At 40.0% G+C, this 576716-nt stretch overlaps 7 protein-coding genes, 2 long non-coding RNA genes and 1 pseudogene across 37 annotated transcripts; 6 read left to right on the top strand and 4 right to left on the bottom strand.

Moving 5' to 3' along the window:
• Window positions 1–18612: 18612 nt before the first annotated feature.
• Window positions 18613–22355, bottom strand: dmrt2b (doublesex and mab-3 related transcription factor 2b). Of its 5 annotated transcripts, none has more exons than XM_044360507.1 (4): window positions 22155–22354; window positions 21394–21783; window positions 20347–20449; window positions 18613–19531 (listed from the first exon to the last, which is right to left on the bottom strand). In XM_044360507.1, the coding sequence occupies exons 2-4, from the start codon at window positions 21775–21777 to the stop codon at window positions 18681–18683; spliced, it is 1338 nt and encodes a 445-aa protein (XP_044216442.1). In that variant the 5' UTR covers window positions 21778–21783; window positions 22155–22354; the 3' UTR covers window positions 18613–18680. The 5 variants fall into 5 exon arrangements, with proteins under 5 accessions (XP_044216442.1, XP_044216444.1, XP_044216441.1 ...); XM_044360509.1 differs by having other exon boundaries at window positions 21394–21815; XM_044360506.1 differs by having other exon boundaries at window positions 22079–22354.
• Window positions 22356–34901: 12546 nt separating this feature from the next.
• LOC122989192 lies at window positions 34902–39163 on the top strand. The gene is made up of 3 exons (XR_006404974.1): window positions 34902–35742; window positions 36390–36482; window positions 38294–39163. It is a non-coding gene; the product is annotated as an uncharacterized LOC122989192 (long non-coding RNA).
• A 60219-nt stretch (window positions 39164–99382) lies between these two features.
• LOC122989714 lies at window positions 99383–99501 on the top strand (annotated as a pseudogene).
• Window positions 99502–103844: 4343 nt separating this feature from the next.
• lrp8 (low density lipoprotein receptor-related protein 8, apolipoprotein e receptor) lies at window positions 103845–284812 on the top strand. Of its 4 annotated transcripts, none has more exons than XM_044361433.1 (19): window positions 103846–104197; window positions 105281–105406; window positions 190400–190522; window positions 212343–212471; window positions 229433–229807; window positions 233122–233244; window positions 234918–235040; window positions 239338–239457; window positions 240964–241089; window positions 247836–248007; window positions 250852–251076; window positions 252817–252935; window positions 254984–255123; window positions 262897–263038; window positions 267025–267177; window positions 269551–269946; window positions 273702–273770; window positions 276545–276735; window positions 278842–284812. In XM_044361433.1, the coding sequence occupies exons 1-19, from the start codon at window positions 104131–104133 to the stop codon at window positions 278878–278880; spliced, it is 2958 nt and encodes a 985-aa protein (XP_044217368.1). In that variant the 5' UTR covers window positions 103846–104130; the 3' UTR covers window positions 278881–284812. The 4 variants fall into 4 exon arrangements, with proteins under 4 accessions (XP_044217367.1, XP_044217368.1, XP_044217369.1 ...); XM_044361434.1 differs by having other exon boundaries at window positions 276563–276735; XM_044361432.1 differs by lacking the exon at window positions 278842–284812 and having other exon boundaries at window positions 103845–104197; window positions 276563–277559.
• An 11161-nt stretch (window positions 284813–295973) lies between these two features.
• On the bottom strand, window positions 295974–380259 carry kank4 (KN motif and ankyrin repeat domains 4). Of its 4 annotated transcripts, none has more exons than XM_044361244.1 (10): window positions 379934–380259; window positions 318865–318938; window positions 314733–318263; window positions 311100–311193; window positions 307174–307437; window positions 305181–305265; window positions 303005–303224; window positions 302765–302907; window positions 301869–302069; window positions 295974–299454 (listed from the first exon to the last, which is right to left on the bottom strand). In XM_044361244.1, the coding sequence occupies exons 2-10, from the start codon at window positions 318881–318883 to the stop codon at window positions 299335–299337; spliced, it is 4677 nt and encodes a 1558-aa protein (XP_044217179.1). In that variant the 5' UTR covers window positions 318884–318938; window positions 379934–380259; the 3' UTR covers window positions 295974–299334. The 4 variants fall into 4 exon arrangements, with proteins under 4 accessions (XP_044217179.1, XP_044217178.1, XP_044217180.1 ...); XM_044361243.1 differs by lacking the exon at window positions 379934–380259 and adding an exon at window positions 376374–377034; XM_044361245.1 differs by lacking the exon at window positions 379934–380259 and adding an exon at window positions 328749–328833.
• A 2560-nt stretch (window positions 380260–382819) lies between these two features.
• On the top strand, window positions 382820–394239 carry usp1 (ubiquitin specific peptidase 1). Of its 4 annotated transcripts, none has more exons than XM_044361955.1 (9): window positions 382820–383116; window positions 383624–383863; window positions 385056–385200; window positions 386623–386724; window positions 386961–387127; window positions 387225–387952; window positions 389055–389213; window positions 389471–389672; window positions 390879–394239. In XM_044361955.1, the coding sequence occupies exons 2-9, from the start codon at window positions 383694–383696 to the stop codon at window positions 391663–391665; spliced, it is 2460 nt and encodes an 819-aa protein (XP_044217890.1). In that variant the 5' UTR covers window positions 382820–383116; window positions 383624–383693; the 3' UTR covers window positions 391666–394239. The 4 variants fall into 4 exon arrangements, with proteins under 4 accessions (XP_044217890.1, XP_044217887.1, XP_044217889.1 ...); XM_044361952.1 differs by having other exon boundaries at window positions 382825–383116; window positions 386958–387127; XM_044361954.1 differs by having other exon boundaries at window positions 382826–383116; window positions 385059–385200; window positions 386958–387127.
• On the bottom strand, window positions 391979–444947 carry dock7 (dedicator of cytokinesis 7). Of its 16 annotated transcripts, none has more exons than XM_044361941.1 (52): window positions 444805–444947; window positions 439823–439922; window positions 437736–437911; window positions 436655–436723; window positions 436380–436509; window positions 435974–436186; window positions 435619–435704; window positions 435455–435521; window positions 434788–434937; window positions 434524–434604; window positions 434035–434197; window positions 433297–433439; window positions 433043–433136; window positions 432632–432794; window positions 422357–422474; window positions 421990–422060; window positions 418986–419124; window positions 418390–418491; window positions 417844–417930; window positions 416788–417019; window positions 416431–416595; window positions 416189–416209; window positions 415630–415799; window positions 412502–412591; window positions 410950–411045; window positions 410695–410835; window positions 409785–409898; window positions 409432–409599; window positions 409154–409293; window positions 408262–408431; window positions 407278–407456; window positions 406842–407024; window positions 406319–406478; window positions 405983–406079; window positions 405161–405178; window positions 404020–404116; window positions 403654–403788; window positions 403372–403524; window positions 402828–402986; window positions 402535–402635; window positions 402206–402398; window positions 401925–402068; window positions 401487–401618; window positions 400633–400647; window positions 397846–397971; window positions 397492–397581; window positions 397121–397357; window positions 396735–396878; window positions 396543–396649; window positions 396066–396233; window positions 395918–395937; window positions 391979–395196 (listed from the first exon to the last, which is right to left on the bottom strand). In XM_044361941.1, exons 1-51 carry the CDS (start codon window positions 444840–444842, stop codon window positions 395922–395924), a joined length of 6351 nt encoding a protein of 2116 aa, XP_044217876.1. In that variant the 5' UTR covers window positions 444843–444947; the 3' UTR covers window positions 391979–395196; window positions 395918–395921. The 16 variants fall into 16 exon arrangements, with proteins under 16 accessions (XP_044217876.1, XP_044217883.1, XP_044217875.1 ...); XM_044361948.1 differs by lacking the exon at window positions 395918–395937 and adding an exon at window positions 414358–414450; XM_044361940.1 differs by lacking the exon at window positions 395918–395937 and having other exon boundaries at window positions 406319–406454.
• Window positions 426690–431554, top strand: angptl3 (angiopoietin-like 3). Its single transcript, XM_044361956.1, has 7 exons — window positions 426690–427436; window positions 427950–428060; window positions 428277–428388; window positions 428526–428639; window positions 428947–429042; window positions 429890–430156; window positions 430281–431554. The coding sequence occupies exons 1-7, from the start codon at window positions 426906–426908 to the stop codon at window positions 430463–430465; spliced, it is 1416 nt and encodes a 471-aa protein (XP_044217891.1). The 5' UTR covers window positions 426690–426905; the 3' UTR covers window positions 430466–431554.
• A 1605-nt stretch (window positions 444948–446552) lies between the features above and the next one.
• Window positions 446553–458397, top strand: atg4c (autophagy related 4C, cysteine peptidase). Its single transcript, XM_044362151.1, has 11 exons — window positions 446553–446766; window positions 446939–447060; window positions 448559–448642; window positions 449259–449492; window positions 451947–452286; window positions 453335–453405; window positions 454269–454471; window positions 454711–454789; window positions 455566–455642; window positions 456056–456175; window positions 456596–458397. The coding sequence occupies exons 2-11, from the start codon at window positions 446985–446987 to the stop codon at window positions 456761–456763; spliced, it is 1452 nt and encodes a 483-aa protein (XP_044218086.1). The 5' UTR covers window positions 446553–446766; window positions 446939–446984; the 3' UTR covers window positions 456764–458397.
• Window positions 458398–526241: 67844 nt separating this feature from the next.
• Window positions 526242–541091, bottom strand: LOC122988292. The gene is made up of 3 exons (XR_006404761.1): window positions 540926–541091; window positions 540065–540163; window positions 526242–526347 (listed from the first exon to the last, which is right to left on the bottom strand). It is a non-coding gene; the product is annotated as an uncharacterized LOC122988292 (long non-coding RNA).
• Window positions 541092–576716: the final 35625 nt, after the last annotated feature.

The following is a 576716-nucleotide window of genomic DNA, read 5'->3' on the forward strand; positions in this document are numbered from 1 at the left end:
TTTGCGCCAGACCAAAATCATAGCTTCTCTCTCAGAAACATATCTTTACGGTCCTCTTGCTCTGTGTTCTTTAACAGATTCCTAGTAATTTTCCCTGAAATAGTTCCCAATGATTTCTTATAAAATAATTGATTAACCTCAAGTAGTAATTCCAACTCACAAAGAATTTTAGAAGTTATTACTGCTCACTACAAAACTTTATCTCTGCATTTAAATTTGTTTTACACAAAAAAATGCAGCATCTAGCGTCAAGCGGTGATGTCTCTGAGACTGGGGCGTGATGGGCAGATTGTAGGAGGAAAAAGTAGGAGAGGTGGAGGCGTCGGGTCTGACACGCAGTCTGACAATCAGCAGCCTTGCTGTCTCCATTCTCTTTATTTCGATCTGTCTGTCTGCTGCTTCTTTTTCTCTCTATCTCCACAATGTCTGCCTCCTCTGTCTCTTTCTCTCACTAACCCACTTTCTCTTACAGATATCAGCACACATACACACGCTTCTTTTTACAGACTGACACCTATGAAAAACAGTAGCTGTGATTGAGTAATTTTTCACTCTATATCTGTTCTATTTTTGTTTTTAAATATCTCACAGTTTTTGTACCAGACTGATTCTGAAAGAAAGACTTTTTAAACACCAAATACTGATCAGTAATAAATGTCATGACTCAAAGAAGAAAATTATATGAAATGGTACATACTGAAAATACATCCAGTGCTAGCCTACATTTAGGAGCAATATACACTCCAATCCAATTCACTTTTGTGATGCGTGAACCCTCTGAAAGTTAAACAGGACTTGTTAACGTCGGTCCTATTTTTGTCACTCATCCATCCACAAACTATAATACCCCCTCATTTTCTGAGAGAAAAGTAGCCCCATTTGTCAGCACCGTCACCGCTGTGTTTTCTCATTTGTCTGTCAGTGAGTCGGCTCAGTGAGTTAACGGCAGCCTAATTCCCACCGTTCATTCATTCGGCGTTCACTCTCATTCGGGTGTCGGAGACTCGCCATAGGGCAGTGATTTAGTGCTCGGGAACTTAACTACTTGAAGTGGAAACTCACAGAGGGAAGGAAGGGCTTTCCCCTCTCGTATGATGATTGATAAATGATAGTCAGGGGGCCTCTAAGCCTTCACTGCCCTACTGTAATAACCAGGAGAGACACGCGACTACATCCTTCCACTGACTCTCAGTCTGCTGTCTCTCTGTCTTTTTGTTTCTCCTCTCCATTTCCTGTTGCCCGTAACAGTGTAGCCACTGTCTGCTGATCTGCGATGACTGAAGTTTTTCTGTTTGACTTTGGGTCTCTTTCTGGCTGACGCATTAGTTTGATGGATTGTTAGAAAATAGTGGTGACCACGCACTGCAATTTCAGGCCAATTTAGGCCACCTTAAATTTACATCAATTTCAATTGGACATAGACTGAACCCAGTTCTGAAATGTGCGTCTGGATTAAAGCAACAGCTCACTTTGGTAAAACATTTGTAATTTTTGGAGTGCATATCCCCAACTGGGTTTTTGACAGGTCTAGCATTAGTAAAGCCTTTTTCAAGCACCTGCTCCAATGGGTTTCAGTTTTGTGCTGAAAAATATAGATTTTCTATAGAAACTTTATGCGTAAAACTACTGCAGGCTTGTAATTATAAATACACAGTATAATGAATAACATACAATCAGTCTGACTTTTTCAGTACTGCACTTAGGGGTACTTCAACAATAATTGCTGTGGGAGGGAAACATGCCTCTCCTTTACTTCTACAACTTAAATCAACACATAACTTAAAGCCCTTAAAAACTTGTTTTCAAATTTAAAAAAACATAAGAAACAATCCAAATTAAAATGAGGGAAAAACAACTTGTCATTAATTATTAAGAGTTCAAAATTCAAAAGTAGGCTATGTGAAAATCACTTTTTTTTCCAAAAGAGTCCTGCCCAATTTGAATCAGTGAGAAGAGCACAGACAAAACACAAACACAGACATTAGAGACCATAGTAAGAAGCTGTTTATGAAAATAATTTTTTAAGGCCCTTAAACATTAGGTCCTCACTAGAGTCAACATTCTTGATTAGCTCTGTCCTTTTACTTTCAAGCGTAACAACATGCATCTCCTGCTCAATACTGTAATTCACACATGTAGATAGAGCTCAGAATAGTTTCTTATACAACATAACATATAACCATTCCAAGATCATGCTTTCAGAGCACGTTGGAATTGACAATATAAGAATATTTTAAGAAGTCCAAACAGACTGACCAATTATAAAAGAGAAGAAAAAAACAGCTAATACAATGCCTCATTTTAATAGAGAATGATATTTGGCATCAGTCTGTTGATGCACACACCTTGAAGCATTTTGACAACAAATTAGATTGGGTTGGACTGAATTGTCAGAGGAGTTGCAATCCACTTACCAGTGAAAACACTGATATTACAAGATTCTGCAAAACTATGGATTGGATTTAAACTTTCAAACTTTCTGCATTTATTTTTATCCTCCACTACAGTATGCTTAAAGTAGGAAAACTAAAGCTACTTGGTTGAGGTTAGGAAAATATTGTGGTCATGATTAAAAAGCCAGCATTAACTGTTTGTTGGAGTCATTTGTTCAGTTGGCACTGAATGCTGGATTGGACATAAATGGTACACTACAGAATCACCCGGTATGCATGTGACTCCTACTGAGACTGGGCTAGGTTTTTATCAGAATTGTGTTTTTTTAGGTTCTTTAATTTAGCGACAGATTTGGGTGTATTTATAGTCTAATTGTTATGACAGATGGTTCAAATCCCAGCTGGGATAGGTGGGAGTGGATTCAAAGCTTCTTCTAGGCTCTGAACATTTTTAGCATGGGTAATTCAGTTGGGGCATAATCCTCTCACCTCTGCAGGTTCATGATTAATTTATTAATGTGTCACTTGAAGTTTTGCTGCCCCCATTCTTTTATTAAAAACTGTTAAACTCATTACATGGAGCAAGTCAGTAAACTGCTTGAATCAAACCGCTCAGTACAGTTGAGCCTAGTTGTAAACATATAAGTGGTGGTCAGAAGTCAAGAAGCAGCTCATGTTCACAATGTAATGACAACATCAGTATGATTAAATTGTGTTCAGATCAATGTGATGTTCCTAAATTGGTGCAACTTATCTGTTTGTGCTTTTCTCATCTTCTACATCGTACATTTATAACATTCTTTGTCCCCGGCAGATTTTGACCTTGAGCCAAACTGCTGCAGCACGATAAGACCTGACAACTCATCCACCCGTTTTTTATTCCTCTTTGTGTGTGACAAAGAAAGACAACACCTTATGATGTAGAAATCACCCAGTGACTGCTACAAGTGTGTCTGATTAAATCTACACTTGTCTTTGCTGTCAACAAGCATGGTTGGCATCATCTGCTGTGATCCAGCTCATGCAAGGCTATAACGGAAGAGTGCCATGAGCTGTGTTCAAAGGAACATACCTCCATCTTGAATATCAAACATTTGGCAGCGAACCCAGTGAGAGTAACCCAATGAGCAATCGTCAGTACAAGGATAAAAGCTGACCCCATGGGTAATATTGCTAATCTCTAAAAAAAGCTGGTTAGCCTCAGCTCCTTTACAGGCCAAAATGGGCTTTAGACTGATGTATTATTTTAGATCCATTTGATTTTTTTTTAAAAGTCAAACTGAAATTTAAAGTTTCCTCACTTTTTATGTAAGGAAATATAAATGACTACAAGTATTGTGCATATTTTTCCATTTATCAAACGGTGATAATTCTGCGTTATGTTTATTGTTGAGGTCATAGTGGGGGGTGGTGGTGGTGGTGGTGTACTGGAGTATATTTAAGTGTTCCTAATATTTTGCGCCTTTCATGCATGTTAATGAGGTGAGTGCTTGGTGAGTGTATATATAGTGATTAAAAGTGATTTTCAATTTCAGTCTGACTTAGTCTGGTGTGATTTAGAGAAAATTTATTAGAGCCATATATCAATTATTTTCTCCAAGATAATATTTGGATGTTTAGCAGTTCTAAACATGTTACTACATCAAATTTGTTCACAAAGCATAAATGCAGCTATGCAAGAAGCAAAATCTATTTCAAAAAGTGAAAGAGACTTTTGTATGTCTGTGTATAGCATTCACACTTAATGCCTTCTGTTGTTTTACTATTTACATGCTACTTTGCTGCAAAAAAAATAATTAAAAAAAATTATGGTACAGTAAAGATTGGAAATGAACTAAGGATCCTTATTTCTTGTCTAGTTCAACACTAGTGCTCTGAGTTCCTGTGCTCCAGGGATTCCCTGTCTCCTAAATACAGCTAGCAGATATTACAGTAAAAATCTCAATCTTAGACACAGGTCTTGTGCATATGCACTCACACAGCTTTGCACATACTTCTACACTTTTTGTATCACTGATCTCCCTTGCCCTCCCTGTGGCTCTTTCCCTCTGGCTAATGTTTTTGTCATCTGAAGCTGTGATATTATGTGAATTAGCCTGTGGCGGAGATTGCCTTGTGGTAGTGATTCATCACCTGTTTGGCAGAGGTGACTGCATGAGCGACTGAGCGAGCGGTTTCTGGTATGACGTGCGGAGTGAGCATCTGGTGTAGGGGGTTAATTGAGGGCGATTAAGGTGATTAATAGCTTTGTTTGAAGTGAAAACACAAGACAGACTAGCTTGTGTTACAGAGCAAATATTTTTGGGAAAAAATCCATCAGTGGCATGAGTGCAGGATGACTGGAGAAGGTAGCAGTCAGGTGTGTGAGAGTGTGTGTGTGTGTGTGTGTGTGTGTGGCACCAGGACTATTTAGGCTCTCAGCTTAATGGCAATATGAAAAAAAGATGCAGTGTGCATTTGTTGTGTGTTTTGTGTGTGTTAGGTTAGGCAACAGACTGTGTGTAGAAGGAAATAGAGACATAGACTTGTGTATGATCAGTGAGGGGGAAAGAGTAATATTGACATGGAGCTGGCTGGTTAAAAAGAGCTTCTGTTTCCACGGTACCCCATTATTGTCTTAGAGAGAGACGCTTCTGTGGCTGTTAAAGTCTGTGTGTGTAACTAAGAGAAACTGAAAAACAAGACAGTTATCGTCATGCTCACATATCCGTGCACAGTAGAAACACGTTGAAACACACTTGAACTGCGGTTGTGGAAGTCCACAATTTCTCCTCCATAGACGCTGCTCTCCCTCGCTCCCAAACCCACCGCCCTGAAAATCTTGTTACTATGAGACAGGAAGCAATTCTACTCAAGTGGCTTGAGAAATTGATGATCGTTTTTCAGGCTAGCATTATAACAGACATCATGATGAATAACATTCATTTTGTTTCCAAGAAAAATGTTGATTTGGTGTTGTGATTTAAGATTTTGGTTGCATTAAAGGATTTTTAACCATGGATTCATACTTTTCCAGATGTTTTAAACACCATTTATTTCTTTAAAAGAAAAAGCCTCCTTTGTCTTTTCCCTGTAATTATTACATAGATATTGTAGTTAAACACTAAAAATCCCCAATGTAAACATTTTAATATGAATGATGATTAACTGAGATTATATTACTATTATAAATATACCGTATGTGCTATACTGTAAATGTAGGTAACTGAAGCAGCTTCAAAGAGAGAGAGAAAAAGCTAAACAAGATAAAAATAGATACAATAATAATCACAGAGTAAAAAGTACCTTACGTGAAAGCCAATAAGTGAGAATATTTAATTTAAACCCTCTGACAGAGTTTAGGGCTGTGAAGACCAAATGCTTAGAGTATAGGCTACATGACTGATGCAACAATCCTCCAAATTAAATGACCAAATACGTCATTTGACCATGCACTGCAGAACAACACATACAGTATAAGAGTGTTTTCTAATCTGGCACAGTTATCGGCAAGACAACATCGTGTCTGTGCTTTCCAAAATCATTACAAATCACTGTCACAAAATAATGATGTTTTATAATGTGACAATGCTATAGTTAAAGGGGACCTATTATGCTCATTTCCAGCTCTATATTTTTATTCTGGGACTCCACTAGAGTAGCTTTGCATGATTCACGCAGCCTTTATGCAGCCCCTCAGTTCAGCCTCTGTCTGAAACAGGCAGTTTTCGCTCCTGTTTCTTTAAGGCCCCCCTCCCGAGGAGCCTGCTGTGTTCTGATTGGCCAGCTTCAGGAAGTCTAGCAAGGGGCAGCATGTATCAGAGTGATGTTAAGTTGATAAGAATAAAATCTTAACTCATCCATAATGGCTTTGACTTTTAACCCATTTTGCATCTTTTGATTCACCTCCTGAGAGAGCAGGATTTTATTAGATTTGCTTAGAAAATAATGAAAACTCTTGACAACTTTGAGCTTTCTTGGCTTTGCTGGTCAGGTGCCACACACAATACTGATCCCTCAAGTTGCTCTGGATCAGTGTTTCTATGTCGAACACGCCCATCAACAGAACCCTGGCAACAGATGTCTCGGTGGGAGCTTGGTTGGCTGCCCTCCACACATTTAATAGTTTTTGGACAACAACTGAGGTCTACAGCACAGAGGAATAAGATATATCAGACTTTGGATACATACACAATACCTGTAAGTAGGATGGGTTCATCATTGGTTTGGATCCAAACATGTGTGGGGTTGACAATAAGAAAAATATGCAAAATCGCAGCCTTTTCCTTTAACTCTTGTTTTTTCACATAAAAAGTTATGTGGTGACAATTACTCTGGTCTAAATGTAAGGACTGGATGTCACTAGGAACGCCAGTCACCCAGCCACTCCTAGTGTAATCCGTTAATAAAACTAGGCATAGTTACAGTAGCAAGAAGCAGAAAGCAGTGGGAACATAAGCTGGGATGTTAAGAGAAGAGGCCAGCACTCAAGTATAACATTAATTTAAAGATTATTACATTGCCTTTGGATAAATTCCAAGTACATGAGGCATCTTTGGCATACTGCGGGATGAAATTGTAGTAGCTTGCAAAGAAAGCAGCCAAACCACTGGTGAAGTCTTGAGGTCCCACGAGAACTTGACCTTCAACAGATGTCATCCAAGCCCTCAACTTCATTATGTCACCTGAAACAAAACAAGATGTACTCAAGATGTCTTCCTGTGCAAAGACTGGCAATGTGAGGTATTAAATATTGACATTACCTTGGACAATAAAGCGAAGGTGCCTAGTATCACAGGACATTTGACATCATTGGCTGTGGCACAACCCTGCAAAACAAAATTGAACTGTAACCAAGCAGCTAGCTCCGGGTCTGAAAAGTGAAGCTAATGCACAAGTGCCTTAAACCTGCATTCTTTCTAATGGCCAGCAGGGGGTGACTCCACTGGCTCCAAAAAGAAGTACAAGTATATAGAAGTTTATGAGAAAATGACTCTACTTCTCATTTGATTTATTATCCCAATAAACATTTTCTAATGTGTTTATAGTCTCAATCGCTAGATTCAAGTCTTTTTCAATACAGCATGATGTTCAATTTGTAAATTATGGCCCCATTTAGAGTAAAATAGATAATAAAGTTTGGCATGGGGAACTCGGAAATTCCGACTTCCCAATTCAAATGGAATGCACCATTATTTCACCAACCGTCATGCATCACTACAAGTCCTTCTCAGTGACTTACTTATGCATTTGCAAACCAAAAACGGCTGTAGTTTGGTGAAACCTTATCTGGTACATGGCACATTTAGCGGTGGAAGTTTCCACAACAAAGACCAGGGGACTTTTATAGAAATATCTTTCACAGAAAGATTATCCTGCACAACTTGCCAGTTAGAGATGCAGCACAGCAGTTGAGTATAGAAACACACACACACACACACACACACACATACACGGACACACACACCACAACAACAACAACAGTTTTTGCATAAAAAATATAAAAATATAGAATCAATACATGAATATGTTGACTACACATTTTTTTGAATAAATAATTGGATATATATTGCACAGTTTATTTTAAACATGGACCTAAAATGCATGTATGTTTACATATGTTACTACTATATATGTGGAAACAAATATATCTGCCACATATTACATATATACACTTAAAGTTCTCCATATATGTGAAAACTAAATCATGAAATCTAGTAAATGCACATATACTCTATGTGTACACCTTATATGAGAGACTTCAAATATTTTTGTTGCATGTTTGCACTTATAACTTTAAATATATGTGTGAAACAAATATTTTAATCTCAAATTTGTCCACATATGTAAAATTATATGTCCCTGTATTTAATATATATGTTAATAAATGGCCATATATCCAATTTTTTTATGGGTTTATTAAGGTTAGAGAAACATGTGGTGTAGGTTAAAGTTGCTATTTCCTTAAAGTTTGGCAATCTTTGTCATCATGGCTAGAATAATAACCACAGGGTTAAGGTTAGTTGACTGGATAGTTTTTTAAAAAATTATCCAGACTCACAGTTGGAAATGTGACACTCACAGTTGGAAACAGGATGTGGAAATTTGTCAACATATATAGACGTCATCTGAACTGCATCACTGCTCTGGGTCATAATTACTACGGCTGCTATATGGCATCTGTCACTCAAACGTGGCTATTGGTCGCTTTTGGGCTATTGACATTAAGATCTGTTGTGTCATTTCTCTTGGAGGACAGTCTCGACTGCAACATTCTTTATGAGCATTAAGTGATTAATTAATTATTTAATGGTTTATTGATTTATTTATCTTGTTGATTATTTATTTTGGTTTCGTTCATCTGTGTGGAACATCCTACTCTTGCTCCTCCTTTAATTTTCAATTAAGCATCAGGGCCAGATTTGGAGATTTATGAAAGTGTTGCATTCATTGTGCATCCTGTAATTCACTTGTTTACCTCTTTGAATTGCTTTGCCTTAGTCTGAACCCTATTTAGAAGCGCTGTTCATGAAGCATCATTTAACTTGGATTCGTGATTCATACCATCATGTGAGTTGAAAGTGGGCAATCCACTGGAGCATAGAGAGATACAAATTGGATAGACTGTAGTTGAGTGCAGTCATGCAGTCAAGAGTATAAGGAACAATCTCTGCCTGTTCTTCTATCAGCCCATATGTTATATGTACCATGTATTCAGAATATAACCATCTTTGGTAAAATTACTTAGTTGATATACTCAGTCCATAATTAAGAAGTTATTATAACGTGTAATAATGTAATCATTGAATACAGCAGCAGCATAGAACTGTGCAGTGATTGTAAGTTGGCAATTTCAGTTTAGCACTGAAACACTTGAGTAACCAGTGAAATATCAGAAAATCATCCAAGATTCAAGCCGTATTCTAGCATCTATTCAACTTGCTGCTCATATCTGTTCATCATGTTGCATTCGAGTAGAAGATGTTTTATATGAATGTTTTCCCCCTGAGAGATCTCCCGGAGAATTTGTGAAATGAGCCGTATTTGTCTCAGGGAGCAGGGGAGACATATCCGGATCTGTCAAGGTCATCTGTCAAAAAGCAGGATACATGTCTGAATTTGGAGGAAGTGTTTCATTTCAAATGAGAAAACACTTCATAACCAATAGCGACAGAGTTGAGCATGAAGACAGACACAGTGACAGGCTTTGCCTCATCCCCCATCTATTTCACCACCAGTCAAAACACGAACCTGAAATAGACCCTTTGTTCTCTATAAATGGCTGTAACATGTGCTCCACTGAAACATGAGATGTATAATAACATCTTTTTACCGACACTATTTACATTTTAAAAGCTATTAGACTAAATTGTCATCCTTCTATCCTCTCTGTGTTTTTATTCTCTTAGTTTTGGCCGTAACATGGTCGACGGGTTTGTGTGTGAGCATAATCTTGCTTGACTAAAAGGAAAAGTAAAACACTTTAAAACATGCTGCTGATCTTGGCAGGTTGAATCACAGTTATGGGTTATAGCAAGCTCCAGGGTTCCTGCTATCACGCCATCTCAACTTGCCCACACTTTTCCTTGAATGCTTGCGACTCGAGCGCTCCAGCACTCTGCTGGTGCCAGCTGTTATTCTTAAAGGTTTGTGAACCTGACATCAAAACATGGTTTTATATGTCATTAAAATCCACTATCCTCTCCTTTTACGAACTAGGCCTCAGAGATAATCAATCACTTGTAAGAGGGTGCCAATATGTTAGCATACGGGGGGTTTACAGATCAGGACATGAATAACATCAGGGTGGATTGGATTACTGGGAGTCAGAATGTGGTCGAGGGAATTGTTTGAGTTTGGGTTTGCAGAATTTTCTATAGAATAAAATCCGTACCAAGCTGGGTAAATACTGCTTTAATGGTCCGGCAGTCTGAGCTGTTTTTGCATTGATGTTATTGCTGCCACCCCTGGTCTATAAAGTTCCTGAACTTGCCTGGCATGTGCTGGTTTTAGCTTATAAGGTGGGAGCTCTGGGGCCAGGGTACAAAGCTGTGAAGGTTATGCTGAGGCTGTGTGGAGCTGATCACAGCTAGAAGCTTTCTAACGTCTCTGAGGAAAGTGCTGACATTTATAAACTGTATTACAATGTATTTATATGCTAAATAATCATATCTGATGAAAGAGATTACTGCACTATTCCCTCCCTCCCTTGACTCTGTTTTCTTCCACATTTGCAAAAGTGCCTCCCTCTCTGCGGTGAGGGAAGGGAAGGGATGGGTACTGGAGATGGAGAAAGCATGTTCAACAAGCGTTTAACAGATGGCAACCAGCAGGAGGTGACAAGCTCATCACCAACCCAAAATTTTGACACACAGCACAATAGTTTAACTTTAAAACAGGATTTTAAGGTTGGTGCAGGCTGTTGTATCAATATCTCTTCAATGCTATAATGTTTTCTGGAGGGAGAGACAGCCAGTGAGAGCGAGGTGAGAGAAAGTGCGGTCTTGTGGTCTGCTTTGGTTTCTAATATTGCAGAGGTAGTTCTTCAGCGGCCAAGCGGCACCATGTGATGGTAACTGGATCGCCACACAGCTGCAGCCGCGGGCACCCTCGGTCGTCCCCAAGGCTGCTGGAATAGTGACAGGGCAGCTCTGCACACATGCAAGCACACAAATACTGTACACACACACAACAGCGTATGGAAAAACCCAAATAGTACAGGATGGGGGCAAATGTGGCGGTGCGGGAGAGAACTCTACCCTGCCTGTTTCAAAGATGTTTTTAAAGCTGTGAAATTTTGAGTCCAACCACGGCAGGCTCGGTTACACACAGGGCTGTCTTTTAAAAGCGAGAACCCATGTGTTTGTTCTTCTGTTAAATGAAGGGTGGCGGTGGTCAGACTGGAACCCAACTACAGTCAATTAGGAATGTCTCTGTCAGAGGGCAGACCAGACGCTTGTTCTCTATTAAAGCCTTGTTGTTTCTATTAGCTCCGATGGTCATCATGGTGAATTTATGGAACAACTGGGGTAGATAGAGTATGCTACCTCAAAATAGCTGGATACATGGACTGAAAACTTGTCTGAGCCTTAAGAGTTAAATTACTATTTATTTGGCACATGACAAACATTGGTTTAAGTGTCGGAGGGCAAACCCTCCAACGTGTGTTTGAGTGTCATAACTACTGTACCGTATGTTAAACCTTTATGTAAGTTTCATAAATGCTCATACGAACATACTTATACCGTCTTTTTTCCGTCACTCTCCATTCAGTAAATAAAGGAGAAAATTACCTTTTTAAAATTACTTTTATAGACATTCAGACTAAAGAGATATAAGTTTTTGATTGTGTTTGTTGTGCTTTTGCTTTGTTTGTCTTTTGTGAAATCCCTGTCCTTGACTTAAGAGCGCGGAGTGACCTGCACTGCCCAAACTCCATCTGTACTGTGCAGACAGATTTAACTAGGTTGTCTGGTGACATGATCTATTGATTGTGTCTTGTTTGTTTGTCTGTGTGGCTGACCATCCATCTCTCATATGAAATATTTGAGGTGATATCTTAAACACCACTGGCCTGACGCTTGCAGGGACAATATATTTCCACACTGTATTCCAGACTTTAAAAAACTACACTGATTTGATCACTGAAGGTCAATTGATATAACTCTAACATGTCTCAGATATCGCTGTCAAATTTGTACAAAACTTGATGAATGATTCTTGGCACTGTTTTCTGGTATATAAATAAATTACATCATTGGCTGTAGGGGCTCACTATGATTAAAGGTTGGCATTTCAAACTCTGAAAGGTTGAACACCATGGATTCATTCGATTATGGTTGAAGAGGTGAAGGGACATCTTTTTACTGTTTGGCTCTAGATGTGACAATATTTACTTTTATATAATATATTTATCATTTTTTTCTTTTATTCTGAGGGGTGATTGTATGGCTTTGAAATGACTGTGTGCTAACTGAGTCACTGCAATACTGAAGATGCTTTCATTACTGGCCCGTATCCACAAATCAAAGCAAGCCTGTTGTACCCATGTCTCAAATGCACACACACACACACACACACACACACACACACACACTCACAGCTGTAGCGTAACCATACACCAGTGCCTCTGGTTCAAGCTTGGCTACCAGACACCAAAGAGCATGCAGGGCTGTTGCAGGGCAGGGTGGGACAGAAGAGAATCCAAAGTGCGTGGCAAGTTGGCACAGAGATCAAACGCTTTGCCCTGAACCCTGATACTCAATGTTGCAGATACTTTGCTGAAATGAATAGAGGGAACACTGCCTGGAGTGTAATAATAACAGAAAGAATCCTAATAAATAAAACCATGCAATAAATCCAAGCACATATCCTTGGGAAAAGTACATTTAACTTTTAATGTGATTGAATGAAAAAGTCACTTATCTAGAGGAAAACTGTTTTTAAATGATTAGCATGTGCCCATGTAGTTTATTACATGGTTGCAATTCACATTTAATCATTTATATTGTGTGCATGAGCAAACACAAGATGAAGAATGTGTGTCAGTGTTTTCAGGTGAGCGAGTCTGCTTTAATATTTCCTACAGCTCCTTCAGTTCTGTCTCTAGAATGTTGTGATTACTGTACACTTTAGTTACTCTCAGACAAACAGTGCTGCAGTCATTTTAATGCTGTTAGGGGTTGTAGATAGTAGTGATAGCAGATTATCTTGACTAGATCTTGATGTTAATAACAAACTTTAGATTTTTTATTTTTATGTGTTGATTCCAGGGTGATCATACAGCACACACAATAAACAAACTGGACCTTAAATGACCCAAACAGTAGCCTACTCACATAACCACATAAAAATATACCAAAACACAAATCACTTAAACAGTAGGCTACATGCTCTTATGTCTCCGAGGGCTGCAATAGGATTGTGCACCAGATTATTTACAATAAAATACAATTTTAATATCACACATCACCATACTGGTTTGTTGAAAGCAAGCAGCAACTACCACAGCTTCAGGCTGAAGCCAATGCAAAAGTACCTTAAAGTGCAATGCCAGCAACTGCCACTAGATGCTGGCTCAAGAAAGTCCCTGGCTCCAATTGACTCCCATTCAAAAAGCATCAACTTCTCTCTAAAAAATACAAAGTCAATAATTTTTTAATGAGTCATTATGGTCTCATTCGCTAAATTCGGCCCTCTTATAAATGCACAGTTCACTTGCATGTTGCTCTCCCCAGCTTGTGGACTCACACGGTCTCTGATTTTCAGAGCTTCTGTTTAAAGAATAAACTGTGATATTTCTCCAGACATACAGTTCTACAGTGTTTGTGGTTAAGGAGTTACATTAACAAGACCCTCACAGGATGCTGTCAGACATTGTTTTGGTAAGTTTAATGTTACTTGAATATGATACCTGCTTTGTCAGCACAGTTTAACTGAAATAGATAATGTTCGCCCAAGTGTGCACCGGTCGGTGTTCTCAGTAAGCTAGTGGTCCAAAGTAGCATGGAATGTTTGACAACACCAAACTGACCGTGAAAGGCGACACCCCACACTTCTTATTTGGAAGGTCTTGGCTCCAAATGGAAAAGATGATCCCACCCAAAAGCAGCAACTCTGGGCTTCAAAATGTAAATCAATGGGTGACGTCCATCTTTATGTACAGCCTATGGTTGGAAGCTAAAAAAGGAAAACTCACAAGACTTGGTGACCAATCACTGACCAGAAACCACTTAGGCAATCTAACCAACCAATCAGCTCACCTGCAGCTCATCAAACACATAAGCACATCATAACAGATCCACATTCCTTAGCATTTATTATCATAATGTCAATGTACTCTTGGATTGTGACAAAGGCCACACAGAACATCATGACTAGACTTTCCATCATACATCCAACAATCCTTCCACATTTATTGTATATTTATCATTCACCTTATGTGCAGGTTATTGTTAATCCCTACAGTGAATCACCTAAAAATGTGTGAAATTAATTAGAATTATTCAATTTAAAGGCAAATCTGTCAGCTTGAAGGTATGAGAACATTTGAGAACAAATGAGGGAGTAAACAATTCAGGGTGTCCTTGAGCAATTGGGCTGTTCTTTTGGTTCCACAAAATATCAGCAAAATTTTGTCTTTGTCATGCTAATACACCAGGTTCATGAGACTCAACACTATGCTTGCTTGTTTTCACAAGTTCAGTTGCAGCTGTATTTAGCAAACCAACCAGATGATCATTAAAAAATCTTTTAACAGGAATGCTCTTTCTTCTTATTCAAGCTAAGGGTGTCAGGGGCAGCCTTGCTAATCAACCTGAAGAGCTCTTTTCACTGTCCAAACAACTCATAACAACACTATTACATTCAGATTGCAGCTCTCTTAGAGGTGCCAAGGGAAATGACCTTGCCACAACAAGACATATGCTTTTAGTTCTCTCCCATTCTATAATGAGGAGAGCTGGTAGTATGATCAAAGGCTTTCCACTGAACCTTGATACTAAATATTGCTGATGATCTGTCCAGGAGAGGAGCTAAAACTGTTATGTAGATCATACCAGACAACCCGAGAGGTCTTGCCACTTCAGTCAGATCTTGAAGCAAGGCGGGAGTCCTGTGAAAAACCGCCTTGAGAATTTACCTTCCCTGCACGTCTGCTTTTGCATGCAGCTAGTGTAAACACTACAAGGTGGTGAGGGAAATGAAGGCAATAGGAAAACAAAGATCATTTTGATAGTTTTGTACTATACAGCTGTATAAACAGTACTAAAAAGCTCTACTCAGGATTGTGAATGACCTGTTGATGGCAGCTGATGCAGGGTCCCCATATCTCCTGATTCTCCTTGACCCGAGTGCTATTCTCTTAGAGCACCTCCATACCACCATTGGACTCCATGGTGTCACACTCTACACTTAAGTAGTTTCAGTCCTACCTTTCTGGTAGGACTGAGTATGTCTCACTGGGAAGAGGCAGGTCTAGATCACTCCCTGTCACCTGTGGTGTTACGCAAGGATCAATTCTCTGCCCCATCCTGTTTACCCTTTACATGCTCCCCCTTGGATGTGTCATCAGCAGACATGGGATATCTTTTCATTGCTATGCTGATGATACCCAGCTGTACATCAAAACAGCCCCAAGCCCTTCTGCAGCCATGTCATGCCTCAGCACCTGTCTTAAGGAGATAAAGGCCTGGATGAGTACGAGTTTCCTCCAGTTAAACAGCAGCAAAACTGAAGCTCTGCTTATTGGCACTCCACACCAGATTCAGTCATCCTCCATACTGTATCTCACCTTTGACAACCAGAACATCCCCCTCTCCTCCTCAGTCACTAATCTGGGTGTGAGGTTTGACCCTCAGCTGACTTTTGATGACCGTAAAAGACATCTATGCAAAACCTCTTTCTGCCATCTCAAAAACATCTCTAAACTCAATCCCTCTCTAAACCTGTCAGATGCAGAGCCATGCCTTTATCTCCTCAAGACTGAACTACTGCAATGACCTCTTCACGGGGATTCCTGGCAGGAGCATGAAGAAGCTCCAGCGCATTTAGAACAGTGCTGCCAGGATCCTGATGAGAGTGCAAAAACACAAACATAAAACACCAATTCTGTTTTCATTGCACTGGCTCTCTGTCTCCTTCAGGATTGACTACAAAGTCTTGCTGCTCACATAGAAATCCATCAACGGACATGCGCCTCCCTACCTACAGAAATTGATCATACAACAAACCTCCACCCGCACCCTCAGATCTGCCAGCAGCTTGCTCCTCCGGGCCCCCATTACCAAACTCCGCACCATGGGGGATCAAGCCCTCTGCTCTGCTGCACCACACCTGTGGAACAGCCTTCCTAACCGTCTGAGGGCAGCACAGACCATAGCCTCTTTAAAAAAAGGCCTAAAAACCTTTCTATTTATGAAGGCTTTTCATCTTAACTCTTATTACTATTCTCTTTATGTTGTATGTCCTGTTATTAATACTGTAGCACTTTGAGTTTCACTATGAATGGAAAGTGCAGTACAAATTAAATGTATTATTATTATCATTATTATTATTATTATTATGGCTTTATGCTATGCCAGGAAAAGGCCTTTGGCAGCGTGTATAAGTCTGTAATGCTTGGTTATTTCAGATTAATTCAGTTGGAAATAACAGGGTGGAGGTGAACTAGAAGAGTTCTGGGGGACTCTTTGTCATGTCTCCCCCAGTGCTCTCTGCCTCTTTTCTTTATTTTCTCCCATCTTTCCTGTCACTACCGCTGCTGATAGAGTCTGTATGATGGAAATATGAAGATTAGAGTGAGAGAGACACGCCAAAGCAAAGCTTTTCTACCCTGGAACGAGTGAAATCAATCCGGCTGAAATGGAAATGAGGCACAACAAGAGCGTGAACAGCAGGAGTGCCAGTGGTGGGCGACAAACGGCAGAAGGCAATGAAGGAGAAGGGTTGAGGGTGAGAGCACAGAGCTGTTACAAATCTAAAAACATGTTTCAACTTGTTGAAACTGCTTTGTCAGCACACTGGCCCCAATCCAATAACCCCCCTACATCCTCATTCTCTTTCCTTTCCTCCCCTGGCCCACAAAGGAAAATGTTAATAAACTGCCGATTGCAGATCGAATCAAACCTTTCCAAAGAGCACAGAACAATAAAGCTAATCTGTCTGTCCCTGGCACAGTCCTAACAAGAACGGTGGAACGTGAGTGGCATTTGAGAGCGGGGTTGCTATCTATTAAGCCACCACACACCTCGTCTAAGGACACTCCAGAATGAAACATGGGGGAACTAGATAAATGAGCATTTCCCCTAGCTTTGCCAGGGGGAAAATTGATTTATATCCTCTGTGTTATTCTTCACAGAAGTCATTATCATCCCTTTGTGATTGATGCTTATCTTTTTATCATCATAGTGAAAATGGCAATTTGCACTCTCTGCGACAAAGAGGTTTTAATATTGTAAAATCTGTTCTGATAGTGAGCAGTAAAACACAATGGCACATATTCAAGGCTTTCAGACTCACAACCTCATCTTCCTTTGTACCAATCTCGCCTCTCTGTGAAAAGACAGGGAGAAAGGCATTCTGATATGCTGGTAGATACAAGCAAACAAAGACACGGAGCAGTGCGCTATCACCTCTGTGTTGACGCCACAAGGTCCAGAGTTGTCAAAAGTATCTGACCTCCATCTCTGTGAGATTACAGCGCCAAACAAAAAAACGGAGAAGGAGAAAAAAAGTAGAAAGCGGATATAGATCAAATGCGTGTTCAAACAAACCCTGGCGTCAGGCATAGCATACAATAAAGAACAATGTCGCCTAGGCAACGCTAGCACCCTCCCATCCCCTTTGGTGACTATTCCCCATCTTCCCTCAGTCTATTGGTGTGATGAAATGATACTGTATGAAATATTAAACAGTATGCCATATGATCAGTGGGTTTTAGGTTACAAAATTATAATGACTTCAGTCTGACAAAATTTGAAGAAAAATAGAGCAATGAAACAAGAATTAATAATGTATGCATATTTCTCACATGGTAAAAAAGGAGCAAACAGATGCAGAAATATCCAAGTTAGAATGTTTTACTGTCAGCCCTTTCTGTGCTATTACAGAGACATTTTTGAAAAATCTTTGTCTACTGTCTTCTTGGCACACCACCTGCTTCACCTCATGCTCCTCTCATTGTTAGTTTTCCTATGAGTTAAGAGAGATTTCTGAGCCGCACCTGGTTTGTTTTGACACTGCAATGCCCGAGAGGAACACAGAGATCAGCCAGCCACATCTATACTTTGATTTAAAAATCAAAGAATAAAGTAAGGAACGGGAACAAGTTCAAACAGTACTTGCCTTTTTCATCAACTTTGTTTTATGTGTGTACTGTATATTTCTTCTGCAGGAAAAGAGAATAAAATATGATTGATCCGAGAGGGTCAAAGCAGAGTGCTGACAGAGGAGTATAAAACAGTATTACATTTGCAAAATGTATATTTGTACAAAATATGCTCAGTGTATGCAAGTAAATGAAAATATAGTAATGAAGTACATATATACAGTATATTTCATTGTAATATTTTTAATTGTAGTTAAAGTATAGCAAAATACATTTTCATGAAATATAAAAAATACAAACACTGTAATTCATGTTCTGGAAATCGTTTTTAAATATTTCACCTATTGCCACTTTATGGCCACAAGACCTTGTCAAGAAAACCTGTAATACAACTAGCCATTTTTATATTTATACCCTCCACATCAATTCTTAGTCCGCACATAAACAAAGTGCAGTGCACCACTTTCCACTGCCTTTGCCTGTCAGGCTCTCAGCAGAGCCTCCACAGAGAAAGGTAATGGCCTCACAGCTGGAGTCCTGACTGAGCTGCCATGAGAGCTCTTGACAGAGTCGGCATGAGAACCTGCCTGGGTGACAGGAGTGTCTGCGCACCAGCCCTTAGCTGTCAGAAGTGAGGGATCAAAAGTCCTGCTGGCTGCACTGATATCTGGCATGCCCTGGATACCCTGATCTGATCCAAAAATTGAGCGTGTAATGGTTGAAGAGCCACTTGAGTCTATTATTTCTGTTGGTTTTGAGGGCGCTTTGACAAGATCCAGACCTGTCAAGGTGTTGTCATGATGTTTGAGCCTTTGTTGTGATGGTAGACGTATCAGTTCTGATTGGTCTTTCTTCTCACAGCCTTTCCAGCCACTCTGCACCTCATCCTCCTCCTCCCTGCTGTGCTCTGCGCTTCGGCATAACAAGAAGTCATTATAGTCACCTTCTATAGTTGACCTGCTCTTCAGTTGGAAGAACTGATAGAAGTGGAAGTCACACTCATACAGAGGCTTATATTTATAAACAGGCACATAGCTGGATGTTCCTGCAGTGTTGGGGTCCTTGTTGAGCGGGCAGCAGTGAAGGCTCGGGGAAACGGGCTGGGGTGGAGGGTGAAGCATAGGAACGAGGGCAGAGGAGGAAAAGGTAAGGTCACTCTGTAGCTCTCGCTGCCTCAGCTCCCGCTCCAGCATCACGTTCTCCAGTTCCTTGTCAGCAAAAGCTCTCCTCTTCCTCATCCGGGCGCTGATAGAGGGACATGTAAAGTGGTCGCGCTGTGGCTGCTTTGACCAACAGGAGGTGTTGTCCTCCAGCGGCACAACGGGTTTGAGCCCTGCATAGGGAGCAAAGCATACAGTTGTTATATATTCATTTATTTAATTATTTATCAATAATGAAGTTGTTCCAACCAATTAATTGTTGTGTTTATGTTTGAGTGCTTTGTTGTTTATTATTTTAATTATGCAGTTGGTTAGCAGTGTCATTTTCGCTTTACCGAGAGCACAGGAAGCCTGAGAAGACAAAGCCTCCAGCAGGATTTGACTGCAAGCCAGTGGGTATTAATACAATTTATGTATTACCGTAATGGCCTATTGTTGTGAAATAGTGAAGCCATAGTGATCAGGTTTGTTTAGATAAATTATGGGTGTCTAGTGTTGGGTAATTACATCCAAAAAGGAGAACTGGCAGCGTGAGCCCAAGCAAGCCCTCTAAATGCATTTTTAGTAACAATGTGTTTATCTTTATGTAATGCATACGAGTGTGTCAAAGAGCACTTGTGTTAGGGTTGAGTGCTTGATCAGTCACCATCTGGGGACATATTTATTGTTTATTTGGACATTGTGAGGACTATAATCCATCTGGGGACAAAAAAACGGGTCCCCACAAAGTCAAATACATATTTTAGGGTTAATATTTCTTTTTCGGTTAAGCTTTGGCTAAGGCTTGAACAAGTGCTGGGGTAAGACATGGAGTGGTTATAGTTAAGATTAAGACAAAGCACACAACACATTCAACAAGTTTAAGTAAATGTGTGAGTGAGTTTCTGTACAATTTGAAAATGAATAAAAATATAAAACTGCACTTTCCATCACAGTCTGGAAGATAAGAGGTGGGCTAACGAGAAAAGAAATGTTAATTAAACTTTACCCTGCAGGATGCTCTTAGCCAGGATGCTTGGCTCAGCTGCTCTGGTGTAACGCTGATATGCCGTCCTCCGCAATGGTGCTGCACACCTAACCCCCTTCTTACCCTGGGAGAGGCAAGGGAACAAGAATTAGACATTTGGACATAATCATATTATACTGAGACTATGCCTCAATGGTAATTAAGAAGAATTAATACATCATATAAGAGAAAAACAGAGATCTTTATGATTTTAAGATCTGAAAAACTGTGGGATATTTGGCATTTTTGTAAATTAAGTCACTTTGCACAGTAGCATCTAAATTTCCTGTCTTACTCTATACATGCCATTTGAATCAATTATACTTTACTCAACAATACTTAATTGATATGACACAATTTCAACTACTTATTGGCAAAGTTAATATTTTATAATTACAAAATTTACGTTTTGCCTTCAGTTATAAATGCAGACAGCTCACTCAAATCCTTAGAATAACATTTTGTCTTCCTTAGAGACCTAATTGGTAAAACATTGCTCAAATATTGTTAAAAATCTGATGTAAGTTCTTTATCTTATATATGAATAGTGAAATAAATGTTACAAATCTATGCCTTCAGCCTGTTATAGTTCTGCACCTTTATTTGGGCATAAAAAATGTAAACTTTTCTTTATGGGCTTCCATGAGATGGTGAGAATTCTGTCACACTTATCAGCTGAAAAGTTAGATAATAATTGTGTAAATCCAGGTTTCAGCCTTTATTATCCAGACTTCTGAGAAGTGTAAAAAAATTATGTGTTTTGCTCTTTTCAGTAAAGGCATGCGGAGAGCTAAAAACGAATATAGTGTTAAATAGAAAGATGTATACTGATATTCATCTCCCATTCATCATTTTAAAGCCATTAAGCTTTCAATATTTTACATTTTTCCCCAATAATTTATTCCCTTCCACAGTCACATATTACCCTACAACATTGTGATTTTACTCTTTGTGGTTTTTCTGTCAATAACTCTTGATAATCACCCACTCATGGTATACCCATCAGTAAATCATTTTCCCATTACTGACCTGCCCTTGTGCTCTCCTCACCTCCGCAGCCTGTTGCCGCCTCAGTGCGACCTGCGCTGCCATGACGCGCTGCCGCTCCACCACCAGCAGGCAGCAGGCACAGCGACAGTCCCTCCAGCGGCAGAAGCGTTTGTGGCCTTTCAAACACGAAACGACGCCGTGGTTCCGACAGCGGGCACATTTGGGGCTCCGGGTCATCTTGCGTGGTTTCTGCTGCTGGCGCTCTGGAGACAGGGACATTTTATTCTCTGCTCCGTCCCCGGGGCGGCCGCGCTGCACAGGGCATCCGTCAGGATTTGTCACGTCAACTATTTCTTCGGATTTTAGTACATTAAGTTTTGCTGTGGTCTCCAGCTGCAGGCCTCCTTCCAGCTGAGCGGACATCTATGACTAGTAGCACCGGAATCTCACTTTTAATCTGACTTTTACGCAAATGATGCAAAAGGATTTTGAATCAAGATACAATTAATCAAACGTGGTTATGGAAGTTAGGCTACAGATAAAAGTATCATTATTTTAAAAAAACAAAAACAAATTTATCTGCCAAAATTTTCTCATTAAAACCCAAATAGGTCTGATAAAATGTTATTTTACGCACGTATTTTAAACACGTTAATTAAATAATTAAACACTACAGCACCTGCAACATAACTGACTGACACAGGTAATGTTAATTGAAACATACCAGCTTCCATTAGACACAAACTCAATCGACGCATTAAGAGTGTGAGCCACAACTTTACCGCACACTAATAGCCTACCTATTGAACACCAAGCCGTGAGGTGTTGTGTCCTGCTCCAGCCCGTGGCTACATGACAGTGTTTTAGGGTGGAAACTTTGCAGCCTACCGCCAGACGTTTGAAATGTTAAGCCTCTCTCAGCTGCTCTCTGACGCTGTTTCCAAGAACAAGCGGATAGTAGACCGGGCCACAATGCCGAGCTCCTGGCGCAGAACCCATGAGCAAAGATTTGGGGAAGCCCATTTGCAGCAAAAGCAACTCTCCCTATAAACCCCTATACCTGCCCTGCCCTGCCCACCTTCCAAGTTGTTCTCATCTTTCAAAGAGATTTGGGATCTTGCCAGACCCACATCTCCAAATTACATGCGTCATTTTAAGCGATAGATTAGCATTTATGTTCAAATAAAAAACAGAAAGAAAGAAAAATTTAGCAGAGAAAATAAATGTCATGTCATGTATTTAATCGACGATAATATTCATTAAACATATCTAATATTTACCAATTACATCAATGGTACAACAATCACTACTGTTATAAGTAATGATATCCTTATTATAATTATAATAATGTAGTAATATCATATACAGAGAGAGACCAGGCGAGCCACACTTGCTTTAAAACATACAATTAGGTTATGTGCCCGTGAGGGTGCATATATGTGTGAGCTATGTGTTTAACCAGACTGATACAATATGGACTAATTACGCACGAGCCTTGGGGGAAGAAGGCTAGTGGGGAGATAAGAGAGAGAGAGACAGAGAGAGAGAGAGAGAGAGAGAGAGAGAGAGAGAGAGAGAGAGAGAGAGAATTACATTTTCCTATTACCTAGGAGTCATCCTCATACTCATATTTATTCATAATACCGTTAAATAATTCAATGATTTAATGGATCTCTTGATGTTTCTAGTGTCGCCATTTCTGGGCTTAAAACGGAATAATCAAAACCATTGAAATACATAAATATTCCCACTTAGTAAAGGTTGTTTAGAAGAGAGTTTTTAACATAGGTTTACTAAGAGTGAATTATTTTAATTCTCACCTCTTTTAATAATTGAATCAATGTAATTTGATGCTGATGTCAGGTAAATTATTACTTGATGTAAACATAGTACTAATAGTTACTAATACTAATTATTTATTATCAATACAGGCTACTGTGCTTATCCTTGGACTGTCATTTGTAGCATAGGCTACATTATGCATACAGTGCTTTTCATTGGAGGTTGGTGGTATGCTCTATTCACCACCTCAGCAGCATACACTAATGCTAATGCAGTGCTAGGAAACGTATTATATTATAAAAAAGAGCTGATGCTTCCTTGACCTATTACCATGAAAAGCTCTAACATACAGTTCAGCACCACAGACTCCACTGAGATGGTATGAGAAGTGTGCTCCCTACTGGTTAAACTGTGTAATTACGCCCAGGGTAAAACTCCCTGAGGATGGTAGCAATCAGGTCTAACTTCATCACATCATTGGCCAAGGTTACAGAGGGATAAGTCACATATTGCACTCAACTGCAGGATCATCCAGTGTCATCCAGACCAGCTTGTTAGCCAGAATTCCACAATGTGGTCCAACACTGAGCAACCAGAAAAACACATGATCCTGCTCTCCTCCACTGAACCCTTCAGAGCTTTCAGCCTACAGCCAGACTTGTTATAACTGCACACCCTGACAGGACAAACTGAGGTTGTTCTCCTCTACAGGCATTACACATTTAGCTCCTGATCACTAATTATTACAATTATTACTTCATGCTTCAGGCTAACGATGATTAACTCATTATCCACATAGCCATACTAAAAACTGCTTCAAAAGTATTTAAATTGCAGATGCCTACTGCACAATGTGCTTCTTCCGAGAGATATTCTTTCAAAACATCTGAGATTTAATGCAACATACTCATGGTTTGGATTGTGCAGAATCCAATTGTTTTTATTAGTTTAATAAATTGAATCCACAAAGTCTTGTGCCTTTTATAGTTCAGATATTTAGCAGGTAATGTTTTCTGTGAGTTTATTTACTTTTTCAGCAGTAAAATTAGTTGATGCACTGATCAAAATAAAGGCAAAGAACCAAATATATGTGTAAAGGTCAGGGTCTTTGCCTAAAAATATTTACAACTGACCCGATTTACAACTGTGTTAAAGTGTTACTGAGATAAAATCTTCTATAAAAACCTCTGTCTAAAAAAGGAGTGTTTCTGAAGAGAGGTTTGAAATACATATACAAGCCTATATATTATTTTCACACAGGATCTCAGGTGGAATACCATTTTACAAAGCCCTGGGGCTCAGGTGGCAAAGACCCAGTCACCTTTGGTCTTGATCCCAGTCTTTACCTTGGCCAGAAGTGCCCTGCCAGGAGATTTCAGACTGTTATATGGCTCATAAAGGGTTAAAAGATCAGATATCAAAGATATAAGTAGGAGCCAGATCCAGCTGAGCCTCAAAATATAAAGTAACCAAAGTGGTACAATCCATTCTAAAACTGAGTAGTACAGAGATGAACTGTAGTTAGTGTGAGCCTCTGATTCTTCGTCATTGTCAAAAACCTGACAGTAGAATTCCAAGTTATGTATGACTTTGTCGAGTTAAAAAAATTAAAATTGTCAAAGCAGCAGTACAGAGCAGCTGTATCGCATGCTATAGTTATTTTCCACAACTTTAACAATAAATGTGTATGAAGACAAAGGCTGGTGGGAATAGGAAGTATTTTTATTATCTAGGAACCTCTGTCAAAACAGCAGGAGCCTCCCACCATTTCAGATGAAAAGCAAGTCATATTAGTATGTACTATACACTACTGAAAGGATAACCAAACAAGCAACCAGCATGTAAACTCCATACCAAAGAAAATATCAATATATATATTTCTATTGATGCAAACGTGACAAAATATCCCTATGCGGAAAATAACATAAAATGTTTTTAAATTACACAATCTCAAATAACTTTTAAATGCTTTTACTACAGTGTCTGTGTGTGGCAACTATATTATGATAAATGATGATATGATATAAAACTACTTGGTTAAGGGATAGGGAATGATTGCCTTCATGCTTAAACAAAAACCAACGTAGACTGTTGGTAGAACTTGGGATACAAAGTGGAGTCTCCCAAGTCAAAGTTACACATCTGCATGAACCTCCTCCTCCATACTTTTTTTTTTGCAAAAGTATAACAACACAAGACCACTTCTGTCTTTGGTACTGAGAGTGAACAGCCATTATTCACATGACTGCAAGATTCCACTTGTCAGAAAAACATAAGCACATAATTTTAAGCATTTTAACAAACCGGCAATGCTCTAATTTTTCTGGTGACAACAGTCTCTAAATCACTGAAGGGGGAATGATTGCTGTTGCTTGCTACATAATGGGTGGGACATGATTTTGTGCTGTATATACATGGAAAACAGCTAAGTACCCCCGTTATTAATACCATCAGCTCTGCTGCTGCCTGTAGATAGGCAGTAGAGTGCACCTCTCGAAGCCCCTTGACTCCCAAACAAATTGAGTGTCATCAGCAGTGACATATTACTCTGGCATTCCCATCACACATCCTCCCCTTCCCTGCACTCTATTCTATGTCCTGCGGTTGTACAGAGAGTTGTGCCCATCCACTTCCATTTTCGTAGCAGAGATGGAGTTTGACAGACTCCTTGGCTCCCACCATTCGGCCTGCCAGTGTGTCCTCCCCTATCTGCCTCACTCCCTTTGACTGGCGCCCTCAATCGCCTTGCAAAGGAAGTCAAACAAAACACAAAAGGCATACAACCTGTAAGTAAAACTCAAGGACAAGAAGGCTGCTCCAACTTTATGTAACATAATGAAGTTTAGAGAAGGAAAACAGAGGGGTTTGAAGGCAGGGTGCATTTTCAAACAAAATCCTGAGCTGAATGTCAATTCACTTCAAAGAGAGAAATATAAAGACACTGGGCTATGTTTCACGGTGCCTTTACACAAAGGCTTTAACACCTTTATCCACCCACTTCCAAAGAGCAGGAGACACCTTGGCAGTTATCAGCGAAAGGCAGGGGCCATTAAGCTGACATTTTTTTCAAGGGAGGTTAAACCTGCACCTTCGAGAGTATTTGAGTTTGTCAGGCCTGTTAAGATAGAACACACACCTACTTAAATAAATGTACTTCTAACCCCATCATATTAGACACAATCAGGTTCTTTTTGGGACATTTTTTAATATGCTTTGCACAGTGTTATGAGTGTTGCTTTATGCAACATCACACACAGTCTGAGGTTCAGTGACATGAACCAGCGTGAGGAGTTCATACTGTAAAATTGCAACAATTTTAATGTGTGCTAATAGGGTATTTATACAAATATGAAACTCTGGCATCAGATGAAAAGGATATAATCTATACCTTAGGCTATGCTCTTTATGAGAGATTCCTCATACCTGGCCTTGCTTGTTTTTTTCCCCCTTTCTTTCAAAGGGGTGGACTCTGAGATGCTTTTCACAATATTGTTGTTGTTATTAAAGTCTGTCAGGTGCCCATGCAAACATTGTTTGTGCAAAAAATTATTTAAAAGTTTATCTAAACCAAATATGAGGCTTTAGCCATTAAAATTAGTCACATTAAGTGGATATCCTCCAATGTTAGTCTTTAGTTAGTCTACAATTTCCTCTTTGTGTGTTTTGTCTGTCAGTGTTTCCCTTTTGAGCTACGCTGGAAGGACTATAACAAAAAGAGGGATTTTGGCACTAAAAAGACTGTTACTTTGAAGGTTATACACTAATTTAACTAATTAGTTGTTTACTTGGGAGGCTGAAGCATCATATGAGCTTCAGATAAACTTTGAAATAAATTTTTGCACAAAAGAGGAACTGTGGATTTTGTCACCCATCACTTACATTGAAAGCACATTAGAAAGGGATGTTATTGGCCTGCATGAACAGGTCGAATGATTACAGTGAGCAAAACCTGTTTCAGTTTTCATTTGGGCACCTAACTATTGTTTTAAGCCAGACTTTTAAAGACAAAATTGTGAACCTTGACTTTAATATGTTCTTTTTCTTGTTCTTCTCCTCTTTATTTCTTATTTCTCCCTTTGCTTATTCTTTCCTCTCTCCCTCTTCTTCATCCTCTGCCTCTCATTTTCTTCTTCTCTTATATTAAGTATTATTTCTAGTGAAGTGATGCTTCAGTCGTTGTCATGATTTACTGAATCCTCAACCTCCAGCACATTTCACGGTTGCATCAGTTAGTCCTGTATATATTTTTTGTTGGGAGTTTATTAACACTGCAGCAGGACTTTAGTCAGTTGTTTTAGTGATAAAATAATTGAAAATGAACAAAATTGGACTGCTGCAGTAGGTCTGCGCTACACTCATACCTGCCATTATAAGCCCTGAATCTGAGCATCTTAAGGGCAAAAGCAGTGCCAATCCAGAGCTGGTGACAGGACAGTGAGGAGGAGGAGGAGGAGGAGGAGGAGGAGGAAGAGGAAGATGATGCTTTATCGCACAGAGTGTTCCTGATTTATTTTTCCAGTGTGCACAGATAGTTTTGGACAGGTGTGGCTGAGAGATATGAAATGTTATGTGGGGCGAAGCAGGTGAACCCAAGTGCAGACACTCAAGGTGAGGAAACGGGGATATTATAGCAACAAGGTATTCATTTTGAAGGCTGGGGAAAGGGAATGCAGTCCTGGGGAAGCTTGGGCTGGAAGCTGGGAACATGCAGTTGAAGATTGGGTTGGAAGCTGGGAACCTGCGGTTGAAGATTGGGCTGGAACCTGGGAACCTGGGGCTGCAGGCTAGGGTAAGCTTGAACTGGTAGCTGAGAACCAGGAACAGGGCAGGAGCAGTTAGGGGCAGAGGAAGCAAGTCCAGAGTGAGATCTGAGGAGACTAAATGCAGGGTTCCAGGGCAGAGCAGCAGGGCTGAGGGCAGACCAGCAGGGCTTGACTAGACAAGGGGCAGGAAACAGGGACAAGAGTCATAACAAGCAGGACTACAAGGGAAAAGGAGAACAGGATGAGCAGTGGTGTAGTGCAGGGTATACTAGGTGCATGGTGTATACCTACTTATTTTTCAGTCGGCATTGTATATACCCACTTCTAAATCCCCTCTGATGCACATAATTCAGTAGTGTCCTGCAATAGCCAAATCATGAGAGACAGTCCAGTAAATAAGTGGCTAATCCAATTGCATGTGAGAGTGAGATTATCTTCACATAAACAGTGGCTGAAATGTTTCTGATTGGTTGGTCATCAGAGCAGCCTCTGCCTCTGACTGGCTAGTACTCGTTGCCTTCGTTGGTTGGGTTGGTTAGGTTTAGGCATGAGGAGCGTGATTGGTTAGGGTTGGAGTAAGAATATCAGGGTAAACCAATTAGAGGCAGAGTAGTGTGATTCATCCCTTCACCGTCCTTGGAAAAAAAAATTGGTTTGGTTTACCTCAAATAATAACGCAACCAAATATGGCCTTTGGAATATTTAATTAATGAAATTAAGAGGAAAGATAAAGCAAACTACTCAAACTACTCAAACAAAAAGCAGCTCAGCTAACAATAGCCTGCGTCTGCTCCGTCCCCCACTCCAGCCTGAAAGGATGCCGACAGTGACAGAGATGCTGCATCTTCAACTACAACTTTGAATGAAGACGTCACCACAGTGAACACTTTGTACAGTTTTTCTCAATTGCTTACACACTAACAATGGAACTTGAGACACAATGACCAAAATCTGAAACTTATGTACCTTATCTTACACCAATTCTGCACAAATACAAAGACATTTCCTGCTTTTCACTCATTTTGCAGGTCTAAACCATACTTTTTGCAAAACACTAAACCCAATTCTCTACATTTAGCACAATCTTCATTGATGAAATCTCTTGTGTTCACATGGAAAACACTGCCGCTCAGAATGCTAAACTCAAACCACCAATCACACCATTGACTCCTCATATGGACAAACGCCTGTTGCTTTTCAATTAGCAATTATGGCTCGAGCAATAAAAGGGCCAAAGGTGAGCTCTTCTGTGTTGGAGAACAATGGATGCCAACTTTGCAGAGAGAGAGAGGTAGAGTGAGAGAAGTGAGAGTCAGAAGAGGAGGAGGAGGAGGAGGAGGACAAGGAGGTTGAGCAAGAGGAGGACCAAGACTACGACCTAGGAGAGCAATTGCCTGTGATGAGATTCAGGCCACTGTGGTTGACTATGTCTGATGATGAGGGAGGCAGGGCTGAGAGTCCAGCCAACCTTGAGCCACTTCACTATAACTTCAATCGTCCAGACATACAGAAATGAGAATAGGTAAGAAATCTACTCTCCTTACTGTAGTACTGCATATCAAGACAGTACTCAATAATTACTGTTGAATACTGTAAAAAAATATGTTTCATGTATGTATGAAATTGGGGACTGTACTCCTACTTTCTCAGTGTACAGCATTGTTACTGTACTGTTCTAATAATTACAGTATTTTACAGTAGTATGCACATATATCTTACAGAATTGAAAGACTACCATGTCATGGTGGAAGAGGAAGATTTTTGAACTTCAACAGGAGACTGAAATAGCCAATATGGTTGGAGCAAACAACGTAATAACACTAAACCAGATACAAACTCAAATCACTGAAGACCAAGGTATATTTCAAAATATTGACCGCATGAATTTGTGAACACTCAACCATGTCCTACAGTGAAACCACCTATGAATGGTCTACAGGGTGCCATTTGAGAGAAACTCAGAAAGAGTCAAAGAATTGCACTATGATTATATGCAAGTAAGTCTTATGCATTCTAACACTGTAATTGATTACATCCAATTAGCACTGTATAGACACATTACTGTATTGTAATGTAATGTTTTGGTCTTCACAATATTGACTGCTTTAGGTCTATTTCTGATATTCTGAAATCATATTCACTGATGTGGGTTTCAACCTCGCAAAAAGAGGTGGCAACGGTGAAGGAACGTCATCCGCCAGCGTGCCATTGTTGAGGTTCCTGGTCAGCGAGGGAGGGAATATCACTATGTGCACAGCTATAACTCACCAAAGCGTCCTCCATCACCATTCAACCCTTGGCCCCTACAATACTGCCCATCTCATCACTTTCCTGGGCACGCTACACAATATCCTCACTCCAGCTGAGCAGATGGATGGCCCAGAGCAGCCCAGGTACGTTGTCATCTGGGACAACATAAGTTTCCAACAAACTGCTCTGGTCCGCAACTGGTTCATCGACCACCCACGTTTTTCCTTTCTTCATCTGCCACCATATTCTCCATTTCTCAACCCTATTGAGGGTTTTTTTTTCAGCTTGTCTTTGGAAGGTATATGAGCACAGGCCCCATGAGCGCATACCCCTTCAACAAGCAATGGAGGAAGCATGTGGTGATATAGCTGCTGAAGCATATCAGGACTGGATTCATCATGCCAGGCAATACTTTCCCTGCTGCTTGGCCAGGGAGAACATTGCCTGTGATTTCGATGAGGTCCTGTGGCCAGACAGAAACGAAATGAAAGGCAGGATGCAGCCTAATTTTCTTTTTCTTTATAGTATATGCAGAAAGCTTATTTTCTTTTTTCTATTGTTTGTTTGTATGAAGAACACTTTACAAATCCAACTGTGTTTGTGGAGATGTATACAGTATTTCAGAATAAAAACACATTCTATTCTTGTATTTGTGGGTTTTATATTTGAGTACAAAAACAGTTTACAACAGGCTACTGTATGTACAGCATGTAGTGTAACACTGAACATGCAAAAGGCCTACTAATAAGATTATCATAGCAGTGTTTTTCACTCATCATAGTGTTTTCCATTGAGCACATCAGTGTTCAGTTGGTTCTTAGAAATGTCTGTTCATTTGATGGTGTGTGTGTGTGTGTGTGTGTGTGTGTGTGTGTCATTTGAAGACAAAATTTCACTTTGAGTAGACATAACCTTGTTTTGAATGCAGTGTTTGCTTTTGCTTTTGCAAGAGATGTGTGGAGTTTTGGGTTTTGTGTGTGAGTTTTTGAATTTGTGTTTAGTGTTTTAAGAAAATGAGCTATGCCTTCAGAAAATGTGCATAAGCAGTTGAGAAAAACTGTAATAGCAGTATTTAGTTAACATATGTCATGGCTTGACATTTGCCTGTTACTATATGTCATGGAAGAAATAGTCAGTCACATTGAGAGGGACCAATTTGGCAGCAGGGAGTTTGGGGTGGGGTGTCTGGCTCTGAAATAGGCTACAGACAGCCCAGGCAGAAAGCCACAGATATCTAGCCACAATGCATATAATTGACTGTTTAGGGAGTAAAACTGAAAATCAAATGAAACGGATTAGTGGGGTGACAAATTTCCATTTTTGAATATTGGGGGGACCGGGGACCTTTCCCCTCCAGGAGCGCCACAGCTGTATGTGAAGTATGTCATTGTCACCATTTGCTTTGTGATGCAATTAAACCATTCAGTGACCACTTGTGCCCTGTTCGTGGAGGGGGGTATTTTCATTAAGAGAGAGAGATGAAGTTGAACACTTAAAATGTTTTTCTTTATGCGTACTTGCTCCAAGAAAATCCCACACCACAAGAGAGCCTGCTTTCAATAGTAATATGCATCCCTCATTTACTTGAATGCTTGCATTATTTTGGCAGCTACCTGTAGGGTTCAGTTATCTTAGTGAGTCTGTTTGAAATTCTTGTGTCAATGAGCTAAATTCAGTAATGTTCAGGTTATGGTAACTGTTACCATTGTTACATTTATAGCCTGTAATCCAATTTTTTTTTGTAGACACCAATAATGACTGGCCAGACCTGTGGACAGCCAAACAAAAAGAAGATTTTAAATCCAAGAACCCCTGGTTAGCATACAAAAACAAAAAAATGGCTAAGTTTTTGGTAGATTGTTAGTTTTGGCTGCTTCTAAAACAGTAGACACAGAGAAATATACAGTGTATGTGTTTGTGTGCTTGTATGTATGTGGGAGACATGGACACTACACACATACTGATGTGAATACAGTAGTGACATTGTTTGTTTATGCTTCACAGGATGTCTGATTTGTAGCAGTGTGAGCACCATTGGCATCAACAAGGAGCAAGATGTATCTGTCTCAAAAGAATGGATGAACTTTGAGATTCAAGTGTCTGACCAAGGAAGTAGAGAGACAAGTCTGTCAGCCTTGAAAAATAAGGTGAGGAAACATGCTTTGTTCAAGGCACATGCTCAAGCTGTGAAGATGGCAGAGCAACAGAAAGAAGGGGGCATTGAGAATGTGATGCAGGTGCTGACTGAGTCCTACATGAAGGAAACTGAAGCTGTATTTCAAACAGCCTACCATTTAGCCAAAAAGAACAGACCCTTTTCTGACCATGAGATCCTCATTGAGCTGCAGCAACTGAATGGTATAAAGATGGGTTCAATACTTCATTCACGTTACAATGCAACACAAATAACCAAACACGTTTCCAATAAGATGCAGAGCAAAATCATCAGTAGCGTAATATCATCAAGTAAGTTAGCAGTCCTAATTGACGAGTCCTCCTCTTTAATTCACAAAGCTGTCATGACAGTTTGAGTTAAAGCATCGATTCAAGAAGAAAGCCCTGCATTCATATTCCTTGAGCTTGTTGACCTGGAAGATCAGAGAGCAGATGGCATAGTAGAGGGTTTACTGACTTGTTTAACTAATGCTGGCCTTACAGAAGAATGGCTTCATGAAAACTAAGTAACATTTATGTCTGACGGAGCCAGCATCAAAAACATCAGGAGTAGCAACCAGGTTGACCTTGAGATTCCCAAAGCTTATTGTATGGCACTGTATGAACCATAGACTTGAACTAGCTGTGTCAGATGCAGTTGATGAGGTAAACTATGTCATTCACTTCAAAGCTTTTATGCAGAAGCTATATTCTCTGTATAGTATGTCAAACAAAAATGAGTGTGAACTTATAGATGCAGCAGCTGAAGTAGGCTCACAACTTCTTTGCAATGTCTTGGAGGTATGCTGGAAGGCCAGTAGCTTTCAGACTGTTCATGCTGTTTGGACATTAATGGGAGTTCTTGTGCAGCACTTTAAGAACACTGGTTCTGATGAGAGGAGGTCCAACAAATAGAAGCTAATGTACAGAGGTTTATTAGGCTGTGTTCAAAGTCTTGAATTTCTTTGTGACCTTGGGCTCATGTATGACACTCCATGAACTAAGTGTCCTGTCACAGGAGCTTCAGTCTCGTTCTGTAACTCTGCTTAGAGCAGAGCATCTGCTGAAACACACAATCAGAGTGATATATTCATTTAAAGATAGTCCAGGTGAGAAATATGGTGAGGCTTTAGAAGCAAAAGAGAATGGGAAGTATCGGTCTATAGCCTTGAAAAGAAATGCAAAATGCAATCAATCCAGGCCAGTTCTTACAATGCCTTGTGAGCAATCTTTAGCAACCCTTGTCTTTTGAAAATGAGACCATCAAGGACCTCAGCATCCATGATGAGAGTAAATGGCCATCAAACCCCATCATCTGCCATGGTGAAGAATAAGTTAAGCAACTGTGCAAGTAAATTTATTTTGTGCACAGACCGATCACTGAGTGTGAGAGGAGCTTTAGCTTTATGAACAATATAAGCACAGACAAGAGGACTGTTCTACTGGTTTCAAACATATTAAACTTAATGATGATGACATCAACAGCACCCCTGCTTCCAAGTTTGATCCTTGAAACTATATAAGGACCTGGTTGAAGAGACACAGTGCTGACTGTTCTGTGCATTCTAGATATTGCAGTGTGAAAACCTCTGCAGAAAGCAAGTCTGTGTGGAATATACTGTAGTACAGGGGTAGACAGGCTGTTGACAGGTTTAAAAACCTGCACTGACAATAAATCTTCTCTTCAAAATCAGCCATTTGTTATTTGATGTTTATATAAGCACTACTAGGGTTGAAGCCGAATCCAAATACGGAATTTGGAAAAGAACATATAGTGGGTTTTACAAATATTTATATCCTACAAATATTTTTTTAAATTATTTGTTTTCAGCGAGAAAAAAAATAACATGTCAAATAGCTGGTTTTCCTCATGTGAGGGCGGTGGGTAATTGTGGCCTGCTTGTGCTGACGTGAAACTGAATGGAGCTTGTGTGTGTGTTGCTGCTGATCTGTATATAATAAACACAAAATGTAAACAATATGGGATATTTTCAGATACAAGGCAGTCTCAAACTTGGAAGTATACCACAAGCCCTCAGGTAAATCTTCCAGCAAAATTGCAAAGGTGTCCCTGTTTGAAAGTACTGTTGTCTGCTTGATTAAATAAAACTATGTGTGCATTTCTCCTGACTATAGTAATCAAGTAGTCCACTTACAGTGTTTGTTTTAGGTCTTTTCATACATGACAACATATGGAAAAAAAAAAAATTAAACTGCTGTAATTCTATTTTTTGTACTTTGCTCCCATGATAAGTGGCTGAGGCACCATTATTGCTTACCTGAGGCTGGTGTTGCGTGCACATTGAAATTATGACAGGGAAAAGAAAGTAATTTCCTCTTAATGACAAACATAGTCTCCTCTGAGCTTAGGACAATAAAAGCAGGGAAAGAAATCTAAGGAAAGGATCACCGCTCTCTTCGCCTGTTCTGCCACCGGGGAAAAGAAGGAACTTGTCATTGGCAAAAGTCAGAACCCCCGCTGCTTCAAAAATGTGCACACACTGTGTTTGAAACAGCTGTACTGTATTTTGAAACAGTCAATAAAATTCGGTAATTAGCAAAGCTGTTCATTTAATTACTTTATATTCACGTAGGCTAATAAATATACAAATGTCAGTTAGATGGTAATCTGCATGAGAAATAAAGAAAACCAAATTCGGTTATAATAATCCACTTATGGTGATATTTGACCAGGACAGATGTGATCACTATAAATGGTTTCCACTGTACTTACATCCTTCTCCAGTTTCTTCATCTCCATCTGCAACTTCTCAATCTTTAACTTTCAATGGCGGTTGTAAATCGAATGGACATCCTGTGACAGAGAAAATGTGTCAAAGAGTAGATGATTATGTAGTAATCTTCTAGTAATTTTCCTAAGTTGCCATGATCACATATTTCAGAGTTGATTGGCTGTCTGTCTATCTATCTGGCTATGTGTCTGACAGAGTTTTTCACAGAGTGACCACCTGATCGCTGCAAAGCTGCTTGACAGCTCGCTCTTCACACACTTTGTCCTGTCGTTCCCTACATCTGAGCTTGACCTCTGCTGTGAAACTATGGCCTGTAGGAAACAAGGAAGAGCTGACCACTCTGTACCACCACGCTGAGTTTCATACTGATAAGACAGCCCTGTCTCTGTTAACATCCATCAATGACAACTTAGGAAGCTTTTGCTGAGACTGTTACTCTGCTTAAAATTATCATAACATCTCCTATGATGACATCTGAGTCAGAGAGGAACTTTTGCACCCTGAAGAGGGTAAAAACTTTTGCTTGCAATACCATGGGACAGTCGTGACTCAGCTTATGGCCATGCTGTCCATCGAAAGCCGGCTGATTCAGCAGCTACACGACTTCATCCCCAAAGTCATCGAGAAGTTTGCCCAGAGGAAAAAGCGCTGCGCCGCCTTTCTCTTCAAGTGAGCTGTCAGCTTTGGTGAGTGAAAGCATATTTTATGCTGCCTTTGTGGTTCTGGTCCATGCATTGGCCATATTTTTGTGCTGGATCGATTGATATAGTGATGAGTGTCCATGCTTATCTATTAAAGTTGTTGTCCTAAAGTTGTCACAGAATGGATTGGTATCCCTAAAAAGTTGTCTGTGCGCTTTGTTGTGGCCTTCAGTGGTGTTGAGCTCTTTGGTGTTCATTTATGGCCCTGTAGGCTCATTTCTTCGGAGGTTGGTTGTGTTGGCTTATGATGATGGAATATTGCGTTCTTAATTTAGGCTTGTGACAGTGGTAATGTAACTTGTGTAATTGCTCTCCTCTCTCTCTCACAATCCAATTCAATTCAGTAAGCTTTATTGGCATGAATGTTAGATGAACAATATTGCTGAAGCATCAAGGATAATACAATTTATTAAATAAAATAAAATCAATGAATAAATAAAAAGAACAAGACAACTGCAGAAAATATTAAACGTGTTTTTTCTGCGTAACTCTACTATATAGTCACATTTACTGTGTAGTTCTTGCATTGACAGGACTATGTAAAGTCACAATTGCCAAAGCAATTCTCTCTCTCACTCACTCACGCACTGTCTCTCTCTCTCTCTCTCTCTCTCTCTATGTATGTGTACAAGACCTGCTAGAAGCAAGCCACTGTGCTGTTAAAAGTGTTCTGTGGAGCCATGCATGGACCCATGACGTATAAAAAAAAAACATCAGTAGCAAGAGTGAGTACTGTAGGTTTCCTACTGTGTAGCCTAACTATTGAATTGGTTGGTGCCCCACCAATTTTATACATATAAAAAACACCACTGGTGATGTTAAGTTATATTGTAAACAACATTATTAGTATTGCAGCAAAACCTGTAACCGTAATGAGAGGAGCAGATCATGGCACTGTAAAAAAAAAGTGAATGCACTTGCCCCAGAAATAACATTACCTAGAAAGTTACTGGGAGAGATGTGTGTGGGTACTGTAGTATACAACTTTGCCTAAGAAATCAAATTTCAAATTAGCTGAAAATCATATTTTCAAAAGTCAAATTAGTTTAAAGTTTGATTATTGTGGAGGTATAAACAATAGAAACTACATAAATGCAGCAGTAGTGGTAGGTTAGTGTGTAGCCTAAGTGAAATTGTGTTCCTTGGTAAACTATGTTTAGGTAGGTGAAAGACAAATGGACAAACAGGCATAAATGACCAACAGTACTGGCATCTACTGATATTTTTGTAAACAATCTATAACTGGTGTCAAGAATTCTCGTATCAGTGCGTCCCTCAATTTTTTGTCTGTTTGACTGCCTCATGTATGCAAATGATGTATTTTTATGTGTATGTACTCTAAAAATTTGTCCAGGATTGGCAGGTTTGACCCCATGAAAATGGCAAGGTTGACTTATGGATGTCAGGGTGGCTCCTCAGCTGATATTATGCTGGTGGCTAGCATGCTGGTGGCTAACATGCTGCAGGTTAGCTGGCTGGGAAGCAGGCTGAAGGCTAGGAGGCCAATCACTAGCAGACAAGGAGACTGGCTGGTGACAAGCAGGCCCAGCACATGAGGTTGCTAGACAGGCAGCAGGGGATATAGAGAATCCAGGCATGGGGTATGACAGATGAGGTTCAGGACATACAGGCAGGGTACTAGCTGGAACTGAAACAGGAAAGTGTTCACAACAGTCTCTGCCAGATTAGGCAGTAGTTCCAGCAGTCACGACTTGAATGAAACAGAGAGGAGTGCTAGAGAAAGAGCTGCATCCTTCCACTCAATGCTGGAGGTCTCACAGCAGTAGGCAGAGAATTGTTCCACAGCATACAAAACTTCATTTAGGGTCTACCTCCTGCAGTGCAAAAGCTATGTTTGCTGGGTCCATGTCTTTGGCCAGATCGTAGTGTTATGTGGGGCGGAGGAAATAGAGATATTATATGAACAAGGTATTTATTTTGAAGTTTGGGGAAAAGGAATGCTGAGACTTGCTGAGCTGAGGCTTCGGCTGAGAGCTGGGAACCTGGGACTGCAGGCTAGGGGACGTTTGAGCTGGTAGCTGAAATCCAGGAACTGAGACTGGGGCAGGGGCAGTTAGGGGCCGAGAAAGCAGGTCCAGAGTTAGGTCCGAGGAGACTGAGTAATGCAGGGTTCCAAGACAGAACAGCAGTGCTTGACCAGACAAGGGGCAGTAAACAGGGACTAGAGCCAGAACAGGCAGGACTACAAGGGAAACAGAGAACAGGCAACAAGAACTAAATGCTGAATAGCAAAACTGGTAGCTGGTAATAAAAAGCTGAGTCTTTGTAGAGGCTTGATTACAGAGATGAGGTGCAGCTGGAGTGGTTCTGCCCTGACTCCAGCACGCCTGTCTCCACTCACACAATCACCCCCACACACACACACACAGGGAGAGAGAGGGAGTGTTACAGCCGTAGTGTTGTGAGCACCTTTCACACATGCGCTGCAACCCTGAAATTTGAAATTGTCTAGTTCATTATGTAAAAATGACTTAAGTGTGTGTTTCTCCCTGTCCTCACCTGTGTCTCTCCCCAGATTACCACCCTTCCCCCCTTCCTACCGCTGTAGTGATTGCGTGAGCGCACCTGCTCATCAAGGCCTGGAGGTTAAAGACCAGGAGGAACGGACAGTTGGCAGCTTTCGGGCTGTGTGTTGGCTGTTATTCTCAGCTAAACTTGAGTTGTGGTGTACGGGGGCCAGTAACTTTGGCTCCCCTTTAGAGGGACTGTGTTTATTAATGTTGTGTTTAGCCTCAGTCTAATTTAACTTGTTTCATTTATATTTAGTTCCATTTTCTTCTTGCATAGACAGTAGTTTTCATTTGGTATTTTTATTTAAAGTGTTAATAAATTCTTGGTTTGTTCATATCCTTCCATTCTCCTTGCTTCTTTGTGCCCAGGTTATGTTACTTCCCTCATCCCCTGGATTCATTTAGGCCAGAGATATTCTGATTTCTAACCCATTTGATAAAGATCAGGTGTCAGGTGTTTTAATTGGGGTATAAAAAGGCTTCTGTATGGTTTCCAATACATTTTCACATCAATTATCCAGACACAGGTCAGTTGGTACAATAATGGTCATGGGAGCACTAACGCTCTGCTTAGGAATTTGAGTATTACTTCCCCAGGCAGATTGAAATAAGAATGAGAGAATGGGAAAGGACCAGATGAGGATTAGACTTTGGGTTTAGGATGAGTCATGTATGTGGGAGGAACAGAGCAGGGTTTTGGCTGCGTCTGTGTCTCTGGGTGGGTTTGTGGTTATAGCCGTGACCATAGTTACATTTGCGTCTCCATGATGTGATGCTTGATGACCTGAAGAAAATCCTCTAGGAGCCAGAAGTTGCCCCCTCACGGTCCATTTGAGCCGACACTTTGTGCTGTTGGCTTCAACATCTCCCGCTGCCCTTCATTTCATCCTGTCCTCTCTTCTTTTATCTTTCCTCTTTTCTTTTACTTTCTTGCTTTCTTTTTATGTGTTTGCTTTCTTTCTTTGTTTTGAAGCTGTCTCTAGAATAAAGCCCTTATTTTTAACCTCTTTGTCATTGTTTTATTGAGGATTATCACCAAAACAGTTGAGTTCAAGAGAAAGAAAATTGATATTTTACAATAAATAAGACTACAGCAACCCTTCTTATTTTATCATCCACTGAGCCAAACTGCAATATAGAAAAACAAACACTAAATCAGTAATGTTTAATGAAGAATTGATACAATGCCAATAAACAAAATTAATATTTGCTCATTCTCAGTCAAAAGATAATACTCGAATGTCCATTCTGAAATGGTCAATAAATTTCACATCTTCAAATAATGTCTAAATGAGTTTGAAGCAGAATGATGAATTGAAAAAAGCCCCAACAGTTGATTAGGCAGATCTTTTTTTAGCTTCAGTAATGAGCTGGACAAAGAAAAGTCAACAATTAAACTAATTAAAGGTTTGTGGTCTGTGGAAAAAAATTGCAATTGGTGATTTTCTATAAATATATATATTAAATTGACTTTACTTAAACATGGACACAAAAGAACTTAATCTTCAGATCATCCTTGTGCATCATTTTATCATCTTTTTATTTAAGTCTTTACATTTTCTTATGCCCACAAATGCTACAACACTCATATAGCAGAGACAGTTTAGCATCTGTCTTTAATGCGCTACACAAATGTGTTTGCACGATTCAAATGAATGAGATCATACTTGATGTACTCACTGCCGTAGGTCTTAGCTACTGTGCTCTAATTGAATATAAAAATGAAATTAATTAAATGTGACAAGTTTGTCATGATCTCATGGACATAAATAAAGACCAATGAGGGCTGTTAGATATGACCCAGTGTAGATTGAAATTGACCGGGAGGAAAATATTTGGTTTAAAACTGACCATTATAAGATGTACATGCACCAACGTAGCACAGAATCTTTCTTTAAGGTGACTTTCCTTCTACAAACAAAGCACCCTGCGGACTGTCAATGATCAGGGGACGTGCCATATCACACAAACTCACAGACCATGATCAATGTTCTATTTAACATGTCTGGTCCCAGGCCAAATCAATGCAAGACAGGTGATCCCTGACCCAGAAAACTGTAGTTTGCCATGTCTGCTGAATGAATTTAACCCCTCTTTGCAATTATATCTCACCATGATTTTGAAGTGTGCACAGGGAGCAGATGGAGCACCCTCAAATGCTTTGTGTGTCTACGTGGACTATTGATTTAGTCTGTTTCAGGCTCAGGTTAATGAGAGCTCTTAAATAATGCAGACACAGCAGTGCCATGTACACATACAGCATCTTGTGCCCACCCCGTTGTATGGTCGCCCCTTTCTCCCTTTCTTTCTCTCTTCTTTTCTTCTTTCCCCACCTTTCCCATCATCATTACCTGCCTCTCCTCTCATCATTTTCTTCTGTCGACAACATCTGAGCATCAATAGAGGAGGGTTGAGGAAGGGTACCCCTGCCATACTCCTCTTCCTTCCAATCTCACCACCTCTGATCCATTGTCTTCCTGACTGGTGTGAGATTCAAAGGCACCCCTTATTTCCAGAGATGAGATACAGAACCCGGCTGCAATAACAGGAGAACAAGAGTCTCCCAATTTAGTTGCTCCTTCTACCACCCGTATCAGATTGGATCTGTTTCTGCAAGTGTATTGCCTCTTTTGTCTTTCAGGCTGTCTTGGGCTATCTAGCGGAAGGTGTGGTTTTATGAATGGTAAGCAATATCCCTTCAGACACAAAGCAAAAGCACTCAGTATTGTGTAATTACCGTAGCGTAATGAGCCTCCAGATGAATACGCCTTCAGTTAAACAACATTTCATAAATCACACGACTGCATGAGCAGACATGCTGTTGAATAAGTCTCGACTAAGTAAAAATAATAATAATAAGTATTTAGTTTCTTTTCCTTGCTTAGCACTTTTCTTGAAAGAGATGTGCCTTTGAGGCTGGTGAGATAAATATTCTAAATATTCATATGTTTAAAATACTACTCAAATATATTTATGACAAGGTCTGTTTTAGCTTTAAATAGCAAGAGGCAAATTTCTCGTTATAAGTTATTTGTTAGTCGGAAACATGGTGGATTTTTGTTTACGGTGGAGGTGATGAGGTCCCTGGCAGATTCACAGTGGCCTCTGACAGCTGTTTTGCAATGCAAATCACATCGTTATGACAAAATGTGAGATTATTCTTGGATGTTCGTTGACGCCAGGGAGCTGTATTAAATGGTTTCCGATATCATTTTATTCTAGCAGGATGCATAAACTACACAAATACACAAAATCTAATGAAGATAATTGCGGCTGTGCACACTTTAAAAAAAAAAACGACATGGTCCAGAACATCAAAGTTATTCACCAACAGATGGCCTTGATATTCCTCTTTTCTGAAAGCATCTTCAGATAGTAATTAGAGAATATTAATTGACATTTGACTTTAAAGCTTTTGACAAGCAGCAGAAAGAAAGCAGGTAGTGGGAAGAGAGAGGCTGTGCAGATGAGTGGATGCTAATTGTGAGCCTGCTCTTTACATTCATGTGTTTGATCATGCGAAATGCGTTGGAGGTAGTCAGAGGTTGGGTTCCTCTCCATAAGCTGTACCACACTAGCGTCTGCCCTCGCTGTTTTTTTTTTCAGCTTGAAAAGTATAGCATCTTCTCATCTCCGCTCTCTGCCGACTGCCTGTGACAGCTGGGGAGAACGTATGGAGAACAGTCGCTGGGGGTACATTATAGATGCTCTCACGCTTCACTGTTTCTTCCATTAAATCTACTCATGAATCAAATTAGCTTTCTTTCCTCGTCTGTCACTTTTTTCAAAGCTCACCAAAGGCGCTAGCCTCCACACTGTGGCCCTGATAAATGCTGTGACAGAGAGAATAAATGGGGTTTTACATAAATGGAATAAATAATAATAATAATAATAGTAATATTTGAAAAAAGTGCAGCCTAATCAGCATCTACTGTGGCTGCTGGAAAACTCATTAGCATACAGAAATATGCTTTTCCACTTTATTGGGTCCTAATTGTCGATTTCTCTGACTGAATGGCTTCCTCCCCCCAGATAATGATGCAATACCATCCTCTATATGGGAAGAGCCAGTAATAGATAGAGAAGACGAGGGATAGAGAGAGAAAGGACACAGAGAGAAGGCACTGAAGGAATGAAATATATAAACTGTTAATTTCCACTCTCCCCCTCCCCCACCATCTTTCTTTTGACAGTTGGAAAAACAAAGTGTGTCCTGGCTGCAGTTTGTGAGCAGGAGAGGGAGAGAAGAAATTGAATAAATATAATGTAAGACAGAGAGGATTGGACATCACAGGTCTTTACTTTGAAGACAACTACAGAGAGGACTCATCCAGAGCAGCTAGCATTCTTCCAACTTCAAAAGAAATGAAGAAATAAATATATGATCGGTGTCAACTGAACCAAAACAACACTGTATGCATTCCCACTATAAAGAGAGCAACTGGGGCTTTAATGTATCTTTCATACTTTCCAGTCTACAGACGCTCTTTCAATCATATCTTGAGTCCCTTTCTTTGTCAAGAGATGTTATGTCCAATGTTTAAGTCCAACTAAAATTAAAAATATAATCTCTTTTTCAGCCTGCAAGTTGCTTTGTTTGCTCTGCATCAACCAACAAAATCTCAATTTGAATTAATCTTCATATGCAAGTATTCTGCATAACAATTAACATGCTGGAACTTGGGCACTAACCTTTATTTTATTACTTAAAGGCATAATCCGTGATCCAAATGTCAACAAAATGCTAAATGCATGTGTTTTTTTTTTCTTTATGTTTTTCTCTGATCTAAGGGGCTCTGCAAGGAAAATACTATGGAGTTGAGAGAGTAGTTAAAGAGGGGTTTCACTGGGAGGCTGTACTGCCTGCAGAGATTCAGCACTACACCAGACCCCTCCTTCCTCTGCACAGGCAATCAGTCCAACCACCAGGTCAGCAACAAGATGTTATATCCAATCCCTCACTGGCTTCTCGCTCATAAATACCACTCGGGGCAGTTGAACAAGATGGAAGCATGACCGTTTTACAAGATGCCTGAGATCATAGGCTACTATTTATCCAGATTTTCTGATCCACATTTGCAAAAATTGAAAAAAATAAGAAAACCATACATCTCAACCAAGAGCTGTGAGTTGAACAGGATTTGTTCTAAATCACATTAAGTCTTAAACCTGTATTAACTTGTTATGGTTCTGTTTGCAGTCTGACTCTGGGTCCCTTGCTGCCATTCTCCACTGGTCCTCCAGAGGCCCTCAGATTTTTCTCCCTTTTTGTTTGGACTGGACTGGGTGGGAAAAAGCTGTTTCTAGATGTATCTTTAAAGACTTCTTGCATGATATCATTTAAGTTCCCCTTAGTAGTTAGACTGTATTCATTGTGTTCCTGGGTTTTCGGTTTTCTGCTTGCCCTGTGTTTTTCCTCCTGTGTTCATGTACAGACTGCTTTTCCCTGTTTCGTTAACCCTGCCCTGCTCCCTGTGTCTTCCCCAGCCAATCAGCTCTCAGCCTGCTATTGTATCTTGCCACCTGTTCCTTGTTGTTTCATTAGTTCAGTTTGTATTTAAGCCCTGGTTTTCAGTTCAGTTTTGTTGGATCCTTTGTTCAGTCTGCTCTGTATTCTGTTTTTGTTTTGCTTTGACCTGCCAGCTTTGTTTTTGCCTGCACAGGCCTTAAATAAAGAATTTATTCTTCAGCCTGCAGTCTCCTGCATTTGGGTCCACCTGCTCTGTTCCACCTAACATTAACTGATTTTTTTTTTGTTTGTTTGTTTGGTTTTTTTGTTTGGCCACTTGAGGGGAACGGAAACAAGTAGTGAACACAACACTGTTATATCATCACCTTGTAAGTTGATATGTTGAACTTGTTAGCAAACAGTTGCTTATTTACACAACCTGCCGCTTTGGAGCAACATTATTATTCATTTGGAGTCGTGTTTCTGTCCACCTGGTGAATGTAAGCCCAATAGTCTCTTGTCCTATAATTCTGTTTTTGAATTCTACCAACTCCTGAGGGAAATATCTGGCTCTTTAGTCACTAACTGTGTCTATTTCCCGTATGGTGCTGAGCGGGTAGTGTACAGCCGGTTTTTAGAGATTTTTCTCTGAAAACAGCTGCCTGCTGCAGCTGAAAACAAAACTATGAGAGTGAACCAAAACAGTAAAGTTGCAGCCAGACAGGTAAACAATGAGCTGAAACTCACTTCAAAGCTCTGTAAAGCCGAGGGGAGCTGCAGAGTCTAGGTGATAATTCTCTGTAGGTTCATCACTTCTGTATGAGTGACATGTCTGACATTACACACTGTTATAATGAAAAATATAAATTACAGCCGCTTTAATTGATGCACATTTCAGGTAATGTCATTAGCCTAAGAACATATTCAAGCAATCCTATAAAAGAGCAGGGGCCTGTCTAATGAATGGAGTTTAACTTAGACAAGTGGTTGGCAGGTCTGAAAAACTTGTCTCTTAAAAATTATTTGTTAACAAATTGATATATTCACTTGTTAACATCACCCAACAAATGTTTAAATGGATATAACTTGGACTTCAGGCAGAGCATGTCTGCATTAGCTGATTGGCATCAGCTGTTACGTTCCTGCTTCACAATCACTGGCTCATTCACAACTGTGTGGCAATCAGCCGAATAGTAATACCCAATCAAAATCATGCAGGTGTACAGCATGGCCATTATGACCTGACACGTCACTACTATTCTCTATTACTCAACTAATCCTATACACTCATGCCAATGCTGTTGGCATGAGTGTATAGTGTTGGCATGAGCAGCAACTAACTCACCTTATGTAATTTAAAGAGGTCCTATTAATTAATTAATCTTTAAGGCCCCCCTCCTGATGAGCTCACTCTGTTCCGATTGGCCAGCTTTATGTATCAGAGTTGTGTAACTTTACCGTCATTGCAAACCAAACATTTCCTGCTTTACTGCTTCAAAAAGCTTTTAAATTATTAACTAACAGGAGACTTTTATTGTGAAGAATATACAGCAAGTAAAAACGTGTTCCTCACTGACTTAGCGAAGCTTCATTAGCTGCGCTAAAAAACAGTCGAAACAGCAACATAAGGAGCTATTTGTTCAGCGGATCAGTTAGAAATAATGCAGGGAGGACTAGTACAAGCAGAAACAGCCACAGTGAGATGTTCTATGAAGAGCTGCAGACAACCCAGCACAACTCCAACAGGTAAACTACTTATTTTACTTTGCTGTGCTGTGTAATGGCATCGTGGCTTGGCGTAACTACTCCCAGAGCGGATCAGCAACCTCGCACGCTGTGCACGTTGCAGATGTCCATATAAAGAAATCCATCACAAACTGACGTCAGCTCGGGCTGAAAGTAGAAAAAACCGTTAGAAACCGAGCGTTCAGAGCAGACTGAAGCCAGGGCCTTCTTCTCACAGGGATTACTGCTACATACGTTTATCTCGTTATTTGACGTGTCGGCCACTTTTAACATGAATATCCGACATTGTGACATTATATATATATATGTCTGAAAATAAAGAAAAGCATAATACGTCCCATTTAATGCTCACCTATGTGTTTTTTAAGGGGGGACTAGTTCTCAGCAGAGTGCTTGCTGATGCTCTTTGAGAGCTACCTCAAAGAGCAGAGCTTTTTTCTACTAACTGTGCAACCATTTGCTATAAATGGTCACTTCCTCAGAGAAAGTGTCTCTAAAATATTGAAATACCCTCCATCCAGCTCAGATTTCTGAATGTTCCCTAAATGGAATGCATATACCTACACTCACTGGCCACTTCATTAGGTACACCTATGCAATCTAATGAAATCCAATACAACAGCTCTGCCATAAATTATACTTTTACAAAGCTTGTATTGGATTGCATTAGATTGCACAGATGTACCTAATGAAGTGGCCAGTGAGTCTATATATCTCAGAATATGGAAGTAGCTTAAATAAAATAGTAGACATGAGGCAAATGTGCATAAGCGACAGATAAAGTTCATCAAATGAAGACACTGATGGAACAATGATGATGCACTTGCTAAATAGCCACTGAGCCACTGCTTTTACTCCCTCACTTCTGCCCTCCTCTTCTAGCTACAATGTGCCCTGCTTGGCTGTCAAACACTTATCCGGGGCCTGTGCTACAAAGCAAGTTCAACTTGGCTCTCAACTCTGGCTCTGAGATGGCTTCACTGAGCCTAACATTGGCCGTCCTGGATAACTGGTATCACAAAGCTGGCTTTCAACTAGCTCAGTCAACTCTGGGTTTTCCTATTGAGCTATGAGTGCGTTCATGTGAAAGAGGCGGGGTTGTTAATTACAAGCAACATCATCAGAACCATGAATGAAGTACTTCATATGATATGAGATAAAACAGTACCTGCGGAAAAACTCATGTAAATGATAGCCTGAAATCATACAACAGAATAAAAAGAAATAGAAACACTAGAATTAATGTCTACATATTAAAAGTAGGCTAAGGCTTAAAATACATGTAGATATTATTATTATTTATGACTTAAGTATAATGTGAGTTTTTTGCTATTTAGTTGGATGATGAAGAAACCATTCTAAATATGTCAAGCACACAAAAAAAACTTAAAAGTAATGTCAGACTATTTCTGCTACTGAAGCAAAGAGTGGAAAAGTAGTTAACGACTGATGAGGTTTATCTGACCCAAATGTTGAATTTATAACCATGGGAGCCAATTAACAGCGTGTGGATTATTTTTCTAATAAAAGACAATCTTTTGTTTTTATTTCCAGTTATCATCACACAGTTGTCTTATGTTATTCCGAGCTGCAGTGATGGAATCAGAGTGTAAAATCATCCACGCTGTCAGCGATCACTCCAGAGATAAAATCAACTTTGCACAATTAAAATGCAGCTATGTTTTAAAACCAGAGTGGAAATAGAAAGCCTGGAACAATAAAGTGTTTCTACTGACCTATAAAAATATATATTGCTCTTTTTTACTAGTCACTTTATTGTAAACTCAGAAATTTTGGCTATGTCAGGATCCTGTAGGAATGATGACTCTTTTTTTCCAGTGATCTGATTGGTCAGTAGTCAGGGTGTTGACAGGTTGGGCCTTTTCCAAAGTAGCCCCTACACCCTCTCCCTACCCACTTCTACTTCATTTACATGTTCATGTGGAGGGTCCGCCATATTAAGTACCATCCCAAACCAATTAGTGGGGAGTGGAAGTGGGTTATAAAACCTTTCAACAGCGAACCTGCATCAATTCTGACTTACTGAGCTTATGCAACACCTACTGTGTTCATCATGTTAAGTTCTGTGTGAATACCTGTACAAACATTTACTCGTAAACTGCTCAAACTAACAGACATTTAATACTGCCCCGCGGATGTTAAAAACTAAAAGGTTACATTGTATTTAGGATCAAATATACCATTCTCTAGTCTAGAAAATGGTTGACATGTTCATTTGATTGTAAAGTGTTATTTTCTGTGTAATCCGTGTATATTTACACGGATACTTGCTAAAACCAAGCAGCTTATAAACATAAGAATGCAAAACAAAGAGGCTTGGGTGTAATTTTAGTATTAATATATTCATTTTTTTTTCATGGGCTTAGGCTACTGTGGAGTGAATGCAATGAGTCTGCCACCTCGCTGCCCACACTGTTACCTATGTAGGCTATTATTGGTGTTGTGTATAAGAGATGATGTTTCTGACCTAAACATTTTCTTCACTGTCCTCTCTGACATATTGATTAACAGGTTCATTATTAAGGAATTGGACCTTGAGTGTGTTGTATCACCCAAATAAGCCATGAAGAAAATGGGAGAACCTAAAAACAATGCAAGGAGCAAATTACTAAACAAACCAAGAAACTTCTGTCCTCATTTGAAAAAAAAATGGTGGAAAAGATGTGAGTTGTTTTTATTGTGAATGTTGTATTTAATTTAATTAATTAATTAATTAATTAATTAAATTTTTGGGTGGGTGGGGGGTGGGGGTTGTGGACTACCAATATAAAAGTAGTGTTATGTTTTTATATATACATAACTGGTCTGGACAGGGATTTCTTTAAGTCGTTTAATTTATTTCCAATGGAAATTAAATAAATGTGAAAAAAGTTTGACAGTCCCTTTGTGTATCCTTCATATCTTCAGAGACAAGGATGTTCACAGTCTCTGGTTGTTATACCCCAGTTAGTGGCATGAGCTAACTATACCTCTGACCACAAACTTATAAAGGAAAAGGTAAAAACACATTTATTGTTTCAGGGGGGAAACATACATTAATGTTTGTACACAAATGAATGATAAATACAGTGTTACTGTGCCATTATATTGCCTATTACATGGGAAATTTAGCAAATGACAATATAACCCAGGATATTCGATGTGAATAGTGAAGCTAGAAGGAAAACTTTTTTGAACTGCAGCATAACAAGTGGTCTGTAAAAAATCAGTATTTTCAGTGGCATGTCTGAAAAATGACTCATCTCTACTTGTACTAGAGGATCACTATGCAAGGAGTGTACAGTAGTCTATACCCAAGTAATGTATTTTTAATAATAAAAAGTTACAAAAAAAAGTCTACACCTTCTGGAAGATCTCCTTCTCTCATTTTACAACAGCTGGTGGATGATGGCAATCATTGCTGCTCCCAGCCATTGACTGTATATAAAGATTATAGTATATAAATATCTATATGATCCCGACAGATGCTGACTGGAAACTATGGTGACAAAAAGTTATGACAGTTTCTGTTTCCACCAGAGAGAGTGAAGTTCATCCCAAAACTTGCCAGTGAATTTATACCCTAAACCTCAGTGAAGGGAACTTCATTCAGCTGTGAGTGTGACTGCAAACAGAGTGCACTCCGTGACGAAGTCGGAGTGGGGAGGGTCAGCTTTGGAAAAGGCCCGTTGTGATCCAATCCTCTGAAGTTAACCTGCTCTGGAGTTAGCTGTTCAGCATAAGTTGCCATGGTGATTTATCCCAGTTAAAAGTGAGCCAACGTGATACCGGAAAACCTGAGTTAAGCCCAAAGATAGCTGGCTAACCTACTAATCTCTGTTCGTAGTACAGGCCTCAAGGGTACTTGGCTTGGATACACAGGCAGCTGTGAGCCTTTGATAGATCCTAGTTTAAAGGCATCAAAATCTCCAGAGCTCAGACTTGGTAAGTGTGAGATAATGTGGGATGATCCAGATTCTGGCAAATGAAACAAAAAATAATAATTTCATCATGATTTCAAAATGTTTGAAGTAGCTGAAGTGAGCTTTATCGATCTTTCAAGATTTAAACTGCCTTGAAAGTGATTTATGTGTTGCACAAGCATTGCTGCAATTACTCCATTGGCAGAGTGGAACTATCCAACCTTCACAGCCTGGATGAGGTGTGGAGTAGCTGATTAAACTCACTTATGATTTAAATCATTATACTCTGTGATTTCTTGTAATCTTATAATAAGAAGAAATGCATCATACAATGAAAATTGGTAATAAGTGTAGTGAGTATAGTAGTAATTGTGATACAGAGATGGTAGTTACACCTCAGCTAAGGAGCTACTGTCAGACCTTATGTGTCTACGCTGGAAAGACAGGGAGTCCAGTGGAGCTTTGACAGTCGCTAGAAGCAAATTTAATGCCATTTGAGAGAGTTTTTGTGATGTGTTTACTGTCACACAAGAGGAATAAAGCACCCGTTGATGTACATCGTCTGTCCACCTTCATTTATCAGGTAGCTGTGTGTGAGAGGTTGCAGTTAGCCAGTGTTCTGCTATTTATACTTGGTGCAGCAGCTGATATAGGAAATAGACCCATTACATCATGGTTTGGGAGGGGCCAAAGAGATTAGCTGAACTGAACTTTCAGATCCAAGCGGACGCATACTGTACAAGCTAAGTTTGAGCAGAAAAAGCAATGTTTATACACAATATGTGTATTGCCAACAAGAGACTACGTGATTATGTGTACAGTGCAAAAACAAAATGTTGTATGTATATGGGTTAAATGAAGTGCCACCGCAGTAATGGCAGCTTGTCTACTTCTGCCTACAACCCAGATTTGTCTACAGTGCACATAAATGCCATAGGGCTATTTCTCCCATCTGTTATTTAATCCAGGAGAAACAGATTCATCACCAGATTCATAAAAAAAAACAGAATAATTTGGCAAAAATCTTGGCTCACACATTTGACTTTTGATAATTAAGTGATGATGCAGCCATGTGAGTGCATTTATGTAGATAACAGACTCGAATGTAGGCTGTGAACCAGTTTAGACACTGAATCCCTGCAGTTATGTAGATGAACGTGACATCTGACCTCCTTGAAGACAGGATGAATTAAATTGAATGCTCCCACAAGCATGAATATATCATCACACACTGCTGTAGAGTGAATCCTTCCTGAGTGAAATATTCCTGCTGTGAGCCAATTCAAACAGTAGAGAATATATAGCACCTGTGTACGTCTGCTAATCTGTCAAACAGACATTAGCATTTAAATAAAGTTTTACACCTCTGTTGAAGGAGATATTATAGTTGATAGATGTGGCTTATTTTATCAGGGGCACAGTAGGAGGGGTGGGCCACTCATCAGGAGAAACATGGCTGGCTATTATTAGTGACAGGTTATGTCAGTTTACATGTACGCGTGCAGGAGTGTAATCCATTAACATGCATAGTAATGACTGTTTAAAGTCACCGTTACTATGAACGTATCATGCAGATTTCCAGGTCCATATTTATATTTTCGGGCTCTACTGGAATGTCTTTGGGTGATTTACAGTTAAAACTCCTCATTTATCTTATACAGGCCCTTTATGAAGCCCCTCAGTTCAGCCTCTATCTGAAACAGGCCATTTTAGCTCCTGTCTCTTAAAGGCGTCCCTCCCAATGAGCCCACTCTGTTCTGATTGGCCAGCTCCCAAAAGCCTACTCCTCGGCAGACTCCCAGCGGCATAGGAGGCTACATAAACAAACAGTAGTAGTCAGATTTCACTTATTTTTCTTGTTCTTTACTATAAATGGAACCTTCTCAAATACATCCGTTCGTGTTCGACCTCAAATCCAATACAAAGTGTTTGAGTGGACAATGCGAACAATTCACGGAGCAACCTTAGCAACAAAGGCTGTGGAACAGACGACTGCTTGTGGACATGCACGAATAATCTGATGTCATCATGAAGAGGAAGTTGAGGTGACATTGCAAACAAAGCGTTCAGAGCAGGCTGAAGCCCTGGCTTTTGACTTTCAGGGAGAATTTTTACATATGTTCACCTCAAGTATTGGAACCTTGACCATGTTTAACATAGGCACCCGACATCATAACAGTATATAAATAACAGAAAAACACAAAAAGCGTGATATGTTCCCTTTAAAGTAAAGCAAGTTCCTTCATCGTCAAGACGAAGGGGCCAGAGGACACAAAGGTAATGTTTATTTGTCCATGTAACTCTTAGTTGTCAAGTACAGTACAGTCTATGATGTGATATTGTTTTGTCAAATTTAATATAATGTTTTTGTGTGCAAAAAGCTGAGAATGTACATGTGTATATTATAAAGTATTTATGTGGTAATGTTGCCTCAACAATGAGATTGGATCAACCGATATTTGAGTCTTGATCCCATTGCGGGCTCTCTGTCTCATCTTTAATGTAAAAAAAAAAAAAAAAGAACAAAAGGCAATGAAAATAAGGCAAGAGCTATAAAACTGAAATAGTAGCAGAGTAGGGTTAATCCAGAGGGACAGAAAATGATAAGAATGGAGAGATGAAGGGGTTTGAGGCTGAGGCTGGTGGTTGAATTGCTCGGGAAAGGGGCTTTAATGGCTTGCTAATAACTTGGACAAGTTGGAGCTGCTGAAATATGGAAGACAAGAACTGCAGCAACTCATAAATACCATTAGAAAGACTTGGAGGGGGAGGGAACAACAAGATAGGAATGATATGGTGAAGGATGGAGGGTAGAGTTATTAGCATGAATGGATGGGGAGAGGAAGGAAAAAGGGTAAAAAAAGATGCATGGAGGTTGGGAAAGAGAGAAAGTAGAGAAGCTGGGTGAAAGAATAAGGATAAAACCATGTTAATATTGTAGCTGCTGGTGTAATAACTAGTGAAAAGTCATTATATATATATCCCTCTAATCAGATTGAGAATGTACACTATTAGATATTGTTAATTGAGTTAGTGTAAAATTATCACATTAATAGGAAATTCCCCCAATTTTACACATCAAGATCAGTTTACTGAGTTCTCTGTACTCTCATTACAAAAAATAACCATAGTGATGAGATGAGGTTATCTGGGCTTGGGATTTTTATGAGAGCATATTTATGAGATGGGCTTTTCCCACGTGGGGACAAAGAGACGCCATATGGGTTGTGTTCACATGACAGGCCTTGATGCTAAATTCAGATTTTTTTTCGTCAGATCTAATCTTTTTGTGTTGATGGTTCACATTCATGTTTGTAAGTTGTATCTGGCTCTGGTGTGAACACCACTGAGCTCCTAAAATGCCATGCACACACAGATTTTACAGAAATGCGAGCCATATGCATACAACTTTAACAATTTTAAGAGTACAATTTTTAAATGCTTGGTTACAATAAGTTCCTCCCAGTTTGGCTTGAATAGAAGCTTCCCTATAAATGTCCAATAAATTTGAAACTTCTTCATCTCTCCATCGCCCCCCCTCACTGCTGTTGCTCTCCATGTTTATTTTTATCAGGCTGTAATTTGCCAACACAGAATGCGCAATATATGGCAGCGGTCGCATAGCCAAAGATCAGGATGAATCAGATCTAGGACCACATATGCAAGTGGCCCATATCTGATAAAATCTGATTTGGTTGTTCACACAACTGTGAAAAAGTATGATCTGAGTCCCTTGGAGGCAAAAAAAATAGGATTGGGCCACTTCAGCATGTGAAGACCTTGAGAAGTGTAGGACCCAGTGTGACCCACTGAGACTAAAAATCAGGATATCTTGTCCATTGCTGCACAAAAATCTGTCTCTCACAAGTCTGCAAACTTAATGGCGATGCAATTCCAAATTGGTGTAAAACCTTCAACTTAAAAGCATTGTAACATATTTTGATCTAGAAGAGGAATCAGAAGAATCAGCTTTATTGTCAATGTTGCGCAGCTCCCAACACATAGCGCTGAAAAAAAAAGGGTTATTACATTGTAGCAATATGACATTATCCTGGATTTTTTTTTTTAAATTTACATGTTAAGATTCAAATGTACTTTTTACATAACGTGTCATATATTTGCAAATTTTGAAAAGATATTTGGTTATTTGTTGCCATGAGGGAAGACAGACAGATGGTTTGCATGCATAAAAGACCAAATCATGCTAGTTGCAAAGACATCTCTGACTCTGGGTGCCGGCCTGCATGTTTGTAGAGGGTGACTCATTTTCCAGTTCATCAGCAGGTCATGTTCAACACAGCACCCCCGCAGGCATGATCTAACACACACACACACATGCATACACGCAAACAAAGTCAGATCGCTCACAGAATACACTAGTGAAAGTCTGTAACAGTCAAACACAGACCAATTTTTTTAAAGCTAAGTTACTGGAGAAAGAAAGAAAAATGAGTTGTTTTCCAGAAAGCTATTATTTCAATGCCGAGCATGAGATTGCCTCCAACTGTGATCTATGAGACAAAGTCCTGACTCTCTTACTTTGAGATGTGATATCCCCTGGGATATTTATTACCAGCGTGCTGTCACTCGTATATTACAGGAGTAGTTGCCTTCAGTCTAGTTTTATTGTTATATTTAACATATCAATACTGTTTTTTGTGGCAAACAGTTGAGAGTGAGTTTCTCCCACTCTGTCTGTTTCACCTGACTGAAAGATAGAGTGCATAATTATTTATTATAATTATTATAATCGTGATGGTGAGAGGTTGGTCAGAATGAAATATGAACACATGCCAAATCAAATTCAGATACAGTATAACAGTGTCAGACAAATCAATAGCCTGCAACAAAAATGAGTAATAAACCATAATAGTTATTTTTTTGTTGTTGTTGTTGATTTTATCGGACAGTGGATATATTTAAAAGTGTAAAAAACTTAAATGCCATTAAAAAGTAAACCACATATATGACCAGTCTATGTCTCTCAATGATACGGTCTGTCAGGGTTTATTTAACCAATATGTGGCTATGCTGGAAACAAACTATTTCAAGCATTTTCTCTGCCAATAAACTGGATCACAGCAGAAATATCAACTCTGCTCCAGTAACTTAAACTTGCTGCTCTCGACAGCGAGACACCTGTGACATCAGAGGAGGGGTAATATCATCACCGTGTCAGCCCTAAGCCCCAAAAGTGTTTATACCTTATCTCCTGTTTACAGTAGCTTTTGATGTCTATAACTGCTTTGGGTGTTTACCGTTCGGCTCTGTAGGTGCAGCAAGTGGTTGGCAGGATTGCGAGCATTAAGGTGAGGCTCACTACTGTCGGAGTACAAGAACACAGCACAATGAAACCAACGCATAGCTAAATATATTATCATGTTTCAAAGGGTAAGAGGCGTAACCATCTGTCTCCCTTCTCTAGGCACCGATCTCTTGTTAAGACATGGTGCACTGAGTATATCTGTTTTAAAGAGACATATTTCAAAATGTTAAATGACAAATTAGCTTCTTAGGAAAAATATTGAACATTATACTCTTTTTGTAAAGACAATATTGAAACCACTGACCACATTTTTTATGACTGTATGTGCTCAAATTACTTTTGGGAAGACATGTTTGACTGGTTACAGCACTGCCAGAAAATGTATCTGGGCCATAACAGCTGGGACCACCGTTGTCAGGCCAGTAGCCATGCTGAACCATGCTGTGATAAAAGGTCCAATCTAATTGTTTGGTATAAAAACATAAGCTAAAAGTAAATAATTATGGGTATTTATTTATTAATTTTATGATTATTTGTAAAGGGACAAGAATATAGTATGAACTAATGCCACCTACCACAGGATTTATAGCCAAAGCTAGTTTGCCCATTCCTAAATAGGCCTTAAAAATACACAGAACTCCACAATAAAATACACATGGAAGTGCACAGAATACAAAACTCAACAGTACATATACATACATCAAAGTACAAGACTCAACAACACATACAAATCAGCACAAAACAATCATTTTACAAACAATGATACAATAAAAGTATCATAAATTGACAAGCACCAGATCACCATGACTATATGACTGATCCTGCTTTTAAAGCTGTTTCCATTTGAGTTTAAAAAGGTCATGATCTATTTTGAGTTCTGCAGATAAGGAGATCCAAATCTTGATCCCCCGAACAGAAAAAGCCCTCCATCCAAGTGAGGAGTTACGGACAGGCACCTGACCATTACCAGTAGATGCACCTCGTGTTACCGAGCCACCGACACGCTGAGAGGTACCACCAAGTCACTGAGCACCATAGGAGCCTGGTTGTTTAAGCATTTATAGATGAGTTTAAGATGAGCAAATTTAATAAAATGATAAAAACTTAACATATTAAATTTCTTAAGAACATTGCAGTTGTGTGATCTTATCAGCTTCCTGTCAAAAATTTTAATTGCTCAATTATAAATCATCATATCAGCCTTGATTGCTGTAGATGCTGCTTGTGACCAAGAAGTAACACAATAACTTAAACGTGAAAAGATTATGGATAGTACTGCTCATTTTCTAAATTTAGAAAGTCGGCGCAGTGACTTTCACTTCTTTATGTGTGTACTGTTTGTGTGTGTAGCAGTTTTAAATGCTAATTTCACTGGAGGCCTGAAGGGAGAGACAAAAATCTTCATCTGAACAGTTAGCGATGAATGGGCTTATGGCTCTTTCTCATCCCCCCAAGTCCATTTAGATTTAGATTGGTTCATTCTACTTCATGTAGGGAGGGTGCACCCATCACAGTAAACCATTGTTGTACATCTAAATGAACATTTGTTATGGTGGGGGTGACAATGATTTTGCAGTTTGGAGGTCACAAGGGAAGAATGAGGTGACATTATTTGATAGACAGACAGGGAGCTATGAGGATAGATGCTTTTGTTGCAGTTGTCAAATAAAAAAATGGCATAGGGCACATTTGCATCTGCAAGCACCTCCCACGCACTCTGACGACAGCAGACTCATCATTCAAACATATACAAGTGTACACAGTCACACACAAACTAAGACATGTTTAACAGCACACACACACACACACACCTGCCCAGAATCAACTCGCTCACTTGCTCACTTCGCTTCTGTTTCCTCACTGTTCTCCATTCATCTTTCCTTCGCTAGCATCTTCCACAACAACAACATAGCATAGGATGTGTATGAGTGAGTGTCTTTTGCATTTAGCCAGTGTAACAAGCCACTAATAATGGAGTCCACTCAGGCCTGTCTGACACCATTGTTATTAGCCCCCTCCTCTCAATTACCAGCCACTAGTCACTGGGGTGTATACACTTTGACACACACTGACACACACACACATGCATATTCACTCATGCAGGCACAAATGCAAACAAGGCACATAGACACAGGAAGATGAGAATATTTCAAAAGGGGGGAAATTGGGATGGCAGAGTAATCGCTGTCCAATGAAGTCAAATGTGACAACAAAAACTCAACCTCCACTTTGGCCGTGAGTGTTATCCAGTGCCGGCTGGCAGGATATATGGGAAATTATGCAAATTAGGTTCAGGCAGCATTTCCAGATGACTGACAGGCTCCCTAACTGGCAATTAGCATGTGTTGGTTTCTCATTGGCTGGAACCAAGTGACTGTCTGGTGACAAGTGAAATGGATATACCCTCCTGGCTCTGAGACATTTAATCACATCTCTCTCTATTTGTCTCTGTCCCTCTCTCCCTCTGTGTTTGTCTCCCTCCTCTCTCTCTCTTTCTTCTACCTCTGAGTCATTCTTTTTCTCTCACTCACTCTTGCTTTTCAACCTCTTCTTCTCACTCCCTCACAAAACAGCTACAAATTAGGATGAATTAAGTTTTAACCGTGATGTAGTGGGCAAACAATATCTTAAAGTAGCACTCCATTGATTTAATAAAATTCCAGTGATTTGTCCCTAGTATGGATCAAGCTCCCAAAACACTTGATCCTACATTTCCCATAATGCAACCAATAGCACCAAGAGCAGGCTTTCTGTTAAACATTTGTGGTACAAGCCCAAGCTAAGATAACCCTGATCACATCATTAGGGGTTATTTTCTCAGACTCGACAAAGCTCCTCCAGAGTGACAGATGATACTATACAACAGTTTTTTATACAGCTGACTTTGCGTCAAATCAGTGAAGTGCCCCTTTAAACTGGGGATCTTAAAGTGTCAGCAAACCTGAATCGGTACAGTCTGGTCCCTTTTTAAAGGTCTGGGTTTGGGAAGAGGACAAGAAAAATTTTCTTCCATTATATCAAAGTGACCCTGTGGAGTTTTTGTCAACTAGTAGCAGTGTGGAACAGGTTTTTATGAGTGGGTCCCTGTTTTGTTTTGTGCACAGGCATGAGGATGCACATGCACACACTTGTGGGTAACTCCATAAAAATTCTTACACAAGGTCTCACACTATTCCACTTATCTACAGTGGGCAGTGGATGTGGACAGTGCAGGTTTCAAAATTATTAAAATATCTGCTTTGCAAGGAAGGAAGTGCATCCCACACATTTATGGATACACACAATGAGTTTTAGTTACAGTGAATGTGAAAATGATCCCCCCCCCCCCCCCCCCCTATTTTCCATATTCAATTCACTTGCATGTGAAGCAGCATACTGTTTTTTCTGCTCTCTGCTAGCATTGCCAACTGCCAACTGACTGACATCACACAGGCAACACTGTTTGGATCCCTGGGAAGTGAGGTCCAAAAACATACCTGCAATTACTGATTATCATTGCTTATCACCATAGGTGTCACCAAAGAGAACGAAACAGAGATCTTCAAGATTGTTACTTTAATCCTTCAAGTAATTACCGATAAAACAATATGACAACAACAAAATTGTCATCAGTAATTTACATAAACTGATGCAGTCTAATACTACAGCCCTGCATTGAATCCTAACTTAATCTTCTTCAACAGATATAGTATTCAGTTTTTGTTGCAAAGATGCAAAGTAGGAGAGATGTTTATTCAACTTTATGGTACATTTTGTTGGCTGCAGTTTGGGGTGCAGTTGGATTTTATTGTGTTATAGTGAGAGGTGCTCCTAATATTTTGTCTATGCCATTTATTTTCTATTTTCATTTAGGGTGGACCCACTCAATAATTTAATCAGATTTATTTATTAGAATAGACGAAAAACCTTTCTGTAACATGTGGTATCATAAGCATGTACACTGCAATAGCATATATAGCATATGACTGCAGGCTTCTGCAGACCTAAATATTCACACATAGCTAAAAAGGTTAAGCATCATGCATAAGTGATGTTTCCTTATAGCATCCCATGGTTTAATATTATATAAACAAATAAATTATTAATCACAACATGGATAAGTGCACAGCTGATTTATCTGCTTCTACAAATGGTCAAGGGAGAAGAAAAAGGAGAGAGGGCGAATTTGAGAGGAATACTGGGGGAGCAGAAAAAGGAAAAATAGTATGTGGTGTGAAGAGGAAGAGACAGAAAACAATCTCTTGCTTTAAGACTCTTCAGATGTGTTGCCTTCTCTGCAACGAAAACATAATCAACGATTAGCCCTGCCTACGGAACACTGGATTTTATCAGTGCGATCTAACAAGTCCAAATCCTGTTCTTAGCAAGCAAGCATATTAATTCACTTAGCATGACTTATCATTGATTGTTATAGCTGTGTGCTATAGTTTGTTGGGAGTGTGCTGCTGTGAGCAAACATCTTAATCAGAAGAACAACATGATGTGCTTTGTGGCCACCGTCGTCTGTCTTTATGACAACGGAGCACATTTCATCATTTCATACAGCTGCACCCCAAGCGTGGATTGAGATACACTGAGTCTGCCCTGGCAACTGTTTCCAAGTAGAAAATCAGAATTAACATAATTGGTATTAATCTGGATAAAAGTCACATCCAGAGAAAGTAAAGTACCTCTTGTATGTGAGTAACTGGCTCCACAAAGAGGACACTAACCAGTGTATTTGACATGTAAATGGTCTCATAATATTACTGAACATTACTATGAAAATAAGATGTTTGACATCTTTAAACATCTTGACCCCCCCTCTCCTTTTTCTCTCTGTTGCAGTGGAAAGTGCTTTAATTTTTAGTCCCCATCTGCCTTCTTGGGGGTAGGCAGGATGAATTTCCCACCAAACTCAGTATGCTTAAACTCCCTCTTCTATCAAATCTGCTGAATCTCCTCAAGCGTCAAGTCAAATCCTTCCACAGCGAGAGCAAACATTTGGGTAGATATGCAGTTCCAGGCCCAATACCCTATGTCGAAGCTCGCACCCTGCCATATCATTTCAGTGTCACACTCACTTGGAGGAAATGTGATGACATGTGATGATGGTAAACTGTGGGTTTAGTTTGATTATGCAGAGAAATCTATTCCAAAATAAGTTCAACAACTTCAGCACAACCAAGAAAATAACCTTATATCCAAGAAGTACAAGGCCCAGGATTTTAACACTGGAGACCGTCATCTTTTCCTTACCTTAAGCAATTGCTATGAGTGCCTCAGCAAAACCATAAAAAACTTTAATCATGCTTTAGTTGCTACAAGCAGATGTTGTAGGGGGGGGGGAATTAAATATGTTGTCAGGAAACATTTTGCAGATATGTTCCGTATCAAAATTTTGCAGCTTGCTTAACCAACAACATTTCCTCATCATGTTGAAAACATAATGCAGGCACCCTCTTCCTGTTGCAAATTAGTGGTAAACACACATAATATCTAGGAGACAAGGTTGCAAAAACACACCTATTTGGTCAGGTGTCTAACAGTCCTCTCTGAGAGACAGATTTTTTTATTTTATATTTAGGCTCAGATAAACCAAACATATACTTTTTTCTTAATCTACAAACTAAGCTGCCAGCAGTTTTTCTTTGAAATTCTTTTCGCTGAATATGCAAGTGCCTATGCAAGCTGTTCATTGAAAAGTCTTTAGACACATTACTGAAATAATCTTTCATTGCTCTGAGCACCACAAACAAATTTGTGCCTCCATCTCAATCTCAGAGACAGATATCGCAGAACCATAGTAAATAAAACTTTCTACATGGCTAAATACCATTAAAAGTAAGTGAGAAAATGTTTTTTTGCAATTTGGGTGAACTGATCCTTAAGGTTGACTCATCAGTCCTGCCAGTATTTCTTTTCAATACGGTTATGTTGTGATATATTATATTGTTTGTACAGTTGTTAGCACAAATGCTTTGGCAACGTTGTGTTTAGTCCTGCCAGTAAAGTGTGCTTGAATTTGAATATGCAAGACAAAGAATGGGAAGGAGAGAGAGGGCAACCTGATCCCTGACACAGACAGGGAAACACAGGATCGTGAGCTGCAGTTCAGAGAGATTGGCCAAAGCGTAAGCCGATTTAGGACTTGTTTAGGTTGGAGATGGACCCGTAGCACTGGCGCGTACATATCTGAGAGGGCAGTGCCAGAGCAGATGGAGAAATAAAATGAGACAGAGAAAATCAATCCTATCAGACAGCGGTGGCGGTCATGTCATTTCAAATGAGGATCATATATACCGCCCTGAGCTTCTTTCTCTTTATTTCTAGTTTGTTATGAATCTCACTCCCTCTCTCCCTCATATTCATATAAGTGTATAAAATATATGTGAAACCCTTGTTCTGTTACAGACTGGGATGGGAGATGGAGAAACACAGATTTCTCGGTATTTCTATTTCACAGAAATGACCTCTGATCTCTCTACTTTTATCACTTTTTACAGTTTGACTGTAATGCCACCATATTATCCACATTGTGTTCAGAGAGATCTGTACACTTAAGATGCTCGGATGAAACTTCTATTACTTGTCTAGAAAGTTTGGCAATAGATTTTTAGGTGGCTTTACAGGCTGCAAGAAATCATGCAGCTGCATCTGTTACATCTCCCTGCTTCCTCTTTTCCTGAAATGTTTTTCCTGTTGTTCTGACTACATGTGTTGCAGCTGTCGCTGCCAGGTCTTCCTTGAAAAAGCAATCCTTAATCTCAGTGGAACTAACCAGGACAAAGATCCTTTTAAGCTACAAAAACAGACCTCGCACAGATGTACACGCACAGGAAAAACTACATGAGACACACACATTGTCTGAAAAATAAAGCTGGGTATGTCTATTCTGATGAGCAGTGCCCCACTTTTCCTGTTATATGCTGATAAAAAAGCCACATCTGTCAACTATAATATCTCCTTTGGCTGTAAAACTTTATTTAAATGCTAATTTGTGTTTGACAGATTAACACTGTGTACAGGAAAGTACAGCATATCCTTTCTGTTTGCCTTGGCTTCACAGAAACAACATGGCCTTCAGGATTCGATTTCTTTGAGATAACTCGCCATTGCAGCTGTTGATGTCTTTGTTGCTGCTGGAATACATAGAAAGATAAATGGATCCTTTGTTAATCACACTGGATTTCATTTTATCATGTGCATGACAGGGTTCTCCACTAGCCATTGTCTACCCAGAATCTCCAGGAAGCTGCTCATTGTGTAAAACACACTATATCTAAGCTGTGTTTGTCTTGGGAAAGCAGAGAGAGAAACAAGATAGTGTGAAAGATAACATGAAAGAAATAAATAGAATAATAATAGTCTGATCCCATGTTTCACATTGTATATTTATAATGGGTGTCTGGTTTGATCCTCTATATAGATTCTATTGCAGTGTTTTGCTGCACTCAGCAACATTCACAACAAAATAGCACTCAGAGTACATCATCCAAGTTAAGATTCTCAACGCGGGTGATGAATGGTTGTCAGTTTTTATAAAATCTGTCGGTAGAGCCCCTCAAAGTAAATCGGATCTTCTCTAAATGTACAAACAGCATTAGATGTCTTATCCAGTGAGTGTAGCAGAATAGTGTCTCATCTTTCCACTTTAGCACAATCAGCCTTTGGGCAATCAGGGAAGGAAAGGCAATAGCATTTAATTTACACTGTGGGAGACTTGTTTTCTTTTACTTTAAATATTGTTGTCAGTTGAGATGGAATGAGTCCCAAACCTATTTGAGTAAGACCAAGCCAAAAGCTGTAAACATGAAGTTACAGACTGACTGGACAGATCTTGGTGACAAGTCAGGTCATGCAGCATTTTAATGCTGCTTATTTATACATATATACACTCATAGTCTACAAATACAATTCATCTTCTCATTCATTTTTTGCTGGCAAAAATTAGCATTAGCATTATCACAGTTAACCATAGACTGTACATGCACCATGCTAACCAAGCTAGCAGCTAAAAGAAAATGTCCACAAACCAATGAGTGAAGTCACGGTGACTACGTCCATATTTTTTTTACAGTCTATGGTTTTATCCGGGTGCCAGATTCTTGAAATGGCAAGTGTAGACAGCAAGTCTAAATACTGTAGGGCCCTGTCTGATTTTGATACATGTAATGTAATGGGCTAAAATCATGATATATACTTTATTATAATCCAGTTTGAGCTGATATTCTTCCCCATGGCATTTAATAACAGATGACAAAGGACAACAGAGACCTGCAAATATTTTATCTGAGTTACAGCACCCTATTAATATGAGTCTGTAGTAAGAATGTGTCCAGAATAACATTGACTGTTGGGTGAGGGACCTGTGCCAGATTAATTTGAGCTGTGTTTCTAATCCATAAACATCTGAAGAACTGGGTGTTGGCAGTATTATATTTCTGTTTTAACTGGTTGTATAAATGGAAAACACCATCAGTAGATCTCCATAGAGATTGTTTTTCAAATTTTAAAAGCACAATCTTCCAGTTATAGAGGGAAAACACGGTTTTGATCAATCAGCACAAACATTTATAGAAGCCCAATTTTGTTCCTACACTGTACCCAGATTTTAAGGAAATAAAATGGTTTTTATATGTCAACATTTCCACTGCAGATAGAGCAGGTAGTAAGGACGCTGGTTTAAAGCTTTTTCAACCAGGACGATTTTTCTTGGCCTGCTGGAAATGAGTATTGAGTAATGTCCAAATTAGGAAATGTGCATCATGTAGCAAGTGGATGTGACTCCCCTTGTTGAGACCTGCTGATAGACATAACAATTTTTTTTTTTCTTCCCGAAAACAAATCATTTTTAAAATATTTGTACGAAATAAATGTTCGTAAATAAAACACTATTTGTGCTTTGCCAAATAACATATTTGTATTTGGGCACACCCTTAATAAGGAGCAGCCCTGCCTTTTTCTGCAGTAGAGAAGGAAAGTAATAGTCATTATTTGTCTGCACCTGGGCAATAAGAAAATTAATTTAGAATTTATAAAGATATTCATTATCACCTTTCAAAATTTAGCAAGTGTATATTATAAATAGTCCCATCCACCCAGTCCAACATTTTAAAATAAACAAGTTTTAATGATGGAAGGAAGACGCTTTCCAGTAAAAAAAAAATAATCTGCTGATTATTTTAATGAATAGAAACTCTAGGGTTCATCTATAGAAGAATTTTTCATGTTCATATGTTTATATTCAGAGAACAAGAAGTGGAAACACCATTGTTTCTTCATCTGACAGTGACAGCCAAATTGAGATTCTGCAGATGCATGTGAACTCTGATATAGCTATCTGATTCTGAGGCATTACATTTTACTGTTCACGTATTTTTAGATGAAACATGGTTCTCATCTTGCTCCACTGTAGAGCACAAATGAGCTAACAATGGTGAGGTTTCTAAGAGGGAGCTTGGAAGTTGGCACACTTCTGTTCTTCTTCTGCCACATACAGGAAATCACTGTTACACCTCAAAGACAGATGCATTGGGTTGAATAGAAAGTAGAAACGAGAACGACAAAAGGAAAGAAAAGGAGGGTGCATCATATCATGGGAGGTGAGAGAACAAAAAAAAAAGGTGCTGAGGATGAGGAGAGTGGAAGTGTCGAGTGAAAAGAGGCATTGGAGGACAGTGGATGTGTGTGTTTGCATGTGAATGTAATTGGTTGCAATAGGTGTGGCATGTGATGTTAGGGATCACCCCAATCTGTCTGCAGCTCAGTTAAATGTCACTCGTTGACGAGTGCAGACGCCGCCGACGTGTCCTTTGTGGCTGTCACTCTGATGTGACATGCAAAGATCGCAATCTTGTTTACTCATCGACCTATACCTGCCCAGCAGTGTGTATGTGGCCTCGTTTTTTTCCCATGAGCCCTTCCTCATCCTTGTGAAGTCAACAGAAAAAATAAACAGAAAAAAAATATATATATATATAAATAATTATATAAACCACAATTCTGCCTGCTGTCATAGCATGCTGGCAATGTCTCTGAACACTTTACCCAGTTGTCTCTGAAACAAACTGAGGGGAGTAATGTTCCCAGCAGAATGATGTCGGGGCATTTCATATATGTGAACACACAAACCCACACAAACAGCAAGCTGCAGGGCACAACAAAGATGTGACAAGGGACAAGGTCATCATGCTAACCTCAGGGCCCAACTACATATGTCAGTCACACAGTCATGCTGTCAAGACCAACACCATCATTACCGGGAAAAAGAGGTCACACAACCTAAAGATGCAAATGAGTCAGCTTGGGTCAATATGTAGTATATAGAGTCTATATATATATATATATATATATATATATATATATATATATATACATATATATATACACAGTATATGTGTGCATGTGTGTGTGTGTGTGTGTGTGTGAAAGAGAGAGATAGAAATACAGACACATGTATCTAGTTTCTCCCACAAATGAACCATATGTGCAATAATGGAGCAAAATACACTTTGTTGGAAATATGGTGCAGCCTGAATTTACTTTTTTCATCAATATAACAGACAGAACATGAGTATATGTATTGCACATATTTGAAAAGATTAACTGATGATGTTTTAGTTATTCCCAGTGTAGTGGCTCAAGTAGGATAGTGGTTAAGGATGAAAAATCCAAATGTCAACACTGATAAATGCTTATATGGCCGTTTACTTGGCCGTGAACTTCTCAGCTTTTCATTTTGCTGTTCAACATTGCCATTAAACATAAGTCACTGAAACAGAATTGTTGCATATATATGTAAATCTGGTAAGATTTGGTTGCAGGCATATACTGTATTTCTCATGTCTGTATCCTTCCTTGTTAATGCATCTCTTAGTGCCTGGGGAACACTCTCACGCTTTTAGCCAACAAAGCATCCAAATTAAACAACATAAGATGTTGATTGTCCATGCCCTCTAGAATGACACATAGGCGTTTTCTGATCTGACACCACTATCAACACAATGACATTTTTTCATTGCCTTTTAAAACCTTTACAAATCATTTTCAGAAAATATAAATCTGCATAATGACGTGACAGTGCTGTAGTTAAGATTTAGTTGGGTTTAGGCACAAAACGACTTGGTTAGGTTTAAAGAAAGATGGTGGTTTTTGGTTAAAATTACTAAATTGTCATAGTTTGTCGTCATGGTTTCAGAAATAAACAATTGGTTGATGGTAGAGAACAGTCACGGTAATGATAGCAAGAAACTTTTGCTGACTGTCGGTAAAAAACGGGAAAAGTACAGCAGTCTCCCATATAACTACTTTGGCAAGGTAAGGGGACCTTTGTCGTTATGGTTACAATAAACTCATGCGTCACATGTTAAAGTCCAATGTTTTGTCAGCCCATCTACCCAACCTGACCACTTTCCTTGGTGGACTTTGTTGCTCTGTAACAATGTCACACTCCTTTGCTCCTGATGGAAAAGAGGCATATTCCTGTGGAGAACAGTGTCCTTTTAGCAGCTATCAGACAGACAGAGGGTCATCGATATATATTCATGTTGGTTTTGTGTGTATTCATGTGTGTGTGTGGAGGTTTTGTGTGCTATCTTACATGTGTGCCATCTATTCTGTCAGGAAACACACCTAACAGACTTCCCTTCACAAACCCCAGCTACATCTACCTTTTAATATAGTCAGCATGATACTGATGGCAATGCTTTAACATTTATGTGCCAAAACACACTCTGGCAGAACAACAGCACGTCAAACATGAGCTTGTGGGATCTTAAATGAAGACCAGAAAATACAACAGAGCTTGTCCTGAACTCTCTCTGAACATGATTAAAACCAAATTAAATCACACATACATTCACAGGTGTTTTCATTTATACGCTGATTGGCTTTTGCAGAGGGTAAAGTAGGGCAGAGTTATATTAGCAATTATGAAAGGTCACCAAGGGATATATACACATTCAGAGTCCTAATCAGGCAGTGAGAAAACTTGTGTCGATGGACTTTGATTTGGTGACTAGTTTAAGATTTTTTAGCTCAGGAAAGACTGACTTGTCTTTCTTTTCAGATGGTGTTTTGACAACAACTGTTAAAAATATGATGCTAACATTGATTTTGAGAATAAAAATGACCTTAGATTGAGAGTTGTTGCAGCAGTATATCGTTTTTGCAAGAATAATTCAGCACCGATTCTTACTACATCTCCTGCTGTAAAAAGAAACACTGGCCCCGTAAGTGACACCTCTCTTCTCTCCGAATGTGGAGTTGATACACTGTTGGTCTTGCCAGAATGTGTTTGATCTCTTGCTGGCATCATCATATGATGCTCCAAGCTGGCCTGTCTGTGTTACAGATGTGTCCTTTCCTGTTGCATCTTTCATGATGAACTAGCCAGCTCCTTGTTGACTGTTCATGAGGGTCCTGATTTAAAATCCTTGTGTTGTTTCAAGGAAGGGCCACTCTGAGCAAGAGCCCCCTGTCCCTCTTTGAAATGATAATAGGGCCATGTGGAATAACAGATGCAGGTGAGGATGGAGGTGGGATAGAGGGGTAGAAGCAGAATGAACTGGGGATAGAGGAAATAGACTGATGGTTGTGGAATGGGATGATAGGGGATAGACAAATATTTGGAGAGTGATTGAAAGAGTACAAAGACAAAAACTAGATGGGACTGAGTGAATGAAGAGATTGGCGAATTCATGGAAGGGAGAATGGAGGGAAAAGATCAGTGGTGAAGGATCTAGCACATGGAAACCCAGATCTAGAAATATAGAGGGATTAAAGGACAGAGTGGAGTGAAGAGAGGCTTTAAGTAAGAGATGGTTATATGGACAGGAATGACAGAATATATGAATGGAGGGTTGGTTGAGGGACGAATGAGTGGATGAATAAAAAGACAAGTGATGAGGCAGAATGGCCTGATGTTAGTTGTGTTGGTTGGACAGTGCAGTTCTACCCTCCGCTCTCTTGTTATAGGAGATAGTGGCCATCTGTGTATCCAAACCTTGAAGGAGGAATAACATTATTGTAGAATTATCATATGTTATCATTTAATGCATGGCAGTACACTCAGCATTTATGAATAAAAACAATTTTCAACCAAAGTTAGACATGCAAAATCCCATGCTTTCATCTAAGCCGTAGCCCGGAGCTATGCCATTGACTAACAAACAAGGAACTGACTTTATGACTCATGCAAACTTTGTTTGAGCTGTTTCTGATCCAGTTTTTATTTATAGGTCAGTAATTCAACAAAGTGAGATGCGGAAAATTAACCTTTATCCCCATAACCTACTATAATTGTCACCCTTATTATCAACTTCAAAAGCCCTGCATTCACCTTGTAACTCCTGTTCAATCAAGGAGGATGTAGATGAAGATGAACAGACATTATGTACAACACATGGTGCATCTCAGTATGCACAGTATATTCCTGTTATTTTCCATTGGTGTCCTGTCTGAAAGATTGGCTTCATGGTGCAGCCAAAACACAAGCTGAGTCAGAGACTGTTCTCACCCGAAAAATGACAGCATTGGTAATTTGTTCAAATGCCTAGAATGACCTGCAATATGTGAATGACAGGCGACTTTTTACACTTGTGTGAATAATGACTGTCCTTTCATACAGTAAAAGCAAAGGTGGAAGCAGCATGACTATGTGACACAGCTGCAAAAGTCTCAGGGAGTGGTTTGAGATGGATGGTTTAGAGTACAATGCATGTTTACACACCACAAGACCACGATTTATGTCCCATTTCCTCACATAAGGCAACAATAGTTTTAGTACAAGTACAAATCAACAGATTAGATTAGATTTAATGTATAATATTTTTGAAAGTGGTGTACGTCCTCAAGGGGATACATGCAAACTAATTTTGAAAGACCACATTTAATATTTCCATGTGCTAAATTTGTGTCCACAACACAGTTTTACTGTAATGGCAATAAAGTGGTATTAAATATTATTTTTAGAAACAAAATAAAAGAGCCATATCTTGAGTACCTTGTATACAAATCCGAACCTTTCATTTCATGAGTCCGTGTCTTTGAACCTGTGTCAATGTGAAGCCAATAAGGGTTGTATTGTATTTCAAAATTTAAATTCAGTTATTGTCCCTTAAAGGTCTCCACTCTGGAAGAAGTGGACGACAGACATAAAGGAAAAATATATTAAAATTCAGTCTAAGAACTCTCAAGTTACCACTCAAAAACACTATGAATCATGTTCTAACATAAACACATCGCTGTTGAACTAAGATTAACTTTATATGTTATTTTCCAAATCCTACTATTCTACTTTATTATGCAGTCTGATCTGGGTAATGAGGAAGGTACCGAGTACCTCAATATGTTGCCAACTCACATGAGAGGCTTTAGTTGGAGTACGAAGGCGAGATGACAGCAGTATTACACAGGTTTATATTTATCTCCGTTTGGGCACTTGCACACACTCATATCTCTCTCTATGCAGGACTGCATCCTTCATTCATTCTTCACAGTATTGAAAAGGAGAGTTGTACATTAAAAGCCACATAAGTGGGGTATATGAAACTGCTAAAAAGAAAAAAAAATGTTTACATCATGTCAGTTTACAGCTGAAAACTAGTATCTTCAAGGAATTTATTGCTGCATTACACCCAACCACTGTATATTTACAAAATATAAACAATATACCTATTGTCAACTAATTGATTTCTCAATTAAAAGCAATAATTGGAAGATTGGAGGTTTCTGCAAACACTGAAAGCAAAAATAAACTGAGCTGAATTTTGAGAGTATTTAACTATGACATTGTACTTTATGTGAAGCAGGCACTCAGGCTCCCATACATTACTTTTCCCTCCACACTCATGCCCACTTCCACTGCTGATTTGCATCGACAACATATTCCTAGCCGCTTGTGTATCCATTTTTATCTCGGCTCCCTCAACCTCTCTCTGCACTCGGAATAAAGGAACTTTTGCCCTCTAGTTGTGCGTCAGCCCTGAAAATGCGTCTGCGTGATACAGTCTTAATTATATCGCATTAGCCGCCATATCACGCGGAAAGGTGTCTGAGTAAAAGGAGTCACTAAACACATTTGGCCTGTAGCTTTAGTCCTGTGGGTGTTCGGAGTCTAGCTCCTATGCATGAGTGTGTTAGTGACTCAGTGTATGACTACACGCAGTTGGATGTGAGCAAGTGGGAGAGCTTGTGTGTGTGTGAGTGTATAGGTATGTGCGTAGCTTTTCTTTTTTATGATGTGGCCGTTTGAACTGCATATCCGAGTGTATGCACAAGGTCATATAAATGCATATAACTTGGTTGTGTTTGTGTGTGTCTCTCTAAGGAAAGTGTATGTATATTGTCACTCTGTTGGCCTACGATGTATACCATTGATCCACATTTCTCAGTCAAATTCATGCAGGCAGTGTTGTACAGCTGTGTACTGCCCAGGGGTTTCTATCCATCCCCCCCAATCCCCTGCTACTTCAGCTTTGTGGTCTGTGCACAGATGTAAACCAAACAGGTCATTTGAAATTAATTTTTCCTCTGTCCTTTGAGATCAAGCCAGCTTTTTACAATGCTAACTGATAGGGTTTGTTTCAACATGTAATCCCTCCCCTGTTAAAATTATCTGTCAAACTGCTGTGTAATCTTCTGGGGGATTATTCTTATAAAAACAGCGTGGCTACCCTTCTGCCTGCATAACCCCCGCCAACAACTGTCCCACCCTCACACAGAGAGAGATAGAGATGAGGAGACAAATCTTATTTAAATCACTGACGCAGGATTGCTTGTTCCAACTTTCTTTTGATGTCATTCTGCAATATGTAGCTCTGAGATGATTAAAAAGCAATGCACTTTTAAAATCTCATCACAAATTTACAGACAGTTGCATTGTCTATGGTGTAAATTCATTTGGTTAATTTGTAAAGTGCGATAACACAGTAACTGCCAAAGAATCCCTATAGGACTGTGACAATGACATGAGAAGTTATAGTGTGTGGAAATAAAGTTCTTGCATGCACAATTTGGACATTAAAATTTCAGAGGTGCTTGAGATTTGAAGAGGGAAGGTCTGTGCACAGAGCATAATTTGTAACATGACCGTGTAATCTCATTGAACATGAAGTGAGAAGATGCTTTAATAAGACTGCCACTGAAGTCACGGGGTCAGTCCTCTCCCCTGTAGGCACAGCAAATGAGTCTACTCTGCAAATCAAGTGTTATGGTCTCCAAATCAATGCCTTTGTCAAGTTTTTATTTTGGATCTATTCTGTACTGCAAAAGTAAATCAATGGATGCAGTGAATGCAAAAACATACATCTGTAGTCCTCTGAATCATCTCATTAATGGCTTTTGTTAGTGGTGGGAATAGTAGCTCAACATTCATAATACACTGACTACAGTGACGATAATATCACAATACAGAGGCAAGAAACAACAAAGAGTTGAAAGATGATCATAGACTGTATATAAAGATGGACGTAGAAAGGTGAGACATCACTCACTGGTTTGCATTGAAGCCAGTTTGAAGCCCAGAGCTGCTGCTTATGGTTGGCGGCATCTTTTCTGTTTGAAGCCAGAACTTTCTAAATAAGGAATGCAGGGTGTTGCCTTTCACGCTCTGTAAACACACACCCCTGCCTCAGATTGACATTAACGCTAGCTTACTGGAAACACCAAGTAGCACACACTTGGGCTAACGTTAGCTATTTTTGCTAAATTGTGCTAACAGGCCAAGTATCACACTGTAGAGCTGAATGTCAAACCGGGGAAGCGAACTGTCAATCACAGCTGTCAATCAATACATGAAACATCAAAGCCTATTATAAGTCTTCAAATCTTATTAACAGAGCAATAATGTCCAAAATGACCACCAGCATACTTATTAGAGGGCCTAAATTTAGCAGTTAAGACTATAATGACTTGTTGAAAAAGAGGATTGGCTTAGTATTTCTAGAGCGAAGTTGACACTGTTTGAATGGGAGACAATTGGACCCAGGGTTTTTCTTGAGCCAGCATCTAGCGGCTGTGGCATTGTACTTTAAGGTACTTACATGTTTGCTTCAGCCTCCATCTGAGGTAGTTGCTGCTTGCCCTTGACAATTCCTGAAATCTCTTCAGACTTTGCAAATTAAGTTGAACAGAACTTCAAAGTACAAACCTTCATTAAGTCATTATATCCAACTGGAAAAGACCCGTGACCCATTTTCAAAACCCTATTCTAGTCTAAAAATAAGGTTTTAGTGTGTAGTAACTGCAGCTTCAGCACAAACTGACCCAGTCATAGTGTCACGGCCTTTTCCACCAGCCAACTCTCCTTTAGGGCCCAGGGAGAGATTTGTTAAAAATCAGAATGGATGGCTATTCCGAGGGTTTTCTGCTGACAGTCACCTATTGTGACTGGGTGGATGCATTAATGCTAAAGGGAAGAAATATGAATCACTCTTCCACAGCACTGAAATAATCGGTATTCTGGTCTTTCACATTCTTACTCTGTTTCTGTCTGTCTGTGCTGTATTTCTCTGTCTACTAAGAGGAGTTTTTCTCTTTCCTCTCTTCATTCCCCATGCAATATGCTCAAATTAGTCTCAGCACTTTCTGTTTGCACACAGAGCCTGTGTGCTAATTCAAAGTTGAAACTGTACACATTCCCATTCATGAATGTTCCCTCATTAGTAGAAAGCAATGTACAGTTGTGAATGAACTGTTGTAGTATTCTGGCAGCTGTTTACTTGGTTTTCTGCAGTTTATGTTGATTACACTCTACTGAGAAACAGACAAAACACTCTGGAGGATGTCAATTAATGTTTTTTTTCCCCAACACAGACTCCATAATTAAGCACAGTCTGCCTTTTCAGTGTTGATTTACTATAATATGAATTAAGATCTGTATTCCATGAATCCAGGATGCCTGTGAGTACTCAGAAAATCACTTGGGTTGCCACCTGCTTTTCTTCTTGTCTAGATGGGGGTGTGATTAAAACCTCAGTTTAGGGTTTTCAAGTACCTTGATGGAGGGGATAAAGCTCTGGATCGTTTAAATTAGAGAGCTTCCGCCAAGGAATCAAAATATTGACATCTGTATGTTTAAAAAGACAACAGATCTCCATTTTCATATTTTACACAGATTGAAAATGCATCTGTCTGTCTGTCTATCTATCTATCTATCTATCTATCTATCTATCTATCTTTGCCTCAACATCTCTTATTGCTATTCTGTCATTTTGTTTTACTATCATTCATCTCTGAGGGGCATCAATGTCTCCACGTTATCTCTGTGCATCAGCTGAGTGATGGATGGGGGGAGCGTTTTGCGCTGGCAGATGAGTGGAGGCCTAAGGTCTTCTTTATCCATCCGCTACCTGTCATTCTTTCACATCAGGCCTTTCATACGTTGTTTCTTTCTGTCTGTCTCGTTCTCCTCTCTATCCCCCCCTCTCCCCTCCTGACTTGTACGCTTTCATTATGTTGTGGCAGGGTTAAAAGGTGAGAGTGCTCAGCCCCCTCCATATTACCCAGCTCTACAGTGTGACTAGTCATCGATCTGGCTTTTAAACTGACTCGCAGCCCACCCATGGGTCTGTAACACTGACACTGAGGAGTCACATGGGGCTGAGAGATATGGTCAGTGTCCACAAACTGATGGACTGTCTGAGTGGTGCTGCAGCAGCTGTCTACAGGGAGTTTAGCAAGTGTAGCACGCTCATGTCAACTCCACAGAAATGCCCCATGGTAGATGCTAAGCACTGTATGAAATTATTGTGGTAGATTGTTTTTTTTCTTTTGTGCAGTAACCCTCAGTTTCTTGGCTTTCACCTATAGAAGAAATAAAAGCCTGATGTGAAAAAAATATAAAAATATATTGTTGACAAAAGCATGAATTTGTGAAAGATGTTGGCCAGAGAACAAAAAAGGTTTTGTTGTCTTATTCTTTCCCTCAAACACTCCTTGAATCCATGTGTTAGAGTAGAATAATCAGTCCGAATCACTCCAGCACAATGAATGAATAATATGGATATTTTGAAAAAGGCAATACAGCCCCCCTAAAACCATGCTAGTACCCATGCATTTCTTCAATGTGGGTATTGATCAAGATGGTAGTCAGCTGGTTTTTTAGCACCACTCTGCCTACAGCCCATTTTGACTTACTGTGATACAGACCTGCCTGCTGGAATATCTGTCTGCTGACTCTGCCCATGACCTTGCTTTTCCTTCATGTTTATGGATGAGATGTATGGAAACAAGAGACACAAACAGAATTTGAATCACAAGCATCCAACAGAAACCTTGTATCTCTTAAAATTCTGGATGGCTCTGTTTTGATCTCGATCTCTCCATCAACTTGCAATATTGGGTTACAATATATAAACGTCCTGTAAACAGAAAACGGGCAGTAGTGGAGATATAAAATTTCTGCAGGTTGTTGAAAATCAAAATAGTGAAAAGAGTCGAAATTTCGCATTTGCAGTGTGAGTTTGACCACCGGACTGTTCACCCCAAACAGAAAAAATACCAAGTTTGACATTAGCTGTAAAGTAGCTAGCAACGGACGCACCGACTGAGTCTGTGGGAGTGTGTTTGTGTTCAGTTCAGCCTCTGACTGAGCTCAGAACTCACCAGAGACTCCAGTTCTTTCTGTTATTTCCCCCCACTCAGTCTCCTTTTTGCTCTCATCTCTGTACATTTAAGAAGCACATTAATAAAGCCCCAGGATACATGCAAATTTTTGCCCAAGTTTAAACATTTTCAATTCAATCCTTCATTCAATCCTTTCCTTTGTTTTTTGTTAGACTGATTGTTGTATATTTCACTCCTTTTACTTTTAGTAGAAACCCTGCTTCAGTCATTATTGAAGTGTGTTTAGTTCGCACCCACATGCACAATCACGGCAGGATATGGACCAGGATGGTGTATTCCATTATTGGGAATAACCTTAGGAAAATGTATTTCAGAAAATGGAATATTCACTACACATTTCTACCTATCACAAGGAAAAGGGCCAAACACTGACATTGTTTCAAAGGTTACCAAGGAGTTTAATACGCCGTTCAGTAGCTTCACAGAATCAATGACACTTTTCACCAATGATACTGACATTGGATGTTGAACGTCAAAAGAGACGTCAAATGCCTGATGACCTCTAACTGTTTCCATGGTTCCCTGCTTGGTTCTTTAATTGAGTTTGTAATCAATTGACATTCTGTTTTGACCTGTTTTGACCTGCACACGTGTGTGTGTGTGTATCTGTGAGAGAATATGTATTGTACATGCTAGTACATGCAGTACATACTCAAGGACTCATGTTTCATGTACATGTATACATTCATCCTGGATTGAAATTAATGCAATCTTTCTATTAAAAACTCAGACAAGTTTTGTTTTGGACCATGTTTTTCACTCTGCATATAACTTAACCTCGCCCTCACCGCATCTGAAAACCAATACACCCTCATAATTAAACAACCACATAGATCAATTTTACTTGCACTCCAGAATGACCTATAGGAGAGTAATATGCCGCTTTCCAAAACTGTTACAAATCACTTTAAAAAAGTAATATTTTGTGGTGTGACAACACTGTGGTTAAGGTCTGGTTAGATTTAGGCACAAAAACCACTTGGTTAGGATTGGGGAAAGATCGTGGTTTAGATTAAAATGATCTCTTGAAACATGGCAACAGTAAACACCATGTCAATTGTTGCGTTTTTTAAAAACATGTCATAATTCGGGGTTGGAAACATGACACTCGCGGTTGGAAACGGGAAGCGAACAGTGGTCTCCTGCAGCTAAGTCCACTTTTTGCCATATAACTATATAGCCATCCACTCAACCTGTGTCCTCCTTATAAGGCATATTGACACCTTATATTGACGTCATCTGAACTGCGTCACTTCCCCGGGTCATAATTACTATGGCTGCTAGATGGCATAAACATAACTATAGGTCATTTTTGCCGGCTGAATTTTAGACCTATACTGTTGTTTTCCTTGTGAGGACAGCTGCTGAAGACACTCAAATGCATATGTATCCCTGTGTAGTACATTATACACATTCTTAGGATTATTATTCATTTAAATTAGAATTTATAGAAATGTATGTCAGTCTCCATATAACTGATGTATTTAGCTAGTGGGGAAAAAACAACTTTGCATCAGTGCAGATAATTATTTGCCTAAAAGATATTTTCTTTTGTTATTTCAGTTCATGTACCTGCCACATGCCCACATTAGCAGACTTGTGAGGTTCATGGGCTGTGAGCCAAAAATGTCTGGAACTGCAGGAGGATGACGATGGCACATTTCAGCTACATGCTTTGAGTTCTTTGCTCATGTTTTGAGTTTACAAGGTCCTACATGTATTGCAAAAACAACATTTTCTTCTTCTTTTTCCACTATGTTATCTCACAGTTCCTTACAGCTTTGGGACCTATAATATGTCTGGGTCTTCTTTATTCACCATTGTGGTTCATGGTCAGTGTTCCTGGGCCACTATGAAAAAAGTGATAATTAGTCCCAACCATATTGTAGGCTCCTTGCAAATATGAATTTAGGATAACACTTAAAACACTTGATAATAATGCATTATTATTATCACAATGCTTATCAGTCACATTTGTAACATTAGTTTATTATCTTTTAACTAATGGTTTATTGATCACTTACAAGTCTGTGCTGTACCAGCAGATCATTTCTCCTATTAATGCTAAAAAACTAATGGCTAATAGATAGATAGATAAAACATTACCAAAGTTACTCAGCAGTTAACAGCAAGCCAACTTTATTAGCATATTCATGATGGTATAGTGATACATACGCTACCTCAGTATTACACAATGGAAAAGATGTAAATTAGAATATGCTGCCTTAGTCCAACAGTTAGGACATTGCAAATTTACCTTTGTCTCTGGTTTATAGCTTTTAAAGGGAGCGATTTGCAGTATTGAATGTATGGATAATGTGCAATATATTCATTTTTAGTTTACATAAAATGAGTATGTGCACTCTCTTTCAGGTTTCTGGACATCGTGGGCAGACAGGCAGAGAATCATTTATAGAAGAGTCAAAGCAGCTGGTTTGCAGCATGTCTGTACTGCTAATGAGGCCTCCACTGTGTGTGTCTACGTATAGCGGTGTGGGTTTTGGCTGTGTATATAGGTGTGCCCGTGTTAGTCCTAAGTGTGTTTTTGTACACATGTACGTTTTTGAGTGAAAATGATGCCGGAGAAAATCTTTCAGAGGAGAGCAGAGGTGGAACATTTTATCTATCTTCCAGAACAAATTGTAAGATGACCTGATGGTTGGAAAAAGAGAAAATGAAAACGAAATTTAGCAGAGGAGGTCAGTGTGTTTATATGTACGTATGTGTGCTTGTCTGAGTGATTTCATAACAGGGAGGTAGAAGGAACAGTGTGTAAAATCATTCAGCCAAGACACACATCAAAGCTTTGCAGAACTTGATATTAAGTTTGAAATAGAAAATGTGTTCCCAAAAAGCAAAACAACAAACTGTATATGCAGCGAAAGAGCGTGTGAAACAGGAAAACAACAAAGGTCTGTGTGAAATTCTAAAAACTATATGCAGATAACTGAACAGAGTGAAGAAAATGAAAGCTGTAACTGGTAAATAGCAGTTTCTGCCAGGTGAAACTGTGAAACTCAGAGTGGCATATGGTGTTTTTGCTCCTCAGTTTAGGAAGACTTTATTTACACTAGACTCCACATGTCAAAGTACTGCATTCTCTGCATCCTCTGTAATATTTTTGTCAGTGCACTGGGGGCGTGTGTGTGTGTGTGTGTGTGCGTCTGTGTGTGTGTGTGAGCACACCTGTGCTTTCTCATGTATGTCAGTGAATCCCTGTGCCTGGTTGTCACTGTGTCAGTATGGTTCTCGCTGTGTCTCTCTCTGACCAGCACCTTGTCCAATTACAGCGTCTCCCAGTCTTGTGTTCTCTAAGCTCCCTTTTCAATTCCCTCTGGTGTGTCATTTTTATTTCAGTCCTAGATCCACCTTTGTCCTCCACTCTCCTTTATTCATCTCTAGGTCACACTCGATGCTCTCTTTTTTTGACTCTGTCTCCCTCTCTCTCCTCCCTTTTATCACATTATATATTGTATGTATTATTCTTGAGTATTCATATGTTTCTATTTTATATTTATTCCATGACCCTTTTAAAATGTCTACAAATCCTTCTCCTATTCTTGATTTGCTCCAGACAAAAAAGAGCAACCACATCAGTATGTTATTTCTATTTTAAAGTAACAGCTCCACATTTTGGGAAATGCGCTAATTTGTTTTCTTGCCGAGAGTTAGATTAGAATACCGCTCTCATATCTGTATGCTAAATATAAAGCTACAGCCAGCAGCCAATTAGTTTAGCTTATCACAAAGGCTGAAAGAAAGGGGAACATTTAGTCTGGCTTTCTTCAAAGATGGAAAAAAAAATCTGCCTATGTGTTTATTGGTGAGATTTTAGAGGGGGCAGAACTGTTTTGACCTTATTTTAACCTTTGGATAGAGCCAGAGTAGCTGTTTCCCCCTGCTTTCAGTCTTTATGCTACTGTAAGCTAAGCTAATTGGCTGCTTGCTGTAACATCATATTCAGCATATAGAAGTAAGAGTGGTATTGATCTTCTCGTCTAACTCTTGACAGGAAGGTTAAGCATATTCCCCAAAATTTCAAACTAGGCATATTTGTGAATGATTTTGAGAATATGACATTAAATTAGCACAGTTTTTATCTTGTCCAATCCATTTGGATGTAGGGGGATTCGTTTCGAATCAATCAACCATCCAAGAAACACAAGAATGCTGAAAGTGAATTCTCTTTAACAGACTTTTTATATGTAGGTTTGTCATTTTAATCTTTACTCTCCACAGAGATTTTGAGCCATGGATTATATCTGGGCCTCAGTCTGCATTGAAACACATGGGAGGGAAGGATAAGACATGGACAGATGGTTGGTGTGGGCAGGTGCGTGTCTCTGTGTGTGCAAAGATATGTTTGCATGTGTGATGAAATGTTTGTGAATTCTTGCACATATGCGCAAACTGTTTGAGAAGTTAATCTGCCTTCTCATCTTTGAAGTCACACTCGCTTTCTGATTTGTTTGGTTTTTTTAATATAAGTCTGTTTAAGATCAGTCTAATCAGGTAATTGAAACACAACAGAAGAAGAGATACTGTAAGCTGTAGCTTGATGTGTGCCTTGTGATCTGCAGTTTTTTCCCGAACCCTAACCCACTATTATTGTTTATAGAATAAAATGAGCAGATCATGCCATCACAGAAATGGTTCAAGGCGCAACTAGATGAAAATAATAGTATGACATTTTGGGAAATACATTTATACACTTTCTTGCTGAGAGTTAGATAAGACGGTTTACACCACTCTCATATCTGTCCAGTAAATATGAAGCTACAACCAGCAGTCTTAGCACAAAGACTGGAAACAGGGGGAAACAGCTAGCCTCACTCCAGACGTAACAAAATCTGCTTACTAGCACCTCTAAAGCCCTGTAATTGATACGTTATATCTCGTTTGTTGAAACAGAAGTCTAAAAATAATATGTTGCCTTTTCCGGGGGGGTAGGGAGGGGGTTGTATGCTAGACAATTTCCTTGGCACAGTAAAAATGGATTCAACCATGTACTGTATACATGTAGTCTGTGACAGCATTTAAGACATTTTTCAGATTAGTGGCACTGGTTTTGATAAAAGGGCAGTTTTGATGGATTTAAGGTCACATTGAGATTAAATATATGGAATTGGGCTGAGTTACATACAATGCAGCATAGTCTCTGTATGTCAGAAATTGAGGTAGACCTATATTTTGCATCCCCCTTTCTTGGATTTAATGTGTATTTTGTCATACTCCCACATCTGAGCCATTCATGACACTGTAGCAGCCAAGAATAGTCTCTGCATCTTGCAAAAATTACAATTATTTCTTTTGTGTTCTGGTGCTGTTGATTTTTGAGAATTTGTTTCATATCCCTGAAAAAATCCCAATCCTCCAAAAAGCTATGCCAAATGTTAGGGAAATCATCAACCATCATCAATAAGGACATCAATCTTTTCAAAACACTTGTAAAGTTTATATTTGACTGCAAGTTTTTGGCAAGACATTAAATGATTTGGCAGTGATTATGGTTCCATTTCCTCCAAGTCCTTATTTTCACATAAAGATTGGATATCATCAAAATTCATCGCCTTTGAGAAATTTCCTCCTGGCAATTTCTGAGTCCATCTCTTTTCATCTTGCTATCAAATAGCATAGACAGAATGAAAAGGGAAGAAAAGGAACTAATTTGTGTTACTCTATCAAGATTTTAGTGGGCAGGAAGAAGAAAGAATTCAATCATTATAAGAAGATAACCTTTAGACTGCAGCTGTTTGCTTGTGGAGTAATTGTTTCCTTGAAAACTTGTTTTCCTGCTGAAGTTCCCCCCCCTCTGGGTTTGGTAGAATACTAAGTTATCTATTCTATCACTCTGTCCCAATCTCTGTCCTTCTATCCATCTGTCTCCCACTTAAATTCATTTACCTCTCAATTTTACTTCTTTTTTCTCTTCCCTTTTCTTTCCCCAATCTCTCACTTTCTCTGTCTCACACCCTCACACTTTCCCTCTGTCTGCTATCCAGGCACAATTGGGAGTTTTACTGCATTTTGGTCACGGTAATGACTGATCATATCTACTCATCTTTTTCTTATTTCTCCTTTCTCTGCCAACTTTTCACCATTAATCAACCATTCTTTCTCTCTCCCTCTTTCTAAATATCACAACCTCTTTTCCTGCCTTCCCCTCTCCTCCTATCAGCCAGCCACTGCTCCCTATCTTCACCCTGTGTTCTCTGTCTTGTTTGATACAGGTTTTGATAGAAGAGGAGTTGGAGGAATAGCTTATGGCTTCCTCTGAATTCAAACAGTTGCGTCCGTTATGATGAAAGAAACATGACAATACTCTACCATCCAATGGATTACTATTTTTACACTGATTTGAATACAATGACTGTCATTTAAACACAAGCCCAGAAAGCAGTTCCACACACTGAAGTTTGATGACAGTCAGTCATAGCAAAATATACACCCTGCCGTTGTGCAAGATTGGTGTGTTAGTTTGTTTTTTGTGATTTTGAAAATAGCCAATTACATTTATACTGAACTGTTTTGCTAAAAACATTCAGGAGGAAACAGAATCACTGCTTGAATTGTGTTTACTGACAATGTTTTTTCCTGTCCAGGGAGTGCTGTCCAATCAATCAATCAATTAAACAATCAAACTTTATCTATATATAACCTCTCAAACAAATAAAATGCAATTCAAAATGCTTTACTAGCGATTGACAAAACAGGATGTCAAAAATGGATGCAGACTCTAATGCACACCAAAGCAATTAAAAAGCATAATGGGTCAACCAACCAAAACATAACGATAAAAACCACTAGGCGTGTGCCCGAATACAAATATGTTATTCAGCAAAGCACAAATAGTGGGGGGTTTTTTTACAAATATTTGTTTCATACAAATATTTTTTAAATGATTTTGTTTTTGGGAAGAAAAAATAAAACATGTCAAATACCAGCACGCAGGTCAGTTACATCGCCATCTCAGTGTCTCTCCTCTGCTCCGCTGTTACGTCTATCAGCAGGTCTCAACAAGGGGAGTCACATCCACCTGCTGCATGACGCACATTTCCTAATTAGGACATCACTACCAGAGTTGGGGGTGTTCCCCAGAGATAAAGCTGAGCTGCTGACACATGCAAAGTTCTCCCAAGGGAACATTTCATGAAAATTTATTGTAACACTTTAATTTTCTAAAATTAAAAGCGTAATAAAAACAAAAACAAAAATAGGATTTTTAGTCTCTGTCTACTTTTATTCAAATACATTTACAAATAATTTTGCTGTCTCAACAAATACAGATACAACTACAAATACTGGGCCCTCTGCACATTCCTACTAACCACACGCAGGACTCAGGATGCAAACCCTGATCTGTGACAGAATCCAGGTAGCGTTTACATTTGCCAATGCAACGTAATTCAGAAAACAATTGAGTAACATAGTTGCTAGGAGACAGGGTTTATAGATTCTGTCCTTTTCATTGAGGGAGCCAGAGTAGTGGGAATTTTAAAAACTTTTAACTAAGTAATTTAACTTTTTCGAGGAATAAACATATCAGACACAAATTATTAGAAGAAATAAAAGATTAAAAGAGTATTTATTATCTTCTAAAGGAGGGATCCTTAAAATGTTTTAATTGCCAGTAGCAGATATTGTAGGGGAAAAAATTGGACAGTTAATGTTTTGTAGATACATACATTCATTATGCAGCTGTGCAAATATGGTCACTTTAAAGCATTTCATTATTGAAAAAAATGTAATCCGGTTGAAATAGCGTTGCTTTAAATAAAGTTTGCTCATGCAAATTAGAAGTATAAGAGTATATTTTAGGAGACAAGTTTGCAAGGGCACAGTGACTGGAGCCATTGATGTTTTTTGATCAACTAAACTAATCTGACTCGGATTGCACTTTGCTGCATATTTGATCATCCACTTTGTCATAGAGATCATTTTAAGCCATCTAGCAAGGACATCATAGACATAGCTTCAAAGACAATTCTAACAAGTGAGTCATTTTCAGAATATGCATCTCGGTTTTGGCCTCTAGTACAAAACCTCAAAAGGCAGCAAATGCAAGATTCAATAGCAGATTGTCTCAGCAAAGCAAGATTAGTTTCCAGTCAATTTGTCAGAAAGAAATAATATAAAAAACAATCAGCCAAACCAGAAGAACTGCGCTGTGGGCAATTAATCACTGTTATTTCCTTTCTCTCCACACTTGTGGTTATGTGGTTATTATGTCCTTCTGCCCTAAATCCCCCCAGCAGTAATATCACTGCTGCAATTTGTCCTACTTGTCAACATTTTGGAAATGTAGAAGTCAATGATACCCTCACCTTTAGCAACTGGTAAAAAAACAAGATTTAAACACCATAATCCAGTATGTGATGTTAGATTTTCACAAAGTGGGGTTAAATTCATCACCGTCAAACACAACAGGGAAGAAAAGTTGATTTGCATGACTTTTTTTTATTTTAAAAAGACAGCTTTAGAAGGAGCTGTGCATGGTAGATTATATAACTACTGTCTGACCAACTACGGAAATAAGAAAATTATTAACAAAAGCTGTAAGTTATAGAATGCGATTCCAAGTTCAGATGCAGTTCTCAATTTCCTCCTTCCACCTCATATCATCACCAGACATGATCCACTGCAGCACAGAGGAGATACTAAGGCCAAGTATGAGTAAAAATAGATTGAATCCGATGTCACATTATTAAGCTCCAATTCTGGGGCTGATGTTACGGTGGTGTAGTGGTGGGATTGGGGCTAGGGAGAGAGGGCATGAGGGTGGATGCCTGGATCGCTGCCCTGGCTCAGTGCTAAATCCCATCGTTCATCCCCATCAGTATGGAAGAGATGAGAGCCAGTCTTTAGCCCCCGACCCCCAAGAGAAAGACAGAGAGGCAGAATGAGAATTAAATATTTAAATGTGAAATAGACTATTAGTGAACCATTACAATACAAATGGTTTAAGATGCGTTATAATAATGTGGATAATGTGTGACAGAGGAGAATGGTTGCATGGTAATTGCACTGCTACATGCTATAGTGGTGAATTTAAGCCCCTGCTCGGTCTCTGACTCCAATCCACACTTCACAGTTTCCCCTTTCCCACCATCGGAGGGCTGAGATGGCTTTAGTGAGGAGCCATGGAACCAAGCCCCAAAATGCTGCTCAGGTTTTAAATAGATGGGTAAGGCTATGGATAACTGTCTATCTCTCCCTACCTCTCAATCCTCTCATTCTCTAACGAATGGTTGTTTGGCTATTTTTTAGACATTTGTCTCCCTGTTTGTCTGCCCTTCCCTTTCTCTCTCTTTATGCCCTTCTCCTTCTCATATCTTTCTCATTAGCGGATGTGCCCTGGTCGCCCATGGCAACTTGATGCCATCCTGTGACCCTGTATCTCAGCAGGCCTCCAATCAGCACACTGTAGGTGGCTCAGGTGGCAGAATGGAGTACCAGCCCTTTCTTTTAGCCCACACTCCTTTTTTTTAAATGTGTCCCCCCTCTCGATGCCATTACACACTCCCCTTCTCTTTCTTTTTCCGATTGCCCATCCCTCATTCTTTCCTTCCCTCCCACTCCTCGCCATCCATTTGCTCCATCAGGAACTGACATAACTTCTCCTCTAGTGTTTCACTTTTTAATTTAGGATTTGTAGTATAACAGTAGGTGACCTCACTTGTTATCAGATCCAAACTAGTGATATATTGTCAAGATGAAGGTCCAGTATGCAGCACAAATGATAAAAAGGGAAATTGGTGATATTGCCTAAATTTAATAAACTCCTCCACTTCCAGATCCCAGACTCCTGTGGCGCTTCTGCAAAATCAGCCTGGACTATTCAAAGCTACAAGTATCATGCAACCTATTCAGTTAAGCAATCACTGTTCACAACATGTTGAAAAAAAGATCAAATCTCAACTTGTGAGTGTTTTTCATGCAACAGCAGCAAAATGAAAATACCAAAGCAGCAGTAATATGGAGCTGAAGCTATATCTGGGCCATATATCTGTTGAAGCAGCTTTATTTGGCACGATTCAGGCAAGTTGAGGCCAAAACAAAGTGTGACAGAGACAGATTAAATGCCGCTTTATCATACATGTGGAGCAGAGGACTGTTGAAATCCCATGGCATTATTTTCACTTATTCCTCACCTGATATCAGATTCCTGTTTTTCTATTTTTTTTCTTTCAGGTCTCATGACAGACACAGATGCATTGAGGCATAAAGATACAAAGCAGGAAGAGGAGCCAGGTTTAAAACCACTGATAGAATGAGATACTGTGGGTGGGTTGTCCCACAGGTGCCAGTTGCATTAAACAGGTCTGGCTTTTAATCATTCGCATAAAAAGAGAAAAAAAACTCTATCAACTGAAATCCTTTTATCTGCCCAGGAGTAAGAGACTTTAAGTTTTGAGGAAAATACATGAACTTGACTCAAAATAAGTCAAGTTTGTTAGTCTAACTAGACTCCCATGCTTAAGGGGAAATATTATGCACATTTACAGGTTTATATTTTTAATCTTAGGCTTTACTGGAATATCTTTGCATGATTTACATGATTTAACTCCTCATTTAACTCATATTGACCCTTTATGCAGTCACTCAGTTCAGCTTCTGTCTGAAACCGGCCGTTTTAGCTCCTGTCTTTTTAAAGCACCCTTCTCAAGGAACTTTGTTCTGATTATCCAGCTCTCAGAAGCTGCCCCTCAGCAGACATCCGCCGGCTGGATTCCACTACGTTTTCTCGTTCTTTACTCAAAATTTCAACTTCTCCGGTATATCCATTTGAGTTGAAAACAAATTAACAACCTTAGCAACAGAGGCTACGGAACAGACGGCCATTCGTGGGCATTGTTGAAAATGAAGCGTTCGGAGCAGGCTGAAGCTCTGGCTTTTGACTTGCAGGGAGCATTTCTACATATGTTAACCTCAAGTTTTGGAACTTCAACCATGTTTAGCATAGATATCTGACATTTTAACAGTATATAAATAACAGAAAACCACAAAAGTATAGCCTGCTGCCTCTTGTCTGTTTAGCAGTTTGCACTGTATGCTGTTGTCTGCGGTGCTTTGCTACTTTCTTGATAGTCAGTTCATTATAGTGCGAAATGATGCAGTAGCTTTTTATGTTAATGTATTGGGTGGGGTGAAGGAATTAAACTCTCTCAGTTTCCAATATTTTCTCCTCCATCAATGTAAATGAGGAGGACAAAATATCACCTTTCACTAAAATGCAGTCCAATATAGCACAACCACGAAGCCTCAAAACACACCACAGAATTCGGCTAACGCTTCTTAGTAGTCTCTTGACTTTTAGTAAGGTAGTATTTGTTTCAGGGCTATTGCATCGCATTACATCATAATGCAATGCAATACACCAGTAGAATAATTTCAGTTTTTTTCTGGACTCTCTGGATATTTTCAGAGATCAAGAGTGGATTACTGCGGGCTGTCATTGATGGAATTTGACAAACTCTCCTTCAGAAATTGCTGCACTATGACAATATTATCTTTAGGACCTTTATATTGTCAAGTAAAAAGACCCATCAAAGACCTTATCATTGTGTGATACTGCTTGACTGTCCATATCATTAATAATACTTGTATTCCTGTTCCCCCAGTGACTGACTTTTCCTCGTTATTTAGATATTTGGCTAACTGAACCAAGCTGCCACAGACTCTACCCTGCACCCACATCCCCATCCATCCAATTATCCAACATGCACACATACACCTTATACAGTAAATACAGTTGATTGAACCAGCGGAAACATTGCCCCACTTCAGTCACTTGCATGATGCTCAGTAGATATACAGTACATATGCGGTCACAGCTGACATCTGCGCTGGAGACAAAGTGCTTCGATTTTCTGGTGATGTTGCTATTTATAGACATTTTTCTATACTGGATCTTTTTCTGCCAACAAGGCTGTTGGCTGCATAACCCAAATATTAGGACCGAAGCTCTATGTCATGATATATCTGCAACATCCTGAGCTCACTTTGTGCAGAAATTTTACTGGTTCAACAACTTCAAAATACATATCATTTTTACAAAAATGCATGCCTTTATTCATATTTTGGATAAAAACTACCTGTATGAAAGATTGTCTCCCTATCAGAATACACACTATTCCCCCCATAGTCCTTCAGTAAGGTATAATCCTGTGAACACTGGATTGTAATAAACCCACATTACACATGACTTAATCTGTTTGAACAGTTGAAAAAAGGAAAATGAGAATCTTGTTGTTGCTTAATGTCCTCTGGGTGAGAGGAGCAGTCAACAATCACACTCGAGAGGCTTGTTGAAGATGATTTGAGGAGGAGATGGATTCTATGGTTCCAAGAGCTGTACTTACTATCAAGCTCCATCACATGAATTTAAATAGTGAATATGTTGGCTGGCTTATTATTTACTTTTGAGGGGAAAAAAAATCTCAATTTGAAGCAGAACAACTTGTCGGAAATGTTTTCAGAAAACTATCCTTGTGCACCCATTAAACTCTGTGTCTCTCTCTCTCACACACTCACACACATTGCTTCCTATTTAGTTGGGAGCTCCAAACTAAAGACAAAGCCTCTGTCAAGTGGGATTTAGCAGCGACATGGGCAGAGTTGGCTGGAACTGTGAGTGACATCATTTGGAAGCGGTGCCTCTTCTGCATGAACAGGAGGGTTATAAAAGGAGCTGGAGGAGGACAGGGAGCATGATGATGTGTTAGACATTCTCAGTGTGTGTATGTGTGTGAGAGAGAGAGAGAAAGTGAAAGAGTTTGTGTGTGTTTATATGCCCCGCTGCACACGATCTGTCTGTCCATCCGTCTGTCTGTCTGTCTGTCTGTCTGTCTGTGAGACGTTCAACATGAGATAAGCCTAGAGGATGTTGTTACAGTTGTCTGGCAGGTTTGTAATCATAGTCATTACTGAGAGTGACAGATACAGAGAGAGAGAGAGAGGAGACAAAGACACCCGGCACATTCCAGGTTATACACAATATAAACAGCAAAGCAATATCATCCTTGTCAGAGATCCCTGTGTTCTGTATGCCTACTGTATCCTCCATTCATGCTCACACCGGGATCCTTTGATCTATCATTCATGTATCTGTGAAAGGCCCCCTGATACAAACATACTGAGATAAAACTGATGTTAGAGAAGGTAATTAATTGCAAAATTACTACACACATTTCCCAGAAAACTTGCAGGAAAATCCCAGAAAAGGGGATAAGACAACATTTGCTCAAACAACAACTTGCATGCCATGTGGCAAAAATTCCTGCACTGAGTCTGTCTTTGTTCCGTCTCTTCTGGCCAGCCCTGTCTGTCGTTTGCAATTCTGGGGTGCCCTAAAATTGTCACAGTCTTTCTATTAATCTTGGTAAACACTTCCTGGATACTCACTGAGCCGGTCCATTATGGTGACAAAATCAACACAGCACAGTACAGTCCATCAGTCAATATGCATAGGGGCAAATTTGATGGAAATGCAAACAGCTCGGTGTGATAAGTTATTGGGTTTTCCCCACAGAACAATGTTTATGAAACTGCAAAAGTGAGGGATCTTGTAAATACTTTAGTAAACTGCTTTTCATCTTTGGACTGGATGAAAATTATATATATATTCTTATCCAAAGGCAACTGTGTTGTATTGGCTAATTCATTTATTGATATAATTCATGAATGATGGATGGATGGATGGATGGATGGATGGATGGATGGATGAGTGGAGGAATTACCCTGAAGTTGTAAAGGCTGACCAGTTGCAGTCCATGGTGCTCTTACAAATGGAAACACACATAAAAGTGCAAAGCAGCACAAAAAAGTATTGATTACTCAGAATAGAGCTCACAAGAATATTGATTGCCTGAAATGTTCCACAATAAATCCACTGCATAATCACGACAATGACAGAACACACAATGAGTTGCCTGGACTTGACCTCAGTTTTATAAAGCCGGAGGAAAAACTTAGTTAATAAGCTTTCTCAAATGGAATTTCAATGAAATAACCTTGATTTTAAAGTTAGAATAGAGATTTTTTAAGGCTCGGTGCCCAGCAGGCACACTGATTTGGAGTACCTGTTACACTGCACTTGGTGAAAAGTTTGTATTGGCATTTTGATTTTTCAGCACATCCAGACATATAAAAATGTACCCACACCCCCCTGATCAACCCTTGTCCCTTCCATACCTATCTTCCTTCCCCTCTGGTGAGAAGTTAAGAGGATAATGGAGGTTAGGAGGGCAAAGCCTCTCACATGGAACAGAACTACCAATTCCAACAGTGTCAAGATCCTGAGATAAACTGGCTAAACATCACTGCATAGCCTAGGTTGAGGATCACAAGGTTAAGTTGTCACATTGTTTGTCTTTATCACTATTGTAACAAGACTCCGAGCTCAACAGTGTAGTCTGTCTGTATATTTTCACCCAGTTTTTTTTCCTGTTCATTACTATATTACTGTTAGATTGGGATGAAATATTAATGTGTCTCCCCTGCTGCTATGATTGATGTTGAAAATGCAGTGCTGCTACAGGGAACAAGCCTCATATTGTATTATAATACACTGTATAATATTACACAACTTGTTGTTTATGATGTGAAGCACAAGCAGGTAGCAGCTTTCCCTACACCTCGCCATACTTTGTGTGTATTTGGATTCCCTGCGCTGTGCAAACACCATATGGTCGGGATTTTTTAAACCAAAAGAAATTTAGTCAGTCATCCTGGGAACCAATCAAATGAAACAAATGGTTCTGCTGTCATGTGGGCAACCCAAAAGGAATACGCCTCTGACCCATTTTTGCTCCAGACCATTAGTTTAAGAAACTGGGGCATATGGTGTTGGTTGTAGGGTGTATTTTGTGTTTGGACTGGGAAAAGGGAGCTTGATGCTTGAGTTGAATTGTTTTGTTTTGTGGTATTATATAGCCTGGAGTGATGGCTTCCTGAGTGAAATTAGCCAACCCTGATCTTCTCCTATTTCCTCTCCAAATAACTGTCAATGTACGGACACACTAGCATGTGTTATAGCCACATAGACAGTTCTACTGCTAAAACAAAATATGTAAAATAGAATAATTAAGGTTTTCATCTGTGCAAGTATGCCATCATCAAATACACTCACCGGCCACTTTATTAGGAACACCTGTGCAATCCTATGCAATCCAATACAACAGCTCTGCCATAAAGTCGACATTTACAAAGCTTATACATTTTAGGTTTTTGTTGACATTATCAGAGAGGTGATAATTTTCCTTTATGTTTATTATTGAGGATGTAGTAGGTGGTGGTGGTGTACTAGAGAGCATTATATTGAATGGTGTTCCTAATATTTTGTCCATTCCATTAACATATATGAGGAAGGCAAAATATTAGGAACACTTTTCAATATAATGCACTGCAGTTTACCACCACCACCTACTATGACCTCAATAATAAACATAAAGTAGAATTATCACCTTTCTGACAATGTCAACAAAAACTGAAAATGTACAAGCTTCATAAATGTAGAATTTATGGCAGAGCTGTTGTATGGGATTGCATTAGATTGCACAGGTGTACCTAATAAAGTGGCTGGTGAGTGTATGTATGTGCATACAATGTCCAGAAAATCAAGATAGAAGCATTTTTTGGCAGCAGCAAACAAGGGGATTCTTTTTATGTTATTTTCCCACCGATCTCTTTTCTTAAAGGTATTCAGACTGGGTTTAAGAGTTGACAAAGGCCATCTTGCCAAAGCTTCACTTGACCTATTTTAATCGCCTCTTGTTGGGCTTAGGCTCCATGGTGGCAGCACGTGGTGGTCTAAGCTGACCCCTATCATAGCGCACAGGAGGGATTCAGCAGAAGAACACAATTCTTGCTGTGTAAGTCCTTACGCTTAATCCCCCAGGGAGGTTGTTTGTGAGCGATATCACTACAAGAGTATAGCACAACCCCCTGTGGAGAAAACCATCCACAGTGTGTTGCCAGTGCTTCACTGCTTTCTACCTCCTTTTCTTGCTTTCTCTTTCTCTAACATCAACTGAAGCTCAAATCTAATCTTCCTCTTCCCACAAACACACACACGCGCCTCCCTTTCCATATCACAAATGCATGACTTGTGCCTATGCACAGTCTCACACAACCTACATCAATCTACCTCCGTGTCCCTCAATACCCTCCCTGTTTGGCTCATTGCCCCTATGGACCAAAACACACACGCATGCACATATACGTAAGGATGCACATGCATGCACGTACACCTGCCAAACCCTGGTAAGTGACATCATTCACTTTTATATGGCCAGCTGAGTCAGCAGCTCTCTCTTTCACTCTGGCGTCTGTTCGACCAGAGACCGTCTGTGATTTCCTTTCTCAGTCCAGCTCTACATTAATCATTCTTCATTGCTCTCATTCTTCTATGCTCGACCATCCAGGACTGACACAAACTACTTTATTATCATTCAGCGCAAACACTGAAGGCAACAAAATCTGGTCTGGAAAGAATGACTTTTCAAATGTATTCTATTACTGGTTACTGCTTACAAGCTTACATGTAATCCATCTATGGCAATTACAATCATCAACTCACTAGAATACAAACATTTTGTTGTGTTTTAAAGGTCAGGGATAAACATAAAATAGTACTCCTGGAACTTTCAGGATTTTGCTCAAAGATACTTCAGAAGAGTGGAGGTTTGGAACATAGGGTCTTAAAAAATGGTCCTCCCATGCACTGTGGTGCCAGGAAAAAATCCTCACATACTATTATATACAACGGAGAGGTTTCAGGAGCCCAGGGTTCATATAGAAAACTTTCAGCTCCACCAAGAGGTAGAAAAATTCTGGTATTGCAATTGCACGATATTAAAAGTGAGCAAAGATTCATTCTTGGTGCCGTTTCTGTTTGTTTGGTATGCTACTGTGTAGAGAGAAAAGAGACTATTACTTCTTGTTTATTGCTCTCCTCCTGATGCTGTTTACTGCTTGGACAGAAGGATTAAGCCTGATCTCAATTCTCCGTCTTCATCCCCTTGTTCTTAATTCCATTTAAATGCTTGTCTGAACACAAGCCAGGTCGTCCCTATAGCCTACTTTCCATCTCACTTCATTAACATTGTTGCTGCTCTCCAGTTTAATCCCTGCTGAATAGCAAATAATTGGACATCCCTTGTGTTTTAGTGGGCGAACACACATTGTACACTCATGGTGTCATGACTTCTGACCTCTGCTGCATGTTCACCTCCCCTGCCTTCTTGTACCTAAAAGGCAAGGATGTGCCATGGAGAGAATCAACATGTGGATGACTTTGCATGGTTTTCTATGTGATATTGTACATCAATGTGCTGAAAATATTTGGTAAAAACAAATTACCTGAAAGCTACTTCTTAACCAGGTATGAGCTCTGTTTCACCTTAACTGTATTCGTTAATCTAAAGATGCTGTATTACACTCAGTGTGACATTTCCAAAGATTGAGGATGTTTGTGTGTTGTTGAAATTCCTTCACAGAGGTGAAAAGATTGAGTTGTTTTACAGGAATATGCTGACATTTCAACATTTTCAAAATGTTAAAAAGGCTAACAAGCACTCTTGAGCAACCAAAATATCAACAGAAACAGAAACAACAAGCTGAAATTGCTGTATGAAATTACACATTAAGCTACCTTTTTAGATGGTAAGCAACAAAGTTTCATGTGCGTACATGGAAATTAGACACAGTGCATTAAGAAAATAATTGGAAATGCCATTTATGATTTGCATTTAGATGAACAGATTTTAATTTTGTACTGATATTGTTATGATCAGCCCTGCGGGAAATAGTGGAGGTGAGAGAGTCAGCAGTGCTGACTGAGCAAGGTTCAGTGTAACGCAAATAAGATTTTGCTTATTTATATACATGAAGTCATAGGCCTCTACAGAGACTGCAAGCTAATATTGGCTTTTTCTGGTGTCATTGTTAGTTAAAATAGTTGGATAAAGGTTCATACATGCACCCAAATAATTGTGAATGCTGTAATTCTGATGTGTGTTGGCTTAGTTGCTGACACTGAAATATTTGCCGTAAATTTGCTCAAAGAAAAATCAAGATCCATGATGCATGTGTTTCTATAAAGAAATTAGCTGTTGCCAAATTCCTTATTTAGGTATAACATTAAGAAGAAAAACATAATAGAAAGTTGTTAGTTACAGGTTCTTATAAGCAGTATTGTTGCCATCACAGAAAGTAATTACCAGCCAAACTTCTCTATTTAAATAGCTAAAGAAAGAAAGAAAATTCCCACTGCTCAACCACATATATAACAACAACCATGTCAATAAGGTGCAAACTCAGCAAAAACTCAGCAAACTCAGCAGAAGAAAAACTCAAAAAGAATAAAAAATGAAGCATGAGACTATTGTTTTGACAGAGTACTTCTTCAATACACCACCTGCCCACAAAATCCAAAACTCCACCCTAGAAAGAAAGAAAGAAAGAGTATAGAATATAATAAATTCTGGTCAAGTCAGTCACTTCGGACTTCTAAAGAGTAACAAACAAAACAACTTACTCACATGGGTTATCTAAGAGTTTAGTAAGGAGAAATGCCTGTGGGTTGTTTACTTCAGTAAATCTTGAGTCACCCTTGCAATCAGCTGGATTCTGCCCTGGATTTTTTCTTCTAAACACGTGTCTCGTAATCATGCTGCTGTACCTCTAAGATTAGGAGTTTTAGTTTTAGTCCTATTAGACATGACATGAAGATGTACAAATCAATATTTGGTAAGCCCATAGACTGTACACAAAGATGGACGTAGCAAGGCGTGACGTCACCCATTGGTTTTTTTGGAGCCAGCATCCAGTGACTGTCAGTGGTATTGTACTTTAAGGGACATTGGCTTAAATTTCAAGCTCTGGTTGTTGCCACTTGGGTAAACTAACTCAAGCTGTGAGAACTTATGACTCATTACGGGCCCCTCTCCTCTCCTCTCCTCTCCTCTCCTCTCAGGTTCACTGCTTCCGGACTACCCCTGCGGTGACCTTTCACCTCTGACTGCCTAATGATCTGACCTCTCTTTCTACTTCCCTCCATACCATCTTTCTATCCCTCTCTCTTGTCTCCCAGGGGATCATAGGACTGAGGACTCAGAGGGAGGAGGGCAGATTGGGTCTACCCTTTCTCCTGCTTTGTCTCCTTTCACCTTCACCTCTGTCTACCTTCTCCTATTGCTCCCCCTTTTCTCTCTCTCCTCCTATCTATACTCCCTCTATCTTTCAGTTACTTCTCTTCTTTTTACCTCCCTCTATCTCCATCCACCACAGAGGGCCAATCTGAATAAGCAATGCTGCTTCCTCTTTACCCTAATGTGTAGGTTGGGATCCGATGGAGCAGGTTATGTTGGAGGAATACTGATGGCAGTGGAGGGAGAGAACTAAACTAGTCACACAGAGGCATCTGGCAGACGGACAATAGGGAAAAGGGAAGCCGTCCGTATTTAATTCAAATAGCCAAGAGTCTGAGTGTGAAATTGGCTCAGATGCTCTAAGTATAGAGGAGAATAAGGCTTATTCTCTTTTATTCTAACAGCAATTTTCACATTTGTTAGGCTTATTCAATACACCTCGTAAATACACCTCATAAACGTGGAATTTGTTGTTAACTCCTTTCTTTTTTTGGCATCATTTTTGAAGCTGCAAATTAAAAGCCAAAGAATTTACAGGTTTTTCCTTTAACAACCAACCTATGTTTGCACCATAGTGAGATTCCTCCTGATTAAATTGTCTGCGTCAAAGTCACAGCTCGGCCTGGGGGGTGGAGTAAACAGCCCTATTAGCTGTTAACAAAGCCTCCCAGATATGAAACCATGCCTGCGTTTGGTGCTAAAGCCAGTGGGAGATTATCCAGACTGCAAATACATGGGCGACTGAGATGCCCTTTGTGCCACACAACAGAGGGCATTTCATGGGCAGAGCGTTGATCCCCTTACTGGTGTGCAGCTGAGGCAATGTAATCCCAAATTATTTAACCAGATTACTAGAGCATGAGCAAAAATTCTGCCTTTGAATTATGTATGGGGGTTTATGTGGTAAGATATGAGTTCCAGTGTCATTGTGATTATGTCCCTCTAAATCCAGACACTATTCTGCAAGAGGAAATGGTCCGTCGATGTTATCAGCATACAGGTGAAGGACAAGACACATTTGCAGGTAGGAAGTTTTCATCTCTGTCTGCATGGGCTCTTGTTGCCTTTAAGTGCAGGTCCTTCAAACAGCATCAACAACTCTTTTTAAACTCTAAGAAAACCCTGCTGCTGACCACCTTATTGAAGATGTAATATGGCATTCAGCATTGCAGAAACAGTGAGGGGATATGAAAACAAATAAATAAATAAATGTTTGGAATACGATTTTTACTTACTTGGCAGATACCTAAGTCCCAAACAAAGAATATTCTGGCAGTGATCACACTGCCAAAAAAATAAAGGCTTTTTTGGCAGAGAGGTTCATTTAACTCTGCTCATGTATGAACCATTACAGGCTGTTTGGCACAAAAAGGAACCATTAGTTTGGACCAAAACTGAATTGGCTGGCCAAATGAACACTTCTACATCCTGAAGAACAAAGCTGGATAGTGGTCTGTGGTCTATTTGATCAGAAAATGAAGAAAAACTTTACTCTAATAAAGACACAGTATATTAATTCATGCTCAAACAGCCCTAACAGCAAAGCCCTTCCTCATTCTGTGGTAGCCATTTTGAAATGGCATCACTTCTATTTGTCATGTTATGCTTTGTTTAGCACTTCTTCCAGTGTCTCTTTTTCCCTCAGTGACTTTACAGTTGCTGACCCATCAACATTTGATTGAAACACTAGGTTTGACAACTCCAGCTGTGATCTGGCTGCTCTCAATGAGTGAACATACTTATCCTTTCACAGCTTGGCCCATACTATTTTACTGACTTGCCATCCAAATCCAGCGTGGAGAAGAATTAGATAACACGTTATGAGATGAAAGTGATTCGAATCTAAAACAAAAGTAGGTGAGGACCCACTGAATCATGCAAAATGTTTACATGGCTCTCGGGTTGACAATGTTGGTTGGTCATGTGATGTGATGATCTACTGACTCTTCCTGTAGCTCCATAATCTGGTCAAAATTATGTTTTTTTTTTCCAATACTTGGTTTTTGACAAATCAAATAAACAAATAAACCATGAGCTTCAGTTGTACTTTGTGTTTAGTGTGAATAACTGTTAGCATGCTAGCATGCTGAACTAAGATGATGAACATTATACCCGCTAAACATCAGCGTGTTATAATTGTTAAGCATACTAACATTAGCATTTAGCAAGTAGCGCCTCATTGAGCAGCTGTAGACTAAACACAATCATTACATAATGGCAGTAGAGTAACAGTTATCAGATGGTTGAGGTATACTGACAGATGCATTTTTATTGTCCAAGCCATGAACATGTATTTTATTGGGAAATGTATTAATACTGTTATTATTGCATCATGATCGATATTGTACATAAAAGATAGTAAAGTTAAAAAAAATTAGGCAAGGTTATTAGGATGATACCACATTAAAGCTCATAGAGAGATATAGCTTTTAATTCAATTTTCCATTAAACTGAAAATAATCAAAACTTAAGAAACAGAGAGAAATCATATTAAAATAAACATAGTCAAAATATTTACATTAAAGATTAAAATCATTCAGTAATTAGTGATTAATCATCTGCAGTGGGGAACATTTGACAGTAAGCTCCCTGCCACTGCTGCCATATTGTCTGATGATGCAGTGATGTCCAAATCTCATCCATCGCCTCTTTCCCTGCAGCAGGCACCTGGCCAGTTATCGACCAGACCTCACTCATGGTTTCTGGGGAGCCTGTCCTTCCAAGAAAAATGACACTATAGGTCATAAATTCAGTTGCCAAAAACGACCTATAGTTAGGTTTGAGTGACAGATGCCATCTAGCGACTGTAGTAATTATGACCCGGGGAAGTGATGCACTTCAGATGACGTCAATATAAGGTGACTTCCTTATTAGGAGGAGGCAGTTTGGGTGGATGGCTAGATAGTTGGTTAGATGGCAAGAGAACACTGCTCATTTCCCGCCTCGACTACTCTTCTCTTCCTGTTTCCAACCACAAATGTCATGTTTTCAACTGTAAGTCGGGACATTTTTTGAAAAGCCGGAACGTGGTGTTTACTGTTGCCATCACGACGAAGGTTGCCTAACTTTAAGGATGTACTAACCACACTTCATGTAATAATTTTAACCCAAACCATTATCATTTCCTAACTCTAACCAAGTGGTTTTTGTGCCTAAACCTAAGTAGACTTTAACCACAGCGTTGTCAAGCCATAAAACATAATTTTTTTTTTAACAATGAGTTGTAAAGGTTTTGGAAAGTGGCATATGATGCTTCCAATTGGTCGTTCTGAAAACGCTCCAATGGGTTGTTCTGGAGTGCATGGTACAAATGACCTATGTGGTTGTTTAATTTGGAGGACTAGCTGTTTTTAGATCACAAGCTGTGACAAGAAAGTCGATGACTCTCCTGTTCTGTAACCAGCACTATATGTTACACACATGCATACATGCAGTGATTCTCCACGGGAAAGACAGAAGATTTGCTGACCACCGGCTCTGTTGCCTTCTTCCAACAGCACTATCTGTCTCAGGCCAGAGAGAGAGAGAGAGGATGGATGAAGAGAGGAAGGGAAAGAGAGAAGGAGAGGCAGACTGAGAGACAAAGGAAAGAGAAAACAAACCCTGTTAGGAAAGGCACAGACAAAGAGAGGCAGAGAGAGAGATAAAGAGACAGAATAGGAAAGTAATCATCTTAAAGGTCTGAAGGTCTCAGTCAGACTCACTCACTGTCCTGCGGCAAAGATGAATGCAAGAGTTAGCTCCAGCTGTGTGTGCAGGGATGAAAGATGAACACAATTTCAGTGTTGACCTCAAGGGGTAAAAATCAGAAACAGTTGAATGTGAGTGTAGAACACGATGACAGTACGCAACTGCAATCTCACTGCCCTGCTGCTCAGCTGCACCTCAGACATAATGGCAGACCACACACAATGTCCTCCCTGTTGTAAAGTCTGTTTAGTTTTTGGAACTGCTTTACTGACTGATGAATTCAGCAAAATCTGTTGCATTTACGGTTATCTCCATCTCTAGAAGCAGAGAAAAGAATATTATTTGACACAGCAATGTAGCAGCACTTCAAATACAACTGGAGAGAACAGTTTTCATGTTTTTTTACAGTTTTCATCTGTAAGGCTGAATCCAAATGTCCAGACTTCACCGCACTAGCAGACTTGTGGACTTTGCGGGCTCATTCCTGAGAAGTCCTCCAGGCAACTTTCGGCAGACTTCCGCTTGGGGTGTAGACCTCACCAGACTTTGCTTGAAAAATTACCCACAATCCACAGCAATATGGAAGCAAAAATGTGAGAGAAAATGATCATACTAATTATTATTATCAATAATAAAAAACAATAATTATCATAAAAATAATAAAATATATTTAGATTTTTATCATTCTGTTGTAGAAGTTAATTGATATAGTGAGGTATAATGTACACACAGAACAATAATCCTATAAGCTTAATAACATGGATTTGTTTATTATAATCTGCTAAACTAGACAGTCAAAGGTTGGTTTTTGTCCATCTACAATGTGAAGGTCCTCAGTTGAGGACTTAATAGTGAATATATACGAATGTTAGCAGTGTTTAGCAGTTAATGTAAAGGGAAAATCTCACTGAACTGTATAAAGCAGCAGACCTGCACATATCGACACCATAAAGAACCATTCAGAAAAACACTTTTTCTGGGTCAGAAAGTTCAATTCATCTCAATAGTAATACTTGAAGTCTTTCATTCTGTCTCAGAGCACATCTTATCCCCTCGCAGCCCAGCACCCATGCAGACTTGACGTGATGACAGTGAACACATCACAGTGCATATGACTGAAGTCCAGGAAGGCTCAGTCCGCAAGTCCACAGGGTGGACATTTGGATTCAGCCTAAATATTTTTTACCACTGTAGATTGCTATTTCAAAGTTTTCTTTCATATTCTTAATGTCCCTCAACATGGAAACACAGGAGTATAAATTAACATATAGGTTTGTGTTAATGGAAACAATTTAAATTATTTCACCTTCCTCTCTGAAAAATTGTGTCTTTTCCATCAATATTGTGTGGTGGATGGGTCTTAATAGTGATGCCCATGAGCCTCAGGCACTGATGATATGGAAAAGAAACCAATCAGAGATGTGAATCAGAGCTACCAAGTACAAAACATAATCTTTGGCTTTTGGTCACCCTTTGCAGCAGATTTTTTTTTTAGCTTGAATCTTTCTTGCCTAATTGCTGCTTGGGAGTCATAGCTGACTTCTCCCCTTACATTTTAATGTATTTTTTTAGACAAAGAACCAGATATTTTCTAATGCAGTTGCTCCTCTTTTGTTCTGACACTTTTTGACCTCTCTTACTTACATTTACCTAATATTGTCTCTGTAGAAAATAAATAGGACTTTTACTTTCAGAACCCTGGATGCACTAAAAGGTTTTCCTACTCCAGATCTTTATGGTATAATTATGCTATGTCGATTTTACTGAACTTGGATTTTAAATTCAGGCGCACTTTCAAAACTTACACAGCTGACTAACTATAGTGCATAAACATGGCAGTCTCCAAGCCCATCCCACAGTGTGATGCACCTTTTGCAATGTAAGTACCTTCTCTCCTCTCTTCTCAAACTGGCTACTTGCTTTAAAAATGCAGTAGGGAAGCCAATAATTTCATGTATCTGGACTTTTTATCCATTGGCATATATTTGGGGGGTTTTCAGCATTTCTCAGCACGTTGCTGCTGGCAGCTGTCTGCTCAGTCTGGACAGAAAACTTTCTCTCGCTCTTCTGCTCTAATTCATGAACATCCCTGACCTACTGCAGGGCTGTACTGTAGGTACAACACACATGGTGTAATCCTCTGGGCTTTATGGATGAGAGATGACACAACATACATGTAGAGTAGTTGTGCATACAGTACATGAAACATATTGGGCACAACTCAAACGTGTACAGATACAATCAGAGGATGTAACACCAGCTGTTAGTGCCATACCACCCTTGGTATGCCTGATTTTGTCTGATCTTGGAAGCTAAGCAGGGTCAGGCCTGGTTAGTATTTGGATGGGAGGCCGCCTGGGAATACCAGGTGCTGTAAGACTTCTTTCCCCTGGATCAATGACAACATTCGTCATCTGAAAAGGGAAGTTAGAAGAATGGAGCATAGTTGAAAGAAATCCAAACTAAAGCTCCATCTCCTCCATCTGAAAGAATTGCTGTTCATGCTCAACCAAAATAGAGGTGAGAGCTGCCTACTTTGCAGGCCTAATCAACACAATCCTAGGCTCCTGTGTTAAACCATTGACCAGCTTTAAAACTCTGCCCATCCTTTTGTATCTGCCTCCTCCCAAGTGGACTGTGTAATCTTTTTGTCTTCTTTGTTGACAAAATCAATAACATTCAATCTAATTGTAACATTGCTACTGTTTCCTCTGATTTATCAGCCTACTGTCCTACTCTCTTGTCTAATTTCTCTCCTGTTTTGCCTCTTTCCTTAAAGACACCCTGCCTACCCTGGGTCCATGCCTACTCTCCATTATTAATCTCTCTCTCACCTCTGGCTGTGTTTCTGATGGTTTTAAGATGGTGAGCGTCCAACCTATTTAAAAAAAAAACAACCTGCACTTCATCCAACCCAACCAAAAAAACTACAGACCTATTTCAAAACTACCATTCATCTCCAAAATTGTTGAAAAAATCATTGCACAGCAGCTCCTTGAGGTCACTGAAAGACACAATATTTTCAATAAATTCCAATCCAGCTTTGGCAACCAACAGAGTACAGAAACACCACCAATAAGAGTGACAAATGACATACTCATGCAGGCTGACAATGGGGAACATTCTATCCTGGTCCTGCTTGACTTAACCACTGCTTTTGACACTATTGATCGCTCCATCTTGGTTGAATGTCTAAATAAATCGGTGGGTATCTCTGGCTCTGCTCTCAATTGACTCTCTTCCTAACTGTCAAACAGGAAGTTTCAGGTGGTCAAAGACAAACTTTTTGTCTTCAACTACCCCAATACTCCGTGGAGTCCCACAGGGTTCAATCCTTGGTCCTATCCTTTTCTCACTTTACACTTTCAACCCTGTATCGGCCCTCTGGCCTCCAATGTTAAACCCTCCTCAAGAAACCTGAGTGTAATCTTTGACCATAATCTGAACTTTGAACCACACATAAACAGGCTTGTGCAACTCCGTAACATCACTAAAATCAAATCAATTCTAGCAATCAGAGATCTAGAATCACTAATCCATACCCTCATTTTTTCACGCCTTGACTAGTGCAGTGCTCTTTTCTCCTGTCTCAGCCAAGCAGCCCTGTCCCACATGCAACTTGTGCAAAATGCTGCAACCAGAGTGCCAACCAAAACGAACTGTAAATCCCACATCGCACCAATCCTTGCATCCCTTCATTGGATCCCCGTAATGTATAGAATAGATTTCAAGATACTGCTTATCACTTAAACGGCCCTACATGGTCTTGCCCCTTCATACATTTCCAAACTTTTGCATCCTGATTCCACCTGTAGGCCACTCAGATTTTCTGACCAAGGTCAATTATTTATGCCCCGCTCCCTCCACAAATCCAAGGTGGTTGTGCTTTTGCTGTTAGGGTGCCATCCCTCTGGAACAGTCTCCCCCTCTCTGTTAGATCAGCTGAGTCTGTAAACGGCTTTAAAAAAAACTTCTAAAAAATATCTACAGACTTGCCTTTCCTGCAAAGGGCCTGTAATTTATTTTTCTGTATATATTGGAATATGTATGTTTATTTTTGTATCTATATCCTGTGCAGCACTTACATTGTTTTAAAAAGGTGCTATATAAGTAAAATCTTACTTACTCACATTTTATTGTTCCTGGTTCATGTCACATAATGTACAGTAACAGACTGAATAGGAGTGGACATGCCATCAGTTACTGAACATATATAGTGTCTATATCAACATATTCACAAAGTCAAATTTGCATACAAATATTTTGACACCAGTAAAACTCTTTTGAACATGAATCTTGAATAAACTGATTGTAGCAGTCAAGTAATCAAGTAAGACTGTAGCAATGGCAAAGGGCTTTCCTTTTGTGTTGTATTTTTCCCTTGAGGGGAAACTTCTCAACAACAAACCTTGGTAACAGTTCATGTGAAAATGATTCAAAGCCTTATTTTGAGCATTTTCTGCACCTGTGCCAGCCTTTTAATGTTTCATTCACACTCTTTTTTTTATTGAATAATGTATAAGAGGCAAAAATTGTGTATTTTTTCTCTATTTATACAGTAGTTGTATTCATTATTCATGTGTTGATTCATGTGTTAAAGTCATTTCATGCACATGAGCCATGCTGAACTGCAGCAAATCAAAACTGAGCTCCGGCTGCATAGTACAGCAGTACAGACCTGTCTGTTCCCTTTCATTGCACACACTTTTCATTCAATTCAAATTCTGCTCTTCATACTCTGAATATGTTTGGTCACTGCACTGCCTGTAGGTATCTCTGCAGATATGACTATATATGCCCACAATGCTGTTTCATTAAATGATGGTCATTGGCTCCCTCCAATTTTATGATTATTCTTGCCAGCGACAATGTTAGACAACTGAAATCAGTTATCCCTGTACTGCAGGAAACAGGTGACACATGTAACTCTTATGGATTTTTTTTCATTTAAAGAAATGCTATTACAGTTGCTCAACTATTTAATAACCCTCCTTAAGATGACGTGAACTGAAAAAAACCTTTATTAAATGACTTCAGAAAGTACAAAGACACATCTGCTGCTTGAGGCAGTGGGACAGAAAAGTAGATAAAATATTACATAGCCAATAGTGTCCCAGCATGTTTCTCTGATAGTTTGTTGTTTCCCATAGCAACAGTTTCAAGGAATGCTGGAGTGTCAGAGCAGCAGTGATATGTGACTGTTATTGTTTTACACATATGATTGGATTAGGGAAGACAATTTCTAATGTTACTGACATTTAAATGAAATTTATGTAACATATTACATGACTAGTCTAAAATGAGACAGGAAGAGGGAGACAGAGAGAATGAAAGGGAAGCATAAAAGAGAAAAACAAAGCCGAAACTTTACATGTAGATAATGTATTTGCATGCATGATCAAGCCCAAACATCTGCTCATATTTTCATAAAGGCCTCATCTAGTACTCATTCCAGTACTACACAGCCACTAAATGGGCTCCCCAGAAAAAATATATTATGTTCATAGGATAGATAATACTTAACCCTTACATACTGTTCATATTCTCACCCTTCACAGTATTCTCTCATAATTAGCCTATATACCAAGCTTTTGAACCACAAATCTATTTTTCATTAATTAATCCTTAATACGCTTTCAAAGAGAAAAGTGTATACTTTTTTATGGAGATAAAACACTCACAAGCACACTATATTATGGTCCTCTGTTCTCTAAAACAGGAAAACATGCAGCCAACATGATTTCACGGCTCAATTTAACCCAGAACTCCCTCTATGTATAAAAATGTGTATCAGCTGCACAAAAATAAGAAAGTCATAAAATTTCAGGCTAAAAGAATGATGTTCAGCATGTTTTCACTGCTCTCAAAGCTAAAAATGTGTCAAATTTGACCTGATCAGTATGTAGCATAAGGTTTAAGGGTTTCCCCTCAACCTGCAGGCTATAGCTAATTATCTGATAGTTTATCATCAAAAAATATTCAAAATATCCATAAAGAGAAGGGTTTGACATATTGGCTTTCTTGCCAAGAGTTAGATGTGAAAATCGATACCACTTTCATATCTGTCCGTTAACTTTGAAGCTACAGCAAGGAGATGACTGAAGGAGAGGTTCACAGTTTTTCAGGTTTGTCTTAAAACAACATTCAGGTGCCCATATGAACACTGAAAGAGGTTTTCCTCATTATTTGTGTTCAAAAATCCCCATCAAATGTGCTTTCAATGTAAATGGTGGACCAAAATAGGTCAAAATCCAGTGTTTCCACGATCATTTTGTGCAAAAATGCATTTAAAAGTTTATCTGAAGCTTATATGAGACTTCAGCACTAAAAAGACTGTAAGGATATCTACTTGATTTGACCAATTTGCACGGCTGAAACTTCATATTAGCTTCAGATAAACTTTTAAATCCATTTTTGCATAGTAAGTGCATTATGAAGGGATGAACAGTACAGGACGAATGATTAGGGCACCTAACTATTGTTTTAAGACTTGAAAGTTAATTTTCTTAATTTTAATTTTTTAATTCACGCTTAACACATTTTTTAAAACTTTGGACATAAGCTAAATGGCTGTAGCTTTGTAATTAATGGACATATCTGAGAATGGTAGGAAACGTTTTCGTCCAACTTTAAGCAAGAAAATATCTAACTCCTGCTTTAACAAAGCTTCTTTTTTTATTATTAATTGTTTTTTAACATTTGCAGCCTGCTCTACGTGACTCAGCTGTATCTGCAGATATGACTTTGACTTCTTAGTACTTTTTCCTATCGACTACATTACCGGCAGGCACCATCATTAGCTATCCCGCCCATAAAGCGTCACTGATTCAAACTGCAGCCGAGGCAGAAGGAGAGAAAGCAGGGAGGCAGGCTGATCACACACGCTCATACGCTGACGAGCAGAGGCAGAGAGAGGAGCACATACAGCGAGTGAGAGACTGGAGATCCTTCACTGGTTTTTTTTTTGCACTTGCATGAACACAACCGTGGACCCCCCCAGGATCTAAAGATGTGGACAGAAGTCGGAAAGCTCGTGCTATTACATTTGCTACTCATGGAGCTCCATTGCGCTAAAGGTAAGACACTTGTCTTTACGGAGGAGGTGAATTTGCATCGCATCACGGACGGCAGTGCTATTGGGTATCGCTTCCTACTGAGAAACGACTTGTCTCTCAATGTAGTCCGCGTCTTCCTACAGTGAGTGCTGCGCTAATGTGCTTCACAAAGACTTCCTTCATCATCGCATGCAGCGGCTCACACCTGGATCGCCCCTTCGGTTCGCGCGACGAATGCGATTCGCGGTGACATGAGGTGACAATACGCGGAAGAAAAGATCCGTGCAGCCAAGCCAACACGTGTCTAAATGCCGTAGGCTGAAGCCACAGCCAGAAAAGACTGTTTTGATGCGGTCACAAAGTGTAGGCTGATATCAATGGTCCGTGTTATGGTGTTTTTATAGCAGCAGCTAAGAAAAACAAAACGCTTTAAAATATTTGTCTTCAGGGGTTAAAGTGCCAGCAGGGTGGTAAGCAGCCACGGTAGCTTATTGATACGTATGCAAACAAGCAAACCAACCAGAATGAATAACAATTAAAGCACAAAACAGAGAAATGTAGAAATGCAAAAATTTGTGAAAAGCATATTAACTAACTGAATACAGCAAAACTGCTGTGGAATGAAATCTATCTACTGGAAGATATCAAAAAAATCATAGTGTTTATTCAGCTCACAACCTTTAGTAATGAGAGCAGGAATAATGACTTGTTTGACTACAGCAATTTCCTTTGTATACTGTACAACAGTTACCACGTTTCACACATGCTTTACATATGTGGAACGTGGGAACTGTTTTAATTGCAGGTTATGATGTATACTGAAAAACTGAAGGAAAACAACAGTGTAAACAGCTTGTAGTTACTGCAGTTGAGCTCTGTTTTTTTTCTGTTTTGCAACCAGCAGGTCTTGATAAAGTCATTACAAAGCCACTTTCCTGGAAATTGAAGCATGTCTATATTTCTAAATTGTGATTTTAAAAGTGACTTTATTACATTTTACAGTTTTTGAATCACATATTATCCCCATTCTATAAAAACTGACCCATTCTGTTTACGGTTCTGTTTAAGGTTGTTGACAACTTGTTCTTTTTCCTGACATCATAGGAACTCATACGGAATCGGAGTGCGAAACCGGGCAGTTTCAGTGCAAGAACGGAAGGTGCATCCCGACCCTGTGGAGATGTGATGATGATGATGATTGCTCAGACAGCAGCGACGAGGAGAATTGTCGTAAGTAGCCCGGAGTCTTTGATGATGCCTTGTTTGTTGCCCGTGTTACAAACAAACATGAGTCTTTATCTCGGACAAACATTTTAATGTTACGGATGTCTAAGTTGACACATATTAGATTTCAGATATCATTTGATGAGATTATGCATTCTGCTATTTGATGAAGTTATACTCAGAATAAGCTACTTTCATTTCGCTTGAAGGACTGCTGGAATCTCCCTCTCAGTTGCCAGACATCAGTGCAAGACTTGCTGATCCTGGATCATTGGTCATGTCACATGGCCATAGGAATTTTTCTTTTCTTACTAATTTCACATCCTAAGCAAACCTGTGACACAATGAAAGCCACAGGGTCACATTGGGGCCATTTCATAATATTATTATTATGAACTTTAACTTGTTGTGGCTGTGAAGAGATATTGTCAATCCTGTTATCAGGGAGACAGTTCACCCTGTTATACTGTCTCGTAACGGTTTGGATTTATAATGTCTTCACAGATATCTGAAACAGGGCGATAAAAATGTGGGGTTATGTGTCATGACATCTCATTGCTGAGTAATGCAGCATGTACTAATGCCAATACTGATACTGCTCTTAGATATTAGATGGCTTATCAAAAATTGGCTGCTTCTCTGTTCTCAAGGGCGCCTCTGCCTCTGTGGTTAGGCTGTTTTGTAATTGGAATATAAAATAAAGCACTGCAAGTAGGACTTTATTGTACAATCATGTCCTTGTGTGAATGTGTGAAAAAGACCGATACCATGCGATTCCGGTTGAACTGCTTCTGAATCTGCTCCGTTCAGGAAATGGCATGGACAACCAGCCGAGTAATCATGGCTTATAAATTTGTCATGGTACTAATTGCTTGAATGGTTATATTAGTGGGCAATTGATTCATCGCTTATCTCGGGCACCAGCATACCAAACCTCACGACTCTCTCATCTTGCACACCCTCCGTGGTGTCGGCCGCTGAATATCTTGGGAGTTTCCCGCATGAATGCTGTGACATGTACGAGCGCGTCTCATTGACTGGAGAGACTGATTGGGATTATTGGACATTTAGTGGGCAATACTTGATGGAAGTGGAATTAGATTTTAATGAACTCCTCTTCCCTCTGACAGGTGTGGCTCACTTTGTTGTTTGGTGTTGCTCAAAGACAAGTGTTGCTCAAAGAGAATGTGAAAATGGTACTTACGCCACAAGATGACAGACTGTTCTTTTAACTGAGCCACTTTGTCTGTGGCAGAAATGTGCCTCTTTCTTCTCTCCTCACTCTTTTGCTATATATCCTCCGAGCTTCAGATGTGCTTATGCTTTCCTCCTGGGCTTCTCTGTCACTCTCTCGATCTCTTCCTCTGCTCCTTGTCTACCTTTATCTACTTTTTTCCACCCTTTGCTGTGTATCTTCTTTTTTTGCGGCATCCATCCCTAGCTCCCTCTCTCCCTTCCTACCCGCCTTGTTCTTGACTGCTCTCAGCCCTTAGCCCGTGTTGGAAGTTGGGTGCTTCTTTCTAAAAAAACTGTCTGTCTCACTTCCTCAGCATTGTAGCACCCACTAAGGGGCTTTCCTCCCCCCATTTTTAAATCTCCTGTGGGCACCTTGGCAGTGTGAATGCCAAAGAGGCTATGCCCACTCGTCTTACGCCCACAAAGAGCATCAGCTGACAGGTTGGTTGGAGATAAATCCAACAGCGTGACTCTGGTTGCCGGAGTGATGCTCAGTGGCTGGCGGTGTGCCAGCCCTTCGAACAGATGCCAGCACTGCCACTGTGCCCCCTCCCCAAAACCCAATATCACCAGCAAAGCTCAGCGGAGAGGGGGAGGAGGAGATTGAGGAGGGGAGGGAGGAGGAGAAAAGATGGGGCAGGTTTGATTGAAAGGAACAGGATGGTGTAGAGCAGAGTGAAAAAATATGGGCAAAGTAATTTGGGAGAATGGGCAGGGGGGCAAATGGAAAGAAGAGGAGACATAGCATTATTGTGACGAGAATTGGGATAGGTTAGACTTAGCAACGGCAACAAGCAAGTTTTGCTTCACTCTTGGAGGTGTGGTAGGTCGCCTTAGGCTTGGAACAGGTGTCACGTAATTTACTATTTAGTAGTCACAGCTGGATAATAAGACCTAAAATCTGTCATGACAAATCGTCACATTTACCTTGACATTAATAAACGCAACGATAGCATTCGCATTAGCAAAGGGCAGTGAACAAAACATATATATATATTTATAGCAGCTTCTCATTTTTATCTGGTGCTGACCGTGTCAGCTGGTGTCTGCTGCACAGCCAAAAATCATTTGCGAGGGAGAAAAGTCCACTCTGACATCACTGTACAATTGTAAGTGGACTGACTCTCTCACTGATTGTGTCACATCAATGTCAGGAGTCACATTCTCCCAGTTAAACTGTCATTAATATCATTACAGTAACTTAAGCTTATCAGCTTAATTGTTTTGAACCAGGACTTTCAGTATTTGGATCAAGTATAGCTTGTGACAGATAAATTTATCAGGTTACATATGTTATTTCACATATTTAATCAACATTGCATATCTTCTGCTGCTATATATGTATTAATTTTTACTATGTATACTGAGAATATTTGGCTCAAGGTATTACCAAATAAATTTTGTTCTAAATTATCTAATTTAGTAGGTTGTAGCTTGAATGTAAACTTGGCAGCGGTATCTTTAGGTAAAGTATCGGCTTGGACTCAGTATCGGCAGATAACTATAATTATAGGACTTGGAATGGGATCGGGGCCAAAAATACTTGATTGGAATATCATATGTACTCCATTTCTGATGTTTGCACACTTCTGATGTTTGACCAGTTTGACCAAAATTGTAGACTTCTAGGCTAGACCGTAAACTCATTTGTTTGGTCGGTTAAACATCTAGATAGATGTCACTTGTTGTTTGCGATATGAGTACATTTAATTTGGCATTTATGTAATATGATACTTAAAAGTAATCCACCGAAATCGGTTGACTTGTTCAGATCTGTTGGGGAATGTGAGTGTTGAAACATGGTGTGACATCAAAAGACGAGCTCTAATCACTACATAAGTGAGTCTTGTTGTTACTGATGTCACTCTAGTTAGGAGATGATGTGCATGTAAACACACTAGACATGATTCTGTAAAATACACCCAGGCCTGATATAGCTGTTTTTGTGTTTGTGTATATGTGAGTATCCGCAACAATATCAGCCGGATCACCCATCTCTTTGTACACACACAATCAAACACACACACACACACAGACAGGCCTCTCACAGCAGGGATTACCCCTATAGCATCCTCCCTCTAGCAGCTGTATTAGAATAAGTCCTGGTAGATTGGGTTGTCTTTTGTGCCTTGTCTCTCCTTTCTTTCATTCTCTCTCCTTCCTCCTCCTCCTCCTCCTCCTCCTCCTTCTGCTCCTCTCTCTTCCCTCTACTCTCCTTCATTCTCAACATGCCTCTTGGTAGATTCCGCTCTTGTTGCCCTGGGAGACGGTAAAGTGGTGGTGATGGTGGTGGTGGTGGTAGTGGTGGCGGTGGTGGGGTTTCTGTGCATGTGTGCGCTTTCTTTGTAGTGAACACAACACTGCTGCACACATGTATGCGTACACACGGCAACTCTCCACCTCTGCATGTCTCTGTATGACCTATATTTGATTTGTGGAATATACAGAAAACAGGCCTTATCGTTTTTACAGTGGATTTAAGTGGATTTAAACATGCCTTATCCATAGTGCCACTGTAAAATTCATCTCCTATCTCAACCTCATTTTAGCTTTCAGTTGTTCTCCCTCTCCCATGTTGCCGTAAAGAGTCTTCCCCTCCAAATGGCCTTTGTCATACTGCACTGTAAAAAACATTTTGCTAGTGATGATAAACACAATGCTAGAACATGTTACATTATAGGATATTGAGGTTTATATAATGGAACCTAAGATGAACCCTAAAAAAATCTTCTTTTTTGCAGCAGTTAAAAAAAACGGGATAGAAAACGGATACATAGGGTGGGAAGAAAGTTCTTGTTGAGCCCCTTGTGTGTTTGTGTTTATACAGTATATGTGTGTGTGTGTGTGTCTGTGTGTGTATGTGTTCGTGTGTCACAGCAGGACAATGAGTCTGAGCAGGTTTAAGAAGGGGAGCGTCTCCTCAGCAGTCTGAGACCAGCTTCCCATAGAGGAGACATCACAACACATTTCACGCCACTGCTCTGTTTGTGTGTGTGTGTGTGTGTGTGTGTGTGTGTGTGTGTGGGTGAGAGAGAGGCCAAGCTCTCTCTCTTTCTGTCACACTCACACACATACACACATACACATGACACTGTAATAAGAGACTGCAGAGAGGCGCTTCAGGCATAAAAGGCATTGTACTGATAGGCTCACAAAAACACATTTTGGTCACCTGCTGACATACACACACACACAAACACACACCCGCACTGCTCTCTGTAGCACAGCTGGGGTCAGACTTCTAATGGGAGTATGAGGTCAAGAGGAGCAGTAGCTTAATCAATTATATACACACACACACACATACTCACAAACACACACAATGAGTGTGTAGTAGCGAGGCAGCACTCGCATAGATTAAAATGAGAGACACTCATGCTTTTGAAAGGACAAAACACACACACACACACACACAGACATGCACAAGATTTGAAATAAAGGGGTCAACACTAACACTGGTCATAATTGTACTCAGTGCAGTGTCTGAGCAGGTATATTTTTTTATAAACATAAGTAAACACACAGACATCTTGGTACATTAACACACACACACACAGTCACAATGACATCCCACCCCATCATTTGGTTTTCTGTATTGGCCTAAAGACATGTGGTGTGTGTGTGTGTGTGTGTGTGTGTGTGTGTGTGTGTGTGTGTGTGTGTGTGTGTGTGTGTGCATGTATGTGTTTGTTAATATGTGTGTGAGGAGAGGACCCAGCTGCAGTGCACTAGTCTCCAGAGAGAGCGACCCACTGCTGTGTTCTCTGACTACTGAGGCACTTTGGGATTTGTGTGTGTGTTTGTGTGTTTATGTGTGTGTGTGTGTGTGCTTCATCTTGTGTGTGGAGAGAAAGCATCTCACCAACAGATGACAGCACACAAGACATGCACGGCCCTGACTTAAAAAAAACAAACAAACAAACTGTAAATGATCATTCCAGTTTGTTACAACTTTGGTCATATTTTCTTAGATTTGGACAGTTTTTCTTTGCAGTGAGGGATTATTACAGACGTTTTTAAAAGGCTCACCTTTGGTTTCATCTCTACATAAAATAGTTTCTATAATCTGGCCGAACTGTCGGCTTGTTTACAACCTGTCTGATCATCTGACTGCCCCTGTTTCTGGCCCCAATGGACTTTAATGTAGCAATGTGTTCCCAGATCTCAGCAATTAGTTTGGTGAGTATTAGAGTTGGGTACCAAACTTGGTACTTTTAAGGGTACTGGATGAATGAGATTGGTACTACCGAGTACCTATTCACGTTAGATCAATCAGTGCATAATTCCTTTTGGAAAATCCCTCCTAGTTTACCGACTCATGAGCATCTGAAATTTCTCTCCTGTGTTCCTGTTTTACTTTCAGATATCAGCCTTATTTTACTGTTTCTGGATCGCTTTCAGCCGTATCGGAGCCGTGTTAAGTTACTGCTGATAAAAACATTCCCTCCTGCTGCCGCTTCATAGTAAAAGCTTTCCACTGACAAACTAACGGAAGGCTTTTATTATGAAGAACTTATAAGAAATGAGATGTGTTTTCCGCTGAGTTAGTGGAGCTTCATTAGCTTCTTCAATAAAAACACGTCGACACAACAAGATCTGGAGATATTTGTAGCTATTTCTTCAGCTGATCAGTTAGAAATACTGCAGAGATGAACAGTACAAGCAGAAACAGCCACAGAGATGTTTGATGAAAAGCTGCAGACGACAGATGCTCTTAGTGCATTTTCAGCAAACAGCACATCTCCAACAGGTAGCCTAAACAACTTAATTACATTTTTGTTATTACAGAGAGAGTAGAGTACCGGGTAAAGTGTACAGTGTTATTTTAACAGATTGAAATGATAAGCCAAAGAATGAAAATTATACCCAAGTTGTAATTAACTGAAAATTTCCATTAAGTGATCAGAATATAGACACAAACACCATGCATGTGTGCCTGATAGATCAGTTTCTCCACTGCCCTTGGCTAACCCTTAAAGTTACACTACGGTATGTTAGATGACAGTAGGAGACTAATTCTGTCCAAAGTTAGGAAAGGAGAACTTCTGGTAGCCCTGAAGCTAGACGCTGAGGCTTTGCAATGCTATTTTCTCTGCATCCTAATTAAGGAAACATGGTGGTTAATGACTACAACTTGTGAATTCCTGGTTGTTCAACAGGAATAGTTCCAAAAAAGTAAGAAAATTAATAAAATACATCTGCTATATTGAGGCTTTATGTCATTCTTCATGCACACACCAAGAAATTAAAACATCAGGCTTCTTATTTTAGATAACAGTGTCCTCTGTCCCTTTGTGCTTGGTTGACACATCATGCGTGTCATGATGTATTCCTTGAAGATACAATATTAAACACAATCAAGTAGACATGTTGTCACATATGGCATGCTATCCTGACAGATAACAAGACCAAAATGAGCCAGGGCATCACCTTTGTCAGACACTGTATCATGATGTACAAGCTAACAATACCTGCTGTGCTGAATAGGTGTTGGGTGCAGCGGTGCAAAACAGCAGCAGGGTAATTTTAGCTGAGGTCAGTGCTGGCCTGAAGCATTCACTCTCTTTGTTTCTCTTTCTCTCTGTCCATCTATCTGATCAGTCTTGCTTATTTTTTTGCCCACTTGCTATTTATCGCTCTCGTCCACCTTCCTTTTTCTGCATCTGTTACCCCCCTCACTGTCTTCTGTCTTTGTATTGACATGAAGGGCAGGGGTATGGAATACAGCAAACCTACAAGGAGGCAGCAGACGCTGTGAGTGTATGTGTGTGTGTGTGAGAGCGACAGAGTGAAAGTGAGAGTGCACTGCCCATCTACATACTTCTAATCCAATTAGTGAGTGTCTCAGCGGGTAAGAATCTGCACCGTGAGAAGTGAGTGTCAGAGAAGGAAATACTGAGTTTTCCTCTGCCTAAGGATGCATTTCTCTATGTGTTTGTCTATGTTGATAGAATAAAAAAACAGCTGCATCGTCCTATTTTTTTCTCTGTCTATGTCCATCTCCTGACATAATTGCGTCTTCCAAATCAGGCCATACTTATCAACAGAGCAAGATTTTCTTAAAAGTTTTCTCCTCTTTTTTTCTTCTTTTAACCCCTTCTTGGCTTGCACTTTCACTCCAAACTACTGGGTGACTGTTGAGAGGGAAATTTGAAAGGATGAAATCAGGCAACCGTAATGGAACTTAAATATGAAGCTTTCTTAAGGCGTCGTCTGTGATTGTTACCTCGAGTGATGGTACAAACTCATCGCCCAACAGTTCAAAGTACCTTTGAAATGTTGTCGATTTCTCCCAGCAATATTCTAATGTACCACTAATTAGTCGGTACTCTCAAATTATGCCAAGTTTCATTCTTTATTTCTCTCTTTTGATAAAAGTAGAAATTACAGCTGACAGTACTAGCTCAAACAATATTAATCACTTCTTCAAGTTGCTCATCAGTATTTTTAAATTAACAGTGGATCCAATGACAGCGTATAGTGTGAGAAGGGTCACTCATAGTGACAAACCCTCTCAGCTCCATGTAGCATTTTAGCATCTTTTAGCCCATTGTTTTTTTGTTTTACGGCATGTTGTGGTTCACTCTAATTGCTCTCATCAATGTTGTGTGCAGATGCGGCGGGCAGCTGTTTTCAGTGAAAGGATCTGATAAACTCTCTCCTGCCTGGCAGACAGACAAAGTTAGTGATTAGCTGCTGAGCATAGTGGAGCATTTAGCAACTATAGAACTAGATATTTCCCTCAGAAGTTGGTGGAAACCAGAAAAACAGAGCTAAAAGGAAAAAGCATATTGGATTTATATTCATCTGTTGTCCTGAAACATAACTCCAAATGAATGCTGATGTTGTTCTGTGTGTGCTGGATGTGTAAATATAAGCAAGTGTTTGCTAACACGTTCACCATTTCATCTAGATAAGGTGATAGGTAATATGTTGGTGTTGTGTTTACAGCTTGTATTTGAAAAAGAAAATGTGAAAACTTTCATGAAGCGGTTGCAGTTTGAAATCATTTTTTAAAAATCCATCAGACGTTAAGTGTAGGATGTCTTTTGATGAAACTGCCTGTCACACTTACAGTACATTCACATTCAATTTCTTAGACACTTACACACACAACAGAAAGAGTGCAACAGACAGTCAGGGCCTGCACTGCAGCATAACCATGGTTTCACATTGTCAAGGTGCTTTTCCTTTTTTTTTTTTTTTTAAAAAAGCAGTTTTTATGGCTGCTGCTTTTACCTGCTGAACAATGCAGCGGACCCTGATCCTAACATAACTGCTACTGGCCTGATGAATGTTGCAGAAAAGTAATAGATAGTTAAAAACAATTCAAGGTTAAACAGAGATAGTTGGAGTTGGAAGTTTGCGAGAGGCATCGGTAGACTGAAGGACACTTTGTGCGCCAAAGACGAAAGCAGGATGTTGCTATTTCTAAAAGTTACACTCCTGTCTTAGTTTCGGTTGTTTGTTTTTTCATACTTGCTCTTTATCCCTCTTCCTTTCTGTACACAGCGCTCCCACTCCCCTCTGTTTTCTGTCAGAATTAGCTCGTCCGTTCTTCACAGATTACCTTGCGTTGTTTGTGTCTGCTTTGCTCCGCTGCAAAGTCACTTATGGTTCAAAGTCAAACTCCGATAACATTACAATCCTTTCTCCCTTCTTGTGTGTGTTAGCTAAGTGTCATGCGCGTGTGTCTCTTTGTGCCTGGTGTTGTTGTGTTGTGCTGTTGTTATCCCAAACCCCACCACCCCCCTTACCCCTCCCAAACCTATCCGTGTCTGACAGGGTATCATGGCATTAATCCCCAGCACAGATTAACTGAATATCTTCATGTGCTTCAATTTTATTATTTACATTTGCTGTAATCCTGTTTTTCACCTCTCTCTCTCTCTCTCTCTCTCTCTCTCTCTCTGTCGCCTGGCATACGCAGTCAGGGAGCGGCATATGAAACGACAACTAAGAATGCTGATGAATAAAACATGGCCGCTAATACCAGTCTGCTGGGCTGACACCGAGATAGGGCCCTTGAGTGCTGCATGTCAAAAGTTTTCATGAGGAGTTTTTTACATGAAAGTTGAGGAAAGAGAGTTCAGTCTGGCTCACTTTTCTGATGATGATAACTCAAACTCTTTCTCCGTTTTCTTTCATTTCTTCCTTAATTCATTTCTTGCTCTTTTCATTCCTCTTCTCTCTATGTATTCTTTTTGTGTTGCCAACCGTTTTTCTTCCCCTCTCCTATCTATCTCTGTCTACGACCAGAGAACTGTTGGCTTGCTCGGTTTGATTCATTACATCCAACCCTGTCTCAGTGTCTCTTGTCAAATAAAACAGGAAATTTTCCACCCACTGTGGCGCTGAAGCAGTAAATCAGTTTGGTAAAAGCAGGAGTTAGGGTTGTGGCGAATTTGATGTGTACCTATGTGTTGGTAAGAATTTGTGTCATTGTGTGCACTTGTTCCCCAACACCTACTGAGAGAAAGTAGATAGAAAGAGTTTTTGATGGTGTCAGAAGAGGGAAGAAAGCGTATATAATCTCAGATATCTCTGCATCATTAACCAGAAGAAAACACTCACTCATACAGATGCTAAAAGTACATCTGAATAACATAGACTGAGCTGTTTGAGGCTATACAAATCTGAAGCAAAAAAGCTGAAATTCAGAGCTTTTAATCATCTACTCATGTTGTGTTAGGATCTACAGAGTGTCAGAACTAGTCTCTCCATTGCTTTCTTCAACAAAATTAAACTCAGGATAATTTCCCATCAACCATTTACAGTTAAATGTGACAGTTTATGCATGGACCATGACTGAAGTTGCTTTTGTCTGTTACTCCTAATTAGTTGCATCCCCCCCCCCCCCACCCCCAAAAAATGAATCTACACCTGACAAACCAACAAACAAACAAAGGAACTTTTTTTCTCTACTTCATATTTCCTCCTCCTCCTCTCCCTCCATCCTCTCCTTCTCTCTCCATCTCTCTCTCCTCATCCCCTTCCCTACACCTGTCTTTTGAATGAAGCTGTTTACATAGATTTCGCACACACACACGCACAACATATCTCCTTCATACACCCGCCTCACCAGGCTCCTAATCCCGGGAACGGGTCTTTTTACCTTGAGGGGATTTTGCTTGTCATTCGTCGCAGGATGGTGTGGTGGAGGTGGAGGTGGTAGGGGGAAATCACTCTTTGATGATATAGCTACTGCTCAGTAATACCAGTACCACACACACACACACACACACACACACACACACAGGGAGAGAGAGCAAGAGAGAGAGAGTCTGTGTTTTCCGGATACGTACACACATTGCTAATGCTTCATTACCACAATGCACTGACACTGTGTCAACATGAAGGGGCTGGAGGGAGATTAAAGGGTGAGGAAATACTGAAGGAACCTGTGTTAAGGACCATATTTTCCACTGCTGATTGAGCAGGAAAAAAAACATCTCCTGATTATCCTCTGAAACTCCCGATAAAACGTCCTTCCTCCTTCCTTGGAGTAATGATGTGGGGATTATTGTAAGTGTGTTTGAAGTAAAAAATAAAAAGCTGATGTGCCGCAGTTACTGGAGAAACATCAGGAGTCTCTTAGGACGTAATGACGTGCAAAACTGTACTTCAGCTATGTGGGATGTTGGCTTCCCCGCAAAGCTTTCAGCTCTCAGTTTGAAGACGCTCTATATTTGTGTGTGTGTGTGTGTGTGTGTGTGTATCATGGGTCTGAGTGGATGAGCCAAATGTAGAGTAAATTATTTTCTATCTGCTCGTCACGTCGTTAAGAAAAGGTGATTTTCATCAGATCTCTTTTTCCTGCTCAGTCCTCTCCCTCCATCCTCGCCTTCCTCAAGGTCTCTTTCTGTTTTCCGTCTTTCTTGCTTCCTGGCATGTGTTCACAGTGTGTTTAACCAATGACAAACCTCCCTCCCTTTGCCCTCTGCTCCTCTGCACCCTCCACCCCCACACCCTATTATGTGTCATTGGAGGCAACGCTTGAAGGTTTGGAAGCATGGTGACGCCTTCTCAATGGGTCCTGAGAGGCCCCCTCTCTCTCTCTCTCACACACACACACACACACACACACACACACACACATATGCACACAAAAATCACACACTTAAAAAGATGCAGTGACAATCAGTTTTGTGTGTGTGTGTGTGTGTGTGTGTGTGTGCGAGCATAATGAATAGTGCTGTGACCTTGCATGTAACATCTGCATTAATCCTGTCGGGTTCAACACTCTTTGGAAGATTGTTCATACTGGTTTCATGTTTTTTTAATTTTTTATTTATCACTTTGTAAATCTGCGCCTGCCTTTACATTAACATGTGTTAAAAAAATATATTTTCCATGAGGAAAATGGTGTCCTGAAGCCTTTTTGTTTGTCTGTTCCTGTTGTTGATGATGTTTGTGTGCAACGGACAGGTCTCAGAGGTTTAGTATGATTAAATGAAGCTGCACACACCACCGAATCTCACAACTATATTGAAAAGCAAACATTTGAGCCTCACAAATAAACATCCAAAAGAAAGCACCCGAGCTATATTCATTACCCTCCAGAGTTACAAAGGGAACCAAGAATTCGTGTTTGTTGATGGAGTGTGTTGATATGAAGTATTTTGATACTTAAATTTTGCATTTAGTTATAAAGAAAAAATGAAAAAAAGAGCAAAAAAAAAAAAAATCTAGCTTGAAATTATAAGGTTTCACTTCTAGTTATGTTCTGTATCTCACCATAGTAAACCAAAAAAAACAACTTAAAATTTAAACAAACATTTTGATAGACCGTCGTACTCCATCCCCAAGCTTCCAAAATGTTTGCGTGTCTAAGCCAGACAAATATAGAATGCTGCATTCAGGAATTATTTTATTAAATTATGACACATGTGCAAACCAGACCCTCCATAACACGCTCACTTACACACACTCTACTCTGCATGGAGAAGACCCAGTGACCCACTTGTGACAGGAGGCAGTAGTTTAGTGTAATTGGCCTGTGGTGTTGTTACTGTGATGTTTTTCCTGTCTTTATTGGCTGTATTCCACCTCTCATGGCCCTGACAAGGTTGCTTTGGTCCAGTTTGCTGTGTGTGATGATGCTTTCATAAATGATCAGACAGCTTAATTAAACCCTGACACTCTGTGGAGTTTTTTTATTTTTACCTTTTTCGTTGTGCGTTTTACCCGCATCCTACATGAAACATGATTTGAAGGGGAACATCACAGCACTCACCTGGCGTTTGAATGTTAGAGGCTGCTGCTGATTAGCCAACTATTGGGGAATCATATTCAAATTAGTAGTAGATAGTCTAGTCACTTGAATCTGACGCTATAAACATGTATTTGTCAAAGTGGACCACCCTTACTCCCCAAAAAGCAAAAGCGAAAGGCTATTTTGTGGCTAAAGACAACGTCCTTTGTCTTTGAGTAAAGGTATTGATCCCCCTGACCGTGAAAGAGAGAGAGGTGAGTGACAATCAAAGCAGGCAGCGTGTTGTTTTCTAAGATGTCCACAAGTCTTACTGACTTTTTCCAAACACATTTGGCAGCATTTTCATTTGTGAGGGTAGTTGAACAGGTGGCTGTGTGTAAGACATGAGGGCGAAAGAAGAGTTTCTGCAGTAAGTAAGTTTAAAGTAAGTTTCTGCAAAAAAAATGGTATTAGTAAGTAGCTTGATACCACATGGTTTCTGTTGATATTCCAACAAAACGACTGTCTGTTTGAAATCCTCCTCCCAAAGTGATTTTTCGCCACCTAATTTCTTTCAATCAAGTACTGTCCCTGTCCTTTGACATAACATGCAGCATGAGTTCAGATTTCACTGTAAGTGTTCACTAATTGCAATTTTATTGCCATTTGCCTTTATGTTCTGCCAGTAATGGGCTGAGGAGGGGAGAGATAGTCTCATGTCGCCGTTTGTAATTAAGACCCCTCACAGTTTTTCCTGATTAATTCTTTTCACTTCTGGCTTCTTCTGAAAGTCATGAATATTGAAATGGCACAATGTCTTCCTGTCAAAAGGCCCAGACCTCATTTACCCATAATCCAATTTGTTAAAGGCCACAAAACAAAGACAGGAGAAGCTTTTAGGCCTTCAGGATAAGTTTTGTAATGCAAAGAAACATTTGGTGCATATTTAAGTGTGTGTATTTGTGCACATGAGCATCAATGTTTGCATCTGAGCACACTTGAGACAAATTGATCCTAAACTTGAAAGGTTGAGTTGAGTAAAAGTAAAGTCGGATGAGTTAAATAAGACAGAGGCTGACGTGGCGGGAGCACGTGACAACAAGCAGGTGATAGGAGGACAAAATAGATTCTCTTTTCTTATATACTTGGGAGATTGATGCACTGGTGATATCAGCACGACCACATAAGAAAAATAAAGATAGTCTAGAGCATTGATGAAAACAGCTGGTTTCATAGACACGTTACAGTAATAGCAGAGCTGAACTCTGTTGCAAGAACTATGACTTAAATCATTTTGTGGAAATTTCTTTCAAAATGCACGTTTCATAGCATTGCTTGTTTTGCAATGTTCCTCACTTAGGAAATTCACCACACCTTAATATTTCTAATACACACATATTTGTAATATTCACTACTGGACCCTTTACAGATCTGAAACTATTTAGTATTAAGATTATGTTTGTTAACAATTAATATGCTGATTACTTTCTGATTTAGTCTAGAAATGATTATTTAGCTTAGAAAAAATTAGAAACAAGAGAAAAATGCCTAAGGTTACATTATCAAATTGCAGTGCAGAAAATTGTCACATTTAAGAAGCTGGAATCATTAACTTTTGTGTATTTTTAGTGGTAATTGAGTTAAATAATCAATTTATTATCAAAATTGTTGATTTTTCTCAAACAATGAATCATTCAAGCACTAGTTTGTATACGTCATAGTGTAAAAAAAACACATTTACATGCTGTATGTTTGGTATGTGAGGTGTTTTCATTGCTTGCCAGTGCTAAATCTGCAATTGGCAGTATTCTATAAAGTTAATTAGGAGCGGCTGTTGTTGACCAATGGCAGTCATACAAAAAGCTGATCACAGGTCACTTGGCAAAATCACAATCTCCTGCTATACTAACAACCGCTTTTATTAACAGTCTGTTTTAAAGTTTTTTTCTGTAGCCGTCCCTGTGTAATCCCATGTTGACTAGAGATAAGTGATGCAAAAATGGGTTAAATCTATAAGTTGCTAATGCCAGAAGCAATAGCAGCTGACTCCGGGTTTGCATGTGTGTGTGTATATGTAAGTCTGTGCTGATATAATTCATTACATCAGCACCAAGTCTTCAGGGGGTGTATGGAGATGCGTTCAAAGTTAGCAACCCGGGGCTAATTGATTTCAATGAATGGCACATTTATACTTCACTTAGTAAATTACACCAACATGCAGTTGGAGGTGTGTGTGTGTGTGTGTGTGTGTGTGTGTGTGTGTGTGTGTGTGTGTGTGTGGTGTTTGTACTTATCTCTGTATGTGTGTGTCTGTGTGTGTCGGGGGGCTGCAACGGCAATCTGTACAGTCAGAGTTTTTTAATGAGATCAATGCTTTCCTTCCTGCATCCCCAGATGGTCACGGTAGTCGAAGGTGTGTGTGTGTGTGTGTGTGTGTGTGTGTGTGTGTGTGTGTGTGTGTGTGTGTGTGTGTGTGTGTGTGTGTGTGTGTGTGTGTGTGTGTGTAGTGGGGTGCTGAGGGGACCTTGGGCAGATAAATCTTTAATCATGTGCTTGCTCTCATGTTTCATTTAATTGCCCCCCTAAATCCATAAAAAGATGACTGCATTGTGCTTGTGTCTGTGTGTGTATGTGTGTTTATGTGTGTGTGAATGTGTGGGTGTTTCATAACTAGCATAACTGTAGAGATGTGATTATATATGTGTTTTTACAGTACAAAGGCTGCATACATGTAGGTCAATTTTTGTGTGTTACTGCACATAAGGTAGCAAGCATTACATCTGTTTTCAATATGCTCTATATTTGTGTGTGTGTGTGTATCATGGGTCTGTTTTCTTTTGTGATGTACATACATTTATTATACATATGCTGTACATGCCAGAGTGATCGCTCTTTAGCGATCTCATGCATGCTTTCACAACATGATCTATTTTCCAGAGCGTTTCTGCATATTCCTGTTCTGTATGTATGTCAGTATTTCAGGGAGATCTGTTGGTTTCATGACCTGCTCTAATTTCTATTTTATTGTTTGTCTAGTACAGTATGTATGTGTTTGGATGTATATGTTCTTGTGTGGGAGGGAGGCTAAATTTCTGGCTGCAGTTAGCTGCTTTCTTTTCTTTTGCATCTCTCTTTAATCTGAGACCAGTGAGACACAAGACTTCCCTACAAAAGTTGGTTTTTGCTTTCCCTCCCTTGCTCTGTCTCTCCTTCCGTTCCCTTCATTTTAAACCCTCTCTCCCTGGTGCATGCTTTTTAATCAACAGCAAGAAATGTGCAGAGGAGGTAAAGCTGTTCATGTGTGGAAGCGCTGTGATTGCGTTGCTTCTTTTAGGGGCAAGGAGTGAGAGCTAAAGACACGGATTTTTACACTTACGCGTTTGCATAGGTTTGCCTTTAAATGTGTGCCTGTGTGTGCCTTTTGTTTTCGGCAGCTCCAGCACTTATACACAGCTACTCGAAATCAATCTAACATTTATGCAGCGATAGAAATTGATCCATTGATTGATTAAACTGATAAATGGGGCTGCTCCACTCAATAATGACAAACTGTATGTGTGTGTGCAAGACCATCTCTGTCTGTCTGTCTCTCTCCGTCCATCTCTCTATCAGCCGTGATAAAAAAAACAATTGGTTACAGCAGATATATGAGTTATGGCCAAGCTTGCTTTCTTAAGTTTTAATTGTGTGGCACAGATGTTGACGCTCACCTCGAGGGAGCTTCTTAGAGGAGCTGTGCTGAAAGTAAGAGGCATTTTAGAGCAGCATGAAATGGCATTTAGAGAGTGTCATGCTTCTGTTATTTGAGATGTTTCTGTTCAAAAAAACAAAACAAAACAAAACAAAATATTGACCTCCTCTAACAACTCCATCACCGCCGCTACTGGATGACACTCTCTCTCTGCAGAAAGGAGAGGAAGATGTGTGTTTTCTTTTTTTATCACACGGTCAGGTTTTGAATTCAAATGTTTTATACAACAGGAGGAGGAAGAAAGAGGCGAACGAAGAAGGAGGAAGGTATAAGGAGATATATTTGGCAGGTTGTCAAATAGGTTAAAATGTTCTGGATGTTCTTGTTGTGTAACTTCTATGTATGTGTTCTCACGTTCCCTACCGTCAACTGTCACTTTGAATGAGTCATCAAGACATCATTTATAGGAAGCAGGTTTAACAGCTTTGATCAGGTTATAAACCCCATTATTAAATGTCATGTTAGTTCCTGTTAGTAAATACTGTGCACCCAAATGAATCAGGATATTATTAACGGAGATCCATTATTTTTTAATACTGCAGCTATTATAATCTTTATAGAGTCACTATGTTAGTTGAATTTACTAAAAAAAATGTTGAAATTGAAAAATGCTGCAAAGTTATGTGTGTAAATAGCTAAGGGAGCCTTCTTATGCTACACACTGCTATAACTGTGTATGTGTTCCGCCTACAGTTAGTGTCACCGTGATGAAGAGACTATAGATTGGTGTGTTGGTTAATGAGTCTCCGTGTGTGTGTGTGTGTCTGCATATGCATCAGAGGTGTCCCAATGATGAAGAGTTTCTTGTCTTCTGTATGTGTATGTGTGTGAGTACATTATAGTGTGTTCCTAGAGATGATCATGAGGGAGAGACTGTAAAGCCAGTGACCCTATAGTAAGAAGTTCTAAGGAGATGGGATAGGGCTGGGACTATATGCTTATCTCCCAGTTGATATTATCACGATACTTGGGTGCTGATTCAATATGTATTGTGATTTGTAAGTATTGTGATTTGATATTACAATTTATCGTGATTCTTGTTTAATTTTTTAACACTAGAGACTAGAAAATGTTCTGGATGTTCTTGTTCTATATCTTTGTATATGTGTTGTCATGGAGGGCTGCTGTTGGCCTACAGTCTCCTTAAACCTGGACTTTATGAACGGAGTCTGGCTGGATGCGCCTTTAGATTGTATGATTGGTGGAAAACTACTTTACCTTGCACGTTAAATGGCAGCCTGCTCGGCTGCGTGGTGACCCAGGAGAGTTTAAACATATAACTGAGGCAAAATATTCATACAGATGTATTTATAACTACTGAGCATCAGCACCGTCCCCCCGGTCAGCTCACCCCGAGCACAGCTCTGTTACAAGGTGCCAAGCTAATTTGATAGCCTGGATGCTAGCTGCGGGGGGCTTGTGCGAAGCTCTGTGGAACCCCAGGAGCAAGAACTTTGTACACAAGACATTGCGCTGCAGGTGAGATCCTCTTCAGCCGCCGGACCAGACCAGGGGAACATTCAAAACACACATATTAAAGTGTAGAACTAGAAGGGCCTAGACTGACCAAATACAGTAAAAATGTGAACATAGGGCGGCTGTGGCTATTGCTTGCCATCCACCGCAGTTGGCTTGTCTATCTTATGGTATTGCAATATTGCGACAGCCCTACTCTCATGTTCCCTACCCTCAGCTGTTACTTTCTCCACTGACTGAGTCATTGAGACATCATTTACAAATGACAGGTTTCATAACTTTGATCAGGTTGTAAACCACATTATTGAATAACATGTTAGTTCCTGTTAGTAAATACTGTGCAACAAAATGAATCAGGATATTATTAACAGAGTTACATTATTTACTACTACTACTACTACTAATACTGCAACTATTATAATCTCTATAGAGTCACTATGCTATTAAAATCACCATGTTGAATTTACTAAAAAATGTTGAAATTGAAAAATGCTGTAAAGTTATATGCGTAAATGGCTAAAGGAGCCTTTTTATGCTACATCCTTGATGTGTTTCTGTACGTTACACTGCTGTTATTGTGTGTGTGTGCTGCCTACAGTTAGTGTCACTATGATGAAGAGACCATAGTTTGGTGTGTTGGTTAATGAGTCTCTCTATGTGTGTGTGTCTGCATATGCTTCAGAGGTGTCCCAGTGATGAAGGGTTTCCTGCCTTCTGTGCGTGTATGTGAGTACATTATAGTGTGTTCCCAGAGATGGTCATTAGCTATGAGGGACTGGAAAGCCAGTGACCCCGCAGTCGGAAATAGAAAAGTCCGACCATTCCCTGTTCACCCTGCAGACCCTAGACTTCTGTACTAATGGACTAATGCAGCCATTGATGAGGGAAGGAGAGACACATGGGACAAAGAACGCACATGCACACACACACACACACACACAGAACCTCCTGTCCCACCCTGATCCAGGAAGCTTTTCTTATTGAGTAAGAGTGTTGACTAACTGTGTATGCTTATTTGTGTCTTAAAGCTGAGAAAACAAAGATCTAATAGAAACCCATGTGTGCACAACAGTTACCTGCAATTTGCTGCACAACATGCCTTGAACCTGCTTTTTTGTGCATCTGTGCAGAAATGTTTATATTGACAAACTGTCTTCATTTTCCCCAGACTGCGCGGTGCGATCGGTAATCAACTTCCTCCACGATGGTTGTTTTTTTTTTGATGATTGTGAGAACACTGGGTCTTTGCCGTGACAGCTAAATTAACTGAAGTCCCGCAGCTTGTAATAAGCGGAGCGAACACGCATAGGTAGCACCAGCGGTAATCTAAAACGTTCCGATGGATGGTGTACGCTTCGGTGAAAGTTGACCGGGATTCATGGGGAAGGATCGAAGAGCATAATCCGTTTTCTCCAAATCAGCCCAACTAACCGAGGAAGCATGGTAATGAGAAAATGATTAGATTTTCTTTTCTGCTGCATGGCTGCTGAAGCTCTTTCCATCTCTCTCCCACCCCTCTCACTCTCTCTCATGCCCATGGCCACTGTGGTTGTGTTGAACAATTTGTTTACCTCTTGTTTGGGTCTCTGGAATTTTAATTCTTATTGTTACTCCATAATTATTTTTCTCATCCTCATGTTCATATCCACATTTCATATTCCTTCTTCTTCTCTTTTGGTATTAGGTGTTTTCAGCTAGCGTGGCTCTAGAGATGGCAATGACAGTCTGTTGGTTGTTCAGTCCACCACTTCGGTCCAGACTTAAATATCCAACATAACTGTTGAACATAACTATTAAAACAGCAGAGTCAGAGCTCAAATGACACTGCCCAAGGAGGCGCATGTATTCGTCCCCAACGCCACCAGGTGAGTTCCATTCTGATGAAAATAGACATCACATCACACTGAGGTCATGTGCTGACCAACTATCAGGGATGTTCACCAGCATCTTTAACCTTTCCCTACAACAGGTTGTAGTCCCCACCTGTCTTAAATCCACCACCATCATCCCTGTGCCCAAAAAGACAGCAGTTAAAAGCCTAAATGCCTATCGCCCAGTTGCCACCAAATGTTATGAAGTGCTTTGAGAGGCTTGTACTATCTCACATCAAGGCCATCACCCCCACTGATCTGGACAGCCACCAGTTGACTTATCAAGGAAACAGATCTATGGAAGATGCTGTCTCAATCACACTTCATACAGCCCTGTCCCACCTGGAGCATCCAAACACATATTTCAGGATGCTGTTTGTTGACTTAAGCTTTCAATACTATAATCCCCCATAAATTGGTAGACAGACTCAACAACCTCTGCTTATGGATTATGGACTTCCTCACTAACAGACCACAAGATGTCAGAATGGGCGACGACAAAATGTCAGAATGGGCGACGACAAAATGTCAGAATGGGCAACCACACGTACTCAACCCTCATCCTGTGCTTAGTCCAGCCCTCTTCACTCTCTTCACCCATGACTGCACCCCCAACCACTCCTCTAACACTATGGTGAAGTTTGCTGACGACACCACTATTGTGGTGAGGAGGTAGAGAGTGTCAACAACATCAAATTCCTGGGAATCCAGGAAAGATCTCTAATAGTCCCTTAACACCTCCCACCTGGCGAAGAAAGCTCAACAGAAGCTTTTCTTCCTAAGAAAGCTCAAACAGGCCAAACTTCCCTCTCAGATAATCATTTTTACTGAAGCACCATAGAGAGTATCCTCTGCTACTGTGCCATGGTGCAGTATGCCAGCTGCACTGCTGAGAACCAGAAGCTTGGTCTGCATGGTAAAAATGGCACACAGGATTGTGGGAACTGTGCTCCCAAACCTGGACACAGTGTATGCTAGCCGTTTACACAAGAAGGCTAGCGACATCAGTAAGGACCCAACCCACCCACAGTCTGTTTGTCCCTTTGCCATCAGATTAGAGATACAGAGCTATCAAAACCTGAACTAACATACCGAGGAACAGCTTCTTCCCCAGAGCTGTAGCCTCCGTCATCCCCCACCCTCCCATAGTTGTTGACCTCTCTGATCCACCATACCCCCCACCCCCCAACTGCTGCTAATACACTCCACTTTATTACATAGAATACATATTACATCTGTAATATAAAATCTTCATACTACATTGTATAAATGTTATAATAACAAGTACCTCATCTATTCATCCTAACTTGTGCAATACCTTTTTATTATCTTATTTTTCTCTTATTTTCTATTGCTGCTGGTCTCTGAGAGTTACCACACATAATTTCATTGTATGCCTAAAATGACAAATAAAGTATCTTTTTATTCTTATTGGATGGATTGCCATGAAATTTTGTTTGTTTTGTTTATGGACCACAGAGGATGAATTCTACTGAGTTTGGTTAACATTTATCATATTTTTGGATGGATGATGCATGAGATTTGGCACAGACATTCATGTTACCAACAGGAGGAATTGTAGTAACTTTGGTGGTTTTAAATGTTAAAGTTTTAAATGCTCAACACTTTGATTTATGACCAAATACCTATAATACCACAATAACTTTAAATTGTGCATTTTTCTGATAATGTAATCAAATATTTTATGTGCAGAAATTATCAGTTGATTAATTGATTAGTCATTTAGTCAACTGACAACAATTTTTTCAGCAATAGTTGACACTGGTTCCAGTTGCTGGTTCCTACTTAAACAATATGATAAGCAATTTGAGGACCTCAAATTGGGCTTAGGACGCTTATGAAGGGGGAACTGGGCAACTGTTTCTGCCATTTTATAGACTTAATGATTATTCGAAAACATAATCAGTAATGGAATTGTTCATTTAGATTTTTTGATGACTGATGATAATCACTGCAGACTATATATTCAGCTTAATCTACTTCTGTATCGCTGGCTTGTATCTGGTGACACGTTACAGCAACAAAGACTGATGATGGCAAGGTGAGAAACAGAGCGATAGAGAGGCAAACAGAATTTTAAAGGGCGTTTACTATCTAAAAATGTTGATTTCAGTAAGGTCTTGAGTAAATTGTTTTCTTAACCAATGCAGGGTTTTGAATTGAGAAACAGAATTACACAGTCACAGATAAAATCGGGGTGTGGTGGTGTAGCAGGAAGAGAACCAGTGTGTGTCTGCATGATGCTGCATTTGTGCTCTCAGTGTGGGTGCACCTGCTACTTTGGAAAAAGGATGATGGATCCAAGAGGCGGATGAACACTGTTTCCATGGACTGACTTGGCTGTGTGTGTGTGTGTGTGTGTGTGTGTGTGTGTGTCCGTCTGGGCTCGAGGCTAAAGGGAATGGGAGAGCAGGCAAGCTACAGATCAATTTCCTTTTTATTGTGGCGGAGTGGAGACTTGAGATGCATGGCCTCCTGTGACCCAGATTCATTCCTCCATTCTCCTTCTGCTCCTCCTCGTTGGCACAGTGGCATAACATTAGAAGGAGGGAGAGAGAGAGAGAGAGAGGGAGAGATGAAAGAGAGAGAGACAGAAAGAGAATGGATGAGGAAGAAGAGTGTATTGGATTCATAAACTGTACTGTATGTAAAGATGGAGGACTTGACAACTCCCCAAAAGTGAAGCCAAAACATCTTCAATGCCCCCTGGTGGCTGGCTGCAGTATATGTCATAACTCCCGCCCCTTCCATGTTAGTGAATGGGACATGAGCCAATCTAAAAAAAATCTGAGTCACGCGGGCCGTCATCCCGCCGCCCGATTCTACTGTGCAGATTCTGGCTGCAAATGACATCACCCAAGCAAGAGGGCAGCTCCCGGAAACAAGATATTTTGGCTTCACTTTTGCATAGTGGTAGGAAGTGGCGACGCATCGTCCATCTTTATATAGAGTCTATGGTTGAATTGGAGTTGATAATGAAAAAGTGAGGAAGCAGCTGAATGTAAAAGTTATTGTAAGGACAACTGGAGAATTACACCTGAGTGTGATGAGTCTTTACATGAAAGTATCATTTGAGATGTTCTATATATAAAGAATGCATCAGTGAAGAGAGTGAGGGGAAACCGTACACAAATGCAGGGATATGAAGAGATTAGAAAAAATGAAAATAATTCCAAAGTGAGTCACAGGCAAGGGGCAAAAAAGAAAGGAAGTGGAAGATGAGAAAGAGTGGAAGAGAAGGATGAATCGAAGTCCATAGTAAAGTGATGGAGACAAGGCAACATCACCCAGGAGGGAGGGTCTTTAGCAAGCATACAGCTATTGTATAATACTAATTATCATTATAAACAGCCCCTGTCTGCTCTGCTTCCCCGCCTCCCTGCTGTTTCAGAGAGTTGGATCTCTTGCTCACATTTTCCAGGTGGTGATCCAACATAAGCTTTGGCTGTCTTTCACTCTTGTTTAATACTACTGTGTCCTTCTCTTTGTGGTTATGATCAAAGTTATGAGTATATTTTCAAGGCACTTTTTAACACTAGAAAGGGCAGTCTGTTCAACCTACTGCATGCTGACCTACTAAGCAAACTTGTACATCATTACACATTTTTGTTGATGTCTACTACTGCATACACTGTAGCCATACAGACCATATACAGTGTACCCATAAATTGTTGATATTGATTAATAAAATATAGGTGGCTGAATCAGTGTAGAACCTGATGAATGTAAACAAATGGGAAGACTGATAAAGTGTGCAAGAAGTAAAGAACAACAGGTTTCTGACATAGCTTACAGTGACCTATGATGAAGAAAAATACACATTTTAACATTAAAATTCAGAATATATACATATATATATTTGGAATAGAGGGGGGGAAAAGAGCCAAAAAAGAAACAGAAAAAAAGCATGCCACACTGATTGTAGGTAGCACCATTCCCCATCTGGGCTACTTATGTTTTGTGTTAAGGGGCAGTAAAGACCTCACTCAAAGCTGTAATCTGAATTTTTTGATAATTATGTATATTGTAATTATATCAGTCTGTTTGGAGGAGTGCAGTACAAGTGGCTAGAAACACTCTTCATACTCTGCTTTTGAGAAATGTTGATTGGGTCCTTTACGGAACCAGTCAATGCATTTGCCCCCTATTTCATCACTTCAGTAAAAATAATATATTCATGTTCACCTTACCTGGTCAGTCAAAGACATTTTCACTGCACACCAGCAACAATGAGGTGAAGCAACTTCACCTTTTGCTGTAGTTTGAACATGCAGAAGGGTTAAAGATTGCATCTTCAACGAATATTAAATATTATACTATTATAAGCTGTTGATTAACAGCCACAGTCTAGTTTGTTTGAATTGTATTCATGCAGCCTTTTTCTTTCTTTCTACAGAGAGACATCTCACTATAGCAGTTATAATGTAAATAGCATGTCACAGCCAGCATTGTGACATTCTGTATATCAGACAAGGTTGGAGATATCTACAGCACAGCACATTCTGATTGGTTTTCCCAACATCTTCACAAAGACAACTGCTTGGTAGCAGAAACGGCACAGACGAGCGTGTCCATTTGCCCTGTCCTTACCTTCTGTGGTTGCCATCTGGTTCCCCTTCCTTCTCTTCACAATTTACAATTCAATGTATAATTTACATTCATTGTTAATTCTGTGCTTTATAAGTCTGGCAGATGCGTTTGAAGCCATATTTACCAAAGCAATTTACATAATATTAAAACTAATTCTCTGCACAGGCTTTTGGTGTGAAGCTTGGTTTGCTTTGGCCTGCTTTAGCCTTATTTGGCTTGGTTTGGCATTTTAACACCCCGGCACATCCTGCCAATGCTCTTGCACAGATCTTAAGTCTGTCCAGCTCAACAGGAACCCCCCCCGCCATCCAAAAAATTCTTGGGAGGTGTGAAGGTTATCACATCCAAAAGTGACTTTCTACCTCCCCTATGTGAACTGCTACTGTGGGAGCCCATCTGTCACATGGAGAGGGAGCGCCAGTTACACACGCACAGACACACACAGAGACACGCTCATACACACGGTGTCATGCTGAGGTAGGGGAAATGGCTGATTATCCCCTTTGTGAGTGCGTATGCAGTGAAGCAATGCAAGGACATAGCATGCAGCTGAGACTCCCGCTTTGTCTGAATTGACAAAAAGTAGCGCAGCACCTGTCATCAGATGTGTGAACACATACTGTAAATACAGCAGAAACACACCAATTTGCATACCTAAGCACTATTTTTAAACATAAGAATGGACACTAAACATGCACACAGAAGCAGATTTTATCCGCACACGCATGCACGCACGCAAGTAGGCTACATCCTATTCCTTCTTTGTCTGTTATGGGAGTACTACTCAAAAGTCGCCTCGTGTAACTGAATGCCTCTAGCATCCAGGCGACATTATCTGTGACAGTAGCCACATTGTGTGCATATTTAGAGGCAGGTGATATACAGACTGCAGTACAGTTTGCTATGTGCTCTGGTGAGGGTGTGCACTTGACCAGCTTATCAAACAACCAAAACAGGCAGCGTTCATTTTCAGGTTGTGGTAGGTGACTAGTGGGGCCTGCTTTGGTTGTTTGTGCACCCCCTCACCAGAGCACATCAAATGTTGAGTTAATTTGCCTTACTTGACATTTTGCGTCCCGCGGTGTTACTGTTGCACATGCACATGTCACGATGTCAATGGTGAAACGATATATTGTGCGGCCTTAATGAGTGTGATATCACTAAATATATTAATCAGTAAGATGAGATATCAGGATGAACTATTCCGAGCACCCCCTCACCCTCATGTCTCTGTTACACACAATGCTCACACACAAACCCTGTCTGCCCCCTCAACACACACACACACACACACACACACACACACACACACTAAAGCCAGCAGACCATGTAGCTCATTATTAAAAGCCCAGTGACCTCCATCTAAAAAGGCCTCAATCTGAATTATACTGCTGATGAGAAAACACTCATCCTTCACTATGTGGTTGTCACCTCATTAAACAGGAAGATATCCCAATCAGCTCCTCTCTGAAGTGTCATGCACCTCTCTTTACTGAATATCATATAGTGAAATGTCATGGTACTAAGGAAAAGGATACAGATACACAGGTTGCACCTTTTTAAGTGATATCATTATATAAAAAGATCGTTATATCTAAACTCTGCTATATGCTGTAGTAAAAGAGGAAAAGACACCTGTGACACTTATGTAACATGAAATTACCAATGAAACTTCACTTTCTTTTCCAGGAAGCAAATGTTTTCCCAAAAGTTCAAGAGCCTAATTCAAGGGATCTTTAAAATATATCAGCAATGACGGTTAGTAGGAGACAGGCACAACATCGACTTGTTTAATTCACCCACTATCCACCCCAACCTGCTGCCTAAAACTATATGCGATGGTATAATAAGGTCACAGTACTTCTGCCTTTTGCAATAGAGAGAGTACACTCAATATTTGCACAACCACAAGAAAATGTAAGCATAATTTATTTTATGCATTTGACCAAATGACCAATGCTGTCATTTTTCTGGATGGTGTTCAGAATTGAGCCCACAGTACATAGTCTGTGTCCTGTTAATGGCCAGTAAACCACAAGAGATCTGTGTGTGTATTTGTGTGTGTACATGCATTAAGGCATGTACAAGTTTCCACAGTCAAAATAAATCACACACACACACACACACACACACAGACCTGTCTCTGTATGGCAACCAGGGTGGCCAGTGAGTCTCTCTCTTCCTCCACACACATATTTTTGATATTCACACTCACCCATCCACCAACCATCACCACCTCATTAAATAGTAGCAGTGTCCATCATACTTAACACAAGATGTACAGGTTCACCCCAACAGTTATACTAAAACTTGGGTTTTTCAAAATTCTCCATTTTTGGAACAGCCTTTTAGATGCCCATTGCTTTAACAACAGAGAGACATTTAATTTTAAGTGATGTGTTTTTATGTGATTGAGTGTAGAATTATCTATTATCTATTATCTAACTATACTGCATTTTATGTGTGATAATACGGTTGAAATGGAGGAGGGTATTAATAGTCCTAAAATCCAAAAATTGTCCTTATTACATATCCCTTTTTCTATGAGTTACACAATAAAGATACACTGTCAGATTTGATTAGCTAGGCTACTCAAACCCAGACTCCAGTTACATACTTAAAGCAATAGTTTAACATTTTGGGGCAAAACTCATATTTTCTTTCGTGCTCAGAGTTAGATGAGAAGATTGATACCACCCTCATGTCTGTACGTTAAATAGTCTACGAAGCTACAGCCAGGAGACAGTTAGCGTAGCATAATGACTGGAAGCAGGTGGAAACAGCTAGCCTGGCTCTCTCCAAAGTTAAAAAGACAATTTCCAACATCTCAAAGGCAAAAAACAATTAGTTGTGGTTTTATGTTGAGTTACATATTGTACCTACAGTATCTCTTGGTGAACAGCAGCCAGGTATGGTAACTTCCAGTATGGATTAAAAAATGCTGGTAGACATATGTTGAACTTATGACAGAGCCAAGCTCGCTATTCACCCCCTGCTTCCAGGTTATACACTTGTTATATACTTACTAAATATATATATAACATTTTCTACAATGCATCAGTTTTATCACTGTGGGAAAGAAAGCAAATAAGTGTACATATCAAAATATTGAACTATTCCTTTAAAGCTCACCGCATACTACTCTGGGGACCTGTCCTAAAGGATACTGTGTCCTCTTCTCTAGACTTTCAGGCTTATTTCTTCAACTTCTCTGACCCACTGTGATTTTGTTCTCTCTTTTTCTTTCACTTAACCCCTTTCCCTCCCACACACATATACAGAAATGCACACAGAAAGTCCATCTTGTGCACTCTTCCCCAAGGTTCTGCTTATCCCATCTAACTTTGTCTCTCCTTCAGATGGGACTCCCTCTATGACTGCCCTCTCCATCCTTCCCTTGTTATCTTCACTCCACTGTCTCTGTCTCTGTCTCTGTCTCTCCCTGTCTCCCTCTTCCTCGTCTGATTTGGTTTTCATTAAGTCTTAATCTACGTCGGGGCTCCAGCGTGTCACACGGTGCTCATTGTGTAGGATCGACGTGTTGCTCGTATGCTCCCTGGCCGGGCCCTTATCAGCCCAGACAAACCACAGGGCCCCTAATGAAGGCTGCCCTTCTTTCCATGCTAATTTAACACTGGCTACAGCTTATTGGAATTCGACACATTGTGTGCCATCCAACTCAATGAGGCACTCAAAATCTTGAGAGGAATAGGTGTGTAAGGTTGCGGTGTGGCTGTCAGGACTGGCTTCAGTCATATCACTAACAAGACATTATTTAAGATAAACTCAAGAAAATCTCAGTTTTTCCCAGTGTAGTGACTTCTAGCTAGCACAAATTCAACAGGCTTACACTGAAAATGTCAAGGTGTACCCTGAAGGCATCTTTGTGTGTCCTTTTAGATGCTCTGGGCATTGTTAAATTCCCCATAACTGTCTTGCATTAATGCTAAAGAACAGCTTATTACTTCGGATATACACTTTAACACACTTGGATTCATACATTGAGCTTTTCAGGTTAATATTTGCCGGAGGTATGTAATACTATATGCATATTATAAGTTATACGTGCACTCTGAACTCATGGTGTTTCTCTTGTGGGAAGAGTAGGTAGCTTGTAGCTGCTTTTAGCCCCTGGCGCTGATCCATCTCCAGGTTGCCAGAGTCTCTTTGACATGTAGTTTCTGCACAGGAACTCTGGATTTGTAAGAAATTGTTGCCTTAAGCGCTATTAGAAATGTTGCATTTCCGAGTTGAGTCTTCATGAACAAGTTTACCATAGAGAGAGGTAAATATAGCAACTTATGATTCATAAAACTTTTCCTAAAGTGTGAGGTTAGGGTTGAACTGTGCCAATTTTACACATCAAAATCTGTTTACAGGTCTTGGGGAGTACTACTGCATATGTGAAAAAGGTTGCATAAAGCCTTTTGTGCCTCCAAGAGGAGTTGTGCAAAGTCTGAGAAATTACCTCAAGTGACATAACTTGAGTCAATGTAGGTTGGGACTAAAAACTTTGGGAGTATGGAGTTCAAAAGAAGACCAGACCAGATTTGACCATACTTTTGTAGCCCGCTCAACTCTGCTTGAGGCAAGCAGCTCCAGGCTATATTAGCTGCTACTAACATAACACAGCTGAATCTCCAGCTGGACTGCCAGTGGTCAGGTTGCATTTTGGATAATGTAGGTTTTGACAAAGAAAGCATGGGACTGTGTGAAATAAAAAAGATCTCTTTTTCTGCTGCACTGATTATGATTTATTTTGAAATGTCCAACCACTGTGAGTCTAACACTGTTACAGAAGTACTCTTTTGAGGATGGTGAGCATAAATGCTATCCCCACATGGTAGCAACATGTATATCATAATTTATATTAATTAGTGGCTGTTGCACATGCATGTTCTCCTCTTCACTTTGTTGCTATAGCAGTATCAAAAAAATACTTCAGCAATTTTTTTCAAACAGCAGTTGAAGGCAGCATATAGTCATGTTTCAAACAAAGGTATTTTCAGTTAGACAGCAGGTACAAGGTGCTCACTGTGTGCGGGTCTGGGTCACATGCAGGACATTGCTTTGAATAGGAACTGGAGTTATGTGAGGACGGATGAGAGGGACGAGGGACATGAGGACAGTTGAGGAGAAGAAAATAAAATGGAAGCAGATGAAGTGAGACTATAAGAAAGGACAGCAAAGGACAGGAGAAAGAGGTAGAGCTGCATATTAGGCAGAGGAATGTATAGTTAATGTATATAGAAGAAGTGTATTAGGAGAGTATAGAAGTGAAAAGTGATTGTGGCAGAGTGAAGGGCATCAACTGGATTATATATTCAGCCTTTGTGCACATAGTAACCGACGTACACTGCTGGAGTTTTTGTAATTATAAATTATTTCAAATATATTCAGTCTGGATTTTCCACATATACGGATAGTGTTTCATAGTGATAAGTTGAATCTTGAATCATGTGTGCATGGTGTTATACTAGGACAGCAAATGATATAATTAATGCACTGAAGTAGGAGGACTGTGTTTTAAATCAAACATTTGGCCCACTCAGCCACTCAGCTTGATTTCTGCCTTGCTTTTGCTGGATTTGTTAGATAAAGTGTGTTTTGAGTGTTGAGTCATATTCTTGCTTGTCCTAGCTTTGATGAGCTGAATGAGAAGTGTGCTTTATAAAAAAAATCAAGTTCATCTAAATTCCTTTGGAAATCGGAAGGACTTGACATGTTTTCAAAAATATATGACAAAACTTTGGACTATTAATATTATTGCTTATTTTTAGAGTAATCAATTGATGGTTTAAACTGTAAAGCTGCATTAAACTTTCTTCTTGTATAATCTGTGGCTTATCACTATGTGTAATGTAAAAGAGTTCAAACATTGTGAAAAACACACAGAGAATCACCCGACTGCAGTTCCCCTCAGCTCTACAGATGCAAATGTTCCCCTTAGATTGACTAATTGATTAATTGACTAATCATTTTAGCACTTTGTGTTGCCTGAATTTGTGTCGTTTTATTTGATGTGCATATATTGCTCTGGCTGAGTACAACACAACAAGCAAATGAAATCAATGCATCGAGTCATTAATCATCACTGATACGTCTTAGCGGTTTCTCCCACTGAGATTGATCATGTGTCTTGTAACATGCCAGCACGGTCACATAGAAATGAAATTAGATGAACATTATATGATGTTATTGCTTTATGAACTCTGTGAAGTTCTGCTGAAGTTCCCAAATGACTCAATAGTTCAGCGTGCAAGGTCTCAGCTCAAGTCTTTGTATGTAGCCACTTAAATGATAGCGAATTGAATGAGACTCAAAACGCTGTGTGAGTCATTTCGTTTTGGACCCATATCAAATGTGCATCAATCTGTCTGGTAAAATTTATATGCAGAACACAGTGCGCTTTCTGCAGTGTAGCCAGAGAGTGTAGTGCAGCTCAGGCGGCCCAGGAACTGACAAACAGCTGAACTTTTCAGTGCAATAATAGCAGGCTTTATGATGAGGATTAATGGACATGTGTTGTGTTAATGATGATTGTTAATCTTTACCCCACTGCCCCAACCCTTGCACATACACGCCCGCACAGACACACACATACTTTACACATACCCCCCCCCCCCCCCCCGGATCTAATCATGGGGTATCAGTCTTTAGAGATTAGGACATGCACACACACTAATCACGGGGTGTCAGATGGTCTACGTGGGGTCTCTCTCTCTCTCTCTCTCACTCTCTCACTCTCCCTCTGTCTGTCTCTCTCGCTCACTAATCCTGGGGTGTTAGTCAATGAATGAGTCAGCGCAGGGTTTGGGTTCAGTAATATTCAAACATCCAGGCAACTTTTGATTAGAGAGACAGAGATGATCTCTAAATCATGGAAGGGAAAGAGTTGATCTAGATGCTGACGACGACGATGATGATCATCATGACGAGATGGTTGTCTAATGAAAGCTGTTTTCGTTGGAGGATTGCCTCATTTCAGACAAAAGCCTTCAAGATTATTTTTTTTTTCCTTTCCTGTGGGACCCAGTGTGGAGCTTCAATGAGAATATTGCTGTGAGTTTGCTGTGTGTGGTTCATTGCTGTTAGCACCTCTAGTGCACATGGCACCACATCCCTTCACTGCCACGAACCTTTCGATGATCCGCTCATCCAGTTAATACATTCTGACCTCTATTATAACTGTCTGACACACCACTCAGCAACTTTTTTATCCTTTAACCCCAAGGTGGGGGCCATCCTCATCCCTGTCTCTCTTTTTTCTTCTTTTACTGCAGTACACCATTCTCTTTACCTGCTCAATTGTAGTACAATAGTTGTCGATTTATGATGCTTCTTATTATAGATACCCCTTCAAGGCTCAGCAGAAAGGTTACGCACGCATGCTCGGTCCTATCTATCTGCAATCCCAGGATACTGTAGTGTAATGACGATGGATCCTGAGGCTGAAGTGTGTGTAATGTGTGTGTGTGTGTGTGTGTATGTTAATGTGTAAGACAAAGAGCATGCCAATGACTCTCTGTCTATTTGTATGCTTCATATGTACAACATATTGCATTTTCCATGACACAGACTGATGAGGTGAACAGATAAAAGCAATTATCTCTTACTGGTCCCCCTTATTAAATCTACTCAAAGTTATGAGACAATTAACACGCAAGTAGGGCACACAGAGGCCACAACTCAATATCAGGGAGATCCAAATGTTTATGCATCTGGTGTAAATTTGAGATCTTTGATTTTATAGTGTTCCTTGTAATGTATCTAATTGTCATTATTGATATCGGTGAATCCTATGTCATGATTCATCTTCTTTATGCATGGATTGGCCCATGAAACAGTTAATTAATGAATTAGTCTGTCAACAAAACTAAATTGACAACTATTTTGATTATCAGTTGATCATTGAAGACATTTTTTAAGCAAAAATGCAAAAAAAACAAGACATCTGAAGACACCACCTTGAGTTCTGGGAAACTATGATGCTATTTTGTAACATTTTATCGACTGAATGATTCATCTTTTAACCTAGAAAATAATTTACAGATGAATTGATAATGAAAGTAATTAGTTGCAGCCCTTATCACAGTTTGCATCGTGTAAACTCCACCTCCAATTCTAGATATTGATACTCTGTTCATTGTTATTTACTTGCCACTGACTCCTCTGAAACAGGCCTTCTCCACTAGTAGATGTGATCAGTCAAGAACAGACTGTGCTGAGGATTGCTAAGATGTTTTTAAAACAGAATAAGTTTCACCGATAAGCAGCGAACACAAATCTTACCCCTAAAAATGTTCTTTCAAGTCTTTCAAGAATACTCTGCAGTGCTGACTCCTGCAGAAGCAGCCTGAGCTCCTCCTCCGCTCCTGTGAGGAGGTGATCAGTCAAGGTCATAGTGTTAGCTCATTTACCTCCTCTGCATGCCGAAATTCAGGAGAGGTAGAAGCCCTCTCTCGTTGGCTCATATTTGTCTTCTGCCTGACCAAAATCCAATTATTCTTATCCTTGATGAATGGAGGGAGGACTTGGAGCTTGGGGATCCACCCCAAATTCATATTCAGTAATTTAATAATTCAATCAATGCAACGGCAGTACTCTCATTTGACAGAAAATGACAATTAAAATACAGGTTGTGCAAACTCTAAGTAGTTTATAACAATGTTTCAATGAATAGGCTCTATTTGGGGAAAAAAAAACACTTAGTGATCCATCACCACAATGTGGAAAATTGCATTAAAATGGAAATATTACATTCACATGTAAACATCATAATCAAATATTTTCAGTTATAAAGTGGGCTGTTAAAAATAGTGAAACAGTTAATAATAGATGTAGTTACTTTTGACATCTATATGAAAAAGCACTTCTGTACCACTGAAACCAACTTGCCAATTGACGTTTTATGAACTTCCCCTTTTCGTTTCCACCACAGTTCTCTTAAGATCACTAGAGAAAAACAGTGAGGATTTCTCCTTTATGAATACACCAGCTGCTAAAATGTTAGCTGCCGAAACCGAGAGGAAGACAGCAGACAGAAATGCGCCATCAGACACAGGTGGTGATACACGCATCCATGCACACAGGCAAGTCAGGCCTTTGTGTACCCTTAGAGGCTGCTAATGATGCTACAGGGACATGTCAATGAAGCTCTCCCTAAGGAGAAAGTAACAGGCAAAGAGAGTCAGTCAGTATCTTTGTGTGTGTGACAGAGACAGGGAGAGAGAAGAAGCCTTTGTGTGTCAAGTGAAAATGTCAGCATCTTTCTGTGTAGAACCATGGTAGAAAAAAAAGAAGTGTCTCTCTCTGAAGCTCTTTATTTTTCCACTTCCTTCCTCTTCTTGGGTCAGTGCTGTTATGACTTGGCCTTGAAGCTTTAAAGTACTTCAAATGTCTGCAGAGAAGAGAAGAAAAAAAAAATCTTGATTTCATAACTTGGATGTCCCCCCCCCCCAAAAGCAGACAGATGTTGGAATGAAGTTACCTTTTTTTTTTCTCTCCAAAGTTTGTTGAGATGAGGAAATTATTTTTAAAATAGTTTTGACCTAGAAAGCATGATCATTGAAAAAAAAAGAAGTAGTTGCATTTGTGAGTAATAAAATCACTATAGAAATGTGAAAATATCATGAATAAGAGTACACTCAGTCTTAATTGTCAGCTCAAAACACCCGAGCGAATCGATCCGACAGGCCAATTGAAGTGTGACCCCTGATGTTTACAGTATGTGGTTGTGATGTGTTTCATCAGTGTGTGGTAAAGCTACTAAGAAACTATTTTATTCAGTATCTTTCTCTACTTTCTTGACTTTCTTGAAAGTTACAACTCGCAGGAATCTTTGAATTTGACTAACTAGCACAGTCGTTTTGCTCAGACAAAAACTAAAACTCCAGGAACATGTTTTAACTTTGCAGAAAGACAGATGAAAGAAACCTTTTATGACCTACTTAACTACACTAAGGCTACAAGTGGAACAGAGACTTTAAGTCTATTAAACTCACTTGGAACATTACAAGACTGCCCTAGAGCTGCTTCATGGATAACTGACCAAAACACAGGCAGTACTTCAGGAATATGAATATAACTTTTCTATTCTTTCCTGTGCTCAGAAGTGCCTGTAGACATTTTCTTTGTGACCAGTTTTTTTCTCTCTTAAAATTTGTTTCACATGTGAAAGTAAGAGAAAACTTGGCTTCTGTATCTGTCAAGCATTATATGAATATTGTTAGAATATTACAGTGTAGGTACTATTCAGTTAAGATAATGAGTCTGGTTCAAGGGAGGCTATTATTTTGTCACAGTTGTGTGTCCGTTATAACACAGGCACTGCTGAATGTTCCCTATAGACCGTTTTGGCTGAAGAGTAGATTATTGGTTTAACCGCAGTAGATAGCACTAGATGGTGGCAATAAAATAACTATTTTATATAAATCGAATGATGTAGTTTTACTGTTCAAAAATAACAATTATCCAAAACAGTTGGTAGTTGATGAAATGATTAGATAATAAAGACAAAAATATAATCTGTGACAGTTTTGTCCAAGATTAGGTAAAGTTACCTACCTTTTTCTGGAACAAGCTTTTCTAATGTAAAGGTTTAGTATCTCTTTTTTACAGTATTAGTGTAAATTCAAAATGTTTTTGCCTGCTAGTCAACTTGAAGACATCACTTGAGCCCTGGTATTATTTTTGTTTTTAAATCCCTAGATTAATAAGTGAATAATATATTTGATAGTTGTTCCCAGTGGACATTGCAAACACTGCAGAGCTCTGCTAAACCACTGCACTGTTCAGCCACAAACCAGCGGATGCAGATATTTTGTGGTAATTTGGCTGACGAATGTCCTGTGGCTGGCTGCTATAGACGCTTTGATTGAGCTGATTATCATAAAAATGACTATAATCCGAAAAGACCTGCCTCTCCTATCATATATCTATATCTATTTGCACATGTAATGGATGTGATGGTCAGAGAATGAAGGAGGATGGATGCAAAGGTCCCAAGCAGGACTCAAATTCAAGATACTGCATATCCATCATATCTATCCAGCTCACTGATCCAGTGAGTGCTGTTGATATGATACATTGTTATCAATTTGGCCTGATAGGTATTTTATTGTCTTGACTCTGCTTGTCCCCGCTTGGCATGGAATCAATCTATACACAGAGACCAAGAGTGCAGCTGCCTTATTATTATTTAGTACCCATTTGGCCAGTTGTGCCCCTCATCTTCTCTGGCAGTGGTTTTTGTATTATACTGAATATGTGAATTTGTTACCTGCGCTTGCATCAGGCTGGGCTGAAGTCAATGGCTTTGCGAGTCTAAAATGTGACCCAGGTGCACATATGATCTTGCTTGCAGTGGAAACAGTGGGATGCTATATCTCAGGGTGCTCATCCATGGCAACAACACCACAGGAGCTGCATGTGCTACAATCATGCAGCTAAAAGATCAGTAGAAACGGCACTCCCTGTTGGAGTTGCATCTGCTATATGATACATTTGAAGTCAGTGTTGTAGAGCCTAAACTTGAGTGTTACAGCATTGATCTTCAAAATATTACTGGAAATGGAATTATTTACCAAGGGGACAAGTAAACCGTCAGATAAAGCTGGAATGTTTAAGCCCAGATGCCCCACGGGAGGGTCGGTGAAATAAAATGAAGTGAAATGAAACTTCCCCGGTAGCACGTTAAACGTAAGTCTCAAACACTTTGCTGATGCTCAGTTTTATAACACATTGATAATCCCCTCTTTCCCTCCATCTCATTTGGAGTGTGCCAGCCAAATGACCTCTGTTGAGAATATTGATTTGAATGGGAATGCCTGTTTGAGCCTTTCTAAATCTGTGGGCTCACCATCCGTGGAAGAAAATAACACGCTGTTCTGTTGCTCGCTGTGAAAATGTCATTACACCAGCTGTCTCAGGCCCAATGCCCACCACAGCCACTCAGCTGGCTGCAGAAACACTCTTAACGCACACACAGAGCTGCAATGTGGGAGGATTTCTAATAAGATGTTATGCTGATATTCCTACCATCTACAGTAAGTAGAGTCATAATGATAAATAATATGTAATAATGTAATAATATGTATTTGGTTTTCAGTTTTGGTTGGGGAACCCAACATCTGCTGCTTTTAGATAGAGATGTCTGGTCCATATAAACTACTGCATCTGCTTAATATGACTAATGGATTAGATTAAGCTGGGATAATATGCATGTACTTGTATGTATGTGTGTGTGTATTGGGGTGGGATGGGATGGAGTAGAGCGAGAGATCGTGTTTGTAAGCATTTTTATTCCCCCCAAGAGTGTGTATGTGTATGTGTGTGTGTGTGTGTGAGAGTCTGCCTGCATGCGTGCATGTGCAATAAATCTGCATTAATTACTGTAGATGTGAGAAAAAATTCCACGGCTCAAAATTTGACAGAGAAAGTGTGATGTATGTATCATGAAGGTGGCAAATGTCTCAAGAGATTCAGGGCATCTTTTTCTTGTTATTCATCCAACAACTCCACGAGCGGATGTATAACATAATGTACTTTTTTTTAGTACAAGGCGTAAACATCAGAGGACAGAATCACTATTTCAGCTTTTCGTGAGAAGGGTTTAGCTTGACTACCAAAGTTGAAAATACACTGAATTTGAGGAGGATGGTAAATGAGAATTTGAACAAATTAGGTGTCATTCTGAAAACAGGGTTGAGTCACACTGTGTCTAATATCTCCAGAACGCTTCATAGTGTCACAGCAAAGAAAATTCCCACCTTCTGTTTTGCAATTCGCCACTCGGTTCTAATGAAATTGCAATCAGTCCAACACATTTACTTTGGTAATCTCAAGATATTACTTAAAATTGACATTCCAGCATTTTGGGAAATATAGTTGTTTGCCATCTTACCAACAGTCCAATGAGAAGATCAATATCAATTTAATGTTAATGAGCACATTACCTACACAATAAGTAGACGGACACAAAAAATGCAAAGAAATATAACATCACAATTGTCATATGAGAGAGCAAACAAGTGCATTTTCCCAAAATGTAAATGTATGTTGTTTAAAATAAAACCAAATATAAGTAGCACAGTTTCCATCTTCTACCCTTCAGGCTCGTTCTGATCTGATGTCTGATGTTCAAAGTAAAGTCTGGATTTTAGATTTAGAGTTGTTTTTTTCTTTTTGTTGTTTTTAAAACCAAACTCACAACACCATGAGTAGATGTAGTGCACATCTTTCTGGTCTGCTGAACCTGAGGCTTCCCTTTTTTCCTTGAGGCAAAAGATTCCTCAGGCGATTTAGAAATGACATCGACAATCCTGAGAAGCCAGGGGCCATAGTGGTGAGCGAGGCTTTATGCATGATAGCCTTTGTTACAGTAGGTGTGTGTATGTAAGGAGATGCCCCGGAGTGGTCACATGCTCTGTGCTTTCCTGCTCCTCGTTCTCTTTCATCCTCTCCCTCTTTCTCTCCCTATCTCTGCGTGATCGATATTGTGTGATCTCAGACATTTTAGAGACCTACAATATATTTCAAAGGATAATTCTGGTTTATTCCAACTTTTTTTTTTTTTTTTTTTTTGAGGGAGCCGACATTTTTATACATCTGTATTGATAGCATTATGCTCCCCAAATGAATCGCTGATATCTACGTTGCTAAGAGGTCACAGAGGCCACACGAAAACAGTCAGATGATCTGACAGGTTTTGAACAAACCCCCAAGTTAGTCAAACTTATTTGGAAGAAAAAATAAAAGCCAAGAGAAAAAAAACAGAAAGATTACCCAACTATAAAACATCCATCACGGATTACAAAACAAATTCCTAGTTCATATTTTTCCATAGTTGCACAAGCACAAAGTTTTCTCGGGCAGTGGTGAAATATTATTTTGGGTGAACTCATTTTAGGTTTTACTTCTAGATAAAGTTTGTTAGTTAACTGGTTGCTGGCTTCTTTATCTATACTTTGTTATAGTAATATTGCTGTGCAATCACTTTGCATAGCACTGATGGAAATGAAGGCCAAAAAATTAAGATAAAATATGTTAAATCAGAATTACTCCTTAAAGTTGCTATAATTAATATTTTTATATTAGCAATAGATCAAATGACTACATGAAATGTGAAAGGGGTTGCTCATAGTGACAGATAGTTATTACCCACCTCTGCAGTTCTGCTCAGGTTTTCTGAGCGTTTCAGCATCTTCCAGCTCATTGTTTTGGTTTCTGGCCTTGAACTTAACTGCTTTGATTCACCATTCTCATCAGTGTCATTTCTAGCCCTAGCAGGTAGTTGTTCTCAGTGGAAAAAGTTCACAAAACAACCCACTGTAAGCTACCTGCTCAGCACCAAATGGCAGACAAAGTTAGCAACTAGCTGGTGAACGTAGGGGAGCGGCTAACAAGCCAGATATTCCCTCAGGAGTTAGTGGACAGCAAAACGTTGCTAGAAGGAGAGTGAATATTGGAATTACATTCATCAGGTGGACACAAACACAGCTCCAAATGAATGCTAATGTTGCTCTATATCTGCTAGATGTGTAAATAAGCAACTTTAAGTGGCCAAAAAAAAAGAATGAATGCAGGTTTAGGTCCAAAAATGAACAGTTCTATGGATACAACATATTTTAGGCAAATACTTTTTAAAAAAACAGGTGCAGAGTGCATCAAAAATGAGATGTAAAAGTAAGTAATGAGTAGTAAATCTGGCCAATAATATTTTGGAGTGTAACAACCAGTCTCTAGTACAGCAAATGCCTAAAAAGTGGGACTTGTAGTATGAATATGCATCTGAAATGCAGCGCATTAATGGCACGCATTTGTATGCTGTCTGTGCTCATAGTTTACAAACTGAGAATCCAAGTCCCTGAGGACGCAACACTGGCAGGATAACAGTGATTACAATATGAAATATCTGCATTTATGAAATCTAAATATAAGTGCAGCAATTACAGCAGGCAGTTACAAGCTTACTGTAGCTAATGGGTTTCAAGAGATGGAAAGAAATGCAGGTCACAGTGCCATCCCTCGTTTCGCTTTGATTCCTCTCCTTTCCTCGCCCCAATTACCCAAGTGTGGTCTGCCATAATGACTTATCACGAAGCCTGTAGAGAGGGAGGGTGTATGGAGAAGAGGGGGAGTGACGGAATGAGAGAGAAGGGACAAGAGGGTGATGAGGTGTAAATGATCTCTGTCTCGCTGCCATGTTGCTTTTCTCCATCCTACCTCTCACCCACTTTCTTCTAGATGCCTGTATACTCAGCAGGGGGGGGGAGTTAAATTCACCGCTTGAGGCTTGTGTTTGCTCCTCGAAATGTAACGCATCCATAGTCTCGGTATTAGTTGAATCGCAAGAGCTGCCATCGTTGCCCCGCAGATCCAATGTGAGAGCTCACCTCCTGCCCTGTCTTGCCCTTGTGTGATCCCATCTTTGCTCTATGCCCTCTAGGCTTTGGGTGCACATCAGACCTCATTCTTTATCCTCAGCTTCATTTTCCTTCTCTTCTTCTTCTCCTTTTTGTCTCGGATTTGTCTTATTTATGCTTTTGTCTTCTCCCTCCTCCTCCATCTTTTCCACCTACTCTTTATTCATCAGGCAAAATAAAAAAACAAACAAACATGTTTAAATATTCCACATAAGTAAGTTATGGAAGATTTTTTTTTTCTTTTTTTGGTTTTGAATCGGCTGAGCAGAAGCAGGTCATCACTCTGGTGGATTAAGTGATTGGTGTGTAAATAAAATCCTCACTGCTACATATGCCTAAAGCCCGCACACAGACATGCACTAACGTACCTTTAGGCCTTACTATAACGCCTTGTCTCCTGTGGATTACTGCCATTTGTTGGCTAAGTGCTCCTTTGTTCAGCAGCAATTAATTATGAAAAGGGATCAATTGAATTGTTCGGCTCCCCCACTGCAGGCAAAGTGAAGGCATGACTCTAATTATCACGATTGTCCAAAAAGCTCTGCGGGGAAATTCAACTGCTATTGTTGTAGGGCACAGGACTTCCCTATACTGTGCAGTGACTGATTGTTTGTCTGATCGGGTTTTGTCCTCCGTGTTCTGAGATGGTCCAAAGTTGGAGATGAAATCAGTGTTACTATAAAAGTTGGTAAAAGTTTTTAGCATGGCTTTTTCATTTGTCTTGAATAATATACTGCTTAAGAGTAATTCACAGATCCTGACTTTTTTATCACTATGGTAATGATCAAACTCCATAAAACACTTGATTTTATACAACTTGATTGCATCTCCTCTTTTAGACCCTCCCTGCTTCGTAGAGAACCACATCTTTCAAACTCCACTCCGCCAGTTTGTGGCGGAGTGGAGTTTGAAAGCTTTTTTGTTAAAGACTTGCTGTCTCCAAGCCAAACTGAGATAACCCTGGTGACATCAGTAGAGCTGTTTTCTCGGACTTGACAAAAGCTCCTTCCAGAGACACAGAAGGCATTATAACAACTTGTTTCCACAGGGGAAGGGCACTGAGTACTCCCCATGACTTGTAAAGGGATTTTGATGTGTAAAATTGGTGGAGTGTCCCTTTTAAGATGCAGATGTACTTTTTAGCATCATGAGGGGACAGCCTGAAAATATCATCACCAGCAGTATACTGCCACAGACGTAGTAAACATTTTATAACTCTGATGTCATACTGTACCATTGCAGTGCGAATTTTATATGGTACTTCACTTGGTGCTATTATTTAAGACCTTTTTACCCATTAAACTGGCCACTTCAAAGTGTATGAAAGATTCTTCTCTCGTCTGTCAGGATCACTCGCTAAGTGAGTGACTGTTGATTTGTGTCTGCACCAACAATGAGGACAGTGCAAGCTATTCAATTAAAGAAACACTTCATGTATAGATCCCATGTATTTTTTATTGCTCTGATATACATTATGGTTTCATCCATAGAGGGAAGTTCAATGACCCTACAGTAGTTCATTTGTTCAGTGCACTGTGAGCATCATCCTACAGATCATCATTTCTGTAGCTGTAAAATGGCACGAGTGTTTTTGCCAAGCCAGCTTCTACCTTTCTATTGGCAGTCTGTGAACATTTGGAGAGTAATATCAGTGTCTTTATAGATGTGCCAAAAGTGCTCCTGGCTGCTTAATAGCAGCACTTATTGGGTGTCTGCACATTACCACCTTGGAAGAATGGCTCTTTAGAAATACGTTAAAGAGAGCTGTCTCTCTGAGATGGAGCTGGACGAGATGTTGCGGTAATAATGATGAACGATGCACCTAAACTGGCCTTTCAGTCTCTATTATTGCACACACCCAACAGTGTCTGGTTATTTCAACATGAGTATGTCACTTAGCCCATACTATCTGATGTGATGATATTCAGGGTGTCAGTCTGTGCTCATCCATGCGTGGATTCATTTATTCGCTGAGCGGCTGTGTTAAAATATTAGCATATTTTTCCCCTGCTGTGTGGCCGTGAAGAAGAGCCTTTAGTCATAGTCCAGACACAGTGAAGGTCCGTGCCTAAAAATGTTTACTGGATGGCAAGGACTCAGCAACAAATCCCTTGGCTCTTGTACTGCTTCTGATGCATAAAAATCTTGAAACGCAGGTTTATAGGCTATATTTAGATTAATTTAATTTTGTTCTAACCTTACAAGTAAGTTTGAAAACCGTAAGTCCAATAAAGCACATCTCCTAAAAGTTTCATGTGGATGCTGACTATGAATTGCTAAATAGAATCACTAAAGGATATAAAGTATTAATAATCTGTGCATGTTTTTGTAATATGGGTAATATACGAAAGGCTGAATTAAAACAATTTCTCTTATGCTGTGTTCACACCAAACATGAAGCCAATTTTTGCCTCGCATTACTCGTGTGAGTTTTACGGGATCATTTGTGTTAATTCACCCTAAACACCCAGAATACATTACTGTACATTAGCTGTAAACTAGCAAGCAACGGCAGGCACCGATTGTGTCTGGGTGTGTGTGTTCAGTTCAGTCTCTTACTGATACTCACCAGGAACTCAGGTTCTGTCTGTTATTTCCCCTACAGCCTCTCCTCTTTTTTTCCCCTCTCCTTTCTGTACGTCCATGAAGTACATTCAAGTACATTTCCCCTCCAGTCAGCAGTCAATATGGACAAAGAGCGACTAATTATATTATAACACCCGACAGTGGAGGTCAGCACCTCTGCCGCTCGCTGCTGCAGACAGGTTGAGAAGCGAGAGTGAAGATAAATCCACTTTTTAATCCGAAAAGTTAAAAAATAAACTCTGAGCTCTGTAAAATTCACGCCTTTGCATTGACTTTGTATGTAATCGTGTCGTACAAAAAAATTCTCTCCGCGTTAATGTGAACACAGCATTACAGGTACCCTTCAGTATCCTTCAATATCCAATTAATAAAGCCAGACTTACTTATTCAGTGCTGATTCAGAGGTACTACTGTATATCCCCTAACATCCTGTCTCTAATCCCACCCCTCATTATTATACCTACCATTATCACAGACAGCGCAGCGGCTCAGTGTCACCTCGCCAGTCAGACAGACAGTCCTGGGTTCAAACTTGACCTGGACTGCTGGAGCCTTTCTGTTTGAAGTTTCCATGTTCTCCCATGTTTACTCAGTTTTCTTTCACTTGTGAGTGTCAATGTGTTTGTCAGTATTTTAGCCCTATGGCTTACTGACCACAGACAGGGTGTACTCTCTCTCTCTCACCATATGCACGCTGGGTTAAGCTCCAGTTGGATGCAACCCTGAACAGGATAAGTGGGTTGGTGTGAGATGATGGAAGGTACCAGTCTCACTACCTAATGACGTGGACTGGTGAGAAAGTGTGATCTATCAGACATAACACATATCATACACTCACCAGTGCAGTCTGAGGTTGCACTCTTGAGAGCACTTACCTTCCAAAATAATCCTTCTCTTGTTTAGCCTGAGTCAGTCAATTAATAAACACTCAGTAGCTGTGCGGGTCATGCAAGGTTTAAACCGCATGCTTAGTTTTTACATTATGTAGGGGCTTGTGTGTTTGTGACCTTTGACAGGAAAAAACTGTGTTCTTTGTGTGCAAAAAAAACTACACTTAGACAATAGAGGTTATCAAAAATTAGACCTCATCATAGCTCCGATGACTTGCTCCCCTGACATCTAAACCTTGCAGGCTGTCAGTCTTCTCTGCTTCAGTGGGAGCTGATGAAATTATCATTCCGTCTCTCACCCACATACACCTCAACCTGATCCCTTTTACTGGTTGCATGGCTTTCTTGCTTCACCACTCTTTAAGTGATGACAGCTGTTTTCAGGTGCAGAATTTTAGGCTGAATTTTGAATCCTCATCCCACCTTAGTTTATATGCTATGTTTTCCTCACCGTGTACCGTATGTGTTGGCGTCTTCCTCCTCCGCTGAAAAAGTTATACAACACACTGCAACATAACCTTGGTACATGTGAAACTTATTTATGTGATTGAGAAAAAATTTGCAGGATTGTCTGATGTTTTATTTCTGAAGTCAGCTTTTTGAGAACAGGCTTTTATCTGCTTCAGCTAGAAATTCTCCCCTAGCTGGTGGCTTTTCCCAGGCCTTACAAGACAAGGATCTGTAAACAGCGCAAGAGCAGCTGAAGTGGTGGGCAGTCTTGCTGGTCAATGGGCAGACCATAATGACTCTGGCACACAGGACGGTGGAGGGTTTCTTTCTTTCTCTGTATTCTGAATGTCTTTCTTGCTTTCTCATTATGTTCTGTCCCTCTCTCTACTTTTCTCTCCTCTCTCTTCGTCCTCCTCCTCCTCCTCCTCCTCCTTCTTCTTCTTCCTCTTTTTAACCGGGAATGGAGGCTTATGAAGGCAGTGACCCCAATACCAGTTTGCCAGGGATGAAGAGATGAATGGCAGCAAATGAAACGCAAAGACCTCCCTGCCCCACTGAAACCACACACTGTAGCACACAGGATGAACTGCCAGACAAAGTACGCTTACATCTCACCAGCACACCTGTGGTCTCCTTTTAATAGCATATTTGTCACTCAGTGGAATAGTATATATGTAAAACAGCATGCTTTTTGTGTGTATTTGGGCATTTTTATGTGTATGCACATCCAGCCGGTGCATGCACTGTTTTCAAGCCCAGTTGGGGTTTGTAAAAGGCAACCAAATCACTACAACCAGGTTAGTTAGGGCCTACAGACAACAAATCAAGCTCCTCTCCATCATTTGCACCAAATAAAACCTCAGCTTCAATTACAGGCCTTGTTACTCTAACTCCACTCTGCTGGATTAAGCTGTGTCTCCTCTCCTTGCAAAAGAATATTTTCGGTGTTGAATCCGAGGCCTCAGTGATGATCAACATGCAGCATTACAATCCATATTACACTGATCAGCTAAAACTGTTTCATCTACAAACTCATACATGAGCGATCACCCAGAACCCACAGTCCCACACTGTGGCTTTAATCTCACTCCCACTCGCACACTTCGAGAATGAGCGTGGGTGGCGGTGTGATTCCTGAAAAGATCAAAGCGCAATGCTAAGCAAGTTCTGAAGAATACAGGAAGAAGTGTGATACTCAATTTAGCTACAGAAGGCCAGGGAATAGCTGCAGAGAACTCTTGTTGTGACCTTCGGCGTTGTACTAGGCAGAGTGATTTAAAAATAGCTTCTCATATTAGTGATGGAGAAAATGTAAGGAAAATGTCTGGAAGGAAGGCATTGGTTTGAGCTGGTTAAAAATGACTTTTTCCACAATAAAAGCAACTGATAAGTATTATTAGTAGCACTGCTCTTACACGCACCTACACATGCATATGCACACGCACACACACGCACACCGTGAGTTGCAGTAATGAAATCCTTCGCTGTCAGAAGGGCTTAGACCTGTTTCAGACGGTTTCCTTTTATATTTTCCTTTAATAAAAACAGGATTACCACATCCCAGCCACAGCGTAGCGCTATGATATAGAGGCATGGCACTGACAGACAGTTACATATGGGGTTGATCCTTTGCGACTCTTTACCTCTGTGGAACAAGCCTCCAGAACAGTACAAAAGCGCCCCAGTATTGATTTGTCCATTTTAAATCTGTCTTTGAAGGGGCTGCTTTCTATTCTTAACTTCCATTTTCTGTAAGTAAGAGAGATTTTTCGCTTTAGTTTAAACCAAGAGGCTTCGAATTAGTATTTAATGGTCACTTGAAGTCAGTGCATTACCCAATGAAGTGCAGCTATCGCTAAAAGGTTTGTCATTGTCCTAAATGTGTAGGAAGCTGTAATTTTGTCTACTGGACTTTCTGAAAATTGACTGTTATTCTAAAAAGTAGATTCTTAAACGTGACATATCATGCCTTTGTGACTCTGTTATTTTTATACTGTTATAATGTCAGATGTCCACTCACATATTTCGGAACGGATTCGGGCTTGAAAATGTATGGATATGGGGTGTGGGGTTTACTTATGAGATGCAAATGGTTTAATGAATGAGTTGCATTAACGAATATACAGGATCCAAGGTTTTTGAAGCTTGAACCATTATCAGGATTTAAAGTATCTCGGCCTCTGCTGCATTTATTTTGATGATTTGTTTTTAATTATTTTTTTAAGTCTCCCTACTCTTCTAAGTGCCATACCTAAAAAGAATACCTCTTAAATGTTGTATTCATTTTTCTATTTTGAAATGACCATGATATCAAGGCATTTATACCTTTATCTATGGGAATGCATCTAAATTTAATTGATATGTTTGTAACATAAGGTGTAATAATGTACAGCTATCAAGTCATGATAGCAACCTAGATTGTTACAGGATGATTCAAGACCTCAACCAACATACTGTAAACTTATTATTGTTATTATTGTTATTATTATTATTATTATTAGTGCATGAACTATGCCAAAAATTGTATTTTTGGGATGAATCATGAATATAGACATCCTGAATAATATCTGCATATACGTAAATGTAAAAGCTTACACACAGAAACATAATCGTTTTACAAATTAAATTATTATCCCTGCTGTCCGATTTGCATATGCAATTTTTCCTTGTATTATCACAATGGTGTATTAAGATTGTTTCCGTGGAGATCCATGTCATTATACACACAGGTGGATCATGCTGTGAAAACATCACCATTTTAGGAAACAAACATGGCACAACACAGTAACAGTAACAATACCTGTTTTGTCTCATTTTACTTTTTAGGTTACTCTATCTACCCGATGTCATTTTATGTTCCTACCAATAAAAGGCCATGGCAGCACATCCTCCATATGCATTATTTATCCCCACTATACACAGCAGTTATGAAATTCATTGTAATATAAACTCCAGGTAAATGCATTATTGATGATATTTAATGATGTTGAATTAGCATACGGGAAAGTCTTGTGCTCATGCCTTGAGCGCTCTCCCTTGCATAACATTGGGATATTTTTGCCAGACGCCCCGTGTTGTAATGAGGAATGTGTTTATGCACTTTCATTTCCACTAGAGTAAAGTAAAGTGCCCTTAGGCAAAGGCAAAGCACTGAGAATGCTCAGTTGGATATGCAGGGGACTGTCATTGTATGTGTGCATTTGCGTGTCTGTCTGAATGCGGTTGTGTGTGTAAATCAGTACACATATTTTATACTATTAGTGTACCACTTAAATTCATTTTTGAGTCAGTAGGCTTATACTTATCGTGTTGCAGTGTTGACATTGTATGTTGAGTATGTTTATAGTGTACCAGACTCATTGCTTGTATTTTCTTTATTTTCCTACTATTCTATTTACCCTTTTCCATATTTATTCAAGACTTGCTGCTCCAGTGACCTAATTTTCAAACAGTGGCAATTAAAGTTTGATGTCTTACTTAGCATGTTTTAACAATGTTCCATGACCAGATAGTATGTGTGTGGGCTCCTACTTTTTGCATGCATGAAAGCTGGCATTTGTACACTTGACTTAGTTCTTGATGATTGCCAGTACATTTACAGTTCCCATCATTTATTTTTGGTACAGCGATATGTGCAGTATGGTGTTTTTTTTTTATTCCAGACTTTGGTGCGGCTATTCTTGCCTCCCAATTCTGACATGTTTTCCTGTTATTAGTTGTAATCTTGCCAGAGGAATCAGAGGATAAGAGATCACAGCGATCTCCTTGCTTTCCTCTCCTTTCTCCGCTCATCTTTTGTTCTCCATTCAGGGCTTTGTAGCGGAGGAAGTGAGACAGTGAGGTGTACAGTAAAAATCTGGCAGAAGGGAAATGAGGAGACGTTATCACCTACTGATCTTGATAAAATACAAATTGGTTTTGCTAGGACACCTGCAATATACCACCTGTCTGCCGTGCTTTTCCCCTCACCTCCCACCCATGTTCCCCTCCCTTTTCTATTGTCTCTCTAATCATTCTCTTGCCCCATCTCATGTCTTTTCTTCTCCTTTCCTCTCATCCACCCACTTCTCTTCTTTTCCACTCCCCTCTCCTCTGAGACACCCATAAACAGCCAGCACATATCGCTGTTCCTGCTCATTTCTTCACCCACCCATAAAGCGCGCTGACGGCTCATCCGTTTCCCTGCCAGATAATGCTGTCTTTGTTTATTTCTACCTGCGAGAGAGATGTGTATATCACTGGTTCTCAAAGTGGGGTCTGGGGACACCCAGGGGTCCTTGACGGGGTTCTTGGGGGTCCCCAGCAAAAAAGGGGAATCATTTATTTTCACTGTAATTCCATCTATTAGTAACACAATGACAGAATGTAAGACTATTTTGGTCACAGGTTTCATAAACTTTCTGTAATAAAACATCTAAAGGCAAAAATCTTATCAGATTGGGGACCCTGGGACAAAATCTTATCAAATTGTGGTCTAATTTATGTCAGTTTAGGGATCCTTGATGTGAAAAAGTTTGAGAGCCACTGGTATATATTACCAAGTGCCTTTTTTTTCTGCATCCTTGATGGTTGAGATCTTGCCACATTAACATTATAAATGAGTTGTGAGAGACAGGTAACCTTGGAATTGAGATGGATGTATCACCCAGACCGAGCAAAAGAGGTGTGGAAAGAAAAATGATATGCATGCATCTGAACAAACAAAGCAAACATCCTGAACAGAGGATGCAAAGCCTGCAAAGCCCAAGAAACACTTGCAGCAAGCACAGCATCAGTCTCCAAAGTTGTTTTAATTGTTCTTTATTGTGAAACATCACAATTAAGACATTTTTTTTTAAACTTGCCAAATGCTTGTTGATGATTTTTGTGAGTTAGATCACTTTTCTAATTCTGTGTGTAAAGACAACAAACATTCCTTGGTTATAGCTTCCATTGCTATGGATCACTAGTGATGAAGTGCATTTTGTGTTCATTACTGGGTAAAAATTGTGAATCTAAAAAGAAGACCTTGCTTGTTCATTCTAAGATTCAATGTAGTAAAGTAGCTCATTTACACATCCAGCAGACACAGATTAACATTAGGATTCATTTGGAATTGTGTTCCTGGCTACTTGGTGTTTGTAAGACCAGTGTTCAATTTCCTTGTAGCTCTGTTTTGGACTCCACCAACTCTGTGAAAAAAATCTGGAAAACATACAGCAACTGCCATTTAGCAGGTAGACTAAGACATCCACTGATCGCAGGGTTGGTGGCGCAATCCCCAGCTCCTCCTGTCCTCATGTGGAAGTGTCCTTGAGCAAGACTCCAAACCCCAAATTGCTTCAGTGGCATGTGCATGGTAGGCAGCTGTTCTAAGCTGACTAAAACATCCGACCGTTGCAGCTGGAAACAAGGCTGATTAGAGCAGTGAGAGTTAATCAAAACATAATGTTTTGGGTCGTAAATAAAAAGAATGAGCTGAAAGACGCTAAAATGCTCCATAGAGCTGAGGGGACCTACAGAGTTGGGTGATAATTATTGTTTCAACATCATGTGCAACCCCTTTCACATTATACACAGTTATTTCATCCATTCTTAGTAGAAAAATACTGATAACGGCAGTTTGAATGGAACCTTTAGAAGCGAACGCTTGCCAAGGATACAGCTGGCAGCGTGGAGGCACTGAGTGTCTCTCCACACAAAAGGTAAGTGAGGAGGTTTTTGTGTAATGACTGTAGGTAGACACATAGACACACATACTGTATACACTGACACTGATCTCTACTGATGGGCACCACAATGCCAAGGCAAGGTCACGGCAGTTCTCTCCCCTGCCGTCAGCCTCCTGGGCATGTAGAGTTCAAAGGCTTCTCTGTCTGTCTGTCTGTCTCCTTTGCTGGCTTCCTTTCCGCCGTGTCTCTCCCTCTCTTTCTGTCCCTCTCTCTCCAGTAATTATAAAAAAAACCTTACATTTTCTGTTTGGAATATTGTGTTTGATAAATCAATTGTAGTGCGACTTGAGCTGGTGATTAAATGCTGACTAGCTCTGTTAGGACCCGTAGCAGAAACCAGGCTAATGACTAAGCTCTAAACGGCCTGATTTAGCCATGTAGTTGAAATCAGGCTGCTGTAAGTTCTTCTATCTGAATCTTTTCCAGGTTGCGTTTTCATTAAAAGAGAGATGACGATAACGATGACTCCAACTAGTCCTGAGGGACCTAGTGGCCTACTAACGGCTGCCTACGTGCACACACATTTAGACACATGTGTATCCAAACACACTCATGCAAAAAAAAAAAAAAACCTCTCTCACTCTAATAGACCACACAGCTGCTCTGACCTTAATCTGGGTTGCTGCTGGCTGCAGTGTGTCACAACATTTTTTACATATACAGCTCTGACAAGCTTGTGTGGTGAAGAACCCATGATCAACCCTTTTACATCATATTTTCTCATGTATGTATACATCTGTGGATATTTTTTGGCATGTAAGCTACACAGGTTCCAAACCTCGACCAAACTCAAGTCATATCAAGAGTGCTGTCTGGCTCAAGAACCATCTAAATATGGCATTAGGGGAAATAATAGAGGAATTATCCTATAATGTACCTTGTCACAGGATTGGAGAGGGGATTTGCATTACACATCTAATCTCTTCATCCCAGAAATAATTGGACTTCAACCTTGAGCTCATCCCATCAGAGATGTAAAGAGATTACCATTCACTGTAGACATGGATGGGAAGTGAATGAGGGATTGGAAGGGACACTGGGAATCTTCTAACAAGGCACATGGATGGAAAAAAGATTAGTCCTTGGCTACAGAGATCTTCAAGGACTTTTCAAACCTTTTATTTACTGCAACTCCTGTGATAAGGGAGTCAGGCTGCTGAATCTCCAGTTTAAAAATGTATTCCTTTGGAGAGTTTGGGACACCAGTGAATGAAATACAGTCATTCTTGAAAGTAATTTCAAAACGCAATCTACATTAGAGCTTTGAATTATGGTCCAGATTTACTTTCAAAGATGTTTTGGCATGATATTAATGCTTTGAGGAAACAAAGTAGTCAAACAAGTAACGTTTGAAGATTCTTTCAAACTTTTTTTAACTCTTTTGTACAGATCACATGGATTGTAGAAAGAGAGTGCCTGATGAAGTTTGATTGTGCACAGGTACAAAGGAGTGATGTTCCTCACTTCTGACTGATCCGAAATTGCCTCTGGATTCGCACAGTGCCGTAGGCAAAGGCAGGTAGAGGAACCTATGGACATCTTTTTAAAAGAGTGCTTTAAAAATGTATTTATGCCTTCATTGCATTGTGGCTCAGGGGGTGGGAGAGAGGCAATTTTGTAAAAGGCTCTTCACCACATTTAATCCTGGTGAAGTGCAATATAGATACAATTTATTTTCTACCTGCTCTGGGATGTTACATTCAGGAGACAATGGGGCCTTTGTAATTTTGGAAAATTGTCAGCATCTCATTTTGATAGTCACAGTTATCACTTCTTCACTGACAGTTCTACATGTTAAATCATACGTGTTTCCTAATAGTAAGCAACATTGTGATTCATTCATTAATAATAATTATTAGATTGTAGTTCAGGGTACTGCTGAAACAGCACTTACATTTAAATGTACCTGCTGCCTTGGCACAAGTTTTGTATCCTTATATTCCTCTAGAAAAAGATCAAATGTCTGCAGTTGGATTGTAGAGCCAGTTGTAAATAGGGTTGAAATTGCCTTTCAGATCAGCAATGATCTCTGTAACCTAGATGGAGACAGTCATCAGACAGCAGAATGCTGCATATTAAATGGAGAAAGATAGAAAGGGACACAACGTTTGAGCAGAGGAGGGGAAAGAGGAGGTGTAGGCTAATACATACCCCCCCAAACACACACACATATACGTGCACATACACACTAGAGGGAGGAGAAGCTGTTATGGTGGGCCTCCATCCATCCTCCGCCTGGTACTGGCAAGAACAGAAGGCGCATACATGCACACACACGTATGCACACACACAGTCATGCCCCTTAATAACCTCTCTCCTCTGTAAATCTGCTCTCACACAGATTGGACTCCTGAGTCTGGTTCCTGGCTTAAGACACTGTGCAAATTGAAGCCTTCAGGAATCCCATTGTAACTCACCAAATTCAAAGTGTGTGGGTGTTCATGTGTGTGTATGTGAGCAATACTCCATTTGTAGTATGTGGTTTGTGTATGATGAAGGCACAGGATGCTGACTTTCTGCTGCCCCAACAGATTTCCATACTCTGAGCATTATGAGCATTTTTAACATCCACACTTTATATTCCAACAGAAATTATATATGCACATGATTCAGAACTGCGAGTTTGAGCTATTGCTGTGGCAAATATTGTTTGCTGCTTGAGACAAAAACAGAAAAATAAAGATGTGACATAAATGTGATGCCATACTGTGAGATAGGATTCAACCAGTTCACTTATGAATATCGGCACTGTTTACGGTTTTACAGTGTTACAGTCAACTGCCAAGGCATCTTTCAGGAATAATTTTTCCTCTGGTGAGCTCACACTCATCTCACTTCACGGGCAAACAAAGCACACAGAGCAACCAAGGACAGGACACTTAACAGTAGCTATTAAATCCCTGCAGAGGAAGGGTATTACTGCTGGTGTGTCCTGATGTCTGAGCAGGTTAACGCACATACTGTGTGCTCATTATAATATGGATTTAAATGATAATGAGATTTAACTCCAGGGTGTGACAAGTGTAGAACAACACTTTTGAGAGGAAGCTGAAACTGTCTGCAAATACCCAGTGTCTTTAAATTAAATTTTAAATCATATTTACAACATTTTTAACATTTACAACATTATGAACTATATAATTTTATTGTTCAGAAATGGGAAAAGCGACTGAAGCATTCCATCCTTCATTTGCAAATAAAACTCTTAAGGCTGGGTGACCTACTCACCTATTCAATGGTAAGTGATAGGGATATGGTGTCATTAAATGAAGAAGTAATTCACAAAAAAACATTATTGAACAGTTAAATGTTTCAAAACAAAGGTTTTATTGATCATTTATAGGTTATCTTTATGTATCTGTAACCAGGCAGTCAATATTTCATTTATTACATTTGAAAGTTTACAAAATATCAGTCTGGCACCTGCACTCATGTAGATATATTTGGTCATTTATGGAGACAGCACTTCTATTGAGGCTCCTTTACTGTGATGTTACTTTGTAAGGGTGATGAAAGGCAAATAGAGGTTTTATGGCTGTGAGAATGCCTTTTTTTCTTCACCAGCCTCATATGTTTTCAGAAACATATGTCAGGGTACTGTTTAGCTGTAATATGAGAAAGTTTGTGGCTCGGCTGCTGTGTCAGGACAACAATTACAACAAGGTCTGAGGAAATGCTTTCTCTATCCCTTTTTTTGGTTTGGTGTGAGTTTGTTGGTCATAGTAAGTGGTTAAGAGAACTGTTATTGTTGTCAGGCAATATTGAGTGGAAAGAACATCTGCTTCTCAGGTTGAGTGAGCTGATCTCACTTTGCTTCATCCATGTGGACGGGGAGGATTTTCACGAAGGAAAGCGCTACTTCAATCAATAAGCCATTAGCAACCAAAGAAGCAGATGTTGTCAACGTTTGTCCCAGACCCCTCACCTGCCCTTACCTCCGCCCATCAGGTTTTCATTTTTGTGTAGATGTGTCCTGGACCCAGACAGGTTGAACTTAGCACCAGAGTCTCCTTGGAGCATTGTTCGGGATGTGCCTTCACCGATGCGGTTTTGCAAACATGGCAGCGAGTCGTGAAATGAGATTTCTCTGCTATCATTACCGGGCCAAGAAAGAAAGCCACATCTCACACTGAGTGAATGCCTCGCTGCTCTTCCCCTTTGCCTGTTCTCAGCACAGGCATGTCTAACCATCACTAAGACGGATCAATAGAGCTGAGCTCCATAAGCTGCCTGCCGCCAATACAGGAAACACTGTATGCTGTAATGAGATGGGGATATTAAGCAGTTAAAGAGGATGGTTTTAGCTAAGCAGTAGTAGGACATGATTAGCGTAATAAAAAAGCTTTGTTTGCATAAGTTTTACAACAAGGGAGCCTTTGATCTCCTTAAGAGGCTGCTAGGCAGAATAAAGGCACGAGAGACCATATCTCTCCCTCCTGTGAAAATGTTCTCTGAGCTGAGGGTTCATGAGATTTCTGCTGATCTGACAGTGTAGCCGGTGAGATATTGAGCTCCATTGTTTCCACACTGTTTGATTGATTCCTCTTCCTTAAAAAAAAGTATCTTAAATAAAATCACAGGATTGCTTTGTCCAAAGAAATCAATTCATAGTATCTATTGTTGTCTCTTCTCAATCCGTTTCTCAAAGCCAACTGGCTTTAACCTTTCTGTGATTTTTATCTCTGCCAGGTTTTTGTTTGTCCTCATTGTTAAGTCCTGAATGACGTTGAGGGGAATGTTTGCGTGACATTCTCTATTGAAAATGTAATAAATGATTCTGTTGGATCCCCATATGAAACTGTAAAAAAAAAACACACTGTTTTTGCTAAGGGTAGAAATTCTTTTGAAGCCAAATCTCAATCAATCGAACATCACATCAGAGCATCAGCATGAGATCTTTGAACGTATCATCCTCACCTTGCTTGTCTTTTTTGAGGAGGATGAAAGTGAATAAAAAAACAAAAAAAAAATATATTTTGGATAATTTAGCAGGGTTCCCCATATCCCCACATATTTGCCAAAGGGCATGTTTTGACATCAAAGGGCCAGCTGTCAGCCTTCAAGGGGTTTATAGTGATGGCAGATGACTGTGAATTGAATGACTTCCAAGACTTAATCAAAGATTGTCTCTAACATTTGGAGACAGTTTGGCACTTTTCTGACTGTCTAAGGTCTGTGAAGGCCATGCAATCTGCTTGTGAAAAGACAGGCTTGTTTTTTAACAATAATAACCTTTTTTTTTCCTAGAATGAAAACAAGCATTGAAATAAGCGTCTGTGAAAATCTCTACTGTTTGATATATTCTTCTAATAAAAAAATATTTTGGGGTCTATTTGGGCTATTGTTCTATTTGGTTCATTTACATATCAAATAGGAAAATAAAATCATTCCTCTTTAAATCCTTCCAACCCCTAAAGGTGTTTGCATTTTGACAGAACTGATACTGTCTTGGCTGCTGTAGAGGTCTGTGCAGCCATTGTCCATGTGGTGCCAGACGCTTCCTGTTGCTCTTGCAGAATAACAGGCGGTGGTGCCAGTTTATGCCATGCGTCTCCCTCTGACCTGATTAACTCCCCTGGGCCTCCCAGTCTTTTTTGCCTGAGGATGATCATCCATGGTGGATCAGTCTTTGTGTAATTAACAGCAGCTTTGGAACATTTTTGGAGGACTGATTGATTTAGGTTTCACAGGGTTTTATGTGAATTTGGCTTTCAAAATGGTTAGCAGTGAGAAAACCGCTAAATGTCAGTGTCTTTTTGCCGTAAGCTGCCAACAAGCTTTGGATTTAGATACTGCATATACCTTTTTTTTACAAGATTATCAGTTCTGGTACCAAGCTTTTTAAAGGTCACGTTTTAAATGACTGATGTACTAACTTGTTTGCTTTATGGGTGTGATGATGATGACACAGTACATTACCTCAAATTAATTTTTCAGACACATTCATCCAAAGTGACTTACAATAAGTGCATTTAAACATCACAGGAACAGGAGCTAGATACAATAGAAAATTCTTAGTGCTTTCCACCCAAACAAGCAATTAAAAGTTTGTTCAGTGCTACATTAAACAGTTTACATGGTAACCCAATCTTAATTACCAGCCAAGTGGCACTTCAGAGGCTTAACAAATCCTCTTTGAATACCTATTATTATTCATACTTCTCAATCACGTAATTGTTTAGCCAGACAATGTGTCTGAAATCACCTCAGACACCTGTGCAAAGCTCAAGAAGCATGGCTGGAAATTGTATCGTTGACAAAATAAGTTCTTTTTTCACCCCAAGAGACAGCTATCGTGATGGTGAAGTCAGTCACAACACAAGCCGAATTAGCCTCAATGTCTTTGTTTTAACTCTATGATACTAATTGGCTCACACGTCTAAATCATTGAAGAGAAAGGTGCTTTCATCCTTTTGTTGAAAAGGGCTAACCAGCAACAACATGAAAAATTTATGGTGGACATCAAAAACATTTGGAAATTGAGTTGAATCTTTCATCTTGCAGTCTAAATGATGGCTGATAAAAAGTTGTGTGCTGGTAAAGCAAACTCAACCAAAAGTTATGATCTCCTCCTACGTTTGGTCATGTGTGCATGTGTCTGTATGTATCTGTCCGCAGCTAATTTCCCATACAAATGGACCCATCAGCCTAATATTTTTTTTCACACATTTATGATTATATGCTCAAGGATCTCTCAGGGTTGTGGTGATTCACAATTTTTGAAAAAAACAATTTCATAACACCATTGACTGCTCTGTTCAATACCGCCATTGACTGCTGACTCCTCTGCTGACTGCTTCAGTTTAGGGACAACCAATCATGCTTTGTTGCCATGTGAGATTAATCAGTGCCAAATTTTAGCTCATTGTTTTGGTACGCTCTTATGGATCTCCGAAAAAGTGCATGCTACCTGCCCCACAAACTGCAAAGTTATTGAGTAGCTGGTCAACAGTGGATCGTTTAGCAGCTAAAGAGCAATTGGTGGAGACCAAAACAGAGTTAAAAGGAGAGTGAGTAATGGTCTTACATTCACCAAGTCACCTAAGACACAACTCTGAATGAATGCTACTGTTGGTCCGTGTCTGCTGGATGTGTAAATAGGCAACTGTTTGCTAACACCTTTGCCATATATACTGTGATGATACGTCATTTTATGTTGACAGCCTGTTGTGCTGGCCCCAACTGTACAAAGGAGGAGAGAAGAGGTTTAAAGTTCTGTGTTCAGCGTACAATGAAGTGCAGGTTCAAGATTTTTTTTTACTCAAAACTTTTTATGGGCAACCCATCAAAGGGAAGCATCCTTTGAACATAATCTGCCTGCCTCTCTCTCTCTTCAACTGCCAAACTCTCCAACTGATGAGACATTGTGTCAGTGTCAACAACCTTCCCTGTCACCCTCGGAGGAATATTATAGCCTAGTTGACAGCAGTTTGACAGGAGTTTAACTCAGTAATTTTCAGAACAGCTTGAACTGAAACAATCCTCCTTGCATCGTATCACTGATGGTTAGCTATCATCTTTGTGATGCAACCAATCTAGTGCATCTTTTCTCTTTTTTTTTCTTTGCAATGAGTCAAAATGTCAAATGTAGTAGAAGATGTCAGTCTCTTGGAATATTGCTTACAGCCCTGAGGCATTATAAACAAGACGGATGGACGATGCCCAGATTTCAGGTGACATCTGGTACAATCACATATTGAGACAGCACATAAACAGTTCTATCCCTCTCCTTTTAAACCAATTTTCCACATGAATGTCTATATATCCATAGTGTTAAGCATGTGTTTATCTCTTGAGTGTTTGCGGTGGGGTTAGCATGTTTGCTTTGTCTCACAGCTTTTGTGTACTGTGTATTTTGTCTGTGTACTGTATGTGCGAGTGAACACACATGAAGCACACGTTTCCTCTATGCCGTCATGCGTTCGCACTTCTCGGCTGACATTTCTGACTCTCGGTTTGCTCCTACATCGATTTAATTGCAGCGGTATATTTACAGAAAGAAAACAAGCAATTCAAACAGCCATACCAAAACATCTAGAGCACTTAGAAAGCAGTCAGTATTCCCTCCAAATGTGTTCATATGTTAACATACACACAAAGACTGTGAGTATATTTGAAGAGCAACATATTGTAGGGAGAACAAGACGTCTTTAGTTGTTATAATCCAGAGAAGACAAAAGCAACTTTTGTGTGTCTGCAGTGAATTAGACTTGTAACAAAATGTTTTCTCTTATTGGAATGTGTTATGAAATGTCTTTTTTCTCTCTCTATCTATCTGTTTAGTTGAATCTTCTCCATTATTATGGCTCATCCATTCTCTTTATTTTCTCCTCTTTTATTCAAAAGGCGAACAGAGAGAGAGGTTTTTTTTTTTTTTTACAGTGCCCATTTGGATAGTTCTCGTTGGCTTCTTTAGTTAAACTACTCTCCCTAGTTTCAGTCAGCAGTAATGAGACCATTTGTCTCACAGCGTTGCATAAGAACAGAGCTTATCTCTGTGTTTGCCATTAGAGGTGCTTATTGCCCCAAGAACAGCCCAGCATCATTAATACCTGTCGCACAACTATAAAAAGTTTGAACCAAATGGCTGTTCACTCCCTGAGTTCTCTCTTTCATTTTTTTTTTCTTAAAAGTTGTGGTTCAGAATAAATTGATATACAGGTTGGTCACTTCGCTTTCTCCTTGTTCATTTTTAATTTCTTCAATTCAATACTAGACACCTTTCAATATTTTATATTACTCAGGACTTCAGAGGAATATATTTGCACTCCCATCAGCATTATCTGCAATTGGTGTTCATGTCTGATCTACTTCACTAATTCTCTCTTGCTCTCGTTCAACTTTTGCTCCCTCCTTCGCTCTCTCATCCTCTCTTCCTCTGTCTTCCCTTATCATTCCCCCTCTGTACCAACGGTTGGGATCAGCAGAAAGAAGAGAAAAGCCCTTGCATGGATGGAGAGATTCATTATCTCCTCCTCCCGCCGTGCAAATTGCCCTGTCGCTGTTCACATCTGATCAGCAGATAATTGGATACTTCCTTATCTGAGGGACCTCCTAACCTTTTCACAAAGAACTTTTGATTTTTTTTTGCTGCGCTCATCACTACTGTGAAGTCCCACCTTTCTCTCCTTACTAATCCTTCTCTCATGCTTGAGTTTAAGCCCCCACAAACTGTCATCCTCTAAACTTTCCTATGCTCTGCTAAATTTGGGTGTAAACCATGAAAAACTTTGCAATACTGATAAGGAAAAATCCATGATAAATCACTTACAATTACGTGTTTAATGAAAATATATGTACTTCTGTGAAAATACACAGTCTGGCCTGTTTACTGTTTTGGATTCAGAACCACAGTTTTAGAGCTAGTGATCTGAAAAGAAGACCACTTCAAGACCAAAGAATACAGATGCCTTCAGGAGGTGCCGTTAGGGCTTTTTACACTCGTTCTGCTGCCTGCTTTTGTTCAGCATCGGCCATTACTGCCCAGTCGTGGCTTGTCCAGCATTTGAAGCTCCATCCTTTACGCCTTGTTTGTGCTTGCCTGCCAAAGAGTTGTTGGGGGTTGTGTGTGTATGTGTGTGTCTAGTCTAAATGATGGGGAGGAGGCTTTTATAAAGTCCAGGGTCCATGTTAGGGACAGAAAGGGGTACAGCATTAATCTAAGAGTTCAAGCCTATAGTTGTCACCTTGTGCGGGGAAGGGAGGGGTGAGGGGGGTGCTGAGACACTGACTTAAAGGCTTTTAGTCCAAACAATGGCTGCCCTGTGTTTTGGAAAAAAAGGCGAGGAGTTCACAGTTCAACCCACCACATCTTTTTCTCTCACTCTTCTCTCATCGCTCGCATCGCCTTTTCTCAACTGACTCGCTACTCGTCCGTCTTCCTTTCTTATTTTCTCCTTCTTGACTTGCATATCTCCACAAGCACCAGATCTACCTTTCATACTGCTCCTTTTAATTGGAGCCATCCTTCTGATCTAGTATGAGCTGTGCTATCAAGTGTTTTCTTTGTCAGTAAAAGAAGCAGAAGACATTGAGGGAAAAAAAAGCTACTTTCACACATGAAGACTTTTCTGTGTTTGTAGTGGCAGTTTTCTGTTAAGATGTCATGTTTGAATAAGTTGCTTCAACATATGGGCAAATTGGCTCTGGCACTTTGACAGGATAAGATGTAACAAGATGTAAAATTATTTTTTTTAAAAAGATATGTGATATTGGCAGCTCAGACACACAGTTAAGAACAATCTTAGTCATCACACATGCACATCTTTCCCCTGAGTTAATGATTAAATAGCAGTGTTAAGTATTAAAACAAAATCATGCAAATCTCTAAAATCTTGCAAAATATGCAGCGTGAACAAGCTTTGTTTTTGGATTGAACCCAATTTTTCGAGTTGATTGGTCAAGTTTATTGGTTTTATAGGCTGATTTAGTTATGTCAAGTTATGTTTTTATTATATTCAAGTGAAATTAAGTAAATGCACAGAAATGTTACAAGAAAATATATATTAAGCGCAATATTTTAACCCAACTACAAATGGCCTTACACTGGATACCTTGAACATAAGACCAACTGCAAGCTTCACTTTTCTGGGGGGTTGTGATGCAGAGATGCAGACAAGATTTCACAGAGTAAAAAGACTCTTTTGAATTGTTATTCATAATGAAATTGAACCACTCAATGGTCCGGTCATGCCATCTGACTCATTAATAATTCATCATGTGCATTTCCACCTCCATTTATCACATAATTTCTTTATTGACTGAAAGATTTTCCACTTCAAGAGAGCATAAACATGTCAGTATGGAAGCAATTTGATCAAATTTGCTGTTTACATCTAACTGTTCTAATTTGGTATAATTTGCACGGCGGTACTGTCATGGAAATTCAACTTGTGAGAGAGAAGAGACAGTTATTGAATGAGTAAAGGAGGGAGAAAGAGAGCGATCACCTTTGGAGTGTCAGCAAGGGATTATTCTCCCTTCTGTTAGATCAAAATTCCATTTTCGCTCTGCTTTCACCAGGTTTGGACGCTCCCTCCGGCCCCTGCCGCCTCTCAGTAATGCAATTAAGATCCATAAGCTTTTCCCAGGAATAACGGGTCTGAAAGGGGGATTGTTCCATGCTTCACTGAAGTTGGGAAAAGCTGTGTGTGTGTTCGCACGGGTTGTGTTGTGTGAAGATGGATTGATAGAGGGGTGGAGCAAAAGGGAGGTAATAACAGTCGTCTCCCCGCTCCCCTTTACTCAACCATTTTCTTTCTCGTAAACAGTCATGAAGAAAGGGGTTGTATTCTACCCCCTCTAACACACACACACACACACACACACACACACACACACACACACGCAGAGTCACTCCTCTCTCACTGCCACCTTCACTCCCATTGAAATGCTATTGTGTTGCCATAGTGTCAGCATGACTTTTTGAACAAAACTTCAACCATTCAAGCTTTTCCCCCCTCTCACAGCTGCTTGCACACCATATTTCTTGTTAGTTGTCTAAACCAAAAACTGCATTAAACAAGTTGAGGATGTTGTAACTTTACTTTATTTGTTGCAGATCGGTTGTGTAATGTTTGCTTGTGTTTTATGTTAAGCTGAGTGTTCCACTGCAGTTTTTAGATGAGTGATGCCTCGGTAATTGAAAGTGAACAAGGGAGCAATGAGGCCTAATGAGCTGCACTCCCTTAGCTCAGGAAGAAGGGTTAGAGATAGCAGAACGAGTTCATATATAGAAAGAGAGACAATGTTTATTCCATTCACATTATGTCTTAAATTACTATAACAGCTAAATGTCATCTTTGAACCACTTCCTAAATTGAAGAAGTTATTTCTTCTCAAGCGGTGCAGATGTGTTATGACACAAATCCCTTTTTTTCATTTTTTTTGACTGCTTTGTGTTAAAAAAAAAAGAAAAAAAGGAACTTAGAAAACGCATAGAAAACCTGAATGAAGAAGTAGTTATTTGAAAGTGGCACAGGCTGTGTCCTTCAGCGGCTTCTACACAAAGAGCAAAGCAGGAAGTAGCAGCAACTAGACAGTGTTTATGTTACCTAACAGGCAGCATCACCTCTCCGTCTCATTTACAGCAGACTAGATTCTGCTTCATTTCACTCCATCTTTGTCATCAGTCTCAGCGGGATACTGTTGAATAACCCTTGAAACAAAAAAAAGAAAAAGAAAACAATGTCAGCTTTTCCGTTATAGGATACAGTTTAATGCAGGTAAGAGCTTGTTAAAATGTGGAAGAGTTTTGATCAGGGATACAATTGGATTTTCCTCCCTTCTGTCACCTTTACATGCTCTGCCCCAGATTTGTGGCTTCGCCAGCGATGTCTGTTGTTTTGTGCGTTCAGCAACGGCGTGGGCAGTGCCTAAGCAGTATTGAGGTGCGTTTGAGAAGGTAATTGGCTTTTCACTGAAGCAGTTTTATGCTGATGCAATTGAACCAGTGTTCAGCGTAAAGGTTAGGGTGATATTAGGCCCCATACAAATGAGAACAGGACAATACACACTGAGGCAGATGTCAAAGACAATCTCTTCTTTTAGTCTAACCAGCGGGAATGTGTGTATGAGTGTGTAGTACAGAAGTTTGTGTAGTCTGACGAGAGAGTTTAGATCTTCTTTTATGTGGAACAACTGAAAAAGCCAGTTGGGGTGTTGAGTACAATGTGGCTGCAAACATACATACATAAGCAACTTGGATGCTCACTTAAAGGCACCTGCATATCCAAACGTGAACAAAAACCAGTTACCGCATATGTTTGTATGTGTGCACTGGTCGATTCGAGTCATTTATCAAGCTGAGGTCCTAAACATTTGCTGGAACTTTTGGGAATGTTCATCAGATAAGAAGAGCAAACTGAAGATTTCAGTGGTCCTCCGTAAACTTTGAGTATTTTTCAATATTTTCTGACATTTTATTGATCAAATGATTAACAAACAAAGTAATCAAGAGAGGTGTAAAAAAAACCAAAAAAAACAAGAGCTACAGTCATGCTAATGGCTTTGTGGGGCATGTTGAGCTAAATGCTAACATCAGCATGCTATAATGCTCCCATTGACAAAGCTAACAAGTTTTTCATGGTATTTGGTCATAAATTAAAGTATTAATAAATTAAAATAAATAAATGTGATGAAGTGCTAGAAGAAAGGTTTGCTGCATTGTCCAATAAAGTTACAGCTGTAGATATACAGTACATAGATATGGAAAAACACTGACTACCATTTGGTTCACATCCTCACACACTGCTGCAACCCCCCATCTCTCCCATTAATGTTATTTTTGTCCTTCCTTTCTTTATGATAAATGTTCAATAATTCAAACCATTTCCTTCACCCTTTGCTGCCTCTTAGCTCCTTTGTGTGTGATTGTATGTTGCTATGCTCAGCGCTCTGCCAGTGAGCTATGGTGCTACAGCATGGCCAGTCTCTGAGTGCCTTTGGTTGTAGTGAGGGAAATCAACTGTGGCAGAGCTGTAAATTATTCCTCTGGAGGGCTAAAGAGGCCGGAGCCCACACTCGCTCCCCCTCTGCCATACCTTTATCAGGGCCCAGTCAGTTCCTATGGGCCCCTTATCCGTCAGGTCTGAAAGGCCCCAGCCAAGCAATATCACTGACATGGGCCACAAAAAGAGGTCCTTTAGTGTGCACGGAGAGAGAGAGAGAAGATGGACAGAGGGAGAGAGAGACAAAGAGAGGGAGGGGGTGAAAAGAGATCCTGTTGGGAATATCTCAGAGCCACTATGTACATAAAAATAAGGGTGGATGAGCGCAGTGAGGAGAGGAAGTTGTCAGCTTGACATTTTAATGTTGTTATTTAAAAAATGAAATAACATTTGTTTGCTAAGTGTTTGGATCTTGTTCTCCGAATTATGAAATTTATTTCAAGATTTCAACTAATGTATTTGATGATTATTTAATGTCTGCTGGATTTATTTGGATGGAACTGGGTCAGTGCGGATTGTACTGCTACAAAGGAAATCTGAATGTATTTGAATTTATGGCATATGGATTTGAAGATAGACATTTTTACAACATTTCATGCCTTTTACTAAACGCCTAATAGATTAATCAAGAAAAAAAAAGAAAGAAATCAACATTATTTGATAATAAAAATAATTAGCTTCAGGCCTTGAATCCATTTCTTAGCTCGTCGTTGTGTACTGAATGTACATATAATGTAAAGATTAAACTTTATTTAGTTCATGAATTAATTAGTTGATGGAAAATTAATCATCAACTATTTTGATAATTAATCTATTGTTTCAGCCTTTTTCAATCAAAAATGCCTCTCAAATGTGAGTGTTTGCTGCTTTTGTTTGTTTGTATATGATTAAAAAAGAAACAGATTAAAAAAAACATTACATTACATTCCTAGACTAAATGATTAATCAATTAATTAAGAAAAGAACTCGCCAATTAATCAATAATGAAAATAATCAGCATTTGCAGTGCTGATGTTGCTCAGTATTCTGAACATTGTAGTGATCAGTTTACAGACCAGTTTTTCTGATCCTTGTGCCCCTGCTCACAAGTTGTCTGTTTTCCTTTTGTTCGTTTGAAAAGCTCACTTTTTTGTAACTTTACATGCTTTGTTCATACTGTCAAAACAGTTTTCTCCCATCCGTTTTGCTCTGTCTGATATGTTCAGATGCAATATTTCACTTTCAGTGGAAAAAAGGGCTATTTACATTGTGGCCATACAAAAAAGAAGTCCATAAACATTTACTCTACAAAAGCATAAAAACAATCTTAACCACACCTTTAAAGAAAATGATGGGGGGACTTTATCTTTGCTTCGCTGTGTTTTAGTTTAAGACAGTGCAGCATTGTAAATACAATCTTTAAAGCTTTGTTTACGTGGTAGACAGGCCTCTGCTGTCTATCCCCCTCACCATCACTCCTTCACCGCCTGAGAGAGGACTTCCTTGCATTCTGATTGCGGGCCTGTCTGTTCATACGGACTCTAAAGAATACTAATCAGCAAGGCCTCCTCTGTATGCAGACTCTATTCAGTCAAGCATGGTAGAAAATAACAGGAGACATATGATAAATGGGTGGTCCCATATTGCTCTTACTTATTATCTAGTGAGAGCCGCACTCAACGCTAAGATAGAGTTTAGGTGTGTATTATAGCATGTAGGGCTGAAGGCAACAGCTCAAGCTGCACCTCCTGTGTCACAAACACAGTGAAGGGCCAAACCAAAGAATCCTGAGTGCTTTAAAGTGGACAACTAAGAATTTGTTTAAAATATAACACATGTTTGATCAATATTTGTTCTTTTTCACCATTGTCTTACATCATTCTTTTAGACTAGAGCAACTGAGTTGAACTTTTGTTTTCTGGGCCACAAAAAGTGGTACTTTATTTCCAGCCAGGAACTAATTAACAGGTTGGACTCAACAGCACTGAAGTTCACAGGCCTTGTAACAACTATAACAGTCATTTAGACTGCAAGTGAGCACTGCTTGCTCTGTCAATATCAGGACTAGGGATGAGAATTTTGTTTATTGTTACTGACTTTTACATAACAGTTACATAATGGACTGCCCAAACAGTCTAAAAAAAAGGGGAAAATAAAGAGAAGGAGAGTGAGCTAGTTGGCCACCGATAAGGGGAAGAAAGAGCAATAGAAAGCAGAGAGAAACTCTTAACTGAATCTTAGTTTTATTTGCACATTATTTCAGTGCAGTTAAGGAAGAGAACCAATTTACTGTGTTTCTGTTTAATCACATGCAAAATTGATCCAAATCATTGCTATCTGCCTAATTTGCCTAATCTTTGCAGTTTCTGTGAAACAACAGAAACACAAAACCAAATGGAGTAAAGAAACTTTTATTTCCCCAAGTTGTTGTTCCTGGAGCTCCTTAGTTCCTGGGACAATTTGGTTGAAAAGGTCTATTAGTTACACACACATGAGCTTCCAAAAAGAACCACAGGGCTCTTTGCAGGCCCCTAAGCATCTTGCTCCTCTCTGTGTATCCACTGTACTTTACATGTCTGAAACAGCCCCCTCGTTCACATGTGGGTGGACAAGCTTTAGCTGTCAAATACGTCATGGTGGCTGGTTGCACCATCAATAGAAGCCTACTGATTCAAACTGAGAGGGTTTTCTTCAATACTTTAACACAATCTATAGTTAAAATAATGATAAATATGGTAATTTGTACTACAAGGGGGATGTTATTCCACTTACTTTCTCCACCATCATCCTCAATAAGAAGCCATGTTTGAAGCTTAGATCAGCTTACAAGCTAACCAGGACTTTGGGTGGTCAAACGGGTTCAACAAAACCCCCCTAGTGCTTGGCACAAGCTGCACCGAACACACACATACTCGCACAAACACACACCGAAGAATTAGAAAACATCATCACCATCCAGGAATACTTTCCAGAAATGCTAATGTGGTGTATTTCGACCTGTTTGCTCAGCCTACGTTTTTTAAAAAGCATTCAGACTTCACCAGAGTATTTAAAGACAGTCCTGTATAAGGTTAAAGCCCTGCTGTTATCACACTAAGCCAGAGAGTTCAGACCATCTTCCCCTTTCTGTAGCTTGCGGCAAAAAGAGAGGAAAAGAGGAAAGAGAAGAAAAGAAAAAAGATGACAGTAAGGGAATCAGTACCGAAAAATTTTCAAGGCATCCCTTGTACACACATATACGCTCAGCTAGGCACATAACTACTCGCTTTCTTTGTCTCTCTTTCCCACACGTAGACACAGACACACCCCTCTGCCTTACCTGATAGGAACCTCTGGGATGAAGCTGATCAGATCTAAATACCCCTCCGGCAGGGATGTCTTTGATGGCTGTTGCCCAGCCTAATTTGAAGCAGGGCTCATCGCAAGCTTCCCTGTGGGATACTGGATCAAAAAACAGCCAGTGGAAAGAAAGCTGGGCCTGCAAGCGTGTGTGAGAGTGTTACTGTGGACATGCACACGCTCAGTATGTGTGAAAATGTGACTGTGTTGTGAGTATGTGGGTGAATGAGTGCTCTCACCTTGCTGTTCATCTAAGACCTTACAAATGGTGAAAGAGGACAGAGGACGGGGTGTACTGGCAGCTCCAGCCAAGGAGCCAGCATTTCCATTTTGTTCGCTGGAAGCCGAGTGTGAAACTTTGATGAAGAGCAATTTGCATCTCTGGATGGCTATGAAGAGGTCGGCTTTGTTCACTGCCACCAAAAAGCCGTGCCTGCACACTGCTGGCTCCAAAACCTGCCCACCCCATCACCAACGGGCACCCACCCTCTGCCCTTCACCCTCCGCCCTCCTGGCATCACTTTTCGGCTGCTTTAGCCAGAGGCTATTCCACCATTGTATTGTGTCTCCAAGAGCACCTGCTAGGGGCCCTTTCATCAACCCTCCCTTGGGTTTTTCAAAGCAATCCAAAGGCACCCCCCACCTGCGGCACACACACACACACACATACAAACACACACGCACATACTGAAAATCACACAGACAGGTGGAGATGTACACAAATGTAGAAATAAACCAAGGATGATTGTGTAGACATGCCAAAAACATCATCAATCTTCATCTCAATGGATGGGAGGAGCAAGCAAAAGGTGAATAGCAACCACCCCTTGTTAGCTCAAATGTACGTAATGCATCCCACTTTGTAAATTCTGCATAATCTTTGAAGAGCAAATGAAAGAAAGGGCCCCACTGTCCCATATATTAAATCCTAACAAACAGTCCCCTGTGACTGTCTGTTGAAACAGGGAAACGGTTAATGAAGGGGGATGGTGTGGGAGACAGTGGAAAAGGAGAGAAGACAGGGTGGTTAGGGATTTGTGTGTATGTGTGAGTGTGTGTGGTAATAGGGCTGAGAGGCAAGTGTCTGGGTTGTATTTGTATTCCGGTGGCCCGGGGTATCCGTGGATACACCTAGGTGACTGGGAAACATGCAGAAGGAGGAAGTGGGAGAGTGGTTATTCCACAAACGTGCCCCCGATACCCACGATGATTAAAAAGAACCACACAGTGAGAGGTAACTTTAGGTCATTCCTGTCAAAAACATGCTCATCTACAGCTGCATCCTCTTTGATTTGTTTGTTAAATGTTTTGCAGATGATTTGGTGCGTTTGTTTTTAGTTTAATTCTGTGAATTTCCTGAATTCATAAATTAAAAGTATTGTTGAAAACATCAGAAGAAAAACACTTTTCTAATCTCCCATGGTAAATTAAAATAAATTACCCTCAAGACAGGAACTTGAAAAGAATAAAGGTCTCCTATTTTTTTAATGTCTGAGTTTACTCAGCAGATGCCAGCAGATATCAGAGAAACTATTAGTAACTAGCGCTTTGAACAAAAAAAACTGTCTGGTTGCTCGGATTTCAAGCTTTGTAAACACAGTAAATACAGAGATCTGTGTATTTACTGGAAATTCCCACCTCCCCTGAACTACCCATCATGTGCTCTGCACATTGAGTTTCTCCAAAACCAGAGCAAACATTGGAGTAGAATGTGAAACGTAGAGGGAATCACAAAAATAAACTAAATACTGATGTGAGTTGGCTTGGGAAGAACCTTGTAATGTAGCTAATTATAGCTAGCTAGCTAATGTTAGTTGTTAATAGCGTAGTATATTATGTATTATGTATTCACTGACATTTTACAAACATCCAGTGGTTCTCTTTTCTGTGTGTTTGTCTTTCCAGTACTTATTAGTAGTTGTCACTTTTACAGAAATTAAAGACAGTACATACTGTATGTGAAATATGAAATGTGAGGCATGCTAACTTTAGCTCTTAGTTTGAGTGGTGTGGTACCAACTTACCAGTTTATACCATTGACATATGAAAACTGGATACTTTGTTTCTTATAGTTAACTTTGTGTGCCTTTTGAGGTGTCCTGTCAACAGTTTTACATGTCTCTCTAATTATAATGCTCCATGGGGTCAATCATTTTTGGGGTTCAGTGGATCTTTTTGTTGCAGTACCGTGGTTGGCCACTGTAACAAATTGGCAGCATGTGTGACGCTGTCAAAATGTGACAGTGAACATTAAAGATCATTCTAATACTCCACCACAGGGATTATAGCTCTGAAGTAGTGTATCATTTGGTAATCTCAAGATATGAAAGTCAAATCCCAATGTACCGTAATATAAAATTATGTACCACAGGCCACTCCCAGCAGCCCCTCCGTTTAAAGTTGAGATGTCATGAGATTATACCCAACAGATGAGCTCATTTGGCCAGCTAACAGGGTATGATGATTCATAAGCTGCAACAAAGGCTGTGTCAAATGGTTTGCTCCACATCCCTTTTTTCCCTTCTCTCCTAATGTTCCCAAATCAAGCTGCTTTGTGGGCCAATGAAAAGAGCTTAGTCATTGTGTAATTTCATTCATGCAGTCGATGATGATGGGACATGTTGGCCTTAAAGGGATTAGCTGAGAAAACATGATTACTTTGACAATGTAAACCTGCTTGAGACACCAGTGGTGAAGCTCTAAAGAGCAATCTCTGGTATTAGTAAGTCACCGCACTGTTGTGGAAATGTCATGTTGACTTTTGTTACTCATAATTACAGTGATAGTAACAAAAAATGATGTCAGTTCCCGCTTATATGTTCGATTGTTTCTGCTTTGCATTCTAATGCCACAAAGAACAAAAGGAAATTACTTTTACATAAAGTATTACCCTTAAAGTTAATTTGAGGCACTGAGTAAACATCTTTATAACCATCAGGCATCTTGGTTATTTACTTTCTATTTCTTCGATTAGTGGATTAGGTGGAACTGTGTCCAATTTTACCCAACAGAAATTGCAATATCCAGTTTTGTATCCATTTTCTTCCCTTAATTTTTTCCCTTAAACAACATTAAACAATCCCCACAAGTGGTTAACAAAGGGTTTCATAGTTTTTAAGGTCATTGTCATATCAGGGAAGTGCAGATGAGAGAAATCAACAAGCCAAAGCAAGTATACAGACACACAGAAAGCTAAATCCTTCTCTCTTGTCCTGAGACTTGTCATCTTTATTGCCATTTCTGACACATGCATGCGTATACACACGATATTTATCTATAATGATTCTATTACTTCCTCAAATTCAGATGCTTTTGTTACATTGAGGATCCTCCCAGTGGGAGTTTTTTATTCACTCTGAACTCAAGCCACGATCCTTTCATCCAATAGGTATTTCTTTATTTATTTTTCTAATCAGTGATCACAAACAAAGCAGACAAAGAAAGGGACAACTGGCTGTTTGCCAAAGGGAGAAGGGGTGGGAGGAAAGGATGGAAGGCGGGAGCGAATGAGTGTGCAACGCAGGCAGAAGGGAAAGGGTGGAGAAGAAGAGCAGATAAGGAACGTAGAACGAATGAGCGTGGCAGGAAAGACAAAAGATGGGACGCTGTGTACAGGGTTTTGTTTTGCTGAGAGCGCAGCAGAACACAGAGAGGCGGGATCAGTTTGTCACAAAAATAATCACATTCCACCATCGCCTTTGGAAACTAAACAATGCAAAGCAGCAGGTTGGAATTTTTTTGTTTTTCACCTCAAATTTTAGCTCCATTCTCTTCTATCGTCTTTTGAACCAAAAGTCATATAAGAATGCACAAACTGTACACCGCTGTAAAAGTAAATACACATAGACGTACACGTGCTCCAACTCCTGAGGCTCTTTGTTGCTTCCAAGCAGCAGCCATTTGCAGTAGGTGATTTGTTCATTTTTAACAGGGGGGATGGCCCAATGGGAGGCTTATGGTTAACCCTAACCGTAGGACTGCAGGATCATCATATAGACCTAGTCTAATTTTTAATATTATAGTTGTAATTATAATTTCAATTTAATAGAACTGCTATTTGTATAAATACATTTTTTAGAAGGCCTATTCTTTACTGAATGCAGACATTAAGCATTTTAATGATGTTTATTTCTCAAACAGTTTTGAAAAAATAATTATGTACCTGTAGCAGCTGATTGTGTTGTGGTCAGTGCAGATTAATTTCCTCAGTCACATTACCTGCTCCACTCCCAGGTTACACCAAACATCAATAATAAAAACTATATCTAACTATAATACTATATGTAGTCATGTCTGCCCTAAAATACTTTGTTACAGTCTTGGTGACTCTAACAAAGTATGTTAGAGTGTGTCTCTGTGATCCTCTCACTCTTCCATGACTACATGTTGCAACTTCGATCATAAAGGTGACACTTCTCTATAGATTATATAGTATAGAATTGAGTATTTATATTACATAGTTTAAGATCCAAGACGAAACTGACAGAAGGGCGGGACTGAGAGAAAAAGGCAAATCCGTCTGCTACCTCAGCACCACGGACAGCGCCATATATTTATCAATACACAGCACAGTTAGGCTACTGATATTTCAAAGCCCTGGTTGGGGCCATAGATTTTGACTAGCACAAACCTCAGTCAGATAAAGGATCAATGAGTCAAGCAGACCAGACTAACATAGTCAACTAAACAACCCCTCTGCCCCTGCACTCTGTCTGCTACCAGGGGATGGAGAGAGGGGATGGCAGGTTAACAAGGGATGCATTTTGGTCATTTTGCTAACAAGGGGGATGGCATCCTCCCTCATCCCCCCTCAAATCGCCTACTGGCCATTTGTAATTGAAATTAATTCTTTTTGCTTGTCAGCAGCAGGAGAAATTTTTCTCTCTCTTTTGTCTGCGGATGTTCGGCAGGCTTTGTTGGATTCCCCACCGCACCCCTCCTCTTCTCCCCCTCTCCTCCTCTTTCCAACCACTCCCTCTGGCGAGTGCTGATTTTTGATAATAAGCCCAGTGGTAATTTGTCATGTGGACCGACCAGCAGCGCGCGGCATGTGTGCGGTTGGGGACTTGAATGGCGATAGTGGAAGTGCAGGGCTGGGAGAGGGGAATTACGAGGCTCACAGCGAGCATCGATTCATACAGCCAGCGGGATTGTTGTTTGCTAGTAAAAAAAAGGCCTTTTCTTTTTGTTTTGGGAGGGGGCCACTGAAACCTCGCCTGTTTCCGCTTGTCAGTCAGTTACTTGCTAGAAGAGTAATTACAGAACAGAGTTTATGAATTTTTATTTTGCCACTTGAGTGCTGATGCCACATGCATAGCTAAGCACTTATGGTTTAGAATGTGTGATAATCATTGAGCAATTAAGCATTCATGAAAAAGAGCTGAAAAATGAATTAATTGTTTTAACCTTAATCCTACCGTCTGGGGTCCCCGCAGACCCCAGAGGTATACTTTTTGTCATATCTCACAGGTGCTTTATTCTATCTGTCCAATTTTTCATGACTTTCTCAATCAATTTGTTCCTAATGACTTAATATCATTGTTTTGTGTTTCTGTTTTAATTAGTGCTTTTTAAAAACACCAACGTATTTGGTCCCAGGGGACCCCAGTCAAAAGCACTCAATTCCGCCTATGCAGTTTTAATAGATGGAACTGTATATTGAGTTCATGTTTGCCATGGGTCCTAATTTAAAGTATCACCACTACTGTCAGTCATTTTGAAGGCTTTGTGGAAAGATTGTACTTTGGATAAAAGCTGCAATTTGTATTAAAGAAAAGTATATATTTTTGTTTTACACAATATGCAAATTAACTGTAACTTCCCTAAAATAATAATAATAATCTGTTTTTTTCACATGACATTAATTACATAATTCATAATATTTTGAGAAGGAATATGTTAACATTTTGCTATGATGGTTGTTTCTTACAATAGTCTATTCTTGGGGTCCCCAGGGACCACAGACTGTAGTCCTTGTGCGTTAAATATATTGGTAGGATGAGGGTTAAAATGAACATAGGCTGTTAGAGAAGCTGGATTCAGTACCTTCCCCTCTTTGTGCTGTGTGCTGCAAAACATGTTCACACATGTGTGCATGTACGTGCATGTGTGTTTATACGTAGCCACAAAGGGGGTGGCTTAACTGAGGTTTCATATAGTACTGTATTGTATATCCCTTCCCCCCAGTCATCACACAGGTTTCATGGCCCCAGTGGGACATTTATGTTATGCATGTATGTCTGTAGATGTGTGTGTGAGCGGCTTGCACACATGTGCGTGTGTTTCACGCGTGTTAGGATGTTGGAGAGCTTTAAATGGACTGTCAGCAATGGGGCCTTTAGAGACAGTCCCTTTGTGTCTGTGTGTTTGTGCATACATAAAAACGTACCATATCACTTGCAGGTCATTGAGAGCGTAGTTCATTCTGCAGTCAGACTTTACAGCAAGTCTGGAAGCCAGTCTCGTTCACAGAAGGATTTTTTTTAATTGTGTGAGGTTTTGTTAGGACTTTTTTTTTTGATCAACATAATTGTGTGTTTACAGCATCTTTACACAAATACATTTTTTTCCTTTTGAGTTAAAACAACTGGTATTAATCAAGCACTGAAAGGAAAAGGGAACTGTAGATGTATTTATCTAAGTGTTTCTGCTTTCATTGTAATAATTTATTTGTGACACAATTTGTGCTGTCAAATAAAATCAAAAGATATTTATAATTGTACAGTAGGAATTTAACACACATCTATGAACACATCATCAGTCAAACAGTGTTGACAGCACCCTAGTGAATGCACGACCCGTACGCTGTAGGTTTTACGTGTGTGGGGAGGAGCAGGCTAAAGGATTGATAGCTGATATTAAAACGATGACCCTGTCTATGAAAGTGGCCCTCTGATAGTCTGATGAGATTGGAGTGTCGGGGTGGGACCTGGGGGAGGGTATGATGTGTGTGTCTGTGTCCGTGTGTGCGAGTATGTATGTGAGTAACAGTGCTGGTATCAGTGTCTGAGTGTTTAAAAAAATCAATGCAGGTCAAGTCTGAGAGCCGGATGTCACCCAGATGGCCTGTTGTTAGGGGGATTTGTAGTGTATGTGTGTGTGTGTGTGTGTGTGTGTGTGTGTGTGTGTGTGTGTGTGTGGTGGTAGTAGTAGACAGTGCAGGGGCAGTGGGTTTCTCATATGTCACGTTTAATGAGAGGGAATGAAGCAGAGGGATATGACCTCATAGAATCTCTTGACATCTTGGAAAAGAATACCATCACATACATAAATTAGCACACGCCTATTAAAATACCCCCACTCACACACACCTCATGTATCTTTTGCAACCTTTTTTGTTGGTGTTGGCCTGTCTACAGTAACTCAAACATATTGTTCTTCTCTGTGATGACCTACCGTAACGTTGTTACAAGAACAGAATTTTAAATCCCAAAGCTACATATTGTGTTTGGGTAAATGCTAGATTTTTTTTTCTTTGTTTGCTTTTTTGCCATTTTTAATCTTACAATCTAGAGCTGAAACAACTAAAACTCATCGATTAATCAATCGAAAGAAAATTAATTTAATCATTTTTTCTAGCAAAAATGCCAAATATGAATTGTTTTCAGCTTCTTTGTTGTGAAGAGTTGCTGCTTTTCTTTGTCATACGTGGTAGTAAACAGCTGTGGGTTTTACATTGTTGGTCAGAAAAAACTGTGGGCTTTAGAAGATTGTGATGAGCATTTTTCACTAGTTTCTGACATGTTATAAACCAAAAGATTAATCAGCTAATAGACAAAATAATGGACAGATGAATCAATCTGTTTTGAATTGCTCATCACTGTGGTGTTTCTACTCTGTACTTTTACTTTTTCATTAATCAGCATGTGCTGTCCTTGTGTGTGACATGAAAGTATAATTTTCTTGAAACGTCTCACTGTTATAAGTGAGTGAAACGATGTAAAAAAAAAAAAAAGGTGCAAAAAGTGATATGTAATATGGAAATGTGCATATTGCTTTATTTCTTTTACTCTCTCCTGTTCATGGGACAGCATCACTTTTTTGCAAAGTTATTATTTCTTTATAACAACAGAATCAGTATGTCACAGCCTGGATCGCAGTGCTGCTTGGAGCATTTTGCTGTCCGACGCCATCGTTTGAGGGACTGACAGGCTTCATGTTGTAAAAACAAAAACAAGCCTGGCCCTGTTTGTTTCTCACTCGCCATGTGCTCCCACAATGGCCCCTTTTTGTGCCGCTAGTTAATTAGCAGGCTCTGAAACTAGCACTGCGCGGCATACAAAGCAACTGTTCTCTGATCCCTTTGACAAGATCACCCTCACAACAACAAATACACTCACGTTTGTTTGTGTCGAGAGCTCGCTAAGAGCCTTCTGGGCACACTGCGTCCGAACAAAGAAGGTTAGAAGGGGAGAAAGAAAGAAAGAAAAGAATTAAGGAGGAAGTGTTTAGGAGGGGCAGGGAATGAAAGATGATTATGTTGAAAGGGGACAATCAATTTGTTTTCATTTAATTGGAGGAATTTCTGGAGCTTGATCACAGTGAATGATAGGCCCGTCTTAAAGCTTTAACAGCTGTGTGTTTGAGACGAGGTGGGGGGGCAGAATGTTAGGAAAGAGAAAGAAAAGAAACAGGAGAGACTGAGAGATAGATTATGCATAAAAAGGGAAATAAAGAAAGAGGCTCTTATATTTTGTCTCCTTACAAGCAATTTCCTCCCATTATATATGATATGTCTCTGATTCTGTCTTTGATCATCACAGCGGCCCTGTATCTGTCTGTCCGTCTTCTTTTTCTTCTTCTATTGTCGTGCTTGTTCCCCTCCACTTCTAAGCTGCTTTGCAGAGCTGTAATGCCCCGCTTATGTAAGGGGTGAGCAAGGATCGGGGACCCAGGATGTGACAGGATTTGGGAGGCCTTAGGCTTTTTGGCATGCGGGTGATGCAGACGCCGTTGTTCTGGGAGTTAAAATCCAGAGAACTGGGAACAACACTGAGCCAAGAGGACAATGGCATAACATGCCCACAGTGATTTTTCTTCTCAGCTAGTCAAAATAATGGAGAGTCAGCCAACTGACCAGATCATTGGTAACAGACAAAGCTGCAAGACTAACATTAGCTTCACTGACAAATTAAATATACAATACACTACACAGCCCTTAAGGCACATTGTGTCAAAATTAATTCCAGACTTCATAATGTCCAGAAGCAAGAATAAGCCAAAAACTTTGAAGGGCATCAACTGAAGCCATGTTGCACACACTGAACGCATTATAAATACAGAAGACATTCTCAAGATACAGGTCATGTTATGATAAAGGGAATGAATGCTTGTCTAGAGAGTTGACGCACATCAACCGTGGGGAATATGACAGTATATATGTATCCTAACAAACCTGACAAAAAACAAATTACAACACAATTGAATTTGCTTATATAGTAAGATAATACGTTTGTATAACTAAATTTATAAATGGAACTCTTGCAGTTGTACACCAAAGTAAAAAGATGCTGTCAAGAAGAAAAACCCTCAGTAAGGGAAAATCTAAACTTATCTTTTTCAGTCAGAGACAAGCATATCTTCTGGTTGATCTTAGAGAACCTTTTGTATTGTATACTTGATGAAAAAATCAGTATCTTTAAATTGAGACCTTGCAGCAGTCACGTCTCTCACAAAACGATCAGGTTGGTAGACTGTACTGCTGGCTTTTTGGATTCACATGTCAAACAGGCAATGGAACGAGAAAATGTCCAACAAGACAAGCGTGAATTAAGCGGTCATTTTACAGCGCTAATATTTGGCTAAGGTGTTATGCAAACATGGCTGACTCCAAGGATTCTTGTGAGCAAAGAGAGAACATGCTCCAGGATGAACAGGATGTCTGAAGTATGTAGGCTTAAGTGTTTTTTCATGTACTTTCTTTGCATGTTGTATGTGTTTATTCTATGCAATTAGGTAATGCTGTTTTCACAGCGACTGAAATTTCATAGTAAAATAATTCCTATTCTATATTATTATTCTGCACAACATCCTCCCTCATCAGCTTCTCTTAATGTTAATCCCCATCACAGCAAAGTGAGCCATACAAAGGCTCTTCACATTTCCCTGAAAGCTTAGAAGACAGAAAAAGTGGTGCAATCTGTTCTCCTAAAATGAGTAAACAGATGCAGACTTAAGCAAAGGTATAAACAGATTCATGAGCACACACAGACACACACAAGAGAAAGATTAACCTCTGTGAAGAAGTTGTATAGGAGTAGGAGCTGACAAGCTTTCCTTCCACAAAGCGTCTTAGTTTCCTTGATACTGTTTTGCGTTTTGGAGTTGGCCCCCTTTTGAAATCCTCAGGATATGACTGCTGCGTGATGTGTCTGCTCCGTTCCGCTTTGTTTTTGCACACTTCTTCTTCATTTGTCAAATTAAAGGAAACTATTTATTTCTCTAAAGCATGGCTGCACCTGCTTGCCAAAAATTTCTTCAAGTGGTTGGAAAGTGAAGGATTTCACTGTTGAAAGACTACTTTATTGGTCCCAGAGAGAAATTGTGTCCTTACCGCAGTTGAGAATGTGCAATAAAAACAAAAAATAAAGAGCAAAAAGAACACTGAATACTGGTAATGTATAAGGGTAAGGTAATGTGCACCCCCTGCTCTCATTCCACCATCCACCACAACATATGGAATTCACCACAACAAACTCAGAGAAATCAAGGATATGAGCTGCCTTAAAACCAACAAAAACAACTTTAAAACATCTCTAGATATAGACCTGAGTTGACAGGGTTCCAGTTTTCCTAAAGTTCGCTGTCATCTCTTTCATCTTGGCCACATTAAATTTCAGGAGGATCCTCTTTTACCACGTGATGCAGCTGTCACTCAGGTGTCTGTACTCCCGACTGCTGCTCACCTCTGGTGCACCCCGTTACTGATTCACTTGTGTTTTTGTCTCAAATATCTGGAGACCACGTCTGGCTGAGGATTGGCTCAGCTCTCCTGTGTCCAGCAACAGAGATCATAAAATAGTAACAAGCTTCTTTGAACTGGTAGGTGGTATTTGATGTGCTGTGAGGAGCATAATATATAGTGTGTTTGATCTAGCCAGCTGTCTGGATTGCCAATCCATGAGTTCCCTTCACATCTCCAGCCTTTGTAGTGTGTGCATTGGATTCACAACCAGGTACACACGCAGCTGTGAGCATGCATGCAAAAACACAGGTGCAAAAGAAGTTTCTCAGATTCTTGGCCTACACCGCAATTTGAAAGTATCATCCACCTGTGATGCTTGCGAATGTACACGCTTAAGAACCACTCCAGTCATAGATTTAAGTTGCAGTTAAGGATAGTTTGGCTTTGAACAGTTTGAGAAACTTTGTATTGACTGTAACTAGTGTAGCGCCTGTTCAAAACGAGCCGTTTGATACTTCAACCAATAGAAAAATGAATACAGTTGATGTGAGGTGTGAATGAGTATACACACCAACAACATGAAAGAAATTAATGTTCTATAATACACAGATGATATAGTTAATAGGCTAAGTACTCTAATGGTAAATACATGTTCTTTTCTCATTTTAAGTAAAATAAGGGCTGCATTTAAAAATAAAATAATCCTAAAATAAAGTTGATCGATCATATTTGGCTCTTAGATCCTTCCTGTTTTCTGTGCCTTTAGTTCTTTCCTTTAGTAGATAGATGAAACTTAAGCTGCCATTTGAGTTGCCCTTTTTATTGCAATCAATCCATGGGTGGATCATGAGTTGATTATTTCTTTATCTCTCATCTGATGTAGGTGGCATTCAAAATGTTACATCCAATCACTCCCCGCTGTCCGTTACATCACAGTAAGCGGCTTCACTGTGCTGCTGTTGTATTCTAGTCTTTTCTCCACAATATCTCTCTGTCTCCCGCTGATTATTGGGAAACCAGACAGGCCTTTAATCTCCTCACAAGACCAATATTATACTTGTCTACTTTATTCCATCCTTCTCTTTGTTTCTTGCTGACACACACACAGGCACATACTGTATACATTTCTTGGCGTATTCCCCGCTCGCTCCTAGTTGTGGTTCAACCTCTGCTCACTGATTAACGGCCCCTTTCCCTCTACTGACATGCCCCGTTCTTTAGCTCTTTAGCCGATCACAACAATGTGGAGGACCATCTATTTCCTCTCCTCTTTCTTCCATGCTCACTCTTGCCCTGTTCTCGTTTTTTTTTTTTTTTCAGTCTCTTATTTTTCTTTCTTGCTCTTTCCTGGGTACTCCATAGACTTGTTTACAACCAGAGACATACGGTATTGTTTTTTTCTGAGATCTTCTCTATGCTGTTAGTTTTGAACTTAAGGAGTTTAGATAAAGATGTGCAGAACATACAGTCACAGTTTCCAGATTTGCTCTGGTAAAACTTTTTAAACACTGATAAATTCTTCTCTTTTTTTTTTTAAAAAAAAAGAAAGAAATCAAGTCTTAAATGTAGTGTGTCATTTAGACGTATTGAGCTTCATGTAATACTGTGGAAAGTAAATGAAAATCTCTTCAAAAACCAAGAAAATGACTCCATCTGAACAAGACTGCTGCACAGCCAAGTTCATTTTCATAATCATCAGTTTACTCAGACGGGCTTTGTTTGGTGTCAACCTGCAGAGCATCTTTGCACTGCAGAGGTGAACTGCAGAAATAATTTCAAGCACTCAGTGCTGAAGGTCTATTTCTGTCACTTAAATTTGGTTGGTTGGGTTATTCAAACAGACTCTTCTGTTACATACTAATAGTTCAAGACACACACACACACACACACACACACACACACACACACACATCAGGACGTACTGTAGGTAATGGAATACCTGAACAGTGTGACATGGTTACCGCAGTGTTTACTCTGGCTTTTCTCCAAAATTTGTGTAAACAGAACTCATAGTATTTCAGGTTGGGCTTTTTTCTCCATCATTTCTCCTGGTTTGTGTTATGAATCAGAACTAGATTATTTTGAACCAAATTTACCTGTCTTAGTCAAATTTACCTCTCTTAGTCAAGGTTATAAGGTTGTGTTTGGGTTGAAGCAGGGTCAGATTTGGCTTTCTAGTGTTTGGGTTAGAGCTACAAAGATCTAGCAACATCTACAAAGTACATAGATGACAAAAAGGCTCGGAGGAAGTTCCTCTTATGTTCTGGAAACATTCACTGATGATCACTTTCAGTGTAAGAGGCACTTGCGCACATGATTTTGTACACTACACAAAAACAGCCAGTGTCTATAGTTACAGCAGACCTCTACTGTCAATCTGGGTACACAACCATTCTCTATTGGTGACCAATAAACACAAACTGTAAAAACACTCCAGCAGTTAATTTGTTTCAAATACAGAAAGATGAAAATGTACCTTTTGTAATGTATCTTCATACTATCCAAATAAAAAGATGTATTTGAATCTGGTGTTTGCCAGAGCAAAGGCTAGTGAACAACGGATGCTTGCTTTGTTTGCTTGCACTTATAAATTTAGGTGTCACAGCCTGACAGAGGGATGGTAAATATTTTTCAGTGCTGCACCAGATGTCTGTTTCAAACCTTTGTTATTGAGGCTAATCAACGTTTAAGGGACCACAGTCAACGCATCCTAATTAGAGGCGACACAGTGCTCCCTTAGCTATTATTCTGCTGTTGGATGTTTTATTTCCATTTCCCTTTCTCTGTGTGCGTGTAATAGAGTGTGTAAATTGAATGACTCGGAGGGAGGTGCTGACCTTCACCTGTTCTCGGGTCAAACCATACCATGTAAAGTCATGTGGTCATGAGGATGTGGTAAAGAATCCTAAGAGGTGCTTAGTGTGTGTGTGTGTGTGTGTGTGCGTGTGTGTTGTGTGGATGAGTCCATATGAACATCTGTAGGTCAGCTTAGTCACTCATTTATCATGGGAGTCTTCAGAGCATGACATTAGGCAGAATGTCAGAGGACGATGAACACAGTATTGCCTGCAGAAAAGGTGGACAGCGCTAATACCTTTGAAGTGTATGCTGAACATGTCTTTTGGTGCTGCCCACTTGGTCACCTCCATGTATCGCTATAATGGGCATTGCTTTACTATAATGGTTTGGCCTTGCCTGACCCTTCTGTAGGTATAATATTCAAGTAGAGAATCACAGGACTGATTATCCAAATGTTACAGTATAAACTCTACATTTTACATTTCACTATCTCAGTCTCATACATAACATAACAAACCAATTCTGATTTGTATGGCACGGTATCAGAAACTTTCTACTCACAATCTCTCACTCTGCATTTGCATAGGGCCAAATGTAACAGACATGATATTGTCTCAATATTTTGTATGCACAGCTACAGTAAAGTTTAATACTTCATATCAATATAATATAATTTCAGCACATGTTTGGTAAAATTTGTCAAACAAAAAAGTTAAAATGTTTTAGTTAAAACCTTAAACACACAGCTTATTTTTCTGCAACATTATTCTATTAATGGAATTACTCTCCCTATCTTCACATACTGAAAATCTACAGTATGTACAGGCTCTTTGAAAAGCACTCTGGGAAACATAAACCTAAGAAATCCCTGGTTAAGTAAGTGCATGTGAAGTGGAATTATAAGATATGAGAATCTGACGTTGCAGTTTAAAAGTGCACAAAGTTAGCGATGACTCGAGAACGGAGTTAAAATAACCTTGTGAGTAAGCTTCCGGTCAGTCTTCTATTTCACATAAATATTAATCACTTTTTCTATCTGGGGAAAGGAGACTAAAAGAACATAATGTGTTGCTTCGACTCTTAAGAGGAAAGGTGGTCGGTAGGTGAGGGTGTGTGTATGTGTGTGTAGTTTTTCTCACGTCCACATTCGCTCTCACACCTCATAAGGCAGGTTTAGGCTGTTCCATATGGATGACATTCATATATGACAGGTCCTGGTGCATCAGAATGTAAATGTAAGCGGCTGTTTGTGTGTGCATCAGCAACTCCTGAGAGGCATGGGAATTTTTTTTTTTTTTCAGTGCAGATGTGTTTATACGTTTGTCTTAATGTGAATGTTGCATGTGCAAATGTCCACCTATTTTATAATTTATATATTTGTCCACCATTTAGAAGAATATATGTGATATTTAAATGCAGTGTTGCTCTTTCCTTTCCCTCTTAAATATTGTTCTGGGAGTGTATTGAGGTTTTTATTCCTAGTGTCAGTTTCCGTGCCTGTTGCAGATGAAAAATCTGTGTTATTCAAATGCGTATTTCATTATATGAAAGCTCTCTTTCCAGAGTTGTGTACTGTATACTCATCTGAGGGAAGATTTTCTTGCATAGAACCAATCACTATTCATTCAGTATTCAAAACCCCCAGTGACGGCACTCCCGAAATGTAATTCTCAGCTTTCAAAATGGATAATAGCTTTCCATAATGTATTTTATTGAAATCCTAACATTTTTACTTATAGAGGAGATGTCATTTTCAAAGTCTTCATATTGAATGTACGAGCTTCGTAACTTATCTCTTTCCGCTTATTTTAAGGGTTGATTAAAAAAGTGTTGTCCAATAGTTGCTCTACATTGTTGGAGTGGTTAATGGTTGTTCCATTGTTGGATTTTTTTTTTAATTGCTGTCCAGTGCCACTCTTGAACAAATGTGCGGGTAACATCTTCCATGCTAAGGTTAATTAAAAGCATATTTTTTTTTTTGCTCACTGAGGAAAAACTGCTACTCGATGCCTTTGGTCTCTCAGAACAAGAAGGGACCAAGGTGAGTTGTAGCCTTTTTGTCCTTAAGATAAGAAGAAATAAGAGTTAAAGGAAGGGTTGTAGGAAATTGATAGGCTTATGTTTGCTGGTTTCTGCATTTTAATTAATCCTTTTGAGTGTGATATGTTGTAAGCCGGCCTGCCACCTGCACCATTTTGTATCCCCGGCTGAATTAAACAGGCTGCTTTCCGGGAGAGTGAGATGACCATTGTTGTGAGTCATGATATGAAGGTGGAGGAAAAGCGCTTATTTGTGGATGTCTTACATCAGCTTAATTGTAAACTACAGTTGTGAATTAAACTGCCAAGTGTGTACTCCGTGTGTGGCTACAGTTGGCTCTGTTATCAGACAGAGAAGGAGGGAAAAATGGGGAAAAAAAAAAAAAAGAAAATGGGGAGAGTGGACAGGAAAAGATGGGATTTATGCTAACATGCTGGTAGGTAGGGAAAGGATTTATTCGGTCCTTTGTGAAGACTGATTCCATTACACTAGACCCCACCTCGACAGCCTCTTTCCCTCTTGTCTTTTGTTTCTGTTCTATTCTCTGCTCTCTCCTCTCTTTCTATTTACCTTTGTCTCTGGCCCTGACTGCTCTCTAATCCCGAGAGTCACACTTTTCATTTATTCAAGGCCTACACCTTCTTCAATCCCATCTCTCTCATGTCTTTAAGACTCCCTTTTCCTTTTTTCTCTCTACTTACAATCAATACTCTGTGCTGGTGAGTGTGTGAATGTGTGGTTGTCTCTATCTTTTCTTCAAGCTGCCATAACATGTCATCTATATAAATAAATTTAGATATACATATAAAGAGCCTTAGTCCCCACGGGTGAGATGTTGTGAGTTCCTCTTACATGTACATCATTATTATGGCTCCCACTTGTGCCATCAGTCATTACTCTGCCTTTTACCACACACCACAGGACATCCAAGGCTACACATATAAACATCAAGCTAATAAGCTGGCTAGCTTCTCCCTTGCCAAGTAGAATAAGACTGTTTATATGCTGCCATGGTTCGATTCATTCCTTGAATACTTCCGTAGTACAGTGCATGGCACTAATAATATAGATTCAATTCTGTACTAGACAGAATGAAAAATATTTCTATATTTGCACATGTATAACATTTCAAAATATAGTATGACATTTTGGGAAATATGTTTATGTGCTTTCCTGCTGAGTTGGATGTGAGGATCAATACCATTCTCATGTCTGTACCCTAAATATGAGGCTACAGCCAGAAGACAGCTAGCTTAATCACTGCTCCCAGCCAAGAAATGGTCTCGCACATAACCCCCCATAAAACCACAACTTGTTGTTTTTACATTTTGGTTTTCATACAGATTAAACAAATGATATATAACATGTTAAATAGTGAGCTATAGATGTGCTAGCAGGCGAGTTGTTTCCCCCTCTTACCAGTTTTTATGCTAAGCAAAGCTAACCATCTGCTGGCGATAGCTACACATTTCCATTGCAAATGAAAGTGGTATCGATCTGCTCAGCTAACTCTCAGCAGGAAAGCAAATAAGCCTATTTACCAAAATGCATAACAATTCCAAAAGTGTCAATTATATGTATTTTCATTGGTTTCATGACATTGTGAATGATTTTGGTGTCTACAAGTAGACCACAAAAGACCCATGTGTTCCAAAAGTGCAAAACCTCTGAAGTAAAAGATACTGTAGGTAATACATTAGTTATTGTACAGTTATGGCAAGTCATAGTAAGTAAAATATTAGTTATTTACTCACATGAAGGAAAATGGAGCAGCAGCAGTCAAAGTTACTCTCTCTGCTCATCAGAAAAAAAAATACCGCAACACAAGCACAACCACACACAAACTTTCTTGCCATTTGTCAGCCTCTCTCTCTGTATATTTCATCATGGCCAGGCAAGGCATCGCTAACACGCCAAGCGAGTGCTTTCTCTTGTTCAGTGGCTCTCGCTGTCAAGGAGAGGGATTTATTAGCCTCTCCCCGTGACAGACTCAAGTGCTTCAATTTTCCCCTTGCTTGGAGAGTGACTGCACAAAACCTTTGGAGTCTATAGGCTATCAGGAAACAGAGCCAGAGTTGGTTCTGCAAAGACTCAGCTGGACCCTGAAGGTGGATCGTGGGATGGATAAAATGGAACAAACCCTTTTGAGCCAGTTCAGGCACACACCATTAGGGGTGCAGCTCTGCTCACATGTGACATACTCTTTTCACTGCAACATATATGCAATATCCAACACCACTTAAACTGGCATTGCACTGATCAGATGATCAAACTGTTAATGTGAAATGGGTCGCTCATAGTGACAACCTCACAGAGAATCATTACCCAACTCTGCAGTTTCCACTCATCTCAAGGGAGATTCATAGTGTCTTTTAGCTCATTGGTTTTGTTTTACAGCCTGACATTTTACTGTTTTAGTCTTCTCTCCCCAGTCTCATCAGTGTTGTTTCCAGCTGCAGATATACTGGACTTGCACTCATCAGGTGCAAGTCCAGTATACAGTATCATATCAGTTTTATAATATGTCAAATGTTGTGTTTTCAGGCCCCAAGTCGCCAAAAAAACCCCAAACAAAACAAACAGTGCAGGTTTAATGAGTCTCTTTTCATGAGCAAATTTCTAAAATACTCAAATTATGTAACAAATCAATTTGGTCCTCATTAAAGAATTTATTTTGATTGACAATTTATTCCAAAATTTAGAAATATCAAAATGGATTCAGCAGGAGACTGGAGACTTTTTTTTTATCCATGCTGAGTCCTTTATAATGTCAAAAATCAGTCTGGCAGAGACATGTCCAATGCTCTTACAAAGGATCTCACTTAACTTACGGCCCTGATACACTGAGTCGACCTCAAAAAACAGACACCAACAAAGACTAACTCATCAAATGCTTCATGGTTTCTGTTACAAGCTGCACTTGAAGACACTACCGAGACTTCAGCCAACTACTGGCTGCATAACTGCAAAACATTGCCTGCTAATGGTTAAATTAAAATTGGACTGGAAAATTGTTTTGAAGTTGGTGCTCAAGAGTCACTCTTTGCTTGAGTTAAATTTTAATGGCCTGGCCTTGTTGCCTTGTGTTAAGTGGATTACCAAACTTTTGACATGTTTCCGTAGTGCTCACTGCTGTAATGTTTTAGCACTTGCTATCACTTCCCGTGTTCCAGAGGATTATTCCAGATGAATACCTACTTAATATCTACTATAACGTACTATCACAGCTTCATATCACTGCTTTAATTTTCTTTGAGACTTAATGATGCATGTTTCTTCTATCTCCACAGCAAAGAAGACATGTGCGACCACAGACTTTGCCTGTAAGAATGGACAGTGCGTTCCGGCTAGGTGGCGCTGTGATGGAGAGCCAGAGTGTGCAGACGGTTCAGATGAGGCTGATGCAATCTGCAGTAAGTAGCTGACTAGACACACAGACAGACAGACACACACACACACACAGCCACACATGTAGACAAGCAATACCAAAGGCAAACATATAAACAGACAGAGGGACAGCCATGTACACACAGTCAGGTCAACACACACCATCATTTTACTTCCTCGAATGCATTAACAGCTGCAAGCATGTGTGTTTGTATGTTTGTGTGTGTGTTTGTGTGCGTGTCTGTTTTGTGTAGTGTATACATGCATGCATGTGTGTGTATTTAATGAAATGAAAGTCTACATGAAATGAAAGCACAATTTCCAGCACACATGCACACACAGACAAGACTTCATTGTTTTTGTAGCTTTCATAGTCATGTAATTTGTGTTTAAACCAGTTGACTTTCACACACACACACATACACAGTGTTATGCCAACACGTACACACCGTTTCCTTCGGCATAAAGCACTCTCAAGGTCGACCGGTCTCACTGTGTCACATTTTGCTGTGCTCTAGCCACTGTGCCAACCTTCTCTTTTTTGCACATTGCCTCAGAAAATTGCTTTCAGTTGATTTTTATGTTGTTGGCTGCACCATCAGACACAGGACCTCCATACATGGTTTAATCAAGGCCTCAGTAAATGCATGAGTGGACAAGATGTTTGCTTCATTCAAGCTATTTTAATACAGCACACTAAGAGTGAGAATTAGAAATCATTTCTGAGCCCCAAATCCATCTCCATTTCTCACAAAGGATATCATCACATAGCAAAAGATTTACTGTAATTTACATATTCACTTGTTCTGTTTGAGACACCTTTGGATAAATAACTACTGTGCTGAGGAAACGGCCATGCCCATCTATGTAGTAATGCATGTGATAGTCATTATCATTTGTCTAGCACTGAAATAGTCTAAAATATGAGTTTGCGTGATTGTTGAACCTTTGTTCTCAGCATACACTAGCGTAATTATGAAAGATGGAAAACAGCCTGTAAACAGACTTCACCTGTTACACTCTTATTTAAAAGGTTGGCAGGTGTTGAGGTCGCTCCCTGTCGCAATTATGAAAAATGGAACACAGCCACAGTGATTATGGGGTTTTTAATCAGCAGTAAGTCAGAGGTAACCCAGTATTCACAGGTTGGCAACTGGACCACAAAGGGTTGTGATGAGTGTGAGGTGGGCCAATAAGGTTATATATAGCATGTAAGTGTTTGTGTGGTGAAGTTATGAGATCAACAACTGAGAGAAGGGGAGGAAGAGACCGTGTGTATGCTGGGAGTTTAAAAGGCATTGAGAGATTTTTTTTGTCAGGAGGTTATTAGCTGGCTTTTGGAAATGTATGGTAGAGGTGAAATTAATTTCTGACACAAGAGGCTTTTGAGCTACACAATAGATTTACAAGCTTATGAACTTTTTTTGTTTTGAAATCTTTAGGTTCATGCTAAGTGTTAAGGCCTAGTCACATCTCTTATAGTTGGTGCGTAGGTTGAGTTGTGCTTCCCCAAACCATTTTATTTTACCTTTATTTTGCAATTTAGTGATGTTCATAGTAGTAATTTACAAGTTAAACGGCGACACTTTGTTTTCTATATCATAACAGGCCTTATTTATCATTAGTAATGAGTTGAGATGTTCCTGCTAGCTTTAGTTTGTTACCCACCCATGTCCCTTTATGTGGCATTCCTCCCAAAAGCTACTTGCTATATAGTATAGGTGTGGTAATTGGTCAGAACCAACACACCAGGATTCATGGAGGAGCTCAAAACCTAAGTCATACCTTCATATGTGTTATTCAATATAAATTATGTTTTTAGTTTGGGTGCCAACAAGTAAGGCTCGGGTGAGTTTCATAAGAGGTAATTAGATGATAGGGACTGTGCCACAAATATCATTAAAGTGCTGTAAGTATCAACCTATTTGGTGAAGGTGATCCATAATAAAACTGCCATAACTGCCCTCTTTGTAATAAGTAGCATTACCGTTTTGAAGCAGCCCCTCAAACTCCAAAGACTAAGCTTGTGTGAAGGGTATGTTCAGACCGGCAATATCACTGTGTCAGAAAATAAACGGTCCTTATTTAGATGGTTCATTGTATGAACAAGCCTGGGTGTCAAAAACATCTGGGTTGTCTGGCAACAAAAAAGTGGCTACCCTTTCACCAGCACGAATGATTAAAACATCAACCAACAATCCAGGTTTCATACCTTGTTGTGTGTAGCAATTCTGCTGTTTCTCTTATCAGAAGAGAGACAAAGATATTAATTATCAATGCAATGGTAAATTTCCAGAGTTGTAAGATTTGCCTCAAAGAGAATAAACCCTATTTGGTTTGTATTTGTCCTCTCGCTCATACCGGTCCTAACACAAAAGAGCCCCCTGTGTGTATTTGAAACAGTGTGCTAGTCTATTTGAACAGGGCTTAAATGCAGTGACCAGGTTGGTACTGTAGATATTGGGAGCTATCTTTTTAAGACTCAGCAAGAGTTTTATAGTTCTATGTAAACTTCATGAATAAGCTGTTCAACAGTTGAGCTGAAACTTGTCAGCTTCTGAGCCGGGAGAAGGAGTTGAATCCTGTCATACCATGAAATTCACTGGCATTTCACGGGGATTCACATATTAATCTCACACATAGCCAGTGTTTCCTCAAAAGATAAGACACAGAACAGAGCTGAACTGAAAGAGGTCAGTTTTTCCACCTCTGTCTTATCACAAAACTTTCCATATGGCTGTAACTACAGGCCAGCTTCTATTTGCAGTTGTTATTAAGATGATTTTCAAAGAGGTGATCAAAGAGACTTTTGAAGATTCTCAAAGTAATAAGTCCTATTGGGATAGGCCAAGGACATGTGTGGGTGTGTGGATACGTGCACATGCCTATAAAGGGTATGAGTGTGTGTACCCGCATAAGTGTGTGTGTATACAGCTAGAGTCAATGCTTGCATTTAGTATTCATCACAAGGTGAATCTGTAAGTCATTTCATCAGATTAGTGGACTTGTGGTTAAGTCTCATTATGTCTAATCAAGGTCAGACGCTGCGAGAGCTTCTCTAACTTTCTCAACCATATTGATCCTCACAGCTGTGTGTGCATGTGTGTGTGCATGCAACAGAATTTGCACAAATAAGTGCAAATATCAGATGAAATAACCAGAGTGTGTGTTTTTGACTATTTTAGTGAATTAAGTCCCAGAAAAATCAAATTATCAGTTATCATCAGTTGCATGCAAACATCTTATAAATCCAATATTGATATGAAGATATATTAAAAGGATAGCTACCTAGGGATGGGTACCGTTCACATTTGAACAGATACTGGTACCGGTACCTGTACCTGGAATTCGGTACAGGTACCCAACGGTACCTTTTTTCAGTACTTTATTCTCTCTATGATAACAAAAATGTAATTTCAGCTGTAAAAAATATGTCCAAACTTCTCAATTTCAATATTGTTATTTATTTAGAACATTTTGTTGTGTAAAGTAAAATAAACAATAATAGATAATAAGTTAATAATAAACAAGGCAAAATAAGTTGTTTAGCTACCTGTTGGAGATGTGCTGTTTGCCGAATGTGCACTAAGAGCCTGTCGTCTGCAGCTCTTCAGCAAACATCTCACCGTGGCTGTTTCTGCTTGTGCTGTAACTAATAGCTCCAAATATCCCCAGATCTTTTTGTGTCAATGTGTTTTTATTGAAGAATAGCACAGCTAACACCAAGCTAAAACTATACCAGAGCTGTGTTCTCTCTATCCTGCTATATGGCTCAGAATGCTGGAGAATGAGAGAGCAACTTCTCCAAGCTAGGAGAGAAAACTTATATTCGTTTTTCCTTTGATTTTTACCAGTCTGTGTATCATTACATTACCAACCCAAGCTATCCCCACCACCTTATCTTTTCTCATTCAATCTGATCGGGCCACCCCTTCTATTTTATGCTCTTGTTTGTCCTATCTCTCTGTCCCTTGCTGTATCCTCAAACCCTCTGAACCTCTCTCTACCAGCCCACTGTATTGTATCACATCCTCTTTTCAATCCTCTTGGTCTTCCATGCTGTATGTCCTCCACTTTTCTGATCTGAGTTTAGTTTAAGTAATGCCTTTTGATTGAATTGATTTCCCTGGGAGGGAATCGATGGGCTGATCTCTGAGACCTCTGGTCGACTGCTGATTAACTATGGACCTCCGATGACACCTCCGAAACCACACGCACGCACACACATACACAGACTGTCTGTAATTACACATCTGAAAATGAATCTTGGTCTTGATGGGATTCTGGACGAAATGCTCAATCAGACGAGTGGTGGTTGATGCATGAAAAAGTGTGCATATTGGCACACTATGTTCTGCACCAATGTTAAATGCAGATATCCCTTAGTAGTCATTACAGCTGCATTATGAGAAGTAATAGAAGTGCTAAAAAAATACAGATGACTAGTTGGGTGACATTAATTTACTGATTAAATGTGACATACTTTATACTTTCTACACTTGAAAGAGTCTCAAATGGTTCAGTGATCATGTTACTTAAATTAAACCACCCTAATTATTTCTCATATAAACACTCCTTGTCCCTTTGTTCAAGTATCTCAGTTGCATTGTAATTACAAACTTGAAAATCAACAAGTAATTAGTTTGAAGCCCTTTTGAGTGCAAGAACATGTCAAAACGACATTAAAAATGTGGGATCAAATGTTACAAAATCAGTAAACAAACACAGGCACGCAAAGAAATGAAGTCATTAATTTTAATTTTCAGTGAAATAAATGCCTGTACACAAACAACTGGTGAGGATTCGACTGATCACATCTGCCTAACCCCACAGAAGTAAAAAGTTTCTTCAGAAATGTTATATAAGTAAGTGTGATAACAGCCAACCGATAAAATCACACTCTGTTAAGATTAATGGGTCACTCCACAGAGACCGATCACACATGCAACAATTGTATCCAACTTTTATCTGGTTATACTCTCCAGAACAATAAAACTTCCTGATCCACATCATAATGGATCAGATTCAAATATAATCTGTTGTTCACCAGAAGAACTAGTGAACCAAATGAATATTACATATATAATATTTCTTAAGCACCCTCATAACATTAAACCATTGTTGTTTCACCACTGAATGGTTCGTCACAAGGCACATGTCAGGAAATTGTACCTGATGCCAAAATGTCAAATAATCAAACCCAATTAATCCTGTTTCCAATAATATGACTTATCATTTACTACAGTTAGCCATCATGAACTTACATAATATGCTTTGTTGTGGGGATCCAATGTACCAGACATCAAAGCTCAGATTTTCCAGGGTCTAGCCATTACAAAGTCAGCATCCATTTATTCTGAGTGGTATCAGCAAGATCCCGCGGTTTGACAATCAGTGCTGATTAGAGGAGCTGTGTAGACTCTCTCAAGCATTATTTATATTCCATCTTTATGTGTGCACACTCTTTCGGCTCTGCTGCTGCATATCTACCCTCTACACAGGGATTAAAGTGAGCCCTTCTCGCCATCCAAGTGTCCCTCTATAGATAAAGGTTATTGAATCAGACACTCAGCCAGCCTCGCTGAGCCACATATTGAACCAACATGTAACGCTCTCTCTACAGTCCCCTGTGAGTCCAAGCGATGCTTCAAAACTTTGGATACGGAGAGAAAACTGTTGAAGAGTTCTTAAGCTTTCTATTTATTTGGAGGATGTTTTATATTCATATTATAAAAGTCTTGTATCATCAAGGAAAGTAATCTAATCATCACAAGTCTATTCAGGCACATTTCATACTCAGCGGTACTGAAAAGCCTTATTGTGAAACACAATGGAGGAAAAAGACTAACAGAAATGAGAATTTTGATAACTATGGAAGAGGAGTAATTTCAAGTCACACATCACGGTAGAAAACTGTAGCACAGTGAGATAAAACTGAGAAAACAGCAGTCTTACTATTCCCCTTGACTCTACTATTATCAAAGCAGTTATATTTTAATTTACTCACAAGGAAAAAGGAGCGTTGGGTTCTTTGATTTGAGGGTCAGTATTGAAATCATTGATGATAACATTTTAAAATTCCACAGACTAAACTCTGGCTGTGATCAATCCTGCTCTCAGCCCCTTTACAAATTAAAAACATTGATGTTGTAGTACAAAGACAGAGTCAATGTTTCAGTTGATATTAAATAAAGTAATAAGCCCCAATAAATGCTGATATGTTAACTACTTTTTTACTGATAATATGATTAGATTTTTTTTTTACGAATTTATCCATCACTATAAGGGATTAAAACTGCCATGATTTCAAACTTTACTTCTTACTTATTTCACTCCAACTGATGAAACTCATTCATCTAAAGACACAACTGTCAAAGTGCAGCCTCTCATCACAGCGTGACTTCTCTCCCGCTTTTTGTAGAAATGATTTTTAGAGCTCATATCGAGTCACTACAGACTTTTTCAATATCTTTATATGGTAATCTTAGCACTACTGAGGAGAAAAGTTTAAAAAGAGATTGGAAGTTGACACAGCTGAAGGACAATTGCTGTCTGTGTTGCTTCTGCTCAGGCGAACAGGTACTTCTTTATTCTTGTGGGTTTATACAGGAGGAGGAGGAAGGTTACATTGGAGGATGTTTTTGATGAGGATATTAGTGATGGCAGTTATTGCTTTTTGACTATATGCTAAAACTTGAAATCAATAGTTTAAAAACTAGTTGTTGTCTATGTAGAATATGCATATGTTATATAACTGACACAAGGCTGATAGAAATACTGCTCTTTCTGTATTGACTTTCCTGATTCCCTTTACATCTAGTGCAGGTCAGACTTTTCACTTATCCACTGAAATATCTCAATATAATAAACAATTAGTAAATAGTTAGTAAGTGTCTTTAACTAATAGCACAAGTTTAGCAGCAGAAAACACTTTCTTTCTCCATTACTTTCAAGACATGCAAAAACATATGTTGAACAGTCCAGCATCAGTTCATATGTAACAGCACACCATGCAAATCAGATGTGGCTGTGCTCATTTACATCTTTAGTCTTATACCCTGCTAAATTAAAAAACTACACTGAGAATTTTGCTCCCCTGATGGTAATTTGCAACCGGCTTAGCAAATATCCCCCGTAGTCATGTTAAAGTATACACATGTATGAATTCTGAACTAATATTTATGTATGTATTTATTTATCAGGAGGCAGGATAACACTATGCATGTCTATATAAAATAGTTATGTATGAAAATCAAAATGTATGAAGTGTATTAATTCAGTTACAGAAAAATTTGAATACTTCCTGGCAGTGGACTGCATATGTATCTGATGTTTAACTATCCATTACTGCCCCAGTATATCAGACTAACACTAGCTGCTGTCCTTAAGTTGAAACTTGAACTTGGCTCTACCTCCCCCGCTATCGCTCCTTATCCCCGTTGTCATCAGTTCCACCTGCTTCTGTGTAGTGATGTGGGTTTTGCCTTGTCTGTGTGACTGAGACAGTAGGAAGGTCAGCATATTATAGCATGGAGGCAGGAGGTTGTGCTAGTTAATTATTTTGGAATATGAACGGGAAGGATCCAGTGAGTTGCAGTGTCGGACAGCTTCAATTTCATGCTTGAGGCAGCGGCAGGAGTAATTTCCCAGGTGGCCTCTCTCTCTCTCTCTTTCTCTATCCTTCTCTCTCTCTCTCCCTCTCTCTCTATCCTTCTCTCTCTCTCTCTCTCTCTCTCTCTGCCTCTGTCACTATCACTCTACCTTACTCTCTCATATAGAAAGTCAGTGACCCCACCATCAAAAGACATGTCCTAATACACACATATTCAAACAGATGTACACAAGAAAGTCATGAACAGAAAGAGACACACTCTCATAGGTATGAATTTGTGTGTGTGTGTGTGTGTGTGTGTGTGTGTGTGTGTGTGACTTGAAGTGTATGAGTGAGTATTTTGAGGTCACTCTGATCTCCCTCTTCAGAATCAGAGTAGTCTAATTTGTCTCTTGTCTCTTGTTGCTTGTTCTTTTAATGGAAAACTTCTGTTGCCCTCAGCTGAATTTCACATTTCACTCACTTTCTCATTCAAGGGAATAGGAAGGTGTGTCCAAACTTTTGACTGACACTGTATATACACGTGCCGACCTTTCTTACTTTTAATCATTAATTTCCTTTCGATCCAGTAGACAGTTTGGTGTGATTTAAATGATCAAAAAAAAAAGATCAAATAGCATGTAACAATTTTTCAACTTGCAGGGATCAACAATTTCAGTGGTCACTGGCGAATGTAGATTTAAAACATAAAACATGTGATTGTCACTTCTGGTTGTGAGTTCCTGGCTCAGCCACTGAGAGCTGTATTGAATCAAGGCAACAGGCTTTGTGTGGCTGACATCAAACTCAAGGCTAGTTGTTCCATTTCTTTCATTTGATTGGCTGAGACTGTGTCTACATTTAATTGAAATTCTCTTCCAGTATATATTTTTTTCATGCAGTGAATTATAGTACATTTATCTTTGAAGGCTGTGATAACTTTTTATACTTCTATATGAAAAAGGGGACATTCTATTCAGGTAGTACATGCACAATAATACGAGGATGCACATATAGAATATGCAGCTGTTTTATGTCTGCATACTAGTCTCATAGCAGAATGCCAGCAGAATGTATATAGAGGTATTTACAGCGTGTTGGGTAACAAGTCCCCTTAGCTAAACAACAAAATAGGTCAAACTGTATGTAAGTACCTAAAAAAAAATATGGTTCAAAAATGACTCTGGGGTTAAGGTTTCGTTCATTTTAAACTACTTAGCATTAAAACTACTTGGTTAAAGTTGCCTTTTTAAACTGCATCACATGGTCTTCATCAGCAGAGGGAGTTCAATTGTCATTGAGATGGATCTGTTAACATGTGAGCTCAGTAGTTGTTATGAATTCATCCATAGCACTTTTATGACTCATGTCTGTGTTGGCTTAAAATTTAGGAATTTACGTTCATTATTGACCTTGGAAATATTAGTTTGAAGGGAACGTATTATGCACATTTCCATTTCCATTATCTTATAACGGTCCTTTATGCAGCCCCTCGGTTCAGCTTCTGCCTGAAACAAGCCATTTTAGCTCCTGTCTCTTTAAGGCCCCAGCAACTTCTCAAATACATCCATACATGTTTGAGCCCAAAGCCGATGAGCATGAACAAAGTGTAGAACAACCTTAGCAACAACCTTAGCAACAAAGGCTATGGAATGGATGGCCGTTTGTGGGCATGCACAGAAAATCTGATGTCATCACGAGGAAGAAGTGCTCTAAAGAAATGAAGTCTTCAGAGCAGGTTGAAGCATTTTACATATGTTTACCACATGTTTGGAACTTTGACCATGTTTAACATAGATGTCCGACATGGGATTGCTTTGTGAAACTACTATTTCCAGAGTCAAGAATGTACTTTCATGCTTTGTTTGGTAATGGTTAGAGAAAACTTATTGCCAGGATTAAAAGAAACCAGCATTAAGTGTTGGCAGGAGACAGGCCTAGTGTCAAAGTTACATGCTTTGTTCATCCAGCCATCTACCCTGACCTGATCCCTAAGACATTTTTCTGCAGTATAACATTAACAGAGTAGCATTTTTCTACTGAGAGAGGAGACAGGCACACAAATGCAAGATGTTGCTGGTCAGGAAAATGCAAACATAGTTTGAAACATTTGAACAAACAACCAGCTCGGTCATTTTTCTGGTGAGGGCAGTCTACAGTGACAGTGTCCACCTCCACAGTTGTAAGTTGTCTCCAGACATATAGTCACAACGCAAAGTGACAGAATCACGTGCGTGGGTTTGCATATGAAATCTGGCTCATAAATTATTGAAGATACAATACCGTCAGTGATTTTAATGTCACCTAAAGAGACAAACAGTAAAGGTCATCTCTCCATCTTTCCTTCTCTCACTTTTACTCTCACTTTTCTATAAGGTCATCATCTGAGGCCTTCTTGTGCATTATGCTTATCTTGCTGTATTTTGTGGCATCTCATTTACTACAAACGTCTTTACCTTGATTTATACTAGTAATAAGTTTAAGTGTATTGATCCCTTTAGGAAGACAAAGAATAGCCCCCTAACCATAATATAGACAACAAGAAATACCCTCAGACACATTACATTTGAGCTACCATACACTGATGAATCCCAGAAAACTAAACCTGGGCAGTCCTGTGAGAAATATACATTATTTAAGAAAACTTTGGAAGACTGTTGTTTATCAGAGCCTGTAATTGATCATTATTGATGTAAATCCCATAAGTTACACAGAGACAATCTCATAGTTGAAGTGCTAAGTTTAATGAATCACTTCAAGGTAAGTACTGTAGAGCTTTTTAAGGTGAAATTTATAATTGAGTATTGCCTTGATTACTGGAAAATAAACTATTCATTCGGACATATAGCTTATAACAGTCTCTTATCAATCAAATGTCAATTAATACTTTATTGATCAACTTCAAATTTTATTCAGCGTGGATTTTAGATATCAGTCCTTCTATGAAACAAGCTGTCCAGCAAATTTCGAATGGGGAAACCTCTCTGAACCAATGTTTTCAGATCAGTTTCAGATCGATTTTTCTGATAACCAAGAATATTTGGACTCCCATGTCGTGGTTATGGGAAGTTGAAACAGCTGTTTACAGCAAACTCGCCTCCTTGTTTACACTGTACATGGCAATCAAACTGTGAAAACCACCTACGCTGCAACAGCCACCATGTGATTTTTTTTTTTTTTTTTCATCAATTCCATTCTTCCGTTCAATTAGTGACCCTTGCTCTTGGCTGATTACGATTGATTGGTGGTCAATATGTTTTTGCTCTCAGAGGGCTTCTTGTGAAGCTGGAACAGCCTGATGGGATTGCTTTCGCTTGTGCTTTGGTGGTATTTGTAAAGAACGGTGCATGATAGCAGTCGCGTCTTCATATTATTTTATTCCTTCTAAATTTAACCGCGATCGGCTGAAAAACTCCAGGCTGTTTTTTCAGCAAAACATTGCTTTTATGTTCTTCTCATATTTCTTCTCCTCACAGATCTGCTACCCAAAAGCTGACTTGGGAGACAGAACAGGTGTAACAAAAAGTCTTTAATTAGCCAAAAGGCAAGCTTTAAAGTTAGCAACAAGAAAACAGTCAGACAGGCAAACAAACTCAGTGACTTAAGGCTGGCAGGCAGTGGTAAAAAGACAGCAGATTATCATGAGAACAGATACAGTCAGAAAAAAAAAGAACTTCTTTTCTTCTTCTCCTCCTTCACAAAAAAATCCAAAATCTATAAATACATCAATAGTTTTTATTTCAGATGTTTCACTGTTAGACACAAGATGTCTAACTACTACTTTACTGAAGAGTTCATTCTCATTGTATGTGCACAGGAGGCTCCAAGTTTCCATCACACTCCTAAGTAGGCATCTTAAACTCAGATTGAAGGTGAGTTTAGAGAAACTTTTACCCTTCAGCAGATAAATGTGAAAACAGCCTTCTTGTGTCAGTGGAGGTCAAACATCACAGTGAAGTAACAACAAAAGAAAAACACATTTTTGAGTGGAGGGGGACTTAAAATCTCAGTTTGACAAGTCAAAATGGCTGTCATGTGGTCGATTGCAGGACTGGAATGACACAAGAGGTCAGTATGCACAACACAGAGATTAATTATATGAACTATAAACAAAAGAGGGATGAGAGGAAGATGAAGAAACTGTACCTGTGACAAAAGCACATGCATAGCAGGTAATCTTATCGCTGGCCCAACATAAATGATCATATGTTTTGAGATAAATAGCTTGATGGTAAAACATAAAACCATTTGTTGTAAAAAATACAAATGTTTTGCACAAAATAACACCCAATTGTTCGCAGCAGGCATCAGTATTCAGCTTTTTCATTTCCCTTATGCAAAAGCTACAGATGATAGAGGCATAAAAACAGACTGTAGAGTTGTTGTTTTCAGACATTCTCTGTGGGGTTCCTGTGACTCAAATTAATTGTGCAGGAAATTGTTTTGCCGTAGTGAATCAAAATTCTGATATTTTGTCAGCCGCTAAACTTGTTAAAGCGTGTAATGTAATTGAGCATGCCTTACATTGCACTGACTCTGAAAGCCAACTTTACACAGCCAGTAGCTGTCTTAAAATATTAGAAAAGTCCGTTCAGAAACCTTCAGAAGTCAGCTGCGCTCTCCACATAATTTGGCTGCCTGTTTTAATCTTTCCACTCCTGCCTTTGTGCCCCGACCCAGCCTTTGAATAAACTGCCACGGAGGAAATAAGCTCAGAGTTCGCCTGTCAAGTTCAACCCCACACTCCGTGCATCCCAAAATACTGATTCGACTCTCCTTCTCCCTCTGTTTCCTTTTGTCTGCCTCCCTCTCGTGCAATCTCTCATTGGCTGAGATGTGGCACTAGCCACCGGCGGTATTTTTAATGCCCAATGTGTCGTCTACTAAACAACCATTAAGAGGGGCCTGTTGGAAGAAAGTGGCAATTTCCTATGAGAGCGCTGGTGTTGCGCTGTATTTCTTCCCCCCACGGCACTGACAGAGCCACAGTCTAGACCGTGCTAATGGTTCCACATTTAACAACCCTCTTTCACCCTGCCTTGAGAGAGAGAGAGAGAGAGAGTAAGAGAGAGAGAGCAACCTCTTGAACTCAACTTTGCAGCAGCATCTACTTCAGACCCCCTACAAAATGATTGTTCCAGCTAAGAGACGCATGAGAAATCTCAGTCATATAAACTCTCTAGGTACATTTCCATCCACCTGTTTTTATGCACGTTTTCACTTTGCACATAAAACACCATGAATTCACAAAAAAATATAGCAAAAAAAAAGGTTTTATATTTGCCTAAGAATGAAAAGCTGGTGTATCGTAAATGAGATGTGAAAAAGACTAGTGGGAACAGAGTTTTTAAGATAGACCTGAACAATGAGCCACCTGCTTCTACTTCTTCTTTTTGTGGACAAAGCATTGATGTCATGCTGCCACTCACTGTTAAATGCCTCCACTCAGAAAGCCCAAAAAATAAGGAAATAAAAGAGCTGTCAAGGGTGTTTGTGACCACAATGTTGGCGGTTTGACTTCAGATGGGCATCTTGTCGCACGTGGTCCTGATCTCTATCCCCATAGAGTTGTGAAGTCAGAGGGGCTACTGGTTCCAGATGTTCATTTCTGAGAAATCACGTTTGTCTGTGATTTTGACCTGGCAAACTGCTAAGGATACTACAGCACCCATGAGCCTCATGGAGAAGAAGCCATGGGCACATACAAAGCGTAAAGAGATGCCAAACATTAATGCTGTACATATTCTACTTTCACATAATTATCTATTCCACTTGAGTTAGCTAACTGAAACGAATGTATTAGTACAAGAAAATACAAACGCCGACCTGGGTGGGACATAATAAATCCTTGCCAGTGCAAATGTAACAATTACTGGTGTTAAATATAGTTGATTTGGATAAAACTTGCAATATTTTAAAGTAAACATAATGTATGTTTGCTATCTGTGAACATCTGTATCTACTTTGAACTTGTGACTTTTGACTCGCCTACTTTTCTTTCTGATGTTACACCTCTGCATGGCTTTTCTTTGCCTCTCCTTGTTTTGTTAACATCCCACTACTTTCTCCTTTCTCTGCACCTGCTTTTCTTGATCATTTTTTTTTTCTCTCATTTCCCTTGACTTTGATCTTTCTCTCTCCAGCACATTCCCCCCTCTCCTTACATCAGGGCCGCGATAATTGGAGATCAGCGTTCCAATGAAAGCCACTAATCAACACTAACCTTCATTTAAAATGTAATCTGATATTAACCACATACGCCCTTTCCGTAAATTGGATTTCACATCTGAAGGACAAGAGGGGTTTGAGTTGGCGATACGGCAACATTCAAGGCAAGATTTAGCGGGACGGCCTTGGCCTCCAAGTCCAAACTCACCCTGATTTATATTCAGTGCCAAAGGGTAACTAAACCAAGCTTAAAGAGTCAAAAACATACAGAAATGTGTGAAAAAGGGACATTGTTATAACATCCTTTTTCTTTGGACATATCCCTGAAATTTTAAAGGTCTGTTTTGATAGTTGATCCTTAAACGTTGCACTTTTGAATGCAATTAATTAATTAGATAATTGCACATGGATGACATTATTTTGATGATGTTGGCTCCATGTACCATCCATCTTACAGCATACATATGAACATCTATTCAAAAGAAGTCTCAACAGTCAGTGACATTGCTGCAGTTAACTGGGAGAAGTAAGTAAAAACTAAGACTAGATTTTGACATTGTTTTTTTACAAAGTTATACTAGTAATTGTCCATTCCTTACAATATTTGTCAAATTCTGCAGATAATAAACCAGTGAACATTTCTCATCCCAGAGCCTTCCCCATTTCCCATGGCCATAAAACATTGTGCTCTAGCTCTTAGTAGGGATATGTAAAATACACACACTCGTGCTTTCACACATATATTATGTACCCGTGCTTACAAACAACCAAACCCACACACTCAGCCATGCATACATAAATATATGTAACCATCCTCACTCTTACAGTACACACACATGCAAACACATACCCACTGTAACTCATGCATACACTGATTATACTTACTGTACACGCTTACACACACACACACACAAAGTCTCCAAAATAACTCACGTGAAGTAATCACGTCCATGAAGCGAGTCTAAGCTGGATAAAGAATTCTTTTCCTGCACATTGCGAGTGATGCATCACTTTGTTGATTGATTTAACACCATATACGAAAAGAATTATCACTGACCTGTGAAGTTAGGATTATCATGTCATTTCGTTTTCTCCATTTTCTTAACTTGACAGCTCACACTAACCCTCTGGGGCAAGCTTCATGTCAGATGATGCCTTAAGCAGGGTTCAAAGAGAAAAATCAGAAACTTTGTGCAAGAACAATGATGGTTTTCCTAAACTTGTCCGAAGGCAAATACAGTGGACATTCAGCACTGTTCAGTCAAACTGTATCTCTGCACAGTATTAGAGAGGCAAACCACTGAATACCAGCACACACATACAGAAAATATTATCAATTAACAATTGACTGTTACTCTTTGAACTCTATGTGGGCTGACTAAAGCAGGGGAAGTAAAATTCACCTCAGATGGCTCAAAATGTCTACCAGTTTGGAGCCACTACAGAGTCTTAACCCTGTGAGGGTGCACATTCCATATGAGCACACATACACACAAACCATTAGGATCCATTTGAAAATAAGACCACTGCTTAGAATGAGGTTAATGAGCGTCACCATGACAATACAACCCACTACAACCGATCAAACCATTAGACTTGCAAAGTCCTTACAAGTCGAATAATTGGCTGATCCATACATCTCTGGTCTTGTATGAATCATTGATGCATATGAGTGCTCTGTGAGCTTAAAGCTCCCTTGCCTCCTGTCCTTTGTCTTCTCTGGTCTTTTCTTTTCTTTTATAAAGGTTACAGCGTTTCATTCATACTGCATGCAGTGCAATTCCTGAAAGAGATTAACAATGCACCCACTACAAGCTTTCCACTTATTTGAATGAAATTGCAGACTCTCAAATTAGAACAGTATATTCATTGTGGGCTACTAATGGATTACAGTTTGACCTATTTGTAGTGCCCAATTTTTGCATTCATTTGCATGTTTTGTGTTTGTTGGTGTGCAGTTTCTTTTTGATTAAGTGAGAGACCAAATGAGGATTTTATGTCTATTGCGTGTGCATTTGTTGGCCCTCGGGTGACAAGAAGCCCCAATTTGATCAGAATCCAACTCAATGGCTCTCTTTCTGTCTTTGAGTGCATCCACTCTTCCTTTAAATGGTTTGTCCCCACATTGATATTCTCCATTCTATGACCATTATCTGACTCCACCTCCCCCTCTTACATCTCTCACTTTCCCTGCTCTCCATGATTCCCTCCTTCTTGCCCGTCTCTTTATATCTTCTATACGTATTTTTCCCCGATCATTCAACTGAGGCTGAAAATAAACACAAAAGCTTGAGACACATTAATGTTATTTGACAGCCATATTTTAAGTAGACTGAAATGAAACGGCTGAAATTTTATATGGTCTCTTTATAAGCAGACTGACCACCGCAGGGTGACTGACTGACTGACTCACCGGGATGGACCAGGACATAGATGTGTATTGATTCAAGGGATGCCTTGGCCCTGCTTTTACTGCACACACAGTAGCCGAGCAATAAAAATTTACTGCTCTCAAGCAGGCACTCACCAATTTATGGTGCAACCTCATGGCTGCTTTTTAAACTTGAGTTTAATTATCCTATTTCACAGACGATCAGCTGTTATGGACCCCCTGTTTGTTCAGAATTAATTGATGGTCTGTCAAACACATGCAAGAAATAAGTTCAGCATTCTGATTCTCTCTCACTTCATTTGATTTGACCTCACTTTATTATCAGAATATGTTTTTTCGAAATTTAGTCTCGCGCACTAAGGTGTACACTGTTTCACAAACGTGACAAAACACAACTACATACATTATCACACTCATCATTTTCCTGTAATTTCTGGTATTGATGATGATCATGCCATGTCCGACTATAATGTTAGCAAAGAGTTTCACATATTGATAGGTAATAAAGGGAAAAATAAGATATTTGACAGATGGTACATAATAGAAATAAAGTGCCCATGCATCTATATTTTTTATGAAACTATGAATACGCTCAATATGGCATACCTTTTGCTTCGGAGTTGATGTGGAGCCAATTGATATTCACAGCAGTGCAGAACATTTGGGCATTCATAATATTCCTCCGATATGATGAGACATGTTTCTCAGCTGTTTGCATAAAAAGACGTTAAAGCATGGTACTTCATCAATCAGCGCAGTGCTGTCTGAAGTGCAGGTGAATCCAGTGTAACTTTGAGCATTTTAAATTCATGCTACTGTAATCCTTAGCGCCGGTACAGGGTAAATCATCCATAGGCCTCCATTCCTCCCCATTCATCATGTGCCATATTATCACATACGCTCCTCCCATGTGCCTTTGTTTTGACGTCGTGTCTCGCTGTGACAGACAGTGACTTAAGGATGACTTATATTACCTCCAGGCCTCATATGCACACCTCATAATAAATAAATTATCTTAGCATTAGCGTGCAGGGCTACGAGCCGTCTGAATCAATCACCTGGGAGGCTAGCTTTGATGCTAGGCAGGCAGCTGGAGAGTGGACGTGGTGCCCCGCTACAATGCTCCAATCCCCTCCCTCCTTGTGAAGGGAAATTAAGAAGGTAGTTAATCAAAAGTTCATTAGCATACAGCGCCTTGCTCAGTCCACCCCTATTCCCTGCTCATAACAGACACTTAGGCAGGCCACGTGAGGAGAATAAGAAGCCCACACCACTTCTCATTGTGAACTTGTTTGAATTAAAAAGACTGCATCGTCCCCTATGTGCCAAATGAGTTTTCTGACCCCAGGACCAGCAAAACCTATTTAAAATCCACTGCACAAATTCCAAAATAATGACACCAAGACTGGTAAAATAATACTTGTTTTGAAGGTTACAGTTTTTCCTCACAATGTATTACACACTAATAAAATCTAGACAGGGATATTCACATTGATTTGTAATGATATTGAACTGAATTGCACATGGAACGTGATCATACAGTCTTACCATACAATCTGTTGAGCTCTACTGTATATCAACAAAATAACAAAATCCAACTTCCAAGTCTTATTATTTTTACACACATTATATTTCCTGTAGCCAGTGCAAATTCACCCTTGGCACTTATACTCAGGACACCAGTTTCTTCTATTAATGCATAAAACGTCCATAAAATCTTGAGGTTACTCAAACAATGTACATTTAATGAATCTGGTCTGCATGCAGCATTAACTTTTGCATACTGTCAGATGCTATATCAAAAGCTGAAGACAATTACTTTAGCTGGATTTAATGTATTCAGTACAAACATAAAGCCATTAGTCAAGTCTCAGTCGGTCATAGCAGATAAGCCTCGTGTTTGTTAGACAGACCTGCTTAGCTGAATTATGGACTATTTAACAGAACTAAAATTCTATAAAAAATAATGTTTTTATCTGATCTTATCTCCTTCCTCTTGCTCAGAGTCACATCGAGAAAACACGTGCCTCGCATCCTCACATGTGGACAGGACATTACTGCCAGTTGCAGTATGAATAAAGGGTAGAGAGCTGAATCTGTATGAATCTGTTGAGGTTTATATGGATGTATGAAATAGAAGTCGAAGGAAAGGGTTTGACCTGGTCATGTGGCCAATTGCATTTGTTTGTTACCTTGATGTATCCTGGATATATTCACTGACCGCAAACATTCGTTTTGACCCTGTTTCACACTCATTCGATAATGCATACATCCACCTGGGAGCTGCTGTTTCCAACCAGCATCTTTTATTGCTCACCACCAAGAAGCTCCACTGGAGCATGGCTAGCATCACTTTCTCAGCTGTTATTCGCTGTAGGCCTTGGCAGTAAGCAAGCTAGCTGGCTGCTAACAGCCCAGTGTTTGTCTCTGTGCCCCAGGAGTTTTATAGCTCATGAAATATTCATTCAGTACAAAGTTTAGAGAATAGTGAATTCAGTTAAACGCCTATGACTGGCAGCCAAGAAAAAGATTTATAGCTGAAGTTTTATGTGTGAGTATGTGTGCATGTGCCTGTCTCTATGAACACTTTTTACATGTGTGTTTAGAATATCTATATGCATGTGTTCAAAGTTGCCCCATCATCATTTTAGTATGTTGTTGTATCTGTTTCTTTTTGCAAAGATGCAACCTTTATACAGTTTTCTGTGGCGAGAGTGGCAGGCAGATATTGCACTTGGCCTCGAGTATGATCATAGTTGGAATATCTCTGCAGTCATGGATGTGTCCCCACCTTACTGTCGATAAGTCTATCAATGCTCCTCATTGCCTGCTCTGCCAGGATACACCTGTCAGCATTTAGTGAGGGGAACAAAGAGAGAGGGCAAATCTGTGCTAAGCACTGACTTTCAAAAGTTGGGGAAAAGTACCTCGACTACACATTTATTATCAACACCATCACAGTCTTGACTGGCAAAGTCAAACAGCAACAAGCTTGCTAAAACTATTTTAGATGATGCTTTCTTTTCTTTTCTTTCACCAAAAATAAACACTAATAAAAATGTTTAAATATGCTGAAGTTCTCAGAGAGTCATTCAGGGAGTTTATGTGATGTTGGAGAGGAGATATACGAGATTTACTGTCTTTAGGCAGCATCTTTTTCTGTCTGGAAAGACATAGTGGCTGTTGTTGATGATGCTAATTGCCTACACGTACTACCGCTTGTGTTTATGCCACACAAACTGCTCTTGCTTCTGCAGGCAACGTAAAATGCGCCTTGAGTTTGCACAAACCAATTTTCTCTGTGAAAGGCAGGCAATACTCTGCTGACAAAGGCACCAAATGGAAAAAACCTATTATGGACTGTAGGAATGTATGGATGGAATTGCTATTATATTATATCAAAAGCCTATAGAGAGCAATGGAACAGACATTTTAATAGTTTCAGATTATAACTTAAACATACAATAAGAGGAAATTGGAATTGTCCTTTTCATTTAGTGAACGTTCTTGCCCCGGGGATGAAAATCATTGAATTTGTTTTGTCATAATCAATGTCAGCGGAGCTCTCTGTTGTTCTTACTTTTCTGTATTCAGTGATTTGATCGGCAGCTGATCCATGACTCAGCCCAGAGACCAAAATGGTCAGTCAGACAAATTACATACACTTAACGCAGCTGTCAATCAGACACTTAGTGAACTAAACTCCTGGGAGCGTGTATTTGTGTGTGTAGGTTTGTATTAGAGTGAGAAAGACACTGAAAGTACCCACACAAACACATTGTCTAACACACTTAAAATAGATAGATAATGGAAAACATGAGACCATTATCTGTCAATGTACAATTTCTCCAATACACACACACACATAACACATTTAAATTGACCGAACAGTAAGCCAGATGTCAGACAATTCACTGCCCTCCTTCCTCACATTAACACACCTCCCATTAGTATTCACATTCACACTATCACATTGACTAGAAGAGCTGCATTTTGTGCATCAAAAGACACAAGTACATGGACACAGACACACACTTATTGTTCACACAGTCCATTCAGTCCCCTTGGCAGTAATAACCAGACTGTGCTGATATGGCGCTGGCTCGTTCACTCTCTTAAAGGGGATTTGCTTTTGGGAGGCTTTTATTCTTTAAAGGCCAGGGGAAATCTCATTTAGGGGGAGACACATTGAAAAGATGCTCACACAAGAGCCTGATATTCACAGAGCGGGAGGAAGAGAGACAGGAACGGGGAGTTGGTCATCCAGCAGATTAACACAAGTAAAATACAGAAGAAGAGAGGAATCCTGGTAATAAACCTCAAACCTGTCCAGCTTCGTAGCAAAATTAAAATGCAAGTAGCCGCTTTTTCTTTCAGTAGCGTAGAACCTGGAAACCCAAACTGTACAGTCGGGGAACATCTTGGCAATCACTACCTGCAAGACTGAGACTCCCAGCATCCCTCCACGAGAGGCAGCCTTTGAATGGCAGCGATTATTACAGTACTGTTAAAAATAAAAATGAGAAGGAAGAAATATGAGATTAATAAAATAGAGAATGGGACTGAAATGGGTAAATCTCATAGGTACTATTGATCTGTGGCTGCAACACACACACACACACACACACACACACACACACACACACACACACTGTAAACACTCAGGCGTGTTGCCAAGAGGCATGCTAGTGGTCAAATATGTATAATTGATGGAGTTGAGTTTGACACAGCGCTGTAATGTAATCTGGGGCTTGAGTCCCCATGGTGTTAGAGTGTGTATATGTGAGAGAGTGTGTGTGTGTGTGTGTGTGTGTGTGTGTGTGTGTGTGTGTGTGTGTGTTTGTGTGTGTGTGTGTGTGTGAAGATGGAGGCCGGGGGGGGGGGGGGTTGCAAAAGGGAAGGGACAGGGATTTGCTGTGGGGACTCAGTGTAAATTTGATGTATTGGACAGCAGTGTTTTTCCTACCTGTACCAACCCCATGGGTTACACATGTAGGAACAATGGCCTTCTCTGCTGTAATGGGCGTTTACCAAGAGGGACTACTTTCTCACTCACACACAGTGTGCATGTGTTGTCGCTTTTGCTTTCACTGATTTTCACTCACACAACCGAATAATTATCTTGTTACAGCTTGTTGTATATGAAGATGTGCTGATTTACTCTGGCCAGCTTTTTTCACTATTTTTGACATGTAACTGTCAATAATAAACATAAGCAGTCCCAATGTACACAGAGCTACATGTACACACAATATAGTGTTTTTATATTTCATGTCTTCCCTGGTTTTTGTGTATTTTCCTGGCTGTGTGTTTCATGTTTTCTTACTTTGTGTATATGTGTGTATTTTCCTGGCTTTGTGTGTGCCTGACAGTGTTCCTGCTTCTTTGTTCCTCAGTCGCTGTGTGTCTAGTTTAATTGCAGGCCTTTGAGGGGGAATCGATTTGAGCAACAAGATAACTAAGTTATCAAACTGTTTCATTGACTGGCTGTCCCTTCTCTCTCTATCTTTTGCCTCCTCCCTATTTCTTCTCTCATTTTACTCTCCCTGTCTCCCTTCTTCGCTCCCCCCCTGTCATCCATCTATTTACCCAACTTTCTCATCTATTGTTCATTTTCCTCTCCCTCCCGCTGTCTCTCTCCTCTCTGTGCTCATTCTCCCTCTCGCTGTCTTTCACCTCCTCCCCCTCACATCAGGCCGACAGACCTGTCCACCGGAGAAGTTTGATTGCGGAGGGGCTGCCAGCAAATGTGTCTCGTTGTCATGGCGATGCGACGGAGAAAGGGACTGTGAGAATGGGGCAGATGAAGAACAGTGCGCTGCAGGTAAGTTTGTGGCAGTTGTTGGAAATGTGGGATGTGGGAGGGGGGCGGGGGAGTTACGGACTGACAGGAAGAAAGGATGGTACGGTATCTATTCTGAGCCTCATTTGAACTCACCTTTTCCTTCCTGTCAATTACTGAGGGCAAAACTGAAAAAGCTTTAGAATTATCACTCACTCACAACAGAAGATAGCTGTTTTGTTTTTGTTTCTTAGACTGAAAAATGTTATTAGCCAGAAATAATCTGACATTTGTAAACTGCTGTTATGGAATTTCCCACATCTGTTTTGGCTGTAGGCAGCAGAGATAATGAAGAAAATAGTTCTGCGGTGGGTTTAATACTCATTAGTGAATCCAGTGTTCTCAGTACAGAGCTCTTGTTTGCTGGTGTTTGTTTGATTAGTGCAGAATACAAATAGTATGATTTTTTTTTCTTATCTTTTTTACTAAACATGACTGGACTTGTCTTTTCTTTTATGATGTGTAGCATACGTGTAGTTTCAGACCTTTCGATAGCCATCTCTTCTCCAGTTTCTAAAATGTCTAAAATTCAGTTTTAGAAATGGTTTTTAATATGTTTAGTCTTTTTAAGTGCATGTAACACAGAATGACATACCTTTACTGTGAAGTTTTTGCCAACTGAAGACCCTGAAAACTCTTAAAAAGAGACAGGAACAGCCGAGGTGAGCAGTAAGAAAAAAATAACAAAGAATAGTGGAAAGAAAATCATGATGTCTGGGGTGAGAAGCTGAGAGAGGGTTAGGAAAAATAACTTGAGAAGCTAAAAGTCCCATGTGATAACATTCCTAGAAATGTGGTATTAAGGCACCTCTTCTTTCAGGAACAACTGCATCTCACAATGTTTTTTGGCAGCATCTTTTTTTTTTTTCTCACACCCTGGGGTGATGATCAATTTTTAGTTTAGATCTAAAAGAATACATAAAAATGTCAAAACTGGGGTTATGTGGCTTTTACTGAATGTCAGCTTTGCAAAGCAAGGGTACAAGTTTTTTCTACGCTTTCTAGTCTGTCACCTGGGTCGTCGCATGTTTTGAGATTCAGTGAAGATCTGGTCCAAAGTGCAGCCAGGATTATTTTTAACTCTGTCAAAGCTGCCAAAAAAGTCAAATGTTTCATCTCTTCATTTATTTATACATGTTTTCTGTGTTACGTGTCTAGAGATGTCAAACTGATCTGTTTTTCCTCCCCACAATCTTGTCCTTGTTCTTGGCTGTTGCTTGATGAGCTTGAAATGGGGAAAAACAGGTCAGTCTGCAGACTGGGAGAGTTGGGCCAATGGTGTTTTAGGGAAGTGAAATATGGATCTTGAGAAGTTTATCTTTCAAGGTGTGTCTCATACTTCCATATCCTTTGTGTATGTTTACATAGATGGACTCACACCAAGGCAAACGCAGACTTGCATATACAGTAGGCCTCTGTTTTTGTGAATGAAGACACAGAGCACAAAGCTCAGTCAAGTGCATCATGCACGGTGTGCAGATGGCGTGGCAGCACACTTTTAGTAGGAGGCACATAGTTATAGTGTACAAACAGGGTGGGATTAGGAATACTATTAAACACAGACATTATCAGCAGGTATATTTAACGTACCTCGTACTAACTTATTCCTTTCTTGGTTTCAATAATTTTATATAATACTGCATGTCATGTTTTTCTGTGGATATCTTATGCTGGTAAAAAAAAGTAATTCACATACATAAAGCTTTGTGAACCAACCACATATGCTCCATCTGCCTCTCCTTTACACTCTATAGATGCACTCATGTGTCCATGTCACACCACCTCCTGTAGCCTACGTCCTCACAGCTGGTATCAAAGCTGTAAAAAGAGGCATTGATTTTCATCAGGGTGGACATCTGGCCTACAGCGTTATTGATTTTAAACCTGCGACAAACACACATTCAAACACACATGCACACACAGCAATTTTCGGAAGAATATAGATTGCATATAATATTTGCCCTTTACAAAATGTGTTCTGTCAGATAGAGAAAAAAAACACTTTTTAAATTTATATATCCAGAGTTTTTCTGAATTTCTGTTTAAACATCTGTATGTGGGTTTCAGACTTTCAGAGTGATTCAATTTTTGTGGAGTAAAGGCAAACTTATTCTTGTCATCAGTTTTTACAAGAGTCTCTTGTAGAGTTAGGAAGGAATGGATGTAGCTGGGGAGAATCCTCGAAAGGATAAATACAAGGGTGTGTGTGTGTGTGTGTGTGTGTGTGTGTGTGTGTGTGTGTGTGTGTGTGTGTGTGTATACAGTAGGTGTCTTATGCATCTTGCTCCATTTCCATAATGTTGCCATCGTCCCTCAGGCACTGCAACATTCATACATTCTTATGCTGAAAGTGATGCAGAAAATATACGTGTGCACACGGCAAGTATGTGTATACACACACATTGTAAGATAGCGGATACTGTATAAATCTCAATATTTTCCCATATGTGCACAACCAAAGATGTGTAAAATAAGAAGAACTGACATTTTTAATGAACTTCACCAACTGCAGAAGCAATTAAGATTTAATTATATCCAAAAACTTTAATTGATTTTAATTTAGAGTGGTGCCATTTCATTACTTTGAACACCCTGAGGTTAGCATGGTAATCTGACAGCAACACCTTAATGTGCACAACACATTAAGGTGTTGCTGTTCAATGTAATATATTGTTTTTAAACCATGAATAGTGGTTAACTATCGGAAGCTCATCGCAGCAGTCACATGAGTACTTTAAAAGCATGTTGCACACATGTTGCATTATTGTTTGTTTCCATTGAGGCATCTTGTGGTTTGCAACATTGGGTTTACTTCATTTTCTGTCTCCTTCTTCACATAATTTCCTCTCTTGCATCTACTCTGTCTCTTTCTGTCTGCTTCTGTCTTATGTCGGGTTCTGATGCCTGAGTTTTTATGGTCTATGAACAACTATTCTTAGAAAAAAGAGGAACAGATTAAATTGAGTTGTACACATGCCAGAAACAATTTTTATTTGAATCAAAAACTTCTGTCTTGGATAACGAGTGGAATTTAAATAAGTTTAAAAACTGAATTTTTAGTATACTGTATTTTCCCAGAAACTCATTTAATATGATCAACTCTACAACTGTGGGATGTTAACAGCCTCCCCGAAAATGATCAGCTCTTGAAAGCCACCAGTTATTTTAATGTAAATGTTTTTGACATTCAGAAAGCTTATTTACAGTATTTGCTTGAACTCAGCTGATGCAAAGACATGAAACTTACAGTTTCTCTTTAATTTCCCACATTTCAAAAACTGTGGTATAATTTTCTTGACAGGTGGATAGAAACATATCTTCACTCCCCCTTTTTTTTTCTTCATATTCTCTCTACTCTCTACGCCCTCGCTCTCTGTGTCTCTCCACCCGTTCATTCATCTCCATTCTGTCTGTAAGTTGTTAGAGAGCAGGCTGCTAGTACACAGAGAGATCACATTAGGGAGTTTGTGGCCACGACCTAATGAAAACAACAGCCGCTGTTGATTTAGTCATGTAACCCAAGCTGCAAGTGCATTGTTCACATACCATTTCTGCCTCTCTGATGTACAATATAAACTGTCTAAAACAAGAGTGCTTTTTTTTTTTTTTTTACCTCTCTTCTCCCTTGCCCATCACAGGCACACTCACTTTTTTATTCTCTTTTCATTTCTGTGTATTGACACAGGGGGCAATCAGAGACTATATGCTCTTTCCATTGCCTTTCATCTGCCTGACCTGTGTGAACCTCTATCCTTTATTGCATTGGAAAATAAAGTGGTTAATACAGCTGTGAAATATTTCATAGAGGTCTTGATGATAATTGATTTCCTGCCCGATGTGGTTTGAGTGTGTGTATGTGTTCGCATGTAGTGGGAGTCCTGCCGTTATAATAACCTGTAGAGATCTGCTTTTGATCTATCATTTAAAGATGAAAGCGATAGCGAGGAATATTAAGAAGTTCATCCGACGCTCGAAAAAATGCCTCCGCTATCTGAGTTCACACATAAAATTCCACTTCAAGAGACACATAATGGATCTTTCATCTTCTTTTTTCTTTTCATCAGTGCATTTTCAGTTCAGACATGTCACAACAAAGTTTATTAAATTTGTAAATATAACAACTCTTGCGGAGTAGTGTGCAGCCGTACTTTGGGCTGTACAAGGCATTAACAAGTACCCATGCAACCACAACTTCAAATGATATTTCTGTTATTAGGCTTTTTTATATCAGTTCTTCTTAGTATGATGTGTATATATGTTTGTATGTGGTATCTGTTGTGTAGTAGTCTGACAGCCTACCCCCTGTAGCCTGGAATACCAGACAAAACAAATCTTATGAAGGTTTCTTTAGGAAGAACAGATATTCCAGAAACACGGCCATTTCTTGAAAGAAAACAGATCAGAAACTGATTTTTTATAATAGCAACACAGTATCAAATATCTGTAAAAAAAAAAACATCTCACACTGCTCAGGTAGTACTATACTGTATGTTATTTCATATTATGTTATTTAAAGTAAGCTGATTCTTGGAATGCCAATCTTGTCACTTGCTTTGCTCAAATATTTCCACAAATATTGTCACTCTGACCAAATTGAGAAGGCTTTTTCTTTCGAACGTAGCTTTGAATGAAGCCATTCCACCACAGTAAATTAGATTTGCCTCAATTGTAAACTGCGACAAAGATGATTTGAAGATGGTCTTGTTTATTTCTGCATTGATAAAGCACAATGTTGACAGTCAGACAAAGGAGAAGAATAACGCAGATATTTGCCGATGAAAAAAACAAGCAAAGAATGAATCCTTCACAACATGTTATAAATAAGATGATCAGGTATATCAATCTACCTTCTTTCTCTCCTGTCAATTTGCACTTTATTAAAACGGAGGAGGCATACATGTAAATCAGACCAACGCTCAGTTTATGTGGCAAGTAACCTAATCATGCTGTTGCTACACGTATTATTTTTGGCAAATTGATTCATATTTGATGTCACAAACACAGATACGTGACAAATCAATCTGATAGCAGTTGTATTAGGAAAACTGTGAACACTAGACTAGCTTTCTAGCATTGCCCACATTTCTTCAACACATGCCACCATCCAGGGTTATCAGTAATAGGCAGACACAGTCATCTGTAACAGAAAAATTTACTTAAAAAACAGATTTTGTAGGGAGCGGGTGGAAAAATGCTGGCATGCTGATGAATGTTTTCTTAAAGAATTTTCAAAACTATAATGTGCACAAAATGCATATGCAGTATTTCACCATCTGCAAGCGCACATTGCCACCTTTTCGTTTCATCATCTAACCCCTAGAAACATACTTCCTTTTCCAAATTTCATGCATTTACCCCTTCGCGCTGTAAATCCTTCGTTTCATCCTCCCCGCCACCATCTCCCTCCAACTCTGATCTCCCCTCCTCTCCCTCTTTTCCCTCCCTCCCTCCCTCGGCAGCTATACAATTGGAGTACAACGAACGTTAATTAGGGCTGCTAATTGAGCATATCCAAACGTTGAATAAAACATGGATCCAGGAAGAGAGGTTCTTTATTACATTCAGAGGAGGGCTCTGAAGAAAGTTTATGAGTCTTTAATTTATGTTAATGCGAAATCGCATTTGTTTAGGCACAGCACTGCTGCTAGCCATGTTTGCATACTTCAGGATGTGTGTGTGTGTGTAGGTAAAACATATTTTTTTATGTTTGGGTAAATAGGGGTTTTTTTCAAGAAGGATGGCTTCTCTTTCTGTTTGCCGAATACTGATTTTGCTTTTTTTTTTTCTTATTAACTCAACATTTGAAAAGTGCTCTTTACCTGCTCACCCATCAACTTTAAAAATTCAACAAAGTGAACTGTGTAAATGAATTAATGTGTGTGCATGCCTGTGTCTGTGTGTGTATGTGTGTGGCCTGTTGAGACGCTGATTCAGCGGACGCCGGAATGACCCTGCTTGCTCAAGATTGATCGCTGGAGAAGTTTACATTTCTACAACCCTAATAAGATCACGCACACTTAAATGAGAACAGATACACGTAGGATTAGGTAGTTTTCCTCTTAACCTTCCGATGCATCGCACACGCTTGTTAAGAATGAATGAATAAAAACTCTGTGTGTCAGAGTTGGAATTAAGAGGTTGAGTTAATTAAATTTGTCCACAAGCAAATGAATGAATTCCCCAAAATATTAATTAAATGTGTCTTGTTTGTGTCATTACTACCTGGGAGGAAAAAAAAACATTTTTTGGTCGCTCTCTTTCTCTGTGTTTTTATCCTCATTTCTTTCATTCTGTCTTTCGTCCCCTCTCATTGCATCCACTCTCTCACTTTAGTGCTTTCATCTATGTGTACTAACCCAGCGTTAGCAGCAGCTTAGCTGTATCACAGTCAGGCAGGCTGTTTCTGATCCTTAGAGAGCTATGAAAATCATCATGACAGTGTAGCTACAAATAGCATGCTAATGTAAAAGCCATAATGGAAACACTTATTACATCAACTAGCACCTACACAGCTCCCACTTCCACTTCATGTCTAAATTTCATATATAAGCATTTGAACAGGGATACAGTAGATCTGTCCTCTCTACAGACAGAATAAACCAAAGGACACTCTTAATGTGTATTAATCCATACTGTTACTGCCATTTAAAATACTAAACAAATAACTGTATGTGGATTTATGTTCCTGTGACAGAGGTATACTGATTAATAATACATCAATGGTGCATAAACAACTAAAATAAAAAAGTTCCAGTCACCCCACCTAAATTTCTCAGACTGGCAGATTATTGTAGTAAGTCGAATAAAAAGGTTTGATTCTTGGCCTGAATCCTTTCTTGTTGTAGATTTTTATGCTCTCTGGTTTAAAGGTAAACTGGAAATGGACTGGTCTCCTGTGCAGGCTGTTGTGTATGTCCACTGCATTAGTAAAGAGATCTTTTTAGGTGACTTTCTCTTTCTGACTTTGCTTGACTTTACTCCCTTTTGCAGTTCTAGTGCCTGCTCCACAGACTCTTACCGCAATCAGTAGACCGGGGATAAAGTGAGGTAAACGGAAACAGGGAGACAACCAGACAGAGAGAAAGACGGGAGTCAGAGACACTCCTGCGGGCCCTGAGGACCTGTTGCTCTTTTCACATTAGCCTGTGCTGCTATGTTACATTACAGCATGCTGCTGCTGGATCGATGCCCACCGGGGATATGTTAGTTGGTGTTTTATTGCAGGGCAGAGAGGGGCGGAGGAGAGGGAGACGTTGAGAGTGTGTGTGTGTGTGTGTGTGTGTGTGTGTGTGCTCTACTGTATGTGTATGTCATCCTGATAGGATATAGAAGGAGGGGAGTGAATAAAGTGGCACGTTGTAAGTGTTTTTTGTTCAAGAAGATACAAGTCTGTCTGTAAACTACCAGCAAACATTGTAACTGAACACAAGCGAGATGCAAACTGTGCAAACTATGCAGACACATTAACATGTAAACCTGCACATCATCATCACTCCTGGGCATCTATGCATTATAAAGTATAACTTCCTCTTCTAGTCCAGCTTGCTGTAAAGTAAATGCAACCTTTATTCCATTATTTGATAACAGATTTAAAGGGGATGAAGAAGAGTCGCTTAAAAAAATATAACCGTGCGAAGATAACCATGTGTTAAAATGGTGTATAGTTGTACAGAATGTGTGCTCGCGGTGGCATGTTTCTCCTCTTTTATCTTGCTTCACCGACATTTCCACTAGAAGAGAGAACTGCATAGACAGAGAGTGGTAGCCTCTTGTCTCAGAGTTTCTTCCCATTATGTTCTCCTTCATTTATAATCCTTTGACTGCTCTCACTGTGTGCGTAGGTGTAATGTAATGGAGTGCCGGCTCACAAACAGGCTCGCTGCGCACCCAGAGGCGGTTGCACTTGCTTTAGACTCAAGCAGACCATTTCTCCCCAGCGATACCTTTAAAAACATTACTCATTCCTCTCTCACCCCCAACCTCGCCCTTCTCCCTGCGCACACACACACACACAGTCAGGATCACATGGAGACGACAGCCTGCTCGTCCTATAGACTTGACCAAGGTGAAAACAGTTTGCTTCAACCTTAGGGGATGCGACGGAACATAAAAGTGAGGAAGACCTTTTGACTTTTCTGCTTTCCTAGCGAGTAACCTATAGACCTAAGATCCATTCATTTCCACACAAGCATGCGTTCTAGTAGACTTTATTCCATAATGTAGTTTGCAGAGATGATGAAAAGATGAGAAACATGCACTTATTAAGTTTATGATAGCATGCATACAGTATGTTCAGGTTTTGCTTCATGTAGCCTTCATTAAACAACATTTTTACACAGAATTATCTTTTATTAGCCTCCTTGAGGGGAATAAATAAATAAAGTACACACCACCTTTCCTGTCAGATAACTAGCTAGTAGCAGATGAATCGACAGATGTTAGCTATAGATAGCTACAGCTACAGTACATGTGTACTCTGACTGATTTCTTTTTTCAAATGCTATTTTTATCCAGATCCCCTCCTTTCTCCTCTTGTCTCTGTACATTCATGAAGTAAAGTCTCACAGTCTTTGGGATATATGCACATTTTTTTTGTGGATTTTCAATCAAGTTGAAACATTTTCAACTTGCACAAACATGGTCTTGGTCTCAATTCATCCTCACCATTTTCAGTGTGTTCACATTATGAACACACTGCTTAGAAATTATCTTAACCTTTTTTTTTCCAGACAGACCAATAACAGACACTATCAAAATTTGTGCAAGGCTAGCCTGGCAGTAGGGTGGGATTATATGGCTCTCTAGTAAAGATCCAGCCTGCTAAATAGTTATAAGATGCATTGGAATGTGGAGAAAGAAACATGGTTTTAGCTGTGTGGAGAGAGATCACACATGAAAAACCACAACTCTGTCGCTGTAGAAAATGATAATTATGTCATTATCATGCACCAGGCTCGGTAAAATACAGGATTACATATTTGTTGTGGAGATTTAATCATCACACAAAATCACAGTGACCTATTTTTAATGTATTCATAGATTTACTACTTGACAATTATCGGAGGAGATCCAATTATTTTCCAGACGTGTGTGTGTGTGTGTGTGTGTGTGTGTGTGTGTGTGTGTGTGTGCGTGGGAGTGGGTGAAGGGGGGGGGCACTGATAAGATTTAAGAGACAGAGCCACAAGGATGGAGTGATGGCCATGTCACGTTTTACATTTAATGGCTGAAATCTCATGAAATATGAAATGTTTTGACTAATGGCATCCACAATGCACGTTAAGTCAATACACAAGCCCACACGTATACAGAGACAAAGAAGGACATTCATCACACACACATGTATAGACTCTCATTCCACCGTGATTACTTGTGAGGCAGTTCATACTCAAGTCTAAGTTGCTGTCAGATGGCATAGTGACTGAGCTATTGAAATATCCTGTGCTATTCAGTATATGGTCCCTGTTGGGCTGTGTGTGTGTGTGTTTACGTGCATGCCTTTGTGCGTTCAGTGTACGTGTGTGCAATCCCCATAGTCCCTACTCATTATGGAGGTGGTTAAGAGAAAGCCTTCCCCTGGTGTATACCAATCACGTTACACACAGACTTTCAGTCTCTCAGTGAATTTTCTGCCATTTTTCTCTTCATCTACGCTGCCATTTCACTCGGATTCCCCAGGCTGCGCTGCCACACTACATCGAGGTCTTACTTTCAGTGGCTTTTCACACTCAGTTTGACATGTTTTTACACTGCAAAGACAGCTTAACCAGCACTGGCAAATACAAAGACTATTTAGAAAATTTAGCGGAGATGGGAGTTCACTTTGAAAAGGTGGGATACCCCATTTTCCATATGTTTCTTATGCTGAGCAGTTGGTTATTTATTCGGCTTTATCAAGATCTGATATAGATGTTTTGAATTAAATCAGGTTTCCCTGTTTAATGAATTAAGATTCTAAAATGTAAACCCTTGTGCAGGCATTTGATTACATTTTGTGTCCATGTCCATCGTTAACTCCAATATATTTGATGAACTCAAGGAGCTCAGCATCTAAATTCTAGCTCATCTTTAATCTATGCAGTTATATTTACTCCTGCAATCTTTTTTTTTCTTTTACTCCGGCGAGCATTTTCTGCAGTGCCGGGTAGAGAGAAAATTATTGTAAACCAAGTCAAGCTCAAACTAATTGCAACATTTGAGAGACAAACAGAGAGAATGAGCTGCTCGCTGCATCAGCAGGCATCAGTTTGAATCCCTGAGTACCTGGATTTGTTCCATTAAGAGGAGTTAGAAGATTTCACCGAAGAAAATCCTTCATGCTGTTATTTGAGTGATATAAGTGTGCTAGTATTACAGGTGCTGCTATAGTAAATGTGCAGTGTAAGTTTAAAATACAAGTGCTCTGTCTTTACTATCTTGTATTTTGTTTACATATTACTTTCTTTTAAATATCTGTCAAACATAAGAGATGACTGACATGCAAAGTGGCACTTTCCCACCAATGCTACGAGCGTGTACTGTCGGCTCTGTGCCTGGTAAACCCCATTTGGCCAAGCTGTTGGAAACTGAATTTCTTCTGAAGCTGCCTTCTGTTTGTCAGCCAGTGATAAATCTATTCTGAAATTCATCTCTCCTCACTGTCTATCTGCCTATTCCATTAGGAAAAGAGGATCACTTTTATGTTACAGCAAGTTGAAGAGCTGAGGGCTCAGGGCCTGCCTGTCTGGTAGTCACAAGTGTGTATGTATGTGTGTGTGCATGTGTGTGTGTGTGTGTGTGTGCATGCTGCTATCTTCCCGCACTGATGCTTCAAAGGTTTAATGTAGCCAAAGCACCGATAAACACTTTGTGAGAACCCCGGAAAGGGACTGCATGTCAAGCTGTCTATGTCTGTCACTCTTCACACACGCACACACACACACACACACACACACACACTTAAGGCCTTTCCGGTGCTCCTGCAGAATGTGTTTCATCAAAAGCATGATCTAAAACTTCCTCACATCCCTGTTGTCCTTCTATTCTTTCTCCCACACAGCTCTTCAGTTTTAAGACCCAGAATAAGTCACAGGTTAACATTTCTAGACATGTGCAACACACACAACCATCTTGATACAGATGCAGGGATGCATATGCCTCTGGTACTCTTCTTCCTCTGGCGGTTTCCTGTTTTAATGATATCAAGGGTAATGGTGCCTGATACATAGTAAATGCTACATTAGCTAACCGTCCTAAAAACATTGACTCAGTGCATACAGATGTGTCTGAGCACCATGGAGCTGCGGAGAGCAAGGAAAGGATGTGAAATTTTAGAATTTTTTCAGCCATATATGTGCATAACCGTTACAGCACTGCAATTTGAAATCTGCACCCTGTGATTTTGTTCTCTGGTGGATCCAAATACTAAAAAGGTGATATCAAGTAATTGTAAACTACTTTTACCTAAAATACCGTACTTCCCCTGAGTCTCCAGTGAGGATAGAGATGGTGAAGTGGGTCAGCTATTGTTAGTGAGACCAGTTCCATTTGGCTAACGTCGCTCCTCGCTTACCTCCCTCGCTCCCTCGCTCCTTAGCTCCTCCCAGTGAGGATGGAGAGAGAGATTCGAGGAAGAGACAGCGTCATTTTAAGGGGAAGGCAACTACTCATGATGCATGAAGCATCTCAACTGTCAAATATGTAGAAGTCACCTACGCTGAACTGGTGCCTGATCCGTAGCTGCACCTGGCTGTCACAGAATATGGAAAAATGAAGAAATAACAGATAAGACTATTTATAGACTATTTACCTGTTAATTCCTGAAAGAACATAATGGAGCAATAAAACAGCTGTAAATGTTGAAATAAAATATTGCGTATTCAGTCAGTGAAAGCCTGGCTCAGGATGATGAATTAGGAAACACTTTAACTGTGCAGCTGTATATAGTCCCTGAATGAGCCAAGATGTACTTCAAACAGCAAAGATGAAGAAAAAAATAAACAAAAAACTTATGCATAGGGATACACCCATGTTGCTTCACTCTAAGCTCCTCGGGAAGCTTCCTCTCTGCTCATTCCTCGTCTCCTCTGAGGTGCATTTAAGGGGTTGGAACATTCTTGATGATGGTGGTGTTAGATCGGTTTCCAGTTCACAGCTGGAGGACGGAGGAGTGTGGACGGGGGGGAAGCATAAATTAACAGAATGGAAAGCACCCCTGGACAGAGCTTGCCTGCTTTGCTGTTTAGGAAACAATGTTGCATTGCACCATTTTTTTTTCAATTTGTCAGTTGTCGCTGTTCCTGAGTAGGATTTTCTTCTACTGACCAAACTAACAAGTAATGATAATTTGCACAAATAGGGTAAAAATGTGGACCATCACCGGCACTCCTCTGCTTCAGTCCCTCTATTTATTCGATAATACAGGAACATGTTTCTTGAAAGTCTTGCCTAATGCGGCATTTTGTTTCTACAGGTAGAATATAGTGGGGGGTTTTTTCTGAGTACATGACATTTTGCCTTTGTTTTTGTTAGGGGGTTCCTGCTTTATGGGGTTAGGTTTTCATTGGAGATTGGAGTGGGCAAAGTGACAGGTCATGCGACAACACCAGTTTCTAGTTATTCTCAAACCAAGAACACTATTGGAAACTCCTCAGTCTGAAGCCCGGCTCAGCTCCATGTGAAAATAAATTTTTGAGGCATTCTGCACGGCCCTGATGAAAACATGCTCTGAAGTGTAGGATGTGGTTTGAGTTGGATTTTTAATAAATATTGAATCATTGAACAGAATATTTTTCCTCCTGTTTTTTTTTTTTTTTTCTTCCCATCAATCCTCATGAATATAGATGATGATTTGTTTGGAATTGCCCTTGTGTATCTGACAGTACAAGGCATGCTTGACTCATCACGGATTTTCTTTTTTATTGATGCTGTCGTGCGAAAGATAAGGCATGCATATTGATATTCCATAGAGTAAATGAACATGTTGCTTGTCTACTGTATGGCCCATTAAGTCTACTCTCCACTAAAATGCCTTCAGGTGTTGCGGTCTGTCTTCAGCAGATTTTAGAGAGCGAGCGTGTTTCTGTTCTCGGTTAAATGCAGCGTTTTACGCAGTGCTGTGAAGTAAGTGTTTCATTTTCATTTCTGGTTGTTGATCTGTGATCTTTAGCTTGCTTTACCGAGAGAACACCTGGTCAACTAAGGTTTGTCGACAAGCATGTGTGTGTGTGTTGGTGTGGGTGTGGGTGAGTTCGTGTATGCTTGTGCACATGTGTACATGGTCCCACACCACGGCTCAGTGGCTGACATGTTATACCAGAGTCTGATTGGATTCCACGCTCCAGAAACATTAAACCCAGTGACTCATAGAAAAAGGTTGAAGTGAAGTGTGTGTGGTGCATGTGTGTCTCTGCCCTACATGTGTTTGGATGCATATCTGAGTACAAATAGATTGTGTTTTTACATCCACCTGTATGTGTTTGCCTCTATTTAAGCGTGTTTTGGTAGAGATTACATACAGTATATTTTTCTGTTTGTTTATGTGTGTGTGTGTGTGTGTGTGTGTGTGTGTGTGTGTGCGCAGAGCTGCTCGCTATAGACTAGTGCATGCTGGAAGAGAATTCAATTGTCCTTCAGATCAAGGTCAATGAGCTGTGCCCTATCTCCCTGCTCCATCTATTAGCTGTCCAGTGGTGGGTCTGGGGATGGATGGATAGAAAGCTTTGACCCCGAGTTAAACACGGTCACGTACAGGTGGGGAAGGTTACTGTCAAGATGTAATCAGTAACAGATTACTGATTACCTATTTAACATTGTAATTGGTAGAATAATCCATTGGATGGATGTGTTTAATTAACAGTCAAGAGTCCAACTCTGTAATCCAGTCTGATTTCTCTTAACTCTTACTTTTTTTTTTTTTTATCTTCCTCTCCTAAATCCTTTAGAGGGTAGCATTTTTCATTGGTTGAATTTATTAGGATTTCCAAGACATCCAACATAAGTAACTTTAAGAAGATTCTGTAAAAGTTTTAATTTGAATGTCATTGTAATATATGGATTACTGTAACTAAGTCTGTTCACTGTAATCCCACCATATCTAATCAGCTTCCCCTCGCATCTGACCATCTATACTCACTGCCCTTATATGCTTTTAAATCTGCCTGCCTGCTGTTCACGGGAATATGCCCCTTTTGGAGGGAAAGGCTCTTTCTACTCTCACATCTGTCAATGGATCTAACACCCCATGTGTTCCTCTGAGCAGCTGTCTCCTCTCCGATCTCCCCACTTTCTGTTTGGAAAGATTGGTGTTGGTCTGTGTTAACAGAGAGAAATGTTGTCACTGTCTCATCGACCAGTCTTCTTGGCGTGTGTCAGCTTTGACGCAGCCAGGTGATAAGCTCAAGGAAATGAAGTACCACACAGCTGTGTGGATTTAGGAAGTTTACCTTGGAAAATAATAAATCCCAGTATGTTATATATACATACATATATATATATATATATATAAGAAATTTATAAATAAAAGAGAGGGTTGTAATTTTAAATCATGAATGACCCTGGATGACCCGGCAGAACTGACCATATTTGATATTAATAAAAAACATAAACAATTATTCAGAAAAGGAAGTTAATATGCCAAAACATTACAACTACTATACATCTAAGTATAACTATTGTGGAAAATGTAGTCTCTTACACCCATAGTTGTTTATCTCTGCTCCATTTTTCCATTTCAGTCAGCTAACTATGTACAGCTATGAAACATTTGAAAAAATCCAGAGGTGGGAGGGAAAAGATGTCATCCCAATCTGTTTTTTACTCTTGGTGAATGTTGTGGAAGAATGTGTTTATTACTTACAGTTCGCATTCCTCTGAATTTCAAATTCGAAGTTGTTTTTATCCCTGAGACACAAATTAAGGTACTGCTTGCTACCAGACTGTTCCTTTAGTGGAGATAAAGCTACTGAGAGCAAACTATCTCTGTTTTAGTTTGGCATCCCGATGGGAACCACACTAACAAGCTTCTTTCCAAACCTGTGTATAGCTAACTCACCTGGCTGACCAAGCTCTCTCTTTAATAAAAAATTCTGAAAAGCACAAAAAATAAAGATGTTTAGTCTGACATTAACACGACATTATCACCCTCTGGGGTGAAGGAAAATATGTTTATGATATTCATAAGCAAAAACCCTGATGCCAATTGTACAGAAAGTTTTTTTTAAATAATATAACTTGAGTATAACTTTACCCAAGTGTTTGTTTACACAAACACCTTACGTGACCCCCAAACCACCTGAGCATTGGCTGGGATGCTGCTGATGTTGTTTATGTGCTTGTGTTAATTAAATTACTTAGATCTGAGTGGGGATGATTAGCATGCTAGCAGTAATAGCTAGCAGGGAATCCAATAGCCTATTATCATAATGAGTCCCTTTGGCGCACTGTGTGGGTAGGTAAAAGAGAGAGAGAGCTAAGCGGTTATGTCGGTCGCCCAGAGAGGACAGTTACATCAAAGGACAAGTGTTTTTTTTTTGTTTTTTTTAGCTGAATGCATGATTCAAATTAATTTGTCCAGCCTGGCTGGGATTAGATAAAGTCACTGCTGGGATATGGCAATGAGGAAAGACTCAGTTGCAGTAATAACCAACACAGCATGCATAAACACAGTACAAACATACACTCTTACTAACAGGAGGCTGAAATATTATACATCATACTTTTGCAATCATTTCCCAGATTTGAAAGGTCTTGAGACGCTGTTGGAGAAATCAACACATGCACAGACAATCATACACATGAGTACTGTACACACATAAACTCAAGCATTCCTGGAGGGGGGGGTTCTGCACTGCGGCAGACACCTGCAGCTGTGCCCCCACTCTGCTCATTACACACCTGTTTCTACATACTGGACTTCTGCTGCACATATGCTCTCGACCTTGCGCTGAATATGGTACTGTGTCATGTTTATCCAGTGTGCTTCCGCGTTAATAACTGTTGCATGAATTGCTTAAAGGTTGAGATTTTGTAGCTGCATTCTGAGACAATGTTTATTTTTCTTGAATAATTCATAATACATGCTTTTCCCATGAGGCAAGTGTACCATTTTTTGGGAGGGGGGGGGGGGGGGGGTTTCTAGCTCTTAATCCCTTGTTAGTTTAACCGTTACTGTATATCTTCTCTTTGCTCCTCCACCTGCTACACTTTACTCTGTCAGACTTCCAAGGAATGTACTGTATGCTTTAAAAAAAGTTTTGAAGAGTTTTAAGAAACTTTTTTTCTTTTACTCTCCCCAGACACCAAAAGCCCAAGAGCAATTGCCCTCTGCTCATTAACTTTTAAATTTTAACACCACAGCTATCTTTCTTTCCATCTCCAGAGATGAAGAGAAAGACTTACTGTATTGCTGCATATATTCCTACTCCCCCATGGAGTTTGAATATATGCAGCAATAAGTTAACTATATCTGTCCTCTAACTCACATTTTCTCTCATCTACTCCCACGTGCACTACTATCTGCTTCCAATAAGCAGATAAGGACAGTACAGTGGCTCAGTGGTTAGCACTGATGCCTCACAGAATGAAGGTCCTTGGGTCGATCCACGGCCGTCCCAGGTCCTTTCTGTGTGTGTGTGTGGAGTTTGCATGTTCTCCTCATGTTTGCGTTGGTCTCCTCCGGATGCTCTGGTTTCCTCCCACCATCAAACACACATACTGCGGCTCCCCACTGCTCCTAGTGTGTGTGTGTATAGGATGGGTCAAATGCAGAGGATCAGTTTCCCCATAGGGATCAATAAAGTACTTCTTCTTCTTCAAAAGTAGCTCAAGCGGATGTACGCGTCATTTGACGTTATTTTGCTGAATTCACTCTATTTGTGGAACATCTTCTATAATGATAATAATTAATGATGATAAATAATTGTCTCTTAAAATGTTAACATCCTCTCTTTTTCATCCACTTGTAGATGCCAAAGCCTGTCCGTCCAAGGATTTCCAGTGTCGTAACGGGAAGTGCGTGGCACCAATCTTCGTCTGCGACGGCGACGACGACTGTGGGGACTCCAGTGACGAGGAGAAGTGCTCGGCTCCCACCTGCGGCCAGCACGAGTTCCGCTGCAATGACTCTGAGTGTATCCCAGCGCTGTGGAGCTGCGACGGTGACCCGGACTGTAAAGATAAGTCAGACGAGTCCATGGAGCGCTGCAGCAGGAGGACGGAGCCCCAGAAACCTCGCTGCCCCGTGGGCGAGTTCCAGTGCGGGAGCGGCGAGTGCGTCCATATGAACTGGAAATGTGATGGAGACGCAGACTGCAAGGATAAGTCCGATGAAGCAAACTGTCGTAAGTCAACCGTGGATATGCTGTATGTATGAGGATGGATAGATGAGTGTGTGGATAGAGAATAAGTGTGAGTGTTTACCGAATAATTTTGCCTTTGTTCTTTTTAAATTATCACCAAGAAAGCTCCTGAAGAAACTAAAAACAACAGCTTTTGTTTCTGCACCATAGAACTCCAAAGTTATAGTATTGGAAAGACCACTAAAAGTAATTCTGTTGACATATTGCTTCATTAAAATGAACATGGACTATGTAGTTGATGCTGAAATAATTCCATGAGTACATTTTAAATCTATGGAGAGTAGCTCCATTTTGGGAAGACTTCAGGCAGACTGTACATGCTCAGGGAGATTGCTTTGCTGGTTTGATGAGCCGAGAAGAATAAACTACATTTGCAGCATTCACATAATAGAGGAATTTGTTATCGAATTGTAATTTTATGGTTCTTTTATGTATTTTCTATCTGTTCTACAGTGCAACAGCTACACACAGTACTTGTTAGGAGGATAAATTGATTGCCGGCTGTGTTTTTCTTACTGAATTTCTTAATAATTATAATACTAGTTGTAGCCTTTAATGGGAGAGATTAATCGAGACCATAATAATGCATGTTGTGTTGTAGAACAATGGCAATATGTGTCGTTCACTGCTGGTTGACTATACTTCAAAGGCTGACATGCTGTGTATTGTGAACAAAGGCTGTGTGACAAAGCTCGTTGTGCCACCAGATGATTGAAGGAAGATCAATGCTAACTTTATCATGATGATCCATGAGTTTGTTGCCATGCAACCATGCGATCTGTAGTAGCAGAAGGAGAACCTCTGAGTGCACGTGTGACCGTATGTGTTTGTTGTGCGAGTGTGTGTGTGCGTGCATGTGTGGGAGGTGAAGGTCCTTCATCAAGTGAGACCCCCATCTGGTCTCCTCTTCACACTCCCACACACCACTCAGGAAGATGACAGCAGCCTCGCACATACAGGATACACATACGTGTTACAGGAACACAACACAGCCATGCACACACACACACACACATGCGTTCACAAGTCTGAAGTAGATGCAGGCGCTTTAACACATGCATACATGAAGAATTGACAGTTACAGACATACACATAGAAATACCGGAGCTGAAATAATCACTTAATCATAGAGGGTTGGTACAATACATGTGAATACTAGTGAAAAGCCATACATAAAGCACAAGCAGCTATTACAATGTATATGGATTGTTGCGCAGTAATTACCCTCACATCTCCTACTGGTAATGGTTGTTGCACTGAAGGCACAATTCCATAAGGCCAGTAGCCCAGTATTGTCTATTGTCTTAGAGATACAGGTAACTATGTAGATATGCATAGAACAATATTCATTAACATGCATTGTTATTAAAAAACAATATGCAGATGAGCATTGTAATCATAGTATTTTGGCAAAAATCTGACTCTCAAACTTTCCTAGTCATTACTTCTATTTTGTTAGTCTTCTCTGGTCTGTTATTCCAGATTTGTAATGACACTTGAAAAGAACTCAAATATTTTAGCTGCTAATTTAGAAGTCTATCCAAGTCATGGAGTGGAAGGTGACTGTTAAGTGGTTTCCTGGAATACTTGACTCAATTTATGGCCTTACAAGTGTGTACCTTAAATATTTTTTTACCTTTTCTTTGTGGAAATGTTAAGCCAAACAAGTAGCCTAGCTTGTTAGCCTCACTATCAAATCATATCTTAGCTAAAGAGCTGCAACCAATTTGCTTGCTAGAGTAAGGTATCATTTCAAATGTGTTTTCCAGGTTTACAATTAAGGCTTTTATTTGGGAATAATGATATGAATAGAAAATACACAGCAGGTTTACGTGAACAAGAGAAAACTCATGCAGTAACATGATTGAAAGTGAAGTGGTCTTGCTTGGTCTACAGGTGCCAGTGGAATCATCTGTCTCAATAACCTTGTTCACTGTTTCACAAATATGATGACACAGGAGCTGTGTGTACTGTGTGTATTTGATTGGGTCTGTGAACTTGCTCATCACAGTGTGAGTAAAAGTGGGCGGGCGGAGGTTCGTATGAGACGAGATGTAATAGTTCGAAATGTCTGTGCAATGTAAATGAGAGAGCAGAGCACAGCTTTGGGAGGTGCAACATTTCAATGTAAATGAGGAATGTGAGAATCATTGCGTATCTCCAGTTTGTTCTCTTCTCCTCTGCTCCGTCGAGCTTTGCTGCTCATTCCCAGAGAACTGTCCCCTGGTTATTATCTCTCATCTTATCTGAAACATCTGTCTCAATAATCTTGTATTATTTCACAGACATGCTGAGACAAGTGAATGTGAGAAGGATGACAGGAGGTTAATGTAAATGAGAAATGTTCAAATCGTATCTCTGGTAGGTTCTTGCCATTCTCTCCTGCCAAAATATCTGCAGATGGCAATCCATTATTATTACTATTCATCCTGGGGATTTATCATAATTAGCTGAGCTCAGATCCCAATCATTTGGCTGAAAGAATCAGCACATTTTGCGATGGCACAGGATTATGTCTTCCACACTATGCTGATTTTAGCATTAACATGTGTTTGTTTTTATTGTCTGTTTGAGCTTTAGACATCGGAGTCAGCCCCCCTGTGTGTTGCTGTATAGGTATATTTAAGTTTGGTCATTTGGCGTGTATGTATGCGTCTGCTCACCTATGTGTGAGCTCACTTGGTGTGAAACATTGTGTGGGGTTTGGTTTTATTCCATATTTCCTGATACAGTGATTGTGTGCCACGTATTTTCGTGGGCTCCGCAGCCATCGATCATGTCTGCCTCCGTTCCCTTGGCAGAGCCAGTCCAAAACACAACACATGAATAATTAAACAGCCAGTTAAAAAGACAAATGAGTTAAATAAACCTGCCCTCCACTGTTAGAGCAAGCACAAACAAATGCCTATACACAATAGCAGACACACACATACTCAATAGATCACTGGATGTGGGTTTTCCTCAGACAGTGAATGACTACCTGCCTGGTTTTCATCCCTATGTGGGCCTTTTCCATGCAGGTAAGAGTTGCATTGGAATGCACTCCGAGTTGGTCTGATGAAAGAAACAAAGCACATGCTGAACACACAAACAAATCTTCAGAGATACAGTAGTGGAATGGAAATGACTAGCTGAGTGTGTATGTGTGCAGAGTTAAGATTATGTCTACATTTGCTTTGTGTCATGAGCCTCTTTTTGTTTTCTTCCCACAGATGAGATCGATCTAGCTACTGGCATAATAATGTAACATGTCAGCAAATTTTAATGTGTGTGTCTTTGTGCTTTATGTTCCCCAGCACTGCTTACATGTCGACCTGATGAGTTCCAGTGCGGTGATGGTTCCTGTATCCACGGCACCAAACAGTGTAATAAAGTTCACGACTGTCCAGACTACAGTGATGAAGCTGGCTGTGTCAACAGTAAGTGTCAAAACACTACGAGAAGGAAAGAGCCATGCGACATGCACAACAACTTCCTGGCTGGATCCACTCACGCCTTGTATCAGCAACACAATATGACACTCGTCACTTAGATAAAGACGTTGTGAAATTTACACTAAATTAATCTGACTGTCACAGTGAACTCATATTCCATATTCTACTGCTGGGGAAAAAAAGGTGATGCAATCCTTTACAAATGTAATCTGTTTGCAAATCATTGGCTTCATGCATTTTGTAGTCCTTTGTCACACTCAGTTTACCCTTTAAATTACAATTCACGGGGGATATCGAAAGCAGCACAGATGGCTGCAGTTGGCTGCACTAGTTGAATCTGCACTTTGAGAAACAGTTTAAACTTTAGCAGTGCAAAGTAAGTTTTGCTCTACTAAAGCAAGAAGGGGGGGGGGGGGGGGTTTGCTATAACAAACAAGCTACAATGATGTTTATTTCACCACGCACTACATATACAGTAGCATACACAAAACAGACAAGTAGTGCAAAACATATCAATTAAGTTATTGTATGCATTAACGGACACTGACTGTCACCTCTGACTCAGTATGTGTCCCCTTTCATACCACGTTAAAATATTTATTGCTTTCAGGGGAGCTCAGCTGCCCCTGACTCCCTTAAAGTTCAAACCTTACCCTGCATACATTTTGTATGGACTCTGCACCCTTTTATTATTATTTTTTAAAGCATTTCTTTTTATGCCCATCTGTCGAGTGAGTTACCTTACATATATATACCTTACACATAATACTCAGTGGTTATTTTGTTTCTTGCCTTTACATATCATGGCACACGGCTGATGGTATGAAAAGCTCAAGGTCTCCATCAGAAGCCAGTGTTTTGAAGTGCAGCTGCGAACCTGAATTCAATTTTTACTCTTTGACACCTTCCAAAAAGGGCATATTACAAAATGTGTGTGGATGCACCTGTACATGCATTTTTTATGAGTGAAAAAATAGAGACAAGATAAACAGTGAGAAGTTATCATACTATACAGCTTTGCCTGTGTATTTCAGTGACAAACCATGGCTGATATGAGACAATCTGCTCACATACAACAGTAACACTTATTGGTGAATCTTCTGAATGATCTTGTAAATAATTTTCACTCAACCATTCTCTGCATTACAGTACTTGTGAGAGCTTGCTTTTTTTCCAATCTTTGTAATACAGTATGACTTGTAAAAAGCATAAAATAAGGTTGTCATGGTTGTCTGTATTGTCTACAACAATTCCTTCTAATTAAAAGCAAACTATCTCTTACCTTACACCATAACTACCAATAACCCACATATACCTATGGGTACCTATGTGCTGACTATGTCCACAAACTGCAACCGACTTTTACACTAATGTTCGCAAGGTATCACATTTAATTTACTGACCAAAATCTCTTCATACACAGAAAAAACGAACAGAAATTTGTACTTTTACTAGAACTAACTGCCCTACAATTTATCATGTTAGCAATTTGCATCTTGGGAGGACCAAGGTTTGTGCTGCAGAATAATAATTTGGTTCAAAGACACCTACTAAATTCCCTGAAAATGGTATTTCTCTACCTGAAAGGGAAATAGAAGTAAACGAAAAACCTAATTTATAACTCTGTTGTTTGTTATACTGTTGTGTCTTCTCCACAGCTACAAAGTGCGACGGGCCAAGAAAGTTCCGCTGTAAGAACGGGGAGTGTATTGACAGCAACAAGGTGTGTGACAATGTGAAAGACTGCAAGGACTGGTCTGATGAACCTGTGAAGGAGTGCGGTAAGATCATCTCTCTCCATTTCTCTTCATACACACTCAAATCTTTACTAGATCTTTCACTACCTCAGGCACATATGCTATGTGCATGGTAGTGTAATAGCACTGATGAACACTCTCATTCCCAGGCATCATCAACTACTTGAAATGCGGGTGGTCGCTCTTAGTAAAAGGAGCTTCATTTGATCAAGGCAGGGTAAATCACAACATTTCTCAACTGCCTTGTTGGGATCAAAGAACCATGCAACTCTCCCCTCTAGTGCGATCTTAGCCAGGAAAACGTGACTGGACTACATTATCCATAAGGAGCCAGACGGATTATCCACACACCGTAGATAATTACCATTTAGCGAGCCAGTAGCACTGAGATTGAAAAGTGGCTGATGGTATGCCACTAGTGGTTCAGCATCATATGCTGATTCCTAGAGTGGTATGCCACACATAGCAGCACATACCGTTTCCTAACAGCAAGTGCCACTTGAAAGTGGTGGACCACTGTCAGACTGTCACACCAGTACCACCCCCTGTCAATAAGCTAGTTCTTCTTAATATAATGTACATTTTTTCTACCAACATACCACTTCTGATCCAGCAGCATATGCCACTTTCTACCAACATACCACTCAATTTCAAGTTCTTTAAATAAAGAAAGAATTCAAGAACTCTATTGTCTGCACTGCATGTTTATCAAAGATAAATCCACAAAACTGACTTACTTTAAGGAAAGACTGTGAATTAACGTTCTTCAGTCGGCCAAATGTGTTCCAATACTAAGATTTGATGGCATTATTGATGAATTTGAGCTGACTATTGGATCAGATTAGGCTACTGTAATCAGAGTCAACATCCACACTGCCAAAGTTATCTCATGTATAAGAGTCCTCTTAAGAAAGCCAATAAAATTTGCAGAATATTTTTAAAATCAGTGTGCCACCAGTGTCAAAAGTAGGCTACTTAACGATCACATTGTGAAACAGTGCAGTATGTGCCATGATTGTCTTCTGGTTTGATTTACTTTTTCCTATCAAGACGATGACAGTGCATAACAGCATGATTTGTGAAAACATAACTGACACAACTGTAATCAATCAGAATTGGAACAGGTACTACTAATAAATTAAACATGCCTAAAATAATAGAAGTATTATTTGTTTTTTTGGATCTAAATGTCTGTCATGGATTAGTCAGACTGGCTACAGTGGCTAGGCTAGGCCATGTTAGCTAAGGCTAGCTCTAACGTTAGCTTTGGGTTCATCGTCAAGGATATATGAAATTACTTCACTGTCATTTCAAAAGCATCGCACATATCCCTGCAGAACGGACAAGAGAAACTTATACATTCCTTTATTTATGGTGCTATGTTGTGCTACATTATCAATACAGACAGAAAAAATATATATTTACAGCAGTACTTGTCGTAAAACTTGCTCATTTGCAGGGAGCGCTACTAGTGTAAAAATCTGGCAGCCTACCACTTTTAAGTGGCACCTGCCATTAGGAAACAGTATGTGCCGGTGAAACGCGAGCAGCATACCACTCAAGGGATATGATACTGAACCACTAGTGGCATACCATCAGCCACCTCTCGATCTCGTAGTGAGCTTCAGTCACGAATCTCACATCACAATCAATGCAATTCAGCTGCAGACAGAGTAGAGAAAAACATACTTGTTAATAAAATATATCAAGTAAATGCAGCCCCTGTAATTGCGATTGAAGTAACTTATGTTGCATCAGTGAAATTCGACTCAAGTGCATGTGCAAGTAGAAGTTGCTTGAGTAGAAATTACAGTACTTAAGGAAACTGCACTTCAGGCAGGGTCTCGCTCTGAAGAGGAGTGATCTCAAGCCAGTCACATGGGTATAAAATGATATGTGAGCATACTGCCCTTTCAGCTATAGCTCTGATCTTGGGTAGATGGATACACACTGTAATGACATTGCCCTGTAACCATATCATTAATGTTGAACATGATGTTCTGTGTGTCTCAAGGCAAACCTGTACCTCCTCTTTGTTTTAAATATAACTGACAACTACCATTATCTACAAACTAGAGAATGTGATTGTTCCTGAACCAAGGCCAGGCTAAAACAGGCCTTCTTTATCCCTGAGGAGTTGAATTTACAGAGCTCTCTTAAGGTCATGTTACACTTAAAGGTCCCTCCAGACATTGAAGACATTTAAAAATACTGTCTGATATCGTTTCCTCACAAAAAAGTTTGAAAATTCTTAAAAATATATCTATTCCCTCTTGTCCCTCTTTGAAAAATCCAGAATCTATGAATATGCAGAAGTTTTTCCGTTAAAAAGTATAACTGCTAAACACAAGATGTCTCCTACTTCACTGAAAAGTTCACTGGAGGCTTCAAGTTTCCACATCACACTTGTGTAAAGGCGCCTTTAGACTCCACGACAACAACAATCGTGTAAGTTTACTGCATGTCACATATAATAAAATCATGGTCACAATATGTCAGACTGAACAGTATCAATTTGAGGCATTTCAGATTGTGCACTGAATGCATGGCGAATTGTAGTGCTTCGATGTAAATAGAAAAAGTAAATGAAAACAGAGGCTTGTCATTGATCTGCGCCGCTCATATGTTTTGGAAATGCAGCAAAGTCACGCAAACTTCACACAAACCTATTTCACCTCCATCATGTTGGTTTTTGTGTGCCAACATTTGAAGGAACTAGTTTTCCCCCTAAACTTTATTCAAAAAACTGCGGTTATGAAATTTCGTGCCAGTCAGTTTAGTCTGCATCATTTCATGTTATGGGTCATAGCAGCAGTCACATTGTGAGAATTTGTTTTAAAATTTCTGACACTGTCAGAATTTTGCCTCAGGGTGTCTTTGGCTGCCAGAGCTCCTAATCGGTCGTCGGTGGACAAGTCTCACAGTGAGATTTAGGAACACCGTTTTGGATTGACAAAAATTTTACATGCATCAGGGTCTTCAGTGAAACTCAAACATCCAAGTGTAGTAACAAAAAACAAAATACATTTTTGAATGGAAGGGTGGCCAAAAGTATATCGACACCATAGCATCCAAAAAGATGCTGCTGCAACAGCCTCCACTCTTTCCAAAAGATTTGGGAACTTGGCTGCAGGGATTTGCTCCCTTTAGCCACTAGAGCATTACTGAGGTCCGGCACTGATGTAGAGGGGATAAGGGCTGACTCAAAGCTGGCGTTCTAATTCATCCCAAAGGTGATCTGGTGGTGAGGTCAAGGCCAGTCGAGTTTCCCCACACCAACTTGGAAAGCTCTTTCTTTATGGACCTGGCTTTGTGTGCTTGAGCATAGCGAACAGGGTCTCCATGTACTTTTGGCCATGTAGTGTCTTATTCTGTAACTGTCCTGGCTGTGAGATAAAAACGAATCAGTTTAAAGAAGTTTCTCCTTCAATACTTTGTTGAGACTGAGCTGATGTGTTGTTGTCTAATAGAATACACCAGCTGTACTATAAATTACAGCCTTAATCTAAGTTAAATGTCATGCTAATTTCTCAAAGCCATTACTTCCCTCTGTGTCTCTCTCTCAGTCTCTCTCGATTTCTATTCCTGCTGTTTCACTGTCTTTCTCCCTCTCTGTCTCACTGTGTCACAGTGGTACCTGTAGCCTTGAAGTTTAAATCTTTAATGTAAACCGGTAATGAAGTACCAGCTTTAGCTTTCTGCAGCGATCTCTCTACATTCCCTGGAGGGCAGTTGAAAGACAAAGGGATAAATGGAGGTGCAGGAACTGATAGAAAAAGGAAGGGACACAGAGGAAGGATGACTGAGAGGGAGTCCAATCTGTTCTGCTAAAAAAAAAAAAAAAAAAACAAGGAGGAAATGGAGAAGATGAAGGAGGACACATGTCTGTTTAACAAAAGGTATCATAATGGAGTGGCACCTGGTGCACGTGCCCAAGCTCCCTGTCTGGAGAATGGATCGGTTCCAGGTGTTTTTTTGCCTGTGGGGCCATGAACATACACACAAGCAGGCACACAGGAATGTATTGTACACTCACTCATACCAGTATCTCTCCTTTTTACCGCCTTGAAGCTCATTGTCTTTCCTTTTAGAATGGAAATGTGATGTGTACACAAACCCATTTGACAGGGATAAATGATCTCAACTGGCAGAATGATTAAAACCATTCACACACATATGGTGTTTTGTTTTTCTGTCCAAGTATTTCTTTATGTCTGTCTGAAGTTATTTCATCAATATTCAACTCCTCTTTAATTCCCTCCGCTCCTGTCTCTATCCCTCCCTCCCTCTGTCCTTCCTCCTTCTGCCTCTCCCTCTACAGGCCTGAATGAGTGTACAGACAACAATGGTGGCTGCTCCCACATCTGCAGGGACCGGAGAATTGGTTATGAGTGTGACTGTCCCTCTGGGTACAAACTCCTGGACAAAAAGACTTGTGGAGGTAAAGAAAAAAAAAGAAGTTACGCAACAAAACTATTGCTTTGATGCAGAAGACCATGACTAACATGCAATCACACCTTGTCTGGGCTGGATCAGCCAAATCTTTTCTGTCTGCTGTTGTGAGCTCGATGAAAAGCCTGGTTTTCACAGGACTACTAACCTGACCTCTGGCCATATTTTAGTTAAAGGAACAGGTCAGCATGTTCAAAAGTTCCATTTAAGATTAATACCTGTGTCTGCATTCACTAGCTCTGGGATGTGTTTTGACTTGCTTAACACAAAGACTGGACGAAGGGGTAAACTTTTAGGAAAACTGTTTCCTCCAACAATTTCAAAGCACTCTTGTTTACACTTTGTACCTCGTTTATTTATTACATGTAGAGATTAAAATGTAAAGTGGGACATTCTGGATTTAGGAGCAGTTTTAAGTTTTAAGGAGCTAGCTGTAGAGGCTGCAATATGGTTGTCAGGTCTATGTTATTGGATAGATCTATTAAAGATCAGAGTAGAACCTGTCTTTAGCTTTATTTACGTTTTATCACATTATTAAAGCAGGCCACCACCCATTATAATTGATCTATCTGAACATTTGCTATATATACTGAAAGTTTCTTGTTGCAGTATTATGAATGCTTTTCACCTATCCTCACTGTATGGCAACATCTACTGTACCTGGAGATGCTGCCCAGGCATGATAGGCAGAGTAAATAGTGATTGACATAAAAAAAATAGCTCAAATCTTTTAATGAAATCATCTCTTAAACCTATTATATATATACCTAAATTCTATTACTATACAGTACATAAATAACACTGTTTTGAAGATGCTAGATTTGTTGAATCATTTGTTTTGCTTTGGACAGAACCAGGCGAGCAGTTTCCCCTGCTTCACATCTTGGTGCTAAGCTTCACTAAACACATTCTGAATCCTGTTCTCAGTAAGATACAATTGGTATTGATTTTCTCATCAGGCTGAGTTTGTTGGCAAACAAGTACATCCCAAAATGCTGGAGTGGTGCTTTATGGTTTTATTTGGTGTTTACATGCATCGCCTTGTCACAGAGTCTCTCTGTTGACCTAAATAAAAAGTAAACTTTTTTATATGTCTGTCTGCTGGATTGATTCAATGTTCTGCAGATAAATATTCATTCATGTAAAGAACAGTCCACCAGTACAACATTAACTTCTACTACATGGAAAAGCAATGATGGCTCACTAATGCAAAGACAACTTGTTTATCATGATCACATTTACTTACTTACGTTTTTGTTTTTTTTTAAAAAGTTATGGTATTCATATATGTGAAGCACACATCTCTGCAGGTCACAAATCTTATAGGCTTGAGTTGAAACTGTATGAAACTGATTTAGAAACTGTATTTTAAAAGAAGATTCTCTTGATGGAGACTGTCAACATGCTAGATAATGAACAGGTACAAAAATGATAATGTGTGTGTCCATTGTTTTGTTTTGATCTTTATGCCTTTGTGCCATGTTTCTCCCCACAGACATAGATGAATGTGAGAATCCAGATGCCTGCAGTCAGATCTGCATCAACTACAAAGGAGATTATAAGTGTGAGTGCTATGAAGGATACGAGATGGACCCTGCCTCTAAGACCTGCAAGGCTGTGGGTGAGCCATATATCACACACGCACACACACACACACACACACACACGCCTAACCATTTGTACAGGTAAAGACACACACTGTCATAGATGGATGTCCACACCAAAATACAAAGAGTTACGGGCACACATGTACTTAAAAAGAGCACATCAAGACCCACTCTTATATACACACCAATTACTCTCCCATTCTAGCAGCCCTAGCTGCCGAGTCACATCCTACGCTATTCTCTCTCTGTGGGACCCTGTGAAAGCAGAGGCTCGCTTTGTATGCAGGTCCTGAACAGCAATCTGTGCAAAGATAAATATTTGCCATCTTTTTCTGCAGTCCTCACTAATGAAAAGTTTGCAACCAGCTGCCTCTGCTCTCCCTGGAGTGTCAGGGGAAGGATGTTGTGGGAGGGGGTCTGTCCGCTCATGAAAGGACACAGGCTGGGTCTGTACCCCCTCCTTGGACTGGGTAAACACTGCAAGCAGTGGTATGAATGAAAATAAAACCTTGCCCTCAAAGCAGCACCAGACAAGATTGTCATTGAAAAATGGTCTGCCTAAATCCTGGAGTGAAGATGAAACTGTCGCTAGTTCACAGAATGTCTTTTGAAAAGCTCCGCATGAATTCTGGGTGTTTCTAATCAACCCCTCATTCTCACTCTGTTACAGCTGGCTTTACTGATAACGAATGCTGTCTGTCAACAACCATTTAAACACCTGCAGATTAGTTGTTCCACTGACAAAGCTTGTGATGTGTATTGATGTAGTGATAAGTTGATTTACATTTAACATTGAACAGTGCTGAAAAGAGACCAAATAATCCTGCACACTGTTGATCACTTGTTGTTTTTTTTTCTTTATTAATAATGCTTACTTCCTCAGACCCTCATGAGGCAAAATTTATATCACCAAACAGTGTTGAAAACATGCCAGACATTCAGTGCTGATGCATTACTATTTAAAAGAGTAGAGGGGTAACTGCTGATACATTAAACATTGCATTATCAGTGCTTTACCTTTGCTATTAAGTTCTTCAGGGAGACCTTCATTCTAGCTGTATTAGTGCCTTGCAACTACCCCTTGACATCAGAAGTGGAACCTTTAACTGATTGAGTTACACGGCAAATTAACTTTTCTGTGGGAAAAGCGAGAGAAAAGGGTGTTATTAGTGGTTACCGCCATCTATCTTAGGTTGAGTCATTATAGGATGAACTGGTCTGGTAATGAGAGAGCTTAAAGCAGGAAACAGGCCCTCACTCTTGAGCTAAGTGGCATAAAAAAACACCACTGATTGCTTCATGTCTCTGTGTGAATCTTTACTTCTGTGAAGCAGAGCAAACAGTCCTTGTCAGAGGCCAAGGCATTTATTAGTGAAGCAAGGAGACGGATGGATGGATGGATATATGGATGGGTGCATTGCGCTGTATGGATATCTCTCTCCTCAATGAAGTAATGCAAAGATACATTCGTACTGTTGATTGTGGCACATGTTCATAGCATGCCAAAGGAGACGAAGCGAGGGAGAGACCGATAACGTGACAGTATTATTGTTTGTGTTGTGGTTTATTTATTCAGAGGCACAAATAGGGATGGGACCATCAATTCAGAGATGCCTGCTTTGTGAAGCTGAGGTAATGTGGACTTAATGAAGCTGCATTTGGCCATGAACTCATTCCTAGACGCACACACGGATGCCCAATCACACAAATGCACACCCACGGACATTAGCATACATATATACTTTAGACTCCTGTCACACAAATGCACATGTAGTTGTTTTGAAGAGTCACGTCAACATTCATGCACAGATGCAATTCCTTTGTGACTGACTGGCCAAGAGGAATGTCATGTTCTGTGATGATATGTGACACGTGTGCGTAGTGCCAACATCATTTGCACATATTCAAGTTCAGGCTGCGAAATGCCCTTGGTGTCACGCAGCAAAACATAACATCATTCCACACTTTACAGTTACACGCCATGCCATATATAGATGCCATATGTTTTTCTGCATTTTCTACTGGTGTTATCTGTTGTTGGTGCCAGCTGAGCCTATGCAGATAATAGTGAGAATAGCTACTTAAAGCTGAGTGAAAACCTCTGCTCTATGCTTTCTCCAATGCACAGTAAGTGCATTTCATTCTAATCCTAGCACAGGGTTTTATCCTTTGCAGATTAATTTCAGAGTAATGTGCAACTATTGAACAAGCAATGCTAATTAAAAATAAAGTCCCAGGTTGGAGTCATAATGTGTTCCCTCTTCTAAGCTGGTATTTGTGCATATGTGTATGTGTGTGTGTATTCCTGAGGTATTCCTCACGTTGTGGGGACGTAAATCTGTTTACACACAATCATGTTGTGGGGTCGTGTGTCCCTTAAGGGGACAAAAAGCAAGTCCACTTAATGTAAATCATTAATTTTAGGGTGAAGAGTTGGTTTAAAGTTAAGTTTAGTTTAGGGTTATGTTAAGGTTAGGGTTACACACATGGTGGTTATGGTTAAGGTTAGGATAAGTCTTCAGGAAATGAATGTAAGTCAATGTAATGTCCTCTGAAGTGATGGAAACACGACTGTGTGTGTGTGTGTCTCTCTCTGTGTATGAGTGAGTGTTTGTATTAGTACATGGCAGCGTCCATTAAGTCCCCCTGAAGAAAGCCTTGCGTTACACTAATTGCATTCATTGTTTTTGTGTTTACACCTTTATGGGTGTGATGCCACTCACTGAGTCGTCAGCTTGAGTTATTATTGTTTGTGTGTGAGAGAGCGAGAGAGAGGAAGCGTGGGTGTTTATGTATGAGAGGCATGAAGAGAGGAAGAGAAGGGCGATGTGAGAATAATGGCCAGTCCACACAGACGGCGTTTTTTAAGAAAGTTTTGGACTCATCTAGTGATCTGTCATACATAAACCAGAGTTGTAGCAATAGTGCTGAGACCAAGAGGAAGACACAGATGGAATATAATATAATATAGTAAGTCATCACTCATCATCACCCCCGTCTGCTGTGCTAAGTTTCATGAGGACAGAACCTAGACACTAAATATCAGTGTTGTATACACTGTATTCTAGTCACATGATAATCTGATAATATTGCAACATGTCAATGGTATACAGAAACACCGGAGCATATGAACAAAAAACATCTTCTATATTGCTATTGTTAGAATGAACAATATGCAGAGTTGATAAAAAAGCTGCATGGCTTCTCTGCAGATTTGAAGTGTTAATCAAAACAACAAACATCTGCTAACCAGCCTCTTTGAGCGTCAACTATATAAACATAGAAAAACACAATGCAACCTCATGAGTAGCCTAAAATGTATCATAGGAATGGACAAAACTTGATTCTTTACATTTGTGGGTAACATCGGGTGTATAGTTGAAGTAACAGTAAACAATCAAGCAATCAAGTAGTCAAATAAATGTTTATGACAGGTACAGAGAGAAGTAACGATGTGACGGCACAGCAGGACGCACTGTCACACCGATGCAGAGGAAATTTACTAAGTGCTTTCTGTTTTTTGCTTTTGTTTCCTTCCCTTGTTCTCTCTCTCTCTCTCTCTCTCTCTCTCATTTACAGTGTACTGCAGACTTAACCACAGTGCCAAGAGCAGTTTGTGCCACACACTTGACAGTTTGAGCACACACTTTTCAAAAGGGGTTTAAAGCAGTGGTCAGATTTTCCCCATTGTCAAAAGATTTTGCCATGGGACCAAAGATTTTATGGAATACTGTCAAATCTCATCTTAAAGTTTTTCTTACAGTTTATGCATTTAATAGAGTAGTCCATAACACTTTATTCTGTCTGACTGTGGGAACACGGAAATGTTATTTCAGAGAACAAATTTTCAGTTACATATTTATCATCTCTGTTTCTTTTTTTTTTTTTTTTTAAATCTATGCCTTGTTCAGATCATAATTTAATAATGCAGGTGCACAAAAACATAAGACACTGAAAGCTTTGTTACACATTCAGTAGAAGGAAATTCAACTATTTCCCCAGGAGGCCTTTCACCATGGAATAATGAAGCTTTATATAACTTGCTTTGTCATAAGAATGCTAGAAAGTGGGATGACTTTTTGACATTTGACACAAGTTGGGCATTCCTGTTTCCTGCTGCACCATCTATTCATCATTATGTAGCATGGTCTCTGTGGCATAACGAGCATGGCTGACTTAGACGTGTGTGTCTACTTCCAGACATAACATCATCCTAATAACCTCAGTCAGTGTGGGTCCATTCACACTGGCTGCTCCTAAGCATCCCCATTAGCCTGCAGAATTTCATTCTTTTATTTCTGACCTTTACGTCTGTCTTTATGTTGGATTTTTCCACTTACTTTGCATATCTCAACAACATAAACATCTGCTTTGGTGCGAATCAAATCAATGCCTCTGCAGTGCCTGACGGCATTTCCCCAGCCCATATTTATCTTTTCAATGCATTATCTTAATTGGCTAACGGGGCAGAGCAGCCCTGAACGTGCAGTACAGATTAAAATATATCTAGGGGACCCTGTTCTTGTTAAGGAAGATGGCTGTTGCTCGGGTGGGCTCTATGGAGGAGATAATACTGCACTCTTTGAAGACATCTCTAGTGCCATGGTCTGAAGAAAACAGTGACTCAGCTTTTTTTTTTTTTTTTTTTTTTTTTGCCTTTAGGGGCACATATTGCTGCAACAACAATTATGAGGGATAAGAGAAGTTGTCTTGAAAAAGTGAGTCAGGGGGATTGATGAAAGAGAAGTTAGATCTATCTGACCTTATTACACATACTTGAAAATATCCTTTGCTTCTCTCATCCTGTCTCTCTCTCTCTCTCTCTCTCTCTCTCTCTCTCTCTCTCTCTCTCTCTCTTTATACACACCTGACTTTCTGTCCCCTGCTGTCACTTGATCTGTTGATGTTTTTTTACTTCTTTTCCCTTCTCTAATTACATCCTCTTACTCTTCATTTCCCCATAGCTCTACCTCCATCCATCACATTTACTTATACCTCTTTCTCTCCTTCTTTTGCATTGCCTCTCTCTCTCTCTCTCTCTCTCTCTGTCTCTCTCTCTCTCTCTTTCTCTCTCTCTTACTCTCTCTCTCTCTCAGCAGGTGAAATTGATGGTTGCAAACCTAGTAGTTTGAGGAAAATGATTCGATCCAAACAGTAGTAGAAATGTAATATTTTCTCCCTGTGCAGTAGCCCGTAGTAAACCGGGGCTGAGGAAACCTATCGAGGCATGGTTGACTCTGTGTGAGACTATGACGTGTGTGTCAGTGTTACCCAGCTTTGTCTTCTTTAAATGCCCTGCATGGTATTTCTGCTTTACTGGACAGTGGAGAGTGACAAGAAAGATAGGAGAGAGAAGGGGAGATGAAGGAAAGGAGCTAGAAAATGAGAAGGGTGGGTATCTCTGTGAAAGAGAGCAAGAGATAAAAAATTGAGAAGGGAACAGGCAGACAGACAGAAAATACTTAAAGTATCAAGAGAAAAGTGTATACCTTGTAAGTTTGCATTTGGGTATCTCTGCTGTATGCAGGCGTGCACACAGGCTGAGATATTTTTCGCGCATGTATGTACTAAAGACGGAGTTGACCTTGTCGACTGCATGAAAATTATTCAAATGCTTGAGTCATGCTCACCTTCAGCCTGCTGAAAATATGCCGGAGGTAACTGATGTCCCAGTGAACAGCACATAATGTATGCACCTGAGGAAGAGAGCCCAGAAACACATTTTTGACATGCTGTTGCACTAAAAATAGTATGTGTCATATCTAGTCGTCTGGCTACTTTATCCACCAGCACATTGTGCTTCATTACTTTATCCAGCAAGAGAACACACAATCTCATATGTTGAAAGACAATGTTTTTTTTAAATGGATGTGTCCCTTTTAAACTCTTGTATGCTTTTAGTTTGGGCCACCTCACATACTGCATGTGTTATTCCCTGCAGAGCATAATTGTGTGAATAATTAAGTGAACATCATTATGTTGTGACAAAAAAGTTCTCTGAGTGTGTGTGTAGGGAATATATTTTCCTTTTAAAAGGTTTATTTAGATTATTTATTTATGCTCACAACATCAAAAATGCATGATTTAAGGCTCTAAATAGTACAAATGCAAAACAAGACCTCAGTTAGCTCACATTATGTTCCCTCTTGGGAATAAGAATCAACACTCAGCACCACCCATGGTTTCTCAACAACAGTATGTGTAGTCACCATTGTTTTAACGGTCAGAATGTTTCAAACATTATTTAAAATATTCCAGGACGAACTTTATCATTTATATCAAGTCAGGGCGATTTCCAAGTCTTGTAGACCTGGTAAAACATCTTGATGCAGAGTTGGATCAAACTATGCAGCCAGTCAGCAGCACTGAAGCCTGAAGTCAATGTGACCTTGTCTATCTGAGGCTCAGAAACAGCATGGATTGCACATAAGCAGAGATTTAGACATGCAGGTTAACCTTTATAATGGAGGTTTGGGATGTTTGGTAATTGTCAAGATCAGCAAAGGTTTCCTTCTCACATGTACACAAACACTTGTGATGGACAGTGTTGTTGATGGCCCTGTCTTGTAAAGAATATTGAAAATGATGAATGTTCTCTTTCGGGGTCACAATAGGAGGTCAACGGGCCTCAAGGGTCTCCACCCCCCATCTTGAGATTTGTGGCCTCCCCCTCCCTATTTGCCAATGTCAGGTAATAAACATTCTTCAAGAAAAGTGCTCATACATGATCGTGACATGATTGTCTTTCCCGCTCCGACAGGAAAGAGCCCGTACCTGATGTTCACCAACCGCCATGAGATCCGTCGTATTGACCTGCTGAAGAGTGAATACACGCAGGTGGTTCCCACACTGAAGAACGCCGTGGCTCTGGATGTAGACGTGTCTATTAACAAGATGTTCTGGTGTGATCTATATCATCAGAAAATATACAGGTATACACACACACACACATATACACACATCTCTCTGCCATAGCATGTCATGCATGTTGGACAAAATGTCAAAAGTGTTAGTCAATTAGATTTATTTTTGGGTTACATGAACTCCGTGAGTGCATATTTGACCTTGACAAAAACCAGGGGCAAATAAATTCCTTTTGTTGCATTACTGTGTCACTGAACGCTGCTGAGTCATGGTGATAAAAATAAGAGTAATTTCTGCTTCTTCCTCAAAAATAATTATCCTTATCATAGCACTTGGTATCCTTTTAGTGCTGTGAATAGGATTATAATTTGGAATAAATAGCGTGTTTCTAAAAACGAGTGTAAAGAGAGGTTAATGAAGTCTGTATGTAACCATAAATGCCACTGTACAGACTAGAGCCAGGACTTTGGAAGTTTAGATAACGCTCTCTCCTCGTTCTTCAGCCGTTCTGTCATTCTCTTTCTCCTCTATCCATCCGTCTTGTCTGCTTCAACCTGTCACACCATCTGGTAGCGAGATAGACACACCTGGGGGCTGCGCTTGTGTTTATGTGTGTGTCATACCTGGAGGGCTCATCTGTCTGACAGTAAAAGGTGGAGCCTTTGTCCTTCACACACATGTTCACACGCACAAACACACACACACACACACACAAATACACATACTGTAGGTACAACAGTGCTCTGTGTGTGTGTGTCACCCTGATGGCTGTTAGGTAGTGGGAGGGGCCCTCTGTCATCTCAGTTGAGCCATATGCTCTCCCTAATTTTACGGCCTCAATAATCACCACCATCACTCATCTGCATGCACACACACATACATACACACACTCACATACACATACTTCAACACGAACTCAGTGATACAGTCCTCTTGTGACAGAGAAAGGACAAATGAACTCTCCTTTTGACGCAGCAAACAAACACACACAGACACCCTAAACTGTCAGCAACAAGTGGAATAGTTAAATCTGCTTTGTGTTGTTCTTGGTTGTGGAAATCCCTTTTTATATACAGTCAAAAGCATGAAAGTTTAGCATTGGCTCAATGCACAGCATTTTGTTTGCATGATGTAACTTTTTTGGATTTTCAAAGCTTTAATTATGTACATAATTTATAGATCATCCACTTTTGAGATTATGCTTTTTCTGGTGCACTTCAGCTACATATCTGTATTCTTGGCACCTCTTTAGTACTTGGCTTCTCACATACACTGTAGTGTTTCAAGTATGCATTTTTCTTCCACTGTTTGCAGTTGTTTTAGAGAGCAAAATGTATTGAATGTTAATGATAATGACATGATTGATCACACTTCCTGCCCAGGCATTTGACTTTCCAGCAAAGTGGTTTTTCCTCTGATAAGGAGCTTTTTTTTTTTTTTTAATCAAATGGAAAATAGAAGCGAATTTAAAAGTGATTCCTCCTCCTCGGCCTTCACCGTGGCGCTGTGGTTTTCCAAGCTAATTCACAGTGATTAGCATGCTACGGGTCGATGACTTATTAACCTCTTCCCATGATGGAGATGTCTGTTACAAACAATAATACAACCAATTAAAGATGCAATCTGCTCAGTGATCTTGGGCTCATCTGTCTCTGTCTCATTCCTTATTCTAGCCTTCCTTTTACTCAATCTTCCAAGCCTGTTCATCACACTCTATTTTTTACTAAAAATACCACTATTATTAATAAAATCAATAGTGTGTGAAAGTATGTATTAGTTAAGTCAAATATTAGAGTGATTGCAATGTTTTGTGCGTGATATGTCAGCACTGAGATGTAGTTAGTCTTATTATATTAGACAGGGAATATTATAGAATGGAGGTTATAAAAAAATACTTGCTGCAACAGAGCGTTATGTTTCAGATTGAATTTGTGGAAATGATCATTTTCATCACAGTGCCGTCTGTGATTTACAATTCCTTAATACAACACAGTTGCACTAGCAACATGAGGGATTTTAACCAAGTCCAGAACTCATTTAAATATGCCCCCTGAGTGAGAGACAAGTGTTGGATCCATGTTATAAACCCTGGGACACGAGAGAGAAGCCTTCGATTATCTAACACACGACAGAAGCACGCTAACGCCCCACCCCCCCCACCCCACTGCAGATGAAGGTGTCTGTGGTGGCAAATAGTAACACACCCAATTAACAACACAATCTGCTTCCAAGTCCTAGGCTCATTCATCCCTCACGCCAGCCTTCTCCTTTAAATTAAGATGCTCTTCCCATCCATATGTTTTGTCTTGTACACTTTGCTAACATGTGAGATGGTCTATAAATTGGGATATTTCCTTTCCCAACCTTTTAACCAGGATGTCTTGTATTGTCTTGTTTTATAGCCCTCATGTAAAGAGGAGAATAATGTGCTTTTGTCTGAAGATGTGTCACTATTGAGGGAGTTCAGGGAGGAAGGCAAAAGAGAGGAGCGAAAACAGGTAGAGAGGAATGGACAGAAAGCACGAAGGAGGCAAGAGGAAGATGAAAAGAGATTGAAAAGACAGACGCAGAGGGGGAGAGTGACAAAAACAGAGAAAGAGGCTAGTTGTTTTGTTGCTGATAGAAGGAGACAGACTCATTCGCCCTGTGATAGGCTGTTTGGTGGGAGGGCTGAGGTTGTTATAGAGGTGTCAGGTTTGGGTGCCCCTGACATAGCATTATCTACCATAAGGAATACCACAAATCTTTCTCCACAAGAAAAGAAGATCAGAATAACAAATCCAGCAAGTGAGGCTTTTGTGATTTAGTATCCTGTCTCCTCTTTTCTGCCTGCTCCTAAACGATTGCGTATTTCAAAATTACAATTCAGCATGTAGAACTGACTGACACGCCTCTTTTATTCGATCCACCAGCGCTTACATCAACAAGGCGAGTGACTCTTCGCAGCAGGTGACACTCATCGACTCTCTCCACTCCCCCGAGGGCCTGGCCGTTGACTGGGTCCACAAGAACATCTACTGGACCGACTCGGGCAACAAGAGCATCTCCGTCGCCACGGGAGACGGCCGGAAGAGGAAAGTGCTGATAGCTACCGAGCTGAGCGAGCCGCGGGCCATCGCAGTGGATCCACACCAAGGGTGAGTGGGAGAAGATTGAATTGAGGGAGGAGATTTTGGAGAGTGTAGGGAGTTTGGGACAGATAGATGAGAGTGTGAGAGGATGGCAAAGGAGTTGAGCAAAAGGGCAGGAAAGTGTGTGTGTAATAGTAATAATAATAATAATAATGATAACTTTATTTGTATAGCATCTTTCATACAAGAAATGTAGCTCAAAGTGTTTTACAACAAAAATTACATGAAAAGGACATAAAAGCATGTAGAAAAAAAGAAAAACCTACTTGATAAAGTGAAACTAAAATACATAGATTGTATAATAATCAAGGAATAAAATATGATAAGAACAAGTTAAGGCATAGAATGTATACAATAAATTAAAATGTCACATTTTAAAAGTGCAGCAGAGAGCAAGTGCAAAGCTACTTAAATGCTTGGGTAAAGAGATAGTTTTTAAGCTTTCTTTTGAAAGTATCTAGCAAATACAGATAGAAATGTGTGTGTGCACTACAGCAGAGCATGAAGAGATTACTCAGATCATGAAGTGAAGACTCATGTGATATGCAGTAAGTCCAAGTTGTAGAAGTAGTGGGTAAAAGTGCCAGAAAAAAGCCTTTGATGTCTGAGGAAAACAACAAGATGTGGTGGGTTAAACTGCCAGCACAAGACCAGATATCTGGGGAAAAACAAGATAGCACATTGTAGGCATGAGCATTATAAGAAAAAAAACAAGAAGGAAATAACATGTCTGCAAATGTGAGCATTTATATGGTAGTGAGGAGTGTAAGGGAGTAAAGCTTTTGTCAGCATATGATCTTATGATTGAAATTCTCTAGAATTTGGCTGCAGTGGATATGAAAGTGCTTTGTCATCAGTCAGTTTTAGGTGTCTGCTTCATGAACCAGCCCTTGTTTTACTTGTATTGCACTTGATACACAGTAAATCTATAATTACATTGAACTCTGTCTGTTTCAGTGTATTTCTTGATTGTTTGAATTGATTTTTGACTTTTTGGGGTATTTTAACTATTTTCAAATAATCATATGTTGTGGAGGACCTGAAGATCTACTGGCCTATCTGAAAGATTTTTTTTTCTACGACAGTGGAGGAGCAGGGAACTGAGAGAGGGAGTGGGAGGTTGAGAGAATAGCAGGGATGGAAGCTGAACATGCTCTGAATAGGGGAAAAGTCAATGTAATTACAGAGAAACAATATTTTCCCCAAATGGACGCCTAAAACCTTTTAACTACACCACAACAAAACAATTTGCAGTACTACTTCTATCTGTTAGCAGCTGAACAATTATATGCAGAATTTATATGACTCTAGTCTGCTCTATATGCCTGTTTCCCTTTTGTCTTGGATGTCTTGAGTTCCCCAAAGGACTCTTTTCGCAACTCTAAAAAGCATCAAATACATGCAAATGAAGCCAAGCATTCATAGGTTTCTCATGGGTACACACACACATGCACACATTTAAAAGTGGTCTGAGTCTCTAGAACTTGCTGTTTTGCACAGTATCTACTTGCCTGCAGTGTCTTCAAGGCCTGTTTCACAAGTAAAAACTATTTGATTTTGGAGAGGAAATGAGATGCAGACAGAGTTTGACATTGTGAGAAAGAGTACAGTAGATTCAGTCAGAACGTTTGTCTTGGCTCCAGATAAATAGCCAAATAGTGAGAACAGGGGCTCTTTAAAGCTCTTCTTTTACTGAATTTGGAAATGTTCATACTGTATCTAACTTTTTGGGTTATCTTTCCACAGGTTTATGTACTGGTCAGACTGGGGAGGTCAGGCCAAAATTGAGAAGGCTGGGATGAACGGGGTAGATCGTCAGGTTCTGGTGTCTGAACACATCGAGTGGCCCAATGGAATAACCCTGGGTAAGGAAAGACAGAAAATGTGTAACTTTGAACATGAAAGGCTCGTTTGAGAGAGAGAAAATTATATTATAGGTGATACAGGACAGGAAAATCATCCCTGAAAGAAAAACAAAGTTATAATGCTGATTATGCTTTTGGAGAGAGAGAGAAGAAAGTGGTTGGAGTAAATTCAACACAAAGAAAGAGACAACTACAGATATGGAGAGAGGGAAAGAAACAAAGAGAGACAAACAGCGAGAGTTGAAAGTAGAAAACAGTGTGTGGGTGCTGCAACCCCTGAGTAGCTCTTATTGTTATAGCTCAATTTGTGTCTGGCTCTCATCAATCAAGCCAGCGAATAAGGGGCTTCGAATTAATAAGCCAGACACTCTGTTCCATCGATACCTCCCATCATCCCTTTCAACTCCCTCCGCGGCACCAGCCAATTTCTCTCAGCTGCCCTTGCCTGCGGAGAAAGAGAGGCACATAGTTGCCACACTCTGTGGAATTGAGGTGTCGCTACATCTGTATGAAAACAAATTATTTTTTAGAGTAAGGGGAATGAAAGAGTTGGCCAGACCTGCGCCGCACTGCTGTGGGAAAGGAGGTGGATTATTTTCCCTTGGTCATTGATTTCATACAGAGCAGTGAACAGAGCATGTGATTGTGAGTCAGGAGAGGTGAAGTTGGGGATGAAAATGACTCTGTGATTTGTCTCTTTTTCTTTGGCGTGGAAACATCGCAGTTCCTTTTTCAGTTTACTCGGCTGACCTCATAGCATGTGATTAGGGCTGCAACTAACAATTATTTTATTTTCCGTTTATCTGACAATTCTTTTCTCGATTAATTGGATCAGTTGTCAGTCCATGAAATGTCAGAAAATGGTGAAAAATGAAAAATCTCAAAGCCCAAGGTGATATAATCAAATATCTTCTTTGATCCTGAACAACAGTCCATAACCCAAAGATATGCAGTTTACTATCATAGAAGACTAAAGAAACTATTCACATTTGAGAAGCTGGAACAAGTGAATTTTGACATTTTGACTCAGAACAATTAATCGATTATCAAGGGAGTTGGCCATCAGTTTAATTGTTGGCAAGGAATCGATGAATCAACTAATCGTTGCAGCTCTGCATGTGATTGAACTTCTGCTTGTAAAGTAGATATTTTTGGACTTCCTAATCAAATTGAAGGGAAATCACAGTGTGGTTATTGCCATTATTGTGCCATTCTGAAATGGTTCCTGAATTTATACTTTCAAATATATCCAATGTTGGCCAAGAAAATAATTTTTTTCTGCTTATTTATGTTCACTTCACCCGGGGTGAAAAGTGGTGGAAACTGGCAACCAGTCAAAAACATCCAAATAATGTATTTAATTTACAAATTAAATAAATGTCAACATTATTCTTTCTTTTTCACTTTTTAAAGATGTCTCGGATTCATATCATTTGATTTAATGTATATAAAATTACTTTATAGAAATGCATGTAGTATATTGGTTAGGGTAAGGGTTACATTTGAGAGGAATGTCTTGAATTACTTACTCGTTCTTCTTTATGTTTAAACTAGAACCAAAAAAAAAAGCAATGTCATACTGGGATTTTGTCCTTTGCTGTCAAAAGCAGTGGATTCTCTACATTTTCAAGCTTACCAAGGCACTACAATATCCAAATAGCAAGGAGACAGGAATAGTGCAGTCCTGAAGTAAACAGTATTTAGGACAAACACACGGAGATAGAATTGTAAAACAGTGAAGTTTCGCTTTAAAACAAGTCCAGCAAGACTAATCAATTTGCTCAAGGGCACATATATTTTCCCCAGCAAAGAAGTCAACCGGCAATATTACAATCACATCTGTGTTTTCTCAGCGCAAGGGCCTCAGCCGTCATGTCAAAGAAGATTGATGGTGTAGCTACTGGGCCATTACATTCATATACCTCTCACCCTAGGCCTTTTCTCTTGGAATGACCTCTCTCTCTCCATTCGTCTCCCTCTTGTGCCTTTTTTTTTTTTCCTTTTCTCCTTGGTTTTGTTCTCTCTTTCTTCCACTTCCATATTCTCAGACTTGTCCAACAGGCGTCTGTACTGGGTGGACTCCAAGCTGCACCTGCTGTCCAGCGTGGATTTGAATGGAGACAACCGCAAAGTGTTGCTGTCCTCCCATCATCACCTGGGACACCCCTTCGCTCTCACTGTCTTTGAGGTACGGGAGGATTGAGATTACAATACAGCCCGAGTATCAGTGAAACCATCAGTGGTATCAGCGGTATCGGAAAGCTTTAAGTCTCTCAATATACTTTGTACAAGCACTAAAACGTCTTTTCATAAAGTAAACTATGCTTATGTAAGATAGCTTTTGTATTCTACTTCTTCAGCGTTTCCTATTTAGCAGAGCATACCGGACATTTTTAGATTGATTTCCTACCTTCAAGGTAGTTGTTGCCTTTATGCTGCACTGAATTTATGCTGGCATGTTGTGAAAAGCACACATACTCTTGCCTCGCTCTTGCAAAATATAATCTGTTCTTTATTAATAAGGGTTCTCTTAAGCAGTTGAATAGTCAGTCTTGGATATTAGAAGTTTCCACAAGCAATCAATCACAGTCTGGCATTTTAGCTGTTGAAATATACAAGGCCAACACTAATGTTTTTGCCCTATAAAATGTATATATTAAAAATACCACTCATTCAGCTAGATAAAAAAGTATCATAATTCAAGAAAATATCAGGCTAATAAAAATCTAATCTAATAAATACAACCAATTTTGGCAAGTGTATAAAATCAATCTCAAACCATCTCGCTTAAACAGCATAAATAAAAATGAGCGCTATATTAAGAAAGAAGAGGACTGATAACCTTTCAAATACAGTACACATATATTTTTCTATTTTCCCACTTGGCAAACTAGATGCTAATGTCCTTATTTGACCTCCAAAGGTACCTGAGATATGCACAGAAAAATAGATCTTTCTTCCCGTATCTATGTCTCATGGGTGGTTTGTAGATTCCCATCTAGGCTGTGTATTTTTAGATTTTCTGTGCACCAAATTTAAGCATTGGACATTAGTTTTTCTACACTGTTATAGTGTTCCTTTTGATTAAACTTTGGCTATCTTCTTTGTTAAGTGACGGTGGACTAAATAAATGCTTAATAACTACTGCATGTCATTAAGGGAAACCTGTAATCTTGACTGTACATGTTCAAGGTTTAATAGGAAAGAGTTTGTAAGACTGGGATGACACTGAAAAGAAACGACAGATGGAGATATTTTAAAAGTACAGTCGCAGAATAAACCCAGAGAAGCAATTATATTTTCAAGGGCTGACGACTGTAGAGTCACAGTAGAATACAGCAATCGATGAAACAAATTTGGTTGTATTTATTGAGGCAGGAGTGAGTTAGTCTGTTATAGCCCATCAAGTATAGATGGTGTGGAAGATGGAAAAGAAAACCCGACGAGAGCAGAGCGAGGATGAGGGGGGGAGGGGGGGAGAAAGAGAGAGGTGAAATGTGATCAGTAGGAAGTGCTTTCTCCATTCCTCTCTTTGCTGCACACACTGTGAGGATGAGAAGCAAAGGGAAAAGGGGACATCCATCATGTCCAGCTGTGTGTGCGCATGTGTGCGTGGATGTGTGTGCATGTGTGAGAGAGAGGAAGAAAACCCAACGTTTCAGGCGGCAGTGAAAGTTCATCCCTGGAGATTAATAGCCCTCGGCTCTTCTGGTCTTTGTTCTGTTCTGGTTATGATACGAACCAAATTAAAAATCTTTTAGCAGGGCAGCGGGTTGTCCCGTTCCCAACAGACCGATAATGGGAAGTTTGTTTCTTCAGAGTTGCCTGGTTTCAGTTGTGAACAAAAACGCTGAACCTTTTTGTTCATTCAATTAAATCTGGTAAATGAGCTTCAAGGAATCACTCTGGGTGTGAGTCTGTGTTTAACTGCCTACCAGGTCCAGTTTAGTCCAGTTTAGGAACAATACTTTACACCAGATAATAGGGCAATGTTTACTGAAATAGAGATGTTGATGAATGCATCTCTTTACCACCTCTGACTGACTAATACTGACTGGGATTATAAAACCACCAAGATTGCTGCAGCAAATCATATAAAATGCATTTTAGAAGAAATATTATTTTTGGTGAGGTTTGGTTGTATGTCATGGTAAAGATGAAAAAATAATTTAGTAAATGTATACAGACTCAGACTTGAGTTATAGGTCATTGTAAACTGAGGTTTGCCAGCTTTGCATTTTTGCAGGGGAGGGATCTGACGGTCCTTAGATATAAGGATATATATCTGTTTGGTATTAAAGTTTAGAGTTTTGGGGCTCAGTTTGAAATCAAATGTACCTTTCATCCATGCATAACATCTTGAAGTTAAATGGGAAGCTGAGATAATCACAAAAATAATAATAATTGTGAAAAAGGACATTTGTGGGGACCAAAATGTTTTATTTTTACCCGTCACGGTTTTAGCCAATGTTCTCACAAAACAACTAAAATTTGAATTATGGCATACATAGCCCATCAGTGCTGTCGCTGAAACACATTAAATAGTCACAAATAGTCAGGGCAAATGATCTACAAACTTCACATCAATACACTGATGTGTCTTAACAGTGCGGAGGAAAGATATAGGGCTCCTATTTGAAAGTCTGAACACGCCACCTCCAAACACACGCAAACACACACATAGACATACAAACCCTTCCAGTCTGTGTCCACCCCCTGCCTGGACACCAAGCCCTGAGGAAGTGAAGATGGTGAAGGCATGCAGAGAGTAATGTTTTCTCTTTCTCTTGCTTTAGTGTCATTGAATTACTTCTCATCCTCTCTTTTGTTTGACTACAGGGGATAGAGGAGAAGATGAGATGAGTTTGGGGAAAAAGAAGCAGAGAGGATGATGGTGGAGAAATAGACAATGGAAATAAACACTGACAGGAAGAAAGAATATAAAGGCACTAAGGCACAGATTTGTCCTTTTGCCATGAACTCAGCACCGAAGTAAACAGATTTTAAATGATCTTTACATCCAGGAGGTCTGTGTCTGCTCAGACCTCCAACCTACACATACCCTGCAAGAAAAGTTAAAATATGTGCTGTGTCCCAATTCCATACTATATAGTTATTGTGTGCAGTATATACTATATACTTATCTTAATACTATTCTGTTTTTGCCATTCGTATAAAAGAAATCCACATACTTTATAGTTTTTTACATTTTTTACTATGAAAATTATGCAATACTTGCACCATCAATCAAACTGTCACTGTGTCCCAAATCATACTACTTTCTAATTCTAGGCAGGCTTTGAGTATGTGGAGTGTTCACTTTGGAAAAGTGACAGAATGAAGTATACTCAAATAGACAGTATGCAGACGAAAAGAATGCAATGTGCAGCAGATACGGTCAAGGGAAAAACTGTACATGTAGAAGGATTACATGCCTGGTAGCGTACAGGCTGCTCATGAAAATAAGAAGAAAAACGGATAAGGGAAAAGCAGGAAAAAAAATTGATTTTCAAATTTGCCGGTTGTATGAGGTTGCAGATTATATTGTGGGGCAGCGGTGGGGTTAGAGATGCGAGTTTGTGACCGGAAGGTTGCCGCTTGAATCCCCAGACAGGCGAGATAAATCTGGGTGGGGAAAGTAAAAGAACAGGGATTGCCCCTCCTTCATTACCACCACAGAGTTGCCCTCCAGCAAGGCCCTTAATCCCAACTGCTCCAGTGGAGCTTTCAGGTGTGAATGTGTGTAACTGTGTGAATGTGATCAGCGTTTTCCTCTCAGTGAAAACTCCCTGAGTAAAATAAAAGTAAACATGTTTCTGTTTGGTATGAGATGTGTGGTAGGCTTCATTTGATGTATAATAACTGCAAAAACAGTGATTACTTGTTAAAAAGTATATTATTAGTAGGTAGCGTGGATTTTGGATGCAGCATAAGACTTGAGCCTAGAGCGGGCTTTTAGTATGCATACTGGCTGTTTTCAGTATGCTCAATGATGTCACTTTTCCAGTGAGGACACTACACTACACGACATACTGAAAACCTGCTTTGAATTAGTGTGTAGTATGGATTTGGGAGTCAGCTATGATCATATTTTCCTTCAGTCCAACAAGATTTCCTGGCATTAAGCTCCAAAAAAAGGACATAAAGTCACAGGTAGGACTGAGATAATAATAAGTTAATATTAATAATAAGTACTGAAATATTTAACCATGTCATCATAGACTGTAAACAGTGAAAATTAGTATGTCAAAGTCAGTGCTCACACTGAAACAGGACACATCCTTTGAAGTCATTATTCACACTGGGATCATTCTAAGTGAATGACCATTAAATGAGATATTTGTAGAGAACAGAGCATGCGTGACCACGGCTTTAACGGAATAGTGAGGAACGTGTCAATCAAATAATGTCTGTAAACACCCACAATCCTGAGAAGAGGTCTAATCAACTAAACTGGGAACACCTGTGTGGGTGTACCATGCATGTGAAAGAGCTTTAATACTCTTTTTGCAGCTTAGTGGAGATTAACAGAAAAATGCATCCTAACATCATTTGATTCCTATGAAGATTTAACACCAAGGCTACATACATTTTTTATAACTTGGGTTGATGCAACAAGCAGTACAAATCAAACACAAAATATCAAAGGCTTCAAAAGTTCAATGGGTTGGTTTTGTTTGAGCTTCCATTTGTATTTGTTTTCTAGCATGACATCTAAGTATGCAGGAGGCACCCGAAGCTAATCAAGCAAATGTGTCAGTTAAAAGGCCCCAGTATTTGTCAGAAGGTTCTTCTGGGACAGAATCATGATAAAAATCATCAAGGGCTTTTCTCCCCTTGACCCTAAAAAAGACTTCACATCCATTTAGATGAGCTCTCATTCCCCTTGACAACAGCAGACGGAGCTCCGACTGATGTGATGCAATGTCATGTGTTCAGGAGAGCATCTGTGTGTTTTGTGTATAGAAGTTCTGGCCCATCCTTTGACACATGAAAGATTCACCTCAATCCCACAATGAAGAGTATTGACCTGCTGGGGTCCGCGCTGCTGTTTGTCGCTTTCAAGGTGAGAAAAGGTGACCGATGCAGAGACTGACAGCGGGGAAATTGAAAGAGAAAAAAAAACAGGCTGACTGAGCCTGAGAAAGACATTCACAGAGACAGAAAGACAAAGACAAAGGTGAAATGATAGATTTGAGTATTGTCTCATCAACATGGCTGATATTTGTCTTTCATTGTTTCTGCACTACTGTCATATAAGTAAAGGTTATCTGAATCTGAGTGAGGGTGAGATGGAAAGATAGAGAGCTCAGTGAAAGATAGAAAAGAAGAAGGTGAGAGAAAGGTTAAGTCCACTAGCCCAGTACAAATGGAGAGCATGGATTACAGCGGTAACTGAACCACACACAGATATATACACAGATACTTACTTAAATATGCACAGACACATCTGTGGTTGGACCCCTGCAGGTTTCTGACCTATAAGAAGACCATAAAACTGTAAACACAAACTCAGCCTAATAAGAAATACATATATGAGCCATAGTGACTTGTTTCATCTCTCTGTCTCACACTCTTGAATTGTCTTTGTTCTTTCTTTTTTTTTTTTTTTTTAACCTTTCGTCCTGTGATCTCAGCGTCTGTTGCTGTCATTTTCTGTGTTTTGCTTAATTGATGTGCGCCCGCGTCGACGGAGAAGTCTTAGGTTGCCGTGGAAACCGAGTGCCGTCATCCTGTAGTATCACTAAAGAGAATTTGTGAGGAGCTGTTAAGGGAGAGAAAGATGAGAGAATTACTTTACATGTCAGAGCTTGAAGTATTTATTCCTTATTTTTACAGGTTGAATAGGAGAAACTAATGGAGACAGGAACAACATATCTTCATTAGGTTTTTTTTTTTTTTTTACTCTACAGTATTTTACACATTGAAGTTTTACAAAAGAGAGAAACAGTAACCATAAGTAAGTATACCAGGCCAGTAGTCAGCATGGGTGGCATGTTTTCTAGTGTTGCTGTAGCTCAGGAACACAGGCTGCCATACGCACCATGTATCATATGAGTGTTATGCGATGCCACCCAGATAGTTACGATATGGTTCATTTTAAGCAGCTAAAACATCTTGGTTAGGGTTAAAGTGGAGCACATTGCACATCCAGCCACATATCGTGACTTCCTCTCCACATCTTTGCAGAAGTGTCACAACATTTTCAGCTTTGCCACTGAACATAACCACTGGTATTTTAAGTTTTTACGACAAACAACCAGGACTGATGGTTTTCTCAAGAGGACAGCCTCTTTGCAGACTTAATATGTGTTTTACTGTAAAAGACACTTGTCTGCCACTGCACTGAGGAAGTTATTTTGACTATTTTGTAATCTCCAAAAGATGCCAAACTTCTTTGTCTAATTAAATTTGTTAAATCGGGAGTACTCTTAGGATGACTAAGAAATAGATAGATGCATCAGAAAATACCAGTCTTTGGTAGTTAATGACCACACAGTGTTTCAGAGCAGTGTAGACCTGTTACTATTGTATATCAGAGAGAATTTTTTACCCCAGTATCTTTGATTACAAATTCAGTTGTGACTTTATTCATGATACAAGTACAGCAAGGGGAACTGCATTTTAACTAAAAAATATCCTAACCATATGGTGATCTGACTCAATAACTGTGCAGTAATTTGGAAGTATTATTTCCTCAGCCATCATTGATCGACCGGCAGGATTGAGTGTTGAATGCTGAAAGTATCAGAGGATGCAGTTAAAGTCCAGATGAAACAGCATTTCGAGAGTATCTAACTTCTGAGAGAGTATCTAGTTTAGACAGGCGAGACATAACGTTGAGAGGAGTTTGATTTGAACGTTGACAAGGTTGCGTGTCATAATGAATCTTAGCTCTGTGCTGCTAAAAGTTGAAGATTGATTGATGGGTGGATGTCATATTATTGGTTGAAATTTGTTGGTTCAAGTCTACAAAAGCACACATCAAATTGTGGTTTTACAGGAAGAAAACATGATTGGATTTTGATATAAGAATACAAAGAAATTGATTTTTTGTTGTTTGGTTGTTGTTTTTTACCGGGAATGTGATCTAAAAGGGTTAAAAAGGCATTTTTCTTTTCGTCTCGACTTTAATGCAGCACACTCCCCGTCAGGATATAACTTATTCAGTCTATTTAAACCTCTCCTTGATTAAAATGCAATGCTTTTAACCTTACTTCAATAAATAATGTTTTAAATGGGCCCTTCTAACCTGTCATTTCTCAAATTAAAGATTTAATTAAAGCTACCCCAGGCATAAAACATCTTCTAAAAATGAGTCTATCCTCTAGATTTATTGTACATCCACAAACCTAAATATAATCATATTTCAATGAAAAAAAAAAGGATGATTACAGTAGAAAAATATCCCCACACAAACAAAACCGGGTACATTTAAGTGTATATGGGTTTGATCAAAGAGCTATAGATAAGATGAGCAGCCACCTCTGCAACAAACTGCAGAGTTTCATCACCAAAAAACATATACTGCAGGGTTTCCCAGGGGAGTTACTTAACATAGTTTCTGTTACCGTATTTACAAATGATATGCATGGGATCTGGGAGCATATTTTATATTATTCAGAATGAAAAACTGCTTCCTTTGTCAATGTCAAGCTGCATCGTAGATCTCTAGATGGGCAACTTTTGAACCTTATAGACAATAATAAGAATGGACAGGTGGTTAGCTTCATTTAGAAGATGTTTCTCTTTCCTCAATGTGAGGTCAAGTGTCCTGGTAACACCATCACTCTATCTCATCCTGGCTACTGCTCAGCTATTTGGTTAAAAATGTACAAATATGTATCTCAGCTCAAAATAGTGAAAAACAAATAATACGAATCAAGGAGGGTGAAGAGTTAAGTGGTCAGCATGTATATATGTGTCTTTGTTTCAACTGTCTTTCTCTCTTTCTGTCCAGGATCGCATATATTGGACAGACTTGGAGGATGAAGCGATTTACAGCGCCAACCGTCTGACGGGGAACGATGTGGCAAAAGTAGCAGAGCATCTCAACAACCCCCTGGACCTGGTGGTGTTCCACGAACAGAGGCAACCCAAGGGTAAGACATGCTGGAGAGATGCTTTAATACGCAGCCAGCTTGATATTTAGGAACATTTTTTGGTGCTTTTTTTTGTTGGCAGGTCAGTTTTGAGTATTTGAGGGTAGAAAGATCAGTGTGTAATCAGTGTAAAGACACACCATTGTATTAAGGTTATAGTATGATTTCCAAAACTTGTGAAGGACTGAAGGCTCAAAACCTAAAGCGTCAGTCAGAGTCCAAGATTTACATTTCACAATTTTACCGGGGTTACATGGGCTGCAATTGCACTGCTTATACTGTCAAAAGGACATTTTATTTCCATTTAAAAAATACATATATATGAAATGATCCTTTTTCAGATTATTTCTAAATATCTGTATTTATTTGTTTAAAGGTCCCACACACCCATGATTCATCAAGGCAGGTGTTATGACTTCTTTTGTCTGATTGGACCTCCTCTCAGGACTACGTGGTTATATAGGCTGTGCTTGATTTATAACTCCCTCTGTTAGCTCTCTTTCACCTGTAAGGGCAGGACACCTCCATCATTTTTATAGGCCTTTTTTACAGCAGACATTTTCACTTGTCAGAGTGGGAAAAGCACAGGTGTTACCAGTAACATCAACAATGGAACAATGGATCTAATCAAGTGTTCCAGTAAGCCATGACAGTGTGACAGTGAGCCAGCATGCACAATACCAGGACCCTGAAACTGAAGCAGCAAACTCATCATCATTAACTTCTTTATTTACACCTGTGCTTTTTTCAATGACTTGTCAAAAACTTCCTTGTGAAAAAGGCCCACTGGTACACAGAGTTACCAAAAATTTCCGACTTTCACCTTCACTTCAACTGGGATTTTTCTGGAAGTTGCAATATATCCAACTTGGCACTTAACAATATGGAACTGCCAGGCAACCAAGCAAACATGGACACCTCACATGAGCCAAAATCCATAATCCAAGATGGTTAAACACAGTTTTAATGGATACAATGTAATTTTGTCAATGCACAGCATTTTAAACCATGACTCATTGACATGGGAATCTTTCCTATCGCTACCATCGATCCCATATGAGGTGGTCGCAGCATGAGCAGAGGTGTAATCAGCCAGAATAAGTGTTAACACTTGTGCGGGTGTTCAGGATATGGTCTACATTGTCCCAGGAGGGATTTTTATTTAGCAGTCTACACGTGTTTGTGTCCCAAACAAAGAGATACTGTACATTCATGCTCCTATAATGGTTACTTGTGTCATTTATGTGTTGACGTTAGTAACATATGATGTCATCTACTTAGTTTGTCTCAGTCCACACTCACTCTTTCCCACCTGCTACACAAACATATTACGCAATGCCCTATTCCTAAACGGAGTTACGCTACCAATAGTTTCCTAGTTTCCTTCCACAGAGACTCCCAAACGCTATTGATTTCCGAATTAATGGATATTTTGCGTTATTTTTGGCATTAAAAAATATTTTTTTAGCCTGGTGGGGATTCTTGTTGTGATAATTATACGTTCAGTATGTTCAGTAAACACTCAGTAAACGTTGAGTACAGTTAGACCTAACAGTCTCCATTAGGTTGAGTGAGTTCAAAGTTGTGAAAACGACAGGGGTGTTTTGAATACACCCCCATTTTCACAGGTAATTTGTTAGTCTGTCCCTCCCGCTGCAGGAAATAATGGATTAATCCTGGAAAGCTATTGGTGTAGCACTTTACTTCTTTATGAAAGTAACACGAAGATTATTTAACCATAGAGTATTTAGTCGGACAAGAGCATATCGACCAGCTAATCGACCAGGAGACTACAACCTTAGTGATTAGGTTGATGGGTGTGCTGTGCATGTCAAATATCGTGTTTGTTACTTTTTTTCCCAGGATGGATGCATTCCCAGGTGTGTGAACACATACCTGTGTGTGTACGCGTATGTGTGTGTGTGTGTGTGCATGTACTTAAACGTTTGACAATGTGTGGTAGCAATTTGCACGTGTGAGTCTGTTTTTTCACGCTTTGTTTTCTCCCCTCACTCAGAGCTCAAAGCATTCTTGCCTGAGTGCCAGTAGGGAGCTAATTGCATTCTCTCATTAATAAATCAAGAGTTCTGCTCAAAGAGATATCACAGAATTAAGCATGTTTCTCCAAAATGCCGACAAAAGCAAGACATAAAACAACCAGCCCCAACTAGGCTAAATGAAGACATAATGAATGAACTCTATCTGCCCTGTGAGGATATTAGCAGTATTACAATATTAAATGAAATGAAACTTTGACTCACACAATTTGCAAGGTCAACTCAATCTTATTGTTTCAGTCTTGTTTTTCGTTTCATTCTCATTGTCAGTGAATATCTATACATACATACCCTAAATGGAAACTTAATGATTTGTTGCCACAATACACCCCCACACATTCAAACACAGATGCTTCTGTTACCCCCGTTCAATGTGCCTTCATTTTTCGGCACACTTCCTCAAAAGAGTCTCCCTCTCTGTCCTCTCTTTGTCGTGCTATATTTATTATTTATATTTATATATTTATTTCCATCCAGCTGTGCTTTGAAGCCAAGGTTCCATGTTTTAGTTCTTCCTCTAGATATAAAGGGAGGGAGTGCAGAGGGAGAGGAAGGGACACTAGGAGCTATTGCACCTCTCCTGTCATTTACCTTCTTTTCCTCCACTGTCCTCATCTTCTCTCATTTCCCTCTCCCTTCCACCTCCTTTCCACTCCTTTTCTGTTCTTTGACTTCTTTCCTCTCTACTGTCCTCCTATCCTTTTCCTCTCGCCTTCCCCTTCTGTCCCTTTTTTCCCCTCAGCATAGATTTAAATGTATTATAACTGTGTGGCATTTCAACAACATGTGTTTACGCATAGAGTTCCATCGCTTCTTAATATAGAAAGCAAGGAACTGAAGATGCTTCAGAGAATTTAATTTATACAGCTGTTCATATAACATGAACAGTTATGCTGAGATACTGTATAAGTAGCACAAATGTATTCCTAGCTTATTAAAATCTCACTGTGTGTATGTGAGTGATGTTGCTTCTTCCCCTGACGGCAGATGATTCCTCTGATGTGCTGCTCTCTAAAACTATGCACAAGTCAGGAGGCAGAATCGACCACGACCTGACCTAATTCTGGTGCTTCCCCACATGACAAGAGTAGCAATATTTTTGGAGTCTTGGGTTAGGGAACTACATGTAAATGTTTTATTTCAGTGTAGCGATTTTAAAAAAAGAAAGTTTAGACTCAAGCATCTCTTTATTGGACCTGAAAATAGGTCATAGAAGAAACAGGTATCTTAATAACACTGTTAAAGTTGGTTTAAATATGTTATTTTGCAGTTCACTACATTTTAAGATTAAGATGAATAGCTAGTAGTAAGTACTGCAAGCAGTTTTGACCCTGACGTGATAATATTCAAGACCTTGTGCTTTGTTTCTATATTTGAGGTGCAGTATTCTGATAATCCAGAGTTTTGACATGAAAAATTTAGTCAAAGATCAGGTACAATAAGCAAAAACACACTGAAGAAAATACAATGAAAACAAAGCAAAAACATTCACTAAGATGTTTTGCTAAGTCATGTAGGCTCTGTGCTACACTTTTGTACAGAGGCTTCAACTTTTCTTTGCGGTTTTCTTAAAAAAAAAAAAGTACATGCTGTGCCAGCTTGAATTCACTTCACAATTACTGTGATGCTTTTGATGCTGACCGAGACCCACAACCGGGGCTCTGTCTTCAATTCTTAATATTCTTTTCCACTCGTAAACCTCTGTGCTCATCAACCTGACATTGGATTTCAATTTGCACATTTGGAGAAAGCACCAAATATATATATACATGTAAATACTGAAGGTTTATAAATTATGGTTTAAAATACAGTTTTCTATGCAGATACAAGGCTTTGGAACATGTAAAACAAATGAATCATTTATTTTATTTGAAAATCACATTTTTCTAAACCATTTTAACCCTCTTTTATTTCTGTGTGTCCCTCAAGCCCCGGACACCTGTAACATGGGCAGCCTGCCTAACGGTGGCTGTGAGTACCTCTGTCTGAAGGCCCCTCAGATCACAGACCACTCCCCCAAGTACACCTGTGCCTGTCCTGACGGCATGGAGCTGGGACCAGATATGAGGCGCTGTGCCGTGGGTAAGTCAGTCACACTCTGAACCAATAAATCACATGATCCGGGAGCACACTGTAGAGGAATTTTCCTTCTTCAGGCTCAAAGGTAATATGAGCCTGTGTTATTTACATGAGCGTTCATTTTCAGGTCATCTGCAAACCTGGGAGCAGTAGGTCATGGCCTGTCTCCTTCAGAGCGGTTCATCTCCCTGTCTGCTAAGAATGACTGAGCAAGGCAGCTGTCCTGACAGTTAATTAAAGGAATTATGCTGAGGAATGTTACATGTAGTCTACATCGCTGTAATCACAGTGACACGGGCGGCTGTGGCTCGGGAGGTAAAGCGGATCATCCACTAACCGCAGAGTTGGTGGTTCGATTCCTCGGCTCCCCCTGTCCATGTGTCGAAGTGAGCAAGACGCTGAACCCCAAGTTGCTTCCCCGGTTGCCTACTACAGCTGCTCACTCCTCCTAGTGTATAGGATGGGTCAAATGCAGGACAACTTTCATTTCAATGTATGTAAATGCTGAGAAATGGAGCGCCAGGCCATAAGGATATTAAACCGGTCTGGGGTTTCACTCCCTCAACACTGCTAAAAGGAGTCCACCTCATTATTAAGTATTTATACATATCTATATTTAAACGTTCCCCTTTAAACTATTCAGTATATTGAGGGTTTCCGACCTTATACATGGATGACTATGGGAAACATTTCCAGTTAAAGGCTGAAGTAAATATGAAGAGGTACTTTTTTGGTGTGGTATAATAATGTAAATATTGGCCTTTCATGTCATTCATTGCAAATATGATGTAGGTTCTTCCCTCATCACAGCTAGACCAAGACTAGTTCATTTCTTTAATGGTTTCAAGAGTTGTAGCTTCCCGTACCGCTTTCCCCCCAAAGTCTAATATTTGGTGGAAAAGTGCTGATTCCTTTTGAAATTGTAAGTATATATTGAATACCAATACAAACGTAAAAGTTTCATTAATGCTGGGGTGGAATTTTATGTAGTCTGCTTTCATGCACAATCAGCTTTTATACTCATACATGAATTCATATTTACCCCAAAAACCAACATAAAACGGCGTATCGACTATTGCAGCTTTTATCTCAAAAACATCTATATGTATTCAACAACATCAGTTGTCAGCAACACAAAATATTAAAAAGTTATTGTATTAATTACGGTGGATTCAAAAGCTGACTCAAATTTTGAGAATTTCATACTCATGCTTACAGTAACAGCATCTTAGAAGGTGGATCAGGGATTCTCCTAGCTTACCCGTGTTCCCAGCACTCCTCCATTATTTTGCTGACCTTATTTCACCCGTCAGCCCATCCCCATGCCTCTACAGTCACAACATTTGTTAAATTGTTATCCTTAATGGACCCGCTCTGTTTTGCATCACATGTTTGCACAGGTGAAGAAAAAGGAGCTGACACAAAGAAAAGAGAGAAAGAGAAATGAGGATGTATGTAGGCCAGCGTTCAGAGAATCCCCCTGAGAAAGGACAGGAGAAGGGAACATGGACATTGAGCACGCATTCACATGCACACAGAGAGTACATGTGCACTGAATTTTTTGGGCTTCCTCATGCAGGACGTATTTCTTGATAAAATGTCTCCTTATGTTATGTTTCTCTAGCTGTCTGCTTTATGTATCTGTCTAGTTTGGAGTAAGGCCTTGTCTGTTTTGCAGCATTTTCTATCAAATGACTTTTTGTCTGACATCACCGACAGAAAGGTTATGTCAGTGGTGGCGTGTGTTCTATACAATATTGATGCACAAATAAATGATCAGTGTTGGCGGAGTTGGAGCTGTCAGAAAAATGACTTTTTATAAATGGTTGTGAAAGTGATAGTTGATCTACAGTTCCCTTCTGAGACAAAGCAGAGGTTTATAAGCCATGTTAGCTATTGAGTCATATTTCAATACAAAAACTAGGACTGGGTGATAATTTACTTTTAAATGTGATTGACTTTCAGTGCAATCACATGATGATATAAAATCTTGTTATCGTGGTAAAAATTCTATTATCAAAATTAATGATTCCAAGCATAATAAAATTATTTAAGTGGTCTTTGTGATGTGTAACAGCAGAACATAGTTCATTGCTTTGAACATCAGTTTAATTTCCTTACAGTACATTATATATTATTTTGTATTAATTTGCCTTATTGTGATATATGTAGGTGTCAAGATTTTTCCCGGTAATTATTTGAATCATATCGCCCCGATTTATGTGAAACTCTGGGGAGTTGGGACCATTTCCATCATTTTCATTCAATTACCACAACATGCTGTATATTGATGCACACAGCAGAAATACTACAAGAAGTGAAAAAAAACTCCAAAATCCAAACGCTAATGATTATTGTTCTGTTTCTCCCGTGCAGTTCGACCCAGAATAACCACGACAGCAGCTACAACCACCACCACCACCACCATGACATCCCCCACCACAACCACTAGAACAACCACTAGCACGACTGTAGCCACCACCACGACTCCACCCACAACCACCACCACTACTACTACTGTTGCTGCTGCTGCTGCTGCTGCTGCTGCTACCACACTCAGACCCCCGGCCAGGCGTCTGACACCACAGCCACCTTCTCAGACCCCGAGGAGCACCTCCACCGAGCATCCTCGGACCCCTGTTGCCACGAGTACAGAGACGACCAGTTTCAGCAGCACCAGTCAAAGGTCTACATCCACACACACACCTCTATTGGGCCCAGTGGCCCCCAACAGTATTCAGAGAGAGAGCAACGCCAACCTCTCCCACAGAGGTAAGGATCAGGGTGAGGAGGGTTTGTGCATAGGAGTGAGTGTACAGTATGTGTGTCGTTCTGTGTGTAAAATGCTCCACTGTCATCACTGCCGCTACAAACTGCCATTAAAGCAGCAGGGAACTCAAAACCTCTACTTAAATCAGTTTCTCTCTTCTGTCCGGCATCTCTTCCCCTTCGTCTCTCTGTGTGACCATCCGTCTATCTGCTGTGCATCCTCTTTCTCTCTCTCTGCTTTTCTCTGTCATACATACTCTCAAGTGTATCTGTGTCTGCTCGCAGCCGGGCCCTCATGAGCAGCGTGCAACAGAGCTGTCAGAGCTAACAAACGACAGTCCCCTCCACTCTCGCCGTCCACCTTTCATCACTCATCCTCACTTTCCGACAGCCTCTCTCATTCTCTTTGTCTTTCTCTCTCTCTCTGTGTCTCTCCCTCCATCTCTCCCCTTCTCTCTTTCACTCACTGGCGCTCTCTTAAAACTGGCAGCGTTCTTCGCACTCGCACCAATCAAGCTTTACTGGTGCGCCAGAAAAATACCACTTTACAGTTTGTTGCCCAGACAAAAAAAATGACAGCAGGATATAACAACAGTAATAATGGTTTACGAAACGCAAAACCATGCTAAGACTTAAATTGTATTTGTATGTGGAGAAGAATCCTGGATAGTGACACAAAGCAAAATTGATATGCTGCTGTGCTGCGCAGTACATGCTTGCAGAAATCAGAGACTTCAGCTTTCTTTTTGAATTTTTTTCACTATTGCTGCCCCAAAAATTATGAAATTCTCTTCCTCCCACCATCCAACTATTGAGATCTTCAAGTGTCACCTTAAAACACACTTCTGCTCATTAGCCTTTAACTGTGCCTAACTTAACCAGCTTAGGTATTTCTCTCTCTATAGGTCTGTGTTGTCACTATGGGCTCTAAGTACTTTGGATCAACTTTGTTGTGTGTAAAGTGTTATATAAATAAAGTTGAGTTGAGTTTGCTTCATAAAGACATAAACAAGAGATAGTGGTAACTGTCACACAGCTGAGGCTGCTATTTGTTCCTCATTAGAATATATAGATAACAGTTCTAACTCTTGTAAGTGTACCATTTTAGACATTTTAGAAGTTTTTGTGTTATTGGAAAGCAGTTTCTAGAAATGCGGATGCGCGATTTGTTTTGCTCATTCGTTTACACAGGAAGGATGATGAAAGTTAGAGTTGAGTGTGTGTGAAAGTCGGAGGAAACGGAAGAATAAAAGACATGGGGAGGATAGGGAAATGAATGAGGAAAAAGAGCAAGGCGTAAAACTAAAGAAGAGGTAAGAGAGACGATAAAGAGGCTATAGAGGAACAAGAACGAACAAAGCACAAAAAGGAACATGACAGTCAAGCACTTGAACGGGGAGGGTGGGAGTTAAAAAGTGACACACTGTTGGGAGGAAAAACAGCATTTACTAGGATAAGAAAAGACGGGATGGAAAAGAGGCAAGAAAGAAAGTGATTTTCTGGGAATTAGAGCGAAGGGCTGCTCCAGCTAGTCTCATCACTTTTTGGGGGGGGGCCTTGGATTTTTCAGAGCTGCTAAGAAGCAAGAACATGTTTCTTCTCGTCTCAGAAGTTGTCAGCATCCTCACCACACCACAAGTGCTCCAGATGAGAGGTGGAGCAGACACGGATGAGAAAATGGGGGCATGAGCAAGACGTGTTTCTGAACCCACGGGCCATGTGTTATAATTTTCAACTCAATGCACACTGTCAAGTTTACCGGCATCAGCTGTTACACATGTGCTGCGCTGCGGCTGGCTTGTGGAGGGAGGGGGAAAAAAAGAAGATAAACAGCAGCTGGTACACAAAGCTCAAATGCATCCATGCTCTTAGAAATTTGAACCTTCCACTCTTTATGCCAGTAATTATTCATCAATCTTTCAATTAAACTGGAGAAACTTTTTAAAAATGCTGTTTGCTGTATACAGCACATTGTGCTATGAGATTAATATTGATGGCTGTGAATTTGGAAAGTAAAAAACTCTGAAATTAGAATTGTTTGAAATAACTTTCAGAGCATAGAAAACCTTCAGTAGAATACTGACAGTGTACTAGAGATGCAACAAATAGTCAACTAATCGTTTGGTCGGTCAACAGAAAATTAATTGTCAACTATTTTGATAATCATTTTCAGTCATTTTGAAAGAAAAAAATGTTAATTCTCTCCTCTTAAATGTTCTTAAATATGAATATTTTCTGATTTCTTTTGTCCTCTATGATAGTAAATTGAATATCTTTGGGTTGTGGACATTTTAGATTGCATCATGGGCTTTGGGAAATAGTGATCAACATTTTTCACCATTTCCTTACATTTTAAAGACCAAATCACTAGTCGATAATCGAAAATATATTGTGTTAATATTAAGATCCAGGGCAAGTAGTTTATATAAACACAGACGATCAATTCAACTCAAAACATGTATATTTACACCATGTATATTTAAGAAGCGTGTTTATTTACTGTATAAAGTATACTACACATAATGATTCTGTATGACATTTTGTGTCATATGGTATGCAATGGGGCCAAATAAAAATAATGACATTTTCATAGAGGTATAATTTAAAATCCCTCCAACAATAATAGCCTTAATGAAATTGAGATTTTTTTTTCCAAGCTCTTCTGCATTTTTTCTCTCTGTTTCTCTCTTTCTCTGCTTTTACTTTCCAGTACTGCTCCTTTCATAACCGCTGCTTTAATAAGATTCTATTAATCCGCCTTTTAGAGCCTTAGGACCCATTCGACGTCACTCATACTTTAAGAAAAGCCAGATTTAATTCTGCTGACTCAGACGCTTCACTGCTTGGCCTGAAGTCGTATCACCTGCTGTGTCTCTTTATGGAAGTCTCTTTCTCTCTACAATATACATGTGTTGTGTTTGCATTTACTGAAGGCGGTTTATTCTCTTAATGATTGGTGTCTTAATTCTATGTCCCATCTGTCACATCCCAACTGTGCCCTCACGGAGTCTCTTTTTTAGTACAAGCCTGCGTAACAGTATGCGGGGGCCAGCACTGTGATCTCTTCTGCTAATCTTCCTCACTAGACTTCATTATTGCCATCTGATCACACTTTGGCTAATGGTTGGCCTGCTGCTAATAGGAGGTTTGGGAGCAGGATTAATGTCAAAGCTCCACACCAACCTGTTGGGGTTAGAGTTGAAGGAGAGTGGAGACTGAGGATTCAAAGCATGTCTAGATATTTTTACATCTTATTAGATACTGTATTCTGGTGTGTGGCTAAAATATATGAAAGACTTGACAAACAAACTGATGCAACAATATTTCAGTATAGTGAGTTCACCGTCAAGGTCACGCAACACGTTTTAAACCTCCTGTGAATGATGTATTGCTCCTTAAATCCAAATTAGTTTTTGAACAGTATTAGTACAAATTCTGATGCATTGCTTTCTGGAATTGCATTTTCCTCCTCTTGTATTAAAAAGCATCTCATTGTATTTATACGGTATGATTCATCCGCATTTCATTTACACATGCAGTTGAAAAAAAAACAGTCCAAAGTGAAATCAGATGGATTTCCTGCCATTATATTATGCAAATATGTTGTTTTTTTTCCCCCCAGCATGATGCTTCTCTGCTGCAGCAAACTTTTGTTTTTCCTCCAGCAAGGCCTTTGGGGAGGGTGTTTTTTGGAAGAGAACATTTTGCTTAGATTTTGTTTCTCTTTTTCTTTTTACCTCTCTTTCTGTTCATCTCAGCTGCAAGTGATCACTACCTCATAGGTAACAACATCACGGTAGCTGTTCTGGGAATAGTCATTCCTATCGGTGAGTACTCTTGACTTTCTCGCTGTGTTGTCTTTGCTGCTTCTCCCTCCTTGCTTCTCCGTCTCTGCTTGTCATTTAAGCCCTGCATGTTGTGTGTGTGTGGTTTGTATGTGTGTGCACATGTCTGCATGTGTTTGGCCTTTAGAGTGTTTGTACTCCCACCTGACTGATTAAAATTAGTGTGTTCTTGACTCAGTAATAATAACTATATACTGACTTTTGAACATGCAGGTTCTACACTAGCCTCAACAGTGATGTTTGAGCAGAAAGTAACCAATAGTTTAGTAATTGAGAAAATGTACTGAGCTGTGCTATTATCCAACAATAGCCTCCTGGCCTACGGCTAGAAAAAACCATTATGGTCCAATAAGCTTGTCAGTCAGCGATGGCCAGGCCTTTGTAATGTGCACATTATACCATTATTAATGAGATTTGAGCGAATTGGAAATTCAATTCATGTTTTGTCATCACAATTGACCAGCTGTTATAACATTAAGCTCATGTTCCCACTATGATCATACAGTATGCTCACACAGCAATCAATCCAGTGCTCCGACCTATTTCCGTGACCCCAGTGGACTGAGAATGGGTTTCACAGTTGCTGGAATCAGTTTTTGAATAGGAGGAAATATCTTAAATAGCTGATGTGGGAATTAAGTAGACAAAATGGGGTTTTTTTTGCTCAGAGCAGAGGAAATTTCTGACTTCGGAAAAAACAAAACAAAAAAAAAAAAACTGACTATTAAGCCACCATACTACCATATATGCTAATTTAGGGTAGGCGTACAATGAGAATACAAGTTCTCACAATCAAACTTAATTTATTCTATTAGCTTTGATTAAAATGAAAATCAAATTTTATGGAAATATTTCATACTTTCATGGCTAACCTAACTGAGAAATCAGCTGAATGTGCAAATGACCTTATAGTAGCAACATATGTCGCTAATTGAGATCTCTTTCATCCCTAATATTGAATAGTTTGATAAGTTATAAGAGCTCTAAAACATCGTAAAGCAATTTTTTTTCTCTTTTCATTCTCAACAAATGAGATATCAGCTCATTAAAACAACCCCCGAGACTATTAACCCTTCCTCCTCCATGCCTCATTCTGTCCTTCTGCCATTCATCGAGGCAGTAAATCCCTTCATTCTGCATTTTTTGGCAGCTTTGAAACATTAATTATTGTTGGAGGTCTACAAGGGCCGGATTTCTGCACCCCAGTTCTCCGCTCACATCCACTAATGCACCACGCCCACCCACATCTCCACAAGGGGAATCAGCCCAACAATGATAATCAGTATTTAGCCAAAGTCAGGCTGTTATGCTGCTCTCTAATTGGAGTGAAATTTTCTAAATGAGACAAAAGCTGATGTTTTTTTTAAACCAGTAAGCATTTAGAGAAGAACAAAGGAGAATCTGGGGTTTTCAGCCCCAGTCACACAGGGATCTCAAGTGCCCATCCAACAAAAGAGCAATTAGATGAGGCTTCCGTAGGGGATGCAGACTCAAGATCTCAAATGCTCCAGTCCCCCTCTATCTCTTTCCCGCTTCATGTTCCCCTGTCCATTCTCCTTCCCATCCAAAAACACCAGAATCAGGCAGTCTGCAGATAGGATTTAATTTTTCAGGCCAGGCTAGTGCAAAATTAGAAATCATAGCCCAAATGTAGCACAAGAATAATATGGTAATATGACAGTTAAGAAACATTGTTGGGTCCTTATCGCAGGCCTCAGGATTAGCATGCTGTGCTACATTGAAATGAAGAAAACTGGGTTTCAGTCTTTGAACATGCATGTACTTGTGTACCTTGCAGGTGGAGTTTATAGTATGTATGTATGATGGTGCATGCAGGCATTCATTGTTGTAGATAGTGCATGTGCATTCATGTTTATGTGTGTTTTTGATCATTCTGTAAGATTCAGACTGAGAGGGAATGTAAATGAATGTTCATATTCAGTATGAAGGCTCATTGTTTTTGGTTTAAACTATTAGCCACCCCTATCCTGATGGATCTTGTGATCAATTTAGTTTTTAGATGACAATAAATGGTATTTTCTGTGCAAAAAAACTGTAGCGCCTCTGCTCCTTCTCCCTGAAGGCTGATGTTTTATTTCAGTATTTTCATAATGTTCACAGAAGTGGTCTTAGTTTCAGCTGGGTTGGTCCACCTCCAATATAAAAACCTGGTAACAGGTTTTCACATTTTATGTCCTCATCCATTCAAAATTTGCACGTGTTCTGATGCAAGAAGACATTAATAACAGCAGTTTAGCTACAGTAAACAAGATCCTCTTGTGGCAAGCACTATTCAGAATATTCCTTGCTTATTAGAACGTGAAGAGAAGCCACAAATAAGCTGTTTAAGTGCTTTTAAGGCTTAAATTTATTTCCATTTATTTTCCGTTATTGGTATCTTTTATAGTTCAATTTTACCAGGAAACGTTTTTAAAAACGATCATCTTTTTGCTACCATATTATCACTTCTCTAATTTATTCAATGCCAACAAAATGTGGCTTCTCTAAAATAAAGAATTCTAACACTGTGTGACACTTTTTCCCCCTTATTTCATTCCCCTACAAATCTCTCTCTGCATGGGATTTTATAGGATTTTGAAAAATAAAGACAGAAAATAATGAGCCTTCAGTACATGAAAGAAAGTGTGCAAGACGTGTTTGTGCGTGTGAGTGCTTAAAGCGCCGCTCTGTGTCCCCTGGGCTGTGTTAACGCTCCCGCCGTGTGTTGTTGTTGTGTGTGTGTTAAACACATGCAGTCCCTATCCTTGCCACAGTGGTCATCGGATTGCTCTGCACCGGCGGATACCTGGTTTGGCGCAACTGGCGGCGCAAGAACACCAAGAGCATGAACTTCGATAACCCTGTTTACCGCAAAACCACAGAGGACGACGACGACGAAATCCACATCGGGCGACACAGCGAGTCCATCGGTCACGTCTACCCAGCAGTGAGTGGCAGCCACAGTCAGCCATTCATAGCGCTCCCTCTAGGGGGCGGCATCACAGACAGCAACTCGCACTGGTACTCAGGGGCACCAATGCTCTCCAGCAGCAAATGAGAGGAAAGAATCTTTGGAAGAAGATTCTTTGGGATATGGGAGGATGCGTAGGGATTTGCTAAAGCCCGTTTGTTGTACATGTACGCCTGGTGGAAAGAAAGAACAGGCCCGCACATGCACACTCCCACATACTCACGCATCATTTTTGCAGTTATCACTGAAAACACCAGTCATACACACATATTAAGCCCTGCACCAGTACACCATGTTCACAATTTATTCACTTTCATTGACCATAATCATACAGTACATACATTTTATCAACACACATCCTTGTCGCCAACCTGCCATCCCATTTTTTTTGTTAACATTCTGTGTGTTTTTCTGGTTGTTGAAAGTTTTTGTTTCGTTACTGGAAGACAAATTTTCTCCTGAGGGCCCCATTTGCCAACAAAACACATATCATCTGTTGGTTTACAGCAGCAGCTGATGCACAAGTTCTAATTTTTTACGAGTCACTAGACATCAGCAAGTATTTGACACAAGCTAGGAATTTTTTAGCTAAAAATCACAATAAAGGGTTACCCAGGCATTAAGGGGACATTGAGGCTTATGTAATTAATGCTGTCTTTATGCAGTGCAGTATGTGCATGCTTTATGGGGGGGTTTCTGCAGTGGCGTCTGTTTATTAGTACAACAGAGATGATTTTAGTGTTGAGATGTCTGTGAGGCCAAGGAACAGTAGCTATATAGTCACCTCAGAAGGCTGACTGACAGGAAATACAAATAAATTGGATTTTTAGAGTAGATAGTAACATCACGACACTCCTCTATGTGAATTTTATTTTTCTGTTACAGCTTAAATAAGACATAAAAGATAGAAAGGGGAGCACAAATCAGAGCCTAGGACGGTCTAAAATAGAATTTATCTCATATTCTACCTTGAGTGCAGTTGCAGAAGCGACGTATCTTCACATTTCATGAGTTGCAGACTGCCCTGTTGAGTTCCCATTGTTGCAGATGCATTTTTGAGAATCACTGTTTGGCTTGAAGCTGCATTTTCTAAAAGAGACAATGCCAGCTGTGATTTGGACTCAAATGTGCTTAAATGAACCAGCAAAAGAGGATGTCATCAGGGTACTTACGCCATTTAATTAATATATTTGTTGTTTTAGGTACAGGAGAGCAAGCAACGAAGGAAAGGGCAGCCAAAAAGGATTATGGGGGGGGATGGGAGTCTAGCGCTTTGATCGGTTGGCATGGTAACACAGATTTCTTTGTGTTGCTCCGGAGAGAAAGGAAGCAAAGAATTCTGGGTATCATTGGCATGATGACAGGCTGGAGACACACACTCACACACACACACACACACGAAACAGGTGCACGACTGAGTCATATTAAGATTCAAGGTCGAAGTAACCAACCACCCTCGGTGAAGGGCTGCAGGGAGGGACGATACTCTTTCTGGTCTCCCCGTTTTATTATCAGCTTCTGTACTGGTCTTTTTTATTGTCTTTCAGTCCTTTAACTTATTTTCCTCTGCTCTCCTCTCCTCTCCTCTCCTCTCCTCTCCTCTCCTCTCCTCTCCTCCTCTCATCGTGTTGTGGCAGCATGGCAACTCAGACAGCCAGAGAAATCAGGTTGGCATTATGTGGGCCAGATATTTGCAGCCGTAGGCAAGCATCCTGCATTTCTCACATAGGAAGAGCCAGAGAAGGAGGGAAGGAACAAGGGGGGAAATGGGAAAGAGGAGGAGAAGAAGAAGAAGAAGGTCAGGGAAAAGGAGGGAGAAGTGAAGACTGCGATGATAAGAAAAGGAGCAGGAGAATTTTTTGGTGTGGGTGGCATCTAGACTGGAATCTATCTCCTTTTCCTCTGATTTTGTTCCTTTGTTCTCTGTTCATCATGCCGCTGTGTTTCCTTTTCCTGTTTCCTATCTCATTTCTCTCTCTCTCTGTCTCTCTATGTGTCTCTCTCTCTCTCACTCTCTCTCTCTCTCTCTCTGTCTCTCCACCAGCCTACTGTGGTAACGGTCTTTTTATCTGCTGTTTGCAGCGCGTGGCACTCAGTCTGGAGGATGATGGCTATCCCTGAGGGGGGATGCAGCCTGCCCGCCCCCCACCCCACATCCACCCCCAACCCACCCCCAATCCCATCCTGGCCCCTCCTCTCACCACAGCCTCCACACCACTACAATGAGGCCAGTGCAGCGCAAAGGAGAAAGAGAAGGAGTCCTCATTTTGCCTCCCCTTTTAAGGAGCAGGGATGACATGTACATCTTGTAAATCCCCTTCTCTCTCCTACTTTCTCCACTGGAGTAACATTACTACCACTACTAGCCACTACTACTTCCTTTTAGTGCTAGTTTTTAGTGCTCGTGCTAGTAGCCTCTGCTCCACTCCTCTCTTCTCTCTCTGCCTCCTGTTAGCAGTAGTGGTGTGTAAAATGCTGCTCGATGATTTTGTTCGAACTAACTTCATTCGGCTGTCTCAGTGCACATTGTAAATACGAGGCTGTCTGGCCACCATGCAAGGGGAAAGAGCCAGCATGCAGTATTTTTAATTCCTCATATTATGACTCCTTATTTATTTGTATGTGTTTGCTGTTGTAAATATGAAATCAGCATCTCTCAGTGCACAGTGCTCAAGGTAGATTTTGCAAGGCTATAGTCGGCATTTTATTTTTTATTTTCCCTCGTAGTTCCCCTTACATCTTGAGTTGACAAGACAGGTGTTTTTTTAAAAAGGGGAATGTCACCCTTTATCACACCCAGCCCCTCAGATTCCCTTGACATATTTAGGCAGGCAAAGCTAAATATAGCCGAGGGGAAAGGAGAAAGAGAAAAATGATTGGGCTGTCTGCGTGTTTGGAGGTGATTTCGGGTTGAAAGAGCAAGGGAGGGTGCTTTCTGTTGAGAGAAATAGGAGGATTTGTGCCACCAGAGGGTAGTGCCTCAAGGCAAAAAGCAGCAGGGCAGAAAAGGCAAAGGATTATGGGTAATCCTCTCTCCTGGTATCAGAGGTATGCGCACAGTCGATAATGAACTTGGGATTGTTTGTTCATTTTCGGTCGGTGTGTGTTCCTCTTTGACTTTTTGTTTGTTTTGCATCTTCTGCAATCAATATTGTAGAGGTAAAAGCCCATTTCCAGACAGCATAGAGAGTTACAAAACACTTTCCTGTGGCTGTTTTGAGAAATGAGGCTCTGAGGTTCTGAGGTCACAGAGATTCAAACATCACATCTAGCATAAATAAACAAAATAAACTATTTTCTATTTCATTCAAGAGATTCAGAGGTTTTGGTTTTCATTATTTAAAAGAAAAAACAAAAAGACTGTTCAGGCCTGTCAGGGATTTGTTCTCTGTTGTTTAGTTGTTGAGTCTGTATACATTTAAATGGATAGTTGCACACCTTGGAATATAGAAATGAAGTATAAGAAAATAAAGTACAGACTGAAATGAAGAGCCAGTTCTAACATTGTGTAAGGCTTCTGATTCCCAATTAGGATAAAGAACAAACATCAATATATTAGAAGATTGATAGCAGTAGACACCTGCCAAGTGTGAGTTCTTATGTCTTTCCTATATTTTTAGCTATAAGAGCCTTTAACAATAATATACTTTTATGGGTATAGCTCCCAAACCATCACTTTTCCTTTGATTGGACATAACTTGTTTCAAAACCTAAACACAAGTGTTTGAACTAAAGCACCCCGTAAATATCGAACTCAATGTTTGCACAGCACTGCTTTTGGTGTTTCAGAGCCCTGTAACTACTGCGTCTTCACTTCTCCCTTTAACCGTGTAGCTGTGTGTTTCTAGATGAGATGCTGTAGAGAAAGAGCCCACATTTGTATTAAATCACTTCCTGCTGTCCCTGATTGTTCAGTGTGGATGTAAGTAGCCCCGTTTTGTATAAAAAGATGAGTAATACGCTAAGCCTTCACTGACTGAGCCAAGCATTGATTTGATTTGAAAGCTGGATATAGAGGAAATGTGTAAACCAGCGTAAAGAGCTGATCTTCCATTGGCTTGCCACAGACATGCTTCCAGCCCATTGAATCAGATGGAATTTATGCCCAGTGAATATTGCAATAATTGCTTAGAATGTGTTGTAATGGTGAATTACTAGAAGTCGTTATGACAAGTTAACATGATAGCTGTTGCAAGTTGTTGTGGCAAATTAACAATTGTCCTATTCTGGGTGTCATTTAGTCTCTACAGGGCATTTCAAAGTGGATAAGCACACTCATAATGCATTATATAAGATATAGAGCTGTTTTTGTGTGTCGGAATTATACATACAATACCGTTCTTCCATTCTTAGAATAACAAATATGAACAAGGGTTCGTTTCGGCTGAGCTTTGGTCTTTTTATAAACCTGACATATGGCTGAATAGCAAGCAAAAAAGCATACAGTATAATGCAAACATGAAAGTCTTCCAAAATAGACTCAGCATATGTATTCATACAACTATACAGGCAATTTGTGCACACAGTCAAAACACAGCTGATTACTGGTAGTTATCACTCATGGCTCACACTGTTTCCTGGAGAGGTTTGCTCAGTGTTAGATGCTCAGGTAACCGCAGGGGAGGAAGAGAGACGAAACAGACAGAGACAAAAGTAGGCAGGATATGACTGCCAGGATTGAGACTAAACCATATGCGAACAGGTCTGCACTCAGATGATGAATGGTGGGTCATTTATTCTTCCAGATTTCTGCTGATGTTGTCTCGCAGTACTCTGACACTCCCTCCCCTGACCACTCTCAGAAAAATGGTACCCTTCTCTTCCCACTTTATGATGCACAGTGGGTGATTTGTATACACTGTATTTGACAAGCGGTACGCTTGACAGGTAAATTGTAGTCCCCTCCAACATTTTCCCCAGCACGGCGCTCCCCCTACGCCTATCTAACGAATGAGGATTGAGCACAAGGGGGATGCCATCTCCCTTCATCTTAACCTTGTACAGATGAAGCAAAATGAAATGTGTTACACGGTGGGGGAGACTGTGACTCAGCTCAGCATGATCCTGGACTGGTTTGCTTGGTTCCTGCAGTGGTTTTTAGGCAGGATTTGGGATGGACATATATGAAACAGTTTAAATGGATACAGCTGCATTTTGATAAAAAATGTATAAATAGTTTTAATGTCATCAGGAGGTATGCTGGCTCATGGGAATTTTTATAGATGCTGACATTGTCTAAAAACCTCTCAGTACTAAAGAAAAGATTAAAATAACGATTAATAATGTATGTAAAGTGACAAGAAGGAAAGACGCCACAGGTCTGATATCTTTGTGAATTTAAGATTTGAGAAAAAAAAAATGCAAACCCTGGTCTGAACCTGCTCTACACCACACACTGTTGTTCGTGTCCATGTTTGCTTCAGGTGTAATGGAGTTCCATACTGAGGGTTTGCAGTTAGGAGAATAAATTGCTTATTTATTGAGGTGACTGAGCGTGGCATTGTAGAAAAGTTATCATTGCGACAGAGCAGCCGTCTCCCCAGAAGGACACGTAGAAAGTCCAGAGTGTCATTCATCATATGCGGTAATTGTCGTCGTAGTAGAGGGCATACTGTGACCGTATGCTTTTCTGAACACCTACTGATTGTTGTTCCATATTTACGGGGATCAAATAGGAGCTAATCAACGCTTTGAAGTCGGCGTCATCATAGTTTTACAATCAGTAAGCCCAATAAACAACAAGCTGCAGTTACATCTAGTATAATTTAATAAGTATAATTTTGAGCTCCCTGCCACCATGCTGAAGATGAATAATAATGCATTGTTTGCGTATGTTTGTGTTTAGGTAAATATGTTGAATTATTCAGTTATAATAATACAGGTGCTATGTTGTATAGGAAGGTGTGTCTCCAGGTTAGTTTTTTATTAATTATTACTTGAAGTCTTTTCAGTGTTAACGCAGTAGTTACTGCATTGGAGAACCATGTGCAACATGATATCTTGTACGCGGTTATTTAACACTAAGTAATGGAATATTCCTAACAAATGTGTATAGTAATAGGCATTTGACATTCACAACAGGTCCAACCAAAATCCATCCATAACAAGACTATTTGTGATTTATTTCATGAGAAAGATGTTATTAGCTGATCATAGAAAATCCTAACAGCCCTGATAACCCATAATCTATTATAATTGTATGCCGTAATCATAGCGTTCCTGATTTGTGCTCCCTGTGCATAACTTTCATTCCTCTCTGCACTCTTCTAGTGATCGTTCCCAAACAGAAAATCTGATCCATGCTGCTTTAACCAGGATGCACTGAATGCTCTCTAACATCTCTCACATTTCTCCACCGCTTCATTTTCTCATGCACTGTATCAAAAGTAACGCTACCTATGGGACTTCAAGTCTTTCTGTGCTTGTTATACTACTGAATTTTAGTTTAAAGAGCAAAGTCAGCTTTGCTTTATCAGTCCACTCATGTTTCTCTTGCCACCCCCATCTTCATCTTAGCCATCAACATCTTTTCTTTGGCAAGGGCTATCAGTCTTTGGGTAGACAGATACATACACACTGGACAAACGGAAAAAAACGCTGGAGGAAATAACCTGGAACCCCACAAATAACAAGAAACCCCCAGAGCTGGAAAAGAAAACCCTCTCCTGACTGTGAACCAGCGAACAGGCGAACAAGCATGCTCAGCCAAGAGAAGCTGCCCCCCCGGCTACAGTTTTGGACTGTGAAAGGAACCCTCATTGACTCTACTTGGCTGGCATTTAGCTCTTGTTGACCCAGTGACTTTCCTTCACCAACTGGTTCCTCTTATTATCATGTGGTTTTTTTGGACTGTGAGTCTGTAAGTGAGTTGTAGTTGTCACTCTCTCTTTCTCCTTGACAAACCATTCCCAGTTTCATATTTGATCTACTTGATGTTTGATTACTTGAAGGGCAGTGTTCAGTCGCCTACATTTTTCTACCAGTCAGTGTAAAATGAAGGTTTGGGGGAAGAAGACGGTGAAATCTGTGTATGTAAATCTTTCTATGGGTTGGGATGATGATATACAAGGGGCAACATTTTGATAACAACAGTACCGTCACAGGTTTGAACAATATTAACTTCAACAGGGAGAGTGAGGTGGGCAATCATTGCACACATCATCACTGATACTATTGGCTCCAGTTGTTTTGCAAAACTGTCTACCTGCATTTTTCTCAAAATGCCACTGATGTGTTATTCTCCGCAAGGAAATCTCAAAAACCATTCGGGGCTCTGTCCATTCCACAGCCATACGACAGGCATTTTTTTAACGCTGTTTGTTGCACAAAACTTTTCAAGAAGCCTTCTGCACTGTGTAAAGAGATAATGTTCTTAAGAGGGGAGGACAAAAAGGGGGTGGGGGGGTTGGTCCAATGGTACAGTCCAATGGTTTTGAATCATGATTTGTAAATACGTTTTCATACAGCAAAAACTTTTTGATAATGTTTTAAATGTATCTGTAAAAAAGATGTACATAAACCTCTGGGGTAAAAAGGAGTGTAGACTATATATGAATTTATTTGTACACAAGAGCACTGGATTTCTTTACTACTTGATTGTAACTAAAAATTAATAATCTGCCAAAGTGTTTTTATTTTACTTTTTCTCCTGTCTCTTCCATTCATTTGTGTTTTTGCTTTTTAACAGCATTGCAGATTTTTAGTGTTCATACTGTATTTAATTCTGTTGAATAGATTTTGTTGTTGTGTGTTTTTTAAAAAAAAAAAAAAAGAAGAGGGGTTATCATTTTAATTTATTGGTGCCTTGTTTTGTGCTCCTGTATACTTTTACTCTTTCTGTTTTTCTGTGTTACGTGTCTGCGGGAGGGCAAGGGATGGACTGGTGGGTTGGTGAGGGGAGGGGTGGGGGGTGAGTTAAAAACTTAGCAACTTCTGTACTTACATGGAATATCTGTACTGTATGCCAAAATGGTCACACTCACGTTTCTATGAAATCAAGCTGTTGATAAATATCTCTATATATTGATATATTAAATTTATAAAAACTGTCCAACCTTTAGTGTTGATGCTTTATTTTGTTTCCCTCTCTGTTGAATCTAAGAAACCTGGAAGCTGCCAAGTAAACATATTTAAAAGTAGTTTCAGTATTCATTTAAGGAATACATGAAGATTTGTAACTTTAACACTTAAGCATCCAAATTTCAGTCCCTTCAAATTCGGAGTGCTTTGAATTTGTCACCATCAATCAACATCACTAACCTACACTTGTATGCTTTTGACTGACTTAGAGTAAATCGGCTTGCTGTCAAAAATAATCGTTACCAGGCAACATACAAGCAACCCAGGAACATTGCTGTAAGAGCATATAGACACTGTGGTAACCATAGAGGAGTTAAAAAAGATGGAGAGATGCAGCTATTTTTATGAGGTAAGGCTAAATTTATGTATAGATAATCTTTCTGCCATTTGAATGTAATGTGCAGAGGTGATAGCATATAGCTTTTTAACATCAAAGTTCTGTACACCAACCCAAAATGGGTGTAGACTTGTTTATTATGGTCAAGTCAAGTTTTTTATACTGTATATAGCTCAAAACCACAAGTTTGTCTCAGAGAGTTTTATAATCTGCACAGGATCCAACACCCTTTGACCTTCAATAAGGTAAAACTCCACAAACCATGAGAGTGTACAATCTGTGCCAGATGATCTGGTAAGTATCGATATTAATGCAAAAATAAATTATGCAAAAACAGTTAATGTAGTTATTGGAGTCCAAATGTAACAAAATAAAACATTAATAGCTAGCTGATATATCCAGGTTTATTTTTGGAACTATTATTAGGTGAGCACCCTAAAAATGTTATATGTTCCATCAATTTTACTATTCACAGAATTACACAGAATACTTGGTAAACTACAAAAGACCATAGCAAAAGGTGGTTTGGGCCTCCCAAATCTGCTATTTTATTATTACGCTTTTAGCCTGAGGCACCTGTGACACTGGGCACTTCCTCCTGAATGAACTCTTCCATGGTACAATATACAATAGAAAAAATAAAAGTCAGTATGCACTCCCTCCCCCCATTAATATTTTCATCTGCCAGAATGCCACCAAATGCCCGAACCCACCCCATCATCTCTCACTTACAATGTGGAGGAAAGTGTCTCATATATTCCAAATCAACCCATACATAAGTCTTCTGGTATATGGGCTAACCCGAAACTCCTTGTTGGCAAATCCCCAGTTATATAGAGGGAGTGGGTGAATAAGGGCATTCATACCTTGGGTGACCTATATGTAGAAGGTGCCCTTAAATCATTTGAAAATCTTGTTGAGCAGTTTAATTTAGCTAATAATTAGTGTTGGAGATTTCTCCAGTTGATACATCTCCTTGTCAGCACCTCTGGCTCTATACATACTCCTCTTCAGGGCATTGACCTCATCATGGTGATTGTATGTATCAAAGAGACAAGACACGGGGCTTCTCACTATCATTATATGCTTATAAAGAAATCTGGTTACAAGACCACCACAGCCCTTAAAATACCGTAGAAAAGGATCTTGGGCTCCACCTTTGAAGAAGAGGAGTGGCATAAAATCATTGGGATTACCAAACAGGCCTCTAGTGATATCAGAATAAGGTTAAAATTCAAAATTCTTCATTGCTTTTACTGGTACAGACCATTTAGACCAGAATCTATGAGTACATCATAGAGATTGTGGGGGTAGATTATGAGTTCTGTCTTGGTGTATAAATACTTGGAAATCCTCAACCTATTAACCAAATTGTAACCACTAGCATATTGGATTCAGACTATTATAGTATTATGTATTATGATTGGTAAACAGATAATAATGAGAAAATGGAAAGCTGTAGGAGGCCCATTATTTCAGGAATGGATCTCAAAACTGGGTAAGGTGGCAGCTTTTGAGAGAATATCTTACAGCCTAATAAATGAGGTGGAAAATTACAATAATAAATGTGGAATGATTCTGCGGTTTCACTCACTACAGAAGTACCAGTGAACACACGTTTCTGAGTATTAGGTTGACTGATTTCGTTAAGTGCCGGGTTCATAAAATACACAGGTATGCTTGTATTGATATTTACTTGTTACAACATGTTGTTATCTGTATTCATAAACATACAGAGACATTTTCTCTGTAGTGTATTCAGCTTTTTGTTGAGACTGTTATGAATGCAGGAGGTTGGATATGGTGATGGCGCTACTGAAGGACAAATTATATTGACATTATTTAAACATTCATTTCTTAAGGACAGTGGTACTGTTGACATCTGACAAATTTACACAACATGTCATGTTAATATTGTTACTGGGTTTTCTATGATATACTTTTGTATTACTGGAAATTTTAAATTCAATAAACTTTAAGTCATAAACAAAATTTTACTATTAAACACAGAAAAACCAGACTATAATCAAAGATTACGAACAAGCCTTCATGGGCTGTTTGCTGTTTGTTAGAAATGAAGTAGTAAACCAAGGCCATAATATAGATTTTTTTGTGTGTGTGTGTTTTTGCAGTGCCACAATCTCAGTTCATATGTTTTTTTCTTCAGCAGAGTATCTAATTCACGCAGTGGAAGTATGCCTGAAACATGGATGAATAAGTTCCCAGAGACGCGGGTGATTTTGGCATCAGTGTGTCCCAAACAAACATTTGATGTGTTCCATTGAAAATATATAAAGAAGGCACCAGTACCCTCCTTGTTTTGTTTCTTCTATGTCTATGTTCCTCTACTCTCCAGAGAAAAAGACAAGTTCCAGTAAAGGGAAGGAGAAACAGAGGGTGAGAGGGTAAAACACTGTAGACTGAAAAAAGTAACAGGAGACAGGGGATGTGTGTAGTCCCTGGAGAGTAGGGAGGAGTGACAGTTCACTGGGGGTTTGATGGATGAGCCGGCAGGCAGAGCTGGCTGAGGATATGGGCGCTCTTTGGCCTGCCCATTGTTCCAGGGTTCCTGTTGCTCTTCATTGAAGATTCAGCCCTGCTAGTGCCCTACGCTGTCATCTTCCTGAGCATTAGAGAAGCGGAGGCTGCTCACTGGTTTGACTGAAGATTCACGATAACTGAAGGACTTGTGGTGGATCAAAGGCTTGTGGGTTATACTCTATGCTCTGTAGAGAATCTTCTGTAGTTTCTTGGAAATACTGTCAGTGAAGGCATTGATATTGTTTTCACTTATAGATTTTCTCCCAGTAAAAATAAATGAATGTAAAAAAAAGAAACATTTGGAAATGATCTTTGATTCTGAAGGGCTGACACCAAAACCAGAGGTTTATATGTTAGTTTTCTGAAATTGTTTCTGATATTTAAAGAATGAGTTAATGATACAGTGGGCAGTATGCTTGCAGGGACTTAAAATATTAAATTGTCTTAAATTCAAATGTACAAATATTAGTCCTGAAGTCATTAATTTGTCTTTAATTTCTCATAAGCATTTATTATATTTAAGATTAAAAGGGAAAATGTCTGCAAACTGTATGTGTATCACTTAAATCACTAACAAAGATGTCTGTATAGAAGGTAATATAACTCATTAAGAAAACACTGCTGCCAATGATAAAGAGTATACAGTAGTTGTTGCTTAATGAATTCTCTGTGGTTGCAATGAAAAGGGGAAAGCTACAGACATAACTTTTTTTATTTCAAGCTCTAGAGATTGACACTTTAGCAAATTGCTTGCAACAGTCATTGCATGTAGTGTGGGGGACAGGTGTTTCAAATCAGAGTTCTCAGGCCAATCAACCTGAACATAGAGATAAAGTCCATAAAGAGGCCAATCATAGACAAGAAAGGCCTCCAACATCAACATAGCCACATGTGAAAGAACCAGTAGAGGCTGTTGTAGCCTTTCTATGGACTCTGTTTCTAGATTCAGGTTGATTACCTGGAGATTTGAAACACCTGTCCCGACACCATATATGTCAGTTAGATGGCAGTTGGGTGTTTTCCTGAAGAAGTCAGTATGTAGAAATGTTATTTTCTAGAACTTGAATGTGTTGTGAGTTTGCAGCTTTCACCTCTTTTCTTTTATGTCTGCCTATGAGCCAGTACCTTACTAGAATAGGTGTGTGATTTCTTTCAGTTCTTCTTGAACAAATAAAAACTATGCACCTGAATAAAGACATTTCGGGAAGCAAAGCAGCAAGGAACTGTCACTGCACTGACTAGAGTGTTTCTGCCGCAATATGTTACTACTGCTTCTGATGTTTCAGACATCATTATTATATCAAGGTGTAGGGATGCCTCTCGAAAAGCAACCCAGCATTTTAAACCTTTTCATGGCCACTGGGGGCTTGTGCCAATTTCAGCAATGGCCACAAAGAGGAAGACACCTGCAACATATCCATGTGTCTTTACACTGGGGAGAGGCCAGAAAACTGAGCAAGACCTGCAAACAGAGTCCTCACAGATGCTTGCATGATAACCACAGAACCTTTTGTGTCGTTAACATTCCTATACTACAACAGTGATCTATTTTCCTGTTCGAGCCTTTTTAAAGTTCCTGTAACAGTTCAGTTTTTTTACGTACTGTGGTGACAATCCAGCCTCACTCCTCAATGACACACCTTTCTCTCTCTCTCTTCCTCATTTCTCTCTCTCAGCAACTATTTTTCTCTCCTCAGCTACAGTAAATGGATCTCATGTCGGACTCTATTAGTTAGTGGGGCATCCAGGTGGCTGAGTGCAGAACATTTCGTCTCTCCACCTGTCACTTAAAAAATGAATAAAATATTTTGGGACCCTGGAATGACAACTCTTGTCATGAAACTTATTTGAAAATAGCAACAGTCGACCTCAGTGGACTCACTTCTTCCTCCGCAGAGAAAAGTCCAGCATAAACTTGTAGCATATTAGATGCACATTTCAATTCGTTTTAGTATAAATTATAAAAGCTTTTATGATTTTGTATTAGTCATACAAATATTTAAATCAAGGTAGTACTAGTTGTATGACTAGTAATTGATCTATTTATTAATTTAAATGACATTATATTGTAGTATAACCTTTTATCCCATAAACTACACCTACACAAAAAACCTTCCACTGTGTCCCAGTATCACATAATAATTTACAGTATGTGTAATGTTCCAAGTATAATCTTTTTGCAGTTAGTATGCAATAAATTAACTTATGTGTTTTTTACTAAGACGGAAGAGGTACAAGATTTGTGCCATCGAACATCACCCTAACGGCAATATGCCACTGCCAATTAAATCTGCTCTAATCAATATTTTATATAGGCAGTGTGCTGTTTTCCTTTTCCAAAAAAGCAGAGAATTTAGCAGCTAAAGTGCCAGATATTTCCCTTGAAGGATATAGCTGGCAATTTTCTAATTTTTTCTAATTGTCATTGAATCTAATGTGCAGAGCCAAACCAACAATGCTTGTAAGTAGAAACTTTGTTAGCTTGTACTTGACAAGCTTGTTGTGCTACATGTCACAGCCTCTTGACTTTGTACTACATCGTAAATTGTAAAGAACTTAAATACAAAGTTTAGTAGGACCAGTTCATTCAAAAATATTGAATATTGCTAATGCTAATGTTGCTCCGTATCTGCTGCATGTGTAAATAGGTAACTGTTAGCTAACACATTAGCTACAACAACCTTACAAGATGTCAGTGTTGCACTGACCCTATGTGGTTATAAAAATTGGTTAATGCAAGTTTAAACTTTACAAACAGAAAATAAAAGTGTTTTAGTGTTAGTTTTATACTTTTAATATGCTTCATTTTTTTTGGGGGGGGGGGGGGGTAGTTTTTTCAGCTTTTCAGCTTCTCTGTTTCCTTTTCTGTATTACTTTGTGGGACAATACAGTATGGATCAACTGCACACTTAAAATCAGGGGTATTGAAATGACATTTTTGAATATGCTAAATTTTAATTTAGTAGTTTGTCCTTTCTAAACACCAAAATCCACATTAATCTAATATGTAGTATAGTATTAAAACACAGCCATACCCACACACCTATGTCATACTGTATATCATCTCTATACAAGTTTCATACACTACTGCTCCCGCTGGCTGGAGGCCCTCACTACACTAATTTTACTTCCATCAAAACTGAGTGCAGCAACAATCAGGCTTCTAATCTTCTTGGCTCTTTCATCCAAGAAAGATTAATCTACCGTTTTGTTTTTAGGGCACCGCACTTGCTGTTAAACGTGGCATAAAACAGAGTGTGTGCTTTTGTTTACTGTAGTCATTCCTTTAACCATTCGCCATTATTTCTCTCCTCTTTCTCTCTCTCTCTCTCTCTCTCTCTCTCTCTCTCTCTCTCTCTCTCTCTCTCTCTCTCTCTCTCTCTCTCTCTCTCCCCTTTCCCCATTATTTCTCCTTCTCTCTTATTACCTTCCCCTCAGCCATTGTGTCTGTGTGGTCTCTGAGAGCTTTGCTGAGAAGATGTAGGTTTATGGCCCTCCTGCATGAGAATCATTTCGCAAAATTAACAATTGAAGTGTTTCACAACCATTGCAGTAAAATGTGATTGTAAAAAGCAAACATTCAGTCTCCCTCTACCTCTTTTTACTTCTTTCCAATTGCATCAGCTTTTTTCATACGTTTTATCCATCCAGTCCCCCCCTTTTCTCTCTCTCTCTCTCTCTCTCTCACTCTCTCTCTCTGTCTCTCTTGGTCCATTTCATTTTACCTCTATCAGCACTTTTGCGTCTCCCTTTGTAACACTTTCCCTGTGTGGCACCTTTGTTGCCAAGATAAGGTGTTTCGACTTTGCGAAACGAGCCAGATCGGTTAATATGCCACATCTGGCCTCATAAAGTTATTGCAATAAAATCTCTTTCTGTTTAAAAAACGCAGTGAACACACGGCCACCCCTCTGCTACTTTCTCTCCCTTTTGTCTCCTTCCTTCCTCTGCCTCATGGATGACAGTTCCTATTATCTCCTGGATAATAAGTTGCACAGATTAGCCATGGGGGCAGAAGGAGCAGCAGGGATATGGCACCGTGTGTGTATGTTTATGTTTGTCTCTGTGTATACTGTATGTTTTTCTCCATTTGTGTGTATCTGCTTGTGTTTATCAATTTCTGTTTAGCTGAGTGTGTGGCCATGAATGTTTGCATCTCTGTATTTGTGAATCTGTTTGTCTTCCTGTGTGTCTGTGTGTATTTGTCTGTCTGTATTCATGGATTTCTTTGCAGCTTTGTGTGTGCATGTCCGTCTGTCTGTCTGTATTTGTGTCTAGCTGTCTAGATGCATGCCAGCATGTGTGTTTTGCGTCCGTGTGTGTGTGTGTGTGTGTGTGTGTGTGTGTGTGTGTGTGTGACACTGCGCCTGCACTGGAACACACTACAGGAGGAGTTGATGGGCTAAGTGCCATTACCAGATAATTACAGCTAAAAGTCTTCATGCTAACGAGGACGGCTCATCATCATGGTGCTGGCAGACAGAGAGGCCACAGAAAACATCTGCAATTCAGATTAGGAGCACTTGTGTGTTCAGTGTATGTGTGTGTGTGAGTGTGTGTGTTTGTGCACACGCATTTTATATTCCCATCCTGCTTTCTCTTCTATTTCTCTCTTTCTCTACTGTATGTGTGCATGTGTGTGTTTGTATGACATGGGGACCATTGCTTAGCACAGAAATTCACAATTTGAATTAGGAAAACATCCTCCTAGTGTGTGTGTGTGTGTGTTTTCAGTGTGAGGATGTACACACATGAATATGAAGGCTGTATATCAGTGTAATTGGCTGGCATAGAAGCCCAGTGTGAGTTGAGTTTGAGGGCAACCATACACTACACACAGTGGATTCCTGTAATGGGCTTACTCTTCACTCTCTGTGTTAGGCTTATTCCTCTCCTAAATGGTGTCTGTGGCACACGGAAGCATCCAGCAACAGGAACATAAAAATATGTAAAATGCAATTACACATAAACACCAAACCAGTTAGTTTACACTTTTGTGCTGTAGACAGACGGCATCTTTGCATATTTGTGAGAAATGAAGTTAATTAAATTTTCTTACCTGCTGGGACAGGAGAGGATGTTCAGACCCTGGTGCATCACAAATCTGCAACCTGCCTGTTAAGCCTTCATCTTTATCCTCCCCTGGCTCCCAAACAGGAGTTGATGAGGGGAGAACAACATCATTTTTATTCATTATCCTCTCTTCCTCTAACCTCAGTGTATGGGAATACTTAATGTGTGTGTAGGGAAATTCTGATCTGCCTGCCTGATGTGTGTGTGTGTGTGTGTGTGTGTGTGTGTGTGTGTGTGTGTGTGTGTGTGTGTGTGTGTATTCTTGCATGCACATGTTTACGTGTGCGTGTCAAAACACTACAGTGTCTATGTAATTTCTGCAGCTGGAACAACTCAAAAACAGCACTAACACATCATCCACTTCAGTTAAGAGCAAATCACTCTCCTCCTCTCAGTTTGTGATTAACAGCCATCTGTTTCCTGTAAAAATGAATTTCCAGTTTGCTTTAATCAATCAAATCATGCCAAGACGTTATTATATTGTTGTAAGAAAACTGCTAAGATGTTTGGGATGTGGGGTTATTAAAATAATAATGGCAATAAACATGATGTAATCCATAAAAATCCATAGACATGTTTTTTATTTTTGAATTACCCTGTTAGACAATAGCTGACCCAGTTCAGCTTTATTTTGACTTCATTTTCTCATTGTATGTTTCATACCAAGTTTTTCAGTGTGTCTTGCAGCAGCACCTCATGCAGCTTGATTGATTGATTGATTGATTGATTGATTGATTGATTAGCATTCACCCGCTGCACAACAAAGTTTTTTCATTTCCATTCCTTTAATGGTGACCAAACTGATGCTTGAAAAAATGTCTTTATAAGCGGAGATGAGACAATCTTCTTTTACTCTGAGCAGTGTATTTTTTCATTAACATTTTGTCTAGTGCAATTTTTTAAATCAGAAAAATCTGTGACTGGCACTAAACAAATCACAGCCAGACTTGCCGGAACAAAAGGAAAGAAAAACATTTGAGGAAATGAAGGATGCAAAGTCTATTGATAGCAGGTGCTTTCATGCAGACATAGTCCCTCAGGAAATCATGCAGTTAACATGGGATAATGATCAAGGTTATCTAATGATTGGCACACCTAATTGTCCATTACGTTGACTTCAGTGGCTTAAAGTGGAGAACTCAATGCTTCAGAGAGGACTGATTGTTGTTGGAGAATGTCTTAAAGCAGTGTTCATGCTCATAGTTTTAAATCAGGCAGACATATTTGTCTTGTGCCATTTTGCCCTGATACATATATTAACTATCCCAGTTGTTACCTAATTTTGCTGCACCCAACTCTCTTTTGGTCTGATGGCCTAAAATGCTCACTTTTGGTACCAATACTGTTTTTTCATAACTATCTTAGAAGGAGGAATGTCCATATCCTGACAGGATTTCAGTCAGGATATGGAGAATTAATCATTGCTCACCCTACAGAAGACAATACTGTTTTATTTCATGCAGCAACTTCTCTCAAAATCTTGTATAATTGTAGGGTTGAAATGCCACACTAGCAGCTTCTGTGTTCTTACCGCACAGTAATACCGCCATCTGCTGGTCTTTGTCTTTTATTACACCATAAAATAACTGGATTTGAGGCCATCACATACTTACACACATCAGCATTCAAAAGCACATGTTATCTGTTTCTGTGTTAAAATATCAACAGATGATGTTTCACAAGATTCACTATAGGGAATATATTAACCCTTTAACATCCAACATGTCGCTGGCAACCTGCTTAAGCCACTTGTAAGCGTTAGCATCACACAGTAATGAGTCAAAGCAATCGGCACAATTTGGCCAATTGGAGATAACTGGAGACACCAATGACACCACAATCTAAAAATTCCCATAAAGTTAGACCTAGAGGTCTGGAATATTATACAGGTTGACAAGATGTAGAAGGTATATGGTGTTCTGCATGGTGTTGTGGCATAAAGCATGTCCTAATTATTGTTATTCAAATATGACTCATTATAGACAAGGACCAAAAACACTTTTTTGAGCCTTATTTGAACTGATGTAGTTTTGTTTGTGTTTTAGCCACATGCCAAACAAACACATTTCCAGAAACTAGAAGATGTCACTTGTCAAATGAAGTCCAATACATGCATCATGGCCTTACAGTTCTTCTGTTATAAGCTTTAACATTTGGCCAAATAGGCGAAAATTCTATAAAAAGGGTGGATGTTAAAGGGTTAAGCAGTCAGTAAACTAGGATAGCAGATATTAAACATGATAATGAAGTAGTCCTAGATCCCTATCAAACAGTCAAAATTCACATTGAAAACTTATAAATATAATATATATGTGTGTATAGCAACACAATATGACTTGTCATTGGCATATTGATATTGTGCACATCAGGATGCAAAAATTTTCATATGAATCCATATCTGTGGGTATATTTCAAATTGAGTGTTCACATACAAATTGTTTGATGTGGAAGTTACTGCACATTGTTGGTACTTATAAATATAATTAAATAAATAAATAAATACATTTGGCTCAGTCACTATAAGTCATTTGTTGTATACAGTGACGATATAGGGCTGCCTTCTACGTTACTATTTCTATTGTTTTTGAGTTTTGGGTTAAATTTGACCCATACTTATTAAAAATTTCAAAAATTGTGATTCAAAAGTTGTTGTTACATTCTTCACATTCAATAAAATGCACTGAAATTGAACTGAATTGACTGAATGATCCTGTTTCAGGTAACATTGAACCACAACAGTGTGATTCCAAATGTTTTATCTCCCTAAACAAATAGCATAAAACCTAAAAGAATCCACTCTCCCTGCTCTCTGAAAGGTTAATTAAGGATAAGTCACTAGTTTAGTTTATTTATGACTGATAAGGTATTTATGTATGTATAGAGACTAATTATGAGGGATACTGTGAAGGGTCAGAATATTAACAGTATGTAAGGGTTAATAATTAGTAGTAGTCTTCTATGTATTACCTGCCAATTTATACATACATGAATTATTCTGCTTTTTTTTCGTTAAAATGAATGTTAGATTGTACGAAGCGTTGGATCAAACAGTTTCTAAAATGACAATTTCTCACTAATGTTTCATTAATTTTTTCTGAGAGGGCAAAGCTGGAAAACTGACACTAACATCTTATGTTTGAAGTTGATATTTTCTTTTGGAAATGAAAAAGGACAACATGAAATAGGCATTTAAGGAGTTTTAAATCTTTATTTATTTGTTTATTTAGAAGTAGTTCTCTGGTTTGTAACATACAAGCCCGTTGTACAAGGAATATTACAGAGAAGTACAGGTTTTTACATTTGACTCTGTCATATACATAAGACTCCGATTTTCAGACGGGGGGTTTCAAACAAGGGAGATGTTGCCCTTAGAGGTTAAGCAAGTGTCGAATCTGCTTCATATTTTCCCCCACAAATGTCAAAGGTAGCATTAAAGGGCACATGACACAGTCCACAACCTTGTCAGATCACACATGTACTATACCACCCAATAATCACATCATCAGGGAACACTCAACGTCATTTCCAATCATCCACTGCTGGATCCCCAAACCTCACCTCCAACATAATCACTGGAATATTTGTCCATGCATACATAAGTATACTATATATGGTAAAAATATAGCATTTGGAATAAATACTTAATATCATTTTTAGAGCAAACTGTCAGACAATACTTGTTATATACTTTTCACAATACTGTATGTACACATATTTGGCGGGATTTACTGGAACAGATAAAATATATATTTAACCCCATGTGAAACAGATTTGATTTCAGGTCTTTGGTGCTCAGCCAGTTATGAAACCTTATTACATCTGGGTCACACTGGATTAAACATATGGATGCGATTTCCATAAAGACTTAATACACAGGCACGGAAGACCAGATATACGACATACTTATCACAGTACAGATCTGATCATCCTTTGACTGTCTGAAATACGGGAAGCTACACACTCAAATTTTTGCCCCTTAATATACAGACAACCACAAATGATCAGATGTGCTGAGAAGAGTTAAAAGACAGATTTTCTAATCCTGTGTACTGTAAATGCAGCCTCATTGTCGAGGACATCTGCGCTACTTTGCAACTCAAACAAATAAAGATGAACTGATTACAAACCCACTGTTGGAAACTATTTATGGTGCTGTAGCCACTGTAAATAGAACTTTATATATAAATAAGATACTTTATATATAATAAGTCTATCTTCATATCAGTCTACATGGTTCCATATTTGCACCCATATTTATAAAGCGTCTGGGAATGAGAGAGTACTGGTGCAAGATTAGTGGTCAGATCACACTGCATCTCAGAAAGACAGCACTACATATGCATGAAACACTAATTTATCATGATTGAAGCAAACCAATACATTTGGAATCCAGCTTCCCAAAAGCACTAATAGGAGCTGCTGTTGTATAGATTTTGTATGAAACTAATTCTGACAATCTCAGAAGATCGACTGGTTGTCTGGAGTCTTGCCTACATAGAAAGTGAATTATTTTCTGACTTTAAGTGCAGACTGGATCTTCATAGACCACAGATATGGCAGTTGTTAAACTGAGTGGTATTTCCCTTTAAATTCCACCTTAAGTGACCCTAGCAAATCTTCTTTACCTCATGAAAAGCTTTGCTTCATCTGTAACAATCCCACTCCAAATGAGGGTGGAGATTATCTCCATATACCAGTTTCCTGAAAACCAGTAACTTCCTGATTTACCATACATTTGGGGGAATTTTGCAGCGGTCACCGAAGAGGAACTGTTAAGTTGTAAACATCTTATTAAACCAGTACTCCTGCTTGAAGATACTTTAGGAATATGGGTGTAGGTTTATGGTAAACAAGAGAAAAAAACACACTCTATGGAAAATGTCTCACCTCTAAAATGTAGGAAGGCCATTTGATTTAAGGCTTGACACAAAGCCAACCAACCTACCCAGTTTCTTACTGACAAGGTAGTATTCCATTGATATTGCTTCATCTTGGACTGCATTCCATTAAAACCCCATATTACTTTTCAGGTTTAACATCTTGTCAGTTTGCCTTGAAATATGAATGCCTGGAGGCAGAAACAGAATGAACTATTGTTAGTAATTTAAGACAGGCAAATTAGATCTTTGTATTCAGGGTTTTCTAAGAGATTAAATGTCTTTTGTCACACACAGTAAAAAACATCCAGACTCATTCCTATGTCTGCCATATCCACGGACAGTCTATGTCTCTGTTAGTCGCATGATCCATGCCGGTATAGTTATACTTGCTACATTTTTTTTCTTGGAATGTATCACAGCCAGCCTGACATTCATTGTGCATTTTGTAGCAGTTGCATACATGATTTGATTTGAAATAAGCAGGCGAACAAGACATACATTATATTTGAACTGAGGGACAGAGACAGAGACAGAAAGAGAGATGTTAATCATGAGAACAGACAGTATTACAACATACTGTGGTTTAGTACTATATGACAACCAGCAGGGGGAGTAACTGTGTATTGTCATGCAGCATCTTCTGTACGGTACAATCTTCCTGGTAGAAGACTTTAGTCTTTCTATAATCTGGTTATATTCTGGTTATAAAAATCATTTCTTTAAACATTTAATCTCCAACTGAAGCATTTGTTTTTCAGCTGAAATTCACAGATGATGATCACCCTTGCCCCATATGTGAAAAAACATGATTACTATGACAAAAACAATACATTGAATGATGTCATATATCCACTGGGTAATGCGAAAATTGACCAGAGGTTATACTCTATTATTTTGCTTTATAATTCACACTTTTAGAGATATATAGTTTCTTCTGGACACTGATATTAGAGGGGACTATTTACACAAACACAATTTAAAAAAAGTGCAGTAGAAAATACAGATTCTGTGTTTGTATATGATTATAATCTATTAGAATAACATTCTACATATACTATGTTCTTAATAATGGCTTATGTCCAAATATGAAAAGAATGATGTCAATGTCATAAAATAAAAGATAAAAATAATGTCATTGTTTATGTCATATTTGTATAATATTTAAAAGGTAGATCATGTGCTGAGTATTTTGCTTGAAGAGCTAGATTGATGATAATTAGCAGCAGTTCATCAGAGTATCTCTCCATCCACTTGCTACTCCGTCTTGCTTCATATTCTCATCCCGTTCTCCGAGCAATATCCTGTCAATCGGCCTTGTCACTATGGCAATGCCTTTTAATCAATGCGAACCAGCCCCCTTTTGTTTTCTGTCCACTTGGGTGGTTGATGCAGCATATCCATAAACACCCAGGGGGCATGTTGGCAGAGATGTGGAAGAAATATGTGAGCGTACAAATGTCGGACGCTCCAGTCTCAGAGGTTTGTACGTGAGCTCCCCAAGTTCCAGGGTAAACAGAACATATGCACTCTCATACAGAGAACGTCCTGTATGGTGTCACAATGTCTTTAGTTCAGTTTTTCCCTCTGTGTTATTGAGCAAAGAGGGTCTTGGAAACAGAGGTTGGGGTGGGTGAGCTGGAGGGATTTGGAGTGCATCGGCCTGGCTCAGTGGAGGTCCGTGGTAGAAGGGGGCTCTGAGGTTGGGGCCTCAGTGTGGGCCTTCAGAAGGTCAACTATGTCTTGGTGGGAGGCTCCCTCTGCCACCGACTGGGCTGTCTGTCCATTCTGAAGGAAAAACAGAGAGAAAATGTCACAGTTGCATTTCGAAGACAGTGCAGTGAACATTCTTATCCTGACAGTGGCAGTGTTGTGTTGGTTTAAGGCTTTTTTTCTGTGGCATGCGTAAATGCTGCTCCTGCCCTGATTCAGGCAATACTACTTTGCTGTAATCATTGGAAGAGCTGGAAATAATTAGTCATGGTCTTTTTATCATTTTTGAAATACAATATGCCAGTTGAGATTATGATTCGTCACACTTCTGTAAAAATGATCTAATTATTTGCTTCCCAAATTTAACATCAAAATATGCAACAATGACTATAATAATATCCATTAATAAGCTTCTTTGCATCATGCTGTTAAAATGTTCCAGCTTACAGTACAAGATATAAAACATCAGTAAGAAAACAGTGATATCACTTCTTGTCACATTAATATAAAATTATTCTAAACCCCGTTTCTTACAGGCAACGCCACAAATACTGCAGCAACACCAAGTTGAAAGTATGAAATTCTCACTAATATTGACACAGTAGGTTACTTATCAACCCCACATCTATTCAAATATGAATACCTTATCAGGGTCACTGTGGCTTGTCACCTTTAGCACTTTTTTTTTCTGCACACAGACACACACACACACACACACACACACACACACACACAGCGTGTATATATATTCTCTGTTTTGACAACTGTCAAACTTGTCAAGACACAGAAAGCTAAATCTGTATTTGTGTCCTTGTGGGTATCATTCTTCTGAGCAAACCTCTGCAACCATCCCTTTATAGTTTAAGTCTGGCTGTGTGCTGACACTGAGACATCAATTAAGACACAGAGCTGTAAATTTTCCTGGCTGACTGAACTGGCAATGTACTATAACACTGTTTGCAGCTTCCTTCATCATTCTTGCAATGCGTCTCTGTGTTTCCCATTCTTTTGATTGACGACAGAGGTCAAAAAACAGTGTGATTGTTCTGATTTATACTTTGCTGACAGGTTGGTGCTGCTTGCATATAATTCAAAATTGCCTGCCAGAATTGCTGCAGTTCCTCATTTTCTAAGTTTTGAAATGTTTGTCCCCTATTACAGTATCACTAATTATAGTGTGTGCTCATGTGTTGTCATGAAATCACAAAGCAACTGTCAACCAGAGACACATGATTGATTTAGATTTGAGAATATCTGTATAGACACATCTCAGTCATCCACACGGCACAGTCAAATCCAAAATAAACCATCTACTGGACTGTTGTATTGGATGTATTTCAAGATTTCGGCCAACTGTTAGGAAACATTTGAGGTGAGGTGCCTTCTGAGGTCCCATCCCATGGACTGGGCAGGTGGGAGTTTTGCTGTAATGTTATAGAGGTGCTAGAAGCAGGAGACAGGTGGTGTTGAATGGGGAGTGATGAAAACAAACTTAGACTCAAAGCCCATAGGTGGATGCAGGTGTGGGTATGCAAGGGTCTTATGAAATGCTACAGGAACAGCGGCAGCAGTGTTACAACTGTGTTTACACCATGGTTTACAAGATAAGTGCAGATCAAGGCCCCAGTTGTGACATTGCATTCCCCAACTGGGCACCTCAGACTGCAAAGTGGAATATGGTAAACCACCCAGTAAGGCCTTCTATGTTTGGGTGAGGCAACAACCACGGTGACCATATTTAGCCACTGAGGGAAAACATTATCTAACAAACACCCCTTATGCAGGGGCCAGGATCCAGCTACTGTATGGCTATTCCCTTAGTGGGTACCCCATGTTGGCCACAGAGGCACCATAATATCTAGAGACATACAGTATGTGTGAGCTGGGATCTAGGAGTCATATTGGTCATTCATGTAGCACAAACAGCAAATCATTAACAGCTGAAATGAAGCAGTGATTCCTGACATCTAAGTAAAAAAATGAACCCTTATAGAAGAGTCATAGCAGTCTAACCAGAGACAGCACAGACAGGAAATCCCCCCCAGTACTGATCTAATGTCTTCCATGTCACATCCTCTATGTAATATATAAATAAGCTACTTTATGGGACACAGGTGACCCGATAGCGTAGTTGTTTATTTTCCAACAGAAAGCACCTTTTTTGAAATATGTTAACACATGTCTGTGACTGAGCATATTTGGTCTGGGTTGAGCCTGTTATTTACACATCATTCAGACATATTTAAAGCCTGGCACAACACTCAGGCATCAGTTAACCCATAGGATCATCAGTGCATCAGTGGAGCAGCACAGTTTATGCAGTGAAGTGTGGTTAGCAGTGTATAGATTTGTGGTGAAACAAGATGATGCCTTGATTTACATCCAGAGGGATATGACACCTCACTTTCATACCTTCTTCAACATCTTGGATGAGAGGTGACACCAAAATTCAAGTAGATGAATTTAAACATTATAGTATAACAGTATACCTTGTCTGTGAGGCTTGTGTCACAGCGTCCCGTCTCCAGCAGCAGACAAACGATGTTAGTGTGTCCGTGTTCACTGGCACACATCAGAGCGGTGGAGCCCTCACAGTCCTGGGCATTTACATCTGCGTTGCAGCTCAGCAGCAGCTTCACCATGGCAACGCGCCCATGGCTCACCGCAAGCATGAGTGCCGTCTGGCCCGTCTAGAAAAAGAGTGAGAAATAGAGAGAATTACAATTAAACAGTGAGGGGGCAGGTATGAGGGAGAGACAAGGAGATATAATAAAGAGCGATGCAGGGTCAGGATGCAACACAGAGGGAGAAAAAAGAGGGATAGAGGAAGAAGAACAAGAGGAGGTGTGAGCAAAAGTGACAAAGTCAGATGGGGAAAATAAGTAAGGTTTAATTAAATCTCTGTATCTGGAAATAGACTGCTGGTGACTCAATGTCTGATTACAGGTTAAACCTGCAACAGACGAAGTCTCAAAGTTAATTCTTAAAAGCATCTGCATGAAGATAAACTTCTTACACTGTGTTCATGAATTCAAAAATGTGTATACAGCACATTTACAGGTTCCTGTGACCTCATTGTACTTCTGTAGTCTAAAATGCTATTCCCTCCCTCTTAACAAATTTGTTTAGTTTCCATTAAAGATGCTCTGTTGTCGGGAAAAAAACAGCTGACGTTATGCTGTATCTCTGCAATGTGACCTATTTATAAGAAACATCCCCTGATTTCTCCAGAGGATTTATTTAATTCCCATAAGCACTATGCCTGAAATATAACTTCATTTACAGCAATAACACCTCATACAATTCAGCAGATCCTTTCATAGTAAGTCAATTCCATGACTTTACTGGGGAACCCATTAATAGGTGCTACCATACAGTATATTACCTGTCTGGAGCGTGCGTTGACATCACCCAGCTTCAACAGTTGTTGCGCCACTTCCAGATCATCAGAGCTCTCAGCAGCTGTCAGTGCAGCCAGCATCACTGGGGTATAGCCAGCCTTGTTCACATTATCCGTTTCACATAGACCTGAACATACACACACACAGGGAATAAGAGAGTTTTTATACAGGATTAGATCTCCTTACCAAGCAAATAACTTGCAATGTGTGTGTTTGCATCTTACCAGTATCCAGCAGCAGTTTGACCACTGGAAAGTTGGAGTGTGACACACTGTAGTGGAGGGCCATATTCCCATTGCCATCTGTCAAGTTAACTACATATGGCAGGAGAGTGGGTGTGGTCAAACCCACTTGCCGCAGGTATAATGTGACAGTATCTGCCTGCGAGTCTTTCTGACTGGAGATCTTGAACCACTCCTGATAAAGCACCACCAAAACCTGACGCTGAGGAGAGAGGAAGAGGAGAGAAAAAAGTATAAAAGAAAATATAAAAGCATTTTTATTGTTTCCTGAACATCATTTAAATAGTTTGGACCATTGAGCAGCTTGTATTTTCAGCCTGAGGAACAGCACTGTAAGAATCAGAATCAGAAATCAGAATAAGAAAAACTGTATTTATCCCTGCAGGGAAATTGCTTTGTTACAATTGCTGAAAAGTTCAACGTGCAGTTAGGAAAGAGGAAGTATAGTAAAGTAAAAAGGTAAAAACTACTATAAAATAAAATAGTAATAATAATAATAAATACAAAGTAAGTAAATAGAAAAATATACAAATGCAAATGTGCAAGTAATGTGTGAGGCAGAATCACAGTACGGACAAAAGTGCAAAAATGGAAATATGAAAAGTAGATTAACAGTAATTTAACAGTAAATCAACTGTGATGTGCAAAGGTAAACTTAATGAAAAGTGTAATGTGGGTCAACAGCAAATTAACAGTATGTTATCAGCAGAGTAATGATGTTGGAAGCTGGAGTGTGGAACTTTTGTCTCCCCCTTTTGGCAGTGAGAGTAATTACAAAAACACTGTTGACACATGCTCATGTCATAGGCTCCACCACAGCCTACTCTGTCGCTACTGTTACAGCTGTAAGCCATTCAGTCCGATAACATTTGGAAAGTCTAGAAGAGCCGGATGATTTAATTATTTTATACCAATTCGAGTTAGCAGAGGGCTAATTGGAAGTTAGTTGCTTGGCCGGCAGAAGTCTCTCTCTTCTCAATCAATTTGCTGAGTCTGTTTGTGTCGGCCACCCTCAGGCCTCTGCCCCAGCAGATCAAAGAGTAGAAAATGGCACTGGCCACCACAGACTCATAAAACATCCACAGCATGGTGCCACAGCCGTTGAAGGACTGGAGCCTCTGCAGGAAACAGAGCTGACTCTAGCTCTTCCTGCAGAAAGCCGCAGAGTTCCTGGTCCAGTCTAGCTTGCTGTCTAAATGTACACCCAGGTATTTGTACTCCTGTATCATCTCCACTATGGAAAGAGGAGAATCTCTTGAAGTCTACCACCAGCCCCTTTGTTTTGCTGATGTTGAGCTGCAGGTGGTTCAGCTCCTACCAGTCCACAAAACTGTCCACCACCCTCTGGTACTCTGACACATCCTCCCTTCTGATGCATCCAAAAACTGCAGAGTCATTGGAGAACTTCCTAGAGCTACCTAAAGTCCGAGGTAAAGGGTAAAGTGAAAAGGGGAAAAGACAGCCCCCTGTGGAGTTGAAGAATCTGTTGAAGAATCTGTTGAAGAGACAGTTCAGCTCGTCAGTTCTGTCAATGTTCCCATCAACCGTCTGACTGCTGGGCTTGTAACCAGTGATGGTCCTCATGCCTCTTGACACCTCCCTGGTGTCGTTCTGCTGCAGCCTCTGTTCCAGCTTCCTCCTATAGGCCTCCTTTCCTTCTCTGATATTCACTGACAGCTGTTTCTGGACCCTCTTTCCTGCCTCCCTGTCCCCTGACCTGAACACCCTCTTCTTCTCATTCAGGAGTGCTTTGATGTCCATGGTAACTTAGGGCTTGTTGTTGGGAAAACAGCAGACAATTTTGACCATAACAGAGGTGTCCACACAGAAGTTAATGCACTCAGTCAAACGGTCTGTCAGTAAGCCACATTACTCCACATTATTCTTCTTATTGAAGTCATAAGCTCTAAAAGAACATCCACAAAGAATCTGAAGCATTTTCCCAGAACAAAAATCATTTTTATCACTGTCTCAGCAACTAAATTTGGAAAAGGAGGAGGGCATCATTTTTCCAGCATTAGACAAAGATACACATATAACAAAAGTCTGTAGTTTATAACATGTGTAAGTCACTCATTTTGCAGTCAAATCAGTTTGAAGTACAGAGATTCATCAACCACATCTTTATAGAATCAAAATGGCAAAAAGATATCCTTACCATTTCTTTATCTGGGGATGAAACCTCTTCCATGCGGTCCTTTACATAGAGGCAAGCGTCTATAAACCCCTTGTCAACTTTCTCCCTAATAACAAAGAGCAGAAGACAAAGTAAGAAGTGTGTTTTTTATCTATTCTGGATATGTTTCTGTAATATTCCTTGTCTCAAGAACTTTCAAGCAGAGCGGGTATATCTCGCAGTGACAAAACCTCCAAATTCAACCCAAAACAGTCCCCATCTGTTCTTCCCATTGTTTTCTTTACTTTTTTTCGGGTTTAATGTGGAAATACCATCAAGTCTGTATAGCATATGGCCAAGAGACAGCTACATTGGTTCCTGTGTAAATTCTGTCTGGGATTAGAACAAAAGATCAAAGATGTCTTGTGGACTTCCACGGCTCACACACACATCAGTCAACAGTCTGACACATTGATAGCACATGCAAACCTCGATGGTAACAGTTTACACTGATTCACTGCCCAATAATAGCAACAAAGTGCTCCTACTGATCATCAATCATGCATAGTCATACTGTACATCTCAGGCTGCAAATAGCCTGCCTGGGTCACACTCTCACTGTGTACTGCACTCAAGCAATAACACACACATACATGCACAAGCACACACACATACAAATGATCAGACAGGTGCTGAGTGATGACTTAATATAAATCCTGCCTTCTCCCAGGGGCCCCATCTACTGTCTGGCCCCTTGGCTCTCAGCCCTGTCCACATACCTGAGATCAGTCACTGACATGTAGGACAACACTGCCGGTTATTTGCTTTTTGTCCCAGGTCCCTGGCACTTAATGGAAAGAAGTGTATGTATGTGTGTCTGCATGACCACCTGAGACTTCTATTAAAGTGAAAGCTGCTTATACTGAAGTGTGTTGGAGCAAGTTATGTGTACGTGTGTGCTTGTGTGAGACTTACTTTAAATGGTATACTATGCAGGATTTTCCTAAAAAACCTATAAAAAAAACAATGTATAGACTCATACATAAACAATCCCTCTCAATCATCACTTATGACCCACTAGAAGTGTGTGTATTTATCTGCAGAGACCCTGCCCTCCGCCTGTATTATTTTGCTGTGTTCGGGACATTTCTGGGCATCAACCTTTGGGTAGTGGGTATGTAGCCCCCAGCCAATAACAGCACGCAGGGTGTGAGGTCGGTACTCATGGTGTAGTAACCACGTTACATCGCTATCTCCGTCTCTCTCCTCTACTCCGCTCTGCTCTCTGTGTCTCTGGCATGGATGTATAAAGAGCTGCAGGTATGTGTGTCTGCTTGACAGAGGGTGGGGCTGAGCTACACACACGCAGAGCAGAGAGAGTACAGCAGACAGGATGAAGCTCTGCATTCAGACAAAGTCCGGCAATGCTGCACTTTCCTGCGGGGTTGTACGGAGGTGTGAGCGTGTTTATTTGTGCTTTAGAACGTAACCGCCATGAAACAATCAGAAAATAATGTTTTATTTATCTGATTCATTGCTTTGTTCTCACCAGCAAGGCTTGCTCTCTTCATTCACTCTCCAGCTCACTCGACTACCGCTGCTCTCTCTTTCTCTTTCACTCTCTCTCTCTCTCTCCCTCTCCTCTCAGCTCGCTCTGGTCAAGCTGGGGAGGAGGGGCCAACTTTGAATGATGTGTGTACAAACACCAACCGACAAATCCTGCGTATCATACTTTGTGTCTTTTCGTGTGTGTGTGTGTGTGTGTGTTTGAGGACTATATTTAAGCGTCAGTCAGCACCTGTCTCAGACAAAGTATGCGGGCTGCAGCTGGACACAAACAAAGAACTAAATTGTGCCTCAATGACATCACACGTTGCGCATCTCCATGGGAAAAGTCACCATGTTAAGAAGTATGTTAATTGGTAATACTGGTAATATAGCGAGACGCATTGTTGCCATGGTAGCTTTGGTTTAATTAACCTTGAGCACTGATTCAAGCTTTAAAGGCCCCCTGTTTCACTGTTGTCTGTCTCACCCTTCAGCCTGTTCTTCCAGCAATTCTTGGCTGGTCTCTGGATCCAATAGGCCTCTTTCGCTCTCTTTCTCCGCAGCCGCTGCACCTCCTCCCTCGAGTAAGACCTCTGCATCCTTCCCCTGGGTGTCTGCTACCTCCTCAGGCTTTTCTTCCGGCTGGGGCTCCTTCTTCTTCTCCTCCTCTGGCTCTGAGCTGTCTTCCTCCTCTGCTTCCACCTTGGACTTCTCATCTCCACTTGACTCCTCGCTGGATGTGGTCTCATAGCTGTAAGGTGACAAACGTGTGCAAAATTTTGAGAGAAAAAAACACCAAAATATCCAGATTATTCCATCTAAAATAAACCTCTAGCATACTCTAGACTGTGATTTTAATGATTTAAGGTGACATTCAAAAAGGCAAGAAATCCATTTTTAAATTATTCTGTAGGATTTTGCTCATGTTTCTTCCCAAAAAGTAAGCATGTGTACAGAATTTAGACATACACACAGGCACCCACATCAATGAAACACCCACGCAGCTAAGACTAATACTACTAAAGCAGTAAAGTCAACATGGGCCAAGGCTAGATACATACTAACAGGTCGTTCCCCTCTTCAACTCTAATACAGCCTTGGCCCACATATCCATAACATCCTACACACAGTTAAACAAACACATAAAAATCCATAGGTATGTTTGCACGCTCACACATGTGACCTTGAACAAAACGCAGCCTTGTTCGGTAGAGAAGGATAACGATATATTTAGAGGTGTGGAGGCTGCTGATGTTGTGTGTGTGGGGGGGTGTGATCATTGGGTTGTATCATGATCATTGACCTCAAATCATCAACCTCCGTGACGCCAATGATCAGATAAAGACTTATTTTGAATTTCAAATGATTCATGCTTCTTTGTAGGCACACACACACACATACATGCACCACAAGATACCACTCTGGGGCCACAACATTCCCTGGATTCCAGAGGAGCTCAAGGGAGAGCAAAGATAGGTTAGATCATCCAAAGAAAAGAAATACAAACAGCAGTGCACTTCCTGCTGCGGACAGAAGTGTAAAGATAGTCAGAGAAAGTATTGTTTGTCTCATTCTATAAAAAAAAAAGAAAAAAATCTTCTCACTTTTCTTTTTCACAATCAATCAGCTGGACAGAAATGGATACATATTCATGGTCCAGAAAAGCAAAACTCACAAGACACAAACTAGACGTGGATAATCTTACTTAACCTATTCAAGGTATGCCTATTGTATAAAACATACTCATCGTACATTTATAAAGAAGCTGACCCTTGCACAGATAATTCCTTATTTGTTCTGGAGAATGGCTGTTAGGGTATGTTTGTAGGTCATTTTAAAACAGGGAGGGAGGAATGGATCTCATCCACCGCTCTGAAAAAACATAGCAAAGGCGAGCAGGTCATAAAACACTAAAGCTCAGGAATGTAAGAACCAGAATGCAAGAATAAAATAAATCTACTAATGGCAGCAATTTCCTTAATATGCAGAAGGTGATGCCACTCAGGCACTTTAGACAGAGCAGTCTCATACAAGTGATAAGGAATATTAGGGAAGATAAGAAACAAATGTATGATTAGATGTGTTAACGGATCTAGAAAAGCCAAATTTAGTATATTTTACAATTCCATTAAATTAATAAACTTAGTTGCTATGCATTTGGTTTTTCTTGTGATGAATTAATTATCACTGCCAATTTAGGGGATATCATACAAAATGGGATTGAATGTACTGTACAAATAAAATTTAAGATGAAACTTTCCTTCATTTAACGTGAAAGAACCAGTAAGCTTACACACTTCTTAGCTGCCATAGCTTTGACAGAGAGGTGGATCACTGTTAAGCCCATGTTGTGCACAAATGGGTAATTACTATGCATATGTGTGTATCTGTGTATGTTTTTCATCTACAAATGTGTCTGCGTCTGCACACTGTGAGGACAAAAGGTAGTCAACACAATCACATTGAGGGGACTTCCTCCCATCTGGGGAAAAAACAAGTTTAACCAATTGTTATTTTAAGGTTAGAGTTGGTTTTTGGTTAAAGTTAGATTTAGCTTAGGTTAGCTTAGCTAAGAGTTATGGTTAGCCATGTAGCAATTATGGTTAAAGTTAGCGTACATGTAAAGGGAATTGAAGTCTGTCCAAACAATGCTCCTCACAAGTTACAAAAATTATAAGTTATATGTATTTGTGTGTATACAGGTGCTTTGTGTTAACACTGTAGCACCAGGCAGCTAACTACTATAGCATCAGACCAGCCAGAAAGAATAATCTTCCGGCCTAGGGACACACCTTTGTTCTTCCAACCACCTCCATCTGCTTACTTAAAATTCATCAGCTTTCACGAACACACACACACACACACACACACATAATGTTACACATTGCATCCAGCATCCGCAAACGCTGACATAAGCACACTTGCCCAAAGCACTGAGGTATCATCATCATTACTGACAAAAAAATGCACACACATCACATAATTTACAATACACATTACTGTACACAAATTTTCACACTCGCAGTAGCAGCAGTGAGGTCAAATACGGGGCAGTGTGTCTCCAAATGAGTCTCAATTGAGAAACAGCATGAAGCAGATGTGTGAGACACAGCTGGACTTAGTTCACAGTGACTGCATTCAAACTCAGATGAACAGTGAGGAGGCTGTCATACTCAGCTAAGTGACAAATAATTTAGAGTGAATGCTGCATCATTAACAAATGGACAGTTCATTTGTATCTTGAATTAATATAACTTGTGATATGAATTGACCATAATAATGGTGTAGCCTGAAAACATGTGATCGTCATCATTTTTCTTAAAAGGAGATGTATACTGCACATTTCTAAGTCTATACTTATATTCTGGGGCTCTACTGGAATATCTTTGCATGATTTACATTTCAAAAAACTCACTCACGTATTTATCTTATACTGGCTCTTTATGCAGCCCCTCATTTTAAGGCCCCCCTCCCAATGAGCCCACTCGGCTCTGATTTGTCAGCTTCTGGAAGCTGCCCCTTGGCAGACCTCCTGCAGCTCCAGAGGCTATGTGAACAGTGGTGGTACGATTTCACTTCTTTTTCTCGTTCTTTACACAAAATGGAAACTTCTCAAATTCATCTGTACATGTTTGAGCCTGAATATGATCTGAAATATGCAACCTTAGCAACAAAGCCTACAGAATGGAAGGTCGTTTGTGGGCATGCATGAACAGTCTGATGTCATCATGAGGAGGAAGTAGGGGCAACATTGCAAATGAAGCGTTCAGAGCTGGCTGAAGCCTTGGCTTTTGACTTGCAGGGATGTATATAGACTAGAGACTATATAGAGGAGAATAGGAGAATACTGTTCTATTGATGAAAACTGATAAATTGCTCCATCTATACCTAAGGAAATGCAAACAATTAATCTTGAACATTCAACACAAAGAGAAGACAAACTTGATTGGATGGATGGATTCCCATCATGATGATTCTGTTAAACTATTTTCTTCGCATCTCTTGCTCTTGTGCACTTTCTACAGGAGAATCATATATCTAAGTATCATTTCTCATAATACCTTTTCAAGGATTACCTGGAGTCATTTTACATAGTTTTCTGGCTAACTGGCTCATCCAACTGAAGCCACTTTGCAGAATGTAACACACATTAAATCTGACAACTCTGAAAGGTGAAGATATGTCATCCCGGTTTTTGAAAAATGAAATGAAATGGAATCAGAATGAAATACAATATTGCATTCACTCTGCAATAATGTCCACGGTGGATGTATAAGGGTTAATTATCCCGTAGAGATGAAAAGCAACAGTACACAGGCAGACACACACATAAAAATGCACAAAAACAAACTGCAGCCCACATAAACATATTAATCACACAGAGATTGGACACCGATTAAAAAGAAGATTTACCCTCCATTCACCCCAACAAACTTCAGGTTTTTCTTGGCTCCCTTGTTCCCCTGCTTGTCAGCAGCACCATTTTTCTTCATAATAGATTTGAGACCTGGTGAAGAGAAGAACAGAGAGCAAGAATGAGAGAGAGAGGGAGAAGAACAACAAAAAGAAAGAAGGAAAATATTCATTAGGCTTCTGTGGAATTTGTGAGTGTAAATACAAAATACAGGTTGTTTGCCAGTGTCTCATATGAGCATATAAGAAATGTAAAGGTATAGTAGGAAACTTAAACTGCTTGATTGAGGTTATAGAGAAGTTGTCTTCATGGTTTAAAGAAACCAATGTTGAATACCAGAGACTAAACCATTGCTTGATGCATGAATGAAGACACAATTATTTCTACCATACTTGGACTTGTTGTACATGTATCATAGTTCAATGAAGAAAATAAAGATGAATGGCAAATGAAAGGAAAAACCTGAAAAAATGGGTGGAGGCATGAGTGGTTGCTTTCTTATTTGACGAGGAATCATGTGTGCCTACGGTATGCACATCTAAACTCAACTGAACACCTTTAAATGTTACTGTGACAAGCTCTGTTATTGAGAAGCCTCTAAATAACATACCTGCACCTACAAAGGTACAGCCATTGTTTCTGCCATTTCTGAAAATTCAACTATAAGTCCCTCTGAGCAATACATCGCACTGATATGGGATATTGTGAGACAGACATTAATGGTTTGCACATGTTGGCTGCATTTCCTTGTGCAAGTATATACTGTATACACATCCTGTGCTTATTTCTGTATGTGTTTATGTCTCTGAGTGTGTGAATGTCTGTGTGTCTCTGAGAAAAGACTTTGAGTCTGTAAGGTATATTGAAGAACCTCTGGATGCAATTAAAAGAACGTGCAGCTCATCAAATACTGTGGAATCCCTGAGTTGGCAGAAAGAGAGGAAACTCAGCCCCCATCTGTATACTCAATACAAAGACAATAACAAATCAAATGTTACTGAGCAGTACTGCATTGTCAAGGGAAATTGCTATTCCAAACAGGAGTGCCTGACAAACATTAGTTAATGTGAGGGCATAAAGTATTTAAGGATCACTCAAGTATTATTTGATGACAATTACACTAACAATGGATTTGCTATGAGTAGGACTCTAAAGGACATGTTCAAGAAAATCAGCTGTATCAAATCAACTTCGTATACCAGTTATTTGGGCTAGTTCAAGACCACCTAAAGTATTTCCAGGGCGATATACACAGGTCAAGATTATAAGCCTTATTGACAACATACAACCTTGACAGGCTGACTTATGTATGTAACTACCCTATAATTGATTCTGCATGGGCTCCTTTGCTGACTCCCCCTGGCTCCAAGCCCGGTATGATTGTCTTAGTGGTGCCTGACAGCAGACATGGTGCAGAGGCTCTGTAATGTTTTATGCAAGGACATAAGGATGTGGCTTTGGGCCAAAAACCACCAGCTAAAAAGATCCAAGCGACCACCATCTAAGAATAATGCTTTTATATCGAGGAGATAGCAGCAGAGAGAAAGGAAGTTTAGAAGATATTTGGCATATTAATACATCCTTTTGCTAACTTTTAATACATAAAACAATGCACGATTTAACCTTCCCCCACTTTGTCAGAGACACTCTGAGATGTTTAAATCATCCGATGATGACTGGGATGAGTGAGATGACTGGTTTCTGTTTCCAAAAGATGTAGAAGTGAAACACTGATGTAATTTGAGGTAAAAAAAATCAGAGAAATCAAAGATGTAGACAGAAACCACAAAGAAAAAGTGGCAATCTTATGAAAATGTGTATATATCTAAGAGCACACACAAAAACACTTAAAAGCACGCTTACATACTGTGCTTCCACACTGAACTTAAAATGACCTCTGAACATAAAATATATGTGTGATAGGGTAGCAGAGTGATTCTTTACTCCGGCTCCTGGGACATGAACAGAACAGTGAGACATCAAGGGAGGGAAGAAAGGCATCGCCTGTTTGATGTGTGTGTCTGTGAGGGTCTGTGCTTGAGTATCCATTCAACTGTGTACTGTAAGTAAGTGCTTGTGCGCATACGTGTGCACTCTCCTGTAGGTGTATGTGTCAACAGTGCTTAGTTATATGTCTTTTTCCACCATATGAAAGCCAATAGTTACTTTATCTTAGTTATGAGGGATTGTTTGTCCATCTACCCCATATAACCCATGTGATATGAAACACAGTAGATGTCTATATGTGTATTGCATGTAGACATTCAAATGTGCTGCCACCACAGATGACTAAAAGCATTATATCATGACTGATTTTAAGGTTTTTAAAGATTAATACCATTATTTTTCTTTATCTCCGTTACACTAATGTTACTGTAATTCAAAATAGGCCAACCGTGTATAAATAAAAAAGAGGGCTTACGCTTGTAGATATATATTGTATATGATAAACTAAAGAAAGCAGGTTGAGCTGAGTGATCTAAAATAAATAATGAAGTAGAGATGGGGGGCCTGCTCAGTTCTGGCTTGGCTTCTGCAATATTGAGATGTGTCAGAGGAAGATGCAGAAGAGTAAATTGACTGAAATCCAAAAAAGAAAATAAACCAGGCAAGGTAGACATTTCCCTGGCAGGTAGACCTCTGAAAATAATGGGAGAGTATTAGTGGGAAGATGTGACATTAAATCACAAAGTCCATATCACTGCTAGACTAGACTACTGGCAAAATATCAGATAAAAAAGTACCTAGAAGACTAAAAGGTATTAAATTTCATACAAGAGGGAGATTAAATCTTCCTGACTTTATTCTTGTTAAACTGCAGTCAAAATGATATCTAGTCATAGCCAATGACAGTGGCAGTGTGTTTTGTATTATTTTATATTATGTCTTAACAAACAATCAATCAGTACAGTAGTCAAGTCAAGTCAAAGGAAGTAAAAAGAAGATAATCAATACCCGTCATTCTCAAACCAACCCCAGTACTGCATATCTAATGAGTCATGTACACAGTAGTCCTTGTGTTGACTAAGTACTATTGGTAGAGGCACCAAGAGATGATTCAACAGCATATCAGTGGAACAGGGATATTTCTATTTCTAAATAATAGAAAAGGGCCAGTGTGGTTTCAGGCTGTGTTGGAAGGAAAGCATCACTAAGAACCGGTTTAAATAAACCACTTTGTTGTCGGTTTGATTTTAAAAGCGAAGACTGCTGGTTTGCAGGGCTAAGCACTCCACCTGAACTACTACAAAACACTACTCAAGTTTCACCAAAAACATGTCAAACACTGTCAAAACATTCTGGCAATGTTTGGCTGCTCCTGTAGGGCTTCTTGTTCAAAGAAGAGAAGTAAGAATTGAAATGAATACACAAGGCAACTGAGTTGAACATGTGCACAGTAAACATGAGATATCTTCATAGAGAACAGAAGGGACGTGTTGTAATTGAGTGGCATGATTATTACAACATTATGCTTTGTGAAAGGATCGTTTAAATGAATATGAGAGTGGAACTGATTCAGCTTATTGTGTCTATCACAGGTGAGGAGGCAGTTATTTGACAGACAGATGCATAGATGTGTATACAGTATAAACAATGGGTTACTAACTGAACCGACTGAACCACAGGCTTACCTTGTTCTTGCTGTTTGCTGGCAGCAGCAGCTTTCTGGGCTGGTGAGTAGAAAGCAGACAGGACACTGAGGGAGCTGACCAATTGACTCTGAATAGAGCTCATTTTGGAAGGACCAGGCTTCCCTGCTGGTTTCCCTGTTGTAGCTGCAGGGATCGCTTTCCCTGCAGGCTTGGCTGATGCTCCTTTCCCTGCCTCTGCTCTTTTCCCTGCCGTCTGTTTCTGTGTGCTGGGGCTCTCCTGCGGGCTGGCCGTCTGTTGAGCTCCAGAGCTGCTCCCCAGCTGTGCCCACTGCTCCCCCAGAAGCCCTGTTAACCTGGTTACAACTTGGCCCAAAGCTGCAGGCGAGTTTGGTGACTCACTGGAGCCCCTGCGTGGAGGCTGGGCCTCGCCCGTGTCCCGACGTGAGGCCTGGGTTTCACCTGAACCACGACGCTGGGCTGTTTCACTGGAGCCTCTGCGCAGTGATTGTGTGTCGCTGGCATCTTTGTGAGGGGGTTGAGTTTCACTGGAACCTTTACGAGACTGAGGTTGGACCTCAGTCGACCCCTGACGAGTTGGACGGGTCTGGGCTTCTCCTGGTCCACGACTAGAAGGTTGTGATGTGCTAGATCCCCTCTGTAGTGCTTTAAGCTCCTTTGAGTTCCGCCGAGTTGAAGAGGTTTGAGACTGAGACTGGGCTTGAATTGATTTGGGCGGGGTTTGGACTTCTCTGGAGCATGGGGCTGGGCCCTGAGTCTCAGCCTGAGGTGATTGGGATTGTTTTTCACTTGACCCCCCTGGAGGCCTCTTTGCTAGGGTGCTGTCCTCAACCTGAGATGGAGATGGGGATTGCTGTTCTACCTGTGGTTCAGAGACCTGTGCTGGGGACTGAGCCTCAAGCTGAGGTTGGCCCTGTACCTGCGGCTGGGGCTGTTTTTTTATCTCAGGCTCGGACTGCTGAGCTTGAGTGTCAATGGATCCCCTGTGAGGACGCACAGGAGCAGCCTGAAGTTGAGTTGGTGGCTGCTGTGCCTGGTCTGACGAGGGCCTCTGGCCTCTCTGAGGTCTTACAGGGGCTGTTGTCTTCACAGCTGCATTCTCCGCTGCTGCTACTACAACAACAGTGTCAGTGACCACAGTTTCTTTGATTTTTGCACACACAATCTCACCTTCTGATATTTGCTTCTTTTCTACAGTCTCAAGTGCAACCTGTTGCGTTTCAACAATTTCTGTTAATCCACTCTGCAAGGGTATGATTTCTTTTGTTTCTGATTCATTCTGTGCAGCGCTTACTTCAGTCCTAGATTCTGCATTTTCTCCTGTCACAGCAAGTGGACTGGTACTCCCTTCAACCTGGCTTACAATGTCTGAAACTACAGTTTGTTCAACTGCACTTTCTTTAACTTCAACACAACTCTCTATAACAACTTTCATGACCTCACTTTCACCATCTCTTTGAATTCTTTCATTTACTTCCCTCCCTTCCTCTCTTTCACTGACCATTGTTTCAACATCTACTCTCTGACTGCCTGCACTTTCTCTCCCTTGACCCTCTGCTTCTGCATTTCTGGCTGGATTGTTGTGCTGTCGTCTGTCTATCTCTGTCTCAGTCTGCTGGTCTGTCCTCTGTGCTACCTCTGTCTCTGTCACCCTGTCCACCGTGTCCACCCTCTCTGTCTCTGTCCCTCTGTCTACACTGCTGGCCCTCGGTCTCAGCGGATGGTCTGTCGTTGTCTCTCCCTCTGTTTCTGTGACCTGGTTCACCCTTTCAGCCACTGGCGTCTCAGTCATCTGATCCTGAGTGGCAACTCTCTCAGTTACTGTGCCCCGTTCCATGCTGTTCGCTCTGGGTCTTGGTGGGCTTACAGCAGTAACTTCTACCTCCATCTCTGTCACCTGGTCATGAATTTCAACTTTTTTAGTCTCTGTCCCCTGATCTATACTTCCAGTCCTTGGTTTGGGCACACACACTTCAACACAGATTCTCTCTGTGTCTGTTCCCTGATCTACTGTATTCGGCGATTCTGTCTCAGTCTCTTGGTTGGCAAAATCTACTTTTTCTGTCACTGTCCCTGTATCAATACTCTCTCTTCTTGGCCTGCTATGTGCCTCTGTTGTACACACCTCCACTCTCATTCCCTCACTCAGTTGTAGTATTTTATCCTCTTTCATTTTGTTCTCTTCCATTTGTACTTTCAAAAGAGCATTAGTTTTCTCTAGATCTAGGCTGGCCTGAGTAAGTTTTGCCTCCAGTATCATCAGCTTCTCATGTAAATCCTGGGCACTACCTGAGTCCTCCAGTTCACCTCCTTTTGCAGCATTACCAGCTTGAATACTGATATTCTCTACATCTTTCACAGCCACCCTAAGTGTTAATTCCTGTCCTGCAATGTCCTGTGATAGCTTTTGATCTGCATGTTCCAGTGGACTCTCTATTGTCTCTTTTTGTTTGTCAGATTTTTCTGATGGCTGTCTCTTCACTTCTTGCTGTGGCAACCCACCCATTTCTCCATATGCTGAAGAACTCTTAACAGATTCCTGACTTATCTCCCTCTCTTTTTGTAACACTTTACTTTTCTCTGTGACAACTTGTTTGTCTTTCCCTGTTACTGGCTTTGCTGGCACAAACTCTGAAGCTTCTAAACCTCCAGAGGTTTGAGTTATCAGAGCCAAGTTAAATCCTTCTGGAGGTCTGTGTCCTTGTGGCTGAGTGTGTGTCCCAGCATCAGGCCTTTGGGATATTGTAGAGGATGATGTGGAAACCTGCGCCTTGGCCTGAGCTTGGAGCTGAAGCAGTAGTTTCTCCCTCTCCTCCCTCAGTGAGCAGATCTGAGCCTTTAGTTCTGGGATGGTTTTGACCTGCTCTTCCAGCTCTCTGACCCGCTTCAGTGCCACCGTGATCTGCTGGTGAAGCCCTGCCCGATCCTGGGGAAGACACCGTCTTTCTGTTATGTCTGGTGAAGCACGGAAGATGTTCTCTGTTGAGCCATTCTCTGGTGTTCCTACAATACGGTCTGGACTGCTTGAATCAGAACCTTTTCGCTGTTGTAGAGTGATGGGCATGCTGGATGCTCGAAGCAGGTTTGGCCGACTTTGAATTCCCACAGATTTCTCATCCGCACCCCGAGCCCCTGTACCTTCATCTCTGGGCTTAGCTGAAACATAGCCCTGACTGGTTGTCCCCCTGCTGCTCTGGCTGGAAGTCCCTCCTTCACCTGCTCTAAAATCAAAAATCTGTTGGACCTCTGTTACCCGTGATTTAGGCTTGGGCCCCAAGGTGGATGTCCCAGACCATGTAGTATCCTTTTCCTTAGGAGCAGGCCTGGCTCCATTCCCTGGTAGGCTGAAATTTCTGGGTAGAGTGCTGAATTTGGGTGGACCCTTGACCCTGCGCTGGATGTGGACTCTTTTAATGGTGTTGCCTTTTTCGATATCATCAACATACTTCAGGAAGTCCAGGTCCAGGTGGAAGCCATAGGGAGTCTCCACTGAGTAGGGCAGCTGCTTCCTCTGAACACCGCCCTCACTGGCCTTGGTCTGAAAGCCGTTGGCTGTTATGAATTAATATCAAAATTAATCAGTCAATCAATGCTCCTTCTCCTTCAACTATTAAAACAAATAACATCAATAATAATTATAGCTGAAATTATACAAATAAAATGATTCACATGTGCTATTGCTTGATAGAAATGAACATGAACCAAATCATAGGTGATCATCAGCATTATTATTCCTTTTCACCCACTTGTACAGACAGGCTGTACTGTGCTGCACACATGGTGCTTCATTATGTAAAACTATATCACCTACTGGGAAGTAATTATCATGTCGTGATTGCGCCAAAACAAACTAATCAGCATGCAAAATGCTGCTCATGCTGTGTCAACTTAAGAATGCAGTATGAGACAGGGGCAGTTATCACCTGAAGGAAAATAAACCTTTGGTTGCTTGTGGCAACATATGAGAACATGAAGTCAAATGTATAACCCTTTATGTCACATATTTTATTATATAACAAACAGAAATCTGATTTTGCATGTCTATGTTCTGTTTATACAGCTGTAGAAAAGTTTGAAAAATCTGATCTGTTGCACACAGTCAAGTTAAAGATAAGATCATTGTATGTGTAAATGCAGGCTGAGTGACCCTCACCACTTTTCTTGTCCATCATGGGAGGCAGAGTTCTCAGTCATGGACTTGTGTTTGCTACAGTTGGAGCTAGCAGCCTAGATAAAACAGAAAAGAGAGAACTGTGTGAGAAACTGTAATATTGTCAGTCATTATTGTCTGAACAGAACTGAACTTTATAAGACAATAAGAAGAGTAGCATTCACATTTAGCAAAAATCTGCAATGTCTACATGACAGATCTGTAATATCAAAAGATGATGTTGCGAAATGTGCAGTTTGAAACAGAAAAAGTTTCCTTTCTTGAAGTTACTTGTTCTCTAAGATTGAATAAATATTTCTAATTATTCAGTAGCTATGGCAACTGAAGTCAGACAAAATTATCCCTGACTCCATACAAGCAGAGGACAAATATTTGCCTCTCGAAGATAAGATATTCTGTTGGTTATGTAAGACCATATACCTAAGCCCTGGTTAGGCTACAGGCTAGAGAAACAATGTGGAAAATATGTTGACTTATGTCAAATGTAGTCTAAGAAATTTCCAACAGCATAAGGTAAACCCAAACATGATGTCTAATGTGCATGCAGTACTCTTTTAATGGCACAATAAAACACAGCACTTATTTTAATGACAAATGGTTGCCTTAGAATTGTTTTCTATACAGCACAGCAGCAGTGTTAACAATCCAGATGTTTATACTGAGGCAAGGAAGGGCATTTCAATAATTAGGCTCATATGCAGCTCAGACCTGAAATGTAATTAAAAGGTATACAAAGTTTACTATTGTGCAGTCTCAGCTACTCTATTGAAGACTAAGTTATACCATTAAATTAATTTCCATTTTCCTTACTGAATCAGACCTTTAGAAGCTATTTAAAGTCAGCACAACTCTGGACAGACCCATAAAAGGGAACACGTTCCATTTAGTGCCACTTTGTAATATTTGTGCCAGTTGGAAAGGCCGTGAAACCAGAGCTACTTGCCCTTTTTTATTTACAATGAGCTCACCACAAAGTAGACGTAAGTGAGATGGAAAACAATACAGCAAGGGAAGTCAAAACTTTTAAGGGCTTATGTAAAGCTTCCTAATAAAATATCTAATACTAATAATAAAACCCAGGCATTTCTCCCAGCCTTGAGTGAGCTGCACAGTTTAAATCCATATTAAATGAACACTCAAGCCTTTTCAGCCAAATATCAACTCTAGGACTGCTTAGCAAATAGGCACACATTATTCACGCAATTTCCATGCAAATTTGTGTCACTGGAGAAAATATCTGCTATGTAGGAGACATAACGTGAGAGTGCCTGAGGCACTAGTTTAATAAGTGCTGGAGATCAAACTACAACATGTGAGGTAATTTCCTAGGTGTAAATTAGCATTTTCATTATTTTTAGCAGGTGGTCTACCACAGTATGCAGCACATCTATTGGAACAGATACTAAAGATGGACTGTTTTTTTAATGCCAGTCATTCATGTATTGTATTTTATCATACCCTGAGGGTTTTTTTCCTGAAGTTACTGCTGATGTTATAACTGATGCAACATTAAAATGCATATCGCTATAATATTGCAAGCCATTTTGCTTTAATGGTGTTTCCTCTGTCGTCTGTCATTTCATTTCTTCTTTTGATACTATTTTTACATAGAGGGGATGCAGGTCTTGAGGGAATACCTCAACATCATCTCTTAAGAGGCAGTTTTCCCACTTGAAATGACTGCTTTAATGTCTGTAGAACGAATGGGAATATATCTAGTGGTATACGATACTAAAAAACTACTGCATTCTACCACATTAAAACTCTCAGTCCTGACAAACCAGCTGGCCTTTTCTCTGTGGCAGTCCAGAAATTTTTAAAGTTCTAATCAATTCTGCACTGACCAAATGATATTTCCAAGTCACCCACACTCTACTGCATGTGACAGACCCACTCATTGATTTTAACAGAAAAAATATATCAAAACACCCATCACAACATATTTACATAGATTTGTGTGTTTGTACACACTTAGCTGATATAGTTAGTAAGTGCATAGTCCTGGCTACAGGGTAAGCGAGGTGTCATGCAGTGCTGAGCGGGGACATATTGCAAGGCAAGCATTACATGAGCTGGCAATGTAATCAATCAAAATGACAGCTAGTCCACCCAGGGACCTAAACAGGAACTGTGACAAGCTCTATTTGGCCCCTGTCCTGTCTTCATAGATTGAGCTTTAATAATGAAAAGAAGTGATGACCTGGAGCAGAACTGTTGTCTCTGTTACAGATGAGCAGATACACACACACACACACGCACACACACGCATGCAGAGACACACAGATCATTTGACTGACAGCCACTGCACACGATCTGACACCATGCAATTGCTACCATGGCAACTATTCTTCAATCCACTACGTCTCTGTGTCTCAGGAGTGCAGAGAGCACAAGCATTCCTGACTCCTCCTGATGTTTAATGCGACTACAGTCAGCTCACTGTCCTTAAGGCTTAATTAGCCGATTTGGGAGCAGAAGAATGCCGCTTGTAATTGCTGAGTGAAGTACAGGCAGACCCTGCTGGCAATTATACACAGTGGGCAGGCAACAAAACCCTCCTTAATTACATCATTACCAAAACAGAAAGACATAGGTAAAGTGGGAGAGAACGGAGGGACAGAGAGGTTTAAAAAAGGAGGGAGGAGAGAGGAAGAAATAGAGATATGATGGAGAGGATGAGGAGAAAGATAAAGAATGAAAACTTCAGAATGGAAGATAAGCATAACAGAAGAAAATGAAGAGGATAGAAGTGACAGAAAAGATGACGCTGTAAAAAAAAAAAAAATTGCCAGAGTAACTATCAATGACTTGACAGATATGCAGGGAATTTCCCTAATGAGAAAAAGTCTACCTGACCTACCCTACAGTGCAGTTGTGAGGATTTTAAAAGTTTCCTCTTTTAATTAAAGTCACTCCTAATGCCTATGTAGCTAATGAAAGCCTCAGAGCAACAGAAGAATCATGTTGCATTTGGTGAGCTTCAGCAGGGTAATATGGATGATTAACATAAATAATGAGCCATAATAAGTCTATAAATATCCACAGTGCATGCAAGAGTGTTCATATGCACACACTGTTATTCCAGCATAGTAACTGGTATATTATCTGGGTTATGTTAGTGATTAAATATTGCAAGCCCTTGATGACACGGATGATGCACGATCAACTACAGACTATGAGCAGAAAGCTCACACAGACTATGCTAATCCAAATTAATAGTATTTGCTACAGGCTACACCTGGCTAAAAGCAAACCACTGGAACTGTATGTGTATCTAAAACTGACTGATTCAATCGCTTTCATTGTGTTTGTTTATGTGTATGTGCTAACATTGATTAGTAGCCCATGTAGGTATATATAAGTGCAAAATGTGTCTGGTTGAATCAGTGTTTGAACAGCAAACACGGTTGCATATGCACATAACCCCTTAAAGGACATGCTGCTATCTCTCAACACCAATCTAATAAGTGTGACAGCTGGTTGAGAGGCGAAGACATCAGTAATGTGAAGCCCGGAAGACAAGGGTAATGAGAGTACAGTAAATAAGCTCATACTGACAGCCAGGGGTTTTCATATGTCATCAACATGGAAAGCTCAACCTTACTAATATGTTTTTTTGGGGGGTATTTTGGAACAAAGACCCCATGGAAATCATTTAAATTCTTGGCATTGTACTGTGAAATGGCCAGAAAACCATCTGAGAGATATTCAAGTTTTTGCAAATACAGAATGTGACGATATCAATTAAGGTTACATTAACTGGCAGCCTTTTCAAATTACACATTTATACACCCACTCAGTGATTCACACATACACACCAAACACACATATACACATACAAAATTACTGCTGACCCAATGTACCAAGAAGGGGGTATAAGGATTAATTGAATGTCATGGGTCATTACATTGGAGTGTCTGTGTACTGCAGATTGAATTAGTCTGATACACTGACACAGAGCAGGCTTAGACTGGGGACAGGCCCACAGGAAATAAGATTGGAGAGTGCGAGCAGGGGACAGGAGGTGGGCGGTTGGGAGAGAGAAAGTGGGTGAGAAAGTGGAAAGGAGGCAGAGACGGGAGTGGCAGCTGTACACACTCATATCTCACACATGCAGAGCAGCTTTTACTGTTACGTTTCCCCCTCTTCCAGCTCTACCTTTTTCATTTTCAGTCTTGTACTTTATCTCATTAAAAAAACATTTACGCATGAATGCATTACGATCTCTCGTACGCACTCACACTGACGTACTGTGCAACTGCTGCAGCTGCAGCTCTAAACATGAGTTTTAATCAGCTATGTGAAAGCAGCAGTGTCGAACTTCAAGCAGCAGCAGAGGAGAGAGAGCGAGACAGGGAGGCCAGCAACTATAATGCAGGTCCCAAGTCCTCATCGCAGCCCTGACATGAGTCCAGCTATCTCTGTTTACCCTTGAGCTACCCTGAGAATGTAGGCAGCACTGTCCAGCTTAATGCACCAACTCTCAGCCTGAGGCAGACAACAAACACATCTGAGCAAGAGAACATGTGCAGACAAACACAGATACACTGATAAAGAGATGCATATGCAAAGCACTGTATACTAAATGCCTACTGCAATCGTGTAGTGCAATTTCAACACAGCAGCAAATAGTGGTATTTTAAGGGGGCACCACAGTCAGGGATTACTTTGCAACCTAATTTGGGTGTTTAAAGGTCCCCTATAATTTAAAGTTATTGGATTTTTAAAAAAAATCCAGCAGTTCTTACAGCTGTTTCTAACTCCAGTTACTGCACCATCACCACACTTGGATAAGACCCAAGTGTAGTGTTGTATACTCTCCTCACCAGAGAAATCTATTTAATCAGGCAAGTTTGCATTTGCATTCTAATTAGGAGAGCTGTTGTTGTGCCGTTCAGGACCTCTACTGTGATTGTTGTATCTGCCTTTACACAACTGCATTGAAGTGGATGCTTTTTGCTATTTTGGTATTGCTGTTTTACCTTTTTGGTATTTGGGTGACTTGCTATGTATATGACTGCTTTTAAATGGGAGGAGAGGGGGGTGTATCAATCACTACAAACAATCAGCATGTGCAGTTCTTGTTGTCATGGATTACAAGGACTTGTGCTATACCTACCTGCTCAAAAGCGTACTGTGCTATTTTCATACCTTTAAAGCAAGATTGTAACTTTTGAGAGAGGAAATAACACAATCTTCCTTCTACAAAAAAGTTGAATTCATCTGCAAAAAAACCCAAACAAACAAAAGCTGCTGCTCATTCCAGCACACTGCTACTATAGCCTCACTTGGTCTGGTATGACCAGTAGCTTATGGTGGCCAATGTTAAAAAAGTCTGGATAGCCACTGATGTGTGACTGACATTGCTGAGATAGTATGGTGACTCTATGACTCTTGTGCTGTTGTTACACTACATCTACCATTAGCCACTGTTCAGCAAAAGTCTTGCTTTAAATTAATTTAACAAATACCATTACGAAAGCTGTCATCAATCATGTTACTTTTTTCAGAGTATTTCATCAAATCTGATGTTATTATCCATTTTGTACTCATCTGTGTCCCATTACAGGGACATTACCTATAATATAAGTGTGAATAAGGAAGGCACCTGATGGTGCAATTAGTTCAATCTCGTGAGTTGCAGGTGTAGATGACACTTTTGCATGATGACACACTATAGAGCAGAGATGCTCCAGAGCAGCAAACTGAGAAAACTGAGAAAATTCACTGACAAGACAACTGGGAACTGTAAAGTTTCTGATTGCTGAACCAGATCGAATGAAAGAGGTTGTTAGCATCCAGACCATTGAGAAAGAACTAGGAGACATTTATCTGACATCTCAGTGCTTAGTCTGTGTGTGCTCTGCAGGAACAGATCAATCTCTCTGCTCTGCAAGAGCTATGTGAGCACAGTCTGGTCCATCCCACTCCAGTCTAAGATTATCTCCGTCTATGTATAGTACATTACAACTCTACTGTGCTACCAGAATACATCTTCTGGGCCAATTTCCCTTTAATCTTATTCACTCCCGTTCTGTCAGGTCCATTTTAGTTCATCATCCTGTTCCAGAGTTCTTCATTTCTGTCCTAATCCAGTATGATCTAGTCTAGTCTAGTATGACAGTGTCTGTACTCACAAGGGGCCAGATTGTTCCCTTTGTGCTAAAGAACAGCTGGCTCTCAAACCGAGAGACTAAATGAGAGTGGGAACTTCTGTCTATGGGCGTCATTAAACAGTGGCAAAATATCCTGTAATTATCCTGCTGTTTTATTGTTGGTCATTTCAAACTGTTTTTTTTTCTGTGAGGAATTCCAAATCAAGGTTGCACTGGATACTTTAATGGAGAACCCATCTTTGAGTAGAATATGAATTTTTATGTAATTTTAATAAGATGTCTTGAAAGTACAACAGAAAAAATTGTGGTCAAAAATAAGCTAAAAAACTGGTTACCTTCAGTTGTCTGCTGGTTATCAGTTATTTGCAGAGCCCAAAAGAGACAAAAGACAAAGTGTCTTTGTCTGAAAAATCCATTATCACTGCTTTATTTTAACTAACATTATACAGTATGTTCTGTTTCGGGCTGCTGAATGGAAGTCATTTTCTTTCTGAGCTCAGGGCAATTAGAAACTCACGCGGTTACAAAACACAAACCAAAAGGCACAAACTGATGTCTTTAAAGTCTATCTTTGTGTTGTTCAGCTGTGAGTTTCCTTTGCCTTTCCCGTAGCCTCCTCACAAGGAAATTAGTTGTAAGAACATCAAACACTACAGAGCTCAAGGATATTTTGTATATTAAGAAAGATGACTACAAATACACAGGATGCATGTGAAAGGTGACCTCTGACATATCTTTCGGTCCAACTTGGAAAGATCTGATGCTGCTTCTGTTAAATATTACTGTTGTGTCACTTTCTCCCCATATAATGGGTAAGATGAAAGGAATAACAACATACAAAACTTATTATCTTATTACACTTGATCCCTTGATTTGCTGCATTTCGGAGAGAAAAGTTGAACTGAGTTCACTGACTACAAGTGTGTGAGCAATTGCAATGGTATTTCAATTTCTAATTTCATTAGAGAAAAAGTGAGAGTTGTATGTTCTTTGTCTGGTTGTTCAAGTTGTTAGATATCACATTCCACCATAAAAACCTGGAAAACCACAAGCTGTAAAGACAGAGACTTTTTTTTGGACCACACAGAATAGATTAAACATGTCAGACCATGTTTACAAAAGGCCTTTATCACAGTAGAACTTTGCACCTTAAGCCATGGCTCTTCTATGGATTGAACAATGACGCTGAGGCTTTCAACCAGGCTAACCTTGATCATTGCACACTTTTCAGATTTACACCTCACTGCTGCTAAATCATATAAACTGTTAAAGGCTGTATAATCCAATTACAGCTAAGCTTAAACACTGAGGACTTTAGAATGAATGAATAGTGATCGCTTCTCATGTAAACAATCAGAGCTACAAGGTTTGATCTGCTATTCAGCAATAAACTCTAAATGTGTCTCTGTTCTACCATATTCTACAACAAATAAAAAGACTTAACAGATCTTTTTAATGACATTGGCCTCAGCAGAGTTCTCTGACCCTCTCTGTAATAATTCATTTTGTATTTCAATATACTGTAGCCGAACAGATATTACAGGTGTTGCCATTGACGAAGGCTGTTTTTCTCAGGCAACTGCATGAGTATAAAACAGTGATTTAAATGCAGGTCGTAAATGGTACCTACTGACCGAGGTGGTAATTCCTGCGCTGCTGCATTAAGACCCTCGATCAAATCACCATTTTATACTGGTTGTATGAAACTTGTACTATGTCATCAGCTATTATTACATAAAAAACGCGGGTTTGTGGAAGGTGAAAGGCTTGAAAGGCTTCTCAAGATCACTGCTCTGAGGAAGTACTGTTTAGGTCGACACTGCAGACTAGCCTTTAGAGATTTGTCTGCTTTGTTTTTGTTGGTGCAACAGTAACGGTAGAGGTCTAAAAGAGAACAGAAAAGGAAAAAAAAAAAAAAGATGCCATTTCAACCTTATCTGCATTGGTGTGGACATGACTTTAGTGGTACCATCCCTGTCCTGCTTCTGCCTTATCTGTCAAAGGACAGATAACCCTTCTGCCTGCCCTGCCTGCAACTGTTTTCTTATCAGTCTATCACTTGATTTCTTTAGCCCTCCATACAGAGAACGCGAGCATCTTCCTTTTCCAGACGGCTCTCCTCACACCCTATAGTGGTATTCCAGCACGAGGAGCAGCTGCCTGCTTTCATTAGCGATAAAGGAAGTGACACACCATCTATTATTCATTGGAGCACACAGCCAACCCCTTCTAGCTGGAGCAACACTCGCGTTATGGCTACTTCCTCCTCATGGAAGTTAATGAGGGTGGTGAAGTAACTGCTACCGCTGATTAGCATGTGAGATATCTGACTATTCCGACATGTCAACATGTAGCAGATGTGAAAGGGTGCTGAAAAGGAGGATGAACTGGTATAAAATGAGCAGAGGCAGTTGGAAATGGGAGGTAGAGTAAGGGATAGAAGAAAGAAGAGAATGTGGAAGCTGTGAGAAAAAGACATGACAGGGTAAGAGGGGGACATGTAAGGGATAACAAGAATGAGGGATGCTAAGAGAAAAGATATGGAGGATGTAACCAAGGGAGAGGAGGGAGAAAGTGCGCCGTACGTTGCCATAGAGAATAGATCACTTACAGCACTGCCATGTCACATTACATCTGCTTCCACTCGCTATGACAGGTAAAAACAACTCTCACGCACACATACAAACACCAAACACCTATAAAAAATTCAAATGTACAGTATAAGCAAGTTTGAGCTGATGTGTTAACACTCTCACAGAACCACGAGTTATAAATAAATCCCGGTCCCCTTGCTCGTTAATTACCACTTTCTACTTACGCAGCTAAACATGTACACTCGCAAATTCGAACACACTTGGATGACCGTCGGATAAGACAGCATGCAAGCACACAACCATGCATACGAACGCACATTTTATCCCACCACACACTCACACACACACCTGCTGGTGATAAAGAGCCTGCCTTACACCAACAGAGTGTGAAGCCAGGCAGGCGACGGCGGTTTAGTATAGCTGTACGTTCTGCAGAGCAGGCAGGATGACTCTGGAAAGAAATCAACACTTCACTTCAACACTACATAAATTCAGTGTCTATTGATCTTAGCATGATGACAGCCTCCCAGCACCACTTCCGCTTCAATGCACACAGAAAAACATGTAGGGGGGGGACACAAATCCAACATGTGACACATACATTCTAATGGAAGGGGGAGAAAAAAAGTGAACTAGCTCAGTGCCCGTTTCACTGTGTTGCATGTGTTTGTTTTTGTGTGCATGCATCTGTGTTGCCTGATTGTCAGCCTGCCAACTTACTCCTCCCGCGTTTGTATCAGCTGGCAAAGCTGTGTGAGGAGCGCTAACGTTCCGCGAACAGAAAAAACACCACTCTCCCACTCTCACACTCACACAGACATACAAACACATACACTGTCCCTATTTCTCTCTTTCACACCTTTTTCTCGCACATCCCAGGCAAACACATGTGACTTATGTTCTACCCTGCAAAAAATAGACTGGAAAAGAGGGAGGTGAGAAAAGCGAGAGGTGAGGTGTAGAGGTGTAACGGATCAAAGGAGAGAAGATGAACAACGTGAGGTAAACAAATCGGAATTCTGATTAAGGAAACTGTTCATGAGAGAAAAAACTGTTAAGGAAAAAGAAGTCTAGAGAGGTCACGAACAAACAAGACAAAAATAGGAGGATGAGTCACCGAAAGAAGTAAATTCTCATGGGGCGACTTGCCTCTCACCTGCCTGCAGCTCCTCACCTCCTGTCCTTCCTGTTTCTGTGAGAGCTACTGACCTCGTCTCTCTTTTAACCTCAGCAGAGAAAGGAAAAAAAAAAAAAAACAAAAAGAAAGAGAGGAAGGGAGAGAGAGGCGATGGTGGGGAAGGGGGTGGAGGTGTTGGCAGATGGTGCTGAGGGGTGGAGAGAGACGAGAAGAGAAGAGAAGAGAAGAGAAGAGAAGAGAAGAGAAGAGAAGAGAAGAGAAGAGAAGAGAAGATTCTCATCTCTCTCGCTATGATAGATTCATCTGCTCAGTCTGCCCACTGCAACCAACTGGCCCAGAAATAAATAACACCCTAAAAGATAAATGGGTTCAACGGACAACACACACACACACACATGCACACAGACACTTTGATCAACCACCACTGCCTCTCTGTATGTGTTTTTAGTGCGGCAACTTTAAAGTGTGTGTAGATGTAACTGTGTGTGAAGCTCCCATCATAACACTGGGATTTCCTCTAATGCAAATGACCACAAATGGGACATGTGTTTATGCAATTGTGTGTCAAATGTACAGGTCTGTGTTCATTCATGCATCTACTAGTATGTGCACACATGTATTCTATGGTATGTGCATCTGTGTATTACCTTGCGGGCACAAGGCTTGCATACTGTGAACTCCCACCATGCACCAGTCTAATTATTACTGGAGGACTTAAAGTCAACCCCCGCCGTGCTACTACAGAGCCACATGAGGCCCGCTTTGACCAGGTCGAGCTCCACACTAGATTAAAAATACTTTTTAGAAGCATCAGTCTGGCCTTGCTGTGGTATCATCCCCGTGAAATTTAACAAGTTAACCCCCTAGTTAGCCATGTCCAGCTCAATAACAGAACGCAGTCTAATGAGTAAACCCTGGCTAGCTCAGTTGGCTCTGTAGTGTAAATGAGGTAAATAATTAACAGCCTTTAAATAGGCTAACTGCCCAGACTAATGGGTCCTATCTCTTATCTCACTCCTGCACCGATCCCTCAGACCACCAGTGCTAATTCCCCTCTTAGTGAATGTGTGGATCACATTTTTAAAGCAAACATCCACCCTAAAACAGCTCAGCAGCAAGCACACAGCATCTGTAAAATATAGCCTCCACACTCAGGCTTGACATGCCCATGTGAGTGCACAGAAATACTGAGCATATGAAATATTCATATGGATATATGGCATAGCTGTAGCAATGCCAGGCCTCTAAATCAAACCAGTCTGGCTCTGTGTAGATGTTCTCTGAGTCCAAAAGGTTCATTTTAATCAAGACTGGAGGGAGACAAGTAGGCTTTTGGGTGCACTTTGAGTGACTTCAACGCCGATAGATGCCATAGACAGAGGGATGGGTTAGCAAGAAGTTAAAACTCACACTACTGATAGTTTAACTTAATTTAATTTACACTTAACTTATGTCTAAATCTTTTGACTCCAATGATGTTTATAATACTAAACAAGTTTAAGGAAGCAGAACATGTGAGGATGTGTGTGGGAGAGTCATGCTGTCATGCTGATAGGGTAACAACAAGAAACCAGACAGGGTAGAAAACCATAAGACACGCAGTACAGCACATAGACAGGACTTTACAACACAGTAACTTTGTGCAATATGAAATATGAGCAATATGTCCTGACTGACATGAATAGAAATGGAATATTATATTGGATTTTCACTACTCGCTTGGAGGGACCATATGCAGACTATTCTTGCTCATGATATCCTCTTTATAGAACGTCATATAAAGCACAATTTTCTTTATATCAGACATAAACTTAGACAATGTTCACAGCACCTGTGGCTAAATCCTCCCCTCACCCTATATGTCCAACACAATGCATGAAATCAACTTGTGCCCTTTCATCTAAAGCAGCGGACTGAAAGAGGGTGTGATGCGGCCTAGGGGGTTAAGCTTCCCTCTTGCCGATCACATGAACCGTCTCCTGTCAGGAGGGATCAGATCCCACCTCAAACCCCAAGGAATTGTAGAGTTTTACCCCCCTTGTGTCTTTTCCTTGTTTGTCAAGGTAAGACATTGTCTGTGCATCTTGCTTGTGCTAAAAAAAAATGAATGTACAACGTCAAAATTCTGTGTACTGAAACAACAGTTGTGAGTGAATGGCTGTCTCAAGTGAAGTATCTCATTGTTGTGCTCACAATGAAGGCCGTGATGGAGTATGAGATCGACAGGCAAATTGGTTCAGCGTACAAAGTTATGCAGGGGTATTAGACTGTCCGTTTGCATGCCCCGTGATTTTGAGGCCTTGGGAGAAATAGCTTCTGGTAGGGTGTCCCAAGGCGAACCGGTCCCTGTCAAAAACTAGTTTGTACAGAAAAAGGAAATGTTTTTCATGCGTTCTTAGGCAGAGCAAGGAGAGGAGTAATCCTAAAAGCCTTAATTTAGTTGGATATATTGGTTAAAATGCTGACTACTTTCAACTAGTTTGTACGTTTTATGTTGTCTAAAGGCAAAAGTGTTCATGGCTGTTCCGAAACGAAAGCCTGCTGGCATAGGGGGGGGGCGAGATGCAATAAACTTTCTTAAAAACAATCTTTACTCAAAGACATTCATAGTGTTGTACTTGAATCTTCTTAAAGTGACAGAAGCAGTTCTATGAAGGACAAAAAGAGAGATTGAGGGATAAATTCAAATCTTGCTCTCTAACTTCCACACACCTGGCCAATCACACAAGTGGATGTGCTTAACCTCCCTGCAATTCCAATGTCATAAACAGATGGGGGATAAAGGGGTTTCAGATGCTGTTCGACCATCCGATAAGCACTTTGGTTGAAACATACAGGTGGCTTGAGGATGATAAAAAGAACCCTGTGAATCAGCTTCACTGGGGTAAAGCGACTTTGCCTGGAGACCGGTTCCCCTTTCTGGAGTGAGGCCTATGAGTGGCCAGGTGCCCAGGTTGTACTAATGGAACCCGACTCAGCTCAGCTCAAAGAAAACCACATAGGGCTGCACCACGTGGGCTCACAACATGCAGAAACAGGTGTGGGGGTACGGACTGACCCCTGGCTTCAGAGATCTTTTCTTTCCACTTGTCTGAAAAAAAGAACTTTAATTTAGCAGACCAGCATTCTTGCGTTTACTCCACAGCTCATAAATATACAGTTCAGCATAACAGCTTGGAGTCATATGCAGAATGTTTTCATAACTGGGATATTTACAAAGACATGTGCAAACCCTCTGCAAAAGAAAGCATTTGTAATGCGCAGTATATAATTATAACTAATGGTTATTGGCCGCCGCCAGGCACTGCAGTCATCACTCACTAGCAGCCTGACTTAAATAAGTTTTCCTCCAACTAATTCTTCACCTCAAATCAGGTTACGTTGTCAGATATTCTGACTTTGCATGCATGTTTTTAAATTATCTAAGTTAATGGGAATAGAAATGAATCTCATGTTTCATTATACTGTATGGAATGTAATTCTGCTAATCATTTTAAATACCTGCCATGACTCACAACATAATTGTGCATGTTATTGTTACAGTTTTAGAACAGCAGCTGAGATTTATGCCAAGTCTTGCAACACACAATTATCTGTACAGGAGTAGTCTGAGGTATTTGTGTGCATGTGTCTGAGTGGGTGCCAGTGTGAAAAACCAAAACCTGTTTTTATTGGCAAACCTCAGAGTTCTCAGACAACATCAAATTCAACAGCTTGAAGGCATCTGGAAATAAAGGTTTTCCTCTCAAAATGAACTTAACACACACACACCCACACACACACACACATAAATAATAGAACATATAATTAACTCATACAGTTGTAATTTTTTAAAGGTTATCTTCAGTTTTGTCTGTGCAATGTCACTAGGGCCTAGAGATTTGCTCCCATTTATACCTTAAAAAGATACGAAGCCTACATTTAAGGTATAAAAATGTAACTGTGGCTGCGTTTTGAAATTTAACAACAGTTCAGATTTGAGTTTTAAAACATGAATTAAGAGGAGACTTAGGGATGTTCGTCAAAATGAGAGAGTACATGTTTAAGAAACACATACACCTTTCTTTTAGAAACTATCCGATACCAGTATTACGCCATTACTTCCAGTTAGAAACAACTGTGTTACAGCTTTCCATTTTTCTCACATTTTTGCAGGGTGCCTCATTTATCAAGCAAAATACTGTAAATATTTTTAACAGAGATCCTGGAGATTTATAATATTCAACAAATATGTTGGCTCACCACATGTTTCAAACTGATCTTTTCAGCGTTTGTATGGTGTGTGTGTGTGTGTACCTATGATTGAAGTCATACATCACCGCTTGAACACACACACACGGTATCAACTACCGATTCTTGGAAGTAGAAAAATTTCAGCTTCAGACCATATATAGTCTCTTGACTAACCTTGCACCACCATCTGATGATATCATTGATCATCAAAAATATGTGCTACATTTGTTCATGGTTTTCATTGCTCTGGTTTTTTTCATTCCTTCATGGCAGTTATATACAGACACAGAGATAACGCTAAAAATACACACTCCTTTGGTGAATTTCTAGTCTGAGCGAGCCCCACAAAATATCCTCTTTCAGGTCAAATATTCATTTCTGAGTAAGTGAGTGTGTCTTTGGCTGTTTCCCAGAGTGGGGGTGGGAGAAGCAGTGACATGACATGGCATTAATAGTAAACACCTCTCAAACGTTAAAATCTAGTCAGAACCAGTCAGGAGTGAAACAAAGCACAGTTTTCGATATTCTGACTGTTGACTGAACAGCTTATCAGAATTTCTCCAGTGCACTAAGAGAACTACAAACTATCCACTTGAAAACTAGAACAGGAACTCCTCCCGAAGAATTGTTTTATATTTGTAAGTTGATAAAACAGTGAAACAGTTACTATTGCAGTACACTATGTAGTGATCCACCCTGGACTAAAGACACTCATCTCAGATTGTCCTCTACTGTAGCTCTTGAAAAACACTTGAAGCTTTGGCAAAGTAAATTCTGAGAGTGTAACAACAAATATCCAATTACTAAGATGGCTTTTAGATGGAAAAACAGTAAATTAAACTATGACCAGCATTTTCCACTGGGAACAGTATATATATATGTGTGTGTGTATATGTGTGTGTGTGTGTGTGTGTGTGTGTGTGTGGCTGGGCCAGGCCTGGCAGACATCCTGAGGAAGGCCAGTTGCTGATAAGGCCTTCAGGCAGGGAAAAGACTGTTTATACGTTGAAACAGACGCCCACTGAACTGACAACAGTACACACCTCACTGCTCAAGCGGAAATGACCTGGACTGTGGTGAATAATGTGTGTGCATGTGTATGAGTGAGAGCGAGAGAGAGAGAGAGAGGGGGGGGGGGGGGCTGAGGAAAACCAAGAGACAATGACTCTGATGTCAAACAGACTCAAAGATGGGAAACTGAAATCCATAATTTTAAAAAGGGACATATTATGCTTTTTGTGATTTTCTGTCATTAATATACTGTTATGATGTCGGATATTTATGCTAAACATAATAACAAGTTCCAAAACTTAAGGTTAACGTATGTAAAAATGCGCCCTGCAAGTCAAAAGCCAGGGCTTCTGCCTGCTCTCAACGCTTTGTTTGCAACGGTTTTTTCTTCATTGCCAACGAGCTGGCGCTATCAATGGCCATCCCTTCCACAGCCTTTGTTGCTAAGGCTGTTGCTAAGGTTTTTCCATGTGTTGTTTGGGTTGTCCACTTTCATATTTCGGATCAGATTTCGGCTCGAACGTGTACGGATATATTTGAGAAGCTAACATTTCAAGTAAAGAATGAGAAAAAGTAGTGATATCCTACTACTATAGTGTGTTGCATGGTTTGTTGACGTAGCCTCCGGAGCCGGTGGAAGTCTCCCGAGGGGCAGCTTCCAAGAGCTGGCCAACCAGAACAGAGTGGGCTCATCAGGAGGGAGGCCTTAAAGAGTCAGGAGCTAAAACGGCCCATTTCAGACAGAGGCTGAACTGAGGGGCTGCGTAAAGGGTCAGTATGAGTTAAATAGGGATTTTTTTTTAACTGTAAATCATTCAAAAGTTATTCCAGTAGAGCCCCATATTAAAAATATAGACCTGTAAATGTGCATACTATGTCCCCTTCTCTGGTATGTTTTCTTGCCATGGCGACAAAATGTGTGCATAGTAAGAGAATACGAAAACTTCTGTCAACTGCCCTCTCCTTCCCCTCTAAAATCCCAGGGTATGTTGCATGCCTTATTTCAATCATTTTGCATTCTCCATCTCTTTCTCTACTCTACTTTCGGTGTAGTTTCTATGTAAATGAGAAGACTGACAGGAAGGCAAAATGTAAGCAGAGAGCATAGGCCTCCTTGTCGGCATGAAAAGCAGCTCAGACGGACATCAGGAAAACAGAAAGAGAGGAAGCACAAAAGAGACACATTTCCAGTTTTGGTTCCGTTCCTCTGTATGCCTGTCTTGCTTCCTACACATTCTGACTTGCCTAGATGTTTTCCTTTGTTTTTCAAAACATCACATTCCCCTGGTTTGTCGTGTCATCCCCGTCAGAGCCCCAGCAGAGTCACTATAACCCAAAAATTCTACCAAAACATGACAACGTGTCATTCTAGCTGCTGCCACAGAGCTCCTTGTCGTGAAAGAGGAGCAGAGCGGGGAAGCATCTGTACTATAGTCAACAGTGTGCATAATAACAGCTTTTGTGTCTTTTTTACTCAGTGCAAAATGTAAACAAAAGCTGAGCTGGAAGGCATTGCAATATAGTTACAAACTTGAACCATGAACTTGAAATAATTTACTTTTTGGATAATGTCGGCCGAAGTACTGGAAGCATGTATTTAAGTGAGCATGACAGGTTATGTGAATTCATTAATTTTCTGACTTTTTTTATTTGAGTCAATAAGCCATAAAACAACAAAATCAATTGAATCCCTTGTTGGTTCAGTGGACTAGATGGAAATGAAGATGTGCATCAGCCACCAGCAATTTAATCTGGGCCATTTTTGAGTTTGCACGTTTCCATCGGGTGTGGAACAATGCATCCGAAGCTCGAACACAATATGATCAGTTGTTATTGATTTTGGAGGAAGCACTCTCCAGTGGCTGATGGCAGGAGAGGAACCTGGCATTTGTTTTGTATTGTCTCCCTTCCCCAATGAGATCTGTTTTTATTTATCATTAGTGTCACTCAAGCTTGATTTTGTTCTGTCTTTCTAAGGTGGTCATCTGACTCGGTAGGACAGGGACAAACTGTAAAAGTCGAAAAAGAGAGATCATTTGAAAAAAAAAAGATGCATAAGGCCTACGAAAAAATGTTTTGACCAAAAACAAAAAATAAAGGAAATGAAAGAAAGCAAGTTTTATCATTAAAGCCACATTATGCAATTATTTTACCTTAAAATAACAGCTTCAAAATCATTCTGATGGGATGCCAACTTGTAATAGGGAGAATGGCGCCTCTTTCATTCTCATTCCACGCCCCAAACGCCTGTTCTTGCACTATGTAACTTGGGTTGAATGGGTACGATCACCCATAAGAAATAGTAGTTAACTGGATGTATCTCCAGTTCTATGAGTAGGTGCAGATGGGTCTTCAGCTGATTAGTGTCAGCTGACTCATCTGATGAGCCCTTTGGTGAATTAAAATCACTTGTTATCTCACCTATATGTAACTAAGATACATACTAGCAGCCACCGGACTGTATTTTCTATGGGGTGTGAAGACGATGTGGATCGTAACTTAAGTCAGTCAGTATAATGCTAGCTGTTAGCAACTACATTTTAGCACACAGCTGCTGAGGGTTCAGATGTTGACGATCACGTAAATAAGATCAGCCAGAAGCACAGTGAGGGATTTCACAACAGTAACCCCATGTTTAGACTGCAAGTGTAGCTTGAGCAGCACGTTGAGCAGAGCAGAAGCATCAGTGTGTGCTCCGTCTGTGTAGACACAGCGTAGCATGAGCAGCACGTCTGCTCTGCTCAACGTGCTGCTCATGCTACGCTTGCGATCTAGACACATCATATGGGTTGAAGTCTGTTCAACTCCAAATAGTGTTCCATCACGTTATAATAGTGCAGTACCCTCACTGCTCAGATATCAACGGAATTAAAATGCATCAGCGTCCTGTAATTACCACTTGTGGCAGCAGAGACAGCTGATGCTGCCGCTCAACAGAAGTTACAGAGTCTTACTTTAAGTGTGGGTGAAGCATGGCTGAGCAATAATCTGATTGCGGCTTTGGTCTGCTCTCTCCCACAGACAGCCTCTTCCTGTAAGGTTGAACTCTGCTGACCTGTGGGGGCGAGAGACTACACAGGCTTCAGGCTGGGCTCTAATATCACTAATAATCACTACAGCCAAGAAACCACAGCAAAAAAGCACAGAGGGAGTGGAACAAAGTAGAGATGATAGTGTTTGTGTGTCTGTTGGCATTTTATCTGTGTTTTACTGTCTTTGTACAGGCACAGCACATCTTGTATTTCTGTCTTTGTTGCCATATCTTGCTGTGTTTATTCCTCACCATGAATCAACCCTGAAGCCTATGAAGACTAAACAATGACCAGTGTAGACAGCCGACGTGTCAAGCTCCCGTCTACTGTATGAGCAGAGAGTTGTTCAGCTATGCAATGTAAACAAATGCAATGATATACAAGCAACAATGGGAAGCAGTGGAGTTCAAAAGCAGTGGAGCTCAAAACCCTGCTATAGACTACATTACCACATGATGACAACACAAGCCAGACAAAAAAAAATAAATTTTGTGATTGATTAACTAATATAAGCAGTTTCAAGTCTCTCCAAGTTTACTGTCATCAAATTATGAGATGGACAGAAACCAACTGCTGACGGGAAGGTAAGAAATCAGTCAAAAAACATATGCTTCGGAAAATGGTTTGCAGTATTGTTAACAGGCTAAAACACTCAAATTAATAGTGTGTGACTCTTCAAAGGAATATAATATTAAAAGACTGATTTCTCAAGGTAGGCCATATGCTGTGTCTTAAAGGGAATGCTTGTATTTAGAGTACATTGTCAAGATTTTGGAAACTCACAAGCAGATCTGTTAGGACAGGTAATTTGTTCATCCAGCAAGTTGACCCAAATATGTTTGCATTATACTGTGCCGCTCATTACTATGGCTACTTGGATTTCTAGAGCACTAATTTCAGTGTTTATTTTTGATCCAACTCAAAGACAGGTGATTGGGGGTAATTTCTGTATAAATTGAAGTTTTTTGTAAAGCTTTACAAGGTTTGTACTCTTGTCATGATTAATGTCATGTCTTTTTTGTTTCCTGAATCTCTACAGCAGAGCTACTGTAGGGTTAGGCAATTTGATGATAAACTGTGAGATGATATAAATTTGTCAACTGTTCTTTTATACCATGGTAGCCATCCCTTTATCTCTGGGTGTATTATTTAATTGTGAGCAGTGTTGCCGATCAATGAGCGGGACTGATTTGTAGCAATATTAGATTTTTACACAATTTTAGTACCTCGATACCTTTGTTCAGTATTTAATTTGCTCAATCAGTCAGAAAAGCGTTATATTCTGCTTATTTTACTGGTTATTGATTTTCCAGAAAACTATACTACTACTGCTACTACTATACACAAGATCGATATCACAATATAAAATTACATATACTGCAATAGAGGATGTTATCCGTATACCTCTCTTCTAAACAGAAGGGAGGAGTAAACTGTTATCATGACCGATAGTAGAAATTATAAGACCTAACACCCAAGAACACAAAATTGCTGGATTAAGCCTAAATGGGAGGGTAAAGTAAATCCTGTCATTCTCTTACTTTCGGATGACTATCTGAAAGCACATCTGAGCTCACTCTTTGCCAAACTGTACACATGGAAAACACTGGTGTTAGCCAGAAGCCTGCCTCAACTCTCTCAGCACAGGCAATTTGCTAAGACTGAAGGGAAGCTACATGGCATTGCGACCTTGTCTGAACAATTCCCAGGAATCTCTCCTTACATAAGTGCAAATGGGAGGGGGGACTGATGCGTTGTAGGTCAGAGGTGTGTTGATGCTAAAGGGTGTAAATCTATTTGGTTGGTGTTCAAGATATAAGAGTGATGATTTATATGTAAGAAGATTTGACAGATATGACAACAAAACATTACGATTACCAAGGAAAGACCTCACACAAATCAGATGGGAGCCTTAATCATAGATGAAAGCGGCTTAAAGATTGTGGCGACAAAAATCATTTTATAAAATATACCCATCCCATAGCCTGCAATACTCCTACTCTAGACCACTGAGTATTGCTCACACAAAGCAGAGCCATCTTTATCTGCCCTAGGGGAGTCCTTTGTCTGAGTGTAATGTTTTCCTTTGAGTTAAAAAGGGAAAACCGCATGATAGCATGAACATAAATCTTTATAATTCAAACAAAATGCTTTGAATTTTTAAAAACTGGGGCCAAATGTTGGGAATAGCTTTGGGGATTTGCATAATTGCTGATAACAATGGAAGTAATTTCTTTGGGTAAATAAATTCTTTTTTGTGGGAATTTGTTCCTGGTCTGGTTCCAGTTATATGCAAACAAAAAGATGTGGACTCAGGCATTTTGCTCGTACTCCTACTCGATGTTTTTTAATCGAGAGGAGAGAGGAGAGGAGAGGAGAGGAAAGGAGAGGAGAGGAGAGGAGAGGAGAGGAGAGGAGAGGAGAGATTTTCCAAAAAGGCAGGAGGAGAAAGAGATGTAAAAGGAGGCCGCGCTGGTGACTCAGCCGGCTGAGCCTCCTACCATGTTCTTGTGAAATCAAGGGTTCAAGTCTGGCTCAAAGCCCTTTTCGCGTGTTACACCCGGGCTCTTATCTTTCTTGACACTCTCCATGGTTCCCTATCTTAAAAAGCCTAAGTGTCAAACTAATCTGGAAGATGAAGTGCAAGCGAAGGGGAGAGGTTTGTTTATTGGCATTGTAGAGCAAGAGCTGCCTGCAGCTATAAAGAAGAAAGTCAGGGCTGAACCCTTTCATTTCTTCAGCCTCTTTCTCTCTCCACCTGTATGTGTATGCTTTTCTCCTTCTTCTTCCATTATCTGTCTCCCCACACTGGGAGAGCACACTAAATACAGCAGAGCGCTGCAGGCAGGTGGCCTGCACAAAGAGCAGCAGCAGAATATTGGACAGGCAGGAGGAACAAGGCCCGCCAGGTTGACCGCGATAGATGTGGCAAATGGAGATGTCGACAGGTCATTCGTTAAGTGGGTTCTTTTTTATGGGGCTTTTCCAACAGTGCAAATGGAGAAATAGATGAGGGAGAATGAATCTTAGAAGGAAGACCGTGACAGATAAAGAGAGTGAGAGGGTGATGATGGGAAATAAGAATGAGAAAGAAATTAGGAAAGGAACAGGAATGAGAGAATCACGGAATGTTAAAAAGCTGAAATATAGAGAAAATGGGAAACGCATGGCACTGGAGGAAGAGAGAGTCAGAAAGTACAAAATAGATTAAGCTATCATAGCTTATTAGCTGTTTTGCACCATTCCCTATTCTGTCAGACTATAAACTGCTCCACAAAAGAGGCAGACAGTTATGAGACAGGAGTCGATGGTACAATAACGTCTTTAGAATAAACTTTGTGGAGCATATAGTACCATTAGGGACAGTTAGCTCGGATGGTAATGGTACACAAGCTCAGAGCTTTTTTCCCCTTTCAATAATCATTACTGAGGGAAAAGATGCACAATCCTGAGTACAAAATGCCAGCAGGGAGTGAACGGCACAATACAGAGAAAATAGAAAGAAGCTCGGTGATCTGTTGTGGCTGGCTAGCACTGGCTTGTTCCTAACTTGATAGCGTGTATGTCATTAGCTTGCCAGCTACAGTGGTTTACCAGTGATGAGTTCAGAGTTCATATCATTCAGACTGTACTGACAATTTCTAATAACAACTCTCACTTGAGAAAGAGAAGTGCAGCAGTGTCAAACCACTTCAGGCCACCATCACTGGCAGTTTTATCTAAATAAAGTTGAATATTAACTAACAGAGTTGATTCAGCTGATTCAAAAGAAGATGTACACAATTTGGATCTGAGTTTCACTTGTTAACGAACCCCAACAAATATGTAACCCAACAAACAAAGCTAATTAATTCATATGGTGTGACTGCATACAAGGCTGGCAGTGGGGGGTTAGTATCTTGGAATAATGCATGAATACTCCCAAATTGGAACAATGGGAAATGTTCCTGTTCTTCCCATTCTGCTGATATTTCATGAATGCAGTGCAACTAGCTCTCATCACACCTCTAGCAGGCTACTGTCTGTTTCGCAAAGATGTGAGGATGAACTTTGCTGTGCTACTTTCTGGTGTGAGCGGACCTTTGATCATAGTGAGAGAGTGATGATGGGAAACAAGAGCGGGGAAGCAATTAGGGAAATGTTTAGAAAAGGGAGAATTGTGGGGATATCTAACTGACAAAATATAGAGAGAGAAATGAAAACATATGGGGCTTGAAGAGAAGAGAAATTAATTACAGTGAGGAGAAGAGATGAAACCACATACTGAAGTGGGACAGAAAGGAGAAATGACAGGCAGACAAGATATAAATTAGGGGGTTTTGATTATTGGACATGCCTGTAGTACACAGTTTGAACTCATTTCACAACATGTTTTTTTTATCTTTTCTTTCCTCTTGCTGCCAGCGCAGATAAATCATTAGCTGGAGTGTCAGCATGGTATATTTTGTATTTTCTACTTCTTCTGTGAGTGGAGTGCTGGTCCTCTGCAGTTGTGTCTTTCTGATCCAGTCCATGCAATCATTTTAATTAACCAAAGTTTTTTTTAGTGCTTTTGATTTTGCGCTGTAAGCATTTTCAGTGGGTCCATACCAACCGTCGCTTAGCTCTGCTGCCAAATGTAACTATTTGATTTTTATATTGACAGCAGTACTTGCTTGCCCCGAAGCTACTGGTGAGATGCTGTGACATCCATCTGTCTGTCTGTCAACTGCTGTATGTGTGGGAGGATACAGGTTTTCATAACGAACACCGACATACACAAACACATGTGCATGTAATCCACATTTACTCTAGTTTTACAGGCGTACAATATTTGCACAAATTAGAAAAAAAAAGACATATATGCACACTCATACATATGCACAGATGTTAAGGATCTGGGACACGCTTGGTTGAACAACGGGGACATCACTTAAACCTCCCCATCCCCCTTTCCAGTCTAAGCTGAATCCTCAAATCTCATCGACCCCAAATCTTTCAAGACGATATGTCCTATGGGGGGGCACCTGCTTCTGTGTAGCTAAACCTCTCTTCAACTCGCCTCATTCTGTCTCTCACTGTCTAATAGAAGCCATCTATCACTGCGGTCACCATGGGGTGTGCTGGGAGTATGTAAGTAACTTAAAATGCCATCTATAGAAATGACCAAAGGCTTTATCACTTCTTTAAGACAGACAGAGAAAAAGAGAGAGAGGGAAGGGGGTAGAAGGAAAGAGACAATATTGAAGCAAAAACCTGATGTTTATGTGGTGGAAACCTTCCAGCACTGCCAGTTTTCTGGTGCCAAAGAAAACAGTTCACAACAGAGACAAGGGTCTGAGACAATGGCTTTCCACTTCTGTGGCCATGAACATACTAAGTTATCTTTGCCAAGCACGCTTGTTGTACATACATATCTTGTGAGATAATGGTTTAGGGGTTGAAGCATTTTGATCATAGCCAAACATGACATATAGTTATCGCACATGTTTACTCTTTCAATGCCAATTCACAAAGTGATTTCTGATATGATTAAATAACACCAGCATTGCTGTAAGGAAATTGAGTCATTGCTGGGTGGAGCCGCTGGTTCCAGAGGAATCTTTTATCACCATAAATTTCCACTCGATATTCTAAATATTCTTTAACATAGAAACACTGGAGTAAATTGGATATTTTAACAATACTATGAGTTTTAGTTATGGCAATCAGTTTTAATCATACCAAATTTGTTTCTGAGAAGTCCCCTGTGATAAGGTCAGTTAGAGTTGTGAATCAGAGCTGTAGAAAATTTGTTGTTGCAATTACAAACAAAAAAAAACCCAGTTGCCTAATTCTTTCGAATAAACCACAAATCTTAAAGTAAATTATTTTAAACTGCTGAATATATATTATAAGGATTCTATAAAGCACAAACTTTAGCTACTGCATAAGGTTAGCACCACATGCAACCTAATTTTAAGTTCAGTGATTAAATATGTCACGCTTCTCTGGAGCCATTGACCTCTCTCCTTGAAGACAAACTTAACAAGTTTCATTGCCACCTTTGATTGAAAGTTTCAGGTCTGCTGAACCTCCTACCATCCCGAGCAAGTGTACTCCACCTGTAACCATACCCTACAGTGATGTCACAGTGTACTGACACACCCAGGAGTACACTTCTACATCACTGCTGCAGGGTTTGCAAAAAGTAGATTTTCAGATGGTATTAAGCTGCTCTTTAAGTTTTTATGTGGGCTTGTGACTTTTATTTTTGATGTTTTCTAACACAGTTACTCACCTGTTTTGCTGATGACTCAACGGGGAAAGATACAGGTATATTGTATATGTCCATCCAAGACACAGAAGTGCTCAGACTGCAACAGTCAGCTAACATCTATGCAAAAACTAAATGTGACTTTTACTTCTGGAACCCCTCAGAGCAAGAAATAAACCCTACCACTTTGCAACTCCATTGATCATATTTCAATGCAGGACTGACATAATATAACAAATAAATAAAGATACAGCATCTTTGTTACCAGATTTATAAGACAGATGTCTGGAATATACAGCTCAACAACCACTGGACGGCTCTGGAAAATTTGATTTTCCAGTTTGTTTTGCAAATCTGTACATAGAAAATCAGCACAACAAGACAATACGATCTATCTGAATCTGAACAATGACTTTGGAACAAGCCCCTTTTTCAGACATTGGGTACAGTGGCAAGCTATAGTCATTTAATTGAAAACAGAAAATCCAAGGACAGTCCAAAAACAATAACTACAAACATAATTAGTGCTGAAAAAATACTGTTTTTTTGAAAGTAATTTATTCCTCTTTAAGATATTAACACAATTATATTTCGCTCCCAAAGGACAATTTACAGTCTTAAAGTTATAATCTCGAAGACTCTCATTTAAATAAATGTCTGTTATGTCACTATCTATCACCAAATCAGGTAAGACAATGGTGGTTGAGCCTATAGTACACTCATGAAAGCCCTTGCATTTGCAGTATTATGAGTATTACAAACTGGATGTCAGTGGTGACATTTCTGGGAAAAATCACAAGCGGCACACAGTTAGTGACAAGTTTTCCATCACCCAGCAGTGGTTGGTCCACCAGAGAGGGTATACGGAGCTAATGCAACAGACTTGCTCTTCAACTCTCTTGTGTGTGAAGCAGTGTACTGTTTTTTCCAGTCTTTGCTAGTGTTGCGAGTAAATAGTTACTGACGTCACACAGGCGACACTCACCGAATCTCTGGGAAGTGAGGTCCAAAAACACACCTGCAATTACCACTTATCACCATAGGTGCCGCCAAAGAGAATGAAACAGATCTTTGAGATTGTTACTTTAATTTAATTTTAAGAAATTGAAAAAGACTTTCAGATTTATTACGTATTCTCAGCTTAAAATATACTTTTTAGAAACTACGTTTATCATATAATAAGCTTGTTATTGTCTGACTATGTGTGGATTTTTGGCGGGTATCTATTTCCGACAACTCCACAGAGACATGCAGTCGATTTGTGTTTCCATTTTGGGCCAAATGAGTTTTTAATTTATTTTCTGTTCCTGATTAATTTTCTATGTCTGATATTTTGTTTGTAAGCAGTGCCAGTCTGATGTGGATTTGTTTTGCTAATTGCTTTATTTCTAAATCTCCATACCAACTGAACAGGGACATCTTCCAAGGTGCTTATTTGCTTCTGAATTAAGTGAATTTAGGAGATTTATTTTCAAGTGTGTCCACTGAGTAATATATGTTAGAATATCATTCATGAGGAGGTGAACAGATTTCAGATCAGTACTCCTTTTATAGCATAACATCAGGTAGAAACCCTAGCTCTGTGTGTAGTATAAATGTAAACAAGCCTAACTTTTGGTTCTCTCTTGTTCTCCCTCTCTCTCTCTCTCTCTCTCCTAATGAGAAGAAAAAGCTGTTTGGGTTCAAACTCTCCCAACTCTGTACCACCCGGCTCCGGCTTTGAAGTACTATTTTTCCTCACCTCGTTAACCAACTCCCACTTTTTTAATCATGAGCCCGTTTCAGCTTTGCCGCGGGCCAAATCGAAAATCTGAAAATAAAACATCTCAGTCTGTGTCATGAGGCGTGAAATATGATAATGTATGTAAGAGAAACGTTTTCTCAAGGGAAAATTGATTTTCCACTCGGTTGCGACTGTGGCATAATCCATCACTTCTGCATCTTGCTGTACAGAGATGGAGAAAGTGTTGGTCAGAGAGTTGCAGCCGCATTAGCTGCACCTTGTATTTTCTGAAATGGAATATGTCCTTTGACATGGCAAATTGTTGGCAGGTCTTAACCCATATTTACCTATTATTCCACCTGTAATTTATAGTAAAAAAAAAAAAAACAAACCACAAGGTGAATTCAGTCATTTGTTGTGGCAAATCATTCTGTCTCATGGGTACAAACATTTTGTACAACAGGTGGGAGCTGATGATGGATGGACAGCAGATGTGTAACTATACTCCTCCACTGTGTAAGACAGCCTGAGGGGCAGGTGTTACTGAGAGCCTGGAAAAACAACTATTAAACATTGGGCCAATGCCTGAAGGATTTACATATTACAAGAACAGGGACAGGATTCGATTCAGGATGATTGATGAGGTTATCAAAAAGCTGAGAGATTGAAACTATCAAACGAGGGTTTGAAAAAAAAACGTGGCTCCACACCAGCCCAAAGCTGTGTGTATGTGAGTGAGTGACAATCTATGTGACACAGATTTAAATACAACAGTGTCTCCGCTTCCGGTTCAATAAGAAAAAACAAACAGAAAGTGCAAACAACTTTTTAGAGGTTGCATTGGGACATACTGCCTCTTATTCTTTCATTGTAACATAAACAGGAAGTTGATGCTCCAGTGATGCTGCGGTCATTTTAGGCTACTCAAGAGGACTGCGTAATATGCTGTTATGATAGGAAATATGACTTGAACAGCAAATGGAGCTACAGTTAAAACTGAAATCATCTCAACATTTAGTTTTCCCTCTGCTACAACTTATGACACATGACACTGCTGCTGTCAAAATTAAGCATCTTAAAAACTACTTATAGTTACTCATTCAAGAGCTTCATAAAATACTGTATCTTGAAACTCAAAAAAAAAAAACATCTACAAACTCTGCTTGGGTGTGTAGTGTGCTTGATTTGACATTTTCTTCACCCTATAGTTAATTATGTTGCACCTGTTGGGCAGGAAAATCACACCTTTATTATTTTTATTAATGTGTGGTCAGACTGGATTTCACCTGGTGAAATTTACTTACCTGGTGTGGACAGGAAAAAGTGTGGGCAGGGTTATAAACATAAACTGGGCAACAGCATTCCACAAGCTGTAAATTATATGTTGCTAACATCGCTGCAGCCAAGCAGCATCCCTCCTTCTCTGCTGCTTGAATTATTTTACCATGTAGCTACATAAACAAGAATATAAACAACAATTAGAGCTGCAACGATTAATCGATTAGTCATTTTTAAGAAAAAATACCCAAATTCTCTAATTCCAGCTTCTTAAATGTGAATATTTTCTGGTTTCTTTAGTCTATTATGACAGTAAACTGAATATCTTTGGATTGTAGACTGTTAGTCGGGACACAACAAGACATTTTAGGTTGCATCTTGGGCTTTGGGAAACAGTGATCGACATTCTTCACCATTTTCTGACATTTTATAGATCAAACAACTGATCAACTAATTGAGAAAATAATCATCAGAATAATCAATAATGCAAATAATCATTAGTTGCAGCCCTCTCTCAACCTGGCTGGACATTGGACAGCCTCACAATTTTGCATGTTAGAGTTAAGTCTGATTGAATTCTGTGCAAAGAAAATGGGGAGTTCACTTTGCAAGTGGAAGTGAATACAAATCGCCTTGTTCCTCACAGAGCGGGGTGTAAAACATTTTATCAAGGGAGTTTGGTGACCTCACATACCAGCCTTGCTCTGCCCGATTTGAACCGGAGCAGTGGTCTAATCAGCCAGAATAAATAAAAAACACCTGTGTAAGTCTGCAGGGCCTTTAAATGGGTCACATGTAGCGGCACAGGTGGTGCTTGTCGAGCTAATTCAGACTAAAAACGCATGAGTGAAGAGAGACAGAAATAACAAGACACCAGCTTTAAAAAAAAAAACAACATTTTGCTATTCTGTCAACAGACACACAAATGCAAGACAAAAACACATCATTATATTCCTTCTGACCCACTGCTCACAGGCTCCGTCCACTCTCTTTCACTGCCAAACCAATACTATTGTCTCCCTCTGTGCCTCCTGCTCTCCTCTCTCTGATCTTTTATGTTTATCATGACTCCTCATCTCCTCTTTTTGTCCTGTAAAGCTCGCTGCCAAGTGCAGGAGTGACTTTTAGTGCTCTACCTCCACAGGCAACACTTAAAACCACTCACGGCACTTAATCTTATAATTAGTGTTTAGATATTTCCGATTCACTGTATAGTACAGAGGCTCACAGCATTACAAGTACACGATGCTGTTACACCAACAGAGAAGCCCGGTATAATTGTGTTCAGGCTGGCTTAGCGTCTAGCCAATTTATCTCCTGGTCACAGCTACACACAGACAAGAGAAAATATTGATCCGTCTTTTCTTACCACTGTAAGAGACAGCTGGTAGAAGTTCAGTCAAACATAGCTATGGCACTAGTATAAAGAAGTTTAGAAGATGTCTAAAGTCCCCTTGAAGCATTTCTACTGTGTTTATTTTGTGTTAACAAGGAGACTACACAAATGGCATGCAGCTGTAAGGAGGCCTTTTGGTTTGTATATTTATACAGTCATAATTTAACATGCGAATCTTGACTCTAATTTAAGGTTTCACAGAGGTCACCGACAGTCCAGCAGTCAGTCCCATAAAATCTATCCATGATCCGTAGAGGAGATCATGTGTGAATTCCATGTTAATGGAGACGAAGAACCGAGCCATTAATTCCAAGGGCAGCTTTTATTCTGCTGTAAACCAAAGAAAAGACACACAGATAGCTGGACCGAGTGAGGAAGGGGGGAGTATTCCCCGAGCAGGGGAGAGATATCAAATGAAATCCGTTTCCCACTCCTCTCCTTACCGCCTCCTACTCTTTCCATCAAGGAGAAATAAGATAGAGGGAAACAAAGGGTTGCCAAGGTCACTTTCATTTTCTCTGTCTCTCTCTTTCACACAGACAAGTACAGGCACATAAATGTATATTCTCAGAGGATGGAGGACAGACATAATTTCTGCTGATGATGGGAATACTGCTTAATGTTTCACTGCAGTGGTTGTGACTAATCTCTGAGCTTCTACACATACACAAGCACCCTGAAGATACACATGAGGTTACTCTGTGCTTTATACAGAGCAACACGAAGTGCTTTAAACATTAGTCATGTTGGTCTTAAACTAATAATATAAAGATTTATACTGGTGGGAAATAATTTATATGAATAAGGAAACTTTCCAACAACTCAGCAAATGTATGCAATATTACATATAAAATGTGTTTTACTGTTATGCATCACAACAGACAAAATTCTCTCCATATATGTGTCATTAACAGCTGGTGTCAGTTGAACATTCCCCTGTTGGCACAGTTCAATGGCAATATAATTGACATTGTTGATAAGCTTCTTGTCAAATATTGACAAGCATCTTTTATTTGCTCCCAAAATGTCCTTGTTGGAGCATTACCTGTAGGTGCTCTTTACCCATGTTATGAATGTTGATTTGTGATTTAGTAAAATACATTTTTTTCTGCAATCAGTTTACTGCTAAACACAAGCTGTCTGAGGCTAATATGTTTCCAAGGCAACATCCTTAGAAACTCTTAAAGATCTGGTATTATGGCCTTTTTTGACTAATTTGTATGAATACTGAGTCTATTTTAAACATATCTGTGACATTTCATTCACTAAAGGTTCTCTAAATCCATCTTTCCTTACAGTCCAGATTCCCGTCTGTCCTCCAGCAGGCTGCAATATATTTACATAAAATCTGCATTATTAATGTCCACCTACTCAGATTAGCTGGAGGTGTGGCCCCACCTTCACCCCTAGCCAATTAGAATACTATCTAATGAATAATGCAAGTTCCCTTACGCCGCATCTTTACCTGGAGTAATGTCTGCAGCTGGAGACATAAAACAGTATATAGTGTAGTATAGAATGAAGGGGAAGAACCTGCTGTTGCACAGTTGAGATTGCAACATTATGTTTCAGAACAGTAAGATCATGTCTAAGTTTCCCAACAAAGTAAAAGTCATTTTTCAAATGTAGCTGGAGGTTGCTAGCTTAGCTTTAGCACAGATATATTATATTCCTTTAGCTGAGTAACAGAAAGAGACTATATTAAAACTTCATCTAAAGATTGGAGATGAAAAAACTGGAATCCTGTGGTGTGCTGAGTCTCGGAGAGAAGATTGTATACAAATATTAAATTCAGCCATTCCTGACATAAATTTCCATCCTCTGGAAGGAAAGACTTTTTAGCTGCTGAACAACTAGCAACACTTCAGTGTCCGGCTTTGCTCGTCATCCGGCTGAAATGCAAACTCTGACTACAGACGTTATGGCAGGGATGGGCTTCACGCTAAAGCTGACTGTCTGGTGTGACGTAGTAATGGGTTCTGCTTCAACACTGCTAGCTCGAGCCATGAATTTCATATAACTTAAAACGACCAAGGAGATAGAATTGAATCATTTTACAGCACAGGAAGGCCTCCACCATCAACGAAATCCACCCCACAATACCAGCCCTTTTTAAGATGCTTTCAGACAGACAGTGAATGTTCTTTCACTAGTGTCTTCCTAGCATGAAGCAAAAATGTGTGACTAATTTGACATCTGTTAGTCTATTCTTTTGTGAATCCAGTTACTTTGTTACTGCACTAATTTTTAAAACTCCACAGATTCAGTTGTTGCTTCCAGTAGAGACATCAAAGGCAAACTGTCTCCAACTCTTACTGGAAGTGTATTTAACTGGCTACATACATACATACATACATACATACATACATACATACATACATACATACATACATATATATATACATACATAGTGAGGGCATAGTGTAAAATTAAAATTTTATATCTAATTTTGTTAGTTTTCATTTACATCTACTACTAATTTAGAATTAGTAGTACAAACAACAAACATTTCTAGAACAATAAAATTATATATTCATACCACAATATGATTCAGCTGAAAGTAATAAATGATCATATTTATAGCCCTTACCTCATTCTTAACTTAATTCCAAAACTGAAACATTCATTCTCTAAAACCTAGGCCAAAAAACTTTTTTTTTTGGCAACATTTCTTGAACAAACCAATAAATTATACACACAAGGACAGACAGAGACAGGACAGAAGCATAAAAAGGGGTTGAATAAAAAACAAAATTTGAAAGGGGGACGTAGAAAGGTCTGCAAAGTCTCTCTTACTGTCAGGATAAATATACTTCAGTACTGTCTGAACTGTATGCGCACACACACACACATTGATCGTCTGGATCTCACACACACAAGAGATAGTGCAATCACAGTGCACAGGAAGTTCAAGCACAAAGCACAGGGGCAAAGGTTAAACGCTGATGCAAAGCCGGTTGCAAGAGTGTAGGAGAACTTGCAAGCCACTAGAGCCAGTGTTTGGTTTGTCCATTCTGGGCTACTGTAGAAACATGGCGGTGCAATATGGCGGGCTCCGTGGAAGAAGACGCACTAGCCATGTAGATAAAAAGGGCTCATTCCAAAGTAACGAAAACACAACAATTCTTATTTTTAGGCGATTATACACAAATCAAAACATACTTATGAATATAATGTTCCATTTCTGCCAAGTCCTTTCTGCTAGATGCCTCTAAATTTTACATACTACATACTTTAATAAACCTAGCAACGCTCCTCAAACCCTAATTCTTTGAAGAAAAAGACAGAAGCCTACATCATAAAGTCCCTCCTCCCTCCCCTCAACTCCACCGGTATCCATATCAGCCAGTCTAAAACCACAGAAAAGGGCAGACAGACAGAGTGAAAGGACTGTTCTTCCAGCGTCGTTTTGTTTCCAAAGCTTCCCAAATTACCAGGTTCTAGAAATAGGCTTGGACGACGATCTGGTGAGATGAAATGGGTGTATTTACATTCACTGTGAGACAAAGGGGGAAGATTCAGAAGTGACACTGACACACTCTTAGTGTCTCTGTCTGTCACACACATCTTGCAAAACAAAGATGTTCGCACATAGACGCACAGGCTGAGAGCTTCTGCTTTGTCATTGTGTGCTTTGAGAGATCATTATGGACTAGTATCCGAAACAAAATCACTGGTTTTGCTTTCATTACAGCTAAAAATAATATGTTTGGAGAGATTGTTTTATATTCTTGAGCAAAGCAAGTGGTTGAAAAAGCTCAATCGACTTCTAATAAAACTGTGGATCAAGACTAAGATTCATCCACAACACTGCCTCTGGCCACTGCTAGTGAATCCCAACAGGGAATCCTGTAAAAGTGACTGTAGAAAACATGGAGGTAGCCTGTTTGATGTCCTTCATAGGGATGTTTTGAAGCCTGAAGCTGGATTTATCACCAACAGCAATTTTTGTCTGTTCTTCAGTGCGAGAAAATATGAATTTAGGCAAATAGGGTGTAATTTCACTGGAGTTGAGGTGAATGTGATAGTGTGAGACATCTGTGAAAGGAAAATATTTATTGACTTTCGAAAGAGAAGATCAAGGTTTCCCCGTTCACTTCGAGCACAGTCAGTTGTTTCGGAGACAGCATCTACTGCAGCTTAATGCACTCCGGCTTTGACTTCCACTTTCGTACAGTCAGTATAAAGACGCTGTTGATGAAGGCCACTGTGAGACCAGGACACGGGCTCTGGGTCAGTCAACTGCACATTCACAGACAGTGACGGCAAAAAAATCCAAATGGAGAGAACACAATATGGTTTGGCCTGAAGGGAGCTAATTTAAAAACACAGACTTTGTTCAGGCAGAAGAGAGGACTCTAAAACAATGGGCTGGCTGACTGACTCACTAGAGGCAGACACACCACTTTGGGGCACTTCACATGTTTATAAAAGATGTAGAGGGAACAAAGGGAAAATGGGATGTGAGGAAGTGCATTCTTCAATTTAATATCTTTGCATTGAAGTAAATATAGAGCTATTCAAATATATATGTCACAAATTAAAGGGAAACTTCAGTATTTTTTTTTAACCTGGACCCTATTTTCCCATCTTTTTGTGTCTAAGTGACTAGTGGGTCCAGTATTGAGTGAGAGCGCTGCAATCGGCAGCCGCAAAAGGGGCTCTGACAGTCTCAGATTGTTATTATAGGTGTCTGACAACATTATAGAAAGGAACCTAGAAGTTTCCCTTTTAGGCTGGGTGATGATACATATAACACATTCAGCCAATCCCAGAAATACTTGCCATTGCCAAGACAGAGAGGGTAATAGACAGGGTAACATGTACCTGCTTTAGGCATGATAACTCGTTTACATGTGTAAGAAAAGGGCTTTTTTTTTTTTTACAATTTAAATTACAGTGTTCTGGAGGCCAGTTATAAAACTGGTGAAGTTGTATTGCTTTCCAAAAAGAGGCAGTAGCAGAAGGCACTCAAATGGGAAAAGAACAGGCCATGGTCTGTGAAAACTTGGCTGTGTTAAGGCAACCCTCTGTGCTGGCTCAGAGCACAGTTTTGCTCATGCATGTGCTTTCTGATTAGGGTGTCTTTTTGCTCTGCTCTGTTTTGCATTACCAAAGATTACAATAGTTTTAATTAGCAGAAATCCCCTTAATTTTTACTGATGATGGATTTACTATAGCACGGATTTAATGTGACTTCAAGTGTCCAAGAGTGCATGAGAAAATGGAAAAAATGACTGAAAACATGAAGAAAATCTGATAGTTATACCTAATGTTCTTTTTTTTTTGACTCTGGACAGTTAAACACTCATATAGTTCATTATTTCCTCTGTAATTTGTAATATAGCTGTGGTGCTTTGGGCAAAAATTCTGGTTTTGTCCCATATCTGTCACTGTTTGGGTCTAAGTTATGTTCAAAGTTGAGCCTCTGGTGTTAAGAATGTTTTTAATCACTATATAATCACTACTTCTAAAGCCTCTGGACTACACTTTAGTTTTAGATAACATTAAGGCTAAATTACAATCTTTATTTCTCTTGCAGTGGTGGTAATGTTCTTGCTGTGGTGGTGTACCACTGCTAAATGAATACAGAGAAAACCCTGCAGTTTACACATATAAACCAGTGAGATGACCAGTACAACCACAGCCTTTAATGTGGCCAATGGGCAACTTTACATGTGTTGCTGGGTTTACTGTAAGTTCCTAGTTTACAGTTGGACATTTTTGCAAGTGGACAGAGCTTTACTTAATTCCTTAATCAGTATTTCTCTGCTGCTGATGTACAACCACAGCAGTTTTCTGTTTGCAAAGGATGTACTCTAAGGTCATGATTATACAGTGAAGGCAAGAGGAACCACAAACAGGAAACTGGCAGAAGAAGAGATTTTGGGAGCTGGTCACCTCAGTGGGATTTCCCTGCTCCTCAAAGGACAATAACTGCATGCATATGAACACACTCCATCTTTATCTCTTTCCTCAGTAAATGGAATAAAGCCATGTTTGTTTCCTGCCTCTCTTATTTTAGCTTCTGAACCGAGTGCACACTTGGCCTTGATTTCTCTTGCCTGTCTGTGTTTTACGCCTCGGCTATCTTTCTCTTATTGCTCCTCTCTCACACCACTGTGGCCACAATACTATGACAACTTCATACTGTTCCTCTCTCATTCCCCTTTCGTGCTGGACTACTAACCTAGGAAATACATGGGTTGGCTGTCAACCTGCCAGTGTTGAAAACGCCACTTTGAAATTACAGCTTTGCAAGCTAGTAAAAAAATAAGGATGCTTCCTACAGCTGTGAGGGCTGGAAACAGTGCTGAGTGCCTTTTTTTCTGGACCTTCACACTTGTCATGATGAAGGAAAAATATTGAAAGGGACAAGGGTGTCAAAGGAGGTTGAATCTCAAAACATGAACAGCAGAAAGGAATGACACATTAAATATCCCCCTTCCCAGGTAAATGACAGATTACAATGACAAACTACACTAACCAAATTTTAATCATGCTGCACAGCAAGAAATTAATTGATTAATCAAGCTTGAAAAATGTCAAACAATGATAAGTGCCCATGACAAGTCACCATAGCCTGAAGTGATATCTTCCAATTACTTTGTGCAACAGCCACAGGTATTTAATTTATAATTATATGAAATGAAGAGAAGCAAGATGATCCTTAAGGCTGTGAGGGGGAAATGTTTAGCATTTTTACTTTATGAATGACTTAAATGATTACCTAACAATCTTAAAGAAAGAGTTCAACAATTTTCGGGACTACACTTATTTGCTTTCAGTCCAAGTATTAAATGAAAAGACTGTGCGTTAAGTACAGAACTACAGCCAGGGGGTGATTAGCTTAGCTTAGCATAAAGACTGGAAACAGAGGAAACAGCTAGGCTGCCTCTCAGCAAGTTTTAAAGATATCCCTAACAGCATCTCTAAAGCTCGCTAATTAAGACAAATGTGTTTTGTTTAATCTGTGAACTAACCAGAATGTAAAAAGAACAATTTGTGACTAACAACACTTTGTTCATCCACCTTGCACTTCTACAGCATCTCTGGCTAAAGCACAAGTTGCTAGATACGGTCAGTGGGTACAAGTTGTGCTCAAACCTTATTGTGACAAGACTCCAGGATTTCACTGTATCTGGATGTTGTTCACTGTGAGAAAGTGATAAAATGATTTAAAAAGTCTGAATCTATGAATATGCAAATGTTTTTTACTTCAAAAGTTTAACTGCTGGACACAAGCCATTTCCTTCTTTAATGAAAAATCCATTCTCAGTGTATGTGCACGAGAGGCTTCAAGTTTCCACATCACATTTGTGTAAGTTTCAAATTTGAACCACGATTGGATTCAAAACTTGTTGTGATGTCACAAATCATGCTAAACTTTCTACTTTCACCTGGTGAACGTGAAAACAGCCTTTTCGTATCAAACATCATTCTGCACATTGAAAGTCAAACATCCAAGTGAAGGAACAGGAATTTAAGAGACGGGACTTTAAGTGAAAGTCACCAACAACTTGTGCAGAAAAATAAGAAAACAAAGTGAGCATCAAAGCTACTCTGTTACATAAAGACAATGAAATGTTGTGGTGTCCAAAAACCACTCTAATCTTGACAATAGCAAAGCACAGCGATGTGACACATCTATCGATCTATCCACCCATCCATCTTCTATTCCCTTTCATGCAGTTTAAGGTCATTGGGGGCCAGAGGGCCCTGGAGGGGGTTGCAGTCTATAACATGGCTGACATCAATTTAAAAAAAAATCAATCAAAATCAAGTCAGCGGTGTTTAATATGCTGAATATAGCATAGGATGTAATGGATTAGCATATCATTAAAAACCTGCGCTGTATGTTTATTGGAAAATCACCTTGAAGGAAGCGCCCTTCAAATCAAACTATCCCCCTCTCCTCGTGGTGCCGATATGAGAAAACCATCTGTTACTGCCTAGTGTGTTACCATCACACACTGTGAGTGATGTGGGAAAAAAAAACAAAGTCAAAAAGTTTAATCCGCTCGTCTCGCCTCTCCATCGAAAGCACTGAGTAACGTTTAGACCACTGTCAAGAGGTTGAGATAGCAGATGGCCAGAGATATACAGTGTAGTACAGATGGCTTGAGATGAACTCTGTTTATGTGTGTGTGAGAAAGAGAAGTAAATTTTAAAGAAATGTAAGGGAGGAAAAATTCAGCAGATAATGTACAAAGCAAGAGAAACTGATTTAAAGAGAGGGCAAATGGACAGCTGCAGTCTAACAGGTACTACTTCATTTTTATATAATCATCAAGCTTATAACATATGGGCACAGAATGCCACCAGTACACACGCTGACAAGCCTCCATATGTTAACATATAATATATGGGCTAAGAGATTTTTTTTCTCCTCGATGACCAGAGAATAGCTGCAGAATCGAGGTCGACCACATCTCTGTCTCTTCTTCTCACCATGCACATACCAGCATGCATCATTTCATATCTTAGTTCTCTATTATTCCCTCAAAATTGATTTCCATTTCTGTCCTTTGCTTTTGTCTGCCAGGATAAGATGTCAGCACTTGAGTTGTTATAGTATTATGAAATCCTTGAGCACAAAGAAAGGGGGGGAAAACGTACAGCTTTGTGCAGGTGAGATAAAAATGAACAAGGGGAGATATTATGACTAACTCTGCAAAAAATCAGCCAGTATGTTTGTGAGATACTGAAGTAAATAGCCTGGGTGTTGTATAATGACTGCCAATGAGTTGTCATTATTTTTCCGCCTTGCTTTTCCTCTCATCATTGCCAGTATGCACTACTGCTCTTTGTTCTTTCTTATTCACCCGCTATCCACTTTGTTACAGTTTGTTCTGTTGCCTTTTCTTTTCTTATACAACCTGCAGTATAAATACCAAAATAAACAGCTCAGAGGGAATTAAAGACTTCGTTCTTATGCTATAGGCTGCTAACTGTGTTCCCATACCCAAAGCTAAAACCACACACTCACCACACAACCAACCATAATCACATTTTAATCTCTCTCCGAACATGACAAATGCATTACTGCTGAATTTATCCAGCCCATGAACATGTCATATGAACCTAAAATAAAAAGCCCTCTTCCTCTGTTGGGCTGCAGGCGAGTTCCCATACTCAAGGCTATCACACAGAGACTCTACAGAGCCCACAGCTTTTCTTTCCCATCATGATAGTGCCTGAATAACCACTGATAGTTCCTCTCAGACCAAAGTTCCATACTGTCAGTGCCCCCTCGCAGAAAAACTATGTTCCCATGATCACACATCTGGGAACGAGGCATGGAAAACCTGACATAAGTCTTGGTGTCCATGGTTACTAACAATTACCACCTTACTGCTGTGCTGCTTATAGAACAAACACAATACAGTGAGACTCATCTGATCATATATTTAGGGTTTAAACTCAGGATTATTTTCCTTATTGATTAATCTGTCAAGTATTTTCTTGATTAATCTTTATAAGATTTAGATGATAGATGCTTGGGATTTTGACTTAATAAGTTATTTAAATGGTTAATAGAAAATTTTTAATACATTTCCTGGCAGCACTTTTAGTACAACTGTCACCACAATGCCAACATGAATCATGGTTTTACTGCATTTAAAAACAGTCCATTTAAAAGTCATAAAATGTCAGTCAACTCCTTAATAAATATCCATTACCAGCCAGATAACTCCAGACATTCATGGCGTCAGGACATTGCTCAATATACTATTTTCCAGCAGTTATACTATGGCACACTGTATAAAATGAAGTGTATGAAAGGCAACATTAGCCATGAAAAACTCAGACTTGAAGGACACAGAAAATCCTGTTTCAAAATACAAGGTAAATGGTAATGATGAACAAAAAAAGATGATTTTAATATCAAAAAAGGTGACAGTTACTCTCATTCACACATGAAATGAAAAACGAGGTGTGCACATAGCATTTTTGCTAAAAAGCCCAACATGTAATGCTTTGCCTTTTCATACTAAATAACAATTATGCAACATTGCACCTGTCAGTGAAAGGTGCAAAATGATGATGATTAACAGGTGTCCTATCAACTGTAGAGTAAATAAACTGTTGTTAAGCTTGTCATGTGGTGAATGAGTGAATGACAGCGTGATCTCAGACACAATGTCTCTCTCTATGTCAGTCATGGAGTCTGTCACTCCAGACCATGAACAACAGTAATATGGAGTGACAGAAGCTGATTCATCCAGTACCTGAGGTGTAAGCTAGATACCATCCCTTAAACCTTCTTAATACATCTTAGATGGGTGAAAGATGACATGACAGCTAGTGTTCATTTCCAATCTTTGCCATCTCTTCTCCGTTCCTCTCGACCTTTTCTATGAACTAATAGTCAAGGAAAGACATAATAAGGAATGTGAAAGAAAGAATACAATACAATACATGCGGTGTGAATGCGACTGTGTTTGTTTGTGTTACTGTGTATGACAGAGATGCGGGTTGCTGCATGAGGGTGATGGCCACACATGTCACATCAGGAGGCATGATTATCCACCAGGATTACACTTTAATCAATCTAAAGCACTAGTCCCTGTCTGCTACTGTGCTAATCCCATCAAAGGGGGGCTCTTTCTGCCTGTCAGCTTATCCTCTTCCATTCACCACCATGTTAAACACCCCACAAAGCTATATGTCAAGAGTCAGCTGGGCTTCAGCGTGGAGATGTAAGGCCCCTACTCGGCAGCACTGCATCCAATCCGCCAACAATTCATTCAATTTCAAGATGCGGCAGAGAGGATTTTCCCATTGATGAGGCAAATTAATTGTATATTTGCATTTTAATGATAACAGTAATATAAAAAAGCATGTATTTATCCATTATCAGAGGCTGTAGTGATTAGTCTTGTGCTTTAAATTCATAAAATGCCATTTTAACTATAGACAAGGACACTGTATAGTGCTAAAATGAATACTCAGCTGATCAATTAGTCAATCAACAGAAAATCAATTCTTTTGACAAGTCATTTATCAAGAAAAAAATGTCAAACATTTGGTAGTTTCAGCATTTGCACAGTTTTCTGACATTAAATGATTATTAGATTAATTGGAAAAATAATTCACAGGTTAATTGATAATGAAAAATATCATTAAATGCAGCCCTAATAGGGTGTGCTTGGCTGGCATAGTGTGTGTGTGCATGTACTCCTGCAAAAATAAACATGCAAAATGTGTATTAATGCACTAATTCACTTCAAGTAATATGCATGCAACCACCTACCCACCCACACATACTGACACATACTCTAAAATCTAAAATGCACTGTCACGGTTTCTTGGTAACTGACTTATCCTGGTTATTTTCAAGGCACACACACAGACCAGCAGAATTAGTTCTAAATTTAATAGATGACGCATCTTTTACATTTGGAAATTATTCTGATTTGGACAACTTAAAAGCACATCAGCCTTTTAACCATCTGAATGTCATCAGGAAGTGGAACATGTGAATTGCTCATAACACACTGTCTGAATGCAGAAAAAAAAACCCATGCAGGAACACATGCATTCAGTTCAACGGCAACACACGCACAACATTTGGAGAGCTGTTTGCATGTGTGCCTATGATGAAAAACCCCACTCTGACATCTTTCATCTCTTCTCTCCCAGCCTCACTCTCACAAAGCCCTGATGAATGGATGGATAGAAAGAGAGAAAGAGGGTACGCAAAAAGGAGTAAACATAGCTTACGAGCATTGGAGATAAAAATAACTTCATAGCCAGGAAAAGATAGAAAATCCAGCTTTTTTTCTGCTGACCTATCTCCATCCGTTTGTGCACGCATGTGTGTGTGTGTGCGTACAGTATGTGTGTCTGCATGGTATTAAAACTCAGAGGGAGGATGAGTGAGAGAATCATCATGTGTTCAACACAGATAGAGAAGATAGATGAACACAAAGACACATGCATACGCTGACACCTCCTTATACAGAGTGTACAAACTAACCATAAATCTACTGGCAGATAAGAGAGAGAGAGAGGTACAGTCTGTGTAGAGATAGCCTACATCTTTTCACAGTAAACAAACAGATGGCCACCTACGACGATATGCCAGATAAGTGAGCAAAAACAGCGAGATGCTCAGATAAAAGAGACGACAGGATGGGACCAAAAAGACAAAGTAAACACTACCCATCTGCTTGATCCTGGTGACAAATTGGGTTCGTTACTCAGGCTAGTTATTTCTGTCAGTATTAAACCACGGCTGGCACAACCCGCCCTAACTGAAATGGTTTAGGACAAATCTGGGGCTCTGGGTTGTGGCCAAATTGCCGCATTGCACAGAGAGATTTGAAGCGGCTTAGTCAGCTGGAGACAATGCACAGCGGTGGCATCATGACACAGAAAAACAAAAACGTCAGTGGGTCACTTTTGGTTTGTGTTTGTGCCACAATGCAGGCTGGCAAAGAGTGTGTTGGCTTTAGTTATCCACTGGGAAACAGGATGACCACACAGCAGGAACAAAGTGGGATGTACTCAGGAATGATGGTGTTAACAACCTGTGTTAATTTTTTTTATTTTTTTTAATGATTTTAAAAACATGTTTTAGTGTTTTTCTGTTTAACAGGTGCAATATTCCTGACTAACAGACGCATCATTGTTTTTTGCTCTGTACTCAGGCAAACTGTCTTTCAAAATGAATCAGCACAAGATGATGGAAGCGGAGGACTCGGATGCTCTCAGCTCTGATGTTAAATGCAGTTAAGTCGACTAAACTCCTGTTTAAACCAGCTTCTCTACCGTCTCCTCCTCTACCGTCCAGTGTGATCGACTCTCCGGCTGACAGCGCCGTCAGCAGCCGGCAGGAGAGACATTCCGCGGTGCGCTTGGATTTTATAACTGAACTGATGCTTTTTATTTCTCTGACGTTTTTCACGTCACAAATGATGAACAACAGCATTAAAACACAAATCTTGCAGGTAAAATATGACACTATCTGTTATATCAGTTTAGTGTGAAGCGCCTGCTCTGTAGGTGCGCTTGATTTTTTCTGTAATTGCGGTAACTGGGTGGAGATAAGCCTCCTGAATTTGCGTCCAAAATGCTGTCAAAACTTTCATTTACAATTTCCACCGCAGCCTCCATGAGCATCGACTGGGAAAGAGGCAGAAAAAAGGCGCACAGAGGCATGAGGGAGAGCGCACAGTTAAAGCACCCCAAATAACACATTGACAAAACACTCAATACAGAGTGAAAAACCAGAGACATCCGCATATAGAAACAGATGAAAGAGCAGGGAGAGATACAGATAATTAGAATAGTTATAATTAGAATTAAAATAAGCTCTCTTTCAAATAAAACATCCCAAGATATGTGGGGAAATAATTGTTCTTGAAACTGCATTTATAACCTTTTTTTTTTTTTGACTCAAACGTAGCCTAACCATGTCATGTGATGCTACTTCATTACACTTTACCACCAATATTAAAGGGACCACTACAGAAAAAAAGTCATATTATAGACACTACTGCTGACTATCCCTGTAACAAACAATTTCACATCCTGACCACATACTAGGTTTGATATATAATTTGATATATAATAGATAATTCCTACACCAATCACTTAAATATTAACGTAAACACATTCAAATTAAAGCTTCAGTTGGGCACTTTAACCTGATAGTCAATTTCATTGTAAATAGCTTGGAGTACAGAGCCAACACAACTGTCCAAATACTAATGAATGGCTTTGTGCATAATGAGCAAACCAGAGTAAAATAAAATAAATGTTGAGGTATGGATGGACATAAATAATGTATATAAGAAAAAAAAGAGGGATGCCATTAAATCCAGCAAATGAATAAATAAATGATAAACCAAACAGTTTGACAAATAATAAGCATATTATTCCACATTTTGATATCACTCCAAAAGAATCAAATAACTTCACAACTGCAGTATCAGTGCTGCATTATTGTGTCTTTTACACATAATACATGATATTTTACCACTTCATAATATTCTCAAGTATCTCTCTCTGTTTGTAGTTATTCACTACAGTTGCTGACCTGCATCGCTGGTGTCTTATTGCACAAAGCTACGATCGAACTGCATTCAGTGTTACTTTACCGTATAGAGCTCGATATTCATGGGGTCCATGATGTGCACTGACTGCTCCTCTCTGTTGTGTGCTGCTATTGTACACATCGGTATATGTGTGCAACATGACACTGCAAGTTGTCGGTACGTCTGCGCTCTCGCCACGAAAAGTCTGAAACATTTATTCCCCCTGATGGTTAAAGTAATTCACACTGACAGCTGACCACACGAGCTAATTTGAAAAGGAAAGCATTCTCTGTCTGTTGTAAGTGTGTGGTACAACACGAGATGGAAGCAGCGGGGAAACTAATTTACTCTGAGGCTTGGTCTGGCCTCAGATGAGAGTTTTATTAAGACACTAATGTCGCTAAGGAAATATGAATGCGGTGAAATGAAATACACTCCACAGAGTCAGTCTACTGGTGCTACCCAAAAGCCTCATTTAAGATGCCAAATATGTCAAGGATGCAGATTCTGCTCTATGACTCGTTCCCCTCCCACCCGTCACTGCCGCCTTCTCTCACATCTTCTTCCTTTTGCAGCTTTTCCCTTCTCAATCTTTTTCCATCTCTCTGCATCTGATTTGCTGGATGCAAAAAGAGATACCTTTTAGTATTTCAGGAAGCCGCTGCTGACAGATAGAAATATCTGATTGGGTGGCAAACATACAGGCAGAGAAATAGATAGTGGGGAAAACATGCGCTCTGGAATGCTGTACTGACATTCTCTCTCTCTCCTTCACTGACTCAGATATTCCTTTAATGTCTCTTTACCAGGCCTCCTTATAGCTCCTATGGACATGGAGAGGTGAGCTGAAAGAGGCTTTCTGTCTCCCTCCCGCCCTTCACTCCTATTCAATCTTAGCTTTCTATCCATTTCCAACCTCCCAACATTCCTCTATCCTTACTGTACATCACTCCTCTCCTCCTCCCCTCATTCATTTGTCTCTCCAGCCTCAAAATCAAGCACAAGATCACCTCTCTGTTTCATTCCCCCTCGTTCCTCTTTCTTATTATGTCCGTTCTTCAGCTGCAGCATACAGTAAACACTTTGCAGGATCCTATCTGTCTAGTAAAATGCTTTCTAGCAGCGAGATGAAAGGCATGCAGCGCTGACTCGAAATCAGGGGCTATCTGTTATCTGATTGGCTGACATGGAGAGCTGTCTGTGGATTTTAGTTACCGGGGAGAACAGGGAGATAATGGAACTGTGTCAGCAACTTCTGAAAATGCAGGGGCCAGAAAAAGATAAAGGATAGGATGACCAAGTCGTGGGTAAGTGTGTAAATGTTTTGTGTATTTGGTCATGATACATTTGACTCTTTATTCTTCATAACAACACTGTAGGGTACGTCATGTGAGAAGTATTTCCAGGGTTTACAAATGCGAATCCCATGAAACATGAATAAATGAATGAAAGTATGAGCACTCTCTGTATGTATGTCTATGTCTGTATGGGACAATTTAAGAAAGAAAGAAAGAAATCTTTAAAGGGGACAGATTATGCACATTTCCAGGTCTATATTTATATTCTGGGGCTCTACTATCTAGAATATCTTTGCATGATTTACAGTTCTTTCTTTATCTTATGCTGACCCTTTACACAGCCCGTCACTTCAACCTGTCTGAAACAGGCCGTTTTTTTTTCTCCTGTCTCTTTAAGGTCCCCCTTTTGAGGAGCCCACTCTGTTCTGATTGGGTAGCTTTTGGAACAGCCGCTCGGGAGGCTACGTCAACGAACCATGAAACAAACTATAGTAGTATGATCTTCCTTTTTCTTGTTCTTTACTCAAACTCACAACTTTTCAAATACAACCAGCTTCTTCTACACGCTTGGAAGAGGGCAGGGGGGGCGTATCCTGTTAGTTGTAATCTGCAACCTCAGCGCTAGATGCCACTGAAGCCAACACACTGTACCTTTAACCTCAAGTTTTGGAACTTTGACCACATTTAATGTAGATATCTGACATCATAACAGTATACAAATAACAGAAAACCAGAAAAGGATTAATATGTTCCCTTTAAACGTCCCATTCAGTCCCTTTAATAACTTTGCTGCTCTGTTAAATGTTATATTCGAATGCAGTTTTGCTACTAGGGTATTTGGTATAACTGCTTTCTAAAATAAGAAATAGCTTCAAACACTGAGCCCTGACTGACAATCAGAAGAGGCCTCCCTGATGATACAGTCCTGCTGATTAGAGTCATTCATGGTGGGTGTGCCAGTTCAAGTGCTGCAATCTAGTCTGATTGTGTCATAGTGACACCTCTCTCTCTCCTCACATGCCTCTGACTCTCTTTATGGAGTCCCTGGGTAAATCCCAAGTCCCTTAAATTGCGTTTCCCTCACTCGCGTCCTTTCCTTGCATCATAGCCTCTAACACTGAGGATGCATGGAGTGATGCAACGAAAACCATGCGAGGACAGAGGCAATGAGGAAATGTGCTTTTAGATAATTTAGATGTTCTTTCCTCAGAAGTGTCATGTGAAGCAACATCCGTTTCTGATGACATCGGCAGCTGATCACAGCTGGATAAGCTGTCAGTCGGCTTTAACAGCTGTAGCAACTTTAGTTTGTGTCTGCACTCATGTACACTGTGCTAATAAGAATAAAAGTGCACATTTTTCACTTCCAGAGCAGCCATTTTCTCTCTGTAGCCTGTTACCTGTTTGACAAACACCTGCACATGAATGAAAATCTGCATTCTGTGTTTATATTGTGTACTGTGTCCTGCTCAGAGGCACATAAGCCATTCCTACTGGCAGAATGTGTTTATATTATTTATTAATTATCTGTGTCTGTATATAGTGATATTCTGATTGTGAATTTGTTGTTTAATAACCCAGAATATGATTAGAGTGTCTTTTGAACACTGGAAATGATCTCTTGGGCTAAATGTTTCAAGGAAAAAGGAAATTATGTAACTCATATCAAACCTGTCACTCAAGAATTTTCAGCCTCACATGTGACTGAATGGAAATCACCATAAATTGTGTAAAATATAAATGTTTAAGATGTGTTGACAGACAAACTCTCTGACTTTAATTTTATCCTTAATAAAAGTCAAATAACAGATCATGAAAAGAAAAATTTTTCTAATAAATGAGGAAAGTTATTTATGGTTCTTTAGTTGATCAGAGCGACAATTAACAGATTTTAATTAGATGGTGAATCAAAAAACAAATAAAATATAAAACTTGGGAATGATATACTCGAGTTTAATCTGTAATCTGTCTCCACTCCAGGATTAGACTGCAGTGATGTGATGATGTATCAGATCAGTCCGATCAGCTGCAGCATCCAATCAATAACTGATATCCAGTAAGGGGGCATGTCAGCCGGTAGAAGACTTCTGCGTAGGCTGCTCATGATTCTCGCTCCTCAGTGCAGAAATATGAGCTTCGAGATGGCCTTCGTGACCAGAACAATGTGTGTTCAAGCGAGGATCGAGGAGTGAGGAAAGACCAAATAAGGGACTTGGGATGTATCCTCTGATTCCAAGGTCAGGGACCACCTCCCTCAAAAGATGCTGAGTGGATCTAGCGATACTGAGCGCTTCAAAGGATGCACCAGTTCCCTCGCCAAATGTAGGCCAAAGGAGGCTGCACTTCTTGACTGTATTTGAAGAAAAAACTGGAAAGCGAGAGTCTTGTTGACCCGTTTTGATGTATTAATTCTTAAAATGCACACTTCAAAGGAGGATGCTCCTGAATTAGGATGCAGCCACATACAATCTTTGCCCTTCAGCTACTGCCAGATCTAATTTGCCTAATGTGGCTTTAATGGTAGGTTTCTTTTAAATGTAAGCAATTTCTGTTTCTGCCTCTTACCTGTTGCCTGCCAGCTGTGTATGTCTTGCCTGCTAAGTCTGATGTTTGTTTGCCTGATCCTGCCTGCCTGTCACTGAATAAAACCTTCCATAAACTGCCTTTTTATTATATCAGCTGTGTTCCAGTGCCTGCATTTGGATCCAATTATCTGTTGCCAGAAAAACATACTGTTACAGATTGAAGGCTTTAGGTAGTTGCTCAGGGAGGGATGCCAGTCACGGTTAATCCCACTTGTGATCCATGCAGCTAATGTGATGGTGCCTATAAAAATTTCAGAAAGCATAAGATTCATTGTTTTTATCTTGTCTTTTAATGCTGCAATGAATCAGTTTTGCTTTTTAGGCATACTTTTGTTACGCAGTATTTCCTTAACTCTGTTAGTTGGGTGGAAATACATTCACCCGCTGTAGTGTTAGTCCAATTGCACATTCAGCTCTTTGGATATGACTGTAACAGTGCTGACCACAACTATGCATGTACATAACAATAGAAAACACTGGACAAACACTCATACAGAAGTGTCTACCGAGTCCCTGGTCGGAGAGGAGTGTTTTAGCAGCTCCAAAAAGACACTGTGAGAAAGTGAAATGCACAAACACACACTCACAGGTGGAGGAGCTGACAGAGTTCAGGGCTCATTAAATCCCAGTCAGGCAGTAGCTCCGCTGAGGCCAAACACACTGCAATTCTCACAAGAAGAGGTTCTGACTGGGACAAACATGTGTTAGCACACACACACACACACACACCTGTGAAAGCTCATAACCTAGTAGCTTACAAACAACTCTATGTGTGTGTGCGTGTGTGTACCAAAGCTGCATATGTGTGCAGTGTGATTTCACACTCTCACACTTAACCAAGCACACAGACAGTTATATGCAGTGGTGAGGTATTCATCTGTTGATCTACATTCCTGAGCTTCATGCAAGCCATTAGTGCCAGCAATCTCACCACAGTTAGTTTGAAAGATGGGAAGAACATCAAACAGGCTTTAAACGCACACGCACGCATGCACACACACACACACACACACACACACACACACATGCACTCTCTTACATGGACAGAATCATCTCTCTCTCATCTACTCACTCTCAGTCATCGCATCACTTTTTTCTCCCTTTTCATCTTTCTTTAATCACTGACTTTCTTGTGCTCCTCTTTATTTTCACATCATGTCCAGTGTGTACTTTAACCCCTGGGAAAGCAATAACTACCTTGACAACAACAGAGGTGTGTGTGTGTGTGTGTGTGTGAGCGAGAGAGAGCGAGAGCGAGAGGTAGGATGGAGAAAGGGAGAAAAAGCCGCAAAGCCAATTTCTCTTTGGCTTGCAGATGGGAGACATAAAACTTTTATTAGAAAAAAATGAGTTGTCAGATAGAGAAAGCATGTGTTGAGGTTGTCCTGGGAATGAGGTTGGGGATTTGGGAGTAACAGACATAAAAACCATCACCGAGTACTCTCGGGTGCACAGATCCACACACAAACACACTAGGGAAAAACAATATTTGCATACAATTTGAATACATTTTGACATTGAGTTTTGCCATTCATTACTTACCCCTTTGACAAAAAAACAGGGCAAAGTAAAGAAGACACCAAGAACAACTAACTAACAACAATCCCACACACCTGCACACAGAAACAAAATGAACAAAGCAACATCTAAAGGAACAGCAGCTAAATGAATGGCGTCAGAGCCTAAATATACTCTGAGAAGAAAAACAAGACGTTTTTGGTGTGAAGCAGTTCATGGAAGTAGTTTGTGACTCAATTACAAGTTTAAAATGTAAAACACAAAACCTCAAACACACAAACAGCAGCTATAAACAAAAAATGAAAAAAGGTGAATTTGTAACACTTATTGCCTGCAAGTGGCACAACTGTCAAAACTGCAGTTTGACAGTATTTTCATCCTTCCCTGTAGATGATGCCTACATCCGCAGTTTGGCACCGCTGCTACTGTTTCTTTTTCTTGCCTATAGGAAGCACAGCTGGCACTGCGGCTCTGAAACCGGATGATATTGGCTGTACCTGGTCTGCCGTGCTTACTAGAGGATTCTGGGTGTCCTTGCTCAGTTGCTCTACTGCAGCCTCATCTATCCACGCAAGTTGCATGCAGCATTGAAGATGCTTACCACTGACCACTTGCTGGTCAGTTATGACCACATGTTGGCACTGGAAAACAACAGAAATAGATGATACAGAAGCTTTATACACCTCCTGAAGAGAGGATTCAGACCAAACACAGCCCTGCGGCGTTGGTGGGGGCCTGTTGCTCCATGTACTGGTTAGACATGACAATCATGAGAAATACTCTGTTTATGTTGCAGAGTAATCCATTAGGAATGTGCGTTAATGTATGTGATCCTGTGATCGGCCAACATAGCGCCCTGCTGCATGACATCATGTAGTGTTGGGGTAAAAGTTGACCCTGGTTCAAGTTTTTGTTCAACTGTCGAAAGATTTTTTTGCCAGAGCCTTCTGTTAGCTACCCCACTGTGCTCTGTGAAACTGTGCCCTAGAGCTACAAGATGCAGTACACCGAGGTTAACTGGACTGCCCCCTTTTAAATTAATTAGAGGGCTACTAATGTCAGTCTGAAAGCAGCCTTACTCTTTTATTTTTGGCCTTGGTCTGTTGAGGTGTCTGTACTGTTGATCCAATTCAAGAAATTCAAGAAAAAAAAGGCCAAAAAGAAACCTGTCATCTACTGTTGACACCAACCGCTGACTTGGTTTAATATAACAGTTTATCCCAAAGACTTCCCGCAGTAGTCCAGCAGCCACAGTGACAATCACAGTCTACTACTGTATATTCTCACATAGTTGCGGTTTACCCACAATCTCCCTGTTATTCATGCTGTCAGCAACAGCAGTAGGAGGAAAAACAAATGTAAACCACAGTCTTGTGTGTGTCTGTGTGTGTTTAACTGTATTTTAGTCAGTCAATTCACAAGAAACAGACTTACAATGTGGATACACAGTTGATAATTAGGGTCTAACCTCTGGCTTCATCACCCCCCCATAAACATACACTAAGCCCAGCACAGAGGAGACTGGGGAGTGACGATAGCAATCCTCTGAGTCTACAGGTGGATGCTGAGGTCAAAGTGAGACTGATGAAATGCTTACTTATACTAATACTTAGCAGAAGCAGTAGCATCAGTGTTGCAAACTGAGCAGTAAAGCAATGGAAGAAATGTGCTTTTGTGACAGACTTCATTACTGTGTCTAAACTGGCTTGTAGATAATGCTCCATTTCTCAGCCTCTGCTCTGCACACCCAAAACACAACCCTCCCAAAAGGAACATTACACAGTATTCACATACAAGATTTTTTTTTTTTACACACACACAGCCACCTTAGAAATTCAAATGTACACTTAGAGAACCAAAGCTTATTTCAGGCACAGAACACAGGAGACCACAAACACATAAATGTGAATGCACATACTCAGTAAGTCTTTGACTTCACGCAGGGAGTGGTCACTTCCAACGATATTCGGACAGGAAGTTCCTGCCTCCTGGAGCCAGCCAATAAGGGCATAGTATTTAGCAGTGAAGGTTCCATTAAGGAAGTCCCATGTTCCCCTCAGCGCGCTCTACTCCTCTCACGATACACTGTTTTTTCCTGCCTGTCAATGCCAGGAACCCATTAAGGAGCAGTGGTGGGGATACAACACGGGGAAACAATGCAAGGATGGACCTCGTCATTGTTCCTCAGTGTTGCTTCTTGAGAAATGTCCGGTTATGTTTCTTTATTTCTGGCTGTGCTGCAGTGCAGGACCTCACTTCAAATTCTACCTGAAAACCTGGCTGCGTAAATGATGGCTCTGCTTTTAGCTCACTGGGAACTGCATCCTCAACCCTAACCTTAAAGGGTCAGACCTGTGGTTTTACATGTTTTAGCTCATAACTATAAAACATGATTTGAGGCAGCACAGTTTTAAGATCAAAGTGATAGATAATCCATATCAGTGACACTTTAGTCACTTTTATTTATTTGTCAGTTATATTATCCTCCAGTAACCTTTTTTTATGTGTTTAATCATTCCATTTTCTTTCTTTTAACATTTTAAACCTTTTCACACCAAGGATAGTAACAGTATTATCATGCAATTATAATATGATGAAAAAGGTGACTAAGTTGGTGATCTTAAACTTTGTTTGCTTTGGAAAATAGTTAGCAGTGCTGTAAAGTATACAGTTAGCCTAATAGTTAAGGGCTGAAAAACATGCAGGACCACTGTAAAGGTCTTTTGGAAAGTGATAACTTCTGATTCTATAACTTTGGTAGAAAGTTGCAGAAAGACAAAGAACAAGAGGAAACCTTACAGTTTGTATTGTTCCTCTGATCTCCATAGTTCCTCTCACTCATGACCTGCTGCCCACCTCAGTGAACTCTGTCGAGCTAAACCCACCCCCTTACACGCCCACCATGGAAACTCCAACAAAACAAACAAGAGAACACACTGTAGTTGAGCTTAGTAACAATGCAAATCTATGAACTGCATGTTTTTCAAAGACTATACTAAGGGTATACAGGGTACAAAAGGTATACAGTACTGTATGTCACAAGAGTACATGCAGGGAATCTTAGAGATGTTCAATTATTTTCTCTCAATGTGTGCAAACTTGGAAAACTTTCATTTCTCAGTAGGATGCTTGATAAAATTCTGGCAAGGATGTGGAACATTAAGCGGTAGATAAATATTTGTAAGACACAACATGCAAAAGGATGTTTCTTACGTCACCTCCTTCTTCAATAACAAGAAAATAGAAAGAATGCTGTTTGTGAAATGGCTGTTAGCACAAAACAAAGTGAAACTTTGGGGTTGGGTGATGGGATGAAATTAATCTGTTGCTGATGGACTTTTTTTTTTGCCAATTTTAATCACCAAAATAAACTGTGTATTTCTTTTTCATTAATGTTCAATGCTTTAAATGTGACACAATTAAAAGCACAATCTGTGCACCATCAGTGGCAATGGAATTGGAAATATGGGACTTCAATGCACAACGTCCTAACCAGCAGAAAACAACTCACCTGCAGTGCTCCATTGTGGTTTTTAAAGAAATAAAACATGTTTATATGCTCTGTTTGGTTTTATGTTCTGTTTAAAAGCCTTGTAATGAGATGGTTAAGGGGGTGATGGTGATCAATGGGGATTTATTTTGCCCTTCAGCCCAACACTACAGAGCATGACCTGCCTGATAAAAGGCATCATACAAAAACATGGAGATGTCTCATTAACATTTAACAACACATGGGGAACATGATAACAGTGAAGCTCAGTAACAGAGCGGCTTCATTATTTTTCCCAGTTTGGACTGCCACTCAAAGATACTGTAGGTTAAGAGATAAAACTTGTTCATTGTCAGCTATTTTTATCCACTATTTCCCACTATATTAAAAGCAAGAATGGAAAAGGGTTCATCTGTCTAGAATTATAAGACATTACTCTACAGACACTAAACACTGGATGATACAGGTGAAGAGGGGTTCCTGAGCTGAGAGGTACCATGCGATTAAGGGCGTTTTCAGACCAATAGTTATTTTGCTCTGGTCTTTCTTTGCACACTGGGAAAAATCCAAGTAAACCAAAATGAGTCAATACAAGCCATGTGAGAATGTTCACTCTGCTCATTGGTCAGATGTGTCTGGGGCAGGAGCAAAAACGTAAACACAGGAAGAAGGTCCTGAAGGAGGTCCTATCTGCCCAAATATCAAAAATGCAACATGCTTGTTGCGCTAGTCCAGGTTAGACCTCCATTAATTCTCTGGCTAGTTGCTAGCAACTGTTTGCTCATCCGCATCCTAGCATACCTAGCTACAGGAGCCACTTAGCTCAAACTTGTAGAGTACGTCTAGTAGTTGGGTCGTATCAAGGCTGGATCATGTTCACACCACAAACAAACCCCTCCAGAGGGTCACTTGGGACTGAATTTGAGTAAGATTGTTGTGCTCAGACCTGCCCAAATGAATCGTACCAAGGGGGAAAACAAACCAGAGTCTTACTCAACCGGACTAAAAACCACAGGTCTGAAAACGCCCTAACCTGTTCATTTGATACATTGAACCCAATGACTCTTTGTCTAATTTGTCTATAGAACTGAACTGATGGTTCAAATCACTTTGGTGTACTTGGACTGTGCTGTATACAGGTCTAAGCCAGCTGACATTCCTTTAAACACAAATGTGCTTTCAGGGCAAAGTAAGAAATCTGTCTACTTTGGCAATAACTTCAATACTGGCTGGCTAATGTCCAAAAAATGAGCTGAATCAACCTCAGCCACAACAAACTCATGAATTGTCAGAGGCCCAAGTGCTGAAGTCTACAAAATTCGCATTTTGTCAAAAGTAAATAAAATTTCACATTTTTTTCTGGATCCATATGGGAAGGTGTGTCCAAATTTTTGACTGGTATTGTATCTTTTTTATCCTGTGGACCAAAAATTGAAACTATGGTGAAATTAATTTGTTCTGACACTGGTGTTGAATTGCACAGATGAGTTAGCCTAAATGACTTAAGAAAATTGCTCCTCTCACTACTACTCACCAATAAAAAAAAAAAAACATTTGAGCACTGCCAAGCTACTTCACCTCAACATCTGCAAAGTCACACTTTCTTTTAAGTTGGTCAGTCTGTGGGAAGCTGTGGTTTGCAGAGCAGATGTGCTGCGGGCACAAAGTATGAACACACACCTCTGTCTCAGTGTGAACTGACCCTCCTGCTGAAACTGATAGGAAAGAATACATTTCTAGCTTTAAGATACCAACACGAGGAGAGTGAGCGAGCAGTGAAAGCATGGCACAGCTGAGGAACAGTGTGTCAACAGAGAATGAGATTAGTAGTACTATCCCTAGGCATTCACTCGGCTGGTGTGTGTGTGTGTGTGTATGAACGAGATGACTCCTGGCTCTCATGTATCTGTGTGTGTTCTCAGCAAGGGGTTTTTGGCTTCTTTGACTGACGTAGATAGAGAGTTTAGGGAGTCCCATTCCCTCCCATAGCAGAGCTAAGAAGCCCTAAAGCTCCTTAGCCCAGGCTCTGCCACTTGTTGGATGAAAGAACATCTTTTTTTTCAAAAACTAGAAATATTGTGGAGATAAAACAATAAAAGTAAATCCATACCAGTGTCACTCTGCATGGCTTTCTCAAGCACACTTGCAAGGAAGTGTGTTTGAAAGCACACATGTCTCAGTTTCTCTCTCTCTCTCTCAGTTTTCCTAGCTTTGTTTTGACTAAAAAGAAATGGAACACCTTTATCCCTTTAAATCCCAATCACACCAACTTAGCACACGTTAGTGTACAACACATACACACTGTGTGGGCCAACAAAGGTATTTAGAGGCATTTACAGGTTCAGAGAGGCCATAGGAGGAGTCAGTGGATGTGAAAGTCTGGAGAATATGAACCACATGGGAGCACCGGGCGCTCGGCCAGTTATGACAGAGCGCAAACTGGCATCGACGGGCACCGGCCAACTTCACACACACACACACAGCATGCTTTACTGCCCATCTCAGCAAAACAACCTGCAACACACTGCTCTACACACGCCAGACACACACACACACACACATATACACACACATACACACATCACTACAATGTTTATGTGGAGGAATGAAGAATTATGAAAGAATTATGCTGCGTTGTTCCTTGGCTGACAGCTATCTTAAGAATAATAAATTAGAATTATCATCATCATGACTATCACACAAACTCTGAAAGCAAGTGTGTGTATATTCAGTGTGTGGTGGTGGTGAGGGAAGAAAAGTATGTTTAGTTGCTCAGTGTGTTCTGTGCTTTGCTTTGCTCTGTTTAAGAGCAGCCATCCTAAGATGCTCACTGAAGTGGCTACAGATTCTGGGTGGGCCCTGTCTATGTGTGTGTGTGTGTGTGTGTGTGTGTGTGCGTTTGCATTTCTGTGCTTCAATACACTTTCCATCAGATTAAGCTGCTGAGTCTTTCTTATATAGTACTACAAAGGCTCGGCCCCTAATGGTCTGGCTTCCACTGCGGGACCAAAGTGGGCCAATTCAGTATAAATGCAAGCCACCAGACAGTGACCATTTTCGTGGCACCCACCACCAAATTGTGCTGCACTGAAAATTACTGTGGCGAAGGGTCAGCTGACAGTGATTAGCAAATCATAATGGCAAGATAAACATATGTCCAATTTCCAGATATGAGATGTGATTAGCCTAAAGTTGGAAAACCAATGTGTTTGTACGAAATCCAAGATGAAGCACTCAATGTCCATCATATTTCAAGGTGCAGTATTATAATGCAGGAAGGACAGAGGGTCAGTGGGCCCAACTACAAGTCCTAACCTCAGCCTGAGTGATGCTGTACTAGACAGGAGCTGACTCACTTCTCTATGCTGTAGAGGACATGTAGAATTTAAACAGCCTGTTGATGTTTTTTTTTCTTTTAGTGTATTTGTATAACATACAATACATGCAGTTCAAACATCACATTTGGTGTCATTTGTCCCTCGTTATGCATTCATGCAAGAGAAGAACTTCAAGGTCAGAAGGTTAGTCTGGAGGCCTGTCACGCCACGTAGTCTAACCTCATAAACCCAAGTATTGGACAAATTAAAGTTTTGACCCAATGATGGCACTAGATGAAAAGTTAAGGGATCACCAGAGTTATGACAAATCATCTGTGGAGAACATGATGTCTGCACCAAAATCGATGGCAAGAATCCAGTAGCTGGAAGACATTTCACTAAAAATCTTAAATGTCAACCATGTGGTGGCACTCAACAAAAAGTCAGGGGATCACCAAAGTCACAACGTCTGTAAAATTTCATAGCAACTCATCTAATACTTATATTATTATGTTATATTTCAGTATTAACCGAAGTGTTGGACCACCTGACTGACGGCTCCGTCCCCGTTTGTGTGGCTAAAAATACATTATACACATGTGAAAATCCAGTTGTAGGTTTGAACCCGCAAACAAAAACAATATGTGATGTGCAATTAGATTTTTCCATGAATGTGTTTTTTGATCTTTTTGTCATTTCAGCACTTGTGCTCAAGTGTTTGCTGCTTTGATTTAGAGAAATCATAGCTATGGTATTGCAGGTCACACACACACACACACACACACACACACACACACACACACACACACACACAGCCTCTCTCCATCACACAGATTCTTTAAAACAAATGCATAATTTTAATCTCATGAATACAATGCAAACTTTGTAACTCTTGCTTTTAGCTGATTTTCATATAACTCTAATTAAAGGATTACAAGCTCCTTCTGTGTGTTTACAGAAAATCTATGAGACTTAGGAAAACAAATCTTTTCTCATTAGAAAATCGTAAAAATTCCTGCGCTGTTTTGCTTGTTTTTATTTCCTGGAAAGTTGACATTTCACTGATACAATTTCATCAGACAGTGTCCATTTACAAATCACACATCATGGTATAAGATAGTGAATGCCTCAAACAGCCACCAGCATGTTAGCCAAAGTGAGTCACCTCTCTGCACCTCTAAGGAAATCACACTGACACAGGCACACACATACAAACATAAACACACACACAAACACACAGCGGGGGGAGTGTACACTAATACGGGTCAACTATATCTTGGAGGACAGTGTGTGTGTGTGTGTGTGTGAATAACAATGTGCCCTTTAACCTGAGTATGAATGGAGAGTTGTTAATGTCAGTGAATGCGGCATACAACACACACACACACACACACACACAATGTGGCACCTTGTAAACATGCCTGATGTAACGGGAACGCTTTGCCTTTTTAATGTTGCGTAGCTGCAGTTAGCCAGCCGACCATGGCCAATGCTCTGTGGCAGGCGAGCAGAGCAGTGACCAAAACTAACTGTGAATACATGCACACCCTGAGAGAGCAGAGAGAGAGAGACAGGGAGGTTTTATATTAGAGAGAGAGAGAGGTAGAGAAGGAGGCAGAGAATCGCAGTGAATGCATGCAGATCGCCGAGAAGCAACCGAGCAAAAGTCCCATATATGATCTCTCGGAGCAACAACCATCCCTCGCCATCCCCTGCCTGCTTAGTGTACTTTCGACAGTGTGTGTGTATTGTAACCATATGCATATGTGCACATGTCAGGCTCCAGCTGAAAGACATTAGTCAGGCCAGCAGGGATTTTTACTGAAACCTGGCACAGCTAACGAAATGCTTGAGAAGAGGGATCAACTGGTATAGAGAGACTCAGAAGACAAACAGACAGAGACAGAAAGATGGGGAGAAGAATACGAAAGTAAAGAAAGATTTCCTGTATGAGTGTGTTAGTAGATATGTGCACATGTATGTGCATGTGTGCATGCCTTTTCGCATGGAATCTGATTATCACACAGATGCTCGAGATCCCAAAGCTCATGGCAAACCCCCCCCCCGAAGCAACACCAGCACATGGAGAGAGAAAGATGATAAAAGTCTGGAATGTATATAAACAGTTTTATGTCGGTTTGAAAATGTAAATGACAGAAAATGTCCAAAAAAAAAAAAAGTAATTAAAATGAAATGCACAAAGGGAAAAGAAAATGGAAAAATGGGGCACCAGATAACTGAGAGAAAATAGTAAAAAAAGAATAAAAACAACAATAAAAGGAGAAAGCAAACTGGATGAATGAAAATCACAAATCAATAACAGACAGAAGATACCTCGAGAAACGAGAGAAGGAGAGGAGAAAAGGTGATGGCAAAGGAGGCAAGTGAGAAATGCACCAAATAAACTGCTGAGAAAAGAAGGAGCAAAAAAAAAAAAAGAGTAAAGATAAAGAAGAAAAGCATGATCCTATCCTTCCCTTACCTCTGCAGCTGCGTTTGGTATCCTTTGGAAAAACTTCAGCTTCAGCAGCACTGTTACAGATCCCACCTTTCTGGCACTTTCCAGAGTAACATACATATATCTGTATCAATCAGCCAAAAGCAAACTCTTCAGTCCACGAGGACGCTATTCTGTCTACCTGCGTGGGTCGTGTAAATGTATCCTAGATGGTGATGAATAGTGGTGAGTGAAAGGAGAGTACTACGCTAGAGGGCAGACAGACTGGCTGAAACAGGAGAGCAGGCAGAGTAGAGAGCAGACTGAGTAGGATGGAAGACTTACAGCTTCCTAACATCAGAGCGGCTGGGCTGGATACACCCACCTCCTCAGCATGCATCAAATGGGAGTCGCTCAGATGCTCTGAAATGTGCAGACGCAGAGAGAGAGAGAGAGAGAGAGAGAGGGAGAGAGAGAGAGAGAGAAACCCTATGTGCAGCCGGAGATCTGATCTGATCTGATATATGCATATATGCATGCAAGGTTAAGCACACATGCCATGCATACACTCATAAAGGATCTCATTAACTCTTTGCTACTGACACACACACACACACAAACCTACCCTCTCCACTGAACAGAGCCTCAGTGAAATGTCTGCCGGGTTTTCAGTGAAAATAAATAAACCAGCTGAGGGAGAGAACAAAGCAAAGACAGTCTTCATGGCAAAAACAGCCTCTAATGAATTTAATTAAACGCTCCTAATAACTTCTTATTTGGTTGTAGTGCTGAAAAAAAAATAGTTGATTAATCCAGTGGTTCCCGAACTGGAGTTCACAAGATGATTCAAATAATAAGAAAGCATGATTGTTGCGCAACTTGTTCATTTATTTCAAATTTTCTCTATTTTTTTTTTCTCTTTTTTCTTGTGAAATACTGAGTGTTTTCATCTCTTCATGCCTCTGAAAATCTTCAAATCTGATGAAGGAAAAAATCACTTCCATGTCCACACTGAAGCAATAACCAGCGATGAAGGGTCACGAATAGACGTTGCCTCATTTTAAAAGGGTCCAAGTTCAAAAAGGCTGGGCACCCGATCATCAGAAAACAACACTTTTGATAATTGATTCATCATTTTAAGTTGTTTACCCAGCAAAAACACCAAATCTTTGCCAGTTCCAGCTCCTAAAATGTGAGCCTTTGCTTTTTTATCTGTTTATTTTATCCATGTCAATTAAATACCTTTCAGTTTTGGGCTGAAGAAGACTGTAATGGGCTTTTTTCATTATTTTCTGAGGATTAAAATAACTGATAAGGAAAATAATCGTCAGTCGCAGCCCTAATAGTTTGGTAATTCTGTGTTTGCATGAGAACATGTATGACATACATGTGTTTGAAAGAAAGATTTTAAAAAGCACAATTATGTGGATGTTGTTATACCCGGCATGCCTGCAAATGTAAGCAGTAAAGAAGAAAAAACACATTGCACACGTGTTTTTGTTGTTGAGAGGTGAACTGTAATAGACTTCAGGACATGCTTCTCATTCTTGGAGTGCACCGCTGCTTGTCGCTCAACATGCTTTCATTTTCCCTCCTGTGCTCCCCTCCTGGGATAGAGGCTGGCTGGGTGAGTGGAGGCTGGAGGGGGGGGGGTTGGGGGGGGTTTCATGTCATGGGCCACGGCTTTGAGCTGCCACACCACCCACCCTCTACTCGCTCCAGCCGTGAGAGCTTCAGGCCTCCTGGGACAAAGCCTGCCTTGATAAAGGATAATGCCATTGCTCAATGCATAGAGAATGGTCCTCATTACTACTACAGGTTAGGGGTTAAATTCTCACAGGGTCTGCCAGTAGGTGGCAAAAACTGTGAGCGTTTGCACTCGTTGTTGGAGGAATTTGTTCAAATTCAACAAAACGGGTGTTTTTCCTCTTGTTTTCCCTTAAATCAGAGGTTTCATGACTTCGAAAAATGGAGGAGGAATGTCAAATCTGAGCAAGTTATCCAGTGACCATGTTCACCAAATTGCCTTGTTCTGTATCTGACAACCGTGTGGTATCCTGTTTGTAATGTAATAGCCAATCAAATACAAGGGCCTTGTGTTTATAGCAGTGTGTTGAACATTTTGGGAGAAAATGCTTCCTTTTAGAAAAACGATGTTATCAGGAGGTGATGAGGGAAGAAGATAGAGATAAAAAAAACAAAAACATAATCCTACTTTATAATTCATCCCCTGGTTAGGTTGTAGATGGGATGTAAGAGAGCATAACACCTCCCCACCAGCCCTCCATGTTAAATTTGGATAAATCGCCTGCTGGTCATTACATCTGTAATGAAATCTGTTTCATTGGGTAATTATTAAAACATCCAATGTGGGATTTAAGATAAATTCAACCCGAGTTAAATTAGGTATGAGCCTCGTTTAGTTGCCAAATTTACTGTAACTGGAGATTTCAGAGATACTACGGATGTGCTGGTGTACCGTTTCTACTACTGCAGTGAAACATGCTGACGGTATCAATACCACCGACCGTTTTCATTACCGTCATTACCTTCATTATCCTCGATTTCAGAGGAAACCATGAACGCAGAGCGGCTCTTGCCTTCATCGGCAGTTTTACTTTGTTTAGCCACAAGTGGCCTGTGTATGTTTATCTGCCTTTTAAAAATTGATTTACTGTAACTGTTAACACCCAGAAGATAACACTTAGTACAGAGCTCTTGCACTTCATCAACCAGTTTCATGAGGAAAAATTCATGAATTTACAAAATATGAATGGGTGAGTAGAATCTAACACAGACACTGAGCTGCATTTGAAGTTATTTCCAGTCAACTGTTTTAGACTTTAAACTGTATTTAACTGTTTTTGATGCCATTTCTTATAATGAGTCTAACAAAACTGCAATATACTGTGTTGAACTATAGTTTAGCACTAATAGTACTAATACAGTATCGTAATACTGGTCACCATGATATTTTTACCTGAGATAATAGCAGCATGAAAATTTGATGCCAGCTCATGTCTATAACATACTCTGATGCTGAGGATTATGGTGACGGCGTGTTGTGGCTCCATCATTACTATGACTTGAGGAGGTCACTGCCCTACAGGAAGTCCACTACCTCAAAACTACTCTCATCCACTACTGTATCAGCATTGTTATTGCAACATCACTTAAACACCAAACCAGAAAACCTGAGTGGATTCAGAAAGCTGGAGCACAGTAGCTCACGTCCATCGATGCACCTTTGCTGCTGACCAAGCAGGCAGCAGGAACTCTGCAGCAGCAGCAGCAGCAGCAGCGGTCCGTCCTGCGTAAATACCACCGTATTGACAAATACCTACTGGCTGTGTGTACGGGTGCAACGACACACCTGTCATTTCTTTATCACCCCCCCCCTCCTCCTCCTCCTCCCCGCCCCCAGCAGCAGCAGCAGCAGCAGCAGAAGCAACAACACTCTGTAACCTCATCTAAATGAACACTGTGCAACTGATACAAATAAGCCGAAACAGAGATTAATAGGCTACTCTCACCGTTAGCCTCCCGAGCAGATTTTCGTTTCTGAATTCAAGCTAGGAACCGGGAAAACGTAAATAGTATCTTACCGTTAAAATCGTGGCAGGACAGCCTTTGCTGACTCTCAGATGAAGAGATGCTCCACTGAAGGTGGGAATGATGCTGCTGGACGGTTTTGACCTCCATTTCACGGACAGTGTTGCCCCCTGCCGGTTGACGGTTGACACTGTTCGTAACGGCCGTTTTTAACCGTTACCGGCGACACTATTTTCGTGTATTTGTGAGTATCCGTGTATTATACCTAAGAAGAAATGTTGTGATGCTTCTCTTTAACGTAAAACATTCTTGAATTTATTTTTTTAAGGTTGAGTTCCTCGAAAAAGTAGAATACAAACACACTTCCGCTTACGTCTTCAAAATTAAAGTCGAAAAGCCCTGTAAGCCCAGTGATTCTCAGTGGGGTCCCGGGAGGGCGATTTTTTTCCCTAGGATTGCGAAGTCATGACCCGTCCTACTCTGCCTCTGATTGGCTAGTACTCGCTGCCTTCGTTGGTTGGGTTGGTTAGAGTAACGGTGAGAATATCACGGTAAGCCAATCAGAGAGAGAATAGGGCGGGTCATGACTTCGCCATCCTAGGAAAAAAAAATCTCGTCCTCAAGGGGTCGTCGAGGGCGTACCAGGGGGGTCCCCAGCGAAAAGGGGAAGATTAATGTTGACTATAATTCCATCCATAAGTAACACAATGACAGAATGTATATCTATGTTGGTCATGGGTTTCATTCACTCTCTGTAATAACATCTAAAAGCGAAAGTCTTATCAGATGGGGGACACTGGGACAAAATCTTGGGGGGGGGGGGTCCTGGTTTAATTTGTGTAAGTTTAGGAGTCCTTGATGTGCAAAAGTTTGAGAACCACTGCTGTAGCCAGTTCACACTTATGGCTAATTTTCCTGTGTAAATACTCTAACAAATAAAACCTTCTTTCCTGCTCTGGTTAAAGAAATTAAAAATCACCATTAATTTCAAACAGTGAGAACTGAAAAGCTGTCAAAACCTATAACATCTGTATGTCTCTCTATGTTTTTATTTAACTGTGCCTTTTTGTTGAATTCAATGTACTGCCTGTATTTCTTGTTTGTTTGTATATGTAAATTGTATTGTCTTTTATGATTACGACCTCATACTGTCTTGTGTTGCAGATTTTTTGTATTGGGATATACAGATGGGTGACAAATTAAAGGATAAACCTGGATAAATAAGTGGAGAAACATAACGAATGCAGATGCTTCCACACAGGTGCACTGCATGGTACAATTAAGCAATTAACATCCAATCATACTCTGTGGCGTGTATTAAAATGCTGAGCAGATCCAGTTGATTCTGATTTTGTATCAAGATGGCAAGAGGAAAAGATCTAAGTTACTTTGAAAGAGGGTTCATTGTTGGGGCACGGATGGCAGAAGTTTCAGTCACAAAGATTGCTCAACTGGCCAGTGTTTCAATATGAACGGTGACTAAAGTAACATCTGCATTTAGATCTGTGGGAAAGACATCAGTAAATAGGGAAATTCTGGTCGAAAACGCGTATTTGATGACCATGATGCTCATGCATTAGTGCAATATAAGGAAAAACAGAAGAGCAGCTCTTCCTCAGCTGACTGAGAATGTCAATGCAGGACGTGATCAGACTGTGTCAGCAAGAACAGTCCATCAACAATTACATAAAGAGGGATATTATAGTGGGGTTGCAGTGCATAAATTCCTCATTACAAAGATGAATGCACATTTGAGAGCTCAGTGGTGCAAAAACCACAGGCATTGGTCTACAGAGATGTATAAAAAAGTGATATGGTCAGATGAGTCATCGTTCACCATATTCTTGACAAATGGGTGAGTGCATGTGTGGCATACACCAAGAGAACCGGGCCTGAATGCTTGACCCCTACAGTGAGGGGATCCAGTGGCTCTGTTATGCTGTGGGGGACATTTTGCTGGCAGGGTTTGGGTCCACTATCTATCTATCTATCTATCTATCTATCTATCTATCTATCTATCTATCTATCTATAACCATGTGTCGAATGTGAAACATGTTTAAAAATCAAAATGATTAGATTAGATAAACCTATGGATGCAACATGCAGCTAAAATAGTATAATGTAAGATGTACTGTTTAGTCAAACTCCATGTCTCCAAGTCTCATCAAATGAAGACCATTATGTTCCGGCTCATCTCATCTCAACTCCATATTATTCTCAGTGTGAGAGCTGATGCACTTCAAATTCCCAGTGAGAGCTGGGTTCAACTTCTGCCTGGATCTGTAAGTGAAAAAAATGACAATGGTGCAAAAAGAAGCCTATTTCAAGACAGTGTTTCTACATTACCAAGAAACAAAAATCTCAATGACCCTATGGATGATGTTGTAACTGACAGACTATGTTGAGGAGTTGTATACAGATGAATTATGAACAGTTATTTATTAAATTATTCGATTGTGCATATATGACCATCACTGCGATGTAAGTCAGAATTACAGCAAACATGCCTCTTTCTCTGCACACTGTTCAGGTCAGGATATCATACAAAGTGCCACAGTGTTGTGTATATTTTATGCAGTGCATTAGTAATAGCATTGTTGTTGGTGAAAATTGCACAACTGTGCACTTCCCCCAAAGTCTCCCTGAAAGTTACAATGAAAATTGCTGCAAATGCAACTAACACTTTTTATAAAACGTATTTATTTTTACTTAATTAAATTATTCATTAAGCCTCTGAGAGACAATGTGGAAAATTTACTTCATTTTTAACCAACAACTTCTTTACTTTAAATTTGAAGGAACAAGCCAACTGCCACTGCTCGTATTATTCTATCTGACTTGACGCAGCTTCTCAGAAAACTACAAAAATGGCTTCTGCAACGGGCCGAACGGGCCTAAATTACATAGCTGCCTTAATCTAAGCCTGAGCTTTGAGAATATAAGTATTTTATGTTTGTATATGTTTTTTTAGAATTCTATGCGCATTTACATGTTATATGTCGAGGCTCGAAATACGTTTAATGTCAATGTTGATCGGTATCTGAACATTTCTGCCGGATGTTTTGATATCGTGTTGGTGTTTCACCGGCGGTGCAGCAGCCAGTCGGTTTTCCAGTAGGAAAAAGCGCCAACTTCTGCGGCACCGTGGTCTGAATTGACAAACACTCTGTAAATGGCTTTAAGGCTGGATATTCCGTAAAATATACTCAACTTCAGTCTGGGATGACTTTTTTAGGTAAGCGTGCAAAGATTTAGAAACAGTATGCATTTTTGAGAGTTGTTTTTTTCTTGAAGTGAACAGTTAGAAACGGCGTGTTGGCTGTTTTCTCCTCCCACTTCTTCACCGCTTCGTTTTGACCCAGTTTTATAGCCGTGTTGTCTACAAACAGTTCAACAACACCAGTTTATTATGCGATATTCTCTTCTTTGGAGTTACTTCCTAAAGCTGTAAACATAACGGCTGCTAACGTAAACTGCTCTGTTCTACATGTTGAGGGGGCGCAACGAAAACAAGCGAGTAAGTTAGCGTTAGCCAGCTAACATGTTATATAATGTGCCGTTCAGTCGGTTACTGGTTTAAGTTAGACTTTGAAAACCTGAGTTGCCTACAATAATTACATCTATCTAGTGTTGTCGTTCATAACTGCGTAGTATTCACTTAACTACGGTATGTGCGTAGTGAGTTTCGTTTTTGAACTCTGATGGCGCCCATTAAAATGTTGTTGTTTCCTTTTCTTGCCAGTGAGGTGCGCTGTTGCATCTCCGAAGTGAAAATCACCCTCAAGACTCCGGGAGAAAAAAAAAAAAAAAAGATGCCAGGTCTGCAAGGTGAACACGTTGTGGCGGCGCAGGGGAGCCCCATCAAGAAGAGCAAACTGTCTCTGAAGTTCTTCCAGAAGAAAGAAACCAAACGGGCTCTGGATTTCTCTGAACCTCAAGCAGATGAAGCCAAATCAGTTGAACCAGTGGAGCCTGAGCCAAGGTGAGCATGTGATGCGGTCATAAAAGTGCAAAACACTGCTTTATTATGCACCTTGTTGATTCACAGTATGTTTGACTGGCACGTACTGAGCAGGAGGAAACCTATTGCACAAACAAATCATTCTCAGATTCAATAATTATATTACTTTCACATGTCAAAATAATGTAAAATTAAATATATAGACAGTTTCTCAGCCTTGTTGTTGACATCCTGACCTTATATTTTGTATTTATTTTTGTGTTTATTTATTTGACAGGGACAGTGCACATTAATGAACATTGCTGTAAATATGCCAGTTTGGCAAAAGGGTAGTTTTCTTCTGGCCAGATGTCACAGCAGGCTCCCTACAAGTAAACAAAAGAACAAGATCAAGATAAAACCACAGTTATTGAAATAGAGTGCAAGCAGCAACTCATGACAAAACAATGATAAAACTGATATGTGATATTAGAGAATGTTAATATTAATATAAGCAGGCAGTAGGTCAAAGAATTATATAGTACATCAAGCAAGCAACAGGACAACATTAAGGAGCTTTTAACAAATATTAGTTGAGTCAAGCAGGCAGTACAGAGTCATATAGAAGACGAAGCGAGCATCACATATGTGAAACAACACGTGAATCACACTGGGACAGCTACACAAGAAACACAAATCCCAACAGACAACACATACAAGTACAGTAGTTGGAGAAACAAAAGACAAGTTCACAGACAGACTGACAATAACAAGGAGGCAGCAGCAGCAGAGAGGAAGTCATTTTTAGTGCTGACAGATTTGACTATCAGTGAGTGGCTGTTTTAAATGAGAGCTAAGTGACTGGTATGTGTTGAGCTCTCTGATGTGTGTTGGAATAGAGTTCCACTCTTGTGAGGATCTGATAGATATTGATATTGATTGAAACCGTTGGTGATTAATTTTCTGTCAGCGATCAACTAATTGTTGCAGCTCCGTACTGAATACTTGATGATATGTGAATAATCTGGCGTTTTAAAAAGTTAAAAGTTGTGTTGGAAATACGTAGGTGAGGTCAGGAAAGTTTTAACAAGAAACAAATGTGATTCTTTTTATTATCTCAGCTCACAAACAGGCAGCTGATTGTTTTCTTCCTGCTTCCAAATAAATGTGCTCATGCATCTTTACTGCTGATGATATCTTTTTTTAAACTTTGTCGTTGTGTTTTTTTGTTCAGCAGCTGTGATCAGATGGTTCCTGGTCCGTCTCCATGTCCGACTTCACCCGGTCTGCTGCTGCCATGTGAGAAGAGAGAGAACTTGGTGCCGTTTGTGGGGCTCAACAACCTGGGCAACACCTGCTATTTAAACAGCGTCTTACAGGTCGGTCATTAAAGGGACGCTCTTGTTTTATTCAACATTTGTATTTGAATAAACAAATCAAAAATGAGCTTTGTTAACTCGGACTACAACCTTTAGAAGCGTCTGCACATTCTGCATGTTAGACATTCAGATCTTGTTATATGTATCGACAGATTCACAGACACTGGAGGTTTTAATCACACATTCAGGCAGTTGTGTGTTTGTCTCTGCAGCTCCTGTTCACATATTGTATGTTTCTGTAGCCTTGTAATATGTGTTAGGAAAACTCTCCCTTTAAGCTACAGTTTGGAGAATAAGGTAACATCAGATGCAGGCAGGGAGCTTTTTAAAAATGTGATTACTTTAGCAGCGGTATTATTATTGTATACTGCAGGATTTCATCCAGGATTTTGTTTAGGTGGTGTAGTGAGCTGCAGTCTATCCTGACACATTTTGTTCTGTATTTAATTCAGTTTGTAAATAACTAAACAACAGAAACTCTCATACCTCTGATTTTTCTCCCTAAAGGTTAATGTTTTATCTCCTAAAAGTGTATTATATAGTGTGATGTTAGTGGAAGTGGACCTTGTTTAAAGTTGGCCTATTTGCTAGAAGACATTGAGGGAATCCTTGTACTGTATAAAAGTTTGTTAATGTCACAATTAGAGCTGCAACGATTAATCGACTGACAGAAAGTTCATCAGCAACTATTTTGTTGACTGGAAAATTGTTTTAGTTTTTTTTAAAGCAAAAATAGCAACAAGTTGCTGGATTCAGCTTCTCAAATGTGAAGATTTAATGACTTTCTTTGTCATACATGATGGCAAACAAAACAAGACATAAACCTTTGACTCTGGGCAATTATAACAGCATTTTATTAATATTTACAGATTTATAGACAAAACAGTGTTTAACAATATTTAACAGGTTAATTAAGCCGTAGGATCATAATGTAATTCAGTACAAAGCCAATTGAACTTTAATGCTTAGCTTACCCATCGCTGTGACTCTCTGCTGTCTCTTTGACATTGTGATCAGTGACAGACAACAATTATCCTTCTGAATAGAAAAATAGCAATGTCACACTGGATGCCTTTTTGTTGTGTGTGTCACTTAAATTTGTCATCCATGAGACACTAAACAAAAACAACATCCTGCCCAACAGTGATACCATTCTTTTTTTTTTTTTAAGATATGTTTTTTTTGGGCATTTTAGCCTTTGATGGACAGCTGATAGTGTAGAAGCAGACAGGGTCCCCAGCCACAGTCGAACCAGGGACGTTGCAGTTATGTGGCATACACTGTAACCATTCAGCTACCGGGGTGCTACACTGATGAAGGACTTTTTTTTATGTCTCCATACTGTATGAGTTCCTTGTAAAGGAGTCAGGATAAAAACGTGGTTTTAAGACTAATCATGTTATTGTCTGATTGCTCCTGCAGGTGTTGTACTACTGCCCGGGGCTCATGGAAGGCATAAAGAAACTGTACAACCTGTCTAAAAAGAAAGAAAAAGCAAAGGAAGAAACCGATAAAAGTGAAGAGGTCAGTGCAATTCAGATAACGTTTCACTGCTTACAAACAATGGCCTCAGTTCAATCAACACAGATCAATAATCATTATACACTTTGCACATGTAGTATTTTACTGCTGCATTGTTCAGGGGTTACTGTTACTGTGTCCAGAATGCTTTTGGAAAACACTGATATTATAGACCATTCATTTATCTTATTTTATCAATCTTTTTATTTTATTTGATCCTTCATTTTCATTCTCAGCAGACGGAAGGTTTAGCAGAGTCCCTGCCGGCTCATATTGAGCTCCTCGGGAGTTTCAACAGTCTGATAACATCAGTGGAGCAGCTGCAGTCCAGCTTCCTGCTCAACCCTGACAGCTTCAGTGAAGGCGAGCTCGCCACGCCGCCTCGTAAAATACTACACACACTCAGGTAACAATGTCAGAGCTATTTTAGATGGTTATTCAGACTTTAAAATCGTTATTTCTCTGTCCATGGACTCATTGTCAGCTCTACATGTGTGTTGCAGGCAGCTGAACCCCATGTACGAAGGTTATCTTCAGCATGATGCCCAGGAAGTTCTGCAGTGCATCCTGGGATACATCCAGGAGGCCTGTGACACCATCAGGAAGGAGCAGCAGTCGGAGAGGGAGGCCGATGACGCGACAGAGGTCAAAACGGAGGATGGCGCCCAGTTGTGCTCCGGCAGCTCCGCGACAGAATCCAAAACTCCCGAAGAGGAGGACGGCCAAGTCAGCGGCAAGAGAAAGAGCGACACCGAGGTGGGAAACGCCAAAAAGAAGCCAAAATCTGCCAAGGCGAAGAAATTGGATTCAGAGGAAGACAGCGGTAATAGAAATAAACCCTTCACCCGCTCCAAAAGGAAGTCCTCCAGTGAAATCACAATAGACAGCACCCAGGACAAAGATGGAGAGCAGGAAGAGGCGGATGAGAGGATGAAGAAGCAGGAGAAAGGAGAGAGCGACAGCGAGGGGAAAAGTGAAAAAGCATCTAAAGAGGCAGACGGGAAAAGACAGAAGAGAGCTAAACTGAGCTGGCTGAGACCTTCAGGGAATCAACCCAGCATCTTCTCCAAGTTCCGCAGTGTGGGGAAGATCACCTCCGGGACTGTGAAGAACCAGACGAAAGCAGAGCAAGAGAACGAACCGACGGACGACAGAACCGAGAACGAGAAGAGCAGTCGAGAGCCGTCACCCCAAAATATGAATGAAGACAAGAAGGCAGTGAAACATCAAGGTAGGAGACAGTGCAAGAGATGATTCAATGAGTTAAACTGATAAAATACAGGATCATAAACTTGAGAAGTTGATCAATTATTTTTTGAAAAATTATTAAAAGGGGATTTTGGAACTTTGTCTGCAAAGTTTTCATCCCTGTGGAACTTTGTTGTCACAGCCTCTAGATCAGGCTTCTTGATTATTGATAAGTTGTTTGTTCAAGAAAATGGTGATAAATGTTAATCACCATTTCCCAAAGCCCAAGATAACGTCCTCAAATGTTTTGTCCCAACCAACAGTCCACAACCCAAAGATATTCAGTTTACTGTTAGAGAAGACGAAACAAACTAGAAAATATTCACATTTAAGAAGCTGGAATCAGAGAACTTCAGTATTTTTTTTTTCTTTTTAAAAATGAATCAAAATAGTTAATCAGTTATCAAAACAGTTGACGACTTATTTTCTGTCAATCGACTAATTGTTGCAGCTCTAAGACCAAGTCACCCCTCCTCACTACTGAGCACCTGGAAAAACTTGCAAGCCACAAAGCGTGTTGTGTCACTATGACAACCGGCAACTCTTGAATTGTCATTAGCTGAATATTGCTGCATATTGAACATTTTTAACAGTGATTTTATAATTTTTAAAAAATATTTTAACTTCTTATGTTTTAATACATTTGAAAACATAACATAAAACATTATTGTTAATGTCACCTCAGTTTTATACTGTGAAATGATACAATAAACGTAGAATGAGATTTAAAAAAAAAAAATTGTGCTGCACCCATGATGCGTCCTCCAGGCATCCCAGTGGCACTTTGGGAACCACTGCTCTAGATAAAGCCCCCCCCCCCCCCCCTTTCCCAAGTAAAGCTGTTATTGTGTTATGATTGTCAACAAGGTTTCAAAATAGCCTTTTAAATGATATTGAAATGAGTGTTGTTGTTTTTCTACTGGATTATTTCATCTTAAAGCAGTTTGAATGTAAGAAAGGAAGACTGATAAGTGAGACTCTTGAATGAAACCTCAGCTCTGGGAAATCAGTCAGTTTATATGTGACATCAGACATAAAACACGACGCATCACTCAGCCACGTCTCTGTGTTTGTGTTGCGTTCAGAGGGCCTGGACCTGATGGAGCGCTTGTTCCAGGGCCAGCTGGTTCTGAGGACTCGTTGTCTGGAGTGCGAGAGCTTCACAGAGAGGAGAGAGGACTTCCAGGACATCAGTGTCCCGGTGCTGGATGACCAACCCAGCAGCCCCGACGACCTCTCCGAGGGTGAGGATTTATACAACTGTTTATTTTTAAATCATAACTGGTTCTTTCATTAATAAACACACACACACAGTAATATAATTCACTGATAGATCCCAGCATGCATTGTGCTAAACTGTTTTGGTATTGTTGGTAATTACTTAACCTTGCTGTACAAATTCAAATGACAGAAAAGTATCATGTGATAAACATAAACCTTTATTCTTCTTTCCAAGTCACAAAGCAGACAAAAAAAAGTCATATTTGCTCTTTCTCCCCAGTCTCTCCAGATCCGAAACCAGAGCTGAAGACTCTGAAATGGGCCATCGCCCAGTTTGCGTCGGTCGAGCGCATCGTTGGAGAGGACAAGTACTTCTGTGAGACCTGTCATCATTACACAGAGGCTGAGAGAAGTCTTCTGTTTGACAAAACTCCTGAAATCATCACCATTCACCTGAAGCGCTTCTCTGCCAACAGTCTAGAGTAAGATTCAACTTCTGCTCTTTCTGCTTATTTCAGTCTTTTTTTTCTGAGTCATTTTTTAAAAATCTGTTTTTTAACACTGCAGTTGTCCCACAGTACACTCAATTCCATAGTTGGTCAGCTGCCCTCAGTTCTTCTGATGAGATAAAAGGATCATTTTTTTAAAAAAAGAAGCAAATTAATTAAAATAGATTTTCATCTTTTTTTTCGTCCCTGCACCTCCAAAAGTTGTTGTTAATCTTTCTGAAAGACGCTATTGAGATCAAACTAAATGTTGAGCTGAAACTATTATTATTTTCACTATCAATTATTCTGTCGATTTGTTTTCTTGATTAGTTGTTTGATCTAAAAATGTCAGAAAATGGTTGAAAATGTTGCTCATTTTCTACCAAAGCCCCTTAAACTTTTCATTTTGTCCTGATCAACAGTCCAGTTTAAGAAGTTTACTGTCACAGCAGACTAAAAAAGCCAGAAAATATCCATATATAAGAGGCCATATTATACTCCTTCTCCACAAGTTAACACAGTTCCCACAGTTCACAGTTCTTAATAAAACATATCTGACATACTAAGGTCATCCTATCTGAACAGCCCTGTTCACAACGGCTGGTTTGAGTACCCGTCCAAATGCCTCACATTACTTGCGTGAGTTTGACCACGGGATAAACTGTGTTTATTCGTCCCAACCAGCGCAGCGATGTTACTGAAGCTCAGCCATAATTAACCTAAAATAAACTTGGGATTTTGCTGTGATTTAATTGCAATAAACAGATCAAACGGTTGCTGAAATAACAACATCATGATGCCAATTTGTTAAAAAAAAAGCCTCAATTCATCCTTTGTCAAGTCTGTCCACAAGACGACAAGTAAACAACTAAGATGTTTATTTTTGATGATAGCAACCGAGGTGGTGTGTGACTCCAGTGTTAGCTCCGGATAGGTTAAGAAGCATGATTGAAGATAAATCCCCAAATATTTCAAAAATAAACTCCCGCTGGTAAACTGCTCCGGATCAGAGCAGAATCAGGTGTTTATTCCTCCAGTGGACAACATAAGTGGACTTAACTATATAAATACATAGAAAATAATTTTGTCATGCTGTAAACTGTGATGACGCATGATATTACACAGGAAACATCTCACCTAACTGTCCAGGTTTTTGAATACGACAACTGTGACTCATCTCCTTGTTTGTTTTCCCTCTAGGCTGGACCCCTACATGGGTCTGTCCAAAGTGAACACTCCCCTACAGACCCCTCTGACCTTGTCTCTGGAGGAGTGGTGCACCCGTCCCTCCTCCGCCAAAGGTCAACACTATCAGCTCTTTGCCGTGGTCATGCACAGCGGCGTCACCATCAGCAGCGGCCACTACACCGCCTACGTCCGCATGTCCAATCTGAAAGACGTAAAGCTCTGGCTGCGGGACGGAAAAGAAACAGAAAAGGAGGAGGAAGAGGAGAGTAAAGAGGGAACGCAGGTGAAAGATGAAGCTCTGGACTACGACGATGGCGAGGTGTCTTTCAGCCTGAACGCGCGGGGACAGAGAGGCGCTAGCTTCAAGGCAGGAGGCAAGAAGCTGTCAGAGGGTGGCGTCGGACTCTTGGGAGGCCAGAGGAGTTTTTCTAGTTATGACCTCGGGAACGGCGGCAGCAAGCACGCGGATAAAGCAGCCGGCAGCGGGACGACGGAGGGATCTAAACGGAGAAAAAACATTAAGAGCCAGAGCCAGAATGCTGAAGCAGGACTTAAAAAGGAGCCTGAGGCCGGAGACGGAGCGGAAGCATCGGGGGCTTCCTGCGGCGGGATCGAGGCCACGGAGCAGCAGGCTTTGAGCAACCTCCTCGAATACGAGGGCAAATGGATGCTGTTTGACGATTCAGAGGTGCGTTTGTTTGAGGAAGAGGACTTCCTACGAGCCTGCTCTCCCGAGACGTGCTCCTCTTCCACACCTTACCTGCTGTTTTACAGAAGAATGCCTGAGCCCGGACACTGACACGAACACGAGGGCTGCTGTTGACTCAGGGGGTCGCGCCAAGTCAGGTCTTTTATTATTTTGTCATACTTCAAAACAGTGCCAAAAATACTGTGGCTGCCATATTAAGCTCCTCAACTGAACTTTTCTTTTTTGCTCATATTGCAACAGTCTGGTCTCACTGTGAACGAAGGCTGTTCAATCCTTCTCATGGACTCCCCTCAAAGATCTCTGGGTTAAAAAGTCATATTTTACAAATACTCAGACAGATGAGGGGTTTCATTTTCTATGTACCAGAAATGACTTTGGCTATTTTGAGTCTTTTTTTTTTTTAATGTGACTGCCTCGCCTCTGTACACTGAATACGGGGGCTCGTCTTTTCGCTGTTTGTCTGTACTTTTATTCTACTTTCCTGGACACTGGCTTTAATACTCTCAGTGTCTGTAACATGTTCTGTTTTTTGATTTTGTTTTCTCAGTTATTTGGTTTGTATTGATCCTTTTTTTTTTTTTTTTTTACAAATTGGAAAAAGCACTTTTGAACTAAAACTTTGAGTGAAAATGCAAATGTTCCGGAAAAGTTTTTGTTTTTTGTAGCTGGAAGCTTTTCTATATCACATTAATTTGCATTTACAAGAGCCTGTCGGTGCTGTATATTTGGAATGAATTTCTCAACTGTAAAGTCAAATAAAAACACAAATCCATCCATTTTACATGAGGTTAAGGAGAACATGTGCCACAGACGTTTTTTCCTAAATATTTCCTTTATCAGCCTTTCTGAAAGTTTATCCTTTGCACTGATCCCTTGTTTTTTGTTTTTTTTAATACAAACATGATCACGCTTTTTCTTGTACATCTCAAATCTAAAGATTTATGCATCTATGCTGGAGAAACTTACGGTGTTGGACTGATTGATAACAGTAACAATAACTGCAGATATTTACAAAAACAGACTAAAATGTCAAGCATCTAATATATGCAAAGCTTATACTGAACACGTTGGATGGCACAGTCAATGCTCAAAGTTCATGCAGGGTGCAAAATGAAGGTATCTAAAAATTTAAAATTTCTTATGCAAGATATGAGATTTTTAATAAGATACATTTAACAAGTTTAAGAAACACTGCATCACTTTTTGAGCTTGCAAACCAGGATCTGAGTCCGTTGTTTATCTCGTTTAATTCAGTCAGTCGATGACTTCACTTGTAATTCTGTTCTCATGCTGTGAGGAGAAGGAAGAGTCAGAGACCGGAGGGTTTTAAAACCTGCCGAGCAACATAAACAAGCGAGACTCTGATTCCCACAGCATATGACCTACCTCCAGTTCTGTTTCTCTACTTGTTCTTTCAAAGAAGACTATCTGTCAGGAAGTTAATTAATGGAAAAACAATTAAACAAGCACGAAACAAATTTAAGCCATAATCACGACAAGATTTGAGCACACTGGGACGGATTTAAAAGAGCAAAACAAGTTCAAATCACAAGAGAACAGAATTACAAATGTCGTAAGTGAAAAGGGGAGGGATTCGGTCGTTTGCCACTGTATCCTCACAGCTACATATTGCTAGTTCTGACAGTTTGTATCTGAAGTCTTTAAGCTCCAGCTGAAAATGGCACAGACTGTTTGGCTCTGAATAAAAGTGCTAAAGTGCCGTCCTAATGAGCTCAACCTTCTACATAATGTCAACTTCTTTCCCCACTTGGTCATTTTTCCAGACAACTGAAACAAATTTGACCCCAACAACTGGATTTGAACATGCATTTTGGACACATTAGCCAAAAAAAGTTGTGTTTAGAATCTGTTAAAGGTGCAGTGTGTAGAATTTAGCGACATCTAGTGGAACAAACTTGGCAGAAACGGAATATAATATTCATAAGTATGTTTGAATTAGTGTATAATCACTTGTAAATAAGAATTGTTGTGTTTTCGTTACTTTAGAATGTGCCCTTTATATCTATATACAAAGGGAGCGGGTCCTCTTTCACGGAGCCCGCTGTGTTGCACTGCCATGTTTCTACAGTAGCCCTGAACGGACAAACCAAACACTGACTCTAGAGAGGGCCTTTCATGTTTTTTTTCACAAGTTTCGCAGCCACCTTAGATTCTCTTGAGAAAACTGAAAGATCTGAAAGTAAATTCACACAAAACCAGGATTGTTTTGCAATCAAGAATCTATCTTCTGTCATAATGCTCATGGGCTGAATATTTTAAGTGAAAAATATTGTTCTAAGTTCTTACTTTACAGTTTGAAATATCTCTATAAAGGTGTTATTGTTCCTCTCAGGTTCTGAGTGTTTAGAAATCTAATCACGGTTTCAGGGATTCAATCAGTTATAATTAAGCTCTGGTTCATAATTAATACACTATTGGTCATAATCAGTTTTTCAGTATATACTATACACACACTACTTACATATCTGGGAAAAAAGTTTGCTCAACAAGTTTTGGAGTTTTAAGTGCTAACAGATGTGGTTTAATATAACGTGACACCATCCCCAGTAAGTGTGTTGACTCCTTTAAAATGTACCTCATTCCAGCTGTAATTATATTAATGTTGGCAGGTTTGTAATATAAGCAATAAAGTTTTTACCTTCACGTCCTCTCTGGCAATCCTTATTCACATCCTACTGATTTGTTGTCTCCAACATAACATAAATCCTACATAAACACAAAAATGAACACGTTAAAAAGGAGCGAGATGATCACCAGCATACACCAGCTGAACATTAAAATATTTATTTAGTAAAATATTTAAAATAAACAAAACAAAACTACATAAAATTATACAAGGATGTTTAAAGTACCTAACTTTGAAACATTGTCGCTTGAACTAAAAATGATAAAGCATCATGATAAATAATGGTACAATTTTTTGCATGTTTTCAATTTTTTTTTTTTCTTCTCCCCCCTGTTTGAATTACATAAACTTTCAAGTTGTAAAATGCATTGCTACACAGTAATAAAAAAGTGCACACATGAAATTGAATACAGATTTTTTTTTTCTTTTGACACGTCGTACATAATTAAAAAGACACCTTGACTTTTAAAATCGTACCTTTTCTGCAAACACTTGTTAAAATTTGGCGGGAGGATGTGGTTTTTTTTTGGCACTTAATCAAACCAATAAAGGGATCGCAGCGCATTCTTCATATTTAGTGGATTATTAAGTTTACAGCCAGCAGATTTCTGTTTCTGTTGGCTAACATTGTTTTAAGTAGCATTTTTGGAAAAATATAAATACTTGTTCTCTACTGTGGGTAGCAAAGAAAAAAATTCTAAAGGCCAAGGTATCCCTTTAATCTTTTAAGATCCACTTGTTCGTCCCTCTGATTGCGTAACAGGTTGTCTGTAAACAAATTAAGACACTGGAATGACGTACCAAGCTGCAACACTTTTAGCCTTTTCTGTTAACTCTCAGAATCACTGACCAACCTTGAAGAAACACTCCTATTTACACTTGAGAATAAATTAATATTGCAATTTCTGGTATGTGTGTGTTCTCTTCATCTTCAAATGTCAAGTTTGCGAAGACTCATTCTGCTGAAGGAATCTCTGAAAATAGAAAGAAAAAAACAGTTTTTTACTTACATGGCCAAAAAGATCTGATTTCCAACTTTCCTCTAGGACTTAAAGTTCAGTGATTTTGGCTCAGATGTTTTCAAACTGAGGCAAGTTGAGGGCGGGAGAGATGAGTCAAAGATGCTGAGTGAAGGTGAATGGACGGGTGATGACATGCCGGTATTCTAAAAACTTCTATTTAAAATTCCTACTTTGGCTGATTTATCAACTATTATTTCCATTTTGAAGACCAAACCTGGTTTGTGAGGATGGTGAGAATGTGAGGTTTTGCAAAAAATAAAACCACAATGTCCAGCAGTAACTTTAATAGTATTTTCATCCACAGTGACCCTAAAGGTTAAAAACTACAATCACTGATTATAAAAAGTGAATTTATTTATGATTTCCTAAAGTTGAATGTGTGTTTTATCTCTACTACTGTTCTTAACTGATAAACATACTGGCAAAGAAACGTTTTTCTGTTTTTCATTTCTGGCAAACAGTTGCAGCTAACTATTACATAAAATTGGCAATTGGCATTTTTGCTTGAAGAATGACTAAAACGATTGTTGCTGATTCGTTTTCTGTCGATCAATTAATGGACTTATTGTTGCTGCTCTACTAAAAATGCTTTTAAACTCCAGTGACCGGTGGAAACCACACAAATGACACAAGCACAGAACTCAAAACAGCATCACAAAAAGACCAAAACTACCTTGTCAAGCTGTCCGTTTGCTGCGTGATATTTACAGAGCAAAAACAAAGACTAGTTTAATTTACAATCCAAAACATTAGTGCACTCACACAGTGGTTATCTCTCAAACAAACACACACATAGAAACAGTGCCCGCGTCCAGTCCTACCTGTGTGAGTTGACCTGCAGGACAGGTTTATAAAGCTGAGGGATCTTTCTGTTGATGAGGGGCTGCAGCGACTCCTTCAGGCGGTGGTAGTTCCTCTCCAGCTCCCTCTGGTACTCCTTCTGGTCTGGACCGATCAGGCTCTTGTTCTTACGCAGGGCATCTTCACACCTTTGGGAGGAATGTCCATGAAATACATTGCAGGCAAGTAAATTCTGCACTACACATCTGCTTGTTTTTTAAAAGAAGTATCAGCTAAATTAAAATGAACAGTCACTGAAATAGGCTGCACATCAGATAACTGCACCAACAGCAGCTTTTTGATTTATCACATACAGTCAAAATATCCCTTTTTCATAAATAATTTTCATTATTTCTTTAAGATTGTTTTCTCATAATTATGTTCTTCTGTATTAAAGCTCGTGTCCCTCTGACTCCAACACGCTGTTCACAGGTATATGGAAGATAAACAGCCCGTACCTCTTCGTGAAGTCTTTAAAGCAGAGCCGTAGCTTATTGTGGTGTCTGTATAGCTTTGGGTCACTGGGGATTTCTGACAGGAACACCTGAGCAACCTCCAGAGGACCCTGAGGAAAACAAATCATTTGATTAACCTGAGAATCTTTACACATAGGCAAAGAACTTATATTTGTTTTAATCTTAAAATGTTACCTGGTTGACGGTGGTGCCCACTGATCCCTGCAGGACCATCTGCAGCATCTTGGCGTCAGCAGGGTCCTGGTGGGTGGCGAAGGCCAGCTCCTGAGTCTTCTTCTGCATGTCCTCTATCGCCACCTCGATGGGCGTGGAAATAATCTGGAGAGGGATGTAGAGACAAGTGCCTTTAGTGATATGGGTGAATGCACAAAGCGAGGGTTGAATGAAAAAGCTCTCTCTCATCTCTTTTATGGCCACAAAATCTCCAAAATGTCATCCCTTCCATATCTTCATTAATAATTGTTTAGGTTGACTGCCTGAGTGAATGAAACTGAAGGCTTCAGCAGGTCAGTGCCCTTCAACGTGTCTTCCAGTGAACTGGTTATAAACTGTTCACCCACCTCCTCTTTGTGGATGATGTTGATGCGTGTCTTGATGTAAGGGAAGGCGTGGGAGGTGGTGAGGATGGTCTTGCGTTTAAACTGTTCGTGCAGGTCCCCGTGGGCCCGCCCGTCCAGAGTGAAGGGCGTGCAGTAGACGAAACGTCGCAGGTTGTAGTTCTTGTCGAAGTAGGTGATGCGGTCCTTCATCTCGTAGGTGTCGAAGTAGGGTTCCACGTACGTGATCTGGATGAATGCCTGCGGAGAGAAAGATAGATAGGTTTTTTTGGGTCGTGTTTCTTCAGTTCTATCGGATGCTCAGACTAAAAGTTTCAAGACTGTCAGCTGCCTTCACAAACTCCATTTATCCGATAATAATGTCCGACACAAACCTTATTTGGATCAAGCTTGCACTTGTCCACTGGGTTGGAGTCCTTAATGACTTCTACCTGGTCTTCTCCAAATCGCTCGCCATAGAAACCCTGAGAAGAAACACAGCACAGAGCTTCATTCAATTTTGGTAAAAGACTATTAACAGCACATATACCTAAAAATGAATAAAAAATAGAGATGAAAATGACATTCCAGCTGAGCTGTAGCTGACCTACATAATTGATGTATGTGATATCAAAACTTTTAATTGGGTCCTGGGATGAAACATTAAAAGAACATCACATGTAACTTGATTGCAGTTGTCATGTATTACCAAATAGATCATTTCATGCACACATCTTTGTGGTATTTACCTCCAGCCTGTGAGAGATTTCGGCCAGCTTGGTGATAGCGGGCTCTTTGTACACAAACTCCTGCTCGTCTAAGTCGCCGAATTTTGAACCATAAAATCCAACTCTGAAGTATGTACCAAACATCCTCTTTCCATCCTGCAGGCACAGGAAAATACATGTTGGTGCTGAGCAGAAACAGGACTTACAACCATATCTGAACAATTTGATTTTAATCCATACTTAAAAACTGTAAAAATGAAGAACTCCAAAGTATCAAAGTGTCATCAGACTCCAGACAGAGATGCAGTGAAAACCATCAGCTCTTACAAGGGTGTTGCACAGTTGGAACATAATGTAAATTACAACCAAATGACAGCTTTGTTTATGTTGTTGCTCTATATTCTGATGAGAAATCCATCCTCTTTAGTTCACAGTGTAAGTAGAAACAGTTCAAGGGTAAGATAAGGAAGAAAATGTGGTCATTGCTATACTGCAACAACACGTTTCATCATCCATACATCAATCACATCCAACTGCAAACATTATACAACTAAAATACATTAAACCTGACTAATAACAGTTTCATGTAACATGTAATTTCTGTTTATTCTGCTCATTGTGTTGCAGTTTATCGAGGTGTATAAAAGTGTTTTAAATGAAGCTGGTGTCAGATACGAAGCAGCCGAGAGGAGGTCAGCAGCCTCGACATCATCATACATATATTTAGTCAACGGTAACTAAAATCCCACAGTAAGAAGCAGGCAGGACATTTTGCATCCATTTGTAGAAGTTCCACTTTTTACAAGCTTGTTCTACAGTTTCTCCTCCTCTACAGCTGAGGACAGGCAGGCAGAGACGACAAAAGATCAGCATGAAACAAACAGCCTATTTTAAAATCGCTCGTTTATCAGCCGGCAGCATATTCACATGGGTATAGAAGATTCCTAAATGGGTATAATATTCAATTAAGTGAAGTCAACATCGACTCTGACTTCTTTCATTTTGCCTGCTTTGATAAAAATAGATCAAACTGCAAAGAGGGTTGCTAAAAAGCAGCCATAGACGGCATAAATCAGCCACAGAAGTCATGAGCAGAGAAAGAGAACAGAGGAAACATTGAGAGAAAAGTCTCTGCAGAACAAAAAATGAGTCCCCCCCCCCCCCCCCCCCGCCACCCTCAACCAAACCCTGACCTGAACCACTCCAAACCAAAAACCCAAACACCCCATTATATCAAAGGAATGTCCGGCGTTAAGAAAAAATCATCAAATGCAGAAACTCACACTTTTGTTCTGCACAGATCTCTTACTTGGAAAGAGCATCCAGAGAGCAGCTCCACATAAAAGTACATAAAGTCAGGAAGTACAGCATGTCTGACACAGTCGTGAGAGAACGAGTATGTATGTGTGTGTGTGTACGACAGGAGAAAGAGAGAAACTGCTGATGAATTGAGGAGTTTTGTATTCGACTTCTAGCACAAGATAATCAAATAAACCCTTTTCTTAGCTACGTGTTTGATGCAGATCTAAAAATAAATAAATGATGTACTTCCACTTCATCTGCTGACTTCAAAGAAATTAAAAGCAGGAATTTAAGAAGCCCTGAAAACTAAGAAACTTACCACAAGACACAATTAAGTAAAGTGGGAAGGAAGGGTCGGCAACCAGGGAAATCAAAAAGGAGAAAACAGAACAAATTTTAATCAGGATTGGGTTCCTCCAGAGAATTTCAAAAAACAACACAAACACAAACTAACACAAAAAAAAAAAGATGTCATCATCACCAACAGCAAAATGATCTCCATTGACTTAGAGAAAGGATCTAGACCATGCAAAGGCAGACAGTTACGAAGAAAAAAAACAAGTCAGAAAGACAAAGAAGTGAGAAATAAAGATCCACAACCTTCAGAAACACACCATGCACTTTCAGTGCGGTTCCCAAAAAGGAACGAGGAGCGCTCTGTCCGATTCATGCAACAAACCATGAGAACTTAGAGGTTAATACTGTTAACGAAAGAAAGCAAATGGATGAAAAAAATAAATAAAATCAGGGGTCGATTTAGTTTGAACTATAAAAGAAAGGGCAAGAATAAGAACTAATCAAAATCAAAAGGGATAAATCAAGTAATCCTGAGATTACTGTGAGTTGAACCCTCTTGGAAAAAAAAAAACCTGACTGCCTCAAAAATTTGGTTTCCAGCTTCAAACCAATGCAAGTTTTTGCGACACCTTATGTTTTCAAAGGCTCATTTAAATTGTGTGTGGAAAGAATGACCCGTGACTAAAGCAGGGAGGCTAGCAGATAAAAACAGTGCACTGAAATCGAGCCCTGGGTTTGAAGATGAGATGAGATGAAGTGTGACAGTGGGACGATGCCAGTCGTGATGAGTGTGTTCTGACTGACACACCAGCAGACAGACAGGAGATGAGGACGGGGGAGAGTGCGGATTGTGCGGGTGATGCATTCACTGGAGACTTTTATCATTAGTGTCAGACACTGTGGCTCCCATGCACAGCCTACCAACACTGTCAACGTTAAAAAAATAAAACACAAGCTCCTCTTGCACAGTGAGAGGAAGGAGGCGACAGGAAAACAGTGAGGGTGTTGCTGTATGTACACAGCAGGTGTCCCCGGTGGGGGCAGACAGTTAACATTGTCTGCAGGTGTTAATGGATTGGATGTATGTAACAAAGCATAGAGAGCAACAGGATGCCCACGGCTAGCAAATAAAAAGATGAAGAGTAGATAAAAAATATATAAAGATAAACAACATGAGCAGGGCCAAGCAGGAACCGTTTAGCTACCTACCTCCCAGCCAGTACTCTGTGTGACAAAGAGAATACAGGACATGTGAACGACAACACACATACACCCCCCCCCACACACAGTGTAAACACTCACACACGGTGGTGTTACAGCGAAGAGGACCGACTCTTTGAATTAGTTACTAGCAGTCGAACTGGAGCACAGAGCGACTGGCCTCTGATGAAAATATGAAAACTTTTTCTCAAACAAACATTTTATTATTATAGAATGAAGCTTTTTTTTTGCCACCAAGAAAAAAAAAACACAACTGGAGTCTCTTCCCATAACTCATGCATCCTCAGTTTCATACTTTATAAATATAATAAAGCATGCAAGGTATCTTACAAAGTATAAATAAATAAATAAATAAATAAGTACACTGGGATTAAAAATGCCAAATAATGAAATCATGCAAAGCTGTGTCTGTGTAAAGGCTAATGTTTATGGAAACATCAGTACATTTCCAGGATATTTTAGGTTGTGTTTGGTGTCCAGTTACCGTTTTACTTGTATCAAGTCCATGATAAATGCAAAGTGCTCTGGAGCATTGAAGATGAGAAGTGTTGCTAACGATCCTTTGCACTTAGTAGCCTGTTGTGTTATTGATCTCATCGCAGAAACTTAACCTTTCTATACTGCTTCATAAATATGAATAAAAAAAAACTAGTTTGTAACCTCATATAACCCAGATGTGACCATTTCATTGCAGGAAACTCAACATCACATCTGGGTTACATTAAACTTCTTTTCTCTTCTGGTTCCTGTATAAATCCAGAAGCAGCTTCACACCTTCAGCTACTGGAGCATAGAGAGGAGAGCTACACCGTATGTGTGTGTGTGTGTGTGTGTGTATTTACCTGATGAACAATTTTGCCAAAGGCTTCCTGTAGTTTACCATGAATGGTGGCTAGCTTCTTTGCATCTCTGTTGGCTTCATGGATAGGGATCAGTACCTTGTACACTTCGTTCACCGCCTCGTACATGCCGGCCTGAAAGGGAGTGCAAGACAAATGTTAATGTGGTACAAAAAAAACCCCCGAAACAACACTCAACACCTTAAAAACATAACTTAGGATCACTTGACAAGTTACATGGCCATCTGACTTCAGCCTTTGTATTGTATGTTATGTGTTGAATAGCTTCTGTAAAGAAGATTTTGGATAAATAAACCTCTGAATGCAATTTTGTTTTCATAAAAATGTTTCTTACTTGCTCCAAAATCCCTGACTTGATCTATAGCATCCTTGTCAACATCCATATATCTAATAACCCATCTATCCTTCTTTTATTCTCACCATAGAGAAAGAGGCAGCAGCCTGCTCCAGGAGTCCCACGAGGCCGATTTCAGTGAAGTATTTCCCTGAGCAAATGCCCTCCTCGTCTGGGGACACCACGTCATCAGAGACAGCAGATTCCTCCAGCACATTGGAGGAAATGTTCTGGAGCACGTATGCACAAATACAAGAAAGGTAATACAAGTACACACATTAGTGTACATTTCTTGTGCTAAAAAGTACAGGCTGACACACACACACACACACACACATACATTACAGCTATCCAGAAATGTCCTTACCTGGAAGGTGACACAGCCGACAGGTAGATACTTGCGGTCCTCCAGCATGCTCAGGTATTCTGCTACCAAGGCAGCGCTGTGCACCAGACACTGGGCGGCCTCAGCGTGGTTGTTCCTCTCCGAGTGTTTTCCAGCCATGTTCTGGAGCCATGTTAGCCGCAGGTCTGGTGATGTCTGGTAACCTTTTGCAATCCTGCAGATGGACGAGGACGACACACAACAAACCACACATGAAAGCACAAAAACAACAAGATATTGATAGTCACAGTGAATAAATGCACTTAAAAGCAATCGAGAAATGTTCGCTTGAGTCTGCATGTGTTCTGTACCTGTACATGAGATCTATGAGCATCTCAGGATCTTCCTGGTGCTCCTTCATCTTCACCGTGTCAGACAGGATCATGTGCAAGTTAAAAACAAGGTCCTGGACCTGGAACAAAAGAACAGAGCTTGAGTTAAATAGGCTGGTTCCCCAATATTTTATCTTAAAAATAAGATTCAAAAATAGTAAAAACGAGTAAATCAGTAAAAATAAATAAATAAATCAACTATGGGAAGTAAGTTGTCAGCCAATTCACATTCTTCTCACACTCTGATTGACAATAAATGGATTAATCAGTACCTGGTCTGGAAAGGTGGTTTCCCTCAGCTCCAGGTCCTCCTCCGCGTAGGTGAGGATGGTCTTTAGAGAGCGACGCAGGAACTCCTCGTTAAAATTCTGCGATGTTCCCACGAGCGAGGACAGAGACATGGTCACCTGCATCTTCACCCTAGCGAAGTTCTGAGAGTGCAACCACAAAAAGAAGAAAGTTTTGGGCAAAAAAAAAAAAGTTTGATCAAGTCAACCAGTGTTTAATTGACAGATGTGCAGATGTCCCTTTTATCTTGAAAAGGTCTTTGTGTGAAAAGTGTGACATCACTATCCCAAGACAGATGATGCATGCACCATTAAGTGGGCCTGAACTGAACAACTGTGGGGAATGTTTGGTTTTGTTCTAAGAAAAACTGAAACACATTTAGGAATACAAAAACAAATAAAATTAAATAGCTATGAACTGGCCAACCGACATAACATTTTCATCGACAAATGTTATCCATTAAGTAAAGGCGAAAGACCAACACGTAACATTTTGGGTTGTAAAGTTTTAGTTCTATATTTTACTCACGTTGCCAATCTCAAAGTTTTGCCTCATGAGGAGGTAGAGGGAGGCGCTGGCGTGGGCCCTGATAGTACTGATGCTGCTGCTGCAGCTCCTCAGCAGTCGCAAACACAGGTCAGCGCACTGCTCTGTCTCCTCCTCGAATAGCAGTTCAGGAAACTACACAGGCAGAGAGAAATACACCCAAATCGAAACAATTTAGACAAATATATTAAGTGCAAAGTCCTAAAAGACAATGTAAGGATGAAAGGAAATAAAGAACTTTAATAGAAAGTCTAGTAGTCTCACCTTAGACACCAGAGCCCTCTGTGTGGCAAAACAGTGCTGGAGGTAGAGGGCGCTCTGGTTGCAGGCCATGCTGTGGAGCAGCACCTTCAGCACCCCACCCAGGATACTCTCCTTAGACTCTGTCACTGATACCGTCTGGAGGGGAGAGGGTCGCATTTACAGTTATTATAGGAGCACACAGGTGATCACAGCACCCGCAATGACAGACGGAACACAAACATTACAACAAAATGCAAAATTTTCCAGCTTTGGATCTGCATGTTTGGGTTTATGTATGCTTGTTAACCAAGAGATATTTGTGTGTGTACTCATACAAATTTGCGTTGTGCAAGAGGAAAATATAGAAAGCCTTGTTCGCTTGCATACCTGTACAATGATCTCCAAAGTATCGAGAATAATTAAGTTGGCCTCCGTCGCGAGGTTACCGTCAATAAGTGCTTCGTGTTCCAACTCAGCTCTGGTCCTACAATCAAGAAACCAGAAACCACAGTCACAAGATGATTACTAACTCTCAGATTGCGATGATGATGATGATGATGATGTACCCTTGAATGTTGCATGAGCTTCCAGTCACCAAATTCAAGCCATTGCCCATAATCACAAACAATGTAAGAGTCTTTGTGCGGAAGAAAAAGTTATGTGCAGAGTAGATTTTTCTTTTTTTTTCTCATTTTCTTTAAGTTTAACTGATGACTATGATATTTTCATACAACAGCAGCACAAAGTTGATTAAATCTGTTTGTCTTCATCCATGTAAAAATCAAATATTGCATTGCAAGATGCCTTTTAACCTGCGTGTCATACTCTTCAACCTTTTCAGACGATCCACAGCAACCACATGTAGACAGTTAGGCTACATCTATCACTTCCCTCACAGAGAGTTAAGAGGTTAAAAGGGATAGAGGAAACTATTCTTCATTACTTAGTGAATTCACAGCTAAGTCATTGATTTCTTGTCTACAGCTGGCACACTAGGCCTGATCATTAGATATCTTCATGTCTTAAATCAGAATCTGACTGTTATTTTTCAAATCAAACAGATCATCTACGACAAACAACGACGTCTACATTTGTCTTGCTTTTTGCTGCAGGAGCAACCAGGGAAACACACGAGACGAGTCAAGAGCCCCAAAACAAGAAGCACACTGGTTAAAAAAAGCAAAACAGACCCACTGCAACCACTACCAACCCTGAGACAGACATTGTTACCGGGGGCAGGGGGACTGATTGGGATGAGGGGGGGGGGGTTTCAAGGATCAGAACCAGGATCAGGGGATCTCTGATGGTGCATTCATGAGCATGTGTGAACACTAATGTGGCCCACAGGGACAAAAAAAAAAACTGTAGCTGGGAAATTTTATTATTAGGAAAATTGAATGTGGACATTCATTTTGTGTCCATCGCAATGGTCAAACTTTCCACATGCGTTTGAATACACCATAATCAAGGAACTAAAGCAAAGGGGGAATTCAAAAGGAGCACACAGCAAATGTGGACCATACAATACCTGACTGATCTGTGACTCCTATATAAACACACAGCGACATGAGAGAACAAATGGAAATTAACAGAAAACAAAGGCTGGAGCTGAATTAACAAAAGAACAGAGAAGAAATCAAAAATTCACACCCAAAAAAAAAAAAGCACAAAACTGTATCTTTTGTCACCATTTGACAAAAAAAAAGTATAGTTCCAGTGGCATAAGATACAAAAGTGTGTTTTTTTTTTAAAGTGCATGCAACACAGATATCTGTAGTTGCTGGGCAAACATGGAAATACTTACAGTTGGATTTAGACTGCAATGATATTTTAAATAAATCAGATTCTGTTCATATGTAAATCCAGCAACACATATGGAAAATAAAAAACGAACAATGAATGGGCTTCAGCACGACTTGATGATCGTGATGGCGTGTATTACTGGATGGATTTGAGCTGTCGTATCATGTTTAGAGGATTAAAAGATGATCGTTTAAACACTTATTTCACACTTGAACGTTTTACGTAATGTAGTCGTAGGTGCTTCTAAATGATTCTACTTCAAGAAAATGGAAATGGAGCACATGAGGAGCTTAATATTTAAAGTGGGGATGAAAATTCTTGTGCATTATGTACATCTTTCATGCAAAAATAACCTCTGAGAGTCTTGTTTAAAAGGGAATAAAAACCACAGAAGACAGTAAAATAATCATCTTGGGGTCTCTCGGGAGTAAGTTTTTGTGAGACATACAGTACCAGACAAAAGTTTGAACACACCAACTTTTGACTGGTACTGTAAATCGAGAAAATAAGAATTAGAAAAATGGATTAAGGCTAAGACAAAACATACTTGTCCATCTTCTCACTGTTCTGTCTCCAGTGGGTCATGTCCTTCCTCCAACGCAGATTCTCCTGACTGCCAAATGCGCTGCCAGATGGACTCCGCTCTGAATGGTGGTGAAAGGATTATTTGCTTTTTATTGATGGTGAAAGAAGGTGTGTACACAGTGAAACGTGACTGACTTTGGTTGAATGGCTGTAGCTTTATCTACAGAACTATTGAAACATGTGTTGGAGGGTTTATGCTTTACATTTGTTAGCATGTGGTTCTCCCTGCTTGTGTGTGTGTGTGTGTATGCCCAGGATATGCATGTGTGTCAGTGAATGCGTGAGATTGTTCCCCCACCTAGCTGTCCGCGGCTGCGTCGTACCATCTCCTGTCTCGCCCCGATGCTACCCAGTATGGCCTCCTCCAGCTTGGCCTTCATGTCTTTGGACTTCTTAAAGGTCAGGCTGTTCATTCGCTCAAACGCCTTCTTCCCCTGCATGGTGAACACAACATGGGCCTTGTATCCATGACGCAGAGGGTGAGCGGACGGATAGAGAACACAGCAGGGAAGTTATTTGCAGCAAAGCACTCAGCAAGCAAAGCAAGTTAGTAGGATAAAAGCAAATGTGCGAGCAAAGGAAAGCGAACAGCAAGCAGATAGCATAGCGGGAAGAGCTTGAAATACACAGAGAGAAATAGATGGTTGTAGCATAGAAAGTAGTAAGTTGGCGGATTTTATTATTTTATCAGCACATTCAGTAGCGAAAGCATATTAGCCGCAGAGAAACTGATGTTCGGTATGTAAGAATACAGCAGGGGTCATCCAAAGAAGATTTACAAACTTACAAAAAAGAAAGAGTGTAGTCGGTGTTGGTCTTACCTTGTACTCAAAGCAGGAGACGCAGAGGTAGAGGAGATCCAGAAGGCGGTTCAGCTGGGACACTGACAGGTCTGTGAACCACTTCTGTAACACCAGCTCATCAGCGTTCTTCAGCACCCACAGCAGACAGATAAGCAGACTACGACTCGACTCGGCTGAGAAGCTTCCGTGCTGACGACTCGCCTGAGGAGATGGATCAGGAGGAGAAAAAGAGGACAGAAAGAACAAAAAGAAGAGAGGTATGATAAGAAACGACAGCTTATGGTTTGTTTGAGATTTTGGAATAATCTACAGTAGTAGGACAATTCATTATAGACAACTGTATTTTACAATTTTAGGGCAATTTGGTGATATTAAATTCTACTGTATTGTAGGAGAGACGGAGGGAGACAAAGTATAATTAAGAGAATCACTATGTCACTAATCACTACGTTACCTGCGAGTTGAGCAAGAAGCTGCTTGGTCGGGAGATTGGAGAGGCGGTGCAGGTGCCTGCTATTGCCATGGCGACCGTCTGACTGATCATGCTGTTACCCTCTCCCTCTGCCTCTTCTCCACCGCTGCCCACCGCCGCTCCCTGGTGACCTCCTGGCCGACCCCACTGGTTATGGGACTCTAGTGATGCGAAAAGGAGAGAAAAGAAAGTTTGAATGATCAGTTAACGTTACTTGGAGACACCACAGGAATACGAAAACTGCAAAAAACATCGCAATAAAAGAGTGAAAAAGAGGTTATGTTGATGTAATTAAGGAAAAAATAGGATGGTTCAAAGTTATTGATAAGGGAAACCTCCAGTGACTGATCCTACCGGATCTACAAGCATGACAATAACTGCTACAGTATTTATGAAACCTCTCTGTACTCTGAATCAGGTGGCCTCACAAAAGAGGACAGACTTTTTCAAACCACTTTATAACTTGAGTTTAAGTGACTGTTGACATTCAAACATTTATGAAAGTGTAACTTCAATATAAGCCTTGGGAACACATGTTCACCAGGCTAGGGGGCTTAAAGGAGAGATAAAATGTCATATAGAGATGAAATGATGTAAGAAATCAGCTAGTACATTAAGTTAGAGGGCAGCATCCTTTAGATGTCAACTGATAACCTCATCTGATTCAAAAGATATGCTATTAAAAGGTCATGCTGTAACTTAAGAGCTGCATTTGTTTGAGATAGACTAGAGTATTTGGCAGGTTGCCACATTACCTCTCATAACATTACTCAGATTATGTGCTGCTGACTGAACAATGGAAATACAGTTAGATATGGTAACTGACACATGCTAAAGAAGATAACGTATAAATATCAGATTTGTTTCAGTTTTCAAAGAGAAACCATTTCACTTTTGACAAAATTATCCACTGTTGTAGTTTTGCATCACTGGCAATAAGCTCATAGTGTTGCTCTTAATCAGTACCTGTAAAGTCATGGAGTTGTGGCAGTGTTTCCATGACAATGCCGATCAGAGGCAGGTAAAGCATGGCGACCCGGGCCTTGACCTCAGGATCGGCGTAGCGCGGGTCGGAGTCATGGCTGGACAGGAGGTTATGAACGACACTGACCACTTTCTTATGCAGGCCAAACATCCTGGAAAATAGAAAAGAGGCAAAAACAGGAAAAAATAAAAACGTGGAACTCATTTACACCCCCTCACACCCCTGCTTGTTCTCTCCGATCTGCAGACCAGCTGTTGCTCTCGGTCCCCAGGGCGATGCTTAAGACAGAGGGTAGTTTTAGTTAGAGTTTTCCTTTTTGTTTTATGCTTTTATTAATTTATTTATTCTTAAGATTTTTATTAATTGTCTTTTATCTCTGTTTCTATTTCTTGATTGCATTGAAATTATTCTAATTTGTTATTGCACTGAGTTTTCTGTTTTTATGTCTGTGAAGCACTTGTAAAATTTTTATTATTGTAGTAGTTTATTATTATTATTTTATCTTAAGTATGAAAGGACAAAGGGTGATAGCGAAAAAGAGAACACACATTAAAATAATCTTGTATAACCATAACTCAATCCCATGCTTTTATAACATGTACACGCTCATTTACGAGTCAGCAGGCTTATCTCTCACCAACAGAATCGGAAACGTTAACCTTCCTTTCTTTACAATATATGGCGGTTTATCGGGTATGAGTCCTGCTCAAACAGACAGACAAAGACACAAACAATGACACCCATCCATAAAAATTACATGATTTGTGAGGACCTTCCACTATCATTCCTTAATCCCTGAAACTCAAAATACCATAATTCTGACCCAAAAACACATCCTCACTCACACAAAACAACTCTTACATATATACTAACCCTTCATTGTCTGGGTCCAGTATTACAGACAGTTCAGACAGTACCAGTCCAGCCAGATAGTGTTGCTCTCTGAAGGGGACAGACAGCTCGAACATGTTGGCTATCTTTTGGTCCTGGACATGTGTGGAGAACCCAGAGCTCTGTGGCAGAGAAGAGAGGGACAACCAAACAAGAGAGACATCTTTAATATTTTATTTGTGATTAACTTTGACTATAACTAAAGCCGAGATGATTTGACAAGACAGTGTACAATTCCTCTCCGTCCCTGTTTGTCTGACCTGTGAAGTTGCGGAGGAGACGGAGGGGGAAGGCGAGGCAGGCGGAGTGAGCAGGCTGCAAGGCAGGTTGAGGGTGACGTAGTGTTCGTGGCTGCAGACGATTCTCAAGAAATCGAGCCTCAAAGACTCCAATGTCGGGTTCTGCAGAGTGTAAAGCTTTGTGGACACCTGGAGGGAAGAAACAGTCCACATGAGTGTACATAATAAAAGAAAGCACAAAGAAATACATCTTAAAAGAATGGGGCTGCTGTCAAAATAACTGAAAATCTTGAAACGTAAATGAGTCCTTGATGTATTCTTAATGTTGTGAAGACACCTGAAATGCTTTTCAGGAATCTAAATAAGGCATTTACCTGCTTCCAGTATGCCCTGATGAGGGTGAAGACAAAGCCTCTGTCCATGACCGACAGCAAATCATTGAGAAAGAAGGCCAGGCTTGTATTTAGTCTCTCCACCAGTTCCAGATCCTGATGATGACAAACACAAGTCATGAACTGTTCCAAGAAACATTCACTCATTCACACACACATTCATACACTGATGGCACAGCAACAATTTGGGGTTTGGTATCTTGCCCAATGACCCTTCCACATGCAAACTGGAGGAGCTGGGGCTCGAACCACCGACCTTCTGATAAGTGGACAACGCGCTCTACCTCCTGAGCCACATATTACATTGTTTTATACCAGCAGGAAATCATTCAGTATATGTGCTGTGCCTAACAGAAAAAAGTTTATTTTTTCAAAGATTCAATGGTTAAATTTGGTTGTCTGAGGTATTCTGGGAAGTGTTTCACCCTCATATACCCTTACTTTTAATTCTGTGCAGCTCTGAGTAGCTGTTTCCTTTGTGCATTGTGTTGCAGAATAGTGAATAGTGTCCTTCAACGGCACACCTGAAAATCAGTATGCATACCAACTGTTTTGAGTATTTGAAATTTCCAGTGTAACCAAACTGCATACATACTAAAAATCTGCTCGGAATTAGTGTGTAGTATGGATTTGGTTTATTATTATATATATTTATATATTATTACAGTTTATTGGAGCCAAAAGCAAATACTATATGGCAAAAACAAAAAATCGTATACACTCTATAACTCTGGAAAGACTAATATGTAAAATTCCTATATTCCTTTAACTTTCCAGACATATTCCCTGACTTAACCTGCATCCACGCAACATTTAAAGCTCCATGATATTTCTGAAATTACATGTCATTACAAATGACATGAACGGCAAACCTTCATTAGTCATTAGTTACCTTCTGGAAACGAGACACGATGTCACCGGCGATGGTGCTGACCAGGGCTGTGATGTCATCCATAAAACGTTCTGGGAATCTGTTCTTTCTGGGCGACTCTAAGCGGTCAGCGAAGTAAAGGTGGTGGATAATGCTCTTCACCTGTGGTTAAAGTGTTTATCAGGATTAAACACAGTATGATGTAATGTCTAGTATGACTATGTATTTTATAGGGTTTCCATTAGGGTAAAAACCTGTTTTTAAGTGTTTTCTTACCATGAGTTCAAAGAAAAACCAGGCCTGTTGTAGAGCGCCTTCCCTGACGCTTCCACTGCTCACCACCCACTGGAGGGCTAACTCCTCATGGAAGAGCTGGGTAGGACAGGAACGTAGTATACACAGAGAAAGAGGTGGAGAGGGATGGTAAGAGAGGGAGAGGGAAGCAGAATGCAATAAAGCTAGACAGAAAGAATGTGAGACACCAGGATAAGAGTCACTATCTAGCTTAACTTTAACTATATGTAGGTCTACATGTTGTGAACAGATCATCCAGTAAATATACTGTAAACAAGGTTCCAAAATTGAGTAACTTAATGGGGATATGACATAAACTTAACTGGCTATAGATGTATGTTGGTAAGTAAATGTCCCTTCAAACAATCATTGTTGCTGTCTCTATCTCAAATGAACCTGCTGACAGGTAACAATTGTGGAACCCAAAATTCTAACAATTATTGGCAATATTATTCTCTAGTCCAGTAGAGCTCCTGCGCCCCCAACACTGAAAATTAACTTGATTAAAGACAGAGTGAGGTTATATAAGATGTTACAATTCAGGTTACCAACTTCAGAAAATCTAAATTCATACACTAAAAATAATCACCAAAATATCATTTTCAATTGTGGGCAACAATTCTTACTTTTAAGAAATGATGAGAAAATGCACTCTTATCACCATGCAAATCAAAGTATTTCAAAGTAAGTTCTTGATAATGCTGCACAGCTGAAAAATGTTTCTTTCTCTTTCATCTTTTTTTTACATGGAGAGAGGAAAATTCCTTTTTTTACATGGTGAGAAGAATGTATTATTCTTCATTTCTTCCAAGTTTTATGTATCTATAACTTGTTTCTGTGTGCGTGTTTTTGTGCAAAACCAACATTCAACAGTGTCTGGCTGACTCGAGATTACAGTCTGGAAAGTCTTCTCTATTTTTGTTGACATATTATAAAGAGAGAGGATATCCCAATTTTAAATTGTTATGATTTAAACATTTCTACTTCTTTAAAGTATGACAACCAAGTATGGCTCAGTAATGACAATTAAGTTGACTCCATTCATGGAGGAAGAAGTGAAATGCAGTTGAAAGCTCTGGGGAAAACAGCTAGTAAGTAAACCTTGAATTAAGAGGTTTTTTGTGAAACAACTACTTTAATATTGGTATATCCCATTGAGGATTGTAGCCTAATAGCTACCTGACTACAAAGTAGCCACCTGTATGTATTTCTGGTTATCTCTAGTGGTGTCATAGCAAACTGGAAGGCACACTGTGATGCGCTTTCTTAAATGAAAACCAAACACAGTCTGCACTCAATGTTCGAGGGAATAGTACACAATGAATTTAGACTTCCCAGACTAAGCGGATGGAAAAACTCCTTGATACATTCAAAAACAAGAGGCAGATCAGTGACATTCAGCATTCAACAAGACTCCACAACCACCAAATACAACATAAACCAATCCAGAGGCACACATCCACAGACAAGACAGGTGAGGAGGCGAAGAAGAGGTGGGTGGGGTGGGCTCCTCCCCCAGTGCAAGTGGCTCTACCTTTTTTGTGGGCAACCGTCCTGTTAAAGTTTGCAAGAAACTGGCGCTCTCTGTGTGCGAAGACATGCGATTGCCACAGCGCTCCATGGCCTATGGGTGGGATGAATGGAACGGTGACAACAAGGTTAGTGGAGGAGCAACAGGAGCGTGGGGTTGCACCTTTTTTCCTCAGCACACAGGGAAATGTGTCTGCTGGGTCACACGTATCCACACACACACACACACACACACACACACACACACACACACACACACACACACACACACACACACACATACACACACACACACACAAACACAAACTTCCACACCTGATCTCTCACACTGTCAAACATGAAGACACAAAACAATTAAACAGGACAGGGCTACAACACAAGTGTTGTAGCCGTAATCTAAAACGTTCTGAAACATTGCTATCTTGATACCTTGAAGGTGGGATGCAAAATGGCTGCATGAAGGACCATGATATCGAGCAAAGACATCAGATTGTTTTTCTCTTCCTTGATGTTACAGCCATTGCTTAATGATGTGCCATTTTGCATCCCTCCAGGTGAGTACAGTACTTTGAAAATGTAAAAGTTCTTCCTCTGAAGGCCTTATTCTTGGTAGGCAGCCTAACGTAATGCTCCATTCCAGGTTAAATGCTGACATACTCTGTCACATTTATTTTTATGTAATAATCTAGCTGTGGTTGCACAATGTACAATATAATATATATAATAATAATAATAATATATGTACAATATGCAATATTAAGTGTATCTTGGTTTCTTGATATTCATAAATCTGGATGTGTAAATTAGTGACAAACAAAAGTTAATGTCATGACAACTTAACATGACAGAGGACATGACGTCACATGAAGATGGAAAGTGGAGCAGACAAAAGAACGCACACATGGGAGACAGACACACACTCACGCTCACAGATATACCATGCTCCAGTGACACAGTGAGTGAATCTAGGTTAGTACAAAGTCATGCAGGGAAGTTAGTTGATAATGGAGACTATGAGGTTAAAGCAGAGAGACTGAATAGAAGCGGGAAAAAGTGCTCGAAGAGAAATAATAGATGAAATAAAATGAATGGAAAAAAAAAAACTCTCTACTGCTGATGGAGATGGTTTCTAACACTACTCTTTTTCTCTACTACTCCGACAATCATCTGCAAAATACTCACACGCAAACAGAAGACAGTACGTCCCTGTTTCAGGTTAGCATTAACTGACCACTGTAAACCCAGAACGGCCAACGAGCTTCACATGGAAAGAAAGGGAGGCTTACAATGTCCATGGACAACTCTGGTATCAATTAAAAACTGGCACGGCAGCATTTGGATTTATGTGTCTTTTCATGCAACTACTGAGAAAAAGAGAGGTGTTAGATGTGAGCTGAAACACTAGTATGAGAGGTAGAGGGGTCATGGAGGCGGCTGTGACTCCCATGTGTGGGATCATGGGAGGGTTGTGATTGTAAGTTTAGCAGAATACTGTAATATTCTAAAGTTTTGGTCTTTTTTGTCTTTGCGCTACACTAGCCGCTTTGTACACAGTTAAGAAATCTCTCTAGTTTGGAGAAAAATGGTTGGCAATCATAGTCATGTGACTTAAAACTACTGAAAGCTGTTAGACAAAAGGTTGAGCTGATAAATGCAGGATGTGATCATGACAACACAAAAAAGAGAACATTATAAATACCCATTATGGGAGGATAAGGGTTGTCCCTAAGCTTCACGTTCCTTTTTAGCAAAGTACAAAAATAAACCAAAACTCCAAATATCCCAGTATCCCTTCAAGGTGAATAGGGTGAGTTATTTTTGTAGTGAGCAAAGTGGAGGACGGGGCATTCATAAAACCACCTGCATGGTTTCTGGAGCAGACCCGGGGCTGGATCCCCAGGGGGCACTCTTACAGCCCATGGTGTGTACCCACGAGTTGGAGCGGTCTAAGCCCTACGGTGCCAAGGTCAAAGGACACAAGGCAGGCAGGAAGCAAGGGAATGAGCGAGCAGCACGGGGGAAGGAGGAGGGAAGGAATAATCACAGGTTAAAGAGGTTAAGAGGTCAGGACTGCTGGAAGATGCCAATGGTCCAAAAAAAGGTCAGCTGTCAGTAGTAAATAAAAAAAATCCAAATCATCACCACAGAAGAGCAAAACAAATAGGTTATATATATATATATATCTCTCTCCCTTTCTTTCTCTGTGGTAAGAATTAACTTCCCCTCCCTCAGAAACAAAAGAAGAAAGGTTTAGTTAAGTATTAGCAGCAAAGGGAACATTCATCAAACAAGGGGCTGCATCCATCATACCACGGTTACAAGTTTAGCAAGACCATTAGAAAGGCACATCACATCAATCACCCACTATTCAGGTTCATTTTGGGTTAAACGGAAAAAAAAAATCTGAAGTGGAAAAATCACAAATTATACAAGAAAAAAAATACACGACAACATAAACAAAATAAAAGGCAACAAAGAAAGCCAGTGGAGACTGAAAAGACTGAGCTATTGTTTATGTCTTCCAAAAGATATATGACTACTGCAACAATGTGCTATTGTATCTTCTTGACAGCGTCTGTTTTACTTCCGTGTTGCCTTTCACAACATGCACACACTGAGCATTATGTGTCCATGCATGTAGCCTATGTGTGTGTGTGTGTGTCCGTGCGTCAGGTTGCTGTTACAGCGGTTAGAGAGATAAGATGTCCGAGCTTGTGTTTACGCATTGGATATAGGGTTTACATGTTGATAAAACGGACTCCTGGGTCACTGTGCACATGGAAGGCCTCTGCTTTGATGTGGGTTGAGATTTATAGATTCGGTACAACCGCCTTACACGAGCCGTCTAAAATAAATCACAAATCAATGAGAGCTGCTGGACTAACAGCGGTGTTAAATATTTAACTCTTGATATCCGCGTGCAATGTGGACATGGCAGCCAAACAGTGCAGTGGGGCAAAGTGCTCAAAACACAGTACCATCTGTCACTGCTGTATCCATCCACATAAAAAAAAATAACAATGGGTTTGTCTTTTTTATGCTTTCACAGAAAATCACCTGAATCCCAAAAGTACTAAGATATAATAAATTACGGGCTCATGTCTAGTTGCAGACACTGTTTGATGACCTTACCTTGCTGCCAATGATGGAGCGGACCTCGTCGTCAGGAGAGGTGGGTGTACCGGAGATGTCGGGGTTACTGTTGCTAAGGCTACGGGAGCGGTTGAGGTTGAGGCTGGCTGGTCGAACAGCTGAGCGAGCCATGGTGGCATAGTGAACCGAACCTCCCAGCCCTCCTGGGCCTGGGACAACACACAAAAATGGAAAATTGGACAACTGGAATGTGAAGGGAATAATTACTATCATCAAGTCACTGGAAGTCCACTAACATGATGGTTGCGTGACTAACTCAACTCCACCACTAAACAAGAAGTCATTGAACCAAACCATAATGCTTCACCTTCCAGTTGGTGAACCCACAAGTTAAGTACTTCAACAATATAATCAACAATAAATGTATATAATGGTTTATGAGCTATTATGCGAGGTCTGCAGGAAGTCATGTCATCCAAAACACAAACCAAATGCCTTACCAAAATGCAATATTACTTGAAGAACCAAATGTCATGTAATTTCAGAGGGAAAAACAATTATTCAGAGATTAAGATGCACAGTGGTGGAACATATCTACCTGTTAAAGATGAGTTGGGGTCTGTAGTGGGCAGGCAGAGGACAAAATGGATGTGGGAGGAGAAAAAGCAAAAGATAAAAAGAAATAGAAGAAGAAAAATTATGGCAGGTAGGTTTGATCACAGACACCCAGTGAGGGTGAGACGGGGGTTGGATGAAGTTAACATAAAAGTAGAAACCAGAAAAACAGATATAGAATAAAAGGAAAATGTCAGGAGGCTAAAAGTATTGATCATTAAATACCTGGCGAAGGTGAGTTGGGGTCAGCGCTGGGCAAACGGAAGACGTAGTGGATGTACGAGGACAGCAGGCTGTTGCGGCCATGCATGTCCTGGCTGGTATCCAGGTACTTGTGAAGACGATTCACTATGGATGCCATGACCTCAAAGGATGCCTGGCCCAGATTCACTAAACACAGACACGTGCCGACAAACACACACACAGGTTCAGACAGAAGCAGAATGACATGTATGCAAAAATGCAGACATGGACAAAGTGCAGTGCAGAAACACACAGTTGTGTGTGTTCTGTGAGTGCACAGGATCACTGTAAAGCACTGCCTCTAATGGCTTTTTAGTTAACTGTACTACAGTAACATACCTATCTGTCCGGCAATGACTGGTGGTCGCACCACGAGCAACACCAACTTGTCGAGCAGAAGGTGAAGGAATCGAACCACTGGCTCCAGCTGGGAAGAGTTGAGTGCTGCTATACTGGACTTGAGCTCAGTCTCCAGGTTGTTCTCCATGATGCGCATGTCTCCTATCCTGACTGGGAACATGTGTTCATCCAGGGCATGTACCAAGGCAAAGAATTTATCCAGGTACTGGTCCTGGGGCAAGAAAGCGGGAGAGATGGGTGTGCAGGAGAAGAGAAATGAGAATGAAAGATTTTTGATGAAAACAGATAGAAGACAAGGCAAACAGAGGAAGAGAGAAAGAGAGTGATGGTAAAAGAACAGAATCAAAGAGGAAAAGAGAGAGATAATAAAGATAGATGCAGAGAAGAGAGAAAACAAAGAGAAGAAACAACATGGTGTTAGAGAGAGAGAAAGATGAAGGAGAAAAAAACCCATAAAAGGGAAGGGGTGTCAAAAAACAAAAGTAAGCTTGGATCTACTTGTCCTTAACTCTGCGCCGGCAAGTTGGCTCACTGAGTGGAAACCGCAAAACGAACATTACTACAAGAACACAGTAGAATCCAGCAAGTCTAATCTGTGCCAGGAACAGTGATTTATGAGCACATTAGTCCCAGTTAGGCTTCTAGGGACCACAGTCAAGCACTCCACACTACGGCCAACACAGAGATGGAGTAGACCTCAATAATTTACTGGCGTGGTGAGCCTTACCCACTAATGGACTGGTGCTTGGGAGGAATTACTATTTAAGTGTGAAAACACTGTGTGGTTGTTCCTTCTAACTTACTGTAATTGAAATTTTAAATGATTACCTATGTGTGATGCTTACGAAAACGATTCAGTTGTACATATTATAATAAAGCTGTTCTTCTTCATTCCTGAAAAACAAGTTCTTTGGGCAAAATGACGTTTTAAATTACAAGCATTCTCAGTCTGCTCAAATATATACAGATGATATCAACTTGAAAGATGGATCAGAGTATTGAGGATGAGAGGTGATGAGGATCAGTCCCTGTTACCTGTGTGTGGATGGTTGAAACAGCCACCACTTCCACATTGAATACTCCTCGATGGTTATCCACCCACTTCATCCCTGGTAGAGGAACCTGAAGTACAGTAATATCCAGGTAAATGTGTGCTGCACTGGTAAAACGACCATTTCACAAACAGTAAAAATGAAAGATTGGCCACTTTGTGTGGAACGACGTCGATTCTGCATATAATAAAAAAGTTGAAAGTCAGCTCCAAAGCCTTTTACATCTCATCCAAAAATTACAGGGGTGGAAGATGTTGCTTTTGTCTAGAAATATCACAGAAGATGCTCTGAGTATCCATGATATCATGCATCAGCATGATATACTGTATTTCTCAGGCTCTATCCTGAAAAAAAACACTTACAAGACTTAAAGGACTCTGCTTAAATACTTAAGTTTGGTTGTCTGTAGGACTCCAGTCCCTTATCAAGCATAAAACATTATTGAGGAATTTGTAAAGCAAGAACTGCCAACTTTGACAAAAAAAACTTGTCCCTTAAAAACTTGCATTCTTAAAAAACAGTGTCTTACATCTGGGGAAAGAACAGAGTAGGATTGTGGTGGTTTTTCCAGAGAAACGGGCAGACAGAAGTGTCCCGTCCGTAGACGGCCGTTCTGCAACATGGGGATCCACTAGAAGGAGGAAGAAAACACAGGACACATTAGGATTTTCCATTTAATACATATTTCAATTTCATTGCTGTCTCTTTAAAGGTTCAAAAGTATATTTGCACGTGTGTTGTTTAAGTGCCAGTGACCGAGTGTGTGTGCCTGTGTGGACACGAGAATGACCCCAAGTGTGTGTAATAACTGTACTGTATCCCTTCTCTAGAATTTGTCTTTTACTCCTTTACTCTGTCTTAACTGATATTTATCCTGTTTAATATGTATGTGTGTGTGTATATGTATGTATGCATATATATATACATACATGCATATGTATATGTATATATCTATGTACGTGTGTGTGTGTATCTATGTGCTTGTGCATATGTATATATCTGTATCTATGTTACTTTTCTTTTGTAAAGCACTTTGAGCTGTATTTTATGTCATGAAAGGTGCTCTATAAATAAAGCTTATTATCATTATTATTATTATTATTATTACTCATGACTGTTGCTTACCGTGTATCCCACAGGGGTCTCCAGTGGTGTGTTCTGCTTCTGCTGGCAGCTCACATGGTAAAAGGTGAAGAGAATGTGGTGGTGGTCTGACAGGGAGGCAGGCAGCTTGATCTTGACCTCATCATGAAAGTCAGGGGATCTGATGACAATCAGTCAAAACAATATAGTGCTATTCAACAAAAGCTGCCCTAGAGTCAAAAAATTCACAAAATAGGAAAGACATCCAAAATAGATATGTTTCAGAACAAGCTAGACAGGTTAATAGTCCCTCATTAAAAGTCTATTTTTGCATTAAGACTACACGTGTGCAATAGTTTTTCTGTACTGATTGCCTGCTATGTGGTCAGCACCTCCTCAGTACTGGTATGCACTCAGCAGTACATGTTGGGACAGACAGTGGAGCTGGGTGCTGCGTTATCAGCTAGGTGGCAGGCAGGGGCAGGGACAAGCGCATGCTGACCGCTGGCACCGTGAACTGGTTCTAGGGATGAGGAACTTCACCTCTGGTGGGGAAGGAGCCGGACCTAGTGCGGGAGAGGCGGAGCGCTATCAACTTCATATAGCTGAGCTCACCTCTGCACAGCACCAAGTCTGGGACCAAACTCCTGGACAGGCGCTGGACTCTCCTCTTCCAGTGTTGGCCAATGTAAGAGGTGCCAGGCAGATGCAGGGATACTCATGGGCTGCTGGCTGAGCATCTCTATGCAACCATGTGTCGCTGAGAGGAAGGCTCTGACTGTTGTTTGTGTATATGCACCAAACAGTAATTTGCAGTATCTGGCCTTCTTGGAGTCTCTAGGTGAGGTCCTGGACAAGGCACCCCTGACGGACTCCATAGTTCTGCTGGAGAACTTCATCGCTCACCTTGGCAATGATGGAAAAACCTGGAGGGGGTAACTGGGACTAATGGCCTCCCTTTTCTGAACCCAAGTGATGCTTTGTGATTGGACTTGTGTGCTAATCATGGACTGACAGAAACAAACACCACATTCAAGCATAGGATAGTTCATAATTGCATTTGGTACCAGAATACCTTAGGTCAAAAATCGATGATTGACTTTGTGGTCATATCATCTATGATCACAAGCTTTGGGTAGTGATCAAAAGAATGAGATCACGCATACAAGCAGTCAAAATGAGTTTCCTCCATAGGGTGGCTGGGCTCATCCTTAGAGACAGGGTAAGGAGCTCAGGGTAAGGAGCTCAGACATCCGGAGGGAGCTTAAAGTAGAGCAGCTGCTCTTTTGCATTGAAAGGATCCAAGCTGAGGTGCTTCTGGGGCATCTGATAAGGATGCCTCCTTGGGGCCTCCCTTTGGAGGTTTTCTGGTCACATGGAACTTGTAAGGAGACCCCAGGGTAGACCCCAAACACACTGGAAGAATTACAGTATATATTTCATTTGGCTTGGGAATGCCTCAGGATGCCCCAGGAGGAGCTACAAGACACTACTGGGGATAAGGACATCTGAACTACCTTAGTCTGCTGCTACTGTGACCCCTCTCTGGATAAGCAGCGAAAATGGATGGATAGATGGGAAATCAGTGATAAATATCCTGATCCTGATCCTCATTTAGTTTCCAATATGACTTTTTTATGACTTGTTCTCGAAAGTACTGTGAACAGTTTGCAAAATGCTGTAATTTTTTCTAGTCAGGCTTACACCCTGTACTAGCTATAGACTTGCATATTAACACATTTCCATTCCTGCAAGTACAAATATGCAAATCAACTGAAATCTCCATATATTCTATTTCCAGCTGGGTCCATTTATAACTTTGAAATCTCTGTCTTAAGGCAGGGCAGTGGTTCACAGTTGAAGTCAAGTGATATAAAAAGAAAGACATTATATAACGCATCATAATTCACTTCAGCTGAATTCTTTATAGTCCCACAGGAGGACATTTTGTCTGCAAGCCAATGCCCAGAAACAAACAACCCACAACTACAGCAAACCCACTAGGATTGCCTTGACGCTGCTTAAAAAGTTCACAGAAGGGCCCTCATTTCTCATGGGTAAAAACATTTTGGTTCTGGAACAGAAAAGGAAAAATCCTCAAGGAAAAACAGCACCAGGAGAAACTTTTCTCGCAGTGGAAAAGATAATGTGCTATTGGCTGAGCACATAACATCAAACATCAAAGCCAAAAGCAGATACGAGCAAAAAGGTGGAAGCTTTCCAGAATTACAAAACATCTCTTATAAAAGAGACCCGTTTCATTTCCTTGCTATTAAATTTCTCTTTTTATTTGCCTTTAAGAGCTTTGACAAGAGAAATATTATGCCATTTCTGAGTGAAATGCAAACTGTAAATGTAATTACCTAGAAGCACTTCTAAGGCCAGAAAAAGTCTTGATGTGTGATTGTCCTAGTCACAGTGGTACATTCGTCACAGGCTGATTAATTTTAGCCTTGAAGGTGTGACCCCTGGGTGACAAATGACAAACCTCTGGATGTCATAAAAAACACCTAATAGTGGTGATAAAATATTAGAGTCCATCAGCTCTTATCTAGAAATGGAAGAAACTTGTGCCAAGGGCACCACTTGAAAATATCCAGAGGGTTGACTCAACCCATTCTTTAATGGATGCCATCAAAGGCGGGGTAGTGAAAGTATAAGACTACATGCCATTCTAATGTTGAATTAAAGGAGAATTGTGAGTTTAATTACCAATCGTCTAATCTCATGATAATAATGGAGGCTAGGCATTTAAGATATTCAGATTTTTTCAGTTAACAAAGCACTGCCAACAAGGCCATTTCATAAATCATATTGTGATAACTCTATCATAACAGTTGTTAGAAAAATGAATGAATATATGGAGCTTTACATGGAGCTTCAGGTGAAAAAGTATGGATATTTGGACAAATATCTACTTTTCCAGCCCAATAACTTATATTTTCAATTGACTAACTTCTTGAATGCTCCAGTTCATTTTTGATTACAGGTTCCCGGCAACACACTATAGAGACTATTCCAACCAAAAGATGCCACACGCACTTACCTGTTATGGTACACTACAGCAGTGTAGGCCTCTTTAGCAAAATCCGCACAGCTAGACTTCCCAAATATCACCTAGGGGATACAAAAAAAACACTTATATTGACATTGACTATGAGCACATTGTATTTACTCAGAGCATTTTGGTTATACAGCTGTAAAATAATGTTGTTGCACTGCACAGCTGTACCATACAACTTCAGTCTTACCAAATGCGACTACACTGTCGAAACATGACACATCGAATGGTAAAGATGTTACGTTGTGAACATAATGAGAGTTACAGCTAAGATAGAGCACTTACGGTGCTAAAATAAATCCAAAAGCCAGAATTGTTTTATTTTAACTTATAACATTTTATCATAGCATACCGGCATGGCATTATTTGGATCCTCTCCATTCATAAATTGCACTTTCACTGTGATGTTGCGGGCAGAACCTTGGCGGTTGGCAAAGTTAAGACTCTGAGGGTTCACATACAGCAGGTTCCTGGAAAATGAACATGTACACAGACACAAACAAAGAGAAAACAAGGCACGTCATATATTACGTCATACAAGTTACTGCCCTAAAGAAACATGACAAAATATAAAATCTGGTGTTAATGGCAAAGTAAAAAAAAACTAAAACACTAAGTTTGGCAGTTTTTTTTTTTCCATCAGAAAAACTGTAATGTTCCCATAAAGACTACTTACTATGATGTTGTATGCCATGCAATTTACATATATAATTATTGTACATGTGTAAAATGCATACAGTAATTCATACTATGTATAGTACTTCATACTGTATTATATAGCCTAATTACAATTTATGGCAGGGTAAAAAGATAACTGTTTTACAACTAAGCAGGTGAGTTGAACATCCATAATACATCTGTTAATATCACATAGTAACTAAGTTATCATATGAATAATAAGTACAGTATTAGCACAGTAACAATTTTCTCCCATTTCACTGTGTGAAACTTCTTCTGCCATTATTGACATCCAAACCAAACATTTTAAAAAAGTGCTTGACCTAGTTACCTGGCATAGTTACATCAGATTCCAAAACCAATAAATGTAAGGGGGCAAGGCCACCATGGACACTAAACCCAACTCTGATTGGTAAATATGGAAGGCTTGGCCTGTCAAAAAGATGGGAGGTGCAACCTAAAATGTTTCAGAAGAGGTGACTCACTGGGGATTGTTCTCATGCAAAACAGGTAACATTAAAGAAAAGAACTTTGTCATGACCATGCCAACTATTTTAACCCTTTGCAAGGTGTAGCACAAACCATCATGGCTTGAGAGGACTAGAGGTTAAGCCGTCAATAGAGACATCATAAGAAAGCAACCATTACGTAAACTCAAATTACATTACATATACAGAAAACTTTCTCCCATGTTAAATTGTACTGTAGGCCTAGGATGATTTAGCCTCCCAGCTAAAAATATTGACTTTTATTGTTTGAAATAAACCTTTTAATAAAATACTTAAAGTGGTTTGGATATTTAAATCCTGGTCATTGTGGTCAACACACCCAGCTACGATGAAAGTAATGATACTATACTTTCAAAAACGCTGGTTACTACCGCTGTATGTCAGGAAGATGGGTGTCCCAGAATAGGAAGTGCAAAGTAACCCGAGATCAGCTGACAAACCGCAATGACGTAGTTGAGTCAGTGGGGGATGGCTCCACAGAGACCACAGCTGGAATCACATCTTACAAGGAGGCGTGGGAATCTCTCTGGTCTGATAATTAGAATTTTACTCTTTACTTACTCTTCTGTTATCCTCAAACTATCATGTCCTCACAAGTTTAATAGCAGCTTTAAAGTGGGTTGTTGAACTAAAATAGACCCCAAAATGGCTTTACTGCAGCAAAGCTGGAATATCCATCGAAGCACAAATGAAGTATCACTAATCGGTCAGTTCATCTCATCAGATTTAACTTAATAACACACACATGAAGACAGTTAAGGCAAACTATACATGGCCCTCGGAATATTACAGCCCTCCAAATACAATCCCTCATGGCAATTATCTTCCCTATTTTGGGCCCAGAGGATACATAAGAGGACAAAGTCATTGTTTAACCGACTCTAAACACAGAGGTTCTCACCAACAGGCCAGATGTCAAAGTAATTCTATGGAAATTCAGAACATGCAAAGAAGGAACGGTAATAATGAGGTTGTCATGTTAAAGGGATGTACGTCCACTAAAAGAGCTTGTTTTTGCCACTGACAGGCTCATTGATAAGTGTCCAACAACATTATGGAAAGGACCATACAGAGAAATAAAACATTTTTCTTTACCTTTCGCTTGATCCGGTCTGTTTGTTATTGTGTCTAACCAAGTCTCACCCAAGAAGTCTCACTCTGCAATCTCACTAGAGGTGAGTTGTTGAAATCAGCTAAATATTCAGCCATGACAGAGTTGGAGAGAGGAGTGCCAGGAATAGTTTATTGTGTTGGAGTACAGAAAGCATAACTTAGTGTTATCTAAAAGATCTTCAAAGTCATGGCTTAATATTTAGCTGATTACGACAACAACTCAACTCTAGCAGAACAAGACTTCTCCTTCATCTTCTACCAAAATTTGACATACAGTGAATATTATATTTTTCATTGATGAGCGCATTTTTACCGTTAATTTCTTTGAATATAGTTAAAAATGCAGACGTTTTTCCACTCTACTGAATAATGACAGATTCAACTAATTAGGTGCTACAATATAGGGTACTGAATGCACACAAATGTGAACATGACTCTTTCACCTTGTGGTTAACAAAGAAGGGGCCAGTTGTAGAAGGGTATGCACACTATCCAATCATGGGACAAAGGACTGACACACAGTACATGTTATCAGAACAGTCCTCTTACCCAGAGGCCAACATAGGAGGTGATCAATGCATAGAGTTACAATGGCTAGTAGAGGTACATTAAGAGTATCTTTTGAATTACTTAAATTTTGCACAATAATTATCAAAATAGCTACAGATCCAACAGTATGGACACTTAAAATTTTGAATTAAATTAGAATGCAGAACTACCATTCTGAGGTTAACACTTCCACAGAACAAACTTAGAATGTAGTTCAGTGTCATGTTAGTCATTTCTTCATTTCTTCCACTGCAAATGTGAATTTGGCCACAAACATGGGCAGAACATGCCAGCTCCACAGACCCCAGCGGGCTCAGTTGGGTTCAAACCCTTAAACCTCCTGCAGTGAAGCAACAGTGCTAACCACTGTGTTGGAACGAAGAATACAGAATATTATTACCAACTTTATGCTGATCAGGCAAATTCCTGGCACATTTTACTCATTCAAATTTTTTTTATTTTCCATAGAGCTCATTCTCTCTGCTCTAATCATATGAAAAAACAGTAGGTCTTCATTAAAGAGAACTGAGGGAATTCATCCTTACAACCGCAAATAACTAGAAAGAGCTCATTAATTGTGTGGTATTATAAGGTGCAGTGTTTCCATGTTAAACCAAAGCTAGCCAGCAGCAATGTATGGGCCAAACATAACATTTTCTAGTATTTGTGACAATGTGAATGCTTTCATAATAATGTAATAATCTTTTCTTCCAGTATAGCGAGTGACTGATAAGCTAATATGGGAAAATATACTTGTTTTTGATTGGTGACGCAGCAAACAAATATCTTTGGCTCAAAAATATCATCAGTACCATCAAAAAAATGATTCAAAATTTGGTCAACTATAAGTAACAATGAATAGTCGGCATAAATAAAATGAATTAACTCTATAAAAGGTTCCAACAACAAAAATCTTCAGAATTTCAAGCCTTGATTAATCAATAAATACAATGACTGAACAACACAGCAATTATCTGGAAGGCCTTTTCCTCCTACACAGCAGGCCATGCATCAAGATACATACTTTACTTTACAGATAGCAAACTATGTAGTGTGGAGTGTCAAAAGTATATACATTCATATTTTAATTAAATACTACACTGAGTCATTTCACCGATTAGTTCCTCCTCACACTCTGGCTGAAGGTGGGCATATTTCAACAACATTGCAAGTCTGCGTGAAACAACTTACTAAGAATTCCCCATAAAGATTGTTTTTTTATGACAGGACTCGGTGTGTGGGAATGATCCTTTTAAAGCTGCAAGTCTGGTGGCATTAAAAATATTGCACAAGGCATGACAAACTTGAAAAAAAATGACAAGGCTGAGCAATAAAACCAAGATGATGAGTACACACTGTCCAAACTCTCCAACATCATTCATGCCCAAGAGCTCAACCCTGGCACAGATGACAGACCCACTCCCCTCCCCACTCAAAGAGAGAAGAAGGAGAGGGAGAAAGAGAGCCTGGTGCTAGGCTGATTCAGCAGGATGCTAAATCAAACCCAAGAGCATTAATTACACACAACATTATCAATCAAAGCAAAGTGTGTGCAGGGTTATATGGTTTGAGATTGATCAGAATGACGATCCATCAAAAACCTGTGATGGCCATTGTTGGCTTTCTGCTGATCAGCTAAAGCTCTGCACCACAGATGGAGAACAGGGTAGGGTGTGGTACGGGGAGGGGATTGGGGTTAAATGGGTAGTAAAGAGAAGGGAGGGGGATGTAGTGTATATGTCATTTGCTCACTGCTGTGATTTGTTTGTTCAGGAGAGGGAGGGCTCCAGGGGATTTGGGAGGAGGTGGGGTACAGAGCTAAAACATAGTAGGGTTTAATGATCAGCTAATCCCCCCCCCCTCCTCTACCGAGAGGGTAGTATATAACACAGGGCAGCCTGCTGCTCTCACATCATTTTAACAGCAAGAAAGTCTAGGTGGTATGCAGAAAAACAGAGCAAGAGGCAGTAGAGGAAAGCAAGAGCTGTGAAATAGCTACTGTTAGTTAGAAAATTACTGCTATTCCATAATCCAGGACTGGACAAGGAAATCATGATGAAGCTGTTTTGTCTGTTGCTGCTGTTAACCAGTTCCACTGCTGTTCTCCCTCTGGAAACTTCAGGTGGAGATGACAGCCCCACTCTGCCCTCCCTGGCCTTCACCACAGCACCAAACCCAACCGGGGCAAAGTCTCGCTTTGCTATGCTGGATGATGTTCGCCTACTTGCAAACGGCCTCCTTCAGCTAGGCCAGAGTTTACGGGAGTTCGTCCACAAGACCAAGGGCCAAATCAATGACATCTTCCAAAAGTTGAACATTTTTGACCGTTCTTTCTACCAGCTCTCGGTGGTCACATCAGAGATCAAGGAGGAAGAGGAGGAGCTGAAGAAGACAACCAGTTTCTTGAAAGCCAACAATGAGGAGATCAAGAACTTGTCACTGGAAATCAACTCTAAGATCAACAGCATCGTGCAGGAGCGTACACAACTGCAGAGCAAGGTGGGGAGCCTTGAGGAGAGGCTGAAGGGACTGTCGCAGAGCCTGGTCCATGCTGACCAGCTCAGGGAAATCACAGCACTTAAGGTAAGAAGCTAACAAGTGCTGATGTGGTTCCTCAGAATTTCTAATTCAAGCATTTGCTCGCAAGCGTTTGTGGAAGATATCAAAAGAAGTGAATGGTGAACAGACGTATCACTACTGCACCAAAAAGGTTCCCTAAAATCCAGTAAATAATGGAAATTAACTCACTTGATTAACTTTGAACTACCTTGGATAACAACAGGATGTGTCCTAACTATCTGTTGCACTACTTTATCCAATTCCACTTGGGTGTTGTCAAAATACAGTACATGAAACATACAGGCTATAAGAATAAACACACATACATACTTATACTTGCAGCAGGAAAGCTACTTTTTGTGTTCTGTTTCTTGTCATTGTTAATGATAGAATTTCTAGTGTTGCCCCAACTGGCAGTTATTAATGTGTTCAACTTTAATCACTGAATAGTTGCTCTAAAACATATGTGAACTAAAATACATATAAAAAGGTATAACAGACAAAGGTGATAATTAATGTTTTAACTTTGCATTTCAGGAGGTGATTGAAACTCAAGATAAAACAATCACAAATCTACTGAAAGCTGTTAAAGAGCAGCATGATCAGCTTGATCACCAGAAAATGAAGATTAAAAATCTGGAGGAAAAGGTAAACGACTGTTCTCTGCTCAGTCCAGTGTCAAATAAGCTTAATAATAAAATAAAAGATTTTCCCATGTTGTGTCAAACAGTTTATATAAAATTCTTCTTTAGGAAATGTATGGAGGGAGGGGACTCAGCTTTCTCTAGGGTTGACAACATAATTTAACTAATATTACAATTTAACAATAATTTAATATAACAATTAATTTGCATTGTCTTTCAGCTCAGCTATGACAGTTTTCAAGATACAGTCGATAAGCCAATGGATTCAGACCCAACAGCTACAGATATGTTTGAATATCTGACAGGAAACTCAACTGGCCTGGACAGAAATGGTAACATTATTCAATCGTGTGTTATTGCTTTTTTAAAAAGTTAGACTAAAAATGAAATATATTAAAATAAAAGAATAATGCAAATGTTGTTGGGAAATTTGGATGCATTCATTTTTACTTTCTTCACTGTGTTTTAGATATCCCCATGGACTGCAGCGAGCTATTTGACAGAGAAGAGGCCAACAGTGGAATTTATGTTATCAAGCCAAACCAATCTGAGCCTTTCAATGTTTATTGTGAAATGGGTTCAGGTGAGTGAGCCTTCAGCCTTTTCGTGACGACATCAAAATAATGTTTTTGTATTCAGAGGCATTGACATTTATAAGATGTAACTCTGGCATTTAAGTACATGTCTCCATTCAGCAAGGAAGGAACAAAAAACCAAAAGGTTATCAAACTAAATAGCCACAGGAAAATGTACCCAAAGGGGCAGACAATAGGGTGGATATCCCTTTCACATTATCTATGATGAGGCTGCTTCCTGATCCTTGTGTAGAGTTGTGTATAACTTGTACAACAGCACCTTCAATTGAAATATACTTCCCATCCATTCTATAGATGGAGGTTCAACTGTCATCCAACGCAGGGTTGATGGTTCAGTGGACTTTGACCAGACATGGGAAAATTATGAGAAAGGCTTTGGAGATCTGGAGAGTAAGTACATTAAAAGCTATATGTTAAATTCCAAAGATGCAATTTGAGCATTTGTCAAAACCACGGACAAGTTGAGAAAGGGCAGCTTTCCTTCCGTGTAATAAATACACATTTGTTAATAATCTGCTGCAGTACTGAATACATAAATAAAATACATAAAATACATGAATAAAAATATAAATAATTTTTTATCTCGAAAAAAATTGAAAATTGCAGCATAGGAATATTTGTATTGATTTCTACCTTAACCTGCTAAGACTTTCGGGAGAAGGGAGCTTTTTGAAATACTTCCTGTTGGCCTGGTCACAGGAAACAGTCATTGTTGTATATTGGCCCTGGGCTGACAAAATGACTTCCTGTATTATCTTCCTGTACACAGCAAGTTTTGGCAGCATTTCCCTCCAGCACTCGCTAGGCTTTAAAAGCTGCTCATAGGTGCAGTCATTCCGAAGTAATGGCTCCTGCAGCAATGAATTTTTTGGTGTAACGTTCCTTCACTACTACCTACCTAATAATTATACCATACAAGTTACTACATGAACTCTAAACTTCTGTGGACGATACTCAATATAGCAAATACTGATAATATACCTCTGCCAGCTCCATGTAACTGCCAAAAATATGCAGATTCCAGAAATAAGATCTGTTTCTGAAACGTAATAAGCTCTTCCTGATTTATGCCATGAACATGAATCTTTAAATTGAGTCTCATGCAAATCGATTCATAACTTCTTGAGTTTACATACAGACAGGCCACCAATAGACTTCGGTGGCTATTGTTGGTGGTTACAAAAAATAAATCTTTAGGAGATTTAACAAGCTAAAAAATGATTGATGTGTTATGCAGAGGACTTCTGGCTGGGCTTAAAGAAGATCCACAGCCTTACACAACAGGGAGTTTACATCCTGCGTATTGATGTGGAGGACTGGAAGGAGGAGAAGCATTGGGCTGAGTACCGTTTCTCTCTGGAAGGTCCATCCAACCATTACACCCTTCATCTCAGCAACTTCTCCGGTGACCTGGCTGATGCCATGGCCAATAGCACCGGCATGAGCTTCTTCACAAAAGACAGAAATGATGATACCAAACGAAACTGCGCTCGCAATTACACAGGTAAAGAGTGACCAATGCCACAAGCTGAGTTCAGCACACCGGCCTCATACTGGCCTGCATCCTCACCTCATTTTGTGGAATTTGTTTTTTACAACTTATGTCTCTTGTCATGACCCTTTGGCAGGTGGTTGGTGGTTCAGCGGCTGTGGAGAGACCAACCTTAATGGAAGGTATTTGTGGTTGAGGGCAAGGGGACGCTCTGTGAGAAGGAAGGGCATTTACTGGAAGCCTGGCAATGGGCCCCTGTATTCTCTCAAGATGACCAAGATCACCATTCGACCAGCCCGTACTACTGAAGGCTTCAACTGAACCTCAGAACTCATACCTTCTCTTAGAACACTACTGGCATTTTTCACGAACACTAACATCTGGTGCTTAGCCAATTTTGCACTTCTCCACATAAAATGGAAAAGTGCAAAATGAGATATCAAGGTCATAACACAGGCAATATATATGACACCGATTTCATTTGCTATATTAAGCTGATTGCTTCCTAACACCATTTTGCCAGAGACTAGTGCTGACCAACAGATAAGTCAAACATGTCTGAAGTCAGAAAATGCTGAACTGTTGAAATGATGCAACAGTGCCATGCAGGTTGTTAACCTATTGGGTCTGATCCAGCAAGGACAGTAGAATTGTCATTATGCAACGTCTGCAATCACTTGCAAAACAGACATATTGATCCACATCAGCGACCTGATTCAGTGCTGGCTGCAAAATGTCAGTAATGCAGTAGAAGAGAGACTACAATGCAATTCCAAAACTGAAATTGCTTGGCTAATCTTTTCAGTGAATTTAAATGTATTTGACAGCTTCTATACTGATTGTATTTAAATGTGACTTTTATCTTTGTGATGTGAAACAGTTTTGCATGTTCCCAGGAGCTAATGGCACAAATACCAACAGGTTATCACATAAAGCATGCAACGTATATATAGCAAGTCATAGTTCAAAAGAAACACTGCATCTCCAACATCCTCAAAAGTACTCAGACTGGGGATTTCCAATTAAGGGCATGTCATGATTTCATTGTATTTTACACTGCTTCATCAAGGGTTTGGGGGCTATATAAACCATGTCAGCTTTCAAATTCAATACGAAAGATTGGAGATGCAAAGCTTTGACAGCGCACTAATAAGGTTTTTCACTTTGTCTGTTCTTTGTTTTTTTTTTACTCTGTTAAGTATTTAAACCATGTTCATGCTATTACATGAATTGTGCTGGTATTGTTAGAAAAACATAATTTCCGTGTATTCCTATGTTATTGAGTCATATTGACTCCTGTCCATTATCACAACATAACTAACTGTACTGTAAAGGTGTTTCATACTAACATTTCACCCTGACAAATAGCTAGGTGCTCTAATAACTCATATTTATGAAAACAAAATAAAAACGGACATGACTAAATGACTCTAATGTGTCAACATTTTTAAAAGGTGAAAGTGGACATGCTCTACCTGATTTATAGTGGGTAATATATATATATATATGTAACTTTGTATTGAGGAGATGAAGTGGCTCGATAAAAAAAAAACAAGAAATGTATTTGATTGTAATAGTATTATATGTGAAATTAGGTACACCTGAACACTATAACAGTCAATAATACTGTTATATCTTCATTCACAATTTAAAAGCATGTCCTCACTGCTCAAGTTCGCTGATCTCATATATTTGACAATGACGTTAAAGAGAAAAAGAGTTATAGATAAGCATGTCAAACAGTTAGGTTTCCAGGAAAATCGGTGAAAAAAAGACCATTGATCCCAGAAAACCTTATTTTGGTAGCAAAAAAAAAACAAGCTCAGAATGATAATTTAACAATTACAAATTCCTTTCACCCAGTTCAGCCGGGTCTCTGGAGGATCAATTAGGTCTGGCATTAGTTAATATGCAATAGGAATGCAACTGGTTATCTGCAGACAAACAAGGCCGGTGGCAGCGAGGCTGTGTCAGCAGCAGTGTGGTAATGAGAACATCTCTCCATATGACCTTGTCAAAAATAGCTCTTGGGCAAATGGAACACATCAGCAGTGCACAGGCAGACATCAGGTGAACATTAACAAAAGACAGTGTCAGTCATCACTGTCCAAAGCTGGAGGTAGTGTTTACTTAATTTTACGAGTTAAAAGATGTGTTTAATCATTGATTAAGGTTTTACTACTGGCAGCAATATCTCTTTGTAGTCCCAAGATACCTTAACAATTAATTATTAGTTAAAAAGCAATTACAATAAGATCATTACAATTAAAAAGTAAACAAGGCTATATTTCAATAAATTTCTAATTGATCAATTTAAAAGTTGCTTTAAAATTAACACTTAATAACAGCTTGTAACTAACTGACAGGTAATTCGGAGATAAAGCGTTCCACTGACATATGAATATACTCTTCAGACTAGATAGACTAAAATGAAAGATAAGACACAAAAGTTCAATTTTCCACACTAATAAGTGTTTTTTCCTGTACCTGTATGTGGTGTTTGGCACATAGACGTCTCTGGCAGGGAACTCCAAGATCTCCCTGGTGGGGCGTACCCTACTGTCCGGGTAAGGTTTAACCTGCAGTAGGTCAGGTGTCAAGCAATAGTGGGGGTTCTCTGGAGCTGGAGAAATGTCCAACTTCAACTGGGCTGTAGTGACAGTCACAAAGGACAGTAGGAGGGAGGAGTGAATGTAACAAACACAACAGGAGGATGAAGAAGGAGGAGGGCGTAATAAATTCCAAACACCATCAGCTAACTTCTTCAAATTTCAAGCAGAAAAAATGGCAAATAGCGATGAGCATTGGGTAAATAACTACCAACAAGGTAAAGAAATAAAAGGAATAGTTCAGGTCTTTTCTTAACTCTCTCTAAGAACACTCAATTGATGTTTGTACCTGTGATGGGTCTGAGCCTCCTCAGTACTGAAGAAGGTCTTCTCATATCTGCTAGGAACTTATACAAGTCCTCATCACTCAGCCTGTCACCCTCCTAAAATACAAAAACAATGTTTTGAACATTTAAGAAAATTTTAAGAGACAAAGCAGAACACAATACAGTAAACTATGTGTTTATCGATATTCCTCTCTGTCTGTGAGCATGCTTTCTCGGATGTGAATTAAAAAAAATTTGTGCATGTAGTATAGCAGACCTGTTTGAAGAAGTTGGTGATGGTAAGTGTGGCAGGTCTGAAACCTGTAAGACTACATGACTCATCTCCACTGGTGGTTCTCTCCAGGGAACGCCTTCCCATGATGCTTGAGTTCCTCCGCTCTGACCATGAGCCTTTTCTCTCTGCAGACAGGCAGCAAATCAGCATTTAAGATTTAACTTTGTTTTCACCTCTGCTTTTTGAAAGCTTTTTTATTGGGGGAAGCAACAATAAGCTCGAGATGAATGCCAGATATCTGTCCTATCTGACAGAAAATATACATCTCTCTGATCTGCCTAGCAACGAAAAGGCAGTCACCACAGTCAGCATCAAAGACCCCTTGTGAGGTCAAAGGTTGGACAAACACCAAAGGTCAAACTTAAAATAACACACGTGGAATCAACATGACTGGATTCTTTGTTTGAATGTTTTGCTATCTGTTTGAATTTGCTTTACTTACTATTTGTTGTTGGAAAGTTGTTTCTAGATAAAGACTTTAAAATGTGGTAATGTACCAACGTGCCCATGAGCCTTCTGCGTGACTGTCAGACAGTTACAGTCTCTGTCCCCTGATAACTTCGATGTGACATTGAGACTGTGAGTGGGCAGAACCACAAAACCAAAAAAGGGACAGACTATGTGCCTCCAAACAGTGACTCTTAATGACCTTACACTAAGATACATGCTGCATATTAACAGTTAGAATCCAAAGAGTTGTGTTAAAGGGAAAAGTCAGACCTGAGAGGCTCATCTCCAGCTCTGTATCTCTCTCAAGACTGCCAGCACTGTTGACGATGTTCATTAGGTGGATGGCGGTCCAAGCGAAGGGCATGCGATAGCGGCCCAGCCGTTGGCAGAACTGCTCTGACTGGCTGCGGAGCTTCTCCAGCTTCTCTTTGTTCTACGACAAAAACATATGTTAACTACAATATCTGTGACTTTTAAAACAGAAAAAACAACTTACAAATGATAATTAAATTAGTTTATTTATTTATCAATTGAAAAAAAAAAAAATTGATTATATACTGTGCAAAATTTTGGTGAAGAAATGCGTAGCACTCCAAGGAGCATGGAGTTTTATAACTGAATATGTGGCTAACAAAGTGGGCTATGAAGACAATACTTATTATCTTATACATAATGTTTTAATACTATAATAATATATACGAGACGATACTCTATATACTATTTTATGTGCCATTCAAGCTCACACTGATCGTATCGTACCTTGGCAGCGTCTGACTCTTTGAAGACCATGTAGGGTTCAGCACATTCTCCAATATCACCTTGCTGCAGTACCTTTTCCAACTGGGAACAGAACACACACAGCTTTCTGTCACCACACTCACACACTGCAATGAAGTGATCACACAGGACAAAGACCTACTCTCAAATCGTTTTTTTAATATTATTTACATTATTATTACCCAATGCTTTATTTGCAAAACCACACTTAGCGAGACAGAGGAAATAATATCATAATTGTCTGACCTTGATGACCAGGAAGACATCCTGGGAGGGGTAGGTGATGGAGAATATGGCAGAGCGTGCCAGCGTGGAGATGGCTGCTGTCTGAATGTGCGGACGCAGCATCGCCTTGGTCGGCTCTGAGTTTAAGTCGAAGAAAAAGTTCTCTGATATCTGCGGGGCACATGCAAACAGACAAAAAGGTCATTATCACATGATTATAACATATATGTAAAATGCACAGTAATACTATGACCGCAACATGGCAGCCATCATAATCCAAATGTAATTCTTTAGTGAATGGATGTGTTACTGCGATCTGATCTATTGCTCACAGTGGCTGACAAACATGATAACACTTCAGTGACAAATGACCCACTTGTGAAATAATGGGGCTCCTGTGCAGAGCAATACATGTGAGAGATCTACTTATCAGGGCAACTGCTACCCTCTAGTGTTTGTCAGCTAGAGGGGAGAAGAAATAGGCAGCCGGTGCATGGGCTTTCTTAGATAGATACATAGTTCCAGTGTATGATTTAGCTGCATTCCTACAAGCATAACAGGGCCACAACATAAAATTTTATAGTCCACACATCAAATTCACTTTGGCCTCCCAACAATTTTAATGGTTTGCAGAAGTGACCCAACAACTCAGGGCTGACGTAGCACTGAGGAAAGCATAACAGCTTACCTTTTTCTTTTCCTTGACATCGTATAAGGCCAAACTAGCAAATATGGGTTCAATTTCGATCTCAAACCTTCAAGGGGAGAGAAAAAGGAGTGGGTCAGCAGAAAGCAGCAGTTAAATAAAAGAGCTAAAAGGTTTTTTTTCTGAAAAGGCTGTCCACCACTTACTTCAAGGACAAGCACTTGACGAGTAGCCTCTGGCCAAAGTGTTCTTTGGGTACTTCAGGCACGCAATGGCGCTCAATGGGCTCCTCCTACACATTCACATAGAACACCAAATACAAAAACATGAAACTATCAGAAGAATTATGAGTATCTGTGTGTGCATGCTATTTTATGCATGACAAAGTAAGTTACAGACATCTTGGGGCTGATTTGAAACACAAAAAAATAGTTCATTGGCTTATTTGCACCCAGTAACCAACAAAAAATGTGCTACAGATTCATAATATTGCATGATGAGATTTAATGTTGACTGTCAGAAAAGGATTCCAGCAAAGAGGGATGGAGGGGTATACTGGACCTCGTCAAGGGCGGGGTGCAGAGCAAAGAGTTCACGGTGGCGGTTGGCCTTGCGCTGATCTTCATTATGCCTGTCAATCTCCTCATTGGGGGCACGGTCGAGGAGGTGAGGGAGGAGGGCATCAGGGACGGAATTCTTCAAGTCAAAGATGCTGCAGGCCCAGCTGCCCCGTGGCGTGTCGTCTATGGACATTGACCGGCGCTTCAGGTCATCCTACAGAACAACAAACATATATCAATATGAGCACCGTAGGCGGACCATCTCAACACACAGTATCAAAGTATGTATGGTCATCCAAAACCTTAAACTTCTCATGTGGGCTTTTAAACATTCCATCCCATGACACAGGAGATTTTTGTCGGTCCACAAACTTGTCCAACTGTTTTACTACTGAGTGATTCAATACCTGGTCATCCTGGTAGCTGCTGTTGTCTGGCATCTCATCAGCCTCAAACACTTGTTTGGGCAGTCCTTTCTGACGCTCCTTCTGTTTATCCAGAGTGTTGGGGTTGAAGCCCGTACCAAGCTTGTGGTATCTGAAGAAAGCAAGCAGTCATTTAGGACACAGTGATTAACTTAACAATATTAATTAATGCTTTCAGGTAAAATCTCAATTTAGTGAGTTAACAATTGTAATCAACGTATAAAAAAATTGAATAATATCAGACAGTGAGGCCTTACTTTCTGTTGACGACAGCCCAGTCCTCTGTGTAGGATCTGACACAGTCTCTGACATGAGGATCAGTGTCCCTGCAGCCAGACAGATTCAATCAATCAAACAAGCTTTATTTCAATAGCAAAAGTCAGACATGAAATACATTAGAGTGGGTGACTAAAGATGACGGGCTACCAGGCCGATGTCATTTAATTTTCCTGCTACATCAAACAGTGAAGTACACAATGTTTGTGCCACTACTTCAGAAATGCCAAGAGACAGAGCTAAGTAATGACATTAAATCCATAAATCTTTCATCTTGAATCATTTGATGCTGCTTTTACAATAACTAAAGGCAGCAATAATAATAGAAAAACTCACAGAACTCACAGCATTACACAGTCACTCAAACCAAAGCATGGAGGCCAAATCCTAAGATTTCTTCAAATGGAAGTAAAAATGTCTTTGCTTTTCCTCAAATAGCAGTGCTGTGATGTAACAGCTCTCCTTCTTCTTACGTCACTGTAACCTCTAAAAGTTTCCACAATCGAATAGAATAGAATAAGAAACACATGAAAAAGCAGTGTTCTTTTTTTCCTGTGGATAGGAAATTGATTTGTATAATTAGGTTACAGTGATATAAGAGACTTCCTGCATGCAGTATCTAATACAATGCAGCAAGAAGAGCTGAAAATATTTACCATGAGTGACTTAGGAAGTCAAAAATGTCTTGTTCCCAGACTTACTGTATTGCAGATATACATGCTATCTATCTTCTCTCAGTGTGTTTGATTAAATCTATAACAAAACATCCATTTATTGATTGTTTATTTAATGTATTATCAAGTTAAATTATTTAATTAATGTATAAAATTTTAAGTTATTTATAAATGTATTAATTACTACTATAATTTATAGATATAAAGTACTTTTTAATCCCTTGATTGTCTAGTTAATCTAAACACTTGCTAGGCTGTCTAGGTCCTGACACTCAAAATGCTTTTACTGGAGAAAAAAACTAAACATTGTCTGAGTAAATAAGGTGTGAAACTGAGCACATCTCTGCACTTGCTACAACAATTTCTTACAGCTATCTGGCACCCTTACCCTTCCTCTGGGACGGCTTGTACCACTGTGCGACACTCCCTGGGTGTGTAGATGACCTCAATGTCATCAGGGGGAAACTCAATCAGATCTCTCAGGGGACCTGACTCAACGATGGGAGGGTGAGTGATGAGGTACTCCTCGAAATCCACTGGCTCCACTGCCTCCGTGAGAGGAACCTAGTGGGCGATGAGAGGGAGGGAGAAGTTAATTAGCTGTACAGATGCAGTCAGCTGTACAGTTCTCATGTCTGCACCTCTTTTTTTTTATTGTACATTTAAGTCTTGGTGCTTTAGAGTACTGATTCCCCACACAGCCTCAGAGTAGCGTAGTATGAATTGTTACTTATATTATGAATCTGCACCACTGCCAGCATCAACAGGTTGAAAATACAAGGTAATTTCTGCTACTTCTGTTAAGAGAGTAACTCTAGCTTATAAATGATCTTTAATTCTAAATAGGACACATCTGTGATAGGGCATTGTGATTGCGATATGAGTCACGATTTTAGTGGGAATGGCAATTTTTTAAATTTTGATTTGATTTATTGAACAGTGCGCAGTATTAAGCATAAATGATGCACTGCACCGGAGTTAGCTTGAAGCTAATTTGCATCTGTAGTTTTTGCATTTCATTTTCACTGAAAAAAATAAATAAAAATGATGATAATGTTTTTGTTATGGTCTGTACCAAACAAGCATGTTCCCTTACACCTGGAGAGTATGTTTTGAAGGCTGGGGCATCTCTGTGGGACCACAATGCTTCATTTATAATGGTATGTTGTGACATATTTTACCTTTCTCAAAAAATTGCAGCTCCTGCAATTTGGATATTGCATTTAGTCATATTGCAATTTTGATAATATTTCGGTTAATTGTTCATCCCTAATCTGTGATACAGGCAAATGCTTTAAAATGCCCTCAAGCAGATACAAGTAGCCAGATAAGCAACTGTGCTACTTCAAGCGTGGATTAATGGTTTCATGGGGCTTAGAGTGCTTCTAAAATGAGGAACCCAGGGGGGGAATCTATGTTTCAGCAGGTTCAGTTAAAGTCAGAGTTTGTGCGTGTTTGTCTCTCCCTCTCCCACTTGAGGAATGTGAACACAAATAACGTTCACAGTATAATTAAAAGCCAACTGTAGCCTAATTAAGGGGAAGAGGGGGAGTATGGGGAGTATTGGAGAACTGGTGAGTTGGCTCAGGGCTGCCAAAGGTCAATTGGCACTATCCCTTTAACAACCGTACTGCCTGAGCTCAAACGCTGGTAACCCTGGAAACACTGCAGCAGAGACTGGCTGTAGTGGACAAGTCAATCAATGGATTTCCCACATGGTATTTAGCAAGACATAAACAACATTCGTGCAGCCGTTGAAATAACCTCAGCTCAACAGAAAATGACATCCTTGTCTTAGGCTGTAATACAATGAGACTGATGTCAACATATTACTTTTGTTAATATACTTACTTGAACTTCAGTCAAGGTTATGGATGACAAATGGAACCAATCAAGTAGCTTAATTTATAAATTCACATTTGATGACATATTAAACCTACATGTCAAAGTCAATTTAAACCTACACACTACAGTTACACACTGAGCAACCCACAATGACACAACCCAAGAGACCAACACATTCTTGTTTTCCAGCCAGCCCAGCTTTTTAGTCTTTTATACCAAAAGATATAAAAGCATGTGAGTAAACAAATCATCCACATAACCGACAATTATTTTTATTATCAATTCATCTGTTTATCATTTTCTTGATTAACTGATAGTGGTTTGGTTTATAAAATGTCAGAAAATGGTAAAAAAAAAATTTGATCACTGTTCCCCAAAGCCCAAGATGACATCCTCAGATGTCTTCTTTTGTCCCAACCAGCAGTCCACAACTTAAAGATATTCAGTTTACTATCACAGAAACCAGAAAATATTCACATTTTCAATTAACCGACTAATCATTACAGCTCTAGTACAATTGCAATTAATACGATTTCAGAAAATGCCATTTCAACAGCCATAACAATTGTCAATCTAAGTAAGGATGTTAGTAACAGGCTCTGGTCTTTCAACGGTCTTTAGGCTACTCACTGTGTTGCTCGTTGCGGTCCCAACGTTGAGGTTCTTGAAGAGCTGTGGGGAGCCTCCATACTGGCCAGCTATCTGCTTCCTGACCTCTGCTGCCACAGTCCTGTAAACGGAGGAGAAATAGGCGGAGGGAGGAAGAGGGCGAATACGGTCAATATTCAAAGTCTGAGTAATGATCTACACACTAAATGGCCGGCTTATTTGCAATTAGGGGGGAGAATCACAGGGGAACGACAACAGTAATGTGAACAGTAAACAGGCAGTTCTGCAATACACAAGATTGGAAGACATTTATCTATGATACATCGTTACTGAGAGGCAGTCATGTATGACACATCCTGATACCTCTGTCACTAAAGTGGAAAAGATAAAAAACACCATGAGCTTTTGTTTCCTATAAACAGTCGTAAACTAACAAAAGAGTGAACTGCCAGAGAGCACAATAGTCTAGATTTCAAATGTCTGCAATAAAAGAAAGAAAATACACCTGTGTCAGTATCAAAAGAGAGCAAACTGAGGAATGGGAGCTAGTTTATCAAAAATGTATCACAGTATTGATTATTTGTCTAATCCTTATTTGTAATCTGGCGGGGAATAAATGGGCACTGAAAACCAACTGAAAAGCTCCAAAGCCGATTTTAATCAAAGCCTATAACCTCCAAACACAAGTGATATTTAACATTTTTGCTGTGAAAATGGAATAAAAGAGGAGCAATAGATTGCAATAATTATTGCTCTATCATACTGTAATTTGTACAAAACATAATGAACTGCAAGGTTATCATAATGTGGCCAATGTAATGCAATATTTATGTTATTTTATGATTCCAATTCAATGCAACACTTTTTTTCCCCAGCAGGACTTAGTGCTATACAACTAAAATAAATCCAAATATAAAAAACATGCTGCTTGATTTGGCAAATGTCTTATCATTTAATTGAAGACAAGGCTACCTAACATGGAGAATTTTAACATTTAACGCTGAGAATATTACACCCAGACAGAGAAGCGAGAAACAAAAAAAAAGAAATAAAAACCTCTGGACTCGAGTGGTCAGCACAAAGCTGTTGGAGTTCAGCCGCCTGCTATAGGCGCACACATACAGTATATAGACCCTTTAAATCACAGCAACCACCAAAAACCACTCAGAGACCTTTGCCTTGAACAAAACAACAACGTAGCAAGTAGTACAAAGTGACACAAACATGTAAAAAAATTAACACCAAGGATAGAGGCAAGACACAAACGACTCAAGGTTATTTTACTATGATACGAAAAATATAATTAACAGCATTTTTCATGACACTTTTCTTCATAAACAACAGGCCATTTTCCCGTCACTCTCTACTTTCCATCTTCAAAGCAGTACTATAGCAACTGAAGGATTGAAGGTTATTTCAAACTACTGGCCAACAAGTGCAAGGATTAGCTGTGAATCAGTTCGCGAGGTCATGGCAAACGTCATTACCAAAACTGGTTTCACCAAAGCTTCTGTGGGACTAAGCTAATCTTTGTTCCATCATACTATTACAGGGGATTGTGAAGTCGAGATGAGAGACAAGGCTACAGAAAATAAGAGGGCAAGCTTATCATCTTAAAGGATAAGTTCACAGTTTTTCAAGTCTGTGTTAAAACACGTGCCCAGATGAACGTTCAAACAGGTTTTACTTCTTGTAATCATTCCTCCTGTTCAATGTGCGAGACGGGCAACGACATCGATGGCCCTCCTTCAATGTAAAAATGTATTAAAAAGTTTATCGGGGGGCTAATATGACGCTTCAGCCGTCAAAATCAAAATCAAAGTGGATATTTTTCAAAGTTACAGTCATCTTAGCATCAAATACCCTCTTTTTGTTTACAATCCGTCCACAGCAGCTCAACAGGGACACACTGTCTTGGGAAACACAAAGAGGGAACTTGATACTAAAAAAACTAGAGCTGCGATGATTAGTCGACAGAAAATTAATCAGCAGCTTCTCAAATGTGAGAATTTGATGCTTTTCTTTGTCATACATGATAGTAAACTGAATATCGCTGGTGTTGGAAAAAGACATCTGAAGATGTCAACTCAGGCTGTGGGAAATTATAACCACAATCTTTCAATATTTACTGACATTTTATAGATGAAAGATTAATTGATTAATCAAGGAAATATTTGTCAGATTAATCAGTGATGAAAATTATCATTAGTTGCAACCCTAAAAAAGACTGTAACTTTAAAAGATTACTGATTTGACTAACTCAGTCGGCTGAATCTTCATATTAGCTTCAGATAAATGTTTAAATACAATTTTGCACAAAACAAGGACTGTGGATTCCCAATCACTTACAATGGAAGCACATTAATAAGGGGTCTCTTAATGGCCAGCATGAACAGAAAGAATGATTACAGCAAGCAAAATCTTTTTCAATGTTCGTCTGGGCACTTGACTATTGTTTTAAGACAGACCTGAAAATTTATGAACCCGTCCTTTTAGCAAAAAGGTTCAATGAAAGCTGCACTGTCCCGACTTACAAGCTTAGGTTGAACATGATAATGCACTGAAGTAAAGATTTGGTGGCTTCTGCAGAGGAACTGAGCTGACAAACACATTCCACAGTCCTCCCCAATGTCCCTTACCAGATCTTTACTTAGCACCGGTCGCTGCACAGAGGAATAACTTGATTAAGCAAACAGACGTTGCGATTATCACTTCAAGATGGTAAAACAACAACTCCTAGTGACAAAATATAAACCGGTGGCTGTTGAACATCATGAAATAAGCAAAAGCATTCAACAGAAACATGTGATTTCAATTTCTGGGCAAAGCCACCGGCACTTTGAGTAAATAAATTTGCGTCAACATGTGACGTAAGCTAACAAACTTCCATTAATAAAAGTCAGCTGGCTTAAAGGACGGGTTCACAATTTTTCAAGTCTGTCATAAAACAACAGTCAGCGACCCATACAAACACTGAAAGAGGTTTTCCCCACTGTAATCTTTCCTCCTGTTCATACTGGCTATTAAAAGATTTCCTTCAAATACACACTTTCAATAAAAGTGATGGGGGCCAAAATCCACAGTGTGTCCAAGCGGTCATTTTGTGCAAAAATGCATTTAAAAGTTTATCTGAAGCTTAGCTATATTAGGCTTCAGCAGTCGGAGTTAGTCATATCAAGTGGATACCTGCCAAATTTACAGTCTTTTTAGCATCAAATTCCCTCCTTGTATTTCCTTGGACAGTGTTTCCCTGTTTTGCTAAAGAGACTGTAATGTTGAAAGATATCTACTTAATTTGACTAATTTCAACCACTGAAGCTACAGATTATCTTCAGATAAACTTACATTTACATACATTTAAATACATTTTTGCACAAAAGGAGGCTTGTGGACTTTGGCCCTCATTACTTACATTGTAAGTGTACTATGGTCAGTATGAACATGAATGATTATGGCAAGAAAACCTTTTTCACTGCTCATTTGGGTACCTGACTATTGTTTTAAGACAGACTTGGAAAATTGTGAACCTGTCCTTTAAACAGGTAGAATAGAGGTGCTTTTCAACAGCCAAATAAAAAACATCAGCAAGGTTAACAGTGTTCATTAATCTAATCATTTGTAAGTAAGTGAAAACAATATTCCGAACACACTTGCAAAATATTACAATTGAATGCCATCTGATACAACAACCATCAATAAAGGTTTTAATTTTTGTTTGGACTGTGTAAGAAAGCTGTTGCTGCAGCTCTATAGTAAAATTTGGGGCTGTAGGTTGACATGTTGTAGTACTGGACAGCATCGTAAGGTGTACATGATATCGGTGTACCTTCATCTGTTAGTTTGTCAGCTGACAATCCAATCAGGCCTCACAAAGTCTCACTAATCTGCCATGGGGTAGGGCATGTCCAGTCTGCATAAATCAATATGAGATTCCACTAATTGGATGTGGTTTTGACTAATGGGACATGTATTCACACTATTATATTTCGAAAATTGAAGAGAAAACATAATAAATAATTGTTCCCTTTTAAAACTCCACCTTAAAATGCACCCAGCCTTTAGGATTTAACAACAGTTCCTCCATTTGAAAAACAAAAACAAACGTGACAGACATTCCCTCCTTTCCAATAACCAGAGATCATCATAATAATTAACCTCCCCAGAGGAGTGTCAATTCCTATTTCATCCAGTAAATTAGTATGTAGTTAGGACAGAGAAAAACTGAACCAAGCATATATAGATATATAAAGCTGAACAGTAACTAGCATTATATAACTGGCTGTGAATTTAATGATATTGACGGTAATTAAAATCATGGTTCTGTTGAGAGCTGTGGAAGACATAACAGTTGACCCAGACCAGAGCCTTGTACATATCTACCTACCTACCTATGTGGGATGATGGTATTTGACAGCTAGCACAAAGCCCTTTGTTAAAGAGATTATTTGATCTGTCTGAGGGGCGGGGAGGAGATTATAATATCGCTGTATGATAGCTGTTGAGGGTGACTTTTGTTCCCAGATTTACTGTATTACAGATATACATGCTCTCTCTCCTCTCAATGTGCTCCTGCTTAAATCATAACTCATCAAAGTTCAGTCACATCACAACCAGCTGCCCATCGTTAGCTACTGTAGACAAGACAGCTAGCCGTCCAAAATTAACGGTTTTCCATTTACCGTTAGTCCCTTTCGGCGCGGAAAAATTACTAAAAGCCTAACTTCTGTTTGAATAAGATACATTAATTTCAACGATGTTATATCTTGCCCCTTTATTAGCATTAAGGGGGAAAAGAGAGTAGTGTCGCTGTCTGTCTGGGTGGGTCTGAGCATCTTTTGCTGTGTGGCTAACAAGCGGCTAGCTCGGAGCAGGCAGGCTGAGCTGGCGGCTGGGCCTCCTTCACAGGGTTCCCCCAGCGGTGCTGTAACGGCGACCGATAGAAAACGCAGACAGACTGCTATGTTTGTCTTTTAAGAGCTCGTTGCGGAGTCACAAGTCTTTACCTGCTGATTTTTTGGGCGAAGGCGCGGCGTTCAGCCATGGCAGTGGCCGCTGATGTGCTTTAACGAAATTCCCAGGCAGGCAGCAGGCAGACTCCACTCACTCACTACGGCCACAGGGAAAACGGGAAAACTGGAGAATGGGACCGCTACCGTAATGACTGTGTTGGTGTGCAACAGAACACACCCAATGAAAAGCCCCTGCGCATTGTATCAGCTGCAGAACGTAGTTACCAGTAGTGGAAAAAGTACTCCGATCCTTTAATTAAAGATCCCCTCCACACATGTTTTAAGATGCATATAAGATACTCTACTTTTACTCTACTACATGATTAATGGGAGAGGAAAGAAGAAAAAACAAAGTTCTGGTACACAAATCTGTTTTCAATTTTGGGACTTTTTTTCTGGACGTAACTTATGCTGTCAAATAAATGCAGTGGAGTGGAAGTATAAAGTAGCATCAAGCTACTCTCCAACACTTATAGTTACTGTTGTGTTATATATCAACATTTATTGTTATTGACCAAAAAACTCAATTTGTCGAACACAGCTGGGAGACATGTTTTTTCTTCCTCCTTCTCTCTAAAAACAAATGTATGTTTGATGTTTCTTGTTGAAATCATAGTAAAAAAAAATTCAATTACTAACACAGTTAGTGTAATTTGATTCTTATAATTTTTGCATGGGATATATGACATATACAAGACCAAGTAGAAGTATTGTATCCATTTTAGACAATGCAAAATAAATGCAATATATAGGAAAAGTTTATTTTTAAATATATTTATCTGAATTTAAACAGATTTTAGTCTATCTTACTGTATAGGAAATCTAAATCTCCTCTTCTGTATATGTCAGTTTTAAAAATAGTTAAGGATTTAAGTTTCAGTAACATTTTTGTCACCAGTGCTTTTTCATTTGCTTTTAAATCCCTCTCTCTATGTTATAACCACTTTGCAAGCATTCAATAGATGTCCTAGTTCTATCTTTTGTTATTCTGCAATTTAAAAAAACCCCACAAGCTATCACTGCAATAACTGCTTTGGCAAACCCGACAAAAGCAAGCACAAAAGCAGGAGTATATCGTAATGTAACACTTTGCTACACAAATAATGATTTACCGGTATGCATGTTTCATTGGTGTCACTGAGATCAAGATCTCAACAACATCAACAAGGCTGTATACAAAATAGTAAGCATACAGTAGCCTATAACCATAAACAAACAGAAATCCACAGCAAACACACACACACACACTTTGCTTAAACAACTACTACTTATAAGAAGGTGATTTATTAAGCTGCATAAAAAAAGAAAAAGGAAAACAGCCAATTTGCAGACATAGTATATTTCATTAGTGTTATTTTGGTAAACATTTCTACACTAAATAAAATAAAAGTATTTTTTATGATTTGTGATGTGATATCATGCATGTTTGAAAAATGAACCACAGATAAATAGAGAAACTTATTTTTAGATGGCATGATTCAAACAACCAGCAATGTAGTGATAAAAAATAATTATAAGTGAAGCGATAAATGGTTAGAGAAGCAGATGTGGCATTTTTTTGGTCGTCCCGCATTTACACAACAAAGCGCGCTCGTTTTGTAACAACTCAAGAGGAGAATCCATTCGAGCGACGGTGCTCGAATGGATTAGCATGCAAATTTCTTAAACACCGCCCACTCGGGCTGACGAGAATTATAAATCGAGCCTTCAAAGACGAGCCTTCAAAGACCTGCCCACTCGTTTCCCCGGCTCCGGCGGAAACACCGCGAGATCAGCTGACTTGAACTCTTCTACTTCCTCAAATTGTAAACATTGGCTGTCGCAGGCTAGTGTTACTTTACAAGTTCTGGGCGACACACGGTGTGTTAATTCGTTCATATAACATAATGTGACGTTTTGTACGAAGCTACAAAGCGGCTGTGAGCGGGAAAAAAGCTGCACCGAAGAAGCTCTGAGGTAACGACATGCTCAGTTCAATCTATGATTTCTGTCAATGTGAAATGATACTGCTTGATGTTACACTCAAATCTCTCTCTCTCTCGCTCTCTCTCTCTCGCTGTGTGTGTGTGTGTGTGTGTGTGTGTGTGTTTGTGTGTGTGTTTGTGTGTATGTATACACTGTGTACCAGGGTTTGTCTGCAGTGTGGGAATGGGTTACATTCCTCTCTGGTCCAAATGGAGAATAAAGGGAGCGACGAGGTGGAAAAATTGAAGACAAAGTTCTTGTCAGTGTGGCACAATGTGAAGTACAGTAAGTGACTAGCTTGAGGCCAAGTACACACAAGAAGAAAAAACATATTTTTGAGTGGAGGGGGACTTTAAGTAAAGGTACCAATACAGCAAAGTATAAAATACTCCATTACAAGTAAAAGTCCTGTATGGGAAATCCTACTTAAGTTAGATAAGTATTAGCAGCTTGATGTGGTTAAAGCATTGCAGTAAAAGTAGTGGTTTGGTTCCCCTAACTGATATATTATTATATATGACATCATTAAATGATTAATGCTGAAGCATCAGTGTGTCAGCAGCATGTTACTGTTATAGCTGCTGGAGGTGGAGCTAGTTTGAACTACTTTATATACAGTAAGCTAGTTTAGTCCAGTGGTTCCCATCCTAGGGGTCGGGCCCCTCCAAAGGATGATAAATCCAGATAAATGTGAGGGGTCATGACATGATTAATGGGAGAGGAAAGAAGAAAAAACAAAGTTTTGATACACAAATCTGTTTTCAGTTTTTGGGCTTTTTCTCTAGTCTTTGGTTTTTGCTGAAATATTGGATCATTTGAACATTTATTGACATGAAACCATGTGAGAAGTTTAGAGGGAAAAATCACTATTTAGTGGAGCTGTTAACAACTCATAGACATGTGAAATGTGACCTCGACTACACACTGCTTTTTGTAAGACATCACAAGTCAAAAAGGTTGGAAACCACTGGTTTCATCTTTAACAATGTGTTGTATTTTAAAAGCTTGTTATATTATCCATTGTGTCAAATCTTCATCTGAAAAGTAACTAAAGCTGTCAAATGAATGTGGTGGAATAGAAAGTGGAGTGGAAGTATAAAATAGCATACAATGGAAATACTCAAGTAAAGTACACATACCTTAAAATTGTACTGAAGTACAGTACTCAAGTAAATATACTTAGTTACTTTCCACCACTGCACAGCCCTTCCGCCCATGCTAGTCCTCTGCTTTCAGGCTTTCATCGCTATTTTCCACAACCTAGTTTTCTTATTTTCTTAGCTCAAACTGAATAAGTGGGTTACGTAAACTGGAATCTGTGCAACTGAAATGCAGACAGATCAACAATAACACGTTGATCCAGACACAGTAGACTGCACAAATAAAAAAAACAAGAATTTAATGAGAAAAGCACCTACTGCTGTTGAGTCAGTTCTTAAAATAGTTCCTTGTCATACCCGTCCACTCTGGTTTGAGTGTGACATTGTGTTCTTTTCAGCTGAGATGAAAGTTTCTGCTATGTTGCTGCCTGCGTTTAAAAAGCCTTAATGGTTGTTCCAATGCTGTTTATGTAACACTAAGTGGAGGAATAGCTTGATGCAAACAGAATACTGTACTACAGTAACTGTAGTCTGCACAAATCTTGGGACTGAGCCAGAACACTGAATGATGGGTGTTGTACTGTAGGTGTGCCAGTCAACTGAGTAAATAAGATGCCTTACAGCTATTTTTTTTCAACTATCAGCCAAACCATGACATAATGTCTGTTTGTTGTATGTCTCAGGTTGGGCTCTGAAGTCTAAGACCTCATTCAGTAGAAATTCCCCTGTGCTTCTTCTGGGGAAATGTTACCACTTTAAGGCTGAAGGTACGGTGCACACACACATACACAAAACAACTACTGGCAGTTACAATTAAAACTTATACTTTTGGGCTGCAACTAATGATTATTTTTATTATCGATTAATCTGACGGTTATTTACTCTATCAGTTGATTAGTTGTTTGGTCTATAAAATGTCAGAAAACGGTAAAACATGTTAACTGTTTCCCACAGCCTAAGATGATGTCCTCAAATGTCTTGTTTTGTCCTGACCAACAGTCCACAACCCAAAGATATTCAGTTTACTATAATACACAGTCATATTCTCGATTAATCATTTGGTCCGTAAAATCTCAGAAAATAGTGAAAAATGGCCATTATAATTTCCCAGAGTCAAAGGTGACATCTTCAAATGTCTTATCTTGTCCAATCCCAAAGAAATACAGTTTACTGTAATGTATGACAAGAAAAAGCATTCAGTCATCACATTTGAAAAGCTGAAATGATTATACGATTATCAAAATAGTTGGCGATTCATTTTCTGTTGATCGACTAATCGTTGCAGCTCTAAAGATACTAATAATCGATTACAGCAATTGGCTAGATACAGTAGGTCATTTTCAGACGACACCAGGACAAAAATCTTGTTTTTGTTTACCTCAGATGACGACAGTCTCACAGAAGAAGCCTGCTATGAAGCCTCTGATGAGGACTTCGTCATGGGGAACGTGGAGGCTTTCCGGAAGGATTTTGCATCCCGTGTGTGGCTGACCTACAGGGAGGAGTTCCCTCCTCTGCCAGGCTCCATCCTGACCTCCGACTGTGGCTGGGGCTGCATGCTGAGGGCTGGACAGATGATGCTGGCTCAAGCACTTACTCTGCACTTCTTGGGCCGAGGTGAGTGGAACGATGGTACCGCACCTGATTCGAAACTCCTTCTGCTTACATCAACGATTGCATGAAAAGTGTGGCCAAAAATCAAACCAAAAAAGGAGTTAGATTTTTTTTTTCCACTTTAAAGACACAGGTGGAGGTAGCTGTAGTCTAAAACAGTGATTCCTAATCATTTGCCCTTGTTGACACCTTGTTACAAAGACATGCGACTCATGTCTATGAGTTGTGAGCAAAAAGGGAAAAGTGTCAGAATGTTTTATTTGAATCATTTTAGAGACTTAAAGATATAAAACTATACAGTAGACAAACAAACATAAGCAAATCAAATTCAAATATGAATATGAATCTTTTGACTAATTGAGAAATTTGGGGTTTGAAAAGGGAAATTTATATTTAGACACTCTTATTTTTAAAACTAGTTCTGAAGTTGCTTTGATCGAGACACTTAACACTTGACAGTTGGTGGCAGCTGGAAGTTGCTCAATGTCCTCCTGATCAGATTCTTCATATATCAGTCCAACTATATTCTGGTTATCCTTTTCATCCATGTTCTATTTCTGTCATTTTGCTCTCTTGGTCTATTTTGTACACACAACATCTGTTGCACATCTGTCCATCCCGGGAGAGGGATCCCTCCTCTGAGTTTTCTTCCATTTTCTTCCCCATTAAAGGATTTTTTATTCGGATCGAGGGTCTAAGGATAGAGGAGGTTGTATTGCTGTACAGATAGTAAAGCACCCTGAGGCAAATTTTGTGATTTGTGACTTGACTTGACAGTATTACACCGGGGAAGCTGCTTAGTGGCCAATATTTGGAGACTGTAAACACCTTTGCAGTTCCTGGGTGTTCATGGGGCACTGATAACCACTGCAAGGGACTAATAATGTATCTCAATAATCTTTTTCTTTTCACTTCTGTTCAGTTTCTTTTTTTTCTGAGCAGGAAGCCCAGACTTGCAGCCATTTTCTTGAGTTTTCTAAACCTTCTGTGTTCTAAACCTTAAACAGAAATTTCAATTTATTTGATGCAAGTCATTTAAAATGAGTGAATTCCTCACATCTCTGTGGGATCTATTGTCTCTGAAATGTCCTAGACTTTATGGGTCCTCATAATGAGATGAATGCCAGTTTAATGCAGTCATTTAGAAAACAATATTTAAAACTTGTTCTTCTGTCAAATCTAAAATATGTCACTAATGAAATATTTCTCTATAAAATGACTAATGGCCACTTAAGGATATTTATTGATCAATTTTACTTTGATTCACTTTGGATCAAGGTCATTTTGTTAATGCTTTAGACTGTACTCTGGCCCATTTTATAGTCTGGGCCACTCCCATTCTCTCCACCTCCAGCTCCCACCCTGTTTGTAAGGCTAAGGCACAATTAAAGTGAAATAATGGGACACTCAAACTTCTAATTGAACAGAAAGACGCCTTTTCTGTTACTGAAGCGAACAAGGTTCTGTCTGTTTAAGGCAAAAAACCTTAAATTTCACAAGTTCTGAAAGACTTTTTGTTCTTAATGGTGATGTTTGAGATGGAACTTTTATGTGTTTGAATGATGTGGTTCAGAAAGCACTCACAGAGATCCCTTTAAAATTATTACCTTTCATTATTTCCCATCAGTGATATCAGGTTTTTAAGAACCGTAGCCCTTTTCTTCACTAAAATTAAGAATTTGATGTTTTATGTATGACTTCTGTAGCTATTTTCACTGTTGTTGGGTTTCACACATTTAAATCACTCGGTTTATATGCATTTTACTCCAGAATACTTACAAAGAAACATTTTGTAGTTTGTTTTTTAATCTTTGCCCCTCTTCGACAGTTGAAAATGTAGAGAGATAGGAAACAGGGGTAAGGAAAGGAGTTTGACATGCAGCGGTTGTTGCGGTTATGTGAGTTGTGTCCCAACCAGCAGGCTGCTGAAGTGCCCCAACATTTTGACGAGTTTTGTCATGTGTTTTTTTTTTTAAAGTGTCATTCTTCTAAATAATTTGAGCTATAATTATATATTATGTATTTCAAAACATATGCAAGCCTATAATTTTCTTCCAAAAGCTGTGGGAAGAGTATTATATATTTAGCTACTTTTTTTTTTTTTTTTTTTTTTTTTTTTTGAGAGAGAATTTTTCATCCTGATTGAGTTGTTCTCTAAAACTTGTCTAGTTATTTCTGGCTTGATGCCTTCATCACTCAAGATTTTGTCATTTAGCACATTTCAAAAACTAGTCACAGAGTGCTTTACAGTAAAACCAAAAAAATCCACAACATAAGCCCAAATATGAGATATATGAGAAATATGAGAGGACAGCAACAGCCTACTATCAGGGGGTTTAGGAAATATAGTTCTTAGGCCTGAAGACATTTGCATTTTCATGCGACTTTAAAACTTTATTTTGCATTTGGTCTAAAGTTCATTACAGCTGTTTTATATGATTTATTATTTCTGTACAGACTGGACCTGGTCAGAGGCGCTGAAGCTCCAGCCTTTAGACACTGAGACGTGGACTACCACTGCAGCCAAGCGTCTGGTGGCCTCCTTGGAGGCTTCTCTGCAGGGCTCCCACAGTCCCTCTGATCCTGAATCCCCACCCATACCTCAAGCCCAGGCCCCAGGATCCGCAGAGGAGGCAGATGCCCACTTGAAAGAGATGTACCACCGTACTCTGGTGTCGTGGTTTGGGGACTGCCCCTCGGCTCAGCTGGGCCTCCACAGGCTCATCCATTTAGGCCTGACAATGGGGAAACAGGCAGGGGACTGGTATGGACCTGCTGTAGTGGCACACATCCTCAAGTATGTGTAAATACGGAGTAAAAGAAATGTTTTATTTGAGAACATTTTAAAACTAGTTTTTCTTGTCAGTAGTCAAAAAATCCTAATTGGTATGGTATTTATTAGAGCTGCAATGATTAGTCAAATAATCGATTAGTTGCCAACTATTAAATTAATTGTTTTTTTAGACATTTTTTAAAGAAAAAAATGTCCAAATTCTCTTGGTCCAGCTTGTCAAATGTGAATATTTTCTGGTTTCTTTTGTTTTCTATGACAGTAAACTGCATATCTTTGGGTTATGGACTGTTGTTTCAGATAAAAGAAGATATTTGAGATGTCGGGAAATGGTGATCGACATTTTTTGACATTTTATGTACCAAACAACTAGTCAATTAATCAAGAAAATAATCGTCAGTTTAATCAATAATGAAAATAATTGTTAGTTGCAGCCCTAGTATTTTTACTTGAATGAATAACTGATTTGACAAAATTGTCATTGATCATTTTCTGTCAAGTGTCTAATTGATTAGTTGTTTCAGCACATTTACTGTTAATGTGACAATAAAATACGGCCACAGTTTTTGGGGCGTGAACATAAAACATCTAAGTAAAGAGGAAGAAAGTAGCAAAAGATTAGATGTAGGAAAACTGAATATGAATATGTTGATATCACTATAAGAGTGCAGAAATGTATTTAAATTATTAGACCCATTACAAAATCTGGGTGTAGCTGTACTGGAGGGGATTAAGTTATGTTGTAGTAATGAAGCTTTATGCTACTGTATGTGTATGATATGTTAAATCACTCAAGTTGTATACACAGCTTGCAGAAAAATGAAATAATGCATATATAAGCTAGCAACCACATCAACTGTCGCTACTAATATGTTAATCCATGACTATGTGATTTTTTTTTTGACCCATAATTTTCAAGCACATAATTCTTCAATTATACTCATATTAAAATATCTTAGAGATCTAAGATAGATGCACCGACTAGATACATTTAAGTTTCAGATGTAAACCTGAACTCCCTCTCTCACTATCTGTATTTCTCTCTTTCTCTTAGGAAAGCTGTTGAGAAGGCGATGGACCCTGGCTTGGCGGGTATAACTGCTTATGTCTCACAGGACTGCACAGGTATGAAAGATGAGCCTGCTGCTGATAAAACAGGATGCTGGGCACGACGCCCAAACTGACCCTTCTTTTTCCACCATTTCTCTGCTGCTTCTGGGAGACTGCGGAGCTGCCGAGAGCGGTGACAGGAGTCTCACTGTGTCTATTGCCCAAAAAACACATCAATTCCAAATCTACTAGCTTCAAATCTTACCTCTTCTTAACCCCAATAACCTGGATTTGATTCATGTTTGTCTTGTCTGTAGCCAAAGCAGAAGATATGTGTCTGTGTGAGAGTGTGTCTCAGTGTGTTAGAAGTTTGAAAGTCACAGAGAGAAACGGGAAAGTGGGAGTGAATCCAACTCTTACATTCATATTACATATTACATGTTTGTATTATACAAATATCAAGCATGCTGGATTCTGTAATCAGGCTGTATTCACACAGAGAAAAACCAGAATGAAACCATCTTTCTCAAGGTTTGATTTAACCAAAAAAAAAACACACAAAAAGAAAGACTCATATTTGTCAAAAATAAAATTTAAATTTGTTATTGGGTAACAAGACAGATGAGGTATTTTTCAAAAGACATACAGTGAATATTGCAAGATGAAATTCCATTTATGGGACCTGCAACTTTTACGGACATGAAGATAAAATATGCATGTATTTGGACAGTATTGCATACAATTATGTGACAGAAGAACTTAGTATCTCATAGCCAAAAACTCAATAATAAAGACACCATACTAATATTTCATAAACCAGAGATGGCTACAAAAAGACAGGACTGAGACTGAGAGGCTGATGAACAGACAGAATACACAGATAGACAGGGCAGACATGCAGACCTCCATCTGACCTCTGTGTTATTGATCCTCCATAGTGTACAGTGCTGATGTCATCGATAGCCACAGGGCACCAAGAGTGGGGCGGACCTCTGCTGAGGGATCAGATGCCCCTCCTTCCCCACAGAACAACCAACCAGCGTCTGCCTCCACCGTGCCAGACAGTCGAGCTGTCATCATCCTCATCCCCGTGCGGCTGGGAGGGGAGAAAACCAACCCCGACTACTTTAACTTTGCAAAGGTGAGAGATACATGTAGGTTAGGGTAGTTTTTAGAACTGCAGGATAGTCAAATAACTTCATTTTTTTGTATGTCCCATACTGCTGCTTAGTGAGGGGTTTTCACAGTTGTAAAAGACACATTAATTATTGTGCTATGATGAAACAGTGAGTTTAAAACATCTTTTTTTGTCATTGAAACAGTATATAGGCTCCCAGTCACATTTACTGTATGTTTCTCTGCCTTTCTCTCTGCATATAGAGCATACTGAGTCTGGATTACTGCATAGGCATCATTGGAGGGAAGCCCAAACAGGCCTGCTACTTTGTAGGATTTCAAGGTTAGTGTTTGCGTAATGGAAAACAGAGAAAGACACACAGAGAGAGGTTGGTGTGAATAACAGATTATTTTGCATAATATACCCTTCTTATGTGAAGAGACAAAGTAAGTTAATGTATTCCTGTTTGCGTGAGGAAAGCAGAGAGGAGTGGAGATGGAGGCAAGTGAAGCAGGGCTTACTTTATTCTCTCTGACCCATCAAAGCCTCACCCATTTATCACAAGTAAACCTCCCAAGTTGTAAGCTGTAATTGATTTCCATAGGAGGTATGCATTAAATTTCATCCGGGCCCCAAAGTGAGCCACTCTTCATCACCTTCAGGAGCCAGAAGGAACCTTCAGTTGTACATCTTGGCAGTCAATATTTACGCATTTACATTTTACCAATTTGAAATACAGTGGTGGATGATGTCTAAATGACAAGCAATACATTCTCCCTGCCAAGGCGCGGCTCAGTGCTGCATTTATCATATGCAAATGGTCGCATATAATTGCGTGTTTGTAAAAGTAATTCCCCCACACAAAAATTAAATGACAACCTCTTTTTTGTGGGTGTAAAGGATGTGCTTGTACAAACGCATCTGATTATGTAGAATTTAATCCACCCCGGTGGATATTAAAAAGCAACAACCTTCTGGGAGGCATATTTGACGCACACAAGCCTAACAGTAGGCCAAGCAGGTGACTTTGAGCTACTCTGCATAGAAATTGGAGAGAGGCGCGTTTTTGTAATAATCCGATGTTTTTGAATAACTTGTCTTTTGTTTTGTCCTTGCAGATGACAGCTTGATTTACATGGACCCTCATTACTGTCAGTCTTTTGTGGATGTCAGCACCAGCGATTTCCCTCTCCAGGTAATGTGAAATTACACAGACGAGCTGACTGAGGTCCCAGTAATGTGAATTTAATAGTTTCTGTTAGTACTTAAGGGTATGAATCTTAAAGCAGCCCCGGGCCCAATTACCAAGTCCCTATCTGCTGATTTATTTGCTGCTCAGAAGAAGCTGCCACTTAAGAGAAATACGGCAAATACAGGATCAGGTACTGTGAGCCTGAATATTTCAGGACCCATACATAAAAATCAGCACACAGCTCTGTATAGTAACTTTGTTTTATGCTTTTACATGCCGTGGTATACAGTACAATGTGACAACACACCAGTGCTGTAAATTTATGGATGCTGTGACAGCAGATAAATAGGATTTCATTCATCAAAAGGTTACCTGGCCTGAATATTTTCAGATGTATTTTGTCTCTTTTTGTCTAGTCATATCATTGCCCCTCACCGAAGAAGATGCCTTTCAGTAAGATGGACCCAAGCTGCACCATAGGTTTCTATTCCAGAAGTGTCCAAGACTATGAGAGAATCAGCCAAGAGCTGTCAAAGGTGGGAAATGGCAGAACAACACAAAATGCCGCAATTTCATCGCTCGTTTCACAATTATTATGTGACCACAGCTGTCTGTGTATTGATAGTGTTTTGTATACTGGCAAATGTGTGTGTCGGTGTGATACAAGTTGACCAGTAGGTGGCACCATTTAGCCATGAATCTCACTCAGTTCTTCTCAAACCAGTCGGCAGTTTGGGTAGATGTAAACCAGAGTCTTCCCTCCTTAAACGTTCTGAGACTGTATTCCTGTGTATTAAAATTAATGTTATATCTCTGGTAGCAACCTGACAAAGAATACATAACAGTTGAGAAGAAGCCCCTTGTTTGGTTAAGAGATTAAATTCAAACTCTTATAAAATTCACAGCATAGTGTATCACTAGTACTTCTCTGAAACACTGGCCTGTTGTTATTTCAGGTGCTGCAGCCATCAGCGAAGGAGAAATACCCAGCGTTCACTTTCGTGCAAGGTCACGGCAGAGATTACGACCTGTCGGCAAGCCTGACCCCAGAGAAGAGAGAATGGCCCTTCATACGTGACCCGAGGAGGACAGTCGCCACTGTCGGGGACTTTGTGCTGCTTTGATAGCACTGATTATGATTATTGACAGGGAACTTCCTCTTTTTAAAATGTTGAAACAGCTTGGTATCCAAAGCCTATTGTTGTCAGTTGTGACACTGAAGGTTATGGAACTTTACAAAGCTACAGTAATTCAGTTTATACATCCTGGAAACTTTGTTGCTGAGCAATTTTAGCCAAAACTGTTACTAACTTGTGGACTTATATTTGGTGCCTGGCAATGTGAGCTTGCTGAACCTTTTGTCAGAAAGTCTTAAGACATTTTTTTGTGCTCTGCTGAATTTTTATGACGTATTGTTTTTTTTTTTTTTGTAATATACTCATCTAGAGAAGAACAACATCTAGACAAACAATAGTCATTTTGCACCATTGTTTGTTACTTTTTAAACTTGAGACAAGCTGTTAACAGCCATTATATCAACATACCATATTTTGGAGGATTTGGTGTAGGATTTGCTTGCAATAAGGATTAGGTCCAGTTCAGCACTCTCACACTGACCCGCTTTGTAAATGTGTCACAGAGCAGGTATAACTGTCCCAGAAATCAGGATTGGCCCAGTTTAAAATCTTTTTTAAGCACAGGGCCACACCTACAGTATTTAGACAGCCTCTTAAGTGTGGTAAGTATTAGTATATAGCTGAAAGAAGTGCAGTAAAAGCCTTAATTTATATGGGCCGAGGGCTCTCTGATGATAGACTGAACTAAGTAACTTTTCCAAACTCCTCTGCCAAGAATATTTCATCAAATAAGATGAATTTTTCACTCTTCTGAAACACCTCAACAACAGAAGCACAAGCTTTGAAGGACGCTCTCTTCATAATTCTGCCAACATGTCTTTTTATTCACGCTAGAGCTTTAATCTTAGCAATAATATATGATGCTGTCGTGTGATGATATGATTGTTTGCTTGCCTTAGTGGTATTAATTTTGGTTAGAGTTTGCCAAATGGTTAATGGGCTCATGTGCTACACCTCACTAAGCACTATCTGTTATAAATTACCCTTTACAATAAGATGTTTTAGATGTAAAAGTATCTGCTGTATATTTCTAACACCCACGGAAAACAGCACCTGAAGTAAAAAAAAACTTCCAGGGAGTTGCAATATATACGGGTTGTTGAATTGAGATGGACTAACAATATAAATCACACAAAGAAATTGCAGAGAGATACTATATTAACAGTCAAAATCAATATTATTTATATATATTTTGTGTAATTCACAATTTTGGTCAATTATTTCAAAGCATTTTGGAAAGTTATTTTTTCATACAAAAGGAATTTTTAACATTTCATGTTATGTTTACCCTTTTTCTACCATTCTGCAGTGAGACTAAATGATCTTTTCTCTCTTTTTACAACACTTTTACTGTAATTACACCTTAATGAACTAGAAGTGAAGAAGCATGCCAGAACACTTGACTACAAAATTACAAAACTTGATCATGCACTTTGATTTATCGTTTAAAAACACTGAAGTTTTCCGACTGTAGAACTTTTCTTATATGCTTTGCTGCATTACAACACCTGCATGTCTGTTTGCATAAATTAACTAAGAAAACTAATCTCTGTAATGTAAAATGTTTTTTACATTGCCGGGCAAAAAAAGTTGAATAAATTCACAATATTTGACTTTCTTAATCGGTTTGCTTCTTTTGGGTCCACTTGAAGAATTTGAATCGCTTCTGGTAGAATAAAAAATTGTTTTGTTCATTTCCAGTGCTGGATACAAACCTCAGTGGTGTGTTGAAATGTATTCAATCCCTTTCTCTCCCAGTCAAATGTAGTAGATTAAAACTAATCGTACGTGCTAACCATCTATACAGCCCATTAACCAGGGACCGGAAAAAATGTGACCCAGTGACACTGGCGGCAACTGTGTTCCTCTGTGGAGGAAAAGAAAATATCCTTGTGTGCAAAGCTCTGTTACCATGGATAATCTGTCTGTTGCCCCCTTAGTTTGAGCTATGCCGGACTGTTTTCCCGTACAATACAAATTCTTGTATTATGATGAGCCTTGCTTTTTAAAGGAGGGAACTGTCCCATCTGTGGGAGAGCCAGGGCAAGGGTGAGGATGGATGGACAGAAAGGAAGAAGAATCCCTCATCTGTTCTCTTGTCTACCATGGAGAAGCAATGGCAAAGCACATAAAGGCATCATTTAGATCCCCTGTGTGATCTGTGTGTTCGTCCGTGGTTGTTTTTAGTGGACGACCGACCGGCTGTGTGGACAGAGCGGGAACATCAAGTATGCAGAAGCAAAGGACCGGCGACATTCTTTGCTGCTTTGGAGGATGGAAAGAAAGCGGAAGGGTTGAGTGGACAGGAGGGTGGCGTAGTGAGGGGATGGGGTATTTGGGGATTTTTGTCAGAAACATGAAAGAGCATTTGTGCTAGGGGGCACAGAACTCTATGAGGGTTGACTGTGTTCTCCATGTATTTACAGGGGATGTATGAATATTTGATTAATGAGTCACAGGCTCAGGGGAAATGGAATACGCGAGTGGTGGCTTTACAAAGCAAGCCCATCACACACACACACACACACACACACACACACAGATACACCATGCTGTCCCGTTTAACACAGCTGCCTAAAGTGTCATTGACATTGCAGATTCCTGAAAATCTAATCTGCAGTCAAGCAAATTCCTCACAAACAGGGAGTCCATGAGAGTCATTCCTCTGTTCCACAGATAGATGAGGAGTGTGTGTGTGTGTGTGTGTGAGGGGGGTGGGGTGGGGGGGTTGCACATAAAGACACAGAGACGCCCAATAAAGATTTTATTTTCGTGTCATCCAGGGGAGGAAATGTCTTGTGGCATGCAGCCTTTAGAAAGATCAACAAGGAAGGGGATCTACTAAGACATTCTAATATTTCAAGATTATACATAATGTGGGAATAAACTCCTGATTAGTTCTAGTCTTACAGTTTTTATTGGACAAGGAGACCTTTTGAGACTTTATCCACACACCAAAGTTTGGATCTGAGAGAAGCCTGATGAATCTTGACAACAAGATAAGCTGTTAAAGTCATTTAGGTTGGGTTCTTCTCAAAATATTACAGTAATTTGGAGGGGAAATGGGTTGCAAAAGAACATAATTTATTACATGTATTCATTTTCAGTTAAATGTAGGATGTAAAGTTGACAAATCTGTGAAAAGAAAAAAAAATCTTGCAACACAAAAAATGCAGTTTCTGTGGGAAAAAAAACAAAAAAACTTTTGCACATAATTGGAAAAACAAGAATAACGCAAATAAAATCAGATATTTTTAATGTGAAAATAAGTGTAACAACATAACGTGAAGCAACGCGTATTCTCATTAGTGGGAGAACACTGATCATTCCTTCACCTGGTCTGCTCTACATGGATGCCAAAAATGTGACTATGGTACATTTAGCCACGAATGGGTTAATATGATGTTTTTAGCTTTCTCAGTCTCATGCATATGTTCACATATAAAAAAAAACAATTCTCTATTCCATGACAATGTTATCAAAATTGTGTCATTTCAGGTGTACTGAAGAAAATGACTGTGATACAACAGAAAGTGTTGCGTTTCTATTCACTCTAACTCTGTGGTTCTCAGGATCTCCTCCAGCAAAGATCAGACCATGATGGATGACACTGAGAACATCCAGGGGAATTAGATTTAACAGAAAGGGAAAGACACAGGGGGAAACGTAATATGCACAGTCTGTACATGTGTGTGTGCAGCTGTGAGGATGTTTTAAAAGAGTTTTAAGTGCTGTGTCTGGTCTTTTCCGATCATAAGTAGTGTGTAAATTTATATGGATGAGTGTGTAGTTTACACATGTACAGGTTGTGTGTAAGTCATTCTAAATCTTATGTGTCACACTCTCTCCCTGTCTTCACACCAGGTGCTGGGGTGCTAGATTTATACCCAGTAGCCCTTGCCCACCCTTGTGGAATGCCATGCATCTTCAAACAGGTACTTCACTTTGAAATCTCATCTCAGCGTGATATCTCTAGGCGGCTAAATATATCCGGCTCCCGGATCCCGCAGCCGTCAGAGCGTAAATACCGCCTGCGCTGCATCAGACTGCATTCAGAGTCTCAAGTCTGTCCACGCAACTGTCCACTTGTTTCCACCCGTCTCCTTCTTCCCCCTCACCCCCATCTATCCTGTTCACAGGAGCTCCTGGAGAAGTGCTGAGGCATTGCATGCCTCACACATCTCTTCTGGGTTAAAGCCAGACAGATGTCATGATGCTGTGATTAATCAGCACCACACAGGACAGGAGCTTCAAGGGTGCTGCACCATGTGAACATGACCTACAGTACATACTAGTTCAAAGGTTCTTCAACTTTTTTCAACCCAGTATTCAGAACAGAGGAAACACATTTTAAATGTAATGAACACTGCTTTTCTTGTAATTTATCCTGAATTTAAGAATTTTATTTCCTCCTGAATTTATCGTCTTTTATTGATCCTTTAAGAATCACAAGTCAAATTATTTTGCACAAGTGAAGGCCAAGTGAGTTATTATAGGCCTGGATGATAATCCAATTTGTTTTTTGAGTTTTCACTCCATTTTATTTATGGATAGGTCCCCTTGGGTCCCCCTCCAGCAGGTTTATCTACTTTCAGTGGAACTCTATCATTACAATATGAACATATAGTGCTATTGTATTTTTTTATTATTTCAATTAAATGGTATTTCACAGCAAAAAAGTGGTCATTTTGGAAATGCTTGATAAGAATTTATCCATTGTAATGCACAACTGTGGAGCACAGTTTTTGCATACATTTGCCATACTGTGATATATATTGATGAGACTACCTGACTAAATAAAGTTTAAATCAATTTTCAGGAAAATATTTTTATCAACATTGTTATCTGAATGTGAGAAGTGGTTTCAAAAATGAATAGATAGATGATGTGTGGACTGTTGTACCTATGCACCGATCACAAGGACAACAGAGGCTGTGATGAGTTTCCCAGGTCTTATTTATTAGCTACTGGAAGCTACTGTGAAGTAGTAACTTTAGAAGTTATTGTCTGCCAGAAGGACGTTGCTTTAGAGCATCTCCTGACTTGAATCAATCAGTTGCAGTTCAATTTGGCATCATTACTTAAAAGTATTGCACCTCATGACTGAGTAGCATTGGTGTATACTATCACTGTTTCTATAGGAATTAGTAACTTTTCTTTAGGGCTATGTCAAGAATTTAATTTTAATTTGCTTCCTTCCATTAACTATGTAAAGAATTCAAATATTTAGATCAAACATGGTTTGGTAATTCAGGGAAACCAAATTAGTGTACAATTAAGTAGTTGACCTGATAATATTTTGCATCAAAAACAAGTCAACAAGTCATTAACTAAAGATATAAATGGAGCTTGACATAATAGGTGAGCATGGAAATCCCTTCCTGGTTTTACTTCACTTTAACAATGTAAGAAAACTCATAGAAGGAGGTTGAACTCTCATTCTGCTGAGATTGGTTTGCATCGCACCCTTCCCCTCTTCAAACGGAGATGGGTGTACCATGGCTGAGGCCCAAAGCAAAGCTCCTCACCAGGCCCGGCTGTGACAACAAGAAGGGCACTGGAGTTAACATTTAGATAACGGATGTGTGTGCCGCTTTCGATTTCCATTCCTGGTGACAGGGAATCTTAGGAGCACATCACGGTTTGTGTTTGTCTGTGTGTGTGTGTGTGTGTGTGTGTGTGTGTGTGTGTGTGTGTGTGTGTGTGTGTGTGCTGGGGGGCGGGGGCACTCCTGTGTTTCTTGCGTCTCAGGGGTGATGTGGAGGAACGCCGAAATTCCTCATTCTGCTGTCCTCTGAGGCATGGCCGGCCCTCTGTCAGCTTTTACTAACCAGATGCATCCGAAACAGGCACCGAGGCTGAAGGCAGGGGATATTGCCTGCTGTGTAGCTGTCGACTTGTTTCTCATTGCATGCCTGTGTTGAGCAGGGTGGCAAGTGTGTTGTGTGTATGTGTAAGCGGGTGGGGTGGGTGGGCGGGTGGGTGGTGGGGGTTAGGAGGGTGTCAGCCTGTCTGTATAAATGTGTGAGGCAGGACATGCTATGGATTTTGGGGTGTGTGTATCATCTAACACACACACACCAGCAGTCTAAGCTCTACCTGACTCTTGGATTGCAACTAACATCAGTCTCTGCTGTGCTGTGGCCTGCAAGTTTTGTCCAGTTAGTATTCCCCCAACTCCTTTGCTTAATGACATTGTGTGTGTATGTGTGTGTGGCAGAGAGAGAGAGAAACTTAGAGCCTGTGAGTTTTTTTTCTATTTGGCTTTTTTTTTTTCTTCTTTTTGTGTGTGTGTGCATATGTCAATGTGTGTGTGACTGTGTGCACGCGTGTGTGTGTGTGTGTGTGTGTGTGTGTGTGCATGAAAGATTTCCTCCATCCTGTAGATTTGTGTCTGCGTGTAATACTTCTCATCTCCATCTAAAACTCCTGCAGGCCCTGTGCACCATTATCACGCAGTTGCAATAAAACCCACAGTAATTAAAGGGGATCTGGCTGTAATTGCCTCAGTGAATCAACTTAATCAGCACCTGTGCTCACAGTCAACCTAATGGTGCAATCTAACCTTTTAATACCCCAGAAATTAGAATTGTAAAAAATTATACACCTGATAATCATTCTGTATTTTGAATCTCTTGAGTGGACAATGAGTGGACCATTGTCCAAGGCAAATATTAAAGCTGCAGTCTGCTGACTGGGCATGAGTGTATGTGTGTGTGTGTGTGCGTGTGTTAAAGAGGGAGAGGGAGAGCGAAGAAGAGAGAGAGACGGAGAAGCAGAAATGTCAGTATGATGACATCCCACGATTAAAATCATATGCTGATAGTTGATAAATGACAACAAACTTTGGGCCAAAATAAATCAATTTCAATAGAATCGCTACTATTAGCGCATTTGCTCATGGAGACGAAGTAAAGTCACGCCGCAGAGTTCAACTTTGGTGAACTTTCACATACAAATTTGCACAATTGACCAACTACAAACCCTCTTGACAGCGCTGACCTTTGAGAGAACCGAGAGAGCCGGAGAGTCCAAAATGGAGGAAGCTATCATGTTAGCTTAGTCGTATCATCCATTTTTTTAAATCACCCTGCTTTGCTGGAGTTTAAACTGCTCCACCAAATAAATACAACATGGTTTGTAATCAGCTGTGAGACAGGAGTGAATGATACAAATACATTCTCTTGAATTAATTTGCAACCAAGTAGTCGCTAAACTTTCAGCACAACCTGGTGTGACTGAATACACCACAGCAGTTTTTCACAGCAGACATTATGACTTTTGTCATAGCCAGAAAAGCACACGTGTAACTAGTAGCATTAATAACAGCTCTGTACTTTCTGGCTCCAATAGTTTATATTGTTTTGCCTGGAGGAGTCTGAAGGGAGGGTTGGTGTGTGTGGGGATAAGGGGATAATATGATATAGTTTGGGCAGTATTATACTTGTTTTACTTATATAATTCATTTTTTTCTTTGTCCTATGTCTATTTATGTTTAAAAAATAATTTTAAAATATTCTCAAAAAATAAATAAATGGTGCAATAGGAAGCAAGCTAGCATGCATGTCCCTGGAGCTGGAACATAAATAGTATTATTGTTTAAGACACATACAGTACCATATAATAACAATGTCCCCGAACCTTTGCTGCATATTGCACCCCTCTCTCACTCCTGGTTGTAGTTTCACTGTGACTATTACAAAAAAAAGCCAAAATCTTAAAATACAAGCAGGTACTAGGTTAAAAATAGGTAGCCTGACTGGGTGAAAGTGTCTGTGGTTTAAAGGAGCACACATGCACACACACAATCCCTTCCTTGTTTGCACTTAAACTAAAAGATAGAAGTCTTTGAAAGAGACGTAGATTGGACGTAGACAGACGTATATTTCAATGCACATAGTACAATACAATAACAACCACAAGAAAAAACACAGATAACGACACAGCTAAAATCATGAATAAATTAGCACGCCCATTACTCTCGTACTGCTGGGCCCACGGCCTCATTGAAATATAGGTCTTTTCAACACATATACCTAATATACTAAAAAAGAACATTTAAAATGATTCAGTGGCTTGTGTGAACACATTAATTTTCAGTACTAAAAATATATTTTTAAGCAGGTCTTGGGCCCTACTTCTTTCTTGTGTGGAATGCATAATGGATTCCTATGTAATCCATTATGGCTGCTGAGGGAGCGAGAGATAAAGAGTCTTCAGCAGCAGCCACCCGGGGTTGTTCTTCTTTAAATGAAGTTTTAATAAAGAACGACGGAAAGGCTGTACAAGGTCAATTATCAGACTTTGCCCATCCTCTGATACTGTTCTCGGATCCCTGTGCTTAGTTAACCATAATAGCTGTCAGTCATAGCCTGCTGATCTACACGTAAAAATGTCAGACACCCAGACGAAGGCTGAACCTATCTATCCAACACCTCTGTCAGTGTACGTTTACTGTTGACTATTTTTCGTCCTGACTGGCACATAAGGTCGCCACTGTCACAGACAGGCAAATCAGGAGAGCTGACTGTGGTCGACGTTCATTTGTCAGTGCCCTTGTTGAGGAGGATATCTCTTTATGCATCAAGAATACGTTAAAAGTCACTGGGGGGAGAGGTGGAGATATTAATTTCATCTGTCCGGGTGCTCGCTCAGCGTTGAAAGTTGAAAGGCCCCCCAACCCGTCTCAAAGAGTGAGGTGGATTTAATGTACGGGGTGCTTATGAATACACTTATGTATTCATTTGAGCAGTAAACGCCGAGCTGGGTCCCACACAGAAAAACAAACTGCCTAGCTTCCGGCAGCCATTTTAATTAAATGCCATGGATTGTCAAATTTATCGATCCCCCCCCTCCCCTGACACAAGCCTGAAGGATGTCCTGTGCCATTTCCATATCTTTAGCGGCTTCTCCTGCTAATGTGAGGTGAGGGATGGAAGTAGATGGAGGTCTGCTTGGCTAAATTGGGCCTGGCTCTCACAGCTTGGAGCTGAGGGAGGGAGCGGGGTGTAAATGGATGCAGATAGGCTAAAGGGGGGGTTGCACATGTCCTGAAGCGATAGCCTCGGAGCTGTAGCGAGGCTCTCCCTCCCTCCGAGCAGATCTGTGTACAGATGGGTGTCTGACAGTTCTACAGCTGTTCTCCTAATTGTTCATTAAGTGTTTTATTGATTCCCTTATTTCAAGTACATGTGTCTTTCAGCCACTGCTCTCCATGTGAAGTGGCAGACACACATGCCACACACACACACACACACACACTAACACGCACTCACACCTTCACACACATCCTGGCTGGGCTGAGATGACAGGGCCAGCTGATGCTGAAAATGCGAGCTGCCACTTCTAATCCAGGATTCTTCTCTCTGTGGGGTCCAGCAGGGTCTGGAAAGCAACGCTGCGCTTGACGCACCAGGCTTTTATTTTCCAAACTTTTAGCATCAATCAATTAAAGTGCTGGCAGCAGCATGGAAAAATGTTTAATTCCTTGTTAAGTGGCAGCAGCCTCAGATTGCACCTGGCTGATAAGGGAGCTTGTGTGAGTCTATTAGATCCTGATACTCTTGCCTGAGTACTTGGCGAGAGTGCAAGCTTTATTTAGGCAGAAAATGATCAAGAGAGATAGTCGGGAGGAGAGGAGAGAGGATACAGAGAGTTAGAGAAGAAAAAAAGCTGAGGAAAGAGAGCAGGACTATACAGCAGCATCATCTAGAAGCAGTTTTTTATCAGGCAAGATCATCTTCCATTGTGGATTATGGCATTCAGTGGGAGCAGCTCTCACCCTGGCCTGATCCACATTTAATCTGCGAGCAGAATTGATAAAAGCCATGCCAAGGTCCATGCTCTGGCATAAATCCTCTGTAAAAAATAGGCTAAGATAAAAAGTTATCTAGATTCCCATAAGGAATAGATTTATCCATCCACTGGTTTAAGTTCATGGCAGCACCTTGCTCTCTGTAGCCTAGATTTGACAGTCATTCAGGGAAGTCTTACTATATCTACCACATGCAATAAAAGAAGTAACCTAAATATGAGGTGGAAAAATGAGAAATCCCTGATGTTATAGTGACAGTCTCCCTCTGTGTGGGCTTTAAAGTGAGAGAATGCAGAGCACGTACAGACAAAGGCAATTTGTTTCAGTGCTTTTATGAATTTATAGAAAATGCAGCAACTAGAAAGGGTAGTATTATATGGACTGGTCACTGCTAAAGGGAGAAAAATCACCAGACAAACTGTAACCATTTCTCTTTTTTCCCCTTTGTTCTAAGCCTCACAATTTGGCTTTCAAATTGGACTTAGCGCTTCAGTGAGTCAAGTCATATACTCCCAGCCCGGGTGGTCGTCTCCATTTCTTGGGCGAGGAAATTCTGTCGGCCCTCCTGCGTTGAGTGGAGTGATAATGTTCTCTGTAAAACACAATCAGTCACCTCCCTCCTTGCCTTTGTATAAGCCTCGAGGACCCCCAATCAATACTGGCTGGCTGGGTGACTTATCATCGCGGGCCGGCCGCAGAGCTGAACTGAGCTGAGCCGAGCGGGGCAGCAGACAGTGGGCTGCATCCTGATGCAGACGTGAGGTGAGGCCTGTTGGCTGCATGAGTGACCTGCCCGCCAGGCAGTGACCAATTTGTTATGAGTCAACATGGGGAAAGATGGGAAAAGGTCTCTTTGAGAAGGTATACATGGTGGATATTTGTACAAATTCAGCCCGGAATCCAAGACAATGTATCAGAGAAGTGAATGTAATGCAGTTTACAAGTAAAAGATATTTTTCTGTGTGAGTCATAACAGGAGTAATGGGAGTATTCATGTCTCTGGACACATAAACTTTTGCTTCTGAGTTTTGTTTGTTTGTTTGTTTATTCACATAAATACAAAATAAACTGATCAAATTTAATAGGATTCTTGATTTTATCATGAATGAATTTATTAAAACACACCATAAGTACAGAATATGATAGTGCTTTACAGTCCACAAATTACAGTGTAATTACGTGGCTATTCTGGGAGACATCTAAAATAATTATGGTTAAACTTTTTAAATTCAACAAGATTTTAAAAGCAATTAAAATTAATTCTATAGTATTTACAAAGAAACAAGACAATAAACATGGGAACATTTGGGAGAACAATAATATGATTATAGCAGGACAAAATAAATATTAAATGTAAAAATCTTGGATTATCAACATAATGGATTTAATGGCCCAATAATTTGTGTTTGATGAACTGTCTTAAGTATTATTACATGCTTACTCCTCTTGTTCATAGTAATTATGAACTAAGTAAGTGGGCTATAAAATGCAACAATAAATTAGTAGTAAGTAAGTAAGTAAGTAGTGTTTGGTCCCATTGCACTCATAGTATTGATTGGGTAACTGCAGAAAATCATGTTCATATGGCGTTAAAGACAGTGAACCACAAGTCAGACAAACAACAGCAAATACAGCAGAAGATCAGAAACAATCACAGACATCACTAAATGGAGTCAAGGTTAAAAGATTGAAGTGGGATGAGACGTTTAAATTTCACAATCCCCTGCAATTCATTCTCTTTATAGGGTGCAAAGTAGTGGAGTTCAGTATTTACCCAACGAGTAGTTAAAAAGTCCTGAGATCTGGGGCCTGTTTCACCAAATTACAATATGCAAGTTGCATGTTGCAATCATTTCCTCTTTGCTAATTTGAACACATTTAGCTAAACAAAAGAAACACCATATTTTTGATCCATAAACGGGCATGCGAGAGGACTGTAGAACTCGCAAATTTATCTGCAATTTGAGAGTAACAGTCATTTGTAAAACAGGAAAGTGGCACAATGCGTGATCTGCGTGTAAACAGTGCTTTCACGAAATTGGCCCCTGGTCTGGTGGACAGTGGTTTTGAATGGGAGAAGAGAAATGATATACTGAGGCAGTTATAAATAAAAAGTTCACAGTTTTATTTCATTCAATCAACAGCACTCTGTCATCTTGTGTGTTGCCTTCTCAAAATATGAGCCTGTCCGTTGTACAAAGCATTTCCGCGTTTTAGGAATCTGAAGACAATTTTCTCTTGTACCAGTATAAGTTGTTTGATCTGGCAGTGAGGCTAGTAACCCAGAGCTCAACATACACAAACAGAACTATGCGAAATTTACAGGGACTGGCAAAATCTAGCAGCTACAAACACACCAGATGCTTTCACTAACTAACCTATTTGTCTCCTATCTGGAATTGCAGAAAGCAGCATGTCTGGAAAGAAGCTTTATAGTTTTTATTTTGCCCTAAATTATCTAGAACAACTTTGGATGCATGTCAAGGTTAGACAATCAAAAATATATCCAGTATATTTTGGAACTGTATCAATACACTGCAATAATTTAGCACTACAAGACAGATGGTATGAGACAAAGACAGCCTATTATTATTAATTCAAACCTTCAGAATACTTCATGTCAATCACTTTATGTAGCCAAGTGAGTTGCTGCAAACAGCCATTTGTATAATGTTGATAAACTCACATAGTCTGTGGATATCTAGAGAGCTTTCCCTGAGGAGAACTTTAATTTGGCCAGTACTCTCCTAACTGTTCTTGAAGGCCGTATAAGATGATATGTGGTCCTGAATAGTTGTCTCTTGGCCTTGCTTGCCTCTGCAGTTTTGTGACAATACTTTCAAGGCCTTTACTTAACACTAGCACTGTTGTCTCTCAGTTTATATGTGATGACCAAGGGCTAAATGCACAACCTATGGTGAAAGTATAAGCACACTGCAAAAATGTACGTGTAAATCCAAACTCTACCGTGTCTTGTGAAGTTGTAAACCAAGTTATTTCACTCTGTGCATGAATCTTATTCTTTAGTGCTAATTGTTAAATAACTGCATTTGTCTGCCTGAAAACTGGTATCCCTGCCTCTGCATGTGTATGCACCTGTGCGTGTGTTGGATACATACTTTGTCTGTTGTGTCTGTTGTTCAATATTGTGTCTGTTGTTTTTATTCATATTGTATCTGCTGTTTTATTCATATTGTGTCTGTTATTTTATTCAACCTGTTAGGTATGCAGAAACTCATTGTGTGATGTTGTACTTTAAATGAACTGAGCAGTATTTCTTTGGATGCATTTTTTAAGGTGTATTATAACTTTCTAGTGTTTATCTTAAAACTGTTTCCATTATCTCATCACTAATTTGCTAGCATATGCAAGATTACCAGCTGTCTAAAGACTCTGTGCAATTGAGCAAATCGTTTGAACCACTTAATTGGAAAAAAGTTAACAGGGCAACACTAAATATGCATTTGAATTCATAAAATTTTTCCAAGCATGCTAAGCACATGCTGGAATCAATGATCTGCAAATACCTACCTACCTTTTTGTATTCACTACACTGTGTGTGTGTTATGATTTTAATATGCAAAATAATGCAAATATTATTTAATCTTCTGTGTAACCTTTGGAGTGATTTTTTGCCTTCATGGACAACACTGGAAATAAAAAATATCACATTTCAGAATTTGATGCATGCCTTCCCTCAACGCTGGGTTGACATCACGTAATGTTAAGTTCATGTTGAGCACCACCATCACAGGACAGTACAAGCCAGGTAAACTAAGGTTAATACAAAGGTAGCAATTTACCTTTAAGGCTGAATACACTGGCGGACTGAAGATGAACCAGCAGAAGTCTAAGCTGGCTGACTGTTTACTAACATTTCAGTTTCTATGGCCCATCTATTACAACAGTGAAAAAGGGGGTTGGAGGGCTGCTGTTTGGAATTGTCTTTAACTTTGATGATGTTTACAGCCAAGCAGGCCTGTTAATGGCCTCTAATTGGCTTAGTGAAGAGAACATGTTGACATTTGCTATGTGTTCACAGTCCAGGGCCTCGCTTTAGCCATTATGCTAATTCAACCATTATATATCTGGGGGTATTAATGGGACTGACACAAGTGATGTTACAGGTAAAGGGCTGTGAAATGGTCTGTAAACAGAGGGAATTGATTCCAAGGCTGAGGCGACTGTCACCAGCCGGCACTGGGCTGAACAGCTACCCTCCTCCTCCTTCTTTTTTTTTGCCTCACTCCACCCGCTCACCCCCCCAACCCACTCCCACCCTTGTCCAGCCTGTCAAATAGCCTCTGACAGTGCTCTGCAGAGGCTGTCAGGGGCCATCAAAAAGGTACCCAAACACAGCGTGAAATGCCGTCTGCTTACAAAAATGAGACTGGATCAGGATCAATACAGTTTACCCCCCTTGCCCAACACCAGAGCACATCCATCCACCAACAAAGTCACAGACGAGCCGCAGAATCAGCTGCATTACAAGCACAGATTCTCTGGCTAGCCAGCTCCCTGTCATACAGAGACTAGGCTTATTTTACAAAAGCATTGCTTTTGAAAGACTGGGATGGGACTCAAAGATGATTCACAGATTTGTTGTGAGTTCAACTATGGGAAGTGCTGGCTTCTGTGGACATCTTTGACTAAGAAATTCTTATTTTGTTTGAAGTGACTAGACAGCTATCGGTCATGGAAAGGCCCAGTCAGGAGATTCTGGGTCCACAGTGTAAAAAAATGATTGAACACTACTGTTTCTAGGGTCGTCTATAATAAAGGATAACTCATATATAGAACAGAAATGTTTCATTATAAATGAAGTTTTATAGCCTATTGTTATGTACCATGCAAAAATAGGACTGCAATTAGTGATTATTTTCATTGCTGATTAAACTGTAGCTAATTTTTGGATTAATTACTGACTAAAATGGTGAAAAAATCCCTATCATAATTTCCCAGAAATTACATCTTGATCATCTTCAAATGGCATTTTCTGTTGGACTAAAAATCCAAAACAAAAAGATATTTAAATTACGAGGATATAAAATAGAGAAAAGCAGCAAATCTTCACATTTGGAAAGCAAATGTTTGGCATTAGTGCTTGATAAATAACTTCCATGATTAATTGTTAATCAAAATAGCTGATACAGACCAATGAAATGCAACTACTACTTCTGTAAGCAGTAGTAACAAAGATATGAATATGTTGTACACACACACAAAATGCACTTATTAAATTATATGTATGACAAAGTAACCTTGTAGGAATTGTTTGGACACTGACATTTTTATATTTTCTTAGGAGCATTTACTTTTATGCTCTTTTTCGTTGGGAAGACAGGTCAAGGGACATGGAAAAGGTTCTCCTACCAGTGGGGTTCCTCACTAGTGACTATTTGTCAGCCTGGTCGTGGTTGGACAACTGAGTGGGCCATGGCACTCAGATAAAGCTAGTCAAGCTAGTTTAGCTAGTTGGGTGAGACACTGTAGTTTAGCCTAGGTAGATACAAATGTGGTCAAGCCACTGAGTATCTACTCATTGACTGGGTGAGGGTAAGATTTAGGGATGGCTTGAAGGTGCATTAAGTCAGATAATGATGTGAAAAGTTTTTGATATGACTAGTAACAAGTTGACACTACCTATCAAGCCAGTGGGGCCAGCCATTGCATGTTAGCATAAAAGATACAATGTAGATAAAAGGTTGGGTCTTTTCCACTGAGTATCTGCTCTTTGGGCACCTTAAAGGTACATTAGGTCAGGGCTAAAAAATGGTGTCGCCTGTCACAGGGCTAGCTACATTTATGACTGCACACCCTAATACCCAGAGCCTAATGATAACATGAATACTGGGCTTTTATAGGAACGCTGACCCAACTTTTGGCACATCACATTGAACTATTTGTGACCCGCTCTTGCTAAAAATAATTTAAAATTTAAAGAGATGTCAAGCATTCATAAGTCAGCCCATATTGGTGCCAGAGTTTTCATGAGCTGATATGTGCTCATACTGTACATTATAAAAAAATTAAGTCTTTAGACCAAATTAAAATATTGTTTTATGCCTCATAAATACTCCGGGAACCCAGGGTCTGGTTCATATCATTACTGAGGCAGCTTAACAGCTATCTTGTAACAACAGGGGGAGATGACCATTGCCTGTCATGTTCATTTAGCTGTGGATGTGCTCATGGAGCAGATAGCAGGCTATAAAACTAGGCCTGCACTGCCACACAGTAATTGAATTACTCTACCGTCCACCCTTGTATTCATTTACGGTCCTGAAATCTGATAGTAATTGTAAAATGGGATGTTTTGGATCCTATCCTTTCAGTCGGTACGGAGAAAGTACACAGAAAAAGGTCCAACAGAGTGCATCCCATACGGGTAAAAATAATCGTTAGCAGAGAGGTATGGCTGCGTGTGGTTATATCTGTCAATCTATGTGCCTCAGTTAACATGGATATCAAATAACAGCCTGCTAACCAGATCTGTCAAAAACATGAGGCTAATAATTACCTGCCTCTATATGGGGGGTCGGGGAGGAGGCGCTGCATAATAAATCTGCTGTATTCATCCAGAGAAAATTCAGCTTCTTCACTTTTTTTTCTTGATAGGGTTTGAATACGAAGCCCAGGCTAATAAAAGATTGGCCTGTCATAATGAATCAAGAGGGCCAGTGTCAGGTAGGTAGTGTGAGTCTATCCTCTCACATATCCATCTCTGGAACAAGCCTCGGTGTGCCTACATGGCTGGAGAAAAGAGACCAGTCGACACCCTATTTGGCTCTCTCCACTGAAATTAACTTTAGGCCCAGGAGAGAAAGAGAGACAGTGTTTGGAGCAGCATGGCTTCATTTTCTCCCGCAGTGAGCACCGAGGCCCCAGAGGGACACCAAGACAGATTTGCATGCCACTCGCTATTCTCTGCTACCTGCTGCAAATTTATTATTGTGGCAAGTCAGCTTCCCCAACAGCAATTTGGAGGACTTTTCAAACCTAAATGGTATCTGTAGGCAGTCAGGAGACACATAGAAATCACACACACACACACACACACACACACACACACACCTTGTCTCTCTCTCACACACATAGGAGGGGAAAAGCTGCATCAAAAAGTAATCATGGTGATCAGAATACAGCTGTCAACTGTGCCCCCCCAAAAAAGTGACGGGTCTGATGAAGTGTTTGACTCTTTCAGAAACAAAGATGGGGTTATCAGGTTTTATCCTAAAGTTTGTCGGCTCTGATAAAACTACACAATAAGGTCATCATTGTGGCTCAGCGGTAAGATATGTTGTCCAAAACCCAAAAATATTCAGTTTACTATCATATAAAACAGACCAAAACAGCAAATTCTCACACTGAGGAAGCTGCAACCAGAGAATGTTTCTCGTTTTAGCTTGAAAAATTGCTTAAATAATTAATCTATTGTCAAAACAGTTGCTGGTTTCTGTCGATTGAATAAATTATTAATCGACTCTTCGTTTCAGCCTTGAGTGCAGTCAGTCTGAGCTTTTTAGATTTTCTGCACAATGTTGAAATAACAGAAATATTACACAAGATAATGAAATCCTCTCATAGTTTGATCATAATTAAAGTTTGGCAAGTTAGGGTACTTTTGTATAAACCTTGTTCACTGTCTGGACATAATATCTGACAGTCAGTGTTGTCAGTCACTGTAGACCTGCATTGAGATGTGCTCAAGGTCAAATACCTGTCGGAAGGTCATGAAAGAGTGGGAACGAGATATATGATGGCGTCAGGGTCAGTGATGCCCATTACCTTTCCTTTGTCCCCTACAAATGAGTATCATTCAACTGATTATCTATTATCATGTTATTGGACGTAAATTTAACAAGCTGTTGAGAGCGCTGGAAAATCAATACCTTTTAAATGCTGTTTATGTGTGATTAACGGTTAATATCCTCACAAATTATTTAATATAATAAGGTCATTTGTCTTTCACATGAGCCCGGTACCCTGCAAAGAATAATAGAATAATAAATGAGGACACTAGTGAAGAGGAGATTTCTGATGCTTTCCCCGGCTCCGTTTTATTACCCATATCCTCTTTACAGCTACAAAGCTGCACTATGGTTATTTTATGCAAGTCATAAAATTAGGCTGAGATGGAATTAGCAGACTCGGGGCTCTTTATAGGTCAAGCCGGTAGTTTATGAGCCCACGACTCCCTGGCACTATTGTCAGGAGGCTAGTTAGAGGGGTCTTTAAGCATGATTTAATATGTCCATGCCTTGGAAAATAGTTAAATAGCTAATTAAATGGAGGAGTTAATTTACATATTAATTGACCTTCCAGTAATATTTATATTGATACCTACATGAGGAGCCCTTGTCTTCATTGCCTTTCATCATAGTTAGTCTGAGCAAATATGGTGTAACTTTTTTTGTTTAAACTCAAGTTTCTTTTTATTGTCGCTGGAGAGGGGCTGTGTACTCCCCGCCATGTCAGGCACACAGCTGGCTGGGGTTTTGTGTGTTGAGGACTCCTTTTGTTGTCGGATAATGGAGGAAGCACCATAAACAGCGATGGGAAGTGGCCTGGGGGGCTTTGCGGGTTGGGTGGCTGGGGTGGTGGGAGTGTGTATGTGTGGGTGGGGGGGGAGGGGGGGGGGGGGTGACAAAGGAGCTTGAGGAGGTGGAGGACAGTGCCTGTGTCAAAGCTGCTCTTAATTATATCTCTAATCACCGATCAGCTTGCCAACAGAACAGAACCCGGGGGCTCGACATTAGTCCAACCTGTACAGAATTAGCACAACATTTCACCTGCAAAGCTTTCCAACACACACATACAAACACACACACACATACATGCACACACATTCTTCTCAGCCAAGTTGTCTCCTTAGAGAGAATTCGACATAAATCTGTTTGTTTGTTACTCTCCACTCCAGCTATAATGCTCCATAAGAGATTTGTGCCACATTCTCTATGATAATAATCTATCGTACTAATGCGGCCCCGGCATGTCGCATTGTCATGTTGATGTCCGCATGGCCATTGAGGGGTAATGATGACACGGATCAACGATGATAGATTGGAAGCACATTGTTTGTTTTCGACGGGGGGCGCGTCCATTCCGTGCGCCGTGTTGTTAGCATGGTAAGTGTGTCTTACAGCCTATTATCAGGTTGATCATTTGTCACTAGCCTGTCCTCACTTTGTCTCTCATGTTCTTTTTTGGATAATGGCCCTTCAAATAGATCTGCATATGAGGCCTACATTCAACAATAGCTGTCCTGAATAGGTCTTTTCAGGCCGTGTAAACTAGAAATGTGGCAACAAATAACCGACAGGAGGGATGCTGGGATGGGTGAGTGCAAATAGAGAGACTAAGCACTTCAGGTAACGGTCTCCTGAAAGAGTTTTGACTTTGACTTTCCCCCATTTTCTATTTTAGATGTCCCCATCCTGATATTTATCATATTTTTCAAACCAAATTAATTAAAGACGTGTGATCTGGCATCTTGCTTTAGGTGTGAGAAAATGATCCAGTGCACAGTATCTATCTTCCATTATCTGTCTCCCCATGGCGTCGTCTCCTGCTGGTTTTTACAATATGGCTGCCAGCCTGAACCCCCCTGATCCAGCCACAGACCAGCAGCTGCCCAGCAGACCCATGCAGCCATCAGCAGCACCTCAGGGCCATCAGCTCTCATCACTCACTGGGCCTAAGTAGCTTGTCACAGGGTGCTGTGGCTGCAAATTGAATATTGTTATGATCTCTAGATTTTTCTCATCAATGCACCACGTGTGTTCATGTTGTTAACATGTTGATGTAAGACGGAACAGCTTGGATGACAAACCTTTTTTTTTCTTCATCTTTAGCAATTTCAGCTGACAGTTAGTATAAAAGTGCTCCTGCTCACACAAGTCTACTTAATTGTCAACTTAGTGAATTATAGAGTTGAAACAATTAGTAGATTAATTGATTAGTCAATCGATAGAAAGTCTGTCTGTAACTATTTCGATAATCAGTTCATCATTAGGCAAAAATACCAAACATTACCTAGTCTCAGCTCTTCAAATGTGAAGACTTGAAGCTTTTCTTTGTCTTATATGACTGGAAACTGAATATTTTTTTGTTCTGGACTGCATTTTTCACTATTTTCTGACATTTTTTAGACCAAACAATTAATTGATTATTCAGGAATATAATTGGCAGATTAACCAATAATGAAAATAAATGTTAGTTGCAGCCCTGCTCAATATAAAACATCAAATACATAATTCCAATGTCAGTGGCTGGCCATGGCAGTGTGGACACACAGAGAAAAGTAAACTGACCAACAGCTGGTCACCTATAATTTCTCTTCTGTTCTGTGTCGTTTGTGTGGCATTTAGTATCCAAGTGGCCCTGTCCTCAGGAGTCTGTCCAAGCTCTGCAGCGGTAGCCTTGATTTCACCTCAAACACTGGCTGTTAGCTATTGAGTGGCTAACAGTTAGGTAGAGTCACAGGGCCAGATAGCAGTACAGAAAGGAGCCTGGGAGATGTCAGCTGTGCAGTAACAATAATCTAGCCAGGCCTCTCCGCCCCATCCTGAGCCTCAGCCAGTGTCCAGCATTTCCAACTGAATAACTCTATAAAATGGACACCTGCCACGAGACCCCGCATGCATCACTAGTGCCAGAGTGGCGAGCACAATCGCCCGGCAGTCACGGCCAGTTGCCTGCTGATATATCAGATGCGATCCCAGAGAAGGGGTTCAGTGCCCCAGCCAAATGTTAAAGTTATTTGTTCTTGTCATTAAACTAAACTTTATTGTGACCCTCTCTCGCTGTTATTGCACAAGTAGCGATTCTCCTGGACTGGACTTTATCATTGAGACTGTCTATGAATCTCTGGGGCTTTGCCACTGCACTTCACTGAGCTATAATTCCTTGTTGCCCTTAAAGACTAGAGCGCCATAGACAGGGGAGGAAGAGGAGAAAAGGGAATGGGGAGCAAAAAACTGATATGACAAGAGCAAGCATTTTTCAATTTGCCATCCTGATTTGCAATTTAATAAACACTGTCATGACACACACACACATACAGGGTACTACACATTTTTACATGAGAAGGGGTTGGTGTGCTATCTGTTTGTCTTTATATATACTGATATAGCGTATTTAGGCAACACAGGGAAACATTAGATGGTTTTAAGGATCTCTTGAACAAAGGATCTGGAAAATAACACACTTTGTAGTTTTATTTTAGATAAATTTGGACACTCATACCAGTTTATGCATCTTAACTGGATATCATTTATACTCTGCTGTTGTGTGTGACAGTTGTCTTAACCCATTAATGTCATCTATACTGTACTTAATAATGTATCAGTGTTCATATGCTGCCCTCTTGACTGGATTTCTACCTCAATTAGTTTCTTTTTTTCCAGGTTAAATAAAAGGGAAAAGGCATCATTTACAGGAAGATGCTGTGCAGATCCCTCTACATTTTTGGGATGACCTGTTAGAGGTCAGGGTGCAGGTACCATTTCTTTTGTTTAAAAACAATAGGTTCAGACAATGAATATCATGTCTATTTTTCAGTTTAATACTGGCTAGAAAAGAATTTTGAAAAGATATCCTCTTCTCTGTCTGCACACAGCTTGGATCCAACCCATTAATCAGTAACCACACAGAGAGCCATTATTATTCTTTTTATTATGGAACTTTACATCAAAGTTTTGGTTTTAACATTTAAAGCTGATGGTGAGAAATGGAAAGTATGGATCCCCTTACTGTTGTAATGAAAAGGGTTGTGATCCATGGCTGTTTGCCTTGCCTCAGTGTGCTTTATCGCAGACAATGAGGGCATCCCTCACTAGCTTTACACCATTTTCAGAATGTTTCATTATGCTCCTATTTTTCCTAAGGTTTCCACCTTCGTTGACCCCACATCTGCTGCTTAGGAAAAGGCATTTAAACTGATATTAGACAGAAATATGTTGCAAAAAGTGTTTGTGGATCATTAAGAGGCTGCAACTGTTACAAAAACATTAGCATTTGTGATGTACACTGCAGACAAAAGGTGGCTCTTTTTACAACCTGTGTATTTTCCAAAGGTTCTGGAAAGAGACAATGCGGTCATAGAAAATATAAACTGCAGATAAACGACGTGACATAAAACTGCAGCCCATGTCCTGTCAGGCTCGGGTGGCTTCCAGGCTCAAGCTGCCTTAATTTTCACCTCCTGTGAATTGCACTAACATCCTCTTTCTCCTCTGGCATGAAAAAGGAATATTTTGATGTTCTTTAATGAGATGGTGTTATGCCTGGATTGTGCCATTTTACATCTCCATACATAAATGTCCTGCACATATGATACTCTCCATGGGGACACAAGAAGTCTCCAACATTGTCTCTCATCAACAATCTGACATAGCTTGATAGTGAACGACATACAGTACACTTTGAGAGACATATTAGTCCACTGCTGCTCAGGACATTTCTGACCTGGCAACCTTGAGTCTACCAACTCATCTCCAAAATTCCTTTTTTCCCCAATGAGGTAAAAAGGGCAAGTTTTCGCTCTTTAAGATGGCGGTACATAACCCATCCATGGAACATAAACGTGTCTGCCGGTTTGGGGAGATGGATGGAGGCCCACATGCCTGCCTTAATAAAAAGGTCTTTAAACCCTCGTCCAGATCTTCTTCCCAAGGAAGCATGATATTAAAGACAGGCAGGGAACTGGGCTTGGTAAACGTAATGGATCGGCAGGAAAGTTTAAAAGCACCAAGGGGGTAGGCCATTATGCAAAATAGGCCTCGCACAAGTAATCTGCGCCCTGTCTCTCAGCTGCCAAAGACAAAGAACACATGCAGAGGTCCTGATTGCTTCTTAAGAAGCTCCCCGCGCCGCCATGATGGATCCTGGTATTTTGACTGTTAATATGTTTGAATGAAAATTATTTATACATTTCGGTGAGGTTGAGCGGCTCTCCCTGTGATTACTGCCTCTGAAAATGAGAGCGGAGGAGCAGGAAATTTCCATGTCACAGAGGCCTGATGTATACTCAGATTATGGGCTGATTGCGGCTCAGATGAGCACCGCGTAGAATCGTTTGCCCGCGCCTGTGACAACTCCCCGTCCCTGACAAGGCCTCTTAGTTTTTCTGGTTATTGATGCATTCTGCATAAATGCAATCCATTGATGGTGTCTGCTGGCGGAATATAGGTATGGAGGGGAGGGGGCTGGTTGTGTATGTGTGTGTGGAAGCGAGGTATTTAATACACTCAGAGGCAGGGAGACGAGCAGCAAGGAGAGCATCCTGAATGTTTTTTATCCACCGCTGTACAGAGGAGCTGATCAAAAGTGAATCGTGTTCGAGGGGAATCTGCATGTGTGATGATGATACCTGGGTAGACATTTATCAGACTCCTTGTGCTAGTTTGGCGCCGACAAGAAGGATAGCAGAATGTGGGGAAGAGGAGCCAATTGACAAGAAGGATTGGTGATGAGAAGACATGAAGGAGGTCGTTGAAGGTGGAGGGTGTAATGAAAGGGAGCAACATGGATTTTACAATCAAAGTTGTACTACTATACTTGTGAGGACATTGTATTGACTTACATTAATTCTCCTAAAGGCTTTTGATAAACATAACCGAATCATAATTCTAAACTTAACCTCCACAACAAAACGTTGACCCCTTAAATGAATAGTTAATCTTGTGGGGAACACAAAGGGAACACACACACACACACACACACACACACACACACACACACACACACGTTGACCTCGGTCACCTTTGGAGACATTACATAGACTTACATTAATTTCCTGGAGACTTACCCTAACCCTAACCATAACAACTACTTGCCTAACCCTAACACTTACCTTAACGCCTGACCCAAAAATCAGCGTTTTACCAATTGGGGACACGGCTTTTGTCTCCAATTGGACAAGATGTCCCCAATTGACTGGCCTTAAGTCTGAAATTTGTCCCTGAAAGCAGCCTATGATGGACCACACACATACACACACACACACACACACACAAACACACAATCACACACACACATGAAACTGTGCTCAGAGAGTTCAGAGGGGGCACAGAGACAACAAATTGGAGTCATATCACTGATCCTGTAGCTCCACTTATAAGGTGATGTAGCAATATCACCAGAAATCCACAGGATGTCAGTGAGCCCTAATATAATTATAACAAATTAGGACGCCACCATCTGAATACCGAAAACGAAATATTTTTTTCATCAATTTAAAGTTTTTGAATTTGGAACCGAGTATGTTTTGTTACTTTAAAACTCTTATAAACATAAAGTGTAATTCCAGAAAATATTTTAAAGCAATTTTTCATTTTTCTTAATTCCTGATAGGTTGACTTTTTGAAGATGAAAGATCATCATCCAACAGTAGCAAGGACTTAAATTGGGGCCCTCAATATCCGCCTCCAAGCACCAATACATAAAAGTGATTGATAGATCCACTTACAGCACAACAATCCCCTGAGAACAATTACCACCGCTTTGTTAATTCTGCAATCATAGCACTTGATCATGGCATATCTAACTCTTTCATCCTGTTTTGGACGATATTCAAGAGAAACTTTTGGCTCTTCCATTCAAGAAAGACTAATGACAATATTTCAGTAGCCAACTTTTTAAGCCAATGAAAACCCAGACAGCATGAAAGAGCTATTGCAGAGATAGTGGAGCAGTGCTACTTTGCAGTAAAACGGAATAAGCATTAAACGAAGAAACAAATTCCACCCCAACCCCCCCCCCTCCCCACACACACACGCGCACGCACACACACACACACTCATGCATTCAGTCAGCACCCCCAGGCATGGGTTCAGTTGTCCCCGTCTCTGTCTCTCTCTTTTGGGGCCTGATTTGAATACGAGACTTGTTTTATGGAGGAAGGTAATTGGAAGTTGGTGATTTACTGCAGTGTATACAGGGACTGCATCCAACAAAATATCTGGAAGCTGGGAATAATCGCTTTGTAGCCTGCTGCTGCATTTATCTGGACACAGGTATATTTTAACCACCGGGTGTTGACAGTGTTGACTATTAGCCAGCAAATAAATTATTCAGCACTTACAAGAGGGGAAAAAATGGGAAAAATCTCCTTTCCACAGCTACAACAGGACAAAGCAGCGTGCAGTGGCAGAAAAAAAGAGGCAGTCATTTTTTCTTCAATTACAAAAGGCAAATATTTATTATTTATAAGTACTTGCCTTGTATGGGCTTAAATGTTATTTATGAACCTGTTGCATAGTGATTTCCAATGTAACTCATTATTTTTAGCTGGAGGGTGTTGTAAAGGAGCAAGGATATATTTAATGACACTCTGCTAGTCGGTGCAATTACACTGTAATCATTATGTAAAATGTCCTATTAATTAAACCAATTTCTGCTGGGGGAACATTATTTTCTGCAGGGCCTGTGCCTCATCCTTCAGCCGCCTTGCTGCCTCTTGTTTTTCACCAGGCCCCTATTATGTTGTGACTTCACTGCATACATATTTATAAAAGAGATTTTCATTATCCCCAAGATTTGGAACCACTTTCAGATTAATATATAGAACATGCCACTGAGGTTTGAAAGGCAATTAGGTTTCTTTCCAATCATACAGTATTTTGGCCTTTGGATCATTGCTGCAGTGCTCGTTGCATTTATAAGTTGAGAATTTTCCTTTTTCTGAGAGAGAGAGAAATCGGGTTAAATATTGGCTCTAATATCTCATGGTTAAAGGATGGGATGCTCAGTAGCAGTATTGGGGGATGTGATATGACTTAGGGGAAGACTTATAGTTTGTTTGCCCTGGTCCGAATCAGTGGATGAGTTGGCAAACTTGTTTTCCAGTTTGTTTGGGTTATTTTCACACAGAAAAAAAGTGAACTAAAATGCATCACTACAAGCCACATCTGCATCCCAGAATGTAAAATGCACCCGGTTATGAGAGCTCAAACTTCCTGAATACGCCAGTAATCTGGTCAGGTCAAGGTCAGATCACGTTCTTTCAGCAAACAAACAGAATTTCTTTGGGACGGTTGTTTTAATCCGCACCCGAGTACGACTGCTGCGCCCAAACAAATCGTGTAGCAAGGGAGAAAACAAACCTGAGTCTCATTCAACCGCAACACATTTGGACTTTGTTAGTAGGCGTTCAGGAAAAACTGAATAGATGAATGGAACAACGGTGTTGTGAATGAATTAGCATGAATCAAAAGGTGGGATTACATTGAGTTCTTTAAATCCACTCTAAAAGTTTCTCTTCTTTAAAAATGCAAGAGGCCATACAGAATTCCAAATTTGTCTCCCTCTAAGAAAATGTTGGTGCTAGCAATCATGGCAGAATAGAGTAGTTGACCCTCCTGGCTCTTTATCTGCTGTTCTGGCAGTCCTAATGTTGCTGTCGTGACCAGGGGTCATTGGCAGATCCAATGCTCTTCAGACACAATCTGTTTTCTTTACTTCTTGGCACAAAGGAAACGATTAAGAAAACAATTCAATAGAGAGCGAGAACACACACGCACATCTACATTGCAAATGGAGGCACTGGGATGTTTGCTATTCAGAAAGCATAGGTTGGGATAGGCCCTCTTTGTAAGAGTGCTTATACAAGAGGTCCACTTCTGAATACAATGGTCGACCATAATTCTATTGATAGATTTAGGCTGCTTTAGTGGCTGTAACAGTCACGTAACATTAAAAATAATTCCAATTCAACAGATTTAGTGACTCCATTCAACAAGCTCGATAAACAGTAATTCATTTACTGATGAGAGAAGCTGCATTATGAGATATTGAATATATAATCAACTTTTTAAACAAGCAAAATCCTCTATCAGAACTGAAATTGAACACTAATTTATCCCCAGCTGAGAGGAGGAGACTGCAGGACCAGAAGGAGCCATATTATTTATTTTTAAATGTTAATGAAGCCTTAAATTTTGACATATGAGCCACACTAAAAATTAAAGTTGGTGTTCCATATTTTCTTCACAATAAATGATATGAAGCAGCACCTGCAAGTACATTCGACATTCAGAAATATTTGCTGTTATGATATAAGAGTCTTTGTCTCTGAGGGTCTCTAGGAGCCTGAACAGATGGCAACATTTCCACTCATAACTGCCTTGCTGATCTTTTCCCATGCAGCTCGCCACGTGTCACACGTCCATTCATAAAGTTGTTACAGATGACTATCTAAGCGTGTCAACCATATTTGGTAACAGACAAAGCTGTGAGTACCATGACCTGGCGGCTCTTATCAGGAGAGAGGTCTAAAGCTCCTTGTGAGAGCGTGACTAAAGCGCTGACGGTCTGAGCGGCTTATAAAGAAGAGTTGTTAAAGTCAAGACACCTGCTGCTAAAAAGGAAGATTGGCTGAGGGTTATGATGATATTGATTATAAAAAAATAGAGGTTTGCGATTGATATGGCTGTGGATATGGCGCTGATAATAAGTGTGAGAAAAATGATGAAAATACGTAAAGTACATATACTACTGCTGTATTTGTTCATCAAATGCTATTCTGAAACTACCAAACAAGCAAAATCTCACATTTTTTCATTAATAGTGGAGGTTCATCTTCTCACAGATAGTGTATGCAATGCAATCATGAATACAAACACACCCACACACACATATGCACGATCAGATATTTCCAATCTGCAAGACATCAGTAGGTTAAGATTATTATCACACAGGCAAGAGGTGGCACCATGATTCTTATCACAGGTATGAATTACAATATTTATACTGCGTGCTTTATTTGTGGCTGGCAGACGGATGGCAGTGTTGCGTTTTAATCCATTATGCTGCAGTGGGGTGTCAAATTAGGCCGCTTCATTAATACACTATCCACAAGCGAGAAAGAGGAAAAAGAGGAGAGAATGAAAGTGGAGGAGAAAAAAAAAAAAGAGCAGGAGGAGGAGGAGGGGGCTACTGTACATCAGGGAGAGATTATTATTATTCCGTCTCTCTGAGATGAGAGCAAATTATAAGAACATACACCTTCTTCATCTGTTTGGATAAGTGGGAGGCCGGCGCCTGATGGATGACTGTGTTTACAAATGAGGGTGATAATGTTAAGCAGAGGAGCAGTACATACATTTCCCACCAATGATGCTGTGGCTGGTCACACACAGACACACACACACACACACACACACAAACACACACATACACACACATACAATGAGGAGGCAGACTGATGATAAGAGTCCCTTGGCTACCGGATTAGGCAATCTTCCCAACCGCCAGCAGATTGATAGAGTCACAGCTCACAGATGCAATTGCAACGGGGAGGAATAAAGTTTGGCCTGCTGGTATCATCTGTGCTTACTGCCAGCTTGGTATGAATCTCTGAGGAAGGATGACCTGTGAGGGAAACGAAACACAGGGCATTTACCTCCGTTTCCTCTGTGTCCAAGCAGCTGTGAAGGGCCACCATCGTCGCATCACTGCTGTACCTGCCAGACAACAAGTGATGTTATTTCTATGCATTGTTTGTTATTTTGTATAACTACTGTATATAAAGATAGCACTAATATTCTTTTCAATCTTTTCTATATTTTGTATTGTTCTCCTTTAGAGCTGAAACTATTAGTCAATTAGTCAATCAACAGAAGATTAATTGCCAACTATGTATTTTGATAATCAATTAATGGTTTAAGTAATTTTTCTAGTAAAAATATCTTGTGTAATACCTAGTATTACCTTGTTCCTCCTTCTCAATTGTGAGAATTCGCTGCTTGTCTTTGTCTTATGTGATAGTAAACTGAGTATCTTCGGGTTTTTGACCGTTGCAAGCGTAACAAGTTATTTAAAGATGTTATCTTGGGCTCTGGGAAATTTTGATGGGCATTTTCACTCACATTTTATAGACCATAGATTAAACAAGAAAAAAGTGGCAGATTAATAAATAATGGAAATAATCCTCATAGCTGCACCTCTATTCTCTTTCCTCTTGCATTATGTTATTTCATGTAAAGCATCCCAAAAGTTTGAAGAATAAACTCAATGTTTAGGTTTTTTTTTTTTAAATTTGCAAGCAGTATATTATAATTTCTGACAGTGAAGTTAGGGAGACTGTACTTATGAGTGAATCAAGTAGGAAAATAAGAACAGATGATCAAATGCAAGTAATTAAAATCCATTATGTTTGTTAAGTACTCATTCTGGGATTAAGGAAATAAAAACTTACATTCCCACTATGTCCCTTTACATGTAAATGGACTTCATGAGTTACACAGCACTGTCACAGTGGAATTACCTTGACTTAATGAAGAATAAATACACTGGGATAATTAATTACTTCACGCCTCTGTTAACTTTGTTTTAGTGTTTACTTGGGTTTGCGCAGATTTAAGTATAATATTTAATATGTTTAACTTAATTCTACAAGATTTACAATCCCATCTGCTGTCTATCATTTTGATTAAAAATATTGTTAATGTTAATTGGAAACACATTTTTTTGATGCTTGAGGTTTTATTTGTTGCCAAGTAGCTTTTCAGCGTTTGCAGTGCCACGGATTCACTCTATTGTACATTTTCTGACATGTTGGTGAACAAATAGTCCGGATAGTTTCATCAACAGCCAGACTCTGGCTGAAATGAATGAATGGACCGAGTCAGTCAAGAGCAATCGCTGGCGGAGAGAGGTTAAATGTCTGCATTAGAATGTGTTTGGCCCCCCGAGCATGTTAAAAAGTCCTTCCTTCAGGATCTCCCATAATTCCACAGACCTTACCATGTCATCTTTCTCCGAGTGTCACAGGAAATAGACTGATGAATCACTTCCTGATGTCACTGCGGTGGACTGGTGACAATCAGCGAAATGATAGTGTCTGCCTGCCTACACATATCTGTAATTGATAGCCCAAACCCCAAACACTCGCCTCTCTCCACTAGCTATGATGGAACATTGGATTGAAATCACTCCGGATGAGGTGGGGTCTGGGCCATTTGTTATTTACTTCCCGCTTGCTTCACAAGAACCCCCCCCCCCCCCCCCCCCCCTCCTTACTGCCCCCGACTGCCCCCCCTCCCCAAACCCCTTACCAACACCACCACCCCCTCAACCCCCACCCCCGTTCGCCCCTGCCGCCAGAATTTTCACCACAAGAACACATTATGGTAATCAGACAGTATGTGTGTATAGGAATCAATCAACGGAAAAGCCCATCGCAAGAGTTATGACACAGCGAAGACTGTTTGTAACTTTTGATTAATGGGTAGATCTCCCCTGTTTTTCTGGATGGATGGGGAAGCAGGACGACCTGTAGGACTGGTAGGTTCAACGCGGGTGGTGTCGGCTGCTTTTGAACCTCTGCTTAGATGCTGGAAGGCCTTTATGTGTGCTTTGAGGAGGGGGTTGCAGTCAACATGCCAAACCAGGGTTTAACCCATTTTTTTTTGACACTGTATGGCTGCACAGTGGTGATGAATGCCATCTCAGATACCTCTCATCAGCATTACCGCCACCTTGGCACTGCCTCTCTCCCTCTCTCCCTCTCTCCCGTACCTGCCATCTCTGTTTCTGCCTGATTTATAAAGTTGTTATGGCAATTCACTCTAATGTTATTTCCTGCCACATAAATACATATATCTCAGGCAGGTATTATAAGGCCTGTAATGGAAGAGCATCAGGGCTGCTCTGGGGATCATTTTAGGATATTTGGCAGGGTGTTATTGGTTGCGCTGAGAGAGAAACTTACATTAGCATTAATCCTGGAGGTGCAAGATAAAAGAGTGCGGGGACTGTTTTATTATCATCAGACAGGCTTTTGTTTTAGCGTCTGCATTTTCTTTTTGCAAAAATTAAGTCTCAAAAGCAAATTTTGTTCTTTGAGTATATTCTATTGACCCTTTCAGTGCTTTACTTTCTCAATACAGCAGAAAATGAAGGGAGCAGTGATGAAGGATGGAGCATAACAAAATTCATTGTCTAGACTCAAATCAGTGTTGTTTCGATTACATGTCAGCGTTCTATGCATTACGTTATTATGGATGAACAAGAATGCACAGTCACTTCTTTACTATTTCAATTATTCATTTTATGAACAAACTGCTCCCAGCATGAGGCCCAACAGAGGCCAGCAGACTTTAAGGTAATCATATTTTCTCATCCCTGTTTTAACATCATGCAAACGCAAACAAGACTAACATCCATCACCCTTTTGGAACTTCTGCAGATATTTAGGTTTGCAAATCCAAGGGGCAAATTGTTTGTGGAATCTCCATTATGCCCTTTTATAATGTTGTCATTAGCAATCAGCTCACTGGGAAAACAGGATGGCGGGAGGTGGAGGAAAATCATTTGAACCTTCGGCCCCGCCATGGATCCCCTGCCGCAGAGGGGGGTCAGGGGTGCCAGTCAGGGTGACAGCATGGGTCAATACTCAGGAGCTGGTGGAGGATCGTGCAGTGGGGAGGGGGAGGTAGGGTGGAGTTAGGAGAGTCACAAGGGGGAGTTAGAGTAGGTCACCCTCCGAGATCAGCCAGATTTAAGGGGAAGTCTGCAGAATGTGGAGACGACGAGGTGTGTGTGCATGAATTTGTGTTGGGGGTGTGTGTGTGTGTGGTGGAAATCAGGGGGAGGGAGGTTTGAGTAATAGTTGCTGACGGTGCCAGCAACAGCCAGGAGTTCACACACACACACACAAACACACGCACACACACACGTACAACCTAATGACAGGCGGAGCGGAGGTATTGAAAGGTGTGACGGCCTTGTCAGAGAGTGTCCCTCCCTGTCCTCTGCTGCCAACCTGCCCCCCACCCCCTCCACCACTCAGAGGGCATGGCACACCACACAAGACTGACACCTGAAATATTGAGTTATCGATACAGTGTCCGTATGTGACAGCGTGTGCGTGACAGCGTGTGTGCGTCATCGTACGACTGAGAGAGTTATTGATACTGTACAATGCCTGTGTAACGTAAGAGCCCCGTGTGTGTGTGTGTGTGTGTGTCTGTGACTTTTTTCTTTGCATGAGGTGTCACTATATGTGTGATGGAGTTATTGATATTGCACACTTGGACTCGAACCACCCATCGATTTCTAGAAACACGACACCTGCATGCAAGTCAGGTAAAACCAGCACACTTCGGAAATATAACGGACAGGTTTGCTGGCAGAATCCAAAGTTTTTAGCAAAGACATTTCAAGGACTTTGAAGATACATGTTCCGGAAATTACTCAATCAGATGATATGTTAACATTATAGGCTGATATTATATACACAATTGATGACATTTAGGTGATAACATTTGCGTGTGAGCAAAGAAAAATGGAGGAGAAAAAAAAGGTGCCCACAGGTAATAGAAAAATCCAGCGGTATGGTGTCAGGTATGGATGTGAGATATAAAGACATTTTTTTGCCAGGCCTATTTCAGCCAGACAGTAGGGGGCTATTTGGAATGGAGGAAAGTAATAACCTCCATTTGTTCCCCCTTGTCCCTCGGCTTATGAAAAACGCCTTTACAACTTGCTTTGCCTTAACTGGGTTTTCTGGGGGATTTTGAAGTTTGGCAACTTGTCACTCGAATTGGAGCTGGTGGAAATATGATGTTCAGGTCATGGCTTTCTCTGCTAGTTCAATATGTTGCTGTGTGATTGAGGCAGGCTTGGCGAAGGGGATTTGGGCTATTAATAAAGCCTAGGGTGGTCTCGGGGCCACTGTACGGGGTACTGTACTGCTGTTGTCAAAGAGAAAAACCTATAACTTTATTTTTTTTCTGAGGATAAAGCAGAAGAAAAAAGTTGGTTGGCAGCTGCATATTTTTTTGATTAATCTGAAATTTAAAAAAAAACAAAACAGAAAAACTAATGAAAAATTGGACTTGCAAGTTCTTTTTTGTATGTTTTTTTCTACAAGAGCAGCAGTATCTATACGATGTGTTATTCCACATTCTGGTCTGGCGCTCCCTGAGCCCCCGGAGAGCCCGGTCAGCCGGCTCGGCTCCCCACTCCCCCTGTCTCCATCACTATCAATTGTCTTTGAACAGCTCCGATCATCACCTCAATTATCCGTGGTCCTGCCCACCTGATGGGTTTTTTGCCAACTATAACTTCTCTGTGGATGGACAGGGAATAATGACAGCTGAGGCCTGTGCTTGGGTAGCAGGCTGGAATACAAAGAGGGCGAATGGATGTAGATGTGGCTGTAAAACTGGGCCTCTCCCCAACACACACACACACACACACGTTGACGCTCAAACACACTTCAAAAAGACACACACAAACATGAGAAAACACACATACAGTCTCGCACCTGCACATAGACACTCGCACAGAGATATCCACAGATGTTGATGCAAGCACACACACACAAACCCCCTATCCCACCTCCTCCTGTAGAAAAGCCATTTACTGACCGAGCGCCGAGGTGTCAAGCTCTAAAGTGAATCTAAGAACGTGCTTGATGTGTTCTCTCTCTCCGCCTCTCTCTCTCTGTCTCTCTCGCTCTTTCCGAGACTGAGAGAAACTCATTTACCCTGCAAATCCAAATACACGAGCAGAGTGGGAAAATGTATTCATACCACAGGTGATCTTATTATGGGCGCGGTAAACTGAGCAATGAGAACATCATCCACTGCAAATGACACCTAAACACATATCGACAAAGAAAAAAAAAAAAAAAGTAATATCATCTGCATAATCAGAGAGAAGCAGTCAGATACCATCGTCTGGGAAATGGAATGAATCGAAAAGTTCAGTGCCAGAGCTTCGTGCTATTTATGCGTGATAGTGATTCGATTTAAAGTCTGCGAGGGATCTCCATGTTGTTAGTGCATGGGAAATAAGCGTGCCGTGGGTGCTTTAGCTATTAGCCAAGCAAAATACAAGACAGAATAATCTAGTGAAGGATACAAAACAGTTTACATGAAATTATATACGAGACGAGGAGCTGGAGCTGACAAATGATCACAACCCAATAAAGCAAACAACACATCAAATGCAATTATTACATGATCACACTACACTTTATTTAGAGAGTCTGGTGTTGACACTCAGCTATCCATCAGGTAACGGGAAGCAGATACTCAGTAAAGTGTCACTTTGTCTTTGCTGCAACCCTTATGTAATCCCAAACATTACTTGTACTGGACCTAACACCAGTCATAGACCTGACATCATGTTTAATCTTCATCAGACCGCTACTGGCATCCTATTTCAATACAAGATATTAATCTCACCCTTATTATCTCTATACAGATACTGGATAACTACTGACTACTTTTCACATTATTACCTGAACCACCTAAACTTTTTACTCACATTTAATTAACCGTATAATAAGAGGCCACAAATACATAATATACATAGATATAATAATTGTTCAGTCAGTCATGGGTAGATATGTAATCCCTCTAACCTGGAACAGCAAAAACATTGAGTGGACTACAACCCAAATTGTATAAAGTAGCTTTTTGATAATGTTTGACTAAATAAAAGAATTAGTTCGATGATAAAGTAGCAAGACAATATATTAGGTGGATTACATTGCTGCAATACCTCATCCAAGAACAACCCTAAATTAAAAAGTGCACAATATACACAATCACAAAGTTATTCAGCACATGAAAGCTAAAATGTATCAAAACATATCAGTAGAATTAGGTTGCCAAGTGTGTTACAAGGCTATGATTACAACTGAATGAAGGGCCAAAACGTCTAACAAATATGGAGATTTTCATGATTTATGATCATTCAAAACATGAGTCATGTAATTTATGTGCAGTAAGATATGAAATAAAGTACAAGAACCAGTAGCATCTTTACGGTCTGAGAGCTCAAAAATATTATGCTAATATAATATTACTATATTACTATGTGGCACACTATAATGGTAATACAGTACGTAACTTTTTGGGTGCATAGTAACATTCTCCTGTCCCACAGTAAAAAAAAAAGTATGAAAAAAAGCTATGCACTGTTGAAATGTAAACAGTGTAAAATCCTACAAAGGTTATGGTTGGCTCATGATGGGAAATTATTATTCTGCATTGTCTCAGGGCCATCCAGCCAGATAGCTGAGGCATTAGCATTTTCCTCTTTGTTCCCATCTATAAACATTTTTGTTGTCCTGAAGGGTCATCTCTGTATTCTTCCATCTCTCCCTTCCTTCGTAATGAATGAGTGTAATTACCAGGCTTGATTGGTTGGAAGGTCATTGGGAATCCTGTAATTTTTCACTTATGTTAAGCTTGTGTTTGTGATGAATGTACCCAACCTTTCTGCATCCCTCCTTAGATTACTCTAGGCATAGAAATGCATCCACAAATTAAGCTGTTCATTGAACACTGGTTCCTGGCCGGCCATGAGTACGTTTATACAGATAAACAAATGGAAAGAGGTGATGCAGTAGTTTTTAATGCCTGGCCTATTGCAGAGGAGGAATATCGTTTTTTTTTATTTAAATAACATTTTCTATTCTTATTTCAGCTTTTCTTGACCAATGTTTTAGAGACAATGTATAATTAATGTACCGAATCTTTTGTCTTTGTATTGACAGGAATGAAAATGTGTATTTTGTATCAATAACATTAATTGATTTTCCAGATTCAGATGCACAAGTCTGTGAGCACACGGTATGTACCCTAATTCACTTAATATACTGTAAATGCTTTGTCATTTTATTAGATGCCACACAAAACACACAGTAAGTCAAGCTGCTCCCTTTTAAAGATGCTTATTCAACTATATGGTAATTGTCTGAGGATGTTCTTGAACTGGACTTAATTGAATTTTGGATTTCATTGGATTTTTAGGTGTTCCTGTTATTTTGTTCACCCCTAACAATTAAGTACAGAACAATTTCCTCATCTCCCCTTGCTTTCTCTTTCAGTCTCTCATTAAAACTCCCACATTGGATCTTCACGTCTTTCTTGTTTCCCCTCCACAGCGAGAGAATGTTTTGCCCCAGACCTTTACCCACCTCTCTTAGTCCATTTTCCCATTTTCTAAACTTTTCTTCCCCTCTCTTTGGACCTATGATCTGAGTGTTTGGTTGAGGTTTCGCTTCTGTCGGTTGAATTAGTGGCCTGTCAGAGATGGTTCTGCTGCAGGGCGCTGGCAGCTGCCCCACTCACTCCACGGCCTATCAGCCTCACATTCAGCTGTCCATGAAGGAAGGATGGAAGGACGGAGGGATCATTGGATGGAGTGAGGGAGAGAGAGATCAGGCTTCAGAGGTCCAAAGAATGGAGAGATGTGGTGATAGAGGGGGAAAAGGGAAGAGTTCTTGATGGGAAGAGGGGGTGTAGGTAGGGAGATGTGGTTGAAGAATGGAGGGATGGAGTAAATGAGTGCATCCCTTCTGGGGTCCTGTGGCCAAAAGCCAGTCAGTGAGTCAGTGGATGAGCGCAGAGGCTATACTCTCCCTGTCTTCTTCTCTTTCTCCTTTCCTGTTTCTTTCTCTCCTCCTGTTTCTCTTACAATTGCCTTCCTGGTGGACTCATGGGCTTCTTTCTCTCTCTCTCTCTCTTCTCTCTCTTTCACTCTCTCTTTTCTCCCACAATCAGTCGGCTGACAGGCGGACTGGGGCCATGATGGACGATGCCCTCTCTGAGTCCGACAACATTTTCTCTCAGTCCCCGAAGCAAGATCGGGCAGCATCAGAGGTAGGCCGGCGTTGGCCTCTTTCAGTGTTTGTGAGGTCCAATTGCTGTGTTCAGTCACCCCTCTCACGACCCCCATATCAGCTGCGCTGAGCTTGTGCAAACTGGAGCTGACCACACGGCCCTGCCTTCTCAAAATCTGCACACTGGCCATGCCACGGCTAGCGGACGACATTTAACCACATTTCAACTCTGTGACTTTTCTCTCTTTCTCTTTGTCACACGGAGCAAAATAGAAATATGAGACCATAAATAGAAGCAAAACTTACATACAAGGTCACCTACAGCTGTCAGAAAATAAGATGTCCTTCTCAATATAAATGTATTCACAATAAATACTTTTCCATAATACATTCATAAAATATGTTTGCATTTTCTGTATCATCCTCTTAAAAATAAGTAAACTACTTCCTAGATCAACTTTGATACCACCAATTCAATTAGGTTTTTTTTTACTTAATTTACCAACAACTAAATTGGTTAATTATTTTAATCATTTCCAGATGATCAATATTGTAAATGTTTTTTAAAATCAGAAAACAGCAACTTTATATTTGCAAAAATAAAATATTTTATCACTTTCCACAGCATGAAACAAACAACAAAAAAAAACAGCCACAACTTAATTCAATCTCATTAATTTGATAATGCTTAATCAATGAACCCCGCTGTGTTAAAAGGTCTAGTTCAAACATTGATTACTGTCTTTCAATTCTTCCTCAACAATAAGCTGGGGGGAGGCAATTTATCATTATTGGCCGTAAGATGCTTTAATCTGCACTTCCTGAGGTGTCTTTGTGGTGTAAAAATTGGAGGGGAGGTGGGACTCTTATTATTGCTGAAATACCGTGAGTTTCCCCTCCTCACACATACACACACACTCAATGTTGGTACACCCCCAGCCACCCACCCACCACTTCCTCAGACTCCCGGCCCCCCATCCCCAGCCTTAATCCAATTTGTTCAGTCCCCCTGTCTTCTGCTGGCACAAAATTAAAGGCCTGCTCCCACAAAAACACCTCACATTTCCAAGGTATTGGCTGCCCTGCAAGACTAGAAACTTCATTTATTCTGGCTAACTTCTCAATTATCTTCCCAGTAGTGGAGACGTGTAAAAAGTACAAAAATCAATAGGATTCCATTCCCCTCGTATTGGAAAGGGGTAAATTAATGAGATAGGACACTCTTTTAATCAGAAATAAATGTTTTAATTCAGATAATGACATAGTTTTCCCTTGCAGAAGGATGACAAATGCCGAGGTGCTGCGAGCCCCACCAAGAAGCCGTTTCAATTTTATTGTAAATATAAAAGGTATTGATCTGCGAGATGTACAAACCCTATTGCTTACAAAAGCCATTCAGGGGGACTGGGAAAACTATTAAGCGGCGGGTCAGAAATCAATAAACAACACTATGAGGTGGCTGAGCCTGCCCTCTCTGGCAGATCTCTGGAAAGCCAAATGGCAGAGTTAGTGACAGGCAGCTCGGTGGCGGAGCAATGTTAAGGATGATAGGGTCAGCTGGTTAATGTGGCGAGGGCCCTGACAGGTCGGCAGCCCACCTCAGAGCTGGGGGCCTGACAAGCTGCCATTTAAACAGACACTGACTCATCAGCCTGTCGCTACAGTTAGTGTTTCACTGCAGTGGGCCTCGGCTGACAGGAGCCATTCTGCTCTTTCTCTCTTTCACTTGATTTCTTTCTCCTTTGCTTGCTTTCTCTTTATTCATCTTTATCTTGTTCTTTTCTTTGTGTGCTCTTATTCTCTCTCGGTCTATTTGTTTCTCTCTCTCTTTTTTTGTCGCTGTTTTACTATCAGTCCTCAGTCGTTCCAGTCTTCCCCGGGTTGCTTTGCATCCACTTTAGATTGGGTGGCCAGCGGTAGTTACATATGCATGTCTGATGTCGGAATAAACCACTGAGAGAGAACAAGCTGTTTGGATTTGGATTGCTCTGGCTTGAATGCATAAGTCAGATGCATTAACAGTTGACAGTGTGTTCCTACTTGTACACAGATAATAAATTCAAAATATCAAAAGTTCAAGTATTTGTCATGTTTTTTTTTTTTACAGGTAATCTTGTTCCACTCTTTCAAATAGTTCTTGTTTTTCTGTCTTCTACTGAATATAACTGATGTGAGAAAAACAAAGCAAATCTGTGTAATGCATCAATTTTGAAGACTACAGACATCTATTCTGTGATGTTTTCTGTCTTCTTTACAAATATTTCCATGTATTAAGTATTTGATGTTTTAAATGTGACAGGGAGATTTAGATGTTTTCTTGTGTTTAGAGTGCACTGTTTTTTTTTTTAAGAGATCTCGTAACATTTGACAACCGTGTTCATATTTGATAAATCAAACAGAATCTGATAGATGGACTCTGGATGACCGATAGGTACAGGTTATGTCAGTGGCTGGTGGCGGAGAGGTTATGGTGGGCCTGGGGGATAGATTGGTGTTGATTTAAGAGGAGGAAAGGGAAAAAGTTGGGGTTGTCTGAGCAGTAATTATGGGAAAAAGCAGGCGACTGACCAGCCAGCCAGGTCAGATGACTTAACCCCAGATCTATGCACTCCATTGGACTGTCGGAGGGTCAGGGCCCTCTGGCAACTCTCACATCCCTGGTCTTTACTGACATCAAAGCCAACAAAAGCAACAAGACACTGTCTAATAGAAATGAATCATTGTGTTACGTTATGGTTGCTTCAGACAAAATATGGGATAATGACAGGACAGCTGAAACACACAGAGCAAAAGATGAAGGCGTTTGAATCCAAAACACTCAAGGAACATGTGATACGTCTTTGCCTGTTGAGCCACTGGGACGCCGCAGCAAAGCTATCTTAACAAACATTGTAAATTGATAAATCATTGAAAGACGCAGAGGGACTGTATCTGCTGGGAGATGCTAAGCAGGCTTAGAGGGGATCAGTCTGTGAGTATTGCCATCTTCAGCAGAGGACATCCGCTACATCCGCCAGACAGATAGATAAATAAATCGAGGTGTATGCGTCTGTATACAAATGAGTGAGCCTGTAAAAGAGACAGAAAGAGCGGCTGGGAGTATGGATGGACAGGGGGGGGAAGAGGTATAGAGGGGGATGTCAGAGAAAATCCCACGCCATCTCCCCCTGCGTTGGGACGACGATGATGAGATTTAGGAAGGGTCAACGGCACCTATCAGTAGGTGAAGTGTTTAGTGGGAGTGTTTCTCCACCCCCCTCCTCCTGGAGTGTCATCCTGTGTCACTCTCATCTCCCCAGCCTGATGATGAGGGGGCTGGGGGGCCCAAGGTGCTGGCTCCCTCCTCGGGTGTGGGTCATTTGACCCCACTGTGTAATTCCTGCCTAATGCCCCTCGTACGAACAAAGCCTGCATCCGTGGCACACTCAGACCCCACTTGACCCCCGCAGCCCAACACAATGCAATTGGCCGTGTCATTATATCAGGCCCGCTCTGTCCCATCTCTCCCTACATGCAACGCGGGACTGTATAAATTGATTTCCAGCTGCTGGTAAAGCACCTTTGCCTCTCTCCCACCGGCGTGGGGAAAATGAGAAAAAAATTACAAGGCAGGAAAGGTCATCTGATATCTTAGATGATATCCGGGGAAAAATGGGTCTAAACAGTCAGGGAAAAAATATTTATCTACAGCTCCATCTGAATTTCCATTTAACATCAGCAGCAGCACCTCCGTCTGAAGCAAAATGGTGTTTATCTGTAGTGGCTTTAGCAGACTCGTACCACAAACCAATTCAAATAAAGCTGTAACATGTTGGACATAAATTTGAATAAAATTTGTTTTCATATTTTTGTATGCACTGGCATTCAAATTACTGCATTAAATTATGAACAACGTATGCCAAAAAAACAGACTTTAATTTTAATTTTTGTTATTTCAATAACAAATATGAAAAGGAACCTGCGATTCAATTTAAAATATGTTGAATGAAATTATCATTATACCTATGCATTTCATATTTTAATGTAAATACCTATGACTCTCGCAGGTGCAAACTTTTAACATTACGTTGCTTGCTTTTCTTTTTGTTTTATAGCAGAACAAACTCCTCATTTTTCATGGCTCTGATGTATATGGTGACCGTGACTAGTCCATAACTCAGGCTAAAGAACACAGGCACTTTCCCCACTTTGTTGTCTCACCAAAGAGAAGACCTTGCACGGCATGGCACGGCGCAGCGTGTGGCTAGAGGAGAGACAATTTATGATCCGGTGACACCAGCAGAGGGGGTGATTTATAGTTTAATTTGCTGTGGTAATGGACAGAGGATAATAACATGTAAAATATTAATCAATGTGTAGCAACAGCAGACATCATTTGCTAAGCTTGTTATCCGCTGCTCTGCCCCTGACAGTGAACAATTAAACTGACATGAGGAAAACAAGGCGTCGAGCAGGCATACATGGGCCAAGCCTATAGGGCAGAAGGGGGGTTCGAGGGGGTGGGGGGTGGGAGTGAGGGGGGGGGTATTGGGACTTAAAGGCAGGACATGAAAATCACAATTAGTTGCTGTATAGTTGTACAGTGTGTATGTTGGATTAGCATTTAAGGTTAACAGTTGGTTGGCATTTGCTTCTCTACAGGCCACATGTGAAATAAGCAATAATTTAAAACTTAATGTGTAAATGTTTTATGGAGAAAAATCTGCTTCCCTGAGGAAAAAGAAAACAGGAAACGCTAGTCAAAACTATTTCTCACAAACCCTTTTCTCCACTAAAAAAGTGTAGCAAAACTGGTGACAATAAAAAGAAACGTAAATAAGCAGATTTTTACAAATGTAAAAAAAAAAAGAGGTTGTTACCCATGTAAAACAATGTTTTCTTCGGAGAAAGAAGACAAAACAAATAGTCTAAAGGACCGCTAAGGGAACAAACAGGCTATCTGAAATCACGTCCACCCGCTTGACCTTTTGTTTTCTGTGCCAGAGACACACACAGTTGACAAATGAGCTCTCTGTGGCGCAGAGCCCAGTGTAGCAGTGTATTTTGAGTGATGTCTACATAATTAACGTGCAGTGGTTTAGCCTCAGTGATGAAGTGTGTGTATGATTAGGGCTGTTACAGGGATTCATCTAACCTTGTTGGAGCAGTGGTGAGATAGTAATATCCCCTCTATGTTATGGTCGGATGGGGCTGGATGATGGATTATAATCTTGCTTTACGCTGCAAAATTAGAAGCGCTGGCTGGCAAACACACACAAATATTTTTAAAATAACATGTGTGAAAAAATAAGATAATACACAACATTTTAACTGTTATAATAGAGGATAACTAGTGTAAGGTGATAGATAATAACATGGGATAAAAGAAGCATTGTTGACAACATAATCAATAATTCAAAAAAAATGAAGATATGTATTTCAAATGAATAGCTAATCAGAAATAATCAATACTGCGTTTACTAATATGCCAAAGATTGTTAATACAAGACAAGTATTATATGTCCTGGTGTCTCATTTGTCTTATTAGTTTGTGTTATTGTGTGTTTTGTGGACAAAAAGACTTGAGACAAAAGAAAAATAAACAGATAAAAATGTGTTTTTTCTATTCTTATTATTTATTCATTCGTGAAATTAAGATTTAGTTTATATTAATTTTCCATTTAGAAGTAGACGTGTCAGCGGCGGCACATTCACTTTAACAGGACTGTGGATTCACATTATATTTAAGACAGCATGGAAGATTACACATCTTTCTTTTCTATTCTCTTTTTCCTTCCTCCTCTTTGTACTACAATTCCCTTTCACTTTGCTTTTTTTTTTTTTTTTTTTTTAGGTGTTTCTGCCTCCCCACCCTCATGTGAATGCTATCTGTGTGTATGTGTATGTGTGTGAGGATGGGGGGTGGCAGACAGTCTTTGCTGTTAGATGTATGTAAGGTCATAGTGGGAGATGAGCCCTGGACCACAGGAGAGACTTAACAAGAAACCCCTCTCAAAAATTCAATTACAGCCTCAAAGAAATTAATAAATCCCTTTTTTCTGTTGGTAAGAACAAAAATTTGTCAACCTGTCCATTTTTCCTGCATCTCCCCCTGACCCTGGTCAATTACATTGCTTGTAAATAGTTTTTATACATGTTCAAATAATTGCTCATCCTAATGTGCAGTGATCTGTATTCGTCATGCTCCATGGCACCCAGCCCATCACTCGACTTCGCCACCCGGAGCCATTTTGCTGCCGTGGCTGTAAGTGAAATTGAAATTGAAGTTATAATTGATATCGGGGCCCATCACCATAATGGGTTCATCATAGCGCCATCTAAAATATTAATTTTCTAATTATGGATAAATGATCAGACAAGCTGAGCCGGCGCTGGCTGTGGAGCCCCTGGGAGCTGGAGCGATGCGGATGGGAGGACAGGGCCTTGTAAAGCCCACAAATCTTCTCTAATCCTCTCCCGCACAGCGCCCCGGCTCCATTCCCCCCATAATGGATAAATAATAGTTAAGAATCAGGCTGTTAAGCTCAATTTTCTCTCTTGCGCTCTCTCTTTCTTCCTCTCCCTTTTTATGTTTGTATGGGCTGCCAGTGCATTGTTGAGTGCATTAAGTGATCCTTTTTTTTTTTTTTCTTCACATTTTCTCTCCTTGCCTTCTGTCTTTGCAAAGCCTCCATACTTTAACCAAATTCTAGCACACACAGGGCTGCTGTGTCAGAGGGGGGCCCTGCAACACAATTTAATTGCAATCACTTACCAAACCAATGAGGCTACTTAGCGATACATCTATTTGCACAGTACAAACCTATGATTGTCCTGCACACACGCACACTCACGCATACACACAAAGACAGCCATTCACATATATTCTACACAGTAATTATAAGCATTTAAACATAAGATAAAAAGGAAAATTACACAATTATTTTCAAAATTCAATTTAATTATATACCCACAAAATCCTTATATTTATTCACAAATGCCGACTGGGGCATTAAAATTAACCTTTTCACTCGGCAGGTAGGAGGCAGGGGAAATGTCCTTTTTATGTGGTTATTTAGGAAAGACGGCACACACACATCCAGGAATTAAACATGCTTTGGCAGAACGTAAATTTCCGTTTTATGTGGCAATACTTTCTGCTAATTGTTTCCCTGCACCTTGATCCCATAATTAGGCCTTTACTGATTACCTAATTACCCAGCAGCAGAAGGGCAGGTTGACGGCAACATTTCAGCCATCGTTCAAAGGCTCATTATCCCTCTGAAAGTCACTCTCTCTATCTCTGCACCCCCTCCTCTTCTCTTCCCTCTACCTCCTCTCCTCTCATTCCTCCTTTCCTTTTCCTGTCCTTGCATCACCTGCTCTCTCCTCTCCTCTATGCACCAAGGGTAGCAGGGAGGAGGTATAGTATGTGGACCACAACGCTCTGCCACCCCTCTGCATTTGTCAAGCTGTCCGTTACAATGGCAAGTTTGCCACATCGCAACTGCCCCTCTGACAGCCAAGTTTATATTGCAATGGGAAGCTGCATGTTGAGGGGAGCCAGGGAGGGAGGGAGGCAGGCTGGGAGATGCAGGGGTAACAGGGAAAAAGGAGGATTGGGGGCAGGCAGATAGGGGGTGGAGAGATGGAGAGAGAGAGAGAGAGGGAGAGCTAAAGGGAGAATGAAAGAGGTAATTTATAGGTGGTGGGTTTGATTTGCACTGGCGCTCTTGTCTCACGGCAAGATATATGTCAGGAGCGGCTTGGAGGTGGATGGAGGAGGGGAGCAGGGAGAGGAGGATCCTGCTCAGGCTCTCCCACTGCCTCAGGCCCTTCTTGGGCTTGCTCAGGTGCACGGAGCCTTTCTCATTTTACTGCACAGTGGGGCCTCCAGACATGGCACTGCTATGAGCCCCGGGGACACCCCCCCCTCCTCCCCCCTGCCACCACCACCTTGCTGCTCTCCCTTCCTTCACTCAATCCTTTCCCCTGTTTCACTCAGTCTCCATTTCACCCTCTCTCTCCCTCTCACTCTCCCACCTCTCTCCTTTTACCCCCCTCTCTCTCTTCCTGGGGCAACCCTTCCCAGCAGGGCGGGCCAGCGGACTAGGCACCGAACACTTTTGTGTCGCCACTGCCATTTGACTCAATGCGGGACAACATGGTTAATCACTAATCCAATTTTGGGGGCCCTGTGTGTCGGCAGGGTAGGCTCTGTGCTCTTGTCACACTTCATTAGGGCCATTACAGGCCATTTTCCTTTTTGTCTGCGGGTTAATGTTCTCAGTGACACATTAAACACCTAGAGGGCAGGTAGGGGAGACAGTAGAGGGAGCTAGTGAGATGTAAGGGCATGAATATGAGTGGTGTTCAAGCTTGAAAATCAGCACAAGTGGAGTTACCAAGTTTTGAGTGCTTGCGTATTAAAAAATAAGGAAATTGAAAGCGGTAAATGGCAGGGAATGCTCATTTCTTAGTTTATAGTTGTGAGTATGTTATCATGTGATCATTGCATGTTATAAAAGGTCAAGTAAAACACTTTCTTGGCCACATAAAGACAATGATAATTCAAGCTTCTTATACTTTATGCTTACATTGATTCCAACAATTCTTAAGCTGGCGATTTGTGTTTTGTGCAAAGAATTCTACCTTCTTTCTCTCTCTGTCTCCCCCCATGTTGCGCAAGTGGGCCGATGATCAGATGGGTATCCCGGAGCTGGCGGTGCATCTGCTGTGACTATATCACAGAGTCTAATTGGCATGAAAAGAGCCACACAGAGCAGTAGCTTGCAAGCAGGCCGTCCTATTATCCCCATGGACATCTCATTTAGGGGGACTCATGCAGGGAACCCAAGATCCGACTTGCATGGTTTAGCATCTTTGACAGGAACATGTCCTCCTGAATGCTGCTTTAGTGACGCTTATTCAGAAAGCAGTGAGGCGTGCAGAGAGAGGAGGATATATATTTACAGGGACATACTCACAAAGAGTTTTATGTTTATGAGGGGGATTCTATTCCTTGGTGCTTTGTGGACTTATTACGACAATCAGTTGGTTTTGAAATTGATTTAAAGGAAGTGAGTTATTAACATGAGAATATTATATTAGATGTCTACTTTTTACATGTGTTTTAATTTCTGTTCGGATGTAACTTTTGACCTTGTTTTACCTCAGTATATATATTTTAGAATCATTTTAATAAATAAATGTGTGTAGATGGATATGATAGACATTATACTCCAACAAAAGGCTTTACTATGTTGTTTGAGTGAAAACAGGCTTTACATCTTAATAAACATATTCAAATCAGAAGTTGTGAGATGAAAAAAGCAAGCATGCATTTTTCAGTCAGGCCAAGCATCGCAAATGTTTTTTTTTTAAATAACTTTGTTGGGAATTGATTAAGATCATGAAGCTTACGGAGTACACAAAGGACTATGACACCCTCCAATTTAAAATTTTTTTTTTTCTAGAGTTACAGGGTTGTAATGTAATCGGGGATATTACATAGGGTAATACATTTTGCCTGAAAATAGAGTTCTTCATGACCGAGGAAGCTTGCGGGAGGTTCGGAGAATACATCCATCTCATGATGTGGGATCAATAGTAGGCAGTGGGGCTGCTGAACGATTGATCCATTTTAGACTATGCTATCAGCTCAACATACAATTCAATAAGTCACTGGGTATATAGAATTACACAGTAATGGAATTTAAACAGGTAATAATTCAAACAAGCATTATATTATTTAACAATTCAAGATATATTCTCTATTTCTGTTGTTCATAAATTTGTGAGATTTACTTTTGCTCTCAGGTTGCCTCTCTTCTTAACTAACACGTGCCTCTATTCCTGCCTTCTTGCCTTCCTACATGCTTGTTTGTCCTTGTTTACCTGCCTTATTTGTCAAACTTCATACAGTCACAATTGGCCTGTTCACATTTTGCCTTTCTTTTTTGTCTGCTGGGCTAGTTGTCTGTTTGTCTGTTTGTCTGTTTGTGGGCCTGCTATCTGTCTGCCTCGCCGTCCAACTCTCTGTCTTCCTTTTCTTTATCCTGTCTATATCTGCCTGCCTGAAGGCCGTACCAAGCCTCCCTTTAGAATAGGCTTGCAGTACTTTAACACACTCATTACCACATGTAAATAAAGACGGATGGCCAGCGATATTCCCACAAATTTGTTTCCCATTACACTGGGGTCAGCGGTAATTGTGGCTGGCGCCCAACTCCCCTGAGCGTGCATACACTTACATTCATATTACAGTTAATCAACAAGGGACTAACAAATTGTCCTGTAACACCCCCCCACCCCCCACCCCCCACCCCCACTCCCTATCCATGGAGGGGGTGGACATTCATTCTCTGCATTCAGTTACAGTAGCCGCAGCAAGAGGGAAAGCGTGTGAGAAAGAAAGAGAGACTATCTGGGTAATACCCCCCTTCTTTCTCTTTCTATTGCTCTATTACTCCTGAGAGGGCCACAGGGTCTACTTAGCCTATCCAGGCCTCAGGCATTGAACCTTTGTGTGTTGAATGCGACATGATAAATATGAGAACTTGCATGTGAGCAATATGCATTCTGCATGCAGAATAATTTAGTATTTCATACAGGCTTACAGTACTGCGATTATTTTGATGCATGTGCGAAAGCGTTTGTGCATGCATGTGTTGATCTCACACTTTTGTATGTGGGTGACAACGTACATTATGCTACCAAATGAGACCAAGTGTAAATGTGACTGTGTGCTACTTATTCTATGTGTGTGTTTTTCTGTCTGTGCTGACAGGCAGCTGCTCTTAAGAACCTTTAAGTGCCTCCTTATTGCTGCCATTACATGAGTCTTCTAAACGGTGAAATATATCACGCTGTTAAACATGGCAGGATCCACTGAGGGATACAGTAGTTTGAAGGTGAGGCTTCACCATGGCTTTGTGCAGCTGATAGTACATTGCATTTTACTTTTGGGCAAAGAAATAATACCATGAAACATCTTAATAAGGGTTTTTGAATAAGAGGACTTTCCCAAGATATGCTACCATTCAGAAAAAATGGTGGAACAACAAGACCTATTCAGTTCTGCATAGATACAATTAACTTATTATATTCACAATATACAGTAGCTTACATCTTTTTGCTAGATCCTCTGCCAGGGGCTTCCCGTAGTATTTCAACCATAACATGCAACACAAGATTTCATAAACCTGAAATACACTTGGTAATCTTCCAAATTCGATATAAACCATCGCAATGTGTCAAAGTCTCTACAGCCCAAATCTATCTGTACCAAATCTAACCCAGAATACTGGGGTGCACTAGCGAAATATCATTAGTATAATCTAAAAATTGGTTATATCTTTGGAATATTTAGAAATGTAGTCTGATGTTCCAGGGGCCCATTTCACAAAAGTGATTTTCCACCACTGCATGCAGAACGAAAGGTTGCAGCATCCTGTTTCACAAATGATGACACTCACAAATTGCAGCTAAATTTGTGGGTCATATGGTGCTCTTACATGCTCATGCATGGGTCAGAAGTATGGTGTTTTTTTTGTTAATATAAACATGTCAAAATCAAGGTGAGATAAAATGATCCTACGTTGCAAGATGCACACTTGCGTGTTGCAAATTTTGTGAATTGGGCCCTGGTTTCCGCTTTCCTCTCAAAAAAAAAAAAGATTTGGCATTTTTTATTAAAATATTGACTAATTTCACCGAGAATTGCACATCCAATCAAAAAAACCTTTTTTTCTCATAATATGTGGTGTTATAGAAAGCCTGTGGTGTTATAGAGAGCCTGTGATTGAGTAGAGGGGAGGGTACAGAGAGCTCTGTCTGTTTTTGTATGCTCCTGTGAGCTCCCATGATCCATTAGAGAGGCTGAGGATGAATGAATGAGCGCTGCACCCGCAGAGAGTGCAGCAATAGTTTCTTCAGTTCCCACCTTATTGATTTCTGCAGGAAATACAGAACCCTGGGCGGGAGGTAGAAGAGGGAGGACCACACTGATATTAAGTCGTTTTCCCATCTTTTCCAAAAATCTTTAATCAAAGTTTAAGTGAAATACTAACATGCCACTTGACGTGACCTTTTAGCCCCGTTATGAATTACCTGTTTTTGAGTTGAGCTGAGTGGCCGAGAGCTGTTAGAGATATTTCCTAATCACAAATCGCTGCAAGAAAAAGAACAAGTTCAGAGGCAGAGCTAAATGGCAACCGAAGGGCTTGTTTGCTGTTGACCTTTGACAAATGCCAGACAACAAATCTATGTTTAAAGCACTCGCCCGACTGGATTCCTTTATAGCACTAAGCGACTCCTGGGAAGGACAAAGCCTTGAAAAGTGACTACAACCCAGGCCAAGACAGCTCTGCTACCACAAAAACAAAGGAAGGTACAATGCACCTCCTGCACAAATATAGCTCTATGAATGATGATATACAGCTGGATGGGGGATACATGTCTACAGGGACGAGGCAAGCAGGACGATTTGTGAGCATACGAATGCCTGGCGTATAATGACAAATATGAAATCAATATAGTGACCTTAATTTGCCCAAAGCATAACTGTGATGTAGTACACCGTGTTTCGATTAAAGGAGGTATAAAAAGATGCTGTCCGTGTGTTGTGAGGGCAGGGAGGCCATGCCCTTTTGAACCCTGGCGCTCACTGAGAGCGTGGCAGCCATAAAAGGAACAACCAGCCCTGTTTGGTCATTGAATAGGCTCCTTATGGCTCATGGGTAATAATGTCACGCCTCAAGACGTTTTTTAAAAGGAGCTGGCGAATGATAGCTACCAATGTGTTCCGCAACACTGGCAACATTATGGCAGCAGAGGAGAAAATATAATAGCTTGAATATGCTATGAATAACAAAACCTGTCAATACTCACCTCTAGAAGAATTGCTGATCAGACACAGTTCATGTAAAGTGTACGTGTGTATGTGAGAATTTATGATATGTGTCCATACACGTATATATGAGACTGTGTGTGCGTTTTTTGTGTGAGTGTGGAAAAAAAGGGATGTGTCCCAGTGTGTGTTTCTGTGCGTCTGTTGAATATGTGCCATGTAATTTGTGGAGCAGAGTGTCTATTTGATTAGTTCTATGTGCTGGAATTAACAAGACTCATTTTAAGCATTACATTTGACAGGCTTGACAAAGATTTAAGCCTGAATATTAGGTTTAAAGTGCTGACTTCCAGCTTTAAGTTAGTATGAAGATCAAAGATTGAACAACCATATGCGCTAGCCCTTTTTATACATGCATTGTGACATTTGCTATCAACATATAGATAAACCAAAGACTTATTATTATTGGGGCCAAACACAGGAATTGTGTTTAACAAATTAGTCACCTAACCTCAATATAGCTAAGTGCATGTTTCACTTGACCAGAGCTGACTGAAAGCAAAAATTACCTGAAAGGATGACTGCAGCTCAGGCCTCACAAGGGAGATAAGAAGTGTAGACTTCAGAAAAAAAACATTGCCTGTGAAGGATTTGCAACAATATATTAAATATGATCTTATCAATTTAAGTTTATTTAAATTTTTCAACTACATTTTGGCACCTTAAATTGTGAAAGTATGTATAAAAATGACTATAACTTCTACTCTGATTAGCTAATGTGGATGTAAACATTTAAAGATGAAAACAAAATTAAAGCTCAGAGTCAGCACATTAACCTCACAGTCACTGTTTAATTTTTAATCCAATGTGCTAACGTCCAGAGCCACAACTACTTACAGACCACATTGTACGCAGACAGTTAGAATGATTGAAAAAAGGTACTTCATGATCGGCAAGAAGGCAGCCTACACTTAGTAACTGTATGTTAAACTTTATGTCGTCAAGGGCCAGAGCCTCAAATAAGTTGCAAGTAATTAGATCTATTTGTTTGTAACATTGTTATCTTATTGCAAGTAGTCTGTTTTTTTCTGACAGATGCTCCTCTGTAGACACTGTCAGTCTTTTACGCACTAGGTTTAATTCTGGTACATGACTTTAACTAGATTCACTAGTCTCAGTAGAACAATGCTCGCTTGTTTGTTGGGCAGTGTGTCAATTCAAGGGACTTACACCGCTGAGACATGATTGGTGGAAAGTGTAAACAAACAATATAATCATTTTAAGAATTTTATCACTTGAATGGAGGAAAAAAAACATGACTTGGACCCTAACATGAGACTTACGAGAAAAATTTGAAACTGAAGACGTTCTGTAATTGAGTAACTTGAGTTATTCAAAGCCTCATTTTAGTCCGACACCACAGAGCTCATCGTAGAGTCTCTAAATGAGTCCATCTTGTTTGGCTCTGCCCCTGGGCTGTTAGCAGCTGAGGGCAGAATGGCTCATACAATGGAGCCATTCGGTTAGAGCTTAGCCCTTAAAACAACATGCCACTCAATGATCCCAATGATCCTCCTCGAAAACAATGCTGAGGCACATCAGTCAGGCCTGTGTGGAGGGGAGGGTGGCAGGGGGGACAATGATGCTCCCATGGTGCTGTCCCGTTGGGAACGTCTTCCCAGCGGGACTGCTCTTTTTTCACAGCCTGACCTGGAAGAGAGCAGCATGGTGAGGGTGTAGGGGGTGAAACTGAAGGAGGTAAACTGCAAAAAACATCTATCTTAATAACTTCTTGGATCCTGTGCTGATTGCCTTCTTATCTCAATACAAATTAATAAATTTGACAGTAATTAAAGATTAGTTTGCTTGTTTTGATTTCAAACTTTTGATTGATTTGAGAATACTCCTGAAACCAGCGAATTTGCACTGGAAGCAAACACAACATTCTCATTAAAGTATCATTTCGTTTTCATTTTTTCTCTGATACAACTAAGCAAGACAAGCCATGCGGTCGAAAATAAGTCAACTGATTCTTTGATCTCCAAAATTTAACAAAATTCCAATGAAATTACAGCTTGTGTTGCATAATCCAAGTGTTATGATGCTTCATTACCTCTAACTGACAGCATTTATTTGGTGACACTGCAACAGGAGAAGAAAAAGACAAGCAGAAAAGAATATTTGCATGAGTTATGTAGCTGATATTTAGAGGTTTTTACAATTTGTATATGAATGACACCTTGAGACAGAACATATAAAGACAAAGTATTTGTATTTACTCTACTTGTACCATTTTATGGGTGACAGAAAGGTTTAGCACAAGAAATCGGGAGACACTGAGTAATGTTTTTAGGGTTGGGTGGAATTGTGGAGGACCGGGTTAAAGCAGAGGCCCCCTGGGTCATAAATACCATAAGGCCTCCAGCATATTACCCAGTGCCAGGCCAATCTCTGTTCATTACCGCTCCACGCTACTCAGCACTTCATTTAAAACTCACATTCCTCTAATTAACACACACTGCTGGGTACAGATGAGCCAGTACAGAGCCTGGTCTGTCTGTCCCTTGCTTTTACTACTCACTCAATTATGCGTCTCTGTCATCACATTTCTTTTGCTCTTCATTCATTCCTTCTCTCTTGTCACTTAATTTCCTGCTTTGTCATTTCATTCCCTGCTTTGTGGCAATTTACTTTTTAACGAAGTGCCTTAAAAAATAACAGCGTTACCAAAAATAAAAATATAAAGTCAACCTACTTCCATGCTTTCCAAGTACATTCAATAAGCACAATTAGACTCCAGACACACTTTTTTTTTGGTCTTGTGATAGCTAATAAAGAGTAGAAGGAATCATGGCTGCATCAGAATCTGAAGAAACAGTTTGTCCAACAAATTGGATGTGGTAAATGTTTATTCATTTATCATATCAACCAATTACACTGCGACAGAATTAGCTCCATTAGACTACAAAAGGCAAGTATTTAAAGAAAGAAAGGCACATCGATTTCTCTCTCTGCACTTAAACCTTCACATAAGCTTACATTAACTGACTCTGGGTGTTTTTCATATTAAATGATACCCATGAAATGATACAGGGTGATCTACATGATGGATACACAAGGGAGAAATGAAATTTAGATAGTTTTCATAATGTCTTCTGTATTTGTAAGACACAGGAAAAACCAGCAATTCATCTGAGCTCACATTGGTTTCACAATACATCGCCCGCTGTTATTAAAGGAGTCTTCTGTGCAGCTTAAAGTAAATGATTCTGCTTCTATCACAGGCGCTTATGTGGATCAGATGATGCGTCTACTGATAGGTTTGTAATGGACTTTTCCTGTTCATTAACTGAGTTATAGCACCGGGATTTTATGCTTTGTGGTTCTAAATTGAATAATACATCTCCAATGTTTAAAGTAATATTAATATTTTCAAAATCAATGTTAGTAAAATTTTATGTACACAGTTGTATTTGTTGATGGCCAGCCACTGCAAATAAAGATATGATTTATGAAGGCGGGGGTCTCCTCTCTCTGTACTATTATCACAAGTGAAACGCAGACCATAAAAAATTTTAATTAAAATTTTAATTAACACCGGTAATCAATAGGGTGTAACATAACATCTCACATATTTTCAGTGGCATGGAGGAAAATGTAATCAAACAAATACAGAGGGACCAAATATGATGATTTTATAGGCTAATAAGCCCAAGGTAAGTGTGGCAGGACGAGTGGGAAATGTCACAGTCTCTCTCTTTGTTTCTCCGTGGTGTTTGGTGCTGAAGGCTGAAATTAATTTGTTAGTTCTTGTCTATCTGGGTTTAATACTACTTCTTCTTCCATGGAAATGTATACAATCTTTTTTTGTCTAAATCATAAACCACAAAATGTGTACAGCAGTACTGTACATATTCCAAAAGTTCCCCTTATACAGTATATATGTAATGTAGATATAATAATGTAAAAGTTCAATGCGCTTTGATTTGAACACTTAATTATTTTTCTTCATTTTCATTTTGAAAATAAAAGCGTCATGATGTCAAAAGCAGCTTAAATATAACAGTCAACGTTGAGGTCAGGTTACATGACAATACAGGATATTTCAGATACTAATTGTGGTGACCCTCTGGAAGTCCACAACGGGGAAACGGTTTGAAAGCAGAAAGAGTTGACTGAATTTGAATTTCCTTTGAATTTGATTATTTGATCATATCTACTTGAGTGAACCACTTCGCCACAGCCACATGCCTTATGTCAGTTAGTGGCTCCCTCTGGTTTTGCTTTAATAACAACACAAGTAATCCAATAACCACATGTGCAGACACTAAAATTGGAAGAGTATAAATAAAAATGAAAAGGTATGCTGCCTTCAGTTTATTTTGGTTCCATTATTATTAATGTTGTATTTATTACATTTAGATATCAACAATGATGTTACTCCTGCCAAAACTGTGAATAAAGAGCAGTTACATGTTTGTAGTGACTCCACATAATCTTGTTTACATGACAATCCTCAAAGAATTGGTGACTTTTTGCTATAAACTAATCCTGTGTCTCCTGTGCTGCCATGATCAAGATTAACCAAAACAATTTGTATATTGTCCATCACAGCCACAGATCTACCTTATTCAATTAATAACATGATGCATTAGCTGCTACTTTTGGCCAGACATGTTAGAAAGACAGAGTGGATGTGCACAGCTGTCTGTATATGTTTATAATAAGGATGCAGCACATTGTCCCTTAAAGTTGGAACACTCATAGAGATATTCTCAGAAGTTCAGATGATTGTTGGGATTCGGTCAGCTAAAAGTGAAGGCAGTCGTGAAGCCTACAAGCAGCTGTGCATAACAGACGACAAATCGACTCGTACTAGCATTGTAGCCACATTCAGATTAACTCCTGGTTGCTTATAAAATAGACAAGCATAACAATTCATGAAAGAGGTTTCAAAGATTTTGGTCCATTTGTGTGTATCTGCACTGACTGGAGTTACAAGAATAGCACAAACCAGTAGTGCACTGCTCTTGACAAAGCCTGAGTAGACAGATGGCAGATGGTGCAAATCGCAGTCATCCTAGATTTCAATATGCCGCTGAATTGGTAATGACATAATCTACTTCCACCCTCACCGCATGTCCTGGTGCACAGTGAGTCATCAAAATACAAAAAAAAAAAAAGGCTCAGGTGAGTTTAAAACATCACAACACCTCAGGAAAACATCTCGAACACACAGAATGTGTTGAAAAAAATGTGAATTTTGTAATGTTGAGACATCCAACAAAAATACACTAGTCGACAACAAAATTGACTTTGAAATGCGAGTAAAATTGCTGAAAGTATGTTTTTATGGAGCTGAAATATTTAATGGCCGATTGAAACCACTGTAAAAACAGAAGGGTCTCAATGACTGATGTCTAATGATGAAGAATATCACATAAAAATAACTTCATGGCCATTTAGGGGGACAGAAAAGATTAATACGTGTAAAGCAGGCAGATTCTGAGCTACATACTCTGTTAGAGGTTGAGTGGAGCTGGGCTAAAGCATGAATGTTGAGGGAAGAAGGAGAAACAAAGTGAAAGAACAAAAACAGTGCGAAAGAGAGAGCGAGAGAGAGAGTATTAGGGTAATAGTCCCTGAAGATTGTCTGCCACTCTCATCCTTCCTCTTTACCGTATCTCTCTCTCTTTTTCTTCTACTTTCACTGAAGTAATCTCCGCCACAGCTTGACACAGGCGTACCTCAGCTCAGCCAAACAATAAATAAACTGCATTGGCCACAAAATGAGAATTGCATAAGAGGTAATAAAACAAATTTCAATCATCGCTCCGCGGGCCTTTTTTACATCGCTATAGAGGGTGAGTAAACTTAAGCTCATCGAAACAGTGAGAGAGAGAGGGCCTCAGCCAGAGACAAAGAGACAAACTCACAAACTTTCCAGAAAAAATGTCAACTAAAAAATCTAAAATTTAATATATGTCTATCTTTTTTTCTAAAATCAGTAAAATTCCGTGCATTTGTCAGAATTTGTAGTTCCTGTGTCAAACACTTTCAGTTTACTTGTATTTCTGTAGAATTCTGTAACCTTTAGCCTTTCCTCCAGCTGTGTTGTCTCAGTGTGTGTAGGTATGTGAAGGTATGTGTCAGGATGAGAGTGTCAGGAATGAGCAGAGATGGTGCAGGTGTGTGTGTGTGTATGTATGTGTGTGTATGTGTGCATCTCAGACAGTGATAAAAGGCCTCGCTCTCCAGACCTCAGAGTAACCCAGTGATGACAAATAGTTTTCCTCTCTCTTCTTCTCATCACTGCCCTCAGTCCTAACTGTGAATTTCATCTGCAAACAGCTCGATTCGATGGGCAAATGTTTGCCCAGCTTCGCGAGGGTGTTTAGACCGAATATTTTTTAAAGTAAATGTTTGCGCAGTTGTTTCTACTTTCTCTGTTTTATTTCTCTCTGTGACAATCTCTCCTCTTTTGGTCTTGTTCTCATTCCTCTGGGGGAAAAAAGGGGAAAAACTCATCGAAAACTATTTCCTCTCAGGGTATTTTATTGTCATAATGATATGAGAGCACTTCGTTTTGTTATAAGAGTTTTTGTCTTTGCATGGGGAGTTAATATCTTCTCTGTCTCGATTCTTATACAAGTATAGCGCACAGATGGTGTAACGCTTTGGGGAAAAACAGGTTTGCTCCTTCTCCATCCCCAGTGTCAAAAACGCTGGCTAGCTTTCCAATGAACAGACTTTTTACAGCTCACATCTAATAAATATTTAGGATTAACTCAATGAAACGATGCAAACACAAATGAAATGTATTTAATAGGCATCCTGTCCATTGGAGGAGTTTCAATAGGGCACCGTTGAGGTGTGAAATGGCTACAACAGGCAATATAACAATCACATGGCCTCTCTCTCTTTTGTTTCTTCCTCTCTCTCTCTCTCTCTCTCTCTCTGTCACACACACACACACACACGCACACACACACAAGAAAAAAGCACCTAATATTTTCTGTCAACAAGATTGTGCATACCCCCAACCTTCAAATAATTTACTGCCGTGTGTCTACAGAGTGTTTGGCGCAGAAGTGTCACTAAATCTCAGCCCTCAAAGTCAAACGTCAGGTAAAACACAGAGAAATAATGTTTATTTTCTCTCAGCCCTGGCCCTGTTCTTAACCATGCTGTCAGTGCACCGGGAGCTCGTATATCTCACAAATTCCCTCTTGATCTGTACAAGTAGCCTTTAAAAAGTGACTGGAAAACACACTACAGCTACTTGTAAGTCCTGGAAACAATGACACACAACTTTTTCCTTATGCCAGAGAAATCCCCACAGCTGTTTCTCATCTTAATATTAGCTGTCTGATTGACTGGATTAATTAGTGCAACACTGTCTGCTTAGAAGATGTAGGAAACTGGCTAGAATCTTAGCTGTCTAGATGTGTATAAAACATCTGTTTGTCACTTCGAGGCCCTCTCATCTCCCTAAGATGGCAGCAGGTTGGAAAAATGATATTGATGCATTTTTATTTATCACTGCTTTGCTACAACTTCCCGTCTTTCACTGCTAGCTGTCTCCAAAGGACACAGAAACAAGAAAGAGTGCAACACCTCAAAGCGTTGCCGTGTAATCACACAGACTAATAATATATACATATTGTAGATTTTACTCTTGTCTGATCTCTGATGCTAATGAAAATATCCTCAGTGTTACTGTACATCCACTGGCTCAGTGGTTAGCACTGTCACCACAGCTAGAAGGTCATGGATGTGACCCTGAAATGGCCTGCGGAGGACATGTTGTGTTGAGTTTGCATGTTCTCAAGGTGTTCATACAGTCCAAAGACATGCAGGTTAGGTAAACTGGAAACTCTAAATAGCCTGTCGACAAGAAAATATATTTGACTATATGTTTGTGTTAGCCCTGTAATAACAGACACACGGTCCTGAGTGGTGTACCTTGCCCAATGCATGCTGGGATAGGCCGCGGCTCCATGGATCCTTGAAAAAAGGTTATTAAAAAAAGGTTGCGTTGTATACTGATACTAGAAATGTATTGCAATACTCCGCCATTAAAAACAGTACCACACCCTATTTTATTAATTAGTACCAGCACTATAACAATGACAATGATGTTTTAAACCCACGCAGACCAAGAGAGCCAACATGTCCTAGCATGCAAACTTGTTCAAGGAATTCAAAGAGTGACAGGTTAGCGAATGTGATTGATGACATAAATATGTATACAAATAAATACATAAATACATATACAAGTATAAGTGAAACAAGTGTGATTTATTTTGTGACAAGTGATTTTTTTTCACCATCAGAGTTTGACAAGGTAATTAAGGGCAATGATAACGTTAAAAATAATGTTTAATTTGGCTTTAGCTTTTTAGCTAACTTAACAATGTGGCAAATATCTTTATATGCAAATGCAATGTTCACACTGGTTCAACTTGCAAGCTGCTAAAAATTACTTTTCCTTATGTTTTAGGCTTTTGCCATGGTATCATTTCAGTATCGGTATCAAGATATTTAGGCAGGTATTGTACTGAAGTCATAATTTTGGTATCATGACAACACTAATTATAATGACTCCTCTTTCTTTTCAAAGATACAACATTGTACCAGACCGCGCCTCATTCTATTGCTACCTGCATGCAGTTCAGTGTGCTTGTTGTGTAGACTGTGTGAACAAGCGTGCACATGTGTTTGGGTTTGTAATTGTGTGTATATTTGTGCGTTTGAGGCACGCTGATGACAACACCTCCCTCCGTCTGAGGACACACACAAAGCTGTTCTCCCATTCTCTAAATGATGATGTCTGCTTGTGCTTAGCCCCCCACCCCACCCTATTCACTACTGTAATAGAATTTCTCAAACCATGCAACTCCCTCACTACCTACCCCCATAACCCAAATAGCCTGCCCCATTTCACTCAAAATCCCTATATCATAAATGCATTCACACAAACACACATAGTACTTTGCGCACAGAGAAAGAGAGCCAAACAGAAACAGAGAGAGGTGAAAGGAAGAAAGCAAGAGAGACAGATAAAAGCAAGCAAGTGGATACAAGCACCTCAAGTGCACCCACAGCCCACCCTCCACTGCTGTCATACATACTTGTTTCCCCTCTTAAAGATTCACAATGAAGCATTCTCTAATAACAAATCATTTCTTTCAGAGTATGCTTTTTAATCTGGCCATGCTTGACAGGGCCCATCCTTTCCGCTGAAGGGGAAGACCACTTAGAGGCCAGGCCAATAAGGCCCAGCAGCCCTGTGGCCTGACTGCGGTGATTTGTCAGGCCCCTCCGCCGCGCCTGCGGTGGTCACACCGATGGATTTATCCCAAGGTAAATGGAGATAGCCCTCGCCGGCTGCGGGCCCGGTACTCTGATTACAGACCCTCTCTTGGAGTTGCATTGATAGATGTTGCTTGTGTTTATCTATTTACAATGCCACTAAATCTGTGAATACAATGTAACACGGGGAGAAGGGGTACGACTCTGGGGGCTGAGTGAGAGAGGGAGCGAGTCCTGCATGGTTTGATTTATGCTATGCTATGCAGAGCAATAGAGAGACAGCACAGATGAAGGGTCTGGGATGAAACAGCTCGGTGGGGCCGAGGTTGTGGTTTTGCATTGGGGTCGCAAGGGCGCTAGGATGAATCTCATGCATTTCTCACTCTGGGCGCTGTCCACCATGCCAAGAGAATAACAAACATGCAGCAAAAGGAATGAGAGGAGCGTTTCAGGCACACAGGGGAAAACAGAATGTACTTTCGAGACAACAATGTGGAGCCAATCGGAGATGCACGGTGGTTAACATTTATCCCAGCGCTCCCACATCTATGGTGAAGAGTAATTCCAGCCAGGGACAATCACTGGGACAGCTCTGGTTCAGACAGCCTCTTCCATCTCATCCCCATCCAGCCAACCTAAACCTGCTCTGCTTCACAGCCATGTAGAGAAGACCTTCCTTGTGTTACAGGCTCTGATAAAAATGAATTGATTTAAAGGAATCAAATGAGAGGTTTACATGAATGTGTTTTCAAATGTTTGGACAAGCTGAGGTATCTTCTCTACTATCAGTTGAAAGGATGTAGGTTTCTAATTTTTCATGCAGATTTTACTGTCAGAAGGAGTTGTAAATCCAGGACAGAAACAGAAAGCATAATATGCGAGTGTATGTGCGCATCTATCTATCATCACCACCATCAATAGCAATGCTTATAACCCCAATTTTTTGTCCAAATGTCTGTATCTACAAGCAGCTCCATGCATGCAAACATGTCTTCTCTTTGAAGTGGCAAAGCCATGTCGCACTCTAGTCCCACAGATCTCCAGTCTCTCACTGGCATAGTTGTTTCCTTTAAGTTTCTCAAGAGTAAGGATAGAGAATAGCAACAGTTCTGCCTTGATAAGAATCCAAATATCATCAAACATCTTCAGGCCAAGACCAAAGTCAACAACATTTTGGATCCAGCATCCAACAGCCTCGAGTTAAAAAAAAATGGCGACATACAGGCTTGTATCAACTTCGCCTTATCTGTCTTTCTCTAGTTTGGGAAAATGTTGAAAAGAAGTATGAAACAGCAAATGTGTCTATAAAAATATGCTGGCGTCAGATTTCTTCAAGCGATGATTAGCATCATCTAGAAATAGTCTGATGAAAACCTTCAGTGCACGATGTCTGTCAGTATTATGTTTTGATATGATAAGAGTGTTCCACGTTATTAGAAGGGTTTGGATTTCTTCATTACATCAGTGCTCTACAAACAGTTCAACTAGTAGTAGAGAAAAAAGCTGAAATATGAAGATCTGCTTGGACATCCAGAGGGAAATCAGAGTAGATCTGCTGCTCCCTCTTGTTGAAATGAGCCAGTTAATGTAATTTAGGCATAAGATCAGGATGCCCAAAACAAACTACAACCCACTAAATGGATTCCACAAATCCCACTTGGGCTGGAAAATGTCTCAGGATCCGTCAGGAAGAACTGACTGGGAAGAAGTCTGGATGGCCTTGATCAACTTGCTGCCAAGGTGACACTGAACCAGATAGGTGGTAGGAGAACAAATGGGCAGATGGAAAAAAGATCATTTAAAAAGGACACTGCAGAGATTCAATTACTGATGCTAGGTTAGAATACCTTGAGCAGTAGTTAAAAATTAGACATGGGTTTTCTGCACACATACGTTTTGCTTGTGCTTCATCATTTTGTTTGAAAAATATTTGCTGAAGTAAGTGAAATTCAAACATTTTAATCTAGAGCTGCGTGTCCATCAAACCCTTGAATAATCTTTGACTTATTAACATTATGCCTGCATTTGACCAGCATCGTACCCCTACCCCCAGGATGTGTACTTTTCCCACTGATCACCTGAAACAGTGATGTCACAACAAGTACAGATTGTGTTCAGTCCTTCACTACATTCGTGGTGAATGGAAACTATGGGATGGATGTGTTTTGTAAGATGGGTGCTTCTTTATAAAGACCACAGAAATTGTGAGAAATGCTTCACTCCCACCTGACTGAAAGGAATTTCTCTTGATACCCAGAGCAAAGTGATGATAACCCTGTGGTATTAATATCATTTAAGCACCTTTCCAGTTGTCACACCTCAAATGCAGGATGATATAAGTATCACACTTCATAGTCATCAACAATGGCATCATCGTCAGCAATAACATCCAATGAACAGCTGATTCCCCACCAGTCAACGGCATCTCCATCATCTTCGATCTCAACCAGCTAGACTGCTAGAAGCACAGGCACCCTGGTTGTTCCTATCCATGGTACAGTATCCCCTACCGTACACGCCCACACACCCCAACAACCCCCCTCTTGCCACGACCTCTTCTAAAGCTTATGTATGGCGCTCTCATTGTTTCCTCAGCCTATTGAGGTAAAGATAACTGTGGGTTGTGAGAGCGCTGAGTGATTATACATCAGTAAAATCACAGGGGGTATATATCACTGCCACTGGGACACACCCACTGGAATGAATTGGGTCAAATGAGAGCAGTGCATCGGGCAGGGCGCATTGACAGTTACTAATGCACCTCCAATGGCCACTAATAGGAGTGTACAAATTGCCAGAGGTTTGTAAACTTTGCCTGTTTGGGGCAGGGGTAGACAAGGCTCGCAGGCAGCTTTGCAGTAGTGCTGTAGGTAGGTAACTAAATCAACACTTCAGCGGTGCACCGAGTTAAAGGGGTTGGACTCTATTTGAACAAAGATTAGGGGAGTTCCTTCCACAAGTATCCACCTTACCAACAAGACAGGTAAGAGGGGTTGAGACAAAGAGGGAAGATGGACGGGTATGCCAGTTTATGCTAGTAAAACTAAAATGGACCTCACCATCAAGAGGAACACACCAAAAACCAAACACTGACAATTTCACTGTCATCCTGACCTTTCTGTAACATTAACTCAACGGTACTTTAGTGCCATGACAATGATGTTCCCAACTAGGTGCTTCTAGTTGCCTAAACTTAACTGCACCATATGTAGATACTGTCTGTATAATATACATTTTCAGTCTCATACACTCATGACATATAAATCAAAGAACTTTATAGGAATTCTTTCCACTTAGGAAAAAATATATTTTTTAAACAGCTCCACTCAGGACAGAATAATAATTGGAGCAATAAATGTCCACTTGACAGACAAGTGGAGGCTGAGGAAAGAATCTTACACCCTGCTCTCTGATCCGGCCACACCACTCAGTTTGTCTTCCCTTGGACCTGTTGTTTCATCACACTACAACACCAGTGAACACAGACATGCCCAGCTTGCAAAGGCGCCTCAGTAACAGATCATCATCAAAGCCACAGGGCTGTTTTATGTTTGTATATTTATTATGCTGTGTGAGTGATTCAACAAAAATACAGCAAGACGAAGCAGAAATAGCCTACTGTATGCAAAGGAAATGTGCACACCAAGAATTGTGTGCATGATATTAAAAAAGGTGGAGGCCAACATTTTTAACAGAGCTTTGTCTACATGCATACACAATTATACTTATATGTATGTATTTTTGTGCACAAAGCATGCATACAATTCCTAAACAGCTGTAAAGGGCTACAGATGTGTCTATCTGTATAATTGAATGTGTATGAGCTAAAGAAAGGTATTCAGAGTCACACCTGTCTGCTGCAGTTTGCACTGAGGCGAGGGGAGGCACAACAAGCATGCAGTGTCTATACACTCCTGTGCACCTGGAGAGAGGGACCCGATGGCTGCACATACATAGAACAAAAACTCATAGAGAGGAAACTCTCAGTGTTATGCTGCTGTTTTCCATCACCCAAAATGATAGCAAAATTTATAAGAAATGCTACCAACAGTCAGCAGTCAGCATCTAATATTATTGCATTGTCAAAATGAAATAACATAAAGTAACATTTCCGATTACAGCCCACTATTTTTACAGTAAATTTGACCCAGTTGAATATCCACAGTATTGATTTGCAGCTCCACTGCACCATTGATTAAGATCTTTGTATCATTACTTTGTGCTGAAAGACACTGACTGACACAAGGAATAAAAATATGCTTGTTCAATAATGAAGCAAGTTATGAATCAAGTTATTTTTAGTTAATATTTAGTTAATCCTTCAATCAGTAACTTGTGAACATTTACAACTTAACTTACTAACAAATGAATGAATGAATAAATTTGTTTGATGATTTAAAAAACACATATAACACTGCACTGCAGTCATTACATACACTAAAAATCACTGAAGATGAAAACACAATAAAGCCCAAAGGTTTATTTCCATTCCCTCTAGTATAACACTTAACACACCACAAGATAAAAGCAAAACAACAACATGACAGCAAGCGAAGACAATAAATTTTGACTGTTTCTAATCTAGACAAAATTAAAAACAGACACCTGTTTTACAAACTTGACCGAAAAATTCACAACATCAGAAAACTTTAATGCATGTTATTTATGCCATTAAAGATCTTGTCAGTAAATCTTTATAAAAGTTACACGGGTTTTAATCTACTATTTTCATTGGCGGTGCCGCTCACATTAGAACGACATATTGTGCCTTGATGTGAAAAAAATTTCATGCATCCTGTAATATTTGTATATAATTTATGCAAATCAATATTCTTGTGTGGTTAATAGGTCGTAGTGCCTTTGCTTTTAAACCATTTGAACTGATAAATACTGTTAACTTCAGTAAATGTGACTCAAAACACATTGCATGTTATCATGATATACCTCCTTTGGTTTGATATTCAGTAAATGACTCTTGCTGCTTTTATTTGATGCATGATGGGTAAATTCTGCAGCCACTATAGGCTGAAATGAGACTGACAGGATAAAGCAGGAAGTGCTCCTTCTGTTGAGTCTGACTCTATGTTCAGCTATGTATCAGTATGGTGCGACTTGGCCTGTGGCTTGGCAGTGGACCGACACTGAAGCCCTGTGTGCGTATGTGTGTTTGTGTATATTTGTGTGTATATAAAGCTGTGACCTCAGACGCGTAGAACACCTGTGTCCACTAAGCATTATATCTACTAAAGACCTGCAGCTGTTAAACCATCTCTCTCTCTTTTTGTGTCACGCATCATGCATTCACACATTCACACACACACACACACACACACACACACACACACACACACACACACGGACATGCACACATACATTCATGTGGCTTATACCATAAATATGAACACACACCTAAGCACACACATGACTTGTAAATACGTATTTCTCACACACATACATCTTTGTACGTGTTACACACCCGATCACAAAACATAGGTGCATTTTTGCTCTGAAACACTCATTCCAAGTCCATGCTCTTGGCCATTCACACACACACATACACACACACACATACATACACACACACACACACAAGAGTCTCTCTCTCTGCAGGATTATGACATGTTATTAATTGCCACCATTATCAGCGACAGCTTGCCCGAGAACTGGGCCCCTCTCTGGGGGCGTGAGGCCCGGCGTCGCAGAATACAAAAAAAAAAAAAGTGTGAGGGAGCGAGAAACAGAGACACAGAGAAGAAAAGGGCACACTGCAAGAGTGAGTGAGTGATGGAGGAAAGCAAAGAGGAGGGCAAGACTGGAGGAGAGAGAGAGAGACAGAGACAGTGAAGGTGTAATGCGTCACGCAGCGCGATGCAACACTCTGCCCAAAAGGGATTGTGGGATTGTGAATAATTTATCAGAAAACATTTTTCTTGGTCCTTTCCACAGACCCACAAATCCTCCCTGAGCTCTCTTTAGGCAGGGCTGGAGATAATGCACTGTGTGTTGGGAGTGTGTTTCCCAACACGTTTGCTGAAGGAGGGTTACAACTTCTGGCTCGCCCTCACACATAGCAGCTGAAATGGTCATACACACAGCGACATAAATGTGCATTCATGAATACGTACGTAGGAGTGAACTTCTGCACAAAAGTACACACATGCTGAAGCTGTACCACACGAGGCAAGCGTCCACGGCAACAGTGAAAGCCTGTTTGTGTTGCCGACATGTTATTCGATAGTGGATCATACATGATTACAGAGCCACCTTCTGTTCACGCTTTATGAAAAGAATGAAGATAGTAATTTATAAACAAAGATATCATCAAACTACTAATCTCACAGCTGAATCAGTGGCACAGAAATCTCTGAACCTCGTCACATGTTCACTGGCCCGTATAGATCTCTTCCCTGCTCATATGTAGAGAGAGGGAGAAATTGATTGGAAGGAGTTTGAAGGAGAATTCGATTGTCAACAGCGTCCTGGCATCAACTCCCCCAGCCCATTCATCTGTAGCAGCAGAAAAAACAGTTACGTGAACTGTCACACCCAACTCTACTGTTAATTTAAGGTAATTAGCGAGCGAGTGATTCCCAATACATCATGGTGCAACTGGCAGACTCCACAATATTTCACAGCCAATCTGTTACCTTTGCAGCCCCGCCTCCTCCTCCCTCCCTCCTTCTCTCTGTTTCTCTCATTTCAGACACATTAACTACACATGCAAACACACATATCGGCTGTGACGAGACACACAAGCACTCGCACTGACAGTAACTGTTGTTCTCTGACAGGTTAATGTGTACAGGCTGTATGATAACAGGAAAATGAATGTCTGTTTGAGATAGTTCAGCTGTCATAGTTTACCTTGCTGACAATGCACTGGCAAGCCAGCCTAATCCTACTGTTACAGCTTGAGTTGCTCCAGCACTTTTGAATTTTTGTTTTAGCTTAAAGTCTTGGAATGTATTCACTCTGACATTGTTTATACCTTTAAAAATGACTCAATCCATATAAACAGAGGAAAGGGGTCAAGACTATCCAGGATTTTATAGCATAGAATAGATACGTAAACAGTATCTTGGCCATATTTTTTATTTTAGTCTACAATAAAGAGAAAAAAAAAAGTCCTCTACAAATTTATTGTTCACTGCAAGGTAAATGTATATGTATTGCAACAGTTCCAATCAAGATATAACAATTTTTTTTGTAAATTTACTCAAGGTTATGATTTATTAAGCCATCTACACCTTGTTGTAGACATATTTAGCACCTTGCTTCGTGCAAATATTTTAGACAAACACACCTGGAAGTCTGGAAGTGCAGAGTCATCAGTCATCTGAGGTGCCATCACTGGAAGCCTCTTTCCACTATGCATATACACTTTAAACACTCCTGTCCGCATGCAACATTGGTTAGGGGCTGTTTTTCTTGGCTTGGGCTGCTTAGTTCTAATTAAGGGAAATCTTAAGCATACAATGATGGGAGAGAGAGAGAGATGGGGGATAAATATGTACAGTACCAGTCAAAAGTTAGGTATATATGTATGTAAAGTTCCTGGCCAGACTTGAACCTGGGACGTTGCAGTTCATGTTCAGCACTTAAAAACTCCCAGGCCACCATCGCACTACATATGCTTCCAACTTTGTGGCAACAGTTTGGAGAAAACCCCTTCCTGTTTGAATGTGACAATGTCTCTGTGCACAAAGCAAAGTCCATAAATAAATTTGGTGTGAAAGAACTTGACTCGAACACCTGAATGGAAGAAAATCCCTGCAGCCAGGTTTAAAACCAGGTTTAAAACCTTCCCAAATGAGTGGAAGGTGTTATTATTAATACCCATGGTTTTGGAATGAAATGTCCAACAATCATATATGGCTAGGATGTTTAATTGTCCACATAATTCTGGCCATGTAGTGTGCATTTAACCCTCTATATCTAGGATCTGCACATTTCTAATTTTACTTGTGGTATCATCAAAAGAGACACCATCCCAAACAGCAATGCATGCAGTTGATAATTGTTACTCTTCATTACTGAGACGTGTAGGACACAATTACACATTAGCCTAATGCTCTGTTTAAATGAAAGCATTGTATTTTGAGACACATTCTAGATAGCTAATTTAGTCGATCATGTAGCTAAATTAGCCAAGTTAGCTCTCAACCTGGCCTCAGTGTTCATAAAGAGTATCGTGAGAATGCGATGGAAGAAGAAAGTCAGGAGAGAAGCCAGGGAAGAGTGAAGAAACATGCGGAAAAGGTGTCAAAATAACGGCTGCGTGCTCTAAGGCATCCCGTTCATTTCTGACAAAACAAACAGATGTCACATGTGTACGAAACATATCACTCCTCGGCCACAAAGTCTTTTAACTCACCGAGTTCAAAGATGATGATCTAGAGCTTAGGTACATTTGGTTTAGTTTTCATGTCCCAGAGTGTTTGTTTTCAGAGTCTGTGCAGTTGTTAATTTGTGTTTGAGTGAGTCTGCAAATTTACACACAATTGCAAATACTGTACGTAAAAGTGTGTTAACATCTTCCCACATGTGGGTTGTATTTACTCGTATGTCTCAGATGTTGGAAACAGGGATGTAGAAACTGTTGATATTAATGATTCTATCAAAGAGTGCTTCAATCACTTATTCAAGCATATTTCTGTCAAAAAATTGAAGAGTTTAGTGTTGTGAATGTAAATGCAGGAATTATAATTCCAGATATGTTCGAAAACTGTCATAGATTTAGTTTGACAGTATTATTATGTATTATGTGTATTTTGTGCCACATTTTCTTAATTATCACAAGTAAGCATTTATAATTTATAAATGCCTTTTCCTCATATACTATGGAGCAAAAGTGTCTTATAAAACATCATGATCTTGGAAGTGTGAAAATGGAAGTGAGAAACTGGAAGTTATCTTTGATCTTTTTATCTACTGTAAATCTGCTGCAATCATTTGAAACAGTAGTTGGACTAAATAAGACGTGTAAATGCTCAAAGAGGGTGCAGTGCAGCAGTGGCACAGTTCCAGAGTCATCAAGCTAATAGTTATATTATGTCCAGTATGTTGAAGAATGGCAGCACATTACCTCTATGTTGAACGATTGATAGAAAATCTATTATAGAACCAATAGTTTCATATGCCAACAGCCCAAGGGAGGCTTATAGCTTTAATATTTTGTAATAGCCAAATCTTATCCGTGGCTCTGCTCAGTTTCAGACAGTAAGTGAACCAGCAGGCCTCTGTCTCAGACAGAGCAGCTGGGGAGGTGTGAGACTACTTTAGCTCGCTGCACCACATCAATCTCTTAGCGGCTCAACACGCACACATGCATGTATCACACTTGTACTCACACATACATCTGCCATGTTCTATAAAAGGTACTATGTTATTATAATGTAATAGATAATAGTTTATGTTTTACTGTACAATGGCCATGGTATAAACAGCAGTATAAATAACGAAGCATAATACTGGCCAATGCACAAACACTGTACCATGGTAGTGATAATGGCACACGATACATTTATGTATGATACATTAAAGGTATACTATGCAGGATTTTCCTGAAAAACAATGTATAGACTCATACAAAAGTAATCCCTCTCAATCATCACTTATGACCCAATAGAAGTGTGTGGCAGTGTATATCTGCAGAGACTCTGCCCTCTGCTTGTATTTTCTTATTTCTTATTGTTTTGCTGTGTTTGGGACATTTCTGGGCGTCAACCTTTGGGCAGTGGGTGTGTAGCACCCAGCCAATAACAGCCTACAGAGTGTGAAGTCGAGACTTGTAGTGCAGCGACCAGGGGCGCATTCAGTCCCAACAAAACGTAACAAAACGTTTATTTAAACGGAAACAGTGGTGCGTTGAACACCTTGTTGTGTTACACAAGCGCACTGTCTTTTCAATATGGTGGGGTTTATATACACATTGCTGCTGATTGGGTAACACCTCTGACACACCCACCAAACGAGAGAAAATGTACCTCAAAGCCTGTTGCATACTGTTTCCACGAAACATGTCGTTCAACCCGGAAAACATAGCAAAATAGTGCACACCATTTTCAGATTGAACGCGCCTCAGGTTACATCGCTGCTGTTGTTTATTTGTGCTTTAGAACGCAACCACCATGAAACAATCAGAAAATAACGTTTTAATTACGCTTTGTTCTCTCGAGCACCGCTCACTCTCTTCATTCGGTCTCTAGCTCGCTCAACCACCGCTGCTCTCTCTCTCCCTAGCTCTGCTCTCAGCTCGCTCTGGTCGAGCCGGGGATGAGGGGCCAACTTTGAATGCTGTGTTTACAAACACCAACTGACAAATCCTGCATAGTATGCCTTTAATGTAGCAGTTGTCATAGTATTATGTGTCTATAGACAGGTATCAGCCGTCGTATAAATGGTACATGCTGGTATTGTCACCTACAGTTATCATTTCTAAATCTTCCATACATACCAGTCTGTAGGCTTTTATTTTAAGTTTCTGTGTAATTTCATGTGGACCTCAAGGTACATTGAATTTTTATTTGTAAGAACTTGATATCTTTTCTTTTAGAAATTATTGTATTTTAAAAGTTATAAAGTTATAAAGACAGGACAAAAAAGTAAACTACAAATAGAAACCGATGCTTGAAACAGATGCATAAGAAAGACAAAAAGACAGAAGCGAGAAAACAATTGTTTGAGATACTTGGATGTCTTTTTCCTCCTTTTTCTGACTCTCATCATTTGTTTATGCACAGTCTTTAGTTTCTCATTTTAAGTTGCTTCACTGTCATCATGGTATGGGGCCTTCCAGGGATCCTCCAGATTGTTTTTGGTGTATGATGGTGTGTGTGTTTCTGCAAGAGTGTGTAATCAACTCTACCTTACTGTGTGGTTAGCAAACACAAACAGAGAGCAGACTATAAACACTCACCCTCCCTTGCATCTCCATGGTTTATGTTTCCATTGGTCATGGCACTGTCTTTTTTAAGAGTGGCACAAATTTTGAGTCAGACTGGAATGTGGGATCCCATCAAGCGTGATTCCTGCATCACAAAAAGTATAGTATCAGACTGTTTGTTTCAGCATCTCAAGAACAGTAAAGGAAAAGTCTTTCAAAATATATTTTCAATAGTGTAATAATGTCTAGTTTGCTCTAAATATGTTGCATGTTTTGTTTGGTAAGTGAGCTGTCAATTACATTGTCAGAACCTTACTTGGGAGCAAATTTCTAACACGATGTCAGAATATTGATAACACAACAACGAGAGGAGGAGTTTTCTGCTTGCACAGCAGTGGAATGGTCGATACTGTCATTAGGCTGCTTTTTGGTTTTGTCTAATTAGACTGTTAAAGGCCTGAGGAGCGAATTAAGGTTGGGTGGGTGAGCGAGGCCCCACCTACTTTAAACACAGTGACCACAGTGCTTTCTTCTCCTTCTCAACTTTCTCTTTAAATCAGAATAACTGACTTTTTTGCTTACAAATTGGGGACAACCACTGGGCCACATACAATAGAGCCTTTTGTGTAAAGATACCTGTGGTTCCCATGAGAGTGCTGAATTTCAAAAAGCTTATTTAGTGTTCAGAGTATGAGCTTTATACAGTGTACTGCTTTGGAAAAATGATAATGATTTTGCGGACTGATTTTAAAACTGGATAGCTCTGTCTGAGTGTTCTTCCAAAGGCTTTACTCATTTTTGGGAGACTTTACAACACTTTATGGCATTTTACACTGTTTTGAATTAACTGCTGTTGTAAACTTGGGCACAAACGTTTGGATGAAGCCATACTAAAAGGGTGGCACAGCAGCCATGAAAATCAGCAAAGCAAATCTGCCTGAGCGCCCTGCACTGTCAAACTAGCCCATTTAGAGCATTTGGTGTATGTGGAGTATGTGAGATGATTTCATTCAGAGGTTTTTTTTATCAACATTGTCTCAGTGGAAGTGAGACAGAGGGAGACAAAGAGAGAGATTGGGGAGGTATCTGAAGCAATCTTCATCTGATTTGTTTTTCCGCCTCTACCCTCACTGCCTCTTCTGTCTCTCTCATTGTACCTTTTCTGTCAGAGCGAAAATGTGAGCAGACTCACATCATCAGGTTGCTAGGCAACATAGACCGTGTGCGGGCACAGTAACATTGGGATCCAGGTCCTGTTTTGGTTGGGCTTCTGTCTGTCTTCTTAATCTTCCTGATCTTCTGCCTTTTCTTTTCTCCTCCTCTGTCCTTTCTTGTGTACCATTTCTTTCCCCCTCCTCTCTGTCTGTATCACTGCACAGTGGAGATTTCTGCGCCTGGGAGATGTGCAGAGCTTCTAGCCAGCAGGAGCAGAAGCAGCCGTGAGCATTTATCAAAGCCGTGCTCCGTAATGACCACTCAGCAGTGGGGAAATTGAGCTGACCCTGAGGCCAAAGCTGTTAGAGGGGACTGGTGGGAAGGCCAGCGAGGTCAGGCCATCCTTGTCCCACCCACTTAGTGGGCAGTTAGCGCTGAACCATTAGTTTACTATTTGGAGGCCTCACAGCTATCCCTTGCACAGTACACACATACACACTCAGACTCACACACGATGTGGACAACAGCCCCTCCACCTAATCTTCAGCACTTCAATGTTTACCTGACACAAGTTGTAAAAGGAAAAGAGTCAAAGAAACCAAAGGGGTAAACTTTGTTGGTTGCCTGTAAATGCTTAGACTTGGCACTATCAGGAACTATTTCTCTGTTGTTGTACCAAAAGCAGGTCAAGACAATATGGCCAAAAGACATGTAGGTTTCTTTTAAATTTTCTATAAAGGAGTTGGTGTTCCAGTGAAAATGAGTTGGATTTAAAACTGGTTCAGAGCTGAGATTCAAACCCGTAGCAATACCATATAACTTATTTCCAGGACCATATGGAAATACAACATTTTCACTTTCAGTGTTTTTGTTGTGTCATGCTTCAATTGTATGCAAGCACACTTTTTATATGCAGTTTATAGATTTCATCATTTTGTGTTTTTACATGTCCATGTTGGATTTAATCTGCTCATTTTGTTTGTTTGTTTGTTTGTTCGGTCAATATTTAAACAAATGTTTTATGCATAGGTTGTTTTATGTCCAACTTAAACCAATCCAAACCATATACAGTACATGTTAGGTTGTGTAAAAGGGTGATTCATACATATGATGTATGAAAGAGACAATACACTGATGGGATCTAGTTTCATTCTGTGTTTGGCATTTTCCCAGTATGTGGGTGTGTTTGTGTCTGTCTTTCAATAAAAATAATTAGCAGAGATAATGTATTAAGCATGCAGATACCGTATATACAGATGCACACTCTCACTCACACACATATACACTGTATCACAAACAGGTTGACTCCCCAGTGACGTCTGAGCCTGATGGAGCTCAGCACACTACGGGCGCTCCAACTTTGTCACTGGCTGATTGAAATCAGACTCTTTACTCACACAACGACTGCCAGACCGTTTGTCTGTCTCTCATAAACATTTTTGTGTTCCCAAACACTTAGCCACAACAGTGCTGTTGTTTGTGTGTTTAGAGTAAATGTCTAATTATTCAGCCCTTGTGGGAGTTGCAGAACAATCCTTAAACATGTGACACCCCTTCCTGCCTGACGGTTTAAATTCACTTTCAGAGAGGACAATAAAGAGAAAATGAAGTTTCGATAATATAGGTTTAAAAAGAATTAAATTCATTGAATTTGTTGAAATTCCTTCGTTCAACGGCTGACCGTCTATAGCACCACATCTGACCTCTGTTGGTCTCTTCCCAGACACTGTGGAGACATGACAATTGCCAGAGCTTGTTAATGCTGGGAAGCCACATTGAGACAGATCACTGGCTCTAGTTAGCATTATTTAACTCAGCTATGTCTTCGGGCACTTGCTGACAACAGTCTAGGGGCCGCCATGGGGCAAAAAACCGCAGGGGAGCCGCACACACAGACAATCAATATGGACGCAGATGGGAAGAGAGGTGGGGGAAGAAAAAAAAAAAAAAAGGACCTGGAATAGTCATTTTCGCTTGAGAGGCGCTCCCTTGAAAGCCATGAAATAAAAATCTGAACTTTAAAATTGATAAGGATTGATTTCGCTGACACGGGATCATAACATACACCCCTTCTGAGACTGGCAGTGTTAGGGCTTACAGATGCCTGGCGCATAAAGGAGAATGGGGAGGACGTAAATCTGACTACAGAACAGCAATTAGCCTTTTACTGGGGAAAAGATATGGAGAATCTTTACTGTTTCATCAAATGGCATTAGGCATGCTCTAAGCCTAGAGGTTTCTCTGGGAAGACAAATGCTAGAATAAACTTGTTTGGACAGATGGATTGGATGGAATTCCTCACAAAGTTCACTATTTTCCCTCACAGATCCATATAGATCACTTGCAAATGGTTAGTTCATTATGTGGCTTCTATTAAATGTCACACAGTGTTTGAGCAATAAGTACAGAGACAATCTGACCCTAAATGACATTTTCAACAATGTTTTCAAAGATAGTGTACTGTCAAATATGTTTTGAATAGGTTTTATCTCACTGCCGCAACTGCTGAAAAATAGCTGAATTCCTTGGAAAAGAGCCACACAGAAGCTGTTTTTATTCATATAATGAAACTAGGGCCTCACCGTTTTAATGATTATTCATTTGCATGCCCCCTAATCATGTTATGAATCAGAAAACAAAATTTTTTTAATTGCACTATCATGTATGCTTTAAAAAACAAATATATCCAAGCCCCAGAATGCAAATTAATTACTATTCAAATGAGCACCGTGGAGCGGGGAACATGATTAGGTTAAAGAAGAAAGAACTTGGTGCTAATTCCTACTCAGATGAGTGATTGGGAGGAATGAACAGGGAGGTCTTGATCAAAGCTAACATTGTAAGCTAACATTGTACTGTATGCTGGTGAGCAGATGGTGAGCCATAAATCCTCAGCCAAGCTCTGACACATATTAGCATTTAGTTAGCAGCCCACAGCTTGCCAGCCATTTAGGTAATATCTCCATCAGATCACTTTGGAAATGGTGATGGAATGAATTGGGGGGATTTTAATGCTTTCAACGACTGTATTGTGCTTAGTTAGACGGAACTCTGGCTGTGTCTTGAAGTGTTGCTGTTCGCAGCGGTCGGAGACGTGTGTTGACAAATACGCTCATCACTGCCCGTTTAACTGTACAAAGCTTTCAATGGCACCAGCAACGTGGGTACTGACACCATTTATTTGCCGATATACTCAACTAACAATGTCATGGAGTGGCAGTAGCATTCCCATGCTGAAGAAATGTGAATTTAAAACACATGCATGTATGTATTAGAGCTGATTACTGTTGGTGAATTTAAGTCAATTCTAAAGGATCTGGATAATAGGACTCAGGTCAGTGTGGTTGATGGATATTTTGTATGTGTTTATTGCATCTTAACTGGAGTTGTGTGTTATCTTGGTCTGTTAATTTTGTTTGTATTTATTATTATAACAATGTTTATGCTGCCCTCTTAGCCAGGTCTCTCTTGAAAAAGATATTTTAATTTCAATGAGACTTTTATCTGGTTAAAAAAAAAGGATAGAAAGAAAATATTCATATCAAAATTTCAGTTGCAAGTTACCAGAAATGATTCACATAATGCATAATACATTCTTAAATTTTTTCCTCTAAAACTAGAAATATATATACATGCACTTTAAATATAGTACTAGACTATTTGCACAGTGACACAGAAACATTTGAAATAATTTGATAAAAACAAGTTAACCTACTGTGTACATGTAATGGATACCGGCTTTGCATTAACGCTAACAAGATTTAGTTTGAAATGATACGTTTGCCATTTGAAAACATTAACACCTTTTCCAATGAAATGATAGCTGATATTAAAAGTCTGTCACTGCATCAGTCAACTACTGAACCCACAGCTTAATCAGTGTGAGACTTGACATTGAATCATTGGCAGAAGTCTTTAGTCAAATAATCCAATCCTGTAGTGAGGTCACTTCTAGTAAATGCCAACCATGATTCATCACAAACTTAACTGTACTGTGTTCTCTATCTTCTAAAAATAACAACAGATTATAACATTATGGTAAAGTTATCTGCCTGGTCCTGAGATGCAAGACTTTTTTTTTCATTTTGACAAGTTTTAAGATGAGATATATTACTGAGGCTACGATGGCGATTTAAGATGCCTTCTATGCGTGAATCAGCAGAATAATCTTGGGCAATAGTACAATATTTCAGTACTCATTTAATAACTGAAAATAGTACAACATCTCTTTCTTCTTTGACTTAAATTTCTCGTTTTTTTATATTATTCAGCACCATTTAGATCAACCAATTTCATTTTTTATATTAGGTTTCAAAGATTCACAAACATTTTTAAAAGTCTGCGTAAATTATGATTTTGGCTGCCCTTCAGTAAAGGTTTAGTGTGTCCTGTCACAAATTGGAAACATTTTAGTGTTTCTCTTATTTAGTTGTCACATTACTTGCATGCCAGCGGCTTCAATCTCATGCTCCATCTTTCAGTTTATGGTGGCAGACCTATGCTTCAGTTTATTCTTGGTTTATGAGTTTGGTATTTAAACAGGAGGTTGCGCTATCTGATATAGAAACTAATAAAAATAGACTCATAATTAGAAAGAAAAAGATTTTACTGTTATCCAGAAGAGTAGAAAAATTATATTAAAAGAAAAGGGAGGAGAGTATGTGCTCATATGCATGCATGCATTGCAACACACACAGAAGAAATGCTGTAAACTCACTTAGTGACACTTACACACTGACAGATAGAGTGAATGACCCTCCTGCTGCACGGATTGGGTTGCAGTATGTGAGCGGATAGTGAAAGGGCAACAGCAGTGAGAAAGAGCGAGACAGAGAATGCAAACTATGTGTGGATGTGTGTGTGTGTGTGTGTGCGCGCCCGTGCGTGTGCGTGCGTGCGTGTGTGCGTGTGTCTGTGTGCGTGCATGTGAGCGTGATGTGTGTGGGGTTAATTGTGGTTCAACTGTGAGGAACAGCTGAGAGAGCTCATATATGGCACAGAAGAACAAGCATGGTGACAGGCAACTTGACAACACAACCTGTTTTATGGTGACAAGTGTCTGTGTGTGTGTGTGTGTGTGTATGTGTGCATGCGTGTGTGTGCGTGTGTGAGGTTGAGAGTGAGAGTGAAAGGGGGGGAGAAGAAAGTGTGAGAAAGAAAGAGTGAAGCTAAAGAAAGGCAGGTGAGCAGTGAAGTGCCTGTCTGCCCACCCAACATGTTCACACGCCCCCTTTAAGAATAGCAAAGAGTCTTGGTAAGCGATTTCTAACCACAGTGCTGATGGGGAGGATTGTTTTAACTATGTACTCTGTGTGTGTGTGTGTGTGTGAGAGCTGAAGAAGACAGTTGACTATCCTTCACCTGTCACCCTAAACATCAACAGGAAGGGATCTGAGAAAGATCACAGACTGTTTCCTGTTACCCATGAAGCTTAGCGGGGACGACAGCAGTCAAGGTGCGGTACACTTTACACCAGGTTGCAAAATAAGTATTTGCCTGGCTTTGTGTGTGGCTCTGCTTAGGTTGCAGCTGTGTGTGTGTTTGTGTGTGTTCTTGATGCATAAGGACAGGGTTCAAATCATCAAAGCAGCTCTCCTCGGCTCAGTTTTCAGTAAGCAGCTAAAGGTTAGACTTATGTGTTGCTACTTACAGTAACACACCGAGACTCCTTTACACCGTATCATTACCGCTACAGAACTCACTTGTCAATCACCCCGATCCGATGAAGTGGGTCATTTCAAAATGAGAGACACACCGTTTGAAAAACCAATTCCTTATGGTGTTTCTGACACGCAGTGGGAAGTATTTGAAGCTAACAGCTAGCTATATTTTTTATAGTAGTTCCAAATATTTTGAATTGTACAAATATATTCAAAAGATGTCTAAAATTTTTGAAAGCTTTTCATCAAATATTAACCTGTATGACTCTTTTTTATTACGATCTTTGCCAAAAATCAAGACATAAATTATTCTTTTTCTCTCAATTTTCAACTACAGATATTTCATACATTTTTCAATCATCCTTCTGTTTTGTTTATTCTCCTCATATTCTATCAATTTATGTGATTTGTTTTTTTGAGGCAGATTTTTAACCTCAGTGCTTTGTATATATATATATTACCACCCAACTAAAATAAATGATGTCTTTCCTTGCAACCCACACTCATACAAACCAACTTGTAGCCTTGTTATGTGTGCTCCAACCAAAAATAGGCCTGTGACCCATCCTGGGGTCACCAGCCATAGTTTAGGAAACGCTGACTGTCAGTGAGTTTAAGACCCTTTTTAGCCCTCATTGATCTGGCAGGAGGCTCCACTGTGACACTGATACAAGTGAAAGGTTCAGCTGCCTCTGCAGTCCTGTGTGTTCTCAGTGAAGTGATGGTCACTTAAGTAAACTTCTTATGAGATTATCCTCATGTATCAATCTGTGTATTATCTTATTAAGAACTGCTGTGATGTAAATACCGTGCAAGTACTTGACTGGAGTGCTCAATTGTAGATAATGTGCTTACTGTAGTGTAATAATATGTGTAAGTTCTGTATTGATTAAGCACTTACGCAGTACTAATGTGTGCTTTATTGGGCATTGCACAAGCTAGTGCACTGGAATAAAGCAAGCGTAAAGAGTTAATTTATTAGTGTTTCAAGTGGTTATTCTATTTTTGTTACATAGAAAATAAAAAACAGATTTTTATCACTGTCAGCATTTTAAGCATGACTGAGATTAAAACCGGCAAAGTATTTTCAGGGTGCATTTCAAATCAAGAAGCACACTCCCACTGCAACCTAGATAGTAATCACATTAAATCAAATATTACTTGGAATAATTATGATGGTGAGAATTATATTACACTTTCCTTCTTTTCTTCATTCCCTCTAAACTATTTTTTTGGGAACATGTTGTTTATCAAATAGTTTGTGTTGACTAGTTATTGGAAAGACAGAGTGACAGCAAGATGTGCAACAACTGCCATGGACCGAATTCAAACCGACATCGTTGTGGTATGCGCCTCAGCATGCTGAGCCACCAGGACGCCAGATCTGGTCTTTGAAGCCATTGCGGGTTTCCTGAGGCCAACAGCAGCAGTAGCCGAGGGGGTATCAAATGTGTGAGAGCTGCCCCACTAATAAGATAAGTGGGCTAATGCTAGCACTAGAGGTTTGCCACTCATCTCAATCTGTCGTGTTTAACAGTCTCGCAGGAATAGCTCTCAAATTTAAATGCTGGACGGCTGCTGATGGAGTGGAGGAGTGTAGTGTATGTGTGTGTGTGTGTGTGATGGGTGCAGACCAGAGTGAGTATGTGTGTGTGTTGTGAGGGTATGTGTTGGTGGGGAGGGAGCATGGGTGGGAAGCAATGTAAGACGCTGGCTAAGTCTTATGGAACATCAGTTGACACTAGAAAAATACAGCTGCCGATAAATCTCCGACAACAGCCCCGGACTCAAGTTTCCCTCTATGATTTATCGGAGTTGTTCCTTTTAGACTTGCCATTTGGGAGCCACGATCTCTGTAGGTCATTTGTACAACTTACTTTTAAACTTTAATACTTCGCAAAGCACAAATGTAGAGAGAAGGAAACGTGGCCTTTCCAAAGATGAAACCAGCTGGATACCATTTATCTGTTCTTTCTCTTTTTTTTCCATTTGGAGCTCTTATTTCTTTGTCTACTCTAAAAATTGTCTCAATTAATCAATGATTTAGTTTGGATGTTTATATTTAACCACCGATGCACCTAGCAGTTGCTCTCTAAATGTCAGGTGTCTGTTTGAAAACCGGGCCTAATTGGAATATATGTGTTTTAAGGTGAAAGCTATTACTCTCATTCAGTCTCTATTGATCTGCAGCTCCAGCACTGATGAGATCTGCACAACGTTTATTGGTCTGAGAGGGACTTGTTGAGACATAATGCTTATTTTCTTTGATAAATATAATCATTTAACAAAATAAATCCATAACACATGTCTCCAGTGATGGTTCAGTGTGCTGTTATACATGATGATGTTATAATGAGTTTTAATCTGGTTTGTGGGGATTGTGTCACGTCAGCAAACCGAAAACAATATATTATAAAATTCTACTTTTAGATACCTTAAATCCCATAATGAAATATACAGATGAATAAAAGATTAACTGCACACCTGGCTCCCTAACTGTGGCTAAATTTGGACAAAAATTCATACAACAATTATGTAATACAGGCCTGATACCCTGAACATAGTTTGCCTTCATTGCCGGCATTTTGGCATCAAACTTCAAGTCATTCATTAATCTAATTATATTCTTGCTTTTCCATTACATCACTCACACAACCATCTTCATACACACACAACAGGTGTTTGTAATCAAATAATAAGTGTAATATCAACCAAACATTAAATGCCGACCGTTGTGGCTTTCATTGGAAGTTGTTTGTTTACAACAAATAGCTTTGTTTTTTTTTTTTTTGGAGTAGAACTGCTATTTTTTAAATCATTAAGAAAGATCATTTTTGATATTTCTTGTTAATAGTGTTCTTATTGTTAGGCATGGAAGGAATGTCTTATTTAATTAAAGATTATTGTTAAAGGTTGTTAAAGATCTATTAAGTGCAACAGCCAAGAAGATGTGACTGCAGTACTGCAAGACAAGCATGTTAGATCAAGAAAACATGATTTGCACAATAAAAAGTTGTTGTAATCAGCCTTTGTCCAATGTTGTTTTTCTCTGCTATGTCTATATGTTTTGAATAAAAAGCAGACATAAATCACTGAAGTGGCCTTTAGAGGGCACTGAATTTGATCTTAGCTCTCCCCACCCAAGTTTATTTGCTAATGGCCGTGTGGACACCACACATTCAAATTCCCCCCTCGCCCCCCCTCCGCCTCCCGTTTCTGCGCTGAGACAACCTGGAAACCACCGTCCAAGCCTGAGGAAGCTGGCACTCCATAGTAAGCACCTCAATTACAAATGTTATCAATCCCAGGAAAGAGAGAGCTTAGCACTTGTGTCTGTTTTTCTCATCAGCGGCGGTAGGGTAGCAGCTAGAGAACAGGAGAGAAGGGCTCAAGAGAGACAGGGACAGCAGTTTGCGCATATATGTGTGTTGTGTGAGTGTACGTGTCTATCCTCTAAAACTTGACCCCCCCATCCACCCTCCCTTAAATATCCTGTCGCCTTCGGTGTTTCTTTCTTGCTGTTCTTCAGTATCTTGACTCCATGCCCTCTGCAAAACCTTAAGAACCCAATCGTCTCAAATTTAACCCGCAGAAATAATTAAGGGGTTGCATGCCGACAAAAATAAGGGTGTGTGTATTTTTGAAGTGGGGAGGGGACATGTGTTTGGAGTCTCGGGATGCCAGGGTGCCTCCGGCTGGGTTCAACTTGTTAGGAAAACTGGGTATTGCCTTACACTTCCGTTGACATGACTACAGTATCGGTGGTGGTGAGGGGAGTGCGTTAGGTGTCAGCCACACCTTGGCTGACCCCACCAAGGATGTGCATGTTTACAGAGGTGTTCTCACAAACATTTGCCCAGCGCAGCCCGACGGACAGGCCCCATGGGCATGAAAAAGGTGTTTACAGCTATCTTGCTCTTTGTGCAACACCATGAGCACAAAATAGACACGATGCATTTTGGAACAGTGTATTTATTATGACAATGATTGCAACTTATAGTACTCAGTCATGACTCATCACAGGACTCAGCCAGGGCTCTTTAAAACAGTGACATGTAGATAATAGCAAGCTGTCTGCTGTCCCTTACTGGGCATTCACAGCACTGAAAACAGCACAGTGTTAAGACAAGACTAAGCCATGCTAGCAGCTCTGTGAGGTTGTACTTTGGCAAAGTGGTGCTTTGAGCTAAATGCTAACACATCATAGTTTAGCCAGATTTCTTGGCAATCCATATAAATGATGGCAAAACCACAAATGATGGTGGCACTAGAGTCAGTCATGGATAAAGTCAGGGATAGCCAAACTAATTAGGATTCATCCTGGGATTCATCCTCTGGGGACCATGCATGTCTGTACCAAATTTCATGCAATCCATACAATAGTTTTTGAGCTATTTCTCTAAAAGCAAAAAATGTCAACCTGATGGTGGTGCTCGAGGAAAAGTCAGTAGGCTTCATCCTCTGGGGAACATCAGTGTCTTTACAAAATTTCACAATCCATCCAATAGTTGTTGAGATATTTCTGTCTGGACCGATTGACTGACAGACTGTCATTTTCGTCCCCAGTGCCATGCTACTAGTATGGCTAAAAATGCGATGGGCTGCATCAGCGGACACAACTTAGTAGTAGATCCATGGATTTTAAGGCTCATCAGGTGCCAAACCATTGCACAGCAGTTTATGATACTACGTTTTTTCAGTTATCAAAGCAACAAATCGTTTTATACTCAGTCTCGCCAGGTAAACAGCAGGAATACGGCGTTCACATTACAAAGAAATCTACCAGAAATGTGCACTTGCATGTATTTCATTGGCAAACACAGCACCTTGGTGGATGATGTTGCATTGCCTGTGTTTTTTTGGACCAAACCTTCTGGCTTGGCACCATTGACGCGTCAACCTGGCCTCATAAAAAATGATGAGGGGACTTAACCCTTTTGACCATAATCTGGAGGCAGTATGTAGAACTTAAAGGTAAATATTACTGAGTTCTCTCTGTCTGCATCAAAAGTACCCTGCAAATTCACTGCACTCAACCAGAGCACACAGATATGTGGGCCACCTGCTCCTAACATAAAAAGACAGTTAAGATTAGTCTTTCATTTACTTGTTCAATGAGCCCTTATTTCTATGGAGTTTATGCAATGTACTTCCCATAGATCACTTGACATGGCAGAGACATGAAGCACATCAATTCCACCATGCAATCTTTTCTAAGAACATTTACTAATACAATGGTGAGGGGCAAAGACATTTACATTTACCTTTATGAAAATTAGATTTCAGTCAAAAAAAGTGGATGTGGAAGAAAACTGGTCTACAATTAAATGCTTAGTAAACTGAACTGTGGATTGCATAAAATATTATAGTCACTATTAACAACATAAGCCTTAAACATATTTTATAAGCTATATTATAAGCCACAGTAATAACCTCTTCTGTCATATAGAAAAAGCTTGAACCTGACATAACATAACAACATACTACAGTACACACAAACAGGAATTCATGTTCACTACCAGAGATGGACAGTGAACACATAAACAGACATAAAGCACACACACACACACACACACACTCACACACACCCAATTCATAAGCATGCAGACTGGGGAACAGGCGTCCTTTTGTTGGAGGGAGAATGGGAAGTGTGAAGGACGTGACGAGGGAGATAAGTGTCCTCCAGGGCCCTGAGGTTACCCTAATGGTGTCATACATCACCACTCACAAAGCCATGCAGAGCAAAGTTGTCAATGCATGAATGCTGCACTATTACTATCGGCCATTTTAATCATGGCACCTGTCACTGCGCTAATCAACACCATAACTTCACACTGGAAATCACTCAGAAAAACTCTCACATGCTGCTGTGTACCACGAACTGTATACAACACAGGCAGTAAGTTATGCAGAGGGGTCTGCTGGCTGAATGTTGGACCGCTGTGCTGAGGGGCTGTGACTTTGTAGTGCATCATTGCCCTTGTTTAATGGAGGCTTGGCTTTTCCTAAGCAGTTGTTGTGACAATGCTAAATGCTGCTTTTATGAACGTGCTAAAAGGGTTTCCCTCCACTGTCAACACCCCCCCCTCCAACAAACACACACACACACACACACACACACTGTCTGTCCACTGTAGCCGCCTGGACTCACTACAACACATTCCCACCCTGAAGAATAAACAGACCACAGCAGTCTGCAACTGTTTCTCTGTCCACACTAACACAGATAATTCTAAAAATACATAATAAATGCATTTTAGCTTTCCATCTAAACTTAGCTGGTATATTTGCTATATATATGTTTATATGCTCCCCAGAGTGGATAAATAATCATCAAATGAAATGCACAATGGGAATGGTAAAAAAATTTAAGATTTTTTTGGTTCAGTCCCTCCATGTAGCAGGAATATTTAAACTTTGTCACCTTCAACTCTTCAGGTAATCATTCATTTTATTTATAGCAGATCACAAAATACAGGTATTGTCATTGACATATATTACGCTTATGCTGCACTGATAGTTATTTGATTGATACAGCTGCATATGATCACAGTGATCTGACTGTTTGTATAGGCACAAAAATATTATTCATGATATTCTGAGGCAGTATATGTTATTATGTCAGTGATTATAACCAATACAGTAGATGGTAAAGCATGGGTCAGAGTTTCTGTGGAGGACTGCACATTCTCCCAAAGATTGTTTTATATAAATCCCAAAGTTTGCCTAGAAAGTGGCATACGCCTTTTATTGTGCATAAGCAACAATTATAAACGAGGCCCCAGGTCTAGATCAAAAAGCACTATATTTAGACTTGTCAAGTCTGAGCTAGATTACTATTATTAAGACTTGACAAGTCAGTATAGTGGCAAGCACTGTATAGTGGCTTTTGATCTAGACTTGGGCCCAGATGCATAAAACTCTGTGTAAATTCATGACTAAAACTGCGCATATGCATTCTTTTTGTCAGATTTATAAAGCCGTGCATATGCATGGTTCTGTTTTATAAATCTCAGTCATTGTGGAAATTGCCACACATGCACAAACCTCATTTCCACTCCAACAATTAGCCATAAATGGATGAGGACAGACCCTGAACCAGCCGTTTTCATATCAGTTCACCGCCTGCTCCACCAGTCTATACACCTGCCAATGAAACAAACGGGAAAGTGCTGTTTCACCGATTGTGTTGCACATGCAAGGTTCTCAAACAGCAGAACAGCTGTCATTATGTGCGACCATTACGTGTGGCTGTGCGGCTCTTTATACCATCCATATAATTAATTCATTACATGGACCTGTAAACCATTGTTTGCCATCATCAGTGACATCTCAGAAATGTAATCAATGATTGGTTTGTAGCACTTATATCTAAACCGATTTTACAAGGTGTGACACAACTAAGGATAAAATAAAAAGAATAGTAAGAGCAAAATAAAATGTTGACACCCATGTAAATTAAAAGAATGATAACATTAATCACACAAACCTAATTAATCAATGTTATGTTTATAAATGTGCCGTTGATTGGCGTTTTACAAATCTCTGTGTAATCACACACACAAGAAAAACAAAATCACACAATCAGTGTAGCCGGTTATCAACCTAAACAAACAATGTTTTACTAAAAGATTCCATCTCTCACCTTATATTTCATCTCCCCCTCATCACATCACCCTCAGATCACTTTAGAAAAACATGCAAACGCCTGGTCTGTTCTCACTGCACATTCTGTATTTATAAATAGCAGTTTATGTGCACACACAAAGTTAGCTAGCTAGCTAGCTTGTAATTTAGCTGATATTACACTGTAACATAAAGTAATTGACTGAAGTTACACAGGGGCATTGCTGCTTTTTTGTGACCTACACTAATAGACCTACAGTGTATAAGAAAAGTAGTACTCACTGGTTTTGTTGTTGTTAACCCGGGCATTGCAGTCTGTACAGGGGAGTTAGCTACTCCACTGCTTCAGTTTATTTGCTGATGTATAGTTGACCGTTACAAGTGGACTGTTACAAGTGAACCGTTACAAGTGAACCGTTACAAGTGAACCGTTACAAGTGAACTGTTACAAGTGAACCGTTACAAGTGGACCGTTACAAGTGGACCGTTACAAGTGGATTGTTATAAGTGGTTGGTTGACTGTTAAAAGTTGACCGTTATATTAACTGTCCCTGCTAATATTTTTCCAGACATTGGGTCCTACTGTACTGTATTGGCTGGTCCTTTTCTGTGATGATGAAGGAGTAGATGGTGTTTAGTTGTCTTTTCACTCACTGGCAGCAAACATAAAACATTGGCGAGCAGATACTGTATCTCCAGAACCTTATCCTGAAGTCTTTAGGGCACTTTTTGGACAAACTAACAGTGTTTGTAACACTAACAAATACACACTACATTTCTACCAAAGTGCATTGCATTGACCAACGATAAAAAAAATCAGAGACCTTATCTCATGACTTCTTTATGTCATAATTACAAGAAAAGATCTCAAAATTATGACGTACTGTCTGATAATTACAAGAGAAATCTCATAATTTTTTTTTTTCTTGTAATTATGAGATAGTACGTCATAATTATGAGATAAGGCCGATTTTTTTTCATTATGGAATATAATGCGCTTCTTTACATTTCTGACTATGAATGCGTGCCAACACTTCTCAAGGACTGGAAAAAAGTGCTAGCTGGCCTAGCCACAGCCAAAACAAAGGTACAAACTACCAGTAACAGCTATTTGTTTCTTTGTTGTTGTTTTTTTGTTGTTTTTTTTTGGTGTTTGAAACATTTCTCTCCATAATCAGCATCTTCTTGTTTGTCTTGTTGTACTTAAACTTTATTTAGCATATTTAAAGTAAGGAGTACAAAATGCTTTCCAGAGGAATAGAGTAGACCATAATAAGACTCATATTAATGAGAACACCAACATATTGTGTGTGAAATCACAAATATTGTTAAAAAAAAATCCTTACAGTAGATAAATGAAGACAACATAATCATACAAAGCCAACAGATAAAAACACAGTTGGCTATATTAACATATTCCACTTTGCTGATGCAGAAAATGAACTAAAAGAGGTCTTAAAGTGATTTGCACCTTAGCCGTAAGTTCTCAAAGCTGTTGAAATGTTGTCAAAAATGGAAAGTGCTGCACATCATGATTGATGTTCTACCGAGTGTGCCTCCTCCAGTGGCATCATGTCAGCCGCCTCTGTGTATCTTCTTTCAGACTGAAACACTGTGTAGATACGGGCCCCAAAATAAGACGGATATGTTGCTTGAGACCCGGCAAAGCATGATTTATGGTCGCAGCTGGGGATGGGCTGGTAAAATATGGATGATTTCTAACTATAAAGATACTGATATCTCAATATGAGGAATGGAAACATTCATGGTGTTGGTTTCAGGATGGTTGGACTGCCCTGTTTGGGTAACACTGGAGAGCCTCTGGATCAGGTTGCAAACTATTAGCATTCCTCTGGATCGAGGCTGTAATATGGGCTGGCAAATGGCTGCAGCAAGTTGCCCTTTACACAGACAGAAGTGGACCAATCTGAAGGAAGCCTTGGTGGGCAACAACAGAAGAAGTGGGGAGACACTGATGGTGGAGATATAAAATGGATGAACGGAGACTGAAGAAGGTACAGAAGGAGAGAGGGAAACCGGAGAAAATAGGAAGATGTCAAAGAAGAAGGATAAGTGAAACCTCTCCTCTGTCCATACCATGTTACAAGTTTAGTCAAAGACTAACAGTAAATCAGGTTATAAATCTAAAATCCCAGTTATCAATTAAAAGTGATTGCCAAGTGATTATTTTGTTATTCAAGAGTTAATGATGGTTGAGACTCATTATTTTCAGTTTTCCAATAGACATAACTTTGTCTAAATCTATGATTTACTGTAATCTGACTCTACCCAAATGCACAAATTTATTTGACTGGATGACTATAAGCCAATCGTAGTGTTCCACATCATCTAAAGTGGACTGCAGTAGAGCCACACCCCCTTTTTCAGCAAGCATGGCCGACCATGAGGCGAGGAGGAAGCGTATAGCATATTTTAATCTATTAGTCATATTGTTAAAGTAGATTATTTGTGCTTAAACTATGTTTAAAGTTAACATGAGGTGTTATATTACTTATATGTATCAAAGTATCATATTAAAGATTTATAGCTTTTACTCAAGATTTTTCAAAAAATCCATCCATTGGCATGGTCGGGGGATCGATCTGAGTGTTTGTTAAAATAATACAAAATATATATGCGGTGTGTTTTAAAGCATCACATTATTCATTGATATGAGTTAACTATTTAGGAAAAGTAAATAAACTCATGTTTTTTGTTGTGAAAAGGTCTCTTAAGACTTTTTATTTTCATTTTTACTATAGCTGGTTTCTCGTGTTCAGACTCTGAAAGTAACGCATAATAAAGTTTTTTTAATCAATTTATTTATTGCTAATGATTTATGGGTGTATTTAGAGTAGAAATCCACCAATACAATATATATAAAACTCTGTATTTTTACTTACCTGCTTTTTGCTTACTTAGTGGGACTTTAATGGACACCCCTTTTGCATTCTCTACATATTTTTCTCTTCACTTTCTACGACTGGAGGCAACAGACTAATAAGATATTGTTTTAGTAGTAGGAAACAGAACCTCTTGGTGCAAATCCAGTTGAAAATAAGTTGTAGCAAGCTGACATATATTTCAGCCAAAATCATATAAAACCAAGATCAATGAGCTCTAATGATGGTGTACATCTCAATTTGAAACTATTGATTCACAAATTTCAGTTTGTAAAAAAAAGAAAAGAAACATTTTAAACAGACGGAAACTGGCATCAAATCTAACTTTGACCCTAATTCATCTAAACAGGTGAGATGAAAACTGTGAACCAAGCTTCAGCTAGAGTGAAGCCATCTGTGAGAAGCCATATTTGAACAAGGCTGCAGATTGGTGGTTCTAGTAGCACTTTGTGTCATTATGAAACCTGTTTTAACTAATGAGATACATTATTGTTAATCACCTACTCATTAGGAGCGACATGTTGAAGAGAGACACAGCAGTGGCACACACACACACACACACATGCACTGATACGCACATACACAACCATGCAGTGACACACACACACATAACATCCTTTAATTTTAATACGCAGTCAAACAACTTTTCATGGCACAGATTTCTCACTCCTCACCATTATCCACACCTCCAAGGAAGCATAGGTGGTCTTTTTCCCCAGATGAGAGGTACCCTACCCCGGGTTAAGGATTCAGAGATTCTGTTTAATGACGCCCAAGCCTCCCCTTCCTCCCTGGGTGCCATTAGAACCTCATTTTAAAGGAGAGTGATGGACCAGGCTCGCAGGGTTATCTGGCCTATCTTTTAATCATAAATGAGACCCCTCCCTCTTCTTCCTCCCCCTCTTTACCTCTCTCCATCTACCTCCCTCACTCTACCCCACTGCCCTCTCTCTCCCTCTGTGGGCTGGGGAAAGTGCTGTCTCAGCGTTCTCTTCTTTTTCTCCCCTCCACCCCTTCCTGTTCTTTCTTTATGCTTTTCCAGCCCATCGCTGATCGGGGGCATCAGTTCCACCGGGGTGACTCCTCCTCCGTCACTTAGGAGCTTCAAAGTCCTCTTCTGTCTGAGAGAAGAGGGGGAGACAGAGAGAGAAAGAGGGAGGGTTCGGGGAGGGTAGAGAGGTAAAAGGAGGGTCATGCCAATGACAGGAGGCCTTAAGAAGAAGAAGTACTTTATTGATCCCCGTGGGGAAATTGATCCTCTGCATTTGACCAATCATATACACACAGACTGGGAGCAGTGGGCAGCTGCAGTGCAGCACCCAGGGACCAGTGCCTTGGTCAGGGGCACTGACAGGAGTATTACATACATGTCTTTTGATGGTGGGAGGAAACTGGAGCACCCGGCAGACACCCAAGCAAACATGGGGAGAACATGTAAACTCCACATGGAAAGGACCTGAGACAGCTTGGGTTCAAATCCAGGACCTTCTTGCTGTGAGGCAACAGTGCTAACCACTGAGCCACTGTGCTGCCAAGCAAAATGGCTCCCAGGCTTCTGAAAAGTCCAGAGTGGAGGATCTTATGTCTGCTAGCCCTGTGAAAATCTCCTAAAACATTACAGTCTATTACCTCTGCAATGTGTGCAATATTTCACAAAATAATTTTTTACACACTCTCTCTCTCACATATATACATACATACCCTCTGTACTTTTTTTGTGGACTGTTAAGTTTATGTACAAGAATTTGAAAAATATATTTCTGCTCTTGCAAAGTTTTGGAAGAGTTGGTAAAAGAAAAAAACGGGGGGTGATGATGCATTCCCACCTGCAGGGCTGGGCAATGATTTCCAATCCTCATCACCACATACACACACACACACACACACACACACACACACACACCACTACCACCACCACCACTACCACCACCTCAGTGCCCCCTTGCCTTCAGTCATTGTCTCTCGCTGCAGTCCTGCAGGGGGTAAACGTCAAACTCTCCAAATTGGATGAAACATTATGGGAAATATTATGAGGCAGCCTGCTGGTGTGATGGCTAGGGGCTTCTGGTTAATTGAGTTGTTGCCCGCACTGCATACTGAACAGGACCTGAGGATGGCAGATGAGTCAGGTGGGACACTGGCTTTTTAAAAAAAAATTTTTTACATTTAATCTTTATTGGTTAATGTGTATTCAAGACCGAGAAAAAGGCCAGATGGAAGAGGGAAGGGAAAGAGACTGAGAGAAAGGCAGAGACAGACTCTCCCACAATATTTATCTGTCCAAACTATCAGTCACCACATTTTCAGACAATGCAGTAAACAGCTGTAGTGTCAGTGTTATCTTTATCTTGAATATTTTAGGTCCAATGAGGAGAAACCTCATTACTTTCCTCAAGCTCTTTGATACATTACAACAAGTTCAAAGTCCCTCCACAACTTCAGAGCCCTGCCTCCAAAACTTTCTCTGCCACTGAATAATCTTCCCTCTTTAAGCCTGACACACAGAAATCTTTTATCCACAATATTAGTCGGAAAAGGAAGACAGAACTGAAATTTTAAAGAGAAGGGGGAAAAAAAGCAAAGTGAAGTACTTTTGATCATCGTTGCGACAAGGCTGAGAAGTAACATTTAGTCATTAATGTCAAAGTGGATATATATCCCAGGATTTATATATTAGCATTAAGAGAAGCCTATTAGTAATGTGGCTCATCCTTATTCGGGGTCACTGCCAATGAGTAATAATCTTATGCAAATATATTCTGCTGGGGAATTTTCTGATGATTATATGCAGATTCAGCCCAGTCTCTTCCACTGGGCTCGAAATGAACAAAAACAGAGATATCCATACATTGTCTGTGATTGGACGAAGATGAAAGAAGCTGAACTGCATATCAAGTTTTACATCATTAAGAAAACATAGTTTCAGTTATACTACTGGCTATAATTTCTTTCACAGACTAAGTATATCTACTGTGTTGTGCATGCATTTAGGTGCAAAGTTTAAAACATCTGAATATGGAACGTCCTGATCCTGTAGAAGCTCAAAATATAGATTAAAATTTGAACAACACATACATCATCCAGCTATTTACAGCTTTGCAATAGTCCTAAAAGTCAGATTTAGTCATTGCATAGTGAAATTTTTAACACATCACAGTGGATGCTTAGAAGAATACACTTGCATGGAGCTGGGAAAGACAAACAAATTGATTGATTGTTACGTCAACAAGTTAAAATAAAATATTATTGAATATTATATTCAATCACATGTTCCCAGAGTCCAAGATGATCTTTTAAGATTGCTTGGTTTGTCCTGCCAACTCGCCAAAAGCCAAAAATATTAAATTTACAATGTTATGAAACAGAGAAAAGGACAACCGTATAGCAGAACATTTGAGAAAACATGTGAGAAATTGGAAACGAACCGCAACATAAACAACTAATCAACTAATCAATTCAGTTATTTTTAAATACAACACACTCATTTGTGATTTCATTATGTTACATATATTTCAGTGAGATTATTCTCACTACAACAGTAGGAGCTAATATAGGCCATATTGTTAAGTTATTGCTTTGTGGCTATCAGTTTTTATCGCTTCAGTATATTAAATTATTGTTGATTTAAAACTAACATGTATCATCAGCGTATGAAAAATTGGAATCTATTAGAAGCTTTCTAGTTTACTCATTCATTCATTATATGAAGGCAGTCGTCAGCTTCATTATTCCCACAAATTCCCAGCGTTCATTCTTAATTTAAAATGATGCTTTTAACTTGAAAATGTCCACTGATACAACCCCTGTCCTCATGGCTGGTGTTCACAGGCTGCAGGGAAGTTTCCAGGCGGCTACTTCATCAACATTTCTCGGAGGGTCAGTGTCCTTCGTTGGCAGAGCACATCAATTCAGAGGGGACATCGATCACAGCCGCCTCTCGTCACATTGACCAGCTCATTAGCTAGACTTAATATACGTCGAGGGAGCTCTGAGGCCTGCGTGTCAGTCGTGCAGTCTGTAGGAAGTTGGCTTAGAGATGTACACGTTTAAGATACAACTTGTACAAGTGCAATGACGAGGCAGCGAGAGGTAAAATGACAGCATGTGCACAATTTATTGTTCTCTGATTGTTTGTCTGTGTGTCTAATTTAGCGGAGAAGACGTATGTGCTGTTTAAAATGTTGAAAAAACCATTGTGGTTGAATAAAACCATGCATGCACATTTGCCAGCTCAGTATCCTTAGGAATTTCATACATATTTACATCCAGTGCCATCGTTACAGTCGACATCTACATTATCATTATTCAAAAAATATCTGAGAAGGACTCTAATCAGCAGATTTATAACACTATAACACATTTCATTGTAATGCTTCACAACTTCTGTGTAAATTGTACATTTCTATCAATTTTGTATTATTGCTTAGTCTTCAAACTTAAATGATTATGCAATCATTGCTTTTGTCTTTTTTTAAGTATGACTATTGATATTTATATAGGGGAGGTATTTTTACAAGCCATTTTTAGCTGCCAACCTCTCCTGCACAATGTTCAAACCCTATATATATATATATATATATATATATATATATGTGAAATAAAATAAACTAAACTATTAGTCAGTATCAATGGAGGAAGTAGTGTGTAGTTTGCAGCAAAAGGTCAGAGTTGAGGATGATTGTGCTTGCCTAAGCTTCATGCAGGAGACCAAAGTTTGCATCCCATCACAGACCTGCAATTAACATTTGCTTTTTTATTAACAACAATCTTTTCCTAATGTTAACCAAGTGTTTTGCAGTAGTTGTTTATCCCTAAACATACTTCACCCGTAGCTAATTAACCATAACCATTATCTCCTCCGAACCTTAACCATACCATATTTGCCACAGATATTATAGAAAGCAAGAATTTTAGAGGACATTGGCACTAGATGTACAAAAACTTGTCATTGGGCATATTTTGGTGTTTTGCAGAATCAAACCATATCATCATTCTTGCTTGGCAGTGGGATTAAATTTGCAGTCATTCTTTTTACATAATGGCCCAAAGTGAAGCTAGCAGAGAGGAGAAAGTGAAAGCGTTACTGTGGAAAGCTGCATTTTATGGCAACTAGGATCAGCAGAGATGCTTTCACTTCTCAAGAGAAATTGAAAATTGAATGAAACGTAGTTAACTGTGTTGTTCGTTATTATCATACGCTGTATTTAACATTTTTATTTCGTCAGAGAGTTGTGTGTGTATCATGGCCTTCTAGGTTAAAACAATGCTTCCTCCCACTGATGTAAACATCCACTCCAGAGCAAACCATGAGTGCCACAGCTGACTGCTCGCCTTGTCGGGCCGGCCCACTCACAGATGAGGGCCACATTGTGCCTATTGTCTGCCTAAATGGTGGCTTCAGAGAGGAGAAAGGGGGGAAACTTGTGTAAACAAGCTACAGCTTTAGCATCTCAATGTCACCACATGGGTGTCTGCTGCTAAGCAATGCGTTGTGCCTGCTGGCATCATGCATTCCTGCCTGGGCAAACTTTGGACACAATCCTGCCTACTGGCCCTCGCAGCTTCTTCGGAGGATTTGTAAATAAATTGGGATGAGAACCTGTATCAAAAGAGGTAGATAATGAAGAGTGGAGAGGAAAAATGATGTCACATTAAACTTCGTCAGGTGTTATTCATGAAGGAAGGCGAGCAGCAATAAACTACAGCAAAGCGTATTGAACTCTTCGACCCAGCGAGTTGTTTACCTGGCTGGAGGCTACCACGGGGAAGGATATTCAGGGTTTTACCATCTCTATAGCACCCCATTCACTTCCTTTTTTCCCCTTTTATTTGTATCTGTTAGGTTGCTGTCACGTTGTGTTTTGCATCGAGCAGATAAGAGGCACGGATAACACGTTCACTGCAGCTTGATCAGGTCGTTCCACTTTAGTGCCGTTAACTATTCTATCGGTTTTGATCACACAGACCCTGACAAGAGTGTGAAGTCAGTGCGGATGAACACTAATGTATACACGTTTGACCTCTGTGTGTCCTCTGTATTTACCTTTTAGACAGTCAATTTTTAAGAGGGACGGGGCTCTTCTGTCTGTAATAATTACTGGCTAAAGACATTCCTTTATTGGTGTCTAGTTTTGTAATGCTGCCAAATAACACTTTATTGCCCTTTAATTAAATATTAATGGTAGTGTCATTACATCTTCATTCATAATTAAAGAGCTACTAACGACTGATATTGCATATTAATGTAATTAAACATCAGCACAGTGTGTGTATGTGTGTGTCCGAAGGTCCTTGTGCAGTTGTGTGGTGATGGAGATGTCTGATTTAAACAATAGAAATTATGTTTTTTTGTTTATTAATAAAAAGGCCATATTTTGAATTGAATGAAACATTTTTCAAATCTCTAAAAAAGTTGGGGTTTTTTTTTGTAGCATCTACACTGTTATGCACAATGATTTTGTCGTTTCCCAATTCCCGTTCACACTTCTCAGCCTCAGAATGTGATCCGCATATTATGTCTTTAAGAAGATAACAGCACTATTTTTCCACCTCTCAACCCCCCCCCCACACATCCCCCTCTTCCCACCACCAACTGATCAATGCCCCATTAGAAACTGAGGAGGAATGGTAAGTAAAAAAAAAGAGGCCCCATTCCAGCTAAATTGACCCCCCACTGCAGCTGTAGATTACAGGACATGCCCCTCACCCTCCCCAGTCGCCCCGACTTCATGACTCCCTAAGATGTGCTAGGTAGTAATAATGCATGATAACAAGGCAGCTTTTGTTGTTAATTTGGCAAACAGGAAGTTTCTACCCTGGAGGCTAAAGTGAAGACGGACACCAGCAGAAGCAGCAGAGGTAGCCATCTTTTAAATCCCCTTTACTGATGTGACCCCTGACCCAGCCTCAGAGAAGGTCAGACAAAACTTATCTCTCAATGAATAAACTGGTGCCCCTTTTAAAGTCAGCATGCTAAGAAGTGCCTGCAGTCTATCTCAAACAAAGTGGTACATGTGTTGATTTTTAATTTAAAGGAAGCAGCAGCGATGGTTGTAATATGTAGGCAACAGTCAGACATGTTTATTAGGACTTCATTTTAAAGGATAACTCTGTTTTTTTTCTTACAACTTGGGTAATATTTTTTATAGTTCTATTAGTTATGATAACACTGTAGTTACCAAAGTAATTGCTGAGGTTGCTATATTGGTGGAATGAATTCGGATGACGTAAGAAACAAGTGGATAAATGATCAGATATGATGTAAACAAGGAAATGGTTTAACCAGATTATCTAAACCATTTTATTTAGACGTGAAAACAGAAAGGAAGCACAAACAAAATGTCAGCAGTTATTACCAAAAAAACAAAAAAACATTTACTAGACAAACTAGATTTATCCTTTAAGGTCCCTTAACAACCCTAACCCTAAGAAATGATCAAAATGAACCATTGAAACTGTATTTTATTCAAAAAAAAAAATTCTAAATGATTCTAAATTTAAAATGTGATAAAAGTAGGAAAAAAGCTCAATATTTAGCTCATTTGAAAGGTTCAAAATATAATCAGAAAACATTATTACTATGAATATAAAACCACACTTGCTGATTAAGAATGTCAGATGCGGTTAAAAACTCAGAAAAACTAGTAAGTGGATCTTTGAGTTGAAATTATTTTGTCACACTTAGAATACATTGGTTTGAATGAGTCAAACTCAACTAATATTGACATTACACTGAATCATATGTGAAGGGAAGCACAGTAAGTTGGTATTTACTAATTCTATTGACAATATACTGAATATACCTATGTATACTTGCCATCAGAGGAGTTAGATTTGGAAATGTCAAAAAAAAGACACAAAGTCGGACCCAGAGATCAAACCTGCAGCGCTGCAGTCACAAAGGGAACTCTCAAACCAACACACCACCCTGCTGCCTCATCAGTTATGCAATCCAGTGTCTTCATGTAAACCAAGAGAGGAAAGCAGAAGAGATGAGCGAATGTTTTCCATGCGGTAATGAAAGTCAAATTCACCAGGGCGCTTGAAAGCACTACACAGGCTGCAGCCATTAAAAGTCAATCGGGGTGTCTGCTGCGTAAACAAATAGCTATGATTATTCCAACCTGCCATCCTCAGACAGCATTAAAACATCCTTCAATTAGGCAGCGCTGCAACACACTCAGACCCAAACAAAGCTCTCCCTCCACCTCTCTGTCACGTACCATCGCTCCCACCAAGCCGCCGCTGCTGCTCCCTCACTCTCTGCACACCTTTCACTCATCATGATGTGTCAACTGTTTGCAGGAGAGGGAGCAAAGATGGCGAGCTCTTTGACCCAGGCCGAGATGGCAACGGTGTACGAGACACACAGCCTTCATTGTTTGTAGGCTGGATCAATCAGAAAACACCTAAGGGTCTTTTTCTGAACTTTGGCCACACAGCTGGATGGGTAGGGTTTGATACAGAGGGTCAAAAAGAGGATCTTCAAAAGAATAAATGAGGCACTTTGTGAGCAAACCCTAGTCTCTCTTTGTAGAGAGAGACAACATTTTTCTTGCCTTTCTCTCTCACATATACCTACAGGCTCAGTATGGTACAACGCATACCAGTTGTGAAAGCTGGTATGCATTTCCATTACCATAATAACCAAACTGTAAGATTAAGTTAAGTTGTTTAAAGGCTCAGTCAGCCTCTTATTAAAAGCAATACTGTCCTACATGAACGCTATTTTCTGTCAAAGTTGAAACAGTTTTGGTTATATCACTTAAGAGATTTCTGTGTTTGTTTGTTGTTGTTATAGTTGTTGTTTGTTTTTCTCACTGGTTTGAAGCAGGCGTGGCATGATTTAGCAATATCTGATCTGATAAATCAAATCTGCACTAATCATGCAAATCTGATCAAACCACACCTGCGCATTCCTTGTAGTAATAAGAGCTTTTGAGTGTTAAACTCTTAAAAATTATAACTAAGAATGTTTTTTTCCAAGACTTTGACTTTGACTGTTCCTCATCCAGTCAATAATATTCAGTGCTATAGAGAAATATTTAAAGCTAACTAACTTATTAAACTAAAAATATCACCAAACTCTTTAGAAATATGATTGTGATTCTGATTTGAGGGAATTCAGAAGACTGTAACGTGGTCCTCAACATGTGTCTCCTCCTTATGTCCCATTTGGTCCACTCTCAGCACAATTATCAAATATTTACATGACATGCTAGGATTGAAAACATAAAAATAACAAGTATTAGTTATTCTTCCACTATGCATCAGTAAAAGGTTGTGAAAAACACTTAAATCATGTTCTCTCAACATTGATATACTCTGCTTATAGAAAAAATTTAAATGTATTTTTCCTGTTGCACCTGTCCCGACTATGACATGCTTTTCTCAATACCAAGTACATCAAGTTCAGACTTGGCAAGTTTGACTTGGGAGTACAAACTACCTGACTATAATGTGGCAAAATAATCTCAACTCAAAGCTCCACCAACACTTTTTTTTCTCACAAAAGAATGATCTCACTGACAGAGAGGTGCAGTAAATTATGTTATTGAGTCTGTAATGTAGCTATAATAAAAATCCAAACTGTTATGTAGCTTAATAAAATCAAAATTTTATATAGACTGCTCTGTACATTTTAAAACATTTATATTTATTGAAATGTGGTGATATCTGTACATATTGAGCCCCAGAGGCAGCACTGTTGTTCTGTCCGGTAGCTTCACTTTACATTCAGACGAACTAATCTGTGAGATCAACATTTATCTTCCAGAGGGAATTATATCATATACCAAAATGCTACAGAGACATTAGAGCCAGAGGTAAACTACCAAACAGCTGCACAGATCAGTACATGTTCTCCCCGGGATGACGACGGATGTTGTAACTTTGTGGTACACTCAGTGCATGTGACAAGCTCACAAGGGATACCAGCCTCGCCTTAAATCAAGCCTATGTTTCTGTCAACATGGTGGATAATGCAAACTCTAATCCAATTGATTATCATTAAACTGCTCAGGCCATGTGGTTGAATTTAACATGGGTCCAAATTTAATATATGTGGTATTTTCTCAAGAAATAAGTTGGTTCAAAGGGAAATCATGTCTTTAAGTGCCACCACTTCAGTGAGCAGCAATCTCAAGCTGGAGAGGCTTGCAGCCCTATGTAGGCCAACTCCAGCTGAAGAGGAGCCATTGTGCTCCTTTACAGGCTGCCTCTATCTGTTGCCAGTCACTTAAGGGAGAAAAAAGCAGGAATTTCTGGCACCGGAGGTTTAATATAAAGCATGCTGATTTCAAAATAAGCTAATTTGCTAGAAGGGGTACATCGTGTAAAAAGGTTACATTCATAATTATCATCAAAAGCAACTGTTGTTGTAACTCACTCTGTAACATCCTTTCAATAAGAACTTGAATGCGCAATTCTTCTAGGAATAAAAAACAGCAATGAAAGATTTTAATTTACAGAAGGACCTGAGGGGTGAACAAACGTTGCTGCCGGGGTGTCTCTATTCCGTGGATTACATAAACAATCAGTCTGGGGACTTTGGCGCTTGCAGTTCACATTTCGGCACAACAAACAAGAGAAAACAAGAGATATATTGTGTGTTTTCCTGCGAGGACGGAAATTACCAAGTTTTACTGGCTTTGGGCAATCAGATTTTTATGCCTTGGGTGTATGGGGATGTTGGTCTTCATGTACACAATCATAACACCATGACAAATATTCAGATGACTACAATTTCTGAAAATTCAGATGAATTTTGGAAATGCTGGGTTCACAAGGCGCTGTGGTTTGACCTGAATGACCGCATGTCCTCAAACCATCCACTTAAAATAAATTTCTAAATTGTATTACTCACTTGCTCCAACTTTTCTATCTGACGGCTGTAATAGTTAGCAAAGCTGCAGAGAGCAAAGTCAGTAATCAGTATTGATTTTAAACACATTTGAACTTGAATTTGACAATTACATGTTTCTCCTTATGGTGACATTTCCAAGTATTATTATGTTATTTCACATTTCCATTCATTCGGTTATCACATTACTGACTTTATTCATGAAAAGGTGTTCTGAGAAGCATACTCTGTCAACATAAATATGAGTCACAAGAGCAGTAATGCATTGCACCTCATCCAAAACATTATGCCAAAGAACAGTAAATCATATAGACTAACTTAATAATAAGTTAGCTGAGATGGGAGAGGAAGTATCTGAGGACATTCGATAAAAGCCGCGTGCTTTTCATCTGTAAGTATTCTGACAGCAGAGCAATAATTATAAAATGAAGTCAGTGTATACATTGTGTGGGTTATTCGGATACACACACTGCTGTGAAGAGACATTTGCTGGTATAAACTCATCCACTTCTAAAAATCCACGTCACAATGATTATGTGCCAGACTACACAGATCCTTATTTCACACTTAAGACAGAATTAAATTCTACACTGACAGTGTTAGTTCAAATCCAAAATCACATTAACTCTCATGTCTTCAGAGTTATCATGTGTCAAGAGCCAAAGTATCACAGCCAAACGCTGTGTGTGTTTCTTTGCCAAATGTGTGTGAGGGACTGATGCGACTCAGCTGTGCATGAATAGATACACTTCCAGCCGAGACTCCTGACAGTCATTCTATCTGCTAAAAACAGCTGAGCCTTTGTTGGTAGATTAACACCGCTGCCTAAATGCCTTATTTAAACAGTCCTTTGGATAACGAATCACCAAGGTGCATAGGAGCTATACATTAATTTGTAACTTGGGCCTCATGCCAGAGAGGTTTGACAGAGTAACTAAACATTTCACAGTGGATGAGAGCTGCTAAATGCATTGTGACAGCCAGTAGTGTGTTTTGTTTCTTACAAAACACAGTGCACACAGAGGAAAACTGAGACACACACACACGTAGTGCACACAGCGACACCGGGACTGTATATAGACACCTGTGGTGCACGGACAGATACACACACACACACACACACACACCTGTGCAGATTGTCTCAAGTCACACTCATTTGGTCTCTTTCTCTTTGTCTTTGGAGAAATTACAGAGAAGACAATGAAAAATGTTAGGTGTTCAGAGTAATATTACATTAAGCTAATCGAATTTGAGAAAAAATTGTTGCAGAACATCATGGGAAAACATATCTATTATGGAGACATATTAGCAGTTCCATTTGTCTGAGCTTTTACTCACTGCTTTCCTTTCTTTTTTTCTTTATTGCTTTCTGTCTCTCTCCTTTTTCTCTGTCCTTTCAAACAACCCAATTCTAAACTGCTTTCCTGTGTAGCAGAATAAATAGACTCAAATATCCAAAACCTGACGGTCGAAATATTCCAAAGGTCACAGACTCGGCAGGGTTTCAGATTTTACATATCTCTGCATTCTTTGTGCAAAATAGATTTTTTTTATAACTCAATAAACTTGTTTTGAGGTAACGGGCCTTTATGGTAATTGAATAACTAAACAGGATGCTTCAGTGCTACTGCAACAATCTCCACCCAGCTGAGGGCAAAAGGCTCATTTTGATTGGCAGCAAGGATACTCCCTATCTATTAGTGCATTCAAGACAACTGGGAGATAGAAAGTTTTTGACCAACAAGCAGTAAGTATCAACACAGAGAGGACAGTGTTGTAAAGACTAGCAGCGCAGGAAGCTGAAAATTTGCTCTGAGCTGCACTTCTGGCTCCCATGACCTTGAACTCCTCTTGGGTCAGAAACTTCTCATGTTCCAGCTGCAGTGAATAAATCAAAAACTCTGTGGGATGAGAGTATATGTACATTTGTTTGAGAAACAGCGACCAGGTCAGGTATAAGCTTATGATAGAATCTGCCTTTGTTACTTTATATGGCCTCTCATTTTTTGTAGTTTTGGTCTGGAGAGGTTTTGTGTCTTTCCAAAACAGCCATAGTTTGAGGAAGGCCCTCTCCTGTTTTGACATGACAATGCTACTGTGCACAAAGTGCATAAAGTGCATAAAGAAATGGATTTCCCAGTTTGGTGTGGAATAACTTGACTGCACAGAGCCCTGATCTCAACTCTATCAAACACCTTCTGTCTTAAAACAATAGTCAGGTGCCCAGATGAACATTGATACACGTTTTTCATGCTGTAATCATTCCTCCTGTTCATACTGACCATCAAGAGATCCTAATGCACTTTCAATCTAGGTGATGGGGGACAAAATCTACAGTCCTCCTCATGGATTTTGGCCCCCACCATTTAAATTTAAAGTGCATCATAAGGAGAACTTGTAATAGTCAGTATGAACAAAAGGAGCCAGCAAAACCTGTTTCAATGTTCATTTGGGCACCTGACTGTTCTTATAGAAAGACCTCTTCTCCTGTGGCTGAATGGGAGAAAATCCCTGCAGCCACATTTTCCAGAAGAAGATGAGCTCAACAATCACATAAAGTAGATGTTTGAGTGTCCAAATTATTTCGGCCTTGTAATGTGAATAGAAACGGTTAAAGTAGCGGGGAAGGTATACATGCAACACTGTGATTTGAGTTTAGCTTGTGGCTTGTTAAATGTTGCGTCCTCCTCCTGTCTCTCTTCACTAAACATTATCTTATCTTATTCAGGAGAAATCACAAATCGGTCCGGGAAAATATCAATTATATTTATCTTTTGGCTTGCAGTTTCTCTTCCGTCATTCACTGTGACTTCAAACTATTTATTTTCGCACTAGGCTCTGGCTCCTGCTTTCAACACATGACTAAGAGAAACATAATGTCAGTGTTCTTTTAACTACCTTTAAGGCAAACAGGTAATATTTTTGATTTAACTAACAGGCCTCACTCATTTGTGTGCAGTTTACGAAGATAAACAGCCTGAGCGTCAGAAGACTGTTTCAAAGAAATCCCCCAAACAGACAAGGCCTGCATTTCAAAAAGGCTTGATTAACACATAAGTGGGCTCAACATTTGCAATAACACTGCTAATCTATGCAAACTTTCTTTAGCCTTGTTGCAACGTTGAATGCTTGACCGGCCGTGCAAAGGCGTATGGTAAAATATACTCTGTAAAAATCTGACAAAGACCGACTTCTCTCTCGGCCTACAAAGGATTCCAAGTTTCGCCATCCTGCCCAGCTGCCTAGAATAGACAACACAGCCTCTTTTGTCAGGGTGAGTCAATCTGTGTGGGTGTGAATGCATTAGCCCTTCACAACAGAATTATGCCCCTGGACTCCCCCGCTTTGCTTTCAAATATTCTGTGATAGGTTCCCGCGGTCATGTTTAGATCACTTCCGGGCGATGATTTGCCATAAGAGAAGATGAATGGCGACCATTGAGATGCTGAATAATTATACTTGGACCTGCGAGTTGGGGAACACATAACCCTCAGAGGGCAACATGACAAACATGTTTTTCGGGGCCTGGTGACAAAGAGCATGTTTTGATGTGACTGGGCATATTCCCTGAATTGAGTCATGCGGCAGGGTTATCACTGTGGTGCGTGGGCCTTCAGTCGTTCTGTTTGTCCATCTCTGCACTTTGCTTTTCACTGTCTGACTAATGGATTTATGTGTGGGATCCTGTGTGTGAGCGTGTGTATGTATGTGTGGGTGTTAATAGTGGCATGCATATGCTCATGTGTCGCAGTATAGAGTATGCATCTGTGTGTGCAGCCTGGGGAAAGGAATGGACCACAGCAGCAGACGAAGACTCACACAATGGCAGACCTCTCTGAAGTCATCGTTTCCAACAGCAAGCAGACCACTGGTCATTATCACGCACATACAGCATCTGTGCAAATGTGAGTTCTCATGAAGGTCCATTGAGTACTAAACACAATTAATTCGTTCAGAACAGCCAGCAGGACTTAATGATCTGTTCTTGTGTCCAACACAGCCCAGAATCGACAGGAATTACATTCACATTGGACAATTTTGCAGAACACAATCTGTGTTCATTTAGATAATTTAAAGGGAAATTCCGGCATTTGTCAACTTGGGTATTATTCTTATGTTTTTGTCCAACTTTTTACTCATCACCTCTGTTTTAAAGATTTAGTAAATGTGAACTCCTGCAAGAAACAATTTCTACAGCTTTACAAAAAGCTTCAATATAACAGAAATGACATCTGACTGACAGTAACCACAGACAGTTGCTCCTTTAAAATCCCTTTAGCTGCAGCCCTGCAGTGAACTGCATAGAATGGCTGTGCAATTAACATTGTCCTTGTTGGAGTTCGCGTTTTAAAATATGAGAAAAACACCCAGGTTGACAAATACTGGAATTTCCTATTGTTGACAGTGTGCAGTGAAGCAAAAAGTAAGAGTGGTGGACGCCCCGTAGTGTGTCGAATTTTCACGCCGCAGTTTGTCTCAGACCAACATTTAATGTTTACTTTTTTCTAACCATGACCACAATCATCATCATCTAAACTTAACCATGCCTAAACTTAACCATTCCTTGCACATACTTCAGTTGTTTATATCGATACTGTAATAAAGAATGATTTTAAAAGAGTTTAATCCAGATTTCTTTTTTGCAGAATAATCCAAAAATCAACACTGCAGGATTGAAAAATGAAAGATCCTGCTGATTCAAAGAATTTTGCTCAGTTTGGTACAAAGATTTGTTGTCCCTGAGTATGTAGTTTGTTAATTTTTTAAAGGCAGTCCATCACATTGCCCTCAGTATGAGATGCAATAATAATAATAAATAATAAATAATAATACCATAAAGTTACAACGTTGTTTCTGACTGTCTTCAGTTCAGTCTTGGTTTCTAAGTTCAGTCTGTTGCAGTTTTTTTTTTTTTGTTTTTTTTTTTACAAATCTAGGCCTATAGATGCACTGTTTATTTTACATGCAAGATAATACATAATATTCACTAATATGTACTCACACCATTATGTACTCACTCTTTATCATTTCTGTTTATGATTCTCTCTTAATATATGAATAAAATTCATAGGAGATTTGGTGGCACTTGATTAAAACAGACATTTTTTTCCCAACCACCTCCTCCCCAGCCCATATGCACACACACACACACACTGTCCCTGGCCCGCTGTATTCATACACACACATGCACACACACACACACTTTACACGTGTACTTCACATACGCACAGCTTGGCCCATTAGCGGTGACATGTGACGTTTCGACGGGGCAAATGAAGCTCAACAATTGATGTCAGAGCCTTACAAATTAAACAAATGGGGGACCGCCATGGTGTATTAGGCACCCCAAACCCCCTGATGAACACAGCCGAGGCACACGCCAGCAGGACAACATTGTCTCACTCTCCTCTCCTCCCCTAAACAAGGCTGTGAGAATGAGGGGGACACTGCCAACCAACCACACACACACACACACACACACACACACACACACACGCTACAGTCAGTCAGTGAGCAAAATGAAACTAACCGTGCATTGATTGTCAATTGAGTCCTTTGACAAGCAAATAAACAGCACCGATTCTGGGGATCAATATGATTGATATGTCATTTGGTCGTTGATGCAGCATCTCGCAGTAGTGTATGTATACAGATTGTGAAAGCACAGCAGGTCAAAGAATGGATGTCATTGAGTGAGCTTATATTGGCACGATAATACTGTTGTAAGACTCACTTGTATTTGCATTTATGATTCTAAGCGGATCCTAAGAAAAACAGAGACACTTCATTTAAATTTGGCTAAAGATTAGGAAACAGGATTAATTTGTCCAGTATCATGTATGTGTAAAAATGCGTAATCATTTTAAAAAGGGTATGTTGTTTGGACAAATAACCATGTCTGCATGGCAGCAATAGTTGGGTTTTGGGTGTTGATGAAATTAGATAAACCAATTTTCCTAGTTGGACATCATGCATTTTTGGCCACAGAAACCACAGAAACAGGGTTTCTGGGTAAGTTTTGGTTAAAATGTGTTTATATGGGCTCCCTGAACAGAGGGAAAATGACAATTTTCATGCTGTGTATCTATTTTGCTTAAATTTGCTCAGTAAAGTTCATCTGTCGGTATCTCACATTATTTCTCAAAAGCTACTTTGTGCAGTAAAGATCTTAAACCAAGTCAAGTAACATTTTATGTTCAGATAATTTTTTGGACATATGGTACACACTTACATATTCACACAGGTATAGATACAGCATTGTCTGTACGTGTAGTTTCACATTTGTAGCTCACATAAGCAAGAGCTGTGTATGAATTTGTCTACACTTGCAGATGTGTGTGTGTGTGTGTGTGTGTGTGTGTGTGTGTGTGTGTGTGTGTGTGTGTGTGTGTGTGTGTCTGTGTCTGAGCATTTGTTAATCCATATGCAAACACATTGTCCATCGACAGACCTTCTGAGGGGTGAAACGTCCTGGGAACAGAGGATAGGAGCAGGGATGAGTCACGATTAGGATCTCTACGATTCACAGCACCTGCACACACTACATGCCAGACACAATCACATCAAATCAAACTCAGTGCTCGCACACACACACACACATAAACAAAATACAAAGAGTAAGCGGCGTTAGGGGTGTACAAAGGAGTACACTAAGACCCTCCAAACACCACATATAGGGCCCACAACACACATCTGTAAAGAATATAAAGTGGTTACTGAACCACACATGCACACGTTACATGAACATCCCTGCTTGCACGTACAATCACACATGTACACAGGTGTGGCAGGTCCATTTTGTTTTCACTAACCTCTGCAGCCCTTTTCACAATCCCCAGCAAATGGGACTGATGTTACAGGGCAGATATAGGTGTACAATTTCTTGTTTGGCTTTGTGAAAACATGGCGTAATGGCAGTGAGAAATTGTGTTGGGAATAAATGCATCACCTCTGTTTGGGAGGGATGCCTCATCATAAGCCATCATCCTATATACGTGTTTCTGTGCGTGCGAGTGTGTGTGTGGAGAGGAGGAGAGGAGAGAGATGGAATATCTAAAAGGGGTTAAGTGCCAGGGTTACCCATCCAAGGAGCATTAAATGAAGGCTCTCACTTTGATGGACACCGGCACCGGGATCCCTGATGTCCCAAAATATTAGGTTTCTCTTCTAATAATGTTGGAAATATTGCCTACTGTCATGATTAATCTGGTTGGCTACTGGGCCTGATTGCAGGTGACGCGGTCACAGCACAGTGCCTGTGTTAGTTTCCACACACCGTCAGCTTCGCTCCACACAAAGCCGCAGCCAGGAGCAGGGCTGATAGCAGCTATCGCAGCTGCTGCTAATGCAATGTGACAGCAGAGAAGGAAACCTTTATTTTAATTCAAACAACAAAAGCCAAACAGCCAAACTTATCTGTGTGCCCAACATTTTCCCTCCAACACCATGAGTTATTCTCTCCTTTTCTCCACCAAAGCCCTAATGCTCTTTTTTGTTTTCTGCCCTCCTATTTTCATTGGGTGAGGTAAATCTCGTGTAAGCCAGTTCTTGCTGGAACAGTATCTGGCAAGGGAAAAGAGAAAAAGAGAGAAGAGCGGATAGAGAAAAGTGGAGGTATTTGCAGATGTGGAGGAAGGCACAAAAACATTTGTCAAATCAAAGGCTTGAATTATTGCACATAGTCGGGTCAGTTTCACATGCCACTTAGAGGTCCCATTGTCCTACTGTCGAACAAGACCCCCTTTATGTGATAGGCTTGAAAAACAACGTTGGCCCTCCTCATAATCAAATCTGTAGATCCCAACAGGCCAGCAGGCCCTGCCACTTGGAATTCTTTGCATTGGCCATGGTCAGGACGTGCCGTTTGGCCCCAACAATGGCAACATTGATTTTAGCGCCATGAGAATTTTGGTTGAGCTGTAAAAACTGGGACTGGGGGGAAACACCGATCTTTGCCTTTCCCAGGAGGGTGTGTGAGGAGCTGCGGGGGGAAGGTGAGTCACTCGTAGGCTCCAGGGCTCTGACCCGCTGGACCTCTGGCCTAATTCAATCAGTCCAAGCATCATTAGCCTACCATTATCAGACATTATCTCCCAGGCAAAGCAGGACAGTTATTCCGTGCCAGCGTCGAAAAAAAAAAAAAGCAACCACACACTTCCTGTCCTCACTTTGCTTCCTTTTGCACGTCTATGGACCACAATTGGAGGCTGATTGTCTCGCCACAATCGGGCCTTGTTTATACGCATCATTTTGAGAGAGTGCAAGCCGGTGTTTTGGGGAACTGATGTCATATTGATGTCTTGTTGCTATGGGGCTGGGGCTAAGGCCACGGCATAAAGGCATGACCTTCCTGTTTGGCTGCATAGTAACTTACTGAGTTGATACAAATTACCCCGCTTTTCGATATACCAATTTAGCGGCTACTTACTGGGCAGGGGTCAAACCGAGCCCTTTCATGTGGCCATCTTTTGAAGTGGCTGCAGACTACTGTGAGACTTTAGCACCAAGCTTCTTGATGCAGGGGGTGGGAATGTGAAGGGAGGAGAGGAGTGCTGAACAATGGGCCCCCCTTTGAAAAGCCTCTAAATCTTGGTGGCTAACTTCAAAAGAGCCCCCGGTGTCAAAGCCTGTGTTGTGGCTGGAGCTGGACACGCTGTTTCCCTGGATATAAATGTTTTATTAGAGGGCACACCTCCTCAGGCTCACCCTGTCACTGTCAGAGGTAGGAGGAACAAGGGGACACTGTGTGCCCCTGAGAGCGACATCAAACATAATGGGCTTTGCATGCATGCACACCGCCAACAAAAAGTTATTCATCAAACACTATAATATGTTGATTTTTTTTTACAGCTTTGCTCCTGGACTGTCATCCCACCCATAAAGGGGAACTTTAAAAAAATACTCTTAAGTATTACTATGAGGGAGATGCAATATATATACATGTATTTCAAAATTACTCATTTAATTAGATGCAGTAACACTGGAAAAGCAATATTTTTTCAGATATCAAAAGAAATAGATGAGGAAATGCTTAAAAGTGATCATTTGCCACATGCTCACACTGATGATTTGGGTATGTCATACGCAGCATCACGTTGCCAGACAAATATCACAATTTGCTAAAAGTATACATAATTCATCACCAATCAGTCTTGCCTCCCTGTGCCGACTCCTGTGTTATCCCACAGAAGATAGATGTGGGAGCGGAGCGCTTTGAGATCCAGATGGTACATTCCCAACAATAAGGTTTGGGCTTCCATTGGAAAATGATCCTTTTCCTGTGTGCGACATTAATGTATCATCGTCAGCCAGTAATGAGATGACGCCCCCAAATGAAAATCTCAAAAATAAATTTCCTCTCTGCCTTTTTTTTTCTCGGTTCAAATTAAAAGCAAATGTTTTGCCTTTTTGTGGCCTGTGAGCCATGCAACAAAACCACATGCACGTTAATGCATTTTTTAAGAAAATGACAGAAAATGTGATTTGTGAATGAAACAGTGAGCACACAAACTTATGACTTTGTTTCCAAGGAAACCATCAGCACACAGCATCTTTGTATAACGTGTGCCATTTACCAAAACATTAACTTTCACTGCACAAATATAATGAGTGGGGAGAAGAACATGAGGCTTTTGATTATGTTTTATTAGCTTATATCTCATTAAAAAAACTGTTGTCCTGTCTGTTTGCTGCATTATTGGTTAATTGACCTTGCTGTCCTTTTCCCCCAAGCTTTGATAATATTAATTAGAACCTCACTTCACCTCTTATCTGTATCAGATTTTTCCTTTTATCAAATTATATCACATGATCATGCAGCCGGTCCAAAACTCTCACTACATTCTGCATCTGCAGCCAGCAACAGTGAATTATGGCAGCTCTTCAACTCAGCAGAGGCGTTGGGAAATTTCAAATTTTGCTCTCTTTTCAAGAGGCCTTTTGTGACCCCTATTATGCATTCTAGACTTAACGTCAAAGAACGGGGAAGAGATTTAATTTGTTGACGATTGCCACCGATCTCCCTTAAACGGCTTTTAATTGATAACGGCAAGGGAGAGCGGTGAACTTTAAATAGACATTCTAATTATCGGCTTTAAGAAGCAGGGGCTTTTTGGGAAATGTTATGGCATTTGGAATGGGATTAATGGGTGAGTGAGGCGCTGGCCACCCCGCAGCTAAATGACATTAAAGAGGGAGATGAGTGGTGCTGCTGAAGGGAGTAAACCCACTAGTCACAGGAGCCAGGGCGCCCACTGCCTTGGGCACACACACCGTGGGGTAACGTGCAGGGGAGGAGGAAGGGAAGAGGTATTACATTATCTAGCCCTCCTACACTTCACCCCACTTGGATACAGACACTCTATATAGTTATATATCATTTATAGAACTCTGCTATAGTGAGATCATACTTCCCTTATGCAGCACTTAGATGAACATTTATGAATACTTCCTGATTTGAAACCTAACACCAAATAAAAGAGATTTCATAACAATATGTTGTTCAAACTTGACAATGTCACCATAGCACCATACCATTGTTTTATATCATGCAGCTACAAATTGAATACAGTATAAATTATTCCTTATTGACAAGCAATCAGAATTTTCTATCCAATCTCTGCAGGAGCTCTAAACTCTCATCTACTCGATTAGACTTGAGAAGACTAGCATCTAATAATAATACTTGTATGTTGAAGAGTGAAGTTAAGGTGCTTATAGATCCTACGACTGACAAACGACCTTCAAAAACAACCCATATTTTCTGATCTGATGTACCGTACTGTATGAGCAGGACAACATTGTTTGTCAATGGTTGCCAAAACTGTTACAAATCACCATTACAAACATGGTTTATATGACTGTTAAGAGTCACAGAGAAATCATGGTTTGGGTAGAAAAAATAACTGCTAAATTGAAATTAGCGAACTTTTGTCATCCTGGTTAAATGAATCCAACATTGACTGTTGGTAGGAGGTCTTATATGTCAAAGTACAGCGATTTGTCAACCCATCCATCCATCCCAACTGCCTCCCTTCATGGATGTTGAGTCATGTTACATACGCCATTGCTCCTGATGGACAATAATAATACACACGGCCACTACAGTGCTGTTTGTCGGTTAAATATGAACATGTCATTTTTAGGTAGTTTTTCACACGACTGATTCTGTCCTTTTTCTTGGGAGGACGGTCTTGACTCAGTACTTACAGTCTACAGTTTTCAGTCTTATTAAGAAGAACAGTTCTGAAAATGTTTTTTTAATTTCTTTACAGCACAAATAGTGAGTGCGGTCAGACAAAGGCTTTACTATCAGCACTCTGACAAACTCAGCACTGATGCTATAAATTGCTCCCTAACCAGTCAGACTCAATAAGGTCATAATGCACACCTCAAGCACCATAATAGCCCTGACTAATTCAGCCTGGCTGGCCCTCAGTGGGTCCCAGTGGTCTTGCTGGGTGTTCCAGACAGAAATCCCAGTCCCCTGTGGTCTTCAACTGGAGGCCCTTGGCCTGCAGAAGCAGCTCTGATGGATCAGCTAAGGGCCGACTGTAGGGGATCGAGCCGGGGCCTCAGGGTTAAACATGTGGTATGACAGCAGGACTGACATGCAGAAAGACCGAGGTGAGATCAGTATTGTTCCCCGCAAGATCACACACACATCTACATGTGTCAGCCTAAGATTGTTCTTCTCGCTGTCTGACGGACATATTATGTGTCAGTATGAGATCCCTGAGGATAAGTTAGAGTCTCTCTGACTTGAAGCCCCCTGGTTATTCCCTTTCTGTTCCCAATGTGTCAAGGGTTTGTTCCCTCTAACTTTTCCAGACTTATGTCACGCATGTGCACATCCAAAATTCATGTAAGGGTGATAGATGTGATAAATAAGCGATAACAAGTGACGAATAGTTGCTACACAGAGGAGCTCAAAATGATTCTTTACTCTTTGCGGTCAAACAAAATATGCCACATGTTAAGGGTTTCTAATGCTGCAGTGTTTTGCAATTTTCTGAAGTCAGACAATAATTTACCCCAAATAGTTTGCAACACTATTTTCAACTTTTTGCTCATCATGCAACAAATGTTATAATCAGTATGATATCATCAGTGTGCTAGCAAATACGTTTTTTTTTCTTGCCTTTTTGACCTTATTGGATAGCAACACCTGAGATACAGACAAGAAACATGGGGATAAAGGAGTATGACATGCAACAAATGTCCCCAACTGGAATTGAAACAGAGACATTTTGGTTATAAGGTATGCAGCTTAGCCACAAGTCTAACAGGACACACCTGTCAACCTTAGATACTTAAAGGATAAATTCACAATTTTTAAAATCAGACAACAGCCAGGTGTCCATATGAACACTGAAAGGTTTTGCTCACTGTAATCATTCCTCTTGTCATTAAAAGATCCCCTCCAAATGCACTTACAACAGGCTTCAGCAGTCTGAGTTAGTTAAATGAAGTGGTTATCTTCCAAAGTTACTGTCTCTTTAGTTTAAAATGTACTCTTTGTGTTTCCTCGGCCAGTGTTTCCCTGAACGGCTGAAGTTTCATATTAGCTTCAGGTAAACTTTTAAATGCATTTTTGCACAGAAGGAGAGCCATGGATTTTGTCCCCCATCACTTACATTGTAAGTGCATTATGAAGGGATCTTCTAATGGTCAGTATGAACAGGAGGAATGATTACAGCAAGAAAAACCTGTTTCAATGTTCATTTGAGCACCTGACAATTGTTCTAAAACATGCTAAAGAAATTGTGAGCCTATCTTTTCACTGAATACATAATGACATCTAGATTAAAACTACAATTTATTCCATACAGAGAGAATGAATGGAAAAGGCCAATTTTGCTCCTGAAAATCACACCTTCTACATATAAAAGTAGATCACAGACTAATCTTTTCATACTCTGAAACTAAACCAACAGGGGGGCATCTCATGAAGGCCCAAGCTGTGTGAAGGGCCAGACTTGGCCAGTGGACCTCACTTTGGTTGGCCTCGGGCTAGAGGATGAGACCTGGGGAGAGTTGAGATGAGGCTGTCACACTTCCCATAGATCAGTCATTATCACTAATCCAGTCACAGCACTGGGATCACCAGGCCCATTCATCTAGAACCGTCATTAAAGTGCTAAATGAGAGCTGCCTCTGCTAATGAGGTAATGAGAATTTCTGTGCGAGTGTGTGTGAGCATGTGTGTGTGTGTGTAAGAGAGGGAGAGAGAGACAGCGAAAGAGAGAAGGAGACAGAGACAGACAAAAGAGCAGCAGAAAGGACAGAGCAGCAGGTAAAGAGACAGACGGAGAGACTATCTGAACCATTTTGGCATGTGTGTGAATCAATTTAGAGCTCTCCCATCAGGGGGACCGTATCACTCACCCGCCTCTCCCAGTTCTGTTTACTGCTCTCCCTCGCCTCACGTAAACAAAAGCCAGAATTGTACTTGTTCGCAATCGCTCTTTAATTCGATACAGCCTCGGATGCATGTATGCAGCTGTTTTTTTCTGTTAATTGCGATACCACCAGGGTAAACATTATTGTCCTCTCAGTTATACTCCAGCCCAAAACAAAGCGCTGCTGAAGCTATGTGAAGTGGGAATGCCGTGCTTTGCTGTGTGACATAAATCAATTATTTATGCCTATGAAGCTCCAAAATATTTATCTTGCCTCATGGTATACAGTGCCGAGGCCTCAGAAAACAAATAGACGTTTTTATCAAAGGCACACGGGTGTAAACACCCAGAAAGTGGAAAAGACGATGTACGACCACCCGAGGGAGGTGGTGATGTTTGGTGAGGGAAGTTTGGGTAAAACCATTCATTGATTGGCAAACGCACATCAAACAAATGGCACATCACCTAATGCCTTACAGGCCTGAATGCAGTTTCTGGCACTGACATCACACAGAGGAAAGGGAAAGCAAAATACAGATTATGGTCACATTACATCTAAGATTTATATTCAAGTGATAAATTATAATTAGATAACACAAAAACACATCAATTTGAAGTGTAAACAAGATCGCTAATCACCCAAGGACAGACTAGGGGTGATCAGAGACATGTGGTCGCATTAAGGCCAAGAGATAAATGAGATGCGTGTCTGGCCCATATGGATCAACTATGTAAACAGAAGTAATACTTTGTAATGATTCAGTTAAGGAGCACACAAATCAAACGGTTTGCAAGCTGCTCAAACCGTAGCATTCAGGTCAAAATGAATTGTGAGAGAACTTTTATATCGATTATGTCAGTAAAAAGTTGAATCTAAAACTTACTGAGGACAGTACAGCATCACTGTCCTAATTCAGTTCAATTCAAACTTCTTTATTCGTTCCTCAAGGGGAAATTTGAGGCAGTTTGAAAACAACGTACACATACAGTATATAGTTCATTCACATGCACAAGGAAAATAAAAAATACAAAAATACACAAGTGTCAGCGGCTGGTGTGTAGCAGGTCAACAATATCCAACACCACAAAAGGCTCATATTATGTAAAAAATGACAAAAGTGCAAGTGCATGTATTATATTCATCCATACACAAGGTAAACTGAACATTTCTTGTTCTGAGGCTGTTCACAAGTCTAATAGCTTCTGGAATAAAATTAAACTTCCTTCTGTTTGTTTTACATACAGGTAATCTAAAGAATTGGGTTAAAGTTGTCATAGAGGACATGTGTGGTGCCGTTGATATTCTTAAATTATTTTGGAGGACTCAGTATTAAGCTGTAGTCTATTATCTGTGTTTTTCCAGTTATTTTAGAGCTGAGGTTAGCAACACCTTGCAATCTTGTTGTTTTGACAAAGGGATGTAAACAAGCAGATAAATTAATAGGTATAGAATATTTTCAATAAAAGACGAATGAAAGGTTGTCAATATTCTCTGATCAACTCCAACTTACATTTGCAGTACTGACGCTAATGTATGATTATGGTATGAAGTACGTTCAGGCAGTTAGGGAAAGATTGTTTCCATCACATCATTTCCTGACATCAAGCATTGAACATAGAGTATATTGCCAATAGAAAATACCATAGCTGACAGCAGCAACTGAGGACATTTTTAATAGTCATTTAACCAATTATTCCTTCCACTTGATGCTAGCACTGTGCAGTATGTTCAAAAGAATGCCTTGTCATAAAAATAATTCAGATACAAAGAGTTCTGGGGGCAAGGTACTGGATCAAAAAACAAACTGAAGGCAAAAGTCAGACACAAGATCTGCACAGTGCACTGATAGTTCCCAACAAATTTAAAAGAGTTTTGTTTCAGAGATCTTTGTCAGGCATTGTCGAAGATCTCTGTTAGATCGGAACATTGCTCTATTAAATTTGTGGATCTTTTGTCTGATTTTTCAAACCTCACCAGGTATAACAACAGGTAGGTGTGTGGTTCTACAATAAAACAAGAACAAAATAACATTAGCACACAAGCACAACGACAGCGCTGACAGGAAGCATTGCTAGTGCTAACAAATGCTAATAGCCTACCTCATGACTCCATATGACTTAACCTAAAGGGTAAGCTGCTAATTAGCAAGTCACTGGTATCACAAGACAACATCACATTAGCTGAAGACCACCGTCATTATAAGGCACTTCAGTAATAATCATGTCACCAGTGTGAATCCTAACATACAGATTTACGTTCAGAGTACACATATGAGCACTTGCATTTCCGCCATGGCAGATGGATGGCTTATAGATGGCAAACTATTTACAATATATACAACATCCAATGCATTTCCTCTGTCCTCAACTTTCGGCGCAAACTGCAACGAAACATGCAAGTCCTTCATCACAACTTGAAAATTCAAACTCTGAAAGTCCAAATTCATCTCAGGGATCAAAGAATCAGAGAGTTTGTTTTAATTTATGCAGAGCAGCAGGAGGTTTAACCATATGAACAAATACAATCTCATAAACAATGTGTACAGGTAAACAAAAGTGTGAAGGAATTTCAGTGTTTATCTCAGAAATAAACTTTTATACCGAGTGAAGTTGCGCTCATCATATCATATATCATATCATATGAAAACATCAGGACAAGAGACACAGTGAAGGGTTCTTGTGATATGTATATTAACCACACATCTAGACATTTATAGTATTTTCCCACGTGTCAATTGAAATATATATATATATATATATATATATATGAAACAGCAACTGAGTCTCAAACATCCATCAGCTTCACTTACACCTTGCTGGACATGCACACACATACACACACACACACACACACACACACACACACACACACACACTCCAATTCTCTGGGGTCTTAAGGACATCTTAGTATGTCTGACATGACGCTCCTGGGAATATAAACACGTGCTGCAGCCGGACTGTTTGTCTTTATCGTGTGGTGTTGAAGTGAGTGGTGTAAGACAAGAGGAGAGTAAACAGAAAACAGAGGTAGCCTGTTGGGATTGTAACAATGACGACAATGAGCTCCACTCAGTCTGTTGCACTAATCCGGGAATCAAACCCACACAGCAGCATGACCTTGTCTGTCTCGCTTGATGATCTCCCTATGAAGCACTGATGACACACACATGCATGTGTTAATGCCAGCAGAAACATTTAAATATGCAAAAACAAACACAGACAAATGAAAGAACAGTCATATTTCCCCACCGTGTTTTTTTGGTAAGGTACTTGAAATCATTGCCTGACCTACCGGTTCTACCTACTAAACACATTCTTTAGGTGGATAAATTGATTTCCACAGGAGGGTTGCTTCAAAATTGACATTAAAACAATAGATACAAAGGGTTGTACTAAGGACAGTAGATGTTGTACTGATTGTAAAGCGCTCTGAAGCAAATTAATTGATTTCTGATTTTGGGCTATATAAATATAGCTCAAAATAGATTGACTTAACTTGAACAGAAGTGTGAGTATATTTTGTGGGAGACAGAGGAATAATGTGCACTGCAGTAACCTGGTGACTGTAAAACCTGTGTTTACATGCAGCAGGTCAGTAATCAGATTAAATTCATTTTAGAGCCATAGACTGTTTCACCAGTGACATGAGATGCTGCTTCCCTTGGTTTGTTTTTGGGGGGGTTTTTTGTATTATTTTATTATATTTATATCATATTTATGTTTTATTTATTTTATTTTAAAACTTTGGTATTATTATTATTATTGTTATTATTATTATTGTTATTGTTATTGTTATTGTTATTGTTATTGTTATTGTTATTTATTTTTCTGTATTTTTGTATTTAAACTGATGGTTCACTGGTTTCCAATAATGTGTGAATGTGCCTGAATTTTACAAATGGTCAACTGTTCAGCTGTGGAAACTTATTTAGACTTTTAGAAGATGCTTACTGTCCATATATGATCTGAAGTTGTACTTTGAATTCTATAGTTTTGCATAACTTATGTTTCCAGTGCAATGTTTTCACAGAAATATTTTCTGTCTGAATTCTTTGTTATGCACATGTGCTCTTGCAAAAACACAATTAGAAACCTAGTAAAGCGTATACAGCGCCAAGAAATAGGAAAATCTAGTTGTGCAAATCCTGATTATGGGGACAAGGTTTCATATTTACGTGATGCTTAAAGAGAAATTCCAAAATTTTTTAACCTGGGTCTTTATTTATGTATAATGCCTCATCATACACATGTTATATATACTGTCATAATAACTTTGCACTCGCTTCCTCCTTTCTGGAAATGCAACTCCAGTAAAACAGCGTACACTGGGGCAAGCAGAACAAGTATCCTACAGCTTTCCACATAAACTTACATTTTACATAAACATCTTAAACGCTTGTCACTGAGTCCAACCTTAAGTATTTCATTTTAGAAAATCAGGTTACTACAGGATGTCCACGCTAAACTGGTTACTTAAGTCCATGTTAACACACTGAACGTCAGTGAGCATGCATCGCCCTGCCCTCACCTGCCAGCTCATATATAAGTCTAAACAGAAGGGGGGTGTCAGCAAGTGCCTCATCACCATGCTAAGTGTTTACAAATTGTTTTGGTGTGACTTGTGGGGGTTGCTCGGAGGTAGCAAGCGGTCAGAATGAGCTGCCATGCGAAGGCTGTTGATCTCTGTATGACACACTGCCCTTATGGTGTTGCACATGGCCCTCCATTAATAAACAAATGAAGGGCTCACCCTGGAGGTCAGGGGAGCTCAGCTGGCCCATTTGCCACGGCGATCTCTCGACTCACGGGGATCCAAAATGGCCACCCGCCGCGTCTGCCTGTCAGACGGCTGCTAACCTTGTCTTTGCTGATGGGCAGAAGGGCAGGAGGGGAGGGGGGGGGGTTTAGGGTGGGGACACACAAAGGGGGGCATGCAGCGGTGCCCTCCCTCCCCTTCGCTGATTAGTGTGAGTGACAAAGTGGAGCAGAGAGTCCACTCGGGCCTTCATAATAAATCTATCAGGGAGTAATAGAATTCCATCAATCCTCACTCCTCAGTCTCCCTGCCCTCCCTCCTGCTCCCCACCCCTCGGGGGGTCACCATGTCGGGGTGTGTGTCTGCGTGGTGGTGGTGGTGGGAATGTGGGGAGGGTGGGTGGGTGTGGGGGGTCCAATCCTCTGGGATTGTACAACTGTTATTATTCAATTACGCTCCCTTTTCTTCTCAGTTAAAAGACCATGATATCATTATCACTTAATGAATATATATAATTGGATCTTGGCTGCCGCTTCCCCTGGTCTGATGAATACCACTCACTATTCATTCAGCCCCTGCTCATCCTCCTCTACCCTGTATTCATTACAGCAGTCCGTGGAGCTGGAGATGATGATGACGGTGATGATGATGATGATGATGTTGTCAATAAAGCAAATCTGAAATTATGTGTTTGATCAATGTTTGGTTAAACAAAAAGTATAATGAAACTTGGGAGTTTCTCAGCAAGTTTTTTTCTTCTTCTTTGTTCTTTTTCAGCAGTCTGAGTATTGTAAATATAAAGAACAAGAGCCAGAGAGATCAACTGCTAAAATAACATTGCAGGTGACTGAATCCAGGCTTCTTGGCATTCTGAACATTATCGAACTAATTCTAACTTAATGAACAAGGATTTTATTGCTCAAATGATGCCTGCATTCTGCATGTGATTATTGCAATTTCCATGTTTTGTTTAATAACCCCATGTCAATTTACAGTACAATCGTTTGCAGAAACTCATTAAATCCACAGATAGGATGTGGGTTTCATCTCTCCTGCTGATGGCTGCACATGAAGAAATTGTTTGGGAAAATCCAGCAGCATTAATGCAGAATAGATGGAGGATGGAGAGATTTCTACCATCATTGATTGTTTCTATTTAAACGTGTCTCATGGTTAGCACGAGTGTTGAACAAACTCCCAGAGGACATTAAGAGAAGAGGCGAAAACCTTGATAGCCGTAGTCGTGACAGTCATGGCCATCAATACCCTCTCAATCTGCCAGGAAACAATGAGAGAAAGGGATAAAGATGGTGATGAGCACCACTAAAAACATTGATTTAGCATTTGTCCACTTGATTTGAAGTGAGACAAGGGGGCGACAGGGGAGGGAGGGTTTGGGAGAGGGGGGGTCTTTGAAGAGGCAAAACCGGGGAGTGTTTAGCCTCCTCCCATTCAGATGTCACCCTCTTGTTGGAAACCAAAAGCAACCGTCCCTCCCCTCCGCATTGTTGAAGGTAAATGTGGCATGGCGGGGGCTGAGCATGTCTGTGTAAATCAGACACAGAGAGTGTGTGAGGCGGCGAGAGTGTGTGCGGTCGTGCTCGTGCGTAAGGGAGGCCCACACGTACATGGATGGGTACGGGGCGTACATCGTCATTAATCCTGCTTAAAGAAGACAGTGTTGGCAGAGTGGCAGCGCCCCAATCCAGCTGCTCCCCCCCACAGAGACACTTCAGACACCCTATCTGACTCCCCGCCCCAACACACACCCTCCCACCTTCCCACACGTCACCCCCGTCACCCCCACCACCTCACCCTTCCATCTCTGATCACCTCAGCCTTCTCTACCTTCTCTCACAAGCCCTAATTTCCCATCACCCCCCCTCCACACACACACACACACACCGACCAAAACCCAGAACCCCACTCTCACTCACTCACCCGTCCCTGCCATACATCACTCCAAATTAAATTTACATTAGGCCCTCCTCTATCAAAGAGGCCAAAAGAGAGGCAGGGAGGGAATGAGATCGAGGGGCTGACATCATTACCCGGCAGCAGAGCACATGACCGTCATCTATTAAAGCCTTTTATACACATGTCTCAGGATTTTACCAAAGTTCATGCATACCTAAGTGCAAGTTTGTGTTAAAAATTAAAAGCTCTTTTAGGAGGACAAAGGAGTTTCTGAACTGTTGACTTTGAGAGGGGCTTTATTACCCCCAACCATGGATGTCTGGCATCGCTATAGACAGCCCCCTGTCCCTTCCTCTCTCCTCTCAGTTTTTTTCACTCCCTCCTACCTCTGGCTCCTGCTGCCTTCTCTCCCATCATTAGGCAGCATTGGGTTGACTGTCTGAATATGAGTAAGAATTATTCTGATAGAGGAAAATATCATCTCAGCAATGAGACAAACAACACGGTAACTCAGACAGCTCTCGGCTGTACTTGATGTGACATTTTGAGTTTCAGTGAGGCCCGCTGCTCAGCGGTGTGCCGTCTTTCTACTCTCTGTTGCTGTATTTTGTCTTACTGTTTGTGTGTGTTCTCTAATATAGGCTTTAGAGAATCAGAATTGGTATACAAATATTATAAAATCACCCATGTTCTAATCTTGAGGAACCACGGACTTGTGAACCAAACTATTTTTTGCTGAGGTTTCATGTTGTTTGTGTCCATTTGTATTCCATGTCATGTCAGTCAGAGTAGTGATGTATTTTGTCGTGTTATCTCAGACAAAGCTGCACTGTGTTTTACTGCTTTGAAAGTCTGCCTTTCTTTCATTACATTGCATTGCAGAGTGGTTTTGATTCATCATGTAGCGTTGTGTTATCTATCGCTGGTTTGAACATTTTCTATACTAGTGACGATACAATACCAGTTTTGGCACCGCATGATACTTCTAAAGATAATCTTTTACTCATTTAATCTTCTACTCCTATAAGATGAGATTTTTTTTGGAAATTTTTACCTTTATTGGACAGCGCAGAGAATAGAGGCAGATAGGAAACAAGAGTAGAGAAAAAGAGAGAGATGTACAACATGCCACAAAGGCGCCCAGCTGATAATCAAACTGGGATGTTGCAGTTATGTTGCATGCACTCCTCACAAAACAACACTTTTTGAGACACCTTACTTTGAGGACATTTGTTTGTTTTGTTTTTAAAGTTATCAAATGTTAAATGTCGTCTGAACACATGCAGCTTCAGGGTGTTCCCTGAGTAAAATACATATAAAATTATGACTCAAATCAGGATCTATCTGATCAAGAAATAAGTAAACAGCATTAAAAATCTGGACACACATTGGCGCCAGCTTTTTGTACTTGACAGTTTGCGATACTCTGTGATATGTTCACATTTTGGTCGGTACCAACAAACCGCCAGGTTCAATACTCAGTCCAAATGTGCTGCATTCTGTGATTTCATCATGTGTTTATTTTACTGTATTGTTGTGTTGGGTTATCATTTCGACCATTATGGGTTGCATGTGTTGTATTGTGTCCATGAAATATTGTGATGCATGATATTGTGTTGCACCATCATGTATTGTGTTGTGTTGCCATGCCTTACATTGTGTCATGTTGTCTTGTTGTTTTATTGTGCTGTACCTTGCTGTATTGTATTATGTCATGTCATGTCATGTTTTGTTATCTTCTCATGTCTTGTTGTGTCAGATTGTGTCACGTTGCATTATACTGCAGCATGTCGTGTTGCGTTCTCTCCTCTCACTCTACATCAGTGATGTATTAGAACAAAGTGTTACCTCCCCTCACCGTTGGGGATATATTTGCATTGGAGCGTCTGAAAGCAGCTGGAGTGAACCAGCTCAGTAAAGGCACCTGAGTGCTGAGCGCTTACTCTTTAATTGCTTCATTATCGTCTGTGCTAATCCCTCTCCAATTTCGACACTCTCATTTTCTACACTAATTTGTCCCGGTCCCTCTCCGGCTCCCTCCTCTCACAGTCCGCGGCGCTATGGCACCTATTTGCTTTCCAAGGCAATGATAACAATTAATGCAGCAGTCGGCGGCGCTTGTTTCATATAAACCTGTTTTAGCCAACTAAACAAGGAGCTGCTGATAAACAGACTCCTGAGCCAAGGCGCAGAGCTTCACAGCACCATTTGTCTCTCTAATTATGCTTTAATTACA

This window comes from Thunnus albacares, chromosome 9 (genome assembly GCF_914725855.1).
Source record: "Thunnus albacares chromosome 9, fThuAlb1.1, whole genome shotgun sequence".
NCBI classification, from domain to species: domain Eukaryota; kingdom Metazoa; phylum Chordata; class Actinopteri; order Scombriformes; family Scombridae; genus Thunnus; species Thunnus albacares.

Bases quoted from the DNA above. Each gene is read 5' to 3' on its own strand.
- dmrt2b (XM_044360507.1), bottom strand. From the start codon at position 21,777: ATGTCCGCTCAGCTGGAAGGAGGCCTGCAGCTGGAGACCACAGCAAAA. The intron at 20,450-21,393 runs GTCAGTAATGGG...TGCCTCTCCCAG, and splicing joins TGAGGAGAGCACAAGGGCAG to GGTAAGAAGGGGGTTAGGTG. The intron at 19,532-20,346 runs GTAAAGTTTAAT...CTCCCTATGCAG, and splicing joins GGCTAAGAGCATCCTGCAGG to GGCTCAAACCCGTTGTGCCG.
- lrp8 (XM_044361431.1), top strand. From the start codon at position 104,131: ATGTGGACAGAAGTCGGAAAGCTCGTGCTATTACATTTGCTACTCATG. The intron at 190,523-212,342 runs GTAAGTAGCTGA...CCCTCACATCAG, and splicing joins TGAGGCTGATGCAATCTGCA to GCCGACAGACCTGTCCACCG. The intron at 252,936-254,983 runs GTAAGGAAAGAC...CCATATTCTCAG, and splicing joins GCCCAATGGAATAACCCTGG to ACTTGTCCAACAGGCGTCTG.
- kank4 (XM_044361244.1), bottom strand. The intron at 311,194-314,732 runs GTAAGCCTGTGG...TCTCTTCACCAG, and splicing joins CAGCAAACAGCAAGAACAAG to GTCTCAAATCTATTATGAAG. The intron at 303,225-305,180 runs GTAAGGATATCT...CTCTCTCCTCAG, and splicing joins CATCCCCAGATAAAGAAATG to CGTCAGGTTTTGGTGGTGCT.
- usp1 (XM_044361952.1), top strand. From the start codon at position 383,694: ATGCCAGGTCTGCAAGGTGAACACGTTGTGGCGGCGCAGGGGAGCCCC. The intron at 386,725-386,957 runs GTCAGTGCAATT...TTTCATTCTCAG, and splicing joins AAACCGATAAAAGTGAAGAG to CAGACGGAAGGTTTAGCAGA. The intron at 389,214-389,470 runs GTGAGGATTTAT...CTTTCTCCCCAG, and splicing joins CCCCGACGACCTCTCCGAGG to TCTCTCCAGATCCGAAACCA.
- angptl3 (XM_044361956.1), top strand. From the start codon at position 426,906: ATGATGAAGCTGTTTTGTCTGTTGCTGCTGTTAACCAGTTCCACTGCT. The intron at 427,437-427,949 runs GTAAGAAGCTAA...TTTGCATTTCAG, and splicing joins GGGAAATCACAGCACTTAAG to GAGGTGATTGAAACTCAAGA. The intron at 429,043-429,889 runs GTAAGTACATTA...TGTGTTATGCAG, and splicing joins AGGCTTTGGAGATCTGGAGA to AGGACTTCTGGCTGGGCTTA.
- dock7 (XM_044361948.1), bottom strand. From the start codon at position 444,842: ATGGCTGAACGCCGCGCCTTCGCCCAAAAAATCAGCAG. The intron at 418,492-418,985 runs GTAAGCAACAGT...TCCTCCTTCTAG, and splicing joins AGACCCCTGTGGGATACACG to TGGATCCCCATGTTGCAGAA. The intron at 410,836-410,949 runs GTAAGAAAACAC...CTTTAACCACAG, and splicing joins GGTTTTTCTTTGAACTCATG to GTGAAGAGCATTATCCACCA.
- atg4c (XM_044362151.1), top strand. From the start codon at position 446,985: ATGGAGAATAAAGGGAGCGACGAGGTGGAAAAATTGAAGACAAAGTTC. The intron at 452,287-453,334 runs GTATGTGTAAAT...TCTTTCTCTTAG, and splicing joins GTAGTGGCACACATCCTCAA to GAAAGCTGTTGAGAAGGCGA. The intron at 456,176-456,595 runs GTGGGAAATGGC...TTGTTATTTCAG, and splicing joins TCAGCCAAGAGCTGTCAAAG to GTGCTGCAGCCATCAGCGAA.